This window comes from Aphidius gifuensis, linkage group LG5 (genome assembly GCF_014905175.1).
Source record: "Aphidius gifuensis isolate YNYX2018 linkage group LG5, ASM1490517v1, whole genome shotgun sequence".
NCBI classification, from domain to species: Eukaryota; Metazoa; Arthropoda; class Insecta; order Hymenoptera; family Braconidae; genus Aphidius; species Aphidius gifuensis.
The window spans coordinates 20,114,698-20,678,012 of record NC_057792.1 but is presented as its reverse complement, the minus strand read 5'-3'; the positions used below and the strand labels follow the sequence as shown (position 1 = coordinate 20,678,012).

Sequence of the window (563,315 nt, the reverse complement as noted above, 5' to 3'; positions counted from 1 at the left end):
AGGATTAACGATGATAATTGGGTCGAAGCAATTTTGTTTGACCAAATATAATTGGAAAAGTCTATACCAAATGTATTCGACAGACGGTGTCTGTTTCACTTGTATTAACATTAATTGTTTAAATTAGATTAATTCACGTTGAATAAGTACGACAAGTATTTCGTATCCATAAAACTATATACAATATATTTTATTGTAACATGGTTAAAACTTAAATTGTATTTTGTAATTTTCATACAAAGTATAAACTATATAGGCCATGATTAAACTGCCACTAAATCTACACAGTGTCAAACGGCAATTTGTTATCTAGAGGGGACAAAAATTGGTTAAAGTTAAATGTATATAAGAGGGTAGTAGAAAATAAAAAAAACAAAAATTATAGCTCTGTGTATGTGTATGCAATTTTCCCTTGATTCTTAACGCTCACTTTTAAATCGCTCCCTTATTTCTCTTTATACACACACGTAGAAAAATTTTATGTGCATGTTTCCAGGACATATTAGAGCCAAGATTGGTATATATAAAAATCCCTTACACTATTTCATGTAGACGCATATAAAACTCGCGTCATCATCAGCCTTTCAGCTTCCGTCAAGCATCTACATTTCCGTGTGCAAACAAAAGACCAGTCTGAGAACCATGAATGAAATATTTTTTTTATTTTTTTTTTATATTCTTTATCACAAAAAAAAATAATAAAAAAATCTTTTTTTATCTTATTCTTTTCTCTCATTCTTATCTCAATATTATTTTTATTCACTTTTATCATCTTTTTTGTTAAATATAATTTTTTTTTTTTTTTTATTCAACCACTTCAGACACTTTTGTTTTATCTTCATTATATATTTTATATATATATTTTTTTTTTTTGATTTTTTATTATACGAAAAAAGAGAATAAGTGGTTTGATATAATTTTTATTTTTTAGTCTGATGGTTTGGACTTTGGATGGGTAAATTTGATACTTTGTGTTGTAAAATAAGAAGAATGGAAATAAGACTCTACGCAGGAAAAAGGGTTAAAATATATGAAGTTGAACTGGAGTATCGTATAATTTTTAATAAAGCTATCTGCATTTTATTTTTAACTGGTGAAATTTATTGGAGTTGGACGACGACCACCACCCGTTGATTAATGAAAAGCAGACTTTTCTTTTTTTTTTTTAAGAGAGTAAGGTGCAGCCTCAAAATAAGTCAGAGAGTATGTGGTTGAGACTGGAGTGACAGATAATGGTACACGATTATTTATTGTTATAACAAGATATATCACCTTGACCTCTTCACCTTGCAAACTTGATATATATATAGGGATTTTGCAGCTAAATTGAATTTACTGGACCGAGAATTTTCCAATCAATAACGACCCTTTTATATTTTTATTTTTATCTAAAAATTTATTTTTTAAATTTACTTATTAATGTTTAGACAATTTTTTTTTTTAATAAATATTTTGTCGTATTTGTTTTTGGCTATTTACATTAATTTATTTTTTATTATTTTTCGTCAATTAATTTTTTATTTATTTTTTTTAATATTTTGTGGATGTGGAATTTAATGATGAGTCAATATAATTTAAACATACATGGGTTTGTTGTGTTAAGCCATACATATATACCATGATATTTAGGAAATTGTAAATAATACGAAATTAGACAATTTATGATTACCCAAACCCGAAAATATACTAGGTAAATTCACGCTTGGTAAATGTATTTCGATTGTCGATTTAATTATGACAATTGCGTGTGTGTGTTATTAATTTATCTGAAGGAAAATTTATATTGACGAAAATTTTGTGTATTGATGGTTAATGACACTGCTCAAAGTTTATTAATTACGATGAAAAATTAAATTAAACAGTTTGTATTTTTTATAGCAATAAATAATGCTTGGCCTTCGATGGGAATTTTTTTGAGAGTAGTTAGAGTCAGTCTCTATGTGGAAAAAATATGTATAAAATATATATGAAATATATGTAGAATATATTAGGACGTAGATTTTCCATACATATGATATATATATTTCATATATATTTTATATATATTTTATACTTATTGATTTTATTTTCATTTAAATTTGACCACTCCAAATTAAATAATTGACAATTACTTGATAATGAATAAAAATAAAATAAAACCATTTATCACGATCAAGTCTTTATATAAAATAGAAATCTCGAAAATATACGTTTTACCGAGGGGCTATCCATCGCCAGAATTAGTGCTACCACGACTACGAAAAGTAATCAAAAAACACAAGTACTACACTGACTACACTTTACACATAATTACAATGACTACACCAAAAAAAATATAACGACTACACTATTTACTACATTTCAACTATATTTTTTAAATTTTTTATCAAGTTTAAGAATATTTATTTCCACATTTCTCCACGTACGTATTTTTCGGAGAAAAAAATTTTCTCCTCATTTCTCCGCATGGGCCAACATGGGAAAACTTCGGAGTCATCACGGAGGAATTGAAAGTAATCGCGAAGAAATTCGGAAAAATATTTTCACAAAAGTTGTAGTGAAAAAATTAGAAATACTGCATAACTAAATGTGACTACACCTTTACTACATGCTACTACACCATGACTACACTCAGAACGACACTATGAGTACATACACCAATGAATAGCCCCTCGCGTTTTATATTTTTCAGCAATAAGCAATGAATAAAAAATTTGGGGGACATAATTTTTATATAGATAAATAAATTTGATGTGTTACCACTTGACTCTTCACTTTGTTCTTCTGACAGTTACCTTGCTTACATGAATTTGCTGTTCTCTTTTTTGAATAAATGACCATGGTATTGATCTATCAATAAATATAGATCAATACCATGGTCATTGACACCATCCAAAGTTTATTATTCAAAATGGATTAAAATTTTATTTTCCAGTCGTCAAATAGACAAATGTGTCTGGCTTGATTGATATGATCAGTCTTATAAAAATGTCAATAAATTATTTATCATTTTTTTTTTTCATATTTATTGTTTTATTTATTTCCATTTTTTCAATTTTTTAATGAAAAAAATAAAAAGGGTTGAAATATCGAGAGGAAAATGGTTGATGTAGAAAACGAGAAATTCAAACGCATCACTGGCGAAAGAAGTAGAACGCAGTGAGAAGGAATAAAAATTGAAAAAAAGAAAATATAAATAATACAACAGAAATGAATAAAAAAAAAAAAGGAATGAAAAATGTAGAAGAAAAAAGTAGAAAATAAAATTCAAAGATGATTAAAAAAAAAAAGAGTAAAAATAAAATATTAAATAAATAAAAAATGAGAGTATCCAACTTTTTGATAAAGAGCCTTGCCAAATGGCCTCGCTAATCATTTAATCGCAGTTAACGCTTCTTCTTCCAATTCGATACTCCAATTTATAGGTTTTTCCAGATTTTTTTTTTCTCTACTCTTTACATATTCTTTTTGATTCATTCCTTTTTCGCCAATATAGTCTAAAAAGTTTCGTCCCAAAAATGCTTTTTTTTTATTTTGTCTAAAGAGTTTTTCCCCAATAGGGATCTATCAACTTCTCAAGCAAAGGTAAAAAAATAAAATAAAAGAAAAAAAAAAAAAAAAGCCTTTATACCCTCATAGTTTTCGCACCAAACCCCGAGGCAAACCAAAATCAAGACGCTCGCAAAAAGTTTTTTTTTTTTTTTTCAAATAATAAAGATCCGAGATTTCGCCAGACGTCTGGTCCATAGAGAAGAAATAAAATTAATGTTTGCTCTCTTTTATTGTTTTTTTTTTTACCCTTATTCAACGGTCAATTTCATATCAGTCATTTTATTATTTTTTTTTAGATATTATTTTGTATTTTTGCAATATTAGTTTGCAAGTTTTTTTTCCTATATTTTTTTTTCATTTAAACTTGTTTGTTTTATTTTTTCTTTTTGGAATTTTTTTATTTGCGGTACAGAGATTTTAGAGGAAAAGGTTGAAAGCCATAATAAAGTAAAGGTTGTAAAATAGGGGTTATATATTTTTAAGTGATGCACGAGTGACGTTGTGGTTATTTTAATTAACAATACCTTGCACTTTCACGCAGGTTTGCAACATTTAATTTTGTGTATATCGTAAATGTAATATCCTCTTTACTATTAAACGTATATATTTAACATGTATGTGTGTATACAGAAGCCGATGGTTTATGCTTGAACGAACCGACATACTTAATCGGTGCTGACTTTGCGAGAATTCACTTTTCGCATCATCGAGCTTCAAGAGTGCAAAATTTAACTATCCTCATTTTTCTTCTAGTACTGCAAGTTCTTTTTTTTTTTTTTTTTTTTACTATTTTTTATTAAATCAATTTATTAATTTTAGTAATTTTATTATTAAAAGTAAAATGTTTTAAGTACTTTTAAATTAAATTTTCATTTTTCATAATAAATTACTGTTTACTATTTTTTTTTTTTATTATACAAAAAATTAAATTGTTTTTTAAATAATAGATTTTTTTTCTCGCTAGATGTTTCTAAATGATATGTGTCTTTTAAAAAACCAGTTTGAATTGGACACTTAAATTTTATGCACCTTTCTCTTCTAGTTTTTTCAAATGAATTTTTTTTTTTTTCTACAATGCATTTATACGAAATAGAGTGTTTACATAAACCAGTTTAAAATTTTTTTATTATTTATTATTCATAGATTGTTAAATCTTATATGAATATAAAATATTTGTGGATTCGAAATATCCATAATTTTATATTCTTGATCAACTGAAACAAGTCAAACTTGATAATTTACTTTTTTATTTTTTCTATTCATTTCGCTTTTGTCTTTGTGAAAAAAAAAAATAATTTCAACTTTTTAAGAATGGATAATAGAAAGTTTATGACATCTTAATAATTCCCATCATCTTGAAGTTGATAAAACAAAAAAAAAAAAACATCATTAACTTTTTGCTGAATAAAAATTGCAAGTTTTGTTGAACATTAGTGATTATTATATTTTTTCTTTGATGACATTTAAAAGATAAAAAAAATTTCTTTTAAAGAATTATTAAATGAAGATTATTCAACATTAAAAAATTGTAAATACTTTAGAAAGGCCCTTGGGTGTGATGGTAGGGCATACCTGAAGATTATTGGATTCAAAAAATGTATAGAGTATTTTTTAAAATAATTTTATTGGTTAAAAATATTTCTGGCGCCTTTCAGCGTCGTCATAACCGGATCATCTTTTAAATTTGGATGAGATTATAAGACAAGAAAACTAAAAATATATTTCATTTCATTTAAATTTATTTCTAGAATCAAGTTACGCGGTTATTCAAAATAAATTTTCCAATAAATCTTGGCTTCTTTAATTTCATATAATTTAAAATAATTTTCGCGACAATTTTTACTGTAATTTTTAAAGTTTCGATAGTTTTTTTTCAAAGTTCTTGGAGTAGCTGATTTACAAGTGCTTGATCAACATTTTCTTAAATTTGGATTATCATCTGGAGCCGAGTAAGTAGACTAAAATCATTTTAAATACAAAATAATATTCTTTTCAATAAAAAAAAAAAAAAAAACATTCCAGTATTTAAATTTTATAAAATAATAATTATATACTTTAATTGCAAAATCACTTTGACTGATTCATACTAGTTTTTCTCTATTTTTTATTTTTTTTTCATCTAGCTTTTTCACTTGAAACCGCAATGTCCCTTTTTGCACTCACACGAATACACGTATCTCTAAAAATCCACCTCAATATCCTTTTAAAAAAAGTGAATTTAATCCATCTTTCGAAATAGAACCAGCCGATCTCTCTAAATACCAATCCGTAAATGAACAAAGAAAATAAAAAATAAAAAAAAAAACCTTCGTTCGGAAAACTCGTCCACTACTCCAAGCTTTTCATTGAGAAAAAACGAAAGCCATTTCACATTTTTTTAGACAAAAAAAAAAAAAAAACGCGAGTGTTTATTTTGCCTACTTTATCATTCTCCCTCCCTCTCTCTTTTTTTTTTTCTATTTTTTTCTACTGCCAAAGCATCTATATCAACAGTTTCTTTTCATAGATTTTTGTGTAAGCATATTTTGTCGAAATATATATGTTTAAAGGTTTAAAATATAGTTGATGCTTTCAAGGAAGAGCATTTGATATCGTCCATTGATCGTCTCAATCGAAACCGTCAAATCCACATGTAAAGTATAATCTCCAGTGGATTTATATTCAACAAGATATATCAAAAAGCGCCCAACCAATCTGGTCAGGTCTTTTACACATTCCATTTAGCTTTCACTTTGATCAACCTTTTCACAATTTTTCATTTTCATTTCTCTATCTTGTATAGGTTTTCTCACTCTTTATCTCTACTATCAATACACCATCATCATCATCATCATCTACTTTTGGCTCAACATACACCCCAATCATTATTGATTAATTAAAAACGAGTGTATACATGCAGGAAATTACATTTGCTTTGAGTAGAAAAAAAATAAAGTGAAAAAAAAAAAAACCATCAAGTAAAATGAGTGAGAGAGAGAGAGGAAAAAAAGGAAAATGAAATCGACCATAGTTTGCTATTTCATTTGTCAATGTGAGCTCAACCAGATCACAATTTTTTTGTCAAAAAAAAAAATTTTTTTTTATTTTTTTTAACAATGAACAAATTTTATTATTGTTTTTTTTTTTTATTTTTATTCTTTCACATATACCAGTTGTAAAATTGCATGAGCACATATAGCGTTTCAATGTGATGATAAAGAAATGAAAGCGGGTTATATCTGCGTGTATATAACCCGAGGACCACCCTGCTGTATAACCGAGTTGTAGAGGAACGATATATACACGCGACTGTTATTACAGTGGGCGTGGTAATTGAGGCTCTTCTACGGTTGACAATGAATTGAACAGAATAATACAAAATGTTCGAAAATATATTATTATTGTATATCGAAAAATAACGAACAGTTTTTTTATAGAAAAAAAAATATTTAGGTATATAAAAATATATTTTTTAAATTGCTCAAAATTAAAATAAATAAAAAAAAAATATTTAAAAGGTATTTATCATGTAAAATGGGGACAAAATTTTATTGAAAGTGCGGAATTTTTATATGTAATGTACGTTAAGTAATTTTTAAAATTATTATTTTTTTTTTAATTACAATTTTTCACAGCGAGTTTCATATAAAATTGATAGAATTTTTAAAATTATTTTACATTGAGGGTGGTTTTTAAGGGGTTGTTTTGAAAATAAAATACATTGTTCTGACATCTGTTGAAGGAAGCTGAAAGTTGACTTGGTTATCCACAGACGGTGTGTTTTAATAAAGAAAAATAATTTTTTTTTCTGTAAATAATTATTGAATAAATTATCAGTTTATAAAGCACAGATATTTTCATGAATAATTATTTAATCATGTCGTTGAAAAACATCATCAAAGCTTCACTAACTATAGCAAAAAATTGAAAAAAAAAATAATAAATAATGAAAACTTATTGTTGACGATAAAAAATTCAACTGATTTTTTTTTTCTCTACCACAAAATAGATCGTTTTTTAAATAAATAATTATTCTTATTTTTCTTTTTACCCTCTTTTACTGATGACGAACACTTAGGGTAATTATCATCAAATATATTTCATTGTTGTTGTTATTATTTTGGTCTTCTTGTTATTTCAACTGATAAATACTGTGGCAATAGTCACGTAAACAAAAAACCGTCACGAGGTTTTATATCGCACGCACCATCAAATGAAAGTCACGATAGCTATATTTTTTTTTTTTTATAAAATAAACGCAAGAGCTTGCTTATAAAGCTTTGAAAAAAAAAAAAATATATTAATGATAATAATGATAATTACGGAAGAGAAAAAAAAATAGTCACGAATAGAAGGGAATTGTATTTTTTTTTCTCCTTTTCGTAAAAACTTGTGGGATTTAAAAAATGAGAAATATTATTTACAATTAAGATACGTAAAAGTGGATTGAAATTGAAGGAGAAAATAAAAGAAAAAAAATGATATTTATTTAAAAAAATAAAAGGATTTATAATGAGGAAAAAAAGTGATGGCAATGGGTCGTTAGTTGGACATGTTAATCTCGTATATATCATTAAACCCCGCAAGACGATGCAATGACACTGATGACTACTCCACAGAAAAATAAAAATAAAAAATTAAGAAGAAGAAGAAGAAGCAACTCAGCTGTAATCAATCAAGCCAGTGTGAAAAGAAGACCGAATTTCTTGCACAATTTTTTTTTATTTTATTTGACCGAAAAGACATGAAATGATTAAAAAATAAAAATTACATGTGGCCAAATCATTCATTCAAATCAAACATTGAAAATGATTTTTTTAAAAAAAACCATCAGGCAAATTGAGACGAGCCCTTTTTCCTTTTGATAATTAATTTTTGTTTTTTAATTTTAATTTATTTTCTTTGATAAAATGAAAAGTTTAATTTTGCTTCAACAAACAAAATCTGTAGAATTTTATTTATTTATTTTTAATATTGAATCAGTCAAGTTTTAAAAATTTATAATTTTTATTACAATGGCTATAAGTCATTGTTCGTGGTTCAATTGTGCTAGTCGTTTTCAACTCAAGTAAACACTGCTTGAACACACAAATTTCAAACTTTATAAACCAATGCAAAATATAAATAAATGTGTGTTTGTTTGCACAAGGCCATTTGTGTAAGTGTCTTTGTTGTAAAATTCAAGTACAAAACATACACAGACTTGAATTCTTGGTTGAAAAAAATTATTTATTTAAACCCAAAAAAAAAAAAAAACAAAACGAAAATCAACTCATCAAAAATTAAGGCAATTTTTTTTATATTCAATAAAATTTTTAAATTATTCAAAATGCAATGGTAAAAAAAAATAAAATCTATCAAATTGAAATAGAAAAGTATTTTTTTTTTTTGGGAAAAATCGACACGTCAATTGTGATTCATTCATTTTGGATGAATCAAAACTTTCATACCGCTGTCAAACAAATTGAGTACGGATTTGCTGTCGATAAAAAAAAAAAATTATATAATAAAAATGTAGCAAAAGAATTGAGCATAAAATAGTCGTAAAAAGCTTTCATAAAATTTATATTCAAGTTGAGAAATTATTTAAAATTTGTATATGATTTGTTTATTTATTTTATTTATGATACTGCATGTAACTGTTAAATAATTTAATTTATTACATTTTAGCTAAAAAATTAATACTTTAAACAAAACGTTGAGAAAATATATTTAAATCTGGACTAATAAAACATGCATCCATACTGTCTCTTTTATCTTTCAGAGTTTGATTAAAATTTGAATTTGATGTATCAGCACAAATCTGAAGATTAATTCGCGAAATTAAAATCAGTGAATTCCAGTTTTCATTGATCATTGTTGTGTCATTTTTAAAATTTGAAATGACATTTTGAATGAAAACATTTGGTAAATCATCGCTTGATGATTTCACCAGCTTCAACAAGTAGTTTATCAGCTAAAAAAAAAAATAATAATTATATATATTTAAGAAGAGCTTTATTTTTGTTTTTAAATTTGATTTAAACATACCGTACGACCCTTGATGTAATTTTCATTAAGAGTGTTCATTTCTTTCGTCAAACATTCACTGATATTTTGTTTGAACAATCTAAATGCAATTGTGCTTTCGTATTTTGTTGCTATGCTACACAAAACATGAGCATCCAAACCATTTACATCAGATAAATTTTTATCAAGTGAATCATTATTTAAATATTTTATTTTGTAAGATTTCCAAAAGAGCTTTGTGTTACTCAAATAGTCATTGTGATTTGTACGTAAAATAATTTTTGATGTATTGTACAGTGATTCCAGTTTGAAAAAATTTTCTTGTAATTCTCGTTTTATGTTTGATTTAAAGGGATCAATCGTTGTTTGATTTTCTCTGTCGAATGTTTGTCGACAAGTGATCTTTTCCTAACAATTTATACAAAAAAAAAATATAATAAGTATATAATTGAGTTTACTAATTGATTGTTTAAATAAATAAAATTACTCACCGTAAAAATTAAGAAAAAAAATAATACAAAAAACATTTTTAAAGATGACGGTATTTGCTTGTCAACGTTTTCACTTTTATTCGGATTTTTTTATCACTTTTATTTTATTAGTTTATTATAAAATAAAATTTATAAATGTGATACATTTATTATAAAAATATTCCGCTTATTTTTAACTTGTTATCTGATGAACTTGGTTGTTTTGTTGGAACTAATGAAGCAGTAATAATTTTTTAAGAACCTTCTATTAACGATACTTTTTTAATACTAAAATAAATTTATTTTTTTACAAGAGACACACTGATGTGTTTAATATAAAATTAGACATTTTTTTTTACCTCGATTGATGGTTCTTTAAAGAGTAGCTTATCTTTTAAATGATAAGCCAAACACAGTTGTCAAACACTGCGTTAAATTTTAATTACACTTAGCTGAAAATTAATCATTTTGTAAAAAAATATTTATACAAAAATTATTTGAAGGTCATACTTCAAAACAAAATATATAGGTATATATATCCTATCATTAAAAAATAGACAAAAATTAATTACATAAACCTCATCTTTTCCATTTCAAGTAATAATTTAAATTTCAAGTTAAAAAATATTTAAAAAACTACATTTTCATATTCTGTTTACACCAAAATTTAAAATTCCATTTCAATTAAAAATTTGTAATATTTAACAAATAATAAAGACAATGTTCCTTTAAATTTTTCCCCTATTAACAAAAAAAAAATGTTAATAATAATAACAATTGTGTCAACTTGAAAAGCAATTACATTTTATCATTTATTCAACTGTCTGTATCATGAAAAAAATATTCATCTGACTCATCAAAGACATTCATTTTTTTTTTGCATCGAATTAGTGCTTGAAAAATAAATATTATTAAAAATTGAAAAGAAATTTTTAATACAATTAATCACTAAAATAACACTCGAGTTAAAAATAAAAAAATTCAAACAAAATAATAATATGTAATTAATAAAGAATAACTTAATCAAAAGTGAAATACCAACATAATCATCAAGGAAAAAAAAAATAAAAAAAGAATGACTTAACGAGTTGACGTGATAAAAAAACGAGCTCACCTAGTAAAAATAAAAATAAAAAAATAAAAGATGAAAAAAAGCTCATTCGTGCAAACAATGTCACAGAGATATGTGAACAAAATATAAAACACATTTCCTCTTTGTCCTGCATATTACATGCTTGAGAATTTAAAATTGTCATGTGTATAAAAGGCGAGTGCAGAAAAGGGTCATGTGTGTATTGCAAGGGGTTAGTAGTAGCTATCTAGATGAGGGATAGTAAAGAGAGAAATAGAAATTGCTGAGAGGGTTGATGCTGCAGAATAAGTTGAAGAAAGAAATAGTCTATTGTCTAGATGACCCCAAGTGCGGCACAGATGAAAGAACCACAGAAAAAGAGAATATATATTAAACGAATAAAAAAAAAAAAAAAAAAAAGAGACAGAATGAGACATTGCAAGGGCAAAATAGGCAAGCCCCTTGTAGCTAATGTAATTAAACGAGCTCACTGTCCAATCCCTTACCTCTTTTTTTTTTCTCCTTGTTTTTTAAAACCTTAAAATATATATTCTCGTATTCTCTATCTTTTACTGAGACATACACTAAAAAATAAAAAATAAAATCCTTTTTTTTTTCAGTGAATCGTATTATGCAACCCCTAAAGTTACATCTCTATCTCTTTTCACTTGTGCATTGTACAAATTTTCTCTTGGTTTTGTGATTCACGTGTCGTTGATTATCAGCCATACCCTTTTTTTTTTTTTTTTTTTGTACCTATACCACACACATGCCTACTTTCATATACTAATTGAATTTTTTTTATTATTATTATTTTGACAAACAACCTCATTTTAGATCCCTTTTAAATCCAGTGGATTAATTTTGTTTTTGATAAAATATTTTACATACTCGGTTGGTTGTCAATGTTCATGTTATTTAATTTTTTTTTTTTTTTATCTTTTAATTCCATGTCATCCTTATGGATTTTTTTTTTGATCCAAATATTTTACACTGATTGGAATAATAGTAATTATTTAGAAAAAAAAATCATTGGGAATTATAGATAATTCGAGGTCAAAAATTAGGGCCAATATTTAATTTTTTTTTCTCGATAAAGATACAAACAAACGCATACGTATAATGACATGAAAATTTAACAGAAAATTTTTTAAAAAATATATTTAAAATTTTTTTAAACTCACCACTAACTGCAGTTGACAGTGGAAATTTTATTTTGAAGTTTTCAGCTTGTCAATACCATCTACAACAATAATTACAAAACAAAAAAAAATTAAATAATTGAAATTTAAAAAAAAAAGGATTTAATGACAATGTTACTCAGCCTGTAACTATGCAGTGAAAAATCTCGTTATTTGACCCGTAAATTTGTCGTTTAAAATTGTTTTTTTTTTTTTATGTCAATTCAAACCAATGGTTATAAAAATAAAAAAAATAAAATGTAAAACTCAATGGTCAACCGTTCAAGTGTATTTACATGTAGTGAATGTTTGATTTTGGATTGACAGGCTTTTTGTGATCAAATAACACCAGTGAATATTTATCATCAATATTTATAATTATAGTTACGAATTTGAATACGAAGAGACAAGTGATAATATTTTACGAAATACCATATTATTTATATTTTATATATATGCACACTGGATACTAGCCCAAACCACTAATGACATGCACCCTAAAATTTAACCCCCGAATCATTCGTCCTCAATTTTACTCGCTATGAGCAATTTTCATGCAATGGGTCGGCGAAATATATATAGCTGAAAATAGGGAGAGACTAAAGGAAATGGCTAAATCTACCCAAGTGTAAAACACTTTCACTTTGAGCGACGTGTGTTTTACTCATACCATTTTCAACTCACAACTTAGTATACACCATGCAATTTCAAAATTGCACCCACGCATATGCTGAGATATTAAATGCCAGCTTAAAACACCACCACAATATAATTTTTTTTCTTTTTTTCATCCTCTTCCAAAAGCTCTGGGCAAAAATTAATATTTAGCTTTTATCATTTAACAGACTCATTACTCTCTCAACCACCATCAACATCACCACCAATAAAATTTACAAAAAACAATTTCAACAATTGTCAGCAAGGTCACATTTAAAAACCAAAAATTAATTAATTTTTTTCATATAAAAACTTGATAACAATTTTCAGCATTTAAATAAATAAAAAATCATCCCTCGTTATAATTTATTCTTAAAAAAAATATATATAAAAAAGCGTTATTTAAATTTTGAATAATCGATTTTTGTTGGTGTTTACCATTAGACAATATATATATTTATAAATATCAAGTTTCAAAATAATGGAATGAGTTGGGGTATGCATGAAAGGGAAAATATAAAGGGAGAATATTGTACAAGTGGAGGCTTATGACCAGTATATATTCAACGTCGTCCTGTAGTCGACCCTTTTTGATTTTGCGTATAACTAAAAATATATATATTATATATACATGTTTATTATATATACACGCACTTGACTTTGTTGGTTATATTTTGCATTTTAATTGCTATACGCAACGAGCGATTCAAAAAGTAATTGATGCCGTAGGGAGTTGATTCTCTGACTATTCTATTTTTATTTTATATTTTTTTTTTTTTTTTTTTTTTATACACAGAGAGAGTAATGTGAAACCCTTGATTTCATCCCTTTTTGACTCTTTTATTTTTTCATTTTTCTGCTCACTCTATTCTTCACAATATATATATTTATTTATGTACTAAATAAACCTCTTAAATTTTGTACATAGATGAAAACCCTCAGGGATATTGGACGCTTTCATATCGCTTTTGTCTGCAAAGTAAATTAATTGTCTGTGTGTGTATTTATCAGTCCAACTTTTACTCTAATTTGTTTTTATTTTTTTTTTTGTACGTTTTTCTTTCAATGAGAATAAAATGTTTTTCCAGTTATATACATAAATATTTTCACTCCGTTAACCTTTGACAGGACATCGAAGAATTTTTTTATTTTTTTTTTTTTTCAGTTGGTGAATTGTATTTTAGTGTATTCTCCTTTTTTTTTTTTATTATTTTCAACGTGAATGCAAAAAAGGGTTGGAAAATATATAGAGTATGAGAATGATGACACTCAACTTTACGTAAAGCATTTTTTTTTTTTACTTTTTATATACAATTTTTTATTGTTATATATTATGTGAACAACATCACCACAAAAATGTACTTTTACTACACCTCTATATAACGAGGAGAAAGTACAAAATATCCCACTTTTCTCTACCCTATTTTTTTCTCTATAAAAACTGAATGTTATGAGTGTCTATAAAATTGTCCAACATTTACCAAAAATAAACTGCTGTAAAACAAAAAATAAAAAGACTTTATCGTAAAAAAAAAAATAAAGAAATTGGTAATCGATTTGTATTTTTTTATGTAAAATTGCTCGATGGAATGAAGGTTTTGATAATATTGTCGATAAATTTAAAAAATAAAATACTTTATAAATTTTATAAAGAAAATTTAATAATATTATTTTTATTATTTATCAAGTTATTAGTTTACTTTCTAGATTAAAATTTGAAATAAAATTAAAATTTCACGAATGGAAAAATTACATTTATAATTAAAAGAAAAAAAAATGTTTATATTATTATCAACTGAGCAAATGATAAGAGTTAATTAACCCTCAATCATCAGTGTCAAATTAATCAGACAAATAATCATTTGATAAGAAAAATATCACTCAATATGATAATATTTCTCTCAATAAATAAATTGGAAAATTCATAATTTTAATTAAGATTATTATCAATTTTGTTGGTTTATTAAAAATAATAATATTATATCAAGTCATCAGTGTCAGAAACTTTTTATCAAAGTAAGTAAATTTTTTTGCAAGACTAAGAAGTGATTCGTTGCAAAAAGAAAAAGCCTTGGAAAAATAAAAAAAAAAGAAATAAAAAGACTGAAAAATTGATTGATGTTAAAGAGTGAATGAACATAATTATGATAAAGATAAAAAATATATATGCGTGTGTAAAAGTGAATGAGAGAAATACAAGAAAAATAAAAAAATAAAAAGGTATCCTTCAAACTATCGGAAAAAGTTTTCTCTCATCGATAATTGAATTCATTCTGTAAGGCTGAACGAATCTAGCGGTAGTAATGCGACATTGATCAAGTTTTTCAATTACGTGCGGTGAACATGCCGCCTGAATCAGCATGATTACCAAACTAGAACAAGATAGAAATGAAGAAGATGTAAAAAAAGTTTATTTTTTATTTTAAATTTTTATATCCCAAAAAAGCTTCATTATTATTCTACATGAAAGTTTTCTAGTTTTATTTTATTTTTTGTTCAACAAAATCTTTTCTTTTAATATTTTATTCAAAAGATCATTTAATTAATTTTAAATGAAGAAAATTATTTGCATCGTGACTCATGGCTATGTAGACAAACGAAATAAATGTATCTTCCAAATTTAGAATTTAAATTAATGTCAAATGTTAATAATAAAGACTGAGAGTCTTGATATATAACTAATCAAATTTTTATTTTTAACACCATAATAATAATTGTAATTTTAATTAAATATATTTCGAGGAGTTTAAATTAGTTTTAATTTAATTATTGACAATTTACATGAAGTAAAAATAGAGTCATAAAAAGTAGACTAAAAAGTCCATTAAAATAATTGAATTAAAATTAAATGTGAATAAAAAAAAGAAATGAAAAAAAATAATTTTTAATTTTTTAAATTCAATGATTAGAAAAATAATCAATTGTGAGTGTTTTTTAATTATTACAAAAATTGTATTTTAATTGTTCTTAAAAAAAAAATAAAATATTATTTATAAATTGTATTTGGAAAATGAAAAATTAATTATACATTTTCATCGAAATTATATTCAATTTAAAGAAAAAAATAAAATTCATTTCGATTTGTTTATTTGAATACTTGATAAATTTATTTTTAAAAAAATTAATAATAACTATGCCCTCTGGGAAATTAAATATCAAAAGTTGTTCGATACTAAGGTAAATTTCGATAGAAAGAAAAAAAATTTATATATATTTTATAACTTATTTGAGACCCTTTGAATTTTTTTTTTTTTTGTGCAACACACAAGCCTCGGTTTAAAGTAAAATATAAACTTTTATGTTAACTCCTAAATCGTCCTTTACTGATCTCAGTTATGACCGCACAGTACGTGAGCATTCATAATGTGGTAATGAAACAAACTTTTTCTACTAGAAATTTTTTATTATTTTTTTTTCTCTTTATATTCACAAGTCAACTGACTCATCCATTTGATAGAGATATTCTCTATTTCATCGATTTTACATTCTCAAAATTACTATCATAATAATAAAAAATAAAAAATAAAATTATATCTTTATATGTGATTTTTTTTATCAAGCTTTAGTTTAATTTTATTGTAAGAAAAATAACAAACTAAAAAAATAAATTTTTATTATTGTAAAAGTTAATTTAATTTGATAGTTAATTTATTTTTTTTACTGTAATTAAATTTGAATAATTTTAATTTTTTTAAAAATAAAATTATAAATTTATAATGTATATCAAGGTAGGTATTTTATAAATGTTTTATTTGATTTATGAAAAGTTTTTCATTTTGCCTGTGAATATTCGTGTTATTCATCTTAATATATTTTTCTCTCAGAAAGTTCAAGTATTTTAACTTGTACTACTTTGATATGAAGAAACTCTAAATCAAAGCTTTTTATCGTCAAGATCTTTTAGAAATATTTAATGGTCTTTGAAAGCGTTTTGCATATAAATGCTGATAGTATTTATGTATTTTTTTTAAAGTCAAATCTTGATGTAAATATATACCAAAAAATCGAGTATCAAAAAAAGCGAAATATCTATAAAATTTACTTGTTTAATATTTATGAATAAATTTAGTTTTTGTATTATTTAAATTTTTCAAAATGGAACATTTAATTTTTAATTGGAACATTTATAAATTGTTGATTTGTTGATTATTATTTTCAGGATGTAATCAAATCATGTTGTGATATCTTCTGAAACATGTAACAAGCTTATCAGACACTCGAACTAAATACCAGATAATTCGATAAGATAACTCTTTGATTTCCTCATATTTTTATTTTTTTTATTCTATTGTTTGTTGATGGATGAGAGTGTTTATCCTTTTTTAATAAAAAAAAAAAGAATTTATAAAAGGTAAATAGAAAAATAATTGTTTTTTTCGATGTCAAGGTCTTATCTGACCTATTTGACATTGAAAAAAAAATATATATAATCATCATATTATACATTATTTTGATAGCATTGTACAACAATTGATTATTATTTAAAAGTGAATCTCATTTTTAACTTGGAAAATAAATATTTAAATTGTCAATTTTGAAGCAATAATTATTTAAAATTTGATAGTAATCACGAGGCTTGGATTAAATATTTAAATACTAATTTCATACGATCAAAACTTGTCTGTAATTAATCACGAAATAATTTGGCAAATGTTCTTCAACGTATAAATAAATTTTTCATTTTTTAATGCACGTCAACAAATAGAATTTGTGTTTTAAAAAACGATAATATCAATTATTTTTATTTTTTATTAAAAAGTTTCGACAAGGTAAATAAAATTGTTTGAATCTTTTTCGATTTTTATTTGTGTCATTACGAATAATTAATCAAATTTAATATTTATTTGTAAATTAATTTACCGGGTGAAATTGTAATACGTGTGTCAATAAAAAATTAATAATAAACTGTTGATTATTAATTTTATATTTTTATTGTTATTTTTGTTTGATGGATTTTGTTTATCTAGTCTTTTTTTTTTTTTCTAAACACATTATTGTCATTATTTTTTATGTCATTTTAGATCTGGATGAATCAAGAATTAGCATGCTAAAAATGCAATTGTTTTTTATTTTTTAAATATTTTTAGTATTATTTTTTATTTACTCACTTGACATTTTTCATTGTGGCGTATTTTTTTGGTGAGTCACTCAACTGGTCCACCAGCTGTTTGATGATTGACCAACAATTTAGCAATATGTAAAAATTATTAAGAATCAAGAGTAAAAAATTATTCATCTTGTAAATTCCAATTATGTGAACACGTATTGTCTTCATGATCATATTATTTGTAGGTAATTTTGAATCTAAAATAAATTAAGAAAATGATAAAATTATATAAATTTAGAAAAGGATAAAAAATTGTCAAAAAGTAGTGCCAATTTACCTGAGTCATTATGAGCTGATTTAATATATAATTTAATATAAACTTTTAATAAAAACTATTATCGCAACTAAATAAATAAAAAATAATAATAACACTAACTTTAATGAGCAAATTATTTACACTTCACTTTGTATATCAATAAAAAAAAATGTCATTAATTAATCCCGATTGTTACGCAAAATGGATGCAAAAAAACTGCGTAATAAAAAAAGGGGTTTTAGCAAAACAGCATCGGTCATCGTCAAGTGGTGGCGACCTCTTTAAAAATATTTTTTTTTATAACCAACTAAAAAATTCAGCGCAAAAATTTAAATTTGCAAGTCTCTATATTTTTTCCAGTACAGTAAATGAATTAATGAAAACAATAAAAAATAATCAGCATCTTGAAAAGGAAAAAAAAATTAAAGAGACTATTTACGACAATTTAATTTATATACGTTGTAATTAATAAAAATAATATTATTTAGTTGAAGTACAAAAAAAAAAAAGGAAAAATAGTATTTAGAAATTACTTGTTATATTTATCAGATAAAAAATATTAAACTAGTAGTTCAATTATTATGTTATTATCAATTAATAATGTTAGCTATTTTTTAAAAATAATTGCAATTAGTACTTTTTTAGTAAATTAAGAAATGAACGAACCATTGTAGCTTGTTTGATTTTTTTACAGAAAACAATTGTTAAAATATGAACACAATGTGTGTATTGATATATTATGTCGGTAGGTCGAATTAGATTTTTTTTTTTAAATTCGAAATAGTGAATATCTAAATCAATATATCGATGTATTTGGGAGTATTAATATTTGACTGAAAAATAATACCTGACAGCTCTAATAATTTAAAAATGTCATGACGATCTTCAAAAGACACATAAACAAATATTGGTCTTTTATGAAATTTTGTTATTTGTAACATTTCTTGGATAATATCAAAAGTTACCTGTGTATTTCTAACATATAAATTATTTAGATTTGGCAAATTTGCAAAAAGATTAAGCACTGATCTATTGGTGATTTTAATGCAATTGGATAAATTCAAGTATTCCAATTTTTTATAAACTAAACATTGAATTGATTGATCCGTGATTGAGTCATTTTTTTCTAATCCATTTAAATTAAATTTGAGTGATTCTAATTGTTTTAAATTATTGAGTGCAATCATACCATTATCTGTTATATTTTTACCAATTATATCGAAATGCCTTAAATTTTTAGCATTATTACAAAGATTAATTAAAAATTCATCTGTAACGCCACAATCAAAATTAATATAAAATGTCTGGAGTTTTTGTAAATTTCCAATTGGATACATATTGATTTGCTTGTTAAATACTGGATCATTGTTCAGCCAAGAACACATGAATCTTAGATGTACCAAATTTTTTATTTCACTTATCGATTGGAGTAATAATTGGCTAAGTCCAAAATTAATTATATTCAATTTTTTCAAAGTGATTAATTGAGGAAATACCTGAAAAATGAATAAGTTATTAATTAGAAATTAGATAAAATTTTTTGCTGTAATATAATATTTAAAAAATTTAAACTTACGGAAGCCAATGAATCTGGTAAACAGAGATGATCTTGATTTTGATTACGTGAAAGACATAGCTCTTTCAAGGTTCCACCAACTTGTTCTAATGACTCAACCAAAGTCAATGGTAGAGTAGAATTTTTACAATGCCAATTAATCCTCAGTACTTCAAGATGAGACAAATTAGAAAAAACATTTTCAAAATCTTGATCTTCAATTTCTTTGAATTGTAATACAAGTTCATTGAGATTAGGACAATTAGTATTAATAAATGGCATTATTTTAGAAAAAGGATATGCTTCTACATTTAGAATTTCCAAATGAGATCCACATAAATTAATTAGGTATTTAAAATCATCCACTTTTTTATGTAATTCCTTATCTGATCGAGCATTACCCCTATTAAATCTATATGATTCATATCGTGAATAAATAAAATGATTCTGCTCATCTAAACATACTGAAAAAATTAATTGAATACCATCATCAGTGTTTATAATGTATAATACAAAATTATGTTTTTATCATAATAAAATTAGGGTGTTGTTATTTTCTTACTTTTTTCTAGTCGGGGATTGCTAGCCAATAGTCGATCCATGTTAAACACACACATACAACCCAGTGATAATATTTTTCTCTCATTACTTGTATTAGTGTCCATTTTTTATTATTTTTATTATTTTCACTGACGAAAAAAAAATCCCCTGAATAATTCTAATGTCAAGTAATAAATTTTAGAAACTTGATTAAAAATACTTGATGACACACAGTTTTTTCGTATGCACATCAATAAAATGCGGTTTTTAACCTCTACACCAATTTTTTTACCAGAAATAAATATTTATATATTATGCAAAGTCAAATTGTGACTAGTTGCATCCAGACATCCAGCATTCCCAGCATTCAGATGGTCCACGTGGTCCACCAAGCACAGCTTTACGCATGCCACATCACCACTACTACATCTACAGCTGTTTTCATGGGTTGTTGCAATTGTTGTCTTCAGGTTCGGTTTTGTTTATCGAATCAACTAAGGATGTTATGCAGCTATCACTCTTTTTTTTTTAAATATAATGAGAATGTTCTGAAATTTTAAACACAGTTAGATCTTTTCATCCTGAATACAACGGTATAATTATGTTGATCGGTTGAATTTTTTGTAATTAATTATTGAAAATATTATTTAACATTGGCTCTTATGGAGATTTCAACCATTTTTTTTGGATAGAAAAAATAATGAAAAAGTCTTGAAAAAAATCACACATATACTAGAAACCGAGTTTGATTAATTGCGCGGAAAATTTTCATAGGTTGATCGGTCAATTAATGAGTAATTAAATATAAACTTTACAAAAATTAGATGTGGCAACGTATGGCATGTTCAAACACACACACATACCCGCAGTCCCATATATTGTATACGGGGTGCAGGCGCTTTCCTCTTTATTTTTTTACAGTGTAGCCAGATTTCAGTTTTGTCTGTGACGTCAGAAGCGCCCCGCAACACCGGCAATGAATTTGTGCATAACCTCCTTAACGTTTGGAAGCAAGTAGATTTAAAAAAAAAATATAAATATGGATGATATTTATGATATAAATATAAATAAAGCTTAACCTGAATACAACAATTGAAACAACTCATGAAAACAACCTTATGTGGTGTTAAGAGGAAGTAGAGTAGGTTGTTTGGACATGCGCAAAGCTGTATTTTGTGGAGCAGCTGGACGATCTGGTTGTTCGCGTTGTTCGACACATACGTGCTGCACGTAGTTGCGACAGGTCACAACTTCACTTTACAATATATAAATATTTATCAAATTTTTAAAATTTATTATTTATCAATATTCAGAATTATTCATCAGTTTTTTTTTTTAACTGAAAATAATAAAAAATGGAGACTGATCCAAGTAAAAAGAGAAAAAGAGAGGCTGAAATCATCCCGGAAGAATTGAAATCTCCATGTTACAGTGTAAGTTTTAAATTATATATTATATTATATCCAGATTAAATAAATAAATAGGCGCAAATTAATCATGTTTTTAGCTTATGTAATTGTTTAAAGGTCAATTTTAAATATTAACATTAGAAGTTTTTAAAGTTTTTCATGGGTGAGGACAGCCGGGAACATATCTCCACAACTTGCCCCTTGCGTTTTTTTACCCAACTAATAAGTCATCTGTTTCAATCGATATTTTTTGTTATTTTATTTACTCGATAGTTTCAGAATGAATAATCATTTTATGGGTACTGAACTCTTTTTTTATTAATCGTTAAATTTACATTAAAGAAAACAATAAGAAAAATGTATTAATTAAATAGTAAAATAATTTTTTCCTTACAGCCTCCTGCAAAAAAAAGAAAACATGTGCCCGATGATATTGAGGCATTGACTGGTTACAGTCGAAAAGAATGGCAAGTCGTTTCAATAATGGTAGAAGTAAGTTTGAAATTATATATTATATTATATCAAGATCGAGTTTATCATCGCAAATTAATTAAGTTTTATAGCTAGTAGTTATTTTTAATTTTAAATCAAATCATTTCATATTTTACGGAGGCTAGGAGGCTTAGCCGCAGTATTGTATTCTATAACGAAAAAAAAAAAAACGTTCATAACTTACAAACTAATAATTGATAGAAAGTCATCGTATTAGACTTGAACGATGCGTCTTCGAGAACTCTATTGTCCGCATTGTCGGTTTTTTCTGCAATCTTTAATAGTTTTTGAGAAAAAAAAAAAAACTTTAAAATAGAAAAAAAAAAAAATCAAATATTTAATTTTAACAAATAATTTTTTTTAATTTAATTTTTTTCAATATAATAAACAAATTTTTTTCTTATAGCTTTTGGCAGTAAACGATATGTTTTTAAATAATGGTGTTACTGTTGATGATTTTTATTCCAATAATGAACCTGAGGGTGATTACATTAATATTGGTAGTGATGATAAGCCTTCAAGGGCTAGATGTCCTTACATGAAAGATGCTTTAAATAATAATAAAATAGTAGATGATGTAGGTTATTATACTCTAACGGAACTGGCTTATATGAGTGTGAGTAACATACATCGACTAATAGCTAACGATCCACGACTCAACAAAAGTAAGAAAATAACAACACAATAATTTTTCATAATAAAAAACATAATTTCGTATTATATTGTATAAACACTAACAATGATATTCAATTAATTTTTCAGTATGTTCAGATAAGCAGAATCATTTCATTCATTCACGAAATAAATCATATAGATTTAATGGGGCTAATGCTCGATCAGATAAGGAGTTACAAAAGAAAGTGGATGATTTTAAATACCTAGTTAATCTTTTTGGATCTCATTTGAAGGCTTTAAATGTAGAAGCATATCCTTTTTCTAAAATAATGCCATTTATTAATACTAATTGTCCTAATCTCAATGAACTTGTATTACAATTCAAAGAAATTGAAGATCAAGATTTTGAAAATGTTTTTTCTAGTATGTCTCATCTTAAAGTACTAAGAATTAATTGGCATTGTAAAAATTCTACTCTACCATTGACTTTAGTCAAGTCATTAGAACAAGTTGGTGGAACCTTAATAGAGTTATGTCTTTCACGTAATCAAAAACAAGATCATCTCCGCTTACCAGATTCATTGGCTTCGGTAAGTTTAAATTTTTTAAATATTATATAACTTGAAAAAAATTTTATTTAATTTTTAATTGATAATTTATTTATTTTTCAGGTATTTCCTCAATTAATCACTTTGAAAAAGTTGAATATAATTAATTTTGAGCCAAGCCAATTATTACTCCAGTCAATAAGTGAAATAAAAAATTTGGTTCATCTGAGATTCATGTGTTCTTGGCTGAACAATGATCCAGTGTTTGATGAAAAAATTAACATGTATCCAATTGGGAATTTACAAAATCTCGAGACATTTCATATTAATTTTGATTGTGGCGTTACAGATGAATTTTTCATTAATCTTAGTAATAATGCTAAAAAATTAAGACATGTCGATATAATTGGTAAAAATATAACAGATAATGGTATGATTGCACTCAATAATCTAAAAGAATTAGAATCGCTTAATCTTAATTTAAATGGATTAGAAGAAAATGTATTTATTACGGATCAATCAATTGAATGTTTCGTTCATGAAAAATTGGAATACTTGGATTTATCCAATTGCATTAAAATCACTAATAAATCAGTGCTGAAACTTGCTGAAAATTTGCCAAATTTAAATAATTTATATGTTAGAAATACAAACATAACTTTTGAATTTGCCAGAGGAATGTTAGAATTAAAAAAACATCATGAAAAACCATTATTTGTTTATGTATCTTTTCAAGATCATGATGATATTTTCAAATCATTAGCGCAATCAGATGTTTTTTTCAAGTCAAATTTTAATACTCGCAAATAAATCGATATATTCATTTAGATATTCACTATTTTGAATTTTAAAGAAAAATTCTAATTTGACATACTGACATAATGGGTTCATTTTTTACATATGTTTACTGTAAAAAGAATAATGGTTGATTTAATCCTTAATCAACTCAAAAAATCATTCGTTAACATGAATAATTATAACTATTATTAAATAATAATTAACATGATTAATCAATAAAAGTATAATAATTGAGATACTCGTTCAATATTTTTCATCTAATAAATGTAATTAATAATTGTCAAATATTATTTTTTTCTTTTTTTTGTAAATTAGGTGAATAAAATTCAAATATTCAAAATAATTGCAAATATATAGTTCCAAGTGTGTCAAAAGAATTTTAAATCTTTTTTTTTATTTATTGTAAGTCGGCTTTTTTTCAATAATGATAATGAATCTTCATACTGATACTAAAAATAAATTTATGAGCCTTATGATTCTTTGTTATTTCAATGTAGAAATATTCAAAATAAAAAATAAAATTAAAAAATGCAATTTCAAAAATTTCGTAAAAAAATGAATGAGAATAAAAAAAGACTCTATCAATAAAATTTTATTTGATAAATATTTTCGTTTTTTAAATATGCAGAGAAATTCTGTTGACATGTATCGAAAAGTGATTAATTTATTCATACGTTGGAGAAAATTTTCTGAATAAAGTCGTGATTAATCGTAGACAAGTTCTCATCGTATAAAATTAATTTTAATATTTTATTTAAGCCTATCGATTGCCGTTAGATATTGAATAATTATTGACTCATTAAAATAATGCAATAATTACAAATGACATCAAATTTCGCTATTTGGTAATAGTTATTAATCGTTAGTTTTTTTTTTTCTTGAGTATTTGATAAAAATTTTCTTCACTCGTTTTTTTTAATATTTCGACTTGAAATTACGTTTATCAAATTATTTGAATTATTCATATCTGCCTACACAGTTGTATAAATTCAATTATAATAATTCAAAAGTAAATAAATAAATCATTTCTAGCTTCTTCAACGAGTTTTTACGAACAAGGAAATGTATCATTATATTAATTTTCGTGTCGACGATAGTGAACAATAAAATGTCTGGAAATTATTTGCTGAAATAAATGCGTTAGACAAATGAATCAACAACAATTGGTACAATAAGTGATGATAATATACATGAAATTAAAATTAATAAAAATTTATGTATTGCTATGAATAACAATAGTGATGCAACAACAACAATTGATTATGAAAAAACATATAGTTTTCATGATATATCAACAAATTTAAGTTTATGCGTTGAGCAAGATGTAATAATTCGAACAAGTTCAATGACACAGTTACATGATAATTATTGGTCAAAAAAAAAATAATAAATTTCAAAATAATAGTAATAATAATAACAATAGTAATATTACAAATGCAAAATATGTTGTTAATTATGATGAGGATAGTGTTGTATTAATGGAAAATAAAACAACTGAAGATAAAATAATAAAAAATATTGACACTGCTGAACGTGCAATTGAAAGAACGAATAAACAAATAACATCAACAATACGTGCAACAAAACGTGTTACATCATCACAACGTGAATTACCAAAATATCATTTACATAAAAATAATGATTGTAATATTATTAAAATATTATCAAAAAAATTAACAAATATCATTAAAAATGATACAGCAGCTGAATTATCAGACAATAATGAAGATGAATTAACTGATCAATTGAATTTACAAAGTTTACCTAAAAAAAACAAAAGTTGAAATCTCCAAAACAACAACAACAGCAACAAACATACAACAAAAAGTTTTATCAAATTATATTATAAATAGCTAGAAAAAATTATAATTATATGTTAGAAATGATTGATTAAATTAAAAATATATCAGTTTTATTTAAATTAACAGTTCATCATTATATAATTGATAATACATTTTTTAATTTACAAGTAATGATACATTTGTTTTTATAAAAATACTAATCATGAATTTTTTTCAATACAAAATATTATTCTAATTTTTTTTTTTGTTTTTTTTTTTAAATTCGTACCTCATTTGATTCAATATGAAATTTTTTTTTTTTTGTGATAATAATTTAAAAATTTTTTAAAATACGCGCAAAGCTTTCACTCGTTGTATAACATATATAAAAAATTTTATTTTTCGCATAAAGCACTCATACTTATTTGTGTTTGAAAATTAAAAGTGTAGTTAATATTATATTTAGTCAAATTTGGCAGAGTATTTGATAATTATATTGACATTTAATACACTGACTGTATTAAATCAACATTCATAAAAATTTTTTTTGTTTTAATCGGGATACTTATAATTTTGGACGAAATCCAAAATTTTAGATTCAAAATTTTCAATATCAGGATTTTTAATACATATGCGTTTATAGAGAATAATTTTCAACACATCTACCTCTGTAGGAGAGAGTTGTGGTGCACAAATAACTTTACCTGATTTTAATAAATTAAGATTGTGATCAATAAATTCTATAGTTCTCATTGCTTTATCGTAACGTATTCTGTGCTCAAGAGGGAGATCAAGATAAATTTGATCCGTATGTTGATATCCGCAAGTGTCGACGTACTTGTCACTATAATCACTGGCAAGACTTAAAATATCAATAGCTGATAATTCGTGATGTGATTTTTGTGGATTTACTCGATTGCTTAATAGAGGAAAGAGAGGATTGGATGGGAGTATAATTGTTGCTGATTCGCCTGGATGAACTTCAGCAGGTCTCGGAGGATCAAGTGTTCCATAGGAGAAACATCTCAAAATTTTTTGAGAAAATTTTTTTTCAACAGCAGAAAGTAGTAAACCAGCTTGTTCAATGGTTATTTTGGCTTCAAGTTTTATGATGATTGCGATTTTATATTTGTTTTCCCGCTCATCATGAGTTTGTTCGACGAATTGAACAGACATTGTTGATTATAAAACGCCGTGTGTGTCGGTGAGTTGCAAAAATATACACGTGGACTCTAAAAATGTCTGGCAAACCAACTTCCAGTAATAAAATCCAGACTTCAGCTATTTAAAGAAATGAAAAAAAAAAATATTAATAAAAAAAAAATATATATATAAAAATGAGATAATATGTTTGAGTTTAAATTATTTCATTTGTTCATTATAGAACTCACCTATTTGTTTCACAATAAATATAGACAACCACCGGTGACGAATGTCTAGTCAATTTTGTCAGGTGTACACAGAACGCCCAACACAATGAGCAAACACAACTGTGTGTCGGTGAGTTGCAAAAAAAAACACGTGGTCTTTAACAATGGCTGGCAAACCAACTTCCAGTAATAAAATCCAGAATGCAGCTATTTAAAAAAATGAAAAAAAAAATATTAATAAAAAAAAAAGATAATATGTTTGAGTTTAAATTATTTCATTTGTTCATTATAGAACTCACCTATTTGTTTCACAATAAATATAGACAACCACCGGTGACGAATGTCGAGTCAATTTTGTCCGGTGTACACAGAACGCCCAACACAATAAGCAAACACAACTGTGTGTCGGTGAGTTGCAAAAAAAAACACGTGGTCTTTAACAATGGCTGGCAAACCAATTTCCAGTAATAAAACACAAAATGCAGCTATTTAAAAAAATGAAAAAAAAAATATTAATAAAAAAAAAAATATATATATAGAAAAATGAGATAATATGTTTGAGTTTAAATTATTTCATTTGCTCATTATAGAACTCACCTATTTGTTTCACAATAAATATAGACAACCACCGGTGACGAATGTCTAGTCAATTTTGTCAGGTGTACACAGAACGCCCAACACAATGAGCAAACACAACTGTGTGTCGGTGAGTTGCAAAAAAAAACACGTGGTCTTTAACAATGGCTGGCAAACCAACTTCCAGTAATAAAATCCAGAATGCAGCTATTTAAAAAAATGAAAAAAAAAATATTAATAAAAAAAAAATATATATATAGAAAAATGAGATAATATGTTTGAGTTTAAATTATTTCATTTGTTCATTATAGAACTCACCTATTTGTTTCACAATAAATATAGACAACCACCGGTGACGAATGTCTAGTCAATTTTGTCAGGTGTACACAGAACGCCCAACACAATGAGCAAACACAACTGTGTGTCGGTGAGTTGCAAAAATAAACACGTGGTCTTTAACAATGGCTGGCAAACCAACTTCCAGTAATAAAATCCAGAATGCAGCTATTTAAAAAAATGAAAAAAAAAATATTAATAAAAAAAAAATATATATATAGAAAAATGAGATAATATGTTTGAGTTTAAATTATTTCATTTGTTCATTATAGAACTCACCTATTTGTTTCACAATAAATATAGACAACCACCGGTGACGAATGTCTAGTCAATTTTGTCCGGTGTACACAGAACGCCCAACACAATGAGCAAACACAACTGTGTGTCGGTGAGTTGCAAAAATATACACGTGGTTTTTAAAAATGGCGGGCGAACCAACTTCCAATAATAAAACACAAAATGCAGCTATTTAAAAATCAAAAAAAAAAAAACAATAATAAAAATATTAATAAAAAAAAACATTTACATAAAGAAATTAGATAACTTGATTGTATTTAGATTATTCTAAATTAATTGTGTTTATTAAACTCACTTCTTTACTCCACCAGTACTTTCAAACAACCGCAATTAATTAATCTTAATTTAATGATTGGAGACTTTAAAACGAATACTCAAAAATCCATGCACACACACAATTCATTATTTGTCATTTTAGTCACGTCATCATTTTGGAAATATAATTTTAATAAAATTTTATGGTTGAAGTATTCTTATATATTTTTTTTTTATTTTACAAATAGGAAATCAAATATTTTATTCAATCGATTCGTAAATAAATAAACTAGCTATTCAATTTACATATTTTAAATATATAAAAATAAATTTATGATATGTTAAATTACAAAAAATAAAAGGAAAGAATAATATTTGCAAATTATTTCTTATATTTATACGATAAAATCTCGACCTTAAAAAAAAAATCAATTTTATTGATCAATGGAAAAAATAGGTTTTTCTGAAATTTTGTGCAACTGCTCCATGAACTTTGTGATGTATGCAATTGCTTCTGGATATTCCACATAAGTGTAATAAAATTCAGCAACATATTTTTCCAGCTGATCTTGAATATTTTTTCGAATTAAAAATTGATTTGTCTTTTTCCAATCGGCTGCAGTTATTTCATCAATTTTTTTAATTTTTTCCTTCAAACTTTCAAGCTGTTTCATTTTAGTCTTGACATCAATGAATTTGGATGGTGGAAGTGATGATAAATCATCTGATTTTAAAGTCCAATCATTTGTACAAGCTTCACAATCACAAACGAAATTATAAAGTCTCATCAGTCGATTTTGACGATCTTGTTTCGATTCCTCGGAGAAAGAATATCTATAAGTAAGAAATATTTGTTCGCCTTTTTTAATAGGACGTAAAGATCTACAAACGTAACTTTCATTATGAAAAGTTGTAGACATCATTTGTACACAAGAATTATTAAAAAAACTAAAAGCCGGAAGTAATGCACCTGAAATTTTAACAGATTCATCAGTCGACAAAGTCGAACAATTTTTCAATTGAATACCAAAACTGTTGAGCATAGTAAATGAGGCACATTTCTCCATCAACACAACAAGAAATAAAAAACGTGGATCATCCTTCAGGACTGACAAAGATCCAGTAAAACCAAGAATATCTTTACAAAAAAAATACGACGAAACAATAGAATTATAAATCTCGTGTACTTTTCGAAACGTATCAACTACATCAGACTGATAAAGACTCAAGCCATATGCACTGGAAAATTTATCTGGATCAAGTTTTCCATTCGTAAATCCTTTTGTCAATGAATCTGCAAAAATATTTTTGGCATTAGTTTTCATTACAAATAACAACAACCTTGGTGGAAAAAATCTCTCGGAATTTTCTCTGGATTTCTCCGGATTTCTCCGGATTTCTAAAAACTTCGGAATAATATCTCCGGAAGTCTCAACTGTGTAGAAAATCCAGAGAAATCCCGAGAAAATACGAATAGATTATTTCTACCAGGGAACATTTATGATAAATATTTTTTTTCTTTTACTTTTGGAGCAGTCAATTCCGTGGAGATAATTTTTTAATTTATCCAATGAATTTTTTGATTCTTTAAATGCTTTGATAGCAAGTCGTAGTACCACAGGTGTTAATTCGCTTGCAGTAAATACACATATTTCATTAAAAATTTTACACTCAATATCATGATACTGTAGCATCGCCTGATCCAGACAATTTTTCGAACAAAAAATTACATCACTGCAGTTGTCACAAGGTATACTGGCCCATGTTTGTTTGGTACAATGCCAACAAAGTCTATATTTTATTCGTAAATCAACGACATTAACATAAGGTTTTTGAACTCCCAAAATTTCTCCGGGTTTAATATCTCTATTTGCAATAATATGTCTGCCAAATCGTTGAGTATAATTCAAATCTAGTGCACTAGAAAGACCAGGTACCAGTGAATTTTCACCATTTAATTTTGGCTCAACATCATCAATTAATTTACAACATTTCCCAATTTTTATTTGCTTTGAAAATTCATGATTTTTTAATTTATTTTCAATATCTTCTTGGATTTTTTTATCCATTTTATTAATCCATTTTTTAACATCTGCAAAAGCTTGTTTTATTTCAATTGATTCATCTGGTTTTAGTACTTGAAGACAGCATGCTTTACGAAGATACAATTTAGCTTTTAAATTATCTGGATAATTATTTTCCAATGCGTGATTAATATCAGTGAGACAGTCTTCAAACCAGTTACATTCAAATAAAACTGCACTACGATTTGCACATGCAAGTGAATACTCGCGGCTTTTAATTGGTGCAAAGGCCATACTTTTGGTGTATTCTTCAAATGCCTTGTCAATATTACGTTTGCCTTGTGAAGTAAAATATTTATTTCCAGCTTCTCGATGAGCTAGTGATACTTCAGCAGATTTTGGATTTGCTGGGGGTAAATCTACAAGCTTGTTGGTGCTCTCTTCGCTTGATAAATCATTGAGAATAAAATTGACTCGTTCTTCGATACTCATTGCTGGCATTGACTCAATAATTGCTGTTAATTTATCAATAAATGATTTACGATTTGATCGAAGAAGCCCTCCACTTCTATCATCAACTAAAAAAAAATTAATCAGCAATTAATAATCAGCTATAAAACAATGCAAAATAATTTCCCTAAATTTGCAATTCAAATTGTAATTTAAAACACGATTTATTATAAATTAATTAAAGTTATTTTTAATTTTTTTTTCTCTTTTTAAATGGTAGAAGAAAGTGGTAAAATAACTTACATAATTTTTCACAATTTATTTGAATCATCGTGTCGATTAATTAAAAAAATTGTGAGTTTATTTTAAATTGATTATTGCTTTTTGAATTTTCGTTTAACTGAAAATTAATTAACAATTGAAATTTGAATATATTTTAATTATTATTTTGTGTTAAACGTAATTGTAGTTTCACCACGCCGACACACATTGAGCTCTCGCCATGACTGGGCTTTGTATAAAAATAGAATCAGTCTATATTCTCATTATTTTCGTTGATCCAAAATAGATTTTAGAGATACTTTAGCATGGCTTGTCATGGATCCAATGGTTTCTCGTCTCCTCCATAATTAAATATCCAAAAATATTATCAATATCAATCTGCTAAAAAACAAACACCAAATTAAAATAGAAAAAACAATTTATATATCATATAAAAATAATTACAACAATCGTTATTAAATAAAAATTTATTCACAAAGAAAAAATGGAACAATTGTAATATTATCTCTAGCTCTTTCAATATTGATATAAAAAAATATCGTGAAAAAAAAATGTATCGATTAAATGTTGAAATGAAATAAGAATTTTTTATTTTTTTCAACTTGAATAAATTGTATCGTACATGCATATCACTTTGGGTCAAAGGTGAGAAAAGAATGAAAAAAATTTTTTTTAAAATAAAGTGCGAATAAAGAGCGAATATATATAAAAAAATAAAAAAATATTGTAGAAAAACGACTTTTGGTGAGTTGTTTAAAAGTGAACGAAAAAAAAAAAAATTCGTAACACGTTTTTTCCGTAACAAATTTTTATTCCTACCACGTTTTTCCTCCTAGGTTTTTATACAAAACTCGCGTGTACATTTTTAAGGTAAAAAAAGATATAAAAAAAAAAAAAAAGTAAAACACACATCGAGTGTCACATAGATGTCTACAATTTTCAAAATGAAAAAATAAAAAAAACCAGTCAAAAATAAATGAGGCAAAAAAATGAAAATGATAATGGAAAATTTAAAAAAAAAAAAAATTGTAATTTCTTTCTTGGCTCAAATGCTCATTTTAGATTAAAAATTCTACAGTCGCTTTTTCGTTGGCCATCGTTATGCAGAATTAAAATGGCTCTTGATATAATGATTTTTTTTTTTTTTGTTTTATATATTATTTTTTTTTTGCTTCCGTATCATCAACGAGGTCAAAATTTCCAGCACGTGTTTCATCTTGAACAATCCCTAATCACAAATTATTTTAGCATCAAAAGATTAATCATCAGGACACACCCTTTGTTAAATACTTAAATTATTAAACAAAGGGGAAACAATGACATTTTTTCAAGTGTCATCAAACTTTGACGCACTTGTAACATCTGCTAAAATTAACTTAAAATCTGTATATAATTTATCATTTAAATATTAAATAGATAATAAAGATAATAGATACAGAATCGCTATGATATTGAACCAGAAATGACTGCACAAAATGAAGCACTTGCTGAAGCAAATAGAAATACAATCTCATTTTTATCAGCAATTAAAACAAAAGCAGCAAGAAGAGGTTTAATTATTGCATTTGGATTAATGACTGTTCAACAATTGAGTGGTGTTAATGCAATTATATTTTATTCTGGTAAAATATTTAAAAGTGCTGGTGCTAATATGGATCCAAATTTACAAACAGTTATTGTTGGTATCATGCAAGTTGTTGCTGTATTTATAAGTACATTAATTGTTGATAGATTAGGCAGACGTGTATTGTTATTAGTATCAAGTGCATTTATTTGTATATCTGCATTTACAATGGGTTTTTATTTTAACTTACAAGCAAATGGTACTGATGTATCATCAATTAGTTGATATATTTTGTATATAATTTATCATTGAAATATTAAATAGATAATAAAGAGAATAATAACAAGTTTTTCTTGATTTTAGTTCAATATTTTTAGCTGATAAGTTGCTCTACTATTTGATTTATTGACACTTGATCAAGGATAAAATCCCTGACGTCGACAAAAAGATAAGATTAACGAGAATAAAAATTTGCGACAATCCCATTTGTTTCGACGAATAATATTCATCTGAACTTTAATCCAATAAGTTGGATTTGTTATTTATTATTAAAAATTTATTTTATTAAATTTTTAATTATATTTACACACAAATGACGCACATGTGTGTTACAATTTTAATCACAATAAATATGTAAATATTTAACGAGAATAATTAAACATATATACGTCACTAAATTATACATTTTTTTTTTTTTCGGCAAAATAAATATTAAATAATCTTAATTAAATTTGTGATTTTATAAGTCAATAAATTATCAATCAAATAATAATTTTATTTATCTTTTAAACTAAATACATGTGAATGAAAATAAACGAAAAAATTTCCTCTTTCATTGCACGCTTCTCGAGAACAAACAAATAATTATTTATTTTTATTTTTTTTTTGATAAGATCGATAGCCAGAGTTGCAAAAAAAACCTTGAAATACCGTACAAGTGTCACTCATGTGACAGCATATACTATTCACAATAAATGACGAGCCTTCGGGTAATTTTTTTTTTTTTTTTCAAAAATATATTACTCGGTCAATTTAACATAAAAATCACGTAACTCAAATGCAAATGATTTTCTAAATAGAATAAACGCGAGGTCGATTTTATGTTTAACCTCAGTTCATTGCTAAAAAATAATAATAAAAAATCAAACAAATAAAATAGAGTAGTAAAAAAAAAAATAAACAATGAGGAAAGAATTAAAAAGAAATAATAATTAAAAATTATTATTGGCATTGGATTATATTGACAATCAAGTGCGGTGCTCGTTGGAAAATTTTAAATAGTATGTACCATTAAACAAACGAGTTTATTTTATTTATTAACTTTTTTTATTTTTTTCTATTATTTTTTTGTTAGACGGATATTTTTTTTTTTTTAATTTTTTTTTTTTTATATATTATGCCAAGCTATTCGGGCGAGGTTATCATCATCTTGGTCTTCTCCGTCGTCGTTGCAGAATCGGAGTAACGATAACAATTACCTTGACTATAATCTCATGACATAAAACGCAAGAAGCTCAACGAGATGGTGCACCCAAGCTAAAGTGTCGACTAAGAATTTCAAAGAATATATTTAAATATTAAAATAAAGAAAGAGAAAAAATTAAAAAATTGTTTTAATTTTATTATCAAATCAATAAATAAAAAATATATTTAATTACTCCAGCTTGCTTTAAATAATTATTGATTTAAAAAATTAACGAAATAATTGTAAAATAGAAATTATTTATTTATTTTTTTTTTTTTTGATATTTTTTAGACAAGGAGTAGTTGAATATAATTTTTATTTATTGATTTGAAAATAAAGTTTTTTATTATAAAAAATTGACTTGTTTATTTATGTATTTAATATTATTTATTTGCTTTTTAAACATTGATTTATGTACTAACACTCAACAACATTATTTCAAAGAAAATATTAGATAAATAATTTCTATTTATTTTATATCGTCATTGGCGTTATCGCACTTGTGTAAAAATAATTTTTTTATTTATGAATTTGCTGATGTCTTAATAAAAATTAGAAAATAAATTGTTAATAATAATTAGTTGCATTTCATTTTCAATTCTCTAATTTTTATTAAAATATCAGCAAATTCCTAAATAAATAAATTATGAATTTAAAAATAAATTCGAATGGAAGTATAAGCAATCTAGATAAATAAATGAGTTGATTTATCTAAATAATCTAAATAGTAAATATTCAGAATTGATTATTATTATTTTGATAAATGAAAATTAATTCTGATTTCTGAATATGTTAAAAAAATTATAATTTTAGAGAATAGAAAATAAACTTTTAAAGAAAATATTAAATAAATAATTTCTATTTATTTTATAACGTCATTGACGTTATCGCACTTTTGCAATAATAATTTATTTATTTATTTAATTTTTTAAAATTATACTCAACTTGAATTTCTCCGTAACTCCCTCGAGTTTTTCCAACTAAAACTTTACGGAAAAAAAAAGAAAAATTCATACAAAAAAATCCCGGAGGAAAATCCAGAAATTAAAATGAAATTTTTCCAAATTTATTTAAAAATTTTTACGGAGAAAGATATATAGGTAAATTTTATAGCGGAGAATTTAAAGTTAAAAAATTTGATCTAAAATTAAATTGAATTGAAAATTAATAATACAAACAACCTTGGGTTTCGATTGACATTGAATGGCATACATAATAAACGCCTCAATCAATGAATCATAATTAAAAATTCTTATTAATAATTTGCATCAGTTATGTGACATGAAAAGATAATAAAATTTTTTAAAAAATGACATTTTCCTCTTAAAAATATTATTGTTTAATTTGATAATATGAAAATATTTTCATGAAATTCATTTATCAATTATTTATAACAATATAAAAACCTTTAAATAAAAAAAAAAAAATATAATAACAAGATACAGTCAAGCCTGCACAGCCCAAAATAATTACGGTAATTCCGTTTTGACTTCCGAGAAGGTATCACCCTGATCCTGGATCTTGTATGCATGTATGATTTATTTTTTTTTCATTCAAGTCACTTTCAAACTGCGTGATACACGCAACATTACCAACAAACATACAGACTATTCGTATTAACAAATTTTTAATTAAAAAAAATAAATAAAAAAATTATCTCATACTTTGTTGTTGTTATTTTTTTTGTTGACATTGACGAACGAATTTTGTTTATAAAAAAAATAATTAATTTAATTACGACGCTTTTTTTTATTTTGACATTAAACTGACATTATCATCTAGTGACTACTTAAATAATTTAAATGTAATATTTAACCATTAACTTATTTACAATTACTCAAACATAATTTCAAACAAGTCAATAAAATATGCATAATTTAAATAAACATTTTATTCAAATTTTTTATACATTTTTTTTATTTACAAATTTTTTTTTTTTTATTATTAACACGTTTTAAGGAATGTCCAAGTTTTTCCATTATATAAATAAAATTTTAATAATAGTAAAAAAGTTTTATAAATTTATCTAGCATTTAGCATATTTTTTACAATAAATTTTTGTAATTTTTTTAGGCTTTTAGCTGGTTTTTATTGACAATTGAAAATATTCATAAAAAATTTATTTGTTATTGTTTTAAATTTTTATTTTTTACATTCCATACTTATCGAATTTTTTATATTTTTATTATTTTAAAAAAATGCCATGTTTATCTATTTTCCATTCAAAAAATAATCATAAAAAAAAAACCAGTCACTTGATTTTCAATTTTTCCACTCAATTGATCTGTATAGAAAAAAAGAAAAAACAACAAAACAAATACGTATTTCAATAAAAGATAAAAAATTTTCCATTTTCACGAGTATTTTATTTTTCAATTATTTTAACTTTTTATTTTAGAGAGAATATAATTAAAGCAATAAAATTTACTGTCATCTCGAGTTAAATGAAACGTTTAAAATAATTTTTTTTTTTTTCAATCAACGAGTGCAATTATTGAGTATTATTTTCAATGGATTATTTAATTACTCGGTCATTTTTATTTTCAATTTATTTTCTTTAAATTAACCCGAGTTAAACTCGATGAAAAATAAAATTGATGAAAAAAGTTTATCAATGAAATTTTCAGCTATTTTACTATATTTAAATTTTAAATAAATTATTTATTTAATTTTATTTTTCATTTTAAATTTTATCATGTTCAAATTTCAATGTCTGTGTATGTGTGTGTATTGACTTTATCAACTTGCTCGATACAAATATTTTCACATATACCTTCAGGCAAATTCATACGTTTAATATCTAAAATTTTCTAATGGAAAATTCATAATACCCCGCAATTTGTAAAACTAATACTACAAAATAAAAAAAAATATATTAAAATTAATTTATTAATTATTTTCATAATTATAATTAAAAATTACATGAAAATATATTTTTTTTTTAAACACTTATCATTAATTGATAATTCCTTTTTTTTTTATAATAACAATAATTTAAAATTAACTTTGGACTCTAAATATTTTTTGTCACAATAATTTATTATATAAACTTTTTATTTTTGTTGTTATATTAAAGCCAATAATAATAAACCAAAATACTGATAATTTAAAAAAAAAAATATAAATTTTTAAATTGTGTAATTAATGCAATTCATGTATATATATTTCAAATAAAATTATTTATCAATGATACATCATTCCCTGATAACATTTGACACATTAAAATGTATGTATTTTATTATTTTTTTATTCAAGTCAAGAATGATCGCTCAATTATCATCGCAAAAAAAAACCACATTCCATTCTCAACAAATACTAATACACATGTTTTATTATCATTATCATTGTTATTAATATTATTATTATTATTATTATTATCACAGTTGTATTACGCGTTTATCAATACGTATGTGAATCAAAAAAAAAAAATTTGTAATGTACTGTAAATAATTGTTTAAAGATAAATGTTGTTAATATTTAAAAAAAATATTTTCTAGCTGAAAATTATGAACACGTTTATTTAAATTTTTTTTGAGATTGTATTATGGAATTTCTGACTAGCCTATAGTCTGACCTAGAGAATAAATTTTTATTTATTTTTTGAAATATAAAAGTTGCTTGATTATTTTAACTATTCACAGCTATCAAGAGATTTTTATTTGAATATATTTTTTAAATAAAATTATCCAGTTTTTATTCAAGGTTAAATAGTATTATTATTATAGATATATATTATTTGAAAATTTAATTTTTTATTCTTATCGTAAAATAAATATTTTTTTTTATCATCTAAAAATAATGAAAAATTATCATTTTAAAAATTCCATTTAAATTTTTTTGCATAAATTTTTTAAATAAACTTTCAAGTAATTTTTTTTTATAAAATTTTTTTAGAATAATTGTTGAGTATTTTGTCGTTATATTGAGAAAGGTAAATTTCTAATTTTTAACATTTTTATAAATACGAAAGTTTTGTAAATTTATTACAAGGATTTTTGTTTTTTTATTTTCAAGTTTATAAATTGTTTGATTATTTTTTAATTATGTAAAGACTAATGACCGATAGTTATGATCCAATATACCGTCGTAATATTGGCTTAGATATGATAAAAAAAAAAAAGAAAAAAAAAATTAATTAAATGGTAATATATGAGTTGAATTGAAATGCAAAACGTCAAATTACGTCACAACCTGTAACACGCGAATTGCAATGCCAATGTCAGCGGGAGAATCCCCATTCTTAAATTCCTTAGTTATTAACTTTACTCAATAATTATTTTCTTACGTATTATCAAGTGCTTGATTATTTATTTATTTTTTTAAATTATATTTACATCATAGTAAAACTAAACCCATTTATTTATGACACAAATATTTTTTATAGCCTCGAAAAAATAAGAAATTTAAAATTTCTAAAACTCGAGAGAATAAAATTTTAAATAATTTGAATATATTTAAAGCTGTATATAATTATATACAAAAAATAGATGAAAATTCTTTTAGTAATTTTAATATTATTCATGATTAATTCAACAACTCGTGGAATTTAAAAAAAAAAAATTAAAATAGCTTACGGAATAATTAAAAAAATCAATTGGTCGTTTTTTTTTTATAATGAGAATTATTATGATAATTTATTATTACACATTTTTAATATCTAGATAAATATATACAAAGATAAAAATAATTATTTAAAAAGCATTAGTAAAATTTATAAATAAAAAAATTAATAAAATTCTTAAGATTTATTTTTTTTTTTTTTTAATTATAAAAATACAACGTCAAGATTAAATACTGTAGCAATTTTTTATCAAAGAAAAAAAAAAAATAGAAAAATATTGAATGTAATCGGCTAATAATTTAATATAATTTTTAATTTTTTTTATTTTCAATGATATTGTCGTAGTGGCACAAAGGTGTGTCTCAAAGAAAAATAATTTTAAAAGCCAATTTATAAGAGAGAAAAATAGAGAGAGGGCCAACGTATGGTTCCTTCTTTCTATTTGTAATAAATTTTCTCTCCCACTATTATTTTTTTTATTATTATTTTTTTTTGTATTTTTTTTATTCCACTTGTTAGACGACATTGATGACGACAAGTATTCTTGCCACGAGTTTCACTTGCGCTCAGTAGAAATCGATCGAGCTGAGGGCTTGTTTCGAAACTAGCCATACACTAAAAGACAATCAAACGATATCAACACAAATTAAACTATTCTCATCTTCATCTATCAAGTGTCATAAAATTATAAATCAACAAATAAAAAAAAAAACTACAAGTGATTTAATGTGATAATTATTTTAAAAAATAATTTTATTTATATAAATTTTTAATTATAAAAATTACTAATGTTTAGCTTTTATTAATTTTTTTTTTTACGGAAAAAAACCAACCCCTGAGGCCACAAAGTTGGTAAGACTTCCTTAATTTATTTTCTGTCAAAAATAAAAATAATAATATATTTTTTTTTTTATAAAAAAAAAACATTTATCTACTAATGACATTTTATATTATCTAAAAATATATATTTAAAGCTTTATAACAATAATAGAAAAAAAAAAATAATTATTACTTTTTATATATTTTCAACAAGGTCGTTACTGCCTATCTATTTTCATAAAAATTATTTAACTATTTTCGAAAATTGACTCATTATCAATGACTGATAACACCAAGCAATTTTAAAAATAATTTTTTCTATTTATTTTTTTTTTAAACTACTTGAATAAAAATAGTGAAATTATTTATTAATTTGAATTGTTGGATTTAATAATAAATAATTAATTGAAAATTGTGATTTGATACAACAGGTGGTACTTGAATGAGTTTAACTGGAAAAAAATAAGATATAAATTCAAGTTTATAGATATGTTTGTATGATTATTCTTATCGATACTTGATACATTGCATCTTGGTTGGATTTGTAGACGGATCATTGATTTAAATGATTAAATATATATTGTGCACACATACTAAATCTATTGTCTCAATTCGTTTCATTTTATTTTTTTTATTTTTCTTGATTATATTTTTTAACAATTTTTCCTTCTTGGTTGTTTTTTATTATTTTGTGTTATCATCATCAGAAACTCTTCAAAGCTTGGCTGTTGTTGATGGATTTTTTATGCGATGATGTGTATTGGTACAAGTTTAATATTTGTAGTGGGAGAATTTGCCCCGATTTAAAAGCCGACGAGTTTACCAAAGAACGATCAGTGCACTGAGTCAAAGTGCCAATGAACAAGTGTTTATATTCAAAATAATTTATATTATTTAAATAAATTATATTTATTTAATTAACAATATAAAAAAACTATACACGCGAATGAAGATAATCAAGGAAAATATTTCAAAGTGAACAAATTGAATTTGGAATTAACAACAGAATATTTAGGGTAGGAATTTTTTTTTTCTTTTTCTTTAAATATTATTTCTATAATTTTTTTATAATTTAATATTATCTTTCAATTTGTTTTTTAATTGATTTAATATTTTAAATTACTCGAGGGAAATTATTTTTTATTTGAAGAATTAATTTGTATTTTTATATTCATTTTATGGGAATACTTGAGAATTATTATTTCTGGTAGAGTTTATTTAATAATTTATATTTTTTGTTATTTTTAATATTTTAAATTAAGAGGGTAATTTTTTTATTTGAGTAGATATAATTTTTTAAATGGAAAAAAAATTTAATTGATTTTACAAGTGAATTTTTTAATCTTGAAAATTTTATTCAACAGAGCTATAATTTTGAAGAATAAAAAAAAATTACCTCAATTCAATTTTTTCGATTTTACCAGTTCAATATTTTCTCTTTATATCCCAACGGCCAACTACATCTTATTCTCAATTTCAATGATGAATTTATAACAATAATTATTTGCCGAAAAAATTTGAAAATATAATTTTAAATTTTTTTCTAAAAAAACAAACTGAAATAATATTTTTTTTTCGTAATAATTTTTAATATTATTTCAAAATTTATTGATAGCATTTTTTAATCTTACATAATTCATTATTTTTTTTAATTAATAAATTTTATTTCATCATTATTTTGAGTTATCAGTGTGCTAACCACGTGGTATATAAAATGAAAATTAAAAATTAAAAGTCATAAGGGCAATAATTATATCCACTTGATAATATTTCATAAATTAATGACATTAATATCTCAATTTATTTAAACATTCAAGAAACAAATTAATCATATTTCTTTTTAAATGATGAAATAAAAAAATGCATAAATTATAAGGAAAAAAAAAAAGCTGCAATTATATTTAAATGCAAATTTATAACTCTAAATTTAACAAAGAAAAATTGATAATTATTTTCGATGAATAATGAAATTTTTTCGGTTCCTAATTACAGATGAATATCGAAATAAAATTAGCAGAGAATCAGGTGATATTTTTTAATTATTAGCTGAATTTTTTGTCGTTGCTAATTACAGATTAATATTGATATAAAATCAGCAGAGAATCAGGCGATATTTGTTAATTATTAGCAGTGGAATATTTTTATTTTTCAAATATTATATATAAAAAATAAAAAACCTATTAAAATAAAATTTTGATTACAAAATCATAAGAATGTTATCAAATTGTTTTTCATATCACGCGATTTTTTTAATCTTATAGTCATTGTGGTTTTTTTTTTTTATTATTTTCTGACCGATGACAAATTCAAAAAACAAAATCTCAAATTTATAAAATAGATAATTAAATATTTAAAATTAATTTTTAATAATTATAAAATTTATTTAACAATTTTTTTGTTTATTTTATTTTTTTTCTATAATTTTTTATGCACAACTATTTTCTATTTCTATTATTTTTTAAAATTAATATTATAATCGATTGACCTATTTAAATATCAGTGAAAGTATTCTATTATTTTTCATCCACGACTATTAATTATATATTTTTTTTACTTTTTTTTTCTGCTGAATAAATACATTGCGCATGTTTTTTTTTTTTCTGATAATGGTATTTGATTAAAATCGGTTTAATTTGTATCAAAAACTTTCCTTTCTTCCTCATAATGCAACAAGAAAAATAAATAATATTTTTACAAAATAATTATCTCTCTTTCTCATTCAAAAAAAAAAGTAATAATAGAAAAATAATTAATCTAAATTATCAAGACAAACATCGTTCAATTGATAAACTTATTTTCTATAAAATTAATCAACTATTATTATTTTTTAAACGCGTAATAAAAACGCATTAAATATTTACAACTTTTTTTAATGCAATTTTATGATGGACATTAAAAATGCAAATAAATTACTTGAACAGCTTGAAATTGTATCAATCAAACTAAATTATTTGCTTTATTTATTTATTAATTATTATTATTACTTTTTATTTTTTTAATCCGCTACAAAGCAATGTCACACCTCATCCGGCATTTATACTCAAATCGCAAGTTGATCTATTATATAATCGGATGTTAATTTTTTTTTTTTCAACGAACAACATTCCTTCCTGAAATAAAAAAAAATATTATCATTTGATTATGAATTTTTTTAATAAAAAAAAAAACAAATTTATAATACTTATTTGTCATTATTTTTATTCAAAATAATATGTCCATTGATTTGTTAGTTTAATTTGGTTTTATTTATTTTTTATTTTTTTATTTACATAAAATAAATAATTATTTATGTTCAATTAACGTCAATTAAAAATTTCCGTTCAATTTAATTTTGATAATGTTATTATTAATTAATAATTACTGTAAATATTTAACATCTTACAGTTGTGCGTTATAATTAAATAATTGTAAATTTTGATTTTTTATTTGTTTAAATGAGCTGACAATAAAATGAATGTCATCAAGATAAAAATTATATTTGTAGATTAAATATTGTCAAGATTAAAAATAATTTTCACAAAATAAAATTATATTAATTTAAAATATTAAATTTGAATTTTAATTGTATTATTTTTAATTTAAAAAAAATATTATTAGGTGTAGATAAAAATTATTTTAAATAATAAAAATCAGCCTAGAAAAATATATAAACATTCACTATTGATTTGCTCAAAAAAAATAAATAAATAAATAAATAATAAAACGGAAAAAAAATGTTAAAATACATATCACGTTTTGAATTTATCAATGTCAACAAAAAAAGTAAAGAATTTTTTATGCCTCATTATTCAATGTCAACGTTCATTGAACGATCGAAATAAAATATTTTTTTAATAACAATAAAAAAAATAAAAATATGTAAAACAATAACAACAAATTACTGAGGAAAAAAAATGAATATTTACTGCTAAATCCAAGAGATAATCACAATAATAATTAAACACCGATAATAATTTTATTGTCAGTGAGTCATTAAAATAAAAAAAAATAAACTAAAAGAAAAAGTAAAAAAAACACCTTAGTCAGTGGATAACTGTCAGGCAAGATCTTCAAGTTGTTAAAAAATTAAAATCTACAAATTAAAAAAATCGATACTCAAAAAAAAACCTAGCATTGAAAATAGAATATATAAATTGAATAGTGTATTAAAAAATTAGTTCGATTGTGTTTTTATATTTTGTCCATCTGTCAAATTGCTATAAAAAAAAAAAACACAAAGTTTGTTTTGTAAACATGGATTACACAAATGGAATGCAGTCAACAAGCTCACTCAACTTTGTACGTAAAAATAAAAAAATTAATTACACAAATCACAAATTTAATTTTAATAATTGGGTCAGTATTTTTAATTATAAATTGAATGAAATTAAACAACGCAGTTTGTTTAAAAAAAAAAAAATAAGGTGGGGCATAAAAAAAAACATAGTAAAGATAACATTGTCAGCTGTTGTCAGCCATATTTATTAAATAACAATAACAATTGATAACAATGATAATAATATTTATAAAACAGTGGAAAAACACTAAAGCGCTATTTACGGTTAAATTTCGAACGAATTAAAATTTCGAGGGAAATTTAAACATCGATATTTTATAGAAAAAAAACAAAAAAAAAATTTATAAATAATATTTTTGTATTCTTGTTATTAATTATGTTTAATTATTGTTTGTTGATAGGTGAGTGAAACAACACCTCTACTGTCGGAAGCATCAACATCATCAACATCATCAAAAATGCCTGAAAAAAATATTGGTATATCTCAACAAACTCTTGTTTCACGAGGTGGTGAAAGTGTAAATAAAGCAAGAAAAGTACCACAATATGTTGCTGGTTTGGCATCAACACTTGGTGCACTTGCTGCTGGTATGGTACTTGGTTGGACATCACCAGCTGGTGAAAATGGAATTGAACTTGATAAACAATATAACATAAGAATTGATGATGAACAATTTGCATGGATTGGATCAATATTTAATTTAGGTGCAGCTGCAATATGTGTACCAATTGGTATAATATGTGATAAAATTGGACGTAAAAAAGCCATGTTATTATTGACAATACCATTTACAATTGGTTGGTTATTAATAATATTTTCAAGTTCAGTTAAAATGTTTTACATTGGAAGATTTATACTTGGTGTTAGTGGTGGTGCATTTTGTGTAACAGCACCAATGTATACTGCTGAAATTGCTGAAAGTTCAATACGTGGTACACTTGGTTCATACTTTCAATTGATGTTAACTGTTGGTATATTAATGACATATACACTTGGTACATTTATGAGTATGCGTGTATTATCAATTGTATCAGCAATAGTACCACTTGTATTTTGTGCTGTATTTATTATGATGCCTGAAACACCAGTTTATTTATTAAAAAAAGGACAAATTAATTCAGCAAGATCAAGTTACAGATGGCTAAGAGGATCGACATATGATATTGAACCAGAAATGACTGCACAAAATGAAGCACTTGCTGAAGCAAATAGAAATACAATTTCATTTTTATCAGCAATTAAAACAAAAGCAGCAAGAAGAGGTTTAATTATTGCATTTGGATTAATGACTGTTCAACAATTGAGTGGTGTTAATGCAATTATATTTTATTCTGGTAAAATATTTAAAAGTGCTGGTGCTAATATGGATCCAAATTTACAAACAGTTATTGTTGGTATCATGCAAGTTGTTGCTGTATTTATAAGTACATTAATTGTTGATAGATTAGGCAGACGTGTATTGTTATTAGTATCAAGTGCATTTATGTGTATATCTGCATTTACAATGGGTTTTTATTTTAACTTACAATCAAATGGTACTGATGTATCATCAATTAGTTGGGTACCACTTGTTGCTATTTGTTTATTTATTGTTTTATTTTCAATTGGTTTTGGTCCAATTCCATGGATGATGATGGGTGAAATATTTTCACCACAAATTAAAGGCATTGCTGGTAGTAGTGCATGTTTATTCAATTGGATTATGGCATTTTTTGTAACTAAATTTTATAGTAATTTTGAATCTTCATTTGGCTCAGATCGTACATTTTGGATATTTTCATTTATTTGTGCACTTGGATTTGTTTTTGTATTTTTAATTGTTCCAGAAACAAAAGGTAAAACATTGGAAGAAATACAATGTGAATTGAGTGGTGAACCAATTACAACAACAACACAAAATAACAATAGTAATAGTAATTCAAAAATGTAAATTAAAAAGAAAAAAAGTTAATCAACAAAAAGAAAAATTATTTTTTATATTATAAATGCATTTTTCTAGTTTTTTTTTTTTTTTGTTTTAAATAGAATATATATTTACATAATTATAGACACACCCACACAGACACACATCATAGACACACATAGAATTTTTAAGATAGATTTTATCAGCTATTTTCTTTTTTTTTTTTCAATTTTTTTTGTCGTTTGCGTTTATAAGACTGATTCGTTTTTAATAACAGATACGTATACTCGCTAACGAGATAAGCTGTAATGTATTATTTATAGAAAAAAACAAACAAAATATAATAATAAAAAACAAACAAATCTGTAATGACTAGATATTGAAAAATATAAAATATATATAAATGAAATATGTAAATAAATGACTTTTCAATTTTTAAATTAATTGCATTTTTTAATTTAACAAATTATATAAAATTTTTGTTTTAATGTACAAATTTTTTTACAGTTATAGTTTATAAATATTTTTTTTTTTTTTACAAATTTTTACAGATTATTTCAGATAAATTTACTATTGAATGATGAATAATTTAACAAATTTTAAAATTAATAAATGCTTTTAAATGTGAATGTAAATGATTAATTATTTTGTAATAATTCTGGAAATATTTTAGCAACAACTTGATCAACAAGTACATAAGCAAGATGTTTATTTAGAGTTGGACTTTGAAGAGGTTCAAAGAGTGAGATCATTAATTTTCTCCAATAATTATCAAGCAATCCAAATGTCCACCAAGGCAATAAGCTGTACAGTCCTTGCTTAGCATTACGATAACATTTTTCATCTTTGATATAAACTGATTGTGGTTCCGATGAATTATTTTCATTGAATATTGCCTTTTGTAAAAGTTCAATGACAATTGCTGCACGCCCACCGCTGAGTAACTTGACAAGTGTATCATCAAGATATTTATTTAAAAATGAATCAAATCTTGAACGATTTAAACATGCCACAAGCCAAATGATTCTTGATGCTGATTCAGGAACATCCATCAAACTTTCAACTGTTAAAATAAATAAATCAAATAATTCAATTATTATTCAAACAAAACTAAGTATATAAATAAATTATTAATAATAAATTACCAGCTTCAGCAATACAAAAACAAGCTCCTCTAACTTGTTGTTTATCAAATGAATTAGTTATTTCAATTTGATGATTGATATTTAAATTATTACCAAATGGTTCTTGAAGAAATTTCTTCTCTTTAATTTTTGTAAAATCATTAAGCTGTTCGTCATTTGTCAAGTCAACTCCAACATCAGTATGTTGTTCATACTTGACATTAATAACTGATGATAAAAAGGTATTCATAAATTTATCCAAATTCTGTCCTTTTTCTTTTCTTAATTTATGTGCAACACTTTGATAAAGTACACCAATATCTGTACTATAATTTGTTAAATACGGCTTGACATTTGTGACTGTTAAAAATATATACAACAATTCACTATTTTTTAATGTTAATTTGCATAATAAGTTTTGAATAAAATCTTGATAAATTTGTCGATTTGTGGTTAATGATAAATTTTGATTTTTTCTTGATGGTAATATTGAATCATTTAATTCTTTATCACCATGAAATTCAATCAAACGTCCACGTAAATTATAAAAATCATTATCACAACGTAACACAGTCCATGATTTATTATTAGCTGTATTGTCAATTGATATAATATACAGTGGACACACATCACTAGTATCAACATGCGGTATGGTTATTCTCCATGTTGTTAAATCACGATTAGCTTTATCATCATTATCATTTAAATTAGCATCATTATATGTACGTGGTGTACAATCAACTTCTTCAGCTTGATATACATTTTCTGTTTCGAATATTGATCCATCAACAGCTGTTGAACGTAAAACACCACGTATTTTGCCCAATTGATTACCAAGACGTGCACCAACACCACTGGAACTTGTTGAACTTTGACTTGATGATGTAGTTGAATTTATTGGCATTGTTGAGCCACAAATATATTCATACAATTCATAGCTATTATGAAATGATGATAGACATAATTTTTCTAACAAACCATGTGCTTCTTGATGTGCTTGATAAAGTGGACGTGATGTACGTAATTCTTGAATTTTATTAACACCACCATCAAGTATTTTTTTCATACCATCACAAATGTGATCTGGAAGATCAAGATATTCTAGACCATCAGGTTTTAAGTACGTTGAATAAATATTACTAGCATCAGTAAATAATATTTCTTCAATTTCTGGTGTCATTTCTGGATTTAACATTCTTTTACTTAAATCATCAATATCAAGACAAAATTGTAAAAGATTAACTGGTCCTTTATCTTTAATATGTCGCATAAATAAATATAATAATTGTGGATTATTAAGAATTTCATCAAGTGAAGGCTTTAATGTTGTGTCTGATGATTTATTTGTAGCCACTGGTGACATCCAGGAATCAAGAACAGGCACACTGATAGCATCAATTTCATTTGACAGTGTTCCTTCGTATTGTGTACATAGTTCTATTAAAAAATTAATGTTATTTGGATCAGCTAGAGCATCAATTGCAGGCAAAAGTACCCAGTTAGCCAATATTTCTCTCAATATCACCTGTAAATTATTTATTAATTAATTGTCATTGTTTATTTTATATTTTTAAATTTTTACCTTGTTATTTGTGGAAATGTAAGTACTTGATAATACAAATGGCAATAATGCAGTTACTAATTTTCTTAAATAATCAATCTCAGATTGTCTTGAATATGCTGCTGGATGTATTTTATTTCCAATGCAATCAATCACATAATCTTCTGGTTTACCACCTTTTAATTTTGATTTTTCAACCATTAATTTCCAGTCTTTTGCATGTTCAAGAGCAACTGGTATTAAATTATTAAATATTATTTTTGATATATCAACAGACAATAGTCTAGTGATTATTTTTATAATTGTCGTTGCAATTATTTGCTTCAAGTGATGTACAAATATTTTTTCTGTTGATATGTATGAGTACCATGTGCAAACATACGTGTCTAGTAATTTTTCCAACAGCTAAAATAATAAATTAATTAGTACATGATAACTGGATTATACTGTGATTAATTTAATTACATTTTTAAGTGCATAATCGAAATCCTTGGGAACTTTGACATCTCCAAAATAGCCAGAAGGTCGATGCCTATTGCATGAATGTTCATTGCAAACTTTACATTTTTTATTATTGTCTTCAGGCTTATCAATGTTTTTATTTACATTATTTTTAATCCAGTCATCTATTAATTTAATAATTTTAATTCCCCAAATATCACCAATAATAAATAGAGAACAAATGATAGCACACCAAATAATACTGTAAAATTAATAATTATTTTATTAGGCATTTATTATTATTAACAATCCTCCATTGTTTAATAATTACCTGTCAAATATTGCAAGTAGTAAGCCAAATAATAATATTATTATAAGAGCAATGTGTTTATTTTTAAACGTCATCATCATTAGATTATAAAAAAATAAACTAAAATTATTTACATTTTTAAAAAATATTAATTTTAATTGTTATTAACAGTTTTTTTTGTATTGTTATGGATGAATATTTTTTGACAGCTGACACTGACACAGTAAATATTTACTGTTTACGTCCATATATCGAATATCGAAGGAGCGATAATTTTATTCGATAGCACTTTTGGAAAGTCGAGATTATCGACGGACATGACATAACAACAGATGTTTTAATGACGTCATCTCCGAGCGGTGATGATCTATTTAAATATATATATTTTTTTCAACAATCAACTAAGAAATTTTAAAGCGAAAGTTTGAATTTGTATCGGTTAATTTTTCCAGTTAAAAAATAGATTTAAAAAAACAATAAAAAAGTAATCAGGAAGAGAAAAAAAAAAATTAGAGAGATTTTTTATGACAATTTAATTTATATATTTTAAAAATGAATAAAAATAATTTGAAGTACAAAAATTGATTTATATATTTATACAAAAAATATTTAACTAGTATGATACAATTATTGTTTTCAATAATTAATATTGTGAATTGTTGATTAAAAATAATTATAATTAGTCAGGTTAACGAGTACGTTTTGTAGTTAATTAAAAAATAAACAAACCATTGTAGCTTGTTTATTTTTTTTAAATAGAAAATATCTAAATCAGTATGTCTATGTACTTGCAAGTATTAAAATTTGACTTAAAAAAAACACCTGACTGCGCTAATAAATTAAAAAGATCCTCACAATCTTCAAACGATACATAAACAAATAATGGTTTTCCATGATCTCTTGTTAATTCTAACATTTCTCTGGCGAATTCTAAAGTTATGTTTGTATTTCTAACATAGAGTATATTTAAATTTGGCAAATTTTTAGCAAGTTTAAGCACTGATTTATTAGTGATTTTAATGCAATTGGATAAATCCAAGTATTCCAATTTTTCATGAACAAAACATTCAATTGATTGATCCGTAATAAATACATTTTCTTCTAATTCATTTAAATCAAATTTGAGCCATTTTAATTCTTTTAAATTATTAAGTGCAATCATACCATTGTCTGTTATATTTTTACCAATTATATCCAAACGCCTTAAATTTTTAGAATTATTACAAAGATTAATTAAAAATTCATCTGTAACGCCACAATCAAAATTAATATAAAATGTCTCGAGATTTTGTAAATTGCCAATTGGATACATATTAATTTTTTCATCAAAAACTGGATCATTGTTCAGCCAAGAACACATGAATCTTAGATGAACCAAATTTTTAATTTCACTTATCGACTGGAGTAATAATTGGCTTGGCTCAAAATTAATTATATTTAATTTTTTCAAAGTGATTAATTGAGGAAATACCTGTAAAACAAATAAATTATTAATTAAAAATTCAATAAAATTTTTCACCGCATAATATAATATTTAAAAAATTTAAACTTACGGAAGCCAATGAATCTGGTAAACAGAGATGATCTTGATTTTGATTACGTGAAAGACATAGCTCTTTCAAGGTTCCACCAACTTGTTCTAATGACTCAACCAAAGTCAATGGTAGATTTAAATTTTCACATTGCCAATTAATCCTTAGTACTTCAAGATGAGACAAATTAGAAAAAACATTTTTAAAATCTTGATCTTTAATTTGTTTGAATTGTAATGTAAGTTCATTGAGATTAGGACAATTAAAATTAATAAATCGCAATATTTTAGAAAAAGGATATGCTTCTAAATTTAGAGATTTCAAAAGAGATCCACAAATATGAACTAGGTATTTAAAATCATTTGCTTTTTTATGTAATCCATTGAGTGAACGAGTATTACCCTTACTGAATTTAAATAATTCATAGCGTGAATCAATGAAATGATTCTTTTCATCTGCGCATACTGAAAAATTAATTAAAAACCATCATTAGTATTTTATTTAATAGTATCATTAAAAAATAAAGTGATGCTATTTTCTTACTACTTCGGAGAAGAGGATCGTCAGCTATTATTTCATCCATATTAAACACACTCAAACAATACATTTTCAGTGCTGAATGTAAACGTTCCACATTGGAAGTATCAAAATGACTATTATTATTTATAGTATCTAGAACTACATCGGAATCAACTACAAAAAGAAACTCATCAGTACCAATATAATTGGGATTAAGTACACGTTTTCTTTTTTTTGCAGGAGGCTGTAACAAAAAAATTTTTTTTTATTATTTTATTAATTTAATTTATAAATTTTTTTTATAAAAAAATGGAAGAAACTATAGTTGTGCATGTAATGTTTCTGGCCATGAAAAAAAAATTCGAAAACTTTAAATTTTAATATTTAATACTGATGAATTGAATTTTAATTTGACTTTTGATTTTTGTTTATAAATTATTATTAACAATAAACAATTACACAAGCTAAAAAATTAATTAATTTGAAACTATTTACTTGACTTGGATATATAATTTAAAACTTACACCATAGCGTGGAGATTTTAATTCTCCCAGGATGTTTGCAGCTTCCATATTTCTCTTATTACTTTGATTTGTCTTCATTTTTTTTTTATTTATTGAATTTTTAAAAATTCGATCGAAATTAATTGATAAAATATGGTTTTTTTGAATGTACGTTAATAAAATGTAATTTTTTATTTCTGCACCGACGTGTTTAACAAAAATAAAGTCAGGTCAAGATGCAACCTTTTGCAACCACAAGCAGTACGTATATGAGCCAACATCTAGCGAAATACAGCAGATCCAGTGCATCCAGCTGATCACCCAGATGATCCCACATGATCCAAGATGGTCCATAATAAACGGATCTGCGCATGTCAAACACCCTCTTGCCCTACTCTATTTGTTCGTAACAGCTGTTCTTCATGAGTATTGTTGCAATTGTTGTCTGTTGTTGCCTTTATTTATATACTTAATGAAAAAATGCAATGATATTATTATTATTTATAAAAAATTCTGGATGCAAGTAGATTCAAAATAAATAAATAAATAAATAAATAAAAATATATACAAAATTTTACAATTCTATTTTATATTTTTAGAAAATCATCATCACAACAACAAGTATATTTTGTAGGAGAATTATTTTGCATGATAGTGAATAAGAAATAGGATTATTAATTTACCAGTTTTTTTTTTTTTTTTTTTTATTGGATTTTTCACGTTTAAAAAAAAAAAAAAAAATTCAATGCAAAAGTTAATTTTTATTAATTAATAATGTAAACTATTATTTTAAAATTTATAAAAAGTCATATATTGACGAGAACTTCTTATAGTTAATTAAGAAACATTCAAATCATTGCAGCTCGTTTATTTTTTTTTTTACATAAAAACAATTGTCGAAATACAAACACACATTGATTATTAATATGCCAGTATAGGTTTAATTATAGTTTTTTTATTACGGTTTGTATTTTTAATGAATAAAATTTTAAATTCGGCAAATTTTCAAAACTACAGTGTGAACGTAGTTGCATTTGCATGTGTGTGCATTTGTGTGTGTGTTGGTAAAGTCTCTGTCGGAGTTCAGACATCTTTGTTGACATAAAAAAAAAAAGTGACTGAACATAATTATTGCGTCAAAAAACAAACTTGATTGTATTTATTAGTTTGTCAAGTTAATAGTGAATTAATAATATACATTTATCAATATGCAAAAAACTAAAAAAACATTATTTAATTGATATAATATTTTGACGTGTTAGATTAAAAACCAACCTAACCTCAAATTAGTTTCACACAGCTGAGTTTTAATGACAGCTGCTTGTGAGTTGTAAGTCCAAAATAATGATTATCATCTAGGTAAATAAATAATTAATTTAACAATTGATTTATCAATCGCAATTATTTGTTATATTTTTTTTTAAATCAATCATTACCTAAAAACTCGTGTAACTATTTTTAAGTCCATAACAAATCATTTGAAAAATATTCAATTGATTGCTTGTGTTGACAAGCAAATGTCAGTGAAAAAAAAAATGACAACAATTAATAAATCAATGAGTTATTAATATTTATTTGTTCCAGGATTTATTTATCATCATTAAAATGGTAATATAATTATTTGTCAATGAAATTCAATGAATGCAAAAGTCACATGAAAAAGGCTCAACGAGCCTGTTTATTACGGTGACAGTGATAATTATCAGAAATGTCAAATAAACATTTAGACAGTAGTAAACTTGTGACACAAGATAATCCTTCTGATAGCCAGCCATTAACGCTATTTGGTAATTTAAATTTTCTCTATTAAAAAAACTAAATAATTTATAATTTTAATAATTATTTTTTACTTATCTTAGACATGTGGTGGAGGATATTTTTATGGAATCTAGGCTCTTCAATATTTGTCCATACAATTGCAGCAGGTATTTGTTTTGCAACACTAAGAAAACATAAATATGGAAAGTAAGTTGTCAATTAACAATAACTATAATTATTTCGAAATAATTTCCTAATTACTTTATTTAATAATTACAGATTTTTTCCAATTTTAATTGTTGTTATGGGTTTTTTACTTCCTATGACATCAGGTGTGTTGACATCAGCAGCAATTGCATTTGTTTATCATGCATCAAAATATCAAATGCCACAACTTTATGCATTATTTTGGGGTATTGGACAAACTTGTGTTGGTGGATGTTTAGGAATTTTACGTATTCTTGCGACATTATAAATATTATCTTTTTTTACAAACATGATTGCACGTTAATTGAATTATATTAATTACTACCTCTATCAATTATTGTGCATTGGGTATGAATTTTTTTTTTCCTTTTTTTTGCCACTGTAAATTATTGATGATTTTTGTTGATTAATTTTGTAAATACATAGACTCACTGTAGGTAGAATTTTTCTATAAATATTTTAGCTGTTAGTTAATTTGGGTGGTGATTTATATGAGCCCAACTCACTCGTGTCTTTCAATAATATTATTGTCAATATAAAAAATTGAAATAAGAAAATAGACATCATCTTTTTTCATTTTATTTTGTAAAAAAAATAGTTAAAATTTATTATCAATTTAAAATCAGTCTGTGTTTAGGGGCTTCATATCAAGCAGAATTTTTCTGCATTTATTATTTTTTTTTTTGTATATAAATATCAAGAAGTTTTGGTTATTATTTTGCAATTATTTTCAAGTAATTTTTCGTATTTATTGTACAGAAAAAAAATTAACGTGGAAAACTGAGGAGTGTCCTAAATATTTGAATGTAAATTCGCACAAAATATAAATTAGCTGATAAATATATTCAAATCATTCCAATAAAAATCTGAATGAAAATGTATTTCCAAAATGAATTATTCAAATATCCGGTGTTGTAGTTTGCAAATTGAATGTAAATAATTCACAATTAATAGAATATTATTCATTTTTTTGGTTTTTTTAATTTTAATATTATGATTAATAAATAATTAATTTTAATCTGTTAATAGATCATTTTTAATACAAAAAAAAAAAAAGATACAAATGACTGTTAATAAAGCTGTATCCAAAAATGATAAATTTAAATTGTTTATTTATTTATTTTTTGTTGTCCAGCATTGATGGCTAATAGTAAATTTACAAATATATTTTCTGGATAATTATACTTGAATGATGAAGAAATTACTCTTCTGCTTTTGTACATCTGAAGCCAAAAACATCACACTTATTTGGTTCTGGAGCTGATACTTCTTCGAGGATTTCTTTGGCATTACGTGCAAATGTTTTCTGTGTTTCTTCAGCACCTTTCATGTCACCTGATGCTGCTTGAACTGCTGATTTAACTTGAGAAAATACAGGAAAAGAATCAATCCAACTTGATTGTGCTTTAATTGTTGACAGTACAATCAACAATAAAACTATTGATAACTTCATTTTGCTTTTTAAATTTATTTTAAAATAATTGAGTGACTTTACTTGTTGATATAAAATATCACAATGATAAACGATTGAAGAAATGATTAGTTTATATATTGTAGACTCTTCATGTGTTGATTAACCCTCTCTATTGCTCTCCATCATAAAATTTACATCATTACGTTTTATTGAAATGTCATTGAATTTTAAATGATGAAATTGGTTTTTCTTTATTTATCTATTTCGTAGTAATATTATTAAATCATGTTTTTGTTGAGCAATTTTCATATTCACATGAGGAAAATTTTATACATATATTGTTGATAAAATTTAAATTAATCAAGTTTTTTTTAAAATAAATTCTTTTCGATTTCGATTACACAGTTTTCCTCATTTATTTTTATGCTGTTTTTTTTTTTAATTTTTTTTCAAGACGTAGTATATTTCGAATTGATTTAAATTTTCTACAAATAGAAACGAACAAATAAATAACAAAATAAAACAATAGTTTTAATTTTTACTCGTGTATTTAATTATTTACAAATTTTTTAATTAATTAAGGGAAAAATTAAAGATGGTAATTAATTTAAAAAAAAAAATATTATGACTAAATATCTTATAATTTACTTTATGTATTTTTTTATATATTTTTGATATTTTTTAATATTATAATTATTTTTCCATAGCCATTTCCAGTGATTTCTATTGGACAATCTAAGATTGCAACATTGCTACTCTGCATCTTTTCTCAACAGAAAATGTATCACATCCATCGGTAGATGTTATTTTATCGAAAGATTCTTTAGCATTACGTAAAAATGTTTTCTGTGTTTCTTCAGCACCTTTCATGTCACCTGATGCTGCTTGAACTGCTGATTTAACTTGAGAAAATACAGGTACAGAATCAAGCCAACTTGGTTGTGCTTCAATTGTTGTCAGTACAACCAATAATAAAACTATTGATAACTTCATTTTGTTTTTTAAATTTTATTTTAAAAAATTGAGTGACTTTACTTGTTGATATAAAATATCACAATGATAAATGATTGAAGAAATGATTAGTTTATATATTCTTGTGTTGATTAACCCTCTCTATTGCTCTGGATCATAAAATTTACATCATTACGTTTTATTGAAATGACATTTTATTTTAAATGATGAAATTGGTTTTTCTTTATTTATCTATTTCGTAGTAATATTATTAAATCAAGTTTTAGTTGAGCAATTTTCATATTTACATGAGGAAAATTTTATACATATATTGTTGATAAAATTAAAATTAATCAAGTTTTTTTTAAATAAATTCTTTTCGATTTCGATTACACAGTTTTCCTCATTTATTTTTATACTGTATTTTTTTAAATTTTTTTCACGACGTAGTATATTTTGATTCGATTAGAATTTATTACGAATATAAACAAACAAATAAATAACAAAATAAATATATAATTTAAATTTTTCGCCATGTATTTAATTTTTTATAAATTTTTTAGTTATTTACGAGAAAAATTAAAGATGGAAATTAATTTTAAAAGTAAAATATATGAATGAATATCTATTATTAATTATTATTAACTTTATTTATTTTTTTTACATATTTTTAGTATTTTTTAAAATTAATAGTTGATTTTTTAATAAAGATAATTAACAATTAATTTTAATCTGTTAATAAATGATTTTTAAGTAAAAAAAAAAAAAAAAGAAACAAATTACTGTTGTTAATAAAGCTGTATCCAAAAATAAATTATTTTTTTATTTTTTTTTCTCTCTGGTTTTGATGAATAGTCCAGAATTCGCAAGTAAATTTGCGCTTGCGTGAAAAATGGACAGATTAGTCTGCACTTTTTGCAAGTACATCTAATTTATTTTATTTTTCTACAATCTATCATTTTTAAAAATAAAACAATAACAAATTTACAAAATATCATTAAACAAAAATCAAAAAAAAATATCAACTAAAAAATTAACAAATTTTAAAATGTGATTTTAAATTTTTTTATAAAAATTTATATTCTCTTTTTTTATTATCAAGCAGGAAATATTGATTAAATTCCCACGTTGTCACAGACAGTATACCCGGATATAATACTTTTATTTTTATCACTTAATAAAAATGAAAAAAAAATAAATAAATAAAATTAACAATAATTATTGTTTATTAAAAATGCAGCTGTATTTACACTCGAAATTTACGTAAGTTTATATTTTTATTTAAAACTTGAATTGTTTATTTAAAATAAATTATTTACAAAATAATAATTAATTATTAAATAACATATTTTAAAATTACCAAAACAAATTAATATTTTATAAAAATTCCAGGCAAAATTGTGTGAATAAAAGATTTTTATCAAACCACATAAATTCAGGATAATTAAAATAATTATTCGAATAAATTATACAAAAGAAAAACAATGGAATTACGAAGAAATTTATGGATTAAAAAAATAATATTAATATTGTGTTTTTTAATAGTATTATTATGGATTATTATTAATGATAATTCATGTATTCTCGGTGGTATAAAAAAAAAAATAACAATTGAAAGAATAAATGTAAAAACATTTGATAATTTTCCTTCAAATTATCGTTTGTTTGACGATATCAAAGTTGACGAAATATCACTTGATAATAGAACAAATGTACTAAATATTATAACATTTAAAAAACAAATTGATTCATCATCAAAATACAAAATATTTCATCAACAAAATTTAATGCCAAGTAAAAAGTTACCAAGTGTTTTAATTATTGGTGTTAAAAAAGGTGGTACAAGAGCACTTTTAGAATTTCTAAGAATTCATCCAGACATACGTGCAGCTGGTTCCGAAGTGCATTTTTTCGATCGACATTATAACAAGGGTTTATACTGGTACAGGTAACGTCTAATTACAATTTTTTAAAAATAATTTTTACACCTATTTTTAATAAATTTAAAAGTTGATTATTTTTTTTCGATTAGACATAGAATGCCACCAACACTTGATGGACAAATAACAATGGAAAAAACCCCGTCGTATTTTATAACTCAAGATGCACCAAAACGTGTTTATCATATGAATTCAAAAACAAAATTAATAATTGTCGTGCGTGATCCAGTAACAAGATCAATATCAGATTATACGCAAGTCAAAAGTAAACGACCAAATTTACCGAAATTCGAAATACGTGCATTTATAAATGGTACAAATATTGTTGATACCAATTGGGCACCATTAAAAATTGGTATATACTCAAAATATTTAGATAATTGGCTTAAATATTTTCCATTATCACAATTACTTATTGTATCTGGTGAACGTCTTATTGCTGATCCAGTTATTGAAATAACCAGAGTACAAGATTTCATTGGTATTAAACGTGTTATATCAGAAAAACATTTTTATTTTAATACAACTAAAGGATTTCCTTGTTTAATGAAATCTGAGCATCGTGCAATTCCACACTGTCTTGGTGAGTTTTTAATTTTTCATTTGATTCTTTGTTAATTGTATTTAAATTAATATTTTTTTTTGGATTTATTTTAGGCAAAACTAAAGGTCGAAGTCATCCACATATTGATCCTGATGTTATTGAACGTCTACGTAATTTTTATAGACCATTTAATCATCGTTTTTATCAATTAACTGGAATTAATTTTGGCTGGGCTTAATTAACAACATATCAAAATTTAAATTGATAGTCAATTTGATAAACTGATTCCGTTCAATGAGGCGAACAAAAAATATATTATATAAAAATATCAATGAGAAATTAAATTATACAAATTTTTTGCTCAAATCGAAATAATTATTGTGTCCATTTAAATATTACATGAATAAGTTGGAAACTTTTTTTATACGAGTCAATAAATAAAAATTATTATAAATGTACAAAAAATATGGAATAATTTATGTAAATAATAAAAATAAATAAAACAATAATTGATTTGTATTTTTAATAATATTTTATTTATACCATTCATTTTATTTCTGTCGTAACAATTTTCAATAATTTATTATCTTAAAAAATTATCACAGTATCTTTCGGTATACTCAACATATTTACACTGACAAAAAATAAAAATAGATAATTTACCACTAAAATATTTAAATTATTAGGCAATCGATTTGTTTTTTTGTTTTTTTTTTTATTTATTACTTAGCATTCACAAAAAAAAAAAAATTATATTTAAATAATAAAATACGTTTTGACAATACAAGCAAAATTATCATTAATTTTTTTAAGCAAAAATACTTGGACATGTGAAAATAACAACAAAAAATATTTACTTTCATTTGTTGATAAAAGTAAATAACAATAATAAGTCAACAAAAAAAAAACTCACAATGTCTTGATACTTTTAATAAATACTAAAATAAATCCCACTTGCAAAACGAAAAAAAAAAAAAAAAATAGTCATAGCTTGAATTGTTTTGTTGAATATTAATTAAAACATTAAAAATCATTCAATACTGTAAAATCCTATAATTATTATTTGATTAAAAATTATTTCTGTTTGAATTTGTAATAACTGTCTTGAAATAAAATCGAAAAGACATTACCACCACTATCTAATAAGTAAAATTGCTTGCATTTTTCAATTAAGTGTTTAAAATTATATGTAAATTCAAAAAAATACTTGATATTTATGTACAACATTAATTGCTAAAAATAAATGTAAACGAAAAAAAAAAAAAGCCATCTATTAAAAAATATAGGTGAGATTTAAGTTGCTTAGGCAATTGATGGATTTGATTTTACTTGTTTGATGTATCCTCGTTCTTTGAGAAGATCATCAAGTGCTTCTTCAGTATAATAAACAACAAAATCAGTTGGTTCAACACCTTCAAATACTGAATACACTGATGGTTTAAGATTATAAAAAAATAATGGCTGTCCACGTTTTGCAAAATCCTTAGTTAAACTTTCAATGACAATTGCAGCAGTATAATCAGCTCCATAAATATATGAACAATCAAGAACAACTGGTGTATTACCAGCACAACGACCATATTTTGTAACTAAATTACGTACATAATCAACTGATGGAAATATCAAACAACGATCTGGTGTTAGCATCAAGTATTCAACACCACAACGACTCTGAAAAACAAAATTAAATCATTAATTAACTACTTGATATAGTATCTATTTGATGAAAAATTTACATTTAAATCAGATCATTATTGTAAATTTATTCACGACTCATTAGACAATGTAAATTGTAATTATTTGATGAAATTGCATCATGCTCGGATAAATGAAAATTAAATTAACACGCATCTTGAATACGTAATTATTATAATCTACATTTGTAGCTTTTTTTTAAATAAATTAAATCTGTTTTTTTTTGCATTAATTACCTTAAGTTTTTCAAGTGAAATTTTTGGTCTTGCTGCATGATAAAGTATGAAGATAACATTAACACCAATTCCAACAAGAATACCAATTTCTAATTGTAGTGTTAAACAAGCAATAAATGTTGCAATACCTGGTAGTAAATCAGATTCTAAAATAAAAAAAATATATATTATTTATCATAAACAAGTATCCATGAAAAATTGCGTGATGTTGATTTTCAAGGTAATCTTCATTTTTTAAATAATTATTATCTAACTTTCCATCTTATGTTTATTTAAAACTTACTTTTAGTTCTCCACATGGGTTTAATGACCTTAATCTCAACCATAAAAATAACAGCAGCAATTATTATTGCTGCTAAACATGCACGTGGAATATATCCAAACCACGGTGTTAAAAATAAAAGTGCAAGAATAACAAGAATACCTAGAAAAAAAAAAAATAAACTAAATACAAAAACAAAAAAAACAACAAATCAATTTGATTAAAAATCATATTTAAATACCAGTATAAAATCCTCCAAAGGGTGTTCTAACACCTGAAGCATTGTTAACAGCGCCTCTGCTCAATGATCCAGTACCAGGATATGATTGAACAAGTGAACAGCCAATATTCGAAACACCAAGTGCTATTAATTCTTGTGTTGCATCAACTGGTTGTCCATTACCTTTAAAATTCATATCGAAATTAGTTTTACTAATTATCAATGCATAGAAATAGTTAATTTATAAATTTATATTTTTAATTACCAAATGCTTTGCAAACTGATATGTCTTCCATCAGCGAAATAAGAGGAAGAACAAATAATCCACTTCCTAAATTTTGACACATGTCGAAAAATGTAAATTCAGTTGTACCATTTGAATATCCAAATGATGGAAACATCACATCAGGCATACCAGAATGTAATTCACCTATTAATCAATAAAATAAAAATTACATTTTACAAATAGAAATCCAGTTGATTAATTATAATTTCTAACTTACCAATTATTTTAAATGGTGAATCTATATTTGTTGTTCCAAAATAATAACCAATAACACCACATGCAATGACAAGTATAGCATTTCTTGATGTACCAAATAGCCAAATTAATTTTGTCAATACACGATGTTTTGTTTTTCTACAATCTTCCTGATTTGGTCCAATTTTAATAGCAGCAATACGACGAAGAGTTAATAGTATTACAATACATGATACACCAAGTAAAGCATCATAAACTGAATAATTATGTATTTCAGCAAGTATACTTTTCCATACAGCAACAAATGTTGAACCTTTTGCATTAATACCAAGTATATCTTTCATTTGTGTGCTTACAATAATTAATGCAACTGCTGATGTGAAACCAGAACTAACTGGACCAGATACAAAATCAATTACAAATCCTACAAATAAAAAAATTGATAATTAAATATTTACAAATGATTAATCAATGCAACAAGATGATAAATTACCTAATCCAAATATTCCCATGAGTAATTCAACAACTCCAGATAATAAACAAAGTAAAATAGCATGTTGAATTCTATCTGGACCTTCATTAAGATGTGAAATTGTTTGAAATGTCAACAGAGAAACAATAGCACTTGGTCCAAATGCAATGTCCTTTGATGAACCAAATAATATATATATAAGACATCCTAAAAAACTACCATACAATCCATACTGAAAAGTAAAAAACATTTTTAAATATTAATCAATTGTTTAGGTGTATGTTTTGTTGATGATTTTGTAGATAAATCAACAAACCTGAGCTGGTAAACCAGCAACACGTGAATATGCTAACGACTGTGGTATCACAGTCAAACCAACTGTTATACCAGCAACTAAATCACCAACTGCATCATCCTTGTTGTATTTTGGTAACCATCGTAATATTGGTAAACGTTTGTGTAACATTTTTTTGGTACATCCCTTTTTAATACGATGAGCTGCATACTCAAATGCTGATTTAAATACACTGTCATTATTTTTGTCATCATCACCTGGTTCTCCAACCACTATTAACATAAAATAAAAATATATTATTAATTTGTTAATTATTGTTTAATAATAAAACAAATATAAAAAATTATTTATTTAATTATTTTAATGTTTTTTTAATTTAAAATTTAATTTTAAGAAAAATAATAAACACGTGGTTTTTAAATGTTAACCTTTTATTTTATAAATATCTAAATTGTTGTCTATTTCTGTTTTTTCGTTGATAGACATTTTAAATATTAATCACGTTGTATTATTGATAAATAAATATTAAAATTTGATTTTTTTATTTATTTAAATTGGTTAATTTTTTTTTTTTTTTTGTTGGTTTGACCAGCACTGAACCTGTTAGTCAACTGATGGAATTTTAAGGAATGTCAACAGGTATGTACAGAGGTAAACTGCACACGTGGATGGTGGATAATCGAATGGACAAAAAGAAGAGAAGAAAAGAGGGGTAGGGTAGTCAAAAGACAAGTATCAACTTGTGAAGATAAATTCCAAGAATCAAGTATTTCAAAAGGATTTTAAAACCAGATTTAAAAAAAAGAAAACTACATCGTTACAGAATTAAAGGTAGAAAATAAATCTGTGATTCTTCTTGGTTGAAAAAAAAAATCTTGACCTGGTGGGTAAACCCAAATAGAATGCATCTATCAATAGCTGACTGGACCTCTTTGACGTCATGGAAAAAAACCAAAAAAAAAATTTTAATTTAAAATTAAACTATCACCAATATATTAACATAATTTAATTTTTTTTTTTTGAATAAATTAACCGTACCATAAAAATTTATTAAAACATGTGATAATTAAAATTTACAGAATAATATTTACTCAATATTTAACACAATTTCAAAAATAAAAAATAGCAAAAAATCTATTCTACTTATTGGAATTAATATTCTACAAGGTCAACGAGTTTGAAATTTATATAATTTATTATAAATAAATAATAATAATCAATTGATAATTAATATTTTTTTTTTTTTTTTAAACTGGAAATTAATGTGGTATTTCGAAAATTTTTTTAAACTTACTTTTTGTACATCCTCATAGAATGCCGAGGATAAAAAAGAATTATTTTTAAAATTACCATTTTAATTGCACGCTGTTAATTAAGAATATAAAATACCACAAAAAAAAAAAAAATAGTTAAATGATTATTATTAACAATAATAAAAAAATAAAAAAAATTTTTTAATTTTTTTGTTTTTAAATAACAGATTAAATTATTTAACAATACTTACAAATAAAATCAAATGAACTTTGTTGATCATCATTAAGTCCAGGCAATTTATCATTATTATTATTGTTATTATTATTATTTTGTAAAATGTGTGTATCATTTGTTGTTGTTGAAAAATCCAAATGAGTTTGTGAACCGGTCATTCCTTCATTTACATAACCACCCATCTTGCCATTAATAATATTTTTTTTATTATTATTTTTCATTTTATCATTAAATTCTGGTTAAATAATTTTTTAAAAATTTAACTAGTCTTTTTCTTCTGGTAAACTTGAACGGTATGATTAAGCGTTGTTTTTTTTTTTTTTTTTTTATTTGACACCTGAAAAAGACGATTGAAAATATAATAATATTTTGTCACATGGTGTTTTGATAATAAATTTAATATTACTGATGAATTGCTTGATTATTTGCTTTATTAAATGACGAGGTGAATAATTAATCGGTGTTATTTCTAATGGTGTGGATTAGAAAATAGAGACGTTGATAAAATCAATAAAATCAATAAAATCATGCGTGTATTTTTTAAGTGTCATCTTGTGTTTATTTTATTGATAAATTATAATTGTTAATTGACACAATTAATTGTTGATATTAATTGTTATAAATTCGTTAATGATGCAGAAAAAAAAATAGGATATTCGGTGCTTTTTTATTATTTTTAAATTAATTATTTCTGCAATCGATATATTGATTTGTTTGTTAAACAAATATTCATTTTATAAATTTTTTTTTTTAACCCTGTATTTATTTTATTATTATTTTCATGTCAATCATAATTTTTTTTTTATCAAACCACGATATTGTCTTGGGATATTTTCTATTTTTAGAATTATTTTCTTGATGGAATAATTATTTTTTAATTTAATAATTATAACTGCAATAAACGACAATGTAAAAAAAAAAAAATTTATTATTTTGAATTGTTGTCTTTTTTAAATAAATAAATAAGTAATTATAAATTTTTTTTATTATTATTATTTGATTGGTAATGAAATATTGTAATTTTTTTTTATTTTTAATTACAATTTGATTGTTTATTTACTTGTTTTTTCAGTTTTAATTGACTCACTTTTTTTTTTTTAATAATTTCAGACAAATTTTTAATTTTTTAAACAATTTTAAAAATCAATTTAATTATTTATTATCAAAATAATTTGTTATTGATTCTCTAATTTTTTATAAATATTAATCCAATTATCATCGGGAATTTTAGAGCGTTTAAATGCTAAATCAAAAAACACAAATGTATTTTAAATAATGCCTGTGAATGAATGTAATTATGTTAATAGAACACGTTTTAATTACGATTGTAGAAACAATTAAATTTTATTGTTGTTTGTATACTCATTACAAAGGTATTTCTAAACAAAAAAAAATTCATAAATTTATAAGAAAAAATGTGCAAATAATAAATATAAATAAAAACCGGGAAGTTTTTCGCATCGAGGAATTTTTTTTTTTTTTTTAATTTGTCAACATTATAATAAATTGTTTGATAATATTTTTTTATTGAATTATTTATTATTGATAAATAAATAAATATAAGGTATCAGGTTTTTTAAATGAAATCAGATACTCTGCGTAAAATTGAGCGTTAAATTTGTCATTTAAAAATAATAATAATAAATTCGAAATAATTGATATCTGTTTGTTTAAAATTATCAGACAGGTAGTCACGTGTGAAAATTATATCACACATCAATATAAAAAATACCTAACTTAATTGTTGTATTTTTTTTTTTATTTAATTTTTATAATTGCATTCTTTATTTTAATTATATTGGTATTTAAAAATTCTATTTTTTTTTTTTTTTTGTGTTATGTTCCATCTTTATTACTATTTGAAAAAATGTAATTTTTTTTTTTTTTTAAACTAGTTTTTATTTTTTACATAAAAGTCAACGTGTAATTGTTTGAAAAATATTAACTTGTTATATCGAATTACGTGAGTAAATATATAACGATGACATTTTTTTGAAATATTTTTTATTTTTGTCGTGTTCAAAGTGTTTTTTTTTTTTTTTAGAAAAAAATTTTATTTCATTTTTACGCAAGAGTACTAATTTTCATATTTATGTTATTTCATAATAATCAAATTTTATTTGAATCAATTTTCATCATGCACAATCATTAAAAAATAGTATACATTATTTTTTTATTTCATTTCGATTTTAAAAAATTTAAAAATCACATTAAAAAAATAAGATTTAAATGAAAAAAAAAAAATATCTTTGATTGTACAATTGGTGTATGCTGTGTATTTAAATAAAAGCTATCAATAAAATTTTAAAAGTCAATAAAAAACAATTCCATTCTAAATAAGGATGAGTATAATAAAATCAAATTTTTTTTAAAATAATTTGTTTTGATATTTAATGAATTAATCATAAATAAAAAAATAAAACAATCAATTGTTAATTACAAACAGAAAAAACACTAATCACCAATAAAATTGCAAAAAAAAAATTACTAAAAAACATTATCAATCATTGTTTAATTGTAACATAATAATAAAAAAGAAAAAAAAAAAAACAGCCAAGTAATAAATCTAATAAAAAATCATCGATCATTAAAATTCTAAATATCCAATAAATATTTATTAATAAAAAATATGTTTATTAAAATAAGAGAAAAAAACACATAATATATTGTTGAAAAAAAAAAAAAAAAAAGTGTTGGCATGATTGACTGAATGAGAATGTTATTAAAAAAAAATTTCCAAAGCAATTGAAAAACCAGTTACTAGCTCAGTGACTTGGCATGAAACCAAAATGAAAATAAACATATAATTATTGTCAGCACGAGAATGTGTCATTCAAGTAATTAATAAAAATCAATTAAATAATAATTATCATAATAACTAAAAGAATTTAAAAAATTTTTTTTTGCATATTTTGTTAATTAATTTACCTTGAGTCAATAATATTCATTCATCATATTCCAGGACTCCTGAATGTTTCTCTATTCTCTTCCTCTGCATAAAACATTTATAATTAATTAAAAAAAAATAATTTTTATTAATTATTTCAATCTTTAAATTATCACTAGTAATATATCAAAAAACACTTTAAAACTTTTGTAAACTTTAGTCTTAATTTATAAATTATTTAGAAAAAATATAAATTATTTCGATGATTTTTTTTTCGATAATTTCTTTGTAGAAATTTCATGTATGATTTCGTTGTGCACAAAATGTTTAAACTGAGAGCGAACAAGTGTGCCTCCATATATATAAACGTTTTTTTTTTCTATCGAGTAAAGAATTTCCCCTTCTTCTTAATAACATGTGTTACATGTATGTATCTGCCCTTCTCCAATATATATATATTTAATAAGTCAACAAGTAGTACAGGATACTCATCGAAATTTGCCAATAAAATTAATATATTTGAATGTCATTAACATACTATACTACCTCGTGATTTATTATCCTATATTTTTTTTATTTTTTTTTATTGATTTTTAAATTATTATATGCATAGTTAATTAATAAATAACTAAATATTATTGTAAATGTGTCATTGACATTATACACTCGTAATGGTCATGATCATCATGTGGTGTCTTCAAACAACAATACTAGTTTTTCAATTTAATTTTATGTTTTTTTTTTCTTTTATTTTTCCTTCGTTATCTAATTTTAACTTTTAATCCTCGTGACTCAACTCGGGACCAGTCAGAAAATAAATAATCAAATTATTTGTTTTTTAATATTCATCTGACGCAAGTGGTTTTTCTTTTTTATTTTTTTGGTAATGGCTCTAATTGGACGAACAAGATTCAATTCATTGACGTAAAAATCACGTGAATTTTTCATTTTTATGTATTTTTTTTTTTTGTAAAATATTTTTGCCAATTATTGGCTGTTGGAATTTTTTAAAAATATTTTAAGGAACTTTTAGATTTAATTTGCTTATAAATATATTGTTTTCGTTGGAATTATTATAATTATTATTTCCTGTTGAATACAGTAATTATATTATTTTTTTTTTCTTATAATTTTATTACACATTAGACTCGTGATATCGCAAAAATAAATCTCGTGATTTTTTTTAATTCGCTGGGAATTTAAAAGGTAAAATGAGCATTGAATTTATTTTAAAAAAAATTTAAAATAGTTTTTTATATTTTTTATTAACCAATAGATAAATTTATTAATGATTTATTCAATTGACGAAATGAATATTTAAAATTATAAAATTTCATGCATTTTGACCTTTTTGTATTACGTTATTTTTCCAAAAAAAAATTATAATAAAAATCAAATAAAAAAAAAATATATATCTAGTTTAAAAAAACATGATTGTTTATATAAATATACAATTTTTTTTTTTTTTCTATTGACAGAGTAATAAATTTTAAATTGATCAATAATTGATCAAAAAAAAAAAAAAAAAAATTGATGCATAAAAATAGTATACATTCAAGGCTATGTAAAAAATAAAATAAAAATGAAAATCAAACAATTCAATGCATATGGATTTAGAAAAAACAAAAATCCATATTATAAATATTAAAAATAATAATTACCTTTTATAATTTCCGTGTTAAAAATTCCACAACAATTGTAGAAATAATTTTGTATTTTTCCTGTTTTAATTTCTGTCACTCGTGATGGCTAACAGGTAAAAAATAAATAAAAATAACTCGTTATCACTGATGAAACAAGGTCTATCAAAAATAATAAAAGATAATCACGTGAATATTTAAGTTTAAAAAAATAATAAAAAATTATTATAATTATTTTTTTTTAATCGTAGCCACGTTATACGACGCGACTATCATTATGTCAACTTGACTACGCCGCTAAGTTTTGTTTCGAACTCGTACAAAGAAGTTGTTAAATTTTTAAATTGTTGTTAACAATATAGTTTAATAAACAATTAATCATGTTACCTTTGTACCCAGACAACTCAACAACAAATAAAAAATAAAACTAAAATAAAAAAATTAAAAACAAATTAAAACAAAATTGATTGAATAGAAAAATAATTAATAGAACAATGTTTATAAATATTTAAATAATATCCTTGAACATATTTTTGACCTTGGTGAATCGGTTATCGACATTACAATTTACAAAGTCACCGCAACGACCGACCAGACAGGTTTTTTTATTTATTTATTTATTCAATTTTTATTTTTTTCTATTTTATATATATTTAGATTTTATTTTTTTATTTTTTTTATCTTTTTTTTATCGGAGTCACGAGATTATAAAACACGTGATGAAAAATATAATAAATAAAATAATATATAAATGTAAATAAAAATCAACATTTGTTATGTGATTATTATGAAGCATTTGAAAAAAAAAAGGAAGCATTTTGATACATCTATATATCGGGGTCAAGTAGCCTCAATTAAATTGTCACATGACAGAGGCGCGGTTAAATTAAGAATGAATTTAAAATAAAAAAAATAAAAAAATAATAATTAATGGTAATAGACATCACGAGGAAAGTTTATAATTGTTGATTAAGTTTGACTGTACAATTAAATATTCAAAGGAATTAACAATTTTTGAAATAAAATTTAAAAAAAAAAAAAAATTTAATATTCGAGTCACAAGGCGGGAAAGTTTGCGTTGTTTAAATTAAAAAATTATTTAAATAATTAAAAAGATATTTAATTTATTATTTTTTATTTTTTAATATATTTTTTTTTACAATATATTCTTAATTAAATTTTTCATTCTATTATTTTTCAAATGAAAATTTCAATAAAATAATAGAATAAAATTTTTGTTAAAATTTTTTATTTTAGTATTTAAACACTTTGAAAATTTTATTTATCTTTTTGAATTATTTTTAACGAGTTGATTGTTGTTGTTTTTTAAATTATTTGTATTTAGAAAAATTAATATTTTTATTGTCTTGATTAACTTATGGTGAAAGAGCCAGAAATATGTGTCATCTGTTTAACTCAAGTAAGGGTAATGTTATTTTCAAAGTGCTTAAATTCTAATGTAAATTAAGAAATACATATGAAAGAATAAAATAATTTTTTATTCTTTTATATTATTAATTAATAATCACCAGTCATATATATAATAATAATAATATTTAAACTTCAGTCGTTGAAAAAATAAATTGTATATAAAAAAAAATAGATAATTATTTTTTTTTTTTTTTATGTTCAATTACCTATTTATGTATTTTTTTTTTTATGATTTATTTTTATAATTCTGGGCTAATGTTTGTACGTCTAACGTAACGATTGTAGTAATCGGGTCTCCAACACTTGCAGCTACCTGGTACCAAGAACCAATCATAGTACAAACGAACCTGTTGATTTGAAAAAAAGATTTTTTAAATTTAATTTTAAAATGAATTTATTATTTAATTAATTTCTATTGTTGATATATTTATTTTTTTTTTATAAAACAATTACTTTAAATTTTTCTAAAATTTATTAAAAAATGTAAAATAATACGGAGAAATTTTTTTTCATATTTTTTTTCTGTAATTTTGCAATAACGGAGTTTTTTTTCTTACGGAGAAATACTGGAGGAAAATCCAGAAAAATTATTTTTCCAAGAGTAAGAAAATGACAAAATTATTTCGAATTTTTTTATGGAATTTTTTCTACAACTAGAAACGAGTTTAAATTTACAAAAAAATTATTAAAAATAAAAAATTATACGGAGAAATTTCTCTGTAACTTTATTAATAAATATTTTTTTTTTACCAAAAAATAATATAGAAAAATCCAAAAGAGCTTGAAAATAATAAAATCTATTTTAAATTTTTCTCTAAATTTTTTCCCACAATAAAATCAAATTCCAATTTACAAAAAAATCTATAAAACGATCTGGAAAATTTTTTAACTAAATTTTTTTGTAATTTAATATTGAAAAAACACTAAAAAAAAATCCAAAAGAATTATTATCCTTAATCCACAATAATTATAAAATAAACAAACAAAAAATAGATTAAAAAAAATTACCTGATAGCATCCCATTTCATCAACACCATCACAATGTTGTTGATTAACACTACTACGTCCTTCACTTTCACTAGCTCTTTTTTTCAAATACATTTCATACTCTTGAAATTCTTGTACTGGTGGTGGTGGACCAGCAACTGGTTCTCTCAATACAGAATGTTTATTATTTTGATTATCTTCTAAAAATGTATCTGGATAATAAATTTCAGCAACAAGAAGACTTGTCCATTTTGGTGATGACAAACATCCACCATTTAAATAATGACAAGTTGACTGTATACATCTCGTTAGCTCAATTGTTTGTGTAAAATATCCTTCATATGGTATTTGTACAACATAACGCCATACACCCTGATAATTTTTAGCAAATACTGGTGTTGCATATTCAACTTTTGCTGGACAAGGTGTTGGTGGTCCAGTGTATTCTTGTTTTTCTTGTATTTGATTATTTTTTTGACGATATTCAACTGTTGCTGGCTCATCACGTCTTTCAGCTGTTGGTGTTACCAATGGTTCACCCTGTATTGCTTTATACAACATACACATTCTGTAATTTAAAATCTAAAATTAATATTTATCCTTTTTTTAATCATTAATTCAAACAATTTTCATAATACATACACTCCAGAACCATTCTCACAAAATTTACGTCCACTACGATTTACATCAGTGCTCGTTTCTTCATTTGCATTTCGTTTATTTCTACTACGTTTTTCATCAGTATGAACACTTGAAAATAAAAATAAACATTATAATTATATTGTTTTAATTATCATTTACAAATTCACTTACGAATTTTGAGAAAATGGCTGAATTTTTGTGACTTTTGGAAGAGATTTATCAGCCTTTAAAATTGGCAATGTTTTGCTGAGAAATTTGAGTGTATGATTTCTAATTAATCCACTGTAAATAAATTCGAAATAACATAATAATTTTGTTGATTAAATATAATTATTTTATTCATTTAAACTTACAATGGATATGATGAACCAGTTGTATTTTGTTTCATTGGATTTCTTGGTATATAACCCTTGTTTAAATCACCACAAACATTATAAATCGAAACGAATCCTTTTCCTTTTTTTCCAGTGTCTAGAAAAATAAAAAAAAAAATATATTTAAATTAAATTTCTATTGAATAAACATTTATTTTATTTTTTTCATATGTATGTATTTTTTATTGGTCTATAAATCTAGATTGACCCAGCTGAATTTCGATAAATTATATAAAAAATAAGAATAGAAAAAAAAAAAAGTAATATAAATGTTGATTTACCATGGCATTCTTTGTCACTGTCAATGTAGGGTGGTGGGCGTACCTTTGGTGGTTCAGCATTTGGTGATTGAATGAAAGCATAATAACCTTCTGGTGGTTCTTCCTCTTGTAATGCTGATGAATCATTCATTTGTTGTCCTAGTTTACTATTACTAGGTTCACCAAATGCAGAAGCACACATCAATATCATCTAGAAAAATTTTATAAATACATATAAATATACTATCATTCATCAAACATCAATGGTTCTTTAGTATTACTTTTTTTCAATTTTTTTTTTTAGTTATATATGAATATCCCCGTTACAAAAGTCATGCTCGGATTTAACGGGACTCGGTCCATTCTCTGTTTATGAGCAATAAACAACAAAGCTCAGTGTAACTGATTTTTTAAATAAATAAAAATTCATTTTGTTAATAATAATATACACCACGTATTTTTATATATAAAATTATTTATTTATTTTTTTTTTTTTTTACTATTAAATACTTGATTGTTAATTAAGCAAATTAATCGAAAATAAAAAATATATTTTTGTACAAACAAACTCTATTAATTAATTAATAAATATAAAATTTATTTTTTTTTTAAAATAGGTTATTAATTGAAAATAGTAAATGAAAAAAAAAAAAAAAATGTATGTATATTCATCGGGAGATGTAGTAGTAATACTAATTAATTAGAAAATTTCTTTAATTTTTATTTTTTCTTTGTGGTTTAATTTTATAAACTTTTAGTTTTATTAAAATAAATGTTGATTTATTTTAAATTAACTAATCGCGTGTGGATAAATATTTAACTTTCGCTTATTATTTATTTATTTTTGTCATGTAACATGTAATTTTCTAAATAAAAAATAAAACTACATCAATTTATTATTTATTTTTTTATTAATATAATTGACAATTTTGTCTTCTAATAATTTATAGCCGGACACGAACTTGTAAATTTAAAAAAACAAACAAACCTACTTTTTTTTATTAGACAAAGAATGTAGATAAAATTTGTCCATATAATTTTCTAAAATAAAAATATATCAATTAATCTTTCATTCAATTGAGAAAAGAAAATTATTTAAAAAAAAAAAAAAAAAGTTCATTGACACTGATAAAATAAATTCAAAGAATTTATAATATCTGTTTTAATAAATTATAATTTGTATAAAAATTTATTTGCGGTATATAACTGTTGTTATTTTAAGTACACTGTGTTACAGATCCACTTGAGATGAGTTTTTCATTAGTATTTGCTAAAAACTATACTTTCAAACCGGTATTGAAAAAACACGGAAATGCGACCTGCATAATAGATTAGCCTATTTGAGATAATAGACATACGGCATCAGCTATTATATTTTTTTTTTACCGTATTTTTTTTTATTTACAATTCTCTAATTTTATTATTATTCACAATTATATTTTTCAAGTACAAACAGCACTTGAAAAAACAATTTCAAATAAAATTTTATAAAAAAAAAAAAAAAAAATTCAATCTGTCAATTTACCAAATAGCTATTAATTTAAATAAAAAAAAAAATTATTTAACAATTAGCATGAAGCTCTACTTATCTTTCAAATAAAATTCAATTAATTTTTTTTTTTTTTTTCCATAGAAATACTATGAGTAAGTACTTACGACAAAAGTTCGAAATTCCATGATAATCTTCTTTTTTTTCGATTCGAAATTTTCAATAAAAACAAGACAATAAATTTTAAAAATAAAAAAATTAATTAATTTAACAATATGAATTTATGAATTAAAAAAAAAAAAAGAACAAGCTGAATGTTGATGAAGCCTTCACCTCTCAATACCTGACGACGGTCATAGCAAAACTAAAGAGTAAAGTTCCTTAACCCAAGACATCTACCATGTAACCATCTACCAATACATTTACTTTTTTATATGTTATTTTTTTTTTTTTTTTCATAAACATACATGGTGGATCAGGATATGTATACAACAGGCAGGTTAACGTTCCACATTCCTACCCTGGGGGAACTCAGGTAATAATATCCAAACACGTCTGACCTTGACACACATAATAGGCACTTGAAATTATTACTATGATGCTAGAATTTTATCATATTATTCTACACAATAATTACAGTTTTATTTGTAAATTCCAATTAACAATCTAATTGTATTTTCATGTAATTTTTTAGAAATAAAATCTATTTGTAATCAAGACAAAAAAGGCTTATGTAGTTTTTTTTTTTCCAAGTTTATTTATTCATATTTTATAATTTATTCAGTCGCGAGATAGTATAGGCATGTTGATGTACTGTTATGTCTTTTTACAGTTACACGATGACGTAAATAAAGCCAACTGGAAATGCGAAAATAAAAAATTGGCGCCAGATTATTTATCAAGCGTCAATTAATTCATCATTGATCCATCCAAACTGAATAAATAAATAGTTTTTGTAAAGCCAAATTAATAGAAGATTATCAATCTTTAACCATGAAGAGAATATTTTTTTTTTTTATTGCTGAATAACATTTTGAATTATTAGATTATTGATGATTGTTAATTTTAGTGAGTTGTTGCATTTGGATCAACATCATGTTTAAAATAAATAGTAACATCTTTGAAAAATATATTTGGTCCTTGGAACCATGGCCAATAAATTTTTCTATCAATTGGAAAGCCCATTGTTTTGTTTGAAAATTCATAGTTACCAAATATTCTTGATTTGTAAGTAACTGGCTCTGTAACTGGGCTAACATAAACAAATAATTGATAAACTTGTCCGGCTCTTCTTCCTTTTGGCAAGAGTAAACGCTCAGGAAAACCGTATATACTTTGTTTGTATGATAGCTTATCAATACCCTCAATGGCTTTTTCAATTTTTTTATAAAAAATTTCACTTGGTTCACTGTCAGGTGATAGGAAAAAGAAATCGTGGCTGCTTCTTTCCATCTTGTTAACACCAGCAACAACTAAAAATATTCATTGAATAAATAAATAGCTTAAGATTATTTAAAATGAAAAATAAAATGTTCTTACCATCAGTAACCCAGTAATCAATTTCATAGAAATATTTATGACTCTCAGTAAAATCAAGAACATTTCCTTGTGCATCATATTTTGGTCCAAGGTACATTTGAATGGCAACTTTTTGTTCAACATCAGAATTCAAACCAATATGAACAGTAAAATGTTTATGATTTAATCTTTGTTGACGTACTTTAATATGATAACTGTCAGCATCAATTTGACTGTCAACGAAAAATCCGTTACTTATTGTCGTGTCATGCTCATCAAAGAAAGTAACAAGTTTATCAACAGCAACTGAATCAATTATTAAACCAGGATAAATAATTTCATCCTTGGTATATGGCTTCAATGTTTCTTTGTAACGATGATAATACGATACAATTTTTTGATAGAATCTATAAAATCCTGGATCACGTGTACATGAAAATAATGACTCAAGTGAACTTGGAATAATGTGATAATGTGTTTTAGCATCTAAATTATAACCAAGTATTTTTCTTCCAAATATATCAATACTTCCATAATATTCTTTATTACAAGAATCTTCATTTCCTTCAATTATATTTCCAATGATATTTAATCCTTCTGGTGTATAAATTTTATGATGTGTACCATCAGCATCAATAACATAGCCAAGATCAATTGCCGCAGCAACTCTGCTCTCATACTCACGTATTCCCTGTAATTAACAAATTTTTTTTCAACCAAAAAACAAAGCCCACAGTGTTCCACATTAAAAATCAAATTCACAAAAAAATTCCAAAGAAATTACATAAAAAAATCTAAACTTTACTCCGAAAATAATTTGTGAAAATAATTTTTTTCTAATGGAAAAATTCGGTGAAAAATTCTCCATGATTTTCGTTTTTAAATATTTAGAAAAAAATTTTTTTTGGTTTAAATACTCACATAGAGAAACTGGTATTTGTAGTGAGGTATTTTGCTCCATTGAGGACGCTGAGGATAGGGCAGACCATTGTGATAAACCATGGTTGGATAATAGCCTGGATAAAATTCATAATTCCAATCGAAATCTTCAACTTTGTCTAATCCATTAGCAAGACGTTCCAGGTAGTATCTATTCATGAGCATTTTGTGAGCGTATAAATATTGTTCACCACGCCATAATTTTTTAATTGGAAATTCATCACCACTTAACCAGAATGACTGATCAAGTCGTAAGAAAAAATAATATGCATTCCAACCAATATCCTCGGTTAAGTAATTTAATTTTCTTTCGTAATCATAATCTTGACCCATGTACCAACCACTATAGTTCGATCTGATAATGTACGAATTACTCTCAGTTGTACCTAATTAATTTTTAAAAAAAAGTAAATAAAAATTAACATTTATTTTATGTTAATTAATAAATAAATTTCCTTACTAATTTTGTTGGATAATTTAATATTTTTAGCAGCTTCAATAACTTCAGAATTGAAAAATGCATATGGATAAAATTCATAGGGTTGTGGTAATTGTATATACTCAGTATCAGGTCTAGAAAAAAAATAAAATTAGTTGGTAATTTATTGTTTGTAATATTTATATTATTTACCTCATTACAACAGCTTGATAAAGTGCACAAAGAAATTGCCCTTCATTGATATAAACACGTGCCCATAATGCTGTTTGATAAAATGTATCAAAATCTTTAGCATAGTAAAAAATTTTAAACAAATATTTCATTTCTGTTTGAAGTTTTGGATAGTAAATTGAAAATATTTCACCACGTGGAAGTAGACCATACTTGTAAAGTTCTAAAAAATGATTAACCTCATCCTGAAAATAATTAAAGAATTATAAAATCTCATTATGTTAATCATTAAAATTTGATAAATTAATTTTTATAATTTACCTTGTTTGTGTAGGAATCAATGTTGGCTTCGATACTGTACGCTTGGCCTTCATTGTACTGTTCAATGTTGACAATATTTGGTTGCGAAACATGGTAAAATAAATTGTATATTTTTTTTTGTTTCAATAGAAATTCTTGATCGGCTGTTACTTCTGTATAATAGTGAGCATCAACAATGCAAACAATAGCCAATGTCAAGGCTAGGATTATTGTTGGCCTCAGCATTGTAAGCTGCAGGCTTTTTTTTTTTTTCTTTGTTAAAACTTAAATTAAATATGAGCTTATTACACGATGCTTACACGAACCTTTATCAATACCTTGTGTCTTCTTGAGATTCAACTCAGTTCATTTTTATAGTCGACTTTTTGTCGTTAATCAATCACAGGTCATTGAGACACACGTGACCTTTTCAATATCAAATGAAAAATGTTTTTGTTTATTCATATATCATGTTAGTGATATTGTTTGTTACTATTCATTAATTATTTATTGAGAAAAATCATAATAACAATTGTAATTATGATACAATAATATATTTGTTTATCAATGTGGGGTTGATTTTTTTTGTATCGTAATTATATTGATATAAGTTAATTAAATAAAAAGAGACATTTTGTTGTCAACAGTTTTTATTAATATATATTGATTAATTTATATTTATTATTGTTAAATAAATTATTATAATTTTATTTATTTCATTATTAAGAGAAATATTATTTGGGCTTTAAAAATAATAATTACGTTATTGTTTTTAAATTCTCTTTTTTGTAGGGGGGTTTTTTTTAAAAAAAAAAACTTTTTATTGTTGAAATGACAAATATAATATTTTATTACGCTTGTTACTTCGACAATAAAAAGTTTCTCTCTTGTAAAATTATTAATCAGGAAATTTATATAAACCTTGACAAATCCATTATAAGCTCTCAGATCAATAAAGGTATTCACCATGCGAATATGAGGAATGGTCAGAAAATATGATTTTACATAAGCCCTTCGTAACTTAATGAATAAAACCAACTAAATATTATATATAATTATTAAATTTTATTTTGAATACCTCAGGTGGAATTTAATTTCAACGTGAAATACATTTGAATATAAAATTTTATATTAAAAATATATGGTTGTTCAAAAGAACATATGGAACAAATTAAATTAAATAATTTACAGGCAAATGATACAGCAGAAATTTAATTGGTAATTGGATCAACTGGTAGACTTGGAGTTGCAACTTAGGTCAATTTAAATGGAGAATTTCTTGGTGGAAATATTTCTTCGCTTTTTACCGCGTTTCTCCGCTTTTCTACATAATTGAACCATCGCAGAGAAAAGACGGAGATTTTTTCTAGCATTTTCTCCGTATTTATTTTGTTTGGTTTCAAATGACATGAAGCAAAATATAATATCTATTCCAGAAGAAGACTTCTTTCGGGAAAAAAATAAATCGTAATTTATTAATGCAGCAAGATCAAGTTACAGATGCTGAAGAAGACCAGCATATACAATTAAAATATTGGACAAAAAATTGATGCAGAAAATGATACACCAAATAATTATAGTGATTCAAAAATGTTAATAAATATACATGTAATGTAAATATAATTGTAAATATATATGAATATAATGTATTTCGAATTTATGAATGAACTGAATAAGGTAGCCTCTTTATTAAGAAAAGGCAATAATTGGGAGCATTGAAAAAACATCAATTACTTTATGTAATAAAAGAATATGAAAAAATATGTTACATATTCTTTTATTAAATAAAATAATTGATATTTTTATTTTGAAATTAATTTTGATAAAAACTACGGATATGTTTAACATGTATATGTACTCATTTATCTATATTAATTAATATAATTTAATAAAAAAATTAAAAAACATATTTTTATTTACATAAGAAATTAAATCTTTCAATTATTTTTTTTATTTCATATTTTTATTCACACATATAAAATGAGAAAAAAATTAAACTGTTTCCCTTTGAATAGTTGTTGATTTTCAAATTTTCAACAAAACATTTTTTTTTTTTATTATTAATTCATCAAGTTTAAATCATCAATGATTTAATGAAAGGAAAAAAAAATAAAAATTTAATTAAACAATTTTTTTTATTATATGTACATAAATTGTGCAAAAAAAAATTTCATTTATTTATATGACGTATATTTTTGTTATTATTATTATCATTATTATTATTATTATTATTATATGAAAAAATATAGGAAAGGTAATAGTAATTTATAATAAAATAAAGACATGATATAAAGTTCAAGTAATTTTATTTATTTTCATTTTAAAAAATTCTACCAATATAAAAAAAAATAGTTTTAAACAGGCTTATCGTTTCCATTCAACCAATCATTGAATCATTATAAGTTTGATTCTTGATTTGAGTTGTCTATTAATGTTAATAAATCAATATACATATATTAATTTATTAGTAGTGGTATTTACCATAGTAGTATGGTTTTTCGTAGTATGGTTTGGCAACATGTTCGTATTTACCGTGGTATTCACCAGCTACATATTTATCAGCAACATATTTTTCTGGGTAGAAGCTTTCAATACCATCTTTCAAATAGTAGATGCTAACATCCTTGAAGTAAATATTGTAAAGATCACCGAAAACATATGGTTCCATTGGTCTGTCAAGTGGGTAAGCAAATGGTTTTCCATCGTACAACATTTTTCCAAATATTGGGAAATCAAAGTATGAAATCTTTGATTCTTCAACTGGTGAAATGTGGATGAATAATTTGAATGGCATACCACCGGCACGACCTCTTGGAAGGTATAAGTTTTCTGGGAATCCATAAACTTTGCTTGAGTATGAGAATGGTTCACTTCCTTCAATTGATTTAAGAAGTTTTTTGTAGAAGTAATCTCCACCAACAAAGTCTTTGGCAGTGTAGATTGATTCAGTGCTGTGACGTTCGAAGGTGTTTGATCCAGCCTTAACTGTAATTATTTAAATATTAAATTAAAATAAAATTATTCCATAAAAAAATATAATAAATAATAATAATAAACTTACGATCAACAATGAATTTGTCGAGTTCAACAAAGTTGTACCAGCTGTAGTACATGTAGTTTGATTCTTTGTAGTAGTAATCATCAAGTGATGGTCCCAAGAAGATACGAACCATACCCTTGGTGTTTGAAGCACTCTTAATGTCGAATTTGTATGTGAATGGTTTGTAGTTCAAACGCCATTTGGCTGCTTTAACATTGTATCCCATACCTTCTTTGTATGAATCAACAGTCAAAGCATTGTTGATGAAGTAGTTGTATTTTTCCATGTATGTGTAAAGTTTGTCAACGTATACATTTTCAATTTTAACTCCTGGGAAGTCAAGTTCAGCGTGTGTGTATGCTGGAAGTTTTCCTTTGTATCTGTAGAAGTAGCTTATGATTCTCTTGTACAATCTGTAGAATGCTGGGTCACGAAGACTTGTGCTGTATAATTGAAGTGAGCTTGGTACAACACAGAGTTTGTGTTTGCAATCGTAGTTGAAACCGAAAATGTCTCTGTAGAGAGCATCAATTGCACCGTAGAAGTTGACATTGTATGAGTCGTAGTTACCTTCAATCAAGTTACCAAGGTAGTTGAAACCTTCAGCAGAGTAAAGACTGAATTTCTTTCCTTCGTAATCGTACAAGTAGCCAGAGTCAATTGCTTCGTATATTCTCATTTCAATGTTTTCAATTTCACGTACATAGTTGTATTTGTATGATGGAACTTCAGACCAACGTTCACGGCTTGGTAATGCAACACCATTTGAGTAAGCAAGAGTTGAGTAGAAGCTTGGTGCAAAGTCTTTGGAGTATGAGAAATCTTCAATTTCACCAAATCCATGTGATAAACGTTCGAGGTAGTAACGTGCCATTAATTGTTGATGAATGTAGTAGTAAAGTTCACCACGAATGTGTTTTGGTACAGCAAAGTCTTTGATGTTCATCCAGAATGGGAACAAGTTTCTGATGTAGTAGTAGTAGTTGTTGAGTGCAACATCATCGGTGAAGTAGTCAAGTTCGTATTCTCCATCAATGTAATGTTTCATGAAGAGTGAAGTGTAGTTGTAATCAATGAAGTAGGTTTCAACATTGAAGCTGTCGTGGCTGATTGGTTTTTTGTATCCTGAGCTCATCTTGATTTTTTGTGCGTATTGAATGACTTCATTGTCAAAGAACAAGTGTGGGTATACTTCGTACATTGGTGGAAGAATGATTCCTTTGCAGTCTGGACGGTACATAACTGATGTTACGAGAGCGGTGACAAACATACCTTCGTTGATGTAGAAACGGGCCCATGATAAAGTTTTGTAGTATGTTGCGAAGTCCTTGGCTGAGTATAACAAACGGAAGAAGACACTGAGTTCATCACGGTGTTCTTTGTAGTAGACTGAGAAAAGGCTTCCTCTTGGAAGGTAGCCCAATTTGAATCTGTACAAGAATTCGTGTACGATCGACTGCAAATAAAAAATAATTGAATTGTAGTATAGAAATATTTTTTTGTTGATCCAATTTTTTAATGTTTAAAATAATAAATATATTTACCGGATCTGAATAGTACTCGATGCTGCTTTCGATGTCATATGTGCGTCCAACTTCGTAAAATTCACTACCAACAAGTTTAGCTTGATCAATATAGAAGAATAATTCGTATATTTGCTTTTGCTTGTGTAGAAAATCAGCATCAGCAGTGAAGGTCTCAGCGTATGGGTATACACCAGTTGCCTTGGTAAGGCAAAAGCCTGTTAGGGCCAATACCACCAGCTCCTTGAACATGTTGAATGCTAGATACTTAGTTGTTCTTTGTTAATGTTCCTCGAATGAGCCAACAGAAGAGGATGATCTTTCATCGAAATATTGCCAGCTTATATACCCAAATTCTCATCGATAATCACATTTCACCCCGGAGACCTGTGCGTATCTTGGTACTCTTTAAAATACATATTAACATTGATATTTTCATTAGCTAATTATCTCTCAATTTTTTTTTTTTTTTTCTTATTTCTTGATTTGTCTCTTTAGTTATTTATTTTAATTTAAATACATAATTTATTACGAAATATAAAAAAGATTAATCAAATATTTTTAATTCATAAATTTAATAATTGGTAGTTAATAATTAATATTAAATAAATATTTTTTTTTTGGATTTGACAATTTAAAAATATTTTTCGAGTATTAGAAAAATAATAATAAAATTATAAATATATATTTTTGATTATTTTAATTAAATTTATTTATTTATTTAACATATTCATTTAAAGAATTATTTAAAGAGTTATTTATATAATTTTTGTTTCTTAAATAATTTGCCTCTGTAATATTCGGGAATTGCTATAGAAAAAAAAATATCTAAGTTATGTATATAATTTTTTTAGGATAAAATTATTGAAATTAAAACTTTTGTTGTTGAAAAATAATTTTTATTAAGTCTATTTTATAAATTATTTCATTTGGCAAAGTTTTACTTGCAGCTCTAGTGGAAATATTTCTCTGAATTTTCTCCAAATTTTCAACCCAAATGATCCATGGTTGGAGAAAGTCAGAGAAATATTTCCACCAAGATGATAAATCTTTATTTTGAATTTAAATTTATTTTCGAAATATTTCGAGCATGTCTAGGTTTTAGAAAAAAAAAATAAATTACAAGTACTTTTAGCAATTCGAAAAATTGAACAATTCCTAAATTGTTATTAAAATAATAATATAAATTATGTAATAAATTAATTTATTTTTGAGTTTAAATATTAGTGGTCTTATTTTATTTTTCTATAAAGTAATTTTTTCTTTGTCGATTTTATAAAGAAAGATATTCGACAAAATTTTACTTGCTGATAATTTTTTTATTCTCAATTTATAAATTCATTTTCGAAATATTTCTAATGTATTTTTATTTTTTAACAATTTAAAAAAAAAAAATTTAATTATAAATGGATATTATTTTAATTTACTTATTTTTCATGGTGCTACCTTATTTTTCAGTAATTTTATTTGCTAATAAATATTTCTATTTTTAATTTAAATCAAAATATTTCTCGGATCTCTAATTAATTATCTATGGCGAAAAAAAATATAATTAAACGAAAAAATTAATCTTTTATATCAAGTTTTACTAAAGCATTATATGATTTATAATTTTTTTCATTTTTCAATTGCCTAAAAACAGTTGTCAATACCTAAAAATTAAAAAAAACATAAAAAAACCATACACTCATTCCATAATATAACAATAATGAATGTAATTTTTTAATTTATTATTTTCATAAACTCAACGTTAATTAAGTCTCGATATAATAAATCTCCGAATTAATTAAATTAACTTGCATGACAATTTATCATAAAAAAATAAATATAAACTAATGACCTTTTATTTTTCTGCAAAATATAAAAAATAAACGAACATTATCAATATTGCAAAATGCAATAAACAACTCGAAAAAACATTTTGTCAATTAATAAACAAGCGAAAAAGAAAAAAACAAATTTCGACAATTTTAACTATTTTCAAATAAACAAAACTTTAATAATTTAAATACTCAAAATTTAATAATTATTAAAATAAATTAAAAACATAAAAATAAATTAAATTAGAAAATTGATTAACTGTTATTTTAACGTCATGAATTTTTTTTTTGTCGACCTCATTAAAATCTCAAATAACATTTATGATAAAAGCACTGATTTGGTTAATTTTAATTAAATGCAATAACATGTTGCAATAACAAGATAGTGTATCATATTTGTTTGCTTGGTACCACTAATCACCTCACATTTAGTCTCATTAATAACTCAAGATTTTATTTTCGTCATATGTAAAAAAAAAGTTCCATTTATTGATCTTCAGTTTGTACGAGTCAACAAGCAAAATGGTCAAGTTTATTAATAATCCAACTTAAAAAATAAACAAATTAACAACTCATTAAGCAACAATATTTTCTATTCAAATAATAATTTTATTATTTTAATTACACAATAATAATATCGTATTAAAATTTAACAACACAATTTTTTATCTTTTTCTTTTTTTTTTATTAATAATATATTTTGCAAGTTATACAATGTTTATTTAATAAAAGTATAAAAAAACGAAAAAATGAAGATAATTTTTTACTGATTAACAAATAATTGAAAGCTAAGAAAAAAAAAAAAAAATTGCTAATTATTTATTTAATGAAATATATTTGATGCAAGTTTTTTAAAAATATTTATTATCAAACCCTGAGACAATGTAAATGTGTTTAATTTAATTCATTAATTGTCAGTAGCAATTTTAAATTGTGTATTATTTTAATTAAAAAAAAAAAATATTTATTATTTTATTGTTTTAATCGCTAACAATTGATTCATTGTCGTCGTCGTCGTCATCATCAGATTTACCATTTTCCATCAAGTCATCTTGATCTTCAACATCGCTATTTTCTTCCCAGGTTTGATCAGATGAGCTATCAGCTTCTAGCTCACCAACATCACTGTCATCCTCATCAGAAGAGCCTACAATCATAAATGATAAATTAAGTTATAAAAAAATCACAAACAAATTAAAACAATTAAAAATAAAAAAGCCAAACCATCTTTATATTCAACATAAGTAGAATTATTATCTCCAATAAATTCTTTATTTTCTTTATCATTTAGATGTGATATTTGTCCAGTAACAAGAGCAACACGTCCTCTCTCTCTCAATCGATAGATCAGATAGAATTGATAATAAATTTTAAATGTACCCAAGAATTGGACTAACAGCTTCTTAATATACTGGATGTGATAACAAATGACCAGCATGAGAAAGTACAAAAGTGCCATTTACCAATTACTTGGCTACCAACAATTCTACTTGGATAAGTTTACCTATTTATTTACCATGAAACTCTTTCAATAATGGTGTTATTGCCTGAACAGGTAAACTACCAATTGTATTTTTAATAATTCTTTCATCACGATTATTCAATACATTTTGTAATATTGTTTTATCTTTACTATTTAATCCTTGTATCAATAATTGTGCCATGTTATGTACTTTTGTTGGTGTTTTACCATTTGTATTAATATTTTCAACATTTAAACTTAAATTTTCCAGTCTATCTTTTAATGGTAATTGTGAACCAGTTGAATTTTTAGTTCTTTTATTTAATGTTGTTAATCCACTTGTTACATATTCAGCATTATCAGTATCAACTGCTTTAATTTTACTTATACTTTCATCTTTTTTATCTTTTAATTTTCTACCATCTGTTCTTATTAAACTTTGTACTTTATCTGAATAATCTGGTGTTAATTTTTCAAATGTTAAATCAATTAATTTACCATATGCAATTAATAATTTTTGATCATCAGTTAAACATGCTGTTTGTATTGGTATTGATTGCACTTGTGATGAATCTTTTTGTTGTTGTGTTGGTGTTGATAATGATGATGATGAATCAGATGCAATAATAACAGTTAAACTTGGATTTAATTGTTTAATTGTTTGTCCATTTGGTTGATAATTAAATACATTAACTTGTCCAGATCTATTTGCAGCTAAAATTGTTATTGTTGAATTATCATCATAATTTTTAACTGACAATGATACTGGATCATCATTTAATTGTAAACTTGTTGTTGGTGTTTTATTTTTTTTTGGTTCATTTAATGACCATACTGATAAATAATTTGTACCAATTGATCCACTTACTAAATAACTAATATTATCATCAATTTTAATTGATTTTAATAAATTTATTTGTGTTGCATGACCAGTAAATGTACCAATAATTTGTTTTGTATCTAGGTTCCACCATGTTATTGTTCTACCAGCTGATATTAATGATTTACCATCACTCAATGTTTCTAAAGATGTTACTTTAACTTTTCCAGATGTCCATTTACATTTTAAACAATTATCTTGAATATTCCATTGTATTATTTGATGATCATCACCAGCAGTAAATAAACCACTTATTGCTGACCATGTTATTGCTGTTATTGTTGATGTATGTCCATTATCTAATATACTACATACTGATGCTGTTGATAAATCATAGAGTGTTACTTTTCCACTAACTGAACCCATTGCAATTATTTGCTTTTGTTCGGTATCCTCGATAACACCTGATTTCCTTTTTCTTTTTTTCCATGGTGATGCCTAAAAAAATATATTATTTATAATTTTTCATTAATTTAATGATAGCCTTAAAAATTTTTATATTAAACCACATGGCATACCGTGGTGGGAGCTTGCTGGCCGACAATCAGCCATTCTAAAACACTGCATGGTGATGACAAGTGAAGATTTGGAGTAAATTCTTGCTTCAAACGACTTGTTGATGTTTCCCAAATTTTTAATTTACCATCATTACTACATTGTGCCCAGTATTCTCCATTAGGAGAAAATTCAGAATTATTGGACATTTTTTAAATCAATTTTTATTATCAATTTTTTATCAGAATACAAATTGACTATAACCTCAATCAACCTCAATAGTCAACAATAGTCAATAGTCAATAAAAAACATGTAGTTCATAAATCCACCACAAATTTAGTCGGTCAAAAAAATAACAGGCTTATCATGCTCTTTTTTTTTTCTCTGTCTTCTATTATTTCTCTGTCTCTCCCTGTCATAATTTTGTGTTAAAAAATAAACAAAATAAACAAAGGTTTTATTAATTATTAAAATAAAAGATAGCTTAAAAATAAAATAAAATAAAATTTTAATTGTTGTTTATTGTGTTTTAAATAACAATTGATATTGTAAAGTGTTTTTTAAAGTAACAAAAAATTGACAAGTGACTCATTGTTAAATTATCAACAAAACAAAATGGTAATTATTGTAAATAAACAATAATAAATATTAAATTTATTATGTTGTTAAATAAATATTAATAATTGTATTTTTTTTTTTTTGTTCAGGCTACCTTGGTAAAAGATGTACAATTACCAAAAAAAATTCCAAAATTACTTTTGGCAAAGCATACAGCATTCATAGCTGCTTATGGAAAAAACAAAGATGATTATGTAAATATAATTGAATTAATTCTGTGCAAATTAAATGAAAATTAATTAATTTAAATTACAAATTTCTAGATGTACTGTATGACTGAACATCTGAGAATGTCTGGTATATATTGGGGACTGACAGCATTGGATTTGATGGGTAATCTTGATGAAACAAATAAAGATGAAGTGTTAGAATTCATAGGAAAATGTCAAAGTGATTGTGGTGGTATTAGTCCAAGTATCAATCATGATCCTCATCTTTTGTATACACTAAGTGCAGTACAGGTACTTTGTATGTATGATGCACTTGATGTTATTGATGTTGATAAAGTTGTTAAATATGTCAAAGAAAGAATGCAGCCTGATGGCAGCTTCACTGGTGATAATTGGGGTGAAGTTGATACTAGATTTTCATTTTGTGCTGTTGCAACATTATCACTATTGGTAATAGTAATTTTTTTATTTTTTTAATCAACAAAGTCATTGAATTTTATTGATAAATATTGTGTAATTATTTATGTATTTATTCAACAGGGAAAATTGGATGAAATTAATGTTGAAAAAGCTGTTGAATTTGTCAAAAGTTGTATGAATTTTGATGGTGGATTTGGATCAAGACCTGGATCAGAAAGTCATGCTGGTTTAATTTATTGTTGTCTTGGTCTTTTGTCAATAACTGGTTAGTTAAATTAAATTAAATTAATTGATTGAATTAAATACTAATTGTTTAATTGAATTTTTGATTTTTAAGGACATTTACATTTGGTTGATGCTGATAGACTTGGCTGGTGGCTTTGTGAACGACAATTACCCTCTGGTGGTCTCAATGGAAGACCAGAAAAATTACCTGATGTTTGTTATTCTTGGTGGGTCTTATCATCGTTAACAATTTTAGGCAAATTACATTGGATTGATAAAAATAAATTATTAGAATTTGTGCTTGCTTGTCAAGACACTGAAACTGGAGGTTTTAGCGATAGACCTGGTGATATGGTTGATCCATTTCATACACTATTTGGTCTTACTGCTGTATCATTGTTGGAAGCTGATTCTAAATTGAAACCAATTAATCCAACATACTGCATGCCTGAATATATTATTGAACGTCTTGGTATTAAACCAACAAAACTTGAAAGATGATTTAATTATTTAGCTACATAAATTACATAAATATTTATATTGATTGTAAATTTTTTAAATGTCAACAATTATTCTGAAATTAAATATTAAAATATCATCAAATTTGTATTTTTATTTTTTAATTAATTAATTTTATAAATAATAATAATAATAATTAAATGGTTTAATTTATCGGTAAAGAAAATATTTGAATTTATTATCAATAAATTTTTGTGTTACCATCTGAAGTTATAGTGGATTTACAAAAATAATTTTTTAAAAAGTTTTATTTTAATTATATAATCTAAATTGGCAAATTTAAATTTAAATCTTGATCGTAATTTATTTAAAGTACACATAAAACTCTAATTATCATTTATAATTATTAATGACAATTAAATTTAAAAATCTCCATCTAGGCTAGAGAAAAAAATAAAAACTGGTGATCTTGATGAGCTAAAATAATACAACCATTTTTTGAAATTTATTAAAATACCAATTACCAATGGAAATAGTTTATTGTCTTGATGAACATTGTCTATATATTATAGAGCATTTAATTTTGTATTTAAACACGTTTGTCCTCTTTCATTAATTTAATTAATTAAATCATCAATTTCATATCACAAATTTATTTGAAGAATACACTCTCTAGATGACATTGGATACAAATTTGATGATATACTTGAAGAATCATTGACGACAACCTGAAGAAATTTTCTGCTGTTGCTGATTAATATGAGTGTCTATTCAACAATTAATAATTAAAATTTTATAGGATAAATTTATCAATGATTTTTCTTTTTTTTTTGTATGAATTCGTTGAATGGCAAACTAGAATAAATAGTGAATGATTGTGGTCATAGTGCGCACATATCAACCTGTTGATTTAAATAGAATACAGTGAGTTGAATGGAATATGTCTGTATAAAAATATATTTTTTTCAGCTATCAAACTTTAGTGTCTACTTACAAATAGCTATGTCTTTAATATTTTCAAGTAATTGATTAGTTATTAAATGCAATTTTTCACAATATGTATTTATTATTTTATATCAAGTTATTGACAAAAATAAAATAGCAACAAAAAACAGCAATTTTTGTTGCTAAAAATTTTAACAGAAATCAAGAAATGTGATTACGAAATTTGATTGATTATATAAATGATAAAAACAGTCATAATTTTACTAACAAAAAATAATATTTTCAGCAATGTAAAAAATGAAATTTGATATTTAAAAAAAAATTTCTCCTTGAAATAAAATTCATCACACTATTGATTAAAATAAAAAGCAAGTAAATTACAGTAACTATAACGAATTAGTAAAATTACATACAAAATATATATATTTTGAAAAAAAAAAAAAAAATTAAAAATATATATTTTTCCTGAAGCAAAATAAAGTGTCTTGTTACCCTGAAAGTATTGTGCTTCTGCACCACAATAACCGCGAGGTAAAAAAATAAAATAAAATATATAAATAAACTTGATGCACAACATAAGAGAGTACAAGTACTTGAAAATGTTGAAGAGGCAATGTATATTGTATATTATACTGTACAAGATGGGCGTTACTTAAAACTGACATGGTGAGATCGTATTCGCGGCCATGACGTATGAGACACCTCCAACACACTACATTAACAATTTATATATATAAACTCAACCACAAACTTATTCAACAATATATCTTCAACCTTCTTTTTACCCCTTCTCAAACACTTATATTCTTAGACACTCAATTTCAAAGAGATGCGATTACTCGAGCATGAAATCAATTACCTTTTTTCTTTTTCTTATTTTTTTATTATTATTATTATTATTATTCGTCTTCTTGTTCTTCTTCTTCATCATCATCTTTTTATCATCTACTAACACGTACCGTTTAACTTTGTTTTATAACATTTAAACAATATTAACTCGAAATAATCTATTAAAAATTGAATTTTACATTTAAATTATTATTTTTTTTTTTTTAACTAAAAATGCTCTTTTTTAATTATTTTTTTAAAATTAAATTAATGTCGATTTAGTTGATTAATAAAATCAATTCTTTTATTTTATTTAAATGAAAAATATCGTTTGTTTTTTAATAAAAATAATAAAGTTAAAATTATGATAATTTCGTTTTTTTTCGCTTTTTTTTTCAATAAAAAATTAATAAACAAATAATAATAATTAAAATATATATAAATAACAAAATTAATCAAATTAAATTTATTTTTTAAATTTTATAAAAAATATTTGTTAAAAAATATAAATTATTTATTATTTTTAATAAATAAATAAGCAAATATCAATATAAAATTAAATTTATATTTTTTTGATTTTATAATTATTAAACTTTTTCCTCATTTTTTTAACAAATAAAAAATAAAACTGTATTAATTATTATTTTATTAAATTAATAATAAAACGAATAAATCAAAATTGAATCAATTTTTTAATTTTCTAATCACTCTACATGTATAAATAAACTTTTACAATTATTTTATTTTTTAAATTATTTTTAAAAAGATTCAACAAAAAATTCTAAACTACTAAACAATACAACAATCATTATTTTTTTTTTAATTTCATTAATAAAATTCAATAAACAAATAATAATAAAAAAAAAGCCACTAAAATCAATGAATTTAATTTAATTTTTAAGCTCAAAATAAAAATTAATTTTCTCAGTCTGACCAAACATTTACTCAATCTACTTACAACCCTCCATGTCCCTCAAATCTTCACCCATTAAAAAAACCAAATTTCCAAAAACAAAACAACCATAAAATTACATAAACAATTATTCTAAAAAAAAAAAAAAAAATATAATAATTTTCTTTTCTGACCGAACAATCGTTTACCTTATCTACTTGAACAATTTAAAAAATATTTTTTTTCTTAATTGAAAATTGAACATTTAAAAAATAACAAAACAACAATAATAATATTTTATTTATAAAAAGGGTTGAATAGGCGGTAGCTTGATACCAAACTCCGCCTCCCACAAGGATGATGGAGGGTTTTCACATATACACAATAATAAAACCAACACATTTAATATTCCCTTTCTCACAGTGAAAGGTGGTGCCATTCGCGTTATTGCATACGGATTGGTTGATTCAGTATATACCAGGTTATTATAGATTCTTAAATCGTATATTTGTATGGTCCAATCCACGGGGGTCTTGTTAAATGTTACAACTATCAAAGAGAAGGGATATATAATATACTTGCGGGGGTGTGGGGATACCTGGTTTTCAGTGCTTGTGAAGCTTCGAACGTGGGAGCTCGACTTGTCTTCTATAAAACTTACTTGAAACAAGTCTTCTTCTTGTATTATAACAACAATATTAATTTATTTATTTATAAAATAATATTTAAAAAAAAAACAAACAGTGATTATTATAAATTTATTTTACAATTTTTAACAATGTGTTTTTATGGTTTTTGTGACATTATTTTTGCTAATTAAAATTGTGAAATTAAAATTATCAAGACACAAGGACTTCTACTGGATTATTTTGCAATTTATTTATTATAATTTGAGTTTTATAATTATTTTTTTTTAAATGTTTATTAAGTGATTGATTTATAAATAAAAAAAAAAAAAAAATGAAAAATTGATTATTAAATGAGTTAATGTGATTTTAGAGTGATTATTTGAGTTGAATTATTAATTGATTGTTGTGAATTTATATTGAGGAAATATTTATAATGCCACGACCGTCGCGTGATACATATGGTGATCAAAAACCACCGTATTCGTATATATCATTAACGGCAATGGCAATATGGTCATCGAGAGATAAAATGTTACCACTTGCTGAGATATATAAATTTATTGCTGATAGATTTCCGTATTATAGAAAAGACACAAGAAGATGGCAAAATTCATTGAGACATAATTTATCATTTAATGACTGTTTTATCAAGGTAAGTCAACAAAATTATCATTTAAAATATTTCTATAAATATTCCTCTATTAAAGGGAAATAATTTTTATCATCTAAAATATTTCTAAAATTATTTTTCATCGAAAAAATTTGTTAATTAATTTGGTGGCTATGATTTTTTTATTTTTTCAACTATGTAAAATCATTAGAAATTATTTATTAAATAATTTAATTAATTTGTCTTGCTGTTGTTTACTTTGATGTTTAATTAATTTTGAAAAAAATTTGAAGAATAACTTAGTAATTGGTTTGTTTATTTTGTTTTCCTTTTTATTTGTTGGAAATATTTTTTAAAGCAATTTTTTGAGCTCATTTTATTTTAATAAATTGAAAGGGCAAATTTTTAAATTTTATATTCGAGTTTTTATGATAAAAAATATATATGCAAAAGGTGTTTTTTGGCCGTCGGCACATGCCATGTCATTATTCGTTTGGAGCATCTGGTTGCCACCTGCCAATTTTGAATTGATCATCTTCGCACCTTACAACATCGATAGCCGCATACAATATCATCATCACAATTGATCTAATTATATTTTCGACTAGACATCAAATTAAATGACCTAAATATTAAAAATAATAAACTCTCCACTTACATTTCAAATTAAATAAACAATAACAAAACGAAATAAAAAACCCTCGAAATTACAAATTTAACAGCAATCAATTCAACATTAAAATTATTTTTAAATCGATAAAATATTTAAACAAAAATTTATACTAACATTAAATTAGAATAATAAAAAACTAAATATCAAATTTTAAAAGTATAAATTTTAAAATCAACCTGTGGATTATATTTATTGAGTGATGAAAAAAATAAATAAATACTGCAATGTCATTTAATTAAATGTTTTTATTTTAATTAGTTAAAAAAAAATAATAAAAAAAAAATAAGAATAAATAATAACAGTTATTCATGTTAAACATAATTTCTATGATTATTTGCATTTTAAAATATGTTAGTTAAAAGCGCAGTTAAAAATTTAAAAAAATAAAATTGAGATTCACTTTGTTCATGATAATATCATGCTAAACAATAGCACCTGCAAGCATGTTTTCCTTGCTTGATATTATTATATTTTTTTCTATTTAAATACAGTATATAATGACAGTAGATATATGAAAAAAAAAATAACTTGCCTACATGTAATTAAATGCTTGTAAATAATCAACAATTATAAAAATAAAAAAGAGTTGATTTTATTTTTTATAAATAGCCGTATGATGAATAATTAATGAAAAAAAAAATAAATAAATAGTAATTTAAATGGCAAAGTAAAACAGTGGCAATTGGACATTGAGAAAAGACATTTAAAAAAATATATATAAATATATTTTATTGATGACGATGTTGGTCTTAAAAGTTGTATTACTTGTTGGCTGATCATAAATTGAGTGGGCATTTAAATGGCGTTGTTACACCGCGGGCGATTCATATCAAACACTCGTTTATTTATTGAACACGAATGATTTATCAACACATAGTCTTTAAAAGGCAAATTGTCTCATTGAATATACATACTCTTTCACCTTATATTTACACCTCAAAGAGTAACGAAATAAATATAAAATATTTAACAAAAAAAAAAAAGAAAATAAACCACCCACCCACAATTGACAACAAAAAAAAACAATAAAAAATCATTTTAATTATCAATTAAATTACTTGATAAATTACTATACATTGTGTATATTAATATCAATGAAAAAATAAGCCAGACAGTTTAATTTTAATATTTTTTTTTTTCATTTATTTCATTCATCACCTGTGCATATAAACTCCAGACGTGCTTTATCAATGAATATAATAAATAATATTACGACATTGAGTATGCTAAAACCAAGGTCAAAAAAATAATAAAGATTTGATGTATATTTACAGATACCAAGATCACCACATAGACCTGGTAATGGAAAAGGTGCATACTGGGCATTACATCCAGCAGCATTATCAATGTTTGAAAATGGATCATTATTACGTCGTCGTAAACGTTTCAAGTTACATAAACCAGATAAAGAATTATTAAAAAATGAATTACAAGCATTGGCATCATCAATGCCACCACCAAATCATCAAGATACAAATTGTACAACAAGTACATCATCTTCATCATCATCATCATCATTACAATCTCCAAGTAACACATTAAATGCATCAAATCTTCATAGATTACGTGAAGATTTATTGCGATGGGAAATGCAAGAAAGAAGAATGATGGTTGCATCAACAACAAATGGATATAATATTGATACACAAATTGATTCACCAGCATCATCAGCATCAGCAGCAGCAGCAGCAGCAGCAACAAATTATTATTTATTAACAAATGAAGCTAGACAAAGATTAAATGGTACAACAAATGACATTAATAATCCATATGATACAAATAATTTAATACAAACAAATAATTGGTCATTTAGTGGTTTTAATAATTCATATATTAATCATCATCTTCCTGCATATTTACAGTCATCCAGCAATATTTGCAATAATCGTCTTCCATCAATTGACAATGGAAGTAATAATATAATATCATATCGTGATAGGCACTATGATGATGACACAATAACACTACAACAACCACCACAACCACCACCACCAACAACAACAACAACAACACCACCAACGTCATCATCATCATCATCAACAACATCAACAAAGCTTTACAGACAAACAGATGTATTATTTGGTAATACATCACCAAGATTATCACCAAATTATTTAGATAATCAAGATAATACAAATATTGAAAATAAAACATCAAGAACATCACCAATAATTGATACAACAATAATTATAAATAATAATAATAATAGTAGTAATAATAATAATAATAATACGAGTCATAAAAAAGCCAAAAAACCATTTACTATTGAAAATATAATAGCACCTGATGATGATGATGAAGATGATGATGTTAATAATAATAATATGAATGAAGATGATGATAATGAACATGATGATATTATTATTAATAATCATATAAATAATAAAAGTGGATTGCTGATACCACGACCAATTTATGCTGGTTTTCCAATGATCACAACTGGTGCTGGTATTCATAGATCACCATATGGTACCACAACATGAAAGTGAAATAATGTATCATGTGATTATTATTTTTTTATTAATTGATGATATTTTTGTTGTTTTATTTTTTTTTTTGGAAATTGATCTAGTGAAAATTAAAACTAGTGAGTGGATGTGCAGTATTGTAAATTTTTTTTTTTAGATTTTTTTTTGAATGAGGGAAAATGCTGTGATCGTTGCAGTGATGGGAAAACTTTGGTTTACCTTTTACTGTGTTTTTATTTAAAAAAAAATATATATATGTGTATGTAATAAGATATAGACTGTTGGAAATGAACGACGAAAAGAGAGAGAGATAATAGTCGTAAATGATAATAGTGAAAAAAAAAAAATTAAATGATAAAATTATCTGTTAAATGAACTAGAAAATAATAATTTCGAAATATTGATATTAAAAAAAAAAAAAAAGTTTTATTTATTTTCTTGTAATTTTTATTATTATCTATTTTCCAACGAAATCTTTCTCTTCTGTTTATTCACGTTTGATAAAAAATAATGAGGAAAAAAAAATTGTTTTATAAAAATTTTAAAAACGAGGAAAACAATAATGCTGAAAAAATAATATAACACAAATAAATAAATAATGCCAAGTGTATAAAAAAATTATACCGAGTGATTATTTATCTAAAAAAAAAAAAAATATATATAAACAAGTATAATATAAAAAAAAAAAATGAAATAATAATATGTTGAGAAAGAAAGTATTTGTAGTAGGATTATTGTGGATTAATAAATTATTGTAAATATAAATACAAAAAACTTGAATTAATAATTTAATTACAGCTATATATTTTTAAAAAAAATTAATTCTATCCGTGCGATGATCCTTTTTTTCATTTCGATTTCGATTTCGATTAGTTGAAACTTGAAAGATGTGATGATCATTAAGGGATATTTGGAGGGGGGGTTTAGGGTCGGTTCAGGTTGATTTAAAAATTTTTTTTTTTAGGATCTATTGTATCGGTCAATTCGTTGGTATTGTTACTGAGAATTTGACCCTCTTCAGGTTCTTTCCTTGTGGCTTCAATCAGAGAAAACCAGCGAGACTCACCGGCACCTTTTTTCTCTTTATTTTATTTTTCATTTATTTATATATTCTCTCACTCTCATCTTCATCATATGCATTATTATTTATTTTATTTATATATATATTCCTTTTTTTTTTTTTTTTTCGTTTCTTTTATATCTGTATACTCATCCAACAAACACGCTGGCTTTGATGAGTCCCGACTTATGGAAAGTTAAACAAATCATCATTAGTTGCGAGCGCGTATAATTTGTTTGGTGATGCCCATATATATGTGTATACAAATTTTTTTTTTTATTTATCTTCTTCCGTGTATAACACACAAAAAAATGATATTCCACGCAGTTTTTTATACTCACATCGTGTGTGTTTTATATACACGTATTTATACTCGAGTCTCGACACATTGCTATGTCGAATATTCGAAAAAAACATACAGCTACGAGTTTACAGGGGGGTTTAATCCGACATTAATATTAACGGCTATATATCCTCGTGAAATTGACAGTGAATAAAGAAATACATATTGAGTATTTTTCAAAAGATTATTGACGCAATGACATTTATTAAATAATACATTTCAATGTCAATATAACATACTTTTTAAATTTATTTATTTTTTTTTTTACATCGAAATTATATTGTGTCTTCTCTAGATGACCTCAATAATTTTTATTTTTATTATCATCTTTTTTTTTATATACGTTTTATCAAAAGGTCACAGCTTTTTATTATAAAAATTATTTAAAGAGAAAATCGGAATATATTTATGGTGGTTTTTTTAAAAAATTAATTCGATTTTTTTTTTTTTTTTTTAATTTAAGTGCATTTTATGTGTAAATTTTTGGAATTTAATACGGCTATTTTAATATAAAGTTGAGGCATCTTTGATAAAGCAAATTTTGATAATGTTTTTTTATTTTATTATTGTTGTTAATGTGTTTTTTTTTTTATGTTGAGGCGTGATAAAGAGCGTCACGAAAAATCGTGCGTGGGGGCTATTCTTTGAATCTCAAATGAGATAAAGTAACAACGTATAACATCATTTATAAAAACTACAATAAAAAATGTTAAATATTTTAATACAAAAAATTATTATTGTATAAATTAATAACTAATGGGATAAGTGAAAGAAATACTTTTTATCCCGAGACAAATTTTATTTAACAATATTTATATGTAAAAAAAAAAATTTATCTTTTTTATTTTGGTTGACTTTAATCAATAGCAATGTTTTGCAAATAAAAAATAGTATTACCGATCGTGTTATACACCCCTCGACATAAACACACATACACAAAACATATTTATAAATTTATTCGCGTATATAAAATTCGTCACGCGAGATCTTGCCTGAAACTCAACAAGGGGATCACGAAGATACACGTAATTAATGTTCAACTGGGTAGGTCAACAATATACTCTCTTCTTTTTTTAATATTTTATTATAAATAAATTTATCCATAAATATTTATAAAAAAATATATAATAAAACATGTTTTTTCATAATTTTTTTATTTTTAAAAATTAATTTAATATTTTAATTTAATTTAATTTATAAAAACAAACATTGTGTGTATTAATATTTATAAAAAAATCATAAATATTAAATGCAGTTTAAAGCGTAAATTAAACTATTTTTTTTTTTATATTTTTTATATATTTTTCTCAAATGAGGAAGCAAAAATATTGAAGCGTGAAAGTGACCGGGCCATTCACACCATTCTTAATTTTTTTATTTTTTTTTTTTGTTATATAAATTCAAATAAAAAAAATCATCGAGTCATCATTTATTTCTTCATGGCAATGTCGTTCAATTTTTAGAATAAAAAAAAAAATTATATTATATTTAAAACACAAAAGATTTATATCAGTTTATCTTCGCTCGAGCCCTTTTTTTAAATTTTTTTTTTCCTTGCAAAATTGTTAATTTAATTTCATCCTATTTTGTCACGTCCTTCGAAAGTTTAAATTTAATTGATTTGCTTTTTTTTGTATTTTTTAAAACACTGTGGGAGTTATTTTATAAAAAAAAAAAAAAATGATTAAAATAGATAATAAATTGAATGACATCGTGGACTATATATAACAGGCAAAGTGCTGACACGTTGTCTCGATGTAAAAAAAGAAAAAAAAAAAAAATATTGTATGCAAGTTGTCATGTGTCACTGGAGAAATTATTGATGAGACAAATGATGAGACAGTAGAGTTTACATGTTGTATATTTAATTTGAAACAAGTAGATAGAGTAGTCCTAGGGTCAGACACACAAACACATGCACTTTTCATATCATTTTTATCATTTTATCGTGGCAAAAAATTTCCACAAGATTATTCATGAATCCCGTCGACATAGGCTAAAATAAAACCACCACTTGGTGTGAGTATATAGACAGAAAATATTGTGCAATTGTATACCAAGTTACAAACGAGTGTTATTGGTAAAAAAAAAAAAAGTTGATAAGATGGCACGCGACTGAAAAACACAGTCCGATCACTCAGCCGACGGCTGGCGGATATACTTTGAATAAAAAAAAAAATATATACACCAACTTGTGCAAAATTGATCTAATATATACTTGAGAAAAAACCATATCGCACGAATATAATTTACAAATAGAATAAAATAATAATGTCTGCTTAGGAGAGAATAATACAAAATAAAAAAAAATAAAAAAATGGTTAAAAATAATTTGAGGGATATTATTTTTTGAAGATGAATTGAAGAAATATATTTCGTGACACGCGAATAAAAAAATTGATAAATAAATAAATAAATGGTTTTTGTAAGTGTGTGTGTTTTTGTAAATATAAATTGTCGTGTTTCATTTATGAAAATGACTTACACACATATGCATGCATTTATAAATAAATTTAGATAATTTTTGATTTTTATTTATTATTAACTTTGATAATTTATTTATTTATTTATTATTGTTTTTTTATTTATTTTTTTGAATATACATTGAGTAAAGTTTATATATATTTAGTTTCGTCTTGTTCTTCCATCACTTATTTAAAAATTCTTTGGTTTTTTTTTATTTATTTTTTTCGCTTGTTGTATTTTGGATAATATTATAGTTTTCTCTCTGTTCATGATTTGCCGAAGGCAATGAGAAATATATATGCGGCATCGCAACCAGAGTTACTTGGCTTGCTTTGGCTTGTTAAGATACCGCACTCCCGGCACATATAACACTACACCGGTGTAAGCACAAAAGGCCACACGTCGTAATGCCATGAATAATCGGCTGGATACCAATTTGCAAAATGTGAATATGTATGTATATATTGTGGATGATCGAAATGAGTGTGATAGAGATAGATATCAACGAATCGATACAACAACGGGAAATCGAAATAACTAAAATATATACCTACGTGAATTTATATACTAAATTTATTTATTTATTTTTTTTTTTAAACAATTTTTTTGTTTTTTTTTTTTATTATTAAAAATATTTGTCGGTGCGGGTTTATGTGGTTTTATTTTTTGTATATTTAATTTAATTTTAAAAATATATTTGATATTAATTTTAATTTTTTAAATTTAATATTGGGAAATTTTTTATTTTTTTTTGTATTTAAAAAATGTTTTTATTTTTAATTTTGTGAGGTTTTAAATTTTGTACTAATTTAATTAAAATTGTAAAATATTTTAAATTGAGCTTTAATTTTGAAGTTAAAAGAGTGAATTTTTCCGATTTTATTTTTGAATTTTTTTTCTATTTGAAAATTTTCTTTTTTTTTGTGAAAAATAAATTTTTTAAATTTTAGTTTTTAATTATATATGCAAATTAAAATAAATTTATACGAGAAATATTATTTTTTAAATTTACTAAAATAGAAATTTCGATAATGCAAAAATTTCAATTTTTAAATTCAATTTTTTTTCAATTTAAAAATTGTTTTTTTCTTTTTATTAAATTATCTAAATTTCTAAATGATGTTATTGAATTTTATCCTTCTATTGAACCAAAATAAAATTTATAAATCATTTAAAATTATAAAAATTAAAATTAGACAATAAAATTTTCCTATTTAATTTTTCCAATTAATTTAAAAACCGAAAAACCATTTAAACAAACAATTAATTCATTAATTCCCCACAAAAAAATTTACAATCAATTTGTAAAATTCCAATACATCTTCTAATAAATAATAATAATTTTATCTTCAAATAAATATAAAAATTTCCGAGCCACCAGATATACAAGTGTTAAAATGATGGTGCTGCCGCCACAGTGTCTGATCATCACCACCTTAAAAATGCAAAAAAAAGAAATACCCAAGACTTGTTTTCTATATTAAATATAACATGTATATTCTTCATATATTCATTTAAAAAAAAAAAAAAAAAAGATATAGATTCTACAGTTTGTTCATTTAAACTTAACTCACTTTACATCCCTCAATAATTCTTTCAAATTTTTTATTTCAAATTTTATTATCTTTTTCTTTGTCATCTTCATCCTCAGCATCTTTTTCATCATCTTCGTCATTTTTTATTTTCTCCGTCTCGTGCATCTTCGTTTTCTAATTTTTTTTTCCTCTCTTCTCTTTTTTTTATTCATTTTTTGAATGCCAAAGAATAGTGTGTGGACCCCAAAGCCTCCGGCAGCAGCCTCCTGTCCATAATATATATAAGGTATATACTTATAGAGCCCAACTTCATGGACTAGACCTTGGCTGATGGATGAAATTCCTTACACAACTGTACCACCTTCCTTCACTTTCAAGGGGACGAATAAAATAATAATAAAAATAAAATAAACCAACATCACACCGCAAAATCGTAACTGAAAAAAATTATTACTCATATATACAATACCAAAAATCATTTTAAAAACTTGGACTATTGTCTCCCTCCCTCCCAGCTTTTAAAAGACATCATATTATTATTTTTTCTCTTTATATGCGTTTGTTGGTTTGAAGATTTTTTAACTTCTTAAATACTTAAAATATAAATAAAATAAATTTTTATTTAAACTTTCTTTATGACTTTTCTTTCAAAGTCTCAAAGAATTTACGCACAGATAAAAAAATATATATACAAATTGACAAAGTACATTATGTTTGCGTGAGTGTCATTGCCAGCTCAAGCCACAGAGTTTTTTTTTTTTATTTAGAAATTATTATTTTATTGAATTCCAAGAGATATAAATGCCACATTCCTTATGAATATATTTTTTATTTAAAAGTTTATTTTTATTAACTTGAATTTTGTGTATGAGGTATTGAAGAGAGAGAGAGAGATTTCGTTGAAGAATAATTTTAGTTGGTTAAAAAAGTAATGGGTTTTAGAATGAGGGTGTTGAAGATGATGATGATGATGATGGTGATGATGAAGAAGAGGGAGAAGAAAAGCACCTGTGGCCGAGTTACAGAGCCACGCTGTCTGGGACGAGTGGAGAATCATCATGCGGGGGATATACATTTTTTTTTTTATTTTCGATTTTTTTTTTAAACGACCCTCAGGCCCCGGCTTTAGCCGCTTGCTTTAGCTGTATTTTTTTTTCATTTAAAATACTTTTTTTTTTCGGTCTCATCTTCATGAGCACATCGCTGTATATACACCAATATTTTGGCTCTCAAAAATATAAGATAATATTTTGCGTGCACGGTAGAAAATTTAAGACACAACGTGCGGCACAAAGGCGGTATCTATATAAATCACTTCGGCTAAAATTCACAATTTTTTTTTTATTTTAAAATAAGGCCATGTATTTTATTTTATTCCAACAATTTAAATTATTATTTTTATTTTTTTTTTTTTTCATTTATTGTTTCGTTTTTTAATATAAAATCGATTTTGGGTTTTTGAATTTTTTTTATATCAGTTTTGTTTGTTAATATTTTTTTTTTTTAAATTTAAATTATATTTTTTTGATAATTAAGAAAATATATTAATTTTGAAAGTTAGAAATGTTTTTAAAAATTATAAAGCAATTTGGAGATTTTTTTTTTGTTGATTGACCGTGTCAAAAGTGGATAAATTAAAATTGATGTATTTTTTTTTTTTTAAATATTTTTGTTCATTAATTTTTCATTTGATCAATTATATTTATTAACATGTGATTATGATTTATTATATTTATTATAGCGAGTTAATATGTAATCGACTCTTCACACAATAATGGAAAAAAAAATCAAATAAATCTTTCACTTCTTTGTAATCAATTTGAGTTGATTTTTTATTTTCAATGTCAAAAAAGTTATTTGATTTATATCCTTTTCTTTTGAGATATTTATATATATTTTTTTAATCTTTTGATATTGAAAAGCTATATGGTTTATAATAAGACACTAGATTGTAAATTAGTCAGACATAAAGCTGACGTTGGGAGGCCAGTAATGTCTCATGTTTTAATGGGATGGGAATATACAATGTCAGTGTGCAACGAGCCGATACATTGAAACTTCACGGACTAGAATCTCATGGACCTACAAATCCTCTTCAACTTACAAAATGGCGAATATTGTTATAATAATTTCTTAGCTTTTAAAAAATTCATAATTGATAATTTTTCTTTTAATTTCATTTTTTGTTATTTTTTTACTTGAAATTTTCAATAGATAAACAAATAAATATATTGATAAATGAATGGCTAAAAGAATCAATAAATAAACGAAGAAATTAATCAATTTTTTTTATCTATGACTCAACAAAAAAAAAACTTTAATACAATTTCAAAAAAAAGCTCAATCAAGTCCATAAAGATTTGAGTATTTTAAAATTCTTTTATTAATTTTTTTACTTGAAGTTTTTATTAATAAATAAATAAACAATTGAATAAATAAATAAATAAATTTATTCATCTACATCTTAACAAACAATCTTTTAATTACTTTCAACTTCGTACAAGTAGAAAAATACCAAAATAGTCAGACATTTGTAAAAACAATAGCCCCAAAATTTACAGCCCTCAATATTTATGTAAAAAATTTATCTACTCAATTTAAAAACCATCTTTCTATAATTCCAAATGACCATTTATCCTGTCCCAATTGTTATAAACTATATAAATTTAAGATAACACTTTGCAAAAAAAAAAAACATGAAAAATTGTCAAAAAAAAAATAAATAAAATTAATAAAAGCTCATAAAAAGCCAACTAATGAAAATAAATATATAAAAATTGTAAAATAAAAAAGCCATTGACATGTAATTAATAAAAAAGTTATAAAATTTTAATTAATTAAAAATGAAATGCATATTTTTCATAAATGAAAAAAATAATAATTTTCATCCCGTCATTGTTGTTTGTCTCCCTTTAATATTCTATATATATTTGTATAAATTTTGATGTGTCTAAAATTTCCCTTTATCCCATTATTCACTTGTTCAATTCATAACAATTGAAAAATTGTCTGCCTTTCCACCTACAATTTTAGTATAGAATCGAGCGCGTGCCACATAACACTGTTCAATGAATTCTGCAAACATCGGCACTTTCCTAGTGTCCGTGGTTTATTTATTTTTTTTTTAAGCATATCCAAAAGGGGGGATGAGTTAGTGAGGGTGCAATATACAAGTTAAAAACTACCACCAATGTAGCTTCACGGCTCTTCGCCATGACAAGCTTAGGCTCTTAGTCCGACTCGTGAAGAATTATTAACAATGCTTCACGATGAGGTAATAAAAAAATAATAAAAAAAAAAAATTTATATATATTTTTAACTGTCCAACTGTATATAAAGTATATATAAATTCTTACACAAGATGATTGACTCCTGAACTCGACAAGAATATTAATTACATATATTTTTTTTTATTTTTCAAAATATTCTTTAATATTATTTTTTTTATTTGATATTATTCTCAACGGAAGAGAAGTTAATTTAACTTTATTTTTTTTTCCTTTTTATATATATTATAATAAATAATTTCATATATTTTTCATTGATGTGTTTTTGTTGAGAGGCAATAAGAGGAATATTTTGTTGGGAAACTAACGAGCCATACACGAATAAAATTTATACAAAAATACATCGCTAAATGACTTGTATCTGTTTAACTTTCATGATAGATTATATTAAAAATATTCCACTACAATTTAGTCCAATTATAATCAAAGTTTATTTATACATTATTCGGTGATGTATAAAATTTTTTTTTTTTATTATGAGAATTGTTTTTTTTTTCCAGTAGAAATGATTAATGAAAAAATAAAATTACATTTGTTAAATTATTTTTATTGTGTATTGTATATTTTATAATTTAAATTTGATATATTTGTTGATATGTTTAAAGTGTTGGTCTAAAGAAAAAATAATAAATAATAGAAAAAAAAAAAAAAGTTCTTGTTCGTGATTGCCACCCGTGGCCTTTTTGTGTTTTTGGCGTTCAATGTGGCATCAACAAAATGTCTGCCATTCGTCATCGCGTAATGGCTGAAATTTTTCATCCACATTGATCCTAAAAAAAAAAAAAAATAATATCACAAACAAAAGACGTCAAGAAAGAGGTTTAATATTTTTTTCTCCTCACATTTACACGGTATTATTTATATTTATTTATATCGACTGCAATTCGACATACACCTTAATGTTAAGTAGACGAAGACGAGTTTGTTGTACACACAGATATACACAAACCCAGCATATCATGAGGGCCAATTTTTTTGTGAAAAAAAATTGCTGATTCTCTTTGTTTTTTTACTCGCTAATTTTTTTATTTTTCTTCAGCACCTTCAGTAATTCGCTTTTTTCTTTCAAACTCTTATTTCATCTCACTTTGAAAACTATAAATACCGCGGGTATATACCAGAGTAAAATAAAAGTTGAAAAAAAAAAAAATAAAAAAATATATTGAAGAAGAGAGAAAAGATTCGCCATACTAGCGCGCGCCCGCGTAAAAGGTTATATACAGAGAATGGGCCGGCTATTTTACTTTTATGGCCTCAGCTAATGCGCCTTTTGTGTAAGCCGTGACTTTCCATCGCGATTTATACAAACCCTCTCTTTCTCTCTTTACCACCCTCAAAAAATTTCTCATTATTATTATTTCTTCAGGTTAATCTTCTCTCTTTTTTTGAAACAGTAAAATTTGCCTCGGAGTATTTTAAATTTTCCAACACACCCTGGAACTTGCTGCCTCCTGTGGTGTTTAAAAAATTTTACTTTTTTTTATTCTCACTGGAAGCTGCCATATACGTGATATTCAATTAACGTGTCTTTGAGTTTTTTTTTTTAATTTTTTTTGCCAACATTGAGAGAAAAAAAAAAACAATATTGTTTAATCCTCTGGGCACATTACCGAGGTATATATTAACCATTAGTCCATTATGTTGGCATAAATATATATTTAAAAATAAATTATATTTTTTGTTTTAATAATTATATTCAATGTAATTATATTGGCTTTGACTAATGTAAGTAATTTAAATTTACACAATTTATTAAACAATATAATAATTTTATTATCTTCATACTGAATTTTATTTATTTATTTATTTACACAATTAAAATTAATAACAAAAAAGTTTATTTAAAAGACGAGTTATACTTTTTTATTTTTCAATCTACACAGTTTATAATTTTTCATGCTTAAAGTATTGATTGTAATGATGTACAATACATAATAAATTACAAATTGAACCCTCTTATTAAGCGTATAACTCGTACGGATATAATTTATTTTAAATAACTCTGTGATTCAGTGTCAATTAGTCGTGGTCATCCGTACATACAAAAATAAGATTTTTTTTTCAACTATAATATTCAAGGTTACATTCAAGGTTTGGGTCTTTTGATGTAGCAAAAATAAACTATCGAAGGGCTGATACCACCAAGGGTAGGTTAAAAGGGGATATATATTACATGAAAAAAAAATTATATATACATCGATTTGTGTGGATATATACAATGTGACACATTCTGTTTATTGTTGTGTATGTTGTGCCTTATACGAATAGCTTCTTTCATTTATTGTTGCAAAATTATTATTGTTGTGTCACCCCAAGAATTTGATTTTTCTTTATATTTTATTGTTAAAAATAATGCTTGTAATATGGATATAATAGAGTTGAATTATTTATCCTACCCTTAACATCAACATGATTTTAAACATCCATGATCCGTGACGACAAATTTGATACACTGGAAAAATGAAAAAAAATAAATAAGAGGGAGACACAAAATCATGTTTCACGAGGACAATATATATTTCAAATATATTTTCAATAAAAGAAAAATTTTATTTTTAAATTATACAACATTGTCAGTTAACCAACATAAATGTGAATTTATTTTTTTGATTTATTTTTAAATTAAACATCTGTACAAGTAATACTTTTTTTTTTTTTATATAAATTTTATAGAATTTTTATTGTTGAAAAAAATATATGGACACTAATTTATATATTAAATTACATGTGTGTTAAATAATTGACAAATATATTTATCAAGTTAATATATAAATCAATGATAAATCATTTATAAAAAAAATTTAAAATTATATAAATTCATTTTATTTGTAAAATGTATTTTATATTTTTAAATGATCAAATGAAAAATATAAAATAAAAAAAATATTTGATATGTGTGTGCGTATTTTCTATGGTTGTGCATAACAAGCCTCATTATTTACGCTGATCATTATTTTGACGGCGTTGATCGGCCACCGTCCATCACTCAAATTTTCTCATCCCCTTTTTATTTTTTTTTTTTCAAAAACTCTTTCAAGTTTATAGCTGCATATATACATACATACAACTGCACTTTTGTTGTTATTATAACGAAAAAAAAAAAAAAAAAAAATACTCACGAGCAGTTAAATGCCACAACCACTGCCGCCAACTCCGATATCATAAATCTGTCTTAAAGAATAGCCCGCCAAGTATATTATACATTTAAAAAATAGTGCTGGTGTGAAACGAAGCGTCGTTATTAATTGGAACTCAAAAAGACGAATAGAGATTCATCTCGAGTCAATTTTAATTACTCTTTCCACTTGCACATTCAAATTTTTATAATTTTTTTTTTTTAATTTATTTAAATAAAAAGACAATTATTATTATTATTTATTCATATTTATTGTTATTAAAAATATAATTTAAAACTTTCACTTTTGATTTAATTTATATTTACTTTTTCAATAGATTTTTTTTATAATTTATATATTTTTTTGTTTGAAATATATTATTTAAATATTTTTATCTGTTAGAAAGCAAACTTTCTGGATACAAGAGGTGTTGGCTAGATTGCATAGACTACAAGAATTTAAGTTGAGTATATACGACAAGGTGCAATTAGGTATGTCGATAAGATCGTCTTGTGTTAGTTCATATATTTATAAAATATACATTATACATACTTGGTGTACATTGAGCATACGTGTTTTTAAGTGTTCTTATCTTACAATTAGTATACAAAATAAGAGTGAGAAAGAGAGAAAGGAATCATGCATTTTACTAAAACATTTTACATCGTGTAGCTGTATATTTATACACACACAAGTAAACTTGTATAGATTTTTTATTTTTGTACATAGATGCATTAGCTATATCTTTGTCTACGATAAACGCCCCCAATATGTCTTTTTTTTTTTTTTTTTTTTGTAATGTTTAATGCATGAATCAGTCATCAAGTTTTATTTATATATACGTGTTGATATTAACAGCTAAAGCTACATACTAGATACATATATTGATTAATATTAATTTTTATTTAATTATATATTTTCAATTTATTCTTTAATCTCATGTACATGGCTGGTATATTTTTGCAAGTTCCTGAGAATATTATTTTTCATGCTGATTTATTTTTAAGCTTGGAAAAAATTTTTTGAGGTAATTAAAATATGTGTAGTTTAGTTTATTTTTGTTTGATGAAGGAAATTCATAAATTATTGAAGAAAGGTGGATTGAATTGATCGATTTGATTTTTTTGAATTAATCATCTATTTTATGACTGGAAAATAATTCTAAAATGGTCATGGTGTTTTTTATTTTTTTGAAAAATTCAATAGATAGAATAAATTTATAATAAAAGTTTTTAGTATTTTTTTTTTTTTTATGTATTTAATCCGTGAAAGTTTGGAAATAATAATTTAGAAATATCAAAGACATATATAGATGAATTGATTTATTCAATAAATTAATTCTCTAAAAAAAAAAACGTTTACATAAATTTAAAGTAAACAAACAGTAGCGAAAGAAAAACCTGAAAATTAGATAAATAAAATATTTAAAAAATCATTTTTTTTTAAACAAATTCATAAAACTACTATTGAAATAAATATCACTACAATCAATAGTAGCTATTTTCAAAGAAGGTATAATTAAGTCCGACACATTATGAAAAGTTAAAAAAAAAAAAAAATTTTAAGACTTATTTTTGAACGAATAATTTGAATAATGACGAATAGTTGAATTTTCGAATTTTCGCACACCTGTTCACAAATTTTTAGAATTTTCCATCTTTCCGTTAGTTGTTAAATAAAAAAATGAAAAAAATAATTTAATAATAAAAATCAAGAATCATTAAAATAAAAAAAAATGAAAAAAATAATATAAATATCAGTATCACCCAATACGATGATACGATCGTTAACTAAAAATCATGTGTCAGTGACTGGGGTCAGTTAACCAACAATGTATAAATTTTATCATATAATTTTGACATGATGATGATGATGATGAAACTCATCATCACACAAGTATATCAAAGCCCATCAAATAAATATAAATTTAAAAAAAAAATCAGAAAAAAAAGAATCGATTGAAAGGGGAGAAAAATAATATGTAAAAAAAAATCTTTTGGAATATTAACGTATCGGATATTTGGGGTCATCAGGTTGGATGATCAAGAGGGGATTGATCAGTCTAACAAGACGGTATATATATTATCTTGTACACACATACAACCAATACAAAAACATATTTAAATTCCGTCGTGGCAATTTGATATAGCTAGTGTGTATATATAAATGTGTTGTTCTTGTACAAGCGGGACCCTCTTTGATGCTTTGAACTCTCACCGCTGAACTGATCCGTCGGTGGTAATCATGCGAACACTGCCACGCCCAAAAAACACCTTCAAAAGGGAAGTTACAATATACATATATATATAAACTTAACTTTTATATATTTCTCTCTCAATCTTTCATCATTTAAATATTCCTCCACCATCTTTTGTTTCATATATAAAACTAACGCCTCTATATATTTTTCTCTCCTCCCTTATAAGATAATGCTAATATGTATTGGTGTGTAGAATGAAAAAAAAAAAAAAAAAATTTTATTTTTTTTACTATCTCCAGCCTCTTTTATTTAAACCACCCCTTTTTTTTTTTTTTTGCCGTCATTTATTCGTTTTTTATTGAGGAAAAATATGATTTTAAATTTTAAGATTGTGTGGGGGTGTGTGGTGCTTTTTTATTTTTTTTTATTGGCAAGTGGTTATGGCTTTGATGTGACTATATATACATTATATGCGAAAAATGATCCTATCGATATTATTCTGACTGATTTTCATTCGATTCGACACGGCCATCCAATACACATCTCAGTTGCATCTTGAAATATTATTATCGACGTGATTGTACGCGTGCCTCCCTCTTTCTCTTTTTTTTTTTTTTTTTTATTTATATTGCTTGTGAACGTATGAGCTTTTGCTGATACGCCTATTGTTTTATTTTTAAATAAAAATCATAATGCGAGAAAATAGCTTTTTATTTTTCATTTTTTTTTTATTTTTTAAATTGGTATCTGTGATTCTAGTTATGTACTCATCATGAAAATGGAATTTTTATTTTATTTTTTTCATTTTCTGATTATATTTCAAGCAACACGCATATAATCGTAAAATTTGTCATTAAAATTTTTCCATTACAGTATTATTTATTTTTTTTTTTTTAGTCTAAAATGTATGTTGAAGAAAAAAAATTTTATTTCATTTTTTAAATGATTTATTTGATAAGTATCCGGATTAGTTTTATGTTTCATGTTTTTTTTTTTTTTCCATATTTTTATGATATTCCAGGTGTTGAGAAAAAAAGGAGAGAAAAAAAAATTGTTATAGAATATTTCTGTGAATTTCGTTGTTGATATTTCGAAAAATTAAAAAAAAAAAATTATAAATATGTATGTTGATAATTTATTTGTTGTTAAAAATTTATTTAAATAATTTTAAATATTTTATTTTGTCGTTTTGGATGGATACTTTGTGTGGAATAAAATATTTTTAAATTATTGTTATTATTGTCAATTGATTTACCGAGGGGTAGACAGTTGAGGGTGGAAAAAAAGTTAAGAAAACCATGGTTAATATGAATCTCGGTTGTTTTATGTTTTGCAATAAATTGTCATCATCAGTATAGGTATACAAAATCCATATGTGAGTGGTGTTCAACAAGGGTAGATCAGTGAAGAAATAAAATAAAATTAGGGTGCTAGTAAAATGCCATTATGAAAAACATTTGAACAAGTACAGAGTCCTGATTCATTATGAAAATAAATTTTTAAAATAGATTCTAATATAGTAAATTAGATAAATAAAATTATGATAAATAAAATTGACAGGAAGTTTATGAATTGGATAATTATTTAGACTGAATTTTGAAATTTTTTTCAAATATTTAGAGTGCAAATCTACACTAAAATCTGTCTATGTTATTATGCATTTTTCTTGAATTTTATTTGGCCAAATGAGCTTTTCCAAATGTCCTTGTAACTACCTCCAACTAACCCTCCAGAAAATTTACCTGTATTTACTTATTTTCCATCCGAAAAATTTAATTTTTACAATTTTTTTTTTCCTAATAATTGAATTAATATTTAAAATAAAAATAAAATTGATAAAAAGTTTATAAATTGCATAATTATTGCGTGAATTATTCGGACTAATTTTTAAAATTAATTGTCTATTTTTTTTCATATAAACTTTTATTAATTTCACTTAGCAAAATGAGCTTTTTTTCATTTTAAATTTTTCTATTAAATTTAAATTCTCTTACACTTTTAACTACCCTCAACCGAACCTTTATGCAATCTTCTCAATTTTTTAAATTTTCCCTCCAAGAAAAATTCAATTTCCACAATTTTTTTTTTCCAAAATTAACCACATTAAAAAAATAGCAAAAAAATTACATTTTTAAATCTAAGGAACCTCAAAAAAAAAAAAAAAAGTCCAACTAGCTTTAATGATTCAACGATAAGTATCAAGTTTATAACCTGCCTATTATAATTTTATATACACTTGAAAAAATATAAAAAATGAAAATAATAAAAAAATAATACAACCTTGTGTATATGCATGATAACATCACCATCACGATTCAAACTTTTTTAATATATTGACTTCATACTTCTTACCAACAACATCAATATAAAATATTAAAATAAAAAAAAATGATTTATTTTGATTTTTATAATTTTATAGATTTTATTCATATTATTTTTATATTTTCAACGTTTTTATACATTTTTTTTTTGCTTATTTTTCTTCTATAAACATTTATTATCCTTGTAAATATATATGGAAAAAAAAAATCAAATAAAAAAACAGAAATTAAAATATAACTAGTAGATAAATACATCATGATGAGAGGGTGAGTATTGAATCGATGGCTATTTACACAACAGGAAGTTCTTTGAACGGTGAATCGAAACGAGAGTATATATGTTCGCTTAATAAACGCAAGATGAAGGATATAATATTACCCTTCTTAAAGGCTACCGACGGACTTGCAGGTGTTTAAAAAGACCTGGCGTTTAGTCATTGACTATATACAAACCCGTTTTACCTTGCTTATAAATATTACTTTTTTTTTATTTTAATATTTCATGCTATACAACAAACTACCAATAATAAAAAATTTATTATTTTTTAAAAAAACTAATAGTAAATGATGGGGTAAAGAGGGGTTTAATCAAAAAAAAAAAAAATTTAAATAGAAAAAAAACCAGCAATGTCGTCTCATTATCATTTATTCTGTTAAAAGTCTAGTAAATATATTTTTTTTTTTTTTTATAAATATAGATAAAATAATAATTACGATGAAAAAAAAAGCTGTGAAGTATTTTGCATCGTATTTGTTATTACTTTCTTTCGAGCTTTTTTTTATTTATTTATTTTTTTTTGTGTTGTTTATGTTTGTGTGTGTGTGCTGGTGGAGAGGGGGATGATGTGAGTGTGGTGTATTACAGCTTCGAGCAACGAACCGATTGTGGGAGAACAAGCTGAGTGTTGGAACTTGGAAGTTGCAAGCAATTAGACGTGCCACAGTGTATATTTTTTATATGTGTTTGTGTATTTATTTATATACATATATACAATGTTTAAAAAGAGCGAGCAAGCCAAAGGTAGAAAATAAAATTTAAAAAAAAACCAGAAGCTCATTCCAAAGTCTACACAAACTACCTAATAAGACTACTGCAATCTCACACTATGGATATATTTATCCATACAAATAATTTTTTTTCATATTTTACATTTAGTTTCTTTCATTTTTGTTTTTTTTTTTTTTCTTAATAATAATCATTTATTTTTCTTGAAAATAATAAAAATAAATTGATATTTTTAAATTGAAAAAAATTATTTTTTAATATGTATTTTATATTGAAAATTGGTCGATGAATTTTGTAATTTATTTAACAAGTTGGATTAACAGAATATTAATTTTTTTTTTTTCAATTAATTTATATTTTTTTTTATTAATTTTAGTATTATTTTTTGTCAAAGTGGTTTTTTGAATTTTGGCTGACCATAACTGGCTAATTCTACTTGTAATTTTTTGGCTTTTAAAAATTTATTTACATTAGCTAAAAAAAAATTACAGTTATTGGGAATAAAAATGTTGTAAAATATCAAATTTTATTTCAAAAATTTGATCTATAAATTTCGTAGGAAAAAAATAAACAGTTGAAAATAAATTTCAATTTAGTAAAATTTTTTTTAACTAAACTTAAATTGTTTTTTACACAAAACAAGATAATTTTTTCTCAAATTAATAATTTTATTTTATCAATTTGAAATATTAAAATTTATAAAAATAAATTTTCTATTTTCTATCAATTTTTTTCTAAATTTATACTAGAAAAATTTAAAATTCCTTTGAAAGAAAAAAAGCAAAAATTTAATTTTATTAATGCATAATACTATAAAAATATAAATTACTTTAATAAAACCACAATTTAATATATATTCTCGATTAATGTATTTCTATGAATTTAATATATATCCCAATTTCAACTATTGAAGATCGATGGCTAGCAGAAAATAAAAATAATAATGAGGAAGGCAAAAAGAGACTCAAATTGGCCTGCAAATCTGAAGACACCCATAATATCTCTCACATTTATATTTAAACCAACACTCATCTCATTTTTTTTTATCATCATCATCATGATGATCATCCACCACCAGGTACCACCTGAATCGAAACCAAAAGGAAAGAAAGCGAAAAAAAAAAATGTATATTTTATTTTTTCTATTTAAAAAAAAAAAAAAAAAATTCATGGGGGTGTGAAGGATATTTTTTTCTATACATTTTCAATATATGTATAGATGTATAGTTGTTGCTCTTTGGTGTATTCATTCTTAAGGTTATTTCGTTATTTCGAGGTGTTGCCGGCGGTGATATTAATTGGCGGGGTGCTCAACCGTCTGTGATTAGCCTCAGCAGCCGCCGCCACCTCTGATCTTTTTATTTTTCTTCTTCTTCTTTACTTATTTTTCACACACACACATACATATTTATCCATCTATCTTTTTTTAACCCCATCAAGATTCGATCATATATATTCTCTCGTTTATTTTATTTTTTTTTTTTTCATATTTTTCTATATCGTACGTGTATTCATAAAATCACGCTTGTATACATTCTTGTTTGCTTTTTTTTTTTTTTTTTATTTTGTGAAATATAAAATAATATTTTAAATACATTGAGAAAATTATTTTTTATTTTTTTCAAATCATTTATTTAACAAGGGTGGTTTTACAAATTGGATAATTTTTTATTAGAAATTTTTTTTTTATGTTTTATATTGTTATTTTTTTTTTGTTTTAAATATTCAATAGAATTTTTTAAAATTTGTTAATTTTATAGTGTTTATAATTTATTTAATAAAAAAATTATTTTTTTTTTTTTAAATTACGTATTAATAACTGTGTTTGAATTTTATTAGAAAAAATTTTTTTCAACAATTTGTTATTATACTTTGTTTTAATTATAAAAAAATTTAATTAATGATAATTTTACAAAATTAAATAACATGATAAAATAAAAATTTATTTATTTATAAAATTTAATTAAAATGATTTAATAAAATAATGTCAATAATCAGATTAACAAAAGAAAAATCATTTTCCTTTGAAAAAAAAAAACAATTTATTATTCTACTTTGTGTGTTTATTATTTTCAACCTTTTTTTTCTATTTTTATATTTCAATATTATTTAATCAATTCCACTGCAGTCTTGTTGACATTTACCCTTTTTTTTTTTGCTTTTTGTATATTATTATTATCATAACATTTATATATATAATATTTGGTGCGTTTTTTTCATGTTCGAACTTTTGATGATGACACTTGTGTAAGTCTTCCCACGCTCAATATATTTATGCAACTGTATATAGCATAATAAATGAACAAGTGTATCTACAGGTACCTTTTTAAGATACTTTGTAAACCATTGCACCTGTTAAACCATGTCCACTCATACTTGCAAACTTTTATATTTTTATATATACATCATTCGATATTGTTGTAAGTTCGCGAATCGATGAACTTTGCTTTGTCTGATTTCTTTCTTTTTTTGCATTACAAAAAGTATACATTGTCTTTTTTTTTTTTCCTTCTTGGAAGCTATAGCTGTAGGGGTTGTAAAGGGGTTATACCACAGTGTGTAGATATTAAAATAGAATTTGTATAGAGTTAATTTATGTATATAAATTATTTGAATGAGTTTTCACTTTGGAAAAATATAGTGTGAAAAAATAATCGAATGTTTAGAATGTTTTTATTTTTGTGTATCTATTAGAATAACAAACTCGTGTCTTATTTATTTATCATGTTTATCCGACGGTAACATAATAGAATGTGCGTGTTTCAAAAATTCCATTGTACTTTGTATTTGATTTATTTAATTTTTTCTTTTTTTGAATTTTTAAAATGTAGGTTTTGAAAATTACTTAATATTATTTTTTTTTTTTCTACACCAATATTTATATTTTATAAACAATCATATTTATTATAAATAAAAAATATTTAATATTACTTATTTATTAATAACAAAAATATTATTTTGATTTAAAAAAAAAAAATTTTAGTGTTTGTTTAAGGGTGTGTTGCTCTATGATGAGCTTTGAGCTTTTTTTGAAATAATAACAAAAAAATTATTTCCACCTTTCTCTAATTTATATAATGCTTTATTTTTTGTAATATAATTTTTTAATTTTAGAAATATATGTTTGTTTAACACCAACAATTTGATATATGTTTTTTTTTTTTTTTTTAAATTTTAAAATAGATTTAAAAGCAAACTTGTTTTATTTTATTTTATTATTATTTTTTAATACCTTTCTTAGGTTATTTATTTATTTCTACATTTTAACAACTAATTTTTTATTTTATTATTTCTTAAAATAAAAATAATTTTGATGACTTTAAAATAACTGGCTTCTACTGTTGGCTAGTGTATTTTTATTTTTTATTTATTTAAAATTAAAAAACAACTTGTTTATTTATTTATTTTTTAAATTCTTTTAAATAGTATGCTTTATCTTTTGATATTTCGAAAATTTATATATATATTTTTTGGCGGCTGTTGGTCTCTTGGATAGGTAAGGCAATACAGCTGGGGCAAAGCAGTTACATGCCAGGCGAGATAATTACAGAGCGCTCTCAAGCCGCCAAGTCAAACAACCAAACACAGAGATGAGTTTGATCCTACATTGGCGTACAAATTCGTGGACGCTTTTTCTCACACAAAAAAAATCATAAAATATCATCGAAATAACAATAATTCTATCCTAAAATAAATAACAATAATATATAAAATTCACATGTACTTATAAAACTATAAAATTGAGCTATAGAAAATTAGAATAAACTATTTAAAAAAAAAAAAAAAATTAGAAAGTAGCAATGTCTTTTAACACAGTAGTAATTTATTTAAATTTTATTTACTTTTATTTATTTTCTTACAAATTTAAACGTGACAAATTTTTTTGCAAATTGCCAGACGCATGTTTTTTAATTTTATTTTGTTAATTAAAATTTTTTTTTTTTTTTTTTATTTAAATATTGTATGCGACGGCTAATAATCAAGTTGTGTGTTTTAAAATAATTGTGAAACTGACAAGTTGTGACAGGACAATCAGATAACAAATTAATTGAATTTTTTATTATTTTTTTTTTAAATTTATTAACAATAAATAGAAGACTATTTACTAAATTATTATTGTCAATGTAAATTGATAATTTTATACTTGTAAATATAAATAACAACATTTATTTAATTTATTTTTCAAAATAATTATCAGTAATTTAATTTGTAGTTATATGAAAAAATAAATAAAATATTTACAATAATTTATATCAATTTAAAAACACTTGTAATATTATTTCTAGCTGTTTGTTTTTTTTTTAAATTAATCAAAATTAAATAATCTACTTGCAGAAATATATAAACTCATAGAAAATTTTATAATATTAAAAATAAAAAATAAATTCAGTGGCTCATAAATGTAAATTGCTTGTCGAAAAAATGCGCAAAAAAGGATCAAACAAATATTGCCGGCAAATAAAAAATAAATAAGACAAAATTAAATAAGCAAATTAAGAAAAAAAAAAAAAAAGCCCGAATGAATTTATGATATTTAAAATGATATTTGTATGTGGATTTTATGAGAATTAAATTATGAATTTATAAGTAAAATAAATAAAATCATCTTTATATTATTACGAAAAAAAAAAAAAAAATTTTAGTGAAAGTTTAGTAAACGATATACAAAAAAATTGTTATCCCATAAAATTTTTTTTTTTTAATAATTATTATAAAACAGGTTAATACCCGTTACACGTAATTATTTTGATAAAAAAAAATTAAAATAAATAAAAAAATGATTATTTTTATTGTCAAATTATTTCCTACAATTTTTTATTTAAAAATTTTTCCATTAGTAAAAACACGATCGTTAAATAAAAATTTATCTGTCGCACGTGTGTTTATGTGTTCATGTAGCTTCTGTCCTCAAGGTAAATAATTTAAAAATTACATAAACAAGTCATTGTTGCAAATAATAAAGTAAAAAAAAAATAAAAATTTATTATTAACTCGAAAGAAGAATTAAATAAATCATCCCTTTTGAAATTTTTTAAATATCATGACACTTTTATTTTGTTATTTATCATCATCTTTACAACAATGATTTTAAATTTTCAATTTTTATTTTCATCTCGACCACCCCGATCGTCTATTGTCCCTGGGCAAAAATTTTGTTCCACTTTAATTTAACAGACACATCGTCACGCTAAATTTCATCTCCAAAAAAAAATAAAATCTAATAAACTAAAAAATAGAGAAAAAAAAAATACATTAAATTTTGATTCTCAGGGTGTTTTGTAAAAGTCGGTCATATTTAATTGTATATATTTTTTTTGGCACCTGTTGAAAACATCATTTTTCATAATATTAAAATACAAACCAATTTATAAGCCATTTGAAATAGAAAAAAAAATAATAAAAGAAAAAAAATCTAAATATAAAATTAATGTACCGACAAAGCAAAACAATCAAAGTAATTTTTTTTTTTCTTTGTATAATTTTTTTTCTCCTTTTTTTGTAACAACTTTTCAATAAACTCGTCGGTTAGACAATGGTATACTCATTAATGTTACTAAGATAATTCGTAGCAATTTTAGAGTCTATAATAGCAACGACAATCATGTCGACTTGGCAAGTCACCACTTGTCTTGTTTTATCCTATCGTGCCTCTTGTTTTTCCTCTTATTGTTTTTTTTTTCTTGCATCAAAATAACAACACATTCACAATAAAATTATAATGTCATGAATCAACACATGCAAAAACATTTTTCATTTAACGTGTTATTAAATGAAAAAAAAAAAAAACTATTAACTTAATTGATGATTAAATATTTTGTCATTGTTATAAACGTTTTAATTTTTTTTTTTAATTTATATTTGACACATTTTTATGTCCTCCATTTATTATAAACTCAGTTGTCTCATTCGAAAATTCGAAATGAATTTGTAAATTAGATTTTCATGTAAATTATTTAAAATTATAATTATTTTTTTAATTTAAAATATCATTTAGTTTTAATAATTTAAGACGAAATTATTATTGATTATTGGGATTGATAGAAAAGCGTCGAAATTTATTTAAATCAATCGAAATTTCGAAACGAAATAAACAATGAAGTTAGTAATTTTTTTCGATTAAAACATAATGATATTGTATTTATTATAATTATTATTTAAATAAACAAACAAAAGATATTAAATTTATAAACATGTTTTAATATAAAAATAATGAGTATTAATTTAATTGTGTAATTATAGTGTTGTCTACTGATGAATCATTGAAAATTGTTGATGAATCAATATATCCTGCCGCTGTTTATGACAATTTAATAATTATAAATAAATTGTTTAGATAAAATTTATATGAAATTAAATAAAAATAATAATACAAGTCGATTGTCAGATACATGTACTTGTGGTTTTTCAATATAAAAATGAATTAATTTAATATATAAACAATGATTATTATAAGTTAATAAATTAATAATTAAATCTAATATAGAAATTTAATTTATTTCTTCATTTATTTATTTATTATTGTTGTTGACATTATTTTAAATTTTTAAAGCCTTTATCAATTAATTCAGAAAATAAAAAAAATAAATAAATAAAATAATTATTGCAATTGTTTATTAAATTAAAAAATAAAAACCATCTAAATAAAATTTGAAATAAAAATTGCAAAAATTATAAAACACTCTTAATTCAAAAAAAAATATTTATAAACAATCTAATAAACAATAACTATTATTAACATCAATTTTTAATTATCAAAAATATATTATCAATTTTGATTATTAATAAAAATATTTTTTTCAATTTGTTTATTAATAAAAATACATTTAAAAAAAAAAATTTTCAATTTTGTTTGTTTTTATTATTATTCATCATTGTTTATTTACAACAATCAATAAAATTTAATTAAAAAAAATATATATAAATTATCAATAAACAAAAGTTGCATTTAAAATTAGTATCGGTATTTATTTTAGAATATTACCCCACAGTAGTAACGGTAATTATTCCATTAAGACAAAAAAAAAAAAAGAAATTTTTCTTTCTAAAAAAATTAATATAAATTTTCCAGCCTGTTTTATTTTAGCAAATATTTTAAACATTTAATAACTGACCTATATATCTACATAAATTTTTTTCTTGTATATTTTTATTCAAGTTAAATAACAGTGTAACTTACACTGTGCTAATAACCGAGGATATATTTAAAGGATTATTTTTCTCGTGCAGCTTATGCACTCAGGATCGTAAACGAAAACTCCAGCAGTTGTATTTTGTATGTCGAATGTATATTATAAATTATTTTTTATTTTCTACATGGTAGCGTCCTCGTCGGCAAAAGAATAAAAGGAAAAAAATATAAAAAAATTTTTTGCTGGGCGCGTGAAACTGACTGGATGAAACGCCTTTGCAAAAAGCAGTTAAAGTACACTTTTTTATTCTTGTCTATATATTTTTTATTTATTATTTTTCAGCACATCTTTCTCTTGCCAACAGTATTTTTTTATTATTATCTTTGTCTTGGTTGATCCTCTGTGTTTCTTTTGGTTATATTCTTTTTTATTTTTTTTTAAATCACGCCCTTTCTTGCCGCGAAATTGTCCAGAGCCTGGAGAGCTGCTGAAAGGGGGTTGGCACGTGAAAATCAAGTTCTTTGTAATATAATTTTCCTCTTTTATATATTGTGACTGGGATAAAAAATAAAAAATACATTTTAAATTAACGACATTGACAAATTGAATATTATTATTTCAATTTTTTTTTTTATTATTAAAATTGTTTTAGAAATTTTTATATATTTTTGTGTTGATCATTTTTTATATTGATGACTTTTAATTCGTTATGGTGTCGGAGAATATAGTTTTATTTTATTTTTAAAAATTTTTTTATTTGATGAGAGACTGACGAAATAAGGGGGACCTTGTTCTCTTATTCAACAAGATTGCCAAAGAAGAGTGAAGGGATTTTAGCCTCACGGCATTTTCGATGGGCCACCTTAAAAATATGTATCAAAAAAAAAAAAAAAATATCAGGGGGGTTTTTATACATGCCACTTTTGTTAAATGCAGGGTGGTCGTCGATTGAATGTGTGTGATACAAAAGTGTAAGTGTTCGAGCTTGTTTTATACTGTATATCGGTTACTAGGCCAAAAAAAAAAAAATATTAAAATAAACACACACAATAAACTATCAAAAAATAAAAAAATAAAAAAACCAATTAATTAATTAAATATATAAATTAAATGAAAAAATAAAATTATAAAAATGAAAAATAAAAAATGAATTGAAATGAAAAACAAATAAATAAAAAAATTAAATTTCTATCAAATAAATTTTACAGTTAATTATTAATTAAATTTTCAATATTGATTTTTCTTTTATTGATAAATGTGAAAAATAAATATATTTTCTTTGGATTATTAAAGAGAAATAAAATATATTCAAAAAAAGGAGAAGAAAAAAAATATATAAAAAGGGATTATTGTAATATAAATGCGAGGGGGGATAAAAAAAAAAAAAAGGGTATATATATTTGGTGGTAGTTGTTGGTATAATATTGAAGGTGGTAAAAATAAAAAAGAGATGGTGGCCGTTTGGTATAGATGCGCGGGGCGGTACTCCGCCCCCTCGCCCGTCTACAAAGCGGCCTGCGGTATAAATTGGTTTGTTTGCCGCGGAGATGAAAGGGGCCGCTAAATGCTATCTTTAAGGTGTCGGATCAACGCAAATGTGGCTGAGTTACTCGTAATTATAGGATTGCTTCGTGGGGCCAACAAAGAGTGAAAGAGAAACACATATAAAAATAAATGTTTTAAAAGAATAAGACCCAAAGCAAGTTGCACAGTTTGCCCGCCTTGCCATACACCTTTACTACTTTTTTTTTTTTTTTAATTTTATTATTATTATTTTTTTGTTATTATTTTTTTTATCTACTATCTCTTTTTTCTTGTTGCCGCGCGGTCTGGTAAATAATCCAGTGTCGATGGGCTATCCCACACTATTTTTAATTTTCAAATTTCAAATATCAAAATCATATCCAAATTTTTTTTTAAATAATTATTATATTTTTTTATTTATTGTATTTTTTATTAAATTAATAAACAATGTCACTCAAAATATAATTTAATTTGTAATTTTTTTTTTACAACCGGAAATGAGTTTGCTATTTTGATAAAAAAAAAAAAAAAATTATTGTAATGTATAAAGTGTAATAAAAAGTCATTTTAGAAATAATAAAAATTTTAATAATAGCATATAATATATGACACGCGATGATAAACCAAGTTTATTTAAAAAAAAATATTTCAAAAAAAAATAATAAATAGAATGAACAAGTTAACATGAAAATATAAATTTTTAATTTATAATTTCAAGTGTTCATAATCATGTCTTTGGCTTTATCAATTTTTATTTAAATTTATCATCAATTTAACGATAAAAATAATGTAAAATTTTACGGTCAAGAGTTTATCAATACCCAATTAAATTATATCATGTCCATGAGCTTGCAAGCTCATCGTACACATTGTATTTATCAATTTAAAAAATAATTCTCTTCTCTCTATGCAAGCTTGCATAAATTAATATTAAAAATAATAACAATAATATAGATAAAAATTGTTTAACATTCTGAAAAGTTAAATAATAAATTACAATAAATAATAGTAGTATTTAAAAAAAAAATCAGCTACTGAAGTATGTAATATGTATTCGAGCGGTAAGAATAAGGAAAACGGTATTCGACACATTATGTTACAAAATAATAATTCATAAATTATACGCGAAGCAAGTCTGTTTAGTGGCCGATGGCTCTTGTATTGCTCTTCGTCGGTAAAGTATGAGCTGAAAAATAAAATAAATAAAAATATATTATAAAAAATAAAACGAGGATAGACATTCTAATATTTTTATTCTTCCCTCTGGCCAACCGACACATAAACGTTCTGTAATATATGACTAAAAAATTATTATTATATTTTTTTTTTTTTTTCATTTATTTATTTACTTATTTATTATATTTATTTTTCAATATTTATTTTATTTTTTTTGTTTATTAATTTTATAAATTAACTTAATTAATAAATAGAAATTATTTTTACAAATTTATTATATATTTATTTTTCTCTCATTTTTTTGTGATAAAAATTTTTCAAATTTAAAATTTTTAAATCAGGAAGCTAGGTAACCAGTAGCACAATAAAAATTTTAATAATTTATATTAATTGGTAAATCCCATATACATTTAGCGCCGCCACAGGAATTTTTTTATTTTTAAAATTTTTTTTATTCAAGCTCTTATTCAAATAAAAATATTTTAATAAAATTATACATTTATTTTTTATATTTTTATATATCAGACTTTTATGATGAAAGGATAAGGAGGATTATCAAAGGATTTTCTACAAATTTATGTAATCTTTTATTCTCTTTATGATAAATACAAATCCAGTTATTTCAAAATGAAAAAAAAAATCAAATTAAGCATAAAATAAACTTAAAAAAAAACAACTTTTTATAAGCTTTATTCAAACACAATTTTATATATTATTTGTGGTATTTTTTTATTTAATTTTTCATTATTATTATAACTATTTAAAAATAAAAAAAAAAAAATTCAATTAATTAATTTGTATTCAATAAAGAAATATATCAATGGAAATCTTAAAAACTTTACCACGGATACCCAATACAATTTCCCGGATGTTTCTTAACAATAAACTGATCAATATAAAAAAAAAAAATTCTTGTAATGTAATATACAAGTTAAAAAAAAAAAACAATATACTTATGATGTGAAAAAAGCAGGAGAGCCGACACACATCTGTGTAGATGAAAAGATGGACAACAAAGTCCATCATTTTTTTAAAAAACTTTTTGGTTCTTCATTCATTTGACTTTTTGAGGTCTTGAGATACATCGAATGAGAATAATAAGATGAGAAAAAATTATATAAAATAAATAAATGAAAAAAAATAAAAAAAATAAATTCGAGTGGCACCCCCTGTGTTTTATTGTCCGCCCTTGTTGAGTCAGTAATAACTCCACACTTGTAAAAATATAAAATACACACGTATACATCCAATTTAATATAAGCAAGTATTCTTTTTTATCTCAAACATTTTGCCGCATATAATAATAATGATAATAATAATAACAACCGGCAACTCATCGCGCTTGTTTTCCGCCTGCCCGCGATTAGTGACCGTCAATCTGACACCTGGGGGGGCCCAACAACAACACACATATATTTCTTGAACCCCTTTTTTCTTTACTTTTTTTTACTGCTTGTACTTGTTGGATATATTTTTTTTCTTTCACTTTTTATATATGTGTTTTTATACATACACAGATTTGAAATTCATTTCTTCGCACCTTCAATAACACCTCCGGAATCTAGCATGACTCAACGTTATTATATACCAATACTAATATCAAAATATATATTTTTATAAATATACAATCTCGAAATAATTATTCAACTTAAAACATACATGATTAAAAATTCAATGATAATGGAATGTAGCTATTTATTTATTTTTTTTTTAATTTGTTTATTGAAAAGTTTTGGATTTGAATTTTTTATTTAATTGAGCTTTTTGTTATTGAAATAATTGAATTTTGGGAGAGCTGGAAAAGTGTTTTTATTTTGAAAGGAAATTTGGAAAAATTGTTCGGAAAATTAGGGGGGTATTTTTGGGTGAATTATTAAGCCGGTGACATTATTTTTTACGGTGGAGCTTTTGGTATGTATACAGAATACGAGGGAATTTATAGGAAATACGGGGATATTTTTGCAGAGAAAAATTACGGTGAATGTCACCGTTGTTTCCGGGAATTTCTCCGTATTTGTACCGATAAGGATATCGTGATTTTTATTGGAATATTTGTTATGGAAAATTTGATGATATACAGTTGGCGTGATTTAAAAAGTGGACGACATTATTTTTTGTAGATAAGACAATTAACTAATCAAAATTCAGTGGTTAATTAGTTGATTAATTTATTTTCTATGACCAAAAGCTAAAAAAAAATTGACTTGACGATTTTACGGAATATATAGTGTATACTTATAAAAAATTTAATACGAAAGTTTAATGGAAAATTTCGTTTAATACAAAATTTAAATTGCTATATTGGTATCTTATCTGGGAGGAAAGCTGATTTCAACAAAGTAATTACTCAAAAATTTTATCGAAAAAATTAAATTTTTGTGTAATTTCTTTGTTGCATTCAGCTCCAGCTCCAATTTTCATGAAAAAAATTGCCCAATCGAAACTCAATCATCAAAATAGTCCAAAAAAATTAAAAAATTCAAATAAATTATCCACACTATTGACAAAAAAAAATTCTGTATTAAATAAAAAATCAATTTTTTTCCATGTTAAATAATTAGCATGTCAGATACATTTCCGTGGTCTCTTGATTTCTCATAAAAATTACATAAAAGAATTAAAACCATCGGAAATAAAAATCTTTACATAATAAAATAATGAAAAAAAAAAAAAAAAAAACTCTATATACATATATAATAATTGCGGTATTCGTACTTTAAAGAATGATGATGGGAAATCGATGTTGTGGGAAATATAAAAAATAATAAAATAATAAACACATAAATGAAATAAAAAGTTAAAAATTTGTGAATATATTGTATAAAAGAAATGAACATGTGTTTTGCTTGAAGGCATTATTTACCCTTTTTTTTTTTTATCATTCATATAAATTTTATGTAATATTTTTTTTCATATTGTCCATTTTTCTTTTCTTTGGCTTCTTATTATATATATTTTTTTTGTTTTTTCTTGATGGGTAATATTATTATGTGTGTGTTGGACGTTTTAAAGTAATTCTGTGGGTCATAAAGTGGCCGAAATTTTAATTTATTACTCGGTCATCTTGCCACGTCGCAATACCCACTAATCTAATTAGTTTAACGACCGATAAAACATTCTTCGGCTTTTTGTGTCCCTCTTTCACTTTTTTAGTTTTTTTTTATTTCATTTTTTTCTCAACCCATTTACTCATCATTCTCCTCCTACTTATGTTTTTTTTTTTATTTTTATTTTTGTTACATCTTTCATATAGGATATATTTTTTTCGAAAACTTTTAGCTACAATATTTCGATTATCATCGCTTCAAATTTTCTCAACTATGACAGATAAAAATTCTTGGTAAAACAATTTAAAATTTTTGATTGAGTTGATATTTTTATTAAATTATTTATTGTCAAAATAAATATTAATCTAAAATTATTAAAAAAAAGAAAAGCTTCGTTTGATTGTCCCTCTTGATTTTCACGTTTATAAATAAATTATTTACAAAGTTTTACGTGTGCCTAAATATTATTTTTAAATGATAATATTATTATTAACAGTTGGAAAATTTTACGTGTCTTTTTGTTATTAATTTATTTAATTGTTTTTTGTTTTATTTTAAATTTTTTTTGGGGACCCTTGGGGACTATTGTGGACATTTATACAGAGCAAAATTACGGTGAATGTTACCGTTGTTTCCGGGAATTTCTCCGTATTTGTACCGATAAGGATATCGTGATTTTTATTGGAACATTTGTTATGGAAAATTTGATGATATACAGTTGGCGTGATTTAAAAAGTAGATGACATTATTTTTTGTAGATAAGACAATTAACTAATTAAAATTCAGTGGTTGAGTAGTTGATTAATTTTTTTTCTATGACCAAATGCTAAAAAAAAAATTGACTTGACGATTTGACGGAATATACTTATAAAAAAGTTTGATGTATTAAAAAACTTATTTATAAAAGCAAGTTTATGTGAGGCTTATTTTTACCCAGAGAATTAATATAAATACTTCAACACGAAGATTTTCTTGGTTTAGTGAAGCTGATTTCAACAAAGAAATTACTCAAAAATTTTATCAAAAAAATAAAAATTTTGTGTAATTTCTTTGTTGCATTCAGCTCCCGCTCTAATTTTTACGAAAAAAATTGCCCAATCGAAACTCAATCATCAAAATAGCTCAAAAACATTAAAAAATTAATAAAAATTATCCACACTATTGACAAAAAAAAAATCTATATTAAATAAAAAATCAATTTTTTTCCAATATTGTTGTAAATTATTTACAAACTTTTACGTGTGCCTAAATAAATTTTTAAAATTTATATAAATATCACTAATGCAAACACTCAGTATTTTAGTATTTAGAATAAATATTAAATATTAATTATCGATCATAAAAAAAGAATACATAAAATACCAATTTTTCAAGATGTAATTTTTTTAATTAAAAAAACTGAGTAAATAAATGAAAATATATAATAAAAAATTGAAAAGACTTATGATGATCTTTTAGAGCTATTAATTTCAGTATTTCATAGTTATCTGACAGGCATTAAAAAAATTAATTAATTAAAAGTCAATGATTGCTTTTTTATTTTTTATATTTTTTCATTTATAAACTTTAAAATACAGCTATAAATTTTTCAGTAAATAAATATTAATTTTCTATAGACAATTAAATATTAATTGTATAATTTATATATAGAAAATAAATAAAATAGAAATTGTTAAATAAATAATTTATTTGTTAATTAAAAATTGACTAAATAAATAAATTTAAAAATTATAAAATGCCAAGTAAAAAGCTCACAACTTTTTGGAGCTCTCAATTTTATTTTTACATTAGTAAGTCTCAAAATATATTTAAAAATAAAATAATTATAAATATTCTATATAATTCTAAATACTCTAAATAAAAAATAAAATAAAATATAAATTTTTAAATTCTATTTAAAGATTTGCTAAACACTAAGAGAAAAAGCTCTCAACTTTTTCCAGCAATCAACTTGATTTTTACATTTATATAAACTTTGAATTGCATTTAAAATTTTTCCAGTATATAAACATTAATTTTTCAAAGAAAATAAAAATATTCAAACTATAATTAATATAAAAATAATTAAAATAAAAATTTAAAATACATTGTATAATTTTTTTTTTTTATAATTAGTAAATTAGTTAAATAAATAAATTTGAAAATGGTGAAAGAATAAAAGGAAAAGCCTCATCATCATGATGATTTTTTGCAGCTATTAATTTCATTATATTTCTCAGTGAAGTAGCTGGCTTTCATCAAGAAATGTATAATAAGTTGCGGGGGAAAGACAAGTAGCTATGAAAATGCATTCAGCAAATGCTTCAACGCGCTCGAACACACGCCCGTCGGTTTGCAAACGTCTCAAGACGTCTATCTTATTCATTTTTTTCATTATTATTTTGTACCTTCCTCTTATTTAAATTTATTTTTAAAAAATTTTTTTTTCTCTCATTCATTCATTTATTTATTTATTTATTATTTATTTATGTTTTTTTTTTTTTATTTTTTCACTTCGAGACACGCGGTAAGTTCCTCGCAATCATTTGCACGCAACAAATATTTACCCTGTTCATGGATCCACTCGTTTCTTGACTCTTGAATAAATATGTATTTCTTTTTTTTTTTTATTTTCGAAAATATATATTTAATAATAATGTAATACATATCATAAGTTTAAATTTAATAAAATACATATAATTTCGAGTATTAAACGAAGGACAATTGAACACATGAAAGAAAATTAAATTAATACCGCAAAATTTATTTACATGTCTTAAAAATTATAATTTAAAAAATAAAAAAACATAAATATTTAAATATTAAATGATTTAAAAGCAATAATTATTTTTCATTCATGAATTTATTAACGAAAAAATTATTGATTTTTTAAAGAAATCAATAATTGAATATATTTAAAATACTTTTATAAATTTTTTCAATAAAAATATACATAATTTTCATTAATTACAAACAATTTAATAATTTAATTTTAAATTATTTTCATCAATTTTATTTATTACAACTAATAATCAAAAAAAAAAATAAACATAAATATTGAAATAAATTTTACAATCAATAATTGATTTAAATTTTATAAATAAATTATCAAAAAAAAAAATTTTTTATTTATATTTACCATTAAAAAAAAAATCAAAATTTTAAATATTTAATTAAATTATTGATCTCTTTAAAAGTCAATATATTTTTATGGCCAATAAATAACATCTAAAAATAATTGAAAATAATTGAAACAAAAAAAATTAATAAATGCATCACGTCAAAATGAAAATGAATTTTTAAAAAACATAATAATATTTGAATAAATTAGATAAAGGAGATCTGGAACGATTGCAGCTGCATTGGACATCAATGATGATTCAAAGCACGATTATTATAACTAACACGTTTTTTCCATACTAAATTTTATTTATTATATTATTATAATTTCCTTATTTTTTTCTCCTTATATTTTTTAAATATTATTTCAAAAATTTATTCACAAGTGTATATATTCAATTCATAATGATGATCACTGGTATATAAATTTAAAAAAAAATGAAATTTAAAATTACATATTGATATTTACAAAATGAAGTATATCTCATGATAAACGACATGCTCGCATAATATTTCGATATCAAAATATATTATGTACGAACACACCGGATGGGTGTTTTAATACATTTTAATATCAACTTAAGTATATAATAAAAATTACCGTATTTATATAAACAAAAAAAAAATTAATCAAAAATAATTTAATACACAAAAAAAAAAGGAAAAATATTTTACTCTTTTTCTTACAAAAATTGCGTGACTTAAAATTTCTTTTATTACAAGAGATTCGCATGATTTCAAAGGATTACATTATAATCGCGAGAAAAAATTTGAAAAAAAAAAAAATGAAAATTAACCTATTCATATACAGAACTAAAAAAAAAGTGTAAAAAAATTTTTTGAATGATAATAGAAGGTCCAACAATGTATAAAATATGAAAAAAAAAAAATTTTTTTTTTTTTTAAAATTCATTGATGATATATTTCGGAAGTGGTTCCCATTGCTTCCGGTCTACATAAATAAATAATAAAATGTTTATCTTATTCTTGTGGATGAAGAGGACCGTTGGCCGAGCTGTTGTCCATTTGAATTTCGCGTCCTCTTGGTGGCTTGAAAAATTATTTAAAAAAAAAAAATATAATAATAAAAAAAATATGGCTAAACGTAAAAAACTGCATGTATTATTTTTTTTTTTATTTTTTGTATTTTAATGATAAAATAATAATAAGAGTAAATTTGATGACAATGAAATTACGTGCTACAAAGGATGTGGTTAGTCTTTTGTATACATCAGTTGTCTGTTTATGTATATTTATTATATATTTATATATGTATTAAAGGATATTGTCCGAGTGTGTCTGTTCTATTGGTATCCGATTGGTTCCACTGAGCATCTGGCTCTATCTACTTTGGCTTTTCTGTCAATAAATTCAACTACCATCATCAATAAAGTGTTTATTTATTTATTTTTTTTTTCATATTTTTTGCAACTCCCGGAAAAAGTTATATGCGGAATAGGGAAATAAAAGGGTGAAATATACATTCAAAGTTCCAGCTGATAATATAAAACTGCAAGAAAAAAATAGAAGGAAAAAATAAAAAACATGTCTTTTGTAATTACGGGATTTCAAGTGCACAATGTGCATTAATTCAAGCGTTACATAACTAACAATGCAACAATAAATTTATTCAAAAATATGAAAAAAATATATATGGAATAATATTGTAACGGTATATATTTCATCGATAATAATTATAGGGTTACTAACCGAATGCACAAATGCACAAATGCTCAAATTTACTTTTATCAAAAAATAAAATTTAAAATTCAATAAAAAGTATTTTTAAATGATAGAATTATTATTAACAGTTGGAAAATTTTACATGTTTTTTTGTTATTAATTTATTTAATTGTTTTTTTGTTTTATTTAAATTTTTTTTTTTTTTATATTGGGGACATTTATACGGAGAAAAATTTCGGTGAATGGCACCGTTATTTCTGGGAATTTCTCCGTATTTGTACCGATAAGAATATCGTGGTTTTTATTAGAATATTTGTTATGGAAAATTTGATGATATACAGTTGGCGTGATTTAAAAAGTTGATGACATTATTTTTTATAGATAAGACAATTAGCTAATTAAAATTCAGGGGTTAATTAGTTGATTAATTTATTTTTTATAACCGAGTGCTAAAAAAAAATGACTTGACGAGTTGACTGAGTATACTAATAAAGAAGTTTTATGTATTAAAAAACTTAAGTGTCGTTGGTTAAATTTGTCACTAGAAATGCAATATCACTCTTTTTCGTGAAAAACTGGTCACATTTAATTTAAAATCAATTTTAAATAGTATACATGTGTGCTTGCTCTTTGTTCTCAACTAAGTTATTCGTATAGAAACTGAATGCAACAAAGAAATTACTCAAAAATTTTATCAAAAAAATTAAAGTTTTTGGGTAATTTCTTTGTTACATTCAGCTCCAATTTTCACGAAAAATCAAAACCCAATCATCAAAATAGCTCAAAAACATTAAAAAATTCATAAAAATTTGATAAAAAAAAAATCTGTAATTTATTGTAAAATTAAAAAAACGGGTTAATTTAATTTTTTTAATATTTTTTTTTTGATAATATACCTACAAGTCAGAGTTAAACATGTCGTAAAAAAAAAAGTTGTGTAGTGTGTTGACAATATTTTTCGATGATAAAAATTGCACAAGTTTAAATAAAATTTTATATATTGAAAAGAAATTATTAATATAAAGCCGTTGGAAAGTTTGTTTGATGTTCTTTCGACTGAACATTTGTAACAATAATTTCTCTTGTTTATATCATTTTTTTATTTTTTTCTACAGATTAATTACATGCAAACAATAAAAGAAAAATTAAAATTGAATAAATACTCAACGTTGAATGAAAACTATCTCTAAAACAAATTTTATAAAATTTATTAAATATACATTATTATTATTTTATTTTTATTCGAAAGTTTATGATTTTATTCGCTTTCCAATTGCATCAATAAAATTAATAATTTATATTTAAAAAAATTTTATTGTATATTTTGTGTATATTTTACGTACATAAAATTATTCTTTTTTTTTTAAATAATTATCCATAACCTCGCTTGTAATTAAAAAAATTGTGGAATTTAATTTTTTTATATTTTAAATAATGAACATTTTTTTATCTCAGCTTTCTCATTTTGATGACAACAGAATTAGGGGTGTTATTCAAAAGGCGTGTTGGGAATTTTCCTGTGAAAATATGAAAAAATATAAATTTGCTTTTTAAACATTTTCATAATCACTTGTTTAAATTATATTTTTATTATTTTTTTTTTACTTAACATCCTTGTCATTTGTGTGTGCGTATATTTTTATATGAATATCATTTTTTTTCCTTTATTTTTAACCTCTGGGAAGTACACAGTCGGTTTATAAACACAACGACTTTACAAGGTAGATTACTGACATTACATGCATGCCCCAAGACAGTAGTCATATCTCTTGCAACTCTCATCTTTATTTTCATAAAAATAAAATAATAAAAAAAATGAAAAATATAACAAGCTCTATGTCGCTTTCCATCTGTACATTTTTTATTACAAACGAACAATTTTTTTTTTAAAAAATAAAATTATCTACTTTTATAAAATATAAATACTATATTTTTAAATTAAACAATGAAATTAATATATAATTATTTTTCAAGTCACGATAGTCTATTATCCACAAACCTTAATAAACAGCTGAAATAAAAATATAAATTTCTCACAAAAATAATATTTTTAAACTCGAAAAAAAATAGTTGATTTTTTATATTTTTCTGGCTGTAACTAATTGGTACATTAGTACAAAAAAAAAAATATATACTAGGGGTTATTTATAATACCTTTAATTTCAGTTATCTGTCATTGTGACATAATAAAAAATTTAGACACCCTCGGTGGTGTCATTTTGCATGGCCAATAAAAATCCATTTAATTTTTGCTTAGGGGAGCTTTAAATATATTTTTTGATTTGGTTAGGCTGAGCTTAGGGTCCAGGGGGGTTGACTGTTTATTCAATAACATGATTTTTTTTAAATAAAAAAATACCATCTTTTGTATAAAAAAAATTATATAAATATTGATAAATAATTTGAGTGTAATAATTGCAATTTTAAAAAGAGAAATTTAAGTTTTTAAATGGTATTTTTGTTTGTTTGTTTATTTTAATTTTTTTGTTTATTTTATTTATCTATTTAGTTGTGATATTTTGATAGTATTTAAGATGCAACAACAGATGTTAAACGTGAGCTTGTTTGACACGACTGCGGTGTGTTCATGTATATTATAATTCATAATTTACAAAGGTACATAACGGTGGAGCAAAGAGCGTATAATACGTCTGGTCATTCACTTTATTTTTGTACCATCATCATCATTATCATCAACAACAGCGGCAACAGCATCTTGGCTACTGGACTATCACATTTCTTATATTCTAATATTTTTTTTTCACATTTAAACACCTTTTTTTTTTTTTTTGTTATTTTAATTTAAAAACACAAACGAACTCTATTATTTAAATAATTTTTTTTTTATTTTCTATTTTTCTCATCTAGTTTATATAATTTTTTACTATGGTTTTTTTTTGTTGACGCCCCATAACGTGAGTCAATATCTTTCATGTTAGATCCAGCAATTTGTCTTTTACTATCCACTCCCCTTTTAAATAAAAAAAAAACCCTTTTGCTTGTGGTAATTAATCAAAACTCCTCACAATGAACAGTACAAATTAACAAATACAAAAAAAAAAATTAAATTAAAAATCAGAAATAAGTAAATAATTATCATGTGAAAAATAATTTTTAATAAATGATATTTTGTTTATTGAAGAAATCATTTTAATCTATTTTTTAATTTTAAAATACAATAGAATTTTTCTTTTTTTTAAATTCAACTAAAGGTCAATGTATCTAACTAATTTAAAAAATTTTTTTTTCACAATTTTAAATTTAAAAAAAACGTGTATTTATTTATAAACAAAACCTATTTGTTTATTTATTTATTTTTTTAATAAACAAATAAAAAAATAAATAAAAAGATAAATTTCTTGCTGTAAAAACTTGCAGTTTATCTCTGCTGATTAAAATAAAAAAAAAAAATTTAAACTCAAATAAAATTAATAAAAAAACAAAGCAATTTATTCACCTTTTTAATAAATAATAACAATAAAAAATCCTGAATAAACTTTCTATTGTTAAACAATTACATTACATCATCCAACTTTTCACCTTTGAACTTTTATTGAACCCTCGTTCCTCCCCCCGCCTCCCCAGCAAGTAAAAATATCAATTTTTTTTTTTGATCAATCTCTAATCAACAAGTGTATTTATCTATTTATTCATCTATTTATTTATTTATTTATTAAAAAAAAAAAATATTTTACACAAGCCCAGTAGTCTTGTGATGCGCACCAATAAATAATAATAACAAGACTAAAGCTATAATAACTATTATAATAACAATTTAAATAAAAAAAAAAAAAAAATTTATTTAATTTTTAAAACATTAATGTTGATGTTATAAATAAAAGCAAGTTCCCATCATCATAATCATCATCAGAAATAAATAGAAACGAGTGTTTATCGAGCTGTGTAATTATGCAAATAATTTGCATGTTTGATAGCTCTAAATTAGCAACGCGCCTTCGTATGTATTACAGTTTGATATAAATATATAATTTTTATTATTGTAAAAAAAATTGAATTGTGTGTATATGTATATACCTTGGTTGTTTGTAATATGAACATTGAAACTTGCGCAATTTTGTGAATGCAAATACTTGGTCACACAATTTTTTCTATATAAATTTTTTTTTATTTTTAAAAATTTTTTTTTGCTTGTGTTAAAGTATGCATAAATAATATGCAGCTTTGGATTAGTTATTTTTTTTTTTTTAGATTTTTATCTGGACCGTTGATTAGGGCTGACAGGGCGTATTTTTTTATTTTTATTTTTTTGCTGTAATTCTGTAATATGTCTGTGAATTTTTAACTCACGATTGTACTCACTGGCATGTCACAGTGTAATTAATTTATGTGTGTGTTAATAAATATGTGTGGGTTATTAATTTATTCATACTTATACACGAATGAAAAAATAAATAAATAAAGTTTTTAAATTGATTAATTAATTTGTATAAGAAAGAAGGTTTAAAATGTAATTTTTTTAGTGAAATTTTTGTAGTTTATTATTGATATTTAAATCAGAAATTTTTATTATGAATTGTTTTTAAATTTTAATGAATATTTATACAAGGTTTTGCTTTTGTTGAATATACGGAATTATTAATTATTTTTTATATTTCATTTTGATTATTTTGATTAAAGGGTTTACAGGAATAATTGTTTTTAGATTTCATCGTGTTAATTATTATCTATACTGGCATGTTTTGAGGTAATTAATTTGTATGCTCGTTAGTAATCATAATTTCTCATGATGCAACAAAATAAATAAAATTCATGAAAAATATATAAACATATTAAAAATATAATAATAATATCGAAATATCAAGTGTGAAAAATTGAACGATGTTATTTATTTTTTAATTAAACTTTTGCTTATTTAAAAATGTTGGTTACTTTGTTGCATATTTAGCCTATAATGTTGGTTTAAATAAACATCAGTTTATATTTTTTATTAAATATTATATAAAATAATAATTGATAAATATATTTTCGTTTTGCAATAGAAATTATTTTATTATGAAGCATATTTATATCGATTTACTTTACGTGATTTGGGATCTTATTATACGATATGTAATCAGAATGTTTTTATAAATATAAATTGTTTAAAAAATTTAATGAGAAAATAGATAACTATTTAAAAAATTTTAAAAATTAAAATTTTATTATTTTTTTATAATTTATATACACATGGTGGTTTATTTATTCAAGTATTTAATTATTATTTTTATTATTTTTAATTTTTTTTTTATTGGTTTATCACTTTTATTGTTTATTTATTTTTTATGGTTTTTAGAAAATTTAATTTAAGAACATTATGAATTTTGGTAAGCTAAAAATACTTGAATTTTTAAATTAATTTAAAAAGCTATTTTTTCAAATATTTATACGAATATTTTTTAATTATTTTCGATGTTTATTTTGATAAATAAATAGCTGAATGATTTTTAGTATTTATTTTTTAATTATTTGTATATTTTTATGAAATTTATAAATAATAAAATTCTAATAATTTGTTTTTCAATTGCAAATGTTGTCTATTTTTTTTTTAATTAACTTTACTTTTATATTTATAAAATTTATCATAAAAAAATAATAGATTGTATAATTTTTTATCAAATGAAAAATACACTTGCTATTATTTTTCCAACAATAATTTTAAATATTTAAAATGAAATATTTATTAATTAAATATTATTTTCTCTTTAATTTTATATTTTCATTTCATACATTCAAGTGGAAATATAATTTTAATCTTTGTTATTTAAAAACACTATCTTCATTACAAAATATTTTATAAATTACAAAAAAATAAAATAAGAAAAATCTTTTATTAGATTTTAACCGGTTTAATGATCTTTGATAAAATTGATTAATCTTCCTCAAGTTGTTGATGAAAAACTTAATGATTTTTCTCCGATAAATTTGTATTTAGTCATGGCTACGCTCGCGCTGTCTAAAAATTATCACATTTTAAATCGTAAATTTTTTATGTTACAAAACTTTAAATTTTTCGTAAATAAAATTCCTCTCTCTTTTTTCTTCTTCATTCATTCATTATTGATTTTAGCATATCATTGACAGTATGAAAAACAGCGCGTGCTAAAATTAAATCAAAAAAAAAAAACAACAAATTGATTCACCATCACAAAAATAAATTCAATTCCCATAGATTTTTTTTTCTTGTCCCTTTAAATTTTTTTAATTTTGTTTTTATAAATATACAAAATTAATTCTCACACCTTTTTTAAAATTACCTGTAATCCTTTGAATTAAAAATAAATAAAAAAACTCGATGTAAAAAATAACTGACAATGAACTAAAAGTGCATGGCATATTGTCGATCACCAGCAACATTATAGACTCAACACGTCATTGTGACCACAAAAAAAATACTACTGACACGAGCTACTGACACAGCCTAGGTGGTCTTCAACCTTTTCAAAATTTTTTATTTATACATACACATACAGTATATACTTTATTATTTATTTTAAATTTTTTTTTTTATTTTTATAAAACTTTCCGGTATATATCTAAATCGTCACAAAAAAAAAAAATCACACCAAGCATGAATTGAATTTTTTCTTTGCCCTTGTGGCTTGTTAAGGATGTTATAAATTTAGAAAAAAAAAAAATACATTTCACAATGGCCTTGTGATAGAAGAAGCAGGACGGAAGTCTGGTCAATTCTCTCACGAATTCAATATAAAAATGATGATCAATTTCACACTTTAATTCACAGATCATCAATATAAAAAAATTTTTTATAATTATTTTCAAAATCTATCTATACAAATCAATAGATATATGTAGATAATTTTTTTTTTTTTTAATTTTAAAATGTTTTTAATGGAGGTTGAAATACAACAACAACAAAATGTGTATTGTACAAGACAAATTGATGGTTTATTGATGTACCAATGTGTGTATATATAAATTTTAAAAAAATAATTATAATCATGTTTTTTTTTGTGCAAATGTTGTATGAGTGTGTGTTAATAATGTTGAAGAATTGAAGAGTGAATAGGTTTTATAAACCGGAGTATATGCCGGGGGCTTTCACAGTGCGTATCGAATTGCTAAATGAACAACCATCGTCGTCTTCAAGATGCTTCTTCTTCTTCTTTTTATTTTTATTTTTTTATTATTAATTTTTTTACATTCATTTTCTTCATCTTCGTCATCTTCATATTTCGTTTATACAGCTTGTCCCAAAACATCAACATTCCCTTCAATTTAACTCGTGAATTATAACGCCAAATTTTTTATCATGTGCAATATAGTCTTTTTATTTTTTTTTTTTCATTTTTTTGCATTGACCATTTCTTTGGAGCTTTTTTGTGCTTGAAACAATTATGTTTTGTGTGAATTGTTGTTTTATTTTTTTTTGTTTCTCCATGGGAAATATTGTCTGGGTGATAAAAAAAAATTAGAATTATTATTTTTCAAACAAATTGAATTAGTGCTTTGCAATTACAGTCAAAATTTTAGATTAATGTCTTGCAAGTTGTTGAGGTAATAAGGACGTTGATATATATCATCGTGGGATGTTGTTTTCATTTTTTTTCAATGCAAGAAATAATATCGAAATAAAGAAATAATAATTTTCTGTAGAAATATATTTTTATTGGAAAATTTGTTGTACATTTCTTCGGACACAATCGAAATTTTGTAGATATTTTAATCAAATTTTTTTGCAATTATTATTTAGCGATGTTTTTTTCAAATTATGAGAGTAAATGCAATGACATATTGAATGATTTAAATTCAAGTTGAATTTTTTTTTTCGAATCAATATAATAAAGTATAATTATTTTTCGCAGTTTATCGAGTGAGCTGATGGTTAAGTTGGCAAGAGCGCCGTACGTCCACTCTAAAATTCTCGAGTTCAAATCCCGTCTATAGTCAACTATCCCAAGAAATCCGATAACGGAAACAATGCGAGAAAATAATTTCCTAATGTTTGGGGCAAATATAATTTAGCATAGACCATGTGAACTACGCACTTAGTCTACGCCAGGATATATCTGCCTCAAACACCGGGGATTTCTCTTTTGATTTTTTTTGAAAAAAAATTATCTACCTCTTTTTCACAATTATCGATGACGACTGTTTTTTTATAACAGAATTCTGTAATTATTTTTAGGATTAATAGTAATTATTCAATGATTATTTTAATGTGAACAATAAAACACCTGCGTTTTGAATTTCTGTTTTATTTTTTGTGCATTGTTCTCGTTATAAAACCTTTTTTTTATTATTGATAAAATTATAATTGTAAATGCAAAATTGAGCAAAGCTTAGTCGTAATTTGTCCAGTAAATTTTCATGTAATTTTTAATTATTTAAAGAGCCACTATTGATTTTATTATCCCCCAACATCCAAGTATTTAAAAATACCAAATAAACGACAAAATCAATTTGCAAATAAATTATTTATAAACAATTTTAATTAATTTCAAAATCAAGCTTTACCACAAAAAAATTCTTCGGAGAAAATTAAATTACTACCACTCTGAAATTATTTTTTAACATCAAAATTACTTGCCAATTTTTTAATATAAAATTGTCTTTATTCAAATGCAAAAAAATAATTTTATTTTATTCAATAAAAATTGATTTTTTATTGTCATTTATTAAATTATCAATTGGCAAGTAAAAAATAGTACATTTTTACGCTCGAGAAAATTTATATTAATTTTTTTTTCCAAATAAAATAAAAAATTATATACAATATATAAAATCGGCTTGATTCATGTGTTTCAAGAACAACTGAATGAATCAAGTCCATATTTATTCAATTTTTAAATCCATTATGAACCAAATTTTTTTTTATTTAATTTTTTTGTGACTTCAATTTTGTGGTTGGCGTTCTGGTCTGAGAATTGTTATACCCTATCATTTCATAAAGCATTTTAATCAACATCGTTTATTAAATTATCATGAGTACATTTTTTATTTTATTTTATTTTTGCAAAATGCACCGCCCCTCTGTCACATTAACAAATTAATTAAATTTAAATATTTCACAAGTCAAATTGAATGATAATATTTAAAATCAAAATGTAATTATTGAATGTTATTTTTTTGATTGTTTTATAAATAAAATTATGTCATGTTTAAATGATTAATTCACGTGTTTTATTGGTCAGAGAATTAAGGGTCTCAAACGAGACACAAGGACCCTCATGACAGACAACAAGGTGGCCACGAACAACAGACCAAAAAATATCAAAAAAAAATTTATAAAAAAAAGTGTCTGGAATAAGAGGGCGGTGCTCATTGACGAGCTGGTAACTGGCTGTGAATAATTTAATAGATATTACGTCCCTTCCCTTATTCTCTCTCTTATACTCATCCCCCTTTTTACCACCTCCCCCTGGTTATCACCCTCTTCATAAAAAATTAAACCCAACAGCACTTTCTTCCAGCCCACAATTTCTTTTTTTATTTTTTTCTCTTTTTTCGTCCCTTAAATTAGGAATACACTATACTACTTGCAATTTTTTTTTTCCTTTTTTTTTCCTCTTTTATTCTCAATGTTATACTGCAAAACACAATAATTTAAATAATAATAAAATTTATATATTTTTTTTTATTATAGTATTATATATTTTGTAAATAACATGTTTATTATTTTTTGACATTTATTGTTTTTTTTTTTTATAAAAAAGCATGAAATAGAATTTGCTAAATTTTAATTTTAAAAAATTATAAAAAATTATGAAATTTATTTATTTTTAAAAATAAATAACATGGTCATTTATGTATAATTTGTTGTGATTTATTTGAATATGTAATTTGTCCTTGTTTTTTTATTTTTTCCGGAAAACAAAGATATACTTTAAATAAATTTACTTGAAGAAGCAAAGTGCTGTTTAGCCATACTTGGCTGCGACATAAATTGAATATATTTCATTTTATATTGTCTCATATACAATCATTTATTTATATATTGTTTTTTGTATATTTTTTGTTCCAAGCAGTTGCACACAAATAGATGCATTGAATATTTCAAGCGTACTTTAAACATGTTAAAATGGTTATTCTTCCATTTGCAATTGAAATATTAAAAATGAAAAAAAATTTCATTGGCTCACATAAGATCATATGGGGATTTGTTAAATCGTTAAAATAAAAAACAGTTATTGTTATTTGTGCACAAGGGCCAAGTCACACGCTTTGCCAAAGCCACAAAATATATATATGCTTCGAGAAAAATAATAAATAAATAATAATATTAAGATGAAAAAAAAAAGAAAAAAAAAATGATTGCTATTAAAGATGAAGGCCCCCGCCAACTTGGCTGTTCTATCAAGTTTTATGATGTTGCCAGCCGGGTGGTTTTAACTGCAAAGTAACGATAATTGATATCGTAGTGTATATAATATATATCTTGGTTTTGTTGCAACAGAAATACTGACAGTACAAAGTGTATCGTTATTTTATTATGAAGCATATTTATATCGATTTACTTTACGTGATATAGGATCTTATTATACGATATGTAATCAAAATGTTTTTTTAAATATAAATTGTTTTAAAAAATTTAATGAGAAAATAGATAACTATTTAAAAAATCTAAAAAAATACAATTTTATTATTATTTTATAATTTATATACACATGGTGGTTTATTTATTCAAGTATTTAATTATTATTTTTATTATTTTTAATTTTTTTTTATTGGTTTATTACTTTGATTGTTTTTTTTTTTTTTATGGGTTTTAGAAAATTTAATGTAGAACATTATGAATTATGGTGAGCTGAAAATACATCAATAATTATAAATAAATAAAATAAATTTAAATTATGAGAGTAAATGCAATGACTTAATGAATGATTTAAATTTAAGTTGAATTTTTTTTTTCAAATCAATAATAAAGTATAATTATTATTCGTAGTTCATCGAGTGAGCTGATGGTTAAGTCGGCAAGAGCCCCGGATCTAATTCGAGATCTATTCGAGATCTCTCCGGTTCAAATCCCGAATGTTTATTTTCAAGTCTTTATTAAAAAGACCATATTGAAAACATTTCCAATCTGCTCTTGGCGAAAAATCTATTGGGGTAAATATAATCTAGCATAGACCATGTGAACTACGCACTTAGTCTACGCCAGAATATATTTGCCTCAAACATCAGATACCTTTTTTGATTTTTTTTGAAAAAAATATAATCTAACACATTTACTCATATTCTATCTACCTCTCTTTCACAATTATCGATCACGATTTTAAATAAATAAAATAAATAAAAACACTTGAATTTTTAAATTAATTTAAAAAGCTATTTTTTCAAATATTTATACGAATATTTTTTAATTATTTTCAATGTTTATCTTGATAAATAAATAATTGAATGATTTCAGATAATTATTTGTATATTTTTATGAAATTTAAAAATAAAAAAATTCTAATCATTTTATTGTTCGGTGTAAATATTACTTGCTATTATTTTTTCAACAATAATTTCAAATATTTAAAATAAAAAACAAACAATTTCTATTATCAAAACATTCAAGATTAATTTATCATTCATTTAATAAAATATTTATCAATTAAAAATCATTTTCTTTTTAATTTAATACATACAAGTAGAAATTTCTTTATTTAATTTAAAAAAAAAACAAAAAAGCTCATGTACATTATAAATGACTGATAAATATACTCAAAATGAAAAATATATTTTCAATAATACATTTAACGAGGCAATATATAAAACAAGACACATGTCGATCATCAAAAAATAAAAATAAAAATGTAAATAATAACAAAAGAGTTAAAAGAGACTGTGTTTCGTTATTCAGGAGAATCCATCAAAATGCCTCTAATTTACAATAATGATCAAAAGTCTAATATAACAAAATGATTCTTATATGGTTAAAGTATATGCATGTAATATATTTATATACATATTAAATAAAATACAGCAGCAATAAAATGATATACATAAGAACAAGTAAAACGAGCCGAGGAGCACAACAATGGCCATCAGCAAAGCCATTACAACATTACAAGGGTGCACATGGTGAACCGTCAAATTACCCGATTGATCGATATCATAACCGTGCCTGAATCACGCATGTATTTTTTTTTTTTTAAATCTACTTAGCGAATAACAAAAAAAAAATTATATAAAAAAACAAATGTAATATACAAGTATTATATTTTTTGAACCACAAGAAATTTCTTTTGCAGATCCATCATCATCATCATCATCATCATCAGAGATCTTGGAAAAAAAAGTGGCCTACAAAATGGTGGATTCTCATTTGTTTTCTCATCATGTTACATTTTTTTTTTTTTTTTTTTTTTTCATAACAAGCTACACGTGTTCAACAACAACCCTTTTAGATCGAAAAAAAAATTCGCAAAAAAAAAAATGATTAATTTTTATATAAAAAAATTTTAATTAAAAAAATGGAAAATTTAATTAAAAAATGGAAAATTTACTTGATTAAATTTGATAATTTAAAATTATTTTAAAAAATAATTAATTTTTTTAATTTTAAATATATATTTAAAAAAAAAAGAAAAAAAAATTATTTATGATTTAGATATTGATTGATTTCAAGTTAAAAATATTAAACGTTAATTTTTTTTTTTACATTAAAAATATAATATTGTTTTTTATTAATAATATAAATAATAAAAAAAAAAAAATTTTAGTATTGTGGGTGGAGTTTTTTGTGTTGGGGCATAAGTTAAACACCGCCCAGTTAAAAGCATCTGACGAATCGGTGTTATCCGCAACAAACTGGTTAAGCTTTTTATATTTTTTTTTTCAACATTATTATATTTATTATTATTATAAAAAAATTAAGGGGGAAAATTTAAGAGAGGGAGAAAATTCAAGCCAAGGAAGGCCGAGGTGAAAGAGGAAGATACTTTTTTGTTTGATGCGCAAACGCGAAACCCAACACACTGCAACACACCAACCGGCTTTCATCCGACAAAATATCGATATAGTAACACGATCAGTTGATCACGCTTTAATCTCACTATATTTATTAATAAATTTCAAAAAAATCCAACTACTGCAAGTGTATTTAATCCAAGCGCAAAAACTAAATTGCAATTTATAAAAATGCAATTATTTCCAAATAAAATTGTGTTTTTAATATTTATTTGAAAAAAAAATTTTACAATAATAATTATTTTTTTTTTTGTTAATTTATTTATTAATGTGCACGTAAAATATTGTTAAATAAATGTGAAGTTAAACTGTGAATATTTAAAGTATATATTTAAAAAAACTTTGCTCTAAAATTTAAGTGATAGAGAGAGATTTTAGTCAGACAAAAATAGATGAAAAAAAATAAATTTAAACTGGTGATTTGAATTTTTATATTTTTTAGTGTAATCAGTGTTTATTGATTATCGATTTGACTATATCAAATTGACCTTGAAACATGTGAATAATTAATAATAAATAAAGTGTAAAAGAAAAATTGAATAATCAAATTTTTATTATAAAATACTTTTATTGATTTATTTTAAATTTAATAAAAATAATAAAATTGTTGAAAAAATAAAAATAAATATGCCAAGGCCAACAAGAGAATCTTACAATGGTGAACAAAAGCCACCGTATTCATATATATCATTAACAGCAATGGCAATATGGTCATCAAAAGATAAAATGCTACCGCTTGCTGATATTTATAAATTTATTGCCGATAGATTTCCATATTATCGTAATGACACTAGAAGATGGCAAAATTCATTGAGACATAATTTATCATTTAATGACTGTTTTATAAAGGTAAGTCAATAAAAAAATTTAAACATAAATTATTTACCCAATTAATTAGCCACCTTATAAATAAACCAATAAAAAAAAAATGTTTCTTTAAAATTTCTATAGAGAAACGAAATTAATTTCGAAATATAATTTTCATAATTAATAAATTAAAATATATTTAACAATTTATTTATTTAATAATTTAATAAATAATAACAATAATTATATAAACAATTGATCAAAATAAACATTTTAATTAAAAAAAAGTTAATCAAAACTTGAATTTGTAAAATTTCGATTTTCGAATCGAAATAATTATTAAAAATTAATTCTTTTAAAAAATTTAAACGAAATAATTTCAAAACAAAAATTAAATTGGATAATTTATTAATTCAGCTAATTAAAAAATCAATTAAACAATTTAACAATAATAATAACAACTCAATAAACAAATAATGAAAATAGTTATTGAATTTATTTAAATAATAAAATTGTTGATAAATTTTATTTTTTATATTTCTACAAGGTAATAGAGTTTTTGATATAACCTGGTTGATTCCTTGCATATAACTTGATCGACGTATTCATCATCCACTTCACCGAGCATTTACCTGAAATTACACCTCCCCTTTACCCCCACCTCTTCCTTTATCAATCCCACCCTCAAAAAATACTTGCAACTGGCTAGATAACCGAGTAAATTATTGACTATCGTAATAATATTGCCAACTTTATTTGTGGTTTTTTTTATTTTTTTTTTTTTTTCTTTCATTCACTGTTATTATGTTTTATTTCCATTTTACCCTTTTTGTATATTGATAAAGACCTTTTGTATTTTTAAATTTTTTTTATTCGTTAATTTTTTATTGTTATTTTTTTCCCTTTTTTTTTTTTGTTTGAATTTAAGTACAAATTTATAGCAACTTTTAAGCACTTTTTTTTTTTGTTTGAATTATATTTCTATTTATTTATTTATTTGGTTATTTATTTATTTATTTGTATGTGTGTTCAAGTTATCTATCTGTTAAAGTATATGTATGTAAACTTGGCGTGAAATTATCTTGTCATTTTAATGAGACTTGGCACGTGAGTTTTCATCGTGTTTTAACTGTCTGACACGCAAACAAACTATTTAGTTTTATAAAAAAAAAAAAGGGTTTATAATATATAAACATATTTATTATTTATTTAATTTAATAAATATATTATTATTCAATTTTCAATTTTTAATTTATTCTTAAATAAAATTTACATTTAAAATTATTTCTTTTTTTATCTTGTTTATATTTAAAATTAATTATTTAAAAAATTTCTTTTTTATTTATATTAACAATTATAATTCAAGTATTCATTTTAGCTATTAAAAATATTTTTTTTCTTTTTATTATCATTTAATTGTTATAATTTTTAATTAAAAAATTAAAAATTCATTTTATCTGATTTTTCAAATGTCAATAATAAAATGAAAAAATTTTTTAAAAATAGAAATATCATATCAAAAAAAGTTTTAAATAAAAAAAAAAAAAATTAAAAATCACCTGTCATATTGAAAAATGTCTGTCAAATGTCAAAAAGTTTAACTAAAATATTTTACCAATTTTCTTGTAACACGCAATATAAAATTCATAATTAAAACCCTCAAAAAGTTGTTGAACATGCATAAAGTATATACCATTAATAACAATTTTATCCATAAAAAAAAAAAACTAAAAATTTTGATCTCAGGTACCAAGAAATCCTCACACAAATCCGCCAGGTAAAGGTGCCTACTGGGCACTCCATCCAGCAGCTCTATCAATGTTTGAAAATGGTTCATATTTACGTCGAAGAAAGCGTTTTAAATTACCAAAAGAATGCAAAAATGATAGCAAATTATTATCAGAACATACTTCAAAATTAACAACAGTATCATCAATTGATTATCATCATAATTCATACTATCAAACAAATCAATATCACAATCAAAGTATTGCATTAACACAACAACAGTTAGATTTTTTAAATATGACATCTGGTTTAAAGCACAAAATACGCAAAATACCAAATTTATTATTAAATAATGATGATGATAAAATTATTAAAAATAATGATGATACAACTAGTGAATTATTTATGGAAAAAAAATTAAACACAATAAGGCCAAAGACCCTTGTAAATTCATCCAAGTCTTTCAACATTGACAGTATTATCGAAACCAGTAACTCGAACGACCAACGGCCAACCAGGTAATTTTTTCATTTTTATTTAACAACTAGTTTTACCATTATCATGTTAACAATGTATAGCATTTTTTTTTTATATTATTATATTGTCAAGAAGGAAGTTTATAAAATGTAATGGAAAAATTAATATTGTAGTAATTTTATTTTTTTTTTTTTTTCATACAAGAACAAGTGCATTTTATTATTTAGCTTCGTGTCACCCTTGGACGACCTGGTGCATTGTGGTTTACAATCATGATGTGTGTTTTTATATATAAAAAAATACCAATAATAATAATAGAATAGATGTAGATATTATTTATTTATTGCTGATGTTTATTGGTATTTTTTTTTTATGATATACTTGTATGGTAAACTAGGCGTGACATGCTTGTTATTACCTGTATTTTAATATTTTCTAGTAGAAAAAAAAATATTTATTTGTTTATTATTTAGTGGAGATATTTTTATATTTATTAAAATATTTTATGGTATTTTGAATTGTTGTTAGAACAAATTTGTTAACAATGCTTTTGAATGATGTTTAGAAATTTTTTTTTTAATTACTATTTAACGAGGTTGTTGAAGAAATTATTGGATTTATTAATGTTAATTTAGTATTAGAAATGAATTATTAAAAAATTATTATAGTTATTATTTTTTATAATTTAAACTAGCCAATTTAATGATAAATAATTTTTATATATTTTCTTTACAGAGATGCTGATGTAAGAGTTCCCATTCCTGAAATAAATTCACAAAATTTATTAGCATGGCATAATAGCAGTACACAGTATCATCCTATATCAAATCCACTTGTTAATTATCCTCTTCATCTTCATCAAGCTGCTGCTGTTTATGCTCTAGCAACAGCAAATATATTTGCATCACAAAAATTTCAAAACATTCATGAAATTGGATCAACAACATCACCATTTTATAATATATATCCTGGTCTTTTACACCTTGAACAAAGTCATTTTTTATCTGCCTATCAAGATGCAACATTTGGACAATCATCAACATCATCAATGAGAAATTTAACAGCACCATTATTACCAACAAATCATATTCCAATTATAAATTCACCCCATCTTGAAATAACAGAAATTCCAAGTTTTTCATCATCAGATATTTCCAATGATTTATCACCAACTTGATGCTTTTATTTATATAAATAAATATTTGTAAATTTTTAACAATAAAGTCGTTTATTTCCACGTAAACATTCCAATGGTTTTTTTTATTTTTTTTTTAACTTTCTTTTTATTTACAGCAAACACACGTTATTATCTGAAAGCACCAACATTAAAATACTGTTCAGACACTAGAAAAAAATTAGTGTATTTATAAATATACATGGTACTTATGGTGGTTACCTTTTTTTTGTTTTTTGTTTTTTTATTTGAGATAATACTGACAAGGCTGTTGGAATTTTTTAAACACTCGAAAGTCGGTTTGTTACAGAAGAAATAATTATGGAAAATGGAATTTAGGAACACTCTGCCACATGATCGTGATCATCATCATGATCATCATGAAAATAAAACAAAATTTAGTGCTGTGATTTATTATTATTTTATTTTTTTTTTTGTGATAATTATTATGATTGAAGCACGAGATTTTTCATAACAATATTCGATGATTTTTATTACCATAATTTTTATAACAAATAGAGTATAATTTTGTTTTTTTTTTATTTTCATTTTTCAAGTAGGAAAACGTGTAAGTGTATATATATTTTAACAAATTTTTCTATTAGGCACTATATTTATTTATTTAAATTAATTTTTATTTTTATTTTTTTTCGATTTAACTCTTATTTTTATTCACGTAATTTTAGATTTTATTTTTGTTTTTTAATTAGGCTCTTTGACAATTTTTTTCATTTATTAGTAACAAATATTATCATCAACAATATGATAATTTTTTATTTGTAAAAATTGCGAAATTGGCTTTTTTTTTAATGCTTTCAACTATTTTTTTTTTTTATTACACACCTGTTCAATCAATTTTCTCATTAACTTTTTACCTGATAAGCATTCACAGCCCACGTAAAATTATCATTTAATTATTTTTTAAAAAATAATATGCGTATTGCAGCGTTTTTTTTATTTGAAAAAAATTAATTTTTATCAATTTTTTTGTTAAAATAAAACGAAATAATTATTCCCAGTTTTATTTTTAAAACATTATTATTATTCTTTGATAAAAAAAACCTCAAGAATACAAGAGTGTATTTAATTAACTTTTTGATTTTCAGTAAAAATATGAATTTATGTAAATCATGATAATTTTTTATGAGGCGAAATAAATAATATTTTTTTTTACATAAACAATTATGTATTATATTTTTTTTTATAAATATAAATATTGCACAATCACGCGTTGATAAATTTTATAAATTAAATATATCAGAACTTAAATGACTATTTATTATAAATAAAATAAATTATGTAAATCATCAAAAATAAAATAAAAACACTTCATAATTCATAACAATTAATAATAATAAAAAAAAAATTATAATTATTATTCAAATTATTAATTTATTCCTCCATTTTTTTTTTATTTTTCATTTTTAAGTTGAAAATTATTACGTTGTCAATGAAATTTTTTTCTATGCAATTTCGATTATTTTATTTCGATTTGAATTCAGTCAGACAATACGGAAGTTTATTTATATTGTTATGATTTTTTTTTTATATAAACAATGAGTTAATAAATTTTTTATGAAATTTATTTTTTTGATAATTGTAATTTATAAACAAATATGATTTCTATAATTAAAAAATTAATTAATAATTGTGTTTGGTATTTAACCGTTGGAAATTTGTAATTTTTTTTTTCTTTTTTTTTTCGATTTTCTTACAATAGTAGTATAGAAAAACAGCGTGGATATTTTGTGAAAAAAGTTAATATTAATATTAGTATTAAATACGTAACATTTTCGTCCTATTATTTTTATTTTTCAAATATTAATTATTTGGTTTTTTTTTTATTTTAATTATAATTAAACTTTCAATAAATCCCGAGCGTATTTTTTTTTTTTCTTCTCACAATATATGCCTATATTTATTATTCAGCATCGACGAGTTGAAAATTTACGTTCAAGTTTTGGTGTGCGTATGCAAATTCTGTAAATAAAAAAAAATAATAAACATATTAAAAAGTTATAAATAATATTAAATAATCAAGCAAGCATCTTCAAAAATTTTTTCTCCAAAAATATCTATAGAAACCATTTAAAAAAACGACACACATTTGGAGAAAAAAAAAAGAATAAAAATTCGAAATACACAAGACATCATGGTAAAAATTCCTAGAAACTTCAATCAAATAAAATAATAAAAATAATTTATCAATTAACAAACATTTTCATGCAATAAAAATTAACTTGTTAAACAAATTTTAAATTTGTTTTTCTTGTTGGATGCCGGCTTACCTATTTTTTTTTTTATTCATTCAGTACTGGCAGTAAGGACCTTTTTAATAAAAAAAAAAACAAGAATAATGTGAAACGTGAAAGATAAAAGAAACAGTGTCGTAGAATTATAACAACTGTGTAATAATAAAAAATAAAAAAAAATAGATACAATTATGTAGAAAAAATATAGAAATAGTAATTATAAAATAGCAACTTACAATTCAATGCTTTGAATGGTTGAAGTTGAACACATTGTGTCAACTTTAACATGACAATGTTTATGACATTTTAATAAACAATCTCGACACTCATATCCTTGTTTTCCAAGTCTTCTTGCTAAAGTTCTTTTGCAAACTTCACAAACAGTTCCACTGAAAAAAAACCAAGTAAAAAAGATGAATAAAAAAAAATATTCCAACATTATTTTAACGCCAAGATGTTGCCCTCAATAAATATCAGTATATTTTTTTTCAAGCACATACTTAAACATTACGAAAAAATAAAAAAATTAAAATCAATATGTATATTACATACCCAGTCATGTGTTTCGCTATAAATGTATGATCATTAAATACATGTAATTTTGTTCCTTTTTTTCTCCATTTACTTTTTTGTGCAAGCGACAATGGCACCAGGTAATGTCTAGAAAAAAATAAAACAAATTAAACAAATTGCCTCTTATTAGTTTGTAAATTTAAATAAAATTTATATTTTTTACTTTTTAATGCCATTTTCTAATGTTTCAAGAACTAATGTTGATGCCTCGTTGATGTAAGTTCTTGTTGATGTACCACTTATTGCGGATGCTTCACTCAGACTTGATCTTCTTGATTGTTCTTCACGTCCTGGTACCAATAAGCCTTTTTTATCATTTATAAATTTAATATTAAATTTTTAATTTAGTTTAATAATTACCAGAACCAGCTCGATCAGCAGATATTGATCGTGAATTTGCATCTTCATGATTTGGATCGTCATTTGGTCCAGCTGATCTACTTCTTGTTTTTGATCTACTTAGTCTTTTTTTAATTGTTCCAAAAAAATCACGTCGTTTTCTTCTTGTTCTTCCACGTTCTACAGAAAAATTTTAATGAATAATTTTATTTTTGTCTCTAGCAAATTTAAATTTTGACTTTATACCTTCTGAATTTGATGAGTTTGGCGTGCTTTCTGGTCCTGAATTGATGCTGCTATCTTGATTTGCATGCTAGAAAAAAAAATTTAATATAATTTAATCGGTTTATTTTAAATACAGGAAATTACCACATCAAGTTTTGTTATTTTTTTGAAATTATTAACACTTGTTTCATATATTTTTTTATATTAAAAAAAATAAGCAATTGATTTATTGTAAATTAGTTAAAGTTTAATAAATAATTAGGCATTTTTAAATAAATATATTTTAAATAAAAAATCTAATATTATTATTACCTGGGGTGAAAGTTCTTGCCAGCTTCCATCTTCTGATAATGTTACCTGTTGAATTATCAAACGTACTTTTTATGTTATCATTCACATGCAAGAATTTAATTTTTTTTTAAATAAAGGATTAATATGCAAAAATGTTATTTAAAAAATTCGTAAACATTACTTAAATATTATCAACTTGTTTATTTTAAATTTAAAAAAAATCTAAAAGCATATATTTTTTAAAAAATTATCTGCCAATTGTTTTGAGCTTTACTAATTATTATTTTTGAAAAAATTAATTAATCTAAATAATTCAATTGTTAAATTAGATTTTTTTTTTACCTTAAGAATTTGGCGTTCAATCTGCTGTTGATGAAAAATAAAAAAGCAAAACAACACACTTTATTATTAAAGGACATTTTTGTTGTTTGAATTTGTTTTATAAATATTTTTTGTTTGAGTCTTTAGGACAGTTTGTTTATAAAATGGAATAAACAAAGGATAAAACTACAAAATAAAAAAAATTAAAAAAGGTAATTATTAATAATCTCACCCTCTGTTGACTGTGAACAATAAGAGTTCCTTTATTTCCATTAATTTGACCAGTTCTATAAGGCGAATCAATTGTCGAACCATTTGTCAGATAATCTGGAAGAAGATTCAATCCTACCATAAATAATAAAGCAGAACAATTTAGTCATAAATATTCCTTAAAAAAAAAAATTACTATCTAATATAATTTCCAATGAAAAAAAAAAAAATAATTGACAAATAAATTTCTCTTCTTTTTATCTACAAGGATCATTCCAATTCATGCTGATTCAAATGAAATAAAAAAAATATGAAAATTTATGACTACCATGGGTAAACTAAAAACCGACGATTAAAAAAAATTATAAATAAATAATAACAAATCAAAAAACAAGCATATAATTAACATCCCATTAATTGACATTTATTTTAAAATAAAAAATACCAAAAATAAAGTTAGTTAAAGGGGGTTTTTTAAATTTCAACTAAATTGGATTACAAATATTTCTAATTAAAAAATTAAATAAATAAAAAATTAATTGAATGCCTTTGTCAGATAATATAATTAATTAATTACCCCCCGTTGATTGAACAGAAGAGTCGTACAAGATAAGTGTGCTGTTACCATTGTTATAATTAAGACTATTATTGCTGAGTTGATTTGTTGGACTGTATGTACGTGTTGGTGATGACATTGGTTTTATTGTTTCTTTAACTTTAAATGGTTTATTTCCAATTTGTGGTACTTCAGCACCCTCAATAAATAAAAACTAAAAAACAAATAATAACAAAATTAATTATCAATTTAAATTTGTATTATAAATTTATTTAATTATTAATAATTACTTCAACAGTTAGAGTGCCAGTAACTTCATCAGCTTCATATGGTCTTGCTTGAAGTGGTATAATTTGTCGTTGACTTGGATTAGCCAATAATTCTTCAACACCAACAATACCAAGACCCAAAAATCTTTGATTTTTATTAGCATTGTCATAAATTTCAATTAATACTTCACTTGTATTGTGTGTAACATCACTAAAAATATTTTTTTTAAATGAATAAAATTATATTTTTTAAAATAAATTATTTGTTAAATAATAAATTGTAAATATTACAATAGAAATGCTTCATCCCAGACTGGATTTGATGTTTCTTTTTTAATAGCTGTTTGATGTTTTTGAGGTGGTTCATCCAATTCAACAACACACAATGGCATACTGCAACCTTGTTCGCCACCAAGGTCATTTGCACGAACAACTTTTACGAGTAAACGACGATCACCAGACATGTATTGTTGATTATGGTGTTGTTGTTGTTGTTGCTGTTGTTGTTGTACTCCTCCTCCTCCTCCAATTGATCCTTGTGTCTAAATAAATAAATATAATATTAAATTAATTTTAATGTTGTTATTATTATGCTATTGTTATTTATTTATTTAGATTAAATTAATCACCATGCCATCATAATGTACTGGCATTGAATTAAATCCAGACTGATGAGATGATTCTCGCCATAGCCTTGGACAAGTTGGATACTTTGATAAATTAAAATGTACATTTGTTCCTCTCAATGCACCAGTTACAATTTCAATGACAACTTCTTGAAGTTGACTTTCATCTAGATCCTTTTTTATTGTTCCAACTTGTGCCAATGATACTTTTACCTTAAATTTAAATATTAATAATCAAATTAAATATATTTTTGTCATTTTAAAATATCAATTTCGACATAGAAATATATCAATTTTAGTTGTAAAATATCATTGCATAGTTTAAAAATCATTTAAATAAATTGGAGATTAATTTATTTGACTTGTAAATTGATGAATGATTTATTACCTCTGGCCAACCATCACATTTGACATCCAATAAAAGTTTTTCAGTGATGCAAAGTATGTTGAGACGTGCACGAAAACGATTAACATTAACACGATAATGACTTATTTCAACTTTATCACCTTTTTGACGAAATGCTTTCAATTGAAGTGCTGGTGTTGCTTCACAATCACAAGTTATTGTCTGCAATAAATAATTATTAATATTCAAATTAATTGAAATTTAATTCTCGTCGAAATAAATAACTTACAATATCATTTTTCGTATCACATTCACAAAATATATTTGATAAAATTGGCGTTTGAGTTTCTGGAAGAACACGAACAAATTCAACTCCAACTCCTTGCTAAAAATATAAAATAATTATTAAAAATTTTAAAATAATAATTAATAATTATTGTTAAATTAATTTATTGCTAGTATTTTATTTATTTTTAATTTTTTTTTCAGTAGAAAATAGGTATTTATATTTAATTTAGTTTGAATATTTAAATGCATAATTTTTTCAACATGGAAATTAAAATTTTTATAGAAAAAAATTAGCAATATTCATTTTATTTTGGGAAATGACATCAGTATTTTTGCCACAAGGACGTTCACAGTCGATGACGAAACTTATGTTCAATCTCATATATTTTTTTATTTTTTTTTTTTTTGCATACGTGACGTAACGGGATTGACCTCAAAAAATAAAGATTAAATAAATAAATTAAGTATATAATTCGTATTAAATAAAGTAAAATAATGGAAATAAAATTAAAAACAATTTTAAAAAGTTGACCTTGAGTTTTAGCGATAATAAAAAAAAAAAAAACGATAGTAAGGAAAAAAAAATAGCCGGCTTGATAACAATATATATTTATTGTTTAAAAAAAAATATAATAACAAGATTTAAAATATTTGTCGTGTATAAATTAATTTTATAACCAAATTATGATAATTTTATGTTTGAAAATTAATTAATATTTTGTGATTAATTGTGTTTATTAAATTGCAAAATTTATTTAAACACAGCTGTCTAAATATTGACTCTAAAAAATCATTTGTAATATTTTTAATTAATCAAATAAATCCAATTTCGAAAAATGATATTACTATTCATGAATTTCTATCGAAAAAATTTCGTTAAATTTTTTTTTTAAATATAATTGTTTTATTAATAAACCGCTTAAATTTATTGATCTTTGGGGTGATTATTTGTGGGGCAAATTATCCGGAAGAAAATAAAAATATAAAATAACGAAAAAAAAAAAAAAATAAAAAGCTTCTTTGATTTTATTTCGACATTTATACACGAGGTTCCTTGAATTTTAGTTTCGAAAAGTGGGTTACGATCTCCCGGCGCATGCTCTTTTAAAACGAGCACTATTTTCATAGCCAAAGCAAAGATAATTTATAATGAAAAATAAATTTTACAAAAATTTAAATTAATTAAAAAACAAATAAAACAAAAAAAACCATATAAATGTTAATAAAATCCAGTCTCAACAAAAACTGGCATTTAAATTCAATTATTCGTTTTTTTTTTCAACAAGTTGTGACCTTCCCTCTTTTTTTATTCTTGTACATATTCCCATCAATATTTTATTTATATATATTTATTTACCTCTTTTGAATAAAGAAAAAATAAAATCTAAATTTAAAAAATTTGTCATCTTGTTTACAGACTTATTATTTATAATTTTGTATATAATTAAAAGCAAAAAATATAAAAAATTACCTCATCAACAGAACTGGCAACAAATTCATTTAACGAAATAACCCAGGTAGCAAGAAGTTCATTAAGTATAACATAATCAGAATGTAGCCATACAATAAGCTCATTGACCCAACGTACAGCATCACAATCAGCACCAGTTGCTGCTGGTAAATGAAGTGTTCTTGAACTTCTTGCTGGACTTAATAATGGTCCAGATGTTTTTCTTGTTATTCTTTTTCTAACTGGTGGTGTTGGTGGTATATATACACCACTTGATGATACACCACCTGATCCAATAACACCTGATGATGATGACAATGAAGATGCTGATTTAGCCATTGCAATTTTAATTGGTTTTTCAGTTGTAAATAATTTACTTGCAATTGAACCAGCAGATACAACACTTTCACCAATTCCATGAATACCACCAACACTACCACTACCACCAATAACACCATGATATTCTTTTGAAGATGATGAAGATGATGATGTTACTTTTGATGTTCTTAATCCAACACTTGCACTTACACTATCAACAATTTTATCACTCAATATAAAACGATTATAAATATATTTACCAAGACACAATACTATTAGACCAAATAACATCCAACCAAATATTAACATTGATAATGTATCCATTGTAAAATCATCTGATGAATCAAATGTGCATATTAAATCGTCAACTCGTTCGGCCAAGTCGGCCATATTGCCCCATCGTTCTGTTAACCAAGTCCAATTGGATTCCAAAAACATTCTTTTCTATTTTTAATACTTGCTAGATACTCTCCCACCAAATATACTCAACCAATACCATCAACAAAAACCAACCACCTCAAGCAAATTGTATTCCCTTTTTTTTTTTTTTTTTACTTTTTTCTTTTCAACTTAAATATTAGATGCTAATAATAACTGGTAGTTGAAGCCTGGCGATCAACACTTTAATACAGGTACTTTTTTCTCTATTTCTATTTATTTATTTATTTTTTTTATTTCACTTTTTGCAGTGTCAATTATTTATTTTTTTAATAGTCCATTTATTTATCTGAAATAACAAAAATATTTATCAATAAAAATTCGTAGGTTTTTTTTTTTTTATTGATAACACTGATCACTCATTGGTGATTAACTTTTTGGAAATTTTTTTTGTATTATTATTCAAGAATCTTAATTGATTATCAATGTCTTGTAAATTTTGTTTTTTATTTTAGATAATATTTCTAATTTAAAAAAATACATCAACTTTGATTTCGATTAAATTTAGAATAATTAATAAACTTTCAACACATGATAACAGTCTTTTAACAATAATATTATAATCTTAAAATAGACTATATTTAAAAAATAATAATATACATTTTTTTACTCACATTTGTGGTCGATGAATTAATGCATATTTTTTATTTCAGTATCAGTAAAGTAGACAGTAGGTCACAACAATAAAAAAACCAGCAAAATAACAAATAATTTTTTGTATTATTTTTCTTGTGTCACTGGCACGTGTTAGTATTTGCCCTCGTTGATATCATTCGTCTTGGCAACATACACTTTGATCCAACCAATTCATTCAAAAATCACAATCGAAAAATTTCAATTATCCATCAATGTAATGGATTTCTGTCGAATAAAATTATATCAATTATTAAAAAATCCACAAATCATGTAGAAAATCTAAATAAACAAAAAATACATTTATTATTAATGAATTTATTTATTTTTAAACTTGACATAAATTATCGAAATTATTCGAAAAAAAAGAGTAGAAATCTTTAGTAAAATTTCGAAATCGAAATAAAAATGAAATTGTCTCACCTCAGTGTTGTAGTAAAAAATAATAATTTGTATAAATAACATCCAGCTGTGATGATCACTAACAATTTGTCTGATTTTTTTGATGAAAATTCTCAACGTATGTAACACACTCAAGTTGCCATCGTCGACACATTGAATCTCCTTGTCATACTGCCTGAAAGTCTGAAACACTCCTCGTAAAAATGAATAAAAAAAAATACATATATCTTGATAATATGTATATATTCTTTTTTTTATTATCGTTTTCCTTTCACAGTGTGTATGCCCCACTCTCTTGTGACTCACATAATTCTTTCCCACTTGCTCTTATTATTTTATTTTTATAAAATTATTTTTTTTCTATGTATACGATGTGTTTGTTGCAGTTGCTTGTTCCTGTTAATGTTTTTCCAGTATCGATCACATGCGCAATGTAAAAATATTACTTTGAGCATCCACACACCTTATTTCTTATCATTATTTTCTTTTGATAATATTAACAATTAATTATTAAACAATTGAAAATTAATTTAAAAATTCAATTTGCCAATTTAAATTAATTGTTTTCATTGAAAAAAAATCTTTACATATGATATTTTTTATTGTTGTCAATCATTTACATACAAATACATTTTTTTTTTTTTTAAATTTTTTATTCAATCATCAAATGTACCTTAGAAAGATTAAAAAAAATGAATTTAATCATTGTTTTTTTATTTATTTCTTTTGATGATTTAGTTTTTTAATTTTTTTTTTTAGTAGTATTTTGTGACACTTGATTTTATAAATCGTACAATTTGAATACAAATTATTTTTATAATAACTTAACATCTAGAGTCTCAAATACTATGTGGCGTTTTCAAATCGCTTCATGGTTTGTTCATTTTTTTTATTTATTGTTATTATTAATATGTATAATTATTATTTATTTATGTTTTTTATGTATAATATTTATATATATACGTCCTGACTTTCCCAGTTTTTAAATATTATCCCGGATAAATTTATTATGAATTTTCAGGGCGACAAAATTTTATTTAAAAATTTTAAATATTGTTTGATTATTATTATTATTATTTATTAATTAAATATATTTTTATTGTTGAGTAAATTGATGTTAAATATTATTGTTTTTTAGATATATAAAAAGTTTTATTTTTGATGAATTAATTAGACAGAGATCACAGCCCCCAATGAAAAAAAAATTAAAAAAAAAATTTCTAAAAACAAAATACTGACTGTTAAATAATTTCACCCCGTTTTTGTTTTTTGACATAAATTACGAAAATACAAAAATACAAAATTACTTTATGAATTATATGTAAAGATTATTTGTTTAACTCCACATTTTTTTTTTTTTAGTAAATTAATTTTGTGATTATATTAAAACACCAATTTACTCAACAATTTGATTATTTTTTTATCGTTTTTTTTCCTTCGTTTGCACAGATTTTATTGAATTATTATTATTATTTTTTTGTATTGAAGTTATCGCAACTTGTATCACACTTTAATAAAATTAATAATAAATGCAACTTAATACTATTAATAAATTCATATCCAACAGATAATTAATTATGTGAAAAGGCTCTTTAAACATTTTTCTTTTTGTATTCAACATTATCGTTGCTCGGACTTTGTCATTAAAAAAAAAAAAAAAAAAATCATTAATCAAGTATTCAAGTGTGCAACTTGTAGAAAATGTACTTTTTTTTAAATATAATTATCTAATTAACCCGAGAAATTGTGAAAAATAAATATATATTATGGAAGATGTTAGAATAATATTTACAAAAGTGATATAAAATATACAAAATTTTAAAATGATGATTTAAATTAAATGAAAAGTACACAATGTAAATAAAAAGAGGATTATTTTTTTATATTTTCATTTATTTTTAAAATCATTTACCGATTGTTTTTTCTATTTCAAAAACAAATTGTCTTAACAAACAATTTTTTTCATCATTGTAAAAAGTTATTTATTTATTTATTTTTATACTAATGTTAGGTGGTTTTTTTTTTAATCATTATTTATCTTTGTATATATTTCCTTTAATTTTTTTATGCATTAAATCATTAACCAATTATTTCAGCCAACTGCAGTTTTATTTTATTTTATAAATTCGTTTCAAACGATTTATACAAATATTACTACATTCTCACAAATTTATCAACTCAGTTTTTTTTTTTAATTATCAAGATATAATCTATAAAGCGTTTAACGCCAATTATTTTTTTTTTAATTGTAGACGTTATATTTGTGTGTGCAGTTTTGGCGCAATTGTGTAAATTCCAGCGGTCAGCCTTCGAAATAATCTTAACACTAATGACAAGGAAAAATAAATAAATAATAATTTAAATTTACCTTTAAATATAATTATCAAAAAAAAATAATTTAAATAATTTTTCTTACAATTTTCTTTTTATACGAATACAGCCGTATTATTTTTGATAAAAAAAAAAAATTTTTTTTATTTTTTAATAATAAATAATCAGTCAGATCGAGGAGTCTTTTTTTTTGTGTTTTTAAATTACTTTTCTCTAATTTTCGATGAATTTATTATTGAGTTTTTATTATTATTTTTTTTTTAATGAAAAAAAATTTTGTGTAGTTGTTAACAGTGCAAAGGGCCACTTTTTTTTATTTTAATTTTTTTCTTTTTTTTTACAAACTATATCAATTATTATTATTGTTATTTATTATTATTATTATATACATGTACGAGATTGTTATTTCAGCTCAGTCTTCAAGGCAAAAAAAATGATAAAATATTGTATAATTATTTTTTACGTTTGTTATGTAAAAAAGAAAAATGATTAATTTGCATTGACACTGAGTGAGTAAACAAATAATTTAAAATCAATAAACAAATTATTAGACCCATGATAATTAATTAATTTTCAATACAAAGACTGACCTCCATAAAAAGTTATAAATTTTATCAAAAAAAAAAAAAAAACATTTTACTACGAAAAAAACAAAGAAAAGTATTTTTCTTTTTTGCAAATTAATTTGTCAAATGTCAAGGACACTCACGGTACAGTACGTTGACTTGTTAATAATAAATTTAATAATAATATTTATTATTTTTATCAATTAAAAATGTCTATTAATTTTATTTAATGTAAAATAAAAAAAATTAATGTCGTTTAACATTTAAATCTTCGCACTTTTAATTAACTTTTTATTTAATTTATAATTAAATATTTTAAACAATTTTTTTTTGTTTATAATATATTTATTGTATTTTTTTTTGTTATTTATTTATTGTTATATTGAATTATTTATGTTTTTATTTTCCTCAAAACAAGGAAGGGTTTGATTCTCCCAAGTCGTGGCAGCTATTTTTAAATATTATTTAATTTATAATAAATTATGACAATAAAATCACATGGATATATATTTATCCAATAAAGACAGTTGTATAACAATTTTATTTTTTTTCAATGGCTTGAACAGTCTGGATAATAACTCCAAAGGAATGTATCGCAATTTATGTGATATGTTATTTAATAATTATTAAAAAATTACAACAATTTTAAATTCACTACAAATATTACCACAAAATTGTACAAAAAGTTTCATGAAAAATTCAATTAAAGAAATTTATTTATTATATTTAAGTTTTTTAATTTTTTAAAAAATTTATGCCACGACATTGGTGATTAAACTGTACAGCTATAATTTTTTTGTGCATATTTTTTAAATAATTTTACGAACACGGCGACGATCAAGCCATTATTATAATTTTTATTTTTTTTAAACCATGCAACACCAATCGAGTTGAAAACAAGTAGATATATATTTTAAAATATATAAAGACGAAGAAAAAAAAATACCACAAGACTGTCATTGTGTTAAAATAGTTTGTCAATTAATAAAAGTAATTTAAAAATTAGCCAGTGTGCGTTTACAATTGAATGATGATGATGATCAACTCGATTGGCGATTTTGTTAATTTAATTATAATTGATAATTATAATTGGGGATATATTTTAAGCTTGTATTATTTATTAATACTAAATTGAATTAAACGTACTTACACACAAATGGCTGATATACATGGAAATTACTAGACAATATTTTTTTAAATTTTCTTTTTACCATAAATATTGTTTTTCTTTTTTTTATAGTTAAAAAAAACAATAAAAATATTTGATATTGTTGTCGATGATGTGGCGGTTTAACTAGTCAAATTTCATTATTTTTTTTTCAATTGGAGAATGTTGTTTTATTTAATCTTTATCTTCTACTTAATTCTCCTTTTAAAGCTGTAAATGAAAAAAGTAGAAAAATTTTATTTATTTGTATAAATAATCAAGTAATTGTTATGATTTTTTTTTTTTTTAAATTAATTAACATACCCTCGACAATTTCAGTTTTCATTTTTTGAAATTCTTTTCGTACTTCTTTGATAATTTCAGCTTTGAATGCATCCATTTCTTGTGAAGTAATGTAACCACTCTCATTGACTCCATTGACTTTTAATATTGTATCTTCAGATGCTGAGCCAAATCTTTTTCTAGCTGACTTTGGTGATTCATTACCATTTGAAAATTTGTTACCACCGTTTTTATCACCTGATTTTTTATCTGGTGAATTATCTGGCTCCTGTAAAATTTAAAATGTTATTTTATAAATTTAATAAAATACATTTATCAATGAGAAATTTATTTATTTATTTAAAACATACTGGAGGTTGTTCAGGTTGTTTCTTTTCACAAGCAGCACGACGACGAGCAAGTGTCTTGGCCATTTCATCCATCATTGATGCCATTCCACCACCGCTACTACTGCCACTGTTACCTCCACCAGCTCCACCAGCACCACGTCCAATTGTTCCATAATTACCAGCACCACTTCCACTGCTACTTGTACTTGATCCACTATTTTCAACAGACTGTGATTGTTGCTATATTTTCAACAAATAAAAATAACATATACATTTAAAATATTTTTCATAATAAAATATAGTTTTTTTTTGTACATGTAATTAAATACAAGATTCATGAGATGGAAAAAACAGCACTTTAAAAAAATTGCACTAGGAAAGCTTGAGTACATAGAGTACTTGAAAAAAAAATAATTTCACTAAAAAACTTTTAAAATAAATACAGTTGAATCTTTAAACAAGACATCTATGATAAAAATTCGAAATTTTTCATCTCCATTTCTAAGTCTCTGCCGATTATTTCGATCGAAAAAAAAAATGCTCAAGAGCTGTTTAATAATGCTTTAGAAAAATATATAATAATTAATATTTCATTGATAATTTTACAATTAATTTACCAGAAAAAGTTGACTATATTTTAAAGCTCTAATTACCAAAACTGTTTCATTATAAAAATAAAAAATTTCATCATCAACAAATTGAATTTATAATAATGAAATATATTTTAAAATAAATACCTGTTTTTTCTTTAATCTAGCAGCTTGTAATGCAGCAGCAAGTGAATTTGCATTAATTTCTGGCTGTTCATTGTTACTTGTACATCCATTACTATTTGAATTTGGAACTGGTGGTGGTGGAGGTGGTGGTGGTGCAGCATTATTTGTATTAACACTTGATGTTACATTAATTTGTCCATTTAGTGGTCCCATTGGTGGTGGTGGTGGTCCACCAATACTACCAGTTGATGCATATGCATTTGTATTATTTGTTATTGTTGATATTGCACCACTTGATGAATACTGATTAACATTATTAACTGGTGTACCATATGGATTAGAATTATTATTATTATTATTACAATTTTGTCCATATTGTATTTGATTTGTTGTTGTTGAATATGTTTGTTGTCCTTGTGCATACTGACTTGGTGAACTTGGATATTGATTTATTGAATTACTACTTCCATACTGGCTATTACCAGAGTATGTTGTTTGACTTGAATACTGATTACCACCACTACCAACAGCAACAACACCATTACCAACACCATTACCTTGTGGATTTTGATAATTTTGATTATTATTATTGCTGTTGTTGTTGTTGTTGATGCTGTTATTATTACTATTATTATTACCAGCATTACCATTAGCATTACCAGAATAAAGATTTGTTTGGCTACCACCTGTATATTGATTTTGATTTGTTGCATATTGATTAATTTGTTGTGTTGAATAAATAGCTTGTGATTGTGCTGATTGATTTGTAATATTTGTTTGTGATGGTGATTGTGAATATGGATGAACCATTGGTGGTGGTACTGGCGCATTATAATTTGCCATTGATGGTGGTGCTGGTGGTGCAACTGGTGGTGGTGGTACTGATGATGTTGTTGCAACTGTTACTGCTACTGTTGATGGTGGTGGAGGAGCAACTGGTGGACCACCACTTTGTTGTGGTCTTATCAATGGATTTCCTGGCATTGGTGGTGGCTGTGGTTGGGGAGCTGGTGGAGCTGATGATGTTCGATGATGACCTTGTTGTTGTTGTTGTTGACTTGTTGCTGGATAACTTGGTGACACAGCATTAGCACCATTTGATCCTATTAATTGATCATTTTATTATTTACAGAAATTCATTTTATTAATTTCTTTTTTTGTTATTTTAATTTACCTTGACTTTGTTGAGACATTCTACGTTCTTGAATAATTGCAACATCCTCTTTTGTCATTGTCCTAAAATTAAATTAAAAATACATTAACCTTTTGTTTTAAATTAACTTATGGCCAAGTTTTATTTATACATTGTTTTAAATGCGAAGCAGAATCAGTCAGCCAGCTATATTGACTAATAAAAGTAATATTTTTGTTTTTTTATTTTTTGTATTGTGTACCTCTATTAGGAATAGGCTACCTAAATAAAAAACCTCTAATGAAAAAAAAAAGAAACAAATAAAACCAACTCAGCAATTTAAAAAAAAATAAAAAAACAAAAATTATTCTTTTTTGTTTTGTTTCAAAGTGGAACAAATTTAAACAATGAAAAGTGATTTTAAAAATAACGTCGATTACGCGATCTCAAAAAAAAAAAAACACACACACACACAAGTGTCACGTTCCCTATAAAATTGTGTCACATAAAATGATAAATTTATAAATGAAAAAATTAAAAACTACAACGACATGCAAAATGGGATCACAATAATTGAATAAATAAATGAAAATTAAATAATCAATTGAAATATAATATATAAAACATGAAAATTATGAAAAAAACTAATATGCCAAAGTAGAAAATTATGTTAATAATAATCAACTTGATAAGGCATTAGAAAAACCGATTATTATCACCTCGTAATTGCTGAGTTGACAGCACAATTTATGAATGGATAATTGTGATTATTCTGATTTAGGGTAGGAGTCGGAGGCACTGAGGAGGACACAGCAGGACCTCCTGCAAATAGTTGACCAAGTGATAATGACACGCGTGTTACTGCGTGACCTTCATTTTCACTGTAATTAATAATAATAATGAAATAAAAAAAAAAACAAAAAAAAAACTAATCAACTTGACGACAACAACAAATGAAAAATTTTATTTTTCTTTTAAATGTTATTTTAAAAATGCCTAAATTGTTTTATAGAGTATTTTATTTATTGTGTATGATTGAGAGCATTATTGTGTTTGTTAATTTAAAAATATATTTTTGTTATTTTTATTTACCTGTAGCCCATGTCCTCCTCATACTGAGTTGTACCCTGAGAAGGTGGCTGTTGTGATTGTTGAGGTTGTTGTGAATAAACCAGAGGTTGTTGTTGTTGTTGTTGTTGTTGTTGCAATGGTGGTTGTTGTTGACCAGCTGGACTGCCAGTTGGCACAAGACTTCTCGATATATTACTACCATTGCTCAGCATCTGTATCAATAAACATCAATTAGCCATCAATTTATTAATATTAATCTAATCAACAACATCCTCTTATTTAATTCAAGGTTGACAGGGTTATAATTAATACAATATAAAAAAACAAACAGTACAAATTTATATTAATTGAGGCTACGAAATAAAAAAACAATAATTTAATTCTTTCTTGTGAAATAAATTGTGATGACGTTGAGGAAAAAAATCAGCAGCGAATTAAAAAATAGATCAATTTTTAAAATAGAAATATTTTTTTTTTTATAGAATAGAAGTGTTTTATTTTTTTTTTCTGATGTTGAACTAGTTGGTTAAAATACTTTTACAATGAATTTTATGAAAAAAAAAAAAACCATTGTATTATTTAAAATGATTGCTGGGTAAATCTTTGAAAAGATAAAACTTGTTCAAGCGTAAATGAGTCATTTAAAACACAACGAAAAATGAAAGTTAAAAATAAAAAAATATAGGACAAGCATTGAGATCATCATCATCATCATAATTTTTAATGTCAAAGCACATTTAACTGGGTCTTTTTAAAAGAGGTAAACACCAAAAGCAAATATCATTGAAAAATTTGATATTAAAAAAGTTTAAAAAAAAAGAAGTAGAGGAAAAACAAAAAGAAATATTTTAAAATGTTGATGAACTTACATCAAGTGCTTGGAGCATTGCCCTGGCAAATGTTTCAGCATCATCTTTACTTGAAAAATTTAATCCATAAACTTGATTATTATCACGCCATTGATGAAATGTAACAGTTGCTTGATTATATTTAAGTCCTTTTAATATAGCACAATTAATAACAATTTCATGATCTTGTAATTTACGTCCAACAACACGAAATGTATTGTGAACAAGATGATGATAAAGTTGTACTTTTGATAAACCTGATGAACTTCCACTTGGTACCCATCTTTTATTGATGTCGTCGTAGACCACCACCGACGCACGGGCGGATGATATGCTCACTTCACTAAAAAATAAATAAATTAATTAATTAATTAACAAATAAATATTATATAAAATAAAAAAAATTTATAAATAAATAAACAAGCCCAAAGAAATTGAATAAGAAATTTTAAAAAATCAAGTTTTCATATTTAAAAATTCTTTTGTTAATTTAAAAATTAATGAATAAATAAATAAATAAATAAATTAATCAATTAATTAATTAAATAAACAAATTGTTAAATAAATAAATTAACAATTAAATAAATAAAATAATACAAAGTAACAATAACAACAATGAAAAAAATATTTTTATATTTATCAATTTTTTCATTATCAACATTTATAAAGATATAAAGTAATTAACAAGTCAACAAAATAAAAAAAAAATATATATACTTCAAGGTTTTTATTGTCATCATTTATATCGTCATTATGAAAAAATATTTTTTGTTATATTATTATTTATTAAATATATAATTATTTATTAATAAAAATTTTTTATTATTTCATTTTTTACAATAAAATTATTATTGTTAATATGAGTATTTTTTTTTTGCTAAATTTATTTTTCATATTATTTAATTTAAAAAGTAGAAGAAAGTATTTTTTTTTTTTTATGGGACAGTGGTTAGTTTATTGTGGTAATTTGTGGGAATGCAATTGTGTCAGCAATCACAAGCTTTTTAACTGATGTCATAATAATTTATGGCATATGGTCAATATCACGTGGCAAAAAATATAAATAATAATTTTTTAAATAATAAAAACAATAAAAAAAGTTACATAAAAAATCTTAATAATTATTAAAATTTAAATAAAAGATATTTTATTATTTTTTTATTGATTTTAAAATGCAAATTAAGGGCAAAAGAATTTATCAAATAGATTGTTGATGAAATGAATTTGTGCTAATTGAGGTGTGACAAAAGACTACATAATTATAATAAAATTAAAAAATAGAAAAAGATTAAAATATTGTAGGCTAGTAGTAACTAGATGCACCGGACATGATTCAAAACCCCCCAGGAGTTGATACCAGCTCTAAATGACCTCCTTATCAACACGAAGCATTGAATTACCTCTACCACTGCTTTAAACAAAAAAAATTTAACCAACCAAACCACAAACTAAACTATCATTCAAGCTACAAGCTTAATTTTTTTTTATTTTTCATTTTAAGCTATCATTATTATCATCAACGTCAAACAATCTCTTAACAATATATACTTTTTAAAATTTATTTTTCTTAAAATTATTATTACCAAGAATAAAAATATATAAAATATTAACTTTGTAATAAAAATTTCAATTGATATAAATTTTTTTTTAACAACTAACTGTAAAAATTTTTCGTAAAATTCTTCAATTTATAAAATGAACAAAAATTGTTTTTCTTTTTGTTTAAATTGTTGTTTTTTTTTTACAAAAAAAATATCATTTATTTATTTAAATAATTTTTTTTATTTTTTAAATTTCGAAATATATTTATTATTTAATTTGCATATTCTGTTAAAACAATAAAATAAATATTTTTAGCATCCGGATATGGCTAAGGAAAAAAAGAGGAATTTTTTTTTTTTTCTTTTTCCTTTTGCAAAACCTGAAACACGACTGATGACATGAGTCATCTCTCTATCCTGTATAAAATGTATTTAAAAGTCCTTGAATTTTTATTATCTTGTGCTAAATAATATATATCAGTACTTTTACTGTGTTCATCATCCTCCTCCTCGTTCTCCTCCTCATCCAAGGTTTTGGTCGTTCAACCAAAAAAACATAACGGTAACAAACGTAATAAAAATAAAAAAACTATCTTGATAAATTAAATTTTTTTTTCGACTGTCAATCCCACGGGGTACTCGACACCTTGGCTAAATTTTTTTTTTTTTTTCACTTGCTATTTTGAGCACTGTAGCAAGTAACAGAAAATAAAAAAAAAAAAACATTTTCAAGAGGAAAGAGGTAATTAGCTAGCTTTGGAGTAAAAAAAAATATTCTTATTTTTTTTATAGAAATTTTGATAAAATCCTCAGAGTAATGAGGTCGAAAATAAGCTAGTTGATATCGATTAAATATAAAATTTTAATTTACCAAGACCAATTTTCTTGCCATGAATAATTTTTCAAATATTTTATTTTTTGTTTTAAATTTTCATTGTCGAAATTATCCTGTTGACTTGGATTTTCATGGTATATCGTGACAGGACGTAATTTGACACCACAATTTTTAGCATCACTTGATTTTTTTTTACCAAAAAAAATACTTTTACGTGACATTTTCGAAATAATTAGAAAATCTAACACTTGATTTTAAATTACACATTAGTTTAAATTAAATTTATTTAAATTATTCTCCAGCTAATTTGAATGTTAATGATTAAAAAAAAATTAATCACAGTTTGAATTGAAGCCTTTATAATTGTGCTGTTGATAATTGTTAATAATATATGTTTCGCGATGAGATGTTTATTTAAAACTAAAATCAAGCGGCGAAACGAGATGGAATACTGCATTTGAAAAAAAAAAAATAGAGGATGTGCTAAGAGATATCGTGACTTCCTCATGGTTTCCGATGGTTGTTATAAAAAAATGAATGAATAAATAAATAATATAAATATAAAGAAATAACATTTGGACCAGATAAAAATTTTAAAAAATATTATTCATGTTTTTATGATTATTATTAGCTCCGTTATAATTTTAATTACATAAAAATAAATTAAAAATTTTTAAGACTTGATAACGAATGTGTTTCTTTCTTTTAAATTACATAGTGTGTATTAATTTTTTTTTTTTTTCTTTTTCAGGTATATGTAAAGAAAGCTCGGGAGGTCTTCAAGTTTATGTATCAAATTTCTAATAGAGTCCTGTTTCTTTGAAGACAGTGGCAACTTTTTGAATAAAAATTTTTAAAAAATATTATAAAGTAACCACTAGGTATGATGGTGACATTGGTGGTCAACCAGTTCATGTACTTCCTTATTTTCTAGTGGTAAAATTTTTAGAATAATAAAGTATTTTGTTACAGCATTTACAAGTAGACCAGAATGTTCTACATTTTTTTTTTTTTTATGTTTCTAGAAAAACAGTTGTAAGAAAAATATTTCTACACATTTTTTTTAATAAAAAAAAACAGAGGATAAATTAAACTAATTACAGAAAAATCTAGAAGATAATATAAAGTAATTTTTACTTTTTTAAGAAAACAATTCAACTGTACAAAGAAATCGAAATAAATTGAGAAGAAAAAATCGAAATAAATTTAGAAGAAAAAAATCGAAATAAAAATATTTCTAAAATTTAAACTCCATGTAAAATTAATATATTACATTTAAAAATTTGTTCTACTTATTTTTAAAGATTTAATCTATGGCTTATCTACCCACATGCATGAAAAAAAAATTATCCAACTAATTTCTAGACATTTTATCGTTCACTATCGTCGACACGAAAATTAATATAATGATACATTTCCTTGTTCGTTAAAGTCGTTGAAGAAGAAGCTAGAAATAATTTATTTATTTACTTTTGAATTATTATAATTATACAACTGTGTAGGTAGATATAAATAATTTAAATAATTTGCTAAACAAAATTGTCTCATAATTTAATTAAAATTCAATAACTCTATATTAATTTCGTTAACGAAAATAATTTACAAAATGATTTTTCGCTTGAAATATTTCGAATAACAAATAATAATAAATAAAAAAAAACTTTAATATCTTTATGCTATTAAAACAAGCCTATTAAAATTATCGACAATTTTCTTTTATCAATTAATTGAGAGTAAGCTGTGAAATAATTGAAACTTTTTAGATGGAAAAAAAAAATAATAAAAAATCTTCAATATTATCGATTGAAATAAAAATATAATTTCAAGTTCAAGTTTAATTAATTTTATCAAAATAATAAATTTAACACATTAAATTATGATAAGATTATATTTTTTTATTTTCAATTTTATTAATGAAATTTTTAGTCAATGAATTATTTTTTGTCTGTGGGCAGTAATTTAATAATTGAAGAAATTTCTTCGGAGAAATTTCTTGTCATTTTTCAGAAAGACGGGAATCCCTTTGAATAAAATTAAAATAAAAAATAATTTATTGGATACTACAAATGTCTGCGAAATACAAAGCCGATTAGTCACAGAATTACGATACACATATAATATCCGGTGAGTCAAAATAATAAATAAATAAACAATGATTCATTTTAAATTTTCAAATATATCTTTTACTTTAACTCAATAAATATTTATTTAAAAATTTATAAATAAATTTATCGGCTAAAACTAGAGCTGAATTTAATTTATAAAAATTCAAAAATTAATTTAAAAGATCAATTAACAATCATTTTTATAATTCCTTTAAAAATTAATAAACAAAATTATTATTTAAAATAAAAAAAAGGATATTTTTATTGTATAAAATTTTTTAAATCTATAACTTTCAAATATTTATTTAAAAATTTATAAACTAGCTAAAAAAAAAAACTAAATTTCTTATTTTTATAGGGTGTTTTAACTACTTTAAAAAATTTAAAAAAAAGTTATTTATAAATAATTATTTTTCAAGTTTAAAAGGATTTTTATTTTTATTTTTTGTTTGGATAGTATAAAATTTTATCAAGTTGTAATTTGAGGCACAGTGGAGTATGAAACGCGAGCAGTTGCAACTCGTTCATGCAGAAATACCATAGTGTCTTATTTTATTTTTTTTTCATATATATTTTGTTGGTCATATCGAAAGTGCACATGTACGTGCATGCCATGGTGAAGAAAGAGACCGAGGGGAATTAAAAAGAAGAAAAAAAAAAAATAAAGGAAAGAAGGCAGGTGGTGGCCAGAGTAATCAACGTGGTATATATAAAAATATAAAAAAAATAAAAAAATAATATATATGTATATAAAATACAGACTTCTCGTCACTCAACAACAACCAGTTGGTTTTTTCAAATTTAATATACTTGCTTTTCATCTTAGTTTTTTAAAAATTTATCTTTACTCAAAAATGGAGTAAAAAAATTTTTATCAAATACTCCAAAAAAAAAAAAAATATCATCAACAATAAGAATAAATAAATAAAAAAAAAATTTATTTAAAAGAAGCAATCGACTTGAAGAGTTTTTTATGTTGGAAACAACTTCCGCAAATGGTATCAGACTTGTGTTCGCAAATAGATTTTAAAAAGTGAAAAAAAAAAAGCAAAAAAAAAAAATGAAAAAGAGTACATACTTCAGAATAATAATGAAAAAAAAAAATTAAACCGGATTAAAAGTGAGCTGATGATTTGTGTGTTACAGTGTAAAACATAAAAAAAAAATGAAAAAACCAAATCGAAAAAAATGGGAGTTTAAAAATGAGAAATAAAAATTAAAAAAAATTTTTTTTTTTTAGAGTTGCATTGATGCCAGAACATATCCAGCAAGACAATGAATATAAATACCCCCTCGAGTTGACTGACATACTCACCATGTGCGAGGAAAAAGAGGGGGAGGAAGAGGAGGGCAAATGAGGGGGAAAAAAACAAGGGGGCTAATTAAAATCAAATGTTTTTCATCAATTTTTGTAGTAAGCAAATAAATATATTGATGTCTTTGATTGCGATTGTATGCTTGATAGATTGTAATACAAAAATTGAATTATTAATTTGTATTAATATTCAGTTGATGTAATAAATGAATAATAATAAAAAAATTTAATCAAAGGAAGTCGATGTGAATTGTTTAATAAAGCCTCATTGCTGGCATGCACCTTTAACAATTTAATAACTCGATTTGGTACTTTGGCTTCGTCATGCGTGATAATAAAATAGTAAAAATAATATTAAATATAATTGTGAGAAAAAATAGTATACGTGATAATTATAAATAATAGTTATATAAATAAAAAATATATATTTATTGTAAATTTAATGTACTTGAAAATATTTTTAAAAATATTTTTATCATTTTTTGAATTTTTTTTTTCTTTTTTTTGTAAATAGTTTATAATTCGTAAATATTGCTATTTTTTTGTTAATTTTTTATTAAATTTGTTAATTAAAAATAAATTATTAATGTTGGTTAATTATAACATTTATAAATTGTTTATAATTTAATTTAAAATTTTCTTGTTATTTTGTTTTTAGAAAAAAAAAAAAAAAGAATAATTATTTAAAATATTTTATCGATATTAATATTAATGTTAAATAATAAATAATAATTATAAATAATTTATAATTTAATTAAAATATATTTAAATTATTTAAAAATCATTTTTTCTAATTTTTTTCTACAAAATATTGTTGACTTATTTTTTCTCTTCGATAGAAAAATTTAATTTTTGGTTAAAAGTAATTTAATAATGTAAATAATTATTAATAATTATAAACAATTTATAATATAATTTAAAAACACTTTAAATTATTCAAAAATAATTTTTTTTTTACTTATTTCTCTTTGCAAATTTATTTTTTTTCTTCAACAACAATAATTGTTGTCAAAAAAAAAACGAGTAAATTTAACATTTGTTTTGGGGTGTTTCTATTCATTACACATATAATGCAATAGCACGCAAACTAAAGGTATTATTTTCTACATAATATAAAAAATTAAATAAATATATATAAATAAATAAAAAGAAAAAAGATACGATAAAGGACACATGCTCATGTCACCCTCTCCGAGTTGCCTCGAATAGTTATCCCAAGTTATTCTCATTTTTATGGTTTTCGTTTATATTATAGCTAGGGTGTATCGTCAATTGGGGGAAGAAATAACCCCCAAATAAAATGTATTAATCCTCCCTCTACTAAGTTCCTTAAATAACTTTTTTCTAAACAGCTCCAAAAACGAAAATATCCTCATGATTCTCTTCTAACGACAAAAAAACGAAAAATCCAAGTCGTAGTTGAAAATAAATTACCAATTTACAAAAAATTATTTTAAAAAAAAAACCAAGATATGATAAATAAAAGAAAAAAAAATTTCTTATCAATTAGTTATATTTTTAAAACGTTTAAATATGATTCATCGTTTGACGTCAATCAGGTAAATTGATTCATGATTCCACAATTTTAAAGAAAAAAAAATATATATTTTCAACTGAGACAGAAAAATTATATCCACAATGACGCATCTAATTATTAGGTCATGATTTATCATTAAAAAAACCATGTGTATCATTACGAATAATTTTAATATCATTTTTTATTAAAAAAAAAAAATTCAAACTTTGTTTATTTAATTTTCTTTTGACATTATTATCTATGTCTCTTTGTCAATTGTTGAAATTTTCATTATTTAATAATTATTATTAGTATTAATAAAAAAAAAAAATATATTCTTTTGTTTACAATATTATTATTATCGTGAATGAGTCTACAAGAGAAAAATCGATTCTAGACAAAACGATGAAATTGCTGGTTTGAGGGATCCAACTGGCAGGATGTGAATGGACGACTCGCCTTTTTACCCAGAATCCCAAATTAAAAAAATAAATATTTTTAAAAATACTCTCAAATAACCCCGTCACATTAATTTAAAAAAAAAAAAACTAATATATATTTTTTTTTATTTAATTAAAAACAAAAAGAAAAAAAAAAAACAAAATTCTCTTTCATCTGTCAAAATGGAAGACAACATAGAAATAATAATAATAGTCGGAGTAAAGTAAAAAAAAAAAATGGGTATATAAAAAGTGCAGATGGAAATTTTGCAAATAAAAAAAAAAAAAGGAAAAACGCCCCACGTTTGTCCTCCTAAAGTAACAATGGATTCTGTGCAAGATAAAAAAGAAAAAAAAATAAATAAATCCTCAGGGAAAATCCGACGCCACGAAATAAACAAATAATTAAAAAAAAAATAAAAAAAGAACATTTATTTGTTTTAAATATTAACATTGTTGTTATGATATTGTTAATAATATTTTTTTGATAATTATATATGAAATATTATGAAAAATTTACTCACTTCATGGTCGTTGAGCTGGGGGGTAAGTGCTATGCCCTCATGCAAAGTGAATTTCTACCTCGACAGAGGATGTCACTGATTCCATGTATACAAGCTAAATTTGGACAGGATTTACGATAATACGACATAAATAAGAACGCGTTTTTGTTAAAAAAAATAACAATAAAAAAAATAAATAAACACTTGTATTTTATAATTATTAATTAAATTATTAAAATTATATTATTTTTTTTTTTTTATTTTTGATATAAAAAACACTCCACTCACTGTTTTTGTTTATTTTTATTTTTTTTTTCAATTATATATCCTTTTTTTTTAAATAATTTTTTAATAATAAAAACACAAACTGTATGTTTTTTAATAATAAAATATTCTTTTTGTATGTTGGTTATCGTTTTTAACAGTTTTTTACTTTAAAGTGCAACACTGAAAACTGAGTGTACATTACACCCTACCTCTGACACATCTGGCCGGCCATATTGCCGTTTCGATATTTCGATTTCGATTTTATTTTTTTTTTTACTACCAGAGAAATATTTTTTTGTTTACTTCTTTTCACTTCTTTTTCTTCTCTCTCTCTCACTCTCGCTTGCTTATTTTATTTATTTGTATTTACTCTCACATTGACAAATAATATTATTGTTTTTTTATTTTTTTTTTTTAGCTTTTTTTTAGAAGGTTTTTTATCAACAAAACAACTGTCTGTCTCACTTGCTCCCCCGTTAAAATAAGGACAGCAATATGCATGAGCTCGATATTCGATAATTATTTTAATCGAAGTCTATCGAATTAGCGCTGAGCGGAGAAAAATGAAACTTATTGTGTTGGTAATACAGAGCTTTATATTCGTTACTGTCGGTAATGTAATTTAAATTTAAAAATGAAAATAGTAATTTTACTTTTAATAAATAATTCTACTAATAATTAATCCACTAATAAATTAATTAGCTAATTAATTCAACAATAAATAATTTATAAAATTCAAACAAAATTTTAATAATTCAATTAAAAAATTCAAAAACAAAAATTAAAATTCTATTTCAAATAAATATATTTTTAAAATCAACAACAAATATCTAATTAACATAATTTATAAAAAAAAATAAATTTAAATAAATAATTAATTAATCAATAAGAAAGAAAGTGTGTGTATTTTTTTTTTATGCAACAGAAAACTTGTCCAACAAGATTATTGTATATATTTTTTTTTTTTAATTTTTAAATAAGTATAAAATTGGCCACAGTAACAGCGTGGCGTTACAATCGAAATGAAAACATCGAAGATCAAGGGGGTTTTTTTTATCCCTTCCTCTTTATATCACCCTTTGGCCAATCATAACAAGCCAATGTTGTACAATCTTTACAAGACGCCACAAATGTATGTGTGTGTGTTCGACATTTCTCCCTGTAAAAATATGTGAATAATTGTCTATGTGTTATATCAGTGTATAAAATTTTTTTTTTTTTTTTAATTCACCCATCATTTATGATCCGCAAACGCGGAATAAACGTATGTAACACAGTGTTACAGGTAAAAAAAATAATTGAAACAAAATAAAAAATAAAAAGTAATTGTTGTTTTCTCTAATTTAATTAATTTAATTTAATCATGGCTTAGTGATACAGTGAATTGTTTTTGTACAAAATAATATGTGAATGTGAGTGACATTTTAAAGTATCCAATTGATACGCACTTTTTTTATTTTTATTTTTTTTTTTAATTTACTGTGGAGAAAAAAATAACGCCATTTTGTGACCACGCACGGTGTTTGTACGTAAACATTAAAATGTTTTTTTTTTTATTATTTTTTTTTATGTAATATTAGTTTGTAAACCTTGACCTTGATTGAAATATAATATTGCTTGTTATTTTATGGTGATTATTATTTTATAGCTACGTTTTCATAAGAGAAGAAGAAAAATAATTTAGGCTTATATTTTTTTTTTTTTTGTGATGTTACAAGTTGATATATTTTCGCGCCAATTTAAATTATCTAATTTTTTTATTATATATTTTATTTTTGTGTATCCAAAAAAACACCTGGTACATCTGTCTCTGGGTGTGCATTGTTAAAACAGCTGTATAAAAAACAACTGATTATTTTTATCACAACTTAAATATCAACAGGATGCATTATGCAAACTACATTTAAATTGCTAAATAAAATATAAAAAATATAAATGACGTTTATCTTTGATAAATCTACCTGACAGTTTTCGCCCAAAAAAAAAAAAATAAAAATAATCAAGATTAAATATTGTTGTGTGTGTTTGTGTGTGTTATGTAAATAGAACAGTTGTAAAATTAAAAATAGAGTACGACTAATTTAATATTGAATAATATTTTTTTTTATTTATATAAACACATGTTTACAAGTTGGGCTCTTTAAATTTTGTGACAATTGGAAAATCATAATTCCAAAGAAAATCATAATCCTCTTAGGGTGGGTCAATGTCCCTGGTATTTCTTAAAATCCCCTCCAATATCTAAAAATATATTTTATTTATTAAAAATATACAATATAACCTAAAAAGAAAAATAATTAATTATTATATTTATTTTTTTTTATAGGTAATTAAAAGTATTTATTTGACTCGATTAAAACGAGTCATAAATAAGGGAATGAAAGAATTAAATTGGAGTTTTATTAATGTCAGATAAAGATAATAAAAAATGTCAGGTGATTCTGGATGGAATGCCGTTATTCATCATCCATCTGAATTAGAACTTCAAAGTTGGAGTTGGGAAGATAATGATGGTGAACAAGAACGTGAATTACCATCAACAGTTGATATGGATGCTATTAAAATTGGTAGTAGTAATTGGGATCCAGTATCAGGTGTAAATGAAAATGATTCAATTGATTCAGAAGATGATTCTGATTCAGATGACGACGATGATGATGATGATAGTTCTGGTGGTACAGATGGTAGTTGTTCATACAGTGATTCAGATGATACTGGTGATGATGATTCAAGTAATAATAATAATAATAATAACAATAATTCAAATACAGATTATTCATCAGATAATAGTGAACAAACATTTTCCATACGTGAAACAAATTATGAGCAAGGTTCTCTTAAACTTAAAATATCAATGAAAGGACAAAAAAAAGATGATGTTAATGATAAAAAGAATGATTTTAAATCAAAAGATAATGGCAAATTAACTAAAGGTAATGTAATATGATAAATTTTTAATGAAGCTAATTAAAAAATATATAATATATTAATGATAGTTTATTTTACAGATGATACAGATTTATTAAAAACATCATTATTATTGTCAACACCATTGGCATCAGCAGCACTTGTAGCAACAAGTGTAACATCAATTCCTTCAACATCAACATCAAGTTTAATGACAAATCAAATACCATTAACACCAGAAAAACAACAAACACCATTACAAGAAATAAATCAAGAACATTTATCAGCAATAATACCTGATCAAGAGGATACACCATTTGATGGTTTTGAAGATTCTGAAAGTGGTAGACTTGTATCAAAAGCTATTGAACGTATGTCACTTGGTGCTGATTCAGATTCAAATGAAAATAATGATACAAATCCAGTACCAGTTTATAGTTCATCATTGTTACAACAATTTGTTGAAAAAACAGCATTATTATCAGAGCCAAGAAAACGTAGAAGTAGATTAGTTAAAAAAACAGTTGATAATGATTATCCATTATTGTCAAATGTATCACCTGATTCTGGTATACAATCTGTTGATAATAGTCCATTACATTTAGCAATATGTCCATCAAGTCCACAAGCTACATCATCAGCTCCAACAACAACAGCTACATCAACAACAACAACAGCAACAACAACAGGTGTAACAGCAGCAATAGCATCTTCATCTTCTTTAACACCTTCATCAATACAAACATCACAATCACCATTACAATCAACAAAACCAGCTGTTAATGTTGATCGTGTACTTTATCCACCAAAAAGAAAACCTGGTAGACCAGCTAAAATGGTTACAACACAACCAAGAGGCCCAGGACGACCAAAAATAAAAACAGATGATAATAAAATTAATAATAAATTAAATAAAAATGTTAATACTGATGATAAATTAAATAATAAAAATGGTGCTACGTTAAATACAACAACAAAAATAACTGATGATAATAATTTAAAAAAAGATAATAATAATACAATAATAAATGATAAAAAATCATCTAAAAATTCAACAACAATGACAACTAAAAATAATAATGATAATAATAATACAATTGTAGATAAAAAATTATCATCACCATCATCATCATCTGTAGGGAAAAATCAAAGATTATTAAAAGGTAGTAAAAAATCAAAAGACAAACAAGATAAAACAAAAAAAGATAATAATAATTCAGTTAAATTAACAGATAAAACTTCCATTGATAAAGAAAAGTGCCTGAATAAAAATAATATTAATAAAAAAATAAGTAAAAAAAATATGAAAAATTGTAAAAAAATTAAAAATGAAATACGTAAAGTAGTATCATCATCTTCGTCAAGAAAAAAATTAAATAGCCGTGTTATTGTTAAAAAATTACATTCAAAAATACGTAAAAGTACAAAAGAAAATTGTCTAGAAACATTAACAACAACAACAAGTAAAAAAACATCAACAAATAAAAAATTATTATTATCTGGTTCAAGAAGAGTATTAAAAGAAAATAAAAGTAGTAAAAAAATATCAGAAACAAATGTTGTTGGTGTACAAACAATAATATCAGTACCAATTGATTTGAAAAATGAAAATATTGCTGTTGTTAATAAAGATAATAATTGTGATAAATCACCAAAAACAACAACATCAATATTAGCATCATCAACAACATCAACAACAGCAGCAGCAGCAACAACAACAAATGTACGTCACAAAACACATCATCATAAACACAGAAGAAGACTAGTTGTACCACCTAAAAAACCAATTAAAATTGATCCAACAATAATCATTGAGCTTGAAAAATTAATTGAAGATTTTTCAAAATCATGTTCACTTGGTAGAAGTAGTACAAACAATTCAAATACATCTGAATTACCACAAATATTTCGTGTTAAAAAAATAACTAAAAAACGTAAAGGTATTGGAAGTGGTAGTGGTGGCGGTGGTGGTGGTGGTACTGGTGGTACTGGTACTGGTAATAATGGTAATAGCAGTTGTGCTAGTGGAAGTAGTAGTAATGGTACTAGTGGTGGTCCTAATGATGTAAATACAAATGATGAACAAAAATTAAAAAGAAGATTAAAAAAAGATAAATTACCAAATAATAATGAACAAAAAAATAATAGTAATTCATCATCAAATTCAAATGAACAAAGATTACCATTAAAAAAACGTCATTATCATTTATCAAGTCCACATTCATCACAAAGTTCAAGTACAAGTTGTAATGAAACAAATTCAAATGAATTAAATACAATGGAAACACATATTGAAGAAGCTATTGAAGCAACTATTGAAAGATACAGTACAAATAATGACAATGATAATGATAAAATTGATTCAACAGCATTAAAAAAACGTTTAAGAGATGCTGATAATAATAGTGATACAAGTGATGATGATAAACCATTAAATCGTACTGAACAACAACAACAACAACAGCAACAGCCACCACGTAGAAAGAAAAAAATTGTACGTGATTTACGTGTTACTGTTACAAAATTAAATTCAGATAATCATCATAATTTAACATCAACAATAAATGATAATAAAACAATAGCAAATAATGAAAAAACTAAAGATAAATTAAATAAGACTGATAAAATGATTGATAAATTAAAAAATGATAAAACAATAAATACAAATGATAATAAAAAAATTGATAAAACAATAGTATCATCAAAAATATCAAGTGATGATGTTAAAGATAAAGATACTGTTGTTGATAATAGCTCAACAACAGCAACAACAACAACAACAACAACAACATCAACAACAACAACACCATTAATACAAATTAAAAAAAAAGTTAGAAGAAGAAAAGCAATTAATCGTACTGGTTTTCCAACATTGAAAAAGAAAAAAAAGAAAATACCAATTGTCATTGCAAATGTAGAGACAAAAAAAATTGATAATGAATTAACACTTGTTCCACGTGTTGATGTATCATCTGTTGAATTAAAAAATGAATCAAAAATTGAAGAAAAAACAGTATTATCAGAGAGTGATGTTAATGGTGTATTACCAATAATGGAAATTGATGATGATGATGATGATACAATAGTTAATAATAATGAAGAAAAAAATGATAATAACAAAAATGATTTTAAAGTTATTGATGAATTATCATGTCAGAGTGCTTATTCAGATGATGACACAACGGATAAGCTACGTGAACGTAAAGATTTAGTTGATTGTGAATGTAATAAACCGTGTGATAAATTATGTCCAGTTAAATATGAAAAAATTCAAGATTCACGTATTTATGATGAAAATGCAACACTCGAAGAAAGCCTTGAAAGATACAATGAGCTTCAAAAATTAAATGAATTGAGTGAAGAAAATGTTAAAAAACTTGATCGTACAAATTCATTAAAATTAGAATTATCAAATTGTTTAATTAATAATAATAATAATGTTATAAATAATAGTAATAAACGTCGTCGTGAATCATCAAGTCCTTGTAATTTAACATTGCGTAGTATAAAACGTTTAAAAAATAATGAATATGATACAGAAAGTGATGCATTACCATCAAGTGATGTTGCAAGTGATGGACCAGATAATAACACATCAACAAAAAATCCTTCATCACGTAAAAAACAACCTCGATGGAAAAAACGTTATTTACAAGCTGGTTTATATTCAAACTTTTTCAAAACAAATGAAGAACAAAAAAAATTAATAAATACTGATAATAATAATAAATCAAAATTAATATATGATCCAATTGAACATCCACATGGTTTATTACCACCACCAATACATTGTGGTAAATTTTTACGTCAAAAAATAATTGATTTTCAATTACCATATGATTTATGGTGGTTACATACACATTCAAAATTACGTGAACATGATAATGTTCCATCATGGAATTATCGTAAAATACGTACAAATATATATTATGATGTTAAACCAACAACACATTATGAAGCACAAGCATGTGAATGTAAACAAGATAGTCGTTGTACTGATGATTGTATTAATAAAATGGTATTTAGTGAATGTTCATCATCATTATGTCCATGTGGTGATAAATGTGATAATCAAAAAATTCAAAAACATGAATGGTCACCTGGTTTACAAAGATTTATGACTGAATCAAAAGGTTGGGGTATTAAAACAAAAAGTCCAATTGAAAATGGTAATTTTATACTTGAATATGTTGGTGAAGTTGTATCTGAACGTGAATTTAAATCACGTATGGCAACAAAATATGCAAATGATACACATCATTATTGTTTACATCTTGATGGTGGTTTAGTTATTGATGGTCATCGTATGGGTGGTGATGGAAGATTTGTTAATCATTCATGTGAGCCAAATTGTGAAATGCAAAAATGGAGTGTACATGGTTTACCACGTATGGCATTATTTGCATTACGTGATATTAAACCTGGTGAAGAATTAACATATGATTATAATTTTGCATTATTTAATCCATCTGAGGGACAAGAATGTCGTTGTGGTAGTGATATTTGTCGTGGTGTTATTGGTGGTAAATCACAGCGTGTTGCTAGACCATCAACAACACCAGTACAATTACAACAAACTGGTACCAACAACAACAACAACAATAACAATTCCAATAGTAATAACAACAATACCAACAACAACAATAGCAATGATGTTACTATTAATAATGATAGTAATAAACGTACTGTTGGTAGACCACGTAAAAACAATAGAAAATCAATAATAGTACACTCAAAAAGTTTATTTAAAACACGTAAATTTGGTGATACAAATTTTATAAATCCACCAACAATGAAACCAATGTCAAATCAACAAAAATTATTTGCCCAACAGCATCATTGTTTTTTATTAAGAAATTTAGAAAAAGTAAGAAGAGCAAAATTACCATTATCACAATTACAACAAGAACAACATCAACAACAATTTAATACAAATGGTAAATTAATTGATAATAATAATAAATCTATAATTGGTAATGGTAGTGGTGATACAGGTGGTGGTGGTGGTGGTGATAATTTTAGTAGTGATAATAATGGACAATCAACAGATAAAACAGATGCATTTTATTCACAATTAACAGCATTAGCAAATAATTCATCACGTACTGTTAGAACAAGAAGATTAGCACAAGCACAAGATGATCCAGAAGTTAATAAAACAGCAAAATTAGCAAAAGTATTAAAAGAATTATACACAATTGTTGTAACATCAAATGATGAAAATAATAAATTATTATGTAATCCATTTATAACATTACCAGGTAAACGTAAATTACCAGAATATTATGAAAAAATACAAGAGCCAATTGATTTAACAATAATTGATGAAAAAATACAAAATGGTAATTATAAAACACCAGAACAATTTGATAATGATATGATTAAGCTATTTGATAATAATATAAAATATTATGGTAGAACAAGTGAAATTGGTATATCAGCAGCAAGATTACGTAAATTATATTTATGTAATAAAATAAATTTTATAGATGCAATAACAGAAGCAACTGGTAAAGTACCAACAAATAGTTTTATACCATCACAAGGTTCAACAGCTGGTGAAGAAGATGTTATAAGATGCATATGTGGTTTACATCGTGATGAAGGTTTAATGATACAATGTGAACGTTGTTTAGTATGGCAACATTGTGATTGTGTCAAGGCTGATACGACAATTGAATCATATTTATGTGAACGTTGTCAGCCACGTTATGTTGATTTTGAAATACCAATTGAAGTTGATAATAACAATGATACAAGTAATGTTGATGATGATGATAAAGATAAAAAATATTACGTTACATTGCTACGTGATGATACATTGCAATTACGTCAAAATGATACTGTTTATGTTTTACGTGATACACCAGATAAACATACATACAAAACAATTGAAAAATATGATTATGAACAAATGGATATATTTAGAATTGAAAGATTATGGAAGAATTTAAAGGGAGAAAAATTTGTATTTGGACATCATTATTTAAGACCTCATGAAACTTATCATGAACCAACGAGAAAATTTTATACAAATGAAGTTGTTTGTGCACCATTGTATGAAGCTGTACCATGTGATTTAATTGCTGAAAGATGTTGGGTACTTGATCCACATACTTATTGTAAAGGTAGACCAGTTGGTGCAACACCAGAACATACATATGTTTGTGAATATAGAGTTGATAGAGCTGCACGTTTATTTACTAAAGTTGCTAGGGCGAGACATCAAGTATGCACAAAACCATATGCATTTGAAACATTTACACAAAGAATTAAACATTATCGTACTTATTTGGTAAGTAATTTTTATTGTTGTATTAAATTTTGTGATGTTATTTAAACGCAGGATATAATAACAAAGTGTTTTTATTTTATTTGAATATAGCCACATAGTTTAGAAGGTATACAATCAACCAAAGGAATGAAAGATAAGAAAAAAATAAATCACATTATAAATCATGATAATCAAAAAACAGATGATAAAAATAATGGAAAAAATCAAACTAAAACTGTTGGTAGAGCTAGACATAAATATTTTGATAATTGTTTATTAACACCAGCTTTACTATTAGCTCAGGTATTTATTTTTATTATTTAAATTTTTTGATATATTGTAATATGATTTATTAATTGTTTATTTTTATTTAATAGAGAGAAAAAAAACGAAAGAGACTGAATGAAATACTGACAAATCTCCTTCAACTAATGCCGAATAAAAAAGAACCTCTTGACATGTCATTTCTTCTTGAACGAAACAGAAGAAATCGCAAAAGACCAGTAGCACCAAATCCTTGACAGTGTTGTGCTGATTGTAAGTGAAAATAATTATTAAAAATATATATTATTTTTAAAATTTAAAAAAGAAAAATAATCATTAGTTTATAGATTATTTTTTTTTTGCATTAGATTTACATTTTACGTACAAAATATTGCTACGTCTTCTTACACACCACTATCCCGTCCATTCAAGATCATAATAGTTATCAAATTAATTTTATCATTAATGATTATAATTAAAAAAAGCAACATTAATTAATAATTGAATTTAAAATTCAATTATTAAAGCTATATTAAAACTTTTTTTGTTTCTTATTAATGAAGAAAATTTATAAATTATTATTAGTTTATATTATTGTGTATTTAAAAATTTATTCATTTCGAATTTAATATATTTCGTACAATCACAGTACTGTGGTTTAAATAAAAAAAAAATTTTAAAAATTAAAAAAAAAAAAACCTAAAAATTGTACAGAATTGTTTGTAAATTATTTTAATTTTTATTTAGAGTCAAAAAATGTTGTTAAGCCCGTAAACTTGATTGTACAAAAATTATAAAAAAAAAAAAAAATAAACATTTTGGTATTTGAAAGGAAAAAAAAAAAAACATTAATGCGGAAAATAAAAATTAAAAAATATTTGAAAAATTGCTTTTGACAAGTAAAACTTGTTGCACAAAAAAAAAAAAATAAATAAAAAAATGAAAAACACAAAAAAAGTAATAAAAAACACAAAAAATGAATTATATTTTTCATAAAACCGGTATTATCGGATGTAATTTGTAAATTAGTATAAAACAAATTATAAGATTAAAAGAAAAAAAAAATGATAAATATAATTAAGATATTTAAATTATTATTAAACAGTGACCAAATATATTGTCACAATTTTTTTTGTTTATTTTTCTTCAACTGTAAATATTATATTCAAAAAAAAAATATTTATTTTATTATTATTATTACGTTTCAAAGATAAACGCTTTATAAAAAATAAAATAATAATAATATCATCACGAGTTTAATGATTACTTTGCACTTGCCTAAACGAAAAAGAAAAAAAAAAAATTCAAATGTAGTAATTAATTATTTTTCGAAAATAATTTTCTTTTGTTTTTTTTTTTTTTTGATTTTTTATTGAGGAAAAGTAATAATCACTCAAAGTACCTTTTACGAGTTTTGTGTTTTGCGGCTAATTAACCATGACTTGAGAATAAATTAAGAAATTTGAAAAAAAAAAAAAAATATAAAGAGATATATATCGATTTGTTTTTTTATTAGAATTTATAAATTAAAAATTTAATTGTGTGAAAATAAATTGAATTTGAAAACAAGGTTTTTTTTTTTTGGGAAATTAATATTTAAAAAATTTATTTTTCGGAATGATTTTAAAAATTGTTTAAGGGCATTTAATATATGTTATTTTTTTTTTGTTTAGTAATTTTTTATGTCATTTATTTTTGCCATTTTCTGATACTCTAATGATGAGTAAGTTGTAGTTGAATATATTAATTTAAGATTTAAAAATTTGTAAACAGTCATTGACGAATTTTTATTTTGAATTTAAGTAAAGAGAAAAAATAAATAACTGAGTGCTTTCCAATCATTTAAATAATTTAAATATAAAAAATTGTTTTTTTTTTTTTTATAAATAAATTAATAATGATCGAAAAATTAATATGAAATAATTTAGTAATTATATTGTAAAACAATAATGTATTTTTTTTTTCCTGGAGAACAAATATACGTTAAAAAATTATAAAATTGTGTTATTTATTTTTTTAATTGTGTCTGGGTTATTGATGATTGTCATAAGACACTTCAAGTCATTTTTAAAATTTTCATAAACTATTTTAATTTTATAAACAATTTATAGCCGCAATAAATGATTTATCATGGACAATTGGAAAAATAATATCAGCACCAGCACAAGATGATCCAGATGTTGATAAAGCAGCAAAATTATCAAAGGTATTTTAAAAATTATAAACAATTGTTATTTTTGAAGAAAGAAAAATTTAATTGTCCCTAAATTATTGAGATCACAAATCATCAAATATAATCCAATAGAAAAAATAAATTTCGTTAATAAAAATAGCGAAAAATATTATTTAAAATCAATTTCATTAATTAAAATATCAAAATGTATTTTATAAAATTAATTTTGTTGATAAAAATACTAAATAATATTTTATAAAATTAATTTTCAAAATAATTGTATATTTTTCTTTTTAATTTTCACATTATCAAGTCATAAATTTCATATTTCCAATTGAAAAAAAATTTTTATACAATAGAAAACGTAAAAAAAAAAAAGAAAAAATAAACATGCATTAACTGAATTTCTTTTTGACTTCACATTTATTAAATTTTTTATACGTGAATGATTTTTTTTTCCCTTAAAATATACATACATTATTATGAATTAAATGTTGTTAAATTTATAATTAAATTCATGATTATGAAATATTTAAATGATTTATCTTAAATATAATTTTCTTTATTTTCATTAAACTTTATTTTTCTTATTTTAAATTTCTTACGCTGTACAGAATTTAAAAAAAAAAAAAAAAAGACAGATGACCAAAAACTAATTTGAAAAAAAATTATAAACAATTTCATAGGAAAATTAATTTGGGTAGTATAATTTAAAAAATTTATAAACTAAATCTTTATTTTAATTAACAGTCAATTCCACTGGATAAAATTTTATTATCAATTTTATATAAACAATTTTTGTATTTATTAACACATACAAAAAAAAAGAAGAAGAAGAAAAAGATTTACGAAAAAAATGAGCAATATTTTTACATTAATTTTTTTATAAATGTGCTTCAAGACGAAAAAGATGAGATTAAATTTTAATTAAAATATAAATCATGGCCTAAGAAATGCAAATTGCACTAATTTTTTTTTTTAATGATTGTCAAGTAGAAAAAAAAAATTGCCATGATTAAATACATTATTTTATTATTGCTTATTAATTTAATATATTTCATCTCATCCCTAATACAAACTACATCTTATTTTCAATTTAATTTATATCAAAAATTAATTACTCAATTATAAAATTTAAATACAAAAAGAAAAAAAAAAAACTTATTCACAAGATGTAGTTTACAAGCTATCGTCTGTCGTTGGTAATTTAAATAATATTTAAAAAAAAAAGAAAAAGCACACGACTTGAAAAAAATGCAAAATTAATTTTACAATAATTTTTCACAACAAGTAAGACTATAATTAAAAAAAAAAAAAAAACAATAATCCAGTGGTATTGTGTCTAAATAAAGAAAAGAAAATGAAACTATTCTCATTTATTAATTTTATTTGCAATTAATATTCCGACATGATAAATAAATTTTTTTTAAAATTAAAAAAAAAAAAAAATTATTATTACCATCGAAATAACTTGAATGTCTACTTTTGAGTGCTGGGATTAGTACTATCAGTTGAGTAATTATATGAACCAGAATAACTTCCCCAGTTTGCTGGATAATTGTTGTACGATGAAGTGGTAGTGCCTGAGGATGCTGCAGGTGTTGATGAGCTTCCAGTTGTCTAAATTAAACAAAAACAAATAGATGCATAAATAAACAACTAATAAATAAATTAAAAAATAATTAAAAAATAATATACTAACTGTTTGTCCACTGGTGCTGGTTTGTCCTTGTGATTGTCCCCAATACTGACCGTAATACTGCTGTTGTGATGGATTATTCCATGATCCCCAATTACCACCATTACCATAAGTTTGTTGTTGTTGTTGTCCACTACCATAACTACTTTGATTATAATTTGAATTTGATCCATATCCTTTCCAACTACCACCCCAATTACCACCTTGTCCTCCACTATTTGAATTAGTACTACCACTCCAATTACCACTTTGTCCACTACTCCAATTACTTTGTTGTGTTGTTGATGATGATGACGATGATGATGAATTACCAGACCATCCACTACCATGTGATGAATTACCCCAATTTGATGAATTTGAATTATTATAATTGCTATTCATTGGACCCCAACCACCTTGTCTACTTGATGATACTCTACGATCATTTCCACTTGTACGTCTGTCTGATGATGGTCCACGTCTGTCATTATTACGATATGGTGTATTTGATGAACCACCACGTCCACGATAACCACTTGATGATGAACCATAACCACCACCGCCACCACCACCACGATATGATGAATTTGATGGACGACGATCACTCCAACCACCAGATGATGAACCATAACCACTGTTACTGTGTCTCATTCCAATTTGATTACCACCACGCCACGTTGAATTACGATTTCTATCTGAATATGCATTTCTTCTATCACGATGATCTCTACTGTCTCTACTATCACGACTAGATCTCACATCACGATTATCTCTGTGACTATCATTTGTTTTATCAAAACGTGAACGTTTACTACTTTGTTGTTGTCCATAACCAGCATCTTTACCTTCTTTATTATATTTTGATATTAATTTTTTACCCTCTTCTTCATTAAGTTCAATCCATTCAACTGCATCAAATGATTCACCAACATTTGGTGCTTCAAAATTTGCTGTAAATATAAATTATTCATTTGTAATTTTTTATTATTATTATTATTGTTTAAAATTAAAAAGACAAATAATTATTAATAATAATCTTATTAAATATTTTCTTGCCTAATATATTTTTTAGATTTAATTAGATAATTATTGTTTTTCTTGCGTTTGTTTGTTTTAATTGTTTTTTTTAATTTTTGTTTTGTTTTTTTTGTTTTTAGAGACAACGAACCTTTCATTTCCAAGATATTGTTATCAGGAACGTCCTTGCCTTCGTCGGCCTCGCGTTTAGCAGTACGCGACTTGAATTCTTCGTCCGTTGGTACAATAACAATCGCCTTCCGTTGAAATCCATAGAAATGCCTCATTTTGCGTCTTTGTGCGGACGGATATACGTTTGTCTGTATCGGTTCCATAAAAAAATACATTTTTTCTTTTTGTTTTTTTTCTCTTTTTTTTTTATTTTGATACTCAAAAATTCCCGCGCGATAATATAATCAATACTTGATTACCCATTTTTTATTTTCTTATAAAATACTTACACTTTATAAAATACTAATAAATTTATTTTTAATTTTAAAAATTATCTTACCTGATCCAGTATGTAATTGCGTCTTCTGTGTGATGCAACATCAAGAAGCGTTGTCAAACATTTGTTACATTTTGTATATAATGTATCCCATCTGGTATTGTAAGCTTTTTTTCTTGCAAGTCCAGAAACCTTGAATGATAAATGATAAATAAATAAATAAATAAAAAAAATACAAGAATTAAAATTAAATGAAAAAATAATAATTACCCTCATTTTATCAATGAGATTATTTGTTCCAAGAACATTGTATAATTTATCTGAATTTTCTTGGGCATATTTATTTGCCCATACAGTTTTTCCAGATGCTGGTAAACCAATCAACATTAAAACTTGACAATCTTCACGTTTATCTGGTCTTTGTGGACCAGCAAAACGTTCTTTAATATCAACTTGACTAACTGGTATATAATCATCTGGTATATCATCAGTCCATGATTTTTCATCACCAAAATTACAAACAAAACCACAATTTTTAGTTAATATATGTGGATAAAATGGTTTATTATCTACGTCACTTTTTAATATTGTAAATGCATCACCTAAATGTTTGCCATTTAATTTATAACTCATGACAATTTTGTCATTATCAGTAAAATCAATAAAACATGTTAATATATCATTTAAACCAAATTTTGGTCCATAATCTTTAAATTCAAGATTTGTTGATATTTTACCAGTACCACCATAGCCATATGTATATTTATCTTCACCAAGTTGCATTGATGAATTTAGCAATGACCAACCAGCACGTAATACATGTGGATCTTGTTCATCTTGAAGTGATACATTACATTCATGTGTTATTTTAACTTCATAATATAATTTACCACTTGTAAAACCATATGATGCTCTTGCACCAGCCCATACATAACTAAAACCATCATTATGCATTGGTGTTGCTGATAAAAATTTTGTTTTATCAATAACAAGATTTAAATCTGAATCATACCATGATAATAATACACGTGAATTATCAATTTCTGGTTCATCTTCACTACGTAATGTTGATGGTTGTGGTGATTTTTGACGTTCATCTTGTGAACTTGATGAACGTTTTCTTTTTCTATCTTTTCTATCTTTTCTATCATAATCTTTTGTATCTTTATCAGTATCTTTTTCATCTTTTATTTGTTCATCACTTTTAATATCTGTTTTCATTTCAATATCATTTATTTCATCTTTATTATTTTCATTTTTAACATCTGTTAATTTATTATCATCTTCATTATTTAATTTTACATCAATGTTACTACTATCAGGTTCAATTTTAACATCTGTTGTTGAATCTTCTTTAATTTGTGATATATTATCATTTTTATTAATTATTTCATCATTTAAATTTTCTTCATTTAATTCATTTGTTTCCATTTTTTCATCACCATCACCATTGTCATTGTCATTTACATCTTGTTTATTATTATCATCGTCAACATTAGAATTTTCATTTATTTCAGGTATATTTTCTTCACTGGTTGTTGATACTTTAACTTCTTCAGGCTCATTTTGACAAGGTTCATCAACTTTAACAGGCAATTCTTCTTCTAGTTTTTTATCTTTATTTTCTTCTTGATCTTGTTTGTTTTCTTCTTCTTTTTCTTGTTCTTTTTCATCTACCTGTTGTTGTTGTTCTTCTTTTTTTTCTTCTTCCTCATGTTTATCTTGTTCTTTGATAATTGGTTTATCAGTATCAACTGGTGTTTCACTAGTTACTTCAGAAACAATTGGTTCAACAGCTTTTTCTTCGGTTTCATTAATTTGTTCTGTTGATGTTATTTGTTCACTTGGTGTTGAACTTTCTACTGGTTCTTGAGCATCTTTAGAAACTGTTGGTTCGATTGTTTCTGTTTCTGTCAATTTTTCATCAACTGTTTTATCAGCTGTTGTTGTTGGTGTTGATATAACTGTTGATTCATCAACAGCTTTAGCCTCCTCAGTTTCAACTGTTTTTTCTTCATCAGGTATTGGTGACATTGCACCTTCAACAACTGACGATTTCACTGGTGTTGTTGGTGTCGTTGTTGTTATTTTTTGACTACCTGGTGATAATAAAACCTTTGGTGAGCCACGAGTTGGCGTTACTTTTGGACTTGCTTGACTACGTGATGATCGTCCAGGTGTTTTAACTGGTGATAATGATTTTGTCGACTCTGATTCGTCTTCCTGTGAACCAGTGTCTTCATTCTCAATTTCCGTACTGATTTCATTAGCTGTGAAAAATAAATAAAATTTAAAATTATAATCAATCATAAATTTACATGAAAAAATAAAAAAAAAACAATGAATGCTTTTTCCCATTCAAAACAAAAGGTCATCATCATCATCATCATCATCAACACTTACATTTAGTAAACATTTAGTAAATAAAAGTAAACAAAAATAAACAAATTTAAAATAAATAAAAATACAAAAAAATAAATTGAGGGTTATGAATTGACACCATTGATATAAGTAACGTTAACGGTCACAAGGACGCATCAAAACAGTGAATCAAAAAAAGAAAAAAAAAAAAATAAATGTCTTCCATCATTTGTTATTGATATGATAAAAATTCCCAAACAACGCCAACTGATTAAAAAAAAAAAACTCCAAACAATCTCTTCCGTGTTTTTCAATTTAATTATGTAAATATTTGTTAAAACGACCAAATAAATAAACAAAACATAGATAATAAATTATAAATAAAAAAAAAAAATATAAAACTTACAATTATCAGTATCATTTTCCAACGCCTTACGAAGCCGATCAACGAGCACCGCCTTGTTTCCTTTGGTGTCAAGACCACGCTTTGTTAATTCTTCACGTAATTGTGCCACTTTTAATTTAGCCGGATCCATTTTATCAACTTAAAGATAATATACAATTATAATTAATCACTATAAACAATATATTTATTATTGTTGTATATGAATTATATATTTTTATTATAACTAAATGAATTAATAAAAATGTAATCGTTGCACACACACGCGCTAGTGACCCGCGCTACAAATCTACAATATGGCGCTTTTTTTTTTCTCTTTTTAACACACTATTATATATTAAGCGTCAACAACTATTTATTTCATTGGTTTAAAAATATAGTTGTATTTAATATCAACCAATAAAAATACACGTGGCTGTCATCAGAGATAATGTCAACATGTCATTGGCCCAATACCAATGGCACTCGATCATGATTTGTCGTTTAAAAAAAACAACATTTAAATTTGTTAAATTGGTAGCAGTGAATGAAAAAATGAACAGCCATTTTGTCTTTATTAATAACATAAATATAAACAATAATTAATTGTAAAATTAATATAATTTATTATTTAAATAATTAATAACAATTTATCTTGTATTTTTTAAATTAAAGCATATATATTTTTGAGTAATTTAATTTAAAAAAATGAATATATTAATAATGGAAGAAGAAAAAATAAATAAAGATAAACAATTGTTTACTGATGCATTTAATATTTGTTGGGAATTGTTAAAAGAAAAAAATTATTATTTAAATGATCGTGAAAATGTTAGTTTGTATTCTGATACAGCTCTTAATTATGGTGAAAATATGTTTGAAGTTATGGTTGTGATATTAAGAAATATCATAACATCAAATATTAATAAAATACATGTTAATGATACACCAATTTATCAACAAACAACACCTGATAATTGTAATGATTTTTATAATTATAATAATATTGATGCTGCAATTGATGCAGTTGTTAATTCTCGTGATTCATATGAAAAGGATAATGCAAATATTGATGCTGCAATTGATGCAGTTGTTAAATCTTGTCATTCGTATGAAAATATTGATGAAGAAGCAACAGTTGATACAGCCAGAATGTTTAAACCAAGTATGTTAAAATTTGAATCAAGCAATTTGTAATTGTCATGTTGATTTTTAGTTAATTGTTTTATTTTTTTTAGATGAAGAAGAAAGAGATATTGTAAATAGAAATTATAACAGAATACAAGGAGTGATACATTATGGATCCACTGCAACGACTTCATCAAATGACAATAATTTATGTGCATCAAAATCGAATGAATTTATTGGAAATAATGAAACGAATTTATTGAAAAGAAATTATATGGATACTGATATTGATATTAAAAATGAACCAATTGATATTGAAGATTTTATTGGAATATTTAATATACCACAAAAGGAAAAATCAACAGAAGATCTAGATGATCAAAGAAATAAAAATGATTCATATGCTAATAAAAATAAATTGCTTAATGATTATGTTCATAGAAAATGCATAGAGCATAAAAATAGTGGATACAGATTGACACATGAAGTTGTTAGAAATTTTGGATATGAAGCAGCTTATAAATTAAATATGCAAAATCTTAATTTTGCTGGTGGAATAAGTTGGTTACGTAATTTTAAAAATATTTATAATATTACTGGTGAAGATTTTGATTTGAAAATAAATGATTTGCCAAAAAAAGATGAAAATATTTCGACAAAATTGATAAAAACAAAATGTCCACATTGCAATTTGAAAGGAGATAATTTGCTAAAAAGAGATGAAAATATTTCGAAAAAATCAATAGAAAAAAATTGTCAAAATTTCGATTTAAAAATAGATAATTTACCAAAAAAAGATCAAAATATTTCAACAAAATCAATAGAAAAAAATTGTCAAAATTTCGATTTGAATATAAATAATTTACAAAATAAAGATCAAAATATTTCGACAAAACAAATAGAAAAAAATTGTCAAAATTTCGATTTGAATATAAATAATTTACCAAATAAAGATCAAAATATTTCGACAAAACCAATAGAAAAAAATTGTCAAAACAATTCAACTACAGACAGTGTGAACACTCCAACGATAAAAGATTCAAGGGAAAATTTAGAAAAAAAAATGGAAAATGCAATTCGTTATGAAAAAAAAGTAAAATTAGTTGATTTGTCATATAAAAATCCAACTTGGTCAGTAAAAAAATTGAGAAAAACAAGTGGTGCTACAAATATATCATCAGTAGAACGTCTAGAAAAATGGCGAAATCAATTGAAAATTAAAAAAACAAAAAGCGAAATGTTTCAGCTAATAAATAACTGGGTTTATAAAAAAATAATTGATTATGAAAATAAATATGAAATAACAGATAATCAAATAAAACAATGGTCAATTGAAGCTAAAAAAAAATTTATGTTTAAAAATTTACATTTATCATCATCATCAAATAATTGGTTGAAACAATTTAAACAAAATTTCGAATTAACATGTCATTATTTCGATTTAAAAATTAATCCTAATAATGGATCAATTGAAGAATCATCTGCAAAAAAAATTCACATACCACATGAGCTAAAAGTCAAGGTTGTTAAACTTTCAAATGAAAAACCAAGTTGGAATATTGATGTTTTAAAAAATCATACTGATTGTGTTGATCTTAATAGTGATAAACAACTAGATGATTGGAAAAAAAAAATTAAAAAAGAACAATCAATACGTGATAAATATGATAAAATTTATAATTTTATTTATGATAAATGTTCTAGCCATAAAAATAAACGTAAGTATAAAAAAATTACTCGTAAAATGTTGATTGATTGGAGAGATGAAGCAAAAAAAGATTTTGGTTTTCATGAATTACCTGATGTTGAATTTAGTCCTGAATGGATTTCTAAATTAAAAAAACAATTTTTAATGGAATAAATATTAAACCAAATAAATTAATTGACTTTTTTAATTTTTACATTTTTTTATCAACAAAATTTATCCTCAAAAACATCAATTGTTCTTCAAGCAATTTATAAATTTTAATTTTACACTTGTTTTAAAAAATAATTCACCTTTTTTCATTATAAAAAGAAAATTAATTTACCAAAAATTAATTAATAATAAATGAACAGAAAAATAGTAAAAAAAAATTAAATTAAATCTAAATGTTTTATTGATAGCTCATTTTTAATTTTTTTTTTTAATTTAAAATTTAGTAATCTAAAAAATAATAACAATTCATGATATTATCATGATTATTAATATGACAATTATTATCGTAGTAATTTGCAGTAGTCAATGCTATATTTGCAGCTATTTTTTTATGCTGTGGGCCTAGTGGTAAACATACAGAACAATTTTTACTCTGACATTTTTTAAAATGTGATAATATTCTTCTGGATGATCTACAAAGTGGTACTAAACATTGTTCATCATCTTTACATGTTCTCATATGAATCAATGCATTTTTAAATTTCGTGCAAGGTGGTAATGAACAACTTGTACCATTTGTTGATTCACGTCGACATGCACGAGCATGTATTAATAAGAAAAGATGTTGTTTAATTAATATTTCACGAGTTACCTGTGCAGTATTTGTTTCTGTATTATTATTAGCTAATTGAACTTGTGCTGGCGGTTGTTGTCCAGCTCGTAGATTATCAGTGAATGTTGTTGGTAATCTTCGTTGTACCATCTTTTCTGGATGATTAAAACTAGCTATTGATAATTCATGAGCTTGTTTACATTTAACACATGGACATCCTCGTAATTTAAGTATCATTTTCCTTGTTGAATTACAATCTGGTACTGGACATTCATCTCTATCTGTACATGTTTGCTGATGTGTCAATAAATTTTTCATTTCTCGGCAATTTGGAAATGCACAGTTCAATGATTCACCATTTGTTGATTCACCTTCAGATTTTTTACAGCTAACAGCATGTAAGAGTGCCGAAACTTTGTCATTTGAATAAAAATTTTGTTGTGAATAACGTAGTTGTTCATCTGGTCGTAGTGCTCTTATTGTTATAGCTGGTTGAGGAACACCCAGTTGATGACTTACACTTGGTAAATTTGAATTCATTATTCTAAAAGTATTTATAAGATTGTTTCAAGTAATTATTATACTATTATCACCAGGTGTATCAGGTGATGTCTGATATGATTTTGCCACATCTCTTCTAGCTTTTTTTGTTTTTTTTTTTTTTTTTTCGTGTGACAGCGCTCACTTTGAAAAATGACAGAACTACTTGAAGAAAAAAAAATAAAAACATTCGTCCATTTTCATTATTTTTTTTTGTTTTTGTTGACAACAATATCTTTGTTTTTGTTTTTAAACAAATAATTAACAACAATCCAATGAAAAGAAAATAAAATATTGATGGAATTTATTGTTCTTAAAAATAAAATGTGTTTTGACTTTTGTTGAGTGTGTTTTTTGTGTATGAACATTGAATCAGCTGACAAGCAATGTTTTAAGAAAAGTTGGTACATGTAAAAATAATAACTTTACAACATCTTCATAAAGATCACATATATTCTTGTTTTATACTCATTGAAATATGATAAATTAAAATTAAAAAAATAACAACAAAATAAATAATATTTTTTTATCAATCACTAGTTATTTAACATGTTAAAAAAATTATTGTTTTTTAATTTGTCATCATTATTCAGGTAGTTATTTATAATTTATCATAACAATTGCTTCACGCTTCATTTTTTTTTTTTTTTCTTGTCCACATTACAACTCCATTTGTGACGCACATTGGCTAGGTCAACATATAAATTCTAGTGAACATAATAATTTAAAAAAACCAAACAATTGTTTAAAATATTTTTATAGTACATGTGAAAATCTGCAACAAGTTTATCATGTTTAAATAAAGAAAACAATTCAACATTAAAATAAACCAACATCATCAAACAATAATTGAAAAAGAAAATTTCGAAAAAACCATGAATTCAAATAATCAAAATAAAGAAATTTGTAGTGGCTTTGATAATGAAGATGATGATGTATCAGAAATAAATGTTGATGAACAATTAGATAACGAAAAACCATGTAAATCAACAAAAATACAAAATGGTATTCATGAAAATTACAAAGTAAATAACAACATTGATATTGATGATGATGAAGATAATAAAATACCAATTAAAACAAATGGTTCATCATCAAGAAAAGATGATAATTTAACAATGACAAATATAAATATATTAAAAAATAATTCATCATCATCATCATGTTCATTTGATAATACAAATGATCAACATGATGATGCTGAAATACGTAATAATGTTGATTATATTTGTGATATTAATAAATGTCCACCAAAAGTATCATGTAGTACAAGTCCAGATGCGGATTGTACATGGTCAAATAAAATTAATTTATCATCAGATACAATATTAAATAATATTGGTGGTAGTATTGGATCAACAAGTCAAGGTACTTGTTGTTTTTTAAGACCAAATATTAATGGAAATAAAGATGGTGCTGGTCCAAGTGGTCTTCAAAGAGTAAATATATTTTTAATTAAAATTTTAACTAAATTTTTATTATATTTTATTATTTACTTTTTTATAATTTTAAAGAGAGAACAAAATCAAAGACGTGATTCAAGTTCTGGCAATGAGGGTGATATGTCAGATGGTGAAGATTATTGTATTTATACATACAAAGGTAATGATCAAGCACCACCAGAAGAAAGAATTAATCATGCAAATTTACGTGAACAAGAAGCTGCTGCTGCTGGACAACCATTAAGTGGTCGTTCAAGTCCTGATATGGATTTTCTTGAAATGGATTTTGATCCAGGACCATCTTGTGAACAGGTATGATCAAAAAAAATAAAACTATTTTCGCTTTATATGAATTTATAATGGTATTTTTATCAACAGGATACTGGTGATAGTGATTTAGCTTCAATAAATGAAGACATACAAAATATTGCACTTGATAATGTTGAATCTGATCCAATATTTTTAAATGATTTAAGTAGTGGAAGAGTTGTATCAAGACAAAGTACAACACCAACATCACCAATTCCACGACAAAATGATATTAATGTTTGTATTGATATTGATAATCATATTAATAAAGATACACAAGAATCAAATGAATATTATAATCAATCATCAATATTACAATGTCAACCAAGTACAAGTTCTGGTATTCGTAAACCTGGTAATTTTAATTATCAACGTAAAATTGATTTACCATCAAGTGAATCATTATGTTTTCATAAAACAAGTGGTGATTTAATATCACCTGGTGAAAATCATGATACTGATTTAGAAATTTGGAATGATATTAATACACCACCATTACCAGATAATAAAACATTATTAAATTCATGTAATATTAAAATTAATTTAAGCTCAACACTTTATCATCGTATGATGGCTAAAAAACTTATGTTAAATAAACAAACTGCTTTTAATCAAAGTGGTGATTCAAATTTGGTAATTATTTTAATTATTTTATTATGTTTTCAATTTAATTAATTTTTATTTTGATTTAGGATAATGACATTTGCAATGAAAGAGTTGATGATCTTGAGCCAATTGAAAAAATTATGATATGGACTGAACAAGAAGCAATTATAAAACAAGTTACACAAATTGGTACATCAGCATGTGGAGCAACATCAGCAATAAATGCACTTGTAATTATAATTATTATAATTATTGATATTATCATGTTTAATATATTTATTGTTTTTTAAATGTTTAGTTGGCTTTGGATGTACCATTTTCATTTGAAGTATTGGTTAAAAGTGTAGCTACAAGATTACGTGAACGTGGTAGTCCATTACCAAGATATTTAATGAGTAGATCACAAGCTGGAGCAACACATAATGATATTATACGTGGTTTAACATTAGCATCAAATGGTGCTGTTGTTTCAAGATTTTTTTCATTTTATCCTGAAAGAGATATATCATTGACACACTGGTTGCACTACTGGATATCAAAAGGTAATTAATTTAACAAAAGACAAGTAGATTTTTAAATTAATTAATCATTTTAATTGATGCTACAGGTGCTGTACCAATAGCAACTTTAAATTTACAAAAATGTGAAAAAGACAATAAAATACCAGATGCTTGGCATCATCAAATGATATTTGGTGTTAATTCAAATGGTATTTATTTTGCAAATCCACTTGGATGTGTTCCTGTACAGGTAACTATTAAAAAAATGATGAATTATCAAAAAAATAATCTATCAATTATTTATATATAATTGTAAATTTAATTTCAGTATGTTTGGCATCAATTGACAAGTCCAAGTGTGTTGTTGATACGTAGAGCTGATGTACTGGCTCATTGGGATTCAACAACTGATTTAATACCTCTAACACAATTTGATTATCGTTGGCGAAAGTTTAATGTTCTTGGTAAAGTTAAAAGACACAATGATTAAGAACAAAACAAACTTGAATGATTGTTAATATGATTTTGTTTTTTTTGCAGGACAAGTTGTGAATATGATACGTGAAGCAAATGATCAAAGACGACAACCAGAATCACGTGTAACTGGACCAAGCCATATTCGTATACCTGCATCATATAAATCTGGTATAACACTTGTTATAAAAACTGACTCACCAGCTGCTGATGAACTTTTACAAACTGATGAACTTCCCTTGCTTCCGTATCAATGATTTACAGCAAAGGAAATTATTAAAATATCAAAAAATATTATATATAAATAGTTAAAAAAAGATAATTAAATATAATACATTGATTTTAAAAATAAAATATATCATTTTTAAATAGATAAGCGTGGTTAAATTTAGTTTATACCAGAATATATAGTTTTTCATTTAAATGAAATTACTAGTGCTCACTATTTATTAACTCAGGTTCTTCAACGAATAATATTAAACTTAAAAAAAAACAAAATAATAACGAAAAATAACACAGTACTTTATCATTTATTACGACTATGTATATTAATTGATAAAAAAAAAAAAATTAAAGACAGTTAAAAATACAAAGAAAATGATTGATAATAAACAAATTACAATCATGATAAATTATTTTTTTGTTTTTTTTAAAAAAAAAAACAAAAAATGGTTTTTAGATTTGAATAAAAATGTATTTTTTTCTTTCCATAATATTTCTTATGACATACTGAAACAAAAAATAAAAAACAATTATTATTTATTATTAAAATATATATTTTTTAAATTGTTAAAATGGTAGTAAAAAAAAAAAAAATGATATTAACCTTTCAATGAGGGATGCTCTCATTGTTGATGTGATGGCTGATGGAGTTGCTTCATTAAGTTTAAATACACTTTCAATAACTGATAATTCTGTACCAGTTGTATCCATACCACAAAAACTTGCCCAATCATTGACAACCATACCAGCTGCTATAACATCACTTCCTCGATTAACAGTGCCAGCCTACGAATAATTAACAATTAGAAACAAATAAAAACAATTTGAAAATAATAATTGTAATGAAATTGTTTTATTTACCACAAGTGGTACTTGAAGAAGAGATGACAACTCATCTTGATCTTGGATTGATGTTTTTGGATGTACCAAACCACCATTGTTCGTTAAAACAGAATATGAACCAACAAGTACATTACTTGCAATTGTTTGTCTGAATACTTCAACTCCTAATGTGTCAGCAAGAATTTCTTCAGTTTCCTGGAAAATTTAACCAACAAAATTATGATAATTATAGCTTTATATTAATTATGATAAATTTGTTTTTTAATTAAATAATTACCTTGTCAAGATCTGGATGAACAAGTGCAACATAATCATTACATGCAATAACATTACCAAGTGCTGAAAGTCTTTCTTCAACTCTTTCTACTTTGCAATTGTCTGGAAGTGAATTTCTTATGTGTTGAAGTTCAATGTCCGTTGTTGTGATTGGTACCAATAAACCATTTTTATTACCTAAATATTATTAAATTATATTAATACCTTTTTTTGTTTATTAAATAATTGTATTACACTTTTTTTTTTTTTTTTCTTTTAAACTTACCAACAGTCATACGACCAATGATTCTACATCCAGCAATTGATGTATGAATAACTGGTATTGTTTCAGCCAATTCAGCTTCAAATACACTAAAAAAATAATTATTATATTAATAATATTGTATATAAATTAATTATAATTATAAATAATTACCTGTAAAAATTTTCAGAGCCACCAATTGCTACTAAGCAATATGAATTTGTTAGTTTTGAAAACACGCCAATTTCATTATTATTTTCAAATTGTACTCTTACTGCCATTTTTAATGATTAATAATTATCAGTATTATTGAATTGAATTTTTAAATAAATTCTGTTGATTATATTACAACAATTAACACGTGGTTTGTGTATAATTTTTGTTAATGTCAAATATTTTCTTTTTGGGGGTTATAACCTTTAATTTTATATATTGGAGAGTGTGAGAAGATGCTCTGTCCTTCTTTTAATGCACGAGGCGGCACGAGGCCAGTTACAATCAATTGTGCAATTGTCGTATGGTATGGACCAATCACAGCAGAGATAAAATTTTTAATAGATTATATTCTACCTTATCGACACGTGATATTTATTTGAAAAAAAAAAATATTGATTATGATATCAACAATAACAATGACAATAACATTAATATAAATAATAATAATAAAAATTTTCGTTGATAATAATACATATTTTTTTGTTTTTTTAAAGAATTATTGTATATTTATTTTTTTGAGCCATCAACTTGTCTAAATTACTTAGAGTTTTATGTTACTAATAGTAAATAATATCAATTATAAAATTGATAATTCATTAATTAATGTCGTTTGCCAGTAAGAATAGAAAAAAATAATTTTTTAAAAATCGCAATACTCAACGTAGGTGTAAAATTATTTAGAAAAAAAAAATACATGTATGTTTTCATGAAAAATAATTATGAAAAAGGGCTTTACAAAGAGAAACCAACAATTTTCAATTTTCTATAATTTTTTTTTTTCAATTTTCAATACAAAAAATGATAAGTTTCGAATTTCAATTGCACAATTTTAAAAGGTCTAATTGTTATTTCAATAATTACATATATATTCTCTATAGAAAAAAAAAAAAAAACATTTATAAAATCAATTACAACAGAAAATATAACACACAATTATTTTTTTTTTTTTACTTTTCATGCTAACAGGCAATTTATACGAACTGCAATTTATATATAGTATAGGTGCTTGTTGTAATTTTAACCCCCTGGCAGGTGTAAGCACTTGAGAAGTCAATTTGCCTTTCAGCCTGTCGAAGATTCTTCGTGTATTCACCGTATCATCACCCGGAAGGTGCTTGTATATAATCAAATCAGATCATGATTATTTTTTTTTTTTAAATTTTATTTCCCCTCGAGTAACAATAGTCGAATCGAGTCGAATAAATTTACTCTTTATTTTATTTAAACTATTATTTATTACTGCATAAATAAAAATAAACCTCTAAAAATAATACTAAATAAACAAAAGAATTTTTAGCTTATCAAATAATTATGAAGATTTATTTTTTTTAATTTTTTCAGAGTAATTGTCTTCTCACTTATTTTTTTAGTTACTCTCTTTTAATTGTCACAATTTAAAATGATACATTGTAATGTGACAAAAGGTCATAAAAAAAATATCACCTTAAAAATTTTTAAAAGAATTTTAATTAGCAAAATCACACACAATATAAAAAAAAACTACTAATAAATTTTTTTACTTATAAAATAACACCTCATTATAAAATTAATTTAATTAATATTTCATTTTTTTTTCAGCTCATTAGATGTTGTAAAAAAAAAACTACAATAAATTAAATTTTCTCTTTATTATAAACCATTACAAGTACTCAAAAATTTCGGTTAATATTTTTTTAAATATTTAAAAATAAATTATAATTTTTATTTAAATAAAAAACTTGAAATAATATTTGAAAAAAAAAAAAAAACAACAACTTGAGTGATGTGTGTTAGTAAAACGGTACAGAATAAAATAATATTTGCCCAATGATAAGTACCAAACGCATAAACCACAAAAAAAAAAAAAAAAGATAAATAAATGTGACATGTGTCTTGAATATACGCTAATGGATTACAACTTACGTTAACTGTACAAGCAAAATATAATTTCTATATATGTGCTTGACCATCGGATATCATATTCCAAGGTCCAGGATTTTTTTTTCACCTTGTTTTGATGATGTTTATCCACTGATTATATTATACTTTTTTATCCGCAAATATTGTTTAACTTTTCTGTAGATTTTCAAGTAATTAATTAGCATAGAAATAAAATTTTGATGATTAATTATAAATTAGCAAAAGAGTAATTTTTATAATTAAAAATTATATTTTATCATTATTTTTTTTTATACTAAATATTTGAAAGTCACGTGCGGAAGAAAATTATATGTGTTTTGTTATTTTTGCGGTAGCGAATATAAGTGAACATGACCCAAAGACACAAGATGATGATGATGATAATGATGACGATGGTCAGTAGCGGGAGGAGAGACGAGGATCAAGTAGCCATATCTCCATAAAGGAGAAAGAAAAAGGTACAAAAGCAGAGGGAGGAGTTTCTTTTACATCTTGCAACTTTGTTTTTGTTGTTTTGTGATTCAACAGGTGAACAGTGTTTTCTTATCCTTCAACCCTTTTAGATCATTCATTCATATTAATTCCAGTATATTGTATTTTTTTTTATAAATAAAATTCGTAAGTTATGAATCAAGCTGTGAAATTATCTAGTGGCACAAAAATTATTGGTGATTATTTAAAAAATCTAATGATATCACAAACATTTGCTGATGTTGCATTGTGTTGTATGAATGGTCAACGTTTTTTTGCTCATCGATTGGTACTATCAGCAGCGAGTCCTTATCTTCAGGTGATGTGAAAAAATAATTTTTAAATAGAAATTTCTACATAGAACAAGTTGAATTTTGTTTTCATTTTTTTTTCTATTTTTTTTTTTTTTTTGTCTTATGTGGGTTTTTATAATCATGATGGTATTAATGTTGCTGCATGATAAATGATACATGTATTTACAAAATAATTTAAATCATTGGAGTAATTATTTTTTTTTAAAAAAGACTATCAAGTATAATATAATATTAATGGTTTTAAGCATGTAAATTTTATCGTTGTTCATTAGAAGTTATTGCTAATTAGTTCTATATACATATAATAAAAATATCAATTTAAATTTTATCATTTTATTTTATTATTATTTCGAATTTATATATGTTTTGATGTTGTAAATTCAGGTTTATATTCGAATTAAAGTTTACAATGTCCGATAAAATTATTCATTGCCTAGCTGATTTGTTTTTTTTTTTTTTTTTTCTTGGATTTATTATAGTTGTGAGTGGGTATAATTGGACTAGTTGGATTAACAGGTGTGCAAGTGGCTCAGGGAATTATTTGAGTATCAGGTGTCAAAATGTTTTTCATGGTCTTGGATTTTTATTATGACTTGCCAATCATACCATGAGTTTTACTAATTAAATGAGCTTGTTTTTTTTTAAATGATTTATCAGCAGTCGTTTAAATAATTTGTATGGGATCCAATGGAGTCTTGTGATTTTATAAAATTTATAAACCAACGAATAAAAAAATGATGGAAATTATTTAAATTTTGTTTTAAAAATTAGATAGAAAATTGTTTCGATTGAGTATTAAATTTTTTAAAATATATTTCTTAATTTACTTGATATATAAAATTAAAAATAACAAAAAAATTAATTATTTTTAGAAATATTTCTTGCAAAAATTTTTCAGTAAATAAATTCTTTATAAATTTTTATTTTTTATTTTAAATTTTTAAATAATTATTCATAAAATTGATAGCATCTTTTTTAATCGAAAAAGAAATTTCACATAAAATTTTTAATTTATATATTCAACAAAAAAAAAAAAAAAAAAACTTTCTTGCAAAAATTTTCCAACAAATAAACTCTATAATTTTTCTACTAAAAATTTGACCCAAAAAATAACTAAAAATTTAAGAATCAAACAGTAAAAAAAAATATAAATAAAAAAAATTTTTTTTTAGCATAAAAACAATCATAATATAAATAAATTTATTGCATATATAAAATTCAATTCAAAAGTCGAAATAAACATATGTTTACATAAACGAATATTATAATGCAAATTGAGGATTGTTTCGTCTTGAATGGCTCTATTCAAAGCACCCATAAAAACCATCAACATTCTCATTTTATTTATTGCATTTCATTTGAAATAAAAAAACAATAATAAATAAGAAAAACCAACTGAATATTAAATTTAAAAAATTAATTTACAGGAAGTACTTTTGTCACATGATAAATTAATTGGAAATTACGATTTCATAACAATAATTCTACCTGAAATTGAAGCACATGATTTATCAGCCCTCCTTGGTTTCGTTTACACCGGAAGTACATCAATACCACCAGAAAGATTTCAAAGTTTTTTACAAACAGCAAATGTTCTTAAAATTCAAATACCTCCATTGCCAATTATCCTAGACATTTCATCTTCATCATTGTCAATAAATAATCCAAAAGATTGCAACAACAATTGCCTTGAAAATAAAAATAATCACTTGATCTATTCAAGTCCAATTCAAGACTATCCAGTTGATGATTTTTGTTTAAATTTAAAAAAAACATCAGTCATTTCACCGACAGTTAATTCAATACCAAAATGTCATGTGGCAAATCGTGTCTCTGCTTCACCGTGGTGTCAGCTAACCGAACCGCATCATTTTTCTCGACAACAAAGTAATGAACTTCATGACTACTCTTCAATTGCACCAGTAAGTTAATACTAAATTTAATTAATTTTTTATTTTTCTTTGATATTAAATGTCTGTTATTTTAAAAAAATAAAAAAATAATTATCAAGGGCTGTAGAGAATATTCCGTTAGCGTATACCTGATGAACAAGCATTGCTATATTTATCCTGAAAAGTATACATATGCTCACTGCCATTCACTAAATCCATTTTAAAAAATAAGCTTTATATTTATTTTTTATAATAAAACACATAATGACAGTACAAAAAAAATTGTACAGTAGTTTTTTAAATTTAAAATTTTTCTTGATTTTTTGTTATTCGATTTTTGTGTTGAGACAAATTGAAAAGCCAGGATTGGTGATTTAAGATCATCCCAAAATTGGCTAGAAAATTTAGCATAATAATTATAATTAAAATAGAAATTTATTATAATTAATTATTTGTCATTTATATGTTTTGGTTGAGTTAAAATTCATCGGTTTAAAAAACCACAAGATGAAAAATTTCATTAAAAATACATTAAAAACTTTATCGTGTTTTATCTTGTTGAAAATTTAAACAAAGAAAATAATAATAATAAAAAAAAAGGAGACATCTTGATGTTGTAAAATTATAAATTTTTTATGATATTTTTTTGTTGAAGATAAACATAACAGTCGGTCCCTTTACATCTACTTCAATCAGCCATTCACCGAGCAAGGTGGAGTTAGAAAGGTCTTTGAACGTTGGTAATTCTACAGCCTCTAGCAGAGCAATAATATCAACAGAAAAAGAATCGAAATCACATACAATTGAAAAAAAAATACATGATCAAAATGTTGACGGTAATGATGGATCAAATGATTCACCAAAAATATTAACAGCATTATTAAATCAATCAACAGTATCACACTCGGATTTATCAAATAAAAATCAATATAAAAATGAAAAAATAAATAAAATTATTTCACAACAAAATCATCAATATAATTGTCAAATTTGTAATAAAGAATTTCGTTCAAAATCATCATTAAAGGTATAAAAAATAGAGTTATAAAATCTAATGATAATTTGCAAAAATAAGTTGAATTTTTTTGTTGTTAATTTCAGATTCATGAACGTACTCATTCAGGAAAAAAGCCATTTCGTTGTTTAGACTGTAGAAAGGAATTTTCACAGCTTAGAAATTATAAATATCATCGTAGTCAACATGAGGGAACTGGTGAATATTCAGCAACTTGTCCAGAGTGTGGTAAATATTTTAATGACAAGGGTTATCTTGGTTCACACATGAAAATTCATAGAAATAGAAAAGAATATTCATGTGAAGAATGTGGAAAAAGTTTTAATCAACGTGTTGCTTATAATATGCATGTTAAAATACACAGTGATATTAAACCACATAGATGTGATGAATGTGGTAAATCATTTTCACGTAAGACATTACTTAAGCAACATTTTAGAACTCATTCTGGTGAACGACCTTATCAATGTCATATTTGTCATAAGGCATTTGCTGATCGATCAAACATGACATTACATACTAGATTACACTCGGGTGTAAAACCTTATCAGTGTGATATTTGTTCGAAATCATTTACTAAAAAACATCATTTAAAAACACATATTAATTATCATACTGGCACGAAACCTTATCAATGTACTAATTGTAAAATGACATTTTCACAGAGTAGTAATATGAGAACTCATTATAAAAAATGTGTTGTTAATAAACCTTCTGATAAAAGAGATAATGCCATTGATAAGGATCATGATAAAAATAATATTATTCTACGAGATGTTAATAGATTTATATTATAATTTTTTTATTTTTCAATAGAGAATTTATTTTTTTTTGATTAATTTATTTAAAATAAAATGATAATTAATTTTTATAATTATTTTTGTGCTTTTTTAATTAAAAAGTTAAAAGATTATTTATGTTATTTAAAAATAAATTTAAGTCGAAAATTTATTTGTTATTAATTTATTTTTTTTTTTGGAGAGAAGAAAGTCATGGAATTTTTTAATTCGAGTTGTTGAGATTATTTATTCTTGTGCTATTAATTTAAGGTATTTAAATTTCAACGTGTTGTAATTATTATTAATATTAGAATATATATTTATTATAAAAAAAAAAAAAAAAAAATTATTATGATAAAAGAAAAAACTAAATGTAAAACAAAAAAATAATAATTTAAAAATTATTTAACATATTTATTTTGTAAAAATTTATTGATAATAATTTTACTAGTTTTTTTTTACCAATGAAATCAATATACTAATAATTATTTAAATTTAATTATTATTATTTGTAAAATTTAACTTTAAAATAATAATAGGAAATTAATTTTTTATTTTTTTTATTATTTGATCTTTTCTAAAATATAATTTAATTGACTCATGTACATACATTTAAAAGTAGTGGCAATTACATCTTCTCTAGTAGGCTCACAGGCATCTTTAATTTTGTCTGTCATCAATTCATGAGTCAATTGATAAATTTCTTGTATTACATCACAAAGATACATGTGATATGCTGTTGGCTCGCATTGTTTATTATTATATGGCCACTTATACAAATTTGACTGCAAACAATCAATAAAGACTTTAACATCTCTATCTTTTGAGATTTCCAATAGTATATCACGCTTTTCTTTTAAATCAGAAAAAAAACCGTAGTATTTAGTTCTTGTTTCTATTAATTTTTTAGCTGTTATGTTGGGGATCTTTAACGTGTATTTTTGTGTTTTTTTATTATAATTATCGATTGTTAAAAGACCAGTTTGAAATAAAAATGATTTAAGTGATAGTTGATCGTATTTGTCATCATAATTGTATTGACTTAAATCTATATTATCAGCAATAAATGATGGGTCCTTCAAAGCGAGTAACATAAAATCTATATCCATAAAAGCTACATTTACAAAATGATTTGGATTCTTTGACTCCCAAGTACCTCCCAGAAAATTAGATTTAAGATAACGACCAATATACCATGGATTATAAATTGTTTCTTTACTCAACTTAGAAAACTTGTAGCCACCATATTGACGATTTAAATCTGCTAATAATTCATCTTTTGTTACATTATTTTTACGACACTTTTCATCTAATTTATCTTCAAAAACTGTAATCAATTCAGAGTGTGTATAGCCACATATGGCATTTACATTTTCATCAAGTGAAATGTTTACAAAATTGTCAACTGAATTATTAAAAATTTTTGTCATATATAACTTTGCAGCACCTGTTATCAATACCATTTGAATCTTACTTTTTAAATAACTTGTTATACAAAAATAAAATTCTTGCATAATTTTAGTTATTTCATTTTCATTGTTCCAACTAGAACTGTCATATAATGGTTCATCATATTCATCAATTAAAATGACGACTTTAGATTCATAACCATTTTTTAATTCAGCTACACCTTCCATCATACTTTTAAATACGGTTTGTATAGTCCAGGAACTACGATCAACTTTAATGTAATACTGTTCACAATTTCGTATCATTTGCCATATCAGACTATTTTCAACCTCTGCACTATCTCCCAAATTCGAAAGCATTGAAAAATCAAATTCAAAGACTGGATATTTTTTCCATTGGTATGTTGGTGATTTTCCAATAGCAGTATTTTTAAATAATTTTTTACTATCTTCGCCTTCACATATTTCAGCAGTCGTTTTTAACATTGTTGTTTTTCCAAAACATCTTGGTCGTGTTATCAAATAGCAACCTCCTCTTTCAATTAGATTTTGAAAATATTTTGTTTTATCCACATAGTATCCACTTTCAATCTTTTTTTTAATATTACCATTCAACATTGCATTAAACTAAAATATAAATTTAAAAATAAATTTAATAAATTGTCATTTAATATAAATCTCAAATTATTATCAACTTACATTTTTCTTGTAGATTGGATTAGTTTTAGATCCTTCGGCAATCTATTAATTTAACAAATAAAAAAAAAACAGATTAATTTTTTAATTATTTAATAAATTATATAAATTTTAATTAATAATCAATTTACAATGCTATAATGTAAAGTTTAAATTTTTTTATTTCCTTTAATAAAGTCAGAGTATCTAATAGTACTTAAAACAACAAATTGCTTGTTGCATAATTAAAAAAAAAAAAAAAAAACAATTGTATATTCAATTAAAAATATTAAATAGAATAAAGCTTATTGCATATATATAATTATAATTACATTAACAAAAATACTAAATCAATGAATTACCTCTCTTTCTTCTTTAAGTTTTTCTCCCGATTTTATAGTTAGCCTTTTTAATAAAATTTTATTCTCAATAGAAAATCGATTATTTCGACAAATATATTTATAATCCTCAGGATTTTCTTTCGTGTCTTTTTCTACGAGTTCAGCTATTAATTCTTTCCAATACAGTTTAGCTAAAGTTGAAACATCATCGATTCCATTTTCTTTCAGTATATGTTTAATGAATGGAGTTATAGGTTTGTTGTTATTTAATTTTTCAAGTTCTTGAATAAATTTTGATTCTGAAATTAATTTTTAAAAAATTAAACAATATTTCAATTCAACTATATATATTTGCAATTCTATCTATAGATATAATTGCTACCTTTTGATGATTTTGCTTCATCTTGATTAGCTGATGTAGATTTATCATATTTGGATAGATTTGCAGCATCTACATCTGTTGTTGTTGATGAAGGCTATTGACACAAAAATTAATTATTTTTTTTAGAAATGACTAATATTGTTGTATGAATGAAATATGGTATGAATTAAAAATATTCTCATGAAATTTATATCGTTGATGGAACTATCAAGTCACCATCATTCAAGTAAAAAAAAAAAAAGTAAATTTAAATATACTTATGAAAAATATTATATAATTATGAAAATAAATAAAATTAATTATTAAAAAAAAAAAAATAATAACTATTATTTGAAAAAAATAATAATTGAATATTTATTATTGATAAATTTTTAAATGTTTATAAACTTACTTGGCCAGCTTTAATCTTATCCATAATTTACTCTGTATCTATATATATAAACAAAAAAAAAATAAAATTAATTAATTATTACATGAAAATAGATGATAAAAAAACAAAAAGCTTGTTAAAGAATTAAGTAAAAAAAAAAAAAAAAAAAAGTATTTAGTACCTGTTAATTGTTGTTAACTTGTTGATTTAAAAACTTGTTTTTGTTTTGTCTGCACTTGAATTGACAACAGATTGTTCTTCTTTTACTCAATAAAATAAATTATTTTTTATTTTTTAGTCTATTTGATTATACCACTGATTTTATTAGTTAACTCTTTTGGAATAACAAACAATTTTAATAAATATCAATGAGTAAAATGATGTGTTTGTATCACAATTAATTATATTATTTATCACAAAAAAATCTTTTCACGACTTGCAAAAACTACACGTGCTATAATTTCACAACGTGTGATTTTTTTTATATATTTCAAGAAGACGAGAGAGCTGACCAGGAATCAGGATATTGATATAATATATATATATTATATATATTGTTGAAAAAAGAGATTACTTTCTTATCAACAATTAAAATTACTCAATTAAAAAGTTTGTTAACAACAATTAAAATAGATAAACTATACATCTAATTATTCCAACTACTTAAAAATTGAATTTCAATTAAGCAATTTTAATTAACTGTTGTTTTGATTTTAATTCGCGGATCGCTAATATTTTGCGATCATTTTTTGATGCAAAGCATAGCGGCTTTTGTCGCAAATGTGAATCATCCTTTCAATTCGATAGAAATTATTTACATGTATTACATATTTACATGCAATACATGTAAGTGTCACCCAGTGTGTGTGTCACCCTCCTGACCTCTATGTACAGTCTGTTGTCACTTCCTTCTCACGTACAATTAGTAATTAATATATTTTTTTTTTTATTATTACAACACCTCAATATGTAATCATAAAAAGCAAATAATAAAACAATAATAAAAAGCCAAATTAAATACAGTCAGCAGCTAAAAACTTTACATGTGATTTATCATCAAAGAAAAAAAAAAAAAAAAACAAATTTCGAAAAATTAAATCGAAATAATGGCGGACAATAAAAGATGATTATATATCTCTCACAAATGTCTTTGATATTTAACGACAATATCAAAAATATTATTAACATAAATAAAAGTCATTTTTCTATCAATTTTTATAATTAATTAACAACATGAATTAATTAGCAATGTCAAAGATTTCTTTAAATAAACAAGTGAATAAATTGTTAAACAATACCGGCTTAAATTATTTCTAAATAAAAAAATAATTTGCATTATGTTTATTTATGATTAATAAATAAAAAAAATATAAAAATAATAATTAAATAATTATTTTTTAATTAGGCTGAATTAATTTAATTAATAATGGGTAATAAAAATAGTTGTTGTGGTTATTCAAGTCCTCAAAGTAGTAGAAAAGAACTTGGTAATGATACTGGTGGTAAAAGTTTTGAGGAACATTTACCAGAAGGTGAATTTAGTGTTACAAATTTACAACATATTAGTGAACGTGAACCAGAAGATTGGGACTCTGATCCATCATTACATCCATGTGCTGGAACAATATTCATGGAAAGATCAAAACAAGCTATTGAAAGTGAGTAAAATAAATTAAATATTAATTAAATAGCTAATTAATTTAATGGGATAATTAAATTGATAATTAAATTTGAAATTATAGATGGTATGGTGAGAAAAAAAAGTCAACATCAAATTGCTGATACACGACAATTAAAAAAAAGCAGTAGTTGTAGTACAATATATCTTGATGACAGTACAGTATCACAGCCAAATTTAAAAAATACAGTAAAGTGTGTTGCACTTGGTATTTATTATCATATTAAAAATCGTACATCACAAAGACAAATTGATATATTTGATGAAAAAATTCATCCATTAACAAGAGATGGTATTGCTGATGATTATGATAAACATAATCCAGAACACAAACAGATATATAAATTTGTTAGAACTTTATTTAATGCTGCACAGTTAACAGCTGAATGTGCAATAATAACACTTGTTTATCTTGAAAGATTATTGACATATGCTGAAATTGATATAACACCTGGTAATTGGAAACGTATTGTACTTGGTGCTATTCTATTGGCATCAAAAGTTTGGGATGATCAGGCTGTATGGAATGTTGATTATTGTCAGATACTTAAAGACATTACTGTTGAAGATATGTAAGTATCACAATCATTTATTTATTTATTTGTTTTGTTGATCATTTTTTAAATTGTGTCTGCTCCTTCCAGAGCCAAAAAAAATACTAAAATAAATTAAAATAATAACAATACATGAAATTGTTTTAAATTTAAATCAACTTTTCATATCAATATTTAATTAATTATTAACTTTATAGATTTTATAATGATTAATTATATTTTCTAAATGCTCTATTCCAAAATTATAATTTAAATTAATTATTTTTCCTTAAAATAAAAATAAATCAATTAGTATTTTATTGATTTATAAATTTTAATTATTTGCAAGTTTTAATTAAATTATATTTGTCTTTTTTTTATGTAAAAAAAATAATTTACATAATGCAATTTTGATAATTTAATTTATTAAAAGTTTTTAAAATTTAGCTGTTGATTTTATAATTAAATATTTAATTTATTTATTGATAAATAGACTTTTTGATAAATTGAAAATATTTTTATTTATTTTATGTTATTGATTTTTTTATTTACAGGAATGAATTGGAAAGACAATTTTTAGAAATGTTGCAATTTAATATAAATGTACCATCAAGTGTTTATGCAAAATATTATTTCGATTTACGAACACTTGCTGAAGCAAATGAATTGACATTTCCAAGTGAACCATTGAGCAAAGAAAAAGCACAAAAATTAGAAGCAATGTCACGATTGTATGAGGATAAAGTTACAACTGAAGTACTACAAAATGGAATTAAAAAATGGTCGAGTTTGGATAATATTTGTGTTGGTGGTCCAAGACGTAGTATCGCTATTCTATCATAAATACCAAACACATCGACATTCCAATTTTTATTTTAAAAAAATTTATCAATTAATTGTTACTAATTCATACCGAAGGTATAATAATTTTTTTTTTTTTTATCTCTTAAAATTTTAACTGCGATATTAATTGTTTTTTACAACTGTCCAAATGAAGAAAAAAACGAAATTACGTGGCATTTGCAATTTTTTAAAAACTTGATTTCATTTACGATTTTTAAATTAATTAATTTACAAAGACTTGTAAAAAAAGAAAATAATAATATACGTAAATAAGTGATTTTTAATTTTTCTCAGTAATATCAACAATAATCATTTTAGTCAATTAAAAGTAAAAAAAAAATAAAGAAATCTTATTGTTAAATAAAATTTTAATCTGCTTTTTTGTAACTGCATGCTCATTATTAATAAATAAATAAATTTTTCATCAATTATAACGAGAGTAGTAAATACTCTGAAAGTATTTACGAAGATAAATAAATTGTCCATGATAAATTTGTATAAAAAAAAAAAAAAATATCCAGCGACAAAAAAAATAATGGGTCACAAAATAAATAAAAAATATTCAACTTTTTATATTTTTGTAAGGCACAATATTATAACTGTAGGAAATAAATTAATTTCTATTAATACATTTTTTTTTTTTAAATCATCAAACGTAATTAACAATAATTGAAATTTTATTTATCACATTTTTTATTATTATTAACAAATAAACAAAAATAAAAAACATTTTAATTCAACATTTTTTTTTTTTTTTAAATAATTATTTGTATTTTTATTGTCTAATTTTTTGTACAGGCAAAATTATTATTAAATTATTTTTTTTCTTTCTAGTTTATTTGTAAAATTTAAAAAACAAAAAACTAGAATTGAGAATTTAAAAAAAAAAATGAATGCAATAACAAAGAAATTAAAATTAGAAAAAAAAAATTGTAACTATTGACATAAGAATTTTTTGTTTATAACTATTAATGGTTTTAATAAAATAATTTGTACTTAATTACAATTTAAGACGTTTTATATCATCAGAGCGTAAATCAACTCTTAATGATAATATTTTTTTAACTTCAGCTGGTGTTAAACGCCATGATATTGAATCAGCACCACAATAGTCAATTAATTCCTCTATTTTTTCAACACTCAGTGTATTTGCTATTTGCATTAATCTTGTAAATTTATCACGTATCGACCAGGATGTTGATGATGCTAAATAACTAGCAAGTGATCGTATTTCTTTATCAAGAATCAGTCCACCAGGCTAAAAAACAAAAAATTGTATAAATATATTAACAAAGTATTTACAAGCATTTATCTCTTTTTTTTATATAAAAAAAATTATAATGACTCATGAGTTTAACTCAATAATTTTAAAATAATTTCATTGAAAAAAATACGTATAAATTTGATTAAAATTTTTTTTTTAAATAATAAATAAATGTATCAATAAACAAATGCAGCAATAAATAAAAAACAATTTAAAAAAGAAATTTCGATTGGTTTTTTTGAAAAATTATTTGATGCAACATATTGATGATTAAAAAAATATTATTACCCTATTGAAAGTTGATTTAAAAATAACTTTTTCAAGTCTAGATGTAACTTCAGTAGTAAGCATTGCAATAAATGCATCATAATTTGTTGTAGTTAAGCTATTTTTAAATGTTTCCAATAAACCATCAAGATTTTGTACAAGTGTTTGAATAAATGGTTCATCAGTTTCATATCTAAGTAAATCATCTTCATTGACTTGATGATTAACTGATAAAAATGAATCAAGCCAAGGTGTAACTCTTGGCTTAACAGCACTAGCTCTCAGCTGTTCCATTCCAAAATCAATAATTGATCTCAATGTACTTGTAACATTTTTCATTCCAGCAAGACAACTGTCAACTTTATCATGATCTTTTTTAGGCATATTTAAAAATGCTGAATTAATTTCAGCATCAAGACTTTTACTTAATGTTTCAACATACTCAATACTAACATCAGCATTATTTAAATAAGCCAAAAACATTAATCTAGCATAATCTGTATCAGATGCTTGTAATCTACCTTGTTGTATACTTGTTTGAAATGCATTATATGCTTGTGCAAGATCTAAATAACCAGCTGGATAACCCTGACGAAGTCTTGTCTTAAGACGTGTTGAAAATTCACCCTCGAGTATACCACATGCTAAATTAACAACAGCACAAACACCATCAATACTCCAACTTGTTATTGAACGACGTACACATTTTTTAACAATATAAAATACATCATCAACCATACTTGATGTTTGTTGATCATGCTCAAGTGTATCCATACCCAGTGCTTTGATAACACTCTCTTCCAAAAAATATCTTTCAAGTGCCAAGTATGCACCAAGTATTTCTTGCATCACATGTGATAGCTCAGAATTTTTAATCATCTCATCAAATTCAATTAATTTCATTGATCTTTGTTCTTCATCAGCAATTGCTATTTCAAGATCATTCGTAATACGACGACGAAGAAAACGTATGTAAAGTTCTGCTCGTGAATGCATCAGTGTTAATTCACCAAGAAGAAGATCAAGTGTCTTTGGATCAACCTTTTCAACACCCTGTTTTCTTCCATAATCATTTATATTTTGTATTCTTTTTGATATAGAACGTGCCAATACAAATTCTTGATATATTTTTTTAACTTGTTTATCACATTCATTTTGTAGAATATCAACTGTTTTTATAATTCTTCCTGGACCATAATAAGTCTCAATAATTGGCTGATGAACTTCAATTATTCGGGCAATTTTTTCAAAGAGAAGAGTCATTGTATCAGCAAAAATAACTGGTGCTCTTTCATCTTTTCCCTTGACATCTAGAGCTGATAATAAATTTTTCTTTGCAGAATCTTGTAGCTTGACACAAAGATAGTTACTAAATTTTACAAGACCATCATCATGCATTCCTAGGAGAGGAAATATCTTGAAGAAGCGTTCAACTGATGCAAGATCTTCTTGTTTAACTGCATCATCAAATTTATGAGTAACTACTTTTCTAAGTTGATCAGCAGCTTGTCGAAGTGTTGCCAATGAACCAGCAATGCTTACACGATCTTCAGATACATCATCAGCTGTTCTTTCTAATAGCTTTTGATCCATCAATAAATAACGACGTACATGACCAGCTCCTTGCTCGTAATCTTCATTGTGAAGTGCTGTTGCTACACCTTCACTGCATAATTGTAAATCTAGTATATCATTAACACGACTTTGACATTCACAAACTCTACTTCTTGCATGATCAAGTTGTCTTACTTTAGCACTAACTGTTTCAGCTAATTTATTTGTTTTTTCAATTGTATCTAAAAATTTTTCTCCTTCAATTCTAATGACACCAACGTTTGGCAATACTTTACTTATACTTTTTAATTTTGTTTCAATGTGACAATGTCTCTGAAGCATTTGCTCCAAGTCCTTGTTGACACGTTGCTCAGCTTCATCCAATTTTTTACATATCTCAGCGAGATTATTCTCACTTATTGTCATGTTGTTTATGTTAATTATATCCTTTGTTATCATTTTGTTGCTTTGTTTGATTGACATATGAATTTTTCAAAATACTGCGATACCAAAATTAATTGATTTTAATAAAATCTGGAATGTCAATTTGTTGATATCTAACTTGTAGTTTAATACAATAATAAAAACAAAAGTTTCATTAGTTTTTTTTACGTTTAATTAATTTTTAAGAGTTTAACAATAAGTGTCAAACAGTATTTACAAACCTGGTTAAAAACATGTCAAAAAAATAATAACATTTACAAAAAATAAACAATCTGTTTTTTTGACAGATCAGTGTTATGACATTTACACAGAGTGTGTGTGTGTTGGGGGCATGTGGCATGTAGATAAGAAACTCGAACGTATTTCCATAGAGTAACAAAATTTAAGCCTTCATTTTTGGAATTAATTATTATTTATTAATTAAAATAATTTTATATTGTTGTAGTCTGAATATTGGAATAATAATTCCTTAAAATTTACTTTTGAAAGTTTTTTTTTTACAGAAAATACTATGTAGATTTTATAGTAACATTTGAGCAATTTCTAGCTTAAAAAGTTGTAAATTGGCCAGAAAAATTATTAAAAACAAAAGCAACAAACACATATGCAAACACTATAAATATATGTTTTTTTATTTATTTTTTTAATCTCGTTGATTTCGTTCATGGAACGTGCTGGTACCAATAAAAACAGAGACGAAAAAGAATCATCAAAATAACATCATTCATTTAAAAAAAAAAAAAAAAAAACCACAAACACCTCTAAATTATTTAGAAATAATTTCATTTACAATTCAAATAAATTAAACAATCAAAAAATCAAAACTGATCTATCATTATCAATTAAAACAATTAAAAAAATAAAACATTTTAATTAAAAAAAAAAAAAAGTGAGAGAGAGAGGGCGTTTGTGAAAGTGTGTGAGTACGTGTGTCATGTGTCGGCCATGTTGTCAATGATGAAGAAGAGGATGCACTGATTCACCAAAAAAAAAAAAAAAAAAAAAAAAAAAAAAACTGTAAATTACATTTTTTCTGTCGTACAAAAAATAATAACAATTAATAAACAATAAAGTGTATGTGATTGTGCATTAATAATAAAAAACAAACAGCAAAATAATTCAACTGTTTATAAATAATAATTTAACAAAAAAAAAAAAAGGTAAATAAATAAATAAAAAAAAGATAATAATAATAAAAATAATCACGGAGCACGCGTAGCAAGTTGTTTGATCGTACTCTCGAAACCAACGTCAAAGCGTCTTGGTAAAAAATAATTTTACAATAATAACATATATATTTATATATTAATCAATATTAACAAGTTATTGTGGTAATTATTATAAATAATATTGTGCAAACTAACAATCGATTGTTAAAAAAAAACCTATTGATACGATATTTATCAAAAATTTTTAATCGAAATTATTTCCTGTGAGTTTATCGTTTAAAAAATTATTTTTTTTTTATAATTAATTTTACTATTTAATATCGCTTGATATTTAAAAAAAGAAAATAAGCTGATACTATTTTTAAGATGCATAATTGACCTTTATTCTTATCTCTTTGTTTTTTTTTTTTTATTTAAATTATTTTTTTTTCTTTTTTTTTTTTGTTCGACAAAATGAAAGAAAAAATACAATTATACGTCAATGAGTGACAAAGACACTTGTATTTTTTTTTATTCACAGCAAGTGTCTGTCACGCAAACATTGTGAGTCATTTATTATAAATTATTATTTCTCCAGATAAATTATGTCGCAGTTTTATTAAAAATTGGAAAAAAATTAACGACAAAAATGACCCACTAAATTTTTTTCGATGACAAATCAGGATTTTTTTTTTTTTTTCGAATGATAAGAAAAGATATCTCTATCTTGAAAAAATAAAAATAAAGCTTATCAATTAAGTTTTTTGGGAAAAAAATTAGATATTTTTATTAAAAAAAAAAAAAAAAAAAAAGTTTTTGACAAGTTGGGGCGGCGGCGGCGGCGCGACAATCGGATGACGACGTCGGCGGCGTCGTCGAAGATCAGCTTGCAACAATAATAATTAGACCCATTGATGATCTTGATAAACAAAAAAAGAATAATAATAAATAAACACCCACATCATTATTTTCAATACCACTACTACTATCTTGTACATTTAATAATTTTTTTAGCAAATAGTTTTGACCTCGTAATATATATTTTTGTGATATTTCAATTAACAAGTAATGTACAAGTGAATATTGACAATAAAAAAAGCAGCAATAAATTTGTGATGAATATATAATTAATAATTAAATAATGTTAATGATTGAATGTTTTAGGTTGACATGGCAAACCGGGGAACGGTTGCCCAGAGGCCAAATGGCACTCAAGGTAAAATATGTCAATTTAAATTGGTATTACTTGGTGAATCAGCTGTTGGAAAATCGAGCTTGGTATTGAGGTTTGTTAAAGGACAATTTCATGAGTATCAAGAAAGTACAATAGGTGGTAAGTAATACAAATTGATAAATTAATTAATACTAATACTAATACTAATAATTTTGTAAGTTAATGTTAATTTATTTTGTTTTACAGCTGCATTTTTAACACAAACAGTATGTCTAGAAGATACAACTGTTAAATTTGAAATATGGGATACTGCTGGACAAGAACGTTATCATAGTTTAGCACCAATGTATTATCGTGGTGCACAAGCAGCAATTGTTGTTTATGATATACAAAATCAAGATACATTTGTTAGAGCAACAACATGGGTCAAAGAATTACAACGACAAGCAAGTCCAAGTATTGTTATTGCACTTGCTGGTAATAAAGCTGATTTGGCTAATAAACGTGTTGTTGATTTCGAAGAAGCTCAAGCATATGCTGATGAAAATGGTTTATTATTTATGGAAACATCAGCTAAAACAGCCATGAATGTTAATGATATATTTCTAGCAATTGGTAAGTCATCATCATCATCATTTATTTATAATTTTATATTAATTTATTGAATTTTTTTAAATAGCTAAAAAACTCCCAAAGAATGATCAAACGGGTAATGCAAGTACAAGTGGACAGGGTCGTCGACTTGCTGAAGCTGAAGGTCAAAAAGCTACGGGGCGTTCTTGCTCAAGTTGTCCGTGATTCGTCAAATTTGTAAGATGATTAATTTTATTTTTACAATTATTATTATCAAGCTAATTAACTTGTCTTTTTTTTAAATACAAATATACTGATAGAATTTAATAGAGAGCCTTTTTTTTTTGTTGATAAAAATTCGAAATTTATTTATTTTTACAGATTTATTGAACTCATCGTATTTGTCTTGACAAGTACTGGTTAATAACGGATCCCCATTTGCATAAATCATCAACGTGAATAATAATTAACTAAATCAATTTAAAAAAAAATACAAAATATATAAATTTTTCATCATTAAAAAAAAAGTGACATGGGGATTTCCAAATATAAATAATTTACAATACGCGGGTTAATCGTGACACACGACTAAAAAATAAAAAAAATTAGTTAAATAAAAAAAAAAAGAAAAAAAAAAGATTAAAAAAATTTATAATGACACCAAGACTCTTGAAAAAAAATTTTTAAATAATTATTTAACAACAAAAGTGTGTGTGATAAACGGGATAAGAATTTTTAAATAATAAAACAGTATAAAATAATGCATTTGACGATTTATTTTAAAAAAAACAAATCGAATCTTATTGGTTAAAAAATATATTTGGGAATGAAAAAAGAAAAAAAAAAAAGAAATTGTTATTTATAATAAATTGTAATAACAAAAATAATAATAATATCAAAGATTTAATAAAAGGCGATGAGTCCCGTTTTTTATTCTAGTAGTAATGGCCGGTGTTCGTTATTATAAATATATAAATATATAAATAAAATACATTATATATTAAAAATTATAAAATTCGAAAAAAACAAATAAAAAACAAAAAAAAAAAAAATATGTAAGAGCTAATAATTAATGATAAAAGAGATGATGAATGATAAATACTAAAAAAAAAAATTTTACGTGTATGGTATATTAGCTGAAATAATAATAAATAAATTTTTTTGGCACGCAAATTAATAAATAATTAAAAAAATAATATTGTAAAATAGCAGGGGGCTATTCTGCTTTTAATTATACCTTTTATTATTTCAAATATATTTTTTTTTTCTTTTTTTTTTCTTACTGTCAGATTGTATCGTGTAATAACATTTATTATTATTATTATATTATTATTATATGCATAATGTATATTACTTTTATCTATAAAAATCATGATAAATTATATAAAAAAAAAAAAAAAATGAGTTTAATCGACAATTATTGAGTGTTATTTTGGGATTAAATATATTGTTGTTAATTTTTTTTTATCTTTTAAATTGGATTGTCATTGTAATGAAGATGATGAAAAAAAATTTTTAGATTGATTTGATAGGTTTTTTATTGCTCGAAAAAAATTGATATTATTTAAGGTGAAAGATATTTTCATTTGCTGTTTGATGATTGGTAACCAAAGTCACGGTTTTCATCAATATTTAATCTTGATGATGTTATATATTTTTTTATTGGCACTGTATTCATCATATTGTTCTGTAAAAATATATATTTTTTTTTTGTTTGATATTGTAGTTAATGGTATTGTTGAATTTAGTTTATACCTTTTGACAAATTTTACGAGCAATTGATTTTATTTTTTTTGCTTTTAAATTTCGATTTTCACTTGCTTGTACTCTGCATCTTTTTAGAAATATTTAATATTAATTTTTACATTGTTGTAGCATGAAATTAATTTGTCGAAATAAATTTCGATAGATTTATTTACGAGGACTTGAATTGTAACGAAATAAATCACGACAAAATTATTTTTTCTACGAATTTTTTCTACAAAAACAAAATCATGTAAATCGAAATTTTTATTTCGTTTATTTATTTCGACAAATTTATTTTTTCTATTAATAATTATATTTACTTTTTAAATATTTCTTTATCTCGTCTTCGATTTTTATTATTGATATTTGAATAACTACAGTTGCATTGATTAAAATTTTCACAATTTTGTGCCAATAAATCCTTCAATTTGATCAAATCTTTTGATTGTTTTTGAAGAACAGTAATCTCAGAGGAAAAAAAAAACATTATAATAAATAAAAAGCCAAAAAATTAATGATAAAATAAAATATTTATAAAAATAAATACCCTTTTTCGTAGAGAAAGAAGCTGGCTTTTATAACAATGACATTTTTGTTTAAGTCCTAGTTTACCTTGCATTTCTTCCAAAGCTAAATGTAAATCAACAATTTTATTTTCCAACTTATTTATTTTACTATCCTTTTCAGGATTTAATTCAGCTTTAGCTATCGATTGCTGTAAATCAATTTCACGTGTTGATGCATCAATGAGCATTTTTTGACTTTTTTCAAAATCATTTGAAACACGTTTATAATCATCCTCAGTTGTTTTTAACTTTTCTTGAAGTTCATAAAAATTTTTTAATATACTTGACAATGTTTGTGCATAATTATCTTCAATTTTTTGAATTTTTTTTTCAAGTATACAACAGCTATTCTAAATACAATTAACAATTATTCATAATGAAAAATTATTCAACAAAAATGATTAAATAAATGATGATAAAAAATTTACATTAATAAATTGGTAATCAGCTTTTAATTTTGCCAATTCATCTGATTTTTCTTCTAATAATTTACGAGATACAGCTAGTCTTTTTTTGTAATTGAATATCAAGTTTATAAATTCTTTACGTTCATCATTTATTTCTCTGTCTATTATTCCCAGATCACCTTGATGAGCCAGCAGCTCTTTTTTCATATCTGAATTTTCTTCTATAATCTTGGTAAGCTAGAAGACAAAGTATCATTTTAAAATATTTAAAAATTGATCCAACTAAATTTATAATAAAAATACACAACAAGTTCATTTGAATTTCATGATTTTATTATTTATTTACAATTGGTATTATTTATAACAACAAATGCATTATGTTTTTATGTTAAATTAATTATTTATAATATGTTATATTTCTTGTATATCGTTATTGTTGAACACAGTTGGTGTTTTATTATCACGATGAGAAATTATTGGACTTTTTGATAAGCCTTTTTTTGCATCAACCAAAGCATCTTGCAAATGTCTTATCGTTTGATTTTGTAGTTGACTCTGTGGGATATTAATTTCATTAATTTAATTCACAACAAGGCAGTTTATTTCTTTTTTAAATAAAATATAACTCTTTTTTTTTTAACTTCTTCTTATTGTTTTAAATATTTTACAACAAAAATTAATTGAAATTAAATTAATTAAACAAACCTGTTCTATTAAATGTTTTTTTTCTTCTAGATAATTATTGATAATTCGAACTTGCTCATTAATCTAAAAATATAAATAATATAATTATTAAAAATACATGTTTTAAGTGATGGAAAAAAAATTTAAAATATTTCCAATAAATTACTTGTAAAAAAAAATACTTCAATACAATATTATAATTTTTTTAATTCAAGTTTAAACTACCTTCATTTGCAATCGTTCATCTAAATTTTTAAGTTCCTCTTCAGCTACTTGAATAGAGCTTTTTTGAATACGAATAATCTCTTCTTTATGTTCCAACTGTAAATAAAATAATAAATTAAATTCTACATGAAAAGTGAATTATATATTTCAAAAAAAAAAATAAACAAAAATACTAACAAGTTTGTCTTTTGATGACAACGATTCAACAAGTTGTTCAATTTTCATTTTTTTAACTGGTTTATCATCATCATCATCATCAGCAGCAGCTCGTTCACTCATAGCAATAATATTTTCTAAATTATCCTGCAATCTTGTGTGTGCGTAATCAAGTTCACTCTCAATCTTATCAAGTTTTTTAAATCTATCAGTAAAAATTTTTTCAATTACTCCGTCATTAATTAATACTTGTTTTATCTCAGTTTCTAAAGTGTTTGTGTTTTTATTTACATCATCAAGTAACAAATTAGCATCATTAAACAATGACAATCCTTCAGTCTCTTTTGTAACAAACACATTCAATCTACAATTTATATTATCAATAGTATCAAGAGCTTTTTTTATCAACAACAAAACAGCATTATCTGGTGTATTATTTTTAATTCTATTAAACATTTCAATCATTTCATTTTCAATATCTTTTAAATTTGACTTTTGCAATACTATCATCATTTTGTTTTCCATTTTTTCATCATGATCAGCTTTTAAATTATTAATTAGTTTCTTTATATTATCATTTTTCATATGTATATTATTATTTGTACTTGATAGTAATTTTTTTAATTCAATAAAAACATTATTACGAGATTTTAAACATGATAATATTTCTTCAATTTCATCTTTAATATCTTCAGTTGATGCTTGTACTTCAACAGTGCATAATCGAAATTCAGCCATTAAGCCAAATTGTTCTCTTGTTATTTCTATGTCATTTTCAATAATAATATTTTTATTTTCTCTAACTTCTTGAAGAACATATTCAAATTCAATAATTGATTTTGTTTTTTCAAGACATATACTTGATAATTTATCAATATTTTTTGATAATTTATTTATACTTGTTATAAATTCTTCTGAATCAATCTGTTGATTAAATTTTTTCGTTATTAATCAAGCTAATAAACCATGAAAAACTTGAGGATAAATCATACTCACTTTGTATTTTTCCATGTTATTAAATATTGGATGTATTGTAAAAAATTCTTGTTTTAAATTAAGCAAACAATTACTTTCAGTCTCCATCATGTTTTTTATTTTTTCAAGACTTGAAATAATATTGTCGTTTTTATTTTCATCTATTTTTTTATTATTTGAAGATGAAGATATATCCTAAAATTATTAAACCACAGGTTGGTTAAATTTTAATCAAAATTATAAATTAACAATGGATCTAGGAAATTTATTTATCATCAGGAAGTGGTACATGGTGACAGTGGAAATTTTTTAAATCATTTCTTCATTAAATAATCTTCAATTTTTGTTAATTCACTTATTTCTTTAATTATTTTGTCAGCTTGACGTTTTACTTTTTGTTCTTTTTTTCGATCAACTCGTGATGATTTTTTAATTGACAAAATATCACTAAATTTTATAGGACTTGATAAATCATTCAGCTAAAATAAATGATTAAAAAAAAAAGCAGAAAGATTTGAAATTAATTTGTAAATAAAAAATATTAAAAACTTACTGTTTTATCATTTTTTAGTTGATCACGCATTTTTTTAATTAATTCATCTTGATATTTAAGTTTTTTTGTAACAAGATTATAATTTTCTCCAAGATCAGTAAGTTCATTTTTAAAACGAATATTTGAATCATGTTTTTCAGCAACTTCTACAGCTAGAGCTTCTCGTGTCTCTAAGCTTTCCTAAAATAATATTGTTAAATAGCTCAACTTGATAAAAGTAAAAACAAAAAATTAAATTACCTTTTCCAGTTTATTTAATTGATCAGTTAATTCTTGTATGATCCTTGTTTTATCTTCAATTTTAAACTTGAGACAATCAACATCTTCAATGGAATTTTCATTACTCTTGTCTTTGTTTAATTCACTACCCACGAGTTCCAACATTTGTATGATCTACGCAATCTTCATGATAACAACCACGTAATAATAAAAAAAAAGCTAATTAATAAATAAATATCTTACATCATCATCAGAGCCATCGACTTCCTGACGTTTGTTCAACTTGTCCCTGAGTAATTCAAATTTACTTTTATAAATTTGAATTTTTTCCTCCTTGTTTTGTATTATTTTATTAAGATCAGCAATTCGATGATGTAGCTCCATTTGATATCTACCAAAAACATCAAAATCAATCATAAAAAAAAGACAAATAAATACATATTTTTAAATATATACTTACTCAATTTTATCAACATTATCATCATCTCCCCCGCCCTAATAAATAAACAAATAAACTCGTGTTATACTTTTTTTTTTTGTTTTTTATATAAATAATAATTATTATATCAAAAAATAAATAAATATAAATTAATTTATGTTAAAGAGGACTTTGAGAATTTGAATTTGAATGAATAGTATATTCACTTTGACAATCACATCTTGATGGTACAGATGGTGTTAATGAATTTACAATTTTATTATCAACTTCAAGTATTATACGAAGTTGTTTATTACTAGGTTTTTGATATTTTTTTACCTGTCCAGATGTCCATCTATAAAAAACAAATAAAATTCATTAATTATTATTGATAAATCATGGTAAATTAGCAAATTATAATAATCAATTACTCATTTGGAATTGGAATGTCATTTTTGTTGATTGAAAAGAAATCAATTCCCTCTAAATTCCAATGATTTTTTGTCGAAATTCTTTCCAACAGTTGAATCAATCCTCTGATATCAGAATTTAAATATTCAATATTATTTTTTAGAGTCTGTTCTTCTTGTTCTAGATAATTAATTCTCTGGGCAAGATCATTGAGTGTCTGTTGAAACAAATTAATTAACATGTAAGCAACAAAATAAAGTGTATTTGAAATAATAAATTTATTACGTCTTGTGATGGTTTGCCAATTTGTGTCATGCTGTTTGATAATATACCAGATGTTTCTTGTAATTTATGCTCCAATACTTTGACTCTTGAACAAGCTGCATCTTCCAACTCTTTGACTGTCTTAACAAGCATTGTATTTTGTTCATCAAGATCTCTAATCCATTCAGTCATTATTTTTATTTTTAATTCTGATGATTTATCATCATGTTTATCAATATTTTTTATTCTAGCTTTGTATAGTTCACGAAATTCATCGAGGATTTCAAGACCTGATATTTCACCACATGGTAAACCAGTTTTATTGATGACAACTGGACAACCATCAACAACATCATTTGTTGATGTTGTTGTTGTTGTTGTTGATGATGCACCACAATCTCCTATAAATTCATTACACTGCATTTTTGTTTGGTTTTGTTTTTTAAATTATTGTTAGATGTTTATGTTGATTTTATAGTCAAAATATTTTTGTTTATTGTTTATTTTTAATGTAAATAAAAGTGACACTATTTTTTATCTGTCAAAGTAAAACCTTGCCCAATTGCTCCAGTTTTTGGAGCAAAAAAAAAATCAAATAATTGATAGTTTGTGAAATTGATAAAGAGGGCACTATAAAAATTGATGACAACTGCAAAAAATATGATCGCCCAAACAGGGACTTGAACCCTGGACCCTCAGATTAAAAGTCTGATGCTCTACCGACTGAGCTATCTAGGCGGCTATGATTTTCAATGGATTTTAAAATTGGTTCATATTCTTACGGCTAAAAAATTGATGATTTTCAAATTTTACTAAAAAAATTCTAGTTGTTTTTGGTAATTAATTAGTTGGATCGAAAAAAATCTAGATTACGCCACAAATTTATTCTCTATTTTTAGGTTAGATGGTCATAATTTTGTGTGATATTGTCATTAAAAAAATTGTAAAAAACGTGTCAACAATTTAAAATTAATTTAACTGTTTAATAAACAATGGAGAATTTGAAACTTGTTGCAAATTCCCAGGACCTTCCTCTAGGTATAATTTTTAATGATTTTTGCAAAAAATAATATGTCGAAATGTTTTATATAACAATTAATTTATTTTTATAGGTGCTTTGATAGTCAGTGAATTAATAAATTCATCAAAAAAAGTTAAAATAACTATTGAGCTTATTAAAGAATGGAAAAAGCCAACGAATATTGAGTTATCTAATGATAAAGAGATCCTTTCTGATTGGGAAACATCTGTAGCTCGTATATTGTCACAACAACTTGCTCCAGAACTTGCTGGGGGTGATAGTCGTCTAGAAAAATGTCGAGTTAACAGTTGGATAAGCTTCTCAAATGGACAATTAGCCAACAAGGAACTGAGTGAAGATGATCTTGAATTTTTAAATAAAACTTTGTCAACAATAACTTATCTTGTTGGTGAACGATTGACTCTTGCTGATATTTACGTATTTTTGAAAATTAATAAAATGGAAATTAATGAAAAATATGATCATATTAAACGTTGGTCCAAGCAAGTATTTTCACTTCCTGAAGTGAAAAAATATATTGGTGCATCATCGACTGAAAAAAATAATCAAACAAAAAAACCAGCTGTTACAAAAAAAGATGGTCCAGGAAAAAAAGAACAAGGACAATTTATTGAACTACCTGGTGCTGAAATGGGAAAAGTAATTGTTCGTTTTCCACCAGAAGCAAGTGGTTATCTTCATATTGGACATGCCAAAGCAGCTCTATTAAATCAGCACTATGCTCAAGCATACAAAGGAAAGCTTATAATGAGATTTGATGATACAAATCCAGCAAAAGAAAATGTTGAATTTGAACAAGCTATTTTAGAAGACTTGAAACTTCTTGAAATAAAGCCAGATCGTTTTACTCATTCATCAGATTACTTTGAATTAATGTTGGAGTATTGTGAAAAATTAATAACAGAAGGAAAAGCATATGCTGATGATACACCAGCTGATATTATGAGAGATCAACGTGAAAAAAAAGAACCATCAGCAAATAGAGATAATTCAGTTGATAAAAATATCAAAATGTGGAATGAAATGAAAGCTGGAAGTGAAAAAGGACAACAATGTTGTATTAGAGCTAAAATGTTTTATGATTCATTGAATGGTGCTATGAGAGATCCAACAATATACAGATGTAAACCAGAACCACATCCAAGAACTGGCACAAAATATAATGTATATCCAACATATGATTTTGCATGTCCAATTGTTGATAGTATTGAGGGTGTAACATTGACACTAAGAACAACTGAGTATTTAGACAGAGATGATCAATTTTATTGGTTTATTGATGCACTTGGTTTACGTCGTCCTCATATCTGGGCATACTCAAGACTCAACATGACAAATACTGTATTATCTAAAAGAAAATTAACTTGGTTTGTCAATGAGGGACTTGTTGATGGCTGGGATGATCCACGTTTTCCAACTGTACGTGGAATAGTACGTCGTGGAATGACTGTTGAGGGGCTTAAACAATTTATCATTGCTCAAGGTAGCTCAAGATCTGTTGTATTTATGGAATGGGATAAAATATGGGCATTCAATAAAAAAGTCATTGATCCAATTGCCATTAGATACACTGCATTGAATAACAATGAATTAGTTCCTGTTAAAATTGATGGAGCAAGTGAAGATACTTTGACTGTACAAAATCATCCAAAAGATCCATCAATTGGTACTAAAAAAATTAAAGTTGGAGCCAATATTCTCATTGAACGAACAGACGCTGAAACACTTGTTGAAGGAAATAATGCAACTTTTGTTCATTGGGGAAATATTCTTATTCAAAAAATCAACAAAAAAAATGGTGTTATTACGAGTGTTGATGGTAAATTAAATTTAGAAAATAAAGATTATAAAAATACAGTTAAATTAACTTGGTTAATTGATGATCGAAGTGATAAATCATCAAGTGATAAATCAGTACCATGTTATGCTGTTTACTTTGATCATATTATTAGTAAAGGTGTTCTTGGTAAAGATGATGACTTTAAAGATTTTGTTGGTAAAGAAACAAGGAAAGAGGTCAAATTGATGGGTGAAAGTGAATTGACTAGAGTCAAGAAAGGTGAAATAATTCAACTTCAAAGAAAAGGATTTTTCCGTTGTGATGTACCATATATGCCAGCAAGTGGATTTACATCTTGTGAACAGCCACTTGTATTGTTCCATATTCCAGATGGACATTCAACAGCATCAGCAGCTCCAAAAAAAACTGAAACTAAAAAATCAGTTACATCAGTAAGCAAGGTATATATATTTTATTTATCATTTTATTATTTATTATTTTTATTTGTAATACGTGTGTATATGTTTTCCCCATTGATTACATCAAGTTGTAGTGGGAGAAAAGAATGTTATCCCTACCTTTTTTCATCAACGTCATCAGTCACGTTTAATATCAACCATCTGTTTTGTATTAATTAATTTATTAATTGCTTTTTTTGTTTAATATTTAAGGACTCTTCACCAAGTGGTTCATCTGCTGATGAATTGTCATCAAAAATTGCTGCTCAAGGCGAAAAAATAAGACAATTAAAAGCAGACAAAGCTGAAAAAGCTGTCATAACTCCTGAAGTTAATTTGTTGCTTAAATTAAAGAGTGATTACAAGTCAGCCACTGGCCAAGAGTGGAAAGCATCTCCAGTTACAGCAAGTTCTAATAATTCAGCTGATGATATTTTATCAAAAATTGCTGATCAAGGTGAGAAAGTGAGACAATTAAAAAGTGCCAAAGCTGATAAAGCAACTGTAACAGAAGCAGTTGCAGTTCTTTTAAAATTAAAAGATGAATATAAAAAAGTCACTGGTCAAGAGTGGAAGCCAACAGCAGTAAAAAAAGAGACACCATCATCAACAACAAGTGAAAAACAAGTGGTCTCATCAAACAATCAAGCTTCTAGTGTAGAAAGTGATTTATCAAAAAAAATTGAGACACAAGGTAATAAAGTTAGAGAGCTAAAAAGTGCCAAAGCTGATAAAGCAACTGTAACAGAGGCAGTTGGAGTTCTTCTAAAATTAAAAGAAGATTATAAAAAAGTCACTGGTCAAGAGTGGAAGACACCAGCAGTTAAAAAAGAGACACCATCATCAACAAGTGAAAAACAAATGGCTTCATCAAACAACCAAGCATCTGGTCTTGATAATGATTTGTCAAAAAAAATTGAGACTCAAGGTAATAAAGTTAGAGAGCTAAAAAGTGCAAAAGCTGATAAAGCAACAGTAACAGAGGCAGTTGGAGTTCTTTTGAAATTAAAAGAAGAATATAAAAAAGCCAATGGTCAAGAGTGGAAGTCACCAACAGTTAAACAAGAGACACCATTATCAACAAGTGAAAAACAAATGGATTCATCAAACAACCAAGCATCTAGTCTTGATAATGATTTGTCAAAAAAAATTGAGACTCAAGGAAATAAAGTTAGAAAGCTAAAAAGTGCCAAAGCTGATAAGGCAACTGTAACAGAGGCAGTTGGAGTTCTTCTAAAATTAAAAGAAGATTATAAAAAAGCCACTGGTCAAGAGTGGAAGCCAACAAATGCTGCTGCAACTACAGACGCCAAGTCAAGTAACAGTAACAGTAACACCAAAGCCAAGACATCTGAAAAGCAACAACAAAAAAAAGAAAAACCAAAAGTACAAGCTGAAAAAAAAGATGATAGCTCCAAAACCGGAACAAGATTAGGTCTTGAAGCTAGAAAATTAGAGGATTTATCAAATTGGTATTCACAAGTTATTGTTAAAGGTGAAATGATTGAATATTATGATGTTTCTGGATGTTATATTCTTCGTCCATGGAGTTATTCAATTTGGGATATAATAGAAGACTTTTTCGATGGTGAAATAAAAAAGCTGGGTGTTGAAAATTGTTCTTTTCCAATGTTTGTAAGTAAAAGTGCTTTAGAAAGAGAAAAAGATCATATTGATGATTTTGCACCAGAAGTTGCATGGGTAACTAAATCTGGTGATTCTGATTTGGCTGAACCAATTGCAATTAGACCAACATCTGAGACTGTCATGTATCCATCATATGCTAAATGGCTTAAATCATATAGGGATCTTCCATTAAAATTAAATCAATGGAACAGTGTTGTAAGATGGGAATTTAAACATCCACAACCATTCCTTAGAACACGTGAATTTCTTTGGCAAGAAGGTCACACGGCATTCTTAACAAAACAAGAAGCTGATGAAGAAGTACTACAAATTCTTGAACTTTATGCTAGAATTTATGAAGAATATCTTGCAATACCAGTTGTACGTGGTAGAAAAAGTGAAAAAGAAAAATTTGCTGGTGGTGATTATACAACAACTGTTGAAGCATTTATATCAGCAAGTGGTAGAGCAATACAAGGTGCAACAAGTCATCATCTTGGTCAAAATTTTTCAAAAATGTTTGGTATACAAGTTGAAGGAGCTGAAGAAGGCAGTGGAAAATCATATGTCTATCAAAATTCTTGGGGTATTACAACAAGAACAATTGGTGTCATGGTTATGGTCCATGGTGATGATAAAGGTCTAGTGTTACCACCAAAAGTTGCTAAGGTTCAAGCAATTATTGTTCCATGTGGAATAACAGCAACAACATCACCAGAACAAAGAACAAAATTAATGAATGAATGTAAGAAACTTGAAAATGAATTAAAAAAAGATAATAAACTTAAAGTTGACGGTGATTATCGTGATAATTATAGTCCAGGATGGAAATTCAATCATTGGGAATTAAAAGGTGTTCCAATAAGAGTTGAACTTGGTTTTAAAGATTTAGAAAAAAACCAAGTTACTCTTGTTAGACGTGACAATGGCGAAAAATTAACAGCCAATAGAATAAATATTCTTGATACAATTTTACAAACTCTTGATAATATACAAGCCAGTATGCTTGCCAAAGCAACCAGTGAATTAAATCAACACATCATACAAACAAATGAATGGACAGAATTTTGTAAAAAACTTGATGAAAAGAATTTATTACTTTCACCATTCTGCGGTGAAATAAGCTGTGAAGATAAAATCAAAGCTGAGAGTACTAGAGAAGAGAGTGATGCTGGTGCACCATCAATGGGAGCAAAAACTCTTTGTATACCATTTGAACAACCTAACATTGATATCAATGGAATCAAATGTGTTCATCCAGATTGCAAAAATAAAGCTAAATACTTTACTCTTTTCGGTAGAAGTTATTAATGCTTTTTCTTTTTTTTTTTCTATCAAAAACACTTGTTTAAAAAAATAAGTAAATAAAAATTATAATTTTCATTAAAAGATAAATGTTTTTTCTTTTATTTATTTACCTTTAATATTTTAATCAATAATTTCTCTGTTTAAATATTAAAATGTATTTGTTTTTTTATCTTTCACTCATATCAAAATAGTTTATTCAACAAATGTGTTAATATTACGTTGTCAGTTGATGCACTTGAATGATAATTAATAATTTTTAAAATTATCTAATTAATAATTTTTAAAATGAAAAATACTCTTGACATTGACTAATGTATCTAAACATTGAATTAATTTATAAATTATAAATATGAATTTTCTAAAGGTGGATATGACTTCAATGTGATTTCGAAATTTGTCGGACTTGCGCAAAACATTTTTGTTGAAAAAAAAAAAAAAAATATATCCGCACCACATTCTCAAATCTCAAGACTTAACTAAATAGAGTTAGGTTAGGTGTCATTTAGCAACCTGCAACCGATCAACGCGTGGTGTTGTTCAGTGTTGTTTTTCATAAAAAAAAGTTTGTTAATAATTAACATATATAATAAAAACAATGAGAAGATTATCAGAAGAACAAACAAAATTAGTTTTTGAAAAACTAACAAAATAGTAAGTGACAAGAGATTTAAAATTGCTTATTTGTTCTTCATAATTTTGTTCATGTGTTTTTATTTTTTTTTATTTGTAGCATTGGTGAAAATGTTAAATTGTTGATTGATCGAGCAGATGGAAATTATTGTTTCCGTGAAAGAAAAGGTCGTGTATATTATGTAGCTGAAAAAAATCTAGGTTTAGCTTTGACAATTGCCCCAGATCATTTAATGAGTTTTGGTACATGTTTTGGTAAATTTACCAAGTCTGGGAAATTCAGACTGCACATAACAGCTCTTCAATATTTAGCTCCATATGCCCAGGTAAAATATTTATTTACATCACTCCACCAGCAACAAAATAATCAATCTATAATTTTGTTTTAATTCTTTATTTTATTAAATTTTATTTGTTGGATATTTTTTAGCACAAAATATGGTTAAAATCATCAGCAGAACAACAATTTTTATATGGACATCATGTTGCTAAAGCTGGTCTAGGTAAAATCACTGAAAATACAGCACAATATCAAGGAGTTGTTGTGTACTCCATGAATGACATTCCAATTGTAAGACTTGTTTATTATTTTATTTTCTAAAAATTAAATGAAACTTGTTGTTTATTGTTGATTTAATTATTACAGGGTTTTGGTGTTGCTGCAAAAAGCACATCAGATTGTAAACAAGCTGATCCAATGTCAACAATTTGCTTTCATGAAGCTGATATAGGAGAATACATTAGATCAGAAGATACACTTTTATAAAAAAATTAATTTTAATAATAGGTATATTTTAATTATATGGAAAGAGTGGCTTAAAATAATCAAGAGTAAATTATTTTCTTGATTGACAAACAAATGGTACACATTTACAGTCAGCTTGATAAAATAATTAAATCCTGGTACCATTTTTTTGTCAACCAGGACAATAATTTACCCTTGATATTTTTGTATTTTATTTCATGAAAATCAAGTAAATTATTGACCTGATTAACAAATATATTTAGTAACAACAATAAATTAAATTAAAATTTCGAATCAATATATATTTTTCTTGTTTTTTTTTCTTTAAAAAATTAATACATTTATTTCAATTAAAATTCATTTATTTATTTATTTTTTTAGCTATTATATTATTAACATTTTCATTTTCATTTTCTTTTCATTTCAAAAAATCAATGAGACAAGTTAAACTTTAAACATTTCAATTATAAAAAAATATCAATTAATTCAATTTCATCATTTTTTTTTTTATTTAATTTAATACTATATTTGTCAGCTATAAAATTATAAAAATATTTAAAAAAAATGAAAATTCATTCATCTTTTAGCCACTAAATTAATACTATCGGTTTTATCCTGACTAGTAAAAGTAGTTGCACTTGATATTGATAAACTTGATTTACTACTGTAATTAGAACATTGAATATTTGGTGTTGATGTTCTTGCTTTCATGAGTACACCACGTTCAGTACTTTTATTTGCTTCTTGAATTGATATAGATGACACATCACTAAAATCAGGTAAACCATATGTATGTTTTTTATTTTTATTTGTTGTTGTTGTTCCCATTAATGACAACTTTTGTGATACATCAGTTTTAATATCAGAATTTGATGATGAACTAAGTGCATAAGCTTCACGTGTTTTTCTTAATGTTGTTAATGCCCAATTAATACCACATTTTTGTAGATGTTCTTCAATTCCTTCAGATGACGTTGCTAAAAATGTTTCAGTTGATGTTGGTGTTGAATAAATTTCTGATATTCCTGATAACTCAGAAAAACTTGTTGAACTACTTGACGTTATTTTTTCATTCATTTTTAAACGTTTTTCATAATTTATCAATAATGATTTAGATGCTTTTTGTATACTATTAATTTGTCTAAATTCTTTGTTAACTTGTTCATATAAATAATTTTTAATTTCATTTGATTTATGAATTTTTTTAGGTGACATTGCTTTTTCAATTTCTGTACTTTTATTATTTTCACGTTCGTTTGATGATGATGAAGATTTTTTAGATTGTACATTTTTAACTGGACTTGAAATATTAACTTGACTACGATTAATCAATGTACCAGATGTATCAAATTCTAATATTGTTGATAATTCACGAGGTGGTGATATCATATCTGCTCTAAATTGTAAATTACTTATTGGTGGTCTTGTTTTATTACAACTTGAAATTTTACATATATCAAGTTTTTGTATTTCTTGATTATTCATTGAGCTATCTGATTCAGGCGATAATATTATTCTTCTTTTTTCATTTTTACTTTGTTCTAATATTTCTTTTGATAATTTTTCAACAATGTCATCCTGATTATGTTGAGTCATTGGATTTTTATTGGGCTTTGAATCAAATGGTTTAAAACGATTTAAATCAAGTTTAACAAATTCATCACTTACAACTTTTGGTTTTGTTTTTTTAACACCACCAGCATCATCATTATCATCATTGTCATCATCAACATCAATAACTTCATCAACAACATTAACATTATTGACAATTCTTGGTGATTTTAATGTTGTTGAATTTTTAGATATTTTTCTTGCATTACCAGTCATTATTTTTTGTGAATCAGATAATGTTTTAGCAAGTTGTGTATGAATAACTTCAATACTATCAACTAATTGTTGTACACAATATAAATCACTACGAGGTGGACGTGGTGGTGGCATTTGCATTAATATTGTATCATCACTTGGTGCTAATAATGAATAATCCATTATTTGATTTTCATCACGTACATTTTTTATACGAGCATTCAATGAAGCTATTCTTTCTTTACAAACATTTTGAAGTTCATCATATCTTTTTAATGTATCTGGATCACTATTCATTCTAGGTCTATCAATATTTTTATTTAAATTATGATGAATATATCGACAAGTTGGATTATCACAAGTACATGTATTACGATAATTTTTTTCAACACCATCAACATCATCATCATTATTACTTTGTAATTTTTTATTATCAACAATAATTTTTTTTTTAATATTATATTTTGATGGCTTTTTATCATCTTCAAATCTTAATGATCTTCCAATTCTTAAATAATTTGGTTTATTTGATGGAATTCTAAGTGTTCTTGGTGATGGAGTTTCTGGTGTTGATACAGGACTTATATTTTGTAATCTTCTGTTATTATTATTCATTGGTGAATCTAATAATTGAAGTATTGGTGTTATATTATTGTCATTGTTATTTGTAAATGATGCACCTGGTCTTGTTGCTGGTAAACTTGCATATGAAGTTGATGTATCAGATGTATAACTATTTTTAATTATTGATTCTTTTGGAGCTGACATTTTTTTATTTAAATATTGTTGTTGTTGTTGTTGCTGCTGATGTTGATTGACAGCTGAATTATTAAAACTCATATCAGTATTTGTATCTACATAGTGATGCTTATCATTAGATTTTTTATTATCAACTGTTTTTAATTTTTTAACTTTCTCACGTTTTCTAGGACTTGTTGTTCTTGATACTGGAGCTGATGATGAATTTTTTTGTACTGGAGAACCAGCTTTACTTGTTGGTAATGATTTAATTTCTGTCTTATCTGCATAATCATTTTTATTTTTTCTTATTGGACCTGTATCATTACTACTACTGCTGCTGTTACTATCACCATGTCTAATAATTGTTACAACTGGTTCAATATATTTTAATGTATCTGATTTTCTTGATGTTTCAATTTCATCAATTTTATTATTATTTTCTTTATTGTCATCAGATGGTTTTATAATTTCAACTTGTATATTTTTATCTTCAACTTTATTTTTAACTACATCATTTTCTTTTGATTTTTTTGTTTTATCATTATTTATTATTTTAATAACTTCAATTTCTTGTGTTATATCTTTTTGTTTTTCATTTGTCGTTGTTGATGAATTTTGAAATAATGGTGTTGTACTTGAGCTTAATATATTATCTGGTAAATCTGTACCATATTCTTTGAGTAATAATTTTTTTTGTTTTTCAATTCTTTGTAACATTTTTAATATTTGTTCATCACGAGTTATATCAGTATAATCTTGTTCATCTGTATCTGAATTAACATGTGATGATTTTTCATGATCACTTGATTGAATTGTTATTATTCTTTCAACAAGTGGAACATTACGTGAACTATCTGTGATATTATCAAATGCTCTATTCATTTTTTGTTGTTTAATTTCTTGCATATCTTTTTTTCTACTTTGAATTTTATCATGTTTATTTTGTTTTGTTGATGATAATAAAGAAGCTGCTTTTAATTTTCTTTCTTCACGTGATAAATGATCTAAATTTTCCATCAAGTTTTGATAATCATTACGTACTTGTTCACGTAATAATGCACTTTGACCACGTGATTGTGTTTTTATTCGTTGATTTGATTTTTTATTAAATTCATTTGATTGTGTCAACTCAGTTGTGCATGATTTTCTTGCAATTTCATTTGCATTTGGTTCATTTGTCATGTCAATTCTTTCAGCAAGTTCTGTTGAACTTTTGTACACATTTCGTTGTCCAGTAAAATGATTATACATATGAATTTCGTCATTAACTGAACTTGTAGGTTTTTTTTTCTTTTCAGCAACTCTATCATCAACTACAATTTCATAATTAGAAGAAGAAGAACCATTTGTCATTGAATTTATACTTTTATCAGTTGATGTATCTTGTCTATAATCTCCAGGATTATACCTCGTCGTTGTTTGAGTTGTTTTTTCAGAATTTAAATTCACCAATAACACAGGATTTTTTGTTTTAACACCATCCAGTTTTTTATCTGGACTTTTATTATCAACTGTAGATGGTACTTGATGATCATCATCATCAAATTCTTTTCTTTGACTATGTGATACCTTATTTTTACGATAAGTAGTTGAAACTTTTATTGTTGGTTTTGATATTACTCTAACTGGTGATTTTTTACTAATACTTCTTTTCGATGCATTTTTTTTTGGTGATAATTTTTTACTTGTTTCGTCATTTAAGCTGGAAATTAATTCATCATTTTGTACATCAGTATGTTTTTTTTTTGGAGATGAATTTGTAGATAAACTTGCTATCATAGAAGATCTTATATTTTCTACATTTCGTACTTGACGAAGACGTTCCTGTTGCACAGCAATAGGATCATTTATCTAAACAAAAATTATTCAACAGCATTAGTCATGAAAACAAGGTTTATTTATTTATTAAATTACTAGACAAATTAATTGAATTATTATTTAATTTACCTGTGATGATTCTTTTAATCTTTGACTTGCAATTTTTCCACGTTCTACAGCAACAGTATGATTTGAATTTTTTTTAATGTCAAGAATTTCATCAACATCAGCTGAATTATGTTCTAATTGTGATGCTGCTGTGTTATGAGCTAGTCCAATATCTCGAATATCATTTTCATATTTTTGCTGTATTTCCATAATTTTTTGTGTATGTAAACAATTTAATGGTGAATTTTTATTATTTTCATAACGATTTAATTCACTTTTTGCTATATTTTTTGCTCTCTCCAAAAGCTTTGATGACATGTCTTTTGATTGTTGTCGAACCTGATGAAATAAAACAATTTTTATTTACACTCTATCAACTATGAAAAATAAACATCAGTATGAAAATAATTTTTGCCATTTAATAAATAATTAAAATACCTGTGCTAAACGTAATCTTTTTCTTCGTTCACGTTCATTTTTTTTGATCTGTTCAAAGTCAGATAAAACTATTTTTTTTTTAATACAAACAGGATTTCCCGTAACGGTTACATTAATTGACATGATTATTAATATTTTTTAAAAACACTTTTTAAATCAAGTTATTAAATTTTTAATATTTCAACAACTAATGACATAAATTACTATTAAAATTGTAATTTAAAAAAATATATGATAAAACGACAAATGTATTTTAACAAAATTTGTTTATATTAATTAAACTTGTTTATGTTTTTGTATAAAATATTATACTCCAAAAAAATGAGAAGCAAAGATAACAACAACTTGCAACTGCTCTCTCTCTCTTTTTCTCTCTCAACAAACAAAAAAAAAAATACAGAGAGAGAGAGTCAACTGTGTAAATGAAGGGTAGTTTCCACCAGTCAATTTTCAAGTACATTTCTCACTAGAAAATAGAAATAACTAGAATTTCTATTGAGAAAAATTTTTTTTATTATTTCTGTTATATTGTTTTAATTATTTACACTTAATTAAAATAATTAATATACATTTAAATTACATAAATTTGTACTGATTTGTAGCACAAAAAATATTTTACACCGAATTTTGCGGAAAATCGCGGTTTTTTTCGGGTAAAAAACCGCTAATTTACAGTTTACACTGGTTTACACGGACAAGTGACAACACACACATGTCAGAAACTTGGCTTTGTGATTGATAAATTTGTTTATATTTATCTGAAATTTTTAGTAAATATTTTGTTATTTTTATTGTTTAAACAAAGCTAAAATTTAAACAATTGTTTATAATAATAAATGTAAATTAAATTACTTGAAGATGTCTAATCGATATTTTAATTCTGATCGAAATCATGAGACTTATTACTCTCAAAGTCACTCAGGTGAGCAATAATAATTCATTAAAAAATTATTAATTACAAATGTTTTTTTATTTATAAATTTTATTAATTAAATAAACTAATTGTTTATGTTATAGAAAATTGGGAACATGGTGGACCAAGTGTAGGTGGTAATTTCCAAGCAAATGCAAGTGGATACTTCAATCAAGGCCAATCATTTGGTCGTGGTCGAGGTCGAGGTCGAGGATCTCATCCACCTGGATTGAGTGGAAAACAAATTGGTCTATTTTATCGTGATAAATCTAAAAAAAAAGCTGAAAAAAAAGATACACAAACGTATTTTTCTTTGAATTCATCAGTTGAAAGAAATGTAGAAAGTTTTTTAGATAAATTAAAAACACCATATACACAAGAAAACAATGGCAATGATGATACAACAATGAAAAATAATAAACTACAAGAAAAATATAATTGTATTCAAGATTCTCATTTTAAACGTAAATATTTAGATATTGTTTCTGGTAATATTCAATATAACTTAACAAAATCCATGTTGTTGAGCTCAAAGCTACATCAAAATGAAAAATTAGATGAACAATTATTAGATAAACAAAAACAACGTCAAGGATTAGATGGATATATTAAAATGATGAAAATACGTGAAAAATTACCATCTTTTAAAATGAAAGATAAAATATTAGATTTAATAAATGGTAATCAAGTTGTTGTAATTAGTGGTGAGACTGGTTGTGGTAAAACAACACAAGTTGCACAATTTATTCTTGATGATGAAATTGAACGTAAAAGAGGTAGTATAACTAAAATAATATGTACACAACCAAGAAGAATATCAGCAATATCAGTTGCTGATAGAGTTGCTGCTGAAAGAGCTGAAGAACTTGGTGATAGTGTTGGTTATCAAATACGTTTAGAAAAAGTTATGTGTCGTGATTATGGTAGTATTCTATTTTGTACAACTGGTTTATTATTACAATTTATGCAAGGTGATCCAGCATTAAGAGATTATTCACATATTATACTAGATGAAATACATGAAAGAAATACAGAAAGTGATTTTATCATAACACTATTAAAACAAGTCATTCAAAAACGTTCTGATTTAAAAATAATACTAATGAGTGCAACATTAAATTCAGAAAGATTCTCAAAATATTATAATAATTGTCCAAATATTCATATACCTGGTTTTACGTATCCAGTTGATGATTATTATCTTGAAGATGTACTTGAATTAACACGTTTTCGTTTTCCACCAGCTCCAAAACTACCAAATAATTATAAAAAACATTTAAAAAAATTTAAAGAGATTAAAAATAAAGTATCTGATTATGAGGGCTTTATTGAACCAGCATTACGTCAAATGGAACATGAAAAAATATATTCACAACATGTTATAAATGAGTTGAGAAATTCAAATAGTGAAGTATTAAATTTAGATTTAATACAATCACTTCTTGAGTATATTTGTCAAACAAAAAAACAAGGAGCAATATTAATTTTTTTACCTGGAATAATTGATATTACAAATTTAAATAAAAATTTATTATCATCTGGTTATTTTAATTCAAATAAATTTTTAATATATTCATTACATTCAAGATTACCAACAAATGAACAAAAAATGATATTTAAAACACCAATGAATGGTGTACGTAAAATAATAATTGCAACAACAATTGCTGAAACTTCAATAACAATTGAAGATGTTGTTTATGTTATTGATTGTGGTAGAACAAAATTATCACGTTTTGATGTTAATAAAAATATTGAAACACTTGAACCAGAATGGATATCAATTGCAAATTCAAAACAACGTCGTGGAAGAGCTGGAAGAGTACAAACTGGTGAATATTATAGATTATATACAAAAGCAAGAGAAATGACATTTGATCAATATCCAACACCAGAAATGTTAAGAACACCATTGGATCAAGTTATTTTAAAAGCTAAAATATTACAACTTGGTCAAATAACATGTTTTTTAAGTTGTGTTATGGATCCACCTGAAGATAGAGCTATTGAATTATCACTTGATTTATTAAGATCATTAAATGCACTTGATTCAAATGAAAATTTAACACCACTTGGTTATCATCTTGCTCAATTACCACTTGATCCAAGAACTGGTAAAATGATACTTTGGGCATCAATGTTTTCTTGTGTTGAGCCAGTATTTTCAATAGCAGCTAGTCTTGCATTTAAAGATGCATTTTATTGTCCACTTGGTAAAGAAGATGAAGCAAATAAAGCTAAATTAGAATTAGGAATGGGACAATATAGTGATCATATTGCTCTTGCTGAAGCACTTAGACAATTTGAAAGAGCATATCATTACAGAAATGCTGGTCATTTTTGTTCAAAATTTTTTTTATCACAAAATACTCTTAAATTATTGATGGATATGAAAAAACAATTTGCTAAATATCTTTATGATATGAAATTTCTTGATAGTGATAATCCAAATGATGCAATATCAAATAGAAATTCAGATAATTTAGCTATGATTAAAGCTATTGTTTGTGCTGGACTATTTCCAAATGTTGCTATTGTCAAAAGAACTGGTAAATTTCCAGCATTAAAAACAACTGAAGATGGAAATGTCAAAATTCATCCTAGCAGTATTAATGCCAAAGCAAATCAATTACCAACACCTTATGTTACGTACTTTCTCAAACAAAAATCAACAGCTATATATTTACATGACACCACATGTGTCGATGAGGCTGCACTTATTTTTTCATCTTCAAAATGCTCAATAAGTATGTCTATTATTCATTCATCTATTGTATAATTATATTTTTAAATAAACATTTTGTTTTTTTCTTCATCAGAACGTTTAGGACCAAGGTCTCAAATTACTTTGAACGACTCAATTTCATTTCTTTGCAAAGATTCTACAGCTGACATGGTCCAGGTAAATTATTTATTTTTTTTTTTTATATTAATTTATTTTTCAAAGCCTTGAAATGAATTTTATTCGATTTTTTTTACGTAGAAACTTCGTGAAGAATTGGACAAGCTGTTGGAGTATAAAATTACTCATCCAGGAACAATCAGCTTGGATTCTCATGGTGGTCTTGTTATTCGGTATAGTATAATATATAAAAAATTTTTCTATAATGTTAGATTGAATTAATAGTAATATTTTTTTTTTTTATTTGTTGATACAGAGCAATTATCGAGTTGGTTTCAAATGCAAATATACAATCACCAAATTACTAATGTTTATATTATTTGAATGATAATAAAATTATGTTCTTTAATTGACTGGCTTTTTAAATTTTATTTTAAATTGTATTGCTATGTGGTGCATTATAATAATCATCAAACATCATCCGTGGCTTTAAGCTTGATTAGATAAATAATCTACAAAATAGACTAACCAGCTACGTGACTTTTAAATAAAAAAAACAAGTGGGAATATAAAAACATAGAAAAATGAGGTGGAAAAAATAAATATTATTTAAGTCATTCAAATTGCAAAAGGACAACAAGATAAGTTGCAATTGTGTAAGCAATCTGTAAAAATTAAATTATATTATGTTATTTCTTGTAATTTTTGATATATAAATTGATGTAAAATTAAACTTACTGTTCTTAACAAGGGTAAATTAACATTGAAGCATCCAGCAGCTGTAAAGTTTAGCTGACGATTAATGACGTTCAATGATTTTTCAACATTTCCTTGTTCATTGTAAAGCCATCGTTTCCATTCAAACAATATGTAACCCATTCGATTTGCCTTTAAAATTAAACAACTTATCAGAAATTGTTAGTCATGACTTGTAGAAAATGATTGCATTTAAATTGATAGACTCACTTCAAATGTAGCTGAATGACAAGCCCAATTGATTAAAAAAATTTGCCAAATTGAAATTGACAACCAAGAAAGTAGACAAATGATAAAATAAAAATAATCATTTGAATTGAGAATCCAAGATATGACAAAATAAAAATCACTGACAATATGAAGACTCAAATTACCAAGCCAAGCTATCAATGACCATGTGTAAATATCATCAAGGCTTTCACCAGCAGCTACTAAATTTTCATAAAGTTTAACAATTAATTCTACATTTACAATTTTTTTTTGATAATAAATAATTCTTGATGATTTTTTCGAAGGTAAACTTTTCAAGGCAATCTCATTTAAATGTTTAAGTCTCTGGCTGAGCATCATAATTATTCCACTGAATTTTGTAACCGAAATTGATGAACCCAAATAAAGTATGAGGTAAGTAAAATTTGTAAAAAATGTTTCAGCAAATGCCAACATTCCCAGTTGATTAATCAACAGCCAAATTAAACCATTTGATATTATTATTGACCATATCCAATAAATGGTATTTCGTTGATTTCTTCGATGTAATATGTTGCTAACTGTCTCATCATAATCTTCAAATGTATTCCATATTTTTATAAATTTATTTACCGTCAATAAATTCAGGATTATATCAAAAATAAGAATAAAGTAATTTAAAATGACCTGTTGATTTAAAAATTCATCTATGAAAAATAAATCCTCATCGAAATAGAGAAGAGAATCGAAAAAATTTTAATTATGAATGAATAATTTTTACTTTATCAAATGAATTGTAATTGTTTTTTTTTTTTTAAATATTTACCTTGCATATTTCGATGTTTCCATAGGCTGATGTTTTTCTTGCATCAGGTGTTATTATTTTATTCAAAACACTGTAAATAGCACATGAATAAATAACAATGTTTGTAAATGAAAATATCATGAATTTAAATGAAATTATTAATCGATTATTATCATCGAATTTGTATGGTGCAATACCAAAAATACGAAATATAAAAACCAAAGGATAAATTGAATGAAATGAATCAAATTTTGTATCTCTAATTTTTTTAATACGTTCATTATTAAATGACTGTTTATATTTTTTAAAAACAATAATACTATTTGTTTCTAAAATTGGTTGAGCATTTAGAAAATTCATATTTATAATTTTTTTTATAAATTAACTTTGAACGATTGGGAATAATAAAATGGGACATTAGCAAAATGAATGTTTGCATTGAGTATTATCATAATGACTAATCTTGTGAAATATAAATTCAATGCTTAGATACATTAGTCAATGTCAAGAGTATTTTTTATTTTAAATTATTAATTATCATTCAAGTGCATCAACTGCCAACGTAATATTAACACATTTGTTGAATAAACTATTCTGATAAAAGTGAAAGATAATCAATATTATTATGCAAGTATAAAAAACAAATACATTTTAATATTTAAACAGAGAATTTATTGATTAAAATATTAAAGGTAAATAAATGAAAGAAAAAAACATTTATCTTTTAATGAAAATTATAATTTTTATTTACTTATTTTTTTAAACAAGTGTTTTTGATAGAAAAAAAAAAAAGAAAAAGCATTAATAACTTCTACCGAAAAGAGTAAAGTATTTAGCTTTACTTTTGCAATCTGGATGAACACATTTGATTCCATTGATATCAATGTTAGGTTGTTCAAATGGTATACAAAGAGTTTTTGCTCCCATTGATGGTGCACCAGCATCACTCTCTTCTCTGGTGCTGTCAGCTTTGATTTTATCTTCACAGCTTATTTCACCGCAAAATGGTGAAAGTAATAAATTCTTTTCATCAAGTTTTTTACAAAATTCTGTCCATTCATTTGTTTGTATGATGTGTTGATTTAATTCACTGGTTGCTTTGGCAAGCATACTGGCTTGTATATTATCAAGAGTTTGTAAAATTGTATCAAGAATATTTATTCTACTGGCTGTTAATTTTTCGCCATTGTCACGTCTAACAAGAGTAACTTGGTCTTTTTCTAAATCTTTAAAACCAAGTTCAACTCTTATTGGAACACCTTTTAATTCCCAATGATTGAATTTCCATCCTGGACTATAATTATCACGGTAATCACCGTCAACTTTAAGTTTATTATCTTTTTTTAATTCATTTTCAAGTTTCTTACATTCATTCATTAATTTTGTTCTTTGTTCTGGTGATGTCGTTGCTGTTATTCCACATGGAACAATAATTGCTTGAACCTTAGCTACTTTTGGTGGTAACACTAGACCCTTATCATCACCATGTACCATAACCATGACACCAATTGTTCTTGTTGTAAAACCCCAAGAATTTTGATAGACATATGATCTTCCACTACCCTTTTTAGCTCCTTCAACTTGTATACCAAACATTTTTGAAAAATTTTGACCAAGATGATGACTTGTTGCACCTTGTATTGCTCTACCACTTGCTGATATAAATGCTTCAACAGTTGTTGTATAATCACCACCAGCAAATTTTTCTTTTTCACTTTTTCTACCACGTACAACTGGTATTGCAAGATATTCTTCATAAATTCTAGCATAAAGTTCAAGAATTTGTAGTACTTCTTCATCAGCTTCTTGTTTTGTTAAGAATGCCGTGTGACCTTCTTGCCAAAGAAATTCACGTGTTCTAAGAAATGGTATTGGATGTTTAAATTCCCATCTAACAACATTGCTCCATTGATTTACTTTATGTGGAAGATCCCGGTGTGATTTAAGTCGTTTTGCAAATGATGGATACATTACAGTCTCAGATGTTGGTCTAATTGCAATTGGTTCGGCCAAATCAGAATTACCAGATCTAGTTACCCATGCAACTTCTGCTGAAAAATCAGCAACATGATTTTGTTCTTGTTCTAAAGCACGTCTACTTACAAACATTGGATAATAAACTTCTTCAACACCCAGCTTTTCCATTTCGCCATTAAAAAAAGCTTTCATTTTATTCCAAATCGATATACTCAATGAACCATTAACATAACATCCAGAAACATCATAATATTCAATCATTTCACTTTTAACAAGAACTTCTGAATACCAATTTGAGAAATCTTCTAATTTTTTAGCTTCAAGACATAATCTTGTTCCTGTTTTGGAGCTGTCATCTTTTTTTTCATCTTGTACTTTTGTTTTTTTATTTTTGGCCAGTTGCTTTATTGATGATATTTGATCAGCAGATAAACCATTTGGTTTCCAATCTTGGCCGGTTGCTGACTTGTAATCACTTTTTAATTTAAGCAACAAACTAACTTCAAGAGTTATAACAGCTTTTTCAGCTTTATCTGTTTTTAATTGACGTATTTTTTCACCTTGAGCAGCAATTTTTGAGGATAATTCATCGGCAGATAAACCACTTGGTAATGATTCCTTAAATATTAAAAAAAAAAAAAAACAATTAATTAATTAGCATAAAGCAGATGGTCGGAATTGAACGTGACCGATAGCGTTGATGAGAAAAGTAAATAATAAAATGATAAATAAAATATATATAGGTATACCTTGCTTACGGATTCAAATTCTGTTTTTTGATTATTTTTATCAGTCGATGATGCACCAATATATTTTTTAACTTCAGGAAGTGAAAATACTTGCTTGGACCAACGTTTGATATGATCATATTTTTCATTAATTTCCATTTTATAAATTTTGGAAAATACGTAGATATCAGCAAGAGTCAATCGTTTACCAACAAGATAAGTTATTGTTGACAAAGTTTTATTTAAAAATTCAAGAGCATTTTCACCCAGTTTCTTGTTGGCCAATTGTCCATTTGCAAAGTTTATCCAACTGTCAACTTGAGATTTTTCTAGACAACTATCACCACCAGCAAGTTCTGGAGCAAGCCATTCTGACAACATACGAGCTACAGATGTGTCCCAATCAGCAAGGAACCCTTTGTCATTAGATAACTCAATATTTGTTGGCTTTTCCCATTCTTCAATGAGCTCAATAGTTATTTTAACTTTTTTTGATGAATTTATCAATTCACTCACTATCAAAGCACCTATAAAAATAAATTAATTGTTATATAAAATATTTCAACATTTAATTTATTGCAAAAATCATTAAAAATTATACCTAGAGGAAGGTCCTGAGAATTTGCTACAAGTTTCAAATTCTCCATTGTTTATTAAACAGTTAAATTAATTTTTAAATTGTTGACACGTTTTTTACAATTTTTTTAATGACAATATCACAAAATTGTTTATTAAACAGTTAAATTAATTTCCAAATTGTTAACACGTTTTTTTTACAATTTTTTCAATGACCATTGACCATGATTGACCACAAATGCACACAAATGATGAAATGACCATCACATGTGATATCATAAAATTTGGACCATCTAATTCAAAAAATAAAGAATAAATTTGTGGCGTGATCTAGATTTTTTTTGATCCAACTAGTTTATTAAAAAAAAAAAAAAAAACAAATTTGCATTGTAGTTTGTAAAACTACCTTTATTCTAAACAGATCACTTTATCAGTGTTTATCAGGCTTTATAAAAAAGATATTACGATTTGCGATATTGCAAATTGCAATTAATTGTTATTGCTTGTTCATACTTCAGTGCAGTTGATGATAGATATAAATTTAGTTTTTACAATATATGTTGTCCAGTAAATATCATTGCTAGATTATAATTATGAATATGACCTTTGACAATTTTTATATGTCCAAATTTATAAACATAATATAAGACAACAACTAATGTGTACGTTATCTTGTACAGTATTTTATTGACCAATTTTTTTACAAGTGTCAAAATACTTTGTTGATATGAATCAAGGTTCTCATTATTAAAAGAAAAAATATAAAAAAACATATTACAATTATCTTAATTGCCAGCTACTTTTACTTGTCAACATAGCTGTCATTATTTTTTTCAAGTTTTTAATTGTCTGCATATTTTATCTATCCTTATTGTAATCCATTTAAAAAAAAAAAAAAAAATGCAAAGTGTCATCAACTCAGTTAAAGGAACAGCACTTGGTGTTGCCGAGTATTTAACTCCAATTCTCAAGGTATTTAAAAATTACATACAAAACTAATCTCCAATTGATGCTTCTTGTTTATTGTCTCTCTCATTGATGTAATTTAACTTGGATTAATTTAAATATAGGAAAGTAAATTTCGTGAAACTGGAGTATTGACACCAGAAGAATTTGTTGCTGCTGGAGATCATTTAGTTCATCATTGTCCAACTTGGCAATGGGCAACTGGTGATGAAGACAGAACAAAATCATATTTGCCTAAAAAAAAACAATTTTTACTTACTCGTAATGTTCCTTGCACACGTAGATGTAAACAGGTACATATTTAATACACAAAAAAATACTTGATAAAATAAATAAAACAATAATTATTTTCATAAAAATTTAGATTGAATATTGTGATGATCAAGAGCGTATCATAGAAGCTGATGATCCAGAAGGAGGTTGGGTTGATACTCATCATTATGATCCCAGTATTGGAGGAGTTGATGAAAAAGTATCTGAAATGACACTTGATGATGCATCATCTCCTTGTTCTGATAATTCATGTGTCAATGATGATGACGACGATGACGACGATGACGATGATGATGATGAAGTTGCAGCAGATATGGAAGCATTTGAAGTTAGTGGTATGCTTGATCAACAAGACAAGGTAAAAATTTATTTACATGTTGATTAAACTTGTAATGAATTTATAAGTTGAGTTTAAAATTAATTGAATAATTTAGTATGCTGTTGAAACAACTAAAAAAAATGATAAAGAAAAAAAAGAAATGTATGCTGATGGTGAAATAATTCATACAAGAACTTATGATCTTCATATAACATATGATAAATATTATCAAACACCAAGACTTTGGTTATTTGGATATGATGAAAATCAAAAACCACTTAATGTTGAAGAAATGTATGAGGATGTTAGTCAAGATCATGCAAAAAAAACTGTTACAATGGAAACTCATCCTCATTTACCTGGACCACCAATGGCATCAGTTCATCCTTGCAGGTTATTTTAATTAGCTAATTAATTTATATTTATTTATTAATAATTAGCAATTGTTTTTTAATTTTTGTTTCTATATTTTAGACATGCTGAAGTTATGAAAAAAATCATTGAAACTGTTATGGAAGGAGGTGGTGAGCTGGGAGTTCACATGTATCTCATAATATTTCTCAAATTTGTTCAATCAGTCATTCCAACAATTGAATATGATTATACTCAAAATTTTATGCTATCAACGTCCAATTAAATACTCAAAACATTTTTATCAAAAAAAAAAAAGAAAACATGTTCATTTTGTATTTCATCGAAAATTTTTTTTAGGTATTATTTTTTATTTTTCTGTTTGATTTATTTATTCTAGCTTTTTTTTTTTTTCTTCAATTTGATAAATTTTAATATCATGAAATCCATCTTAAATGATACTAGTCAGCAGAAAAATTTACAAAAATATTTCAACAAAAAAAAAAAGAACAATTTTATTTACAAATTTAATTGTTTTTTTTTTCTTTTTTTTTATATTTACAAATATGATCATTAAAAAATAAAGATCATAAAAAAAAAAATAAGCTATAATTGTGTAACATTATTATTTTTTCTTACCATTAAGAAATTAATAATTAAAAATTTACATTATTAAAATAAAGTATTCAATTAATTTGTGAAAAATATATTAATCAAATTGAATAATAAATTTGCTTTGCATTCAGTGTACATGATAATATTTTACATAAAAAAAGATTTATAATTTTTTTTATCTAATAATTTAAATAAAAGCTTGATATTAAAATAAAAATTAATCAATTGACATATATTCTCCATTACAATCAATTGAATTTGTATCAACAGGATACGTTTCACCATTTTGTGTTATAATTGCATAAGCTTGTTCATCACCAGTTATTGAAATGGCCTCATTACTATCATCCAATTGTTGAACGACATTAGCAACTGCATCTAAATCATCACCATCATGATTACCATTATCAACAATAACTTTATCATCATGCTGAATCAACTCATCATGTTGATTATTAAAATTAATTTCCTCACTATCATGAATATCAAAATCTTGACAAAGTTCACCACTAACATTATCAGATTGTATTTTAATTATTTGTCCATTAGTCCATTGACCACCATTAAATAAATGTTGTGCATCTTGCATTGTTATTGAAATTGGATTACCATGTTCATCAGTTATTTCAAGATGTAAATTTGGATCAGAAAAATCAATTTTATCATTCAATTCATCTTCAATACTTTCTTTATCAATATTATCTAAATTTGTTAATGATTCATCAATAACTGTTGTATTATTATCATCATCATCATCATCAATAGCATCATCAGCATGATCATTATCATCAATCATATTTAAATTCATTGTTTTTGATTTACTTGGTGAATCTGGATCAGGAAATGATAAATAAACAAATCTTGATGTTTTATCTTCTGATGCATCATCAGTTTGTATAAATTGTTCATTATTTAAATATTGATTATTATCAACATCAATTTGTGGATCAGGTATAACTTGCCAAATAGTACCATCATCATTTATAATTTTATCATTACTATTTTGTTCAATTAATTTATTATTATCACGATGTACTTTTTTATGTTTTGTTAAATTTGAACAATCAGCAAATTTTTTATCACAAATATCACATGTATATGGTTTTTCACCAGTATGTAATCTAAGATGTTTTTTTAATGCCCATTGTTCTGTAAATTTTTTATTACATTGACTACATTGAAATGGACGATCATCAGTGTGTCTTCTAACATGACATTTCCATGTGTCTTTATGTAAAAAACTTTTAGGACAATAATCACATTGCCATGGTCTTTCACCAGTATGTCGTTTTTGATGTAATTTAAATTGTGATGATGTTGTAAATTTTCTATCACATTCATCACATGAATATGGCTTTTCACCAGTATGAATTCTCAAATGTTCTTGTAAATTTCCATTTTGTGAAAAACCTTTGTTACATATTTTACATGAAAATGGCTTTTCACCATTATGCCATCTACGATGTAATGTCAAGCTTGTTTTATGGGCAAATTGTTGATCACATATTTCACATGTATATTTTTTTTCTCCAGTATGAGTATATCCATGATTTATTAAATTTGCTTTTGTTTTAAATTTAGCACCACATGATTTACATGTATATGGACGATCATCTGAATGTACCAATTGATGTCTTTGTAATAGTTGTTTATGTTTAAAACTTTTATTACATTTATTACAAACAAATCTTCTTCCATCATTATGTTCAGCTTCTTTGTGATAAATAACTGAACTTGGATGATTTAATACTTTTCCACAAATATCACATGAATAATTTTTTTCTAATTTTTCATTTTCATGAGTTAATAAATGTCCTTTTAAATTTAATTCATATTGAAATGTTTCATTGCAATATGTACATGTTAAATTATCTGGATGATCTGTTAATAAATGTTCATCAAGTAGCTCATTTGTTGTATATTGTTTATCACATTTATAACAATCATATGTTTTATCTAGTTCGTCAATTATTTCATATTCATTTGAATTATTCAAATCAACTGATTCATCATTGTCTATTCCTCTTTCAGCACTTGTATCATCATTTAATACATACTCATTATTTTTTTCTTTGGTTAATAATTCTTCATTGTCAATGTATGCATTTGTTTCTTCATTATCATTTACAGGTTTCATTTGTTTGTGGCTTATTTTATGTGTTATATATCTGCTACGTTGAGCAAATCTTTTTTGACAAATGCTACAAGTATATTTTGCTTTTCTTCTGTGTAACTTGGGTCGTCCACGACCTCTGTTACGATTAAATGTTACAAATTTACCAAGATCTTTACCATCTTGAGTCTCCAAGTGTCCAATTATTTCTTCATTGTCATTTGGTATTGTAATATTTTCATGTTGTTCTGTTCTAACATCATGCTCGGAATTAGCTTCATTGACATTATTATCTAAGTCATCTTCATCATCGTCATCTTCAACAACACCATCATCATCATTATCAATAACACCTTCTTCTTTAAATATTCTTTCAAGTTCTTTTCCTTGTACAGCTTCTGAATATCTTTTTGGTGCTTTACGTCGTCTTCTTTTACGACCTTCACAATCAAATTCATCATCATCTTCTTGTTTTTCATCGTCATCTTGACTTTCAAATTCATTAACTGGTATTATTGGTGGTGCTTTTTCTGTTTCTGTTATTATTTTTTCAATTTTTACTTTTGGTGGTCTACCACGTTTACGTTTTGGCTTTTCTAAACCTTGAATTTTTAAACTTATATCATGATCAGCTGAAAATATTGATCCATCTGGCAATACTTTTATAAATAAATTTTCTGATAAATATTTATTTTCTTTTTCAATATTATTATCATCAACAATACACAATCTTTCACGAGCTTTTTTCTTTTCTTCCTCCAATTGACATTTCCATATTTCTCGAATTTTTTCTTGACCCTTTATCATACGTTCAAAAAATTGTACTGTTGCCTCCAATTGAATATTACAACCAGGACAAATTGTTCTTGGTAATTTACCATCATTATTAATCTGCAATAAAATAATATAATTCATTAATTTCATTCATCACATAAACAATATTTAAAATTATTCAAACAAAAATTTCCCTTTATCTCTCAATTTCATTTGTTAATTTTAATTGTTTATTTGTTTTTTTTATTGTTGTTATTATGACTAGGTAATGAAAAAAAATAAAAGGAATGGTTTGAATAATAATGGTTGATTCAAAAATATCTTGATTCATGTAGTAGCTGATAGTAGTAAAAATAAATAAACAATTTAGTAACTATAGTTTTAATAGAGTCAAGTTGGCTCTTGATTCTTGGCTAATTTTAAAATAAATAAAAAAACATATGATACCTTTATTGGCAAGTAGCGATTGATCATAGAACTCAAATCAGATTCTTCATTTTCAAATGTATATAAAAATTCACCGTTTGTATTATTTTCACCACATAAACGACAAATTGTTGAATTATAAAGATTTGTGTCAGCCATAATGATAGATTCCATAATTTATTTAATGTAATATTTACAGGTGAATTTAAAAATAAATCAAAGGTCGTATTTAATTTGATGACTGATGATTATTTAGCCTCATATATTTTTCATGAATTTTCACTTAATTTTGCAAATAATATTCTAGTGATTTTTTTGACACGTAAAAACCATTTTTTATTTTAATAGTTAATTGGTCAAAAATATATATATATCATAAATTATAAATAAATACACTAGATTGGTTGGATTATCAATGAAAATCATATTGACATTTTGCATTTGCTAATAAACCAACTTATGATTTAAGAGTTTATCCAAAATTAAAAAGAATTATTATGATGACATTTGTTGATTGTTTAATTGGATGGTTTAATTATTGATTATAAATAATTAAAATAATTTTTAGAATTTGTTTGTTTATTGTTATTAACAAAAGCAGACCGGTGGCAAATTTTTTTGCTTAGTTATAAATACACCAGGGGGCGTTTTACTTAGCTTAAGGATGTTTACAACGTTTTTTTTTTCTTTTTTTTTTTATGTTGTAAATGCGTATTAAAGTATTTAAATTTGAAATGAATTTTTTATTTATTCATTCAATTGGTAAATTAATTAATAATTTCTTCTTTTTATTTTTATAAAAAATATTCTTTGCTTTACCTTAAATAAAATTTTTGTATTGATGATCTTAGCCGATGTAAATGGCACAGAAATATTGAAAATTCAACTAAAATCTGTATATATGTATTACAGAAAAAAGTATTGAGATCTTTTTTAATTAATATTAATTAGGTTTACTGTTTTAATGACAATAGATATCAGTATTTTGGTAAAATTAATTTAAATTACAATGTGTGTATTACCTAATCAACAAAAGATTAGACAATTGGAGGGAAATACGTTTCCCAGTTAAAAAAATCTCATGGAAACCACGATAAAGCACCAAATACACATCATATTATTATTTTATGAGCATTTAAAGTGTGTTTGGTCCTGTTTCGTGGTTTCTATAAGATTTTTAACTGGGTGGTGAAAATTTTTCTTTGCTTTTCACCGGTTGATCTAGCTGCTATTTACATATTTTCAGAATGTCTGGACAGAATCCTTATGTATGTATTTATGTAAACACAAAAATAAAAAAAAAAGCACCTCAAGACATCAAAAAATGTTTGACAAATTAATTTTTTACTCAATCGTTTTTATGTCTAATCATTATTTTCATTGATTTCTCATCATGTGCTCAAAAAATATTCATAAAATAATTTAAACAAGCTTTAAATATAAATAAAATAATTTAATTAGTGGTATTGTACAATATTTCTCCGCTTTGCTCCGCAACACTCAGATTCCCTCCAAATTTCTCCGCATTAATCTATAGTTCTCCGATTTACTCTACTGTTCTCAATTTTCTCTGCATATTCGATTCCAAGCCAAGGCACAATTATCAGTTTTTTTTTTTTTTTAAATAAACCTTCACTTTTATCAGTTAAAAAAAAATAAAAAAAAAAGTGATATCTATTCTAAAAATTCTCTACGCTTTTATTTTTGAATTATTCAAAAAGTATCTCATTGAAATTTAATCCAAGAAATTTATTTTATTCATTTTAAAATTTCTTAACAATAAATATAAACAATAGTATAAAAAATACAATAAAATATTTGTTTATAAATAAAATAAAAAATAAAAAATGAAAATATGACAAAATGAATATTCAAAGAATGATCAAGCCCAGGGTTTAAATTATAAAATAAGTTCATCAAAGTAGTCGTAGTAGGATTGGTGAAAAAACGAGACAGAAAATAGATAGGTCCAGTGACAATTAGTAGAATAATTTCGTACGCGGTAGTTGAGTAGTAGTACAACGCGCACGTTGCTTCCCATCGAGGCTACTACCCTCTGTATAAAAACTACCCTCACTGAACATTTTTTTACTACGTATGTGTGTGTCTATGTTTGCTACAACTGACTCCTCGTGAGTACGATGAGGAGGATTTTGCTGGTTGGTAGGGGAAGTAGATAGAAACCCGGCTGTTGACGATACTCTCTCAACTTTTTCGGTGGTGTATAACTTCAGTATGCGATTAACCACCCTGAGGTGCGTTGACGCTTATCGTCACCGTAAATTTATATATTTTAATTCATAAATAATAATAATTCTATTTATTTTATTCAAAAAAAAAATTTTTTTATCATCAATAATTAACAGCAAAAAATAAACTGTAAATTTAAATTTTTAAAAAATTTTTAAATTATCACAAAAGCATGAAAAGTTTGTTGAAAAAAAAAATTTTTAAAGTGTCGAATGGATAATTTTATGATGTTCGCATAAACGAACTCTTTGAATTTTATTTTATTATATTTTTTTTTTTAAAAAAAAGTTTAAAAGTTGAGGAGAAAAAAATTTTACAAACTTTTTTTTTTTGTTTAGTTATTTTTTGAGTGAATTATCATTGACAAGTGTTATAACTCAGTGTATTGGAATAATGGTAATGTAAAAAAATGATTAAATAATTAAATATATATTAAATTTACAAATTAAATTATATTTATCGGTTATTCATGGTTATAGCAAGTAGTATAGCTCAATGTGTTTTCAGCCATAGTTTTATGAATGAACGTTTACCACTCAACTTTAAACTTTCTCTCTCTATTTTCTCTCTTGTAGTTGTGGTTTTCTTTCTCACGTACTCACAGTTTATTTTTAAGCAGGTACTTTTGTTCCTCACACTAGGATAAACCCTTGAGAATTAATAGAAATAAATTCTTATCTTTTTTTTTTTCGCTATAAATTTACTTGAAACTTTTAACAATTATTCATTGAGCTTTTTTCATATGAAAATATGAAATTATATGTGAAGCTTTTTAAAAATATAAAAATAAATTTATTAGTAAAAAAATTTTTGTTATTTATTTTTTTTAAAGTCTATATTTTTTTTTAAATATATTGAACGGATTATTGGCTGTATGTGAATGGCAAAGCTGAAGGATTGAGGTCAAAAAAAAAAATGATAAAAAAATTATATATTCGTCAAAGCCTCGGGCATGAGCAGGACGTTTGAAATACTCCCGATATTAGAAAGAGATGTATTCAAGTGTAAAATAAACTTGCTTGTCTGAATAAATGTTTATACTATTCATCACTCTGTCATTTTGTTGTAATTTTTTTTTCATTTTTTTTATGGCTAAGCATGAAATTGGATTGTAATGATGGGAGATAATTAATTGGCCGCGAGTTAGAAATACATTATTATCAGAGAGATTCGATGTAAACAATATTCCATCAATTTATATAATTTTATTTTTTATTAAAAAAGTATCATTTTTATTTTCATCATTTGGTATTTAATTAATTGTAATTGAAATTTTAATTCACTGTATTCTATACTGTCGAAGGAATAATAATTGTAATGAAAAAAATTATTGATTTAAAAATGGTGAAAATAGGAAAATTGGTTTTTAATTAATTTACAAATATAATAATTTTTTTTTTATTTTTGATAATTTATTTGACGTTTTTTTAAATTAATTGTGATATATTCAAATATTTTTTTTAGTCGTTATTCATATTTATAATTGATGATGAAAAATTTCAAATATACATGAATTTAAAAATTTTTTTTTTCGTTTTTTTTTTTTTATAGAAATTTTGTTTAAAGGATTAAATATTTAAAAAAATTATTTTGTATAATTATTAGACAGATTTGAATTTACTTTAAATATGTTTAAAAAAAATTTTGATGTTTTAGTTATTAATAATTTTTTTGTATCAATTTATGTTTTATCAATTTTTCAAATCATTTTTTTTTATATAAATTTCAATAATTTAAAATATTTTTTATTTAGTAAATTATAAAACTAATAATTAATTTGGATTATTGATTTGTAAAAAATATATAAAGCCATTCAACTTTCATTCACATACCTATATTAATTATAAATTATAAATTTTTTAATTATTTTTTATTTGAAAAGTAAAATTAGTTTTTTTAAATTTCTTATTTTTTTAAATAATTAAATTCACCTTTAATTTATTTTTTAATAATAATATAAAGATTATCAATCAAAAGGTCATATTCCGTTAATTTAGAAACTAATTTTTTTTCATTTAAAAAAGTTTTATAACTAAAAAAAAACTCATGATTGAAAGTTGTTAGAAAAATCTTCTTTTTTTTTTCCTGTGGTATCATCATGAATAATTTCAAATACAAAGTACGGTTTTTATTGGAAATTTCTTATTTTTGAGCTCTACCTTTTTACCATAAATATAAAAAAAAAAAAAAAGAAATTTATTTTATCCTCATTTTTTTTGTATTGAATCACAATCGTATTTCTCTTTACATTTTTTTTTCTTTTTTTATTGATAAAAAAAAAAAAAAACTACTGTATATTATTTGATGGTATCAAATTCTATACTTTATATAAAAAAAAAAAATTATTTCAGGACTATTCCAAAGCTATATAATACCTGATATATATTGGTACTTTTTTTTTAGTGAATAAATTCAGACCTATGAAAATTTTTGGCACGTAGTGATTCTATAAAAGTAAAATTTATCAATACAGTCAAAACTCACTATATCAAATAATTCAAAACTTTAATTCCCAGAATTCAATGTAGCCCTCTTGCCTCCCTCATTTTTGCATCGAAAAAAAGCTATTTTTTTTGCAAATCCATATTTGAAAACTATTTAAAAAAAAAGCTCGGTTCATGCGTCCGGTTATCGAGCGCCTCACTAGAATATTTTTTTAAGGTGCGTTTTAAAACCCTTATTTTATTATACCTTAAATATTCCGGATATTCAAGTTGAAGATTAAAAATAAATCCAAAAAAACCAAGTTAAAAATAATACTCATAAATGGAAAAGTGTGTTTTAAAATCAATAAACACTTTTTTTTGTGTTTGCTTCTAACTTTGTTGTTATTGTTGGTTGGCAAAGTGTGTTGAAACAAAAAATTGATGGAGTGGTAGATATAAAAAGTAAATATGTAACATGGGAAAAAGAAATGTGATGGTATTTTTCTAAAAAACGAAAAAAAAAAATTCGAGGAGTGGTTAAAAGAAAAAAAAAATGAAAAGATGGTGTGGAAAAGGTTATTCATGGTAAAAACGATATTCTTCAACAAAAAAAAAAAATAAAAGTATATAAGAAGCGAGATAAAAATATAGATGTATACATCCGTTTTATTTTTTTTTTCTTGGTCGTGTCGTTTTTAAAGAAAAATGGTTAATTATATCGCGTTGATGCATCGAGCGATTTACCGCGAGAAAAACGATCTGGAGAATTTAAAAATATTTTTTCAATAAAGCTCTGTCAGCCTTAAAGTTTCACTTTGTTTATCTTATTTTTTTGAACAATTTAACTTTTCTATAAAGAACTTCACATATAATTTAAAAGCGATTGCGCATATTTTTTTTCCTTTAATTTGCCGTTTCGATTTCGAAATAATCTACTAATATTTTTCGAATCTTTAATCACTATTTAATTTAGTAGATATATTTTTTCATCGCTTTCAATTTGGACAATCATCGTGACTTATTTTTATACTGTTTGTTCAACTGTATATAGTGTATTGATTATTCATCTATAGACAGAATGAAAAATAATTTGCAGAAAAGTTAGAAATGATAAAATAAATATTCAGTTTGTCGAGATATATATTTAAATATAATATTGACAGGGGAATTTGTGAGTCAGGAAATAAAAAGAGACAAAGATAATTTAATCATAAAATATATATATTGAAGGGTGTGCAAAATGTTGTGAAGATTGTTGACGAGGAGGATAAATACTTGAAAATGCCATGTTTGACATAATTGCGGTATTACCGTATTGAGTTATAAATAATTTATCATTGATGTATTTTGATAATAAAATTTGCAGTTGTCGAAACAAAATGGTGGTTTAAAAAATTATAGAAAAATAAGGGTTGGTAGTTAATTTCTTCGAGGGTTTTTAAATACTACTAATTTCGATTTTCTATCATAGAAAAAAATTTGTATTTCGTTTGGTTTCTATCAGAAACAATTGGATTTTCCATTTGCTTTTTGATATTTGTTTTTATCGATGCAAAAAAATATTAAAATTGAAATGTAAATTTTAAATCATTAAAATTTTTTAAAGGTCATTGCTAAAAAAAAAAAAAGACAGTTAACTTTTGAAATATTTTATGTAATTCAACAAGGCTAGAATGCTTTTTCGACTCATGAACTCAGTCTCTTCTTTTCGTTGCATGACGGTATCTGCCTCCCCAATGACAACTCAAGAGGGTACTGAAGTTGAAAAAAAAAAAAAATGGAGTCAAGTCTGTTTAAACAGACACGCGACACTTGTGTTTTGTTTTCCATTTTTTTTATTTTTTTTTTCATCTTGTTCTTTGTATCATTCTACAATGGATCGTCATTGTATATTTTTTTTTTTTTTCTCTGACCCTTCCAACGTAGGCAAATAATTTGTGAGTATCATTCATTGTTCTATTGTGCCTCTCGTCATTTTCCAAATTGAAGTAATAAAAAAAATATAAAAAATTAAATATTTAAATTGAAAAAAATATAGACAAAAGTTGGAGTAACGAGTTGACTTGTGGTCCATACAGTTGATTTTAGTATAAAATTTTTATTGAATATGGCAATTAGAGTAGTCATATAATAAAATTAATAAAAATAAAAAATTTATTGTCAGGCAATGGTGTTCTATTTATTTTTTGAAACCAATTTCGATTCGACGACAATTTTATCACAGTTTATATTAATTATTATTTGTCGTGTTTAATTTGGTAAAGGTGATTTTATCGAAGGAGGATAGGGGTGAATTTCAATTGTTTTTAATTTTTTTGACTATGATGGGGTTGAGCTATCCTCCTAATTTTTTTTTTATTAAATTTTCAAGGACCTAAGCTAGTTTAGAAAAAAAAATGGGGATTTTTGAAATGGTCAAAGAGGGGTGAAAAAATAAAAAAAAATTAAAATCGACCCCTTACCTCCTTTTGACCATTTCAAATATTATAATTTTTTTTCCTAAGCTAGCTTAGATCCTTAAAAATTTAATAAAAAAAAATTACAAGGATAGCTCAAATCCATCGTAGTCAAAAAAATTAAAAACAGTTAAAATCAACCCCCTACCCCTCTTTGACAGTTTCAAAAATTATAATTTTTTTTTCTGAGTAAGCTCACATTCTCAACAATTTAATAAAAAAAGAAATACGAGGATAGCTCAACTTTATCATAGTCAAAAAAATTAAAAATAATTAAAATCCACCCCCTACCCTCTTTTTACCATTTCAAAAATTATAATTTTTTTTTCTGAATAAGCTCACATTCCCAAAAATTTAATAAAAAAAAAATTACGAGGATAGCTCAACCCCATCATAGTCAAAAAAATTAAAAACAGTTAAAATCCACCCCCTACCCTCTTTTGACCATTTCAAAAATTGATTAAAAACAATTTACGAGGATAGCTCTATTTTAATAATAAAATATTTATATAGGAGTTAAGGGCCGGGCCCAAGAAATCCTCTATGTTCTCTGTACTGTTAATTTCGAGACGCTAATTTGAACGCTAGCTTCAGCGTGATTAATTTCTTGGTAATTTTTAGGTATTATAAATTTCGATAAACACTTGTTCCATTGGTACCATGATTAAAGTTTTCATACGATCAAGAATTTCATCAATGTTGAGGCATTGATGTTGTTTTTTTTTTTAAGAAGATATGTCACTTGATTTTTCAAGCAAAAAAAATTTGATACTAATTGCATACTTGTAATATGTGCAGTAGATGAAAATTTTAATGAGACAAAGTTGTTTCATTTCTAGAATCATTAGGTTATTTTCTCGATGTTGAAGTATTTACTGTATGTATACTTCTGATGTTTGATATTTTTTTTTTTAACTTGATGATATTGCAATTTTTATTTTCGTAATTAATTTATTATAATTATAAATAAATATGCATATTTTTTTTATGAGACTGACTGCCGGTCTGTGGGGTTGTATATTTTTTTTTCAAGACGATATGAAAGTACATGAGTGTTTTAAAAGTTTTAGAAATTAATTTTATTTTTTCTAAATTCCAGGGTAATGGTTGCAGATATTAAATTAGCCAATAGTAATTAATTTTTAATTTCTATTTTTTTGTGTTTAAATTTATCAAATTATTTTATATTATCTCGTTCTTCTTCTTCTTCTCTCGATGATGATGATCATGATGATCCTGATGATGATAAAATTATAGATCAAAAAATATTTTAAAACCTTTGCCAAAAATTCAATTACAACCGACAACGTCTACACGCCCTGATGAATCCAACGGCTATATAAATTCATAGACTTCACTGATAGCAAAAAAAAAATAAAAAAAAATTGTCTACTCAAAATACGATTCACAGAAAATATGGATACAGAATAAAATCATTCCTGACTCACTGGATGAATATTTTCTATTATTTTTTTTTTTGCCTTTTTTTTTATTATTTTTTCATTGGTTTCTTTGACATCCAAGAACCGAGTTCTTTTCATCTTTTCCAATCACAGTTTTTTTTTTTTTCCTTTTTTCTATATATGTGTTATTAAAAGAATTGATTTTTACTAATAAAAAAAAAAAAAAGCCAAGAGAATAAAATATTTCATTTTAATGAATTTTCAAAAACAAATATATTTTTTTTTTCGTGTAATTATTGCCTGTAATTTTTTTGGTCTATGTGTTCTTTCAAGATCTATATAAAGTTGAAATAATAAGACAAAAAAAAAATTTCTTTTGCTCTAACTTGTACGAAAATTGATCACTTTTATAACTCACTGAGACTTCAAATAATTTTCTCATCACTTTGTCATTGACAAAAAAATTAACAACAATTAATTTGACAATTTTTCAATCAAGTAATAATATTATTTCTCAAGAAGACATCACAGCGCCGCGAAATATCATGTCCATATTAGTTCTATCAGTTTTTTTTTAAAAAAAAAACTAAACGAGAGCGATAAATAGAAGCAAAACAATAGTGAATACTCGGGAACAAAGGCTGAATTTCCAATAGAAATGATGACCAAAAGGTGGACAGGTATAAAGTTAACAAGCGTTCATGATACAAAACGAAAAAAAAAAAAACCTATAAAACTGTGTAGAAAAAGAAGGATATAAAAATAAAAAGATTATCAATAAAAATAAAACAAAAAGAAGGAGGAATAAAACAATTTAAAGGGCGCTTGAAAATTTTCAAGTATCAAAAACAAAGAATATAAAAAAAAAAACTCTAAATCAGGTTTGAAAATATAGCGGAGAAACTCGGAGAACAATCTACCTACTTGGCCCATCAATGTCACATCCTCACCACTTGACCCCGTCTCAACATACAATGGGATGTTTCTTTTGGTATAATTTTTTTATTCATTGTGTTAACTCGTATGCGTATTTTTTATTTTTATTATACTCTTTAGTTTTTTTTTATTATTTTTTCGGAGGGAGTGATAATGTGATGAACAAAAAAGAAAAGAAGGAAGTGGTTAAACCCAGAGGGCAACAGTCTGAGGTCACTAATCAAGGGTTGTTTTCTTCAACCCTTTTAATTTTTTTTTTTTCCTTTTCTTTATGTTCCTATTTTTGACAGAAATTAAATTAATTTAATTTTAATTAACACAAAATTATAATAATTTAATGACTATTTTTAAAAATGTTTTTTCAATTTTTTTATTTTGTCAATTTTAAGATTTTTTTTTCAAGTTTATGATCAATAATGCAAAAAAAAATTGGAGGATTTTATCGAGGATAAATTTTGAGTTTTAAAAGCAATGAATATATTTTTTTTGAATATAAATATCTAATTGAAAAAAAAATAAAATGATTCAAATTTTTGGCGGATTTTTTGTGAATTTTATTTTAATTTTTTTTATAAATTTAAAATAATTTCATGTGTAAAAAATGATTGGTTAAAATTCAATTTAACTCGGGATCGTCAATTGTGAGTAAAAAAAAAATTATAAATTTGTGAAAAGAATGTTTTTTTAGAATTAACAAATATTGAAAAATCCATGAGATAAAGTACAAACATTTTTTTGTTAATTCCTCGATTACTATAAAAAATAAAAAAATGAAAATAACTGGAGATTTTACCGGTAACAACGATAAAAAAAAAAAATATGAAAATAGTTGAGGATTCAATTTTTTTTTTGGTCTAATATCTGATGGTAAGCTACGGTATAGAAAAACGCTAAAAATTTCGACTCGAGAGACTGCTTCGTTTCCCTATAATCGTAAATGTGCAAACGCTCTGAACAAAACGGAAATAAAGAATAAAAAAAATAAAATGAAAGTACGCTTGTTGACGGATGAAAATTGAAATTGGGAAAAAAAAAAATTGATTAAAAATTGTAGAAATCAAGTTAAATATAAATTTTATATTTCTACTTAAAAATAAATTTAAACTTAGCTTTAAATCATCACCAAGGTATTATCAATTTGCCAGATCTGACCTCATCTTACCTTACATCAATTAACCTCCTTTAAAATATTTCTTCCCTCTTTTTTTTCCCTCAATTCAAGACCCTTAAATTCATGATCTTCTGATTTAACTTAAATTTCAACGTGGATCATTTTCTTCAATATACACTCAAAAGTTTTTATTTTTTTTTTCAACTTAAAACCCTCTTTAAACATGCGGCATAAACGATATGAATCTAGAAAATTAAAAAAAATATAAAAAAATATATATTACATCTAGTATTAAAAGTGAAAAAAAAGATAAAAAAATATAAAAATTTTTCGAGTATCACCAGTGGCTTTTATAAGTCGTTCGTCTACCGTTGGCACCCTGAATTAAATTTTTTAACGAGCTTTACTTCTTCTCTATCTCCTCGTGTCACAATTTTTTTTTTTTTTTTATTATTTTTCATCATTTTATTTAACCAAGTTGCAATCCTGCGAACCCTCATCTTGCTACTCCATAGAAATAAAGATGAAAATATATACTTGTATGTATAAATTTTATTACGACCATAAACGTAAAAGTGTTTACATTCAGTAGCAGACTACACAATGCAGTATAAAATATATATATATTTTTGTTATTGCCATGTACTTGATAATGACATAATTTGAATAATTAAAATATGAAAATAAGGGACAATAAAATTGACATGCCTTGGGTACAATTGGCTCATTGCTTTAGCATATTTTATATGGCTCAATTGGACAGTGACTAACCCTTTGTGCAATATATTTTAGCTATGAAAGGCATTTACTTCTCCGTGGCAAGACAAATGACGACAGTCAGTATCAGTATAAATTCATTGTAGCTTCAAGAACATTGTTGATAAACACCTCGAGTTATATTGTAAACCTCAACAATGTATATTATTATATATATAGAATTACGAAAACTATATGTCTAGAGAGCCAAATAAGAGCAATTTTCATTTGTAAAATATTATTATTATTGTTATAAATAGATACAATTAAATAAATAGTTTTTTTTTTTAAATATTTATTTTTAAATCCTTGAAAATTACTGTAATCTTTGAATTTTTTTTACAAAGTTTGAAATTGAATAAAAGATACAAAAAAAAAAAACCCTTTTTTTAACGGTTTAAAAAATATTATTTAAAAAATTAATTTTTAAATAATAAATTATTATTATTATTATTATTATTATTATTTTTTAAATGCATTTAACAATAAATAACAACAATTTTCATTTGTAGAAAGTTATTATGATTTTTATAAATAGATACAATTAAATAAATTTTAAATCACTTGTCGCTTTTTTTTTTTTTTTTTGAAATCAGAGTTAAATCCTCAAAAATTATTGTAATTTTTGAATTTTTAAAAAAATTTTTCACAAAATAATTTAAAGATTTGTTTAAATAATACAAATTTTAATTTTTCAATTTTAAAATAAATTTTTTGACTTAAATTGAATACAATATTTTAAAAAAAAAAAAACCTTTTTTAACCGGTTTAAAAAAAAAAAACGAAAAATCAATTTTTAATTTATATAATTTAAATAATAAATTATAATTATAATTTTTTTTTTTTGTTTAAAATGTACTTAACAATAAATAATAATAATAATTTTCCAATAACATAAAACGAATTATTTTTTAAAATTATAATATTACAAAAAAAAAAAAATATATATTTCTACAATTTTTCAAACGACTGTATATTATTTTTCTCAACTTAAATGTATATCATGTGTATGTATTTGCGTGTATGAATATGAAAATGGAAAATTGGTTAATATAAATATTCGATATCGATGTACTTAGAGTGTGTGAACAGTGTGAACAGTGAATATAGGTGAAAATTTTGAGTTAGGGATATCGAGGATAGAAATGTTTGGATAAATGTCATCACATATCGTTGACCAATCGATATACTGTTAAAACTATGTGATAAATATACATAAATAAACATCAATATGCATGTATAAATATCCATAAATATATATACGATACACATGTGTGGAGTATAAATTACCTGGTATAACAGTTGGCCATACTTGCATTGTCAATATAGAAATTTTGCATCGACATTATAATCCGCATCTATTAACAACCGGATTATATTTCCCAATAATTCTTTTTCATATATATATTTTTTTTTTCATATCAAAAAATAAATTGAAAAAAAAAAATAAATAAAAATCAATATAATGAAAAATATTTTCCTCTTATTTTTATTATTTTTCTTTTGCTATTTATTGGGTTGAAAATTTTTTTACTTTCACATAAAATGATACATTTTCAACTAGTTGAAATATACCAAGACTCAAGGGACAGCCTTTGTTACGAAACATTTCTACGTGACGGAATTCTTTTTTATTTTTTTCTATACTTTTTTGTGAGTTACACTGAAATCTCAACGTATATTGAATTTCACCAGTGACATTTTGCAATACCGATTTCTCGAAAATTTATTGTAAAAAACAAAATGGCTGTCTTTATAAACTAATTGTTTTTTTTTTTATTTAATATAAAAATTAATTGAAAAATGAGAAATTTATTTTATGGCTGACTAAAATGTGTTTTGACTACTTGATCATACAACGAATCAGATTTTTCTAAATAAAATTTTCTGCAAGTTGATGTGAATTTAAATATTTACATAAATTGTCAACAAAAATATTAATTAATAATAAATTAATTATGCCAATAATTAAAATGAATTATTATTGATTTTTTAGAATTAAAATAAAAAGTAAAAAAAAAGTTACAGTATATGTTAAATAGAATAAAAGAAAAGTTTTAAAATAAAAGTTTGGAAAAAAAGACTAAATAATACTGATTGTGAACTTTTGGCAAATGTAGAATTTCCATTGGTTGTTAAGTCCTCAAGCAGCTTACGGATTTTGGACCTGGTCTGCTAGCCACATGCCGAGAATTGCAACAAACATATATGTGCGAAATACCCTCAATGTATATTTATACAGCTTGTGAGCTTTACTGGTCGCTTCTGGAAAATTCGATATGCTTAAAAAAAAAAAATTCTAATTTACAAACTCATTTGTATATTCATACATTGATGTCATTATCAGCAAAAATTCACCCGACAATTTTTTTAAATAACTTCCTATAAAAACTATAACAATTTTGATGAAAAAAAAATATACAAACAATGATAAACTCATAATGAAAATATTTATAATTTTTAAAAATTATCATTCCTTCTCTTTTCGAAACACCAGTTAAATTATCTATTTGAAAAAAAAAAAAACTTGCTTTTCCATTATCTATATAGACCACCTACGGTAATGGCAAAAAAAAAAAAATCGTTAAAAATTTGTTTCATCTGATTATGGATCTATTGAACCAGTCATAAAGCAGCTTTTTTCAACCCAAAAAAAAAAAGAAAAATACGTGTTTTGTACTGACTCATGTATCCAACAAAAACAGTCAAAATTTATTATTTTTTTTACGACAAAAGGGTTGAAAAAAAAAGCCAGCAAAATATATTTTTAATAAAATATAAATTAATGATTTAGAAAATAAATAAATCCCTAAAAAAAATTAACTTATTTTTATGATTTTATAATATACTAGATAGATTAATATTGAATAATATAGTGGTAGTGTCTTTATGCTTGACCTGGTGTATATTTGGCGAGTGGCCATTTTGATCATCCATACTCGATGATATATGTAGCTCATATATTAATAGCTTCACGAGGTTGTATATATGATCTATAGTGGAAGGAGAAGATTGGAGTATGAACTCAGATATGAGCTAGTGCTTGTAACATTTCTCTTAATTACTGAATACCTTCTCTTGTTATCCCTTAATAATAAGACAAGAGCTTTTTATGAGAAAGTGAGAGCTTTTCTCAAACTCAAGTCTCAACACTAAACTAGTATAATCTTGCGTTTAATTTTTTTTTTTCTTTTTCAGTTTATCGAGTAACATAGTAAAATACATTATCATATAGATAGAAATTATTATTTTTCGTTCTTTTATAAATAATAATTTTTTACTAAACAATTTTTATATGAAAAAATCAAGAAAAATGAAAAAATATTTAGCGATATGAAATTTCAGGACAGTATAACACTCCCTGGGCAAGAATACTGGATGTGAAATCGATTCTGCCAGCAACAAGCTTTTGTTTTGTCGTTTAAAACGCCTTTTCATTTGTGATTTTGAAACCCAGCTATCGTCCAACGTCCATTGCTCTTTCTGCTGTCCATCACTGCAATCCTATACCGCACCCTTCTTTCACTCTCTGCAGGGAGTCCTTGACGCATCACTCTCTTTCTGTCCTCTCTTCTATATATCTTTTCCCTCTTCATCACTGTCCCTCTCTCTCTGTCTGTCTCTCCATCAGTAACGCGCTGTAGGAGACCATTTATTCTGATAGAATCGTGCAGAACCGATCGAAGAATTACGAGCGATTAATGCTCTGCGCGTCCTTACACACATATACCATTCTTTGTTCCATTGTTTTTTTTTTTTTAATCCATAATTTTTTTTATTTTTTCCTTTCTTCCTTAATCATGGATTCGTTCAGATTTATATTTTTTTGCCTTTTCATATATATATTTTTTTTTTCATTATTATTTTCTTGAATCTTTTTTTTTTTTTTTTTTTATTGTTCCGCGACTCAAGCTATTGTCCGGGTTTATTCTTTGGTTCCAGTATCAAATCAAGCAAAGGGGAAAAATATTTTTCATTTTTTTTTTTGATGACGTATCAAAGATACGAAATATAATCCTGAATATTTTTTTTTTTTCTTCAAGATTCTTTGATGTTGTTAAGCTTTATGTTTGAAGAAAAAAATAAAATGCATACATCTTTGAAGTGGAAAATGAAAAAAAAATATATGCAAGTATGCTTGGTTGACGTTTCGAAATTCAATGATTGAATATTTCGTGAAATTTTCATGATAGCCACTTTGGAATATCATGGTTATTTGTATCGTAAATTCGTTTTTTTCCTTGCGTCATGTGAACTGTTTGTAAATTGCATCAACAAAATTGATATATATCTACTTTAGGCAATTGGCCATGTACAGTAACAAGTAGAAAACCCTAGCAGTACATCTGCAGCACTGAAATTGTTCAATTGGAATTTCAAATCATTCTGCATGCTTCACTTTCATGTATTTACACGAAAAGCTTTTAACTCTCTAACTTATTTATAGAGCCATATCAAAATGTCACGTATTACTAGCTAAAAAATAAAATTTAACTTTATTTTTTATTTTTTCTGCATTTGCATTTTGTTATTAAATATTTATGTTAACATTGGCTATCGATAAACAAGATTTAAAGTGAAATTAGTTGTTTCAATATTTGAAAATTACTCATTCATTATTCATTTTGTATATTTAATTTTGAACCAAGTTACTCTGAAATTTTCCATTCATTTTTTTGTTCAATACCGAAAAAATAATCTCAAAATCAATTATCGATATCGATATCACTACGCTAATTAAAAAACCCATTACAAAAACGACGAAATAATCTCTTTTGTTCCGATTTTCAAATCAATTTACTGGTAAACTGTAAAAGCAATAGCTTGGATTGAAAATCGTGTATACATTGTTGAAGATATCGAATTGATTATTATCTTCAACGATCAATGCAAATATCCGAGTACCATTACATATATTGTTTATTAAACGAAAAAAAATATTTGTAAAATAAAAAACAGTTTCAATTACTAGCGATTATCGATATTTTACGATGCAAAAATTAACATCAAAAATCGGGAATCAAGGTTCAATCGAGCTACAAATTTCTATAGCTAAATTGGTAGAAAATTAATCTAAAAAACCGAAATGTTTTTTTACAATTGATCCAAGATTGTAAATATATTCAAAGGTACATTGGAGCCAACATCACATTCAAGTTATAACAAAGAAATTTTAAATGAGCTTTTGATGGATTTACAAGTAAAGCTTCTGCAAATTTCGAAATCTACGGTTCGATTCCCAGCAAGTGTTTATTTTTTATTTTTATTTTCTGAAGTATTTATTATTCAAAGAATCAATTGGTAAATGCCCAGTTAAGAATTGATAAATGTTAATTAGCACAGTATCATATTTTAGCGATTAAAAATTGCAATTTATATTGCGAAGCTAATGGTTAGAATTGTTATATAGAAATAAAAAGACAACTGTCACGCCCCTCAGTAACTCTCTTTGTTTCATGTTCAGGCATACAAGTGAATATGCTCACTGTTCTGTCATTGATATATATATTTTTATGAACACATTGAACATGAGCATCATGAGAGAAATGCTTCGAGGCTTCATCAACACACATAAACTTGCATCAATTCATGTTGCATCTATGTAGATTAGAACACACACACACATTAATAAAACACAAGTTAATTTGTGTATTTATTGTGTGTGAGGAGTACACATCAATGACACTGAATCACAATGAAATGAATTCGACATAACTCTCTTGAGTGCTATCTAGAATATAACCTCAGTGGCCCTTAGTCTCTACATTGCGTCATGGGATTGTGGATATGTGCTTTAATTTTAAATCAGTTAAATTTATACAGAGATTTTTTTCTTTTAAAAAATATTATCATTGTCTAAAAAAATTATTAATTGACGGAGAAATTAATTTTTCAATTTGAATTTGCATAAAGAAAGAAATCAGCTTAAAATTTTGATGATTAGATTGTTATTATTATTTTTTTTTTGATATATTTTTTCTAGTTTGAAAATGTATTCACGGAAATTAAGCTCTATTTTAAGTTGACCTGTGAATTTTCATTTCCTTTGGGTTTATATTTGACCTCTGAATACATTTATATGTCTACGAAAATAAAAAAAAAAAATAACATTATTTAAATTTCGTAATGATTTTTCTGGCTGGGGTGTCGAGATGAAGCTTGTCATTTTCATTATACAAAATTTATATTTTATTTTTACAGTGTCAATAAAAAAAATTTAAGTAATTCAAATAAAAGTTTTTTGTATATAAAGCAAATAACATTGCCAAGAGATCTGTGAGAATTTTAATTTAATTCACTTGAATTAAAAGAGTATTATGGATATTTTATAATTAAATGAAAATAATTGAATAGAGCTTTTTTCAAATATCAAGTTTAGTACCTTGTAAAAACTATTTTTAAAATTAAATTATAAATTTTTATTTAATTTTATTTGTTATATTTGCTAGTGTATTGTTTGACTTTGTCTGTGTGCAGCAAATAGGCAAATTTTGAATAGATGTACAGCCATCAACTGTCATTATCCGACAGTAAGCTTCATTTCCGAAATGTTCTATAATTAACGGGTATATCCATCAACAATTTGGTCCAGCTTTATGGCTGCATAGTTGTATACCTAATAACTCCATCCACAAAAAATTATTATTTTTTTTTATCAAAATTTATTGACAAAGTCTTTCATTTTATTATTGCTCTCAGTTAAAAAAAAAATGTTTAGTCTGTCAATTGCAACTAAACGTTGCCACCAGTCATAAATTCAAACTAAAAAATATTTACACTCGAAAAAATTCATGTTTAAAAATTGACTGTCCAAAAATTTTTTAAATCTTAAATTTTAATTTCCTTTTATAGTTTATTCGAAAAAAAAAATTAAATAAATAACAATTTTTTATTTCTAAGAAAAAATAAAATTAAATTTTTGTTTTTTTTCTAATTTTAAGCTTTTAAAATTAATTAATTTAAAAATATTTAAAAATAATTTTTCACTTGATTTATTATTTAAAATTCAATACAATATTTAATGCTTTATTTATATGCAATATTATTTTTCAAAAAATAATTTAAATTCAATATTTTTATATATATATTTTTTTTATTTATCATTTCATCGATGCTAGTACGGATTAATTCGTAAATTCGGGTCAGTGGACTTGTCCGTTTTAATCAGAAGGGAACCCGACAAACCTTGCCAATAAAGAGCAGAGAGAAAGAGAAAGAGCGAGATAGCTGAGAGAGAGAAAGAGATAGAAAATCGATGGCTCTCTCTGATGCCAGGGAGTAATGGTTTAGGGGTGTAATCGATTTCTGGTTTCGCGGTGGTCGTTCTAGTAGCGTATCATCCCTCATATATATGTGTGTTTGTGAGGGATGCTGTGTATGAATGTTTATATGTATGTTTGTTTGTATGCATTTATCATTATACTGCGCAATATACAATGAAATGTACTGAGAGGAAGATAGACAGATACATATAAGTGTGATAAAAAATAATTTAATTTCAGACAAATGTATCTCTCCTGCAGGTAGATACATAATAATAATTTATATTTCCACAACATATTATTATTTAAACAATATATATTTTTTTTATTTATTTATAATATGCTGTTTTGGTAAATTGAATTTTTTTGCTTATCAACTGACGGAATACCATGTCATCAGCAGTCATCAGTCACTCGAAAAATAAAAGTTTTTTTTTTAATGTTTTTTGTCGTGTTTCTATATTTTTTTTGTTAATAATTTTTAAATGAATGACAGTTTTTTAACATTATTCATTTTAATATTTATATTTTTTTTTTTTAGCAGGAATAAATTTTGAAAATGTTATATTTTTAATTTTGACACAAATCGAAGTAAAATTTGATTGAAAAAATTTAAAAAAAAAGGATTTTGGTATTTTTATTTTCATATTAATTAAAATAGACAATTAAAAATTTTTTTTATTAATATTTCGTTTAAATTTTAATCTTCTTGTAAATTCATCAAAAAATTTAACAATAAAATGATAAATTATTTAGTTTCAATAAATTTTACAAGTTTATTTTTATTTCAAACCCAAAATTCGACAGGTTTTTTTGTTTTGCCATATAAATAATTAAGTGAAATTAAAAAATTAATTTGTATTATTAAAAAATACTGTTTATAAAATATAAAAAAATTGTAAATTCAATTTAAAAAAAATTATTTTTCATTACAAAATGAATTACAAGTCTAAATTAATTAATTTGATGAATTTCATTTTTTTAATATTTTTAAAAATGATCTATTTGCACAGTAGATAATAATTTCAATTATTTGAAATTTTATTTTTTTTCATTCTATTAAAATTTGTACATGTATCATTAAAAAATAGCTCATAAAAAATATTTAAAATCCCCCAAAAGTTGGTGTGTCATACCACGTATTTTAACCACCCCATAAATTTTGATTTTTTTCATTTTCATAAAAAACAGTTAAATCCGTCCAAGTATATTCTCATTAGTAATGAATTTATTTAACACATTTGTAATTTATTTAAGTGTGTGTGTACGTGTATATTGTATAAAGAAGCCAATAGTTTTTCGTCGTTGAACCAAGCGAGATGAGATCAATTTTCTAGAGCAACAAGTGATGTTATTAGATGGGTATGAGAAGCTTGAATAGCGAATCATAATGCATAACTCTTGGATACTACTTGTCCTTGTCTTCCACGTACTTTTGAATACTATACACTATTCAGCTTTCATTTATAAATTTTCTCGTTTGCTCGTTTTCTTCTATTATATTTACTATTGCAATTACTTATTAACTTATTTACCAATTGAGATGATATAAATTTTATTATACATTTTTTATACATCCAAGATGTATATCAATTTTTTTATTTATTATTAAAACAAAGTAGCTATTGTATTTTCAAAATAAATATACAAAATTATCTGCGGAATAATTATCAAAGCTTTCACAAAATTATTAAAATATTTTAAGAGTGACAGCGTGGCCTCTTATTTCAACTGAGCTTTTCAAAAAAGCTCCTTCATTCCTCGCAATATCCAGATGATTTTTTTCAATCAATTATTTATCTTCATAAAGATACTAAAGAAAATAATTTATAACTATTAATTTTTAAATACTAAAATTTGATGGAATAATTATCTCGAGTAGAAATAATTTTTCATTAATGCAAGCTCATTATATATTTTTTTTTTTGATTATTTATTTTTGTATTTTGTTTGATTAATTGTGGTTTGTATGGTGCATGGTTTTTTAAATCCATGGCAGATCAATTATTATTTCATTTTTTTTTATTGAATTTTTTTTCCAATTTAGTTCTTCTCATATATCGTACACCGCACGTATTATATATCTTGCTAAAGGTCCTCTATTTCACGCTTCAGACAGCTCTCAACTTAAGCCGATCACACCTCGGGAATTTTCTACCCAGTGTATTTTTTTTTTTTTTATTATCGAGTGCCACGATATAGTTACTTAGAAAAGTGAAAAAAAAAAAAAAAATGATACAACGAGATAACCGTAACTTTGCTATCATCCCTTTGCTGAATAAAAAAAAAAATTCGAGGTTTTTGATTTTTAACTTAGATAAGACACCGTTGAACTTTCCATCCAATCGATAGTAAAAATTCAGCTGAAAAGCAACGAAAATATCTAGTAAATTGAAAATTTTCCCTACAAAATTTAATTTCTATTTAATATTGAAATTTGCTGGACTTTTAGGATGAAATTTCGTAACAAATTTTGAAAAAAAATTTAAGGTATTTTTAATTTTTAAAATTTATCTATTAATCATTCTGCCAATTTAATGAATCGATCAATTTTTTTGATCATTTAAGTTGTAGATTTCAATTGATATTCGATAAAAAAAATACTGCAACGAAATTAAATACATGAATATTTTTTGCTAGTAGTTTCGAGGGGCTATTCATTGGTGTAGTCATGGTGCATATTTTTCAATTTTCTTATTTATTTATTTAACAACAAATGCAAAGCTAGAAAATTTTGAAAATTTGTGAATATATAAAGCAAAATATACATCCTCTGAATATTATCCGTATTACGAATTTTAAATCGAAACGTTTGTTGTTGAATAAATAAATACAGTCTCTGATAGTAGTAGTTTATTCATTTTTTTTTTTTTTTTTTTTTGGAACATTATAGTCAGACAATTATACTTTGTTTAGATGTAAAGTAAACTAAATAAAAAGACAAATAAATATAAATAAAAAAGAAGGGTTAATTAGCATTGAGTGTAATTTGTTTGAGGATATATAAAATGTAAGAATAATGAGACTCGTTAAAAAAGATTGCTCTGCTTTAAACGAACTATTCATCAGAAAGGTGATTCTTTTTACTTTATTTTTTTTTCTTTTTTTCTTTTACGATGTGTTTTTTTTTTTTTTCCAACTTTTTTTCTATTTCTCTCTCGCACTTTTGATTTGTCTGACTTTGACAGTAGAATGTTCACTAGAGTCAATACACATTTTGTCTACAGACAAACTCTTTGGTAGACATGTTGATTCATAAAATTCACTTTATTAATATTTCTTTGACTGTTTTTAACATGTATTTTTTATCTTGCAGAAGTTACGAGTATGCTCAGGTAGATAGAAAACATAAAGGATCAGCCAGAGAATGGATCCAACATCCCTGCTGCTGCTTCTCATTGGTGAGTCTAATTTAAAATAAATACTACATAAATTATATAACCAACTAAATTCATCATAAAGCGATAGAAAACAAAATATATATTCAAATGAAAAATAACATTATACACTTGCTGAAGCAATTGTCTTTAAAGTTTCAATTTTTCAATCTTCATTTTCAGTACTGATTATTTATTTACAATTTATTTTGTTAATTATTTCTTAGATTTTATTGAGCATGTCTTTTAACTTTGATGATTTTGATTTATTTAATTATTTTATTTAATTTGTGGTTGCTTTTTCAAGTCGTGTAATTTATTTTAATTTATTCCAATTATATTTCCAAAATTTATTTAGAAAAAAAATACCTTATGTTGATATTTTTTTTGTACTTGGTACTTTATATTATTTTTTTTTTTTGATTTAGAATTTATCAGTGTTTATTAAATTAGAATTTAGATGTACTTTAAGTGTGTCTTAAAATTTATACGGCATCTATAAAGATACCCAGTTGAATCTGAGACACGTTTTCATCATAAACAAATTTATTTTTACAACTATTTTTAGTTAATTTATTTATAAATATATATATCTTTTTTTTTTTTAGAAAACTACTTGTCAATGTTTTATTTATTGATTTTTTTTTTTTTTTTCTTAACATGATTCATGTAATTAATGGAAAAAATAGTAAGGCTTCGAAAAGAGAACACGCGAGAAAGGGAATTAAAATGCAGAAAAAATTAATCCAATGGGATAGACGTCGATTTTTTATATGCAAAAAAGTTTCAATGCTCGGGGGAGGGTGTGTGCACATCCCTGAAAATAATCACAATTTTTTTTTTGAATAGACATGGGAATCCAACCAAGTGGTGATCGTGACGAAGCTAGAAATAACAAAAAAAAAAATGGGGAAATATAAAAAAATGCCACGATACATTATCGGTAAAATTTACGTCGAAAATAATAATAAAAAAAAAAAGCTCGGTGTCATTTTAATTATAAAAAAATGAATCCCATGAGCTGATATTAAAAAAAAATTATGTAAACATATTGAATGAATACATTAATGGAAAGTCAGAAAGACTAATATCCAAATGCATATGTCAACATATTTTTCATTTGGTTGATAACTGATATTCATAAAAAATAAAAAAAAATAAAAAATAAATATTCTTGTCAATTTGAATTTCTTTTTTCAATTTATATTATTTTTTAATGTTTCTAAATATGAAAAAAAAATTGTAAATTCAATTTAAAATAAATTATTTTTCATTATATGAAAAAATGTATAAATAAATTTTTTTTTTTAACAATTATTTGTACAGTATGATTTCTGTTATTTCAAATTTTTCATATTAAAATATCGCAATACTCTGGAGAGGTTCCAACTACGTGTGTATATCCCTGAAAATAATCGAAATTTTTTTTCGAATATATACATGGAAATTGAACAAAGTATAATGATTTTGATAGAAAAAAAAAATGGAATCGAAAAAGAATGGAAGGAACGATTTTTTATCGACGAGACACGAATAAAAAAAAAAGCAAGCATGTTGTTGTCACTCCGATAACAAAAGGTTGAATAAAAATTGCTCCTGTATAAACCAAGGATAACCGTGTACTCAAATTAAAATATACCCGAGTTTTCTTGTACTTATTTCATCGAAAATTGACAATTATTTTGACAATTCTAGTTCTGACATTGAGGTGATTGCACGCCATTCAGAAATTCCAAGTCAATTGAAGCGATGTCTTCTCGGCATTCTTCATGTGTGAAACGAAATTTCGAAAATCCATTCAATTCCAGCGTCGTATTTTTTTCTTCACTATGAACATAAATAATTGCACAATATTATTACCAATTTTCAGCTTAATAATTTCATATTTATCGCATATAAATTAATTTTCCTCCCAGAAATTTAAGGATTCAGAATTTTTTGCAGTATTTTATGATACTCATGAATTTAAAAAAAAATCAATGCTAAAGTTGAAAAATATTAATAGATTCAGGTATTCAAATATAAAACCTGAAATATTTATTTTTTGTAAAGCTATGAAACGTGAATTGATGGTTTTTTTTTTTAGTTGAATGTATATTTATATAACAAGTGAACTCTCGAGATAAAAGTGAACATTTTTATGTGTCATCATTGGTAGACCCTTTACCTATATAACTGGATCAAAGCGGAAATTTCCATGATTGAGTATACATAGATATATAAAAGACAAGTACCCCTATACTGATACTGACTGTGTATGAATAGACATACTCATACGCCCAGATATAGAGACAAACTGACGCATATCGATTTCACATCACTGTATTTCTATGTACTGACCTGAGCTTAAATATGAATTAAAATTAACAAAAATCACTTTAATAAATTTGCTGAGTTGCTGAAAATATTATTCAGTTGATAGAGCACATGTAAATAATTATTAATTAATATATTTTATATTTTATTTATATTTTTGGGGCGTTGTTATCGAGTGACCCAGGTCAATATTTTTTTGAGCTCGAAACTTTTATCAGTACTATTTTTGCACTGTCAAAAAATACTGTGAGTAGGGTGAGTTTTGGCAGCAAACTGTCAATTTTATGATAGTAAAATAGAGGATAGAAAAAAGCATTGTTGATGAGGATAAAAGTTTACTGCTCAAGGGTAATCGTGTTTGCTTCTCACAATCAATATAGTTTGAATTCACCTCCAGGCATTGGATTATTAACCGCTTATCAATTTCCACAACAGATACTTTGAACAGATCACTTTCTCAACATCTAAGATTTTGTCTTGTACAAATAATTATTAACTCAATCACAATAAAATTTTGTTCGAAATCTTGCAATTGCAGAATAAAAGTTTTCAACAATTATTCTCTGAATCACTGTCAAAACAATGATCAAAGTTTCAACCTTCTCAATTATTTATACTAAAAGTATTGATGACAAAATTATTTTATATCTTAAAAATTTTTACAACTAACTAGTTAATTAATTAAACTTTTAGAAAAATAAAAAAGCTGTTTCTTTTTTTGTAAGACGAGACAAATGATTTATTTAGAAAATTAAATTCACGTATCTTTTTTTTCATATAAATATTTTAATTAAGCCTTGAATTATTGATTTTTATATGTAGCTATTAATTTGCCAATATCCTTGAATTACTTGCTAGACATTTCCCAATGAATGTCTAGAAATTTATCCAATTTTCTTCGACACAGTATATATAATATTCTATCTTAGATAGTAGTACTTCTTTGGAAAATACACCATCATATTGTAATAAAAATAAACCATTTTTTCCATTAACATTATTTCAACCGGAAGTCCCCTCTAAGCTTGAGCTTTTTTTTACCAGGATCATCTGAGAATAAATAAAGCTGTGTAAAGATTTTAAATTTTTATTTATGAAAAATCCAATAAACCAAGATAATAAACAGAAGATTAATTTACTTTTAATATTTTCAGTTGAAAATAATAATCAAAAAACTATTTTTTAAATTTATTATTATTTATTATTTATTTAAAAAAAAATATATATTTTTTTCTATTATATTATTGATTTAAAATTCAAATATTTCTATTATCAAAAAAAAATATTTTTACAATTTTTTAATTACATTTAATTAACAATAATAATTATAACTTATTTAAATAATAAATTGAATAAATTTTATAAAATTATATAGTATAAAATTAGTGTGAATAACGTGACTGTCTGTCATTTATCAGTAGTGCGGTGTTGTCGCTTGAAATAACTCATGGAATCCATATGAATCCGCAAGTAATACGTAAATTTGTAGAAAATATATGAGCTTACGGTTTCTCGCTTGAAATTAGTGGTGTATATATGTATCAACTGTTAACTCTCGAAGCTAACACCCTTACCAGTTACCTAAGCAAATTCATGCTTCATTTCCAATATTGCTTATATACATTCCAAACACTCTTATTATATTATCAAAAATTATATCATGATAATAAACTATCAAAAATATATACATAATATTTATTTCATATTGTTTTAATTTTTTTTTTTTTTTGTTTATTTGTGTGATGACAATTGAATGTGATTAAATAAATGTTAAAGTTTATGCAAATACAGCCTATTTGCAAAACAAAGATAAGGTCCAATAAAAAACTTATTAAAAGGATCGAGTTGTGAATTCGAAATTGAGACTCACCGGAGCAAATATTTGACCAGTCTTTAGACCTTCGTAGAAGTCGTTATATGAGCTTTTTTATTTTTTTTATTTATTTTTTCTTTATTCTTAAAACCCTAGCTTGAGCTTTTTTTTTTTTTTTTATTTTATTCTATTCTATGACTTTTTATTTTACTTCCAGCTCTGTCTTCCATTTCGTTTCTTTACGACTTTATGCCACTTGAGAGTTTTTATATATATATATTTTTTTCTTTTTCTTTCATCCCCAGGCTCATCTTTGTTTTTGTTTCATTTTTATTTTCGCTCTCTCACACTCAGTATTATTTTTTATTTCTTTTTATTTTTAATTTGTCTTTTTCTTTTTTTGTTTAATGCTGTGCTTCTTGTATCCGACGACGTCTCCTACACTTTTTTTGTTTCAACAACTGCGATGATGAAAAGAACCAAGTATCCGAGAAGGAGAAAAACTCATGATTTTACTCTATCTGACGTTCAAACTATATCTTTTCAAAGTACTCCAAGACATTACCAATATTAGCCAGAGTATTTTTATTTTGTTCCATTGACTTTTTTGTATTTTTCTATATTTCTTTGTATTGAAACATTCACTATTAAATACCAACAATCTCAACTCAGTTTTACAGTAAATTTTTTTCAACAATTTTTCTATTGTTTTATATTTCTTTCATCTCATCAGATAATACACAAAAAATATAAACAAAAAGTATTTTTTTCTATATAAATTAATAAACAATTAAACTCTCTGTAATTTTCTTTCATAAAATTAACAATTAAATTAACAAAAATATTTATTTTCAAGCTCGAAACAATAGTCATTGTATCGAAATATTTTAGCTCTTTTTTGTTTAAAGATAAATGAAGTCTAGTTTAAAATTGACTTGAATATATTGACTTGGAATATAGCTGATACGTAAATGTATATAACCGGTTAAGTCCCTTTGATACTAACACGATGATATATCATTGTCTCAAGAGGCTTTGAGAAAAATGTTCAGCATTGTCAGCTACCAAATAGCTTATCGCTATTTATTTCAAACTAAAAATTTTCTCTATATCAATGGAGAATATCTCCCTTCACTATAATCCTCTTTTGGCTCTCATCATCATTCTCCAATCTACCTTCAATCAGACCGCACTCAGTCACTTTCTTCACAAAGAAAAAAAAAAATGAAAAATCATTATATATCTCCAAAAAAAAAAAAATAAAAAACAGTTTTAAAATTAAGCTCATATTTTTTTAAATATTATTCTATAGAATTGTTTAAATATAGTAAAATTATTAAATAAAATTTATTTGAAAAAAAAAGAAAAGAGAATATATAAAGTTCAAAAAAATTTTGATGGAGGAAAGAACGAGTTCAAGTTGGCAAGAACGTAGATTCAAGTGTCTTGTCAATATGTATAGTGTCATCAATGTACTCAGTATATAGAAAAGCATTCAAGTTATATATTGTCTCTCCCCTTGTCTCTCCCTTGTCTCTCCTCTTGTGCTTTCGATAGACAGGCCCTGACTCTCGAGAAGCTATGAATGTAGACATATAGATGAGGATGATGTTGATGATGTCGATGATCATGATGATCATGATGATGAGGATGAGGAAGAGTATGTGAACTTGCAAACTATGATTCTGCATGATTTTATGATCAACTTATTTCTATTACTATTTCTAGCCAAAAAAAAATACCCTGAAGTTTTTTGTATCTCTTTTTTGTAGTTTTATTTGTTAGACCACTATTTTAGAGGTAAAATATATTACTATGGTAATTTATTGTAAGAAATTTAGTCAAGTTTTAAAATAATAATGAAAAAAAAAGATAGCTTTTGAATATATTGATTTTTATGATCAAATTTTCATCTGCGTTCAATGTGCTCTTTCATTTTTATCTCACTTGTTCGTCATTGGCTTATTACCGGCACTGTGTTTCTCTCCTTCCTCTTTATAGTATTTTTTTTTTTTGTCTAAGGAAATTAAAATATATTTCAAAGTGTTTTTGTTCGTGCAATTATTGAAGAAGATGATTGCTCGATTATTTTGTAAATGTTGAATGAAATTGTTCACAAGATATTTAAATTATAATTTAAAGATAACCTAGAGAGAAACTTTGTAATATTTGAGTTTTACAAATCGAAAGAAAATATATACTACAAAAAAAAAAAAGCCAATGAATATTTTATAAAATATTATTTTTATAAACTCAAGTTTGAAAGTGAAAAAATTGACTAAAAAAATAATTTTTTATAGAAAAAAAAAAACAAAAATTCAAATAATCAAATTACATATTGAAAATAAATTTTTAATTAAATTATTATATTCAAGAAATTTTTTTTTAATTTTTATTTTCCCAATTATTTAAAAATTTTTAACAACGGATTAAAAATTTTTCATACGACGTAATTAAAAAAGTAATAAAAATTATTAAAATTCAGTGAATTTTTAAATTGATACAAATTTTTTAAAAATATTTATTTTCTCGTCATGCTCATGGTTATCTATACCATCAATTGAGAAATATTGATACGCTCTCGTTGTTTCATTTGATTATCTACACATAGCTGAAGCTTTTGAAGAGTCATACATGTTCAAGTGACATCCTGTATATACACACAGTTTAAAAGTACTGTTTGAAATGACGTCTGTCTCTGCCGCATCACACAAATGCTGTATCACCAATATTGTTGAATGCGTCAATCGTCCTATAAAAAAAAAAAAATTCAATAGTTAAAAATCGATTGGCTATATTATAAAAATTATATCATATCACTCTGAACAAATAAGCGCATATCAAAATACTAATTATTATTCAAAATTGAATTTTTTATTCTCCCATAATAATTCAAAAAAAATTAAAAAAACTATTATTTAATAAAAAAAATAATAATTTTTAATTTTCTTTATCAAGTAAAAATAATAAATCTTTGTTTATAATAATTTTTTTAAATATTTACAAATTATTTTAGCGGGTATTTATAAAGCTATTCGAAAAATTATTTGATCAATTATTTTGCTCTGGGAGTTTGTACATGTTTCAATTTTTTTATGTAAATAAATCTATACAAAAATGATGAATAAAATAAAAAAATTGTATGTAATTTATTTTAATTTGAGTGTAAACATAGTTTGGTAATTTATAATTATGGATTTTGCAAATATACTGAGATAATTAGCTCGAGTTATTAAATAAACGCATGATGATTGTACAGAGTACTTTGAAGAATGATTAATAATAAAAAATATTTTATAATGAATGTGTAATTAATGCGAGAGGGATGAATTATTCTGTGGATAATCATCCCTTGGAGTACACCAAGATTACACAGTAATAATGTGAAGTCTACTGAATAAAATTGCCACTCGAAAATCAAAATGAACCAAAAGAGCTGAACTCGTTGTGTTTGCAGTTATACTATGAACAATCTGGCTTTAAATTATATTTTTTTTATTTTTATATATTATTTGAATGTTAAAATATCATTGAAAAATATTTTTCATGATTGGAAATAATAAAGTTTTAATTATACATGATGTCACTCGAGCATCATGTGTATATATGGCTCTTCAAAAGCATCAGCATGTGCGGATGATCAAATGAAACTACAAGAGCGTATCAATATTTTTCGATTGATATATATTTATGGATAAACGAGAGCATGACGAACAATAAAAATATAAATATAAAACAAAAAAAAAAATTGTTTTACAAATTTGAAATTGACAAAATGTCATTTTTATTGATCTTTCTGTTTAAAAAACTTTTGATTTATTAAAATATAAATATATAGACTATATTGAATGAAAGCTTTCAGGACTATATTGAGAATTTATTTTTTTAATATTTATTTATTTATTTGTTTGAAAAAAAATAGACAAACAGAGAAAGGTTTTAACTGTTTCGAAAAAAAATTTCATAGTGGTCTAAGCATTATTAGAGCGCGTATTTGTTTATCAATCAAACAAACGATTCGGTTGAAAATTTGTAATACGGATAATATTGAGGGGGTTTTTTACTATGTATATATATTCTCAAATTTTCAGAAATTTTCAGCTTCGCGTTTGTTGTTGAATAAATAAATACGCGTCCGTTCCGTCGAAAAAATTTCTCTGAAGAAATCGCATCAGTAAGTATTTCAAAAATTTTTAAAAACATTAAAAATTATGTCTATTTAAATTCGAAAAAAATGAACTTTACAAATACTTAAAAATTTAAATTATAAAAATATAAAATCTCAATTTTTTTTTACTGAAAGTTATACCTTTTTGTACCAAAAAAAAAATTAAAAAAAACAAAAATATGTTATTGGCTGACACATTGAAGTAGACCTGTCTGTTAAACTTGCAAACATTCTCAAAATAAATACATAAATATTTATAAATATATTTAAACTAGATTGCTCTTAAATTTAAAAACAAACCTAGCGTATAAAATTTTAAGATGAATTTCAATTTAAAATGATACATGTATATTTTAAACCAGTTGGCTGAGAGTCGCTGCATAATTAATTAAAATTTTAATTGCGAGAAACGTTCATAGCAGGGCTATAGCCAAGTAGGTTTTTATTGAAATTTAATTTTTTTTCTTTTTTGTTTAAATAGTTGAGTAAATTAAAAAATGATTTTAATCATTTACAAAATTAATGAACTTACTGACGCAATAATAATCGATTGTTCCAGTCGAAAATACAAAATACCAAATCGAAATGAGTGAGGAGAGAAAAAAGCTCGATCAATTTAACTTATCTCTTTATGTATTTTTCTTTTCATCATTATTTTATTTATTTATTTATTATTTCTTTTATCAATTGCATATAGTTTTGCGTACGTGTTTCGAATACATTCTTTTCAGTTAGTCCTTAAATATTTATCTATATATATTTACTAACTTGTCGTCGTGGAATTCAAGAATTGAAAGAACTTAAATTGACAATAATCTTGAAAAGAAACACAACTTGACATTTTATATATTATATTTTTTTATACTTTTTCTCTCTGGAGAAGAAAGTAGACGACTGGAAAGACTTTCCAGTGGGTGAAACGTAAAGAAATACAGCAATGAATAGAAAAAAAATTTACTCCCAAGAGGTCAAAAACGTCTCGTATATTTCTCAATGTAATTTCTGGCTCTTTTCAATATATAAACATAAAGTCATATTTTTTTTTTTCAATTTTATTATTATTTCAATATGTCAAAACCCCATTGACAAGTTAGAAATTAACAAAAAAAAATTCATATTTTCGCTTGACAAGTTTGACAGACTCAGTAATTTGATTCTTTAAATTTTTTTTTATTTTTTTTCTCATGTATATATAATTGAAAAAATATTTTGTATAGAAAAAAATTACTATCTCATTTTGAATGAATTAAAGAACAAAAATATGACAAGCTTCTTTTTGACTTTTATTTATTTTTTTTTTTTTTCATCACCAAGTGTAGTCCTTGGAGGCATGTGTCAACGACCCATGATTTAAAATAAGAAAACTTTATATTAAATTAAAATTCATAAACTTGATAAAAAACTTTTAAAGTGTCTTTTTATTTATCAAACTTTTTATCTTATTATTATATTTTTTCATGTTGAAATATTTGTGTAACTGTATTTTCGTCTGCATCAAGATGAGTTGTACAATTTTTTTGAGTTTGATACTATTGAAATAAAAAGTTTTTTCTTATTTTTGATGTAACTAGTATGAAAAACATCAGAATGTAACCCTTCAGTTGTCAGTAACTTTTTAAAATAAAAAAAACTTGTAGATATACGAAATAGGATGACTCGAGTTTTCGCTATATCGATTTATTTTTCTCTTTCTCACTGAAATAAAATATAAAAAAAAAAAAAAAATACCAATGCATTTATTTTATACCTCTCAAAGTTTTATAGTCAAAAGTTTTTCCAATCGTGAAAAATGTTCTTGTATAAATTTCTACAACTATATATGAAACAAAAAAGAAATATTGATCCTGAAAAAAAATAGAAAAATATATCTATATATAAATAAGAGCATTAGTTAATTTATTTAAAATATTCATTGCAAAAGATAGAAGCATTAAATTCGTTTTAAAAACCACAGCTTTATACAAAGTATTTTTCCGTAGAAAGTATTGCCATAAAAAAATTTCTCCGGCGAAAAAGCATCGGTAGATATTTTTCGAAAAAATCAGGCGAACAGAGACGAGGTTCAAGTATCAAAAAAAAAAAAAAAAAAAAAATTTCATTCTGGTCCAAGCATTATTTACCAATAAAAAAATTGAAATCTATTTTCATAAAAAAATTTCTCCGAAGAAAACGAATCGTTAGATATTTTTTAAAAAATTCCAGCAAACGGAGAAGAGTTTTTCCTATTTTAAAATAAATTTCCATAATAGTCCAAGTATTATTAAGTTAAAAAAAAAAAAAAAAAAAATTAAAAGCTGTTTTATAAGCTGAAAAAATGTCGCCGAAGAAAATGCATCGGTAGAAATTTTTTAAATAGTAAAAAAAGTTTGTGTCTGAATTTCTACAACGAAATAAAAAGAAAAAAAAAATTATTGATCCTCAATGAAAAAAAAAAGGATAGATATATAAATAAGAGCATTAGTTAATTTCTTTGAAATATTCATTGCAAGAGACAGAGAGCATTAAATTGGATTTAAAAACCACAATTTTATATAGAGTATCTTTTCAGTAGTAAAATAATTCATTGGATAAATTATTTGGGCAATTCTTGAGGTCGTAATGGAAATCGATCTTCACTGAGCATCAAAAATCAAGTATATTTTCATACCAGGTCAAATGACAGTAACCATGGTGACAAATTTAAATTTAAATTCAAAAAATTCAAATAAATTAATGAATATAAATTTTATTATTTCAAAGATCAATATGAAAATTATTATATGCGAGATTAATGTCAATATTTCATTACTGAAAAACAATAGCAATTATCAATTTACAATTGTAATACATCAGTCAATAATTGATGAGTCAATAATCATCAGATAAACCACAGCTACTGAATTATCATTTGATAATTTTATATATTATATACATCATCAGGTACATTTGGATTCATTGAACGACCAACTCATCAGCACATCATTACAGGATAAATCAACCAATATATTAACGAGGATTACCAGCTACTTTTCTCTATATAAATTCTAAACTCTGCATACAATTTCTGACTTGCAATACCTTTTATCTTTATCTGTGCATTTACCAGGATTATTATGCATTTCGTGATTCTCGGACCACTGATTATTCTGTGGTCCATTTATGCTTTAAACAGCTTATCGTATCCAACGAAAAAGCTCAATTAAATTTTTTATCGAAATGGTTAATAATCGAAATTACATTGAACAAAAAAAAATTAAATAAATAATTATTAACAGTGTATTTTTAGATGAAAAATAATAATTTTTTGTATTATTTTTATGTTGTTATTATGACAAAAATAAAAAGTGTAGGAAAAGTGGATAATTAGCAACAATTTTTATGATTTTTTTAAAGGAAAAAAAATTGTAATTGTGAGGAGAGACAATATGAATTGAACAAAATGGAAATTGAATTGAATATAAAATATATTTTCAACAATATATCTGATGTTATTTTATTTACAAAGTCAATTAACAGAAAGAAAAAAAAAATAAAAATCGAAATTAATTAGTTAATTAATATTCAAATATAGCCATTTATTGGAACAAGCAGTAAAGGGGTGGAGCTTGATGAAACATTGCGATAGTTGGTGGTCTTGCAATTCGTGGATCTATGTTATTTACAAATTTATTTGTTTGAAGCTTATTGTTGCTAGAAGCAAGATAATTTTGTTTCTAAAATAAAAATTGTTTTTAGATTTTAACTAGACCATGTAATTTAATTTTTAATATTAATTTTTCAGCTTGCAGTTGCGTTGCAGTACTTGGTCAACAGGGACCAGTTTTTATTGTCGAACCACCTAGTACTCTTGTATTTTCAAATACAACTGGATCACAATTAAGTTGTGCAGCACATGGTAGTCCAACTCCTCATGTTACTTGGATAACAAGTCCAGATCAAAGAACAGTTACAGCAGTTCCAGGTCTAAGGTATTTTAAAAATGATCCAAATAGCTTTTTTTTTTATTCAAGCCATAAGATATCACGAGAATCATGATTGATATAAAAATTAATACTTCAAGGGCTAGAAGAGATGCAATGAAGCTAATTAATTTTTATTATTTTAGACAATTATTGGGCAATGGAACACTTTACTTTCCACCATTTCTTGCTCAAGATTTTCGTGCTGAAGTACACAATGCTCGATATCGATGTCGTGCGACAAGTTCAGTTGGCACTGTATTGTCACGAGAAGTTACACTTCGTGCCGGTAAGTTTTATTTTTTTTTTTTCATTATATATTTAAATGCAAATATGGTATTCTTTGGTAGTATAAGAACCACCCAACAAAATCCTAGATTCTTCAAGTTTCTACAAATAAATTTCCAACGATAATTATTTTTCGAAACTTTCTTGCAACTTCAAAGTAATATCTCCAAACTCATTTAAGTATTTGACGGTAGAAACAATCCACCGGAACAGTTCAATATACAATCTACAAAAATTTAACAAAGAAAAAAAGAATAATAATTTTCATCGATTTTTTTTGTTGTAAAAATAAGTTTGAAAAATTATTTTTATGCGGAAATAACCAATCCTCGATACAGTATTTTATTTTATTTTTTTTATAACAAAAACATTTTATTATTTTCTGCATCGTATAACGTGTGATCGTTTTATAGCTTATCTTCTTTCTAGCTCTCTGTCGATCTGCAAATACGCGAGCTACTTACATGAGCAGCTATTTAAAAAAAAAACACGATTTTTATTCACCCTCTATCGACGAACTTTTATTGTCCAATGTTAGTCGATTATTTCATTATTATTATTATTCTGCAATCTCAGCACGAAGTTTAACATAGTTGAAAAGAATTTTAATTTATATCTTATATACTGATACAGCTTTAATTTTATCAATTGTTTGTAATGAAAAAATTGAGTAGATTTTTATCTGTTGGAATTAATTTAACAACAAATAAATACTTGTAAAAAAATTGTATTATAAAATAATGAAAAAAAAAAAATATTTCTATAGTGTTTTTAAATAGCTTTAAAGATTTCGATTTTCGAATAATTTCGAAAAAATATCAAGCTAAAAGCTGAATATATAAAACCACTTACTTCATGAAAAAAATAATTTTAAATTTCAATAAATAGCTTTAAAATTTTCAAATACTAAATCGAGACTATTGATATTTTTTAAAAACCAATTTCAAATTTATTTCTATTCGTAAATTTTTTGTAACGCGCATTAGCAAATTGTTTCGATGCTAAAACCCCTTGCCCCTTAATTGAGATTTTTCATATGAAAAAATAGAAATAAAATAGAGGTACATTGTTAGATGAGTGATATATAAATAATCATGAATTATATATACAGTTTAACAATTTGAATCGAGTAATTCACTTGAGTTAATCGAGCGTATCTTATGCTAACCTCGGTTGGTATCTATATGCTAACGAGCATCTTATATCTATTGGATAGTCCCGAAGCAGATTGCTCTCGCTTTTTCTATTCTATATATACGTCTTTCTCATTTTAGTTGTTCACTGACTATATTCAACAAGACCTGTGAACTCTGACAGAGGTAATTCACCTTAATTCTCACAGTGTAAATTACCAACTACTACATAGTATAGTCAACTATTATTATATAGATATGTATAGAAACAATGAAAATCTCACCCTCAAACTTTTAACCCTGTAAAATCCAACACCCCGTTGAGCATAAAACTTTCATACTATATCTCATCTTACATTTAATTTTAACTAAGTTACACTTATTATTACAATGATACTTTGATTTAATTAGTGGCCAATTTAATTTATATATGACATGTCTGACCAATGACCATGTGAATTTTTCCAATTGATTTTATTGATTGATCTAAAATTATTGTCCAAAAAAAATGCTTAAAACATTTTAAATATCTCAATGATATTTTATCTTTTAATTTAATTTTATTACTGAAATATTTTTTAATAATTTTCATTCAAATTAATCTCTTTTTCGATTTTTATTTTTTAATATTGTTATTATTATTTTAATATTAGTAATAAATTATTAATAATAATTAATAATATTTAAAAATATAAAAAATCAAAGAGCCTAATTTGAATTAAAATTTATTTTAGTTATAAAATTAAATGAAATGTTATTTTTATATTCAAAATGTTTTTCCAAATTTATCATTTATCATTAAATAAATAAATAAATTTAGATGAAAAAATTTAACATTAATTATTATTGAGAAATATAAAAAATCAGAGTTTAATTTGGATTCAAATTAATTATAAATATTCTAGTTATAAAATTAAATGAAATGTTATTTTGATATTTAAAATATTTTTTCAAATTTATCATTAACACTAACACTAATTATTTTTAAAAATATAAAGAATCAAAGAGATTAATTTGAATTAAAATTCTTTTTAAAATATTGTATTAATTAAATTAAATTAAATTAAATTAAATATTTAAATTTTTTTTTAAATTTATCATGAATTATTTACATAAAATACGATTTGTTTTTCTTAAAGTGAATTTAAGTGATAAAAAAGTGTCATGAAAAAAAAAATTCTATATTCAAAAAAAAAAAAACGTTTTGTGGAAAGGCAATTTTATGGATTGGACAAAATTTTTTCCACCAAAGTATATATTGGAAATAAAAAGAAGCCTACGTGAGTCGAAATTCAAATAGATGATTACGTGCTATACAACAACGAGAGAGCATCACGATCCCTGTTTACTTTGTATTTTTTTTTATTTTTATTATTATTTTTTTTTCCTTAGCCCCTTAATCCATACGCCAATATAACTCTTCTTTTTTTTTAAATTTATTATCGCAACAAAAAAAAATAATAACATTCAACTTGAGAATAATTTTCTATCCAGTCAATTTTTATATGAATTTATTTTTTAAATTGATATTTACATAATATTCTCATGCAAATATTTAACGTTAATAATTTAAAAGAAAAAAGAAAATTTATTTTTTATTTTTACTACGTTGTTGGTAATTTATTTGATGATTGAAAACAACAAAAAAAAAAAAAATGTTGGATACCTGCAGTTGCTTGATAAAATGTAAAATAATAGTGTAATATTTTTTTGAACAAAAAAAAGTGATAAAAATTAATTAGGATAAATAAATTATAATTATTTATTTTCTAAAATTATGTAATTAATTAATTGAATATTTTTTTACCGAGTAAACTAAAAAGCTTAATTATTATTCAAAAAATTAATTGAAAATTAATGTAAAAAAACAACTCGATAAATGTTGGAAATTTTTTCGAAAAAGTTTTATTATTGTATTCTTAGCAAAGTTCTAACTCAATTGTCTTATACAACTACTCTAAATTTTTTTTTTCTATCAGTTAAATTAAGCTTGTTTTTTATTTTCAAAAGTTCCATCTATTTATTTAGAGTTTGTAAATTGTTGTGTAACTCTGAACAAACTCGACCCTCAAATTATCCAATTATATCCTAATCATTTAGTTGAAGTTGTACACCAGTGTTAATTATTTAAATATATGTATAATAATTACCTGGTCAGTAGTTTTACGTTTCAAATTAATCATCAGATCTTGATCAAGTTCTTTCATCAGTTACCGATCTGGAGAAAAAATTAATACGATTAAATTGTCATCAAGATTTTCCTGAAATTTCTACTGGAGTAATAAAATTTTCAAATATATTTAGTTTATTTTTTATTCATTCAAAATTTGTGGAACATTTTGTGAAAGTAAAAAAAAAAAATGATAAAACAATTTCGAATTCTTTGCGATAAAGTTTTTCAATCCAAAAAAAAAATATAAATTTGTTTTCTATCTTGAGAAGGAAATTCGATCAAAAAATATTCGCTGACCAAGCATCGACAGTTTCGAAATAAACTTGGTTTTCCAAAATGTATTTACGAAGAAAAAGTTTTCACGAAATAAATCTGAAAAAAAAATAAATCTAAAGAAAAAAATACTTTTTTCTATACAAGAAATTTCGATTCGATCTTAGAAATATTTTCTACGTTTCTATTGAATTTCATATTTATCTTTTTTTCCTTTCTAATAATACTTATCAATTATTATTTCGTAGATCTTGTCGTCTTTTAATTTTTTTATCCGACAATTATTATCTTGATAATTAACTTTTCATATTTGTAAATTAAAAAATAAATTGAAAAAAAGAAAAAAACGTTTCTTTGATTCAAAAGTCTTTTTGAAAATATTATTTCACAATTCAATTGCACAAATGCTGATTAAACAATATTTTATTTGTTTTAATATTCCTCAAAAGAAATTTTATCTCAAAAGCAAAATAAACTCATTCAATATTTAATGTGTGTTTTTTTGTTTTAAAAAGTTTGCGATGAAAAGAGAGTTATCAGTTGGTCAAAATCAGTGAAAAAAAATTTACCAAGTGTGTAAGGACAAAACAAGGTTTACAAGACTGAATACCCGAAGAATTTTTATCTATAATGACATCGAAATCGACTCAGTTTTAAACTTTCAACTCGTGTCCACCAGCTGTTCTCGTGAATAGCTCATTTTCGATGAAGCTTTTTCACAACCAAACTACATTTCATTGTCATCTCTTTTACACTTTCTCTCTCTCTCTCTTTCCGCTTATATTTCTTTTGTCCTTGATAGAAAAAAAAAGGAAAAATAAAAGAAAAAAATATTTCTAAACTCCCCTCGTTGTTTTCCCATACACCCTTTTTATTCATCCGAAGAACACACTCGAGTGTGTATGAAGCTCCACTTTTATATAATGCTTCATATGAGCTTTTCTTCCGCTTTGGACGTCATTCACTCTTGAGACATTTATCGTATTCATACCATTTCAAATTTTACTCAAGATTAACGTCGATACTCCATCAACATTATCTGATTTTTTTATTTGAATAAAATTTTACTTATCTATTTTGTTTATTTTTATTTTACATTTTTAAATTTACTTTTTACTTATTTATTTTCAATAGTATTTTTAGTATTTTAGATAAATTGTAAAAATAAAATTAATTAACAATTTATTTATAATTTTTGTAATTTTAATTTTAAAGATTTTCGGTAGTTAAATGGTTCAAATTAAAAATGAAGAATATTATTTTGTTATTTTAATTTTCATGGCGACAAATTGATTTTTTTTTTATTTTTGTATTTTCATTCAAGCAGATTAATATTTTCAATTGTTATTTATTTTATTTTTTGATGTTTTGATATATTTTCAGTGTTGACTGTACCGGGTTATGATATTCGAGTGAATAGATCACCAGTTGCTGAGGGATGCAATGCAGTTTTGTCATGCACTGCAAGAGAAGATGTCAAAGAACATTTGACTGTGACATCATGGTATCGTGATGATGCCATTTTGCTGCCTGGTAGTATTGACACAGGTAAATACTAATCTCAAAGCCAAAAAGAACAACAAACCTCATTTGTAATTTATATTATAAAAATACATAAAACAAGATAAATCTTTTAGCTCAACAATTTACAAAATTAATAGAAACAATTTACGATATTTTCTGTAAATAAAAAATCGAAATAATATTTACAACAGTCGAAACAACAGCATAACATGAATTTTTTTTTAAACTAAAAATTTCAATTTATTAAAAAAGGGAAAAAATATTATATAAAAAAAATTGTAAACATATGTAGCATCATGAAAAAGAGTTCTTAAAACATACTGATTTATTTCACAACTCTATTTAATGTTCAACAACAAGTCTTGCGTAAAAAGTCAACTCCCTTTTTTTATTTTTTTTATTTCAACGGTCGTTACTTTACGCTTCCAAGTAGTTCCATCATCATCATCATCATACTTGTAATAATAACTCATCCATATTTTTTTTTTTCTTTTACATTTTTATATGCTACAAAAAGCTACTCGACCTATCTTCTTATTTATTTTCATTTTTTAATTACTATCAGTATAAAAAGTCACACAGTAGAAAAAAGTTGGACAATTTTTTTCTTCAAATGAGAAAATTAATATTACTTTGATATTAAATTTTTATAGTATATTTATATTGTCTAGAAAAATAAAAACAATAGTAATTTAACTTTTAAAAACATGTTTGATATTTTTTTGTTGATGTAATTCAATCGTTGAAATTTATTTTCAACATTTCATATTTGTTTAAAAAAGAATTTAACAAAATTTCTACAGAAAAACTAGATGATAGTATAAATAAATAAATGTGATTGGAGTAAAATAAATATTAAAAAACAAAATGAATTGAAAACAAAAATAAATATATTTTTATTCAGCTTACAGTGTAAATAGTTGATAAATGAATTTTTACTATTTACTTTATTTTAATTTTCCTTTGAAATTGAAACTTTTTTTTTAAACTCACAATAACAAATTCAATTTGATGTATAAATAATCTACAAAAAATATAAAATATAAATAGTTTATTAAATAAAATAAAAATTATAATTTATAAATTTATTATTGACAAAGTGGCAATATATATTTCGATTTTTCTTTATCGAAAAATAATTAATTTCTATAGCCTATTTTTAAGGATTCACTGTTAAATATTCAACATTGATTTTGTTAATTTAATTATTCAGGTGGTAGATTCGTTGTGACGTCACAGGGTGATCTTCATATTAGAAATACCAAAGTGGAAGATGGAAGAGTGACATACTGGTGTTTAACTTTGCATACATTAACTGGTGAAAGACGAAAAAGTGAACATGTCACATTGACAGTAACTGGTAAGCTTGATAGCTATTAATAACACAAAATCAATTAAATATTTTTTCTATCCAAATTACATTTAACAATAATTGTATCTGTTTTTTTTTTCTATCAAGAACCAAATGGATCAATGCCACCAAGGTTGATGCAACGTTCTCAAATTGCAATATCTGCTGAACGAGGATCAGACGTACATTTAACATGTTCTGCTCAAGGCAGTCCACCACCAACTTTCACCTGGTACCGAGATGTTAATGGTAATTTTAATTTCATAAAAGCCTTGTCCTTTGTAACTTTATTTTACAAATGAAAATATTTATAAAAATATAAACAGGACATCCAGTACCTGTCGAATCATATGGGAGAATTCAACTCTGGGGTGATTTGATGCAAATACGTCGTGTTGATGCTCTTGATGCCGGCAGATATATATGCCGTGCAACAAATCAATTTGGTGAACAAAGAGCAGAGACACATTTATCAGTAACATCAAAATTAAATGCTAGAATACAACCACGACTTCAAGTTGTCAATTCAGGTGATGCGGCAACAATGAATTGCAGTGTTGAAGGCTATCCAGTTGAATCTGTTGAGTGGTTACATGATGGTGTTCCTGTATTAACAGTTCAAGACACAAGAATTCGTTTATTAGTTCCACTTGTACTTGTTATTGGATCAGTTGGTCGTAGAGACAAAGGAATGTATCAATGTTTAGTAAGAAGTGATAAAGAAAATGCTCAAGCAACTGCTGAACTTAAATTAGGTGATACAATACCTGAATTACAATATACATTTATAAAACAAGCATTGAGACCTGGTCCACCAGTGTCATTAAGATGTTCAGCATCTGGTTCACCACCACCATCATTTACCTGGCTACTTGATGGTGAACCTCTCAATGAAATTACCCAAAGTCACAGGTATGATTCAATTATTCCTGGGCAATTAACATTCAATCAAAAAATATATCAAATCTTTTTTTTTTTTTTAGATATGCAATTGGTCAGTATGTTGATCAATCTGGTGATGTAATCAGCCATTTAAATATAACATCAGTTGGTACAGAAGATGGTGGATTGTATGCTTGTGTTGCTAGAAATACTCTGGCTGCAATTGAACACAAATCACGTTTAAATATTTACGGTAAAATAAATATACTAATTTATATTATTTTTAGAATAATAATTTCTATGATGATTTTTACAGGACCACCTTATATTCGATCAATTGGTCCTATACGAGCAATTGCTGGAGATGATACAACCATTGCTTGTCCCTACTCAGGCTATCCAATAACATCAGTTGAATGGTCAAGAAGTGGTATTCAATTGCCACTGGATATGCGTCATCGTATTGACACTGAGGGATATGTCACAATAACAAGTATTGATCCAAATGATGCTGGTTCTTATACATGCACAGTTAGAGCATCAACTGGTGAAACAGCAAGTCGTGATATTAAATTAACAGTTAGCAGTTAGTATCAATATTATTTAAACATATACTTTACATATTCTTTTGAGATATTTTTATAAATATTTTTTTAATAAAAATAGGTCCACCTGTTATGAGTCCATTTGGATTTCCACCAAGTTTACAAGAAGGAAGTAGAGCTCAAGTTACATGTAGTGTAACGTCTGGTGATCTTCCTATATATTTTTCATGGCTAAAAGATGGTGAACCATTACCTTCATCTCTCAGGGTAAATATAAATATTTATATTTTTATTTTTTTGATATTAAAATTTATCTATTTCAATATTTTAGATTGAAGAAAGAGCTGCTGAATTTTTTAGTTTATTAGTATTCAAGGAACTTTCATCACGTCACAGTGGAAAATATACGTGTGTTGCAACAAATAGTGCTGCTAAGGTAAATCATACTGCTGAATTGTTAGTAAAAGTAGCACCACAATGGACATTTGAGCCACAAGATGTTGCTAGTCTTCTTGGTAATCCTCTTAATATACACTGTGAAGCTAAAGGATTTCCTCCACCAAGAATAACTTGGCTAAGAGGAAGAGGAAGAAGCTCAAATGATTATCAACAATTAAGTAATTCATTAGATAGTAGAATAACAATTTTAGCTAATGGTTCACTTTGGACAGCATCTGCTGGTCCTCAAGATGAAGGACATTATCTTTGTCGTGCTAATAATGGTATTGGCTCTGGTCTAAGCAAAGTTATTTACATATCAGTTAATGGTTAGTCTTGTAAATATAATTTCATATTTAAAATTTCATTTTTTGTTAATTAAAAATTATTTTATAGAACCAGCAAGATTTGAAGTTAAAAGTAAAAATGTAACAATAAGAAGAGGTGAATCAGTAACACTTGATTGTACTGTTATTGGTGATGATCCAATTAAAATTCAATGGATACATAATAATGAACACTTAGATACAAATGATCATAGATTAAGTATAAGCCAAGTTAAAACAGACGATGGATTAAAATCACAATTATCAGTTTGTAACAGTGACAGACAAGATTCAGGAATTTATCGATGTATGGCTGATAATGCATATGGAAGAAGTGAACATTTAATCTACTTTGCAGTGCAAGGTAATTATTTTTTTTTTCGATAAATAATGAAAATGGTATCATTCAATTTATTATTTTGTATTTTAGAACGTCCTGATCCACCAACAGCATTAGAAATAATTGAAATTGGCTCAAGATCAATTAGGCTATCATGGAAAAAATCATTCAATGGAAATAGTCCAATAAGAAATTATATAATTCAATATCGAGCATTGGGACATGGTCTAGCTGATGACTGGGAACCATCAAAAACTCACAATGTTACATTTACACCTGGTAGCTCAAATATTGGTGGTGGATCAAGCAATCCTACACAAAATGATTTATCAAAATATGAAACAAGTGATGATAGTCAAGAAATAGCTCTTGTTGGTGGTCTTCATCCAGCTGTAACATATACATTTAGAATATTTGCAATAAATTCAATTGACGCTAGTGAACCAACTGATCCAGTTGTTGCTAAAACACAAGAGGAAGCACCAACAGAACCACCACAAAATGTCAAAGTACAATCAGCCGGTCCAGGTGAGCTTGTTGTTGAATGGCAAACACCACCAAAGGAGTCTTGCAATGGTGACTTGCTTGGATATATTGTGACCTGGTTTGAGCACTCTTCAGCAACGTCTGATGTTAACCAGAGCAAAAGTTTAACTGTCAATGGCTGGGCAACAACTAAAGTTCAACTTACGGGACTTAGAAAATTTACTAAATATGATATTTCTGTTCGGGCATTTAACAGCATTTCAAGTGGTCCTTCTAGCTCTTTCATCATTGGTACTACCCAGGAAGGAGGTAAGCTATTAATTTCATTAAAAAAAATTGAATTTTAAACTTGAAATTAACGAAATTTATTTATTGTATGAAATAATGTTTTATTGTTTTGTATTTACAGTGCCAGAAGCTCCGCCGAGCCAGGTAACATGCTCACCTTTATCATCTCAAAGTGTTAAAGTATCATGGGGTTTACCACCAGCTCATCTACATGGTGGTATTATTCAAGGATACAAAATTTATTATCGACCAGTACCAACTGATAACATGGAAATATCAACTGTCGGTGAAGTAAAACGTACATCAAGTGAAGAAACTTATCTTCATACACTTTATAAATTTACAAATTATTCAATACGAGTATTGGCATACACTGGAGCTGGTGATGGAGTTTTAAGTTCAGCAATTTATTGTACAACTGAAGAAGATGGTCAGTAAAATTAAATTTAATTTATAGCCTTGTTTTTATAATTTAATTTAATTTAATTTAAACTTTAGTTCCTGGACCACCTGCGGGTATTAAAGCTCTTGCATTAACTGCTGAAAGCATTTTGGTGTCGTGGTTACCACCTTTTCAACCAAATGGCAAAGTTTCACAGTATACAATTTACAGTAAAGAAACTGGTACAAGTCGTCATAATACCCATATAATGCATGAACCACCAAGCTCACCAACAGACACACTCACCATGGAATTACGTGGTTTAACTGAAAGGTAATATTTTTACCCACGTAATAAAATTACCAAAGTGTTAACTTTGTTTTTTCTTTTAGCCAATTGTATGAATTTTGGGTATCAGCAACAACTGGTCTTGGTGAAGGTGAACCAACAACAATTGTAACACAAACAACAAACACACGTGCACCAGCTCGTATTGCATCATTTTCACAATTTCTTCGTCGTGCTGTTAAATCATCAGTAACTTTATCATGTCTTGTTGTTGGTAATCCAACACCAAGACCAATTTGGACATACAGAAGTGTACAATTATCAACTGGTCGTCAATATGAAATAACAGCTGAAGGTCATTTAAATATTCATGCAGTTGAACAATCAATTGCTGGTAATTATACTTGCTCAACAAATAATTTATTTGGTGATGATTCAATAACATATACATTGGTTGTTGTAATGCCACCAAAAGCACCACAACTTGAGCTTCAATATACAACAACTCACAGTGCTAAATTTAGATGGATACATCCAAATAATGGTGGTGCAACAATACAAGGATATGTATTGAGTTATAAAAAAGATCAAGGTGGCTGGGAAGAAATAATGCTTTCACCAGAACAAACTGAATTTACCTTGAATGGATTAAAATGTGGCTCATCATATGTTGCACATTTAACAGCTCATAATAGAGTTGGAACTGGTGATCCAAGTGCTTTAATAAGTGCAACAACTAAAGGTACTGCACCACCATTACCAAAAGACAAAGATATTATTATTGCAAATTCAACATCAGTTAGAATTAATTTACTATCATGGCCAAATGGTGGTTGTCCAATTCATTATTATACAATTGAATATAAACGACGTATTAATACTGAATCTTGGATACTTGTTGCTAGTAAAGCAACTGAAAATCTTAACATACGAGATCTTAAACCAGCTACTTGGTACAGCTTAAGTTTAACAGCACACAATGATGCTGGATCAACACAAACTAAAATTGATTTTTCAACTACAACATTGAATGGAATAAGTATTGGACCACCAGATGATCTTGTTATGGATGATGAACATGACATTGAACCACATAGTCATAAAATTTTTTATATTATTATTCCATTTATTTGTGTTATTATATTAATTATGTCAGCAATTATTTTGGGCTACGTTGTGCTAAAAAAAAATGAAAGATCAAATTATTTAAGTGGTATTTTACCGGGTCAAGTTAGTGGACAAAGTGATCTTGATTCAAATCAACATATGGAACATCAATCACATCATTTATCCAGTTGTATGTCAACTGTTCAATTAAAATCTACTGCTGAACGTGATAATAGAAAAAATCATCAAGTATATACAAGCTCACCGGTCAAGCAGGACAGTCACAAAACTTCTGATCATAGTTCAGGTAATAAAATATTTTTATATCAATGATAAATAATTTTTTTAATGGAAATTTATATTTTTTTTTCTATTAGAAATGTATGAAATTAGTCCATATGCTACATTCAGTGTTCCTGGGAGAGACAATAGAGCTGTTACAACAGCAACACTTGATTATACCATGCAATTTAAGACTTTTGGACATTTAGAAAATGAAGATATTAATATGATTAATTATGAAAGATCTTCAATTGATTTTGAAAGGTATTTTTTAGTAAATTTAATTATCATTTTGTTTTTTTTTTTTGATTGATGCTAATTTTATTTATGCTTATTCAAGATCAAAAGCATCAAGATGGCATAAGCAAAGATATTTTCCAAGTATTGCTGAGGCAGAGGGTAAAATACGACCAAGTCATCCAGGATCAGGAAGTGATACTTCTGTTTCACCATGTGGTGAATGTGCTGGACCAAGTTATAGAGTTCCAGTTAAACCTTGCAGAGGTAAGCTTGATAATTTTATTGTTCTTGAATTTTAACTAATAGATATTTCATTTATAGATGCATTCTCACGAGGTATTGAGTCAAGTACTGAATCAAATAATGAGGGTTCACCATCACTCGGTCGAAGACGCAGTCGACAACCGAGTCGATCTTCTCGCAGGTAGCCAAGGTTTGTTTGGTTTGCAACAATAGAAATATATTAATTTAGCTAGAAGCTTTTTTATTTTTTTTTAATAAAAATTTTTCTTACAATTGAAATACAATGTTGATGATCATTTTTTTCATAATAATAATTTATTAATTTATACAGTTCGGTGGAGGACATGACATTGTTGCCACCAAGTGGCTTCAGTGACGGTCGTGAATTGAGCGAAGCAGAGTGTGATCGTGACTGTGCTTGGCAAAGATTAACAACACATCATGGTGGAAGTCTTGGACGTTTATCAGTTGAAGCTGCTGAAACTTTAATTTCTAGGTAATTATATTTTATATCACTCATAATTTATTATTAACAATCATTATTAATTGGGATATTTTATTGTTTTAGATATAAACAAAAAACAGAACAAGAAAAATTAGAATTTACAATACACGTGTGATTGTTGTGGACAAATTTAATTATCAAATTTTTCAAGATGACTACACTTCCAAAACTTCTATTAAAATAAATTAAATTATTTATGATAAATTATAAACAAAAAAAAATAAATATTATTTATTAATTTAATAATTTTTTAATGTTTTTTTTTTTTATTTTTTTTTTGGAAATTATACATTTTTATATTTGAGAAAATTTGTATAGAAAAAAATTGAATCAATTTAACTGTAAATATTAAAATAACAACTAGAAAAATTGATGTCATAAGAAAAATTAATTGGTAAAAATACATAAATATATATATATCAAAAAAAAACTGCCACGAAAATTTTAAGACTGCAATTTCGTATAACATCATTCATATAAAGATAATTTAAAAAAATAATATCCAAATATGTGGTAATTTTTTTTGAAAAAATGTTTTATTTAAAATGTAGCTGTTATCTTGTTTTTATGATGAAAAATTATTATAATAACATAAATTAATAATCTAAAAAAAAAATATCACTAAATTTTACAATTTTATTTGTTGAAATTTTTTTAAATTTTAAATAAGCTACGATACATGCCAAAAATAAAAACTGTAGAATAAAATTATAAAATTGTTTTTATTTAAATAAGTTTAATATTATAGATTTTAAATATAATTAAAATTGTATAAATAATTTTTTTTATAAATTATAAATAATTTTAAATGTTGAAAAAAAAAAAAAATACTAAAATTTTTAATTTATAATTACGTTATTTTCCAGATTTTGAAAATTGAAGTAACATTATTTCATAAGTGAAAACAGCCCCAGCAACCTGAAATCTTGATATTAATTATTGTCAATTTTTAAAATAATAATAGTTACTTACAGTTACTATAAAATTACGTGTGATAAAAAAAAAGTTCATTGCACTCAGAGCAATTTTATCATTAGCCAATTGATACTGCAAGCGTTCAGTCTGCAATTATTGATAAATCCATATAAAATTTTCTACAAATAAAAAGCTCAATCATTAAAATAAAAATGTTCTTTGAAGGCCCAGTAAGATTCAAGAGCATTTAAACAACATAAATAATTACAAAATATAAATTAAAAGTTAATTTAAAAAAACCTCAATTGTGTATTTCGATTGTTCACAGGTAAAAATAACAGCAAGACTATTTTTACTATTGTCATTGATTCTCGCAATGGAAAACATAACAGTCAGCATTCTCACAACGACAAATACAAATGATAAAAATGGATAAATAGAAGTAAAACTAAAATCACCATTTGGCCTGGAATAAAAAAAAATTTATTGTAGAAATTAATTTTTTATTTTTAATGTAAGAAAAAATTATCTTACGAAATTCCGATGAGTAGCCGAAGACAAATGAATGAAAAATTATGAAAACAAGATATGAAAATAAGTGGTGATAATATTTTGTCTGTTTGTTTGACTATTTTACTTAATGAACTGTAATTTTTTCTCAGTTCTTGCCAATAAGCAACATGATCATCCCACATTATTGATGTCATTGTAACATTATTCAAATATTTATATCTTTCAGCGAGACCAGTAGAAACCTTTTTAATTTTTTTTTCATTATTTATAAATTTATAATCAATTGAGATAATTTATTAATCGAAAAAAATACAAACCAATATGATAAATAAATCTGTGAAATTCCAGATATAACAAGAGATTGTTATTATGAAAAGTGAAAAGTATTTTCCAATTTCGTAAATAACTTGAAAAAAATAAATTAATTAATGGGAATAAACTGAAGAAATTATTGTAAAAATATTATGTTAAACTTACAATCGAAAAATAAAATATTATCGTTATTTGTTATTGTTTGTTTTGTAGAATTGTTGCACAAATTTGTTACTGTCTGGATCATCATTGTCTGTGCGATACAATATGTATGCTCGATCATCGAAAACAGCAGCATTAACACACAAATTATCTTAAATTTGCATCGAAGTTTTGGCCAGTTATAGCTAAAACTACAACGTATTTTGTTATTTTTATTTATTTATTTTAAAATATTTTTACTATGGTGATTACCATTTTAATTGAAGTTCCATTGAAGCCCAATCTTTTTGAAGTGTAATCCAACTTGGAACGAGATATGTAAATATTAAATATTCGAAAAGTGTTGCACCACCGCAACCAGTGTTAATTGTCGCAGCCGCAAAAACAACTGAAAATTATTTTTTTTAAAATTGTTTAATTAGCTAAATAATTTATCCAATTTTCTATGATTTTTTATGTAAAATTTTATCAGTGTTTTAAAAAATTTAAAGATAAAAATAACTGGTAGAAATATTTCTTTAAAACTGACGATAAAAAGTAAGAATAATATAAAGTAATTATATATGTGATAGAAAATTGAATACAATAATTTTCTAGCTAAAAAAAAATTTAATATTTACCTGGAATACTTGACACACAATGAGCACTTGTTGCCATAATAATTTCAACAACAACAATCAATGATTTAACCAACAAACTTGATAGTAATAAAAAAATAATAAAACTGTAAATTGTTCTAAATGATTTCAAACGAAACTCCAATGTTTCTGGTGTTAAATTTCCAACTCCAGATATTGGAAAAAGACCAAATAATTGACTTATTTTAATAATAAAAATCATTGACTCATGAAAGCTATCTTGGCTCTAAAAAATAATTAATTAAAAAAAATTACAAACATAGATAATAATTTAAAATAAATTATATATTATTTTTCAATACTTGCTTTTATTTTTGACTCATTATTAAAATGTAAATTCGTCATTGGATAAATTATATTTTTTTTTTTACCATTTCCATAAGGAAAAATATTTTGTAATTCAATTTTACTCATTACAATTACCCCGATGTTTTTTTTTAAAGAATTTTTATTTTTAATTTAATATTGAAATACGAGCAACTTCTTGCTTTCAATTGTTGATAAATTTGATTTGTTAAAGTTCCATTTCCGGGTCAATGAAATATTACAAAATGAGGAATTAAAAAACAGTAGCACCTGTCGCAAGTCATTATTTGTTTGTCAGTTTATTGACATATTTTTCGATCATTAGATAAGCTTATGTTAACATAATGAAGCATCGATTTTACATAAAAAAAACTATTACGTTGTTTTTTTTTTTTAAATTATAAATTCATGTTATTATCTATTGATTAAATCAACTATTTAATAATGAATAAATTGTTTTCATTAAAAGCATTTTTTTTTTATTGTTTATCATTGTTTATAATAGCTGTTTAAAATTTATAGAAAAAGCAAAAATAAATCTTGAAAATCTAGGGCTTTTAATAAACAAATAAAAATTATATTTAATTTTATTTATTTTGCTTGTAATTTATTTAAATTGTTGAATTAATTTCATTAATAACAGGTGTTTATTTTAAAATTAATTACAGTTAATAATTTTATATAGTTTATATTTTACAAAATTAATAAGAAAATATGTGAGGATGGTTGTGAAGATGCTGATTACTGAATTAGCCATTTCAAATAAAATTTAAAAAAACTAATTGAGTATTGTCGAAATTAGCATTGCTCACGCTCAACTGACAATAATTGACTTATAAAGAAAAAAAAATTTGATTAGCTTTTATATGTTTTTCTACAAGCTATCAATAGCTATTGTCTTTTTTTTTTTTTAATTAATTTAAAAATATTGGTAAATTATGACCTCAATATATTGTCAAATTGTCGTATTTTTATTTTTTTTTTTTTTTCATTTCTATTGAGAGTCAAAAAAAAATATTTAAAAATCAGGTTAATTTTTTTTTATGGTAATTTATATAAATTTTAAGAAAGCAGTTTTCAAATTTTTTTATTTATATTGTATTTGATAATTTATACTGTCTTTAAATATATTAAAATTAAAAATCAAATTGACTTTTATCAAAGATAATTTACTTGGTTATAAAATAATGATATTTTCAAAATACATCTCTTAAAATATTATGTTCATCCCTCAAATTATATTTTAACGATACTTATTTTATTATTTTATTATTTTTAAGTATTTTATTATTTTTTTAATCATTTTTCGAAATTTATTTATATATCGTTTTATATACGTTTTATATACGTTTTATATACGTTTTATATACGTTTTATAAGCGTATGAAAAATATCTGATGACTCAAGTAATTACAAAAGAAAATAAAAAGAAAAAAAGGTTAATCAGTCGAAATCCTAATTAGAAAATTATTCTTATTAATTTTATATTTTTTTTCTTATAAAAATTTTTAAAATTCAGAAAAATATAATTAAAATTTCTTTGGCACGTGTTTTTTTTTTTTTCATAACTATTGAGAGTAAAAAAAAAATATTTAAAAATCAGGTTAATTTTTTTTTATGGTAATTTATATAAATTTTAAGAAAGCAGTTCTTAAATTTTTTAATTTATTGTATTTGATAATTCATGCTGACTTTAAATATATTAAAATTAAAAATCAAATTGACTTGTATCAAAGATAATTTACTTGGCTATAAAATAATGATATTTTCAAAATACATCTCTTAAAATATTATGTTCATCCCTCAAATTATATTTTAACGATACTTTAAGTATTTTATTATTTTTTTAATCATTTTTTGTAATTTATTTTAATGTCGTTTTATATACGTTTTATATACGTTTTATAAACGTATGAAAAATATCTGATGACTCAAGTAATTACAAAAGAAAATAAAAAGAAAAAAAGATTAATCAGTCGAAATCCTAATTAGAAAATTATTCTTATTAATTTTATATTTTTTTTCTCTTAAAAATTTTTAAAATTCAGAAAAACATAATTAAAATTTCTTTGGCACGTGTTTTTTTTTTTTTTTTTTGGTTCGACCGCATGGCATCCACGTAACATTTTCTATCTCACCCGGACGTGAGTCATGCAGCGGGAAATATTTTTCGAAAATTTTTCCTGGCGTTAGCCAATGGCTGATCTGCAGAGGGCGAAACTAGACAGTAATTCCCAGAATTACTCGGTAATTCCTAGAAAAAGCGACCTCTAGGACTTCTAGTCTTTATCTAGGATTGTCTAGGATATATAAAGGGCCTCCCAAAAAATTTTCAGTCAGTTCTTCTTTGGCTTCGTCGGGTTAATATCATCTTAAAATTTTCCGTCCGGTAAATTCGTGGTTAGAAATATTTTAAATTACCTCGTGGTTGCTCGGTGTTAAAAAAAAAGTACAAGTTGAAATAGTAAAATAGTTTCTTAGATTTTTGTTGGTTCGTTTTAGTTTTCGCGGAGTGAACATCGTATCGAATTTTTTCGTTCGTTAAATTTGGTTAGAAATTTTTTAAACGACCGCGTGTAGATTGACTCGTGATTATAAAAAAAAAAAAAAGTGAAAGTGCAAGTGTTAGTGATTCATTACAAAAAAAGAAATCTGTAATTGAAATTAATTAAAGTGATATAATAAAAATGATAAGTGATAAAGTGAATATAAGTGTAAAAAGTGCCAATTGCTGATTTGGGATTAATTGGATTATTGGAGACTACCTTGACAATTTCTTCATGGCTTCGCTGAGAGGATGTGATAAAATTTATGTGGATTATTGGAGACTACCTAGACGACTTCTTCATGGCTGTTTGCTGAGAGGATGTGATGGAATTTATGTGGATTATTGGAGAATACCTGGACGACTTCTTCTTGGCTGTTTGCTGGCATAAAGTAAGTTCCTCTAGATCATGATTGACTAGTTGTAATTTTTAACCCATCCCGGAAAAGTGCTTCAATATCCTTGAAGTTTCAAAAAATTGTTGCTATATTTTTTGAAGCTTCTTGTCGTTCCATTATTTTATGTATAGATTTATTTTGACTGATTATTACAATAATTATATATATTCAATTTTAATGCTAAATTAAATATAGTCGTAGTGTAAAAGTCAAAATGAATCGACCTTGTCTATCTCAAACAGAGTAGACAAGGGTGATTAGGAATTATTATCTATCGTGAAAATTTATAATAGATAAATTATCACCCTATTTTCCATTCGCGATGTATTTTTTTTATTTGATATCGAATGCACGTTTCCAAAAACAATAATAAAATTTTCAAGTATGTTTCAGGTTTTTTTTCTGTTTCAGGTTTTTTTATGATTTCAGATTTTTAAGGAGTTTAAGTTGTTCACAATATTAATATTATGATTTTTTTTTGTTTCAGGATTTTTATGATTTCAGGTTTTTCACGATATTAATATTATGTTTTTTTTTGTTTCAGAATTTTTATGATTTCAGGTTTTTCAAGATGTTAATATTATGATTTTTTTTGTTTCAGGATTTTTATGATTTTAGGTTTTCAATAAAATGATTTTAATACAAATGTATTTTCAAGATTTAAATATTTTATACAAAATTGTATATAGTGAAATAGTGAAGTGTGAAATAATGATAGTAAGTGATAGTGGCATAGTGATTAAGGCCTAGAAATGTCCTATCACAATTAGTGATAGTGGCATAGTGAATTGAGCCTGTAGAAATGTCCTATCACAGTGAATAATAAAAAATTTACCTGCTGCTATGAGCGCGGGTATAATCGAATATATATGTATATTTTTTTTACATACGCGCGCGTTAATAATTGCTGCTACGAGCGCAAGTATAATTATATATATAGAAAATATACCTGCAGCTATGAGCGCGGGTATAATTCATATATATATTTATTTTTTTTTGCATGCGCGTGCGTTAATAATTGCTGCTATGAGCGCAAATATTAATAAATATATATTTAAAATATATACCTGCAGCTATAAGCGCGGGTATAATTACGTATATATATTTTTTTTACATGCGCGTGCGTTGATAATTGCTGCTCTGAGCGCAATCCGAAAAATTTGAAAATCCCATCGAAATAATTCTAGCTGCAGCTAGAAAACGTGCGAAAAGTGGATTAGGTCTACTGGAGAAACCACTTGACAAAAAAAAAACGAGTCAAAATGTCTTACCTCCTGGGTGGCTTGGAAAAGACACCCTCGAAATTTACCTGTTATTATTAATTTATTATTTTTCAGCTTCTAAAATTTAATCAACATCTATGTATTGCTAATTTAATTAAAATAAACAAATTATTATCACATAATGTAATTTTCACTTGAAAAAAATTATCAAAATTTACTGTACACTTTATTTTATTATCATAAAAAATATAAAACAACAGTTATTATTTTTTTTCGATTTATTTTTATATTCTTTTTAACAATAAATAATTAATTATTGAATTTATTCTTGAAATGTTGCTAGCTTTTTTTTTTTTTTTTAGGATTATAAAATTGTATAGCATTGATTGATATCTTTTTCAGGTAAAGCTCTTTTTTAATTTATCATAGTTCAAATCTTCAACAAATTAATTAATTGGCTGGCACATACAAAAAAATATAAATGTAATTTAATTTCCATTAAAAATTATTCCATAAACCTAAATGTGCTTTGAGTATAAAAAAAAAAATGTCCATTAAAATGACTGAAGGGCTTGCTGCCGAATTCGATCAAGCAACATTTCTGCAACATTAATTCGATTCCCTGTGTCATCATCATCTTGGTAATAAACAAGCTCAACAACATTTCGACAACTTGGATCACTAACAAGTTTAGCCAGTGTTTCATAAAATGAAGCAACAATTTGCTTTTTATTTCGTCTATATGTTGCAGTTTGTTCATGATTATGCTGGAGAATTTCATAAAGTGTGAGCATTGGTGTTGCACCTTCAACAACAATATAAACTGGACGATGTCCTGGTTCATAATTATTTGGATGAATTTTATATACAGTATTTTTGTAATCACGTCTTTTTGTTCCAGCTCTATCACGAATTTCACTTTGAAGACTCTGTAAATTTAAATTTATCAATATAGCTATTCAATTTTCAATATCGACAAACATACCTTGGCTCCTTCAAGCCGATAATTTGATGCCTCTGATAAATCTGGAGGAATATATCCAGACTCTGGAATTAAAATAAAAAGCTTCTTCACAGGTATCGTGACATTTTCACTGGCTTCATACATTTCGATTTTTGATCGAATTCCTTAACAAATAATTACAAATTAAATACTGTTATTATATTTTAATAATCAACAAATTTATAGCTGTAAATTACCAGGGTTATTGATACCATCAGAAGGAAGAACAAATCTCAAATATCCATAGTAATAAGAGTATGCCATTCCTCTTCCATAATCAATTCCTTCCACTTCTTGAATCGACTCATCATCAGTTAATTTATTTTCATTCTAAAAATAAAAATATAAACAAATAATTAAAGAACTGTTTTTTTTAAATAATCAATTGGTACTTGAATTATTTGGTTGCAATTGATAGACCATATTCAACATGCAGGACAAAAAAAATGCAGCAGCAAGACCAAAAAATCCAACAGCTGGTCCATGTTGCCACACTTGAACTACTGGATTACCCACATTTGAATAATAAAACTAAAAAGAAATAAAAAATATCATTTTCAAAATAATTTTAACAATAAAATAAACTGTGTAATAAAATAATATTCAAACTTACAATCATAAAAAAACTAAAGACAAATAAAACACACGAAAATTGGACATTAAAAAACATCAAATTTTGTACATTTGTTATTTCATTGTAATTAAAATTTGCCTGTAATAATTCTGTACAAAAATTGGCAGTATGATGGATCATGTAGACAATTGATAGAGCAATAAAAAATATAGCTACAACAGTAACTGAAAAAATAATATTATCAAGTTTAGAAGAATATAGAAATTAGATCAAAAAATAAAGAAAAAATTACTAACTTATATCACAGATTGTTTTGATAATGCTATCTTTGTAAATTAATTTACTGAGTATTCCAATAATTATCATCAAAATTATGGCCATTATTAAAACAAGTATTTTCAATGAATACTTTGGTATTATTTTTCCATTGATGCCATTGTAATTGTTGTTGTAATTATTATACAATTTCTAAAATAAAAAAACAAAACAATTTAGTCATTTCAAACATTGAATTGTACCAGTTTAAATTATTGTCATTGGTATGAAATTAAAATATGATAACAATAGTCAATATAAACTTTGATTACCATTTTTTTTTTTTAAATAAAATCATCCAAATGTTCTTGCAATTATATTAAATAAAACGACTAATTTAATGAAGATCTTGGAGCTTTATTTTTGTTTATTTTGATGACAACATGGACAACATGTTGCACTGTGTTGAACAGAGTTGGGCATGTGGTGACTTGATGAGTTCTTGAGTTTATTACATTTTTTTTTTGCCAATTATACATGAACGAAATGAATGATACTCAGCTGATTTCTTTCAAGATGTTTAATTTTTTTTACTATTATAGATTTATAGTGCAATTATCAATTATTAAAAATATTTAATTAAGTCAAGTTTTCACACTCAAATTTTATTTATTACTAGAATCAACTAGTTTCTATCATCTTAGAAAAATTCAGTTTTTTTTTTTATATTTAATTTTCTGGACTTGGTCCAAATAGTCCAAATACTTTCATAGAAAATTTGGCTAGTAATTAGTAAACATCATATTTATTATTATTTTATTATTTTGTAAACAAACCTAGACCACGCCCTAAATAATTTATATCGTTGTAAGTAAACTTTAAAGTTTCTATGACAACCCGAAAATGGCCGAAGTTATTTTTCAGTAACATGTTTATTGTGGTTTATTGAGATGAAAATTTTTATGTTTACAAGGCTTACACCTTTATCTTTATCACCCAGAATTTTCCGGTGATTAGTTTATAATAAATATATATTTTTTCAACATCAGCATATCCGAGTATGCTTGAGCCAGGAAGTATGATAATTACCCCTATGTTTTTCACAATTAAATACAAACTGTTGTTGTTTGATACTTTGATGTAAATTAAAATAATACTCATTTTAATTATAATAGTTTATTTTTTTCATTAGGCCAACATGTGGAATATCTGTTTTATATATTCTTATGCAAATAATTGTCATTAGCCACATTTAATCCGGATTTAATTGAATATTTAATTTAGCAGGAGGTTTCTACAAACTTTTGTTATTTAAAAAAAATATCAGTTTAACATTTACAACACAAGGCAAAAGTAAAAACTTATTTATTATATTATTTTATTAATTAAACAATATATTAATAATATTTTTTTTATTATCAGGACAATGCTGAATATTATTTATCTGTTATTGATACTGGCACTAGGTGCATTGACATTGGGAAAAAGTTTGGACGACTGGCAAACGAGCAATTATGATCGTATTAAAAAATGGCAAATACAAAATTCATGTTTAAAATTATATCCCAAGGTATTTACAAGTTTTACACCACGTGGAAATTTATCAAACAATGTGATATCAAAACAACAATTAATATTTGACATGGAAAATTGTGTTAAAACTTGTTGTGTTGATGATGAATGCAATGTTGCATTTATGTACAATAAAACATGTTATCATGTTAAATGTAAATACTCATCAGAAATGTGTATACCACTGTATCGTCCTGATTTATCAGGTCTAATTGATCCACCAAGAATGGTGCTTGTAAGACCAATGGAAAATGATAGAAGCTGGAGTGATTGGTTGACTTATTCAACTGATGATGGAATGATACCAAAAGACGGATGTGTAAATGATGATGATTGTCAAAATGATGAAATTTGTTTACCAAAAGATACACCAAATGATTTACAAAAATTAAATGACAAAGGTCAATGTCAATCAATACAATTTCCAAGCAATAAAAAATCAACTGAGCTATCATTAATTAATTACGAGAATAATGATAAATCAAGTACATCAAAACAACTTAAACAATTAACTGTTTCAGTTCTTTCAAAAGAAGTTAGACTTCCAGAGTCTGATGTTACACTGTCAGCATATATTATGCCAGCTGAAACACCAACTGAAACGTATAATTATGTTTGGAGTTTATTGAGTCAACCTGGTAATACTGGAACAATGACTGGACAAAATAGTCCAACAGTTAAATTATCAAATTTATCAGAGGGTCTTTATAGATTTCGTATTGCTGTTACAAGTCAAGATGGATATGGTGAAAATTATGCCAATGTTAGTGTACTACCAGCAAATAGAATAAATCAACCACCAATTGCTATAATATTACCAGCATCACAAATTGTCAAGCTGCCAAATACAGAGGCAGTTCTTGATGGTTCATTGAGTAAAGATGATGATCATGTTATTTCATATCATTGGGAATTAACTAGAGGACCAATTGGCTATCAAGCAATCCTCGATGATACACCAACAATTCAATTGAAAAATCTCATTGCTGGAAATTATACTTTTAAATTAACTGTTGAAGACTCAAATAAAGCTACTAATTGGACAACTGCTAATATAACTGTACTTAAAGTACCAGATTATCCACCAAAGTATATATTTATTTGAATGTTTTTAAAATAAAGCTGCTAAGTTTGTTTTTAATTTGTAAATTAATTTAATTTTTTGCTTTAATTTTTAGTGCAAATGCTGGACAAGATATTATAATTTATTTACCAAATAATAAAATAATACTTAATGGTAATTTAAGTTCAGATGATCGTGGTATATCAAGTTGGGAATGGACAAAAAGTCCATCAGATCAAAATAAAGCTGTTGATATGCAAAATACAAGAACACCATATTTAAAATTATCAAATCTTGAAGAGGGTATTTATACATTTGTATTAAAAGTTGAAGATGATTCACAACAATCATCAACAGCTGAGGTACATGTATTTGTTAAACCACCAACAAATAAACCACCAAAAGCTGATGCTGGTGGTAATTTAACACTTGCATTACCAACAACAACAGCACGTCTTGATGGTAGTAATAGTAAAGATAATATTAAAACATATAATTGGTATCAAATAAATGGACCAAGTGATATTAAATTTACAAATAATAATGACTCAATAACAAACATAACAAATTTAACAAAAGGTTTATATAAAATTAAATTAACTGTTGTTGATATTAATGGTAATGCTGATTCAGATATTATATTTATTAAAGTAACACAAAATAAAAATCAACCACCAATTGCAAATGCTGGTGGTGATCAAATTATTTATGCACCAGTATTTGCATTAATTGTTAATGGATCAAAATCAAGTGATGATTTATTAATTAAAGAATGGATATGGACCAGAGATCCAGAGTCACTGGCAATTGGTACAATTATACCAAAAACAAATGAATCATCAGTTCTTATTGTAACTGGTGATATTGTTCCTGGACGATATGTATTTCGTTTGAAGGTCAGTGATGAACAGGGTGACAGTAGTGAGGATACAGCATCAATTATTGTTAAATCTGATCCTGAATTATTTCATCTTGCTGAATTAACACTTAATATTGGTGCAAATTTATTAACAAAAACACAACAAGATTCAATTATTTTAAAACTTCAAATGCTCCTACATGAAGTACAAAATATTAAAATTATATTGAGAGATTTAAAAGTTGAGCCAAGAACTGGAAAAGCTAAGCTTATATTTTTTGTTCAACAAGAAAATAATGGAATTATTAAATCATTGAGTGGTATTGAAGTTGTTCAAAGATTAAAAGATAAATTATTACAAGATTCAGAACTTCTTCAACTTTCAGTTGCTTCAATTGATACAGCAATTTGTCAAAATAATTGTTCTGGACATGGAGTTTGTAATGAAGAAACAAGACAATGTCTTTGTGAAGCATTTTGGATGCAAAATTTAATTGAACAATATTTAGGAAATGGTGAAGTTTAGTTAATGAATTTTCTATTAATTTGTATTTGGTAATTAATTATTGAATTCAGATCATTTGGATACTCTTCTTTCTTTGACGATTTGTTGGATTGGACTTGTATGGGGAATAGCATGTCTCTGTTACAAGCTATGCTCTGGACAAAAAAAATCTAGATCAAAAAAAAAAACAGCTCGTTATTCACTTCTTCAGCCGGACATTGAGGAAGACTCATCTGCTGCATGTATGTTTCGAATGGACCTTGGATTCTATTCATCTTCTTGATAATCTACTCTTTTTTTTTATTTTTTTTTTTTTTTTTTATCTTTCGAATTTGTCGGTTTAGATACAGACAACTTATGTTTATTTAAAGTTGGTTTAATTCCAGTTTCAGCCAAACACAAGATGGTACTTTCTGAATCAGATACGGACTCTGATGTTTTATTTGAACATCGTAGAGGAAAAAATAATTTTTTAAACAACAAAAATGACAAAAATCGTAATGGATTTTTGAAGAGTGCTTCTAGAATTAAAACATGAGGTAATTTTTATTATCTCAAAATTATTTTACGTTCATTTTATTCTTAAGCAAAGCAAAATGTTTAAAATTTTGTTTTTTTTCAATCTATTATTTACTTGATAATTTCTAGTGGCTACAAAAAATATTATTGTCAAAGTATATAAATATTAACTTGAAGTATTTTTATCTGTTGACTTGATTTTATATATTTTTTTTTATTTCAGAAATATATACTTGAAAATAATAACGCAACATTACACGTAAGTTTAATTAAAAATCCAATGAGCTAGTCAATTTTGCTCTTGTCATAAAAATATAAATTTCTAAGAAGAGAAAATAAATATAAAAATAATTTATTTTATATATTTCGTTGACATGATTGGTGTCTATGAACTTGAAAAATAATTATCTAACAATATTCAATTTTTTTTTATATATAGTCTAAGAGTTTTCGAAACTCTTGTATCTGTTGTACTTGAATTTTTGTGATATATTTTAAGAAATTTTATTAATATATATACAATGCATTTTATTGTAATAAATAATTTTCATTCACGAATTTTTCATTCATCAATACCAATTGATAATTCTATAAATAATTTTATTTTTTATTATTTAATTGAGTGGAGACAATTAAAAAGATGTTGAGCTAAAAAGTAAACAGTAATTTTTATTACTAAAGCTCTGACGGTGAATGACATTTCAGTAAATATCATTGACATATTTTCTTGTCGCTAATGACCGGAAGTAGTCGTTCTTTTTAATTGCCTGGGTTTTTTTGTTTCGTCTAATCAACTGATTTAAAAAAACCAAAATAACATTTTACAGTTAAAAATTAAAGCCAAATTTCACCAGAGAAAATTCACACAATTTCAATGAAAAAAAAATATATATATTTTCAATTCACAAAGAAATTGTAGAAAAATATAGAGAAATTTTTCTTTTATGGATTTCACTTTTTTTATTTCTAACATAATTTAAAAAAAAACACATCAATTGAATTGAAAATATAAAAAACATTCATGTTAATTTCGAATCAAGTGGTATTTCAATATTAAAAAAAATAATCAACTAAATTTTTTTAAATAATACTTGACACATAAATCGTTAAGTAAATAATTAAAAACTTTTTTATTCAAAATTAATTCATCAATAACAATTATTTTTTTTTGGCTGCAAGAAAAAGTGTTTCAATATTTTCTTGACATTCTTACAGAATACTTGAAAAAAAAAAAAAAAATTAACAACTTACGTAATAATTATATTTTATATCCTATTGTCCCGAATGCATACATTAATAAACAATGTTGTTTTTTTTTATCCATTTACCGATAGAAAAAAAAATCGATACATAATTTTTTATCCATGTAAAAAAATGTTACAATGTTGGAGGAGAAAAAAAAGGTTTTCATCATGAGATAATTATGTGATCTGGAATATAGATATGAATTTTTATTATTCATATATTTCAAGGCATTTCGAGCAAAAAAAAAAAAAGCTTGGAGGGGAGTTGTTTCATTCTTTGACCAAGCAAAAGGCCTCAAAACATTCTCAAGTATTTTTCTCTCATGCCCTCTCTCCACTTGAATTTCTTTTGACTTTGTGATTCAAACACACAGCAAGAGAATCAACTTCTACTAAAAGTTATTTATTCACCTGTAACCGATGTTGCACTGTTGGCCCACCACAGTTTGTCAATGACCATCGAACAGAAAACAATAGAAAAAAATATCAAAATCAGTGTTGAAAAAAAAATAAAATAAAAAAACATGAGCATAATAAAAAATATTAACAATTAATTTAAAAAATCAACATAATATTTTTATAATAAATTAGCAAAAAATAATGTTTAAAATTTAAATTAAAAAATCATATTTATATAAAATTTTTAAAAATGAATATCAAGTGGATTTTAATATTATTTATGATAATAAATGTATTTGGCGAAGAATTAACAAGTGTAAAAAATTTACAAGATGATAATAATTTAGAAAAATTAATATTAAATTCGGTGCATAGAACACGAAGTTTACCAGAAATAATAACAAATAATACAAGTGATGATTGGAATACAATTAGCGAATTATTAGATGTTTATAGTACAAGAAATTTGGCAAATAATTGGAAAGAAGATGAATATCCAATTAGTAATTATTGTGAAAAAGATATTACAAGATATATCAAAGGACTCAAGGAAAATCAAATTTGGGCATTAAAAGGTAAAAATTTTAATAACATAAATTAATTTTAATCAATGATAATTATTACTGAGGGTTTTTTGTTTTTTAATTATGCTCTAATCAATTTTTTTTCTTCTTTTTTACTAATGATAATATCATGATAATTGATAGAGGTACCTCAGCACTTTCTCTACCTGGCTTTTCAAATTTTTTTTTACTCTCTCTTTTCCTTCTGGCCTCTCTGTTTTTCTATCTTTTTATTTTTCTTTTCTCTGCTTCTCTCTTCTGGCGCTAACAAGTTTATTTTATCAGCTTTCTTTTTACCTGTCTTTCTCAGTATCGAGATTTTTATTTTTTATTTTTTTTTTTGGTTTGAATAAACACGCGCGAGCCAAATGATGAGCTGACAAAGATAAAAATTAACGTATTAGAACTAATCAATTTTATAACGGATATATGAATTGATAGAAAATGAAATTATGACGTGATAGTTTTTTTTTTTTTTTTGAGGCCGTCTTCGTTTACCAACTTTCATTCATGCAACGTTTCACTTTTGGCAGAATACTTAGCTGTAGATCCTTGATATTTTCATACATAATCGATAATGGTTTTTAATTTTTTTTCATTAGACAATGTTAGTGGTAAATTAAAATTGTTATAATTATTTTTTAATAATTTAAATCATTTAAAATGATTTATTATTCTTGGCAAAATTCAGTTGTAAATTATTTTTTATTTTGAAAATTTCTATTGCGTATTTTTTGTAAGTAATTTATTCGAAAATTTTTATTATTAAAATTAATATAAAGCAGTTAATTTTTTAGATAAAATAATTAAAAATCGTTAAATATTTTTGAAATTAATAATTTTTAAATTTAAAATGCAATAAATAATCAAAATAAAAAAATAAATTTTCTTTTTTATTTCTAAATAATTACTAATTTTAAAAATTAATCAAAAAATCATTTAAATTTTTTCATCAAATCGAAAGTTATTTTTGTAGAAATTATTTTAACCAGTAATCATTTTTTTTTTTTTTTTGCTATAAAATAATAATAATCAGTTGAATTATATAAATTAAAAATGAAATCGATGAGCATACTTTCCAACAAACAACAATAATTATGAAGAATAAAAAACTGATATGCATAAAATAAATAATCTATATATTTATATTTTTTAAATTACAAATTTACTTTATTAAATTTTATATTTTTCACTTTTTCTTGCCTAACTAGAGGGTAAAAGTCTAAATAAAAAAAAAAAAAAACACGTAGTCACGGTTTGGTGATGATAATAATCCAGTGGGTAACCGAGAAAGTTTTTCATTGTTCATGCACTATATCAAACTTTACTAGATATTTATTTGTATAATAAATTCTATTGCAATTTTAAAATACTTAATATTTTGTAAACTTGTTTACATTTAATTACACTTTTATTAAAAAAAATTTATGTAACAAATATTTGCAAACATGCCCAAAAAAATAATAACAAATTGATAAATAAATATCATTAAAATAACAATGAAAAAACTCTTTGTAATTCTAATGAATTATCAAGATAAAACATAACTTTTTTTTAAAAATAATTAAATATTTTGCAATATTAAACATGCGTATATTTATCCTGAAGAAAGTTATACAATATATAATTTTTTCTATTTATTATTTCATAGTGAAACTGTTGATAAATCCTCAAGGCCAATTAAAAAAAAATTCAATAAATTAATTTCTAATATTTTTTAAAAAATATGTATATTAAATCATAAATTGATGATACACTAAAATAATGGTCAACATTTGTGGCTTTCTCTTTGCCGAATAATACTTTCCCCCGACTGGGTCAGCAAATTGAGCACAAAGACATCATAAAATGTAGACTTGAGGAAAAAAAAAATTATATACACAAAATCATCATAAATAACAGATAAAAAATTCATTTTTTTATATAAATTTAAATTAAATATTTGAAGGGTTAAATACTTGTTAATATCAAAGCATTTAAGTTTTGGTTAAATCTATATTTAAAAAAAAAATATTATATAAGATGACGTCAGAAATCCTCAAATCGAAAAACATATCCTGTTGGATCTCCTGAGTGTGTCACTGGCACGTTTCATAACGCGAAATTAATTCGAAACCGGATTTCTTGATAAATTCGAAATATAAAATTTGGGATATTCAATATATCTAAAAGTCAATTTAATTATTTTTTATTTCCTAGAAGCTTTAATTATCTTTAATAAATTTTTTAGACAAATAATTTAATTTCGATGAGACGAAATGGTATAATTTATAAACAATTATATTTACATGATAATTAATTGAAAAATATAAATTTATTTATAAATATTATCCAAGCAAACAAGATTTATTAATTAAAAAATTAAAAATAATTTTTTCCCATTGAAATTTGCAACAGAAATATCAATATAAATAATTTAAAAAAAAAAAAAAAATGAACTTTTCCTGGATTTTCTTCGTATCTAAATTTTCTTCGTGCCAATTTCCTAGTTTTACAGAGAGTAATTCAAAGTAATCAGAAAAAAGTATTACATCAAGATTATCTAAAAAAAAGAGAAAAAAAAAAAAATTATTCAATCATAAGAGTTACCTTCCAGATGCAGTATAGTCAGATGAAAAGTATGGCTCGGCGGAAAGTCGTCGTAAATAAACAAGTTACATATTGTATAGAACTCAAGTGGGGAAACAAGACTGTTTATACAGTTTAACGATTAACAGCTTGTGTTTTTACCCTTATTGCTCAATACACCTTCTCCGAATTATTTTCACAAATAACATAACATTTCTCTCCGAGTCTCCGCGTTCTCTCCGCATGACTCACTCAACTAATCGAAAATGCGATTTAAATGAAAAGTAAAATAAAATATATAAATAATTTAACAATCGAAATGTTATAACAGTTTTTTGATTGCATTATTAATAAATGCTGTAGGCTAATAATAAAAAATAAATCATGAAATATTGTAAAATTGTCTCAATCCGGGTTATCAGCTAGCCAACTCTTGAAAAGTAACAGATGATAACCTTGTTAAAGTAAAAAACCTCGGCACTGAATGCACCACATTCAATGTGCAACCATTGAAATGTAATCTTTATTCTTACCGAGTTTTAAAAACCGGTTAACTCTGGACCTACAACTTTATTCTCAAGGATTTATCACTGCAATCATACAATTTTCGTTGTCATGTTTACTTTATTAAATTGTTATTATTATTATTATAAAAACCTTTTTTCAAGCACAACACGTAATTATAATTTTAAACAATGATTGGCACATGTTTCAATTACAATATGGCAAAACATAAATACACAAATGAACTTGACTTTGAATTGATGATGAGCTTCATTAATTAGCTACATTGTTTTAATTAAAAATTTATCATTTATACTTTGTCTTATCTCATGGCTTTAACATACATATATAATATTTAATTTATAAATATAATTTTTATATTTAATGACATCATAAATTTGCAATATGAAGTAATAAAAAATAAAAAAAAAATTAACTTACGTATCATTTTGCCTACACAACTTTCACACACAATTCACCATTTTATCACGTAACAAATATTTTTTTATTTCTAGATATTCAAACAAATCATCGAAAATTAATATTACATATTTAATAAAATTGTATGATATCATTGTATTTAATTTTCCTTGGAATAGTTGTTTTTTTATGATAAATAAAAATGAAAAAAAAGTAGGAAGGACAAAGCAAGTTGTATACATAGATAATAATTGATTGACGTTAGATATATTCTTTTATTGTTGTTATGAAATATGGGCGTTTTATTAAAAATATATTTTTATATATTTGCTTGACAGTGGATGTAATAGCGCAACATCCTAGTGGTTTTAATAATATACTCATTACATAACTGGATAATTGTTTAATGTGCCAAAAGGATCATTAAATCATAGAGAGCGAGGAGATAGAAAAAAAAAAAAAAAAAATCAACCCTCTCTTGTTGATTAGATAATTCTGTTTGATCACTTCCCGAATAGAAAGTTTAACTAGCCTGTTTATTGGTTGATATTATTTCTACCTGGTCTAGACTTTTTAACATTATTTTTTTCTTTTTTTTTTTATTAACACGCTTTTGAAAATTTGCTGATGCTTCGATATACATGTTTTTCATTCTTCTTGATTTATTTTATACTGTGACAATTCAAACTCAAAGGTCAAGAGAAAATTATACTGGTGAAAGCAAAATTAAAAATTTACATTTTACTTATTTAAATGTAAAAATAATATTAATTCAACTTAAATTATTATTTAGTATTTTTTAATTTTAAATTCAATTGATTTTAAATGAAAAAAAAATAAATATATAAATGCTTTACAAAATATTGATATTAGCTTGTGTCCACTATAATCATCGTTGACCTACTTGGTTGTATATTTTTATTTCTTTGCAACACTTGCGGAAGACTTTCGCCGTGACTATTCATTTAGATAGTCAATGAATTAAATGATATTGATGATACAAGTTTTTTTTTTTTTCATAATAAAAAGAAATGAAATGAGTTGAAATAAGCCATGAAGTTTCAACTGTCAATGATAAACGAAATTTTGATATTTAAATTACAGCTGATGATGCATCTGGTAGATATACAAATGGTTTTTTTTGGGGCAATTCATTTTTTACTGGATCAGCAACAGAGTGTGCCTACATTGGTTATGATTATTCAAAAAAAAATGATCACAAACATGTACCAAATGCTGAAGTTGGAGAATTTAATAGTGAGCTAAAAGTTAATATTAACAGTGGTCCATCAGGAAGTCAAACTTATCTACTTCCTGTTCATGACACACCACCTTATAAACTTGGATTTTTCATGATGAGAATAGCTATCAATGGAAGCACAATTTCGCCAGTTGTAAGTCTTGATATTTTCTTTCATAACATTGTCATTGTTGATCGATTAATTAATTAATAATAATTTTTATTATTCAAGACAAGATCAATACAGCTTGGAGTTTGTCTTCCTTTTTCATGTACAGCTGATGATGTTGCAATTATTGGAAAATTAGCAGCTAGTAATGTTGCTAGAAAACATTCATTCATCGAAAAAGTTCGTGATCATCATCAGTATTATGACATCTATGAAGATCCTGTTTTTTGGACACTTGTGTAATTTAAATTTAACAAATATATTATTTTCCATTTGATGGCTTTTTATAATTAATTTTTTTTTGCTTTTATCTTCTTCAAGTGGATCAAGTTTATTTGCAATGTTTATGATGATCATTGGAACTTCATACGACTATTGGCTATCAGCAAAATCATCAACAAAAAAAATTCATATTATTTATGATGTTGAAAAACCTGGTAAACTGGAACAAATTGGTACATTTGCACAGCATAAATTACCAAACGGTGAGTAACATGATGATTGTATAAAATATTACGAAAATTAGTATATTTAACACCAGTTAACAACAACAATGAAAATGAAATAAATATTCCTCAGTGTCCAGTTGTTCAATCTGCAACCAATATTGAACAAGTTATAAATTTAAGTATGTAATCAATAGTTAAATATTTCTACTGACAAAAAAAATCATATAATAAATAATAATTTTTCTTTTAGATGTATGTGAAGAAATTTTATTGTCATTTTCAATACGTGAAAATATGAAAACAATTTGTGATTCATCAGTTGGACGTGATACAATAAGTACAATTCATGGTTTACGAGCATTATCAATGGCTTGGGTTATTCTTGGTCATACATGTATTGTTATGTTTAAATATTCAGACAATATGGAATATCGTAAAGTTGTAGAAAAAAAATTAATGTTTCAAACAATAACAAATGGTGCATTTAGTGTTGATACATTTTTTTTTATGGGTGGTTTACTTGTATCATATTTATTTTTTCGTACAAATGCTATGGGTGATTTAAATAAATTAACCCAAGGAACACGTGGTTTTGTTGCTGGTTTTTTAAAATTCATGGGTTTACTTATTTATAGATTTTGTAGATTAACAACACCATATATGTTTGTTCTTGGTGTTGTTAATGTTACTATGAAATGGTTTCATTATAATTCAGTATTTGAACCACCAACATCTGATCATATTAATTGTCCAAATTATTGGTGGAGAAATTTATTATACATCAATACACTATTTCCAGTTGAACAAATGGTAATTAAATAATCATAAATACCCCCCTATGATTTATCAAAACAATTTTTGGCTATTTTTTTTTACAGTGTATGTTGTGGAGTTGGTACTTGGCTGATGATACACAATTTTATATTATTGGAGCAGTTATATTAGTTGTTGCAACGAATCATTTTAAAATAGCAGCATTTACAGTTGTTACTTTGTTGATAAGTTCATGGATAACAACTGGTTACATTGCACTGATAAATAATCACATGCCAAGTTCAGATGATCCACTTGCATTATTTGATAAAATTTATGATAAACCATGGACAAGACTTGGACCGTATTTTATTGGAATGTCTGTTGGTTATTTTCTTTTTAAAACTGACTGTAAAGTTATAATGTCAAAGGTAATTAAATAAAATTAATCAATGAATATATAAATTCTTGATAATTATATTGTTTCTTTTTTAAATTTTAAATAGGCTACAGTTTGCATTGGCTGGTTATTTTCTATAAGTTGTTTATTGAGCTTGCTATATGGTCTTTATGAAGCTGAACTTTCACCAATAACTGCTGCATCTTATTCATCATTGAGTCACAGTGCATGGGCACTTGCACTTGCTTGGATTGTCATTGCTTGTAGCACTGGATATGGAGGTATAAATTTTTTAAAATACAAAAAAAAAAAAACAACTATTAAATATTATTGTTATTAATTAACAGGATGGGTCAATAAAATTTTGTCAGCTCCAATTTTATATCCATTTAGCAGAGTAACATACTGTGCTTATCTTGTACATCCACTTATTATTCGACTGACTGCTATGAATATGGATTCACCATTTCATTTAGGAAAAGACATTGTTGTATGTATCAATATTTATTACAACTAATATATTAACAACAAAAATATTAATTAAATAATTCATTTCAGATGATTGTTTTTATTGGACAAGTTGTACTTTCTTATGTAATATCATTTATTGTTTCATTGGCATTTGAAGCGCCAGTTGTATCAATGCTCAAAATTGTTTCACCCAAGAAAAAAAAACGTATACATTAATTTATATTTTTAATGAAAAAAACAAAAATTAAAATAAAGGCTTAGCCTGATGATAATTATATGAATTAATAATTTTTAATATTATATTTTATACGTTAATTTTATATTATGAATATGTAAAAATAAATTATTTTATCTTACTTTTAAATTAAACTGTTTTTATTTATCAAAAAAAAAAAAAAAAAAACACCATTATTTGTATATTATAATAATTTATAAATGTAATTGAATAATTATGTTGGTACTTCAGTGGCAACTTCTGTTTCAAGATCAACAAAATATGGTCCTTGATGAACATAAGTTGTAAATTTTTGAATATTTCCACTGTCAAATACATCTTCAGCTTCAGATAAATTTTTAATAATTTCATATCTTATTTCTTTGATGTTTTTATCACAGTCAGTTGTTCTTGCAAGTAGCAGCTCAATTAAACCAGGATAAGATGCAATTAATTCATGTCCCCATGTTTGATTTGATATTGAGCTGAGAACACGATAACTTGATATTTTAATATCATGAAATGGCTGACGACAATACCCAATGATCATATCAAGTGGATCATTATTTATCAAGTCAAACCAGCTTTTTGTCAATGACATTATTTGATTGTCTCGTTTTGTTTTATCAACGTATAATATCATAGCCAGACAATCAAGACCACATACTTTTAATTCACTTGGCATTGTTTTGATAACTTGACTGATTCTGTGAATGGCATTGTTCATGAATTGTCCTAAATTTTGTAGGGCATATTTACCATCATTTGTTGATGCAATATGACCAAGTGTATCAAGTGCATTGGTCAATAATAGTGTGTCTTCTGTTTCATTGATAACATCAAATAATGCATAAATAACTGGTGGATATTTTGAGAGTATATCAATATGACTTTTTGATATTTTACCAAAAAATCTCATCAGGCCTGGTATCAAAAGAATTGACAGTGGATTTTCATTTGCATCAGCAATTTTATCACTCAATGTTTTTAGTACATCTCTTTCCTCCAAATAATTTAAACCATAATCTGTACTTGCCAACTCAGCCATTACTTCAAGTGCATTTAATTGAAGCAGTACATCATCATCTTGTAAAATATTTATCAAGCTACTGAGAAATCCAGATGTTGCTGATGCATCAAGATTTTCTTTTGAATGCTTTGCAATATCAACAACAACATCGTAAATTCTAAAACTTATAACACCACGTTTTGATATTAAACGAGCAAGTGATGTTAGTAATGGAGAACTGTAAAGAGCTTTTACACCAGCTGGTGATTTACCAACTTGCTTGATAACATCCATAGCAATTTTTGCAACAACAAGATCATCTTTACCAATTTCTTCAATAACTAAATTTAATATATTTTTATCATTTATCAGTTGTGTTACAGAATTTTCTGATGATGCTGTTTTTAATAATTCTTTCAACACTAATTTTTTAACCAATGGATCTTCATGAATAATAAATTGACTCATTTCCATTGGAAATCTTTTGAAAACTTCACCGGCTTCCAAAACGCTGAATAATGTTGACAAATTATTGCAAACTTCTTCATTATAAATGCTAGAATAATAATAAACATTAAATTAATTATTTTGTTGTATTTTTTTTTGTCAATAAAATTAAATTATATGATAAATTAAAATAAATAAAATAAATGCTTGTCATCCAACCTGTCATTTGAGGTTAGCTGCGAAAATAAACGAGTGAAATCCAAATTTTGAGCAACATTATGAAGTTCAATTGAAGTTAAACTCCTCAATTTTATTTTAAAATCTTCAAGAGTTTCTTTTTTTATTTCGTTATCAGTATTTTCATCAATACTGATGATTTTTCTTTCAAACCATTCAATCATCTTTAAATTTTTAATTCAAGATTTCAAGTTTAACAAAACAACAATCAACAAAAGTCGTTATGTTTATTTTTATTTTTTATTTTTATTATGACTTGCGGGGGGCGAGAGGGGATACGAGGGGGTTAAATCGAGCTTTGCAAATTGCAACTTTACAAATACAAAAACCCTGCACTTTAGATTGATCGAAATTTCGATTGGGCAGTCGAAAAAAAATGGCTGACTAGTAAATTTAAAAATTTAATTTATTTTGTTTTTTTTTATCCATCAAAAATGTTTGTTAATAATTAATTAATTTATAGATAATTAATTTTAACAATTTAACAAACAAATTGAATATTAACAATATATATTTTTGTTTTTAAAAATTTATTTCGATTTCGATTTTATTGTCGGCCATCTTGGTTGATGTTATTATTATTTTTTTGAGCTATCAATTTGATCAAGTGGTACATCAACGTGTCTAAATAAAGCACGAGTTTTATGTTCTTAAATAAATAGTAAATAATATAAATTATAAAATGGATTCATTCGTAATTGATACAAAAGGATCAACTAGTTTATTATCACAAAATCAAGCAGTTGATGATGATGATGATGACTTTGATTTTGAGGCAATGGGTAAGAAAAAAAATAATATAACAAATTTTTAAGGTTAGTTTTATTTATTTTGATTTTAATTTATATAATTTATTATTTATTTTATAGAACTTAATCCAAATAAAATCAGGATTCCACGTCCACGAAAAGTTGTGCCTAAAGAAAAAGTTGTGTCTGGAAAAGATTTTGACTTGGAGCAATTTGAGATTGATATGGGTTGGAAAAGTAAAAGAGGAAATTCTAAAAAAAAAGTAGAAGAACGTGCCATGAATGTTTTTAATATTATAGATGAAGTAAAGCCAGTTGATGAAGTATTAGAAAAATCAGCAATTAAACCAGGCTTTGAAACACTTCTTCGTGTTCCACGTTATGATGTCAGTAAACGACAACAAGTTGCTAAAAATAGACATGATCGTGAAAAAACAGCTGGTAAAAAATGGTTTAATTTACCAAAAACTGAAATGACTGATGATGTTAAACATGATCTTGAAATTATTAAAATGAGATCAGTATTAGATCCAAAACATTTTTATAAAAAGAATGATAGAAGTGGTTTTCCAAAATATTTCCAAGTTGGTAAAGTTGTGGATTCACCAGTTGAATATTACAATGGTAGATTAACTAAAAAACAAAGAAAAAATACAATTGTTGAAGAACTCATGGCTAATGCTGAATTTTCAAAATATAATAAACGAAAATATAATGAAATTGTTAGTGAAAAACAAAAGACACATCACAAAGCACATAAACGTGCTAAAAAACTTAAAGCAAAAAGAAGATAAAATTAATTAATCTAATAAATTTTAAAATTATAAATTACAAGCTTGCTAAACAATTTTTTTTTTTTCTTTTTATGATTTATTTAATTTCTTTAGGATTTTTAATATTGTTTTGTAATTTTTTTTAAATAAATTATAATGACAATATTCATAAAATAAATATGATTTTTATTATTATTTATTATTGTTTATAAATAGCTGAATTTGTGTCCTGTCCTATTTCCCAGATGTGGTTCTCTTGGTCTCAACTTTACTTCATAGAAATGTTCAAATTAAAATTTCGAAATTATAATTTATTCTCTATTGTTCATGCTCTTATCTACAAAAATTTATTCCACCAGGAAGTCCAAAGAATATTGTCTAGAAGGTAAAAATAATGCATCAAAATCATCTTGATAATTATTTTAATTATAAATTAAATGCAAAAGCTGGATGATCTTGAATCAGTCCAAAGATTATCAACACAAATTCATGAGATTAAATTGTAGACATATTTGACATTAAATTAGTCTTGAAATCAGTATTATTTATTGCACTTAATATAAAAAATCTTATTACATATCATTATTAAAAATATAATTATTATATATATCATAAATAAAAATTGTATTATTATTTTAATCACTCATTTGATGAATATTAATTGGTTGAGTAAATTGCTGCCTGAATAATTAAAAATAAATAAATATTATATGCTTATAATCAGTCAATGTTGACATACTGTCCAGTAACTGTTGACGTTTGATGATACCTTCGTCTTTCTGAAAAATCTTCATTATCTTCATTCAATTGTGTTGACCATGTTTCAACTCCATGATGAACAGGTGTCACAACAATTTGTTCATAATCATAAACTTTTTTACCCATTAATTTTAATATTGATAATTTAAGCCATTCAAAAAATTTAAATTCAGCTGATAAGCCAGGTTTAACAGCTGGATTTGCATGACCAACATAACTCCAAACAAGAAAAACAACAACAATATTAGCAACAGCATAACCCCAATGTACCAAAAACATTATTAATAATTTAACAAGTGCTCCAATTAATGAAAACCATCTGTTACAAAGTGGACTATACCAATTACCAAGTTTTCCATGAATATTTGGTTTTTTAATTTGTCCATCATTTTGTGGACTTTCTTCAATTGGTGATGCATCAAGATTTGAATTTTTATGATGTGTTCTTTCAGGAAATAAATTATCTAAATCATTATCAATTTCAGTAATAATATCACTAGTTTCAGTAGCATCATAATTTCTTTCAAATGATGATGATGGTTGAGTACTAAAACGTTGTTCACGAGTATGTTGAAGATCAAATGTTTGTGCAAGTGCAAAATATGCATAATCTAAACAAGCATATGTTAATAAAAATGGCATTGTTACAATTGGTGCAAGTGTATTTATTTCACCAGTTATAATAAATGCCAATGTAACAATTGCCACAACAATCATTGAATAAACTGGTACTCTATTTGGTCCACGACCACGTTGAAGACAACTTATTCCAGGTATAACATTTTGACTGGCAATTGATTGTAATACTCTTGGTGTACCATACATTGCACCAAGACAACTGCTAAATGATGATACATATAATCCAGCTAATAAAAGCACTGAAATTGCTGATACTGTTGATGCAATCATGAAATTTGTTAATAGCGCTGTTCTTGTACATGTTGCTGCTAAGAACAATGAAAAACCAAGATATAATATTGTTCCAGTTCCAAGTGCAGCTAGTGTACCATTTGGTATGTCTTTTGAAGGATGTCGTAAATCACCAGACATATTTATACCAGCTAAAACACCAGTTACTGTTGGAAAAAATACACCAAATATTTCAAACCAACCATAGCCATCCTCGTATGAAGTAAATGTGTTATTTTTTAAATTTTCAAATGACCAGCCAATAAAGCCTTCTTCTGGTACAATATGAGTAAAACTTCCAACTGCAAAATCTACTCCAGCAAGAAGAAGAATTAAAAGAAGAATAAATTGAAGTTTAATTACAACTTTGACACCTGCTACGTTTATTATTGATAATAGAACAACAGCAAGACAAGCAAAACCACGTTTTGCCCAAGCTGTGTCTAGACCAACTAGGCCAGCCATTGATTCACCAAAACCCAGAACATTTAATGCACATCCAACAGCCTAGAATTTAAATTTAACTATTAATTTAATTTACTAAAAAAAATAGAGTGTTGCTTCAAGATAATAAAATATGTTATTGAGTATTTATTGGTACCTGACCAAAACAGTAGAGCAAACCAATTGATCCACCAAATCTTGATCCCAAAACATGAGAAAGAAGAAAATAAACACCACCACTTTCAACTCTGCAACGTTCACATATTCCTACTGCTGATAGTACAGTAACTAGAGCAACACAAACTACAACAAAAAAAATATTATTAACATGAGTTATTTTTTTAAAATAAACATGATTATAAATCTTACCAGTTGATAGAATAATTAATACAGCATGAAGTGCACCAGCTTGTCCAACAATCCATCCAGATCTTAATAAAATAATTACTCCAAAAATATTTATAAGACAAGAGGTAAAAACACCGTCCCAAGTACCAAACAATACTGGCTGTGATATAAAAAAATTTGATTTCCACCAAGGATTTGCATTGAAATCTTGTGCATATAATTCATTTGCACCAGTTGGATAAATATCAGTATCAAGACCATCATAGTTGGGCAAATTTTGTTGTGAATTACCTGGATTATCATGATTACCTAGACCATACTTTGACCAATCAACACGTTCATTTTTTTTCTTATTGTCATCCATTTTTTTGAAAACAATTTTGAGTTATTTTATTTTTTTTAAAAGCTTTGTTATCTTGATAAAATTATTGATGACAATATTTTAGTCATTTGATACTTGATACTCCAATATGGAATCATCACTCAATTTTTTATGCTAATATTTTTTTGTTGCACATCACTGAATCACTCTCAAAAACCTACGCAATTTTTAGAAAAAAATAAATAAATAGCTTTTTTTTTTTGAAGGTTATGATGACAAATACATACCGTTACTTTTATTTATATTGTTTGTAATATACAGAACTGTACAGAACGTAAATACAAAGACGAGGTACTATTTAGCATCTCTTTTTTTAATTGATTAAAAAAGAATTTATTTATAATTTGTTGCCACGAAACAAGTATTGTAATTTCTGTAGAAATACATGGAAATATTTCTACATTCATGTTTTTGTGTCAAGATGATCTTGATCAATCTTTATAATTAATGAACCCAATCAGTGAAAAGTAATTCTCCCAAGATTAATTACTCCCTTATTTTATCATCTGTGTAATCTTTTTTTTTAATTAAAATTTAATGACGAATTGATTAAATTAAAATGAGATTACATGAATAATCAATTTCAATTAACACCTTCGACAATTGAAATTAAACAATAAACATATTTAAATCTTTTCTATAATTGTTTTTAATTTTTTAAGATAGCAATAATTAAAAGCTCTTAATAATTTGAATTAAAAATTTAATTTAAAATACTTAATTAAATAATTTAATTGTATTTTAAAAAATAAATTTCGAAATTTATAAAAATCGAAATATACTGTTAGTCATCTAGAAAATAAAAAATCCTAAAATTTAAAACAAAAAAAAAAAAAAATAAACTCGTTAATTATTTTTAAATTTACAAAAAATTTTATTTTTGGTTTGTATTTATTTATAAACTAAAAATGCATTATTAAAATTCAAATTTCTTAAAATAATAATATTTTATTAAGTTGATCAATAATTACAATAAATTGTTTTTATAAATAATTAATTAATCAACTTTTCAACATTCACACCAAATGTTACAATTAAACAATTAAAAAAACCTAAAGAAAATTAATTATATTTTTTTTTTTTTATATCTTGAAATCAGATAAATTATTAAATAATTTTGTGTTAATCTCTGCTAATAATTATCCACTTTTTTTAAAAAAACAAGCAAATAAAATTATCAAATCATAACTATTTACAATATGAAATAGAAAAATAATAATAATAAAATCAAGTACCACGTCTCCATTTTTCTCCATTACTAAATTTTGTCATTTCACGTCCACTAACACCACAAGTACCAATTCCAACACGTCCATTAACATTTTCTGGTGTTGCAAATATACTCTTTTTTACAACTCCTTTTTTAACAGTCTAAAACAACCAAAACAATTAAAAAATTTTAACAATTATATTTAATAAAAACGTCAACAATAATTCAATAAAATAATGCTTTATTTACCTTTGATGAAAATGCAATCCATTTATTTTTTTCCTGTTCACGTTCTTCCTCTTGTTCCTTAAATCTTTGTAATTTTTTTTGTTTCTTTTTCTTTAAATATTCTCTCTGTTTATTTGGATCAGAACCAGCTGCAGCAGCTGCTTGCATTTTTCTACAATTGATAAATAAACAAATTAATTTACATGACGATTCATCAATAATTATTAAAAGATAAACAATTAATATGCAAAGATTTTGTTAAACAATAATAAAGTTACCTTTTTCTGATGAATAAAATGGATTCAGTGAAGGATTTCATGGATTGATTTACGGATTAAGGAACGTGGATGATAAAAAAAGTATGTAATTAGTTGTTTGTAATTAGAGTGTCAATCATCAATAGAAAAAAATTATTTTGTTTAGGTATTAAATTGAATAGCAATATTTATAAATTTTAATAAAACTTACTTTGATTTTTGATCAGCCCAATCTGATGCTGGTCTTTTAGCAGCTGATTTTAATTGACTAATCATTGCTGTATCAGTATTTTTGTACTCGTTAAATATAATAGTGACAGTACCAGTTTCACTAATTGCATCAATTGTTGCTTCATAATATCTAGATAATAAAAAATGAATTATAAACAAAATATTGATGGATATTTGATAAATTAAAACAACTACTTACTTTCCATCTTCACTCCATGGTGCCATACACAAATCACCAATTTTCCATTTACTCGTTAAACCAGCAATGAGAACTGGATCTTGTGAATCCATACCATGTGATTGTTTTTCCTGTTGTTGTGATTTAATTAAATCATTTGTCAATTCAATAACTTCTTCAAGATCTTTTTTAAGTTTATGCAACTCATCATTACCTGGATCAGTTGTTAATGCTGCTTCAACCTTGAAAAAATATAAAATTTATATATTAATTATAAATAATTAATAATAATTATAATTAATATTAATTTTATTTATAATAATTACTTGTTGAAGTTGTAGTTTATAATTTTGTAGGTCATCCATTCTGTATGATTATTGTCACTGGATTATTATTAAAAATTTAAGATAACCTCAAAAATAAAACACGCTCTATTTTAACAAGTTTCCATAAACCTAGACGAAAAATATACCACAAAAATATAAAAAAAATATAATTTTAATAATTAATAAATTAGTGATAAATAATAATTGATAGTTTTTATAATTTTATTATCCTTATGTTGAAGTTTTTATTTAGGCTAAAGAAGCAAAGTGACAGTCTGACTTTTCAGGACAAATAATCAATTAAAATTAATCAATGAGAAAAAAATAATAATAACAACATGGCTTTCAGTATTGACACAACTAAAAAAATGAAAAGTCCCGAGATATGCGTGGGTATTCCTATTGGCTATTGCACTTGAAAGTTGAATCATTAAAAGTTTAAATTTCATAATTAATTAATAAATAAATAAATTAATATTACTCAATGTTTTTTGTTATTTTTTTAAATTTTATTTATTTATTTCCGTACATCATACGGAATCTCACAATTTTTTTTTATTTTCACTTTAAAAATTAGTTAAACAAAATTATGTTTGTACACTCGGCATTGGCTTAAAAAATAATGTTTTTTATTTTTTATTTTTTTTAAATTCCAGTAAAAATTTTTTAATTATCAACAAGCCAAATTATTTTGAAATTCAGTAATATTTTTTTATTTTTATTTTCAAAAAAATAATAGTTGCCAGTTTAATTCTGGAAAGACTATCAAAATTTAAACACATTTGACTGATTAATTTTAATTACATTGAAAAAATTCAATAACGACATAATTATTTTATCATGCCTTTTATCTATCAATAATAAATCATGATACTTCAATCAGAACATTAGTTTCTTTTAAATAATTAGTTCAACTCACAAAATTCAAATTCAATATGCACTTTGATAAATATTTGCGTGTGACACACCAACGACAAATAAAAAAAAAGCTGTTTGAATAAATCAATACTAATTATAAAAAAAAAAAAAATAATAATAAACAATAACAATAATTAAGTACAAAAATTGTTTAATATTAGAAATTTTGAATTTTAAACAAATCAAAAATATAACAAAAATTAATTTTCTATTATTTTCAAATTATTTAATGAATTTATTTTATTCATTGGAGAAACAATAATAACTGCAAAGCATTTTTAATAATTTTTTTTTCATATTTTCCTATGATTATTCTATCACACAAAAATATCAAATGATCGAAATCATCACACACACACACATTTGTGCATGTCCTTATCAAATTAAATTTTAACATTTTTCCTTTTATAAAAACAAAATTAAATTATTCAAATAATACCTATTAATAATTAAAAATAATAATAACAAAAAAAAATAGCTGGTTTATTTTTACTGGTCAAGTTATCATCGTCGAAATCGAGAAACAATAATTAGTGAAAAATCATTACTAGAAAATCTCCGATCAGGTACATTGTGATCATTTTTTTTTTTTATTCTTTCTATTTTGTTAAATTTTATTTTTCATTGAAATTGTATCAGTACGTTATTATGATTACACAACAAAATAAATCAACTTTAATTACAAAATAAAATTAATAAATAATAAAAAAAGACGAAATAATTTTTTCTAATATTTATAAATCGAAATCATGTAATTTGCTTTCGAAATTTGGTATTTATTTCGTCGTAATTTATTATTTAAAAATTTATTTCGTCGTGATTTTTTTTCGAAAAATTTACTCCGCCGTGTAATCGTTATTCTTGAATGAATAAAAATAAACTCAACGTTAATTTGATTAATGAATTTTAGCTAATTAAAAATCATCAAACATTAACAAAAAAAAAAAATAATAATAATTTATAAAATTCCCCGTTGAACACACGCAAATGTTTTATTGAAAAAAAACCGAAAAAAACAGTTGAAAATATTATAGAAAAATTGAAATTTAAATAGTCTAATAATATTTAATTTAATATTTCAAATAAAATGATAAATTGAATTGTAAATTTAATTTAGATATTTTGTCAAAAATAAAACATGAGCTAGTCCAATTTACTTCAAGGAAGCACACACGTAAAGTAGGAAGAATTAAGCAACAATTGCCATTCATAAATATCTAGATGATAACTAAGTATTCTATTAATTTGTGCTTTATAATAATTCATGTCAAAATAATGACTAGTTGGTATTAATAACCAATTTGAATAAGAAATATCTATTATTTAATTTTCACTTATTTTCCTTTGCTCAAATTTTATTTTTAAAATCTATTAAACTGTCATGAAGGTATGCCGTTTTTATGTACAATCATGTAGCGCATTTTAAATAAAAAAAAAAAAAAAAAAATATTTAAATAATAAATAATAATAATAATGCAATTAAAAAATTGTACGTAATATTGAAATTTTTTAACGACAAAAATTTCCACAACAACATTGAACATAATTTTAAATTTTTCAACAAAAATAATAGTAATAATAATATCAATAAATAATAGATAATTTTGAAAAAAAAAGAAAGAGTTGGTATTTGTTACCTTGTGTTATTGAAAATATTAATTAAAAAATAAAAATAATATTAAGCTTCAGTTGATGTAACAAGTGAATTTTTGGGTGTATATGCTGTTGCATTTGGATCGAGATTTGATACAGTACAACCAGGACATGGACTCTCATTTGTACGTATATTATTATTGCCAACTCTGACATCATTATTTAAACGTAATTTTGATGTTGATGATGTTGGTGTTTGACCAAATGTATCTTGTGTCATAACAGCAAGATCTTGGGCAATTTTAGTTTTTAAAATTTCGATTTCTTTTTCTCTTTGTCTCATATGATCTATAATATAATAATTAAATATTATTTGGACTATTATATAGAAAATAGAAAATAAATAAACAACTTACTTTCACAAATTTCAAGCTGACGTTTAGCTTCACCAAGTGCAGAAAATAAATCAAGTTTAATTCTCGTTTCAGCACTTAGGCTATTTTCTAAATGTAAATTTTTATCTTGTAATGCATTTAATGCACCAAGTAGAATTTCAGTTTTACCATGATTGTCTTTACAATGTACTGAATCTTTTTCAAGATCATGACATCTTTCTTCTTTATTAATAATTTCTCTTCTTAAATTTTTAATTTCTTGTTCAAATTGTAAACGACGTGTTTTACATGTTTCAGTACATTCTTGTCTAACAAATAATTGTGGTTGTGATGTTTGTATATTAAGACGTTCTTCAGCAACACGACGTGCACGTCTTTCACTAACTAATGATGTTTCACAAACAGTACGTTGACGACGTTCTTCAGCAATACGTCTTTCTAATGTTGTCATTGTTTGTTTATCAATATGTCTTGTTGACATAATACTTTGTAATTTATTTTGTAATTGTTCATGATCATATTGTAAATTTGCTAAATCACTTTTAACTTGTCTTTCACAACTTAATAAATTATTTATTTGTAAACGTAAATCTTGTTCACATTGTTTACTTGATTGTAATTCTGATTTTAATTTTTTAATATCACTTTCAAGTTTTCTACATGTTAATAATCTTTGACAATATTCATCTTGTTGTTTTGTATTTTGTTCATTTAATGTATCTGTTATTATATTTTTATTTTGACGATTTTTTTTATGATTATTTATTGAATTTATTGAATCACGATTTTCTTTTGTATTATTTAATTTACTATTTGTTTGATTTTTAACTGTATAATTTGAATTATTTATTTTTATATTTTTTTCTTTTTCAACTTCATGTGTATCATAATCATTAACTGTATTATTAACACGTTCAATTAATTGTACATCATGTTGATGTGACACCGTTGATATACCATTACTATGTGAAAATTTTTTATCATTATTTTTAGCTGGTTGTTCATCCTGATGATGCTGTTGTTTTTCATTTTTATCCATTGATTTTCTATGATTATTTTTACTTGTTACATTTTGTTGTATGTGCGTTGTATCATTGTGTATATTACCATTTTGCAAATTTATATCAGTCGTTGTAATTTGTGATACAATTGTATTTCCTGTCGCATGTCCATTATGTCCTGTACATAAAAATAATAATTAACAATATAATAAAGCTAATAGAAAAAGAAAAAAACATGTTTATATATTGTAAATAAATACAAACTACCTTTGTTTTTTTCTGGACTTTGATTATATTGTATATTTGTTTTGTTAATTGTTTTATTAACTGTTTCAGTATTTAAAAATGATGAATTTTGTGAACGTGAATTTGTAGATGTTGCTTGTTGTTCAACTGGCAATGCTTGTAATAATAATTGATAATAAAATTCATTTTCTTTAGCTACATCTTTTTGTTTTCTTTGTCTTATTCTATAACCAACATAACTTTTTAAACCAAATCCAAGTGTTACAACTGGATATCCAATGCTAAAAAACAAGCAATAATTAATTAACAATTACCAAATTATTAACAAGATTAAATTTAATATACCAGTGTGCGGCAAACGGTCTGCAAAGATCCAGATGAAATGGCATGTGTCGTAAATCTCGTAATCTAATAGCAGCTTCAATATATAGAAATAGCAGCCATAACATTATTGTTGGTAAACAAACACCTTTGTCTATGGAAAAATAAAAATATAAACCATCAAATAATTGATACTGTTAGTTTGTTTTTTATTTAATTTATTCAATTACCTGTATGCCATACGTATTGCACCCAAACATATGTACTGGCAGCAAAGAAAAGCCAATGAACAGGAATAAAAAAGAAACAAATCATATCTGATGTGAGTGCAATACAAATAAAAAATACTGAAAATGCCTGTAATAATAAAAAAAGCTTGATTAACATTTTATAATTAGCCAAAAGTTCTACATTAATTAATTCTTTGAATAGAAATAAACAACTAGTTGGGTCAGCCCCAATGATGTTTAGTTTATCTATTAAAAGAAACAAATATAATTAAACAACTTACCAATCCTTGATATTTAAATGAATCGTAAACACTTCGTAAAAGTAGCCAAAATGGCCACAAAAATTCAAAACGAAATTCAAGAATAAAATCAGCTAGTATAACCATTGCCCATAGTAATAGAAATTTTAAATATAATATTGTGCTGAAATTTAAAAAAATAAATTTTTCAATGAGCTACAAATAAAAATAATATAAGTAAAATTAATAAACTTGATTTAATTATATTAAAATATTTTTTTGTTAATTAATAATAATTTTGTTTATATTAAATTACCCTCCATAAATTCCTTCAGTTATTTTATTTCGTTTAAGAGGCCTCCGAAGCTTGCCACACTCAGCATTTCGTCTTTTCATATTCCTAGAAAATTAAATAAACAATTAGAATATTTATTGTCAATTATTTATTTCTATATTTGTAATATTGTTTATAATAAAATTGCGACAATTAAAAATAAACAAATAGCTAAATAAATTGTAAAATTGTTTTTTTATATTTGTTAACTGAAAAATTACTCCAATTATTTAACAAAATATTTTTTAATTATTACCTTATTGTTATTTTGTTGTTATTGACAATTTGTTTTGTTTATCCAGTAATATTTGTTTTTTAAATATTATTTAATGTGTCAACAATTATGTCAATAATTGTTATGTTGACAATATAACAAAATAAAACGATCAAGTGTATTTAGAAATAAAAAAAAAGCAAGAGAAAAATACTCAGAGAAAATAAATCAACATTTCGATACAGAAATAACTGATGAATGTGTTGATGAGTATTTAATTTTAACCCTTTAGTCCAGTTGGTTTTTTTCACTTGCAACAACTCTTTATTTCATCAAGGAGTTGATGATAACAGCAGCACTGTATGTTATAAAATTGCAACACACCAATGTCATACATAAATTAACACAGTGAACACTGTTGATATCATTTAACACTGGATGTTGATGATCAGTATTATGTACGCGATTTTATCTAGGATCATGCTAAAACTTGTTTGGACTTGTTGATGACATTATATATTAGCAAAATTTTTATCTCTTTTTTGAGTTAGATGTTTTGTTTGTGCTTGTCATCTGTTGTTACCTTTTAAGGTGCGTTTTCACTTGTATCATTGTCGGCTGATGTTATGATGAATCAACAATTAGCGACAAATTTATTTTTGTTTTTTTGCGCATGACACTGAGTCGTTATAAATAATACTCGTAATTTGAATAAAAATATTTAAATAATTAAAAAAATAGAATATCAAAATTTACAATTTAGAAATATTTTTCCTGGTTGATATATTTAATATATATTGGAGTCAAACTCGAAGGAAATTGCTTTTTCTCTGAACGGTACCTGTGATCAGTATAAAAATAAATTATAATCAAGCAAATATTATTTTTATTAAATTTTTATTTTTTATTTTAAACGTAATTGAATGATACATAATTTATATCAAAGTAATAATTAAATTAATACAACTTAAAGGTTTGATATTATGATAATAAATATCATAAATGTTTTTTAACAAACCAAAATACAACGTTTATTTAAAACATTTAAAAAAAGATAATTGAACTATATTTTAATGAAATATAAATTAATGATGATTATAGATATCAATAGCACATTTTTTAGAAGTGACAAAAAATAATTTGTCTGACTCAAATGATTTAAAACAGTTTTTTTTTTCAATTGGAACATGTACTAACAAAGATGTTTCACGAATTTCTGTTGTATCAGTGATATCACGTAATTTTTTGGCAAGTTCAACAGTCAAAGATGTTTCTTTTAAATATAAATCTCGTAAATATTTTATATTTTTAACAAGTTTAAGAACTGAACTATCAGTGATCTTAATGCAATTTGATATATCCAGCATTTCCAATTGTTGATTAGAAATTAAATACTCAACTGATTGATCAGTAATGAACTCATTATTTTTTTGTGATAAACGTGAATTAAGATCAAGTATTTCTAATTGGGTAAATTTATTGAGTGCCATGATACCTTTATCCGTTATATTTGTAGCAAATATAGCTAATTTTTTTAAATTTTTAGCATTATTGCTAAGATTAATTAAAAATTCATCTGTAACACCACAATCCGTACGAATATTTAATCGCTCGAGATTTTTTAAATTCCCAATTGGATACATATTGCACTCTAAATCCTCCACCCAAACAGGAACTAAACTTAGAGAAACTAAACTCTTAATTTCAGATATCGACTGGATCAGTGCTTGATTCAGATCACCAAAACCATGTAAGGATAAATATTCTAAAACGATTAATCGAGGGAATACCTGAAAAATAAATAATTTATTAATTATCAATAGTCAAATAAAAATAAATAAAATTTTTTTCTTGTAATTATAAATGTAAAATTTAAACTTACCGAAACAAATGAATCTGGTAAACGACGATCATTTGTTTTTGCAAAATTTGCAAGTTCAAGACTTTTCAAAGTTCCACCAACTTGCTCTATAGATTCGACTAAAATCGTTGGTAAAGGTAAATTTTCACATTTCCAATCAATTGTCAGTTCTTCAAGATGAGACATATTAGAAAAAACATTTTCAAAATCTTTAATTTCTATTTCTTCAAATGCCAAATTAAGTATCTTAAGATTTGGACAAGTAATTTTAATTGTTGGCAATATTTTAGAAAATGTATATCCGATTATAATTAGTTCCGTCAGATTATGTCCCCAAAAGTTAACTATATATTTTAAATCATCTGCTAGTTTATGCAATTCATTTAGATCCTTGGATGTATGATTTGATTGGACAGTAATAAGATAACTTGTGAAGCCTGAATGAACTAGTTTGTTTTTTTCATCATTGCATACTGAAAAAATAATATATTATCAAGAGTATTTAATCAGAAGAAAAAAAAAATTATTTTCTTTTTAAAGTTGACTTTATTACCTTTTTCGAATTTTGGTTGACTAGCAAATAGTGGACTCAATTTCATCATGCGTTCGTTATGAGTGGTGACTTTTTCCTTTCTACTGCCATCATAAAAACTTGCGTTTTCAGCCTGAAATTCTTGCGAAGTTGAGGCTAGTTTTTCAAGCCATTGAGTTTCGAATTTATAAGTCTCCATATTTTATATTAATTAATCTGTAAAAATAAATCAATTGATTATTTTTTAATTTATTAAATAACAGGTCAATTAAACATTCGATGCACGTGTGTAAAAGTATAGAATACGGACCGCACTATGTAACACTATGTAACTTTATGCGAGGAAATAAAAGACCTGGACAGACCTCATGGGCACTCATGGCTCACAGACCTCCATGTGTTATTGTTTACTTTTAAAGGTACATTTACACTCTCGTATCGCTGACATGCAAAAGAAAATATTTTTGTTTTTTGCGCATGACACTGAGTCGTTGTTATAAATAATACTCGTAAATTGAATAAAAATATTTAAATAAATATTAATTATTTGGAATGTTAAAATAGAATAAATATTAAATTATTGAAAAGCTAGAATATCAAAATTTACAATTCAAAAACATTTTTCCTGGTTGATATATTTAATGTAGATTGGAGTCAAACTCGAAAGGAAATTGCTTTTTCTCTGAATGGAACTTTGTGATCAGTATAAAAATAAATTATCATCAAGTAAATATTATTTTTATTAAATTTTTATTTTTAACGTAATTAAATGATACATAATTTATATCATAGTAATAATTGAATTAATACAACTTGAAGGTTTAATGTTATGATGATAATATATGTCATACATTTTTTTTTTTCCACAAAAACAAAAATAATGTTGTTCTACAACATTTATAAGTATTATAATTGAATTACATGTTTATGAATAATAAATGAACTACAATTATTTATTTTAAATATAAAAAGTAAAGTCACTTCGAGTGACAAAAAACAATTTGCGTGATTCAAATGATTTGAAACAGCTGTTTTGTTTTTCAAAAGGAACATATTCAAAGTTTTAATATTATGATAATAAATATCATAAATGTTTTTTTACCAAACCAAAATACAACGTTTTTTTAAAACATTTAAAAAATGATAATTGAACTATATTTTAATGAAATATAAATTAATAATGATTATAGATATCAGAAACATATTTATGTGGAGTGACAAAAAATAATTTGTCTGATTCAAATGATTTAAAATAGTTTTGTTTTTCAGTTGGAACATGTACAAACAAAGCATTTTTACGATATTTTGTAATTCTTTGAAATTCTTTGACGAGTTCAATAGTTACAAGTGTTTGTTTTAAATATAAATCTCTTAAATTTTTGAAATTTTCAACAAGTTTAATCACTGAACTATCAGTGATCTCAATGCAATTTGATATATCCAGCATTTCCAATTGTTGATTAGAAATTAAAAACTCAACTGATTGATCAGTAATGAACTCATTATTTTTTGGTGATTGACGTGAATTAAGATCAAGTATTTCTAATTGGGTAAATTTATTGAGTGCCATGATACCATTATCCGTTATATTTGTACCACCTATAGCTAATCTTTTCAATTCTTTAGCATTATTGCCAAGATTAATTAAAAATTCATCTGAAACACCACAATCCGTACAAATTTCCAATTGCTTGAGATTTTTTAAATTCCCAATTGGATACATATTGGCCTGTAGATCTTCCACCCAAATAGGAAGTAATCTTAGTTCAACTAAAGTCTTAATTTCACCTATCGACTGGATTAGTGCTTGATTTAGATCACCAAAACCATATAAATATAAATTTTCTAAAACGATTAATCGAGGAAATACCTGAAAAATAAATAATTTATTAATTATTAATTATTAATAATCAAATAAAATAAATAATATTTTTTTCTTGTAATATAAATGTAAAATTTAAACTTACCGAAACGAATGAATCTGGTAAACGACGATCATTTGTTTTTGCAAGATTTGCAAGGTTAAGACTTTTCAAAGTTTTACCAATATGCTCTATAGATTTGACCAAAGTCGTTGGTAAAGGTGAATTTTCACATTTCCAATCAATCATCAGTTCTTCAAGATGAGACATATTAGAAAAAACATTTTCAAAATCTCTAACTTCTATTTCTTCAAATTCCAAATTAAGTATCTTAAGATTTGGACAAGTAGTTTTAATTGTTGGCAATATTTTAGAAAATTTATATCCGATTATAACTAGTTCCATCAGATTATGTCCCCAAAAATCAACTATATATTTTAAATCATCTGCTAGTTTATGCAATTCATTTAGATCCTCGGATATATGATTTGATTTGACAGCAATAACATAACTTGTAAAGCCTGAATAAACTAGTTTGTTGATTGCATCATTGCATACTGAAAAATTAATATATAAGTATTTAATTAGAAACAAAAAAAATTATTTTCTTTTTGTAGTTGATTTTATTACCTTTCTCGAATTTTGGTTGACTAGCAAATAGTGGACTCAATTTTATCATGCGTTCTTCATGAGTGGTGACTCTTTCCTTTCTACTGCCATCATAAAAACTTGCGTTTTCAGCCTGAAATTCTTGCGAAATTGAGGCTAGTTTTTCAAGCCATTGAGTTTCGAATTTATAAGTCTCCATATTTTATAATAATCTAATCTGTAAGAAAAAGTCAATTGATTATTTTTTAATTTATTAAATAACAAGTCAATTAAACTTTCGATGCACGTGTTTAAAAGCGTATAGAATACAGACCGCACTATGTAACTTGTTGCGAGGAAATACAGACCTGGACAGACCTCATCAGACCTCATGGGCACTCATGGCTCCCAGACCCCCATGTGTTATTGTTTACTTTTGAAGGTACATTTACACTCTCGTATCACTGACATGCAAGAGAAAATTATATATTCTTGTTTTTTGCGCATGACACTGAGTCGTTATAAATAATACTCGTAATTTGAATAAAAATATTTAAATATTAATTATTTTTATTGTCAAAAAGAATAAATATTAAATTAAATTATTAAAAAGCTAGAATATCAAAATCTACAATTTGAAAAAATTTTGCCTGGTTGATGTTTAATATATATTAGAATCTCAAACTCGAAAGGGTGCTTTTTCTCTGAATGGAATGAAACCTGTGATCAGTATAAAAATAAATTATAATCAAGCAAATATTATTTTATTTTTATTAAATTTTTATTTTTTATTTTAAACGTAATTAAATGATACATAATTTATATCGAAATAATAATTAAATTAATACAACTTTAAGTTTTAATATTATGATGATATATGTCATACATTTTTTTTCCAAAAAACCAAAAATAATGTTGTTTTACAACATCCATAAATTATAATTGAATAACATGTTTATGAAAAATAAATTGACCAAAATTAATGCTTATAAATATCAAAAGAGTCACGTTGAATGATAAAACATAATTTGTCTGATTCCAATGAATTGAAACAGTCGTATTGTTCTTTAGAAACATATATCCATAAAGATTTTTTACGATATTCTGTTATATTACGTAACTCTTTGGCAAGTTCAACAGTCAAAAGCGTTTTTTTTAGATATAACTCTCTTAAATTTGTTAAATGTTTAGCAAGTTTAAGAACTGCACTATGAGTGATCTTAATGCAATTTGATATATTCAACCGTTCCAATTTTTTATTGAAAAATAAATATTCAACTGATTGATCAGTAATGAACTCATTATTTTTTGTTGATGGACGTGAATTAAGACCAAGTATTTCTAATTGAGTACATTTGTTGAGTGCCATGATACCCCTATCCGTTATACTTGTACCATCTATAGTTAATTCGTTTAAATTTTTAGCATTATTGCCAAGATTAATCAAAAATTCATCTGTAACACCACAATCTGTACGAATATTCAATCGTTTGAGATTTTTTAAATTCCCAATGGGATTCATAGTAGACTGTAGATCCTCCACCCAAATAGGAATTAATTCTAGATCAACTAAACTCTCAATTTCAGCTATCGACTGGATTAGTGCTTGATTTAGATCACCAAAACCATATAAATATAAATATTCTAAAACGATTAATCGAGGAAATACCTGAAAAATAAATAATTTATTAATTATTAATTATTAATAATCAAATAAAAATAAATAATATTTTTTTTTCTTGTAATATAGTTGTAAAATTTAAACTTACCGAAACGAATGAATCTGGTAAACGACGATCAGCTTCTGAAACATTTATAAGTCGAAGACTTTTCAAAGTCCCACCAACTTGTTCTATAGATTTGATCAAACTCGTTGGTAAAGTTGAATTTTTACTAGACCAAGTTATCTCCAGTTCTTCAAGATGGGCCATGTTAGAAAATGCATTTTCACAATCTTCACTGTCTAATTCTTCCATGTCCAACCAAAGTTTTTTAAGATTTGGACAAATAGTATTAATCGTTTGTAATATTTGATAAGGATAATCTCGTATATATAGTTCCTTCAGATTATGTCCCCACAGATGAAATGTACATTTTAAATCATCTGCTAATTTTTGCAATTCATTGATTGAAAATTCATAAGGTGGAGTAAAACGATATATTGTAAAAGCTGAATTAATCAATTGGGCACGTCGATCGTTGCATACTGTAAAAAATTAATGTATCATTATTACGAGTATTTGATTTAAAAGATTTTTTTTTATCCTTTGGAAATTCAATTTTATTACTTGATTCAAGTGTTGGTTGAAGAGCAAATAGTGGTCTCATTTGTATCATGCGATTATCGAAAATAGTATCTGGTGACGGTGTTGATCTTTCCTCTCCACTGGAATCGTCTTCATGGTGATCAAAGTCATCCTCAGAATCATAATCGTCTGTACTTTGATCATCATATTTTCCGTAAATCTTTATCTACAAAAACATTATAATTAATAATATTATAATGTTTAGTTTAAAAAAAAAAATGAATAGGTAGGTTAATAAAAAAAACTTACTTGTTCAAGCTGAAATTCCAGCGAAATCGAGTTAAATACTTCAATCCATTGAGCCTCACTTGTAATAGTCTCCATATTTTTAGTTATTTAATTATAAAAAAAAGCAATGGTTTATTTTTTATTTAAATAATAACACGTTTATTAAATTATACGACGCACGTGTTAATGTATTGAAATACAATGAAACTGTCTTAATTTATTTGTACGAAAAATTACCGTGGTGTACATCAGCTTTAATATTAATCTTTGAAATTTTTTTTTCGCTGTTAAACTATTTAAATATTTAATTGGAATATTTCTACTTGTTTTATATTTTTTAATTAAATAAATTTATACATTTTAATATATTGTTTCATCTACATATATAAATTCGAATAATTATCAAAAACCCCTATTTTACTTAAGCTCTATTTACAAAAGAAAAACACTAGATTTTTTCTAGACTCAGACGTGAGTGTAGTCATAAATTCAACTCTCAAAACAACCAATAGGAATGCTCACATACACAGCACACATGTACACATGATGCTATTCTATATCCACTGCGACGACTTGATCTATTCTTACAAATTCTTTTCACGTCGCGAACTGAACCGACAAGATGGGTAGGTTACATTTACTCCAGTATTTATTAATTAATAATCTCTTAAATTACCAATTTGTGTAAATTAAATTATAAATAATTATTAATCAGTGTTTGACAATAATTGTGAATATAAAAATTCGCTCGAGTTTGTATTGTTTTATTATATAATGCGTGTTGAAAAAAAAAAAAAAAACGTGGCTCTAACGCGACGACGACGACGACAATCTCATTGTGATTCAACTACCGGTGTTGAATAAAAAAAAAAAAAAAAAGATTGTTAGACAATTACATGTACAATTTGTTAATTTATTTTAATAACAATATTTATTTTTTTTTGATATAAAGGTAAACCCCGTGGAATCAAAACTGCTAGGAAGCATGTTAACCATAGACGCGAGCAAAGATGGAACGATTTGGACTATAAAAAAGCCCATTTGGGAACACGCTGGAAGGCCAATCCATTTGGTGGTGCTTCCCATGCTAAAGGAATTGTCCTTGAAAAAGTGTAAGTTTACTATTGATACTATTATTGTAATAGTAATTATGCTAATTATAACCTCAAAATTAATTACACTGTATTATATTTTACAGTGGTGTTGAAGCTAAACAACCTAACTCTGCTATTCGTAAATGTGTAAGAGTTCAACTCATTAAAAATGGCAAAAAAATCACAGCATTCGTACCACGTGATGGTTGTTTAAACAATATTGAAGAAAATGACGAAGTCTTGGTTGCTGGATTTGGTCGTAAAGGTCATGCCGTTGGTGACATCCCAGGTGTCCGTTTCAAGGTTGTCAAAGTTGCCAATGTTTCATTACTTGCACTTTACAAAGAAAAGAAAGAACGTCCAAGATCTTAAATAAACAAAAAAAAAAATAAAAATAATGTTTGTATTTTTTAAGACGACTTGTTAATAAAAATACAAAAATTAATTTATCAACACTTTTTATTTATTAACAAAAAAACAAAACATTACCTTACATTTTATTTATTTGTCAAATATGCTCTTTTTATAATTGGACAATTTTTAATTTTAAATGAAGATTAATAATTTAATTGTTTTAATAATTAGGTGATAATTTATTTATTGATTAATAACATCAAAAATTGTGATGATACATGAGGATTGGTGCAGTAAATAATTAGAATTTTATATTTAATTTAATTGTTAATCATGGTCATGATCACGAACTTTGTTGAGCTCTTCCATTCGGACAACGACGTCTTTGATAGCTCGATCCAGTTGGCTGTCTTCAGTATTTAAACTTGTTGGAATTATTTGGTTTTCTACTTCATGTTTATTATTCAAAGTCTAGAGACAAACAAACAATTTATTTATTAAAATTTAGCTGGACAATAGGACTGGTAAATTTACCTTGATTAAGTCTGAAAAGTTTTTATTTATATTCTCAATACAGTCATCAAAGGATCCAGTTTTTACATCAGTTGATTTTTTGTTGTTAGGTTTTTTCCACTGATTGATGTCCTCAAATGTCTCACAAAATTTGCTGATGATTGTGGCTGTTGTGTCGTGAGCATTTTCATTTATTTTTCCATCAACAGAATTTTCCAGTACTTCCTAAATGAATTTATTAACATTGTAATTTAATTTTTATCAAGTTTGGTGTAATATAAAATGGTACCCTGTTGATGTTTGCTGGACTGTCTGGTATTTTTTGTTCCTTAACACGTTCATTAACACTCTTGACATATTTACGAGCCTCACTGGGTGTTAACTTTGTTGTGAGTTTAACAAATGATGGAATAATATTGACTTCATTTTTTAGATAATAATTTATGATATTTTCAGCTTCTTGGGGAATAACTTTTGCTTGTCCATTAACACCCAAAATATTCATGATGAATTCTGTAAGCTTGACAATTGTTGGCAGTTGATTTTCAATCGTACACTCTCCCTTTAAAAAAAATTTATCATCATCATCATTAATGATCTAGCATCAAAATAAAAACAACAACAACATCAATTAAAATCGTGATACAAACAAGCAGTGCCTCCTTGTCATTACAAATTCCAATCTGTGAATACCATTGCACTAGTGAATCTAAAAAAATAATTTTCATTCAAACAACAATAAAAATTTATTAAACAATTATTATCAACATACTATTATCAGATTGTGGCTCTATTGTTGTTGAATCAATTGATCTTAAACTCTGTATCAACAACCAATGCAACAATTCATTTCTCTGATTTTTATTCAACACAGTTGCTTCTAAATTACTCAACTCAATTGTTGCAACACCAGGGTATCTTACTCTAACAAGTGCATCATAAAAATCACCCAAAACTTGATTAACATTTGTCACTGAAACAAACATAATAATCAATATTATTCCTTCAATAAAAACAAAAACAAAAAAACATCAACTTAGGTTAGGTTTTCAACAAAAAAAAAAACAAAAAAATAATTCAAATCAATACACAAAAAATGAAACAAAAAATTCAACATACTTGCAAAACAATGAAGGACAAAACAAATTAAAATTTGTATCCAACTAAACAATAAAAAAAAAAAATAATAATAAATTAAAAACAATAAAAATATTAATGATAAATTAATTGATGAAAAAAAATTTACAATAAAAATTATTTTTCATATTGTTTATGTACCTAGATGAAAAAAATTGAACCTAGATAAATTAATTGACTGTTTTGTACATAGAAATAAATATGTTGTCAATACATATGTATATAATTTTGATACATAGAGCGTATGTATAAAATTCTTTGAAATTATTGATCAATCACGTGATCACCGTCATCCCCCTTCACAAGCTCCATCTGTAAACACTTTTTGCCCCTTCTGGAAAAAATGATAATAATTATAAAATATAAATTCAGTTATTCTTGTTAACGCGCTCTGCTCCATCGTATCATTTGGAGACGACCTTGGCAAGACAACGTTATACAGAGCGCACAATGCCGTTCTTACATAAACCACACAAATCATCAAATGATTTGGAAGCACTTAGACAAGACATTGAAACAGATGTCCATACACAAGGTATCAGTGAATTATTAAAAAAATTAACAGTTGATCCAAAACAAGGACTATCAGCATCAAGGGCTCGTGAATTATTGGCTATCAATGGACCCAACGCCCTTACTCCACCAAAGAAGACATCTGAATTTGCTAAAATTTGTCGATGTTGCTGTGGAGGATTTTCCATTCTTATCTGGGTAAAAAAAATTAATAAAAAAAAAAATTTTAAAACTATAAATGTTGTGTTTTAATGTTGTAATATTTTCCAATTAATTATTTTTCTTCTTTTTGCTTTTATTTCCCTAAAATATTTTTAGATCAAGATGGACTCCAAATTTTTTTTTTTACATTTTTTTTTCTCCTCTCTGCAATGATCTGGATATTTACTTTGCGTGTTTTTTTAATTTAAATTTAAAAAGCATGGTTTTTATTTTTTTAAGCTTATTTAGAAATTAGTTTAAAAGTTTTAGTTGAATTTGAATCGATTTTTGTTGCTCTTAATTTTAAATTTAATTTGATTTTTCGAGGTGGCATTGTAATTTATGTATTTGTATATTGTGTATACAATAAAATTTTTTTTATCTAGATTGGGGCATTTTTATGCTTTGGAAATTATTTGCTCGAGCACCAGATTGAAGAGTCAGCTTCTCAAGATCATCTATGGCTTGGTGCTGTATTGATAATGCTCATAATGACAACTGGAATGTTTAGCTATTATCAAGAAGCTAAAAGTATGAAAATCCTTGAGTCATTTAATGATTTATTACCACAAAAAGCTATGGTTTTACGAAACAGCGAAAAACGTGAAATTCCAGTTACTGAATTGGTTGTTGGTGATATAGCAGTTATTGAAGTTGGTGATAGAGCACCAGCTGACATTAGAATTCTCGAATGCCAAGGTTTAAATTTATACATTTTTTCGATAATCATATTTAATGTTTATCATGAGATTTAATATTTTTTTTTGTCTCTTTTTTTGATATTTTTTAGGTCTTAAAGTTGACAATGCATCAATAACTGGTGAATCATTGGCACTTATAAGATCAACTGAGACAGAAGTTGGAAGTATACTTGAAGCAAGAAACATGATTTTTTTTTCTACAAATGTTGTTGAGGGTAAATAAATTTATAATCTATTTTTACATTTAATCTTTGTTGGATACTGGCCAAATTATTATGGTAGGGAAACTAGATCTTGTCTTTTTTTTTTTTTTTCTAATCTTTTTTATGACTCACTAATCGATTGAGTGACTAGCTAAATTTTCAATTAACATACAAGTCTTTACAATATTTTCGAAATATTTTAATACATGAATTTATAAAATTATGAATAATTTCCAAAATTAGAAAAACACATTTTTATATAAACTAAATAAAGAACGATTTTTATTTCGAGTCATACCACTCACACATTGATGATATTTAAATAGTAAAATATAAGATTTGATGATAGTAACTTCCGTTCAACTTTTCGAAATATAAACAAAATTTCATTTTTATTTCTACTGAAATTAAAAAAAAAACTAAATTAAATAAATTTTAATATAATTACCAAAGTTAATGATAATTTTTCAAGTTGATTTCTTAAAGCTCCATGAATGACTCATGAAAATAAAAATAGATTTTTCTCCAGTGAGTATATATTTATGTATATTTTTTATTTAAAGGAACTGGAAGAGGTGTTGTTGTTGCTTGTGGTGATCAAACAGTAATGGGAAGAGTTGCAAAATTAACATCAACATTACCAACAAGACCAACACCACTTAGCCATGAAATAAATTCATTTATGACATATATATCATGCTGGGCAATATTTCTTGGTGTATCATTTTTCACAATGTCACTTGGAATGGGTTATGGCTGGATAAATTCACTTGTATTTTTAATTGGTATTATTGTTGCAAATGTACCAGAAGGTTTATTAGCAACAATGACTGTTAGTCTAACATTAACAGCAAAACGTATGGCTAGTAAAAATTGTCTTGTTAAAAATCTTGAAGCAATTGAGACACTTGGATGTACATCAGTTATATGCAGTGATAAAACTGGAACATTAACACAAAATAAAATGACAGTATGTTATAAAATTAATAATATTTATAAATTTTATTTTTTATTTATTTTATTTTATATTATTACTATTATTTAGGTTCGTCATTTGTGGTATGATGGACAACTCAAAGAAGTCATGGCAGCTGATACATGGAAAAAATATTCAAGTTCAGCAGGATTTGAAAGTTTAGCTAGAGTTGCTAGTCTTTGTAATCGTGCTGAATGGGCACCATTTGAAGGACCACCACCACCATTTAATAAACGTAAAATTCTTGGTGATGCATCTGATTCAGCTTTATTAAAATGCATGGAATTACTTGTCAAAGGTGGTGCACAATTTTACAGAAATCAATACTCAAAAGTAATTAAATTTATATACAAATTTTAATGTATAAATTAAATATTAAAATATTAATAATAGTAATTTATATTATTTAATTAGGTTTTTGAAATTCCATTTAATTCAACTGATAAATTTCAAGTTAATATACATTTTTATAATGGAAAGCATTTTTTGGCATTAAAAGGAGCACCTGAACGTGTACTTGAACGTTGTACTAAACTTGCATTTGGTAGTGAAACACAAGAATTAACTGAAGAAGTTAAAATAGCATATACTGAATCTTGTTATGATCTTGCTAGAAATGGTGAACGTGTATTGGGTTTTGCTGATATGGAATTACCAGAAGATGCATTTCCAGAAGGTTTTGAATTTAATGCTGATCCAATAAATTTTCCTCTTGAAGATTTAAGATTGGTAATTATCATTAAATTAAAAAAAAACAAATTTAATCAGTATATTTACATCAATAATAAATTATTTATTGTTTCTATTTTTTTGATTGTTAGATTGGTCTTATTGCTATGCTGGATCCACCAAGACCAAGTGTACCAGATGCTGTATACAGATGTCGTTGTGCTGGTGTTAAAGTAATAATGGTTACTGGTGATCATCCTGATACAGCACGTGCAATTGCAAAATCAGTTGGTATTATAACTGAAGATCCACAACAAGATTCATCACATTCAATTGTCGTTGCTGGTACTGAATTACGTCAATTAGATTCAAATCAACTTGATACACTTATACAAAGTCATTCAGAAATTGTATTTGCAAGAACATCACCAGTACAAAAATTACAAATTGTTGAAAGTTGTCAAAGACTTCATTTTATAACAGCTGTTACTGGTGATGGTGTTAATGATTCACCAGCATTAAAAAAAGCTGATATTGGAGTCGCTATGGGAATAAGTGGTAAGTCATTTTTTTTTCCTCTCATATTTCTTATGTCTTTGTCTCTTTTTTTTTTTTTTTTCCACCCGCCCTTAATATATAAAATAATGTATTGATTTTTTTTAGGATCTGACGTCAGTCGACAAGTCGCTGATTTAATACTTTTAGATGATAACTTTGCATCGATTGTAACTGGTATAGAAGAAGGAAGACGTATATTTGATAATCTTAAATCTAGTATTGCTTATACACTTGCAAGTAATATACCAGAAATAACACCATTTTTAGCATTTATTGCATTGGGAATACCTCTTCCTGTTGGTGTTATATGTGTACTATGTATTGATTTGGGTACTGACATGTGGCCAGCAATATCTTTGGCTTATGAAAAATCAGAAAATGACATTATGTTGAGGTAGTTATTAATCATTTAGGATTAATTGTAATAAAATAATCTAATTAATAAATAATAATATTTTATAGACGTCCTCGTCGTCCATTGAAAGATCATCTTGTTAGTGGAAAATTAATATTCATGGCTTATGGACAAATTGGAATGATTGAAGCAGCTGCTGGTTTCTTTACTTATCTTGTTGTCATGGCTGATTATGGTTTTTATCCTGGACGTTTACTTGGTTTACGTGCTGAATGGGATAATGTTGCTGTTAATGATTTACGTGATGGTTTTGGACAAGAATGGACATATAAACAACGAAAAGTATTAGAATTTACTTGTCATACAGCATTTTTTATTGCAATTGTTATTGTACAACTTGCTGATGCTGTTATTTGTAAAACAAGACGTAATTCAATATTTCAACAAGGAATGAATAATTGGGTATTAAATTGGGGTCTTGTATTTGAAGTTGTAATGGCATGTGTTGTATCATATGCACCATTTATGGAAATAATATTAAAAACTTATCCACTTGAAGCAACATGGTGGTTACCTGGTATACCATTTGCAATTGTCATATTTGTTTATGATGAATTACGTAAATTATGGATTAGAAAGCATCCCGGTGGTTGGTGGGATCGTGAAACTTCGTATTAAATATTAAATTTATATATTTAGTAAAAAAAACAAAACAAAACAAAACAAAAAATTTATATATATATTAATATTAATATTATTATATTATATATATACCCGGTAGTTCCATTGCCGAGTAATACAAAGCTCAGGTACAATTTTTTTGTTTTCAGTTTATTTATTATTTTAATTTTAAACGTTTTTACAAATATATATATATATATTATAAACTATATACATGTTGTTCTGGGGGTTGAGCGAATTTTTTTTGCGTAATGCTCCAAAACAATCGCCATTGCATTACCAAATTGTGTTCTTTGCTGCCACAATTTTACACTTTTCTATAAATTTTACATAGACAAAATAAAAATAATAAATAATTAAGTACAATTAATTCAGTTGCCGATAAAAAACAATCCATATATATTCTGAAAGCAAAAAAAATTCAAGTATTTTTTTTTCTAGTCAAATTAACAAAATACAAAAAAAAAATATGATAATTTTAATTATTCCGTAATATATACAAAAATAAATTATGATAAATACTTGAATTGATTTTGTGATTAGGATTGTACTCTAAGAAAGGATAAAAATATGAACAGAATAATGAAAGAAAAAAAAAAAAAAATAGAAATTTAATTGTCATGTGGAAAAAGCTCTAAAAGCTAAAATAATAAATTTATTAATTTGCTGGTTTTGTATGTCGTTGCCACGTACATACAGAATTGAATGGTAAAAATAAAAAATGGTTTAAAGTGGGGGAGACATATAAGATTCTTGGTGGCATAGTCAGTCGCTCCAGTAGTAATCACTAGTCATCACGCATTGCATCCACAATCGAAACGGCCGTGGAATCATTAATAATTAAAAAAAAAAAATTCTAAATGAATAATTATTAAACTTGATTTTAAAAGTTTAATAATAAATTTACGATTACTTATAACCGTGACGCATTAATGAAGACTGCGGAAATAATTCTGTTCATTGCCTGCTTCGGTGAGTCTCAATAACATCATTCGTACTCATTTTTTAAATTAATTTATCAAAAAAATTTATTGTAAAAGTGCATAAAACAATTTATCATTTAAACATTATTCATTATTTATTTTTTATTTTTAAAATTGTTATTGTAAGCTAGAACACAACATAACTCCCCCCATGTGTAGGCTAAATTTAGAAAAAATAAAAAGTACATTATAATACTAGTCAAATTAAACCAAAAAAAAAAAATGAATGTTTTAGTCATAACTGAAGTTGTTAATTAACAAGTTGTAAAGCAAATGTAACAGAAAATTTAAAAACAAAAAAAAAAAAAATGATAGTCGCTGATAAAGTGACTGACAATAAAAAATAAAATGAAAAAAAAAACCGAAAAATATTAAAAATAAAAAATAGAGTATATTATTTATTTAAATCTACATGTTAAATATGAGATGGTAGATAAATACTTTCTCACTTTCTTCTTGATGATACTACATGGTTTTAAAAAAAAAAAAAGTCAATGTTCCAAACTTGTTATGTTATATTTTCCTTTCCTTTCATATATAAAACCCTGGAATTCCGCAACATAAAAAACTCAATGAAAAAAAAAAAATGTATAATAAAAATAATAAAAAAGAGAAGGTGAAATGAATTTAACTATTGATACAATGACCTTGCAGGGGCGGTAACTGCACTGACGAGAAAGCAGGAGGCATCTGAATTAAGTAGACGTAAAATAGCCTCACCTGGTCTTCGTAGACAATCAACAACAACAACAACATCAGCATCAATTGTAACAACTGATAATAGTGAAGAATATGATGACATTGAATTACCAGAACAATGTCCAGAACCAAATGGTTTTTTTCCAGATCCAGAACAATGTGATAAATATTTCGATTGTCGTGATGGTAAATTTACTGTAAAACTATGTCCAGATGGTCTTGTATTTAATGATTTTAGTCCAGAACATGAAAAATGTGATTTACCATTTGGTATTGATTGTACCAAACGTCCAAAACGACGTAAGTTTTTTTTTTAAATTAATTTTTCATTTATGTTTTTAATTGTAATTAATTGTTTTTTGTTTTTTTACTTTTGTAGAACCACCACAGCCATCAATAAATTGTCCAAGAATGCATGGTTATTTTGGTCATGAAGATCAAACAATTTGTGATACATTTTATTATTGTGTTGAAGGAAAATTTAATACAATAAAATGTCCAGATGGTTTAGTATTTTCTGAAAAAACTGGAATTTGTAATTGGCCAGATGAAGCACAAAAAAAAGGTTGTGGATCACGTGAATTATTTAATTTTACATGTCCAATTGTTGATGATTCAATAAAAGCAACACATCCACGTTATCCAGATAGTGAAGATTGTCAATTTTTTTATGTATGTGTTAATGGTGAAATACCAAGAAGAAGTGGATGTAAACTTGGACAAGTATTTGATGAAACAACTGGTAGATGTGATTGGGCACGAAAAATACCAGAATGGTAGGTTTTTTCCTTTTTTTTTAATTTAAAAATACGATTAGGCAAAAGCATAAATAATGTTGTGGGTAGAAAGAATATTGTTAAAAGCTTTTAAACCTTTCACTTAAAATGTTATTTCTAAAAATAATATTATTTGTTTTTTTATTTTTTTATTAATCTTTTTATTTGATAAAATTCCAGCAAAGACTGGTACAAGGATCGTTTGACCGATGCTGAACTGGATGCTCTTGAAAATCCACCACAAAAAGTTAAAACCACTAGTGGTGGTTCTAGCAGACGAAAGTCATCAAGACCATCAACTACACCATCAAATTAATTATAATTTTTTTAATTTTTATATTTTATATTCATTGTGATGAGATTTATGTATTTGACAAATTCTACATCACTAATTAGAAATTATCCTTTTTTTATCATTCAAATTTAATTCATCAATTTTGTACTGAATAAATATTTTCAATTATTATTATTTGATATAGTTGATTAAATTTAAAAAAGTGTGACTGTTTTTTTTTTTACATCTGATTTCTTCGATTGTTTTAAATTTTTTTATTTAAGAAAATAAAAAATTAGAAATTATATTTAATTCTCTTTGTGTATCTTGATTTAGAAAAAAAAGAAAAGTTTTTTGTTTTTTTTTTTCAATATAAGCTAAAGAAATTTATTAAAATTTTTCGAAACGAAAAGTTTTTTGACAATATAAGCCAGATAAATTTATGATAATTTTTCGAAACGAAAAGTGTTTCGATTTTTTTATTTCTCCAACAATAAGCCAAAGAAATTTATGACAATTTTTCGATTTAAAAATTCTTATGATTTCTTTTGTGTATGGTTTAAAATAAAAAAATAAAAGTTATTTTAGTTTAGATAATTTCATCAATAGTGTATGACATTTATGATATTAATTTATAAATCGAAACAAGTTTATATAAACAATTTAAATATGATTTAAAAATAACAAAGAATTGTCAATTGACCTTTAGGATGAAATTGTATTACAATGTGGTTTGAGAGGAGGAGGAAAAAAATGGTTAAAAAAAAAAAAAAGTATTGAAAGAAAGTTGAAAGGCAAAATCGTGGGCAATTATATATTATACTTGAGTGTTAATATCAAAAGTGGGAGAATCGCAAGACACAGTGGGGGTGTCTATTGGATATACCTCATGGAGATCCATAGAAAAAGAACCAGTGTCATGCGACAAGGCCGCGAATTACAAGCGAATAAATAAAAAAAAAAATCATCTATTTGATTCTAGAAGAATCAATTTCTTTAAATTTACAAAATATAATTTTTTTTCTATCAAAATGACTAAAATAATTCTAGTATTAGCAACAATCATTACCATCGTTTGTAAGTGTTTCAATTATAATTTAAATATTACTAAAAAATTTATAAATTTAATTCATTATTATTAACTAAAAACAAAATATAATTTAAACAATTTTTTTTTTTAAATTTTAATACATTTTTTTTATTCAGTAAATATTTATTAAAAACTTTCTAAATTTTAAATGTCAATTAATCTTTCTTCCAAAGATATTGCATAATTTTTTTTTCTTATATAATTTAATTTTTTAAATGTTAATTTATTTAAAAAAAAAATAAAATTTCAGATGGTAATTTCAAGTGTCCATTAAAAGATGGTCAATATGAAGATGAAGTGCAGTGTGATAAATTTTATGAATGTAAAGATGGTTATCCAACAGAAAAATTATGTCCAGATGGACTTGTTTTCGATCCATTTAATCGTAAAATAAATAAATGTGATCATGTATTTAATGTTGACTGCGCTGAGCGTTTAGAACTTCGTAAGAAAATTATTTAAAAAATATTAATTAAAATTTAAAAAATTAAAATATATTTTTATTTTTAATTTTAGAACCACCTCAGCCATCGAAAAATTGTCCAAGAAAAAATGGTTTCTTTCCACATCCAGATCCAACAGTTTGTAATATTTTTTATAATTGTGTTGATGGTCAATACAACGAAAATATATGCACAGCTGGTCTTCATTTTGACGAAAATACTGGCATTTGTGTCTGGCCAGCAACTGCCAACAGAGAGGTAATTAAAAAATTAAAAAAAAAAAAATCCTGATTGATTATAATGTTGCTTTCTTTGTTTTTAGAATTGTCGTCCAGTTGGACAAAAACTGACTGATGGTTTCGAGTGTCCTTCAGTCCGACCAGTTGATAGTCATGGTCATAATGTTGATCATCCAAAATACGCTCATCCAGAAGACTGTCAAAAATTTTATGTTTGTCTAAGTGGAGTTACTCCACGTGAACAAGGCTGTAGTGAAGGTAGTGTCTATAATGAAAAAACAGAAATGTGTGATACACCTGAAAACGTACCAGGATGGTAAATATATTTTTTATTAAAATTATATTTTATAAATTAAATATACAAACCCTTTAATTTGTATATATTTTTTTTTACAGTGAAAACTGGTATGGAGAGCCCGAGAAAAAACCTTGAAGAGGTTTTATTTAGGACGTTCTCGCTTTCTCCAAAATGAATTATAAAAAAAAAAAAAAAATAATGATAATTCAATGGCGTGATCGTTGAAAAAAATTAAATTTTTATACATGTAATTACTTTTACTTTTAATAAAATTATTCAATAAGGTGAAATTTATTTATTTACTTTATTTTTCCTTATTACTTTTGATAAATATATATAAATATAAAATGAAAAAAAACTTGATATATTTCCGGTCAAATACATTGTAATTGCTTTCACCTTCGTTCATCCAGAAGGTTGATTTTATTTTTATAATTTTATCATTGAAAACAAGATTTATGTTTCATTTTTTTTATATACTATTTTTGTGTGTAATAAATTCTGGCAATGCCAGTAGTGGTAGACCTTGGATAATCAACTTGATTGCTGATCGAAATTGTTTTTTTCAAAAATAAATTTATCATATATGTCTGATTGAATTGATAATTTTTTTTTTGTTTTAAAATTTAATGGAAAGTGAGATATTTATATTTCGAAGAAATTGGATGGAGTTGTTTCTCGGTTGGGAGATATAAAAAAAAGGGGTGGGAGTTGTGAAATGCATTGGAAGGTAGTGTTAAGAATATGCACAAGCTAAAACAGATCAGTATATTCACCAGTCACATCAACATCGTTCTATCAAGACCCACATTAAGACCATTGTTAAAATAATAAATTATAAAACTAAAAAATAATCATGGCTAAGCTAATGATTGTAGGATATTATTTTTTATTATTAATAATTTCAATAACTGCTCAAAGTCAATCACAATTTCAGTGTCCTGATGGAACTGGTAAATCATTTTATGCTGATTCAGAACAATGTGATTTATACTATGTCTGTCAGGATGGTATAGCTGAAGAAAAACTTTGTAAAGATGGACTTGTATTTAGAGATGATAATCATAAAAAAGAACTTTGTGATTTACCAGCAAATGTACCATGTGGTGATCGTAATCTTCTTCGTAAGTATCCTTAAATATTTTATCATTATATTTTGCAAATATCATCATAAAATTTTAAATAATATTTTGTCAAAGTTATATTTAGAAAAAACTGGTTTAATAAAAAACCGGTTAATAAGCTTAAATTTATATTTTTGTGTTTTATTTTTTTTGCAGAACAACCACAGCCATCTAAAGGTTGTCCACGTGCAAATGGATATTTTAAGCATGAAGATCCATCAATGTGTGATCGTTTTGTAAATTGTATTGATGGTGTTGCATCTGTAATGCCATGTCCACCAGGTCTTATTTATGATGATAAAATGTCAGCTTGTATTTGGGCAATTGATTCGGAAAAACCATGTCATTCAAAACGTGATCAACTTGATGATGGTTTTATTTGTCCTGATGAAGTTGTCAGTGGTCCTGGTGGTCTTTTACAACCACATCCAACTTATCCACATCCAGATGATTGTGCTAAATTTTATATATGCAGAAATGGTGTTCAACCACAAAAAGGACAGTGTGATGTTGGTACTGTCTACGATGAATTAACATTCAGATGTAATGATCCAGAAAATGTACCTGGCTGGTAATGTTTATTTCAATTTATTTTAATTATTTATTTATTATTTTTAATATTTATTCTCATTGTTTTAAATTTTTATTGTTCCATTTTTTACAGTGAGGACTATTACAAGGAAAAAAATTAATTATCTACTCGAAGATTTCGCAAAGTTAAATTATAATTTAAATAATTTTAGTCTTTTTTTTTTTTAAATAATTCTTTCACAATAAAAAAAAAATATTTTCAGTCTGATGTAAAACACATTTAATTATTGTTTATTCTAGTTATTATTTTGTATTAATTTTTAGTTACTTGGATATTTTTTTTTTGTTTCGATAAGTTTATCAGTTTCGAAATGATTTTAACAATCAGGTTAATATTGAAATATTTCGATTCATAAAATTAAATGTCACGTATAATTATATTCACTTGATATCTTGATAATAAATAATTTGAATTGATAAAATAGATGCCATATTTATAAAATAAAAACAACTTCAGCAACTTCAACAGATTAAACAAGTTTACTTTCTCTCTCGAAACACTCTCTCGATTTTCTTAACATATATTTTAATTTATGATGTGTAACATTGTTCTGTCACAAACAAAAGAAAAAAACTGAATACATAAATACTTTTACAAAGAAAATCATAAATCCAATTTTTTTTTTTTTTCCAATTTATAATATGTTTTACTTTTTGTTGTGCAACAACATGCACATAATAAATATCCAGTTAAAATTTAATCTCAAAACTTTCTCTATTTGTTTATAAATATTATATTGAAAAAAAAAAAAAAATTAAAAATTTCATAATAATAGTTTTGATGTATGATGAAAAAAAAAATAATAAAATTAAAAAAAAAAAAAAAAAACCCGCGATGAATATTTGTCGCAAAATTGAATTTATTAAAATAATTTAAATGGAAAAAATTTTTTTTAAAAGGTGTGTAATGAAAAAAAAAAAATTAAAGTGGGAGAAAAATATCGAAAAAGTGATCGTATATTTGAAAGTATAAAGGGGTCTATGTTTAATGTTGTTAACGTTTCGAGGCCGACTTTAGCATCGTCTTGTAAAACTGACGGAAACGCTTCAGTAGTAACGGTCTTGATATCGTCGTGTATCGTACCAGACGAGACAAGAAATTAAATATTAAAATTTAAAAAATTAAACAGTTACAACTGTATATATAAAATCCACACACAAACATGAATTCGAATCATCTATTTGTTCTGGCGGGAATCATTTCTACCGGTAAGTTGAATTTAAATTTAAAAAAAAACCAACATCCTCAAGACGATTATTGATAAACCATTCACGATTACATTGAACATCCTTTCAAGCATCCTGATGCATTTTTCATTTTATTATTTTAATGATGCTTTGTGAATTATTTAATGAAAATATACGTTTCTCGACTTATAACACACTGAGAAATCTTTTATGTCGATTGAAAATATAAAATGTTAAAAATATGTATAAAATATCACTTTCACTTGAGCCATATGGATAAAATTTATTCTCCAAAAGGAAATATCATGTTAATAATTATATAATTATATTTCAATACGTATTAATACATGTTTTTTTGTTGTTTTTTTTTGAAATTAGTTAGTGGTCTTGCAATTTATAATGCACCATTAAATGGAGCTCCAAATTGTCCAGAATTATTTGGAGTACAAACTTATGCTAATCCAGCTGATTGTAATTCATTTTTTCTCTGTACAAATGGCACATTGACACTTGAAAAATGTGAAAATGGTCTTCTTTATGATGGACATGGGGCTGTTCATAATCATTGCAATTATAACTGGGCTGTTGATTGTGGTGAACGCAAGGCCGATTGTAAGTTTATATATATTAACAAGTCGTTTTTATAATTTATAATTATTTATATATTGTTGCGTTATTAACACAAGGTTTAATTAATATTACTATTATTATTATTTTTTGCTAATACATACGGCGTCTCAAGTATTCTTGAAACTCTACACCTATATCATTTTTAAAAATTTACAAAAATATTTTAACATTTTTTTATTGTTAATTTAAAAAAGAAAACAAATATTTAATTTATATTTACGTAATTGTAGCTTTTATATATTTTTTTATTTAAACAAATGTAAAAATTGTTGAAAATTTTTAACGTAAATTACTTGAAATTGTAATAATTTTTATCGAAAAAAAATAATCGAAAAATTAGCTTTTTTTTTGTTTGAAATAATTTAAATTATTATTTCAATTTTTTATAAATAATAATAATTAAAAATTTAATTATTGTTAATTTTTTAGTTGTATTTTATCCTTGATAAATATTCTTTACCGACAAAATTATTTTTATCGTCATTAAATAATTTTTAAAATCGAAAATTTAAATCGAAATTTAGCTTTTAAATATTACGAGTTAGAAATTCGAAAAACTATAAAACTAAATAGTATTTTATATTTCCATTATAAAAATTAAATTAATAAAAAAAAATTACATTTTAGATACTCCATTATCAACCGAAGAATGTGAATATCAATTTGGTTTATATCCAGAAAGTGATTCATGCAGTACAAATTATGTAAAATGTATTTATGGTGAAAGACATTTGGCAGAATGTACACCTGGTCTCGCTTACGATGAGAAGAGTCATTCATGTGTATGGCCAGATCAATTAATTCCATACTGTAATCCAGAAGCCATTGTTGGATTTACCTGTCCTACCAAAGTTCCAAAACACACTGCTTCAGCTAAATTTTGGCCATTCCCAAGGTACACAATCAACTTTTCTCAATCACACAATTAATTTAACAAATCAACTAACAAAAACACAAATTGCAATATTATTTTTTAAAGATTCGCTGTTCCTGGTGATTGTGGAAGATTAATCACATGTGTTGAGGGTAATCCACGTTTGATAACTTGTGGTGATGGCCAATTATTTGACTCAATAACACTCAGCTGTATGGATCCTGATGAACATCCTCAATGGTATGATCAAAAACTTTAATTTCATCATATTTTTTCTATTATTTAACTATTTTTCCTATTTATTTTTCAGTGCTGATGGACAATAATTTTTTAAATACGACATTTGTATACAACAAATTTTTAATCTTTAAAAAAATTTTACATCAGGCAATCAAAATTTTTTTTTAATATTAAAAATATAACACACATTTGAATAATAAAAAAAAAAATATTAATAAAATTTATTTTGTATAGAAATAATGTTATTTCGATGGAGAAATTTGTTTTTTTTTTTTTGTTTATTATTGTTATTAATTTTTTAACAATATTACTTAACATAATTTTATTACGTTATAGAAATAAAATAATACAATAGTCTTATTTTCAAACACGTCACGTACAATAACCATACGATTAAATCTCACACGATTTATATAAAAAGACAACCTTCGTGGGAGTATTTACAAAATTTTTTTTTGGGTTTTTTTAAGGGTGATTGTTAAATTGAAATATGAAGAAACAAATATAAATAATTGAAATTAATTTTGAAAAATTAATATTCAAATTTAAATTTTTTTCAAAATATAATTTTTTTTTTTTTTGCAAATGATAAATGGAATAAGATTGATTTGATAATTGAAAAAAAAAAAAATATTAAAATTTTTCATTTCGTATTTTAAATATATATAAAAAAAAAAAAGATTTAAATTTTGATTTTTTTTAAAAAAGATTGGATAGTTTCGACATGAAAAATTGTTTTTTTATTTTTTTTAATTTCTGGGTCTGTTTCTTAGAGCAATAGGTACAGCACCAGCTGGTAAAGGTGGAACACCAGGTGGAAGATTTTCTTCTTCAGGATTTTCTTCTTCAATATTACCATCTGGTGATTCTTTTTCAGTACTTGGTGGTGTTGTTGGTACCTCACAATCTTCAGTTGGTGGTACGACACATCTCAATGATCTTCTGTCGAAGACAAGCATAGCTGGACATCTTTGAAGACGTGGATAACCACCTTGACATTGCCAATAACGATTGCATGATTTACCAAGTGGTACATTACCATTTGGATCATCATTACATAATGCTGAAATAATTTAAATTCCATATAATGACAACAACTCAATCAAATTTCATTTTTTCATATTAATCTAAACTCACGATGTTTTTGACAACCAACTACATTCTCTGGCCAGTCACATGAATGTGTTGCTTCATTATAAAGAAGACCACCAATACAAAGTTGTTCAGTTGCTGTACCATTCCAACATGTCCAATATCTTGTGCATGATTTTTCATGACCAAAAATACCATAAAGCCATTCACAATGATCAGCACCAATTGGTCCATTTGCTTGACGTTTACCTTCACAATATTCTGATCTCCATGGATAATCACAACCTTCAGTAACTCCACGATGTTTACCAGCAAATACCAAACCATTTGGACAATCAAATAATTGAGGTGAACCACCTACACATTCCCAATATCTATCACAATAATCTTTGTCACCAACAACTCGAGCTTTTGTTTGACATGGATCTTCATCATTTTTTTGTGATAATGCTAAAAAATTTTTTACAAAAAACAAGTATTAATTAGATCGGCCAATTAAAATTCCTAATTTAATTTATCAATTTAATTATTTTAATTCAATAATTATTATTCGAAATTTCGTTTCGATTTGTCTAGCGAGGCATTAGAAAAAAATTCACGGGCAAATTTATTGTTAGTAAAAAATAAAAAAAGGTAAATGGGTCATTAGATGAAGCTTGACTTTATGTAAATTACATAGATATAAATTACTTTGATAATATGTGTAAACTCGGCACTCCTGTTTAGCTATTCACTTTCTTGTTTATAGAATTTTTTTTTTTATTTATTTTCAATGATACTACACCGAAAGTGAATTAACCAAAAACGAAAGTTATATACCACGGATCAATGCTTTTTGTTTTTAATTTTCAATCAGTTATTTTTTTTTTATTAGCTATTTATCTGTAATTTCTATTTTATCTATAAGTTCAACCTTTCCAACCGGAAATATATTTAAAAACATGTTTCAACAAGATTTATTTAGAAACTCATCATAATATATTAAATTACAAATTAAGATTTAATTTTAATTGATAATAATATTAATTTTTAATCAGTAGAATTGTATTTTTATATATTAAATTTCATTTACATTTAATTATATAATTTTTCCATTTATAGATAATTCATTTATAAATTAAAAAATTACAAACAAACTAGGCCAATGTATACCTTTCATAATTACCAATACAAAATATATAAATTTAATTTACTTTTAAAAGTCAGTAATATATCTTATTTGATAATAATAACTATATAAAGAAAAAAAAATATAAAAAAAAGGTGGGTGAGTGTAAAATACTCTTAGGTTACTTTCATATTTTCACCCGTGTATCAAAAGTGAAAGTTCTTTCTTTAAAAAATATACATATGAATTCTCAATTAGGGCATGATTTTTATTTAAGAAAAAAATAACTATAATCAATTATTATTTATTTAATAAACATATAAATTTTACCTATTAAAATTGATACTTAATAATTAGCTTTAACTTGTATTATTTTTATTAAATTATCTCTTATTTATATTAAAATTTATTAAACAAATAGTGTAGCTAATAATTTAATAATATTGTTTATATCGATAGATTGTGATTGTTGGTAAATTAAATTATTGATTGACAATTAAAATGATTAATTTTGTTGAAAAAATAAACTTACCCTCAGCAGCAAAAATAACAAGTATAAATGCAATAATCTGTGACGATCCCATTATAAATAATATCAAAAAATTATGAATAAATTTGAATTAATATTTGTCTAATTTAAATAACTCAAATTTAAGTATTAAAATCATTCAAATTAAATATATTAGTGTTTTTAAATAAAACTGTTCACAGATAAATTATATGAAATAAAAAAATTGCGTAGTTGACTGGTTCTTTAAAGATTCAAATGTTAAATGAAAGTAAAAGAACCGAAGAAGTTTTGCTGATGGGTTTTCGTGTTGGGACTGGTCACTGAGAGAACTGTTTGGCTACGGGTCTTATATGAACTCCCCACTCTTGAGTCCCAAGTTTCTGCCACTAATAAGGCACCATAATGATGTGAGTACCATCTCTTATTATTTGACAATTTTTATATTATTACTTAATAAAAAATTAAAATATTATTTTCATTGTGTCGAGGAATTTGTTTAAATAATTTTTTAATTTTTTTTTGTCTTATATTGACATGAATGTGTTAAACTTATTAAAAAATAAAATATATCTAATTTTGTATTGGATAAATAAAATTGAAAGGCTTGAGAATTTTTTTTAGATGAAAATTTATCAAGATAGGCTTCACGGTTTTCTTCATTGTAATTGATAATTAGATTTGGCGTCTTGGCGAGCGATTTAGTGATTCTCATCTTCATGCAATTTTGCGTGGTAAAATAATTAATTGAATGAATCGTTTGTAAAGAAATTATTAATCATTGAAATATTTTTGAACAGTGGACCCTGTCAGTGTCAGTTTACTTCAGTAATTTACAATATATGTTGATGAGTTTTTTTTTAATTACTCTTTTATTTTGTAAAGAAAACTTTTATATAAAATTCGTATTTTAATGGATGCAGTAAAGTGCATCGCATTTTCATGCGTTGTTTAGATGCATCTTATCGCGTAGCTGAAGAGTCTATTTGTTTTGCTGAGATAATTTTTCACTTTCTTTTTCTTTTTTTTTTTTTTTATACAAAATCCTTTGTTGGAAGTGATTTTGAGAGATTTTCTACGAAAATGGTTTTAATTAAATGAGGCATTGAAAATGCAGATTATATACAATGTAAATAAAATTAAAAATCAGAAAGTTGTTGTCTTTTTTGTTGTTTTATTTTAATTTCTATATTTATACGATCTAAAATCTGCATCGAAAAACGACGCTGTTTTTACCATCTACAGCGAATTAGTAATGAAAAAATTTTCCAACAATTTTTTTGCAAAGAAAAAAATGATTTAGAAGAATCTTCTTCGTCTCGAATGAGAAAAACTTTGGAAATATTCGAAAAAAAAAAACGACAGGGAAAATTAGTTTAAATCTTCGTCATTTTATTTGAAAGAGATCTATGATCTACAGGTGAAGAAACTTTTCGAAATATATTTTTTATAGTGGAGAAATTTGTATGGAGATTTCTTTACCAATTTTTCTACGAATTTCTATAACCAGGATTATTATGATACTCGATTTTTATTATAGAAAAATCATGTAAATTAATAAGAATGAAACGAATTTATTTAATTCACCGAATGATTCACCGAGAATTGAATTTAATTATTTTCACTAAACTTTTTTATTTTTTTTTTCATTTACGTTTTTCGATTTCCCTAACAAATATTATTTCAGCAGAGATTTTACTCTGAATATTGACAAAAGTGCATCAAAAATAATATCATTAATAGAAAATAATTAATAATAATTAATTATGTAAATAATTAATACAATTGTAAAGGTATAATTTCAATCTTTTTTTTTTTCAATCACACACCTATACTTAATTAATTGATTAAAAACTAATTAATTATTATTTCACAAAGTATAATAATCTCTTCCTGAACTTTCCCAGCTGCCAGGCAATAAATTAATTTCCCTGCCAACCAATTTAATCTCGTTGATTAATGTGTGATCACCTGTAGGCTGTAAGTCCATGTGATTATTACCAATCTCCTCCGATTAATCGGTAACTCACCAAACCATGGATTCAAAGAGTTTATCGAAACAATATTCTCAGTTTTCTACACTTCCAACAACTCACCTGTTGATAAGCGCGCTCTTACAGGTAACCATTCAATTCCACAGCGCATTTCTGTCGATAAAAATTTTCAACAAAACTTACATATATTTTTCATACAAATATTTATTTATTAAAAATATATTTTATATGTAAATAAAATTTACAAACATCTAATAAATTAATTTAAATATTTTTTAAAAATTAATTAATCGCCACAAAAAAAAAATATTTTAAATATATTTTTTAAACATTATTAATAATGATCTTTATAAACATTAATAATATCAACAATATAAATTTTTCCTTTTAAATTTAAACAAAGTTATTAATAGAATAAAAAAAAAAAAATTAATACACACTCTAAGAATTGATTAATCATTAAACATAAATTAAATTTGCAGAAATAAAATAATTATATTTCGTGTATTAATAATAAAATAAGTGTTACATAAAAAATTCTCAACTATACAATTATCATAATTAATAACATAAATGTGAATCAAACACTCTATAATTATTAAAATTAAAGAAATAAATTTCCCCGACTCAAAACCCGACAATAAATCTGCTACCAAAATAAAAAAATAAAAAAAATATATCAGTGGTTTAATTTTATGCTACAGTTATCTTCACATGCAGAAGTCAGAATGATAATCATATCTCGGCTTTTTTGCATGAAAAGATAGACAAGCAAGTAATAAATATATTTTAAAAAAAAAAATAGATATCACATGTGAAATAAGATATACTCTTTGGTTTTGACCTGGACAGAGCAAAGACCCTACGTCCTTGGCGAGTCTTTTAATTTCATGTGGTTTTTTGGGCCCTTCTTATTTTTATCTCTTTTTTTTTAATTTATTTTTGCATCGTTTTTCAGTTGGTCTTGGAGAATCTGTGACGTATAATCTCGAAATATTTGTTGTGGAGCCAGTCAAAATGCATCCGCTTCATTAGGGCATTTAGCCCAAAAGAGTTATTGACTTGTATCAAGAATCACATGGTTGCAAAGCTCGTATGTTTACCAAAGATTCCATTACAAGAACTCGCTTGTGGATGTAAATTTTTTTTTAAAATTTTTAATTTTATTTTAAAACAGCTTGCAACATCAGTATATCCATTTACACTGTTTCTTCTTATCCTCAACCTGTACTAAATCGTGTTGGACTGAAGTTTTCCTTCTTCCTTTTTATTTTAAAATTTAATACTACTCTTTCCTTTGAGAAGAATTATATTTATATAAGAAATTTGCGGCTTATCGCATCTTTGAATTTGTGTGGGTGTTTGTAAATTATTACTGATATAGAACATTGGTAACTCATTAATATAGGGTCGACGATCTGTATAATTTTTCAAAGAAATAATTAACGTATATAGATTTTTTAATTTCTATGGGAAAAAATATCATCGGCTAATTGAAATTGATTATTTTAATGACATTAGCCATTATTTTACTAGAATTTTTTTTCAACTTATCGCTAATTCATTTATCAAGAGATTTTTTAGTTTTTTTTTGTCGGAAATATTATACAAGTAGGATTAAATAATTTTGATAAAAATCAACGAGGAAGTTTATTGATAGCTGGAGAAGAAAAAATGCTTTGAGATTTTTTTTTTTTTTTTAGAAAAAATATATAACTGAAAAATTTATTTATTTTATATTGAATTTTTTTTTTTTTATTTTCGATTTCAATCGTGTCTGATAAATTATATTAAACAATAGAAAATAATTTTTTAATTCTATGTCAAAATTGATATTTTAATAGACAAAAAAAATTTAAATTATTTTTTAAAATATTAAAACTTTTTTTGACTGATTTAATAAAAATTTTTTTTTTCAAATTTTAATCATCTCAAGGAATTTATTAAACGATAGAAAATAATTTTTTAATTTCATGTTGAAATTAATATTTTTACAGATGAAAAAATTTAAATTATTTTTTTTAATTTTAATCATCTCAAATGAATTTATTAAAATAATAGAAAATAATTAATATTTTCACAGATAAAAAATTTAAAAAATCAGAATTTTTTTCAACAGTTTTTTCTAAAAATAATATCATTTAAAATTCAGGCAAAAATTTATAAAATAACTGGATAAAAAATACGTAAAAAAAGTCTTTTAATTTAATAAAAAAATCATATCGAAATTTTCTTATTTAAAAAAAATCTCATTCATAAATAAAAAAGAATTAATTTCATAAAATATTACCACAAGAATAATCGTCTAAATTTCTATAGAAATCCACTCTAAAGAATTCAAATACAATTTCATAAAAAAAAAAAAAAGAAATCTACGATATAATCATTGCAATTTTAGCGATTCACAGAATATATCGTTCGATTAATAACTTTGTTAAGTACAAAACTCGTTTAACAACTTATATTTAAATTGATTAAAACTCGAATAACTCGCAATTCAATATTTTTATTATTTCTCATACAAATACAAACATCTATTTTTGCAGTTGACAAGTAGCTTTACTTATTTTTATCTCAAATAATATATGACTTAAATTTACCATTATCCATCATGTGATTTGTTTTGAATTTTGCAATTTAAAATTTCGACTAACATCACTTTCAATCATCCAGATTAATCATCATGATCAACAAGAGCCACCTGTGATCACCAAGAAGATACAGCCTAAGATAAAAAATTTCAAACTTGGTTATTCGCAGAAGGATCAAATAAATATTCGGATCCCCTGGTGTCCATGTATTTGTATCCATATATTCAAGTATCGCACGCAAAGTCAAATTTCTTCTTCTTCATCTTCTTCTTCTTCTTTTTTTTTGTTGCAAAAATAAATGTGGTGTATAAAAAAAAAATATAATAATTTAACGTGTTAAAATTTTAGTGTTCTTATTGTAATCATTATTATCTTGTTTAAATTTCTTGGAATTTTATAGAATTTCATTAAGACAAATAAATTATGCAAACTACAATGAATTAATAAGAATTTTTCATACGAGTCATGAATTTATTGTATTTAAAATAATTTATGATAATTTAGTTTTGATAAAGCCGCTCTTTAAGGTTGTATTATAATGCCTGATGCTTGATGCCACTTGATGCAAACTCACTGAATAACTTTTTAAACATTTTTTTTTGAATTTTTTTCTTGTTTCGTTGACGAAGAGTCAAGGCGTTACATATACAGTGTATGAGAGAAAATTCGAGTCACGCTTGGGCGCCCAAGAAAATACAAAATTGTCTGTATGAAATGTTGGAATATTATTTTTTTTTTTTGTATTAATGATTGTGTGACCTTCTGGGTGAGAATCGTGCACTTTACTTTGTTTTTATTTACATCCCTTGTTCAGTTTCTTTTGAAGCGAAATTTAAAATTCGAAATGAAAAAAAATTAAGAGATTTTTGCTTGATTCTCTGTTGTCAAATCAAGGTTTTTGTTGTTTCGTTTTTAATTTTTTTTTCTTTTGCATTCGTCAGGCAACCGTGCCCAATGAATTTTTATGATTAAAACCGTGATCCAGAGAATTTATGGTCCTCGATCAGTGATCGATATAGTTTAATAATGGCTTTTTTTTTTTTGAACCATCAGAAAAGATTTTATTAGGATATATAAAATGATTGATGAAGTTTGAGAGAAATATTTGAATCGTAATTTCATTGGCATTGAGCATCGAATTTTTAATCCTTTTTTAGATTAATAATTTGGCATGATATTAGATTTAATTTTATAACGTCAATTATACATTTATAGTAATGAAAATAAATTAAAAACAGAAATTACGAATTATTCTAGAAAAAAAAAATCGAAACAATAAATTTAAAAAATAAAAAACACGTTGAAAAACAATAAAAATAAATAATTATTATTTTTTAAAAAACAAAGCTTTTATTTTATTATTTAAAAAAAAAAAAAAAAAAATTTATAAAAAAATTATTTAAACAATAAATAATTTAAATTCTAAATTTTTTTATAGAATAAAAATAATTTATTTTTTAAATTAAAAATTAAATAAATTGTTTAAATAATAATTTTAAAATTTATTATTTATTTTTTAAGCAATTTATCAATTACAAAATATTGCGATAAAAAATTGTTGTTAAATTGTTTTTTCAGCTATGTTTAATTAAACATCAATAAAAGCTTTTTTCCAATAAATTAAGCAAAAATAATAATTACCAAATTATTAAAAATATTTTTAAAAATTGTACTTCAATAAACGTTAACGGTTTCATCAATTTTTTTTTTGATAAGATTAAGAAAATATAATATTTATATATAATTTTATTTTCATATCAAAGATAATTTTCAAGTTAAATTATAACATGGGATTTTTCTGAGTAGGTCAGACAATAACATAATAACGGAATCAAATAACGATTGAAACGGGTTTTTTTTTGTAAAAAAAAAAAAACAACTAAAAAAGAATTGTGATACGTATTTGCATTTTATAGTTTTATTTTTGGGTCTTCCTTCCTCATTGCTAAAATGGCGAGCAAGATAATAAACTGCATTGAAAAAAAAAAAACTAAATACCTGTGAGACCACTCGAAATATCATACACACATAAATAAATAATTAAATTTACATATACATATAGATGTATTGGTAGATAATGCATTTGGAGTTGGCTGCACCACCTACGTATTTTTTTTTTTTTTAAATATTCGAATCTTCCAATGAAAATTCAATATGTGCATTTGGTATTCATTAAATGATATCATCTTGCTATATCTTGGTACCACTTGGTCTGTTGCAGTCTGTTGTCGCAAACCGGAATTATTCTTAACTTAAGGTTCATCCAAAAAAGAATGAAAAAAAATTAACCACTTTAAAAAGTACATCTTCAAAGTTCATATACCAAGGTCAATTTAATTCTGCTATATTTTTTTTTTCTTTATAATATAGTCACATAGCTTTTAATGAATAAAAACGTTATAATTTGTTTAACAATATTTTTTTATGTTTTATCATATTTCATCAAAATTTTACTCCCGTTAATTTTATAACAGTTATATCTGTAAAAATGTCATTAAGGCGGACAGGTTTGCGGTCATTCAGATAAAAAAATAAAAATAGATAACAAAACATGTGTTAGGGATATACGACATGTATGTACGACAGACTAAAAATGATTTACGATGGTACATTTGAATCGTACGTGTTGAGGAAGTATAATTACGTGGTGTAAAAAATTTATAAAAATATAATCCATCGTCGATTGAGTAGAGAAATAATTTTTTTATAAATTTAGCAATATATTTTTATGTTAGAAAATAATTGATTTTTTTTAGAATTTTATTTGTGATTGTTAATAATAAAATAAAAATTAATTATTAATTTATATTATCAATTTTTTTATTTATTGTTTTTTTTATTTTAATTCAAAAAATTCAAGTAAATTTTTTTTTATTTTTTTCTTATTTTTAATTTTCTAATGTTTTTTGAAAATTAAATACTAATTTTGTTTTTTTTTATTTATTTTATTATTTATTCTTGTTAATAATAAAAAAAAAAAAAAAAATTAATAATCAATTTATTTTGTCAATTTTTAATTAATTATTAATGTTTAAAAATTACAAAAAAATTCAAAAATTAATTCTTTTTTTTTTTTCGTACTATTAATTTTTAAATATTAAAAAAAATTTAAATTTAAAAATTAATTATTAATTTTGCATCTTATTACTTTCATGATTAAATAAAAATTTGTCAAATTATTTTCATTATTAAAAAAAATGAGTGGGTAAATTTATAAAACTCAAGTCATTTTTCATTTGAATAAATTTTATTTTTTTTAATCATTATATCTCTTGTCATCACGTTAAATTTATATATTTACACAAATTTAATAAAATAGATAAAAAATATTACATGTCCATTTATAAACACCCAATAATTAAAAACGACTTAAAATAAAAATAACATAAATTCAAAATCACCATCTATAAAAGCCTCGCCCCATTATTTTTTTTTTTAATTTCTATTAATTCTAAGGATCCATAAAAAATAAATAAAATATTAAAAATTTTTATTTAATGAATAAATCGACCTTGCAAGGTTGCATGTAAGCTGATATTTTTAAATTCCCATGTAAATGGATATATTAAATAATTTTTACATCATCAAGTAAATTGTGTTGATATATAAATTCACATCTAGGATCGATAATAATCTTCTATAATTGAATTGATAACAACAAATTGCATAAATCCATTTTCATAATTTATTTATTTTTTAAATTTACCCAGTTGTCTTTTTTTTTTTCCTCATTTATTTTTCCAAAACAAATTATGTTGTCTTGAAAATTAAGATAACGACAACTGATGGAAAATGTCATTTTTTTTTTCATTATCAATAATGTTTTAGCAAGAAATTTTATTGCCTGGAGCAAAATAAATGTTGATCTAGCTTTTTATTTTCTTCATATAAATAAAATAATATTTTTCATTTATTTTACTTCAAGATGTTAAAAAAAAAAAGTAGATTAAAGTTGTTATTATAAAGCGTATAAATTTAATTTGAAAATTTGAATTGATGTTGTTTTGATTAGACTAGTTCTTTATGGTTATTTGATGATGATGATGGTTTTTTTTCATCAATAAGTGAGGCTGAGGGTGAAGCTTCAAGTCTCGGGACCATTGCACTGTCTTGTTATTTGATTCCTGTTACCAAACTCACGGCATTCTTGATGACGTGCTTGGTAACAGGATTATACATGTACACATACACATTAATTTGCAAAATCTTGAAAGACTGATTCAATTCATAACAAGTCGTCACATGAATTTACATATATACTTTTGCAAACAGGCTTATAGTTAATACGCATTTATATATATTAATTCCCTCTTTCATCAATGCCTTTTTTTTTTTTTTAATTATGTTGATAGTCTTGCACTTGTTCCCATGGAATTTACCACTTAAAATGTCATTTCATTTGCAACAATTATATCAATAGTCTACCTTCATTTAAAAATTTAATTACATTAATAAAAAACTAAAAAAATTATTATGATCTTTAAAATTTTTAATAGTTTTGTATGATTATTTCTATTTTTTTTATTTTTAATTTTAAATTATCGTTAATTTTTTTTTTTTATCAAATTTATTTCAATAATTTATTATGAATTTTTAAATTCAATTATGGATGATTCACTATTTATTGTTTTTTATTTTATCAAAGAACAGTTTATTCAAGGAAATTTTTGTACCGCACACTTGGACTCTTTGCCAAAATGCTTAACAAAAATATTTTGTTTCGGTCAAGTGGTGGTGATGGTGATGGTGATGGTATGTAGTGGTGGTTGATGAGGCCATAAAAATAAAAAAGAGGGGAATACAGAATATTAAAGAGAGAAAAAGAGAAAAAAAAAAAAGAATTATTTGTTGTTGTTCGGACGTTAGAGTGCACTTCCTGCGCAAGCAAGAGGAGCAAGGTCCTGCAGGCCCGTGTAATTGGGATCTTGTGAATTCTTCTTCATTTTAGAGTGGTGGGGATTGCCCTATGTAAGCCCTCGGACATGCCTGGTCCAGTCCATCCAGCTTCAAGAGACGAGCCAAGGTCGAGCTCGAGTTTGCAGTGACAATTGTTTTTTTTTTTTTTTTTGCAATTTTTAAAATACACGTTAATTATATATTTTTGATTTTTTTAAAATACGTTTATAATTTTTGAGTAACTGTATTGTATTATTAAGAATGAAGATTTTTATAATACTAGTTGCTTTAGCAGTGGGCTTGGAAGCTACAAATAGAGGAAGAAATAGAGGAAGAATACGATATGGTGGTCGACAATTACCTCTACCAGCTCAATTTGAAGGTAAACTTATATAATTTAAAAAATAATTAAATAGTGATGAATATGTGAATAATATTTAGAAATTTTTTGAAAATTATTTTCGGCAATACGAGTGACAATAATAAAATAAAATAAATTAACGATTGATACTGTGATATTTAGGTTCAACTACAGAAGAAAATTGGGAGAATATTAATGTTAAAAAAATTGATACTGACATAGAAAATCAGCTAACTGGTACTGACAACAGTAGTGCGTCTGTGATTATAACACCAGAGGAAATAGCCGATATGAATAAAGGAATATTTACATCAAGTTTAGGAAGACAATTTTATCCGGGTTTTCCTACTGGTGATGGAGAATCGGAAGTGCCAAGTCCGTTTCCTCCAAATCCTAATCAGCCTGGACAACCAGGCCAACCTGGTAATCCTAGTGGACAACCAGGTCAACCCGGTAATCCAAATGGACAACCAGGTCAGCCAGGAAATCCTAATGGACAACCAGGTCAGCCGGGTAATCCTAATGGACAACCTGGATTTCCTGGTCAACCAGGACAGCCAAGTCAACCATCATTCCCAGGGCAGACAGGATTTCCAGGACAGCCTGGTAACCCAAGCGGACAACCTGGATTTCCGGGTCAACCTGGACAACCTGGATTCCCAGGCCAACCAGGATCTCCAAGTCAACCAGGATTTCCAGGACAACCAGGACAACCTGGATTTCCTGGTCAACCAGGACAGCCAAGTCAACCATCATTCCCAGGACAGACAGGATTCCCAGGCCAACCTGGTCAACCAGGATCTCCAAGTCAGCCAGGATTTCCAGGACAGCCTGGATTTCCAGGCCAACCAGGACAGCCAAGTCAACCAGGATTCCCAGGTCAACCTGGACAACCAAGTCAACCAGGATTCCCAGGTCAACCAGGCCAACCAGGATTCCCAGGCCAACCAGGTCAACCAGGACAGCCGGGTCAACCTGGATTCCCAAGTCAACCAGGATTCCCAGGTCAACCAGGCCAACCGGGATTTCCAGGCCAACCAGGTCAACCAGGACAGCCCGGTCAACCAGGTTTCCCAGGCCAACCTGGCCAACCAGGATTCCCAGGACAGCCAGGACAGCCAGGCCAACCTGGTAATCCAAATGGTCAACCAGGAAGACCAGGCAATCCAAACGGACAGCCTGGAAGACCAGGAAATCCAAATGGCCAGCCTGGAAGACCCGGAAATCCTAATGGACAGCCAGGACAACCTGGTAATCCAAATGGTCAACCAGGACAACCAGGTAAACCCGGTGGAAAACCCGGTCGACCAGGTAAACCAGGACGTCCCGGTAAACCAGGATCCCCAGGATCACCTGGACAAGGTCCAATGATTCCAGCTCCAGGATGTCTTGCTGATCGTGGTCAATTTCCTAGTCCTAATAGCTGTTCCAGTTACCTCAACTGTTGGGATGAAACTGTCATTGAGCAACAATGCCCAAATAATCTATTATTTAATGATCAAACTGGCGTATGTGATTACGAACAAAATGTTAATTGTGGAAGTCGTCCAGCACCAACACCAAGTGAGTCAAACATAATTGCATTTAATCGTGTAGGATATAATCTCGCCGCAACTTAATAATTCATATAGGTTTTATCAGATTTCAAATAAATGTTTATATTATATCTTGAGCTTATGATTGATATTTTCGTATTCATTTGGTGTTCATAAGCAATAAACATAATTAATGAGAAGGCACCTCTTGTGTCTGTAACTATTTTAAGATTAATACCAACGATTAGTATTGCTTAATGCTGCATTTAAATTTCACGACACGTTGAATTAAGTTAATGAATGAATCAAATGCAAATTAGCAGATTGAATAGATTGTGTATTAATATATACCAACTGTGTTTCAGAACCTCCTATGGCGCCAGGTTCTCAAAAATGTCCAGATCCAAATGGACGCTATAGAAGCCAGACAAACTGCTCAGAATTTTATATCTGTCTCTCAGGTAGTCCAATCAAGTTCAACTGCCCCGAAGGACTAGTCTACAATGACGTAAGTTTATATTAATTTTATTTGCAAAAAAAAAAAAATGGGGCATTCACCCGAATAAAAATTTTAAGATATCAAAAGACTCGTGTAAATTCTACTGACCTTGACAATCACGTGAAAGTGATACTTGAAATCAAGGCAGGTAAGAGTACGAATTACTTAATAACAAGTTTGAAAATTTGTTTTTTTTTTTTTAAATCATTTTTTTGTTAGATATTTTATAATCTACAATTATATATTTTTTTTTGCATTGGAAAAATTCTTTCTTTTTGTTTTTGAGCATAATAAAACTTGTAAAATTTATGTACATACAGTTAATTTAAATTCAAAAAAAATACAAAGCGTTTTCGAGGTCATTATCTCATTGCGTTATTGAAACATGTTCCGAATCAAATAGTGGGCTTGGATAAATCGTAAATCACGTGAAACAAAAAAAAATAACCGTTGAATATACCCCGAGGTTACTTTTTCAAGAATGGCAGTACTTGCTGAATTCCAATTTTATATTAGGAGATATTAAAACGTTACTTTTTTAAAAAAAAAAAATAAAATAAACTCTTTAAAAAATTCAAGAAAAACAGTATATATTTACGCATCTATTTTATTTTTTTTGAATCGTAAATTAAGTCAAACTTGATCGAGTAAAAAAATAGTAAAGTAAATAATTTTAAAAATAGACAAACGTCTATATTTAAAAAAGCATTAATTTTTTTTTTCAAATTAATAAATTAAATTTTTGAAAAAACATCTTACAGAAGTTGAACTATAAAATTTTTATGTATTTTAATTTTACGTTAGCAACTCAAAGAAAAATTTCACGAAGTTGTTTTACGATGTTGTGAAACTATTCCGAAAAAAATCCGACTGGTTGAAATTGCAGTTAAAAAATTAATCACCCAATAATATGAAAAAAAATAAATCACCAATTGATGTAAAAAATTTTAAATTACAAAATATTATTTGCAGGCTGTGAGTGTTTGTGATTATGCGTACAACGTAGATTGTCAGGGAGCTGCAACTCCAAAGCCACTTCCAATTCCTGAACCAGAACCTGAAAATGGTGGTCCATCAGGTGGATCAAATCCTCAGCGACCACCACAAGGACCACCAGGTGGACCTCAACAACCACCACAAGGACCATCACCTGGTACAGGTGGATCCCAACAACCACCTCAACCTCCAACTGGATCAAATCCAGGTGGCTCACAGCAACCAACACAACCACCTCCAGTTACTTTTCCACCAGGAGCATATCCTCAAAATGGTTGGGGTTTTAGAACCAGCCCTGATTCTTGGTACCAGCGTTCAGTAAATTCTCCATCAGTTATTGATGATGGCCAACCCAAAATGGAAGCACTTCAAAGTGATCCTCCAACAAAAGAACAAGACACTTCAGATGGACTTAATTTAAATAATGCCTGGGAAACAATGCATGCTATTCCTGTTGAATTAACAAAAGTTCCTTGTCAAAATGGAATGATTCATCGTCTTGATGATGCTTGTACCAGTGTTATTGTTTGTAAAAATAATAAACCACAACTGGTACAGTGTGATACAGGTTTAACTTACGACAAACAATCTGACTCTTGCCGACATTTCAACGTTGCCAAGTGGTAAAAATTTTATCTTTCATCATTTTTTTATAAACATTTATTTATATTATATTAATTCATTTGTTATTTTTATTTTTACAGCTTTTAATTTTAGATTTTTGGACTGCTTGCAGCACCTCTGCCATCTTTAATTTTTATCATAGTTACAATCGATTTTTTTTTTATAATTTAATTATTAATTTAAAGTTAATTTTATTTAATTTACGTGTGGGACATATCTTTGACTCTCTTAATTTTGCTTGTTGATAATTAAGAAAGAAAATTCAATTCAAGTTATTTCAAAATATAATTTATCAAATCTGTTCAAATTTTTGTTGCATTCAAAGACGCTAAACACAGCCTTTTATTATTTTTTTTTATAATCAAGTTTTATTTTTCATGTCAATAATAATTATTATTAAAATTTTTTTAATTAAATAAATTAATTGTAGAGGCTGTAGAGTTGGCTTATCCCTGAACGCCACAAAAACTTGAATACATGTAGTTTTTTAAATGTTCATAGTACGTGAATAATAAATTTTTTTCTTTCGTCAATTACCAACCAAGTCAAACAAACGTAATTATTTTAAATTGTAAAATAGTTGCAAATAATCTGGGCTTAATTATTTTTCAAATAAATATTAGTTTATTTATTATTATAATATTTTTTAATTGAAAAAAAAGGGTTGTAAAATTAATAGAGAAACTTTCAAACAGCTCCAAGCTGGTGTTGATAAAATGGAAAATTTTCAACTTAATGCTGATAAACAATCATATAAAATTATTTAAAAAATAATCCACAAGAGCTCAGCATTGAATTGTCTGTAAATTAACTCAGTCAGTAAAGTGGATTTTATATAGTGACTACTTGACCGTCCAGACTGCTTATATGAAACTTTATCGACCAAGAGTAATTAGCAATTAGTAACTTTACTTTATATAATTATTCTCATTGTTAATTATGCACTGTTATAAAATATAAAAAATTACAATTTAAAAAAAATATCAAAATTTAATTATAATTAACATGTTAAATTAATTGAATCAATTATAAATTAATAATAATTTAAAGTGCAAATATTATCATTTTTATAAGATTTTAATTTTTAAATTTCTTAAATTTTTTATGTATGAATCATCAAAGTTTTAGAAGCGACATAAGAGTTAAATTAATTATATGATGAATAAATTTTTTACAAGCTAATTTTGTTTGTAGATTTAATTTTCTATTTACTTTTGAATTTTTGGGAAAGCAATACGTATAAAGCTAGTTCTTCCAAGCCGAACGAAACACATTCAATTCGTGTATGAAATGATATCACTTTTCTGCTTTCGTAAAGTAATAACATGAAAACCTCGCCCATTTCCTACTTAATATATCTCGCGTCCTTTCATATTTACCATTAAAAATATTTGTAGGCCAATAGATATTTTTGTGGAGAATTTAAAAAATAAAAACAAAAAAGAAAAACAACTGAGCGATCTGATTATTGTATAGATAAATTATTCTGACATCGTTTTCACTTTGTTGCTAACTAAATAAATATTTTTTCTGTATTTTATTTTATATCGATATAATTTATTAATAAATAATTTTTTTTTTTATGGTTATTAAATAATATTCTATTGGAATATAAATTATTATGTACAAACTCGTCTTTGACTCGACATTTGACTTGCCATTTTCATCGGTTTATTTCAACTTGTAACATCAAAATCTTGTTGCAATATTTAGCTCACTTTTAGCTCGTAATTTAATTATTTAATTAATATATTTTTTATAATTTTCACTTACTTAAAAATTCATTTTATAATTTTTAAATGTCTCAAGATAATTTAATGATAAACTAAAATCACTAAAATATTTTTCAAGTCATAGAAAACAATTTCAAATTGAATTTTAATCAATCAATACATAAAATATATTTACAACATTACATATTTTTTTTTTCATAAAAAATACATAATTAAATTCTAAAATTTTTCAAGCTAAATTTTCATCCTCAATTCAGCAAGTGTTTTATGGTTTTTAATTTTAATTTAGTATAGAAAAAATTCACATAATCATAAAGCAAGTCTACATAGTATATGATCACACAGAATAAACATAAATATACGATATGATTTATAACTACCATGTATGTTGATTTCAAATATCACGGTCAATTTTTTATCCGTTCAAGAAAAAGAGTGAAATGCTCGATTCGTTTGTGTGTATATTACGAGAGAGTCCCGCGGAGAATCAAGCGAAAGTTGGGCGTTGGACACTTACAATAAAAAAGAAGGGAAAAAAAAAAACATTCTTATATGAATTGAGAGTCAGCTTAGTGACTAAACGACCTCTACGGAATTAATAAAAAATATAAAAAATTATCATATGCAATAACAAGAATATTGCTGATTAAATGCAAAACTATGAGGTGAAAATTATAATATGATATCTTTTATTAAAATTATTAATAAACATGAATATTTGTTTGAAAATTATTTAAACATTACAATTATTAGCTTCTCCTTTTATTTATTTATTTTTTTATACGCCTGCAAAATGTGTTAGCCTATAAATCTTTTATTTTCATGGGTGCGACGTAGCATTCTCCGTAAAATTTGCATCAAATTATGGCAAGTTTACCTTAAATTATAATAACTCATGCCAACACAAATGAAAATCATGTTTAAATAATATTTACATCTCAAACTGAACAAGTTTAAATACCAAAAAAAAATATTTAAAAATAAAAGAAATTTAAAAACCATATTGTTTACAGAAAGGATAAGAGTATTTTATTTGTTTTTTTTTTTTAATTTAAATCCATAAAGCTCAGTGTAGTAATGCTTGTTTGATGAATCATTTATCAACAGATTTATGGTCAAATAATTACACAGCTGTTTATTCAAGTGCTACTGTTACCAGCGAATATTCTAGACGTTAAACGGTAATTTTAAAGATGATATTATGAAGTATTCTCAGTAAAAGTTGTTAAACGTATCAATTTTTTTTATGACATAATTTGTGTTACTATTCACAGACAAATACGGAATTTACTAGTCCAGTTACGTAATTATTAGATGCCTTATGATGTATTGAAAAAGAAAAATATATTTACCACTGGTTTATTATGATAACTGTTGACATATGGTATAAAATTGTGAAATAATATATAAACTTTAAATAATTAAAAAAAACAAGATGAATAAATATTTTAAAATACTTTCGATTTTTTCGGAGCTCGTCAAAGTGTACATTCAAATGACAAAAAAATTAAACAATGCAAATTTTTTGAGTCTCAATTGAGAGAATAATGTTGATTTTTTGTGGAGAATTTTCTCCGCCAGTTGAAAATATAAATAAAATTAAAATTTTGAATTTTTTCTACAGAGAAATTAACATTAGAAAGAAAAGTAGTTGGTGTAAATTCAAACCGTGACTATTTTCTTTTGTACTAGTTTTGTAAATAGTTTTATTTTTTTTGACAAGCTGATAATCAGGTTTTGAGCTATCAAGTTTGTTACCTAACATCTCTTATGCCTGTGCAGCTAAGCTAAATAATTGTTAACAGCTTTGTTAAAAAACCATAGAAAAAAATTGCCATACTCTTCTTCGAAATTAAATATTAAAACTAAATTAATAAACTTCAAGTTGATTTAATAAATGAATTTAAATTTTTTTTTAATTAATATTTAATATAGTTTAAGCATGATTCATACTGATCAATATTTCATCGTTAATATCTATATCCTGTATATTTTAAAAAACATGTTTTTGTATATATACACAAACAAGTGTTGGTTGGTAACTATGTGGGATGCTTGACTGAATTTCTGGCACACAATATGCGAAGATATAAAATCACAATACAAACTATCAAATACCTATTTAGACATTTAAACTAAAAATCTATTGTCTAGAAAAAAAAAATACCTGAAGAATCAATTTATCTTAAAAAAATTTTAGTTGTATTACGAAATAGAAATAAAATACTCTTTACTTTTAAACCACCCCCGCATATTTTTTTATAATTACATTTAAATACTCAAGTAAGAGAGTGAGCGAGAGAGCGAGAGGGAAAGAGGAAAAAGTAAAAATTTAAATAGCTAATAAATACTTTCAGTTATGCCTCTGGCTCATCATGAAAATATCATATAGGAATACCAAAGTATGGCATAATATTTGCAAAGTAACCTTGCTAAATAATAATTAAATTTTTATATACGACATTGTTATAATAAATTTTTGAAATTTTAAAAATACTTATTTATATATTGACGATGTATGAGAAATAATATTGTCGTTTGATTTAAATTGTGCAAGAGTTTTTTATGCGATATATACAGAGTTGTTCCATACGTTAAGGTTAAATACCAATGACATTTTGGATGACTTTCACCACTCACACTAGAAGCTAGCAGCTTTACAGCTTTACAGTATAAATATATATATGTGCATGATAGAATGTATATTATATCTGCTTTCTTTAGTCGATTTTATATTTTGTTTATCCAAGAGTCTGGGTGCAGTTAATGTTGACTTAATAATTATTGTTAGCGGATAAAAAATATGTACAGAAAAAAAGTTAATGTAAAATAATGAATCCTGATTAATAACTGGAGTAGTTATCCGGTTGGCCATGACATGTATTTATCTTTGAAACACCCTTGAGTATGAAAAAAATATCAACGATTGAATTTCAAGCATAGAAAAAAAATAAGATGAAGAACAAGGAATCAGATGTAAAATTATATATGAAAACAAGTATAAACTAGGTCAAAATAAATAAATAATTAATTAATATTGTTGATGGATTTTATTGAATTATTTATTGGTAAATCGTAATCGAATTTGTTACGTGACAGCGAAAGTGAATTATAAAAATATGGAAAATTTCATCTTGAACATTAACATTGATCTAATATTTTTTTAACAACGGATTTTAAACTGATGATTTACTTTTTAAAATTTTACAATGACCTATTTTATTGAGTTTAAAAAAAAAGAAAATAATTATGTTATTTTCTTTTAAGTCAATTATTAGTATATTATTTTTTAAAATGAATTTCAAAATGATGATATTTAAAGAGTTTGGGAAAGTTTGTTATGAAATTTGATTGAAATTATTTCACTTTAAAAAGTCAAAATATTTATGTGATAAAAATCTTATCTTGTAATAGATTGTATTGACCTTTGAAGAAAGTTTATTTTATTAATTTTAAGATACCAGGTAACAATTGAAAATAATTTAAGGGTTTTTTTTTTGGTAATTGGTGGTTTTATTTTTATATACCAAAAAAAAACTGTTGAATTATTTTTAATTTTTATTTGGAACCCTAAAATTAATTTTTCCCTAAAAAAGGTAGAGAATGCACTATAAAGTAGTAAAAAAGTACTTTATTTCATTATCTAGATATTACTAAAAATAATACACCTCAAAAAACAAAATAAAAGATCTTAGAGAAGTTAAATCTATCGAGGTGATTTTCAAATAACATACACTTACAGTATAAATACTTTTCCATTCATGTGAAGTTTAAATCAACACATGATAAAAAAAAAAAGAAAAAGGTAAAATATACTCATCAATATTTATAATTAATTAATAAAATTATTTATAAATGAAAATTATAAATAAATATAATAATAAATTTGTTTTACTTTAATTAATTTAAATATTTATTAAATAAATATATTTTAAATAAACTTTATAAAAATATTTCTCCGTAATAAGTCTTTATTTCTCCGAATTTTTTTTCCCATGTTTCTTCGGAGAATTAGTCGAGAAAATTTTGATCAAAAGGAAAAAATACAGCGTGCAGAATTTATGGAGGAAAGCCGGAAAATATTTACAGGCGTTATTTAATTTATTTATTTATTAAAATATGCCATTTCTATAACTTATTATTGTTTTAAAAAAATTAAAATACACTTTCACGGAATAAATCAAGTTCTAATTTTACCATCCAAGCATGAATTATTTTTTTGGCAAAGGATAGTATGGAAAATAATACAAGTGAAATTTTTTTTTGTGTATTTTTTGATACAAGTTTTATTGTGAATTTTGTAATGTCCAACGAAAGTGATTTATTCAAGGTGATTATATTTAATCATAGAAATTTTAAGTATCTAATTTATAAATAAATATATTTCATTTAAAATTAAAGGCATATTGAAATAATCATAAAATTATGTATCATGTATATCATTATCTAAATTCATGCTTACTTTAAATAGTATACTTTCTTTTGATTAAATTTTAAAAAAGAAAAAAACATTTTTCTAAATTTCAATATTAAAAATCTATTTATTTATACATTTAAAAATAGTTGATTCAACATTTTTTTTTTTTTTTTAAATGTTCGAAAATTGACATTTAAAAAAGTGCAGTGTTGTTTCGTTATTCAGATAAATTTAAATTTTATATTTCTTCACAAAAGAAAGTAAAAATTTATTCGTATATATATTTTTTTTTTCTTAATTATTATTTTTTTTTCAAATTTACATTAAAAAATAATAAAATTATAAAATTTAATTTATATTTTATTTCTTAAATTAATTATTATTTAACATTCAAAAAAAAATTATGAAAAATTATCTCTCGTAAATATAAAGACATTTTTGTTTTTCAAACATCCAGATAATTTTTTTTTTTCAAATGAAATATTTAAATGCTTTAATAATTATTAATTAACAATAATTAAAATTACTAAAAATTCAATATTTATTTTTGTTTTAATTACACGTAATTATAACCAATTTTTAAATTTAAAAAATCAAATTAATTTCGCTAATTTAAATTGATTTTATTGATCTAAAATAAACGACTAATTTTCTATTAAAAAATTGCTTTAATAATTATTATTTTTCTACAATTAAAATGACTCAAAATTTAATATTTATTTTAATTTTAATTGCACATAATTATTGCCAATTTTTCAATTGATTAATTCAAATTAATTCCGTCAATTTAAATTGATTTTATCGATTTAAAAACCAACAACTTTACTATCTAAAAATTGTTACTATTCATCCATATAATTTCCAAAAAAATAAAAATAAACCCTAAATACAAATACCTTTAATTTGCAAATACTTACTTGTATATTTTATTTCCAATAAATAATTATATATATCAATAAATCGAAGAGCCAATATGTAAATGATTAAAGTCTTCCAGCAAATGATAAAATCTCATTAACATGCATATCAACATTCGTCTTCAACGGGTCTCGACTCGTTGAAAAAGAAAAATAAAAAAAAATAAAATAAAAAAAAAAGGATTCTACAGTGTCATCAACCCCGTACTGTTATAACTTTATTATCATATTGTCACGGCGACGACAAAGCATTGCGCATATTTGATTAATAATGAAATTATATATTTAACATCGTAATAACTATTTTAATAAACCTCAGAATATTTGTAATATATAAATTAATACTATATAAAAACATGAATCTTCTTGATTTTATCCTCAACAGTAGTAACAGCAGTGTGCCTTCACTTTCACTTGAAACGATTCACCAGTAAAAATAAATTAAACCGGCTCTATAGTTTAGTAAAAAAAAAATATATAAAATTACAATTTTTTATTTATAAAATTATACATATTTTGTGCTAAATAAAAACAATAATAAACAATTTTTTTTTTTTAATTTTAAAGCTTATAAATAATTTTTTTTAATTAAAAATATTTGAAATTATTTTATAAATTTTTTAGCTGTATACAGATCTATAAAAAGATCTATAAAAAAGATCTATAGATCCTTGAAATATGGTGATTTTTTTTTTCAAATTGTTATTGTTAATTAACACGGAAGTTTGTAATTATTTGGTCATCAAATTATCATTTTAAATATTTAAAATATAAATGATAATTTTACGGTTTATTGTTGTAATAATGCGGTAATATCAAAGGTTCTATTAATTAAAATTATTACGAGTTTATCAACGAGTTCAAATGGGTTCAAGCTTACGGGATTTATTTTTTAAATTTGGACAAGCGTAAAATTACATTTGCATTCTCATCACCAATAAATACGTCAAACAAACGTGAGTAATTTTTTCATTCATATTTTTTATTTATGATATTTTTTTTTTTCATTTTAAATTGCATACAATTTGGATTCAATGATTATTTTAAAAACTGGATCAACTGAAAACGTGAAAGTTGTCGCTGAAAGCCATCACACAAAAAACTTCCATATTTGTTTCTAAAAATTAATATATATTTAAATTATCGAAAAACACTAATTGACAAATAATTATTAATTTTTATTTATTGTAAAAAAATAAATTAACAAAAGGAAAAAAACATTTGAAAGTTTTGTATTTTTGCCAAATGATGAATTTTTTTTTTTTACCTTTTTATTGAAGAAGATGAGCTCAGCAAATGTTTAAGAATAAGTTACAATAAAAACTCGTTTATAAAACCAGTATAAAATAATAATAAAAAAAAATTTAAATTAAAAATTAAATATTTTTTAGTGAATTAATTTTTAAAGTTAATAAGAAAGGATGACATTTTACAATGATTGTTACTTATTTGCCATACAATGAATAAATTCATAAATATTATTGTGAAGGTATATATGATATTCGAAAATTGAGACCAATGAAAATAGTTAAACCTTTTTCTTGTGGGCTTCCCGTCAATGTATTTTTTCGATGTGGAAGTGGTTCATCACGTGATCAATGGCTTATATAAAGCTCGACGAGATCGACCAAGCGCTAACTTTTCTTTCACTGAGGATACAGTCGACAAATACAAGAATTGTTTTTTTTTTTTTTTTACAAATTAATAGTGATAGTATATATTAATTTTTATTTAATTTAAAATTATTATTATTTTTTTTTTTATTTAAATCAAAAAGAAACATGAATATATTTATTGTTGTATTTGCACTTTTTGCTGCCGGTATGTAATTGTTTATTTATTTATTTAATAATTAATTAATTTTAATTTAGATATATTAATAAAGTGTAAAAAAAAAGCTATTGAAAAATTTATACAAGTGCCACAATGTGTGTTGAATTAATAATCATTAAAATTTGTGTAAAAAAATTAAAATTTGTTGAAATTATTTTTTGTTTTTTTGCAATTTTTGTGATAACTTTTTGATATTAGATTTTTTTTTTTTTATTGTGACATTTTAAATGAATAATTGTAGAGGGTATTTTTTAATGTCATTGGATTTAATATACGAGATGCTGAGAGTTTAAAATAATTACGAGAGTCTGGTGCGCTTAAAGTGAAAGTGACTGGCGAAAGTTTTTAAAACTTACATAAGATTATTTAAAATTATTTCGAATTTATATATTAAATAAGATAATAATTTATAAAATATAATATTTTAGATTTATTTGTGTATAATTTAATGATTAATTAAATATTTATTTACAGGAGCAAGAGCACAAGATAATTTTAAATGTCCAGATGATTTTGGTTTTTATCCACATCACATATCATGTGATAAATATTGGAAATGCGATAATAATGTTGCTGAGATAAAAACATGTGGTAATGGTCTTGCATTTGATTCAACTGATTCAAAATTTTTGAGTGAAAATTGTGATTATCTTCACAATGTTGATTGTGGTGAAAGAACACAATTAGAACCAGCAATATCATCACAAAATTGTCCACGTGTTTATGGTATATTCCCGGATCCAAAAAAATGTGATACATTTTGGAATTGTTGGAATGGTGAAGCATCACGTTATCAATGCAGTCCTGGACTTGCATATGATCGTGAAGCTCGTGTTTGCATGTGGGCTGATCAAGTACCAGAATGTAAAACTGAAGGTAAAAAAACATAAATATTTTTCAATAATACATGGCTTTTTTTTAAATTAAATAATATACTTGAATTTGTTGATAATTGTGATTATTTTAATTAAATTTTTTAATTAATTTTTCAGAGGTTGCTGGAGGATTTTCATGTCCTGCTGCTGGTGAAGTAAGTGGAGCATCAGGAAGCTTTTCACGACATGCACATCCAGATGATTGCAGAAAATATTATATTTGTCTTGAAGGAACTGCTAGAGAATATGGATGTCCGATTGGTACTGTATTTAAAATTGGAGATTCTGATGGTAGTGGTGCATGTGCTGATCCTGAAGAGGTTCAAGGATGGTAAGTTCATTTTGTAATTATTAATTTATCAAGTCAAATTTATTCAGGCAATTTTTAAAATTTATTTTTCGGGAAATTTAATACACTTGGGAGTTTTTTTTAAAAATACTGTTGAAATTATTTTTTACTTTTTATATTGTTAAATTTAATTCATATAAATATCGGTGATTAATTTTGTAAATGAAGAATTTTTGTTTCGATAGGTTTTTGGATTCGAATTACCAAAAAAATTGTATTAAATTGATTTATTAATTTTTTTTTTCATTTTGTTTTACAGTGAAGACTATTATGGCGACTTGGACTTGAAAACAATCAGAAAAAGTGAACTTTTGACTGGCATTCAGAGCTCAGGAGAATCAAGAAATGTTGCAAAAGGACCAAGTAAACCAAGGCCAACACCAACGCCCTCAAGGCCCACCTCAAGTCAAGAATAATTTTATCTGACTTTGTAATAATTTCTTCCCTCGAGGTCGAGAGAATTTTTTTTTATTGCTGGAGTGCCAAAGCTGTTAAAAAAAAAAATAATAATCAATCTAAAATGTTCGAAAAAAAAATAAATATTCTCTCGGCCTTGTCGACTTATATTTTTTACTTAAAAAAAAAAAAAAAACCTTACAAATAAAAAAAAAAATAAAATAAGATACTCAAAAAAATTTTACATTTTGTGTTGTATACTTTATTTCATCCTAATTATTTTTATTTTTATTCAAACTCGATGTGTTAGCCAACAGAAAAAAAATACTTTCGCAAATTTTTTTTAAAGTAGAACGTGGATTTAAAAATTTAAGACTTGAAAAAAAATTTAAATAACATTTGCAAGTGTTTTAATTTATTAGAAGCATTTAAAAAAATTAATGCATGTTTTGTTTGGAATATAACTCATAAATATATAATGAAGTCACACTATCTAACTTTTGAAAAATTAACAGAGAGAGAGTGATGCTCTCCCCAATCAGAAAACAAATCGAAATCGAAATTTTTTAATACAACAATATTAAGATTTAAAACAGCGTTAAATTAGTCCATACAATATTTCTCACGCGTAATAAATCTCACTTAAATTTAAAATCCCAGATAATAAATGAAGCTCAGTACAAAAAAATATGTTTAGAAAATTAATAATTCAATAACATTGCTAATCTTTGTTTTAAAAATTCAACAGCCAGGTTATTATTCCATCACGCTTTCCTAAAAATTAAATATTAATTCAACATGAAAGGTTTAAAAGAGAAAAAAATATCATGGTCCAGAGATAAACGTTCATGTAAAAATAAAAATAAAAAAGCAAGGTCAACCTCAAAGGCGTTGGTTATTAGCGAAACCCCAACAACAACTCTTACTCAATCATCCAAAAATTTAAATTCCAGACAAACTTGATAATAATTTCTGTGTTTAAAAATATTTCTCCACAAAAAAAACAAAAAAAAAAAACAGATAAATTTAAAAAACAAATCCAAAAATAAATTGTCATAAATGTTCAAAAAAAATTTGGATTATTAAATATATTCACTATCAACTAAATAAAATTTATTATAATTACTTGAACATTTTGACTTATTGGTTAAGAAAATATGTGAATTTATTGATGTTAAATTGGATTGCTTGATGATGCAGTAGATGATCGTTGTTGCCGCCAAAATTCTTGACGATTATTCAAGAATAATATTCCTTCCTTGGCATATTTTGTTATATGATCAGCAGACACTTGATGAGCAGCTTTAATATCTAAAAAATAAATTAAATATCAACAAAATAAAATGCTTTATTTTCTAATTATTCAAACAAATTTTAATATCTTTTTTTTATCGGCAAAATGTAGCATCATACCTGATCGTTTTAAAAGATTTTGTAAATATTTTTTATCAACATTGAGTTGTCCCAAAAAATTGAGCGTGTTATTCTTCTGCTTCATCAATGAAGACTGATTTTTTTTGTCCGTTATAATTGCTGATTTTTGATCATCAACATTTTCTGATTGTTCAAGCTTTGGTTTAACCTGATGATCACTTTGTTCATGAGTTTTTAAATCATCTAAATTTTTTATTTTCTGTATGTTTATCAGTGGTGCAGTCTTCATTGAACCACCGTTATCTAAAATGCAAAAAAAAAAATTATTAAAGGACAAAATAAAAGCTATTAAATTGTTTTAATATTATAATTAAAATGTAACTAACTTCCAAGGATATTTTGAATAGCTTCTTTGGCTTTTTGAATGCCCAATCGAAATTGATCAAACTCTGGTCTAATTTTAATTCCTCTGTGATAGTAAACAAGGCTCAATTCAAAATCTCCAAGATGATAAAGTGCTTCGGCTTTGTAATAAATAGCTTTTGGATTATTGGGGTCTTTGACTTTTTCAGTTAGAACACTTTCTGCATCTTCCAAAGCTTTTTGAGGCTCTCCGAGTAATAAATAACACTTGCTTCTTGATAGTAATGCAGTTTTGTCATTTGGACTTAATTCCAATGCCTGAAAAATTTAAATAAAATATTAATACTCAAAGTATCCTCGAAATTAAAATTTATATTTCAATGAAAATATCCAATTTAAAAGCTTTAAGAAGCTTTATTAAGTTCACGTTGTTTTAATATTTTTAAATTAGTACATTTTGCATGTCAACTCAGAGACAACTTTATTAATTTTAAGATTCCAGGTAACAATTGAAAATAATTTAAGGGTTTTTTTTTTGGTAATTGGTGATTTTATTTTTATATACCGAAAAAAAACAGTTGAATTATTTTTAATTTTTATCTGGAACCTTAAAATTTATCATGAACTTTCAAATAAAACGTTAAACGAAGCAAGAAGATAACCAATCGTAAAAAATTCATCTATTGTTGACAAAAGTATCATAACTAGCTCAGAAGTCAAGAAAAAATAATTAATCATTTTTCCATTTATATAGAATATATATATACGTTTTCTTGTAAAGTTCAAGTCAACACATGATAAAAAAAAAAAAGAAAAAGGTAAAATATATTCCTCAATATTTATAATTAATTCATAAAATTATTTATAAATGAAAATTATAAATAAATATAATAATTAATTTGTTTTACTTTAATTAATTTAAATATTTATTAAATAAATATATTTTAAATAAACTTTATACAAAATATTTCTCCGTAATAAGTCTTTATTTCTCCGATTTTTTTTCCAAGTTTCTTCGGAGAATTAGTCGAGAAAAATTTGATCAAAAGGTAAAAATACAGCGTGCAGAATTTATGGAGGAAAGCCGGAAAATATTTACAGGCGTTATTTAATTTATTTATTTATTAAAATATGCCATTTCTATAACTTATTATTGTTTTAAAAAATTTTAAATACACTTTCACGGAATAAATCAAGTTCTAATTTTACCATCCAAGCATGAATTATTTTTTTGGCAAGGATAGTATGGAAAAATATTCATATTTATAATACAAGTAAAATTTTTTTCTGATTTATAGTCAAATTATAATTTACTATTTTCAAACTGATATATAAAAAAAAAATAGTTCTAAAAGTTTCTCATTCGTTTAGTAATTTGTTGAACGAATTAAATATCAAAATAATTTGCAGGAAAAATATTTTTTTTAAATAATATGTATAGCCTAATGACAAGGTTAAATTAAAATAAAAAAATAAAAAAAATATAGGCTTTGCATGTCCATTGAAAGACACTGTCTCGTGACTTCCGTGACAAACTGAAATTCAATTTTTTTTAAACTCTACAAACTAAAGAGAAAAAAATCGAAATAAAAATATTCGAAATTCGAAATTTTCTGTGTAATTATTTCTCACCCAAGCTTGGCTATTTGTCTCACAATAATTTCAATAATAAAATATAAATAAAAATTATTTATTAAGTAGAATAATGTATAATTATAAAAATTTAATTGATGAATTTTGGGAAAACCTTGTTGATGCAGTTGATAGCAATGTTCAAGTCACCCGAACGCATTTCACGTGCACCAAGAGCTAGCATTGAGCTTGGATCAGCTTCTTCTGGTATTTGCATCATTTTATTACGATCTTGTCGTCTTTTTATTTTAAGTGATTGAATAATATCACGACTACCCATGTTAACAGCAGCAGCACGATCTTTATCAGTATAAACTTCTTCATATCTACTGCTACAATTTTTTTTTCTTTGTTTTCCTTTTCTTGTTTTTTGTTCAGATAATTCAAATTCCATTGTACCTTTAGCTATTCTACGTTGACGTAAATCTTTTTTTTCATTTTTATTACGTTTTATATTTTTTGATGTATCATTTATATCATGCTTTGTTTTATTTAAATTTTCTTTACTTTCTTTTATCATTGTTTCCATAAACAATGATTTTTTTTTTTTTTCACTTATTTTTTCATCTAAATCAATACGTACAAAACTCTGGAGAAAATCATTATCTTGAAGTGTTGGTTTTAATATATCAGATGCCTGATTAATTGCATCACCACTTGATAAATTCATTTTTACTTTTTTTTTTAATTTAAATTAACTTAAAAATAAATTAGTATAATAATATCAAAATTAAATATATGTATTTAATAATTTTTTTAGTCAATTTTATGGCACTTGTTTTTTTGACCATTTAAATATGTGTTCTAGTGAAACGTGTGGATATCGACACCTCGAGATTTTAGGTGACTAGTTGCCAAGACAACAATAAACAATGCGCTACATTTTGCGACGCGAACGGTGTTATAAGTATTTTAAAGTCAAGATAAAGTCAAGAACAACCCCACTCAGTTGTACTGTTTTTTTATTTTTTCTTGTAGAGTGGAATTTTTTTTTATTCAAGTGTTTGGATATTTTGTGCCATTTTTGTGGTTTGTATTATTTTATTATAAACAATGGGGTGTAATTATTCATTTTAAAAAGATAAAAAAAAAACACAGTGGCACCTTAGAAAAGTACAGAGGAAAATCAATTAGGTAAATGTGATTTACATATACTACCGGAAATAAAATTAATATAAAAAAAAAAATCTATATTTACCTGGGCCACGAAAAGTGCGATTCTCAGATTATTTTAAACAGTGAACAGAAAAAAAAAATCGAAGAGTATTATTAAGTTGATTTTCAATTGGTTTCAGAATAGAAAAAATATTATCCGAAATTTTGGTTTTTAGATGCCGGAGAAGCAGGGGTCTAAGTCTTCAATTAGTTTGGTCAGCCGCTGGATCGAAACTGGCGAGTGAATAGAAGGGATTTTGGTTGGACCAAGTAAGTTTGACTTATAGTGAAATTATAGTTTACAATTTTTAAACTAATATATAAAAAAACCTATTTTATTGAGTTGAAAAAAAAAAAAAGAAATAATTATATTTATTATTAGTATATTATTTTTAAAATGAATTTCAAAATGATGATTTGAGAGTTTGGGAAAGTTTGCTATGAAATTTGATTGAAATTATTTCACTTTAAAAAGTCAAAATATTTAAGTGATTGTATTGACCTTTGAAGGAAGTGTATTTTATTATTTTTGAGATACCAGGTAACAATGGAAAATAATTTAGGGGTTTTTTTTGGTAATGGGTGATTTTATTTTTATATACCAAAAAAAAACCGTTGAATTATTTTTAATTTTTATCTGGAACCGCAACATCTAATCAAAATGCTGTCAAAAATGCATTTAGCGGAAGAAAACAAATTATCCACTCAAATAACTTGAATTCTGTATCTATGGAAATATTTTTCCATTCATGTAGAATATATACATATATATTTTCTTGTAAAGTTCAAATCAACACATGAAAAAAAAAAAAAGAAAAAAGTAAAATATACTCATCAATATTTATAATTAATTAATAAAATTATTTATAAATGGAAACGATAAATAAATATAATAATTAATTTGTTTTACTTTAATTAATTTAAATATTTATTAAATAAATATTTTTTAAATAAACTTTATAAAAATATTTCTCCGTAATAAGTCTTTATTTCTCCGAATTTTTTTTCCAAGTTTCTTCGGAGAATTATTCGAGAAAATTTTAATCAAAAGGGAAAATCACAGCGTGCTGAATTTATGGAGGAAAGCCGGAAAATATTTTAGTCAACTAGATAAATAAACTTACAATTATTTGTATTTTAAAAAATACTTACTTGATCATACAGAGACAATGCTTTGGTGTAATTTTTATTTTTTAAATGGCCAGTAGCTTCATCTACTCGCAATTTCGTTGAAATTTGAACAGGATTTCGTTTAGTTTTTTTTACATCTCTGGCTTTATGGTTTTCTGTTTGCCAAGCTGTCATATTTTTCTGTGCAAATAATTTTTATAATTCGTTTTAATCTTATCAAATCATCCTTCAATAATTTTTTTTTTTTCCATCCATCTACACTATTTTCTCTCCGGGGTAATACAACTCAAATTATCATTAAACTTAATAATCACAGTACTCTAAATTCAACAATAACTTACAGTCTAACAAATGAAGATAAACAACATTTTTATCTTTTCGATTTTCGAATCGTAAAAACAATTTCTTTGCTAGTAAATATAATTTAAAAAAAAAGCAAAACAATTCAAAGAAAATTTTCCCCAATACTATGATTTATTTAAAAATTTTATTACAGAATTTTTTCTAATTAACTGATTTACCAATCACCGTGAAAGAATTTCCAATTTCATATTTTTCTATCGACTTAGTAATATTCTAAACCCAATTCCCTTCTATCGAAATTTCCAACCAATCATATTGCAATAAAGCCCTCATATTTTTTTATAAAACCCATTGCATTTCTAATAATTTCCAGATAGATCAATTGATATTGAGATTGGCTAAGGACAATTGCGTGACAAGAACTCAACGAAAGTGGCCAAACCACAACAACAAACTCGTCTACTAGAAAAATAAAAATCTATAAAAGATTTTATTGTTAAAATTTATCATTTTACAATACAACAATGTGTTGGCAGTTTAATTCAGTCCTTGGAAATAATTTTCTACACTCTTCATCAATGTCAAAATTATTCTTTACTCACGCTACATCATCGCCACTTTGAGCTTTGTCAATCTCAGTACCAATTAGTCTACTGAAATATCGATAAATCAATATAATTAAAAAACAACTCGAGCTTTGATATTGTTAAAAAAATAGCCATTGTATTTTATAAATAATAAATTTTAAAAACTAAATAACTAAAATAGAAAAAAATGATTAAAAAACAATTTGGCTAATTATTTTATCTGTCATGCAATAAATTCAATTACATGTATAATTTACAAATAGTTTATAAATTTATTTAACCTCTTGAAAACTCTGCAATATTGTAAACACGCTATTGAAAAAATTAGAAACGCTATTATTTTGAAAACATCAATGTTTAATGATAGAAAATTTAATTATTCAAATTAGTAAATCAGTTTCTTTTTAATAGTAAAATGTCAATACTATAGCAACGAAATAATAAACAGATAACATCAATGAAAATAACATACCAATGATAATGATAAAAACTTTTCAATATATACACTTTTAACGATAATGAAATAGCAATCTTCCAGTCACATTGCAGCTTTAACTAAAGCCACAAAAGTTTGTAAGCTTGATGAAGAAGGGATATTTATTGGAGTAGGATTTGCGCAAGCTCAGTTTTATTTTACTTTTATAAATTTTAGTCGAATATACATCCATACTGTTTAGCGATTAACTAAGTATTTTCAAGGAGCTTATTTTGACGTGCACTTATAAAAGAAAAAGAGAGAAAGACAAAGAGACTGATCGTCAAAAAAAAGTTTTAAAATTTAACAGAAAAAAAGATATTGAACGTGTTATAATTTTTTTTTCAAAAGAAATTAATGATTTTCTGTTATGAAAAAAAATTAAAAGATACTTGAAGGATTTTAGATGATAAAAAAACTTTTCGAAATTTCGATTGGAATTAGTAACACTCGTAACACGAGAAATATATAATTGTTCTAAATTTTTTTTTATTACCATTTGACAATATTTTTATCTAGAAAAATTCAAACACTGATAAATTTTTGTACGGTGAAGAATTTATCCATTAAATTCGTGCATTTGTGAAGAATTCCATCCCAAGTTTTTGAGAAATCTGGAAAATAAAATAGGCCAATTAATCACGTTGACCGAAAAAACAATGATCGTGAATGTAAATTTTGCTGGAGGGTAACTTTTTTTATTCTTATTGTAATTTACTAACTGTAAGTTTCTTTTGGCATACTAAAGAATTTTTACTGTTATCACCAGACACGTTCTAGATCGTGATCGAAATTGTGACATAAATCACGTACATCAACCAAACAAATAAGTATTTAAAAGAGATTATAAAAATAACAAAAAAAAAAAAAGATATATTACCCTTTTGTGACGGATAAAAAACCAACAGGACCACATGTAAAGACACAAGCTTGCTTGGATCCAACGCCAATGATTTCTTTAATCAAATTCTCAGTAACCAATCCTCTTTTACCTTCCCAAGGTTCTTTAGGTTGAGACAGTACATGAATAACTTTGACCCTAATAACAAAACATAAAATTAATACAAAAAAAATATATTTTCATTTAAAATAAAAGCTCCAAAATATACCGTGTATCAAGACATATATTATTGAGTTGTTCTTCATAGAAAATGTCTTTTTTTTCTCGATTAAAATTGAGCAGATTAATTGAAGAGCTAGAAAATAAATAAAAACAATTATTAAAATAACTATTGATTGATTTATTTAATAATAACTTACACATTACGACGAGCTAATGCTCTATGAATAATGCCAAGCATCGGTGTTAGCCCAGTTCCTGCAGCGAGCATATTTACAATTTTATATTCATCAAAAGACTCAATGACAAATGTACCCAAACAATTACTCAAAGTCACGTAATTTCCTGGTTGGAGGCTTGTTAATGATGGACTCAGTGCACCATCAGGATAAGATTTAACAATTAAACATATACAATCAGAGCTTGGCTGTTGTGATTCATCATTTGATTCAAATGATGCTGGTACTGGTGTGTAAGATCTTGATACTTCAGTTCCTAGATAAATAAAACAATCAATTAAAAATAATATTTTAATGTTAAAATAAAATTTTATTACCTGATACATTTATTTTAACTTCAACATGTCTACCAACTGGTATTATTTCCATGTACTGGTCAGCCTTGAGAACTAAAAAATTAACTGACTCACAAAGTGTTTTATTACTAACAACTTTCCAGTCACGATATATTCTTCCAATTTCTTTTTTTTCTGTACCAACAATACGACTACCATATGAATTCCATAATTTTTTATCTTCTTTTTTAAAGCAAAATTCAAGCTGCATTGTATCAAATGATTTACGATATTGTGGAGGCCATTGTATTTTATTTATCATTTCATATTCATGTCTAATTGATCCATTTGGTAGATGTATATTTATCACAAATTCCGTCATGCTATGACAAATCAATCGGAAAGTTAGAGAATATTGTTCTGGTGTTGGTTTGTACCAGAATGATATACTATTTGTTGTTTGTTTCCAGTCGGTTTTTATTTCAAGGACTGATGATAATGGCTTTGGTATTTTTTCCACTGTTGAGCCTAAATATTAAGGCAAAATTAAATTATTTAAATGATTAATTTAGACAAGTTGATTGATAAAATATGAGAGATTATTTTTATAAATTATTCATCAAGTTAATCAGCTTTTTAATTGATTTTAATTATTGTTTAAATATTTCTAGAATATTGTCAATTTAAAGACATTAATTGTTTATATTTTAGATATTGATACAATTAAATTACACAGTTAAATATAAATTAAATTGTCAATCGAAATTTATGATCAATCAATAGAACAATCTCTTACACCTTGAATCTGATGATTCCAATTAATAATAAATTAAAAATATATTTTTAATAATTAATTCAACGAAATTATTAGCCAATTTACAAGAAAAAAATACTCACCACGTGCAGTTGGTAAAATTTTAGATAGTATACTATTTTTACAATTTAAATTTGGTATAATTTCATTGATTTTTGATCTACATAATTGGCCAATAACACATTTTTGAAGAATGCTTTGATAGTTGACCCATGCGTGGACCTAGAAACAACAATCTACAGGTACACGAAGTTACTTAAAATCTATTAAAATTATTAAATAATAATTAGCTATATTTTTTTTTCAGTTATTAAACTCACGTCATCAAACATTTTTGTTGCATCTGTACCAACACCTTTCATTAATTCAGGCACACCACCAGGATGAAAGTCCATGTACCTCGTTATATTATACACAACACCTGCATAAATTAACAAACGAAATAAAATTAATTTAATTGTTAATTGCTTTATGTTTATTAAATTTTTATACCTCGAATGGCAATCCATGCATCATTTCTTTGATTATGCTTTGCAAGTTCTTTTAATGTAATGGATTGTGGAACTCCTTTGAAACCAGTTAGATCAACACCAGAAGAACCAAGTCGGATCCAGTCCATCAAGCTATGACCAGGTGCAAGGGCTGTTTTGTTTCTTGGATTTCCTGAAGAAATTTAAACAAGTTATTTGATTGAATGGTAAAATTAATGGATTATCAAAGAAGAGATTTATTTTAATCGACAATATGACTTTACCAGTTGCAGAACTACTTGAATTTGCCAAAGAATTAGCTGGTTTTTGTTGTAAATTAACACGAGCCACTTGACCAGGCAACAATGCTGAATTTTGTGCTGTCAAACTTGTTGATGAATTTGTTGTTAATTTTGTTTTATCAATATCAATCTTGTTTGTTTTATCTAGTAGTTTATTAGGTGGTATCATTTGTTCTGATGAATCCATGCTGATTGTTTCAGGAGCATGATTTTTCGATGTGCAAGAATCAATTGTTGGATCCATTTTATTGGCATTTAATTGTTTTCATTTAATTTAATTTTACAATGATATATGTACCTGGAAAAATATTCAATGTTACTGTCTAATTTGTAAATGAAAATTAAAGTTATTTCGATTATACTCTTTTATAAATATTTAATTGAAATTGGAATTTTCTGCACATATCAATTGACGCAACTTTTAATCAAACATACAAATGTCACCGTTAATTTTTTAATTTTTCATTTGAATGTTTTATAAATAAGCCAACTTTTTATTTGTCAAACTTTCTCCCCTTCTCAACCCTCTCAAAGGGTAGTAAGTAAAGGGTTGAGCAAATATCAATAAAAACAATTTACTCTCTACAAACTAAAACAAATTAATATGTTTTTTAATAGAAGATAAAATTTTAAAAATAAATAAACAATAATAAATTCATTTTAGTTTCTTTTTTTTTTTTGTTTTTATATTTTACTTGTTCATTTATTTATTTAAAACAATTTATTGGCAATTATTAATAACAATATTTAGCTTTAATTGTTGGCATTAAACCTGTTTTTATTTAAAAAATTTAATTTAAAAAAAAGCTAAAATTTTAAATTATTTTTCAAATTAAATAGTAATTATTTTTTACAAAATTATTAAATTAATTATCAAAAAAAGTAGAATGTTTTTTAAGAATATACCAATTTTTGTTTACTATCAAAATAAATTTTTGAATCCCCAAAACAAATATTTATATTTCTACAATTTTTTTAATACTCATTTTTCAATAAATTAAATTTATTAATTAGTAATATTATTATTACAAAATTGAGTAAATAAATTCTCAATTTTTATCATGTTTTTACTATGTATTTTTAAATATTTTTAATAAACATAACCTTTAAAAATTGATTTGTTATTAATAGATTGCTATTAGATTATTTCGAATGATCTCACTTTAAATTTTAATAAATTTTTCTACTCAAAAATAAATATAAAACTTACAATTTAGATGAACAATTGTTGTAAACACTTGTTCTATGACAGTTTTAACACACTGTTACATATAAAAAATTCATAACATGTCATCGATAAGTAAACATGTGTGTGATAAACAATGACAGTATGACAGCTGACATCAATGCTCCAGCTGTTCCAATTGACGTCTTTAGAAAAATTTTAATTTTTGCGCATGACACTGCGCAACACGCAGCAGAACCTCCCATCAAAAATAAATAAAATCTATTTTTGGAAATTTTAAATCAATCTTTACTCATTTCGACAATGTATATTAATCCCTTGGGTTTAAAATTTTACCTTGATTAATTTTATCTTACTCTGATTCACTCCAATTACCATATCGTTTTTTTTTTTAATTTTTATTCAACTTTTTCCTCCAAATTATCAGCTCAAAGTGAATCAAACAACATTTACTTTCACAAGGGCAAAACAGCAATAAAAAATTATCAAAAAAATATATAATTCAATTTTTTGTAAATATATTTTCATTCTAAATTCACAATAAATTTACTCGATAATTAAAAAGAAAAAAAAAAAAAAAATTACTCCAATTTAAACCATGATATTGATGCAATAAAAAGTTTCTCTTTTTTTTTTTTTTGTATGGTGAAAATAAAAATGAAAAAGATTGTATAACAACATGAAATTCACATGAACATAATGAAACTAAAAATTGACAAAGTAACGGTTTCGATTGAGAATTTTTTTTAAAATTTCCTTTCAGAACTATCGTCCAATGTACAGTCACCCAGTACACTTTGCCGGTCAGTCATCACAAACTTACCTGTGCGGTAACAAGTCCACGGAACAAAGAGCCTCAGGTAATAAACAAAAAAATAAATAAAAAAAAAAACCAAAAGGAAATCAGTCAAACGTACAAATTAGTGGATAAAAAAATAAAAGATAACATTATCAATTTTTTTTTTAATTTTCAAACTATTGTAAAATATTTACTGATAATAATTCATAGAAATAATAATAATAACAATAATAATTATATAGTCTATAATTTAATAAAATAAAAAATATTTAACTGGTAAATGTTTAGTTGATTTTTTTTGGTGTTTCGATCGAAATTTGATGGACAATTTCTATGATTTATTTTAAAAATTGTGTGTAATATTTATTGGCTAAATGCTTGAAATATTTTGAAGGAAAAAATGTGATAATAATACTAAATATATTTAAATGGATTGTTGTAATATGAATGGCTTTTTCAACGTTCAAGGTCTTCGTTTCACTCAACTTTTTAATGCCAGCTCTGCTTGTATTATTCATATTGTGTTGACTCACTCGATGCGTGGATATTAAAATCGATCGCTGTATAATATTTTTTTTTTTCGACATCGAAATAACCACGGATAATTAGTTGAAGGAAATATATAATTATAATTATTTTTTTTTATACAATAGAATATTTTTGTGTTTGTGATAATATTGTCTTGAAAAATCTACACACACAGAAAAAAAATAATAATTTAATATGTTGCAATAAAATTTGTAGAATTTTTATTTTAAAATTATTGTTTTATTATTTTTTTTTTTTTATTCAGCAAAATCGTTTTATTTTATTGTTATTTTGTCGCGAGTCACATCGTTTTTAAAATGACAAGACAAATGAGACGTCGTTAAATTTCAAGACGAATATTTTTGTGTTCTAGTTTTTTATCTTTTTTAATTATTAGCACAAGTGTTATACGATGAAATTCACTCAAATTTATGATTAAGTAAATAAATATTATTCAAAAAATAAAAAATAAAATTTATACGGTGAATAATATATTAGATAAATATTTTTAAAAAATTTTTATATTTTAATTTTTTTTAAATACTTAACATTGATTGAAAGTTATTTCGAATTACAAATTATTTCTAATGGATTTTAGGCAATTAAAATTAGCTTTATAATCAATTAATTCATAAAAATGTTGAGATTATTTTAGGGCCGTAAATTAATTTATCAATTTTATATTTTAAAATTTAAAATAACTGGTAATTAAAAAATTAGATAATACTAATTTATATTGTTGCGTGCAGTAATTAGAAACGAGCTAATTTTTAATTGAGAAAAAAAAAATGAGAAATTAAAGATGAATGTTCTGAATGATCTAGGCTTGATTTTGTGTTAATTAAATTCTTGTGTTGAATAAATACAAATAAATTCGAAATAATTAATTTAGTGTTAATTTGAAATTGAATTTAAAAAATAAATGTTGATTTATCGAATTATAATATGTAACTTTGGGGTGAGACAATTGATAATAAATTTAATTTAGCATATTTATCATTTCGAAATTTTTTAGTAACATTAATCCATGAAGCAATGGCGGAATACTGCGAATACATGTGGAATCCTACTCGAGGACTATCAACAGAGCTTGCAAGAAACATCTATCCTGATGTATCAAAAATGAAAACAAAAGATAAAAAATTAGCTGTTAAAACTGTTCGTGCTATACTTCGAAGTATGCCAAATGTAGGTAAGAAAAAAAAAAATAAATAAAAATTATTACTTTATTTAACAACAAGTAGAAAATAAAATTTTCAACTAATTTTCTTTGCAAAAAGCCCATCGAAATTTCCACTAATTCCTTTCATATAAATTTCGATAAATAATCAACAATTAAAATGAAAAAAAAAATCTATCAAAGTATAAAAATTAAATACCAATTAATCAATTATTTAATATTTAATTATTGACTTGTTGTTTAGATTTATCAAAATGCACAGATGAATACATAACACGTTTTCTCTTCTCGAGAAAATACCATGCTGATAAAACAGCTGCATTGATTGGAGCTTATCAAGCTCAAATTGCAAATCGTCCAGATATATTTGAAAATTTAACAGCCAGAGATCCAGCAATTCAACGAGCACTTAGAGCTGGAATTCCTGGAGTTCTTCCAGCTCGAGACAAGTGAGTAAAAAATTAATTTTTTCATAATTCTAATAATTAACATAGCCACCAATTAAATCTAATCAATTAAACTACACTATTGAAATTTAAATTAAAAAATATTTCGTTAAATCTCTTCTGGTATTTTTGAAGTCAAATTAATTTACTAAAATAAATTTGGCAATTATTTTTCTAAATTCATTTTAAAATAATCCTTGAACATTGACAATTGTCATAAATTAATTGACTTGCTCATAAAACTTTGTATAAGCCAAGAAAAAAAATTTCCATCGTCATAAAAATAATGATTAAAAAATAAACATGAATATTTCATTAACAAGAAATTAATTGACAATAAAATTTATATAATTTTTTAAATTGTTTTATACATAAAGAAAAGGCAGATGTGTTCTCATAATATTAGCATCACAATGGGATCCAATAGCAGTGCCTGCAATTTCTGTATTGCGTGCAATATTTTTAGTTCTTGAAATATTAATACAAGATCAACGTAATCAGGTAAAATTTAAAAGCAATATTTTTTAAATGAATACTTTTATTAATTATTTATTATTTTTATTATTAGCAATTTGGATTTGTGGCAGTTGTTGATTGGAGTGATTTTTCATTGCGTCAAGGTGGAGCACTAGGTGCAACAGCAGTTAAAAATTTAATTGTTGCATTACGTGGAAGATTTCCAGCAAGATTTAAAGCAATTCATTTTCTATCAACACCATTGTATGTTCAAGCAACATTAACACTAATTAAGCCTTTTCTTGACGAGAAAACACGACGAAAGGTAATAGAAAAATTCAAATAGAAATATTACTATTACTTTTTTCTGTTGAATATTTTGTAATAATTAATTTCGTTTAGATTTATCTACATGGAAATAATATGAGCACGCTTCATGAGCACCTTCCAACTGATATTCTATCAGCTGAACTTGGTGGTACTGGTCCTGCTTTTAATCCGGGTTTTTGGGCTGAGCCAGTTATTCATTCAGCCATGCGAGAAGCCGAGTTGGCTGCTATCGAAAAAGAACAGACAAATCAAAGCCCAAAAAAAGAATCAAGTCATAATGAACAAGAAAATTCAACGACTGAATTTTTTGATAAATAAATCTAGAAATACATATGTGTTTATGAATAATTAATTGCTAAAAATACATCAGATAAAATATACACTAAAATTTCAAATTAATGTTGAAACTTTTTTTTTTTTTTTGTTCAATGGATTTTGTCTGAATTAAATGTGATAATTTTTAATAAATAATTTCATTCTTGAATACGTATTGAGATGTAAAAATTTTAAGACCTGTTCAATAAAAATAATCAGCAGTATTTGAGTAGAAATAAATTTAAATTTGGTTTGTTGATTTTATTTTGGCTACTTGTTATCTTCCAGGCTATCAAAAGTGAGACTCCAACATTATTTTCGACATTATTTTCGAAGGAAATGTTTGTTGATTAGATGACCTAGATGTCTGCTTGAAATATTTAATTTAACAATGATAAAATTGTTGTTTTTTATGAGGACATTATGCTATCAATACTAGACTAGTCGCTGATTTTTTTTTTGGTGTTGATTTACTTTATTTAAATTTACCTCTTTGATAATGTTAATGGCCTTTTTAGCATATCAAATTGTGTCGAGAAATATTTATAAAATAATTCATGAGCATTTTTAAACTGATAAAAACAAAATGTTTTATAAAATATTAATTTAGTTTATTTTTCATAAAGAATTTATTAATAATAGGCAGTTACTTATTGACAATAAGAAAGTGTATATTAACAAAATAAGTAATTATAACTTTTTGATACTTCATTTTAATATATATTCAACAAATCATGTGATAAATATTTCACAATGATATTTCTAAATGTCAATTATTTATCTTATTTTGATTTCTTTTTGTTGCTTCCTTTGATATTTTTTTTTGCTGAACCTAGATCAACAAAAAACAGCAATTAATTTACTTGTTAAATTTAATTTTACTATTTTTTCTTTTTTATTTAATTTTTAAATAAACACACGAGTAAAAATGTTAATTAAATTTTAATATAAAATCAACATTTAGCTCGTCTAATTTTTTATTTAAAAAAATACAACTCACCCCAAAGAAGTTGATCAAATTTTTCTCCAGCAATATACAAAACAACAGAAAATGCAAACAAAACAAGAAAGAAAACAATCCTCAATGGTAATGACAATACTTCCATCACTGGATATACCCAGAAACCACTCTTGAAGTAAATAAAATGCATCCTGTCAAGCGAAAAAAAATGAAAAACATTTAAATAAACTAATCAATCTTTGTAACTTGGATAATATATAAATGAACAATTAAATTACCAAACAAGATATATGAGCATGACTCCAAGCAATCCAGAAAATCCACGTGATCTCTTTGGATATTGTCTTGGAGCTATGATCATCTCGATAATTGTTGTAACCATGATGAGTGTATGCATGAGATGATTCAGCCACGATGGAAAATATGGATCAATAGCTTTTGGTAGCACCAACTCACGATCGACAAACATCAATGCCCAAAATGTAACACCAACAAACTGCAACAACAAATTGACTTTAATAATTTTCATAATTTATTTATCCAACTTTGAGAAACAATTTCATTGAGAAACAAATTAATTAAGCTGATAATGTTTCTTCAATATTTTCTTCATCTTACCATAGCCAGAGGAAAGCTATAAGTTGCATGGAAATAATCCTTGATTCGTCTTAAAAGTGGTCGAGTTTTTGGTGAAGGTGAATTTGTTCCACAAAAATCATTAAGTGTACAAATTAAAAAGAACAATGCTTGAGCAATCTGTAAATTATTTAAGACTTAATTAATATTTAAATGAATTTTTAAAAATAATGGTAATTAAATTTTTACGAACCGCATCCCAGTATGTTAGAAATTTAAATTTTCCTCCATAGCCACTGTGCAACTTGTTGATTCTTGCTGGTATTATTGTGTACATGAAATCGTAATAAACAGCAAATGAAAATACTGCAAATGCAGTTAAATGAAATCCAGTCAGCACTGCTTTATTCATAGCTATTTATTTTCTTTTTAATTAGTCCAGTGAAGAATAATAAATTGTTGATTGATCACTATGGCTTTCCAAGTTCCTTTAAATATTTATGCGACACTTTTTGCAGATCAAGCAGAAAATTTTGTCGACTTTTTTACGTTGAATTAAAATGTTTTCCAATTGGTTCATGAAAGAATAAAAAAATCTTCGATAAAATTTATGTACTTAATTAAAACGACATATGTATTTTTAATTTTACATTAGTAATTTATCTTGGATGAAAAAAATGCAATGTTAAGTTGAAGGACAAATTCACGATAAACTGTCTAGCCAGTCTCAGATAACCTGAGATATTCCATCATTTTTTTTAACCGTTACTGATTAAAATTTCATTATAATAAACAACAAGAAATTTTAGAAAAATAATTATATATCAGTGCTGCTTAAAATCTGCGAAATCCTGGAGAAAAAATTCAAACTAACGGAGAAAAATTTTAAATTACGGAGCAATTTTCCAAGAATTTCGATAGATTTTTTTATCAAGTTTCTACAATTATAATTTAATGATAATATTAAACAAAGTAATTACAAATAAATAGTATTTATTTTGCAATCAGAGAATTTTTTTTTTTTCATGCGAAAAAATAAAAATTCCATGATCAATTTTAATGTAAAGAAATATTTCAATCAATAAAAATTATACTGAAAAAAAAACCAGGATAAAATTGAATTTTTATGCAAGAATTTTTAGCCAATTAAAAAATACAAGCATAATTAGTAATTACAAAAACAATATCATAAAAAAATACCGTTTTTTTTCTCCCTTAAAACGATCATGCGCAGACAGATTGAATACAAATAACAAAAAAAATAAAAAACACTTTACATCGAGATCTACCCCCTCTGTCGGAATTAATCCGCTAGTCATGATGATTAAGGTCAAACCAACAATTCAAGTAAAAATCAACTTGACATTAATGCCGGTTATAACTTAAAATAAACAGGTTTATCAAACAACTAAAACTGTATTATTAAAAATTCAATTTTTCTCTAAATTTAATAATAAAACTAAATGGCTATTTTAAAAACAAATTAGTGAGCAAAAAAATTAATTAATTACTCAATTTTATTTACCTAAATTGGAGCAATTAAATCCACTTGCAGCCTCAATAAAATTTTCACAGAAATTAATCGAAAATCGAAATCAATGTAACTGTTTTGATAATTACACAATCGAAATAATTTACACTATATTTTTTCTATATGAAAATTTAAAAAAATATAAAAAACAGTATATAAAATTATAAAATAAGCGGTTAATTAATTTTTAAAAAATATCAACACTACACTTCTTAAGGTCGTGAGTTTTGTGTGCTCCAAACAAGTATCTTATCTTGACTGAACATGTACATATAGAAACACTGTAAATGTCTACAACCAGTCAGTACTTTACTGCACTCATACATATGCATAGACAGCTGTCGAATACAATATTGTTTTTCTAAATAAATTGATGATTTATTTTTATCAACATCCAGCTAGCAACACACAAATGATAATGTTCTATTAATATTTTTACAGCCAACTTATATGAATTTTTAAAATTCAAATGAAAATATTTTTTATAGCTTTTATTTTATAAACAAATTAATTTTTTTTTAAATCTTTTTTTATCGTATTAATTATTTATTCATTTATAAAAAATTCATGTTATTATGTAAGTTGAGAAAAAAATTGAAAAAAATTATTTAATAATCAAGGCTACTTGGTAGTACATTGATAATAATTTTTTTAATTATAAAAATTATTATTTTCTGTTTCTTGATTTATTAAAATTTTTAGTATAAAAAATTTGATTGATTTTTTTAATTGATATGATTGTACGTTTGAAAAAATAGACAAGTAATTTTTTTTAAATTTTAAAACACTTTAGAAAAATACTGTGCTCTAAAAGACAATATGAAAAATTAATCTAATTTTATTTAAACTAGTGAAAATTTATTATAAAATTATTTTTTTTTAGCAATTTTTAATTTTTTTTTAACAACTGGAAGTGTTTCACTTTTAAAAGCATTTATAATTTCTTGATGTGTTACTTGAGTATCAGCATGTTTATATTCAATAATTTTTGATGGTTTATCAAGTGCACCAGGTGGTGAAAATTCAATTTCTAAATCAGACTGATCAGAAGGATCAGAATCACCATCATGATTTTTAGTTAATTTAAATTGTAATGGTTTAACATCTTCATCTTCATTTGATGTATCAGTATTTATTTTCTTCACTGGATACATGGTAAAATAATAGTCACCTTTTTTTCTATGAATATGAAGAGATGGAGTAGTTGCAAATTCATCAATTTTTCTTCCACGTTGACTTCGTGCCAATGACGATAATAAACTTTTTGATTTAAATTTATTTTTTTTTCCTTTAACCATTGGTATTACAACTGGTCTCACGTCAATATCATCAAGTGATTTAGCAGCTCTTTTTGATTGAAATATTTGCCAAACACGTCGTGATATTGCACCAGGTTTCCAATCAATTTTTGGCTTGATATTACCAGGTGTTTTTTTTGTATTCCATAACCAGCCCATGTTACGAGGAACACGACATCTTATTTCTACACAACTTCGATGACCATAACATCCACTTGGACTAACTGATCTCACTAAATTCAACACCCGTTTACTTACTTTAACATCATACGGATTTTTACTAGATTTATTCATTATTTTTGTTGAATATTTTTGTTTATGTTTATTAAATTTATTGGCCTTTTTCTTTTTTAATTTTAATGATTTTTTTTTTTTTTTTTTTAAACTATTATTTATGTCATTTATATTTGAAGAATTTTCATTTTTTAGGTCATTAATTTTGTCAATTTGTTGATTATTATTTACATGTTTTTGTTCATCAGAAATATTGTTAGCTTTTTCGATAATTTTATCAACAACTGTATTTTTTTTAAAGCTTGAAAAATCAATAAATTTATCTGGAATTTTGTGATCAGGTTTTATAGAAATTATATTTCTTGGAGATGGTTTTTTAAAATTTTTTCGACTTATATTAAAGTATGGACTATCAGTTGGATTTGTAAGACCTAGACCTTCCATTCCAGGTATTTTTCCAATAGATTCAACAAAATTTTCAGCATCTTTCAGGGCTTTTGATAGACAGTCAATTGCTTGACATGGTTTTTTTGGCTCTCCTGGATAACTGTATTCATGTGGTGGTTTATCTTTACAAAAACAACTATCAAATTGATTAGGTTTATCACCATAACCACCACGAAGACGATCAATAATAATATTATCTTGACTTTTAATTGTTTCTAAATTCATTTCGATGTCTTTAAAACCTGATAATATTATTTTAGAACACGTCCCACTATTGCAAGGTAAATTTTTATTTACATCAGGTTGATTGTCAGTCGACTCTTCATTTTTTGATTCATCAACTGATGAATCTGGTTGTTTTTCAAAAACATCTTTGCAAAGCATAGAAATACCAAATATATTTCTAATCTCAATATTTTTATTGACAGTTTCTTTCATTCTTGGAGTCCAAAGTTTATCTTTTATTTTATCATTTTTATCAATTAGCTTTTTACAAATGTATACACTTGAAGAATTAACTTCTTTAAAACTCAATGACTCTTTATCAGTCTCGAATTTATGCTGAAGACATTGACCAAGACGTGATATTTTAATACATATATCAATTACTCCAGATGATTTATCATCACCATCAATAAGTTCATATGAATTTTCAATTTTATAAAATTCTCTTGAATCAGCTGTACAAAAACATCCAGTAACTATTAATTTTAACCAGCAAATTGGATTATCATCATTCCTGTCACAATAATCATCAACTATTTTATGAATCTCCAGACAAATTGGATCACTCTCAAGTTTCTTTATAAAATCAAATGAATAATCACTGAAAATACACGTTTTACCAGTAAATATATCAAAAAAATTGTCACTCTTTTGATAACCTGATAAATTTTTTAATTTAATTATAAGCTTTGGAAATTCTAAAAATTTTAAATTAACAGATAATAAATTTAACTTTAATTTATCCAATTTTTCACTTGTTAAATTTAAACGTTTTACTAAAAAATCAATGACAAATAATTCATGTTCTTGATTTTTATCAAAATTCATATTTGCTTTTTAAAAATAATTTTAAACAAAAATATTGGTATTAAACTTGAAGTTGTTTATTCGAACAAAAAAAAAAAATAAAAAAACTATGTATTTTGTTTTTATTTGAAATTTATAAATTAAAAAAATTAAATCAACATATATTTTAATTGGAAAAATTCTTAACTTATATTGTCGAGTTCTTCCAGGAAAACTCGACATTTTTTTTTGAGAACTTTAACTGATTCCAAAAATATTACATTTGGTGGAATAGCACCAACAGTTTCAACATTAACTAAAAAAAAATAAACAAAATATAAATATTGTATAATGATAGCAGATGAATAAATTAAACTTACAAATAAAATGATTAGAAATTCTTCCAAGATCAACAGAATTTTTTAATTCATCATTTCCATAAACATTACGTGAACAGCTGTCGTATCTTGCATCTTTAACCTTAGCTTCAACACCATCTTTAGTTTTGACAAGTTCAATGACACCAGGACTAAAGTAGCTTTGTAATTTCTCAGCAAGTTCACCAGTGATTTTTTTTTTCAATTGGATATCAGGCAAGAGACGATAAGTTGCTGTAGCTAAAAGGAAAATTATGATAATTTAAATAAATTAGACAATTTATTGATGATTCATCAACAAATCAACTTACCAACTGGTGAAAATTTAGCATGATCCTTGCCAACACCCTTGACAGCATGCATATATGCACAAATTTCTTGTCCAGGTCTCATTTTACAAATAAGAATATCTTTTTCAAGCATACCAAAATCATTTTCACCATTTGGATACATATTTTTTTGTCCACCAAGTGGTACCCATTGAATATCACTACTATAAACTGGATACAAATAATTAGTTTACATATTTATTAAATATATAATTAATAAAAAGGAAAATTTAATAATCATTACCATGACTGTTGCAATAAATTGCTTTAGGCTCTTGTGAATCTTTTGGAGCTTCTGGATTTTTTGTACATTTTATTTTCAATTCATATCTTAATGTGTCTTGTTCACTCACTTCATCATTGTCATTTGTTGAGGGTGATGGATCATCAAAAAACATTGGATTAGCTTTTAATGGTACCAATCCAAGTCTATGAGCAAGTACTTCATCTTGTATCATACTTGTGTTGTTTAATATAAATACTTTTTCAATTGCCATTGATGGAATTTCACTGAGCATTATACGACGATAAGCATTTGCCAAAGCATGTGAACAACCAACAATATCAAATTCAATTTCTTTACAAATTCCATCTTCTTCTGTTTTTTTAACAACAGATATTTTTATATTCTATATTAAAAATTAAACAACATTAGTATTTATTTGTTTATTTGTTTTTTTTATGTAGCAAATTAATTATTTACCTCTTTGTATTTTTCTATGTTCCAGGGACCTGGAGATCGGAGGTTAGAATACTCATTGGCCTTGAATAATCATTAAAATATAATTGTTATTTATTAATTTATTGTTTTTATTAATTTAATTATTAACTTACATTTGGTATTCCATATTCACCAAGAATAACACGAGGAATTGGTTGTTTAAAAGACATTGTTGTAACGTTTTTATTCTAGGTTGAAATGATTGTTGTTAAAATTTAAGAATCAAGCATGCAAGCATGGTAATGAGTACTAGTAACTAGTTAGTAAATTTTAGTTATTTTTGGTGACTTTAGAGTAGGTATGGTAGGACATTTAGCAAAAAAAATATTAACATTAATTAATATCATTATTTAACAATAAATATTAACAAAAATATAATAAATAAATAAATAATAAATTAACAATAAATATAATATTAATTATAGAAAAATTAGTCAATATTTTATTTCGAAATTGAAATGCCATTTTTAATTTTATTTCAAACTTTACAAAATATTATTAATTAACAATAAAAAAATAAATTAAAGTGGAGTGTTCTTATTGTTTAATTAATAATAGAAACAATATTAATAATAATAGTTTAAGTGTTAATACAATTTTGTTTGTAATTTAACATCATCAACTAAATCACGTCCAATAATCGTAAAATCTTCTATAATTGCTGGTAAATTTAAAATCAATTTATCATTATCATAAAGTTTACGATAATTAACATTTGATATTTGGAATTTTTTTTCTACCATTGCAAATGGTTTGATCAATACACCAATCATAGATCCTCCATATTTATCATGGAAAAATAGTGCAATATCACCATATGCAGTCTGTAAATAAAAAAAAATAAACAATTATCACAATCGATAAAAAAAAACAATCAACAATAATTAAAAATTGATTCATACCCTGAGTTCTTTCAAGTAACACTCAACTGGATCAAATTCAACAAGTGGAATTTCTTCTTCAGTGTGTTGCTTGTATGGATGCCAAGTCTCTTCATCAACTGAATCATCATCAAGATCAAATGATTGATATCTTTTTGAATTAAATTCATCCTTCAAATGTATCAATACATCATAGTCATTTGTTGGTGATTTAAACATTGGTCTCCAGTTAAATTTAATACCTTCATTAAATTGTATATCAACGAGCTTCAATGTTTCTTTAGCTAATAAACTAACACGTTGTAAAATCATTTTATTTGGAGAATTAATTGTCCACATTGAGCTCAAATGATCATAAGGAGTTGAAATAAATAAATATGGTAATGATTCTTCTCTATTTAATGTAGCAAAATGATTTTGAATTGTAATAATTTCTTCATTTGTTATTTGATTATTTAAATTGACAATAATTGGTTCAGTTTTCCATTGATGACTTGAAAAAAATTCAAGACATCTCATAAATCCAGCTTGTGGCATGTGAACTGGTTCATATGGTTGTGGTGATAAATAAACATATGCAACAATTAATTCAACAACAATTTCTGGTATATAAAAATCATCAATTAAATGAGCAGATAGCCAACGTTTAACAAGACAACATGTTGGTCCAAATGATGATTTTTGCAAGTGTAAAGCATGCAATGCACTACATAATTTTGGCAAATGAAATAATTTTTTTTCCATCTCAATTGATTCATCATTATTTTTGTATTCAATAACACCATTATTATTAATTTGTTTTAATAATACAATTTCTTTATCTTCAGCAATAACAAGACGAAATATAAAACCACATTTAAATACAATTATACCATTTGTTAATACTTTTGTTTTTAAATTATATTCACGACGTAAACAATTTGAAATTTCTATGTAAAATCCAATTTTTGTTTTTCTAAATGCTTCGATTTCTTTTGGCCATTTATTACTTGATGATAAATTAATAACAGCATCAATTGCTGGTGCATATTTAAATTTTGTTTTATAAATTGTTGCAAGTGGTGGAAATACATCTGTATATCTCAATGCACCACTTGTTCCATCAACACTTTTTATTGACAATGGTAAATTTGTCAATGACAACAGTTCATTTTGAAGCTCAGAAAATACATTTATCACTTGTAAAGCAGCTTCTTCACCAGTACCATTTGAAAAATGTTTTATTTTCATTTTTTTTAACATCAAAAATTCATCAGATTCATTACCAATATATGTAAATTCATTCTTTGATATGTTAAATTTGTTTTTTAATAAATATGCTGTTATTTTTTGACATATCATTCTTCTATCAGCAAGTGTTTTAGCTTTTTCCCAACAGACAACTTCACACACATCACCATCTTGAAATCTTCGTAATTCTGATTTATCACCCCAAAAATTTTTAAACTCAATGGCTTCTGGATCATTTGCTGTTGGACCACGTTCAATAATATTCAAACTTGTATAAGGATTTAATCTGATACCAATGTAAATTTTATTTTGCATATTTTCCATTGATTCATTGTTGGCTACTTGTTTAGGCATTATAAATATTTCATCTATTCTATTATTAAAACCTTTTTTTAACGTTGAAATAATATCATCAAGTTGTGATTGATTTTTACCATCAATAATTAATAAATGATCATAATTTATATAAAATTTAACTGGTGTCATGAACAACACATGAAAATTATTAATGACATTGTTATCAAGACATTCAATAGCTAATTTAGCTTGATTTTTAATCCACTCATAATTCATTTTGGTCAATGATTGAGCTATATTATGATTACCAGTTGAATCAATAAATACACAATCATCAAATTGATGATAGAATATAATTTTATGTTTAATTTCATCACTATTTGCCAAGCTTATTCCATTATTTGACCAATCAGACATTGATAAATTAATCCAGAAATTTCTGATGACCTGATTGGAACTCATGTAACGATTTATTTTATTTTTTTTCAATAAATATATCATGAACATTGTTAAACAGTGACCATTAAATGTTGATGTTAAATTTCTTGGCTGTCTTTGATACAGCCAAATTTTTAAAAGTTTTATACCATCAATGATGCTGGGATAATTCTTTAACATTTCAATTGATAAATTATTAGCTTCATCAATTTTAATTGAGTCAACTGATGACACAAAATGAACAAGTACTTTGATATACTTTGACAGTGTTCCAGTTGGTGTTAACATCAATTTTGGACATGAACTGTCTCCTGTTAGACTTTTTTCACTTACAATGTCATCGTGAATGATTGATGCAACATAATTAAGATATGCTGTATGTTGTTTTGTATATTCATCATCATTTTTAGAAATAAATTCACTTGGTATCTCCATTTTTATATCAATCGTTGCTGATGGACCAATTGTTGTTCCAATTGAATAAGCTCCAATGATACATACATTTGTTGGCTTTAGCTTTTCCATCAAATTGATATTGTTATTTAATTTTAAATACCAGTCATTAAATTTATTTTTATACTTTTCTTTTATTCTAACATTATCCAATAGTTCTTCAATTTGTAAACGAAAGAGATTAGATGAATATAAATTTTGAATTTCACGAAGATTTATCATTTCATGACTAGTTGGTGTTGAAAATTTTTCTTTAGCTCTAAATGAACTTTTTTTTTGGCCACCAGCATCTCCAGCATCATTTTGTCTTTCACCAATTGTTGGTCCATCGTATTTCCTTGTAAACAATTAGAAATTAAAAATTTATCATTAGCCACATTTTAAAAAATAACCTATTTAATGAGATAAAAAACGTGTTACTTACATTTTGATTTGTTTTGATTTTTCATGTATGAGAGAGAGAGAGAGTACAGACCATAAGGCATAAAGTGCAGTTTAGTGCAATTTACAAAAATTAAATGCAAGCAAATGCAAGTGTCCACTTTCCTTTTGTTCGGTTATTTTTACGGCTATTTTTACAATCAATTTGATACGCTGCGCACGCATATGTAATAAAAATATAAAAATAAATAAATAAATAAACAAAGCATATAAATAATAAATACCTATAATAATTATTTATATTATTGATTATTTATTTTTAATTATTTAATATCAATTATTATAGTTATATTGTTTGTCGAAATGTGGAAATTTATTTATCAATCTTTATATTTTTATTACATAAATATGCGTACCTGTACTTATGTTCACTTGTACAAAAACAAAGTTAACCTAAAGAATTCTGCTCATTTCTCTCTTTTCCAGTTGTGTACCGTAAAAATTAAAAATAATTACAATCAATTGTAAAAATGTACAGTTTTCCATAAAATTAATTAAAGACAAATTATCACAAAGTAATAATAGTACCTCAGTAAACAATGTTGAAAATGTTTCAAATAAAATTAAGTACTGAAAAAAAATGTTAAAAATGTTTCAAAACGAAAGAAAAAAAGCTATTAAGGAAATTCAGACAAAAAATTGAAATTGATGAAAAAGAGTTTAAAAAAAAATATCAAAACAAGTAAAAAAATTTATAAAGCATTATCAATGCGTTCAGCAATATTCATAAATATATTTAATGAAAATCATCATTTCATAATTTAATCAGTCATCTAAGAAATTGAATTAATATAATCTATTAATCAAAATAATGAAGAAAACAGTGATGAAGTAAACATAAATTATATTAAATTATCAATTTAATAATTATGTTATTAAATTATTAATAATAACTGTAAATGTATGATTAAAGAATCAATATTAAATAAAAATAATAAATACTTATTAAATGTATTAACCAACAAATTCCTTATAACAATTAACTACATAATAATTATGAAAATTTATGATATTACAATGTTAAAAATCAACAAAAAAACCTGATATTGGCGATTAAAAAAGGTTTTAAAAACAGAAATATGAACATATTTATTAATAACACAAAGAACAAGCAACAATAGTCAATGGAAAAATATGTCAAGATGAAATCGTCAGTTTGAATCAAATAAAACTTACAGATTTGATTTTATCTTGGTGGAAAAACAACTGATCACTGACGACGGTTGAAAATTTTGAGTTTGAAAAAACAAAACCTGCAGGTATAATGAGACACTCTGTTGAGGAAAAATTAAAAACACTAAGCATGAAAAGAAGCAATTTAGAAAATAACAGAGATATTTATTAAAAACTGTCAAGATATCTAAAAATGAAACCATATATTGTTGAAAAATGTAATTTTGATATTAAAAATTAAAAAAGTACACACATTGTCAAACCTGCTTTAAAACAATGAAAAATAGCAAATCAATGTTTTAACGAAATTAAAAATTAATTGTTGTCGTATACAAACACCATTCTCAGCTAAAAATGTAAATCAATTCAGTTTGCAAAATGGGTACTTATATTTAAATTAAACCATATCAGCCGCAATTGTCAAATATGCTAATGTTTGTTAATAACATTAACAGTAACAAAACAGTAGCAGGTGACGAAACAAAAATTAGAATATAGGCCCAGACGTCGCTGAGTGTTAATAACAAAGAAAACAATATAAATATTATATTATAGTTTTATTGATTTTGTTTTGATATTGTTGAAGATAAAGAACACAATATTATTAAAACAAATTAATCATAATAGTGTTTGTGTTCAAAAATATTAATATATGTTAAATTCTCCAAACATGTTGATAATCAGTTCGTTCTTTTTGTTGCATTTAATCATTTGTTTTGCATGTTCGTGTGTAGGTAACTGTTATTTATTTGATCATTTATTGACGGTTTGCTAGACCGAAGGTCATTGTTGATCGATCATTTGTTTCCTGTTTGGTGAGATCCAAAACAATAATATGAAAACAATGTTTGAATTCTTTGCTCAGAAATTAACAGAAGACCAGCAAAATCAATGAAAAACAGCAAGCAATGTTTATTTAAGCAATAAGCAATGAAAGAAACATTACAATTATTATAAAAGAATGCGTAAATATTTAATTATTTGTTTATTATGATATTTGACATTCAATGTGGTTTAGTATCAGCAAATAAAGTTTAACATGTTAGTTATTAGCTAAAGGCGTGGCAAAGACAGGCAATTTGTGAAAATATTAAATGTAATGTTTAAATGAGGGCAAAATACATGATATTGAACATGTAAGGATAATTTGGTAAAAAATATATCCATCGACGATGACGATGATATTGGTGATGAAATTGACGGCATCCCGCCTGGATCAACATGGTGACTAGAAAATTACTATGTGTTTTTATCAATACCACAAAATTACTGAACAGGCTTGTCAGGTAATCAGTAAGACATTATTGGAGCGGTGATAATTGTTTATTTTTAATTTACGAACTATCAACACATGGTGTAAGTTCAATGATAATCTATTGAGGATATGACGGTATTGACTGCAATGTTAGAAAAAATTCCCGGTATCAAATGTTGAACCAATAAGCCAACCTTTATGGCTATGTGATAAATTGATTTTAATTACCGGCAATTACAAGAAGATTTTGCGATTGCACGTTTAAGTTTACGTTTATTATGTAAACTATTGAAATTATTATTTGCTAACAACCAACAATACACAAATACATAAGAACACTATCAAGTTATTGAAATAATTGGTAAAAAATTAGGCTGGGAATTGAGTAATTTATTTTCATCAAATTGGGATCAAGAAAAATATTGTGAACAATTGCAACAATATGCAATAACACATAGTAATAATTTAAGTGAAGAATTAACAGTAAGACAATTGCTAATATGTTCAATTGTTGTGTTAATTAGAATATTAAATGATCATACATTATCAATGAAAAATGAGAGTGTATCATATTGTCTTGTTAGAGCATTTGAAGATCCATTGTTTAATCAATTAACAGAACAAAAAAAAAAAAGAAAACGTGATGAACCAATTGTATTGACAAGTGATGCTAATTATTCTGGTAATGGTTTAACTCTAGCTGTATTATTATGGGATATACAACAATAAGAATAAAAAGAGAACAGTAATTCAATACAACAATTGCTGTGTATAACATGGATTAATCCATTTTCAATTGATTTAGCTGATAAACAAAAACAATAAGAATAATCAAATTACAAGAATTTTCATGGTGACCATATTATTCACAAGACTGATCTTGGATTTTATGGTATGCTTGAAAATATTGATGAATAAAATAATTTGATGCAACAAATTAATAAAATATCTAATCTTGTTTGTTTCTGCTGAACGATTATCTTCATTAAAAACGAATTGAATTATGAAAGCGAACGTTGTTGTAGATTATTATTGGATGGAATTAAAACGAAATTGTCAATGCCAAATGATAATGGTGATTGGATCATTGGTAATGCACTGGTTTTGATGCAAATTGATTGGCCACAAGAAGCACATTTACTTACCGGTAACATCCCAGTTTTTAGCATGAAGCATAGTTTGGCAAACTTTTTTAATTATGGTATTGATATCTGGATATGGTGAAAATAAAAGAATTGCAAAAGGACGGAAATGGTGGTGCAAACCTTCAGCATTTATTGCAGCAGTCAGTTAAATTTTTTTTTTATTAATTATTATTTAATAAATATGTAAAAAGTTATTTGTATTCTTTTTTAACCAGGTGATATTCAATGGTACCACTTTTTTGAAGACAAAAGTAAGAATATTCCAAAGATGAAAATGACTGGCTCTTTGAAAAGACTATTGTTATTTGTGAAATGAATTTACTAACATGATAAAATTAGAATAATACATTTTGTCAAATATATGGCAATTTATCAAAATTGTAAATTTATTAATTGAACCAATTTGAAGTCATAAATTAAAATAAAACAATTTATTTAAGTATCATAAATTTTTTGACATTTGAGGCAACAAATGTTTTTACTGAAATTCATTGAAAAAAAATCACTTTTGGCTTATTGTAAATAATAACTCCACTGTGTTTACATTTAATAAAAATGATTTTGGCTTATTAACGTTTGACACCGCTAAATTATAATTAAAAAAACACAATTGATCTGGTTTAATTTTTAATTTTGAAATTGAGCTATTAAATACTTAACAATATTTATATTTTGATTATTTTTGGTTAATACTAGAAACTTTTGGTGCTATTCACCAAATTTATTATTTTTGTTTTAAATTAAAATTATAAAAAAAAAAATAATTTCGAAATTTTATTTAATAAATTAGTAATTTTCGATTAACTGTTATTAATTTTTGGTTAAATTTAAAATAAAAATAAAAAAGGCCATTTAAGTTATTTTTGTTCAATAAACAACTTAATTTTATCTCTATTTTATTTAAAAATTATTTTAAAAAACACAAAATTAACGAGTTTTTAATTCTGAACAAGTTATTTTTAATTAAGAAAAAAATTAAATTTAAAAATTTAAAGTGTCAAATTAATTAAATATCTGTAAATATTTTAAATTAATAAAAATTAAGTTTGAATAATTTATAAAATTGTCATATTAATAAAATTTATTTATCTCAGTTATCTTCCGAAAATGGTTGTGCATATGTCGAATAAAGGGTCTTGCGAATCGATCGTTCTAATGAGTGCCGAGTGGAGAGGTTCGCAATATACAAAAAAAAAATATATATAAAACAACGCAGACTCCGTAATGTTACACGCAAAGAACACACTGTCGCATGGTTTTATATGGACGTGATCCTGGCGCCAGTCAGACCCGGACGCTCACTTGGATTCTGCACGTTGAAGAATGTGGTCTCTTTTTATTCTTTTTTTTCAACCTTTTTATATAGACTGAGGTCAATTTAAACCGCAACAATTTTATTTATTTTTTTTTTTCAACTAATAATTTTTCAATCTTTGATTTTTCCATTCTTAAATTTTCTTAGATAATAATTCTTGAAATAATTTGAATTAGAAAGCTGACGAACTTTGTCAAAAAATATAAAATACAATTGCACTTTTTTTATAATTTTTATTTCGCATCAGCTGTCTTGCATGATCATGCGAGAAAAAAAAAATTATTCCAGGTGCATTTATTGATAAAAGGCTTGATGATTTAGGTAAATTTATTTATTATATTTTTTTGCAATTTCATCTAATTGCCGTAACGAGGTGCATATCGTGTGACTCACGAACGCGTGCGCCTCATTTTTTTGAACCACAAGAATTTTTTCTATACAAAATATATATCGAATTTAAAAAAAAAAAATAATTGCATACAGAAGAATAAGAATGTTTAAAAAATTAAAAAAGTTTGCATAAAAAAAAAAGAGAAAAATTGAGGAAGATCTGAGCAAAGATGATGGAAGTATATAAAAATTTTGAGAATGACAATTTGCAAGTGGTGGCGCGATCGATTTTAATTATAGTTAATTATTTAATTTCGATTAGATGAGATGTTTTTTTTTGTTTGAAATTAATTTTAATATTTTGAGTATATATTTTATATGCACAATAATATGTTTTGGTTGAAACTGGTTGCAGTGTAGAAGCTTGATGTAGTATGGCTTGAAGCACATTCACTTGGTGTATTGGTGAGCCGGCTTGGAAACCGGTAGCTTGCCACAAACAGTAGCCCCTTTATGGTAGCTTCTTATGGTATATGTATGTATATATATTATTCTGATAAAAAAAACAAAAAAATAAAAAATATTTTGTTATGCGATATCTACGGGTGCAACATTGTCAAGACTTGAGAATCTTTGGATTATTGTGCAGTCAAGGAGAATTTAAAAAAAATAATGTAGTTTATTATATGGATCCTTTGGGACATAAAATATAATATGTTAATAATAAAAAAATTAATTTTATGGAAAATTATAATTTGAAATTACAAATTAAAAGATTTTAAAAAATTATTAAATTAAAATTTATATATACACACAGTGTTGAAAAAAAATATGAAATATTATAATGAAAAATTATAAATTTATATTTTTTTTTATTATTTAATTTTATTAATTAATAAATAAAAATTTTTTCTAGCTGTAATGCAAAATTAAAAGTTAATATGTGACATATATCTTTGAAGTTTGTCGAAATTTATTTTACTTATTTTCAATTTTCACCGGTTGATAAGTTATTTCCCAAATTTTTTCAAGTATATAAATTTGATTAAATTTAAAATAACTTTGTGGAAAGTCACCAGCTTGATATAGCTTTTCCTGGTTAGATAATGAGATGATCATCATGAAGTTTGTTTATTTTTTCCATCACCAAATAGAAAAAGTCATCGTTGGAGAGCTTGCGGATGTTGTATCTTGACAAGGTACTTTTAAACGGTCACCATCAACTTACTCACCAACATGGTAAGCCACTCATCTACATGAGATTCATAGCCCACTTGAAGTGACCTGGACCACCGGGCCCCAATTCCATCATATACCAAAGTCAAATAATCACCAACTAATATTTTTTCAAACTAAAAATATTCCATATAAATTTTTAAAAATATATATTACTATAAAATTTATTTAAATATATAAACAAAGTAATAAATAACAAAAAAATATTTCTATCTATTTCGACATTCAAAAAAATATTAAACTTTACATGAATATTTTTTTTTAACTGTGTCAAAAGCTCAATGTCAATAGCAAAAATAAAAAAAGATAAATAAAATTAATTTATTTGATTTTATAAATCTTATTCTTTCAATATACACTCATTTTATTTGTACCATTTTTCAAAGTGATATTTTTTCTATGCAATTATTATTATAAATTAATTGTGGATGGTCACATTGTAAGCACCTGTCCCATGCGATTAGTTAACCGGTTGTATATATATGTATGACGTTCGATGCGCGCAAAAATGATGACTACTTGTTCCATTACTTTTTCATGGATGTAAGAAACCTGAAATTACTTGTTAATTCATTGCGGATATTTCAGGACAAGCTGCGCATTTTTTTCATCATCATCATCATATTCCAAAACCGCATCAAAAAGTGTTATTACCAGCCAAAACAAAAAAAAAAAAAAAAACTGAAAATTACACGACATGTAGATTGACCTCATTTTGTAGCCTACAATTTTCTCAAAATATTATACATTATCTAATTATCTAAAAAAAAAAATTTTTAAGATTTTTATCAAATGTCTTTTGTTTGGATTTATAAAATAACAATGACTTGGGTTTTGATAGATGGCAATACCTTCCAGTTAAAATTCAAATGTCCCTTTTTTTTTTTTCGTATTCTTTGTATCGTCTCTTGGCGATCTTTTATTTATTTTTTTTTTTTAAACCAGATATTTTGTCTGTAAAGCGCGGAAAGTAACCGATCATTAAGGGGCGAATAGTTTGCCACTGAATTATACGATTAAATTTTATCATTACCTTCTCAAATATTTTAAGATTACCAAATTATCGCTCTATATTTTTTTCCAATTAAAGTAAAAAAGTTTAATATATATTATCTCAAATTATTATCAAAATAAAACAATTAAATTATTACCAATTTTTAAAATTATAAAATATAAAATAATCAAAAATATTGTCCAATTAATAAATTGTTATAATTTTGTATTAATAAAATTGATTAATATACAAAATTATACAATTATGACTTTGTTTTATCAGGTATTATTTTTATCGCATTTTAGAAAAATGTCATATTTGCGTTATATTGTATCCTTGAACCAGTTAAAATTTTTTAAATTATTCAGAATTTTAGAAATCCATAAACAAATGTATATTTTCTTTTTGTTTTATTCATTATGTATCGTAATCATGCTTTTGAAACATCAAATTTCATTGATCGATCTTTTTTTCATTTATTTTTTTTTATAAAATTTTCCTGTAGATATTTTGTCTGTTAAATATGATTCGATACGGTAATATTATTTATTTTCAAGTCGATCATTCAGATAGTGGTAGTCTCGGTAATTATTCCAAGCGGTCTCGTGAAACTAGAATTCATACCGCATGAAGTACGAATAGTTTGCCACTGAATTATACGTGTGTCTCTGAATTTATATTATTTTTATTTTTACCCCTCGACGCCTAGTCAATTAGCCCAAGAGCAGCAAGTCAAATTCTCTCACAACAAAAGTTAACCAAATCAATAGCTTTGCCACAATTTTTGTAGCAGGTGTATTCTTTGTTTTCTATATATATTTTTTTTTTATTATTTTTTCAATTAAACACACCAAGTTTAAATTTATATATTCTCGAAATTTATTATCAAAATATGTATGAAACTCATTGACCAGGTTGTTCTAATACAAAAAAAAAACAGCTTGAATTTTTAAAAATATGTTGCAAAGTTTGTAAACAAATTATATCATGTTGTTGATGAAAAATAAAATAAGAATTGAAACTGCATCTATGTGCAGAGATTGGCGTCGGCTGGACGCATGGTATATATTTTTTTTTATCGCATCAAAAGCGACAAAAGGATGGACCGTGATTTTTACAACGACAGTAAAGAGATGTTGTCCTCGACGCCGCAATCACTGTCGCCGTGTCTCGTTCGTGTCTCGAATGTCTATGCTATTCATCTTATTCACATTATTATTTTTATTATTATATATATTTAATGTTTATAATTAAAAAAAAAATTATTTAAACAATTTATTGGTGCATGATTGTTATTATTATTTCAGCTTTCATTTTATGTAATGGATGTAATTACTGAGTGGGATATATACTTATTTTCAGCATCTGATCGGAAGAGCTAATCAAGCTATAAAGTTTAGTGACACCATGATACTGTAAAAAAAAATATTTCTTTGTTATTTATTACTTTGTTTATATATTTAAATAAATTTTATAGTAATATATATTTTTAAAAATTTATATGAAATACTTTTAGTTTGAAAAAAATATTAGTTGGTGATTATTTGACTTTGGTATATGATGGAATTGGGGCCCGGTGGTCCAGGTCACTTCAAGTGGGCTATGAATCTCATGTAGATGAGTGGCTTACCATGTTGGTGAGTAAGTTGATGGTGACCGTTTAAAAGTACCTTGTCAAGATACAACATCCGCAAGCTCTCCAACGATGACTTTTTCTATTTGGTGATGGAAAAAATAAACAAACTTCATGATGATCATCTCATTATCTAACCAGGAAAAGCTATTTCAAGCTGGTGACTTTCCACAAAGTTATTTTAAATTTAATCAAATTTATATACTTGAAAAAATTTGGGAAATAACTTATCAACCGGTGAAAATTGAAAATAAATAAAATAAATTTCGACAAACTTCAAAGATATATGTCACATATTAACTTTTAATTTTGCTTCACAGCTAGAAAAAATTTTTATTTATTAATTAATAAAATTAAATAATAAAAAAAAATATAAATTTATAATTTTTCATATTTTTTTTCAACACTGTGTGTATATATAAATTTTAATTTAATAATTTTTTAAAATCTTTTAATTTGTAATTTTAATAACTTTTAATACATTTATATTTCTCATTTGATTTTTTCCCTGCAATTTTAAATGACCAAAGAAAAAAAAACCTCATTTAATTCAAATTATTATTGGTTCATGTTTATAATTTTAGAAAGAATATAAATACGTTGGGTCTAATCTCGAGCAGATGTTCTATTGCTTGATGAATGATCCTGATGATCTCATCATTATATCACTGGTATGCTTTGAGAATGAATAAACGACGCAAAACATATCACCTGCTTACTTATTTTGCCAAATAATAAAAATAAATAATAAAGCAAGTTTTTTTTAGGCAATTTGCCTTTATGCTAAACACCTGCAAGCCTTTTTACATGTAGCCAAGTCCCAAACCACATTTTCAATTATAATAATCGATGGATCCTTCGTATTATCGTTGGAATTTTTCTCTGTTCTACACCTTCATAATATATGACAACGATTTATCATAAATTTTTGATACCTAATTTATCGAAAGCTTCAATTTTTTTAATCTTAGGTTTTAAAAAAAAAAACTTACAACTAATTCTTCCCCTGAGAAAGAATGAAGACTGCACCTGACAATATAATTTTTAGTGTGAAATTTCAATTAGTTTGATATCTAACATTACAAATCAATTGGCTTTATTTCGTGGAATTAAATTCATCTGATAAATTTTAATAATTAATCTTAAATAATTCCAAAAACATCAACAATAAAAATACAAAAAAAAATGTATAAAAGTATTCGAAAAAAAAATGTTATTTATAAAAATTAATTTTCAAAATTTATTCCATTAAAAAGTCTGGCTTTTAACTGATCAATTGCAAAAAAAAAATTATTAAATTTAAACAAATTTTAAATTTTTAAACGCGTTAGAAAAAATTTAAAATATTGTCAATTTTTTTACCAAAAATAAGACAATTTTTTATACTTTTAATTATTAATTTAATGTTGTTAATTTTCAAGGACAATTATTAAAATTGATCATCAATTTTACAATAAAATTCAAATAAATGAAATATTAAAATCTTTTATTGATTTCATTTTTCAGAAAAGTTATGATTAAAGTTAAATCTTTTAAAATATTTTCAAATATTTTGATCTTATTAAATCAGAATTTAAGAATATAACTGCATAACAAAAAAAATTATTTACAAAAAACAAAATTTAATTTGTCAAAAATAAAATAATTAAAATTGACTTTCAAAATTTGTGAATATATCAATTTACAAATCATAAATTATTTAAATTAATTTAATTAATAATATATCATTTAAATGTATTAATTCATAAAATACAAATGAAATTTAAATTTATAAAAATAATTAATTATAAACAATAAAATTTTATATAAATAATTTTCAATTTCAAAAGAAACAAATTTAACTATAAATTGCTCAAAAATTTTTAAATTTAATCAAAATAAAACATTAAATTAATAATGTTGAATATTCAATTTTGTTAATTTAAAGATTTAAAATGATTATAGATTATTTATCATTTTTTTGAAATATTTTAAATTTATATATAATTATCTTACAGAAATTTTAAAGAACAAAATGCAAAAAAAAATAGTCAAAAGCGTTGATCAGTAAACATGTAGGATCCAAGTGAATATCTTTTTTTTTTAAAACGATTTTAAGATATAGTTTTTCTCGAAATACATTTGGCTTAATGCTGACTGATTAGATTTCAAAAAAAAAGAGAAAAAAAGAAGAAGAGCAGCTGTGTTGAGAATGCATCTTTTGAGTGAAATTAACATCAAGATAAACATTTGTACCACTTGTCTTCAGCTGACACATTTATTTTTTTTTTTTCTCTCTGGGTATTTAAGTAAACGATACATCTGCTATCTTAAACGATAACTTTTTTTATCATCAAGAACCCCCTCGTCGTTTAACACAGGAAATGATTTTTACCTAGAAAAAAAAAAAGGATACCAAAAAAAATAAACAAGCTCATTTCAATTTGAAGGATCAAGATTTTTTATTGAATAACTTTCAAAGAAAAAAAATAATAAAAACCACTTGGCAAATTATTCTTATTTGTAAAAAGGTACATACGTGCACTTGGCACACAGCTTTGTTCTCAATATAATCTATATATTTTTTTTTTCTAATAATATTTATAATATTTATTATCGATTATTAATAGCTAATCACTGAAGAACATCATCTTTTTTTTTACATCTAAATCCGTCACTGACGGTCAAAACACACATTCTTTATTTACAAAATTTTCACTCTTAAATTAAAAAAATAATAAGCAATTAATCATTGAAAAAAAAAAATTAAAAAAAAAAAACTTTGTACTTGTCAATCAGTCAGCAAAATAGCTGTTAGAATAATTTCAAAAAAAAATATTAATTTGAGCCATAAAAAATTACATTTTTACATGAATTTAAAAAATTTTAAATTTTAAATTTTAAACACAGTATTGTCAGAGTGATTTAATAAATTTATTAATTTATATTTAAAAAGATAAAAAAAAAAAAAAAATAGCTTATTCAATGAAATTAATTGAGCATGAATTTATATTTAATCGTCTTTTTTTTTTCTTAATTTTCCTTCAGTTTGAATGGTTCTTGAAACAAGATCAACACAAGCACTAAGTTCATCACCATTTGTATCTTGTCCCTCAGGTGTTGTAGCTATTTTGCTCAGTGTCATGATATAACTACAAGCTATCCTCAATACTGACAATTTTGATAATTTTTGATTATGTGAATATGCAGGAATTGAACGTCTAAGTGTATCAAAAGCTGCTGAAATTGTATGTACACGTGTTCTTTCTCTGGCATTAGCCTCAATTCTTCTTTCTCTTGTCATATTTTTATAATTTCTTTGTCCATTTTGATGTCTTTGATGTTCAAATGATGTTGAATTTTGTTCTACATTAAAATCTGTTTGATTAAAATTACCAGATACATCTGGATGTTCAGGAACACGTGGTGTTTCACCTCTCAGAACAAGTGCCAATGGTTCATCTTGATTTGTTAATGTTGGATTAATTGTTGGTACTTGTGGTGGTTTATATGATCTTGATCTAGGTTGACTTTTTTGTGAATCAGATGATCTTGATGTTTGTGAATAATCTGGTGATGTTGGTCTACGCATTTCAAATTCTTGAAGACGAGCTAATACCTCTTGTTGAATTATTTTTTCATGTTTTCTTTCTTCAGCTTCTTGACGACGACATTCTTCTTCTTGTTGCCATATTTTTTCTTGACGTTGATAATTATCATTCAATGAATTTTCACTTGTTTTTTCATTATTTAACTCTTCGGATTTTGATGGACTACTCCATGGACGAAATGGTGATGGTGATGGTGGTCTTGTTATTGATGTTTTTGTATCTTCAAATGTTAAATCAGATGAATTGTCTTGTATTATCATACGATCATAACGACGTTTTTTTAATGGTGCTGTTGATTGTTCTTGAATTTTACGTGGCTCAGCAAGTTTACGTTTATTTCGTAATGATATTGGTGATATTTGTACTTCAACTGAATTTTCAGATGCACTTGGAGAATTAAGACCTGACATGTCATCCTCATCACCACCACTGCAAAAACCTGCATCACGATCTGAACCAGACATCATATCAGCTGTAAAACAAAATAAAAATAATTAAAATCAATTTTTAATTTAAAACAAATTATTATAAATTTTCAAATGATTTTTTATACAATTTAATTGTTTCATTTAACAACAAATTTAATCATCAAACTTTTTCGTTAAATAAAAAAAATACTAGCTTAATTTTCATTGAGAATTTTTGTATTAATATTTAAAAAAAAATATTAAATCTAAAGATTGATTAAATAATAAATAAAATAATAAATTTCCATGAACTTTTTCGAAAATATAAATGATCTATTTTTAATTTAATCAATAGCTTTATTGGCTGCGACTATGATTGGATATAATAAAATTTTAAAAGAGTGCGTAAAAGAGCAGATGATGAGACTGGTTTTTTAGGATCACACCTGGTACGTGTCACTGGAACAAACGAGTATGTATATATTCGTTTTATATCCACGAATATGATCAAAGAAAAATTGATAATTTTAAACAAGCGCACCTGGAACTGTTAAATTTTCTTATCGCAAAATGACACGCTAAAATATAAAAAACAAAGAATAACACAATGCCTCTAGATAATTGTGTACGGGCATATATTATTTTATATTTTTTTTTGATAATAATTTAAATATGTAATATATAAATTGATGTATTAAGTGCAAATAGTTGTTGTGAATCTATACAAGGGTCAAATGGGTCAACAACAGGCGCCATCAAGTCAGATTGATCTTTACCGAATCGTAAACATCACTGAGTCTGCTCTCAATTACAAAATGTCATAACAATTATTGCAACAACTTTATTGCAATTGAATGAGATGATAAAAAATAAAAAAAAGGTAAAATCAGAGGAAAACAATCACGTGGGTTGTTCTTTGGCACAGCTGGTCATTGTTTTTGTGTCTTAAAATCAGACATTAAATTGTTGAATAAAAGACAGCACGTGCTGTAAAGACGAAAGTTTATATATATATAAAAAATATATATATAACATGCAAAACGATCAACTTTTGTCAGGCATGTCGTCGTTTTAAAACACAAAACATCTGGCAAACGTTGTAACGTCATGTATTTTTCTATAAAATATATATACGCATAAGGTAACTTCCGCTTTTTAATATTTTTTTTTTTATTTTGATAATTTTATGATTAAATGAAATTAAAATTATATTTCAGTTGTATTGGATTTTTGCTATAAACTATATAAAGTGCATGCTGTTTCGAAAAATATAAATAGTTTTTTTATTTTTAGTTAAATAAATTTTAAATGAATATTGAAAAATAAAATAGTTAATAGATATTAAAGTGAAGATTTTAATTAAAATATGAAAATTTATATTTTTTTAAATTTAAAAAGTAAATAATTAAATGGAAAAATAAATATTCATTGGTTATTTTAATTTTTGTAAATTGTTTTTAAATATTAGAAAAAAATTTTTACGTATTAACAGATTAACAAACAATATGTTACGAAATATATCAATGTTATTTAAATATATTTAAATAAAAACATTTATTTGTCAATCTAAAAAAGGCAAGTTAAAAAATTCAATTCATGTATAATTTACTAACTAAATTCACTAGCCAAAAAATCAATGCATCATAATAAAATTAAATATATAAAGAAAAATTAAATTGACAAAATAAATTAATAAACAATAAAGTCAAATGAAAAATAAAATTTTTCAGCAGCTCTATGTATTTTTATTTTTAACATTTCACATGTTTTGTTGTCTAAAATTACAAATAAATAATGAAAAAATGATTCGATCGTAAAACCAATTAATTTGTAAATTCAACAATTGTTATTATTTAAAAAACAGCAATAAAAAATAATAAAATTAAATCAAACGGACTCGTAAGTTCAAAATTAACAATGTAAATATGAAATTTTAAATTCCATGTAAATTATAAATGATGACGGTTTATAAATATATCAGGAAGTGATAACCCCGATTTAAAAAAATTAATAGAACATATTTTAAAATTTAAAATTATCATCACAATATTATAAAGATCATGAATATATTTTAATTAATTTTAAACAACAAAATATTATATTGTTCAGCACAAACAGATGCCAAGTATGTAAACTTTTTACTAGCTCATAAATCATGTCAAATTATATTAACAATGTTGATGATAAATTGATGATTTTTCAGATACTTATATCCTCAAATCGTGACTATCATACAATCTACCCTCAAATAATATGTGCATCAAGATTCCACTTGCGATAGGAAGTCACCCCTTGACAGGTAGATAAACAATAAACCAAATGCACTTGTTAATAACTTTGTCATAATTTAATATCCATAAATTTTAATGTTTTAATAAAGCAAATAATTTATAAAATTGACCTTTTTGACTTTTTATTTGTGGTTATTGCTTATATACAATTTCTCATTCAAAAATTAATTCAAATGCCAGGTGCATCATGAAAAATTTAATTACACATCTCCACACGTGGGCGAAACAAATAGAAAAATAAAAATGATTTATAATAAATAATTAACAAGCAAAAAAACATTCTAAAAATTTAGCTAAATTATTTATAACAATTTTAGATATTTCCCAACAAATCAACAAGTTTTCCCAATACAATTACCTATTATTCAAAAATACAAATCAACTATTTTTAATTGTTAAAAAAATCATATTAAAAAAACAATAAATTATGTTAATTTTTTCATTTAAAATTTATTCATTATAATAATAAATAAAAACTTGGTCAAATAAGATGATGATAATAATCAGAAAGAAATAAAAAAAAAAAAAAAAAACGTGATTGAAGTTTTAAAGTTGCAAGAGAGGACCGGTGTCAAGGGGTCGACGTCGTCATTCTTGTCTTCAGTGTTAGTTGTCTGGGATCGCGACCCACGCTGGCGCCGAGTGACTAAAGTCTATCCTTATTTAATATATATATAATATTAGTCGTGGTATATAGCAGTAGTGGTTCACTGTTTATTCTTGATCGCCTTTATTTTTTATACCTTTGATTTTATCTTACACCACACATATACTTTATTATACTTGAAATAAATAACAATAATAGTAATAATAAATAATTATTATCAACAATAACAATAATAAATATTATTATTATTATTATTATTAAAATTACGAGATGCACAACGCGACAACCGACCGACTGACCGGCGCCTCAAGTCTCAACTTAAAATCTCTACAACAATTTGTAATTAATTTTTTAAAATAATTTTTTTCAAGTCATTTATTTTATGTAGCTTATTAATTTATTTATAATAATTAAATTAACAATGTAAGAATTATTTTTCTTTGAATTTTTTAAAATTGAGTAATTTGAATTTTGAAATTTACCTTTTATAAATTCTGTAAAATCCCTCGTTGTTTCAATCACGTGGTTACTCATTTTTTTGAATGTTTAAATCCTTTTTTTTTTTTTTAAATAAAATATTATTATAATTAAACTATTTAAATAAATAAATTATTATTTTAACAATCACTTCACTTTTATAGCACAAATTTAATCCTTTTACTTTATTTTTTATTTAATTTTTTTGGGGTTTAAAAAAAATTGGTAAACTTTTTTTTTTTTTTTTGAAAAATAATAAATATTTTAGTATGATGGTGATAATTTGTTGGTTGACTTGTGAGTACTGAGTTGAAAGTGAGTTTTATCCCCGCGTGTTTCTACAGACTTGAAGAATAATTTGTTGATGGTGGGGAAGAATTAGAGTGGTGGGATTTAATATATATAGGTATAGTGGGAGGCGTAGGGCAGAAGCAAATTCAAACTAGTAAGTTGGGCTATAGCCAGTTTTGAGAATGGTAGCCAACCAACCCCCTCCTTATCTTTGGGACAATATATCTCAAAAAGATGCACAGAGAATCAAATGGCGAATTGCTGAGGTGAGGAGAAAATTCTTCAACGGCGGGGAAGTACAGACACATTGTTGGAGAGAAGAGGCGACAACACGGCGCCAGTTTGTAGTGAGGGTTTAATTTTTTTATTTTTTTTTCTCTTTTTTATTGTCTTGCCTTATTTTGCCCACCCACACAACGGTCAAAAGAGTTTTAGTCTTGTGAAATGGACAAAGATGCCCTCGAAGAATCACTGAACGAGCATCAAATGCACTTGAGTTTTTATTATTATATTTTTTTTTCTATAGACAACAAATCTCACCACTAAATTATGACGTATTTTATTTATTTATTTTTTTATTTTACTTGTTTACAAGTAGAAATGCAATGGAAATATATATTTAAATTTTAAAGAATAAAAAAAAATTTATTTTCGCATCGTAATACTGACCTTGCTTGCTTGGCATTTTTAAAATTTCACCAGATGTTTAGTCTTGTTAACGCATGATGTAATAAACTTCTTGGAAAATTAACAATAAAATATATTTTTTTTTTTACATTTTTTTAGACGGGACACCAAGTCGGGCGCCACATGGATAACACTCGGCATGCTATGCCCTGTTGGAGATAATTATATTTTTTTTCCGGTACCATTGAAAATCAGCGTGAAACAGGGTGCTTAAATACTTGCAAAATATTTTTCTTTTTTTTTTCCATATCTTGGAGAGATTTAAAAAATACAAAAAAAAAAATCTCTCGTTGAAATATTTTTTTATTTGAGCTGAACTAAAAAAGTTGTATGTGAAAAAAAACCTTGTTGATATTTTTTTTTAGATGAAAAAATATTTACAGATTGATTAATTAATATTTGAAAAAAAAAATTATTAATTTAAGTTGAAAAAATAGTTCTAAATATTGATGATTTTCATAATTTTTTAATTTAAATTATCATGATTTTTTTATGGAGTTTCTTTATTGATTAGAAAAAAAAATTTTAAACATTAAAATTGCTAATAGTTTTTTAAATTATTGTTAAACAAAATTAGATTTAATTAAAAATTAATAAAATAAAATGTTTTTAGCTACTATTTATTATAATTTAAAATGTTTTTGCAGAACTATGAAATTTTTTTAGAAAAGAAAGTCAGATGTTCTTGTGTCCAGCATGTGCTGGACACACAAAAGACTTGAGTCACCCGTGGGGTATGTAACGGTACAACTATGAGGCATCTAATCTCCAAGAAAAAGCAAATCTTCATGGCCAACATATAACTCGGAAGTATACAAGCCAAATGTTTTGCTAAATTATTGCAGCATGTTGTCATTTACATTTTTATTCATGAAAGAGAAAAACTTTTAGAAACACATTTTGAATGGTCTATGGATTACTACTAATTTTATTTATATACAAATATTTAACGAGTAAATTTTCATGTTAAAAAATATCATTGGTGTTAATTATAAATATGCCGAATTATTTGCTCCATATACGTATTGCTCGCGTAATATTTTAAATTTGGCGCGTAAAATTTTTAATCAACGCGCGGGGATGATCACTTGCGGCCAACGCTGGTACTAATTATTTTTAACTTAAAATTAAAAAACAACTCTGTTTACAAAAAATTATTAATACTAACTTGATTCAATATTTTTTTTTTGGAATTTTAATAACAATTTACAAATGAAATGAATTTTTATTCAAAACAGACACACAGCATCCTCGAAAAAATTATAAATATATTACTAAAATTCAACCCCAATTATTAAATAATAGAAATTAAAAATAAATATAAATACAGGAAGTACAAAAAACATATGGGACAATTTTCTTCCCCATCATTTGACTCGTCTGTCGTACACGTGTCGGCTTAATAAAATCATTAATTCAACATAGAAAAAAAATTTAAAAATTTCTAAAATAATTAATTTATTTTTAGCCAATATTTTGTATTAATAAATTTCATAGTTTATTTATTTTTTCTAACAATCAAATAATATTTACAAAATTGCTAAATAATTATTATCTATTTTTTTATTTAAACCAACATTGTCAATTGCACAAATATTTTTATCTACAAAAAATATCAAATATCATAGATTATTTTTCCAAGAAAAAATAAAAAAAAAAAGTTTACAAAAATGTGTGGTGTAGTCGAGGGATGAATTGACCAAAAACCTTTGGTGGTCAACGCGTGTTGACCAGATGCTGACTCATAAAACCCTGCTGAGGAAATTTTTCAAGCAAAAGTTGACCCTAATTTTTTTTTTTCAGTGTCAAAATGATTTGTATTATATAAATTACAACAAAGTGAAGTAATTAAAATGAAAAATACGAAACGATACATCAAAACCCTGTCTTTAAAATAAATTAAATAAATTAAAAAAACAAAAAGAAAATTGCAATTAATATTATTCCAATACAATTTATATAGATCCAACAAAACAATTCCAATATAATTTTGCAAATTGATAATAAAAATAAACAACAAAAAATGATTAAAAATTTAATAATATAAAAACATGATAAAAAAATAATTAATCCCATTGGAACTAAAAGGATTTATCAGTAATAAATGAAATTGTACTTGATAAAGACATGAATGTCTGTGTGCTTACTAATTGTTGTAGAGTTTTAATGTGTATGTGGCATCAGATGTCAAGCACACAAGTGAGTGAGAGTAACAACAACATGAACAGGGACACTGAATTAGTTGATTGGCATAGACGAGGCCATCTGTTATTTAATATATATGCTACTGCTGGTGGTGGTGGTGATGGTGGTGCAGGATTAGACCACCCCCGGTACGATTGACGCCATCAGCAACGGACAGCTCATCGGCCACGATAACACCACGTGTGTGTGTATATTCTGCACCATCAGTATTATCCCTCTTCAACCCTCAATGCTCTTTGTTGTCACTCTGAATCTTTATATCTATATCAGCTGCAACAAACCATCTCTCACCATCACTTCAACAATTCCAATCATGACAGCTGACGCAATTCTACTTATTACTATATTCCCTCATGTTAATTTATCTCTCTCACTCTTGATCTCTCCCTTGTTTCTCTTGTAATTTCCACAAGGAATATAAATTCCCTGATTGACATATTTCAAATTTTCGTAATTGAATTTTTTACTTTATTTTTTGTCTTGATAATTATTGTCTAATATTTCTTTAAACATATTTTTGGACCGGGAGTATGTCCTAGAAAAAAAAAAAAAGCTCTAAATTTATATTTATACAATAATCTCTTTTGGAAATTTTTTATGTATAGTATTTTTTTTTTTTTTTAATATTGGCATGTCTATAATTTTTGTAAAATCAATCAAAATCAATTTTAATTTGATAAAAGACAAGGGTTATTTTATTAAAAATAAAAAACACCTGTCTAAAGCGATTTATATAAAAAAAATTTCGATTTTTTTTTAAAAGTATAAATTACGAATAATATCCGGTAGAATTTTTGAATCTCTGGATCATATAGTTAAAAAACTATAATCATTATTTAGGAGAAGAAAAAAAATAAATTTAACACGGCCTGTTATAAAGACGCAGGAAAATTAAAAAAAAAAAATAATAAAAAATCTATATTAAAGCCCTATTAAAAAGCTATATTATTTTAAAAAAAAATGAAATAATTCTTATGTGCAGTGTGAAATAAATAGAAATAAAAATTTTGCTTCTTAGTTTCTTCACGAGTGTAGAGTGGTACTAATTCTTGATTACGATGATCCGTATCATCTTCAAACCCACATATTTTTTTTATTTTTTTTTTGGTCTTGGATAACAGGTGTAGGTTGAAAAATATATATAAGCTTTATTTTTATGTATTTTATTTAATCTTGGTGATATATATAAAAACAGTGTATCAGATTTCGAGTAGCCACTTGTCTTCGGTGCAATATATATAGACGCGCACCATTTGCTCCAAGAAGTGCTTATGTAAACATAAAAAAAAAAAATTTTTTTTTCAATTTTTAAAACTCTTTTAATGTGTATGCTTTTCCCACGATGGAATATATCCTTCATCTCATATAAAATTACCAAGATGCATTTAAAAATATTTTTTTTTACTCAAATATTTTTACATTTTCGTTGCTATTAATTTTCATAAATTCATACTAAACTTCTCAACTCAAACCAAGCTCTAAAGTAACCAAAATTTTTAGACATTTAAATGACTATTATCCAAAGATTATTATTTCATTTAATTAAAATTTTTCTACTGATTTTTTTGATGCTAAAACAATCAATGAAAAAAAAAAAAAAAAAAAAAAAACAAGATTTAATTTTAATTTATCTTTCAAAAAAAAATCGATTGCACTCATGGGAATTTATTAACAGTATGCAAAACTATTACGAGCCAGTGAGTAATAAATAGTGAGCTGATTTATGCCTGCTTCGAAAGCACTCATTTCCACGAAGAGACTTGGTGAGAGTCCCACCTACTTGTCGCGCCAATGACTTGTATATGTGGTGTGAGACAACCATATATGGTCATCGCAACCGTTCATGGAAAGTTTCAAATTTTAGAAACAAGACAAGTTTCCGCAGCAATATATTTATCCACATATGTTTTATCCTTAAACTTGGCCAACAAATGTAGAAAGATCTTTGCCAAAAATCCGTAGAATTAATTATAAGAAAAATGTGATTTTCGACCTCAAAAATATATCAAATACATTATGGACAGATGTTAAAATTTTTTCAGAATATACTACAAGAATGAGGATATTATTTAAATGTCCTTGGTTTTATTTTTTTTTTTCTTTGAATATTATAATTGGCATGAATTAAATTGAATTAATGCCAAGTGCAGAGGTTGTTGTTTTTTTTTTTTTGGTTTTCGTCGTCAATATAAATTAAATTAATCATCATCTTTAGAATTATTAGAAAAATGTTAAATTCTTGCAAGTTGTATATGTATTTATATTGACACACATGTTTTCTTCTCGCACTTGCATCTGGCAGTCATCTCTCCCCCTTGAAAATATAATGATAAACTAACACGAGGACAGTTTGTTCGCTTAATTCGAATTTATATAATATATATTTGCCACGTGATGCTTACATATGGTACTGTGCTATATGCCTCGTCCAATAATAACAACGAATTAATTTTGAATCGCCCTTTTATCATTTCATCAGCAATATACATATACATTTATGAGGGTGAAATTTTTTTTTTCAAATGGTTATGATAGAAATATGGATTTTTATTATTTCGTTTTAGAAAAAAAAAATTGAAACATGTTTTATTTCGATAAACATGGAGGTTAATTATTTGTGACTAATTAATTAATAAATTTGTTAAATTAATAAGCCCGCATTTTAACACAATGGATGGAAAAAAAACCTAGTCAAAAGTTTATTTATTTTAGCTTTTAAATTTTGGTTTTTTATTTTTTTTTTTCAACGATCCAAATGGGAAATTTTTTTCGAAAATTAATGTTCAAAATTTATCATAAAAAATCATAAATTTCTAATTAATAATTGACTTGATTTGTTAGATATTAGAAGAAGAAAAAAAAATAGTTAAAAGGTGGCTAGAATTTAATATTTAATTTGTAATTTTTTAAATTTTAATACTGCACCTAGACTATTAGTAAGCACTGTGAGAAACGACCTTAACTTTAAGAATTAAAATAAACAGCACAGATCCCTAGTTTTATTTTTTTATTTTTATTTTCCTTTAGAATCCCTGGAATTTCGAATATTGGTCACGCGATTTTAGGCTATATACCAAAGGTGGTGAATCCGTGCTACATGATTGCAAGTCTAGGATTATTAAAAACCCAACATTTATCCAGGAATTCGGAAGGAAACGACTGCTTCTTTTATAAATATACTAAATAAAAATTTTGGTTCAGGTATGTATATACAACCACCGTGAGAATAGACGGTTCCATGTGAAAACAAAATTGGCATGGTTTTTTTTATTTTCAAATCAGTTACAATATACACCCGGAGGCATCATGATGTAGAATTAGAATCCTTGCAAAAAATAAAATCAAACTAAAGATAAAACTTTTGTGCTACTTTATTATTCCAAAAAATTATTTATCATATTTTTTCACTTCTCATTAATAAATATTTCAAAAAAATTACAATCATTTTTAAATTATTATTCAAATATCTTCTCAAATTAAAATAACAAAAAAATTTATTTGTAAAGTTTTTTTGATGCACAAACAATTTCCACTTGTTAAAATTTACAAATAAAAAAAAAATTTCTTCGCGTCGAAAAAAGAAATTTGTATATATTTAAAATAATATTTCGATATTTAAATTTATATTTTAAAAGGAATAAAGCAACCTGTAAAAAGACATTTAAAATATATTATTATTATTATTACGTTGTAAATAATAAAACCTGTAACAACGGCACCTTGAAAAACAAATCAAACAGCCAAATTCAAATCAGGCGCAAAAGCTAGCCCCAAAGATGCGTCCATTCGATCCCCAACCGACCTTTTTTTTTTTTCTCCATCTTTTATATTATTTTTCTATTCATTTTTATTTATTTTTTTTTTCTATATTTATTATTATATACGTTGGCTCTCGAGATATAGTGAAGGACCCAGACATCCCGCTGTGTCTTGGCGCCGGATTTTGGGATACAACACCTGTGAAAAAAGTAGTGGCGGGAATCAAGTGGGAAAGGTCACGCCTTGGGATAAAGGATATATACTTGGGGAATAAATAAAAAAAAAAAAAAGAATTATTACCGTCTCTCCTTCATAATTTAAGACCCATTGGGTCCATACCGAAATATGGCCGAGATCAAGCGTATAATAAAAGACCACAAAATGAAAATAAATAAATAATATATATAGTTGTTAATAATAATGGTTAAAAATAATAATTCAAAAAATTTTAGGGTGAAACCACCTGTGGTTTTTTCACCCATTGAAAATGTACATTTTCAAATTTCAATCGACTAAAATTAAATATAATATAAGACACTCTAGAATTTCTCATGTTGCTCAGTTAATTTCCAAAAAAAAATTGTTGTAAATTGTAATTAAAAAAAAAAAACAATTATCAGGGGATTTAAAATTTATTATGTAATATTGTTAATCATTATTTGTCATGTTCGTATATCAATAAATTTTTTTTCGAGGTATTATTTTGATGATTTGAATTTTTTTTTGAGTTATATTATTTTGATGATTTAAATGTCAGTTTAAAATTTATTTGTTATTCGATCACTTGGAAAATTTTCAAGTAAATTTACAATATCAAATAACATATACGTAAATAATAATATATTAACACTCAATATTTTTTTTATTGATGACAAAAAAATATTTCGATTCAGTAACTACTTTATAACTCAAATTGAATACAAAAAAAAATTTATAAGAAACAAAAACGTTTACTGAAAATAATTTAATGGGTGAAATAAAATTATTTGTTTTCTATTTTTTATATTATATATTAAATTAATTTTATATTGTTGCATGAATTTATTACTGTACATGAAAAAATTCATCAATATTATTTTCGAATGATATATGATTTTAGCGCGTGGTTTTTCGTCTTGTGCGATTTTATTTTTAATTCTTTGGATAAATGTTTTTTTTTTTACGGAAAATTTCCACAATAAAATCTGGATTTTTCCACCAATTTGTCGTAATTTAATAATGACTTTCATTCAGTTTAAAAATTTCGAAATAATTTCTACGAAATGAGCGAAAGATTTCGAAATATTTCAAAAAAACGAAACAGTGGCGACACTGGTACCAAGAAAACCAACTAATTCAAAATTGAATTTCCTATATAAAACAATAACAATAATTAATAATTTATAATTATTTATTAATAATAAATAATAAACAATTCAATAAATATTTTTTTTTTAAATAAATAAAACTCCTTCATTGCGTGTGTGACACAATTATTTTTTTCCTTTAAATAATTAAATGTTTATGTTGTTTAAAAAAAATAAAAAAACACAAGATAAGGGTTAATGAATGACTGAGATCCTATCGATCAAGATTTCGAATAATTTTGTATATTTTTTTTATTATTTTTAAATTCGTTAAGGCGGGCAATAGTCGGTTGAATAAAATAGCTGTGATTGGAACGATTCGGGCAGAGATGAACAAGGCTACATCTATAATATTGTAGGATAATTAACATGAATAAAAAAAAAAAAAAAAGAGTATACATCCCTACATGGGTCTAACCGTGAAAATGATTCGTCGGCAGGTGTGTCTTTTTTATTTTTCTAAACAAATCTACCTTTATTCCCATCACGGAATTTTTGGTCCCAAACTTCTCCGAGGGCTTTCTCTTGATTCTTCAGCACCTGTGATACTTTTTTTATTTATTTTTTTTCTCTTCTTCAACAGATACCATCACGTCCTTAGTGGAAAAAAAAAAAAATTTCAAAATTCTTCGTTGCTTCTTTAACAAATAAAATGAAGAACTATTCGTGCTCCTGAATATCACTGAATTTTAAATACTTTTTTTTTTTTATTTTCTTCTGTACATAACATAACTTCAACATGTTGATTATGGACACCATGTAATACAAAAATTTAAATACGTCTCTCAATCTTTTATGATATAAAATTTTTTTTTTTTTTGCCATTGGAAAAATATATACATTTCCTGGAAACTTCATGGTAATTTTTTTCATTATGTATACAGAACGTGACTAGCTACAGTAGAAAATATAAAAAAAAAAATGGTCAAATAATTTTAACACCAGATGTATGAGCTTGGTGTTATTGTCATATTGAAATTTTTACACTGAAAAAATAAATAGAAACAGGATCAAACACCTGAGTTACACAAAAATATAAAAAAAAAAAAAATAAGGGATGATCAGTTAAATCTCATCCAAATGACTCTGTCACGTTTTGAAAAATTTGCTAAATATTTGACTTTTTTTCTTTTTTATAGCTCACGTTTTACTGAATTTTTAAAAATAATTTTTGTCGACAAATAAATACTATGTTTTGAATTATAAAAATTTTATTATCGTCAATTTTTCGCTGGTTTTTTATAATGACTTGAAAAATATTTAACAAAAAGTTTTTAATGGTGGCACAAAACAGGTAAAAAATTAGAGAAAACATGTCTTTTGATATGGTCTGGAAAAATATATTATTATTATTTTTTAACATTCCAAAACTTTAGTTGTAACCCTGAACATAAAACAAACAATGGAGTCTTGATGATGTAGACTAGACGTCGCGACTAACTAAGACCCTAGCTTGGGATCGGCTTTGTAAGTGATACTTCTACGGTTCATCATCATTGGCACTTTTTTTTTTTTTTTTTTTTTGTTGCACCTGTTTGCTTTGAACAACAAAAAAATAAAAGCTCTATTGTTTCCTTAGCTAGTTCATACATACAATTGGTAAAACTATTTTATTTCGAAAAGATCTTTTCATAAATTTCTATAAATTTCATTGACATGTAAATGAAAATTAATAAAATATATTACTATTTCGAAATTCTTGGAAATTTTATAGTATATTTTTCTCTTGACAAAATAAAACAATGACATTCAACTTGTCAAAAATATATCCACTCATGCAGTGTGTGGCTTTTTTTATTCTCCAAAATCTATTGAAAATTTTCGAAATACTTTGTGCATTTTCTATAGAAATTTCTCTAATTTATTTTCATATTTTCTACTAGAAATATTACTCTAAAAATTTCTGTGTTTCGAAACAATTCGATGAATATTTCAACCCTAATTGTCTTACCAAAAAACGTGTAGTAAAATTTTTTATTTCGATTCAAAATTTGTGTATATAATTTTACTTGTTCGCAGCATAAAGTTGTAGTAATTTCGAAAAAAAAATACTGTGTAGTAATATTTATTGTAAACAAGAAGATAATGTATGTCAAGACAAGTATGAAGAAAACTTTGTAATAAAAAAAAAAAAAAAAAAATTATCCAGTGTTATCCAACTGGAAACTTGATATCAAGGAAGATACTTAAATATTTTTTTCCTTTATTGTCATTTTTATTGACCATTTTTTCTCAGCATGTTTCGCAGCTGGTGATGAGTAAGACTTGCATATTATTTTCAAGATATTTTGCATTGTACTTGAGCTGATTGTGTTTGAGATTTTTTATTTTTCTCATTTGCTAGTGTTGAATGATATTATGCATACATGCATACAGCTTGGAATTTGTATTTATATGCAAAAAGAAAAAAATAAATAAGACAGCCTCCTTTGCCAACTATATGGTGATGAACTGGCGGTATTTGTCTTTCATCTTGATACATAATGTAACGGTCAGAAATGCCGAGTCCATGGCTCCCGGGGTTTCATCACACACAATCAAACCCAGCAACTTGATATATCTAACTTTGTGTATCTTGGATAAGTGTCCAATGTGAGACTATACTCAAGTTGCGGTCGCTGTGGGAAAATATATATACACATTCACTCAAATAAGCTCACCTTGTTTAGCCTCTAATTATTTTTGCATATTATTTTTTTTTTTTTTTGAATTAAATTTTCTATCAATTTTCAATAATTGTCATTTCAAAATTAAAAATATTGATGACAAATTGATGCTAATTATATATAGCACAAATTGATGATTTTTCAAGTTGTGAAATATATTTTTCAATATGTCAAAAAAAATTTAATTATACAGCTAAAATACATTTTTAAAATTTTTTTTTTTTTTGTAATTTAAAAGGCATTAAAGAGCGTTAAATTTGAGACTTGTGAATTGATGGAATTTTATTTTAAATTTTTAGTAAATATGTTAAATATTTTTATACAAATGTTTGTGTGTAATTAAGAAGTGACAAATTACTTTTTAGTTAATTAATTTTCTGGAGATATCAACGATACTTGACGTGTTTTTTTAACAACGAAAAATTTAAATTTAAAATTCTATAATATTTTTAGGATTTAGGATTTAATTATATATTTGTATATTAATTATTTCTAAATAAAAAAATTAGTTAAATGTATATTTATTATTAAAATATTTTGATAATTTATTTGGCAAGTTGCCGGATGTTTGTATTCAGTAGTTGAAAAAGAAAAAGATCACATGTGTTGTCATCTGATTGTGTGTTATGTCGGCAAACTGTGAACCAGGACTGCTTGAAGCAAAATAAAATATATAAACTGATTTTTCACTGTACAAAAGTCACAGACTTTGAAGTACTCATAATGACTCACCTGGTGTTATACATTCTAGTCAAATTTTACGACTGTAAAACAAAAAAAAAAAATTATATATTTATATTCAAAAATATTTTAAAACTCATCATGCTATTTTCATAATAATTGTTTGTTTATTTTTCATTTATAATTTATAATAGCAATGTGAATTATTTATTGTTTTCATTTTTCAACAATTTTATTATGCAATTTATTTTGTTTATATTTAAAAAAAAAAAACAAAACATCTTGACAAGTTTAAATTGAACATGTTTAATAAACACTGTGTAATTCAAATTTATAATTTATTTTTCATGATGATTTAATTTATAATTTATTTATCGTTTGAAAAATTGTAATTTTATTTTGAAAATTTCAAAAAAGAAATAATTAAATATGGCAAACTAAATAGCCATATAATTAATATAAATTTAAAATTTAAGTGCTAAAAGATAAATGTAATTTTGATTAGTGATGCTGTCTATTTTCTCAAACAAAAATTCATGTTTTCATTGAGCTGGATTAGAGCCAAATTTAATTGATGGATGAAATTTACAGACTGATTTGTCACTGTATAAAATATTGAGCCAACATAGCAGCTGTTATAAAACTACAAAATAAATATAAAAAAAACAGTTGTAATTTTTTAACTTATTTTGAAAATTTAAATGTTCGAAATTGTTGAAGAAACAAATTGTAATAATATGTGTCTATTTGTAAATGTGGACAATGCACCTGCATATTTTGTCGTATTTAAAGCGAGAATTTTCGTATGTGTATATATCATCTCGTAATATTCATTGAGAGGGGTAAAGAGACACAGCGACGCCAAAAACGACGCCTCGACGTCGCCCCGCGAAAAAAAGGATATACAAACCGACGTCCCGGCGCCAACTTCCAGCTGGCGTCTCTGTCATTTGTCTCTTCCAGCTTTTATATATATTATATATAAAATTCGAGAAAAACTTGAACAAATACATATGTACATTGCGAATCTTGTGATGAAAAATAAATGTTTCGAGACATTTCGTCGTTTTTTTTTTTTTTTTTTTTCTTCAATGAAAAGCTGTAATTTTTACAAAAGTTTTTTTAAAATTATTTATAAATAATTCACTTAAATTATTCTTTTTTTCTATCTTTGTAATATATTTTTTTTTTATTTTCATTTGGAAATTTTTTTCTTTTGATAATCGATAAGTATGAATAGACTATGATAAAAATTTCTATTTTTAAAATTTAATTTTATTATGCTGCAGTGATGATTCACACAAAATCACAGGTCAGTTTTTGTATGGGTATTACGATTGACCTTTTATTTTACTACTATATCGTAAATATGACTGTGTAATAAATTAATTTTACATCCGGACAATGTCTTGCAATGTTGAAAATTTTCTATTGTGATTTTTACTAAAGATAATTTTTCATTTTGACAATGAACGAGAGAAAAAAAATTGTTAAGTAAATTTTTAATATTTAAAATAATATTGATTAATAATTTATTACTTTGTTTAAAAATATTTTTAAAAAGTAAAATTCAATTATTTTATTTTCAGCATGTAATAAATAATTTTTGATAATTTTTTTTTACAAAATAAATGGCAATAAATAAAATCAATTTCTTTTTAATAAAATGAATAAATTTTATTTTTTTTATTTATTTTATTTCACGTATAGATAAAAAATAGTTAAAAAAAATTTCAAACAAAATATATATCAGCTTTTAATAATTAATCATCACCTTGACATTTTATTTTATTTTTGACTCTTTTATGTACGTTGTTATCACAAAAATATAAAAATAAAAAATACTTTCCTTGAGTTATTTATATAAAAAAGTATACGAAATAAACTAATCACTTTATCTAGAATAGACCAATCATTTTTTAACACACCTTATATTTTTTTTTGTTCAGTAGAACTTCTAGAACTTCTAGTCAGTCTGGTAGTTGGTACTTGCTGCAAGCCAAGGTAAGGCAATTTTTCAATAAATAATTATTTTTAAAATAATACACTGAATAATCATCAATCTTGATTATAAATTTTTTTAATTTAAATAGATTATATAAATTGTATTAAAAGCCAGAATAAATTATATGCTTGAATGAAAGCAGTGTATCATTTTTGTCGTCATTTCGATGACATCATCACGTCATTTTATCACTGATAATAAAAATTTTACTTTGCGTATTTTAGGCTGAATGTAATTTTAAATTTTAAAATTTAATAAAACAATTTTTTCATTTATTTAACTTGGACAGGTAACAATATGACGAATTTAATTGAATTTTCATCAACTCCAAATCAATGGAAATTTAAAAAAACACTTTGGTGGAGTAAATTTTTAATTGCCATTGTAATTATAACATCAACAAAAATATGTAAGTTTCAAACACATTATTCAACTTTATTTTCTTTAAATTTAAATATTTTTTATCAATATATTTTTTGTCTCCAGGTGAATCATCAGCCACCACACTGTCAAACAATTGTGTACAAGACTCTGACTGTGGAAAAAATACCTACTGTAATTCTTCTGTATGCTCATGTAAACAGGTAAAAAAAAAAAACCAGACATTTATTAATTCAATCATAATTTTCTAAACAATATTACAACAATTATATTTTTTTTTAATTATAAAAATTAATAATTACAGGGCTTCATGAGCCATGATAGATTTCAATGTCAACCAAATTATTTCGATTATTTTTTGTTATTAACAAATCTGGATGAAACATACACAACATCCTATGTTAATTTAACAAATGCTCATAAAAACACATCAAAAAATAAAATTCAAAGTTCATTGAATTTATTAAATGCATCAAATTATAATGATAAATACACCATAAATATTGCACATACAATAGATTGTCATCATAATTACATTTATTTTTTACGAGAATCTTCAACAACCGATGGTAGCTATTAATTTTAAATTAATCAATTTATTATTTATTAAAAATCTTCTGTGTATAATAATTAAAGATAAATATTTTTCTAGATTACACAAAAGTTCTTGATTTAATACACTACGACAATAATAAATACAAAAAAATTAGTAGAATTTTTGATGCATTTGATAATGCAACATCAATCGCTTATGATTGGACGACCAATAATTTATACTGGGCAGAGATTATTGATGGTAAACATGTGATTAATAAAAATACAAAAACAATTATTATTTCTGATAGAAAAGAATTGTATATTGGCAAGTTGAATGTTTATTCAAAGCTGGGGTAATTTATTTCTATTATAAACAAAAACGAAAGAAATGAAATTTCTTTATTTATTTTATATTAATTAATTTTTTTTTTATAGAATAATTTTTTGGATTGGTACCACAGATATCTGGTATGCTTATACAGCATCCAATAGCAGTGCAAATATTTTTTTCAAAACGAAAAGTCAGGATGATCTAGTCAATGATCTAACAATTGATTTACCGCTTGATCGATTGTGCTGGATCTCTTACAACCAAATTTCAGGAGGATCTAGTATATGTAAGTATTATTGTCTTTAATATTGTGGAATTAATTTATAAATTAATTTAAATTTTTAAGATTTTACTGATATAAATAATTGGCAGCCTTCAAAGCCATTAAAAATTAAAACGATTGCTGAAAATTTAAATGGTGCTCATGGTCTTGCAGTTTTTAATAATGTATTTTACTGGATCTCAACTAGTAAATCAAATGAGTAAGTATTTTTTTTTTTAAATTTATATATTGTTTATTTTTATTTGTAGAAATTTAAAATTTTATTTATAAATATAGTTACAATTTTTATTTATATTTTAAATGTTATTTCATTTTTAAATTTTCTATTTATCTAATTATTTATTTGCTTATTCATTCACTTTTTTTTTTTCAGTAAAAATATTTATGTAAAAAATGGAGAAAAAAATACAATTGCATTAAAACTAAAAATCCATAGTCAAGAATTAACAATTGTTCCTTCACATTGTCTAATTTCAAATGTAAGTAAAATAAATAAATTAAATTAGTGCAAAAAATTTTAACAAATATATTTAATTTCAGTCGAAATACAATGATAATAATTTATTATATTTAACCGACAATGAATTATTTGAATTTACCAAAAATAAAAAACAAATATCACAATTAAAAATTCAAGGAATGAAAAGCAAGGGTTATAATATTGCCATCAATTATAATTGTGTAAATAAAAATATTTATATTCTTCGAAAAAATAAAAAAAATGGTAATTAACAAGCTTCATACAATGGAAATTAATTTTTTCGTTAAATAAATATATTTCTTAACAATTGCAGATGATAAAAGAACACTCGATGTTATAACTTATGCCAATTATAATTTTAAAGTGATTGATCAAATAATTGATACCTTTGATTATGCAGAATCAATGGCATATGATTGGATGACTCATAAAACATATTTTGTAGAATTACGTAATGAAAGATGGGCTATTAAAGTTACTGGACCAGATTATAAATATTCAGAATATATTGCTTATCCTGAAGAGGAACCATCTATTGGACATGTTGTCATTCATCCAGGAACCAGGTAGGAATTTCTTCAGACTGAGACTGACCCCGAAATAATTCATAGTAAAATTTTTATCATGATTTTCTTTTTTATATTGCAGACAGATTTTTTGGGAAGCTTCTGATAAAATTTGGTATGTTCCTGTTGATGAAAAAACTCATGGGGAGAGATTTGTATTTTATGAAGGACCTGAAACAATAAATATAAAAGATTTTACTATTGATTTGGCTCTTGATAGATTGTGTTGGTTTTCACGTCAAACTGAAATACTTGACAGAAAAAATCCAACAATTCTTTGTATGTATATATTTTTTGTAGGTGTATGTATTAGCCAATAAATTGGGAATTTATTAATTTTAATTTTTTAGATTGTGTCAATGTTTATGGTCCTCGAAAAATCATTAAAATTGATAAAAATTTAAATGATGCTCGTCATCTTGCAGCTCATAATGACACATATTATTGGATATCAAAAAATAATGAAAAAAAGTAAGTAAATTATTAAGAAAAAATAATTTTAAGATATATTGTTTTTTATACAGTTAAAAATATTTTGTCTTTTAGAAAATCCATGTTTTTTAAAGATGGGAAAAAAGATGCTATTAAATTATTGTCAAATGATATATATTCTGGAAAAGAATTAATATTTCTTCTCTCAAATTGTCCATCATCACAGGTATTTTTTGTTTATAATTTTTTTTTTATTATATAAATAGTAATTAAATATACAAATGTATTTAAAAAATTTTATTTTAGGTATCAAATTTAACTGAAAAAATATAATAATTTTTTCTACAAAATCCAAATTGAAGTCGAATAATAGAAAATTTTAAAATTGTATCAAAAAAATAAAAAGAAAGCTCGTTATCAATTTTTTAAATTTTATTTATTAAATTCGTTTATTATTTTAACCTTAGTATCAATGTATAAATTTCTTTTCTATAAAACAGCTAATAAATTTTTAAGATGCTCTAAAATGTCTTGAGACATTAAAATTCATAGGATAATAATAATTGTAACATTAAATCACAACTATATTATTAACTCGTTGTCATCGCGTGACGTCATTAAATAATACCAACTTTAAAGTATATATGTATAACTCGACCCCGTTTTTAAAAGTGCATGAGAAAATTGATAGTTTCTCGGGCCCCCAGCGATTTCGAAATCGCGAAACAAAGTTTGAACATCATCAGAGGCACGAGTATCAAAATCATTTTTTCAAGCCAAATATTTTTATATCACGAGACTAATTAAAACAAAAAATTCAATTAGCTCTATAACCAGCCAGTATACAATTTATTAAAAATAAAAATAAATCTTTAAAAATAAAAAATCAACTTAAAAATTTAGCTGCAGTGAAACATGAAAGATGATCTAGCAAATAATCATCCGATTGATTTTTTTTTTATATTTTTTTATATCGTATATAAAAAACTACAGATGTAAAGACTATAAAACTTCCGGTTTAATTTTTTTTTATTTTTTATTAGTAATAATCACGCGGCAGTCTTTGCCATCTGCGATGTCAAATCATGTGTATATGTGTAACATCATACGTCTGACATCTGCGATCCATGAACAAGGTACTTTTGCACTATTCCATTCGACAGTTTAGATTTACAAAAACAAAATATCATTATTTTTTATTTTTATATTAATATCAAATTAAAAAGTCTCGTATATTTGTGTCAAACAATTTGCCATTTTAAAAAACAAATGTCATTGTTTCATTATATCGCGAACAAATTGATTTATTGAAAATTAAATTATGATAAATGTAAAATAATATTTATATTGACAGGCTGTATGGATGAAAAAACAAAACAGTTTTTGACTATTTTATATGGTGAACATGTGGCATATTCATTGAAAATTTTTCTGACAATTGATAGTCATCTCTTGGCTTTTTTTTTTTTCAAATTTATTATCTTGCTTTTTATTATAATAGATAGTCAGTTGTAAATCATGAAGAATCATCTTGACTGCCAGATGACACTTGTTGATTTTACATCTTCAGAATTTAAAAGAGTATTATAATTTTTTGATTAAAAAAAAAGCAAAATATTTTTAAGTTGATCAAAGCGAGGTGGAGAATTTTAGGAAGAGATTTTTATAAATAAATTTTATTTTTTGGTAAATTAAATTGTTGCTAAAAATAGCTGAAAACATTGTATAATATTAGCATGTTTGTTTTATTTTATTTAAACATCAACTTGCCAGTTGTTCAAGCCCAATTATTTTCATAATCATTTGTCGTAAATTGGTGGGTTCTTTTAACAATTCACTGTCTCAATTCGATTTTTATCATGATCTGGATCTACATTTGAATGAGGTGAACACTTGTTCGTCCCTCGACACGTCAGGTGGAACATCAGCCTATTCTTCAACCGACCCATCATTCGTTATTTTAATACTTTCAAAATATATAATTCATTAACTGCTTTTTTTTTTTTATTTTCTTTGCCAAAAATAGGGTCATGATAAATTAGGACCTGTAATTGTTTTTATCAATTGAAAATTAAATATATAAATTCTCTTTTTTTTTATTGTTAATTTAAAATTTATTTATAAAATAATTTTTTGCTTTTTAAATAAATTTAATTACAAATTAAATTGAAAAATAAATTTTTAATTTACAATATTATTTTAATTATTAAATTCAATTTTTTTTTTACAACTTTTTTATCTAGAATTTATTTTTTCAAATTATTAATTAAAAAAATATTTAAAAAATACTTTTAACTTTGTAACTCTATTCTTTATTTTGTTGAAATTTTTTTAAAAAATTCCATGTACGTGTTTATGATATACACATATAAATGTGTGCGATATTATAACTTCTCAGGACAAAACGCGATAAAAGAAAACTACCAGGTGAAATGAATTTCACCTGGCTTGAGTGCAGAACCAACTGCCTGGCTAAAGCCCACTGGCTTTGACTACCCTTAAAATGTACTTTCATAAATATATAACTACAAAAATAAATATGCTGCAGCTTTCATTCTCCGTTTGTTTTTTTGATGAGACAGATAAGACGTTTTTAAAAAAACTCAAAAGCTTCCATTGGTCAGATGTCACAGTTGACAGTTGACATATGCGATACATAAAATTATTAAAAATACAAAAAATATATTTTGCATTTTATACGTATTATTTTAAAATTTTCTAAAATTATTAAAAATTAATTGTTTATATTTTTACTAATAATTAAATTTAATTTAAAATTTATTTTTTTTAATAATTATATCCCAATTTCACCATAAAAAATTGTGTTTTAAATTTTTTTTTATATTTAACCTGAATCACCATCACCTTGAAGATTAAAAAAAGCAGCAAATTAAACTGCAAAAAGCACTCCAGCCACTTTAGACAAATATCTGATGGCTAGGCTACTGATACTGACTGATATTTTGCCTTTTTTTTTATCCTCGTTTCGCTGAAGGATATATAGAGTCGATCGAACTACCTGATGTGGTTTTTAAATTATTTTTTTCTATCGAATTTCTCTCCAATTATCTATTATTAGAAATTCAACTTTATTTTTTGTTTTTATCTAATCAAAATTGCTACTGTGGCTTCCTGATATTTAGAAACAATTTTAAAACAAAAAGAATAATTCGATTATTAAATAAATTATATTTTTGTCTGTGATTAAATTCAATTTTAGAATTCTCTGATATTTATTAAGAAATAAATTTAAAAAGTAGTACGTCGAAATTTATACTAGATGATAAATTATTTGGGTTGGACAAGTTCAATCGTGTCATGCAGCTGAATTTATTTATTTTTTTTTTTTTTTGTCTTCAGATCAGCTGACACCCACACACACTGTCAGAATTTTTAAGTGGCAGTTTTTTTGAATGAAGCATAAACATTTATGTATTTGATGAAAGATAACAATAATCATTTGACGTGATATAATTTTTTATTACAGTAAGTGGATTTTCAAGAAAGCCAGGTAACTGAATCTTACAGGAATTTTTTTGAATGTTAAACAAACATTTTTAAAACATTATAAAAAATGTAGAATTAATTTTGCAATATTATATTTTATATTCTCTTAAAAAACGTGCGAAAATTCTGGTAAAAATATTTGTCTATGAGCTTGAAAATTACTTCGGAATTGACTTGAATTAAAAAAGAAAATTTATAGAAAATTTATTTCTTGGCAAATAAATTAGCATATGTATTAAAATATTTTCACTAAAAAAAAAGCTATATAATAAAAGTAATGCAGGTTAATTTTACGTACAATAAATTGTTTGTATTTATTTAATTTAAATTAACTAGTTGACCTATTTTTTTTTATCCAAAAATAATCACTGTATTTTAAAGATGAAAATACCTGCAATCTGACTTTTTTATTTTCAAAGAATTATGATTACTTTACCTTTTCGAGATTTTACTTGAAAATATATTATTATGTATTTTTATAATAATTATTTTCATTGCATAATTGCAAAATTTTTCCCTGGACATAACAAAAAGTTTGGGAAGAAATCAACTTTTGGTGGATAAAGCTGAGAAGCACCCGGGGTATATTTTATTCGCGCAAGTTTCGTTCACTTTGAAGGTGCTATTTATTTCATATGCTTGCCAAGGGCAATTGCAAATAAAAAAAAATATATATATATTTCATTATTGATGTACTGTTTCGCGATTCTTCAGCATGAATCTTGGCGCAACTTGTACACCACCGTAGGCAAAGGATTAATCTGTCACGCGAGCTTATTTTGCAGACTTGCAGCATCTTCCTTCAGTCAGTTCAGCTTGTATATAGTTCTTTGTGTGAACAACTATAACCTAATAAAAATCAGCCTCATTTTTAATATAAAATTAAGCTATCAATTGAAATTCATCATGCGAAAATTTACAAACTGCTCAAAGGTTGAATATTCATCATCAAAAAAAATCGAAATGTCAAACAAAAAAAATACACAAAGAGTTACCAATATTTGATGATAAAATTTTTAAACAAATTAATAATAAATAATTTGAAAAAAAATTTATTGATAATTCTAAAGAAATTACTTGTTAATTAATTGATAAAAATTTTTTATAAAATTATTTCATAGAATTTTTTTCGATTGATCAATTTCGAAATGATTTTTAAAAAAATGTCAAGGAACATTTGTCTCTCCTTGAAGAAAAATGAAAATGCCGATAATATAAAGAAAATTCCAATGAAAAATAAAAATTGAATTTTATTGAAAATTAAAATATTGATTGCTTAAGGCTAGCATAGAAATGAAAGATCATCATATAATAGCGATTTAAGAAAAATACAATGTCCAGTATGCGCGCGTAATTACTGTACCAAGAAGTAAGTCGCTGAAGGTTCGTGTCTCGATGAAAATAAAGAGTGTAGGTATAAAATGAAAACAAAAAAAAAAAAAAAATAATAAATAAAAATATAAACTAAAGGAGTAAAGTCTTGATGAAAGAGGATAAAGGTTCGCAGGTATGCTTCCCACGCTCTCCGAACGTACAAGTTCATTCTAGCCCCCAGGGGGCATAATCTCGAAACAGGAGAGTTGAGACTTGAGAGAGTTGAATATTTCACACGGATTGAGCTCCATGAACGCATCTAATTTTTTTTTTTTTTGACCACCAAGCAAAATTCGTTGATGGAGAGTGAACTGGAGGTTGTTGATTGTTGGATAGACAAATTTTCGGGGAGTAAAACCAAGCAGGCTATAATATATCATAACACCCTGACAGAAATTTATATATTTTTCATTTAAAAGCTATATGGAACGCAGCAAAAAAAAGCATTCGTTTTTGTTTATATACCAATTTTTGCTGGAAAATTATTTGAAGAATCTAGCGAGGATCTTTGATTGGTTCTTCCAGCCAAATTCTTCAGCGCAAATTTTGTCAAATGATCAGGGTACACTTGATTCAAGACTGTTATTAATTCAATGAAAATATTACAAGTCTTTAAATAGCAAAATAAAATATAAATTAAGTAATTAAAGTGATAATTTCATAGACAATTCGCTGCAGTACCATAATCTTTGTAGATATGTAAACACTTCAAGTTTAGAATTGTTGATTCAACAAATACGCATCTAGCATATAGTGAATTTTATGATCAGGATAGCAAGTAGTTCAAGAGGTAGTCACCAATTCAATCAGCTAGCTTTTCGGACAAAAATTTTTCTTTACCTTGGCTCCATCTGATGTCATGTCAATCGGTAAAGTAGGAAGTTCATCAAACCAAACAATAAGCTAGACTGAGCTGCGCCTGATAGAAATAAATGTTGGATTGCCAAATGGTATTTATTAGCATAATGATTTTTAAAAAAAACTTATTTATCAATGTTTATATGTATTTGTTAAGTTTACATATATACAAATATGGTAAAAGATTGCCTTAGGATTATCATGGACATTCATATTGACAAAAGAAGTTTAGCTTGTAAAGCTGATTAAACCTTAGTTAATCACAACATAACAAGAAACTATAAATAGTGAAGAAGTAAACATTAGCTTCGTTTGGCTTGCAAGATGTTATCAAGTTAATTTGTATTTGCGCAATATGATCATGTGATCCTGTTACAATGGTACCGTAACGAACGGTCTCGCGCGGCAATTTTTGTTACGGTTAACTACTTGCAACATTCTGCGATCCTGATAAACTTGACATAGCAACTGAATTCAGTGCTGCAGTTTGCGAATATCATGCGGCTTAAGTTCAGCAGTCTTGAATGAAAATTACGGAATTACATGGACATAGTGAAATGAGGATTTTAAAATTCATTGATACTTAAATAAACGTGAATTGCGTGAATACTTCAAAATAAATTAATCAATAAATGACTGTAACGATTTAAATATTTTTTATAAATAAAATAAAATTATATTTTGAAATAAAAATTATTAATGCAAAATATTTGTAATAATTTTGTTGATTTTTATAAATATAAATAAATTGGCAATCACAAAAGAAAAATAAAAAAAATATACACTTGTTGGTGGAATTAATGAATTGGAGAAAACGATATTATCAATTGTTGGAAAAAAATTTTATTTTTCAATAATTCGCGCTCTTTAAAGTTTAAAGTAGCTATTTGTTTTGCTCGAAATTATTTTTTTTGTTTTTAAAATATTGACTTGAATAAAAAAATATAATTTGAATATCTCAGTGCACTTACTGGAAGTAAAATTTTTTATAATGATTTTATACCAGTGAATTTTTTTGAAGTTAAAGTTTCATGTGTTTTACATTGATAGCACAATAACTAGGCCGTATTATGGGACATTATTTAACTAACTTATTTTACATTTAAACATTTACAATAAATTTTAGTTTGGAAAAAATATTTAATAATTATTAACTTTTATTCTCATTGTCACAATAATTATAGTTGAGACAATACATTTAAATCAATTTAATAAAAAAAAAAAAAAAACCCATACTCTCATATTGAAATAAATTTAAAAATATAAATATTAAAATTAATTATGTTGGCCTATTGATTGTATAAAAATTAATAAATTTAATAAAATTTTTATTTTTATGTCATTGTAATGTTGTCTGTATTTTTAATTGACACTATTATTTCTATTTTTATTTTTTTACCTTGTTTTTTGTGTTGTCATATATTGTCATAAAAATAATTTTAAATAACCAATCATCTTGGTGAACTGAGGACTACGTGGAACACAGAAAAAACATTACAAACACACACCTGAAGTGGTTGGTTACTGTGATTTATCAACGAGTATTTTCGTCACCACAACATTCGGTGCAGTTCGGCACTAAAGCCTAAAACTGAACACATTGAACACTCATCAATACTAAAACAACGAAATTTTATGTAAGTAAATTTTTAATAAATATTTTATACAAGATAGAATTTAAATTAGTTTATAAATTTAATAACTATAATTAATTTTGTCATCAGACATTTTAGATGTATAAAAAAATTAGAGGTTTTATTTTTTAGGTAATTTTCTGTGACTCATTTGAGATAAGAATAAAATCCACGTCGACAAAATATTTTACTCATTTAAGCCACGTTGAAATTTATAAAATATTAATTGCTTTTTTTTGTATTTAATATATTTTATTAATTATTACTCATTTTTAAAATCACACGTAAATTATTTTAATATTTATTCGTTAAAAAAAATTAAACTCTGTATCTTTTAATATAAACTAAAATCGACTCCTGGTGACATGTAGAAACAAGCTGATCTTTCATGTATTTAATAAAGATACTAAAAAAAAAATTTATTCATCAATAAAATTTATTTTTGATATAAAATATTTAAAAACAACTCGTCAATTAATAATTGCAATTTTATTAATTGCAGATTGTCTTTTTGTATAAACTATCTGCCGGAAGCTGTGTGCTGAATTTTCTTCTTTTTTTTTTGAGAAAGAAAAATGAATAAAAGTAAGTTTAAAAATTTATTTTATATACTTTTATTAATATCTTTATTTATTTATTAATTTAAGATGATTTTATTCTAGTTATGAATATCACTTTAATATCTGAGCGTATAATTGACAGGGAGGTATCATCTTCAAGTATTGAATCTCAAAATAAATATTTTTGCAATGAAGAAACACCATTTTACTATCCAGGAATTATCAATTTATTGAATAACTATGGTTTTGGAAACAGTCAAATTGAATTTCCCATAAGTACTTCAAGTAATTTCACATTACTTCCAAGTGATTTATTCGATGGTCTCAAGCTTAGAAAACTTTACATCAGCAACAGTAACATAACAACATTACCAAAGGACATATTTTGGAGTCTTAAAAATCTAGATGAACTGAAATTAAATTCAAATAAATTAGAAAAACTTGATTCACGTATTTTTACTGGATTATTAAAACTCAAGAAGCTTGACATGAGCAATAATAATTTAACAACTTTGTCAAAAGACATATTCAATGGTCTTGAAAATCTTCGTCATCTACTGTTACATAATAACAAAATAGATCATTTAGAGTTGAGTATTTTTCATGATTTACTACAACTTCAAGAACTCAATCTAAGCTACAACGAATTAAAAAATTTATCCAAAGACATATTCAATGGTCTCCAGGATATTATGTATTTACATTTGCAATATAACAAACTGAAAAATCTTGATTCATGTATATTTAATGATGCGATAGAACTCAAGGAACTTAACATTAGTTGTAACAAACTGACAACTTTATCAAAAGATTTATTTAATAGTCTTGGAAATATTCGTTATCTGTATTTAAATATAAACCAAATAGACAATATTGATTCAAGTACTTTTGATAACTTGGTAAAGCTCAGGATACTTAATATAAACAACGTTAAACTCATGAGTTTATCAAAGAACACATTCAATCATCTGGCGAATCTATTTGGTTTAACATTGAGTTTTAACAAACTGACAAATCTTGAGCCAGGAATTTTCAATAATTTATCACAACTTCAACATTTGATTATAAATAATAATTGCTTGACAAGTTTTAAGAACAGCACATTCAATGGTCTCGTTTGTCTTCGTAAACTCAGTTTAAAATCAAACCAACTGGATCATCTTGAAGCAGATATTTTTGATGATTTATTACAACTTGAAGAACTTGATATGAGTAATAATAAATTGACAAGTTTATCAAATGATTTATTTGATAATTTATTACGAATTTATAAACTTGACATTAGCAATAATCAACTAACGAATTTATCAAATGATATATTCAGTGATCTTGTAGATCTTCGTGAAGTAAATTTAAAATCAAACCAACTACATGAACTTGAATCATGTACATTTGATAATTTATTGCAACTTGAGGAACTTGATATAAGTTATAATAAGTTGACAAGTTTATCAAGTAATATATTTGATAATTTATCACAGCTTTGTACACTTGATATTAGCAATAATAAGCTTGCAGTTTTATCAAAAGATATATTTCGTTGTCTTCGGGGTGTTTATAAAATTAATTTAAATTCAAACCAACTGGACAAGCTGGAACCAGGAACTTTTGATAATTTATTTCAACTTGTTGTTCTTGATATAAGCAACAACAAACTTACAACTTTATCGAAATATTTATTCAATGATCTTGTAAAGCTTCATGCGCTAAATTTAAAATCAAACCAACTTGACAATGTTGACTTGGGTATTTTTAGCAATTTAATACAACTTGAGGAACTTGATATAAGCCATAATAAATTGTCGAGTTTATCAAGTAATCTATTTGACAATTTATTACAACTCAAGAAACTTGATATTAGCAATAATGATCTGACAATTTTATCAACAGATACATTCAATCATCTTGTGAATCTTAAGGAACTTAATTTAAATTCAAATAAATTAAATTATATTGAGCCAGGTATTTTTGATAATTTATTACAACTTGAAAAACTTGATATAAGTCAAAACAATCTTAAAACTTTATCGAATAATATATTCCATAAGTTGTTACAACTCAAGGAACTTGATATTAGCAAAAACAATCTCACAGTTTTATTGAAAAATACATTCAATGGTCTTGAAAATCTTCTAGAGTTAAAGTCGCAACAGCTAGACAATATTGTTACAGGTTTTTTTGATAATTCATTGAATTACATTTTAGCTAAAATTTCGAATAAAAAATGACATAATATTACTGACGAAATGATTAAAATATAAGTACTCAAGATGACCAAGACAAATCTTTTGATAAAGTTGTCAGTTTGTTACAACTTATGTCAAGTTCCTCAAGTTCTATTGCATCATTAAAAATACATGAATCAAGATTTTTCAGTTTGTTATATTGCAAATGTAAATACATAAAATCCTGGAGACCATTGAATATATCTTGGGATAAATTTTTAGCTTATATTAATTTTTTAAAGTTGTAAAAAATCATAGAAAATACTTGTCTGAATTTATTTGAATTAACCTATGGAGTATTAAATAAAAAAAAAATTTTCTTCTTTATTTTTATCTTAAATATTTATTATATCAACCACCACCATCGAGATTCATTCTCATAAAAAATAAAATTTACCATTTAATAAAAGAAAAAAAAAATTAATTTAAATTAAAAAAACATAATAATAAATTATATATATTTTTCTGTTGAAAAATTTTAAACAGAGGGATCTTTTTTTATGGCTTTGTCAAGAATAGCTTCACTTGGGTAATCTGGTACGGACAATTGACGAAAGCCTTCTTCATCAACAAAGCAAATTTCATGGCCATCCTAATTATTAATAAAAAAAAGGAAATATTAGCACAAGTTGTACTCAAGATATTGTCAAATTTATCAGCATTAATATTGATATTAATAACTTACTGGATCAGCCAAAATGATGACCCTGACTGAAGCTTTTCCTGGTGTCTCCAGTGTTATCAAATCAGTCAAGATCTTGTTGTTTGTTTCCTTCATTTTTTTTTGCACTGCTGGCTGTTCATCATATGGAATACCAAATGCAATTCTTCCATAAGCCTTAGCATGATTAATTTCAGTACCTATTTAATACAACAATTATTATAACATCATAATAATATTTGTTGATTTAATTAATCTTACCAATGAGTTTCAATTCAAGTTTCGTTTGATTATCACCATATCCAAGAACAACTTTACTATCATTTTGATCATAAACTTTCATTGCCAGCAAATCTTTCCAATATGCAATACTCTTATCAAGATTTGAACTTGACAAAGTTACTTTTTCAACTGGATCTATCAATAAAATATATATCAACAATGTAATTAATGTACTTGATTACATTGTATGAAATTAAAAATAAAAAAATGATATACCTTTATTATCAGATTGTGGCTGATTTATTACGTAATATTTGTAGCCGCCAGGTGCTTGAAGAACAGCAATGTCATTGTCATAACTGATTGGCCAATTATTTTTTTTGGCACGTTCAATGACATCACTTGAACGAATAGTAATACCTTGAAAATCATTACCAAGTTCATAGCTTTTAATTCCATAATTGTAAGTAAGCTCGATGACAAAATGACTGTCTTCTGGACCATATCCAATCATTGTTTTACTCCAACGATTAGCATAAGGTCTAGATCAATAAAAAAATTTAACAATTGTTACTAAATATTTTTCAACAACAAGAATAACATTTAATTAAAATTTCTTTACCCATTGCAAGCTGCATCACAACCATCACTAAATTCTTCATGTCTAAGAACCTAATTATTAAAATAATTGTTGTTATTATTTCAACATATTAATTTGACATTTATTGATCCAACTTTACTAACCTTCATTCCTAGAATTTCACGATAAAATTTTGCTGTCAAGCCACGATCAGCAATTTTAAAGACAAAATGTAATGCTCTACCAGTCACCATTTTGTAGATTATTTATTAACAATTGTGATGACAATTACAGACAATTATTTGTTGACTATTATAGAGATTTTTAGTACAACAGTTGTCAATGTATCTGTGATGACTGATCAGTAATGTAACACATCTGTTTTATATAAAGATGCGACAGGTGTCGGTCACGTGCTAAATTAGCTGTCTCACTTTGATTGATTTTCTTGTGTTTTTCTCTCCTTTTCCTTTTAATGACGGCTAATTAAAAACAATCCATGAGTCACCTGAAAGATAAGAATATGGGATAATCATTTTGCGCAATTATTATTCTTTTTTTTTTATTAATTATGATTGCATTTTTTTATTTAATTATTATTGAAATGCGTATACAAATATTTACTTTGATGAATATGCAGAATAATATATTGATTGTTTACTATTTTATTTAATTTATTTATATTTTTTAATTTGTAATTATTAGTTGGACAAAATTTGAAGGATTGCAAAAAAGATTTTTTTTTTTTTAAATGTAAAAAATGTAAATATAAACATGTCTGTCGTACAGTGTTGTACAGTACGTATTGTATTTATTACATACCGTATCAAAGTACTAAAGTACCGATAAAAAATTAAGGTAAATATCCACCGGCAAATAGTACCAAAAGAATGTAATTTTTTTTGTCAATTAAACTTCAACAAATGTGCCTGATTATAATTTAATTATTAATAAATAATAATAGATTGTATTTTTTAATTAAAAAAGAGATTCTCAACAAGTTTGTTGTTTAACAAATCAAAGCATATTTAAGCATAAAATTGATTGCTAACACTGTCCACAACTGTCAGTCAAAAGTCACTATTTAAAAGCTAATTAAAGCAACATTGAAAAATGGTTAACGTTGAATTAAATCAACAAAATTATTTAAAAAAGTATTCAAGTTCTGGTGATGATTCGAAAAAGAAGAAGAAGGCGAAAATTGGGAATATAACGTAAGTATTATTAAGATATAACTTGTAGCAATAAAACAGACGTAAACGTATGGTTATGTTTGTTGTTTACTCCAATAAATTTTTCAATATTAATAAGAAATAAATTTATTATTACAGAGTTAAAATTATTGATGATGACATTGATATAAATTCAATACGACCAGTAATTCACCATCTAAACAAACGTGGACCAGATTCAGATCTTAGTCCACCTCGAAGAAAACATCCACGACGTCGAGAAGCTGAATTATATAACAAGGTAAATAAATATTAAATTTTTATTTCTAATTGACTAATTTTATTAATAATAATTGATTTAATTTACAGCTAAGTAAAAATATAACTGGAGCTAGTCAAGTACCAGTTTTTCGTGATAAAAAAACTGGAAGAAGACGTGATTTTGCTGCTGAAGCATTGGAAAAAAGAGAAAAAGAAAAACGTCAAGCAGAAATTGATGAAAAATACGCCAAATGGGGCAAAGGGTTTGTATATTTTTTAATTTATCAATAATTAATATTTTCATAAATAAATTATAGCTAATATTAATTTGTAATTTAACAGATTGAAACAAGTAGAGGATCATACAGAAAAATTAAATCAAGATGCTTATGAAATGAATAAGCCAATGGCAAGATATGCTGATGATGCTGATCTTGATGCTCATCAACGTAGAATGTTACATGCTGAGGATCCAATGTTGGAGTACGTCAAGGAAAAACAAATCAAGGAAGGCAAAAGACAACCAGATAAACCAACATTTCAAGGTTCATACATGCCAAATCGTTTTGGCATTAGACCTGGTTGTCGATGGGACGGTGTTGACAGAAGTAATAGCTATGAAAAACGTTGGTTTGATGCTAGAAATTCACGTACTGCTGTTGAAGAAGAGGCATACAAGTGGAGTATTGCTGATATGTAAAAATTACCACAACAAAATTAATATATTTTAAAAAGTAATAAAAAAAACAAAAATATTTTCTTTTAAATTAATTTTATAATGATTTTTTCTTTTTTTAAATTAATATTTATTTTTTATTCAGTGATTTATCTTTTTCTTGCAGATGTACTCTTTGTTGTCTGTAAAAAGAAAATAAATAAAAAAAAATAAAATAGGTAAACAACAACAAATAATAATAAAATATAATAATAATTCTAGTGGTTGAGATAACGATAAGAAAAGTCGCTAATCATGCAACACGAGCAAGGAAAGTGTGCAGCCAGCAGAAGACGAAGCAAAGGAGGACATGAAAAATAGTGCTAAGATACCATGCTTGGTAAATTAAGTAAATGAATAATATTTTTGTTTACAATATGATAATATTTTTAAAACTGGTAAATATTTTTTTTCAGGCTGTACTAATTCTTTGCAAAATCTGTGGAAGCTGTTAACAACACATTTGCACAAGCTTGACACACAAAAAAAAATTTTAACAAATATTTTCATCAGAAGCATATGTTGTATCTTGGCATCTAGCTGGGTATTTAAATAACATCTTTTTAACAACATAAAAAATATATTAAAAATTCAATGGAATTTATTAATTCGAAATTTGAAAATGAATAAAATATTAGTTTAATTTTCGAAAAGCATTTTATTAACGTTTCGAAGAAAAAAATATATTCTATATGGATAGATGGATAAGCAAATTTTATCCATTAATTTATTAAATCATTTTAAATAAAAAAAATTAATTATTATCATAATAACATTATTTAATAATAATATTTTATTAATATTTTAATTTGTTTTGATGGATGCAAAGTGTTCCTTTGGCCTTCATCATCTTGTACTTCCTGTAATAAAAAAAAAAAAAGGTATAAAATTAAAATAATAAATAAATTTTAAAGTTATTAAAATAAATACCTTTTTTAATGAATATTTATCTACATGTTATAGAAAAAAAATAAAAATTTACAAAACTATTTTTAAAAAAAAGGAAAAATAAAATCACAAAAATTTATAAAATGTTTTTTTTTTGTTTTTTGTTTTCACTTGAAATAATAATTTCACAATAAATCATAGCTTGAGAGTAAAGTGTACACTATTATCCATACTATTAATGCAACAATAAAAAATATTAAAAAAATAGTTTTATAATAATGCCACGGGCTTTCAGCTCCAGCTTTTTTCATAACTGTTTTTTGACATCCACCGTTTGAACAGGATATTTTATTTTGTCTAGATGTTGATGGTTCATTAATGCTCACAACTTTAACTTCATCAAGTTCAGTACCGTTTTCATTAACTTCCTCATTTTGTGTTGTTGCAAAACTTGATGGATTATCTATCTAAAATAAAGTCCCAACAAATTATTCATTTACAAGACAAAAAATTCAAGAAAAAAATTGAGGAGAGACTCTTAATAATTCTATGACAAATAAAAATTATTTGTAGAAAAATTAATCAATTGTAAATTTATCAATTGAAAAAATTGAATAATTTAAAATATATTTTAAATAAAAAAATCAATTTTAAATAAATATTTATACAATTTTTTAGAAAACAAAATTTAAAAAAAAATATAAAAATTTTTAAGAAAGCCAAATCAACCGCCAAGGACATATTTTTTATTTTTTTCAAATCCGGTTTTTTTAATATTTGTTGTTGATGATGATAACGTTGAAATGACTAACCACAATAATATCCATTTGAAATTCCTCGAATTATTAAATATTTAATTTCAATGTAAACAATTAATCAACAATTTAATTATTTTTTTTACAAAAATCAGTTACAAAATACTGCAACTTGATTGACTAGTTAAATCTCATTAAACAAATATTAATTATTTTTTTTTTCAATATCAAATTTAACCTTCTGATCTTTTATCAATGTACATATATTAAAAATTAATTTACTCTTTTTCTTGTGTGATTTATTTCATTGAAAGATAAAAAAAAAAAAAAACGAAATTGAATAATTTAATTTCGCCCGGAAGAATTTGAATATTTTTTAAAAATTTTTTTACTGTTAACATGAAAATATTTTAAATATTTATTGATAATATTAATACCAGCTGATTTTAAGATCGATTGATTATTCAAGAGTGAAAGTAAACTCAAGTGAAACTGTTGTTGTCACAGACCAAAAATAGTCATCACCACAACAAAACAATTTGGGTCAATAATTTTTACATTTTTTTTTTTTATCATTAAAGCTGTTTTTGTCCTAAAAAATTTAAATTCTTCAACAGAAAAATAATAATAACACTATTTTTCAATAGTCAACTAATGGAAAATAATAATTTCATACAATTACATTCACGGTGATTTATTTTTATGTCATTTTGCGATAAGTCTTGAAAAACTTGTTTGAAAAAAAAATATAAAAAAAACCAACGACCTTGTAAATAAAAATTATTCATCAATGTATATTTTTTCAACGAAATATCAAATGTAAAATTTTGAAAGTAGCTTATTTTTAAAACTGAGTTCATTGACTTTAAATTATTGTTGAAAAAATTATATTTTTTCTGATTATTTTTCATTGGGTATCGATCACAGTGATCGAGTGACGCAACGATGTAATTATTTGATATCGATCAACAACCACGACAGTGTTTTTAATTTACATTTAAAAAACTACATTGATAAAAAATTATAAATAATAAACAATTAAATAAACCAATGCCGATTATAAATAAAAAAAACATTAATTAAAAACAATATGAAAATAATTTTTAAAAATATTACAAACTAGTAAAAAATGAATTATTTTAAAAGAATTTTTGATTTTATTTGATCATTAAAATTCTCACCTGTTGTGGATGCCATGTATGTTTAAAAAATAATTTAAAGCACCTCATAATATCAACAATATATTATCACAAAATATTTAAAATTAAATTTGTAAATTATTTATTATTTTTTAAATTTACACTTTGTTTTTTATTTGGAGTTTATTATATTGTAAATTTAGTTATTTAATTTTATTTTGTAAATAAATAAGATGCTCACAGTGCGCTTTTTCAACATGAAATGAAAAAAATATTTCCTGTTACAAGTTGTGAAGCAATGACGGTTGCAACAATCTCTCTTTTTCTCTTTCTATTTCTCTAAATAAAATACGACGAAATAAAAAGAAAAATAAATATTTTTTTTTTGTCTTTGTTTTAATTGTTTATTTATACTGTATTTAAATTATTGAGGAAAATGTATATTAACAAAAGAAATGGAAAATTGTTATTTTAAATATAATTGATGGATTTTTTTTTTTTTAATTGAAGTAATTGAATTTATTTTTTAATTGCAAAATTGGGATAATTAATTTTGTCAATTATTTGTTCATTTTTAAATTTGACATCAACAATTGATGACTGAGGACTTCCTGTAACTCTTAGCCACTCTTTCCTGAAAAAATATTATTTAAATTTAATATTGCTTATATTGTTTAAATTGTTTATAAAAAAAATATTTACATTTCTTCAATTTTTTGTTTATCACCTTCAAGTCTACCAACGACACTTCCTTCTTTTGTGTTCATACACCAGCCTTTTATAAATAATTCTTCAGCTTTTTTTTGTGTATACTAATTAAAATAAATTTTTAACAACAATTAATTTATTATCACTACAATGACAAATATATTGATGGCAACGTCATTGTCTACATGACTAGCCCCAATTAATTAATTACAGATTAATTAATTCTTCCTAATTTTACAACTCACCTTACGAAAAAATACACCTGTAACATCAAAAAAAAATTAATTAATTTCTATCAAAAATGATAACAAATTGTCTTCATTAAATGCCAAAAAAAAATTACCTTGTACTCTTCCAAATACCTCAAAATCTAGACCAATATTATTTTGCATATTTTTATCTTCATAAAATTGATTAATAAAATTAATAATTATTATCAAAATAACAAATGATACTGCTCCAATTATCGTCACTTTTTTCATGTGGCTTTTGTTTGTTTACTTTTTTTTTTTGTTGCTAAGTAAGAAATATTTTTTTAAGCTACAGATGTCATTACTTGTAGCTATTGTAATTCCAGTTAATTAAATTTTCAATAGAGGACAGGTAAAGTGAATTACCTCAATCAAAAAAAAAAAAAAAAACACTATATTTCTAGTAAATTTTGGTGAATAATCAACACGCTAGTTTTATTTTCTCTCCCTCTCCAAGAAAAAGGGTTAATTGTGTGTGTTCCATGTGTGCATATGCATTAATACATTTATAATAATTTTGTCTCACTTTATCTCTCTCAGCCAAATGTGTCAGTCAGTTGATATTTTAGTGTCAAAAATTTAACAACACGAGCTGGATGCGTGGACCGCGGCGGCGACGCGGCGTAGCAAAATTCGCTCATTCGTCGTGTTAATTCTAGTGATTTGTGTCATCACAATTTATCAATGAAAAATACTAATATAATTTATAAAAAATTCAACAATTTTTATAAACAATTGTCAATAAATAAAACCGGCTTTATTGACGTTTAACAATTCCCAAACGTCAAGCGAATTTTTACATTTTTTTTTTTTTTACTCCAAAAATAAAAAAAATACATAAAGTCTTCCAATAAGTGTGTAATAAAAATAAAAAATCATTGACAAATGTATAACAAGTGTATTAGTTTACGTGATGTTGGATAATAAAAAAAAATAATTTATTTATTTATTTATAAATAAGGGAGAGATTAATATTTCTATCAAGTATTATCAGGCATTTCGATTATCAAGTATTTTTTTTTTTTTTTTCTTTCTTTTTTTTTTAATCATTATAAATAAAATTAAAATATAAACATTAGTGGTGTATTAATGATACTATAAAAAACAATATGATTATAATTTTTTATTATAAATTTTATATCCGGTTTCCATTTAATATTTTTTATGAAAATAATATTTAAAAAAATAGATAAAAAATCAAAGTCAAAAATCGAAATAAAATTTTAATTATTGTTATTAATTATTGTGAATAATAAATTTTTAAAAAAACATTTTTATTATTATTTAATTGTGCTATTTTGTGTAAATATAATTATTTAAAAAATTTGTGAAAAAATGACGGCAATGCTGATTTCAGTTGTTGAGTTATCAAATATATTGGCTGTATTTGCGGTGTTTCTAATAATATGTTTATTTGGTGTATTTTTAATTGTAATGCGGTAAGTTTATTTAAAAAATTAACAATTAATTTATTTTTATATTATTTATTATTTATATTTTTTTGTGGCGCAGTCTATACAATGTCAATTTAAATATACACAAATATATTAATGTATGTGTGTAACCTTGTTTCAAGGTGGAATATCATTGGTAAAGTTTTACACCTTTTTTTTTTTTTTTAAATAATTTATTCATCTCCAAATTTAATAATAAAATTTACCATTTTTTAGCATTATCTGTAGGTAAATTTTATTGATGTTTGAATTAAAATTATAAAAAATTTTAATTTTTTTTTATAAAGCAGATTATTTTTTTCCTTATTAATTAAATTAATTTATGGTTTTTATAAATATTTTTTATTCAATTATTTAAGCTGTTTTTTATCCAGAGATTATTGTTCCTATTTTATTTTTTAGAAAAATTCTAGATAATTTTAATCGCCTTTGTAATACCAACTAAACACGTGCAGCAATAATTTTAAATTTACCGTTAAAAAAAATAAAAAATATATACTATTATACAATGTAACATAGTAAATTAAATTAAGTATACATAGAGAGAAAGAATATATAATAAATAAATTTTTTTTTTTTAAAAAAAAGGTATTTTCTATACACTAATTATTGTGTAATACTTGATTAACAAAAGTTACAAAATACTTGTAATAAAAATATCAAATAATATATACATTGACCATGAAAAGAAATAATAACATTAATATTAAATAACAATGAGTTTGTTGATTTGTTAATTTGCATGTTATTTTTGTTTAAAGGAATATGGTACTTCGTGTTCACGGTGATGATTTTATGTTTGGTGGTAATGCTGGTGCCATGCCACATTCACCAAGAATACCACAAATGAAGATGATGAAGGTTCACATTCCTTTTACATTTAAACTTCATGAAAGTTCTAAAAGCACATATGCTGGTAAGTTTTACAATAATTTGTTATTATTATTAATAAATAATGTTAATTTTTTTATTATATTTTTGATGCTGTTGATGAGACTCACCATCGAAAAAATTTACATCATTTTTCATGATTATCATTGATAGAAAACATGTAAATTTTAGAAAAATTTATTGTTTTTATTTTTCATAAGCCTTTTTATATTTAATTGACTTGGATTTAATTTTTTTTTCTAGTTTAATTTAATAACAATTTTCTTTTAAAATCAATAGAATAATAAATACTGGAGTCATTCGTTTTTAAATTATAAAATTATTCTAGTCATATTGTGAATTTTGAGGAGATATTTGTTGTGGAAATTTATAATAATATTATCTTTGGCTTTGATTTTAGTTTGTGGTTTAGTATAAATTTTAAAAATCATCACCACAATTAACCATGTACCTTTTGTTGGCCCTGTAACCACTTTAAATAGTCTCCTCAAATACCAGAAAATTAGCAGCTCAATAAATAGACTTTGAACTAATTAATTTACTTGTTATTAATCCAAAAAAAAATAGTAAATATACATAGAACAACATTTCTGTGTAATTAAATAAATTATCTTAAATGTTGAAATTTTAGAAATTAAATAATTTTTATAATTACACAGCTGTGTTGAAAAATATTAGCTGAAATTTTTTTAATTAAAATGTGTCTTGTTATTTTACTCCAAATTTTATATAATTTAAATTTTTTATTCAAAATATTTCTTGTATATTTACAATTGATTAATTTAAAAATATTTAAACGAGAAAAAAAAAATTTCCAACATGAATCGAAATTCGTGTTACATTTCGATTCTCTTAAAAAAATTTCTAACGAAAAATATAAATTGTCATTGAAAGAGTCATTTAAATACTAGTTAAAGTATTTTTTAAATTAAATAATAAATTTTTATTTAAACAATTGAATAAAAAATTAATTTTCCTTGGATATTTATTATTCCGGATAATAATTTTTTCCTTGTGTCATTAATATAAGCACGTGCTTATCAATTAATTTGCAAATAACAATTAAAATATTACATCTTTATTCCGGAAAAAATATTTAATAAATATCCTTTTAATTTTTTTTTATTAAATTAATATTAATTGCTTTTTATTTTAATTATTATACTATATAGAAAATTTTTTATTTGTATAAATTTTTTAGTTTTATTACATTGTCAAGTTTGGATGACAATATTTTCTATAGTAAAATAGAAAAAGTTTCAATTCTAAATTCATGAAAATTTATATAAATTTTATGCAACATATTTCGAGTTGTTTTTCTTTATGTTTCTTTATGAAATATTATTATAAGTTGTCATAATAAAACTTTCTTGAGTATTATTTAGATGTGTTGTTATGTAAAATATAAAAAATAAAAATAAAAAAAAAATACACAACAATATTTATGCATGTGGGAAGTTGTGATAAGTCACGATTCACTTGTTTGTTGAATCAACAATATGAAGATAATAATTTGCGATAATTAAACATCTTTCAAATAATTATTTATACAATTAAAAATAATTATTTTATAAGCTAATAATAAGCTCACAATGATATCAATTATTAATCAATTTAATTTACAATATTTCCATGTAAATTACAAGCAAAGAGAAATTTTTTTGTCATCAATATTTTAGACAGCTTTATCACAAATAATAAATTTAAAATTTACAAGCAATTAATTATATTTATTGTTTTTTAAAAGAATATTTATCATCAATAAAGATTGCACATATTTGCAAAATAAGAAAACTAAAATGTGATTAAAAAAAAGCAGCTATATTGCACAAAAAAAAAAAATAAAATAAATATATGGAAATTTGTGAACCCAGTCGACCGATAAATCCTTAAGGGGCCAGTATTAAACCCAAGTTGATAGCCTTGATCAAGTCTCCCCGTTGTTGATGCAGTCGTGTTCAGCTTGATGAAGAAAAAAAATAATAAAAAATCCAACTTATTTCTTAAATTCTCAATCAATAAGTATACAAAAAATACAATTTAAAAAAAAAAAAAAACAACTACATTTTTTACAATTTAAAATAGCTATTATTATTTACTTTGTTTTTTTTTTAGTTTAATTTAATTTATTGTAAATTGTTGAGGAAAAAAAATAAAATGGTACAGCTCAATTTGGCGTAAATCCTTGGACCCCGAGGTCACATACATTCATTTATCTAACTTTCTTATTGTCACATTCACCCCTTTTGAATTTAAAACATTTCTATTTTATAAAAAAATAATAATTATAGTCTCAAATATCCATTGAAATATTGAAAAAATAAATTATGATACTGGTTGGAATTGAACTCACGCTTGTTATTTTAACGACAAATTGTTTTGACCTCTGGTTTTTAAACTTTCAAGGCCTTGAGTTCAATTCCTGGCGAGGCCGTTTTTTTTTTTTTTATTTTTATATATTAATTATGTTTCGTAAATATGTATCTGCAAAAAATGAATCATACTAAATGACAATGTGCCTTCAATGCTTGTTAAAAGTTAAGGTTATTTTAATTTAGTTGTTAAATTAAATTCAGGGATTTGATCAGTGCGCAAAGTGAATTGTTTCTACACAAATTTGAAAAATTACTTATACCTCCAGCTTATCCACGACAAGCCTACGAAAATAATCAACTTCCTAGGCATTTTTAAAATCTAATAAAACGCCTAAATTTTTCTCTGATAATTTTTTCATTACTATCTATTTTTTCAAGCCCAAATTTTCCTTATCAAGACAGTCAACTTTAATATTAGTAAAAATAAAAGTTGGCGTAATCAAAGAGACTGACTGACAATCTCAAGACAGATAAATAGAAAATACTCAACAGCACGTTGCTAAATGACGCAATATTGATTTGATAATCGAGCAACAAAATAATCACACAGTTTATATATTACAAAAAAAAAAAAGACCTTATTTGTTTAGTTTTTCCATGGATCCTGTTTCTTTTTTGTTTAAAAAAAAATTACTTAACAAAATTAATCTCAAATTACAAAATAAAAATAGATCAAATCTTACAAATTTAAAAAACCCACTCAATCAAAAGTTTAACTTAAAAAATTAACGTCATGAATTTATTATTACATCAAAATTTTTTTGTAAATATTATCATTATTTAAATAATATACATATTTATAATTATTTTAAATTAATTTAAAAATATCACATACGTAATATTTGAAAGGTAATTTTTATAACATTATGAAGGTCATGTATCTTTTTTTTTTTTTTCATATATATTTGCAAATTTTTTATGATTAAAATAGTTGGTAAATGTTGACGAAATTTAATAATAATAATTAATATTATTATTTTTTTTTTTTCAATAATATGAATGACCTGGTTAATGGGATGTATTGCAACAACAAGATTGTATAAAATAGCAGAGTATTTCTAGGCATCTTGGTCGATGTTGGTCCGGCTTAACTTTCACTTTTGCAACAAAATAATAATATTATCCTTTTTGATGATCCATTGAACAATATATTATCCATGATATAAAAAATTTAATATTATTTTTAAATATCATTCATGTTAATTAAATAATATTGCTATTAAATTTTTAATTCATTCGAAATTTTTATATTTAAGATAGAAATAAAATTTTAAAATTCAATCTTGATATAAAACAAAGTTCGATGTCCTGTTTCCTTTTTTTTTTTTGGTCACCAACACGTTCGTATTCATTCTCAATCGGTTCTTGACCTCCTCAAAATGAACATCCAACTCTCGTGAAAGATCATTGACCTCACAGTCTCAAAAAATTTTCATTGTAACGGTGTGTTTTTTTTTTTTTTCAAATATTTTTCTTGCAAAATTAATTTACCATATAATAATACAAATCATTGCAATAATTATCATGATTATTATAAAAAAAAAAAAAAAACGGTACTCTGATAATAAAACAGTTATATATTTAAAAATAAATTTAAATAATTTTACAGAAGTTGAGTGTGAAGTTTCAAGCCAAGTTGAATATTCCCTTCAGGCAATTTGGGGTGTAAGCATACGTGAACTTCATCTGGCACTTTGGAAACCATGGAATGCAATGAGGGATGCATCATTAAATGGTACACTACTTCAAGGACATGCACAATATTTAACACCACCACAAATGTATATTATTTTTTTTTAAATAATAATTACCAATTAAATTATATTAATTTTAATATTTAATTATGTTTTTTATTTTTTAGTAGACAACCACATGGTGAAGAAACACTTAGACTATCATTACCAGCACCAGAATTAGAACTTGGTACACCACCACGACTTTGTTATCCACTTGTTATATTTTTAACAAGAAAAGACAACAGAGATCCACATCCAGATGAAACTGTAATTTATATAAAAAACATTTAATAACATTTAATAATATATATTTTAAATAATAATATTAATTTTTTTATTTAAATAGGTTGCGTTGGTGAATGTCGTACACATTAAAGACAGTGTTTGTACACTTCCAACCTCGATTCTTGCTCAATATCTCAAACAGGCCAATGGCCAGTTGTCCTGCTTGAAGGCAAGTTGTTTCTGTGTTGACCTAAATAAATATAATAATAAGAAAAAAAAAATATATATATAAACTTGTTTTTAAATATAAAAGGATTTGACCTTGATGGTGATACTTGTGATGAAATTAGCCTGATGGTCATGTCCTCATTTAATTTTTATGTTAATATTAATTTTGTGAATTTTTGTTGAACAGCAATTGTACCTGGCAACTGGTAATTCAACAAGTTATGATGAGGGTGATGTTTCATCTGGTATTGGACCAGCATTAGCATTGGCTGAACCATGTAATAATAGTAATGGTAATACACGTGATGCACTTGTTGCATCTGGTGCTAGTGATAATGAAGGATCATTATGGAATTCAGCTGGTGAACAGTTGTGTGTTGTTTGTCAATATTTTCCATTATCACGTGCATTATTACCATGTCGTCATACTTGTATTTGTGCATCTTGTTTTGGTAAATTAGATCGTTGTCCAATGTGTCGTAGTCCAATTAAAAGTTATTTTTGTATACGTGGTGAAGAATATATGCCAAATGATAATGATATTAATCCTTGTAAACAAAGACAAGCAACACATGGACCATCACATTGGCTTCATGATTGGAATGATAGACTTACTGATTTTCTTGGTTTTGCACGATAAAATTTATATTTTTTATTTTAAATATTATAATCAAACTTTCATACGTCCGTATTGTATCATAATTAATTATTATTTTTTAAATAGAATTAGTATTATCGACTGCAAAGTTATATAAATAAATAAATATATATTTACTTTTTTGTTTTTTTTTTTTGCCAACGAAAGAAGAGACGTTTTTCTAGCTTAATTTGATGGAAAAAATTAACAGTTTTTTGTTTGATTAAATTGTCAATTTTTATATTTGACAAAAGCCTAATATCATCTATCTTTTTCTGTTTTATTCTTAATTAATTTTAAATGAGATAAAAAATCGTGTAATTTATATTGGTTATCGATTTTAATTGATTGTTTTTTTGATTATTAAAAAAAAACTATCAAATCGATGAAAAATGCTGGACGTCGATCTCGATTACGATAGCGTTTAAATAATAATTATTAATCTTAATAATAATTAAGTTGTAAATACACAGACTGTGATAATCCGGATGATATCTATGTAGATGTGGATTGTACACCTACACTTCCAACGAGTATGTAAAAAAAGTAAATGAAAATCTTTGTTACAGTAGAATTAGTTGTTGTATTATTTAGAAAATATTAATAAATATTTTACATTGTTTTCTGTCAGTTATAAAACATTAAAAACATTTTTAAAATGAGTGAGTAAAAAACGAAAATGATGGCGATGATTTTGTACATATAATAAATTATAACGGATGGAAAAATAAATGATAAAAAATATGTGACAAGTAGTTAGTGGCCTAAAAAGTCGTTTGTATTTTTAGTAGAACGAAAAAAATAAAATAAATATATATTAAGTTGAAAATACTATATCAATATTAAAAAAAAAAAAATACTTTTATTCAGTGATCAGGCAATGACTCTATTGTAAATAGATAATTTAATAAAAATGTTTAATTAAAAATTATACTTGTAAACAATTTGGTATTGATTTCAACATAATTGCCAATTCATTAGAAATTATTTTTAATTTAACAGCAATATTTTCCTCTTCATTTTTTAACTTTTCATTAACTTTATTATTTAAGTTATTATTATTTGTATTATTTTCACGTTGTAATTTTGATGTAACTGATATTTCGTTAATTTTTATATCATTGTCATTTTTTTTAACTGAATATATTTTTTTTTTAACTAAATTTCGTAAGATGCTAATAAATGTCGATAATTGATCAATAGTTTCTTTCGAAATTTCAGTTTTTTTAATTTCCAATTCTTTCATGACTGTTGTCTGAAATTATAATTATTATTTTATTCAATGAAATAATATTAATTCATTAAAGCTATACTTACTATCCAATGGAAAAAAATATTTTCATTTTTTGAAAATTTAAAATAAACGTTGAGTATAGATTTTATTTTGTTTAAATCATTCATTATTTCTTCATCGATTTTTGTGTAATTTTTATTATTAGAATTGTATCTTTTGATTATTGCAGCTTCTAGTGGATCAAGATGTAAAATTCCAGAGCAATTTGAACTAGCTGTGTGAATTTTAGCTGTTGTTTTAATTTTATCTTCAATTATTTTAGTCAATCCTTTGAGATTATAACTTATCAACATGGATTTATGCATTACTGTATTAATTTGTGATGAAAAATCAAGTTTCTTTTTTATTCCATCATTTTTCTGTAATTATTTTTGTCAATTAATTAATTATTTTAATAGTTAATTGTTGGACAACTTACAGTTTTAGTATTGTCAACATTTTGATGAATATTTCCACTAAGTATACTGTCAATAATTTTTGATCTTACAATTGTTTCTAAAATATTTTGCTTGGCAATTAACCAGGCCAATGCCAACACCAGTTCACATATATTTTCATCATTTTTTTGTAAGCCATAAAAATATATTCCTGAGTATTGCAAAAATCCAAAATGTAATTTTGTCGTTTCAACAATGTCTAAAAAAATAAATAATATATTTTTAAATATAAAAAACTTGATTAACATTTATATAATAAATTAAATTTTATTTATTACAAACCGTAGTTGGGAAATTCAACAGTTGGTTGAATATTTTTAACAGCAAAATGACTTAAAGTATGAAGTACTGACCAAAAACAATTAATCTATAAATGAAAATAATATAAAAAAATATTGAAAAATTAATTATTAATATTTCTGTTAAACTTACAGCTTCAGGTGAAGATTTATTTTGATTGAAAGATTCAAAATATTCAGGTTTTATTTTGTGTCCAGTACATAATTCAATACATTGACACAAATAATTTATTGTCTTTTTAATGTCAGTCATTTGTCAATATTTTATATTGTCAATTTAACAATTAATTGTCATTTATTATACTAAAAATAATTATAAAAAATAAGGCAATTTAATATGTCTATTTGTTTTAAAATTAAATTGATTTATAAATAATTTGTTTGTTTTGTTTTTTAGGTTAAAGACAGGTGAAATTAATTAATTTATATTGTTAACAAATTTATAAAAATAATAATTGTAAAATAATAGGTCTTGAGGATTAATCATGTAAATTAAAATAATGGTAGAAATAAAATTATTCAAAACAAATTAACGTGAGTATTTGATAAGAGCTTAAATGGTTAATTTGGTGCTGAAAAAATAACTGGTATTATAACTGGTCTAGATTGTTTTAAAGTTGCAGTAAAATATTATCTCCGGCTTTCTCCAGCTTTCTCCGGCATTACTCCGTGTTTGGCCCATTTCCGGAGAAATTACTCCGGCATGAGATTAATGTCGAAAAAATTAATCTGCCACTATTTTTATGCCGGAATATTTTCTCCGCCATCAATCTCATGCCGGAATAATTTCTCCGCCATCAACCTCATGCCGGAGTAATATTTCCACCAGGGATGGAATTAAAAAAAATCCATTTAATTGTTCTATCGGAAGTGAACTTAAATAGAACAAACACAATTAATAATATTGAAAATTTATCATTAAATTGCAACGTAGATGATAAATTTGTTAAGAAATTGGTTGTAAATTCTAAAAACTTGGAAAAATTAAGCAGCTTATACCCACTCTATGTTCGCTCCACCAATGGTTAATTTTTCCAAGTTTTTAGAATTTACAACCAATTTCTTAACAAATTTATCATTATGTTATTTATAGAAACCATTAGATGAATAAAGTGGGTATAAGCAGCTTATACCCACTCTATGTTCGCTCCACCAATGGTTAATTTTTCCATTATTCTAAGCGAACATGACTAATAATGCAATTGAAGCCATTCAAAATCTTCATAAAATTGAACACCTTGATCTGTTGGAAGAATATGGTTATAAAAATAAATTCATACAAGAAAAATCAATCAAAGGTTTACAGGAGCTGAAACAACTTTGTTTTTTACGCCTAAAGCTACGGTCTCCAAGGCGCGTTTTAGAGCAGTTTGAAGCCGCAACCGCCGTGTGAAATAGAGTACATAGGCTAAACAATTACAAACAAGTAACAAACGAAATTGCATATCAATTTATTTACCAATTGGAAAACTTACGAGCTCTTCATGTCATGGATATACATCCATCGATCGTAAATTAGTAAACGACCTGTTAAAAGTAGGATTTAAAAAACGTAAAAAAAGTTTAACACTATTCATTGCTTTTATAAAGTTGAAAAAGAAGATTCAAGGAAATTATCTGAAGACAAAAATATTAAAATTATTATAGATTTAGAAATATTTTAATATTAATCCCCGTTGGAAATATTACTCCGGCATTTCTCCGTTTTTGGCCCGTTTCCGGAGAAATTACTCCGGCATGAGATTGATGGCGGAGAAATTATTCCGGCATGAGATTGATGGCGGAGAAAATTATCAAGTTGGTTAATCTTTGAATTGTTTACATGAGAATTTTTTCTTTTTTTAATTTATAGCCCTGAAAATATATATGGAAATGAAATTAAAAAAGTAATAAAAATTTTATTAATTTATTTAAATATTTCATCACAGTATTTATTGTTTTTTCTTTTAATTAATTAATTATTAGAATATGAATTTACAAGAATAATTGAAAAATTTTTATTATTTCTTTACTTTATGTCTATTAATGACTTTTTTTTTTCTATTTAAAAAGTTTTTTTTTTCTCTTTTTAAATAGAAAGAATAGAGAAAAAAAAAAAATAAAAAAAATTTGATTAATAAAACAAGTCCTATCAGCATGCTTGTAGAAAAAAAAATAATAAAAAAAAACTTAATAATTATAGCCACAAGGGTAAAACGCTGATAGAAAGAAAAACAAATGTACAAAATTAATGTATTAATAATATATTTTTTTTTTTTCTCTTTTTCAAAGCTTAACAATGATGCATTTGATTCAAGCAATTATTTGAATTTAAAAAATCATTTTAACAATAAATAAATGATAATGATGGGATAAATTAAAATTAAAAAAAAAAATGAGCATATGAAACGACAAAAGCTGATAATGGTGATAAATATGTTTGTGCTGTCTAAAATTCATTGTTAAAAAAAAAAAAAAAAACCTTTAAAATTCCTCGATCCATTGAGTCCACATTAAAAAAAAATATATTGCAAAAGAAAAAAGTAATGTCTAATCAGTGATTTTATTAGTTATTATAAAAAAAAAGAAATAATATTTAAACTTGATTTTTTTTCGTCAAAATGTATGTGCATTTTGCTTACAATTTTACCAACAATATTTCGAAAAAATAATTGTCAAATAAACGATAAAATATTCCTTCATCATCAATTATTAGTATTATTATTACGAAAAACACTTAGGTCTATTAATTTTTATTTCTAAAATTGTTTGAATTTTTTTTTTACCAAAACTAATATCGTCCTTTCGTAATTTTTTTATCCAACATGGAAATATGTCTGTTATTTTTTAAAAAAACATTAACAATCAAAAATTTAATTATTAAAAGATTGCAAAAAACTACTAAAAGATATTTAAAATAATTAAAAAACGAAAAAAAGAAAAAAAAAAAAATCTGAGAACCTGTTGTTATTATTATATTGCAATTATTGTACTTATCAATGCCAACAGCAATTTATAGCAACAACAATGTTGATAACATGATATGTCCAGCTGGTATTTAAACTAATGCATAGATGAAAAAAAAAAATAGAATTATCAATAGCTTAATAAACTGGAACCATCAGTTAAAATTATTGCTTGTAGATAAATCAATGTAAATCAACAAAACATGATTATTCATATCATGATTTAGTACGACTACAACAACTTGAACAATCTAAAATACTGGTTTGCTATCTTTTCATTGACCATGATGATCTTCCACTGTTGGCATTTGTTTTATTTAATTGTTGCTGTAAAACAGCTGTTGTTTCTTGTAAAACTTGTTTTTCTTTTAACAATTCAGCAATTAAATTTTGTGCACTAGTTAATTTCAATTTAACATTATCAAATTCATCCTGATTACGTTTTAATTTATTATTTTCTTTTGATAAATTTTCTAATGCACAAAGTCTACGTGTTAGCTCATTATTATTTGTCTGTAATTGACATGTCAATTTTCTAAGATTTATCAATTCAATTTCAGTCTCATAACTCGAACAATTCTTGTCAATATTATTCCTTAAATTATCAAATTTATCAGCTGCATTTAGTTGAAATATTCCTGACTCATTTCTTGATACATTGAGATTTGAAATATCAAGATTAATTGGTACTGGTCCAGGTGATGTTATATTTGTACATGGTCTATCTTCATTGAGTTTAATTTTAGTATTTTCAATGAATATTTCCATTGGTAATGGATCTGGTATAACTTCATCCTCAACAAGATCAATTAATCCAATCAATGAACTCATTGACATTGTCAAATTAACATCATCAATCTTAGCTTTTAAATTATTATCAAAAAGTGCCATTAAACTATTAGCATCTGATTTCTTTTTTGCATTTTTAATATCCTCAATTTGAACACCGCTTTTTATATCACGAGTTAATCTTATTTTTACACATGTATTACAATCAACATTTGATTGTTGTTTTTCACTCCAACCTTTTGAACGTGATGTAAATTTTTTTTGTATTTCATTCCATGGTATAGATGATGATTCTTTACAATCAATTTTATCTAATTGTACTTTAATTGCCGTTGAAAAACCTAAACTTTGTTGTACAACTTGAATTTTAAAAAGTTCAAATTTAATTGCTGATGAAATATCATTTTTTTTACAACTTGAATCAATTGATTTATCATTATGTGTTTCAATGAATTCTTCAATGACTTCAGATGCTTGTTCAACTGGTGTTATACCAGTTGTATTTATACCTGTAAATGTTGTATCAATATTATCATCTTCAAATGTAACAACAACATAATTTTCACTATCAGAACTTAGGTCACTTCTCATTGATACAGTATCACTACTTCCATCTTCTGGCAATGGATTTAATGCTGAATCAATTGACGTTATAAAATTAGCAAAACCTTTTTTCATTGATGAAATACCAGCATTAAAATTATTTGTCATTGGTGTATTATCAGTTTTATTTTTAATTTTTATATTTTTATTTAATAAATCAAATTCATCGGAATTTGAATGATTAATTTTTGTTTGTAAAAATTCAATTGATGGTTCTTTTTGTGTTTCACATTTTAAATTTATTACTGGTTCTTCTATTGGCTGAATATTTGTCATTGATGAAGCTTCATATTGTGGTGTTAAAACTTTATCAAATGTAAATTGTTTTGGCTCAAATTCAAGTTCAACAATTGTTTTTTGTTTATCATTTTTATTAACAGCTTCATCAGTTATACTTGATGTATCAATTGATTCTAAATTATCTACTGTTTGTGATGGAATTATAAGTGTAACTTCAATTTGTGATAATAATCCACCAAATATAAAAGCACCAGATTCAGTATTTAATATTTTATTTGAATCAACAATTAAAAATGTACTCATTTCCGATATTTTTTCAAGCTCACGAAGAAGAAATAATAATTGATAATGATCAATTTGAACAGACACAAGATTTTTAATATAAGCTATAGCATGAATATCCTCAGCTTTATTTGATGATGTATTTGTTGCTGTATGTAACCACAGTGTTACGGGGAAAGGATCCAAAAAACATAAAGGTCGATTAATTCCAATACTATGAATACCATAAAAATCAGCCCAAACTGGCTCAAAATTACAACACCATACATCTTTTGAATCTGTCCATAAAAGTTTTCTTTTTAATTGTGATATTAAATCATTCATTGTTGATGGATTATCATCATCATCTTGACAATCACGTACACCATCAGTACCAGATGAATGATTTATTAATTTTTCAGTTATAACATTATAATCATTTGCTGTACTTGGAAATTCAGTTGTATAAAACATTTGTCCCATTTGAAATGCATTAAGACATTCAGCTAAATTTGCTCTTGATGATTTATCACATGTTCTTACATTTGTTATTGATACACGTGATGTTTGTATGTGCATTGATTTTGGTCTATCACGTTGATTTTGATAATCAATTTGTGTTTCAAATATTATTCTTGGTAATATTGCTTCTAATTTAACATCAAAATATGCCAAGCTATTTGTTGTATTATTATTTGTGCTATTTGTCAGTAAAGATTTATATAAATTAAGTACAAATGAATTTAACCAAAGACAACTGTATACATCATAATTTATCTTTACTGGATTAACTTGAATGTAAAATTTTGGTGGTGGTAATGGAAATGATATTTGTCCTGGAATGTAATAGTATGTAAATTCAGAATGAACAATCATAACATCTTCAGGAAGACACAATTTTTCTCTATCACCAGCTATGAATTCTTTTGTTTTTGGTTTTCTTGTTGATGTTGTTACTTTGTAAATTGTAAAATCATGTATTCTTATGATAATACAAGTTGTCATTAACGTTGACAATTGTTCAATAGCTAAATTTTTAAAATCATTACTACTGCTATTATTTTTTCCACCATCAGCAAGAAGTGGATAGCTTGATTTTCTTTTTTCACACCACTGTGATTGTTCATGATTACCTGAAAAATAAAAAAAAGTAAAATAAATACAAATGCATATTTAAAATTAATACTCTAATATAATTTTTTTAATTACTTTGATGATAAGTATTTTGTTTTGAAGATGAGGTAATTTTAAATTCATCAATATGATCCATAAATTGATTGCGAAATAAATTATATGATTGACGTAACCATTCAGCATGTGGTGTTGAATTTTCTTTATATTTTGCCCAATGTTTTCTATCAGCAAGTGCCAAATGATACGGATAATAATCAATTTGAAATTTAACTAAAGATATTTGTAATGCTCCACCATTTGTTAATTCAGGATGTGATGAACGACCAGATCCTGGATCATCACATAAATGTAAATCAATTCTTTGTGAAAAAAAATGATAAGAAGTTTCAACAACATCATATCTCATAAATATTTTAGATATTGGTGTTAGACATTCAATTTTATCACGTCCTTGTTGTGATATTTGAGCTTGATATTCTGGTAATACTTCAATTTTTCTAGCTGCTTTAATTTTTCTTTCTAATAATGTTGCTTTTTCAATAAGACCAGTTAATGAATCAACAAAATATAATGCTGCTTTTAATTGTGAATCAGTTAATACCCATAGCAAATCATCTAATATTAATATAAGTCTTGATCCCATAACAAAACAATCAGATAAACGTTTTTTAATTGTTATACGACATCTTGCTTGATTTGTTAATAATCTTAATGGTGTTAATTCAGTATCTTCAGTACTACGTGCTTCAATTCTAACTGTTTGCCATTCAAGTTCTTTAAATATAAGTAATTGTCCTCTATCAGTATCTTTAACTTTTGTCATTCGTAAATCAGCACGTTGCCAAGTTGGTGATTTTGATTCAAGTATTATTCTTGATATTTGTACTGATGCAATAAATGTATGACTTTTAAATGTAACAACAGCTGTATTAACATTAACAGTTATACCATCAATAACTTTATGTATAAATGAATATTTTGTTGTTCCTGGTAATGATGATGATGATGCATCATTTGATGATGGATTTCTTAAATCATCACATGTTACAACTTCAACAATAACTTCATCTAAATTTAAACATATTGGTACACTTTTAAGCTTTGTCCATTGTACACGTATTGTTACTTTATTACACCATGCACTTGTTATTTTTAACCAACTTGGAAGTTCTAATAAATCAGTCAATACTGATTCATCAAGTTCTAAATTTGTTAGCTCTCCTTCACCACGTAGTGTGCTAATATTTATTTTGTCAACAGAAAGATTTTTAGTAAATCTAAAAAAAACAAATAAAGAAATTATTAAAATTTAATTGATATGAATAATAATTATATTTTAATAATAAAGTAGTAAACAAACCTTGACAGATGTTTTAATAGTTGATTTTTTATTATTGATACCATTGTTAACAATTAAATTTGTAATTACGTCTCAATTAAATTATAAATTCATAAAACAAATACACTATACACATTACAATCTAATAATGTTTTTTTTTGGTTTATTGCACATTTTTTTATCAGGGTTTGTATAAGCAGTAGAGATTAGCAGTTGTTAGCAGTCTTGTTCATTTTGTAGATTGACCAAGTCACCAAAGTAGACGTGGGTTGAGATTGGTTGAGACATATATAATGGCCGCCAATTGGCGCGTTATTTTAAATTGGTTAAATATAAAAAATAAAAATAATTGAAATTTATTTATAAAACTTTTAGAATAATTATATTGGGTTGTTGTTTAAATAATAAATTTATAATTTTGTGAAATTGTTATTTAGAAATAAAGATATAACAAAATAATATAAATTTTTTAAATTTTACTTTATTTATAAAAGATTAATTATCATTTTTCTATAACAAAATTGTTGTAATAATGTTTGATATTAAATCTCTGTACACAAGCTTGAATAATTTGTGAAATTAATTCACATTAATGTACATTATATACTAGCGATAGAGAAAGATATATTTATTTATTTTGCATCAAATGTTTTGCATAATTTCTTTTAAAATTAAATTAAATACTGCCATATTGTTGTACTTTTTTGTTTATATATTATAAAAAAAATGTTAGTATGGATTTATCTTGACGTTAAAAATCTTAAAACAATTAAAATATACAATGTGAATTTACAATAATTTCATTTGATTTTATTTAGAAATTTATTGTTCATTTTTTGTTGTTCTTTTTTATCTTTCAACTGGGTACTTTTGTTTCTTGATTTTACAACTTAATAATTGACAATTTGGCAGCATTTATTTAACTATTTTTATATCCCCAAGTTAATAATATATTTTTAATGAATTTACAAAACGCAAACACTTGTAACAAAAATTGTTTCTTTTCTTCTAATATGTTTACTCAATTTGATGATGTACAAAAATAAATACTGTCACCTTAACACAAAGCTATATTTTTAAACTTCAATAATTCAATGCACTCATTCCATACAAAAATTATGTAGACAATATTTAAATATTAAAGAACTCAGTCAATAAAATTTCCTTTCTTTTTTTACATGAGGACGGAGTAAATTATTATATATATATATTTTTTTTTTCAATTTATCATCCAGTAGTCAAAATTAATAATCAAATTATTAAGTACAGTTGTCCATATTTATAATCGTGAAAAAATTCAAATTTTTTTAATGTGATAACTAGATAACAAAAAAGAAAAAAAAAAAAAAAATGCAATTGAATATGGATCATTAAAAATCAATATTTATTTTAATATTATTAAAAAAATTTATATATTTAAAAATCTTATAAAATTAAGCAATTATTATTATTGAAATGTTTTAATGTAATATCTATTTGACTCATTGCACTTTTCCATTATGAATTTTAAATAGATAATTTATGTTAATAATAATTCAACAATGATTTGATATGCATTTTTTTATCTATCTTTGAAAAACAAATATTTTATTTAGACTATCGTATATAAATCTACATACTGTAGAGATAAATGTAATTTATAAAAGTGGTATTATTTTTTTTTATGGTCATTTTATGTACAATAATGCTATTTAAAAAAAAAAAAAGGAAGGCATTACATACTCTACCCTGGAATGTACCCAGTATTTGCAGGAAGAAGAAAAAATATTCATCATAACTAATCAACAAGTTGAAATAAATCATTCACACAAAATACACTCAATTTATCACGCTCTCAAAGTTATTCAAGGACTTGCCTTGGTATTAGAATTTGATAAAATACATTAACAATTATTGCGTGAAATATTACACTTGATTAATCAAGTATTAGCTTGCTTGCCATTTAAATTTACTTTGCATTATCCATTTTTGTCGAAGTGCATGAGTATCACATGGTGACAATACAGGCATTGATGAATCTCCTGTTTTTGGTATTGTTAAACAATAACCAGTGTTGTTGTGTTTAATCATCCTTGTCTGTAAAATAACAATTTAAATTAACAGTTAAATACAGTGTCTTTTTAATTAAAAAAAATAGTTTTTTTAAAATAATTATTAATAGCAAAATAGCCATAAAAAACAAGACAATTAACTTTATTTAAAATCAAAATTTAATTGTTTAAAAAAAGGCAAGAAATTATTTTAATTATAGAATTTAAAAAACCACAAATTAAAAATATTATTTTACTCTAGTAAGTATTTTTTTTTTCTGTTAATAATCATAATTTACGGTTGTAATATTTTCATTTAAAAAATATCAAAATGTATGTTTGACATTGACATATTATTGATGTAAAAATATTATAGCTTAATTTGATTTATTATTGATGTTACTTACATCTTTATCATATGTCCATGCTTGATTTCCGCTCATTCCATGACAACGTACAATTTTAACTGGGCCTTGTGCACTTGCTGCATCAAGACACATGTCATCAGACATAATTTGATTTCTTTTTGTGTAAGCAAACACCTGTAAATAATTTTTTTTTTTATATAACAAAAGTTTGTTATTTATAAAAGACTTGATATTAAAAATAAACTACTCACTTGATTACCACCTAGACCATGACAATGACTCAGGCCAACATTTTCATTTGTTCGTCTACCCATTGTATCTAAACAAGTTCTCATTTCAATATTTTTAACATCACCCAAGTAATAATAATCCAGTGGCATTGGTGATTCAGGATAAATATTTTCCAAATACCATCTAAAACTTTTACACTTAAGATTTTCTCGTAATTCAATTCGTTTCGAAACATCACCAACAGGCACATTACGAGCTCCTGTAAAACATAAAAAATAATAAATACAAAAAAAAACAAATAAATAAATATTAAATACATTTTAAATATCTTACAAAATTGTTGATGCGCATAGTCTATAAAAATTAGGTGTTTGTGTTACAATAATAATAAATGATAATAAATAAAATTAAAATATAAAAGCGTGCTAATAAAGCTAAACAATAAAATAAAATATATAAAAACGGGTATCTGATAAAATATTCAACCAATTATAATGTGTTTTTTTTTTAGCCAATTCGTGCCAGCACAATCCAATTTCGAAAACATGCCAATAGAAAAAAAAAAAAAAATCAATGATAATTGCAGTTTTTGTTGTTGTTGCTGTTAAACTAGTTGTATTTTAATTTTGTGCATTCATATGGTGCATTTGTTTTTTATTTTGATGGTTGTTAGTGGCTACCTGGATTAATGTTGTAATAGAAGTACTTCCATTGATCCAACCATACTTCAGCAAGACGGGCATTGTTGTGATTAACAATTTTACTCGTACCACCAGGAAAAGTGTACGGTGTTGATTTACGAAAAACATGTCCAACATGAGAGCAAGTTGCTATTTCCAATGACCCACCACACATCCATATCTAACCAACTCAATTTAGTTAATGGGTTAAGATTAACTAGATTTTAATTAATTATTGTTATTCAAAAATAAAATATGTAAATGCTAATTTTTATTTCTTTTTGGCGAATGGTTTTTTTTTTGTTAATTTAATGATGATTATTAATTAAGGATTAAATACAAGCAATTAGGTAAATATATTATCAGTTCAGCAGTAGTCTCTGTTGATTATACCTTGAAATAATTAAATGTAATTAAATAATTATTGAATTTATAAATTCAAGTTAGTCGGATGGATGAGTGGTTAAAACGACAATAATATTCAAGCCATTAATTATGCCTGACTGATAAACACATTAAAACATTAATATTAAAATTAAAATTTTAAAAACAAAAATTACAATCTGAAAATTAAAGCTGAATTAATATAAATTTTTTGTTGATTATTTATCATTGTATCAACATTGAAAACAAAATATCAGATACCCGTTTTAATGGAAAATTTTTTAAATTTTTTTATCATTAATTATGGTAATTTTAAAAGTAAATATTACTTTTTTTTTTTTTATCTTATTTTTTTAAGTAAATTAATATTGTTAAAAAGAATGTAGAAATTTTTTTTTAAATGAAATTAAATATGTAATTTTTAGATATTTAAAAATAAAAAAAAAAATATGCGCGATGAGCAAACAACAATTATTCTTTTTTTTAAAAAATGTTTTTCTTTTTGAAGACATTGTGCAATTTTTTTGTAAGTCTAACCTGGATTCATTGCATAGTAAAAGTCTCTCCACTCATCCATCCAGACCTCAGCAACTCTAGCAGCATTGTGAAGTACAATCTTGCTGACACCACCAGGAAATGTATATGGAGATTTATCACGAAAAACATGTCCAACGTGTGAACAAGGAGAAATTTCTAATATACCTCCACATTGCCATACCTAGAATCAACTTACAATTTCACGAAAAAGGATAATAAAAATATAAAATTAATTATAAAATTACTACGTCAATAAAACTGTCAAATAAATAATGTTATTTATCAAAAAAAAATTCAATAAATCAACAAGATAATTTAATTTTAAACCAAAAATTAAATCCTTTTAAAAATTTAATTATATTTTCAAGTTTTAATTATTTATTCTACTTTATTTCTTCATTTTTTTGATGAAAAAATAAATTTAATTACTACAAATAATTATCACCTGGTTGTAATTTAAATTTGTGTTAAAAAAAATTATTAAAACTTGCCAAGAAAATTATTTAAAGTCACGTTATTATAAAAATATAAAAAAATATTTTAAATTGTACTTTGATAGTTTAGCATGACTTGCTAAATAAATATTGACTCGGTGTTTAATTTAAAATCATCCCTGCTCCAATAAACACATTATTTGACAGTTTTTCTTTGCATAAAGTACAACCGTTATACCTGACTTTTGCAATTACAAACTGACCGTTATTTAAATTTTTAAAAAAACAAAATATCATTGTAAAATTATCAACAAACAAATCTAAAAAATAATAAATATTTACAATTTCCTAAAAGAAAAAAAATAGTAAAATCACAAAAAAAAAAATCATGATAATTTAAATTAAATTTAGTATTTCTTTTTGCTGATAAATCAATAATAAAATTACAATTTAAAAATAAATGCTTAAAATTAATAATTTTTTAAAAATAATTCAACTCACCCTGAAGCTCATCTCGAGATTTTCACCACCCCAAATATCCATACCTTCATCGTACGATCCCAATTCATAGAAATAATCTTTATCGATTGAAAATAAACCACCAGCCATTGTTGGTGTTCTCAATGGTGCTGTTCTATCATTATTACGTCTATCCATTTCTCGTTGTGCAACACGATACCTAATTAAATTATTTATTAAATTACAAGGTAAAAATTAATGATGAAAATAGAAAGAAAAATGAAAAATTTACCATCTAAAATTGAGTTTCCAATTGAAGCCACCCCATGTCATATCAGATGCTGTTATATATTCAAAAGTATCATCACTAATAACATCAATAATTGGACAAACAACTGTTTTTCTATTTTCAACAATTCTTGATAATAATGGTTCAAGCCAACCCTCTGTGCATTCACAGTGAGCATCTAAAAATGTTATAACTTGACCTTTTACATGTTTTGCACCAAGAAGACGTGCTCTAATAAGACCAGAACGTTTTTCTGTTCTATAAACATAAGTTGGAACTGGTAAAGTTTTAACAATATCTTCAAGATCTTGTTTAAGATGTTCTGAAATAATAAATATATATATTTAATATCCAACACTTGTTCCATCAAACAACTCACATATTACAAACAACAACAAAAGAAATACTTATGTTTAAATTTATAATAACTCTAGATAATGCAGCTTTAAATTTCAGATACTTATGTACTTGTTAGAAGAAGAAGAAGAAGAAGAAGAAAAAAGATCAAAGAAATAGAATGAAAAAATAAAAATAACACAAGCCTTTAACAAGCACTCAAGGTTCACTGATGAACCTATAAAATGAATGTAATTTATAATAATAAAATTGTTAAAAATATAATAGCAATATGTTGATTACCTCTGTCACTTGCATCATCAACAAGTATAACTTCTTTAAGTAAAGCACGTGGTGATCTATTAATGACAGACCAAACAGTACGTAATAATGTACTCCATGCTTCATTATGAAATACAATAACAATACTTGTTGTTGGTAAATATTTTGGATATTTTTTAGATTTACAACCTTCTAAACGTACGTCTTTTAATGAACGATTTAATGCAATCATATCACTAGCCATTAAATTAAATTGATTTAATTTAAACAGTTCTTGTTGTTTAGCACTTTCTTCTGGTGGTATTTCAACAGCAGCACCTAATGCACCAGGTTTATCTTTACTTTCACGTATTACTTTTGCTGGTCTCCATAATTGTAATTCAAATTGTTTATAATGATAACGATCATGTTTTGTTGATGATTCAATGTCATTTTTTAATTCAGCAAAATTAATATTGTCATTTTCATTTGTTGTTTGTTTATTGTCAGTACAACCCCAGCCATTGCTACTAATACAATCTGAGTATAACATTAATACAATAACATCAACTAAAAACCATACCATTGATGTCAATAATATTACTTGACATGTATGAATACGTATTTTTGATCGAAACATATTTAATAATTTACTTTGTTTTTTCTTATTTTTAATTATGGAAAATTTAATTTCATTCCTTTTTAATTTTTATAATGAGTGTTTATTTTTTTTCTTGCTAACTGCTGATTGTGATTTTTTTTTTTGCACACATAAATCTGATTAATACAACTTTTTGTAATTTTGATTTGTCATCATACACCGAGCAAGTCAATAACTGAAACAAAATGAAAAATAAAAAAAATTGTTACAAGGTTATATTTACATGATTAATTGGTGATAATTTTTTACAATTAAAATATATTATTTATAGGATTAAATAAACTTTGATAAAAGCTTATTAATTATTGTTAAAAAAAAAATAAATAATTATCCATAAATAAATATTTTAGATAACGAAAAAAAAGTAAATAAATTTTACTAAAAATTAGCAGAAAAATTGTCATTTGTTTTTACAATTTATGCTGATAAAATTAATTACTATAATTAATTAATAATAATAATTATTAAAAATCTAAATAAATAATTATATATTTAATTTAAAAAATATAAATAATTATTTTTATTAAATCTAGCATAATAATAAAATTTTAAAAAATATTTCAATTGCATCAGACCGAGGTCAGTTATCTTCTTGATTTTTTTTTTTTCTATTCGACAGATTGCATTGCAAGTAGGTAAAATTATAATAACAATAATGTGTATAAAAGAAAGAGATAAATAATCAAGAGAAAGAGGATAAAAAATTGTTAATTATGTTTGTTAACGCATCGACCTATGACGTTCCAGTCACATCACAATTTTTTTTTCATTTTGAAGAAACATTGACATAGAGCTATCCAACATGAATAAAAATAGAAAAAAAAATAATCTAATTTATTTAAAATTAATTAGCTGTAATAATAGAATAAATTTGTAATAAAAATAATTAATTTTGATGGTTTTTTACCGGTGTTAAAACTGTTTGAAAATCAAATTTGTAACCGTTATTTATTGAACATGCCAAATTGCCAACTCGATGAACTTTTGATAGTCCCACCCCAAAATTAACACACGTAAGCATAAATAATGAATAAAAATCAAACTTAATTTTATTAAATATAATTATGTATAATATAGTATTGCAGAGTTTAGTAAAAATTGGAGTAAATTGTGTTGTTTAAAGCCTAGTTGATAGGTCATCATCATCATCATGTTTTCATGTTGTTTTTTGTTGAATTTTAATCATCCAATTGAAGATATAAACAATGGAGATAGTGAGGATTAATTAATATATTTAAGGAATATATTTTAAAAATTAATTTACCTGTAGTTTTGATGATGATGATGCGATTATTCACGGGTGCACATTATGAAGTGTCTAGTATCCATTAACATCTGTGTCAGTGACACTACACGTTGCTACACGTCACTTGTAACTATTGTCTATTATTCCATCAAAACTATCAACACTAGATAAATAGATGAAAAATATATAACCACAATGTATACAGTATATATTTCTTTAAAAAAAAAATTTCCAATAGGAAAGACTGAAAGTGTATTATGAAAGTAAACGACGTGGGTACCACGTCCCCACTAGTCCCCACCAGTTGTCAATCGTCATTATGATGATGATGATGATGTGAATGTCCGTTTACAAAGTATCATTTTGACCAATGGTATTGAAGATGAGATTTACAACACATACACGCATGTGCAGTTGGAATCTGGTTGATGAAATTGATGGAGAACAGGAGAATAAACTTGATTTTAAAATGAATAAAAGCATCAGGTATCAATCAATGAAGGAGGATTAAAATTAGATGATTGATAATTTAATTAAAGTGTCCAACTGTCCACCACTGTCTACTAAGTAAAAAGCTGATATATTTTTCTTTTGATATCACTGGACAATCTAGTTGTTTTTGGTTGTACTAGGAACAAGAGTTTGAATGCACTCTTTAAAGTTTAGATGAACATAATTATAATTAGATTTTAATAATAATTTTTATTATAATTATAATAATGATTATTTGAAAAAAGTAAAATTTAATTGTTTTTGTATTTTAGTTAATTTTTAGGACAATTTTTCGTTACTTTTAACTGCTAGAAACAGATAGGATGAAATCGAAATAATTATTCTATTGTAAAAATGACATGGTACTTTTCGATTTATAAAATTGATATTTTTACTAAAAAAAAAAAAAAACTCCCATGATTATTTTCTTTTACAATTCTAAAAAACATTTATTTAATTTTCAAGTTAATTTTTATAACAATTCTTCGCTCCATTTAGTTGCTAGAAATAAATCGAAACAACAGAAATTTTCGACGAAAAAAAATGTAAAATTAATCTAAAATTATTTATAATTCTATTATTAATTTTTTTTATCTCAATATTTATTCAACATTGCATTTTGCCACAAGGCTATTTCGTTATTACACGAAAATTTCGACAAATTTTTAATAATAAGATTTTATATCAAATACACTTTAAATATTTTACGTCAATTTTTATTAATTTTTTTTTCATCTAATTTTTAACAAATCTTGATTACTTTTGTTGCCTAATTTATCTTTATTTTTTTTTTACTTAAATCCACGACTCGAATTAATTTTTAAAATGAAATTTCGATTATAGTTTAGAAGCTTGATAATTGAGTGGTCAATTATTGTCAAATAAATAATTATTAAGACAATACAATAATATATTTTATCGACACATGTTTCTGACAGTATCTGCTTGACTTCTTTGCTTCTGTTTTTCAAACATCACATATTACATTGTCATACATGAATTTTTTAAATACGCAATATGCTTCTTTGAGATTTTTTTTTTTTATTTCTTCTATCTCAAGCCGAATTGGTATTAATTGTTTTTAAAAAATAATTTTATTAAACCGTATTATTTTTTCAGTATATCTTTGCAATATTTAATTTCCATCAAAACCATTTTTCATTATTTTTTTTTAATTAAATTTTCTTGTTCAGTTTTAATATCCAATATCCAAATAATAATCATTCTCAAGTACCACCTTCTCTCAGTGATTTTTGTTGTTCTAAAAGTCTTTCCAATGGTGAAGGTCCAGGACCAGACCAAAGACTTTGTTGGCTGATTTTATCTTTTGGTTGTTCTTGACCAAAAATAATTGAATTTTGAATTGCATTACCCCAAGAATTACCACTAAATAATGAATAAGTATTTGTGATATTTGAAACATTGGAATATTGATCAGATGAAATACCATTTGTGTTGTTTTCTTTGGTTTCAAATTGTTTATTATTTGAATGATTTTTATCATGAGAAGAACCTTCACCAATTGGACTGTGTTGCCAATTTTGATTGGTTTCATTATTCAATGATATTGCTGGATCAATTAAATTAATATTATCTGTATTCCACCATGTTGCTGGTGGTTTTGGTGGCTGTGTATCATTCCAAACATTAAAATTTGTTGCTTCATAATTTTTAAATACCACTGGATTTAATTGTTGGTGACAAGATTTTGATGATGGTAACAATGACGATGACAACGATGAAGAGGACGATGACAATGATGACACAGATGACGATGATGATGTTGCAGGTTCACATGATTGATTTGTAAATGTATAATTTGTTGGTATATTTTGTGATGATCCTTTGGGTAAATTCATCACATTATTTGAATCAATTTGTATATTTTTTTGCTGTTGTTGTTGATGATAAACATTAGCATCTGCAAATTGTAAATTGTCACACATTGAGAGTGGATTATTTTGATGAAAATTATTGCCAGGTGTTCGTTCAAATGAGGAATATTTTTGTACTGGCTGTTCATTATTAAAATCTTGGATTTTAAAATTACTCATTGATGGTATTGAATCATTCAATTGAAAATTACTTGGTGTCTCATTGACATTGAACAAATGTGAATTATAATCAGTACATAAAGCACCAGATGCTTGATTATTTTTACGTTGTTTTGTATCAATTTCAGCTGTTTGTGTTACACAATTTTTTGTTGGATTATCAATGATTTTTATTTCTTCACAATTAGCTGGTGAAATATTTGAAAATTTAACTTGTTTTTGTTCTGTTTCAGTTCTTCTTAAAATTGCTTGCATTGCAATATTTTGACGTGTTTTTTTAGTCGATGGCAAACTATCAGATGAAGCTCTACGATCAGTATCAATGTTGCTATAACAAGTACTACGTTCAAGTGAACTTTGTGGCTTTAAAATTCCAACTTTTTTATCAACCAATACTTGCTCATCTGTTGATGTCTCTCTATTACCAATTTTCTCAGCAACAATACCACAATTTTTTGGCTCTTCTTTAGTTAAATTTAAATCTTCAAGTTTAATTTCTTGTTCAATATCGTCTTCAGGAATAATATTTGAAGTAAAAATAAATTTACCATTGCTTTCATCAGTACAATTATAATTTATCAATGTCGATTCATTAATTTTATACTGTGCTAAATATTTACCATGATTCAATAATCTTACAGCTCTTATTTTATTAATTACTTCTGAATCTTTTTCCAAATTATTACTACTAAATCTCAGTGTCTCAAAGCTTTTTTCAATTGGAAGAAAACCTTGTACAATACGATCTTCTGGTAGTGGAATTTTTTTAAACTGTTCATACTCAAAATCACCAATATAATCTTGAATAAAATTTAAAAGTACACAAAAATTTGGCCAAATTTGTGAATGTAATAAAAATGAATGATCATTAAGAATATCTGGCTGTAAGCAAATCCAATCAAGATAAAGTTTTATTGCTGGTAATGCTAGATAATCACAATGATAATTATTCATTTTATTAACTGGAAATAACAAAGCAGCTAAATTTCCAGCAATAACATTTAAAACACAATTTCTTGATACAATTTCATCTGAACTTAGCTGTTCAATCTTCAATAGATCCAATGATGATTCACTTGGTTTACCAGCAATATGATAAATAGCATAAATATTTATAATCAACATTTGAATAAGTCGTGATGAATCAAAGCTATTATTTTCAATAATCTTTGTTAAATTTTTAGTCAGTAATTTAATGTAACTCTTGGCTTCATTTAAATTACCTAAATTATGTAAAATTCCATGAAATTTTAAGAATAAAATAACATATTCATGACAATTTAATATTGAATTATGATAGCTTTTTGTTGAACTTTCATTAGCTGCTGATAGTAATGTTTTTGATAAATTAGTTGATGCTACTGGAAATGGATGTTTAACAGAAACAGAACGTACATAATAAAATACAGTACCAAGTTTATTACCACGTGATGCTTCAAGTAGTGCTAATTGATTATATGGTTGTCCACTTGATGGTGATAATGATACAGCATGACGATAAAATAATTCAGCTTGTTTATATTGATTTCTATAACGTGCAATATCACCCAAATGTACAAGACAATATTGGCATACATAAAAACATGATGATTTATGTGGTTTTTTAATATTTTCAATTTCTTTCCATGGTGATATACAACCATAAACATAACTTTTACGACGAAATGGTAAATCAAGATCAAATGCTGTACATATTTCTTGTAATAAAGTTAAATAAAAACCACTTGCTGCTTCTAAACACCAGCTTAACATAACTTGACATTCTGATCTTTTTGGATTTATACGATCCTTTGTTTGACACTGTAACATGTCTATGTAATTTTTGAAACCAAGACTCCATAATTCTTGTTCAACTTTTTTATCAAGTGCATATTCTAAATCAAGTATTAATACTTGTTGATATATTTTTTGTAATTGTTGTTGACATACCCAAGCTTCATTATCATTTAATAAATCTTTACAATGTTGAATTTTATCTTTTAATGGTTCAGCTTTTCTGTAATTTATACATATTGATATTAATTTATATTACAATTTTATTTATGTTTAATAAATTAACTTACTTGAGAGCCTGAGCTGCTGCTTGAAGGCGCATGTCTACTTAGCTTCCCAGCACTTCCCAGTGTATAAAAATACTTGTTTAACCTACACAAAAAAAATTAAAATTAAACTATTAAAATACAGAAAATAAAAATATACCATATAAATATTAAACAATAAAAAAATATTATTTATATTTAATATTAAAAAAATAAATATAATTTTTACAAAAGGTTAAAATACATAGATGAATTTTCAATAATATTCCATTATTTATTTAACTATAAAAATAATAATATTTAATGTCATTATGACAAGTCATTGTAATGACTATAAAAATTTATTTAATTACAGAGAAAAAATGTTGTAAAAATAATACTCACTGTCACATATTTATACGTACAACAAAAAAAAATTTCTACACAGAAAAAAACACTATTTACTGTATGATTTATCTATGAATCGGAGTAAATCGTTGCTCCTCGTGGTGAAGGGAGCTGGGGGGAAAAGGGGTGGTGAACTATTAAAAAGTATTAAGGTTGTTTACAATTTATTACGAGTGATAGTGTAAATCGATCTTTAATCGAAAACAACGCATGCGTAAATGAAGCTGGCCGTGTATTGTATTTGAGATTAAGGCATGGTAGAAGTACTATTTTTCTAATTATTTTTGTTAAGTGATAAAAAGTTAATTCAAAAAAAAAAATGTCCAATCATTCTGAATTTTCTCCTAATGGAGAATACTGGGCACAATGTAGTAATGATGGTAAATTAAAAATTTGGGAAACATCAACAAGTCGTTTAAAGCAAGAATTTACTCCAAATCTTCACTTGTCATCACCATGCAGTGTTTTAGAATGGCTGATTGTCGGCCAACAAGCTCCCACCACGGTATGCCCATGTGGTTTAATACAAAGTTTTGAGGTTATTGATTATTAAACTAATGCAAAATTATAAATAATATATTTTTTTAGGCATCACCATGGAAAAAAAGAAAAAGGAAATCAGGTGTTATCGAGGATACCGAACAAAAGCAAATAATTGCAATGGGTTCAGTTAGTGGAAAAGTAACACTTTATGATTTATCAACAGCATCAGTATGTAGTATATTAGATAATGGTCATACATCAACAATAACAGCAATAACATGGTCAGCAATAAGTGGTCTATTTACTGCTGGTGATGATCATCAAATAATACAATGGAATATACAAGATAATTGTTTAAAATGTAAATGGACATCTGGAAAAGTTAAAGTAACATCTTTAGAAACATTGAGTGATGGTAAATCATTAATATCAGCTGGTAGAACAATAACATGGTGGAACCTAGATACAAAACAAATTATTGGTACATTTACTGGTCATGCAACACAAATAAATTTATTAAAATCAATTAAAATTGATGATAATAATAGTTATTTAATAAGTGGATCAATTGGTACAAATTATTTATCAGTATGGTCATTAAATGAACCAAAAAAAAATAAAACACCAACAACAAGTTTACAATTAAATGATGATCCAGTATCATTGTCAGTTAAAAATTATGATGATAATTCAACAATAACAATTTTAGCTGCAAATAGATCTGGACAAGTTAATGTATTTAATTATCAACCAAATGGACAAACAATTAAACAATTAAATCCAAGTTTAACTGTTATTATTGCATCTGATTCATCATCATCATTATCAACACCAACACAACAACAAAAAGATTCATCACAAGTACAATCAATACCAATACAAACAGCATGTTTAACTGATGATCAAAAATTATTAATTGCATATGGTAAATTAATTGATTTAACATTTGAAAAATTAACACCAGATTATTCAGATAAAGTACAAAGTTTAATAAGAACAGATGGTAGAAAATTAAAAGATAAAAAAGATGAAAGTATAAGTAAAATTAAAGCAGTTGATACTGATAATGCTGAATATGTAACAAGTGGATTAACAACATTAAATAAAAGAACTAAAAATTCAACTGGTTCACAATTACCATTAAAAGATAGACTGGAAAATTTAAGTTTAAATGTTGAAAATATAAATACAAATGGTAAAACACCAACAAAAGTACATAACATGGCACAATTATTGATACAAGGATTAAATAGTAAAGATAAAACAATATTACAAAATGTATTAAATAATCGTGATGAAAGAATTATTAAAAATACAATTGGTAGTTTACCTGTTCAAGCAATAACACCATTATTGAAAGAGTTGACAGTAATGTTACAGGGTAAAACTTATCCAAGTAGAATTGCTGTAACATGGTTAAAAGCACTTGTACTTTCTCATGCTGGTCATTTGTTATCACATCCAGATATTGGTGAAGCTGTTAGTCCAATTCTTGGTATTATTGATGGTAAATTATCAATTCTATCTGATTTATCAAGATTGAGAGGACGTGTTGCTCTTGTTACTGGACAAATATCACATCTAAATGATAAAGAAAATAAAGAATTTATTGGAGATAATAATTCTACTTATGTTGAATATAAAGATGGTTTGGCTTTTTTATTTTTAATTGTTTTATTTTGTTTGTGATTTTTTTATAACTTAATTTATCGTTTATGATTGTAGGCTCTTCTGATGAGGATGACAGTGATGTTGGTGAGCTAGAAGCTGATAGCTCATCTGATCAAACCTGGGAAGAAAATAGTGATGTTGAAGATCAAGATGATTTAATGGAAAATGGTAAATCTGATGATGATGATGAAGACGACGACGACAATAAATCAATTGCTAGCGATTAAAACAATAAAATCAAAATTATAAATATTTTTTTTTTTTTAAATAAAAATATTACACAATTTAAAATTACTTTTGACAATTAATAAATTAAATTAAACACATTTACATTGTCTCAGGGTTTGATAATAAATATTTAAAAAAAAAAATAAAAAATGCATCAAATATTTGAGGAAAATTTAGTTGATTTTCTTGGATAGGAAAATAAATAGAAAAACATTCTTTTGATATTTTCAAATGAAATTCTCATCAAATTAAAATGAATTATAAAAAAATTAAAATAATTTTAGTAATAAACATTTTATTAATTTTTTTTCAACAAACAATAATTGAAAATCTAAAATTATTTCATTTTCTTTTGCTTAATAAGATGATTACGTAATGAAATTTGTTTATCTTTAAAAGATCTTTTGACTTTTGAACGATTTTTATGTTTAATCATTTGGAAAGCTTTGGTCTTTTTCTTTTCTCTATTTGTTTTACTGCAAAATGGATTTTGACGACCATCTTTGTATCCAAACTTTTCTCTATCATCACGTCCATCCTGTAATTAAATAATAATTATAAATAAAAATAAATGACAAATTAATTAATTGTAAATTGATAATTATTTTGTGTTGAATTACCTTGACACTTTCCATACGTGATTGTTTGTCATGTTTCTTTTTTTTGTATATATTTTCAATATCTCCAAGTTTAACCAATTCACCACGTGTTTCTTCTGGCAATGGTCTTTTAACTCCTCTCTTTGCATTTGTCATTTGACGTTTAACTAGCTCTGAATCAATTCTTTTAAAATCTTCATCAGTTAATATTTTTTCAATAGACACTTGAGCTGCTTTAGCTTTTGTTTCAGCAGTTAACTCTTCTTTTTTTTCAACTTTTTTACTTGCTAATTTCATTGCTTTTTCTTTTTTCCTGTCTAATTTTGTTCGCTTTTCTTTTTTCAATCTTTTCAATGGTTTACCAGCTGATCTTACTTTTTTTTTTTTATCATCATCTTCATCCTCTTCATCATTATCTTCTTTATCTTCTTTATCATCATCATTATTATCATTATCATCATCATGATCAACATCAATCCATTGATCATCATCATCACTAGCATCACTATCAATTTCAAAATCATCATCATCACTATTTAATTCTTTCAATAAAACATCAGCACCAGGAATAAAATCTTTAGCTTTACTTTGACCATATTTTAATGGTTCAATAGCAATTGTTGCTTCAGTTGGTCTACCACGATCTTTTTTATGCAACAAATCTGGCATTGTATTTCTAAATAATCCAATGAGTGATCTTGCAGCCATCATGACACTTCGATCTTTGTAATTTTTATACTGTGCCAAATCACGAAGAAGATCTTCATTCATAACTAATGGACATCTTGAACATATTTCACGTACAGCATTTAAACCAATTGCCATAACATCTGCTGAATTTCTTTCACTTACAAAATTATTAACAAGTGTTTTTAATACTGGCTCAAGATGTTCTGGTGGTACTAGCTCATGTGATGCTTGTGCAATAAATTGTAATAATTTTGTAACTTCACGTTGATGTGGCTGAAGAAATCTTTGTATATATGGATAAAAATTAAATAAAAATAAATCATGTAAACCAATTAGTCTTGATATAACATCAAGTGTCATTAATTTAATTTCAAATCTACTATTTATTTGTTTATGACGTTTAAATAATTTTTCAGCAAAACCTTGTGGATCATATATCAAATGTAATGCTGAAAAATTAAATACTGGTGCATTTGATTTTTTTTTTTTTGATTTAACAAATAATTGTTTAACTTTTTTCAATTGTTTATCACGTTTTTTAGATTTTTTATTAACTTTATTAGCCATCATGACTTCTTTGTAATTTGGCTCATCCTCAGAATCACTGTCATCACTATTATTTTCATCTTCAGGATCAGAACCAAGGAAAAATTTTAAACAAGTTACAACAACTTTAATTGTTCGTGAAAAACAACCAGTTGCAATGACATTAACTGTTTTAGCATCATTCCATATATTTTTTTTATACAATTCAATCATTATGTCAGCTGACATTTTAGCAGCTCTTTCATTTGAATCTTTAAACATGGTAAACATGAAATTTTGTAACGTTGTATTTACTTTTGCATTTTTATGCTTTGAATTTATATTTTTAATATCTGTTATGATATGATTTTGAAGAAATTTACGTAGTGCTTTGTCACGACATCTCAATAGCTCGAAAAATAAACTCAAAAGAGCTGTTGGTTGTAATAAATCTTTATTACGTAGTAGAATCAAAGTTTTGCAAAATGTCTGTAAATAAATTTTAGTGTTCATTAGCAAAAAAAAAAATATATTTCTTGTTTGATTAATTTTTTTTCAATCAAGAGACTTCAAACAAATGGTCCATTGAAAAATTTCGATAGTAAAAAATTGTGACTTTATAAATGAGAAAAAAAATTCGAAAAATTCTCTGGGAATCATCAGGCATTTACCAACATTTTAAAAGACTTTCTAGCTTTTATAAAAATTTATAAAAACTCATAATCATTTCGACAACTAAATGACATAATTTTATTTCGATTGAAAAATCAATTTAAATATTATTTCGAATTATTTAAAAACAATAATAAATTCTTACCATTCGCATGTTATTATCCAAAATAGTATTATGTGCCTTGAGAATCTCCACAATCTCCTGAGGATATCCTTTGAGATCATCAGCATAGCAATGAGCTACCTAAATATAAAAATAAAAAAAAGGTAAAATAAAAATAATTCATAAACAATATTTAAAAATTGTTACACACGATTTATTATTAAAAATAAATATAAAAATAGAAAAAAGCGTAATTATAAACTAATAAATTAATGATGATTAAAATCATATAAATAATTCTTAATATTAAATCCAACTGTTTTAGCAACAACTGTTACAAAATCAAGATTAATACAACATTTAAATTTTGGCTCATCCAATGTTGCATCACCAACAACAGCCAACAAACCCAGCTGACACATTGTTGGAATTTGTGCAAGTAAATTAGCATTAACATCAATTTTTTCATCAATAATTGTACAAAAAATAGCAAGCATTCTATCAATTGCAAAATTTTTTGGACCACATTGTGTATTAAATGTAATTTTTTTACAATTAACATTATTATTACGTTTTGTTTTCTTTTTTTTACTACTTATTTTTAAAAATAAACGTTTATCCTCTTTAACTGGATTATACGATGCTAAATATGCTGCAATTAACATGTATTTTGCATAATATGGTAATTCAAAACTTAATGCTAATTTAGTTGTTGATTCAATTTCACTAATTAACTTTGTACTTTCATGAAAATCATTACTTGATACACGTAAATAAATTACTTCAAGATTTGTCTTTAATACATTTGAAATATTACGCCATAATAATGTTATATTATTTTCATTACAAGTACCATTTTTAATTGGTTCAATGTATTTTAAAAAATTTATATTTGCCATATAACGTAGCTCATTAATATCTCTACAGAATCTATAAAATACTGATAGAAATAAATTAAGATAATTCATATAAAAACCATCATTATAATCATTATTTTTTAATTTTAATAATATTTTTGACATTTCATCTTTAGTATATTGTGAAAAATGTATTCTTAATGGCTCAATTGCGCCAATTTTAACTCTATATTTTTCCCAAATAACATCACTTATCATGATAATACAAATATTTAAATTTGTCAACTCTTGCAATCTCATAAATCCATTTAATACATTCAAATCAATGTCTCTTAAACGCTCACATTTATCAAGAACAATAATTATATTTTCATTATTATTATCACTGTTAAATATTGTCTTTAAATTGTTAATAAAATCCATGAAATTATCACATTTTGCATTGTATTTAAATGAATTTGTTGAGTCTAATTTGTATGATGATAATTCCATTAAAATATAATCGTAAATATGACGTACATTTGAATGTTCAATGCAATTTATTATTGAATGTTTATAATCAAGATATTTGATCATTGTTTCAATGACCAATGATTTACCAGTTGCAATGTGACCGTGTACAAAAATATTTGCTGGTAATGGCTCATCTTTATGACCGATTAAAGAGTATAAATTATTTATAACATTATCACGACAAGAAATGTTATCAAGTAATTTGTTTAATATATTTTTCGACATATTGAAATCTTTTTGTTAATTATAAATATTGATGAAATTCGATTTAATGTTAATATAATTGTTTACAAGTTCCAAATTATTTTTATTTATTTATACCTGTAAAAAAATTTATTGTTGTTTTTTTTTTTGTCTCAAGGGAATTTTGTGATAGTAATTATGTTGTTTATGAGATATTTATAGACTGACCTGGGCAAGAAACATAAGTGATTCATCAAGACTTTTGTTGAATTCTCCTGGTGTCAAACGAAATACTTCCAAGGTTGATTGAAAATGACTGTATTGTTGAAGAAACTAAAACATAAATGATATTATTTAAAATAACAATAAAATGTTTGTTGAATTTTTTTATTTATTTATACGTACTTCTTCTCTGTAAGACTCTGGATCACGTTTTATTAAATTTTGCAATTGAGGAAGATTGTCTGGTAGCTGATTATTATGTCTGCCCATTTTATATCAATCTGAAAATATACATCAAATTATTAATCTACATTTAACAAAAATAAATTAAAACAAAAAAACATTTTGTGTTTTATAAATATAAAAGCTTGGAGAAAAAAATGCTAGAGCTTTTTTAGGTTGTGTATATAACCCAAATTGACCATGTGTTTAGACAACATATATTTTTGTTAATTAAATTTGTCTTACGTACCATTCAGTTGTTGTGTTGATTGTAATTTATAAAAATAATATTGGCGTCAATTTGACACCACAAAAAATTAATAATTTTATAAACATGATTATTATATCGCCATTCTTCTGTCAATTTCTTCATCAAGTATCTAAAAAATTGAATTTTATCAACATCTAGCTATTTGTTGTATTATATTTTAATTAAATATAATGGCTGATGCAGCAGCAGCAAGAAGAGAAGCAAGAAGACGCCGAATATTGGATAATTCTGAATCAAGATTACAAAAAATAACTGGTTCAACATCACCAATTATAAATTCAAGTAAATATTTACATTTTATACATAAAAACAACAACAAACAAACACATACTCTTTATGAATTAAATTATTAAAATACATAAATTTTTCAGATGAAGAAATAAAAACAGGATTATCAGAACCAATCTTGCCAAAATCTTTAAATGGTCTTAATGTTAATGAGAATTCAAGTTCAGATACTTTATGGGCACCAACACCAGACATTGAACATCAAGAATTTGAACGTAAATTTCAACAATTACAAAGCCAATTATGTGGAGAAAATAATCTATATGATTTATCAGCTCGATTGAGACAATTAACTGCTGATGCTGGTCATCAAAATAATTTATCTGATTTATCAACTCGTTTAAGACAATTAAATGCTAATTCTGATTCTGATGATCAAGTTAGTAATTTAATAGATCGTATCAATGAAGCTGGATTATTATTATCAGAAAATAAAAAAAATTCAACTAAAACAACAACTGATAATTCGAAATTATCTGTTTTTCTAAAATTCATTTCTGGAATTTGGATTTATGTTGTTCTTGCTGCTATTGTCAACATAATGATGATATTTAAAATGGAAAATATATTTGGAACGGTAATATAAATCATTATAAATTATTATAAATTATTTTTTTAATTATTAATAATTATTTCAGAGTATTTTTGTACCATTTATCATTGTTTTTACAATTCGTATTTGGCTATTTATAAAAGCTGAACCAACACAAATGGACAATATGATGATGGCTGCACTTGTTATCTTTAGAATTCGTCCAAAATTAATGACATCAATTAAAACGTTTATTAAATTATCAACAGTTATATTTAAAGAACTATTTTTTTACATATTTAGTTTTGTATTTATTTACACTTTTATCTCACATTATTGGCTGAATATTGTTGATTTAAATGAACCAAAAATTATTGACAATTCGAAAGAATTGTAAACTTAATTATAATTATTACCTGATATCATTCTGTGTATATATAAAAAAAATTAATTAATTATTAATAATACTTGTAATTAATTTGTAATTGATTCAACGAAATTATTAGTTGGTGTGATTTTTTTTTTAGAGCTGAAAAATGATTCTACAGATATTAAAATAAATGTTTTAAAAATTATTTCTTGTTGTTGAATGTAATTGGTAATTAATTACTAAATTATTGGTCGTTTAGAAAATTTATCAACCAATTAGTTTGTAAATAAAAATGAAAAAAAGAAATAATTATTAACTTGAGGTTTTAATGTTGTTTCAAAATAATAAAATGAAAAAAACAATAATTAATTTTTTGTTTAAGTTACATGTTGGTTAAATTTATTGAAAAATATTATAGATATGATATCAATAGGAAGAAAATAATAATCAATCTGATGAACCATCACAGCCAGATGATGAATCACCCCAGCTAGATGAACCACCATAGCTAGATGAATCACCATAACTAGATGATGAACCACCGAAAATAGATGATGCACCACCAAAAAAAGATGATGCTTTTCCAGAACTAGATGTTGTATCACCAACGCTAGATGTTGTTTCACCAACACTAGATGTTTTTTCATCAACACTGGATGTTGTTTCACCAACACTAGATGTTTTTTCATCAACACTGGATGTTTTATCAGCAACTCTAAGTGTTGGATTATCAACGATAGGTGTTGGTTGAGCATTAAGAATAAGCATTGCTTCACCAACACTAATACCACTACTATGTGCTGTTGTTGATTCATTTTTTGATCTTTTTTTTTTGTCACGAATATTAATTAATGATTGTTTTCTGACAACGCTTATGTTACCATCATGTATCATCTTGGTTTCCCATTCAATTGTTTCAGTTTTGTATTGTTCCATCAATTTAGCAGATTCATTTTCGAATTTTATTTTAACATCTGGTGGTGCTGATGCCCATTCTTTAGCAATAACTCCCAACCAGTCCTGTAATAATTAATAAATTAATTATTGTCATATTATTATTATAAATAAAATTTATAAATACTTACTGAAACTTTTGTTCCACTCTTTTCTCGTTCTGATTTTTTTGAAAGCATGTACAAGATAAATGCTGTTGGTGGACGTTTTGGTTTTCCAAGTGCAATCATTTCCTAAATAACAAAAATAATTGACATTCAAATTTTAAATTTATCAAGATGTAAATAAATTATTTAACATTAATTATTAAATAAACTTACATTTTTTTTAGCTTTATTTTCAGTTGTTTTTTTTATTTTTGCTTTTTCACCAGTAATTGACAAAGCTTGTTCTGGTGTTAATTTTTTTTCGTATTCAATGACTTCTTGAGAGTAAGCTTGTGCACTTTCTACATATTTTTTCTTGTATTCTTCTTTAGTTTCTGGTGATGAAGTTTTCCAAAGTTCAGCTAATTTTTTAGTAACACCAGTAGCTGGTAAACCTGGATATTGTTCAACAACTGATTTTCTTTGAGCACCGCAAAATTGAAGATATGCAGACAATGGTCTTTTGGGTCTTGATGGAATGCCCAATTTCTTTTCAATGTTTCGGATTTTACCAGTTGCATATCCACACACTTGTCCATTGATTCTGTAAATAAAATTTATCATTTTTAAAATAAATCAAGTTGTTATAACAGTTTAAAAAATTTATGTCAACAATCAACAATAATAATAACAAGTAATACAATTGTTTATTTAAAAAAAAAGAAAAATAAAATTTTCATTTCAAGGTTATGTTGATCAGTTTATATTTTATTAACAAAAAAAGTTGATAATTTTCAATTGTTTTATTTTATATGATTATTTTAATTGATTATTAATTGACTTGTTGTAATTACCTGTGTGAAAAATTATTCAATTGAGTTGAATTTATTGATGAAAAAACGTTACGAAGATTATTGTAAGCCGCCATTTCTTTGTGTTTAACAACTTTTCAATGCTTTTTCAGTTTTCAATTAAAAAAAAAAAAGAGCCGGTATCATACAAACCAATACAAACATACCAAGAAGACCAAAAAGTACAGACAAGGTCTTCTTGCTTTCAAAGGTACGTTTTTCACAGTGGAAACATCCCTTAAAAAAAAATTTAAATCACGTACACCATTGAATATCATTGATCATCTCTTACCAATATATAATTAAATTATTATTCAATAATAATTAATGATAAAAGTTATAGATGTACCTGCAACATACACAAAAATGCATTTATCAATAATATATTTTAGTTTGTTTTAAAAGAGAAGAATAAAAAAATTCATATCAATTTATTTTTTATCAGTTTTTTATTGATAAGTATAAATATATATACAACAACTCTTTTTTTTTTTTTGATTGAATTCCGTGTTGCTCATTGTCAACTCTGACATCCAGATGATTTAGCATCAAATGACTCAGTGCTTATCATAACAATAAATGACCAACAAAAAAATAAAAACAATCAAAATTTAATAATATATTTGAGATGTTGTCTTGAGTATCATCAAGACCATGTAAGTTTTATTTATCATTTTTACAACTTTACAAGAGTAACGCCCACACCACAGCTGTGACATAAAAAGCAATAAAATTATGGTTACTTGATAAGTCCGACATTTTGCTCCAAAAAATTTACTAATTTACTCCAAATAAATATATTTTTATTATTTATAATTTATTATTATTTTTTTTAATAATAATAATTACATTTTTTTATTTTAAATTTTTGTTTTCATTGTGTTGTTATTTGTTTTGTTTAGAAAAATTGAAACACTGTGATTATCGTTGGAAGAACAAACAAAGAAAATTAAAATAAACAATTAATAATTAATAATAATTAGAAAATTTAATAAACAATAAAAAGAATAATATAGAACCATGACAGAATATAAATTAGTTGTTGTTGGAGCTGGAGGTGTTGGTAAATCAGCATTGACAATCCAACTTATACAAAATCATTTTGTTGATGAATATGATCCAACAATTGAAGATTCATACAGAAAACAGGTAATATTATTGTGAAATAAATCATTAAAGTATGTTAATTAATTTTAATTTATATTTATGTAGGTTGTTATAGATGGAGAGACATGTTTGTTGGATATTTTAGATACAGCTGGTCAAGAAGAGTACAGTGCAATGAGAGATCAGTACATGAGAACTGGTGAAGGATTTTTATTAGTTTTTGCAGTTAATTCAGCTAAAAGTTTTGAAGTAATTATAATTTAATTATCAATTTAAAAAAAAACCGTAGCTATTGGTACATAAAAGAAGTGGTATTTGGTATTTGAAAATGTAAGTTTAATAATTTTTGTTGTTGTTAATATCAACAGGATATAGGAACTTATAGAGAACAAATAAAAAGAGTTAAAGATGCAGAAGAAGTGCCAATGGTACTAGTTGGTAATAAATGTGATTTACAACAATCATGGGCTGTGAATATGACACAAGCAAGAGAAGTTGCACGTCAATATGGTGTTCCATTTGTTGAAACATCAGCTAAAACAAGAATGGGTGTTGATGATGCATTCTACACTTTGGTAAATTAATTATAAATAATTTTTAATTGATTATTTAATTAAATATAATATTATTTTTGATAATTAGGTGAGAGAAATACGAAAAAGAAAAGACAAAGATAATCGTGGAAAAAAAAATTGGGGACGTAAACGTGATGGTACATCAAGCAACAGAAGAATACGATGCTGTCTTCTTTAATTAATACAGTTTAATTATTTTTAACGTAATAAACTAAAATTAAATAATTAAATATGCAAGCTTTAGATTTTAAAATGCCTTAGAACATGTTTATAAATATGCACATTTCGTAGCTTGTTTCGATTCGATATTTTCAATGACTAGCACAATTTTTTACTACAAAAAAAAAAAAAACAATCAATGAACAAATTCTTATATCATTAATGTTTATGATATGAAATTTATACTCTTTAGATTTTTATTCTTCGCAAAAAAAACCATCACACAAGTGTTGTCAAATTATTATTAAATATTTTTAACTCAATCGCGCAAATTGTATTCAAAGAAATTTTGATTTTTTTTTTTATGTACCACGAGTCTTTTATATTGCCCAGTAACTTATCAATTTTTTTTTTCTTTTTAAACTGTTTTAATCTGTAAATTTAATCACAATAATTATTTTTTAAATAATATATTTCTTTTTTTATTTTTCTTTATCATCCAAATTCATCGAATAAAAATAATTGTAATATAAAAAATACATAAAATTTTTTAACAACAATTTTTGTAAATATAAAATAGATGAGAGAAAAAAAAAAAAAAAACATCACAATAATAAGCACTCTTCTAAGCCTGAGTTGTCTTTTTTTGTGATTAAATTTTTTACGTGATAACAAGAATTAATGCCTAAAAAATTGCCACATGATTTTATTAAATTTTGTTTTTTTTTTTTCAACAAAAATTGTATATTTCTTAGCTTAAAAATATTTTTAAATTCTTAATTCAATAATTAAATAAACTACCTTTCATATTCAAAAAAAAAAATAAATAAATATTAAAATGACTATTTTTAATTATCGTTAGTCAAAGTTTATCTTTGAAAATGCCATTTAATGGCAATCACTGTAAATTCTGAAAAAAAATAACAAGAATTAATTAGCCATAAGGTAATTTGAATAAATAAAAAGAAAAAGTTTATATAAATCAATTTGTTTTTATTAAAAAATGAATAAAAAAAAAAAAGGATTTACCTAGTGCCTTGGTATAATATTTGACTTGTACATCATCAAATTACATTGATTTATTTTTGATTATTAAAGCACCTCGGTAAAATATAAAATCGTAAATCTAATTTTGTATAATGACTCATTATACATATTGCTATATCACTGTCATGTTATTGATGCTAAATATATATTTATTATTGTATATAATATATAGAATTTTAATATGTATAAACTATTTTCTAATCACATACGAAATAATTGGCTATATGGCACGTCAGTCTGTTACGTTTAATAACTTAATTCGTATTGATTTTTTTTTTTAATTACTACTGCGCGTTACATAATTATTTTAATTATTAAAAATAATTTATTAATTATATCCAAATAATTATTATCATTTATCATGCATTTTCGGGTCTTTTTCGTTTTTCTTTTGGATATATAGTTTATCTTTGAAATTACTACCGTACCATTTCCATGTATTTCTGTTTATGTTTAGTCAGCATTTCGGTGACAGTAACTAGTTGTTTTATTGTTGCCTTAAAAAAGAAACAAAAATATAATTATTAATTATTTAATTTATACAGTTGATTGAAGGATTAATTGGTTGATTATTTACCTGAGTTTTTGAGAGTACTTGAAGCTCAGGTAAATGTGAAACACAAATATGATGAAGTGTTGCTAGATCTCTTGCTGTATCTGTTACACAATTACTCATGTTACGTTGATCATCACTTTCATATTCTGGTTTATCAGTTATATTCTAAAACAATAAACAATTAATAAATTTATTTTCTCCCTTTTAGCTATGTCAAATGATTAAATAATTTATTACCGATATTTGATCAAGAAAAACAACCATTCTTTCTTTATTTTTTAATATAAATGGATTAACAACTTCCATGTATGGTTCTTTCCTTCCAAATTCAACAAGATTTGCTAAATTTTGTAGACACTTGGCAATCATAACGAGTGATCTAGCAGCAGCTGATGGTGGTGGCTCAGAAATTAAATTAAATGATCTTGGATTAAGTATTGCTGGACATAGCAAACGTAAAAATATAAAACCACTAACAACACGAGTTCTAACAAGACGTTCATGTGGCCACTTGGTAACAACAGCTCTTTGTAAACATCCACAAATATATCTCAATGTTTTTGGACATGAATCAGGACTTGTAAATATACTTAATGTAACTTCATCAAGTACTTGTAATAAAAATTCAGCATTATTACATGCATCATCTGGTGAATCCATTTTAGTTGGATTAAGTTCACAACTTTGTTTACTATCAATTAATTTAACAATTGTATCACGTAATGCAACTTTTAAAAATGATGTACATACTGATTTCATATAAAGATCCATTAATGTTGTTGTTAAACTTGCTGCACGAAATAATGTTGGTGTTTCATCTTCCGTATCAACTTCAGCTTGATTTAATAAACGTAATAAATCAGCTTCTTTATTTTCACATTTAAATATACGTAATAGACTATTAGCAAGTGGTACACGATCAAGATGACAAACATCAGATAATGCACGTACAACATGTAATTCAGGATCAAGCAATAATTGTTGTAATGGACTATATTCTTCTGGTGGCATTGCTAAATCATGTCGATAACGTATACGTAAACGTAATGCACCCCATTCACCAATTGGTGTTACACCAACTAGTGGATACCATTCATCAATTTCTTCACCATTTGGTAAATTTGTTAATTCAACAATCACCTCAGCAACTTCAGTATCTTTACTTCTTTTACCATGATTATATAGTGTCAATGAAAAACTCATAACATCTGATGGTATATCTTCAAGTATAAATTCTTCATCCCATAATGGTTGTGTACCAGTTTTAATTTTAGTACGTGCAACTTTAACATTATTTAATGCAACTATTATAAATGGATTTGGTACTAGCTTATATGGTAATCTATGTGCATCTAATATATGTAAATGCAATGATCGCAATTCACGTAAACGTGATACTTTTGGTGTTCTTGTTAGTTGTGATACACATAATGGTTTTATTGAATTAATCCATTCTTGTGATATTTCAAAATTTGTTGATGATAAATATGTTATTGTTGATAAACATGGTAATGCACGTTCAACAATTTGAAAACAATGTGGTCTATCAAATACACTTTCATGTACTTGATATAAATATGCACAACTTAAATCAATGAGACCTTTTGGTTTTGTTCTTTTTGGATTATCATAAAGATAAAGATGTGTATCTGATGCATCAACAGTAAGAACAAAATATAATAATTTCCATTTTTTATTTTTTTCTGATTTTCTTTCTAAATAACCTTGCATTTTAATACCTTTTGTTTTTTTAACACCAGATTGTTCACGACATTCACGTAATGTTGCATATATTTTTTCAGCATGTTTTATTTCTTTATTAACACGTACACTACCATCTGGATGTGTAACCATAGCTTGTACCAATGTATGTCCCTCGACAATTTGTTCTTTACGATAACGATTAATAACAGCATCAAGACATTCAAATGTTCTACCACCCATTAAATAACGTACACCTTTTTTTTCAATTCTAAATCTTTGTATTTGATTATTGATATGAAAAAATAATGAATAATCACCAGGACTATTATCTGATGGTCTTACTAAAAAACTACCAGGACCAGCTTTAACAAGCATATCAACAGCTTCACTTTTAGTCACATTTGGATGAAACCATGAGAATACAGTATTTGGATCAATTGATTCATCCAAATCATCAACTAAATCACGAAATATTAAACCTTGTTCACCAGTTCTATGTGCTGTAACCCATAGCCAACCATCACCCATGTCATTGTGAACAAAAAATATATCACCTTTTTGAAAACTCAACTCATCAGTGTCTGGCATTTTTGTGTATGGTAAAATAGCAACAATTCTTTTTTTATCATTAACTGGTTCTGGTGGTGGTATTGGATTAATAAGACGTTCACGTTTTAATAAATCAGAACAATGTGTATAATAAGCAACTAAATCAGTTAAACTATTAAATTGACGTCCACCAATGTAGTAATCACCACAAACAGCTGTTATACGAAAATGATTTATTCCTGTTCGGCCAAGATATGATAATACATAACTTCCTGGTTTTCTATCACTTTCACGTACTAAATAACTTGACATTTTATTTGTATCCCATAGTCTGTCTTCAGATGTAAATCTATCAAGACGTCCATGATACCATCTAGTTGTTTAAACAATATATAATTTAAATAATGATCATCAATTTTATTATAGAGAAAATTAAATAAGAGTATTTACTGATTTTCTGGTGGAGCTGTGAGTAATGTATTATTTCTACTATCTGGCTCTTCCATGTCTTGTAAATCATCTGGTATATTTTCAAGAAATGGATCAAATTCATTTTCAACATTAAACGATTCATTTGGACCTCCATCTTCACTACCAGTACTTGGTGATCCACCTTTACTTGGATGATCAATTTGAAAACCAGTCTAAATTTAAAAAAAAAGAGACAAGTCAATTTGTTGTTTATTTATTTTTCTTGTTGATGTTGTTTTTTTTCCGGTGACTAATATCTTTTTTTTCTTTATCATCAGTCATCAGTTAGATTTATTTTTTTAACATGCAATGAGTAATTTTATTTTTTAAACAGTAAGAGGTTTGATAAAAAATTTTTGTAGATTAAATTTAATTTGAAATAATAAATAGCTGTTTAATTAGGAAATTAAATATTACCTTTGAGCTATTTGATACACTAGGACCACCGCGTACAAATTCAGCCATTTTATTACAAATTTATAATAATATAAAACTTTTATAAATTTTTTTCATATAAATAATAAATAAAATGTAAATATTTTTTTAACAAAAATACATTTTATACTTGTTTTTTATACAAATATTTATTTTTGTAAACATTACAAATTATGTATGTCAAATTTAATAACAAATATATTTTTCGAAATCCAAAATGTATTGACGTTTTCTCTCCGTTTTCTCCGTGGGGTCCATCTTGCAACTGGACCTCTCTTAAGGTAAATTTACATTGCATTTATTTATCAATTTTTAAATAATTATCATTATTAGAAAAGCTTGAAATTATTTATTTATTAAACAAATTTTAATAAATAATTTAAAAGTATATAAATTTATTAATCTAATTTAATATTTAAAATTAGATTATTTTTGTAGAGTTTAAAACGATTGATTTGAAAAACGCCGCTTCAAATTTAATTATTAAATAATAAAATAAAATAATTATCTGTATTGAAAATATCTAAAAATTATTATAATAATGCATTTGTTTTTAAATTAAAATTTCGATTTGTTTATATTTATTAAAACAATATACTTTTTATTGTATTTCGAAATAACTGTTTTTACTTGTTTTCATTTCGATTTCTATTGTTGTTTACTTTGATTTCTATTGTTTAGATGACCCACCAAATTTATTATCAAATTTCTTCTATTTACTATATGTTATTATTATTAAAAATAACATATTTATTTATATTTTTATTTAAAAATATATTTTTGTTTACATACTAGTTACTTTTATTTTTGCCTTTGTCAACAAAGGGATTTTTGCACACTTAGTTAAATCACGTGATGAAAAAAACGATTTCATTGGCAGTTTAAAATATTATTGGAAAAAAACAAAACAAAACAAAAGACGAATTTGAAGAACCACGTTGTCCTCTCATCGTTCTCATATCTCACACACAAAAAGAAAAAAAAAACAAAAGAATAGCTAAAATATTTCAAGCTGCAACAATTTCTTTTTCACAACAAGAAAAATATATCTTAATAATTTGGATAAATTTTATTGAAAATTAATTTATCATAAAGTTTTTAAATTAAATAAACAATATAAGAGTGTAAATGTTATAAAAATTAATTAAATAAATTAGAATTTTTATATGTTCTTTGGCCACGTGTTGCTGTTCAACAAACTGTGATTGTGTTTTTTTTTTTCTTTTCTTTTCTTCTGAAATAACATTTGTGATAATAATGGAAGACTTTGATGTTGTCACCGAGTTACGAGCAAAAGTAAGTTAAATTTTATACATAAATAATGAATAATATATTAATTAATTAATTAAATTTTCAGTGGTGTTGTATTTTGGAAGATGAACTAGAGTGTCCAATTTGTTTTGAAATGAGTGCATCAGCTGAAATAATTCAATGTATAAATAGTCACAATGTTTGTAGCAATTGTCGTGTTAATCTCTTAGTATGTCCAACATGTGATGGACAATTTATCACAACACGCAACAGAGTAATGGAAAAATTGATCAAGCAATTTGGAGAAATGAAGGTATTGTTGTTATTTATTGTAATAATTTATAACCAACATGTTGCAATTAATTTACAATTATTTACTATTCACTTTCAGTCATCATTGATGGATCCAGAGAGTGACAAATATCAACGAATTAATTCAAACAAAAAATCAGTCAGTTGTCAAACTGATCCAGAGCCTAAAATTGTTACTGCCTCTGTTAAAAGCCAGACAGACACAAAAATACAAAGATGCATTGACACACAAACTGATTTTTTGGAAAAAGAAACAAATCAATCAAACAATTCAACTGATCCTCACAATGGTGATAAAGTATTAAAAAATAACGTTGTCTCATCAATGTTACCAAAGCTTGAAGTAGTTGCTGAAGAGGTAATTATCATCAATAAATTATTATCATTTTGGTTAACTAAATTAACAAAAATTTTTAAAGTTTATATGCATTTTATTTGTTTTTTTTTTTTTTATTTTTTTAAAAAAAGCAAATTATTTTTGTCTAGGTAAAGCCACCACTTCGCAGAAGTACCAGAATCAAATCAAAAATATCACGTTACTCTATAAATCAACGCTGAGACCTCATGTAGTTATGTAAAATATTTTATTTTTTTTTAATTAACATAAATTTTCACGCTTGTATTATAAGAAAAAAAATAGTTTTTAAGTTAAAGATAGAAAATTTTATTACTTAAACACTGCAGCTTAATGCGACTGTTAGAAAATCTTCAAATGATATTGATATTGTACCAGTTTGTTCATTATCACGTGTTCGGAATGCTTCTAAAATAAAAAAAAAAAAATCCAATATTCAATAATCATCATGCAGAGCAAATAATTAATGTTATTTTTACCTGTAAATTTTTGTATTTGTACACAAAGTACAATGAATTGATCAACTGTGATACTTTGATGTTGATTAAAATCACTTTTAGCAATTAAATACTTGATAAATTCTTGTGAAAATCTGTAGCCCATTTGTGTAAAAGCTGCTGATAATTCACTCTCTTGAATACTTCCTGAATTGTCATGATCAAAACCACGAAAAACTCCAAGCCAAGCATTGATATAATTATACAATGCTTGAAATTCAGTAACATTAATTGAGCCAGTTTTTTCCTTGTCAAACATACCTGTATAAAAATTAATTGATTGACAAATATAATAATTGACAAAGTAATAATTGATAGTTGAGGAAGACCAACTGGTATCGTTTAATTACCAATCATTAATTTACAAGCAGTATCAGAAAATGTTCCACCTTGACCATTTGCAAGAGCAGCTTTAAGTTCAAGTGAACTTATTTTACCACTTCTATCACTGTCAACAGCTGAAAACCATTGTTGTACTTCTGGGCTCACCTGGACATCAGTATTTGCTTGGATATTCTGTAATAATAAAAATGTAAAAGCTTGTAAATTTTATGTATTTAATTTTTAAAATAAAACTTACTGAATACATATTGAATTTAAACAGTTTAATAATTTTAATTAATCATTCATTCATTTGACATAGAATTAAGTCGAATTAATTTAATTGACTTGACGTTTGATAAACATAATAATATTTACTATTTGATATTTTGATAATCGACTAATCGATTTTTTAGAATATCGAAGAGAAAGGGAAATTTTATTTTTGACATTGCGCAGTGTCATGCGTGATTATTGATAAATTTTTTAGGATTATTTTTTTACTTTGATTTATTATTTATAATTATTAAATATTATTATAAATATTTTAATTCAAATAATTAATATTAAATAAATGATAAGAAGACTAAAATTAAAGCCAACTTTTTCAACAAGACAATTACAAATTTACAACTTGATGAAAAACCCTAGATAATTTGGGGAATAATTTTTTTTTCCTTAATTTTTATTAATTAATAATAATTAATTTGTAATTAGAAAAACAATTTTAATATTATAGAAAATATAAGGATATTTTCAGGAATTGATAAAAAAATTTAGGCTTAAAAAATAAATATCTAGTTTACACTAGCTAATTGGAAATTTGGAATTTGGAATGCAGTTTCGAAGTAAACAGTGTAAAAATACATAAATATACATTTTTCGATGGGCTGATGAAGAAGAGCTTGATGGAGCTGATAGTCTAACAGACAAAACCCTTGGATTATTCTAAATTGTTCTAAATCTTCAAAGGCTTTTTATCAATTGAAAAAAAAAGTTACATCAACAATTTCGAAACAATAAAACGTAAAATATAATTAAATTATAAATTATATAAAATGGGTACTGTAGAGTATGGCCTATCATCAAACGGAGGATTGATGCCTGTAAGTAATAAATGAAAATTTAATTAAACCACATGCTTAAATGCTTAAACATATTTATTAATAATAATGTTTTAATTTAACAAAATAATTTAGCAAATTCAAGCTTTAATAGCACCACCAGTTTCTGAAGAAGTTAAATCAAATAAATATAAAAGGAATAGAGAAGATAAGCGTCATCCATATTTCAAGAGACCTGGACGTGGACATAATAGAGATTCTTGTGATGCTTGTCGTGATGGTGGTGAATTAATTTGTTGCGACAAATGTCCAGCATCATTTCATCTTCAATGCCAGTAAGCAATTAAACCTTTCAAATTGGCTTTAACTGATTAAAAATAGTTTTTAATTTATTTTAATAAATTTTTCATTAAACTAGTGATCCACCTCTTGATTCAACTGACATACCAAATGGTGAATGGATGTGTCACTCGTGTCGTTGTTCAACAAAAAAAGATAAAGAAAATTTAAATGGAAAAAAAAAAAATAAATCAGCACTTGAAGTACTTGCATTTGCTGCTGCATTAGCAAATCCACGTGAATTTGAATTACCACGTGAATTAAGATTACCAATAACATTTCCTGGAACTGATAAAATTGATGTAACATCTGGTAAACGTGGTAAGCAACAAAGCTCACAATCAAATAATGGAAAATCTCATTGTTTAGATTCTGGATTAATGGTACCATTACCAGCAAGATTATGTTTTGAATGTGGTAAAAGTTGTAAAAAAGCACCACTTATTGCATGTGATTATTGTCCACTTTATTTTCATCAAGATTGTCTTGATCCACCATTAACAGCATTTCCAAGTGGTAGATGGATGTGTCCAAATCATCCAAATCATTTTATTGATCAAAATTTATTACAATCATGTAATGCAACTGATCGTTTAAAGCTATGGGATCAATTTGCTAATCGTCAAATTGATCCACATGCTATTAAACTTGAATTTATCAAAAAAGCATATGCAACTAATCCATTATTTCGTGTTAAACTTGGTGTTAATGGTAGAACTAAAGTTAAAGTACCAGAAACAATTAAATATCATTATAGAAATCCAACAGAATTAAATTCAATAAATACAAATCGTGATAAATATTTTATACGTCCAAATATTGATACAGCAACAACAACAACATCATCAACAAAAACAAGTACAACAAATAAGCAAAATGATAATAATTGTATCAATGAAAATTCAACTACCAATGATGACAATGTTGATGATAATGATAATGAAGTTATGGAAATAAATGCAAATAAAGATAAAAAAAATATAAATGACAATGAAAATCTATATGTAAATAATAATAATAATACAAATAAAATTAATATTGATTATGGTTATACAATAAAAGAAGGTGTTCAATTATTAGAACGACCAGTATTAGAAGCACTTGCACAACAAAGATTAGAACAAATATTAAATCCTCTTGGTAATGATTATGATATAATAAATGATAATAATGAAGCAAGAGCAGCATTATTTCCATTAAGTAGAAAACCAGGACCACCAGCATTTATGATTAAAAAAACATTGACAATTGGTAAAGGTACAAATTGTGATGTATCACTTGATAATTATGGTTATTGTAATTCAATATCATCAAAACATGCTGTTATATTTTATTGTGAAACAACAAGACGTTATGAATTATTAAATTACAGTGAATTTGGTACAACTGTTGATAATGTTTTTTATTCATGTGATTATACATCATTATCAATTAATCAAGATAATAAAAATGATGATTTATTAACTGATAATTGGCAATCATTTAAAACAAATAAAACATCTAATTTATCTAAAAAAATTACTAGTAATAATAATAAACAACAAAAACAACAACAACGTACTCCTTGTAAATGTTCTGTACTTGATCAAGATGATGAAAATGAAGTTTATACACAAGCTGGCTGGGAAGGAAGTGCTATTGTTGCTCATGGTTCAATTTTAACATTTGGATGTTTAGTATTTGTTTTTAGTACTGTTAATCCACAAACGAAAAATTAATACTTCATAAAAAAATTCATATAATATTGATCATTAATATATATATGCACATTTTTAATTATTTTTTTAAAAAGAAATCTTTTTTTTTTTTGTTGTTTTATAATGAATTTAATTCATGGAAAAATAATGTTAATATTTGTCGTTTGTCTGGTACATAAAATGACAATTACACAATTAAATTTTGCTACTTAATTATTATAAATTTTTTTTTTTTCATCCTGAAATTCATAGTATTATTATTATTATTTTAATTTTTAATTATCATTAAGAATTATTGAGATATTGATAATGAATTTTTTTATTTTTTAATTGAATTTATTTGATGGATTATCACAGACTTTAATCATGTCTTTGCCTGTAAAAATATTAATATTAATTGTTTATAATTAAAGATATTAAATAAAATTTAACAATTATTTTTTAAATAATAATACTTGACATATTAACATTTATCAAATATATTTAAAAATTGTAAATTATTATTTTCTAAAATAATACAAATTTATTTATATTTTTTCAAATGTTTTTTCTTTTCTTTTTTTTTTTTGTAAATAATTTTTATTTTAGAAAAATTGTCAAATAATAATTCGATGTTTTTTTTTGTATATTATTTTTTGTTTATTTTTGTAATTAGCATTATCGTTATTGAGATCCCTGTGTAGCTAAGGAAGATATGAAAATTTCGTTAAATTAAAACTTCATCACAATTTACACTTAATTATTATAAACACTGATATTACAAACTTGACACTTGTTGTGTTCATTTTTATACATAATAATAAAATCATAATAACTTGACGTTTTGATATTTATTTATAATTATTGATTTGAAAATTTATTTGTATAAAAAAAAAAAATATTGATAATAGTAATTAGGTATAAATTGAGACACGTTAACAGCATTTTTTTCGATGTTGTTTTGGTTTTTTAGTAAGATCCAATGTGTCATTATTTTGAATAGCTTGACGATCTTTTCTTTCTTTTTTAGTTTTTAAAACTTGACGAGTTATTGCCATAAACATCTGTAATTAAATAAATTAATAAACAAGATAAATAAAATTGTTGATGAATTTAAATATTGTTAAACTTACTTCTTCAACATTAATATTATCTTTAGCTGATGTTTCAAATAGTTGAATACCCATTTGATTAGCAAAACGTTGAGCATCTTCAGTCAGTACAACTTTAAGATTTGGAGCATCATTTTTATTACCAACTAAAACTTTATTAACAATGTCACAATTATGATCAATTTCATGTAGCCAACGTTTAACATTTGCAAATGAATCACCACTTGTTACATCATAAACAACAATTACACCATGTGTACCACGATAATACGTTGATGTTATTGTTCGAAATCTACATAATTAAATAAACTATATTAATATCATCATGATAAATACATTTTTTTTCCTTATTTAATATTGTAATCTGTTACCTTTCTTGACCAGCTGTATCCCATATTTGAAGTTTTACTCTATCACCATCAACTTCAACAGTTCTAATTTTAAAATCAACACCAATTGTTGTTATATAACTTCCATTAAATGTATTATCTGCAAATCTAAGAAGCAGTGAACTTTTTCCAACACCTAAAAACAAACATTAAATATTTAAGCTTTTTAAAAAATTCCCATTACAAGATCACAGTAATAATAATAATTTATTTTTCATAAAGATAATTACCACTATCACCAATGATAAGAAGCTTAAACAAATGATCATATTCTTTAGCCATTATTTTCCTCTATATTTTATATATATTAAATATAATAATCAATTGTAATTTTTTAAGCTAAAAAATTATTACAAACTAGTTGCTCCAAGTAGAAAAAAATTAAATTAATTTATTCAATTTGTTGTTGATGATTTTTTAATTTTAAATAAATAACTTTCAATAATTATCAAGTGTTGAGTTGTCATGACATGAGTATAATATTGTTTATAAAAAAATTAAAAATTTATTAAATATTAATTGATAATTTTGTTGACTATTAATACTTATGATAAATGATTTTTCAAGGTCTTGTGATATTAAATCATGCCATACTATTAAATGAATATAATATCACTTTTTATTATCATTTATCACTATTGGGAAAAAACACAACCACAACTGTGCATGACGCCTATGTCGAATTGTCGACACCCTTTTTAATGCTTGTCACACAAAATTATAAATTATTTTCCTGATAATTTACTTCCACTAATAAAAAACAAGAAAAAATTATTTTTTAATTAAATTTTTTTTTTTTTTTTTCTATAGATTATATAGTTGTGTGCACTTTGTTTAATTTTTTTTTTTTATTTAATTCATTGACTCAAAAATGAATCATATGTGATTTTTTTAATTTTTTCAGTCTTGTTTTTTTATTTTTTTTTTGGAGTTTATTGATCTGAATTTTTATGTAAATAATTTTTGCTTGTTTTTTGATAACTTTTAAGCATTTAATGGAATTTATTATTAATTATAAATATATAATATTCACAATGGTCAAAGATCCATAAAAATGATTGTAAATTTTAGACCGTTTTTTTTATCTTATTTTTTATTTTTATGTGTACAATAATAATATAAATTATGATTAAGGTGGTGTGAGTGCTGTACTAGTCATTGAACTGTTGGATAAATTATTTAAATGTTTTTTATACTTGTCAGGTATTTTTTTATGATAAACAATAAATTTTTGGATTAATTAATGTGTCACTTGGTTTGATGTTGAGGGGTATTTATTGTTAATTCGTTGTAAAAAAATTGGAGATAAATGACTTTGACTTACGCTGTCAAGATTAATTGGCAACATAGGGCGGCCATTGACTGTTTTCAATGTAAACATAAAGGCAGTTTATACCAGACATTTTTTAAACTTTAGCGCTTCAGCATTTTACGGAGAGAAAATCGAAAATTACGGAGTAATACGGAGAAAAAAAAAAATTTCCATCGATATTGATAGCTTGACGAAATTTTTTATTTTTAAAATTGCTTTTCCAACTGTCAAGTATCTTTGCTATATGGGCATAAATATTTCAACAAGAGAAGAATTAATTGTCATAATATATATTATTGTTCAATGGCTTTTATAGCTGTAAAATTTGCTGTTAATTTTTTCTACTTGTTAGTGGTCATTGATTTTGTAATTAGTAAAACTTATAATATGTAATTTGGTGTATAATCAGTTGGGTAAATAAAGAAAATTATTATTATTATTATCTTTTATTAAATTATTATCATATGACAGTATCGAGTAGTACTTAAATCAATGAAATTTTAATTTTTTTTATATTATGATAAGAAAACACAATAAATTTTTTTAATTGACTAATCATCATGATTGCATAGTCTCATAAATTCAATATTATGTGATGCCAATAATGATTTGAAAATACCATTACAATCTTTAAAAGAAACTTTTACACGTACTATATCTTTCTGGAGTTTCGTTAGTTTAGATAATTCTTCGACAATTTTAATCGTAACATTTGTATTTTCAATATCTAGAAATGATAAATTTGGTAAATTTTCAAAAAGTTTAATCACTGATGTATTAGAAACTTTAGAGCAATTGCATAAATCTATATACCTCAATTGTTCATTATTAATTAAACATTGAATTGATTCATCAGTGATAAAATTATTTGTCGTTTTTAATTCATCGAAATCATCTAAACCATTAAGATAGAGCCGTTTCAATTGACTCATTTTTTTGACTGCGAAAATACCATTATCTGTTATATTTATTCCAAGTATCATTATTTCTTCTAAATTTTTAGCATTATTACCGAGATTAATTAATAATTCATCTGTATCACCACAACTCCAACTAATATCTAATGATTTAAGATTTTTTAAATTCCCGATTGGAGACATATTGATTTTGTTAATCGCCATTGGATGATTATGGGCCGGGAGTAATAGTAGATTCGTTATACTTGTTGTTTCACTTATTGACTGAATTATTGTTTGACTCAGTCGAAAACCAGATACTTGTAAACGTTTCAAAGTGATCAACCGAGGGAATACCTGAAAAATAATTATTTTTATTAAAAACTAAATTAAATGTTTTTATTCTACATCAATAATTATATTTATTAAAATTAAACTTACCGAAGCCAATGAATCTGGTAAGAACATACCGGTATCTTCCGAATTATATGAAAAATGTAAATTTTTCAAGGTTCCACCCACTTCTTCTAATGACTTGACCAAAGTCATTGGCAGCGTTGATTTTTTACAATCCCACCAGATTCTTAGCTCTTCAAGTTTACGCATATTAGAAAAAACATTTTTAAAATCGTCATCTTTTATTTCTTCAAATGCTACTGAAAGTTCTTCAAGGCCTGGACAGTTTTTATTAATCAATGGCATTATTCCGGAAACAGGATATTGTGCTACATTGAGGTGCGTTAAGTTATATCCACAGAATTTAATTACATATTTTAGATCATCAAATTTGTCATCTGATAACTCCCAAAATGTATATTTCGTAAAGCATGAAACAACAAGTTCACTATCTATATCTTTGCATACTGAAAAATAAATTAAATATGTTATCTTTAGTATTTATAATAATGATGATGCAGAATTTAATTTTTATCATAAGTTGTTATTTTCTTACTTTTTTTGAGTCGTGGTTCATGAACAAATATTTTAGCCATCTTATACATAAGATTTCTATGCAGATTTTTTAATTTCCCTGCACCTTCTGCAGGATGCATTTCACAATCATCAATAACTTTTTCAGCATCTCTAATCATCTTTTTAGTTATTACTAAATGTAGAAGCGATCTGTTTGACAATGGGGTCGCCTATCGGAAAAAAAATAACTTTATTAGTTTTTAATTTAATTAACAATAAACAATAAGATTAATTTAATTAATCTATTGCTAAATAACGCATAATTCTTTTAATTATATAATATAAATTTTTAAACTTACATTTTGTATATTCAAAACGTCTATTCTACGCTCTCTCATAAGCCTTTCTATTTGAGTTAGTCTATCCATCTCAGCTTGTTGATAAGTCTTCATATTTTAAAGTTATCTAATTTATTTATAGAGAAAAAAAAAATTGATGAAATATGTTTATCTCTAATAATTTTGAAAAGCTTGATGAAAAATCCTGAAGACTCGTAAGCACTAGATAACTACTGTAAAGACTGTAAAGCTTGATTGAACTACGGAAGCCTTTTATACATAAAACCGGCAGAAGAAAATCATGAAAAACCTTATGCACATGCGCGAATAATTGCAGCCACCTCTACGCCAGCTGACGACATGTCGTAACTTCTCGTAAGGCGTGTGAGTGTGAATCTAAATATGTATGTATGTAGTGGTATGTAAATTATAAACAGATGTAAATAAAGCTTAATTTCTCCAACCCAATTGTTGAAAACACAATTATTTTTTAGGCTAAAAAAAATATTTAAAAAACACCTAGGAAAATAATATAAAGTTTATAATAAAATAATCATGGCTGCTATTGCAAGGTTAACATCTAGACTATGTGGAATTATTAATAATCAAATTCCAAAAAATTATGCACCAACATTTATCACAGCTTTGAGCAATACAGGTTTGATCAAATTCTATAAAAAAAATCATGTCAGTCAAATTTTTGGCTTGACAATAAAATATTCATTTGATTGCTATTTTTTAATTTTTTTACATAACAAGTGTTAATTGCTTATATTATTTACAGGACGTCAATGTAATTTGATGCAAACTGCTTCATTAAAAACACGTGTAGAATGGATACCAAGAAAATATAATTTTCAACAACCGGAAGAACAAACTGTTATAGAAGATCATTCTGAAGCTGAGGACAAATTGTCAAATGGTAATTGATAAATATCAAAAATAAAAAATAGTATTATTAATTACAAGTAATTGTCAACAATTTCATCAATGTCATTCAATTTTCTTGATGTAACAACAGCTTGGATGGCTTGACAATTGTTGACACAATTTTGTTGATAATTTTTTGCTCTTTTTGAGGCATTTTTATGTTAAAAAAGTTGATCAAGTTAATTTATTTAACAATGTTAAATAATTGTTTAGCAATGCTTGTCTTGTAAATAATTTAATTGTGATTTAAATTTTTTTTTTCTAACAGAAATTGTTGGTGTAATTAATGATCAAATAAACCAACAGTCAACAAGCAGATTATTTGCAGTTGTTCATTTGTGTGGAAAACAACATAAAATAACAGATAATGATTTAGTAGTGGTACAGGGATATTGGCCACCAGCTAATGGAGATAAAATAAACCTTGAAAAAGTATTATTGGTTGGTGGTACGGATTTTACACTTATTGGTAGACCAATATTGAATCGTGAATTAGTCAATATTCAAGCAACTGTTATTGAAAAAACATTGTCACATACTAAAACTCATTTTAGATATAAAAAAAGAAAACAATTTCGCAGAATTCATTGTAAGTATTGATTTAAAATTTATTTTACTTGAATAATTTATTTATTTAATTTATTTTTTATAATTTATTTGTTGTTTTTTAGTTAGAAGAAGTGAACACACTATCATCAGGATTAATTCAATTACCATCAACAGACCAATAGATAAACTCCAAGAATTTGAAGGTTTAGACAAAGTTTATTAAATTTTTGTATTGAAAAAAAAAAAGAAAAACATTTTTTAAATAAAATAGTAATTATTAAAATTCATTGAATCAAAAATTTGTTATATTTTGGAAAGAAGAAGAAAAAATATAATTTGAGAAAATGATTTTCCTTGTTGAATTAAAAACGTTTGATTTTTTTATTTTCTTATTGATTTTTTTTATTTGATTTTTTATTAAAAAAAAAAAAAATGTCTTAATTTTTTATTGAGACATCAATTATCGTACATAGAACAATTTTTTTTAATTATTTTTTTGGAGCAAAAAGATCCTTTGCTTCACCTTTTTGCTGTCATTAAATTTGTCGAAAAAAATTAATTTTTTTTTCTTGTTATTATTTAGTAATTAAATTTACAAGCTATTTTTATTTTCTTAAATTTTTTCTTGAAAGAAAATACAATTAAAATACTCTTTTTCTAAAGAATAAATAAAATACTAAAATTAAAAAATATTTCTATTAAATTAAAGAAAAAATCAATTATTTTTTTGTACTAATTTTATTAACACATTTTTTTCTGATAGTAGTATTAACTATTTATTAACTATTAATAATATTGAATGGCTTTTTCCTCATCTACTTGATATTTTCAAGTTTAAAAATTTGGTGTATGTCATCAACAACTGGATGACCAAGATTCAAAGCATAATAAACTGTGATCCACAGTTGTAATGAAAATAATGAAAATATAATTCCAAAAAAACATGAGTAAAAAATGGCAATTGAAGCTTTAATTTAAAACATGAAAAAATGGTGTTAATTATTTTTAATATTTCAATTAATAATAATGCAATTTATTACCCCATTCTTTGGAAGTTCGATGAAACACTGTACGTCTTTCACCATCCCAAAATGTTTTTTGAATATTATGCAATGTTCCACGTTTTGCAACTGGTCTTCTACTTTCATAATATGACTCATCATGAACTATCATATTGTCAAAAAAAAATATTAATTAAACTTACACCTTCAAATTTTAATTTTATTTTTTCATAAAGTTTCAGTAATGTTTTATTTATTTTTTTTAATTATACATTTGAAGTTTTAGATATTTTATAAAATTTATTTATTTATGTAAATTAATTATTTATATATTTGAGTAGTGTTTAATTATTTTGTTAAAATAAAAAGTTCAAGTTACTTTTTTTTTATCAATAAACATTTAATATCAATTTTAATAAAAAATTAACAGTTGAATAACGAAATTTGTAAACAAAATTATTACTAATATAATTGCCAGAGAAAAAAAAGTTCATAAATTTTTAATTTATTCAATTTTTTAATTAAAATTTTTTTGCTTACAGTCAATTAGCAAGATAAAAAAATTATGCAAAGATATGCATAATTGACGTTAAATGACCAGTATAAAATTCACATTTATATACAATTCTATTTGTTAGAATTTCAATAATTTTTACATTACATTTTAAAAATTAAATTCCCATAAAGATCATTTTATTATTGTTTTAAAACCCAGCACTACTTACTACTGCTAATATCTATCCAAATAAAAATCTATAAATCAATAAATTCAAATGAAAATTTCGTCTAATGAAAAGATAAATCTCCAAGTTTAAAAAATCAAATTTGTGTAAAAAATTTAGTATATCTAATATCGTTATTAAAATTATTTTACTATTGAAAAATAAAAATTTTTTTATTTTAGTCAAGATTTCGTTTGGCAAGATCTTCAATATCTTGAATTTCTTTTGGGCACATTTTCGTTAAAACATCTGGTCCTTGTTCTGTAATTAAAACATCATCTTCAATACGAATTCCTAGTCCATGAAATTCTGGTGGAGCTAGATGATTTTTCGAGTTGACATAAACACCTTTAAACAAAAATTAAAAAACATAAACTCCTCATCCAATTTAACATCATTTCGAATATAAAAATAAGTAGATAAATAATAACCTGGTTCAACTGTGATAATCATTCCTGGCTCAACCTGTACACCACGTGATATTTTACCACAATCATGAACATCCATTCCCAAATAATGACCGACATGATGAGGACAATATGAATAAGCAGCACTACGTAATTCATTATCATTAAAATTTTTTGGAATTAAATTAATTTCTTGTAATCTTTTGCCCAAAAGCATACACATTTCATTAAACAATTGATCAAGTGATGGAAAATTTTCCAATCGTTTAATCAATGTTTTTTGTACATCCAATACAACTTCATATAAAACACGTTGATAATCAGTAAATTTACCATCAATTGGCCATGTTCTTGTTATGTCAGATGAATATCCATGATACTCACATCCTATCAACAAAATAATACCATCAAAAAATCATATTTATCTAATTAAATAATTGAAAACAATGATGATTACAAACCTGCATCCATTAAAACTGTATCTCCATTTTTAATTATTTGATTGTTTGTTATGTAATGAATAATATTAGCATTATCACCAGCTGCAACAACTGGTGGATAAGCTAAAAATTCAGCTCCTCTCATACGTGATTCATAATCAACAGTTGCAAATAGCTGATGTTCAGATATTCCAGGTTTACCAATTTCTATTGTTTTTGATATTGCAGCAGATGCTATTTCACATGACTGTTTCATAATATTTATTTCTGATGATGATTTTACAACACGAAGTTGATGAAACAATGTTTCAGGTGTTAAAATTACATCTAGCTTTGTTTTTTTAATTATTTGATTTAATTTTTTATGAATATCTTGTGATATTATATTTTTATTATCATACCATATTGTACAATTATTTTTATTAGCATTTATAAATGATGTCATGAATGATTCAAAGTCAGAAACGTCAAGTGATTCATCAATGTTAAATAATTTTGTTGCTGCTTCAACTCCAGTTCTTGGACCATCCCAAAGTTCTGAACGTTCATCTTTTTTTTGCATGAATATTGTTGATTTATAATTATTGTTTGGATTTATTGTTAATACAAGAATACTATCTGGTTCTTGACAACCAGTAAAATAATTAAAGTCTGTATTTTGACGAAATACATATGGAATTTTATCTGACATGTAGACTTTACTTGATGAGGGTATTATTAAAATATGTGTGCTTGATAAATTTTTAGAAGAATATTTTTCTGATAGAATTTTTTCACATAATTTTGATCGTCTTGTTTTGAATTCATCGAGGGAAATACCAGGTGTAATTTCACCAGGCTTTACAAGGTGTGGATGGGTTGATGACGTTGGTTGACCAAATAAAGCTTTTTTATTTCTACAAATTTTTTGTGATTTATTTACTTCTGAATTTTGTGGTATTGTTGAAAATTTGTATGTCATCGGAAAACTGCCTGTAAATATTAATTATTAATTTTAATTATATTAAATATCAAATTGAAATTTTAATAATATTTTTTTCTATTAAATTAACAGCTGAATTAAATACACTAAATCATTGATTTTATTAATTAAAAAATCATACTAATTTTTAGTTTGTTCTTTGAAAAACAAATTAAAATAGGATGGGATAGTATTTAAAATAATTTTAAAAAATAAATAAATTAATAATGACAGTATGTTTAACCTCGATTAATTATCATGTATATTTTTTAAATATTTTTTTTGATGAATGAAAAGTTATTACATACCAAATTTTTTTAGACGAAATCGAACAACTTTTTCGAATGTAGCTAACATTTTTTAATGTTATTTATTATAAACAATAATACAATGTTTATTTATATCTATTTTTAGGGTAAATATTTATGTCAATAAACTTGGTGTTGATAAACTTGGGTCTTGGATAAACTCACATGGTACATGAAGCGACCTTAAGGTGTACCTACACAAACAGCTTAAATAAACACACGTGAACGTTAATTATTTATAAATAAAAATTATAAATATACAATAACAATTTAAAATACTGCTTTTGATTATTTATAAAATTAATTACGATAGTAAATAAAGGGCTTCATGATTAATCTGTTAAATCTTTAACCAGATTTTTCTCGACTTTCTGAATGACATTTAATTGCAACTTTTTTTTAACGAAGTAACAAACAATTTTAATAACATTTAATAATTTTAGATAAGCAAAATGTCTTAATAAATTAATTCAACAGGATGCAATTTTTTTTACATCTCCATTTTTTTTTAGCTGTAATTATAAAAAAGTGTGCAACAAAATACACCAGAAACAAAATAAACTATAAAAATAAAAGAACCTGCTTGTTGCAAAAGGGGAAATTTAAATGATTGAAATACAAATTTTTATATTTTTATTTAATAATAATTATTGTATATTTAATTCTCAAAATTATACTAATTACAATTGAATGTTTTATTTTTTTTTCTCCAAGTAATGGGATTGTTGTTGAATAATCCTCAACAGAAGTTTGAGACCATGAACAAAATCTGGAACTGGTATCAATGAATCCAATTGAAACTAAACATAAAAAAATAATCAACAATTAATAATTTATTCAAATTGTTATTTAAAATTAATCTAAATACATTATTTAATTAAATTTTCAGTCCTATCATTAAATATCATTGGATTTTTCATAAAGAATATTTTTTGGCTCTATTCGAATTTCATCATTTTATATAATTTTTTTAATTAATAAATTATTTAAAAACATTTTAGTATAATTTACCTTTTTTGTTTTATTGAATCATCACTTGACCAAGAAATAATCTCTAATTGTTATTCAATTCTTTTGGACAATCTGTAATTGAAAATTATTATTGAATAAATTATCTTGTGTTGAATTATAATTTAAAAAAAATAATTTAATATTTTATGGAAATGTTGATGGACCAGCAAGTCTAACAAGAAATCATGTTCATGTTGATTACCTTGGTACAGCATTTTAATGTGGCCACTTTTAAGCCCCCAAAAAGCCGAAAGGACTCCTCGTCGACTCTAATATATAAGAAAAGAATCGACTCGAAAAGTGGCGTAGTTTTTTAAAATACATATTAATAAAAATGATTATTACCTTTTGAAATTTCATGTGGACATATACCAATGCCAGGAAATATTTATCAGACCCTTGTGTGGCTTGCAAGAACAATCATCATGACGCCACCTTGAAAAATCATCAAAAAATAAAATTAAGTAATTTATTTTTATAAATTAAAAAAAAAAACTTTTAATCATAATAAAAATGTCGAAATAATATTTAGCGATAAATAAATTATGATTAATCTATTTGATGCAAAATTAGTTCGTTATTTTAGCAGTACTTTTACACCAGGTAGACAGGATTGTATCAACCTGGCTCTAACGTATGCATGTTTTATTTCAAATAACAATATAATTAATAATGTTGTTACCTTGATGAAATATTTTTAACTTGATGATGCATCAATTCATCTTGGATTTGGTTGTAAAAATTCTACATCATAGACTCAATTAACAATTGGCTTTTCACGTTAGCAAGACTGCACCATCTCGTCGCTTGGGTCATCATCATGACCACCAACAACAACAAAGCGTCCATGACTTTTGGAAGCACTACCTGGTGGAAAACCATTAATAAGAAGATTAATTAAAATTTTAAACAATTGTTCATTTAGAATATTGAATTTCTAGACATGTGCTCCAAATTTGAAAGCATGGCACATTCAATTTGTTAAAATATAAATATAATTATTTTAAATTATTTAACAATACGTTATTAAATAATGAAACTACATACCTTTTTTCATTTTTATTAATCAAATTAATTAAATATCAATTGACTTGTATTTTTCTGATAACTGATTGTCAGCAGATCAGTGGATTCAGTGAGCTCCAGCAAAAGCAAGCAAAAGAATGCCGAATGGGACGAATCATCACGTGGTCTAGCTCCAATTTGGAAGCGGTAGAAACTAATAAAGTCATTGACTGATTTCCGGTAGCCATTTAAAGTTAATAAAAAAATAAATTATAAAATTATCAACAATAATAATTCATTAAATAATTGTTATTTAAACAAATTATAAATCATTTTATTTTTATTTATAATTATTATCAATTTATAAAATTTAAAAAAGGAAAGTATCTTGAATTGTGGTGAATTTTTTTATAAATAAAATTTAAAATCATCAATCGACTTGATAAATATAATAAATATTATAAATTATTATTAAACAATATACTAGTAAATAATAATGTTTTTATTTATTGTTATTGCTTATTAATAATATTGAATTTTTCTTTTTTTCAAAATAAATATCAATGCGCAGCACTCATTGTCATGCGTGGAATAATTTTTTAACAAAAATCAACTGTGTAAAGTAGCCAAATAAAAAAAAAAAATTCCATTTACATCATGATTTGAACAATCAGGAATTTCCAAGAAATAAGCGTGGATATGCAATACGTAGAAACACGTGTTGTTTGCTAAAAAAAATATTTTGTTTATTAAAATTTGACTTGTCAATTTTTAATTACTCATAATTATCGAGACAGTACTAATCAGGGGTAAATATTAATAATTAATTTTACAATTATATTTTATTAAAAATATTTAATCAAATATATATTTATTAATTAAACTATTTGTGAATAGTTAAATAAATAGTAAAGTCATAGCTTAATCAAATACTAGAATTTTAGCATTATAGCTCATGTCATATTCGCGTTATTCGGCGCCCAAAATCAGTTGATGTTATCGGATTATATTTTTCCTATCACGTGCTACTAAATTCAATATAATAAAAAAAAAATTTCTCATTAAATTATATCTACGTCGTTAGTTTTTCGGTGATTAATTTTCAATAAAAAACAACGCGTGGGGTCCAAAGATAATATACAACCAATCACAACAAATTCACAATTAATTTTTATATTTTACATAACAATTTTAAATTATTTAAACAAAATAAAATTATAAATTTTTTAAACAAAATTTTGTATTGTTTATTTAACTATTATTTTATTTAAATAAATTTTTTTTTCACCTGTAAAAACAAGTAGAGTTAATTATTTATAAATTTTAATTTTGAGTAAAAAAATTATCAATTTTTTTAAAAAATATTTTAATTTGTTAAATTGTTTTTTATATGTTTTTAAACATTAGTTATTTTTTTTTAAAATAAACAATACAATGAGTTTATTTTAAGAATTTTAATCAAGAAAAATTAATTAGCAACAGGTGATTTTAATTTTTGAATTATTCCAAAAAAAAAAAGAAATGAGCTATCAAATTTACAGAGCTTTGATTATCATGATAAATGATGAAACTGTTCTATTATTTAATCAACATTTAAACAAAATAAAAAAATATATATGCAGCCTGAAAAGTAATATTAAAAATATAAAAAAACAAAACATGATATACTATCTGGTATTCGTGGGGGGTCAATAGTTTACAAGAAAATATAAATGAAGATAATTATTTGCGTAAAATTATTTGATTAGAGTTTAATGTTTGTGCAATATTTAAAATACGTATATAATGTTAAATCTTGTTATTTTATTTACTGACCTCGAGGGTGCTATTTCAACACATTCATCTGATAACAATAAACATATTTTTTTTTGTTCTACATATTGCAATTTATAATTTAAAAAATAAATAAAATAGAATAAAATTTAATTTATTTTGTTCATTAGATTTTAAGAGACACAATAAGTGTTACATTAGTGACAATGGAAGCTTGTTCAGAATCAATATCTCATTTAACAGTGAGTGGTGATGGTGATGATGATAATAAAATGGAAAAAAAACAAGCAAGAAGTAAAGGTGAAACTCGTGGACAAAAATTATCTGGTTTAACTCATGAATGTGGTGTTTTTGGTTGTATTGCTGCTGGTGATTGGCCATCACAAATGGATGTAAGTCAAGTTATTTGTCTTGGTCTTGTTGCACTTCAACACAGAGGTCAAGAATCAGCTGGTATTGTAACAAGTCAAGGTGTATGTGCTAAATCATTTCATGTACATAAAGGTATGGGAATGATAAATAATATATTTACTGATGATAGTATAAAAAAATTACGTGGTAATCTTGGTATTGGACATACACGTTACAGTACAAGTGCAGCAAGTGAAGAAGTTAATTGTCAACCATTTGTTGTACATACTGCACATGGAGCATTGGCTGTTGCACATAATGGTGAATTAGTTAATACAGAATCATTAAGAAAAATGGTACTTGGTAGAGGTGTTGGTTTATCAACATTATCTGATTCAGAACTTATAACACAAGCATTATGTTTAAATCCACCAGAGGGTGAAGTTAATGGACCAGATTGGCCAGCAAGAATTAAACATTTAATGCAACTTGCACCATTATCATATTCACTTGTTATTATGCAAAGAGATAAAATATATGGTGTACGTGATCCATATGGTAATCGTCCATTGTGTATAGGTAAAATTGTACCAATTGGTAAACTTGCTAATAATGAATCAGATGATGATGATGATGCTGATGGTTGGGTTATATCATCTGAATCATGTGGTTTTCTTAGTATTGGAGCACGTTATGTACGTGAAGTATTTCCTGGTGAAATTGTTGAATTAACACGTGAAGGAATTAAAACAATTGACATTGTTGATAGACCTGAAAAAAAACCACAAGCATTTTGTATATTTGAATATGTTTATTTTGCAAGAAGTGATAGTATATTTGAAGGACAAATGGTTTATTCAGTACGTATGCAATGTGGAAGAATGTTGGCTATTGAATCACCAGTTGAAGCTGATATTGTTAGTTCAGTACCTGAATCTGGTACAGCTGCTGCACATGGATATGCAAGACAATCACAAGTACCATTTGCTGAGGTACTATGTAAAAATCGTTATGTTGGACGTACATTTATTCAACCAAGTACAAGACTAAGACAATTAGGTGTTGCTAAAAAATTTGGTGCACTATCAGAAAATGTCAAAGGTAAAAGATTAATTCTCATTGATGATTCAATTGTCAGGGGTAATACAATTGGTCCAATTATTAAATTGTTACGTGATGCTGGAGCTAAAGAGGTAATTTAAAATAACTTAATTCATTTTAAATTATTAAATTTTATTTATTACAAATTGTTTGTTTTAATTTTAACAGGTTCATGTGAAAATTGCTTCTCCACCTCTTAAGTATCCTTGTTACATGGGTATAAATATTCCAACAAGAGAAGAATTAATTGCAAATAGATTGGATAATATTAAATTAGCTAAACATGTTGGAGCTGATACCCTAACTTATTTATCAGTTGATGGACTTGTTGAAGCTGTCAGACATGGTATGGATAATCGTGAAAGCAGTTATATTGGTCATTGTACAGCTTGTCTCACTGGTGAATATCCTGATGAACTACCAAGAGATCTTGATTGGTAGATTAACATTATGGAAAATCAAATATTATATTTTTAAAAATAAGAAAAAACATGACAATTTTGATGATGATTAATTTTTTTATTAATTTTTTGTATTGCAATATTTTTTTTTTGCTTAATCTTTTTTTTTTTTTTTTAATTATCAAATTGTCAAATTTACTGATTCTTTATAATTAATCTATTTTTTAGAAAATATATTTGTAATAAATAAAGAAAAATGAAAAATTTAATTATTTACATGAAAAAATATATGAAAATTAAGAATCTTTTTTTGTTTTATCTGTTTGTAGCTTCATTAAACATGCTGATCTTCTAAATCTTTCAGATATTTCTTGCATTTTTGCTGCTCTTTTTTGTTGTTTTGAGGGTGGTGTATCATTTACAGTTTGACTTGTGGATTCTTTTGATTTATTATCATCAACAACAGCTTCGTCAACACTCTTTCCAACTACATGATCATTTTTTAAAGATTTATTTTCATCAATAATTGTAGTCATTTTGCTACAAGATGCTACTTCAGTATCAATTATTTGTAAATTTCCATTATCTTTAGATGAACTAGCTTTTTTATTATTTTTCAAAATTAAATTATCAACACCTGGATTATTTTTTGATGTTTTTTTATCAACAGATATATTTTTTTCTGATGTTTTAATGGTATTTGAATTTTTTGAACTACTTGGTGCATCAATTCTTTGTAAATTTACTCGAAGAATATCAGAAGAGTTGGCAATTTTTTTCTTATTTAACTCTTGACTTTTATTTTTAACAGTATCATTTTTTGTTTGATTAATTTTATCATCAGCATCTTTATTTTTATACATAACAAATGGATTATCTTCATCTGAATCTGAATCTGGCTCAATACCACGTTGTCTTTTTTCTGTTCTTTGTTTTTGTTTTTCTAAATAATCATTACGTGCTTCAAGTCTTTCATTTCTTATTTTTTCCCATAATAATAATGCATCTTGTTGATATTTTGGTGGTACACCAGCTTCTTTAATTGTCTCAATATTTGGTATACAACTTGAACAATTTGAATCACCAAGAACTTCTAATCTTGGCTTAACAAATACCCGTTTCATTTTTAATATTTTTTTAGTTTTAGTATTATAACGAATATTTGGTGTTTTATCAAATACTGGATCTTCTACTTTTGGATTATCTTTATCAAACAGCATACAAGTACCAACAGCATCTTCATAAGTACCTTCATAATGCTAAAATTTTAATTTTCATTAATAATTGCGTTGATATTTTATTTTAAATATATTTTTATATCTTACCCGTCCATTTATTCTCATTATTGGATGCTCAGTATCCAATCCAATCATGTCCAATTGAAGTTTTTCACTGAGAAATGCATCATTACCAGATGTACTTTCAAATTCAACATAAACAATTGTTTCTTCTTCGTCATCTTGCAGTTCATCATTATCAAATGTCATTATTGAAACTGAAATAATTTATTTTTTAATTAAATTTTACAAGTGTTAGTTGTCAACTTGTCAGTTGTCACCATAAAGTGTGTGTCAATTGTGATTGGGTTATGATTTTAATTTTTATGTAAACATGGGTCATTAGTCATCACTGAGTAACCCCCTCTCCTTTTTTTTTTTTTTTTGTGTTATTCGACACCCTACTCATTAAAATATGTATTCATAGACAAAGCTTGCAACAGTATAAACAAAATAAATTCATCATCAACACGTTGTTTTAATTTTCTATCAACAAAAATGTTATCAATTAAACGAGTTGTTGTTGTTGTTATGGCTGTAGCTGGAAGTGAAATTGCTTGGCAATTATGGAAAAAATGGAAAATTCAAAATGCCATTGATAATAATAATGAGAAAAAAAAAATTTCAGAAGTTCTTTTGTTTTCTGATCAAAGTAGTTATTGTAGAAATCATGCAAATAGCAGAAAAGCTTGTGGAAAAAATATGTGTGCAGTTGCAAATGTCAAGTAATAATTTTTTTTCAATTAATTTATTTTATGTTGATGATAAATCAACATGAAGAGAGTATATTATTGTTTTTTATATTATTAAATAACTAATGAATTTTATTTTTTAATTAGCCGACTGGTTCATTACATGAGTATGGCAAAAAAAACATTGGATTTATCAATGTATATTATAACATGCCATGATCTTGTTGATGCTGCAATTAAAGTACGTGAAAATAATGTTTGTGTAAGAGCAATTATTGATACAAGTATGGCTGGTAATTCAGTTTGTGGTGATCAAATTAATCGAATGAGACGTGCAGGTTTGTTGACTCTATTTTTCTTTAAATTATATTTGTCTACAATAATTTACAAGCTAATTGTGAGTTTATTTGTTTAGGAATAATAATACAAATACATGGATCAAATGCAAGTTTAATGCATCACAAATTTGCAATTATTGATGAGGAAATAATGATTTATGGTAGCACCAATTGGACAATGCAAGCATTTTATGGAAATTATGATAGTATTTTAATTACAAATGATGATGTTTTTGTTAAAGCATTTTTCAATGAATTTGTGAGAATTTGGAAAAAATAAGTCATACTCTGTTTACCAGAAAACAAAATACAAACAAAAATAATTATTTGATAAGTAAATTTAACTTAAATAATAGTTGTTAAATCATTCAAGAGATTATAGGAGTATTGTTTTTCATTATGGATAAATTAAAAGTATAATAAATCATCATTATTTATAAATGAATTTTACTATTTTTCATAAACCCATTTTATAAATAAATATTTAAAAAAAAAATTAATATTTACTTAATTAATGCTAACTTGTGGATCAGGTCTTCAGGTTGAATATAAAAATTGATAAGCAATTTTTTGACAATTATTTACTGATTATAAATTAGTCAACAATAGTCAACAATAATCAAATTTAATTTTCATAATATATTAAGGTCACTTTATACGTTGAATTTTATTAATTAATTGCACTGTAAAGGCAGGTGTCCACTGTCAATTTATTACCAGAAGAAAATAAATTTTCCCATTGATATCTGGATTAAAAATTTACATAGTTGTTTCTATTAATAGACAGTGGAAAATTATTATACAATTATTATAAACATACCTATAATATATAATTGATAAAAAAAAAATTGGAAAACTTGAGAGAAAACAGTGAAAACCACCCTTAAAATAGTTAATAAATTAGTGCAATTTTAGGACATTAATTTCAACTAATAAATTATAATAAATTATAAGCATTTTCATTTATTTTTTAATAAAAATTTTCATTATTTGTATAAATTTCTTTATAAAAAAAAAAAAAAAGAGTCAACGAATATTACTGCACATGACTCAGTGTCATGCGCAACCGACTGTGATTAATTGATAAAGGTATATTTCCAAATGAATTACCAAGAAAATCGATGAAAAAATAATGAATTTTATTTCATCATGGTAAAGCAGACATCGCGGCAATTGTCAAATGACTAGAGGGCTGGTTCGGTATATTCTCCCCCAAATTTAATTACTCCAAAAAAGGGAGTAAAAAAAAATAAATAAAAACAAATAAAAAAAAAAAATAAACAGTCTCTGTTGTGTATGTGTCAGTATGTGAGTAAATTTTACATGTCAGTGTCTAAACTCTAAAGCAACAAAATAATACATGAAGACAATCAACCAAAAAGAGCATGTTATAGAAAAAATCAGAGAAAAAAGATATAATCAATTTGTTTCTACGGTTTTTTCTAAACACAAATGAGCATAATATTTGTGAATAAAAATAGATGATAATAATAAAATTATAAACAAAGTGTAATTGTAAATAAAACAGTAAGCAACTCATCAATACACACAGTAAAAAGTTGGACAGTGTCATCTTTCGCAGTAACATTTTGTATCGCGTGATACTCTAGGTGGGGAGACAAACAAATTAATTATAATTCGGTGCAGTGTTTTTGCACGATACGACAAGTCTACATCTACATATAAAAAAAAAAAAAAAAAATAATATATAAACGTGAGAGATCAACACGCACGCCTGCAACGAAAAAAAAGAGTAATATTTTTTTTTTTTTAAACACAAAAGATTGAGGTGTGTATTATGTGCTGTGTGAATAATATTTATCCGTCATTGTTGTAGCTAAATGTCGTAACTACATTGATATCATTATATACATTTACGCCTTTTTGTTACTACAAATATATATATAATAATTTAACGTTAGTGGTGTGTTTAGTTAACTTGTCTCTTGATATATTGGTGCTTGACGAATAATTTTTTTTTTTATTTTTTTTCCTTCAAGTTTGCGTTTGTAATTTAGTTTCATTGCGCATGAAGTCGACAAATGAACAATAAATTATATTGAACAAGGAAATAGTCTGTTTTGATCTAAAAAAAAAATTTAATTTTTTTATTTATTTATTATTAATAATATTAAATAACTTTGTTTTTTTTTTTTTTTTGGGAATGGATTGATGACTGTTTTATGAATAGATCAATCAACTATTTCAATGGACATTATTAGATATTAATTTTGAAAATTGAAATATAATTTTTATTTGGATACATTGGAGCTTGCTTGCGGTAATTATAAATTTTTAATTATCAATGAGCTTTATTTATGATGTTAAATGTTAGTCAAGATCAACGATTAAACAATTTGATTTTGGTGGCTTTTGATTGTCGTCCCTTTTTCATTGTTATAAATTTTTTTTTTTAATTTTCTGACATGTCCACTTTACTCCTCTTTATTTTTCACGCAGTCTCTATCAATTTTATCTTGTTAATCAAAAACTATGTACGACATTCAGCTGTACTAATGGCAATGTCAACTAACATTACACGCGTAACATTCTCGACCTTAAATATATGGATTTGTCATGGCTTATTTCCACACACAGTTCATTTGCCTTTTTTAAATTGATTCCTTTTTTTTTTTTTTTTTAACTGCATCCTCATTAATATATTTTTGTATTATTTTTATGGAAAATTAATTATTTTACACTGTTATAATGTAAAGTTTTAGTCAAGTAATAAGAATAAAATTTTTTCTATTAAATACGCCCGGATGTCAGCATTCAGTCTAGATATGAAGATCATTCTGTTTAGAACAGAACAAAAATGTTGGCAAACATATTGGATAAATGCCATCGTTACACCCGCGATTTATCATTAATAATGCAAAAAAAAAAATTGACAATTTGCCCATTCATACGTGAATTAAATTATTATTATTGTTATTATTTTTTAATAATTCGACAAGAGATTGAGTATGAAAAATTTCGAAATTTCAGCTGTGCTGATTTTTTTTTTTTTTTTAAATCATTTTTTTTTAATACAGTCATAACATCTAGATGTCAATTGGGATTGTCAACGTAGCAACAAAAACAAAAATATAATTTATTTAATTATATCAACAGCGTAATTTATTTATCACGAAATTTTTTTTTTTTTTTTATTCTTTTTGTTTATTGACTTGAAAAAAAAAAAACAAATTTAACCGAGAAGAAAATGAAAATACAAGTTTCTGAATTTTGTAGAAATATAGTTTTGAGTTTTTTTTTGGAAATGTATATAGGAATGTATTATGACATGAATTTTTTTAAAATATATTTTAATTTTTTCCGGCTTTTGTTGCAAAGTTATTTTGAATGCGTGATCCTCCCTATCAGAATTATTATGTCACAGCCAATTGTGATTTGTGACCACCACCTTCCTATCGACGTATTATTTTACCAACAAATTTACAATTATTTAAATTATTTAATGTTATTTATAAAATGCTTTTTTTTTTAGTGAAATTTAAGAGTCATTTTTATTATGCTAGTTGAGTTTGTAAATATTTTTTGTTTGTCAACTGTCCAATTTTAAAAAACGCCTTAAATATTGACAGTTTTTTTTGCGCCAATTTCAGTCAGCTGTAGTTTTTTAATTTTGATATTTATTTTTTTAAATTATAGACAATTTTATAATACAGTTTTTAAAATAATTCGTTTATAGAAATTTTTTTTTTTTACCTTTAAAAGCATTTTTAAATATAAAAAAAAATTAGTTTCGAAAAAAAAAAATCTGTAAATTGAAAGATAAATTGACAAAAAAAATAAAATCTGAGGTGATTTAAGTGGCAGATCAATTTCACTTGGAGCATCCCACACGCAGTATCACATTGTAAATAATGAGTTTCGATTACTGGCAAAATAATGATCGAAAAAAATAAAAAAAAAAAAAAAACAATTACGACCTGTTAAATTCGAAAAGAAAAAAGAAAATTATATATTTTTTTTTCAACTGAATTAAACAATTTAAAAATATATTTATTTAAATTATAAATACAAGTTTTTGTTAATATTATATTAAATATTAATTATAATTTTTGTCCTTGACCTTTTCTATTTTTTATTTCAACGAAAATTTAGTTATGTACAGAAATTTTATCGTACACGTAACTACACAAGTTGCTAATTTTAAGTATTATTTTAAATCTTTCATAGTTTATTTAAAATAAAAACATTTTTTCATCTGTTGCATTTTTAGCTTTTACTATCATCTGATTATATTTATAAATTCAGAGTGCTTTTCAAGTGATTTGAAAGCCATATAATATTTTTTTATTTTTCTTTTTCGCCAACACTAGTTTGATGTATTTTTAAAAAAATTAATAAATACGATCAAAACATACATTAGATATCAAAAATTTTTATTACAAATTAAAAAAAAAGATATTAATAAAAAGCAAATTGCTCTTATATTTTTATTTTGTCTTATTTTTAGTTGTAAAAATTACGACTCATTTAAAATTTTAATTTTTTAAATCATTACATTTTTTTTTTTTCTAGCTTTATCGTTATAATTATTAAATTAAATTTTTTTTTTACGTAGGTAGCCAGACTTTGTATTGCATTTATCCCCGGAAGAAAAAAAATAAAAAAATTATACCTAGCTTCTAAACGAATTGATGTAGTCACTTGATGTTAGATCAGCAAATATTTCTAAACTCTTGTCAATATGATGAATTAAAAAAAAAATTTTTAAATAATTAAAAAATTAATTAATCGAATATTTAGTTGATTGTTTTGCTAAAAAAATACTTGAATTAAATAAATATAATTATTGTTTGTTTTTAGATAATGAAAATTAAAACTTCAGTTGATCTTACATAGGCATCTCTACGGACATCAACATCAGTAGAGATGGCTTGTTGTGCGCCGTAGAGTTGATGATGTTGCCATGCTATTAACAACACATTCATCATCCCCGACAATAAATAATTCATCTAATATGTTGTCGGTACTTGAAGAAGAAACAAACACCGATATCGACGATGTGTTTCCACCACATGTCGATACATCGAATATTGTTGTACAACCAGAATCTCCAGTAACTAAAAAACAAACATTAAAAACATTCAATGATATTAATACACTATTACAAGCAGGTAGAAAAAGAGAAGTTAAATTATTATTACGAGAAAATGCATGGCCATTAAGTAATGGTATTAGAGCACAATTATGGCCTGCATTGTGTCAACAACATGCCCATGGAAAAAGTATGCTAGATGGTTTTTATTGGGACATGGTTAATCAAGTTTTTGGAACAACTGGTAATTATTTTATTTTATAAATATTGTATCAATTATTAAAATAAAAAATAACTTTATTTTTTTGCTTTATAGAACTTCCGGAAAAATCAATAATGCTACCACCATTTGTTGACAGTACACATTGTCTATCATATAATTTAACAAGAAAAGGACGAAGTGTTGCTGACAGAGTTGTTTCTGTTCTTGGTTATGCTTGTCCTGATATAACATATAGTCCATCACTTTATCCAATGACAGCACTTTTATTACACTTTATGCCAGGTAATTTAATTTATATTTTCTTATGTATTATAATTATATATATCAATGGATTTTTTTATTTTTGTAGAAGAAGAGTGTTATCATTGTATGGCAAGTCTTGTTGCTGCTAAAGAAAAAATGTTTATCACACAAACTAAATTACTCTATGAAGTAACATGGAAAACAGTTGAACAAATTACTAAAAAACATGTTAAATCAGCAGCTGTTCATTTAGCAAGGCATTGTTCTGGTTCAAGAGCTGAAAGAATTTACATTGATTGGATTTGGTGGATATTACAATTATTACCATTTCAACATCTTGTCAGAGTTATGGATGTGTTTTTGCACGAAGGATCAAAGGTACAATTTAATTACAATAATAATGCTAAAAATTATTTACAATTTATTTTATAATTTAATTAATAATATTGCTGTTATAAATTATCAAAAAAAGTATTGCATTTTTATTAAACGAGTTCAGGTATTTAATTATATAATTTAAAAAATTCAACTAGTAATTACGAGGTAATGTTACTTGTTTTTCTAACAATTTTAGTTGTCGAAATTTTATTAGGATAATTAGTTACTGAAGCAGCTGTGTCTTTAGTAGAAATTTTACTTTTTTTTTATTGAATTTTTCGTGTTTAGAAACTAATTATTGGGCGTGGTAAATTTTCAAGAACGTCAGGGGTTAAAATGAGTACAAAAAATACAACAAAAAACAATAACAGCTACAAATATATACATAAAACTTGAAGAATATTTTATAAAATTTCGATTTCGACTGTCGAAAAAAAAAAAAACATTTTTCTAACAAAAAAAACTTGTTGTTTTACTATTTACCGTGAAGGTTTACATTACTTTGAATTGATATTATTATTTTTTTTTAAATTTAACAGGTTTTATATCGTATGGCAATGGCTATTGTGCTGTTATTTTACAAACACTCATCATCACAAACATCAGAGTGGATGGGAGAAATAACAAAAAATGGTGTTGATGCAGCACTTTCAAAATTTAGTCGCCAAATACCGGTAAATATTATATCAACAATTAAAATATTATAATAAATAATAAAAAAATTATTTATTTAAATAACAGGTTAGCCCAGCTAAATTTTTAAAGACTGCATTTGGAATTCGCGGATTAAGTTCTGCTTACATATCACGAGTATTTTTACGTACTGAAATGTCCCTTAAAAGTCGAAGTGTATTAACTGGATCAAGATCATTAGCCAGATCCCGATCAACTGATAATTTACCTACAAGCCAATCACAAGTCAACATTCAAATGATGTCACATACTCTTACAATCCGTGAGGTAAGTTCCTCAAATATAAATTTAAAAATTTATATTATCAATTTTTTTTCTCTACAATATATTGATTCATTATTTTAATATTTTTTTTTTTCTTATATATCACGGGGATTGTGTGTATTTCTATTTTAATTAAGTATCTGATTAAAATTTAAAAAATTCAGATAAGTAATATAATGAATATTTTATAAAACTAGACTGAGTGGAAATACTGGTCTATTCAATCAGATCCAATCATTTAAATTACGTAAGAAACATGATATAACCTGATCATAAATTTTGCATAAATATACATCATTATTTTTAAAGATGATAAAAAAAAATCATCATATGATTATTTTTTTATAAGACAGTGTTCTATATGAAAAAAAAATTTAAAATTTCCCTTAACAAGATTTTACAAAAAAAAATCTTGAATAATATTTTTATAGGAATTAAAATAAGCAATTATTCAGGAAATTTTATAACGTGAAAGAAGAGGATTATTAGCTCATCGATCATGAGTGATTTAACAAAGCATTTTGCTTCAAATTTAAAATGAAAACAAGCAAAATTAATGCTGTTTAATTTGTTGATAATTAAACGATTTAAAAATGCGATAATTAATTTATAATTTTTCTCAACGTAAGCACAAAGTATCAATTGTTTTTTTCCTAAAAAAAATTTATAAACACACGGGCGTTTTTATATATTGAAATAAAAAAATCATCTGTATTGAAAAGAGAAGAGGGTCCCAGATGAGACGTCTCTGCTGAATAGACAATATTTTTTTTATATCGAAATTAAATCGTTGAAGTTGAACAGTATAATCTAGCTGTTTTAAAATGGATATTATTTGAGTTACTAAGTGATTAATGATCTTTCGGAAAATACGAAAAGATATCAACGAAAAATAATCGAATAAATGAGTTTTTTCTCGGTGAAAATCGAAACCTTAATCGTTGCTTTTTGGGCCAATATATTGCTGCTTTAATCACCTGGCTAAGGAACATTTACGCGTATTTTTTTTGCAACAAAAAATTTAGTTGCATCTTTTATTATCAATTGATAATAGCTGAAAATAAATACCACAAACACTTACACATTAATCTGTCTACTTGTTACACAATCTTATCCTAATATAAAACTTACTTACGGATAAAATTGGGCCTCATTTAGTTTAGGTTACTAAACACACATTTTGCCACTTTAATCTTAATGCAATAATTATTTTTTTAATTTTTTTTTTTTTGTTAAATTAAACTAATAACGCGCCTAAACATTTTTTACTTAATTTATTATTATTTTTTTCACACTTTTTCATTCATCTATTTGTTAGTGCGAATAAAATTTTCTCACTGCTTTAATTTGTTTTCAGAAAGAGTGCGAAGACACGTACAAAGACAGGGTATTGTATAATTAATACTTTATCGAAAATATGGCGTTTAGTTTTATGCTGCTATCTTTTGCCCTTGGACTATTTGTTTATTTATCCTGCTAGTTTGTTTTATATAGAAAATAACTCACAACACTTTCTGTTCTATTATTTTTTTTTGTCTATTGTTTCGGGCCATTCAAAAATTATACTACAGCTAAATTTAATTGAGCATTTTTCTTTCGGTCATCAGTCGAAATCATTTCGAAAAATCTTTACTATTTTTTTCCTTAGCTATAGAAATATTTTGCAATTTAAAAAAGCACATGTTTTTATGTCATTTAAATTTAATTACATGAAAATATTTTTATTTATTAGTCAATAAAATATTTGACGTCTTGAGAATTTTTTATTTTTCATCAAAAATTTTTGCTTGATTGATGCTTCACCGGAGCATGTAAACAAAATAATAAAAAATTTTTACGAACATTTTTACAATTCATTTATAAAGTATTAAAAGTCTATAATATTTTTGCCAATGTGCTTTTATAATATTTGAATGGTCTTTTCATTTTAACGTTTAACCCGCGTAAAGCTTAACAAGCAAACTACATGTTATTGTGAAAACAGCCAAACAATTGATAGATAAAGCCAAAATTGCATATAAATTATATAAAAATAAATGATCATTGATTGGCTGGTTTCACATGCCCCAAATTTTTCAGTAAATATTGTGAATATTGTTCTAGATAATAATTAAATTGAAAATAATATATCAAAAAGCTACTCTACCAAAGTACCTGCCCAAAAAAAAAAAACTACTGACGTCATATTGTGTCAAGAATAGTTTGGTAAATTCTTTGAAAATTTTGTTATTGATTAAATAAAATCAATAACTTGAAGTATTTTCTCAAAATAACTCTTCAAGGTTTATAAAGACGCGTGAATACAAAAGTTTTTCATAACGAAAAGCCAATGAGAATATATTAACTATTTAAGGGGATGATATTGGATGAGCAATAAGGGAAAAAAAGTTGAAAAACTTTGAAACTATTCATAGGGGTGCTTTTTTAATGGACGGAGTTTTGATATAGGGTGAGCTAGGGATTTGGCTTTTAGCTACTTATTACTAACATTTTACTCAGCTATATTAGAAAAATATTACTCCAAATTTTTCTAATGGTAGATAAAATATACCATCAATTTCGAAAATTCATTTCGAATAACAAAAAATCAATAATTTCTTTACTAAAATTTGTGGAGAAATATTTTTACAAATATTGATTTCGAAATTGGATTTGACCCAGTTTAACGCTTGAGGTATTTGGTTGATCAAAATTCCTGTCATTAAAAATGCATTCTTGATTTTTAAAAATTTTAATTTAAAATCAATTTTGCACACAACACTGTCACTCTCACACCTGCTATTACACACCTTGATAAATCATTAGGCAGGTCAAATGTTGCTCGTTCCAATACCCTTACCTATTACCTTTCGAAACTTGTAAAAAAGTTTACCGTAAATTGCAGATTATTTCAATAAAAAAAAAAAACAATCAAAAAAGTTTTATTTAAAAAATTATAAAGGTTTTTTTTTTATTGTTGATGCGATTACAAATTTTTATATATTTTAAATATTTGTGTTCTATAATACAGGACATTATTTTCATTATTTTTATTTCAACGGTTGAATTTTAAATAATATTTATTTACTAGAAAAAAAAGCATATAAAATTTATAAAAATATACAAAACATCAGCTTTTAAATTCGGTGATATTAAGACAGCAATAAATATAGAAAAAAAAAATAATAAAAACGGAAAAAATATAGGCTAATCAATAATTTGGATTTTACAAAAGAGGGAGAATTTAAAGGGCTTCTCGTACTATAAAATTTGTCAAGAAAAAACAACAAATCAATATAAATACTTTGTTTCACGATCAAACTAAGCATATAATTTGTAACCCTAGAGCTTGGTGTCAAATTATAAAAAAACCATTTTTGATTAATTGATGTGACAAATTTTTTTCAAGTCTTTTTTTGATGATCAATAACTTGACTATAAACCTGAAAAAAAAATTCACTGGTTAAATGTTGTTTATAAAATCCATGTTTTAGTATGTTTTATTTTTTTTTTTTTCGAAAAAAATAATCACGTAATTATACTGATCCATTTTTTCGAAACGTAATATTTTTTAAATGTGAAAAAAAGATTTTTAAATGATTTATCTGTCAATATGAAAATTTTTTAAATTTATAATATATTTTCAACGTCATCAAGTCAACAGAATAATTATGAAATGATAAACCAAATATGAATTTTTAACATAAACAACGGTCTTATATTTATTGTCTTACTGTCATGCTGCGTAATCTGGATTGGACGTTAATAAAAAAACAAAAAAAATATATAATTAAAACACAAAAAATGTGAATTTTTTGTGACGGGTTTTGGTGATGGATTGATAGGGTGCACACAGTCCTGGGCCGCGAGCACTATCAATGGGCGTATATCCCATACAGATGGTAAACTCCCAGATCTTAGATGTGCCTGATGTAAGTACATTTTCTTCGTGGAGATCCTCGATAAATTACAATAATTATGTAAATAATAGCTGGGAGAAAATATTTAAAATTTGAAGAATTTTTTTTAGCTGTTTGAGCATGTCGATATTGTAATTTATAGAAAATTATATTTCTTTTTTTTTTTCATTCAAATAGTTTGTATAATTTTTATGAAGCCGTTTCGATTGAATAAATATTTATCTGCGTAATATGCTTACTAGTTGATATTATTTGCGATATATTTTTTAAATAAAAAAAATATTTTTATATTTTAAAAAGCCATGGAGCCTGTTTGCCAAAATATTATATATAATTTTGTATTTTTGGCCAAAAAAAATTGAAGTGAATAATTGTTGACTGTCATTATCATGATCGATTTATAGTTTTTTTTTTTTTAAGGTTTTAAAATTTACGTTCTAGTTTTAAAATGTCATTATTTATACTTAAAATATTTATATATAATTTTTTTATTTTATGGATAAGAATATGTTGAATTGAATTTTATTGCATGATGCATGATTTAAATTGTTTTTGTTTATTAAATGTCTGCTTTTTTTTATAATTTTTTTGTATGAAATTTATACTTGTCGCATGTAAATTATGAATTTATTTATCTATATATTATTTTTGAAATTTTTTTGTTTTTTACACGTTTATTAATACAAAACTAAACAATTTATAAATTATTAAAAATATTTTTAATGAAAGTGTGACGATAAATTTTAGTGTCAAAGGGAAAATTCATCACTTTTCTCACTACTGATTTTTCAATTTGACACTAAAATTTTTCCTAGTCTCTTTTCCTTTTAAATTACTATTATTTTTTTTTTTTTTTACAAGTAAAAATTTAATTTATTTAGTTGTAATTATTATTTTTTTCAATCGCGTTTAGATTATTTAAATTTGAAGCTAATTTTAAAATTTTTTCGTTCTTTTTTTCAATTTAAAATTTATTATGTAAACATTGTTAATTATTTTTCTTTCAATTATGCATTTTAGTATTTTTTTACGATAAAAAAAAAAGGAAATATGAATTATAAGTCTAAGGTTTTTTTATGAAAAAGAATAGCATTGAGAAAAACTTATTATGGGCAAATCTTTTCTTAATTTTCAAAATTTAAATTAACTTTTTAAACAATGCTATTTATTTTTTTATTTGCATGACAAAATAAGCCTTTATTCTATTAAATATTTATCATACCAATTTTGATTTATCAGGGCTTTTATTTACGTCTCACTGTGTTGGATTTTTTCGCAACTAATTTTATCTTTAAACCTTCAAATTCTCTAAAAATATTAAATTCAACTTAATTTTTTTTTTCTTATTTTCAACTTTGATTATTATTATTATTTATAAATCAAATCGAATTTAGGTATATCAATTTTTCAAATTTCGAATTTTATATTGAATCGAAAAATTCCCTTTGAATTAATAATTTGTTTCGACAGTGACAATCCAAGATAGTGAGGCAAAATCCAAAGCCCTGATTTGTCATACTTATGTATTTATTCATCGGGGTGTGTTGATCTATAAAATAAAATTTTCCAGAAGTATGTAAACCCCAAATTTTTCATTCAATTAACACATGAAAATATTATTTAAATTATCATACTGAACAAGACAAACACCTCTGTAAATTTTAACACAGTTTCGAAATTTTTTTTTACCAGTATGAAAAATTAATCGAAATGTTTCTCTTCAAGTAAAAGAAAAAATATTTTCACGTATTAATTAAATAGAAAATAAATAAACACACCTCAGAATGAATAGATACATAATTCGTTAAAAAAAAATTTTCAACTCCACAAATAAAAAAATAACCAAGCAATTTCAAGTGATCATCATCAACGATAATTTTTTTCTATTCTCCATTGTAAATTTAGCGAGTTATTTTTTTTTTTTTGCTGGAGAAAAAAATGATTTATTAACGTAATATCAAATGCTGTAAAAATAAAAAATTGATGAAGAAAAATTATTCAGCATTTGATGATGCATGAATAATATGTATATCATGAGATAAATAATAAAAAAAATATGTAAATATTTATCCCATGTGTGTGTTTTAAGATGTAAAAAAATTAATAAATATTCTAATATATAATTTTGTTGAATTTTTACAATAGTTATTTACACTTTGGTCATGGCTGCCAGTGAGAATAACAATGTATCAACCAATACTACTTTATACAACTGAGGAACATGGATGTTCATTAACGACATTCTACGTAAGAGTTGAACAACACGAGCCTACATTACTAATGATTAAAACTTGCAACAATGAGGTAAAATTTGTTAATTCATTTTAAAATTATAAATTTAAATTAAATAATTTATTTATCTATTTTTTTTGTTTGATAAGGTATTTGGTGCCTACTGTTCTACAAGATGGTGTGAAAGAAATTTAAAAGATGACAAAGGACAAAGACAAGCTTATTTTGGTACGGGCGAAACATTCCTGTTTAGTTTATATCCAGAACGTGCAAAATATCCTTGGGTTGGAATGGACTCATCACACACTGATTCAAGAATGCATCATTCAGCTGAATTATTTATGGCTGCTGATGCTAAAATGATAACAATTGGTGGAGGGTAAGTGTCTTTTACAATTACCAACAATTAATTTAATAAAAAATTAATTAAGATTGGTTAATTTTTTATTAATAATAATTATCATTTCGAAATTTACGTGTAGAATTATTTCGTTAATAATGTAAAAATTTAAGCTGTAAAATAGTTTTTCTATGTTTGTTTTTTATTCGACACTTGTTGCTCAATAATAATATGTTAAAAAAATTTTTTTCCAGTGATGGACAAGCAATTTGGATGGACGAAAACATACGTTTTGGTAAAACAGATCGATGCTCGACATTCAACAATCCTCCTCTGTGTGCATCCGGTGATTTCGAAATTCGTGTACTAGAAGTTTATGGTTTTGCTGGAGCCTAGTTTATTAACATTAATAGTTACTAAATTTATATCTTGATTTATTTATTTATTATTAATTTTTTTTTTTTCAAGTCATTACTCACAATACTGCCAGTGATTAATTAAAAATGTCTTTGTCTTGTTATTATCTGTGAAAATTTAATTTAAAATACTATATATAAATAACCGTAAAAAACAAAAATGTTTAAGAACAAATTTAAAAAAACAAATGGATAGTTGGTCTCATACTTTTTTGTTTTAAAAATATGTATAACAGAATAGTATTAAATGCGTGATATGGCTTTACGGTTAACAAATGTGTAAATTTAATTTCGAATTGAGTAGTAGAAAATTTATCAAACAAGGAACAAAAGAAATATCCCAGTTTCACAAATTATTATTATTAAAATAAAAAATTATCTTCGCGTACCTAATGACTATTTAAACATTAAAAATAAAAACAATTACTCCATAATAATAAGTCGAAAAACGAATAATTAAAACAACATATTTGTCTCAACAACGAGGTGCTTAGTTTAAGATAAATTTTTGTAATAATACATACTGATTTAAATGATAATCATTATTATTTATAAATTATAAAAAAAAAAATCACATGACTCGACTTGATAAATGATCGTCTCTAGTCTTATCATGAATATCGCATGATTATGTATTATCAATTATTATAACTACTATTAACAATTAATTTTTTGTTTCATTTTTTTTCTTTTATTTTTTTTTTTTGTTATTATTGACATAATTTGGCCTTATTCCTTATTGAAGCCGGGTTTCAAGATGGATAATAATTCACATATTTATTTCAAAAAAAAAAAAAAAAGAAAATAAACAAAAAAAAAATGAACAAAATATATAAATTATTATTATCATAAATTTTTGTACATTTTTTTGTTTTTTTTTTTTTGTTTCAATTAACTTGTTGAACTCCGAATAATATATATGAATAATTGACTGAATTAATTAATTTAGTTTTAATAATAATAATAGTAATTTTTTGTTGTTGTTGATAAAGATTGAAAATTAAAATTAAACATTAAATTTTTTTTATAAATCATTAGTATTTTCAGTGATAAAATTTATTATTATTTTTTTTTGTTTAAATTTGATAATTATGTAACTAAATTTCATCAATTCATATTGTATTTGTTATTATTGTTCTCGTATTCACTCCAGTTTATTCCCGATAAAAAAAAAATAATAATGTGTATTGTATTATTGTATGTAGAATAATGAAAAAAAAAAATAGTCTCGGGAATTTTGCTTTTTGATGTATAATAAATATTAATTATAAATTACAATTACAAACAAAAATAATAATAATAAATAGCGTTGTTGTTGTTGATGTTGTTGTTGCTGTTTTCAAAATGCAAATTTCCTGACTCTAGTCACGATTATCATAAACTCGTGTACAATAGTTGAAGAAAATAATACTGAAAATTACATTTTTTCTTTTTTTTTTTTTTCAAATCAATATTTAATGTTTAATAATACATAAAAAATATATTGTGTTTTACGTTACTATATAGTTACTATACTTCAACATAATATCAATAATTTCATATAAAATTCAACTAAATTTTTATGTTAAATTGTTTTTATTTCGAAAAAGAAAATAGACGAATGAATGAAATAATAATTGTAATAGAAATGTATGATTATTTATCATGAAAAATTTAAAAATTTAATTAAAATAATAAATAATTAAATGACCGTTAAATAGACAAAACAAAAAATATAATGAAAAATATAATTTTTTAAATAACCACCTGGGAAATACTATAATCTCGTACAAATTTTTAAGTTTAAATATTACAAGATGATTATAAAACAAGTGAATGTGTCTTCAATAATATCATTTGTTTCATTATGATAATATAAAACATTATTTTTATGATAATAATGTATCAATTGTAAACACATACATAATCATCATGCAGGTCAGTGTGTGTATACACATCAAATTTTAAAAAAACCATGATGAGTCTATTACCAGGCAGTTGTTTTAAAAAATAAAAAAAAATATAAAGTGTTATTTGGACACGATGAAGATGATTAAAATAAATAAAATCAACAATCATCTACCTCGTGTTCTTGTTAAATTATATTCTGTTTTATATTATATTATATTATTTTTTTTTTCGTTTGAGATAATCGTTAGAGTGACCCAAATGTGTTGGGTAAATGAGGTATCAATATTGAATAATTATTGAACCACAATCAATTGCCAAAAATTTTCATATAAATGATGATGCAAAACAATGAACAATTTAATATTTTTAAAAATATTTATTATTGTTTTAATGTATGTCATATATTAATATTAACAAATACAGAAACTCAAGATGAGATATAAATTGTATTACGAGAAGCATCAAAATAATTTGAATTATTTTCCTGTTTAATAACTATTATGGGAAAATATTATGTACGGCCTTAAATACAATTTGGCTTGATTATATTTGTGCTAATAAACTAAAGAATTACATACAAATTAAAATAGCTAATAATTATATTGTTTTAAAATTATTGAAAATTAATTTTTAAATATTTTTCAGATTTAAAATTGCTTCATTTATGATTGGAATATTTTTTTTTCCATGTGATTTTGATTTTTTTTAAACCAATTATCAAATTAATTTTAATTATTATTAATTGGTTTTTAAATTAAATAATTTTTTGTAATTTTTCTGTTATATTGAGTTTTTTTTTTTGGATTAAATTTACAGTTTAAAATTAAATTGCAACTGAGAATCTTAGTTGTAATAAAAATAATAATGTCTAGATGATAATCATGTTAATGTTGTCTGACTTGTTGGAATTTTTATCAAATAACTATTCATCAACGTGATATGATATATTTTTAGATATTTTAGTAATTGGTCATTGAGAAAATTGATGATCGGGAAATTTAATATCAAGCCTCTTGATAGTCAAGGTTGATAAATTATATCTGGACAACTTAAAAATTTGCAAAGTTTTAAATTTTGTCGTTTAACTATTTCTTGGATTAACCAATCAAAATTTATATGCTGTAATTTATCATCATTGTCAGTCGTGCTACAATAGATCATAAAAATTATTAAATAATTTAAATTATACTTTGTATTCAAAATTGAAAATAATGAATTTTAAATTATTTTTATTTAATTTGTTAATATATTAAATTATTTAAAAAAATAGATAAATATTTTATTGCAATTTGTAATAAACTCCAGTTGTTTTTTTCTTTAACAAATTTCTTTGAATTAATATTGTTTCAAAGTGAAATAATTTTTTTATAAATTTAATATTTCTATTGTAGCTAAAATACATAACGAAAAATATTTTTTTATTATTTTCTAAAGGTTCAAAGGGTCCAACTATCAATCCCAATGTCAGGGATTGTAAAATAGATGTTGATGAATTTTTCTCCAAGCCAACAAAAATCAAGAATCAACATTAGAAATTATTTCGAATCAAAATCCTCTAATAGAACAACATTTCAATTAGACAAACAAAAAATAATTGTATTTTTTTTTCCAGGTATTTAGCTAACTTGTTATCAAAAAAAAATTGACAATTAATGTCATTAGCTCTTTTTCCACTGGTAAAAATTAAAAATGGTTTATTGGATTTAATTTTAAATTTATTTGAAATTTTGATTTTTATAAATGTTTTAATTTTTATAAATGTAGTTGGATAATTTGAGAATTACTAGCTTGTAGACAAGGTGACAAATCAATACAACTTGTAAATAGTGATTTAAATAAAAAAAAAAATACATCAATATGTCAAACAAGTATCATAGGAATATACAAAAATTATCGAAAAAAAAATAAGAACAGTAATAAAATTTGATAATTAATATCGGTAAAGTATTTATTTTTGACGAGACAAAAAGAAAATTTAGATGTTGTTACATAATTTACATCATTTGATAGGCTACATCCCGATGATTGATATTTCTTATTGAGTTGGAGTTTTTGTTTTTTTTGGTTTAAATACCAAATATGCAATGCCAAGACCCAAAACACCAAGTGTTAATTTTGCAACCTGGAATAACACATATAATTATAAATTATTATCATTGTATAAGGTAATATATTAACAAGAAAAAAAAATTACATTAAATAAAAGTTAAGGTTATGAGAGCAGTAATGAAATTTTTTTTTTTTTAAATCAATGACTTACATTTGCACGACCTTCCATTGTCGTACTGTTTAAAAATTTATGGATACCGGTTAATTTTTCACCTTCATGTGACATTTTGAAGTTTGTTATTTTATTTATTAAATTAAATTTTTATATATTATCAAGACCTGTAAATTTGCCAGGTGATTCTTTACCAAAATGACATAATAATCATCATAATAACAAATTATAATGGCGGATGCGCATGCGTATTGATATCAACTTGGAAAAATAAATAAACAACTTGAATTTTTGTAATTAATAATTATTTGTATTAATTTTTTTTTATTTATAATTTGTAATTTATTTTTTAATTTAATTATTAACATCTGGGTTGGTATTGTTGGTCAAATGTTGCGACTTGCGGGTCAAGAATGATTCACCCCAAAACGATAAAAAAAATAAAAAATTCAATCTTAAAAAATATAGAGATAAAATAGGGATACTGTATTTTTATTAATTTTCTGTAATTTTTAACACCGGTGTAATTAGGTATATATTTAATTATTTCATAAATTTAGCAATTGGTTAAATAATAAAATTATTAAATTCTGATGAAGCATGGAGTTTAACAAGGAGGGTAATCTGTGACGTTGTGTAGCTGTGTTGGAACAGGTAAGTCAGTACGTTTTTCTGCCGGTGATGACGCTAGACGCTAGCGGCTTTTGTTAGCTCAGTTAGAGATTCCTTCATTATGTAAAAATAATACAACACATAATACATTATTTATTTAACAAATAAAATTAAAGCAATTTATTTTAATAAAATAAGGACAAACAGTGTCAGTAAGAAAGATAAACTAAAGAATTAATGTTGCTTACCATATAGGTAATTTCTTTATAATCACATCAATTCTTTAAGCTTTGCTTTAGCTACTGTTTTCATTATTTTTATGATAATGTTTTTTATTAATGTTAAATAAATAATTTGGAATAAATAATACGGATTTGTATTTGTATGGTGATGAAAAAACATGCTGATGGATCTCTTTGGATTGTTGTAAGATAATTTATATCACAATTATTTTAATGATAATATAAATAAATAATTAATAAATATCATTGTTTACAGAAAAGAAAAAGAACGTGTTCATTTTTATTATTTATGCTAGATGTACATAGTAAAATTCATCAAGTTAAAAAAATAAAACGTGTTTATAGTAGTACAAAACTTTGACCATTTGATCCAATACCACTAGTTGCTGATATGATTATTGAAAATCATGGCTAATATATGTTTTGATGATGCTGATGCAACGATATTGAAACCATTATTTACTGAATTATTTGATCGTGTAATTATTGCAATCATTAACATATTGTTACATAAACAGAGATGATTTATATGAAAGTGGATTACAAAGAGAAATTTTATTTATATACTGTATAAAATTATAAACTTGATTCAGTTTTATACTAAATTGATATTGGGTAAAAATTTTATCAAAATACAAGACCCAGATGATTCAGTTGGAAAATGGAAATGCTACTATTAGACCAAAGATAAGGAATTGATGTGACCAAAGAAATTATGTGGTAAGCAGCATTAATTCCTTGCTCCTCCACCACTTCTTTCCACTGCTTGCTTATTTTTTTATTAAAATATATTGCTATAATTTTATTTGTTTACTAAATAATAAATACCAAAGACAAGCAGAGGCCAAGGAAAAAATGGAGTTCTGAAATTAATGCTGCCTATCCAATTATTTTTCTGGCTGCATTAATTCTTTTGCTCGATTTTTTCTTTGGCTATTGTTTGTCCTTGGAATTTTTCTCATTTATTTAACAAATAAAATTGAATTAATACATTATAATAAATTAAAATACCAAGAACAAGCAGTATCTGAAGAAAAAAATGTAGCTATAAGGAGTTGATAAGGCTTGTACCACATAATTCCTTTTGCTGCATTAATTTCTTAGTTTCATCTTTTCTTTAGTCTCTTGCTTGTGCTTGGTATTTTTTTTTATTAAGATACCAGCAATATCAGTTACCTATGATTATCAAATATTAAATTTAATGTTTTTAATTCATCATGATTTTTTATAAATTTAATTTTATCTTGTCTGAAATTTATCAAAACATAATAGCTATGATTTTTCAATAATCATATCAGCAACTAGTGGTATTGGATCAAATGGTCAAAGTTTTGTACTACTATAAACACGTTTTATTGTTTTTTTAACTTGATGAATTTTACTATGTACATCTAGCATAAATAAATAAAAATGAACACGTTCTTTTTTCTCAATCTGTAAACAATGATATTTATTAATTATTTATTTATATTATCATTAAAATAATTGTGATATAAATTATCTTACAACAATCCTAAAAGAGATCCATCAGCATGGTTTTTCTATCACCATACAAATCCGTATTATTTATTCCAAATTATTTATTTAACATTAAAGTAAAAAACATTATCATAAAAAAAATACCAAATGAAAACAGTAGCTAAAAAAAAAGATGAAGCTAAAGAATTGATGTGATTATAAAGAAATTACCTATATGGTAAGCAACATTAATTCCTTAGCTTGTCGGGTGCATTTTAAAATAAATGTAATGTAATAACATAATGAAGGCGAGCTACACAAAAAAATATAAACAAAAACAACATGTGACTTTGGATCTTCTTGCTACTAGCGCCGTCACTGGCGATAATGTGTACTGACTTGCTCCATTCTGTGAGCTTCAGTGAAATTCGAGAGATTACCCTCCTTATACACCTCCATGTGATGAAGGTAATTTGCTGGCATTAAATATTTATTATTTATCAGACTTGCCATCTGGTCTATATGTACAGGTTAGGGTGGACATGTATGTTGAGCTTTTAATAATAATTAAATTAAAATACGCTAAATCATGCTAAATGATGATGATGATTATGACAATGATTAATTTTTAATGATAATTTTTATTATTTTTTTTTTTTTTAATTTAGGGATAGTAATGTTGATGTTGATGGTGAAGGACAATTGATTGGACCAGTAAAAAAAAAATCAAAAGCAAAAAAAAATAATAAAAACAATAACACAAAAATTGATGATATTGATGATTTAACAATGGACATTATAGATGAAAAACTAGTTGCTCCAGTTAAACGTAAATTAAAAGTTACAAATGATAAAAAAATGAACGTCAAAGAAGATATTGTTAATAATGCAAAAAAAAATGTTAAAGATAGTAAAAAAAAAAGAAAAAAAAAAGACAAAAAAGAACGTTTAAAACGTGAAAAAGATGAACAACTTGAATGTCAAGCTGAAGCAGATGAAGAATTGGTTGTTCCAATTAAAAATAAATCACAAGAAAAAAATAAAAATAAAATTAATAAAGATTTTAAAGATGTTGATTATTTAACTGATAAAAAGGAAGAAAAAAATAAACCAACTAAAAAAAGAAAACGTGAAATGGATGTAGATAAATCAACACCAAACAAAGTTGCTCAAAATAATTATAGCAATATTTCCAAGAAAAAAAAAACAAAAAAAATCAAGGTAATTATTTGAAATTCTAATATAATAGTTGTTTCAATAATTATCAATACTTTTTTTTAATAATAATGATTTTTTGATCAATGATTGATTGAAATCAATAGATTGCTGAAGAACCTGTAACTGCAGACCCAATTGATGTCTGTAAGTTAACGAATGTAAGTTAACAATTATTATTATTATTATTTGAGTTTGATTTTATCTGGCATGTCTATATTAAATGACAATTTATTAAATTTATATTTTAGCTTTTTCAAGTATTAAGTGGTGGTATTATGACCATAATGGAAAGTGGATACTATGTAGATAAAACAAAATATATGCAAAAACTAATTGAAAAAGAAGGTTGTTATTTAATAACACGACCAAGACGTTTTGGAAAATCAGTAATGTTGGATACGATTGCTGAAATATGTAAAGGCAAAGATAGTAAAGAATTATTTAAAAATACAGCTATTGGAAGATCGCCAACATATCAATGGAAAAAATATCCAGTTTTTGAATTTAATTTTGCAAAGATATCTGCGAGAAAAGTCAAAGAGTTTAAATATCATTTAATAAATGGATTAAAAAGTAATTGCGATGCGTATAATATTAAATATGATGATGATTCTCAGAGTATAAAAAAATTATTTGAAGATATGATGAAAGGTGGAGTTGAATTAAAAAATGGCTATGAATCTAAAGTGGTCATTTTAATTGATGAATATGATGAACCATTATATAGAAGTTGTGAAAAGAAAATCGAAAATGAAATAACTAAAATTATACAAGAATTTTATTCTATTTTAACAAGTTATATTTCAAAAAATAAGAATCATATGGTATTGATAACAGGTGCTGCAAAGTTATATATGACAAAAATTTTTAATAATTCAGTTAATAATATTGTAGACATAACACTTGATAAAAAGGTAAATGCCATATGTGGTTATACACACTCTGAATTAATTACAGTTTTTGAAGATCAATTAGATAAAATGTGTCGTGAACTTAATAAAACAAAAGATAAATTATTAGTAACTTTAAAACGTGAATATGGTGGCTATAAATTTTGTAAGTTTGGTAAAGAAACAATTTATAATCCGTGGTCTATTTTAAATTTTTTTTTTCATGAAAGAATAGTCCGTATTTGGCAAGCAAAAAATCCAAATAATTTTCAAACTGTAGCTTTTGGGGATATAGAAATTATGTTACTTGCTTTAAAGGACCCATTATTTTTTGCTAATGATAAAGACCTAAGTCAATTTAATTTTGATGACAAATATGATCAAATTTCACTTGAATCATTTTTATTTCAAACTGGCCTTTTAACAATCGATAATTATAATAAAGAAACAAAAAAATACACGTTAAAGATCCCTAACAAAGAAGCTGAAGAATTACTAGAACATAGATTTGAATATAATTCTTATTTTTCTAATTTAAAAAAAAAGAATTACGGTGAATTGAAAATCTTAAAAGATAGAGATGCTAAAGTCTTCATTGATTGTTTGCAGTCAAATTTCTGTAAGTGGCCATATAATAATAAACAATGCGAGTCAACCGCATATCACATGTATCTTTGTGATGTAATACAAGAAATTTATCAATTGACTCATGAATTGATGACAGACAAAAGTCAAGATGCCTGTGAGCCTACTAGAGAAGATGTAATTGTTACTACTTTTAAATGTATGTATATTAGTCAATTAAATTATATTTTAGAGAAGCTCAAATAATAAAAAAATTAAAAATTGATTTCTTATTATTATTTTAAAGTTAAATTTTATAAATAATTCCATGACTTTCTTCTTCTCAAAAAAAATAAATTAATAACAAATGAATTTTCTCGACATAAATTTATTTTTGAATGACATTATTTTTTAAAAATATTTTAAGAAAATTTTTATTTATTTTTTGGGTCAAATTTTTAGAAGAAAAATTATAGAATTTATTTGTTGGAAAATTTTAGCGAGAAAGCTATATTGCCAAACAATTAATTAAAATTGCTTAATTGAAATTTAATTTTTAAGTAGTTGGAATAATTAGATGTATAGTTTATCTATTGTAATTATTGTTAACAAATTTTTTATTGTATCATAAAAGCATTTTTAATTGTTGATAAAAAAGTAATCTCTTTTTTCAACAATATATATATTATATCCTGGTCTCTCGTCTTCTTGAAATATATAAAACAAATCACACGTTGTGAAATTATTAACACGTGTAGTTTTTGCAAGTCGTGAAAAGATTTTTTGTGATAAATAATAATAATTAATTGTGATACACACACATCATTTTACTCATTGATATTAATTAAAATTGTTTGTTATTCTAAAAAAATTAACTAATAAAATCAGTGGGTAAATCAATAAACTAAAAAATAAAAAATAATTTATTTCATTAAAAGAAGAACAATCTGTTGTCAATTTAACTGCAAACAAGACAAAAACACTTGATAAATTAACAACAAGTTAACAACAATTAACAGGTACTAAATGCTTTTTTTTTTTACTTTATTCTTTAACTAACTTTTTGTTTTTTTATCATCTATTTTCGTGTAATAATTAATTAGTTTCCTTTTTTTTATTTTTTCTTGTTAATATAGATACAGAGTAAATTATGGATAAGATTAAAGCTGGCCAAGTAAGTTTATAAACATTTAAAAATTTATCAATAATAAATATTCAATTATTATTTTTTTTCAAATAATAGTTATTTTTTTTTATTTTTTTAATAATTAATTTCATATATTTATTTTCATATTTATATAATATTTTTAATAAGTATATTTAAATTGACTTTGTTTTTTTTTTTAACTTGAATGATGGCGACTTGGTAGATCCATCAACAGTATAAATTTCATGAGAATATTTTTAATTCATAGCATATTTCATTCATACAACAATATTAGTCATTTTAAAAAAAAATAATTAATTTTTGTGTCAACAGCCTTTATCAATAACAACAGATGTAGATGCTGCAAATCTATCCAAATATGATAAATCTACACTAGCTAATCAAGATGTACCAGAATCATCAGAAGGTAGCAATTATATTTATAGATAGAATTGCATATTGAATATAGTTGAATTGAAATATTGATTAATTTCTTAAAAATTAATTTCAGAATCAAAATTTATTCAAGAACTTGAAAAATTAAATAACAACAAACCTATAACTCTATTTATGAAACATATACTGGGAGAAAATGAAATCAATGATGTTTCAATTTTAGCTGAACTGGATTGGAGTGATCGGAGAAAATTAATAGAACTCGTAGAAAAAGACATTAAAGAAAATCCTGAGGATTATAAAGATATCTGTCCAAATAATCGATTTTCTATTGAGAATAAAATTTTATTAGAAAGGCTAATTGAAAAATCGAGAGAAAAACTTGAAGAAGAAAAAGAGGTAATTCATTGATTTATTATTTTTGTTGATGTAATTATAATAAGCTTTATCCTACTTGATGTTTTTAATAGAATACAAAATCGTTTTGTTTTTTCATTATGCAACAAGCAATTTGCTGTTTCAAGTACTATTAGATACTTTGACTTTATTAAAGAAAATAAAAAAATTTAAACTTCACATTATAGTATATTGTAAATTGATTATTAATTAAAATTTATATAATTTATTGAAAAATTAATAAAAATTATTTTCTTTTTATTTGTTAAATTAATAGATTGCTAAAGAATCTGGAACTAACCCAATCTACAAGAAAAATGTAAGTTAATAATATTTTGAGATTGATTTTATCTAACATATCTACATTAAATGATAATTTATTAAATTTATTTTTAAATTTATATTTTAGTTTAATGCAATGCTGAATGGTAATATTAGAAAAAAGATTAAAAGTGGATACTATGTGGATAAAACGAAATATTTTCAAAATCTAATTGAAGGAGGAGGTTGTTATTTTATAACACGACCAAAATGGTTTGGAAAAACAACAATGTTAAAAACGATTGCTACAATATGTGAAGGCGAAGATAGTAAAAAATTATTTAAAAATACTGCTATCGGAAAATCGCCAACATACCAATGGAAAAAATATCCAGTTTTTAAATTTGATTTTTTAATGCAGAAGTTTTCGAAAAGTAGTGCAGATCTTGAAAATGATCTGATTCATGGAATAATAGAAAACTGTAAACGGTATTACATTAAAGTTGATCATAATTCCTGGACTATACAAACCATGTTAAAAAGTATGATAGAAGGTGTAGTTGAATTAAAAAATGGTTATGAATCTAAAGTCGTCATTTTAATTGATGAATATGATGAACCATTATATAATGGCAGTTCTGATTTGAAAAATGAAAAAGAATTAACTAAAGTCATGCAAGAATTTTATTCTATTTTAACAAGTTATATTTTAAAAAGTAAGATTCAAATGGTATTGATAACAGGTGCTGCAAAGTTATATATGACAAAAATTTTTAATAATTCAGTTAACAATTTTGTAGACATAACACTTGATGAAAATGTAAATGCCATATGTGGCTATACACACTCTGAATTGATTACAGTTTTTGAAGATAAATTAGATGAAAAGTGTCATGAACATAATAAAACAAAAGACGAATTATTAGCATATTTAAAACATCAATATGGTGGCTACAAATTTTGTAAGTTTAGTAAAGAAACAATTTATCATCCATGGTATATTCAAAAATTTTTACGTAAGGAAGGCATATCATCTAGTTTTATTTGGGAGTCAAAGAATCTGAAACATTTTATGAATGTAGCTTTCATGGATACAGAATTTATGCTACTCGCTATGAAGGATCCATCGTTTATTGTTGATAATATATACTTAAGTCAATTAAATTATGATGAGAAATACGATCAACTATCATTTAAATTATTTCTATTTCAAACTGGTCTTTTAACTA

At 24.7% G+C, this 563,315-nt stretch overlaps 90 protein-coding genes, 2 long non-coding RNA genes, 1 other non-coding gene and 1 pseudogene across 154 annotated transcripts; 43 read left to right on the top strand and 51 right to left on the bottom strand.

The window, feature by feature from the left end:
• Positions 1-9,196: 9,196 nt before the first annotated feature.
• LOC122856563 lies at positions 9,197-10,290 on the bottom strand. The gene is made up of 3 exons (XM_044158244.1): positions 10,011-10,290; positions 9,541-9,927; positions 9,197-9,466 (listed from the first exon to the last, which is right to left on the bottom strand). The coding sequence occupies exons 1-3, from the start codon at positions 10,044-10,046 to the stop codon at positions 9,197-9,199; spliced, it is 693 nt and encodes a 230-aa protein (XP_044014179.1). The 5' UTR covers positions 10,047-10,290.
• A 17,683-nt stretch (positions 10,291-27,973) lies between these two features.
• On the bottom strand, positions 27,974-28,620 carry LOC122858471. The gene is made up of 3 exons (XR_006374295.1): positions 28,562-28,620; positions 28,265-28,450; positions 27,974-28,153 (listed from the first exon to the last, which is right to left on the bottom strand). It is a non-coding gene; the product is annotated as an uncharacterized LOC122858471 (long non-coding RNA).
• Positions 28,621-29,268: 648 nt separating this feature from the next.
• Positions 29,269-31,660, bottom strand: LOC122858470 (SET and MYND domain-containing protein DDB_G0273589-like). Its single transcript, XM_044161396.1, has 3 exons — positions 31,612-31,660; positions 30,360-31,436; positions 29,269-30,128 (listed from the first exon to the last, which is right to left on the bottom strand). The coding sequence occupies exons 1-3, from the start codon at positions 31,637-31,639 to the stop codon at positions 29,269-29,271; spliced, it is 1,965 nt and encodes a 654-aa protein (XP_044017331.1). The 5' UTR covers positions 31,640-31,660.
• A 9,026-nt stretch (positions 31,661-40,686) lies between these two features.
• LOC122858469 (facilitated trehalose transporter Tret1) lies at positions 40,687-46,549 on the top strand. Of its 2 annotated transcripts, none has more exons than XM_044161395.1 (2): positions 40,687-41,015; positions 44,677-46,549. In XM_044161395.1, exon 2 carries the CDS (start codon positions 44,734-44,736, stop codon positions 46,204-46,206), a length of 1,473 nt encoding a protein of 490 aa, XP_044017330.1. In that variant the 5' UTR covers positions 40,687-41,015; positions 44,677-44,733; the 3' UTR covers positions 46,207-46,549. The 2 variants fall into 2 exon arrangements, with proteins under 2 accessions (XP_044017330.1, XP_044017329.1); XM_044161394.1 differs by lacking the exon at positions 40,687-41,015 and adding an exon at positions 43,934-44,277.
• On the bottom strand, positions 46,385-49,851 carry LOC122858468 (sorting nexin-14-like). Its single transcript, XM_044161392.1, has 5 exons — positions 49,637-49,851; positions 49,330-49,567; positions 48,886-49,269; positions 47,325-48,828; positions 46,385-47,242 (listed from the first exon to the last, which is right to left on the bottom strand). Exons 1-5 carry the CDS (start codon positions 49,714-49,716, stop codon positions 46,818-46,820), a joined length of 2,631 nt encoding a protein of 876 aa, XP_044017327.1. The 5' UTR covers positions 49,717-49,851; the 3' UTR covers positions 46,385-46,817.
• A 3,380-nt stretch (positions 49,852-53,231) lies between these two features.
• On the top strand, positions 53,232-55,586 carry LOC122858467 (transmembrane protein 170A). Of its 2 annotated transcripts, none has more exons than XM_044161390.1 (4): positions 53,232-53,528; positions 53,754-53,956; positions 54,029-54,134; positions 54,207-55,586. In XM_044161390.1, exons 2-4 carry the CDS (start codon positions 53,878-53,880, stop codon positions 54,400-54,402), a joined length of 381 nt encoding a protein of 126 aa, XP_044017325.1. In that variant the 5' UTR covers positions 53,232-53,528; positions 53,754-53,877; the 3' UTR covers positions 54,403-55,586. The 2 variants fall into 2 exon arrangements, with proteins under 2 accessions (XP_044017325.1, XP_044017326.1); XM_044161391.1 differs by having other exon boundaries at positions 53,243-53,499.
• Positions 55,587-57,363: 1,777 nt separating this feature from the next.
• On the top strand, positions 57,364-59,358 carry LOC122858465 (heparan sulfate glucosamine 3-O-sulfotransferase 6). The gene is made up of 4 exons (XM_044161389.1): positions 57,364-57,762; positions 57,892-58,447; positions 58,532-59,022; positions 59,097-59,358. Exons 2-4 carry the CDS (start codon positions 57,984-57,986, stop codon positions 59,219-59,221), a joined length of 1,080 nt encoding a protein of 359 aa, XP_044017324.1. The 5' UTR covers positions 57,364-57,762; positions 57,892-57,983; the 3' UTR covers positions 59,222-59,358.
• Positions 59,359-60,050: 692 nt separating this feature from the next.
• On the bottom strand, positions 60,051-64,471 carry LOC122858464 (sodium-independent sulfate anion transporter-like). Of its 2 annotated transcripts, none has more exons than XM_044161387.1 (9): positions 64,149-64,471; positions 62,666-62,916; positions 62,371-62,581; positions 61,900-62,301; positions 61,662-61,826; positions 61,418-61,579; positions 61,198-61,338; positions 60,915-61,060; positions 60,051-60,654 (listed from the first exon to the last, which is right to left on the bottom strand). In XM_044161387.1, exons 1-9 carry the CDS (start codon positions 64,351-64,353, stop codon positions 60,286-60,288), a joined length of 2,052 nt encoding a protein of 683 aa, XP_044017322.1. In that variant the 5' UTR covers positions 64,354-64,471; the 3' UTR covers positions 60,051-60,285. The 2 variants fall into 2 exon arrangements, with proteins under 2 accessions (XP_044017322.1, XP_044017323.1); XM_044161388.1 differs by lacking the exon at positions 64,149-64,471 and adding an exon at positions 63,073-63,241.
• A 5,782-nt stretch (positions 64,472-70,253) lies between these two features.
• LOC122858463 lies at positions 70,254-74,227 on the bottom strand. Its single transcript, XM_044161386.1, has 7 exons — positions 74,010-74,227; positions 72,375-72,564; positions 72,073-72,190; positions 71,891-72,001; positions 71,720-71,827; positions 71,099-71,645; positions 70,254-70,437 (listed from the first exon to the last, which is right to left on the bottom strand). Exons 1-7 carry the CDS (start codon positions 74,028-74,030, stop codon positions 70,330-70,332), a joined length of 1,203 nt encoding a protein of 400 aa, XP_044017321.1. The 5' UTR covers positions 74,031-74,227; the 3' UTR covers positions 70,254-70,329.
• Positions 74,228-74,444: 217 nt separating this feature from the next.
• Positions 74,445-77,559, bottom strand: LOC122858462 (arylphorin subunit alpha-like). Its single transcript, XM_044161385.1, has 6 exons — positions 77,231-77,559; positions 76,931-77,154; positions 76,760-76,872; positions 76,282-76,685; positions 75,382-76,051; positions 74,445-75,314 (listed from the first exon to the last, which is right to left on the bottom strand). The coding sequence occupies exons 1-6, from the start codon at positions 77,453-77,455 to the stop codon at positions 74,908-74,910; spliced, it is 2,043 nt and encodes a 680-aa protein (XP_044017320.1). The 5' UTR covers positions 77,456-77,559; the 3' UTR covers positions 74,445-74,907.
• A 1,941-nt stretch (positions 77,560-79,500) lies between these two features.
• LOC122858461 (hexamerin-like) lies at positions 79,501-82,100 on the bottom strand. The gene is made up of 3 exons (XM_044161384.1): positions 81,794-82,100; positions 80,271-81,705; positions 79,501-80,194 (listed from the first exon to the last, which is right to left on the bottom strand). Exons 1-3 carry the CDS (start codon positions 82,022-82,024, stop codon positions 79,674-79,676), a joined length of 2,187 nt encoding a protein of 728 aa, XP_044017319.1. The 5' UTR covers positions 82,025-82,100; the 3' UTR covers positions 79,501-79,673.
• A 2,420-nt stretch (positions 82,101-84,520) lies between these two features.
• On the bottom strand, positions 84,521-86,723 carry LOC122858459 (annotated as a pseudogene).
• Positions 86,724-86,847: 124 nt separating this feature from the next.
• Positions 86,848-88,466, top strand: LOC122858460 (geranylgeranyl transferase type-2 subunit beta). The gene is made up of 5 exons (XM_044161383.1): positions 86,848-87,048; positions 87,138-87,242; positions 87,312-87,668; positions 87,759-87,903; positions 87,976-88,466. The coding sequence occupies exons 1-5, from the start codon at positions 87,046-87,048 to the stop codon at positions 88,362-88,364; spliced, it is 999 nt and encodes a 332-aa protein (XP_044017318.1). The 5' UTR covers positions 86,848-87,045; the 3' UTR covers positions 88,365-88,466.
• Positions 88,467-91,899: 3,433 nt separating this feature from the next.
• Positions 91,900-95,678, top strand: LOC122858458 (forkhead box protein A2-like). The gene is made up of 2 exons (XM_044161381.1): positions 91,900-92,268; positions 94,174-95,678. The coding sequence occupies exons 1-2, from the start codon at positions 92,050-92,052 to the stop codon at positions 95,380-95,382; spliced, it is 1,428 nt and encodes a 475-aa protein (XP_044017316.1). The 5' UTR covers positions 91,900-92,049; the 3' UTR covers positions 95,383-95,678.
• A 47,849-nt stretch (positions 95,679-143,527) lies between these two features.
• Positions 143,528-147,519, top strand: LOC122858457 (forkhead box protein D2-like). Its single transcript, XM_044161380.1, has 3 exons — positions 143,528-144,124; positions 145,829-146,328; positions 147,023-147,519. Exons 1-3 carry the CDS (start codon positions 143,903-143,905, stop codon positions 147,462-147,464), a joined length of 1,164 nt encoding a protein of 387 aa, XP_044017315.1. The 5' UTR covers positions 143,528-143,902; the 3' UTR covers positions 147,465-147,519.
• A 1,838-nt stretch (positions 147,520-149,357) lies between these two features.
• LOC122858454 lies at positions 149,358-157,527 on the bottom strand. Of its 13 annotated transcripts, XM_044161371.1 has the most exons (19): positions 157,020-157,526; positions 156,578-156,878; positions 155,229-156,252; positions 153,759-153,854; positions 153,512-153,691; positions 153,127-153,336; positions 152,789-153,039; positions 152,519-152,708; positions 152,250-152,442; positions 151,695-151,807; positions 151,484-151,507; positions 151,163-151,207; positions 150,872-150,938; positions 150,647-150,805; positions 150,450-150,591; positions 150,266-150,373; positions 149,950-150,102; positions 149,750-149,789; positions 149,358-149,441 (listed from the first exon to the last, which is right to left on the bottom strand). In XM_044161371.1, exons 3-18 carry the CDS (start codon positions 155,961-155,963, stop codon positions 149,762-149,764), a joined length of 2,694 nt encoding a protein of 897 aa, XP_044017306.1. In that variant the 5' UTR covers positions 155,964-156,252; positions 156,578-156,878; positions 157,020-157,526; the 3' UTR covers positions 149,358-149,441; positions 149,750-149,761. The 13 variants fall into 13 exon arrangements, with proteins under 13 accessions (XP_044017306.1, XP_044017301.1, XP_044017300.1 ...); XM_044161366.1 differs by lacking the exon at positions 149,750-149,789 and having other exon boundaries at positions 151,484-151,504; positions 157,020-157,527; XM_044161365.1 differs by lacking the exon at positions 149,750-149,789.
• A 920-nt stretch (positions 157,528-158,447) lies between these two features.
• On the bottom strand, positions 158,448-174,207 carry LOC122858456 (protein enabled). Its single transcript, XM_044161379.1, has 8 exons — positions 173,718-174,207; positions 165,463-165,784; positions 164,615-164,805; positions 163,565-163,626; positions 162,412-163,493; positions 161,696-161,914; positions 161,367-161,613; positions 158,448-161,273 (listed from the first exon to the last, which is right to left on the bottom strand). The coding sequence occupies exons 1-8, from the start codon at positions 173,720-173,722 to the stop codon at positions 161,245-161,247; spliced, it is 2,157 nt and encodes a 718-aa protein (XP_044017314.1). The 5' UTR covers positions 173,723-174,207; the 3' UTR covers positions 158,448-161,244.
• Positions 174,208-175,165: 958 nt separating this feature from the next.
• Positions 175,166-183,903, top strand: LOC122858452 (probable serine/threonine-protein kinase DDB_G0267686). Of its 7 annotated transcripts, none has more exons than XM_044161363.1 (6): positions 175,166-175,375; positions 176,290-176,896; positions 176,972-183,165; positions 183,256-183,447; positions 183,522-183,681; positions 183,777-183,903. In XM_044161363.1, the coding sequence occupies exons 2-5, from the start codon at positions 176,392-176,394 to the stop codon at positions 183,663-183,665; spliced, it is 7,035 nt and encodes a 2,344-aa protein (XP_044017298.1). In that variant the 5' UTR covers positions 175,166-175,375; positions 176,290-176,391; the 3' UTR covers positions 183,666-183,681; positions 183,777-183,903. The 7 variants fall into 7 exon arrangements, with proteins under 7 accessions (XP_044017298.1, XP_044017299.1, XP_044017293.1 ...); XM_044161364.1 differs by having other exon boundaries at positions 175,166-175,488; positions 176,290-176,647; positions 176,735-176,896; positions 183,522-183,903; XM_044161358.1 differs by having other exon boundaries at positions 183,522-183,903.
• Positions 183,904-186,467: 2,564 nt separating this feature from the next.
• LOC122858440 (heterogeneous nuclear ribonucleoprotein U-like protein 1) lies at positions 186,468-191,796 on the bottom strand. 2 transcript variants are annotated; one of them, XM_044161337.1, is made up of 6 exons: positions 191,492-191,796; positions 188,995-190,994; positions 188,788-188,916; positions 188,428-188,596; positions 187,284-188,209; positions 186,468-187,201 (listed from the first exon to the last, which is right to left on the bottom strand). In XM_044161337.1, the coding sequence occupies exons 1-6, from the start codon at positions 191,619-191,621 to the stop codon at positions 187,061-187,063; spliced, it is 3,495 nt and encodes a 1,164-aa protein (XP_044017272.1). In that variant the 5' UTR covers positions 191,622-191,796; the 3' UTR covers positions 186,468-187,060. The 2 variants fall into 2 exon arrangements, with proteins under 2 accessions (XP_044017272.1, XP_044017273.1); XM_044161338.1 differs by lacking the exon at positions 191,492-191,796 and adding an exon at positions 191,128-191,284 and having other exon boundaries at positions 186,954-187,201.
• Positions 191,797-192,009: 213 nt separating this feature from the next.
• On the top strand, positions 192,010-195,714 carry LOC122858446 (uncharacterized protein PFB0145c-like). The gene is made up of 2 exons (XM_044161347.1): positions 192,010-192,632; positions 192,706-195,714. Exons 1-2 carry the CDS (start codon positions 192,176-192,178, stop codon positions 194,454-194,456), a joined length of 2,208 nt encoding a protein of 735 aa, XP_044017282.1. The 5' UTR covers positions 192,010-192,175; the 3' UTR covers positions 194,457-195,714.
• Positions 195,715-196,058: 344 nt separating this feature from the next.
• LOC122858444 lies at positions 196,059-199,638 on the top strand. Its single transcript, XM_044161342.1, has 8 exons — positions 196,059-197,045; positions 197,121-197,360; positions 197,427-197,990; positions 198,050-198,193; positions 198,262-198,505; positions 198,571-198,713; positions 198,792-198,927; positions 199,004-199,638. The coding sequence occupies exons 1-8, from the start codon at positions 196,482-196,484 to the stop codon at positions 199,192-199,194; spliced, it is 2,226 nt and encodes a 741-aa protein (XP_044017277.1). The 5' UTR covers positions 196,059-196,481; the 3' UTR covers positions 199,195-199,638.
• LOC122858449 (eukaryotic translation initiation factor 6) lies at positions 199,349-201,023 on the bottom strand. Its single transcript, XM_044161351.1, has 6 exons — positions 200,694-201,023; positions 200,544-200,629; positions 200,280-200,455; positions 200,021-200,197; positions 199,764-199,945; positions 199,349-199,666 (listed from the first exon to the last, which is right to left on the bottom strand). Exons 1-6 carry the CDS (start codon positions 200,798-200,800, stop codon positions 199,657-199,659), a joined length of 738 nt encoding a protein of 245 aa, XP_044017286.1. The 5' UTR covers positions 200,801-201,023; the 3' UTR covers positions 199,349-199,656.
• Positions 201,024-202,984: 1,961 nt separating this feature from the next.
• On the top strand, positions 202,985-207,123 carry LOC122856562 (zinc finger protein 2-like). Its single transcript, XM_044158243.1, has 5 exons — positions 202,985-203,424; positions 204,847-205,341; positions 205,967-206,230; positions 206,273-206,338; positions 206,413-207,123. Exons 1-5 carry the CDS (start codon positions 203,260-203,262, stop codon positions 207,121-207,123), a joined length of 1,701 nt encoding a protein of 566 aa, XP_044014178.1. The 5' UTR covers positions 202,985-203,259.
• A 4,014-nt stretch (positions 207,124-211,137) lies between these two features.
• Positions 211,138-214,342, top strand: LOC122858447 (cyclin-Y-like protein 1). The gene is made up of 3 exons (XM_044161348.1): positions 211,138-211,940; positions 212,025-212,532; positions 213,048-214,342. Exons 1-3 carry the CDS (start codon positions 211,709-211,711, stop codon positions 213,334-213,336), a joined length of 1,029 nt encoding a protein of 342 aa, XP_044017283.1. The 5' UTR covers positions 211,138-211,708; the 3' UTR covers positions 213,337-214,342.
• Positions 214,079-217,881, bottom strand: LOC122858445 (conserved oligomeric Golgi complex subunit 4). 3 transcript variants are annotated; one of them, XM_044161343.1, is made up of 3 exons: positions 217,087-217,881; positions 214,889-216,978; positions 214,079-214,594 (listed from the first exon to the last, which is right to left on the bottom strand). In XM_044161343.1, exons 2-3 carry the CDS (start codon positions 216,902-216,904, stop codon positions 214,337-214,339), a joined length of 2,274 nt encoding a protein of 757 aa, XP_044017278.1. In that variant the 5' UTR covers positions 216,905-216,978; positions 217,087-217,881; the 3' UTR covers positions 214,079-214,336. The 3 variants fall into 3 exon arrangements, with proteins under 3 accessions (XP_044017278.1, XP_044017280.1, XP_044017281.1); XM_044161345.1 differs by having other exon boundaries at positions 214,337-214,594; positions 214,889-216,982; positions 217,087-217,198; XM_044161346.1 differs by having other exon boundaries at positions 214,337-214,594; positions 214,889-216,955; positions 217,087-217,198.
• Positions 217,441-220,421, top strand: LOC122858450 (ras-related protein Rab-5B-like). Of its 4 annotated transcripts, none has more exons than XM_044161353.1 (5): positions 217,441-218,025; positions 219,178-219,346; positions 219,434-219,802; positions 219,867-219,997; positions 220,142-220,421. In XM_044161353.1, exons 2-4 carry the CDS (start codon positions 219,184-219,186, stop codon positions 219,983-219,985), a joined length of 651 nt encoding a protein of 216 aa, XP_044017288.1. In that variant the 5' UTR covers positions 217,441-218,025; positions 219,178-219,183; the 3' UTR covers positions 219,986-219,997; positions 220,142-220,421. The 4 variants fall into 4 exon arrangements, with proteins under 4 accessions (XP_044017288.1, XP_044017287.1, XP_044017290.1 ...); XM_044161352.1 differs by having other exon boundaries at positions 218,023-218,129; XM_044161355.1 differs by lacking the exon at positions 217,441-218,025 and adding an exon at positions 218,112-218,297.
• Positions 220,422-222,794: 2,373 nt separating this feature from the next.
• LOC122856561 (uncharacterized protein PFB0145c-like) lies at positions 222,795-227,006 on the bottom strand. Its single transcript, XM_044158241.1, has 12 exons — positions 226,406-227,006; positions 226,141-226,337; positions 225,893-226,064; positions 225,752-225,786; positions 225,535-225,682; positions 225,313-225,465; positions 225,091-225,252; positions 224,541-224,705; positions 223,566-224,468; positions 223,389-223,484; positions 223,185-223,247; positions 222,795-223,034 (listed from the first exon to the last, which is right to left on the bottom strand). The coding sequence occupies exons 1-12, from the start codon at positions 226,805-226,807 to the stop codon at positions 222,891-222,893; spliced, it is 2,640 nt and encodes an 879-aa protein (XP_044014176.1). The 5' UTR covers positions 226,808-227,006; the 3' UTR covers positions 222,795-222,890.
• A 43-nt stretch (positions 227,007-227,049) lies between these two features.
• Trnak-uuu lies at positions 227,050-227,122 on the bottom strand. Its single transcript has one exon. It is a non-coding gene; the product is annotated as a tRNA-Lys (tRNA).
• A 166-nt stretch (positions 227,123-227,288) lies between these two features.
• LOC122858439 (bifunctional glutamate/proline--tRNA ligase) lies at positions 227,289-232,685 on the top strand. Its single transcript, XM_044161335.1, has 3 exons — positions 227,289-227,422; positions 227,497-229,667; positions 229,878-232,685. Exons 1-3 carry the CDS (start codon positions 227,377-227,379, stop codon positions 232,599-232,601), a joined length of 4,941 nt encoding a protein of 1,646 aa, XP_044017270.1. The 5' UTR covers positions 227,289-227,376; the 3' UTR covers positions 232,602-232,685.
• A 395-nt stretch (positions 232,686-233,080) lies between these two features.
• LOC122858451 (60S ribosome subunit biogenesis protein NIP7 homolog) lies at positions 233,081-234,275 on the top strand. The gene is made up of 4 exons (XM_044161357.1): positions 233,081-233,249; positions 233,329-233,554; positions 233,659-233,799; positions 233,875-234,275. The coding sequence occupies exons 1-4, from the start codon at positions 233,194-233,196 to the stop codon at positions 233,992-233,994; spliced, it is 543 nt and encodes a 180-aa protein (XP_044017292.1). The 5' UTR covers positions 233,081-233,193; the 3' UTR covers positions 233,995-234,275.
• Positions 234,276-234,509: 234 nt separating this feature from the next.
• LOC122856560 (uncharacterized protein DDB_G0287625) lies at positions 234,510-239,073 on the bottom strand. Its single transcript, XM_044158240.1, has 4 exons — positions 238,885-239,073; positions 238,468-238,785; positions 237,049-238,371; positions 234,510-237,000 (listed from the first exon to the last, which is right to left on the bottom strand). The coding sequence occupies exons 1-4, from the start codon at positions 239,005-239,007 to the stop codon at positions 234,550-234,552; spliced, it is 4,215 nt and encodes a 1,404-aa protein (XP_044014175.1). The 5' UTR covers positions 239,008-239,073; the 3' UTR covers positions 234,510-234,549.
• A 473-nt stretch (positions 239,074-239,546) lies between these two features.
• On the top strand, positions 239,547-243,179 carry LOC122858441 (ATP-dependent DNA/RNA helicase DHX36). Its single transcript, XM_044161339.1, has 5 exons — positions 239,547-239,806; positions 239,902-242,544; positions 242,617-242,699; positions 242,781-242,872; positions 242,956-243,179. The coding sequence occupies exons 1-5, from the start codon at positions 239,743-239,745 to the stop codon at positions 243,005-243,007; spliced, it is 2,934 nt and encodes a 977-aa protein (XP_044017274.1). The 5' UTR covers positions 239,547-239,742; the 3' UTR covers positions 243,008-243,179.
• A 74-nt stretch (positions 243,180-243,253) lies between these two features.
• Positions 243,254-244,417, bottom strand: LOC122856559 (gustatory receptor for sugar taste 43a-like). The gene is made up of 5 exons (XM_044158239.1): positions 244,411-244,417; positions 243,917-244,180; positions 243,606-243,841; positions 243,378-243,527; positions 243,254-243,304 (listed from the first exon to the last, which is right to left on the bottom strand). The coding sequence occupies exons 1-5, from the start codon at positions 244,415-244,417 to the stop codon at positions 243,254-243,256; spliced, it is 708 nt and encodes a 235-aa protein (XP_044014174.1).
• A 701-nt stretch (positions 244,418-245,118) lies between these two features.
• Positions 245,119-247,824, bottom strand: LOC122858443 (bifunctional glutamate/proline--tRNA ligase-like). The gene is made up of 3 exons (XM_044161341.1): positions 247,696-247,824; positions 247,116-247,621; positions 245,119-246,984 (listed from the first exon to the last, which is right to left on the bottom strand). Exons 1-3 carry the CDS (start codon positions 247,739-247,741, stop codon positions 245,191-245,193), a joined length of 2,346 nt encoding a protein of 781 aa, XP_044017276.1. The 5' UTR covers positions 247,742-247,824; the 3' UTR covers positions 245,119-245,190.
• Positions 247,825-248,103: 279 nt separating this feature from the next.
• On the top strand, positions 248,104-250,423 carry LOC122858448 (ubiquitin-like-conjugating enzyme ATG3). Its single transcript, XM_044161350.1, has 5 exons — positions 248,104-248,642; positions 248,741-248,929; positions 249,001-249,267; positions 249,344-249,621; positions 249,703-250,423. The coding sequence occupies exons 1-5, from the start codon at positions 248,571-248,573 to the stop codon at positions 249,863-249,865; spliced, it is 969 nt and encodes a 322-aa protein (XP_044017285.1). The 5' UTR covers positions 248,104-248,570; the 3' UTR covers positions 249,866-250,423.
• On the bottom strand, positions 249,981-254,131 carry LOC122858442 (zinc finger protein 287-like). Its single transcript, XM_044161340.1, has 2 exons — positions 253,529-254,131; positions 249,981-253,198 (listed from the first exon to the last, which is right to left on the bottom strand). Exons 1-2 carry the CDS (start codon positions 253,679-253,681, stop codon positions 250,412-250,414), a joined length of 2,940 nt encoding a protein of 979 aa, XP_044017275.1. The 5' UTR covers positions 253,682-254,131; the 3' UTR covers positions 249,981-250,411.
• A 1,811-nt stretch (positions 254,132-255,942) lies between these two features.
• LOC122858438 (Down syndrome cell adhesion molecule-like protein Dscam2) lies at positions 255,943-300,981 on the top strand. Its single transcript, XM_044161334.1, has 22 exons — positions 255,943-256,153; positions 275,424-275,508; positions 287,542-287,728; positions 287,866-288,008; positions 292,970-293,134; positions 294,324-294,470; positions 294,570-294,710; positions 294,788-295,373; positions 295,445-295,596; positions 295,660-295,929; positions 296,010-296,155; positions 296,220-296,655; positions 296,723-297,016; positions 297,083-297,787; positions 297,888-298,196; positions 298,265-298,481; positions 298,541-299,850; positions 299,921-300,089; positions 300,166-300,329; positions 300,387-300,498; positions 300,640-300,804; positions 300,877-300,981. Exons 2-20 carry the CDS (start codon positions 275,475-275,477, stop codon positions 300,491-300,493), a joined length of 5,682 nt encoding a protein of 1,893 aa, XP_044017269.1. The 5' UTR covers positions 255,943-256,153; positions 275,424-275,474; the 3' UTR covers positions 300,494-300,498; positions 300,640-300,804; positions 300,877-300,981.
• Positions 300,982-308,192: 7,211 nt separating this feature from the next.
• On the bottom strand, positions 308,193-309,829 carry LOC122858435 (stimulator of interferon genes protein). Its single transcript, XM_044161332.1, has 6 exons — positions 309,699-309,829; positions 309,442-309,626; positions 309,249-309,359; positions 309,026-309,158; positions 308,811-308,953; positions 308,193-308,754 (listed from the first exon to the last, which is right to left on the bottom strand). Exons 1-6 carry the CDS (start codon positions 309,781-309,783, stop codon positions 308,380-308,382), a joined length of 1,032 nt encoding a protein of 343 aa, XP_044017267.1. The 5' UTR covers positions 309,784-309,829; the 3' UTR covers positions 308,193-308,379.
• A 690-nt stretch (positions 309,830-310,519) lies between these two features.
• LOC122858433 (dyslexia-associated protein KIAA0319 homolog) lies at positions 310,520-314,175 on the top strand. 3 transcript variants are annotated; one of them, XM_044161330.1, is made up of 5 exons: positions 310,520-310,733; positions 310,942-311,010; positions 311,080-312,318; positions 312,408-313,898; positions 314,043-314,175. In XM_044161330.1, the coding sequence occupies exons 3-4, from the start codon at positions 311,084-311,086 to the stop codon at positions 313,675-313,677; spliced, it is 2,505 nt and encodes an 834-aa protein (XP_044017265.1). In that variant the 5' UTR covers positions 310,520-310,733; positions 310,942-311,010; positions 311,080-311,083; the 3' UTR covers positions 313,678-313,898; positions 314,043-314,175. The 3 variants fall into 3 exon arrangements, with proteins under 3 accessions (XP_044017265.1, XP_044017263.1, XP_044017264.1); XM_044161328.1 differs by having other exon boundaries at positions 310,850-311,010; XM_044161329.1 differs by having other exon boundaries at positions 310,850-311,010; positions 314,028-314,175.
• Positions 314,176-316,085: 1,910 nt separating this feature from the next.
• Positions 316,086-323,571, top strand: LOC122858437 (nose resistant to fluoxetine protein 6). The gene is made up of 10 exons (XM_044161333.1): positions 316,086-316,393; positions 320,978-321,267; positions 321,346-321,521; positions 321,604-321,767; positions 321,809-321,910; positions 321,982-322,541; positions 322,610-322,915; positions 322,991-323,165; positions 323,232-323,374; positions 323,443-323,571. The coding sequence occupies exons 1-10, from the start codon at positions 316,099-316,101 to the stop codon at positions 323,569-323,571; spliced, it is 2,340 nt and encodes a 779-aa protein (XP_044017268.1). The 5' UTR covers positions 316,086-316,098.
• LOC122858434 (26S proteasome non-ATPase regulatory subunit 5) lies at positions 323,429-325,502 on the bottom strand. The gene is made up of 2 exons (XM_044161331.1): positions 325,245-325,502; positions 323,429-325,134 (listed from the first exon to the last, which is right to left on the bottom strand). Exons 1-2 carry the CDS (start codon positions 325,424-325,426, stop codon positions 323,805-323,807), a joined length of 1,512 nt encoding a protein of 503 aa, XP_044017266.1. The 5' UTR covers positions 325,427-325,502; the 3' UTR covers positions 323,429-323,804.
• A 336-nt stretch (positions 325,503-325,838) lies between these two features.
• On the top strand, positions 325,839-326,964 carry LOC122858432 (deoxynucleotidyltransferase terminal-interacting protein 2). Its single transcript, XM_044161327.1, has 2 exons — positions 325,839-326,044; positions 326,132-326,964. The coding sequence occupies exons 1-2, from the start codon at positions 325,945-325,947 to the stop codon at positions 326,803-326,805; spliced, it is 774 nt and encodes a 257-aa protein (XP_044017262.1). The 5' UTR covers positions 325,839-325,944; the 3' UTR covers positions 326,806-326,964.
• Positions 326,965-327,006: 42 nt separating this feature from the next.
• Positions 327,007-330,198, bottom strand: LOC122858430 (solute carrier family 12 member 8). The gene is made up of 4 exons (XM_044161325.1): positions 329,854-330,198; positions 329,266-329,783; positions 329,054-329,199; positions 327,007-328,959 (listed from the first exon to the last, which is right to left on the bottom strand). The coding sequence occupies exons 2-4, from the start codon at positions 329,606-329,608 to the stop codon at positions 327,505-327,507; spliced, it is 1,944 nt and encodes a 647-aa protein (XP_044017260.1). The 5' UTR covers positions 329,609-329,783; positions 329,854-330,198; the 3' UTR covers positions 327,007-327,504.
• Positions 330,199-330,672: 474 nt separating this feature from the next.
• Positions 330,673-332,392, bottom strand: LOC122858431 (survival of motor neuron-related-splicing factor 30). Its single transcript, XM_044161326.1, has 5 exons — positions 332,057-332,392; positions 331,752-331,972; positions 331,533-331,682; positions 331,086-331,236; positions 330,673-330,997 (listed from the first exon to the last, which is right to left on the bottom strand). Exons 1-5 carry the CDS (start codon positions 332,093-332,095, stop codon positions 330,854-330,856), a joined length of 705 nt encoding a protein of 234 aa, XP_044017261.1. The 5' UTR covers positions 332,096-332,392; the 3' UTR covers positions 330,673-330,853.
• Positions 332,393-333,529: 1,137 nt separating this feature from the next.
• Positions 333,530-338,152, bottom strand: LOC122858429 (macoilin-1-like). Of its 2 annotated transcripts, none has more exons than XM_044161323.1 (8): positions 337,590-338,152; positions 337,316-337,399; positions 337,042-337,183; positions 336,761-336,887; positions 336,555-336,684; positions 336,231-336,490; positions 334,984-336,141; positions 333,530-334,915 (listed from the first exon to the last, which is right to left on the bottom strand). In XM_044161323.1, the coding sequence occupies exons 2-8, from the start codon at positions 337,393-337,395 to the stop codon at positions 334,653-334,655; spliced, it is 2,160 nt and encodes a 719-aa protein (XP_044017258.1). In that variant the 5' UTR covers positions 337,396-337,399; positions 337,590-338,152; the 3' UTR covers positions 333,530-334,652. The 2 variants fall into 2 exon arrangements, with proteins under 2 accessions (XP_044017258.1, XP_044017257.1); XM_044161322.1 differs by having other exon boundaries at positions 336,228-336,490; positions 337,590-338,137.
• LOC122856558 (disease resistance protein RPV1-like) lies at positions 338,134-340,145 on the bottom strand. The gene is made up of 4 exons (XM_044158238.1): positions 339,962-340,145; positions 339,430-339,881; positions 338,713-339,337; positions 338,134-338,165 (listed from the first exon to the last, which is right to left on the bottom strand). Exons 1-4 carry the CDS (start codon positions 340,137-340,139, stop codon positions 338,134-338,136), a joined length of 1,287 nt encoding a protein of 428 aa, XP_044014173.1. The 5' UTR covers positions 340,140-340,145.
• A 3,224-nt stretch (positions 340,146-343,369) lies between these two features.
• On the bottom strand, positions 343,370-345,079 carry LOC122856557 (putative RNA-binding protein EEED8.10). Its single transcript, XM_044158237.1, has 4 exons — positions 344,946-345,079; positions 344,679-344,862; positions 344,160-344,596; positions 343,370-344,059 (listed from the first exon to the last, which is right to left on the bottom strand). The coding sequence occupies exons 1-4, from the start codon at positions 345,018-345,020 to the stop codon at positions 343,370-343,372; spliced, it is 1,386 nt and encodes a 461-aa protein (XP_044014172.1). The 5' UTR covers positions 345,021-345,079.
• A 346-nt stretch (positions 345,080-345,425) lies between these two features.
• LOC122858428 (40S ribosomal protein S23) lies at positions 345,426-346,463 on the top strand. Its single transcript, XM_044161321.1, has 3 exons — positions 345,426-345,550; positions 345,877-346,036; positions 346,123-346,463. The coding sequence occupies exons 1-3, from the start codon at positions 345,547-345,549 to the stop codon at positions 346,388-346,390; spliced, it is 432 nt and encodes a 143-aa protein (XP_044017256.1). The 5' UTR covers positions 345,426-345,546; the 3' UTR covers positions 346,391-346,463.
• Positions 346,464-346,540: 77 nt separating this feature from the next.
• Positions 346,541-348,199, bottom strand: LOC122858427. 2 transcript variants are annotated; one of them, XM_044161320.1, is made up of 7 exons: positions 348,164-348,199; positions 348,005-348,048; positions 347,658-347,858; positions 347,536-347,594; positions 347,175-347,447; positions 346,907-347,110; positions 346,541-346,843 (listed from the first exon to the last, which is right to left on the bottom strand). In XM_044161320.1, coding segments are annotated over exons 2-7 (882 nt in total). In that variant the 5' UTR covers positions 348,006-348,048; positions 348,164-348,199; the 3' UTR covers positions 346,541-346,699. The 2 variants fall into 2 exon arrangements, with proteins under 2 accessions (XP_044017255.1, XP_044017254.1); XM_044161319.1 differs by lacking the exons at positions 348,005-348,048; positions 348,164-348,199 and having other exon boundaries at positions 347,658-347,914.
• Positions 348,200-348,383: 184 nt separating this feature from the next.
• On the top strand, positions 348,384-353,512 carry LOC122858425 (sodium/potassium-transporting ATPase subunit alpha-like). The gene is made up of 9 exons (XM_044161317.1): positions 348,384-348,733; positions 349,123-349,435; positions 349,527-349,652; positions 350,204-350,610; positions 350,686-350,949; positions 351,031-351,345; positions 351,438-351,843; positions 351,949-352,237; positions 352,306-353,512. Exons 1-9 carry the CDS (start codon positions 348,473-348,475, stop codon positions 352,874-352,876), a joined length of 2,952 nt encoding a protein of 983 aa, XP_044017252.1. The 5' UTR covers positions 348,384-348,472; the 3' UTR covers positions 352,877-353,512.
• On the top strand, positions 353,473-355,835 carry LOC122858426 (protein obstructor-E-like). The gene is made up of 4 exons (XM_044161318.1): positions 353,473-353,851; positions 354,517-354,861; positions 354,941-355,337; positions 355,518-355,835. Exons 1-4 carry the CDS (start codon positions 353,812-353,814, stop codon positions 355,651-355,653), a joined length of 918 nt encoding a protein of 305 aa, XP_044017253.1. The 5' UTR covers positions 353,473-353,811; the 3' UTR covers positions 355,654-355,835.
• A 670-nt stretch (positions 355,836-356,505) lies between these two features.
• LOC122858424 (protein obstructor-E-like) lies at positions 356,506-357,921 on the top strand. Its single transcript, XM_044161315.1, has 5 exons — positions 356,506-356,688; positions 356,952-357,146; positions 357,218-357,402; positions 357,467-357,699; positions 357,780-357,921. The coding sequence occupies exons 1-5, from the start codon at positions 356,643-356,645 to the stop codon at positions 357,814-357,816; spliced, it is 696 nt and encodes a 231-aa protein (XP_044017250.1). The 5' UTR covers positions 356,506-356,642; the 3' UTR covers positions 357,817-357,921.
• Positions 357,922-358,429: 508 nt separating this feature from the next.
• On the top strand, positions 358,430-359,520 carry LOC122858423 (protein obstructor-E-like). The gene is made up of 3 exons (XM_044161314.1): positions 358,430-358,805; positions 358,962-359,376; positions 359,470-359,520. The coding sequence occupies exons 1-3, from the start codon at positions 358,538-358,540 to the stop codon at positions 359,495-359,497; spliced, it is 711 nt and encodes a 236-aa protein (XP_044017249.1). The 5' UTR covers positions 358,430-358,537; the 3' UTR covers positions 359,498-359,520.
• An 848-nt stretch (positions 359,521-360,368) lies between these two features.
• Positions 360,369-362,784, top strand: LOC122858422 (protein obstructor-E-like). Its single transcript, XM_044161313.1, has 5 exons — positions 360,369-360,605; positions 360,963-361,196; positions 361,842-362,109; positions 362,194-362,328; positions 362,399-362,784. Exons 1-5 carry the CDS (start codon positions 360,560-360,562, stop codon positions 362,412-362,414), a joined length of 699 nt encoding a protein of 232 aa, XP_044017248.1. The 5' UTR covers positions 360,369-360,559; the 3' UTR covers positions 362,415-362,784.
• LOC122858420 (peritrophin-1-like) lies at positions 362,622-365,374 on the bottom strand. Its single transcript, XM_044161312.1, has 3 exons — positions 365,061-365,374; positions 363,466-363,870; positions 362,622-363,391 (listed from the first exon to the last, which is right to left on the bottom strand). Exons 1-3 carry the CDS (start codon positions 365,110-365,112, stop codon positions 363,078-363,080), a joined length of 771 nt encoding a protein of 256 aa, XP_044017247.1. The 5' UTR covers positions 365,113-365,374; the 3' UTR covers positions 362,622-363,077.
• Positions 365,375-374,610: 9,236 nt separating this feature from the next.
• On the top strand, positions 374,611-379,137 carry LOC122858418 (collagen alpha-5(IV) chain-like). 5 transcript variants are annotated; one of them, XM_044161310.1, is made up of 6 exons: positions 374,611-374,899; positions 375,041-375,301; positions 375,542-376,441; positions 376,779-376,921; positions 377,885-378,531; positions 378,613-379,137. In XM_044161310.1, the coding sequence occupies exons 1-6, from the start codon at positions 374,779-374,781 to the stop codon at positions 378,617-378,619; spliced, it is 2,079 nt and encodes a 692-aa protein (XP_044017245.1). In that variant the 5' UTR covers positions 374,611-374,778; the 3' UTR covers positions 378,620-379,137. The 5 variants fall into 5 exon arrangements, with proteins under 5 accessions (XP_044017245.1, XP_044017244.1, XP_044017243.1 ...); XM_044161309.1 differs by having other exon boundaries at positions 375,041-375,541; positions 375,659-376,441; XM_044161308.1 differs by having other exon boundaries at positions 375,041-375,865; positions 375,920-376,441.
• An 8,116-nt stretch (positions 379,138-387,253) lies between these two features.
• LOC122858417 (protein obstructor-E) lies at positions 387,254-389,169 on the top strand. Its single transcript, XM_044161306.1, has 4 exons — positions 387,254-387,420; positions 387,907-388,308; positions 388,425-388,638; positions 388,916-389,169. The coding sequence occupies exons 1-4, from the start codon at positions 387,381-387,383 to the stop codon at positions 389,070-389,072; spliced, it is 813 nt and encodes a 270-aa protein (XP_044017241.1). The 5' UTR covers positions 387,254-387,380; the 3' UTR covers positions 389,073-389,169.
• Positions 389,170-390,143: 974 nt separating this feature from the next.
• LOC122858415 (outer dynein arm-docking complex subunit 4) lies at positions 390,144-396,552 on the bottom strand. 2 transcript variants are annotated; one of them, XM_044161303.1, is made up of 5 exons: positions 396,070-396,552; positions 394,729-394,887; positions 390,813-391,107; positions 390,466-390,729; positions 390,169-390,363 (listed from the first exon to the last, which is right to left on the bottom strand). In XM_044161303.1, the coding sequence occupies exons 2-5, from the start codon at positions 394,879-394,881 to the stop codon at positions 390,227-390,229; spliced, it is 849 nt and encodes a 282-aa protein (XP_044017238.1). In that variant the 5' UTR covers positions 394,882-394,887; positions 396,070-396,552; the 3' UTR covers positions 390,169-390,226. The 2 variants fall into 2 exon arrangements, with proteins under 2 accessions (XP_044017237.1, XP_044017238.1); XM_044161302.1 differs by lacking the exons at positions 394,729-394,887; positions 396,070-396,552 and adding an exon at positions 392,537-392,751 and having other exon boundaries at positions 390,144-390,363.
• A 16-nt stretch (positions 396,553-396,568) lies between these two features.
• LOC122858412 (cytochrome b5 reductase 4) lies at positions 396,569-400,872 on the bottom strand. Of its 2 annotated transcripts, XM_044161297.1 has the most exons (11): positions 400,755-400,872; positions 400,443-400,679; positions 399,215-399,530; positions 398,953-399,123; positions 398,781-398,881; positions 398,544-398,682; positions 397,689-398,174; positions 397,333-397,627; positions 397,182-397,268; positions 396,953-397,111; positions 396,569-396,686 (listed from the first exon to the last, which is right to left on the bottom strand). In XM_044161297.1, exons 3-11 carry the CDS (start codon positions 399,474-399,476, stop codon positions 396,632-396,634), a joined length of 1,755 nt encoding a protein of 584 aa, XP_044017232.1. In that variant the 5' UTR covers positions 399,477-399,530; positions 400,443-400,679; positions 400,755-400,872; the 3' UTR covers positions 396,569-396,631. The 2 variants fall into 2 exon arrangements, with proteins under 2 accessions (XP_044017232.1, XP_044017231.1); XM_044161296.1 differs by lacking the exon at positions 400,755-400,872 and having other exon boundaries at positions 400,443-400,704.
• Positions 400,873-400,935: 63 nt separating this feature from the next.
• LOC122858413 (clavesin-1-like) lies at positions 400,936-404,480 on the top strand. Of its 2 annotated transcripts, none has more exons than XM_044161298.1 (6): positions 400,936-401,278; positions 402,761-402,937; positions 403,170-403,374; positions 403,749-403,872; positions 403,940-404,152; positions 404,230-404,480. In XM_044161298.1, the coding sequence occupies exons 1-6, from the start codon at positions 401,194-401,196 to the stop codon at positions 404,473-404,475; spliced, it is 1,050 nt and encodes a 349-aa protein (XP_044017233.1). In that variant the 5' UTR covers positions 400,936-401,193; the 3' UTR covers positions 404,476-404,480. The 2 variants fall into 2 exon arrangements, with proteins under 2 accessions (XP_044017233.1, XP_044017234.1); XM_044161299.1 differs by lacking the exon at positions 400,936-401,278 and adding an exon at positions 402,015-402,184.
• Positions 404,481-405,064: 584 nt separating this feature from the next.
• Positions 405,065-409,204, bottom strand: LOC122858416 (androgen-induced gene 1 protein-like). 2 transcript variants are annotated; one of them, XM_044161305.1, is made up of 6 exons: positions 407,535-407,973; positions 406,263-406,549; positions 406,052-406,189; positions 405,712-405,929; positions 405,473-405,624; positions 405,065-405,304 (listed from the first exon to the last, which is right to left on the bottom strand). In XM_044161305.1, exons 2-6 carry the CDS (start codon positions 406,419-406,421, stop codon positions 405,255-405,257), a joined length of 717 nt encoding a protein of 238 aa, XP_044017240.1. In that variant the 5' UTR covers positions 406,422-406,549; positions 407,535-407,973; the 3' UTR covers positions 405,065-405,254. The 2 variants fall into 2 exon arrangements, 1 of the variants encoding a protein (XP_044017240.1); XR_006374294.1 differs by lacking the exons at positions 405,065-405,304; positions 405,473-405,624; positions 405,712-405,929; positions 406,052-406,189 and having other exon boundaries at positions 406,427-406,605; positions 407,535-409,204.
• Positions 409,205-410,233: 1,029 nt separating this feature from the next.
• LOC122858414 (DNA-directed RNA polymerases I and III subunit RPAC1) lies at positions 410,234-412,198 on the bottom strand. Of its 2 annotated transcripts, none has more exons than XM_044161301.1 (6): positions 412,071-412,198; positions 411,940-411,999; positions 411,481-411,865; positions 411,219-411,407; positions 410,911-411,147; positions 410,234-410,345 (listed from the first exon to the last, which is right to left on the bottom strand). In XM_044161301.1, the coding sequence occupies exons 1-6, from the start codon at positions 412,125-412,127 to the stop codon at positions 410,323-410,325; spliced, it is 951 nt and encodes a 316-aa protein (XP_044017236.1). In that variant the 5' UTR covers positions 412,128-412,198; the 3' UTR covers positions 410,234-410,322. The 2 variants fall into 2 exon arrangements, with proteins under 2 accessions (XP_044017236.1, XP_044017235.1); XM_044161300.1 differs by lacking the exon at positions 410,234-410,345 and adding an exon at positions 410,609-410,846.
• A 298-nt stretch (positions 412,199-412,496) lies between these two features.
• Positions 412,497-415,925, bottom strand: LOC122858411 (nucleolar protein 6-like). The gene is made up of 3 exons (XM_044161294.1): positions 415,681-415,925; positions 412,860-415,593; positions 412,497-412,781 (listed from the first exon to the last, which is right to left on the bottom strand). Coding segments are annotated over exons 1-3 (2,973 nt in total). The 5' UTR covers positions 415,683-415,925; the 3' UTR covers positions 412,497-412,544.
• Positions 415,926-417,248: 1,323 nt separating this feature from the next.
• Positions 417,249-419,349, top strand: LOC122856556. Its single transcript, XM_044158236.1, has 3 exons — positions 417,249-417,252; positions 418,460-418,853; positions 419,136-419,349. Exons 1-3 carry the CDS (start codon positions 417,249-417,251, stop codon positions 419,347-419,349), a joined length of 612 nt encoding a protein of 203 aa, XP_044014171.1.
• A 7,691-nt stretch (positions 419,350-427,040) lies between these two features.
• Positions 427,041-432,462, bottom strand: LOC122858410 (protein atonal homolog 8). The gene is made up of 2 exons (XM_044161293.1): positions 432,156-432,462; positions 427,041-428,840 (listed from the first exon to the last, which is right to left on the bottom strand). Exons 1-2 carry the CDS (start codon positions 432,205-432,207, stop codon positions 427,771-427,773), a joined length of 1,122 nt encoding a protein of 373 aa, XP_044017228.1. The 5' UTR covers positions 432,208-432,462; the 3' UTR covers positions 427,041-427,770.
• A 15,022-nt stretch (positions 432,463-447,484) lies between these two features.
• LOC122856555 (leucine-rich repeat-containing protein 15-like) lies at positions 447,485-459,217 on the top strand. Its single transcript, XM_044158232.1, has 6 exons — positions 447,485-447,521; positions 448,117-448,369; positions 448,452-448,648; positions 456,822-457,578; positions 458,020-458,694; positions 459,202-459,217. The coding sequence occupies exons 1-6, from the start codon at positions 447,485-447,487 to the stop codon at positions 459,215-459,217; spliced, it is 1,935 nt and encodes a 644-aa protein (XP_044014167.1).
• LOC122858408 (glyoxalase domain-containing protein 4) lies at positions 458,714-461,182 on the bottom strand. Its single transcript, XM_044161289.1, has 7 exons — positions 461,047-461,182; positions 460,587-460,930; positions 460,465-460,514; positions 460,119-460,384; positions 459,882-460,037; positions 459,645-459,820; positions 458,714-459,551 (listed from the first exon to the last, which is right to left on the bottom strand). The coding sequence occupies exons 2-7, from the start codon at positions 460,674-460,676 to the stop codon at positions 459,438-459,440; spliced, it is 852 nt and encodes a 283-aa protein (XP_044017224.1). The 5' UTR covers positions 460,677-460,930; positions 461,047-461,182; the 3' UTR covers positions 458,714-459,437.
• Positions 461,183-461,258: 76 nt separating this feature from the next.
• LOC122858409 (BUD13 homolog) lies at positions 461,259-463,158 on the top strand. Of its 3 annotated transcripts, none has more exons than XM_044161290.1 (6): positions 461,259-461,636; positions 461,754-461,895; positions 461,964-462,118; positions 462,198-462,589; positions 462,793-462,910; positions 462,987-463,158. In XM_044161290.1, exons 1-4 carry the CDS (start codon positions 461,536-461,538, stop codon positions 462,553-462,555), a joined length of 756 nt encoding a protein of 251 aa, XP_044017225.1. In that variant the 5' UTR covers positions 461,259-461,535; the 3' UTR covers positions 462,556-462,589; positions 462,793-462,910; positions 462,987-463,158. The 3 variants fall into 3 exon arrangements, with proteins under 3 accessions (XP_044017225.1, XP_044017227.1, XP_044017226.1); XM_044161292.1 differs by having other exon boundaries at positions 462,793-462,919; XM_044161291.1 differs by having other exon boundaries at positions 462,698-462,910.
• A 2,690-nt stretch (positions 463,159-465,848) lies between these two features.
• On the bottom strand, positions 465,849-466,594 carry LOC122858407 (acylphosphatase-1-like). The gene is made up of 4 exons (XM_044161288.1): positions 466,404-466,594; positions 466,306-466,322; positions 466,055-466,164; positions 465,849-465,986 (listed from the first exon to the last, which is right to left on the bottom strand). Exons 1-4 carry the CDS (start codon positions 466,540-466,542, stop codon positions 465,872-465,874), a joined length of 381 nt encoding a protein of 126 aa, XP_044017223.1. The 5' UTR covers positions 466,543-466,594; the 3' UTR covers positions 465,849-465,871.
• A 246-nt stretch (positions 466,595-466,840) lies between these two features.
• LOC122858405 (cell growth regulator with RING finger domain protein 1-like) lies at positions 466,841-474,389 on the top strand. Of its 2 annotated transcripts, none has more exons than XM_044161285.1 (6): positions 466,841-467,750; positions 468,527-468,681; positions 472,641-472,812; positions 472,896-473,034; positions 473,114-473,221; positions 473,408-474,389. In XM_044161285.1, exons 1-6 carry the CDS (start codon positions 467,647-467,649, stop codon positions 473,858-473,860), a joined length of 1,131 nt encoding a protein of 376 aa, XP_044017220.1. In that variant the 5' UTR covers positions 466,841-467,646; the 3' UTR covers positions 473,861-474,389. The 2 variants fall into 2 exon arrangements, with proteins under 2 accessions (XP_044017220.1, XP_044017219.1); XM_044161284.1 differs by having other exon boundaries at positions 466,843-467,750; positions 472,893-473,034.
• A 396-nt stretch (positions 474,390-474,785) lies between these two features.
• LOC122858406 lies at positions 474,786-476,170 on the bottom strand. Its single transcript, XM_044161286.1, has 5 exons — positions 476,021-476,170; positions 475,871-475,955; positions 475,570-475,787; positions 475,175-475,510; positions 474,786-475,112 (listed from the first exon to the last, which is right to left on the bottom strand). Exons 1-5 carry the CDS (start codon positions 476,138-476,140, stop codon positions 474,786-474,788), a joined length of 1,086 nt encoding a protein of 361 aa, XP_044017221.1. The 5' UTR covers positions 476,141-476,170.
• A 2,306-nt stretch (positions 476,171-478,476) lies between these two features.
• On the bottom strand, positions 478,477-483,453 carry LOC122858404 (UHRF1-binding protein 1-like). Its single transcript, XM_044161283.1, has 3 exons — positions 483,220-483,453; positions 481,935-483,136; positions 478,477-481,858 (listed from the first exon to the last, which is right to left on the bottom strand). Exons 1-3 carry the CDS (start codon positions 483,261-483,263, stop codon positions 479,100-479,102), a joined length of 4,005 nt encoding a protein of 1,334 aa, XP_044017218.1. The 5' UTR covers positions 483,264-483,453; the 3' UTR covers positions 478,477-479,099.
• Positions 483,454-483,659: 206 nt separating this feature from the next.
• On the bottom strand, positions 483,660-491,722 carry LOC122858403 (polypeptide N-acetylgalactosaminyltransferase 5). Of its 2 annotated transcripts, none has more exons than XM_044161282.1 (8): positions 491,133-491,722; positions 489,250-490,043; positions 488,614-488,932; positions 488,364-488,541; positions 486,508-486,688; positions 485,848-486,086; positions 485,636-485,770; positions 483,660-485,274 (listed from the first exon to the last, which is right to left on the bottom strand). In XM_044161282.1, exons 2-8 carry the CDS (start codon positions 489,845-489,847, stop codon positions 485,125-485,127), a joined length of 1,800 nt encoding a protein of 599 aa, XP_044017217.1. In that variant the 5' UTR covers positions 489,848-490,043; positions 491,133-491,722; the 3' UTR covers positions 483,660-485,124. The 2 variants fall into 2 exon arrangements, with proteins under 2 accessions (XP_044017217.1, XP_044017216.1); XM_044161281.1 differs by lacking the exon at positions 486,508-486,688 and adding an exon at positions 487,429-487,609 and having other exon boundaries at positions 491,133-491,709.
• Positions 491,723-492,026: 304 nt separating this feature from the next.
• On the bottom strand, positions 492,027-496,212 carry LOC122858401 (protein SMG7-like). The gene is made up of 3 exons (XM_044161279.1): positions 496,084-496,212; positions 495,724-495,805; positions 492,027-495,656 (listed from the first exon to the last, which is right to left on the bottom strand). The coding sequence occupies exons 2-3, from the start codon at positions 495,753-495,755 to the stop codon at positions 492,833-492,835; spliced, it is 2,856 nt and encodes a 951-aa protein (XP_044017214.1). The 5' UTR covers positions 495,756-495,805; positions 496,084-496,212; the 3' UTR covers positions 492,027-492,832.
• A 104-nt stretch (positions 496,213-496,316) lies between these two features.
• On the top strand, positions 496,317-498,602 carry LOC122858402 (WD repeat-containing protein 43-like). The gene is made up of 3 exons (XM_044161280.1): positions 496,317-496,591; positions 496,675-498,217; positions 498,295-498,602. Exons 1-3 carry the CDS (start codon positions 496,406-496,408, stop codon positions 498,465-498,467), a joined length of 1,902 nt encoding a protein of 633 aa, XP_044017215.1. The 5' UTR covers positions 496,317-496,405; the 3' UTR covers positions 498,468-498,602.
• A 141-nt stretch (positions 498,603-498,743) lies between these two features.
• On the bottom strand, positions 498,744-503,401 carry LOC122858396 (protein SDA1 homolog). The gene is made up of 6 exons (XM_044161274.1): positions 503,305-503,401; positions 503,016-503,113; positions 502,839-502,943; positions 501,100-501,198; positions 499,089-500,771; positions 498,744-499,006 (listed from the first exon to the last, which is right to left on the bottom strand). The coding sequence occupies exons 2-6, from the start codon at positions 503,100-503,102 to the stop codon at positions 498,806-498,808; spliced, it is 2,175 nt and encodes a 724-aa protein (XP_044017209.1). The 5' UTR covers positions 503,103-503,113; positions 503,305-503,401; the 3' UTR covers positions 498,744-498,805.
• LOC122858398 (origin recognition complex subunit 5) lies at positions 501,312-502,943 on the bottom strand. The gene is made up of 2 exons (XM_044161275.1): positions 502,839-502,943; positions 501,312-502,748 (listed from the first exon to the last, which is right to left on the bottom strand). Exon 2 carries the CDS (start codon positions 502,650-502,652, stop codon positions 501,327-501,329), a length of 1,326 nt encoding a protein of 441 aa, XP_044017210.1. The 5' UTR covers positions 502,653-502,748; positions 502,839-502,943; the 3' UTR covers positions 501,312-501,326.
• LOC122858400 lies at positions 503,399-504,896 on the top strand. The gene is made up of 3 exons (XM_044161277.1): positions 503,399-503,607; positions 503,697-504,190; positions 504,252-504,896. Exons 1-3 carry the CDS (start codon positions 503,496-503,498, stop codon positions 504,540-504,542), a joined length of 897 nt encoding a protein of 298 aa, XP_044017212.1. The 5' UTR covers positions 503,399-503,495; the 3' UTR covers positions 504,543-504,896.
• On the bottom strand, positions 504,881-506,542 carry LOC122858399 (transcription factor A, mitochondrial-like). Its single transcript, XM_044161276.1, has 4 exons — positions 506,410-506,542; positions 505,790-506,159; positions 505,601-505,702; positions 504,881-505,535 (listed from the first exon to the last, which is right to left on the bottom strand). Exons 1-4 carry the CDS (start codon positions 506,481-506,483, stop codon positions 504,963-504,965), a joined length of 1,119 nt encoding a protein of 372 aa, XP_044017211.1. The 5' UTR covers positions 506,484-506,542; the 3' UTR covers positions 504,881-504,962.
• A 144-nt stretch (positions 506,543-506,686) lies between these two features.
• On the top strand, positions 506,687-509,269 carry LOC122858395 (ras-like protein 1). The gene is made up of 5 exons (XM_044161273.1): positions 506,687-507,062; positions 507,309-507,555; positions 507,619-507,762; positions 507,882-508,088; positions 508,156-509,269. The coding sequence occupies exons 2-5, from the start codon at positions 507,427-507,429 to the stop codon at positions 508,264-508,266; spliced, it is 591 nt and encodes a 196-aa protein (XP_044017208.1). The 5' UTR covers positions 506,687-507,062; positions 507,309-507,426; the 3' UTR covers positions 508,267-509,269.
• Positions 509,270-509,538: 269 nt separating this feature from the next.
• LOC122858394 (ras GTPase-activating protein 1-like) lies at positions 509,539-513,286 on the bottom strand. Of its 2 annotated transcripts, XM_044161271.1 has the most exons (6): positions 513,140-513,286; positions 512,992-513,010; positions 512,554-512,747; positions 510,088-512,476; positions 509,872-510,015; positions 509,539-509,791 (listed from the first exon to the last, which is right to left on the bottom strand). In XM_044161271.1, exons 1-6 carry the CDS (start codon positions 513,172-513,174, stop codon positions 509,714-509,716), a joined length of 2,859 nt encoding a protein of 952 aa, XP_044017206.1. In that variant the 5' UTR covers positions 513,175-513,286; the 3' UTR covers positions 509,539-509,713. The 2 variants fall into 2 exon arrangements, with proteins under 2 accessions (XP_044017206.1, XP_044017207.1); XM_044161272.1 differs by having other exon boundaries at positions 512,992-513,253.
• Positions 513,287-514,138: 852 nt separating this feature from the next.
• LOC122858392 lies at positions 514,139-515,243 on the top strand. Of its 3 annotated transcripts, XM_044161269.1 has the most exons (4): positions 514,139-514,305; positions 514,367-514,573; positions 514,652-514,930; positions 515,059-515,243. In XM_044161269.1, the coding sequence occupies exons 1-4, from the start codon at positions 514,267-514,269 to the stop codon at positions 515,128-515,130; spliced, it is 597 nt and encodes a 198-aa protein (XP_044017204.1). In that variant the 5' UTR covers positions 514,139-514,266; the 3' UTR covers positions 515,131-515,243. The 3 variants fall into 3 exon arrangements, with proteins under 3 accessions (XP_044017204.1, XP_044017202.1, XP_044017203.1); XM_044161267.1 differs by having other exon boundaries at positions 514,367-514,930; XM_044161268.1 differs by having other exon boundaries at positions 514,367-514,930; positions 515,041-515,136.
• Positions 515,140-516,123, bottom strand: LOC122858393 (peflin). Its single transcript, XM_044161270.1, has 4 exons — positions 516,005-516,123; positions 515,775-515,940; positions 515,407-515,685; positions 515,140-515,335 (listed from the first exon to the last, which is right to left on the bottom strand). The coding sequence occupies exons 1-4, from the start codon at positions 516,011-516,013 to the stop codon at positions 515,244-515,246; spliced, it is 546 nt and encodes a 181-aa protein (XP_044017205.1). The 5' UTR covers positions 516,014-516,123; the 3' UTR covers positions 515,140-515,243.
• Positions 516,124-516,438: 315 nt separating this feature from the next.
• Positions 516,439-519,522, top strand: LOC122858390 (PHD finger protein 12). The gene is made up of 3 exons (XM_044161264.1): positions 516,439-516,851; positions 516,945-517,144; positions 517,228-519,522. The coding sequence occupies exons 1-3, from the start codon at positions 516,804-516,806 to the stop codon at positions 518,864-518,866; spliced, it is 1,887 nt and encodes a 628-aa protein (XP_044017199.1). The 5' UTR covers positions 516,439-516,803; the 3' UTR covers positions 518,867-519,522.
• Positions 519,460-521,691, bottom strand: LOC122858391 (ras-related protein Rab-35-like). Its single transcript, XM_044161265.1, has 4 exons — positions 520,556-521,691; positions 520,308-520,461; positions 519,958-520,228; positions 519,460-519,888 (listed from the first exon to the last, which is right to left on the bottom strand). The coding sequence occupies exons 1-4, from the start codon at positions 520,605-520,607 to the stop codon at positions 519,760-519,762; spliced, it is 606 nt and encodes a 201-aa protein (XP_044017200.1). The 5' UTR covers positions 520,608-521,691; the 3' UTR covers positions 519,460-519,759.
• A 2,518-nt stretch (positions 521,692-524,209) lies between these two features.
• Positions 524,210-525,517, top strand: LOC122858389 (39S ribosomal protein L21, mitochondrial). The gene is made up of 4 exons (XM_044161263.1): positions 524,210-524,441; positions 524,568-524,705; positions 524,982-525,302; positions 525,385-525,517. The coding sequence occupies exons 1-4, from the start codon at positions 524,339-524,341 to the stop codon at positions 525,483-525,485; spliced, it is 663 nt and encodes a 220-aa protein (XP_044017198.1). The 5' UTR covers positions 524,210-524,338; the 3' UTR covers positions 525,486-525,517.
• A 554-nt stretch (positions 525,518-526,071) lies between these two features.
• LOC122858387 (xaa-Pro aminopeptidase 3-like) lies at positions 526,072-529,273 on the bottom strand. Its single transcript, XM_044161262.1, has 6 exons — positions 529,102-529,273; positions 527,854-528,804; positions 527,417-527,779; positions 526,804-527,333; positions 526,303-526,428; positions 526,072-526,229 (listed from the first exon to the last, which is right to left on the bottom strand). Exons 1-4 carry the CDS (start codon positions 529,148-529,150, stop codon positions 527,164-527,166), a joined length of 1,533 nt encoding a protein of 510 aa, XP_044017197.1. The 5' UTR covers positions 529,151-529,273; the 3' UTR covers positions 526,072-526,229; positions 526,303-526,428; positions 526,804-527,163.
• A 525-nt stretch (positions 529,274-529,798) lies between these two features.
• Positions 529,799-531,273, bottom strand: LOC122858386. Of its 3 annotated transcripts, XR_006374293.1 has the most exons (6): positions 531,160-531,273; positions 530,795-530,979; positions 530,458-530,547; positions 530,315-530,381; positions 530,113-530,184; positions 529,799-529,901 (listed from the first exon to the last, which is right to left on the bottom strand). It is a non-coding gene; the product is annotated as an uncharacterized LOC122858386 (long non-coding RNA). The 3 variants fall into 3 exon arrangements; XR_006374292.1 differs by having other exon boundaries at positions 530,315-530,547; XR_006374291.1 differs by lacking the exon at positions 530,315-530,381.
• Positions 531,274-531,396: 123 nt separating this feature from the next.
• On the top strand, positions 531,397-535,050 carry LOC122858383 (amidophosphoribosyltransferase-like). The gene is made up of 3 exons (XM_044161258.1): positions 531,397-531,926; positions 533,061-534,434; positions 534,511-535,050. Exons 2-3 carry the CDS (start codon positions 533,097-533,099, stop codon positions 534,781-534,783), a joined length of 1,611 nt encoding a protein of 536 aa, XP_044017193.1. The 5' UTR covers positions 531,397-531,926; positions 533,061-533,096; the 3' UTR covers positions 534,784-535,050.
• LOC122858384 lies at positions 535,008-537,855 on the bottom strand. Of its 2 annotated transcripts, none has more exons than XM_044161260.1 (3): positions 537,573-537,855; positions 536,069-536,238; positions 535,008-536,002 (listed from the first exon to the last, which is right to left on the bottom strand). In XM_044161260.1, the coding sequence occupies exons 2-3, from the start codon at positions 536,228-536,230 to the stop codon at positions 535,040-535,042; spliced, it is 1,125 nt and encodes a 374-aa protein (XP_044017195.1). In that variant the 5' UTR covers positions 536,231-536,238; positions 537,573-537,855; the 3' UTR covers positions 535,008-535,039. The 2 variants fall into 2 exon arrangements, with proteins under 2 accessions (XP_044017195.1, XP_044017194.1); XM_044161259.1 differs by having other exon boundaries at positions 537,558-537,854.
• On the top strand, positions 536,418-537,491 carry LOC122858385 (mitochondrial cardiolipin hydrolase). Its single transcript, XM_044161261.1, has 3 exons — positions 536,418-536,745; positions 536,860-537,050; positions 537,128-537,491. Exons 1-3 carry the CDS (start codon positions 536,519-536,521, stop codon positions 537,328-537,330), a joined length of 621 nt encoding a protein of 206 aa, XP_044017196.1. The 5' UTR covers positions 536,418-536,518; the 3' UTR covers positions 537,331-537,491.
• Positions 537,856-538,208: 353 nt separating the features above from the next.
• On the top strand, positions 538,209-552,409 carry LOC122858380 (GTPase-activating protein skywalker). Of its 12 annotated transcripts, none has more exons than XM_044161246.1 (11): positions 538,209-538,803; positions 541,872-542,347; positions 542,420-542,608; positions 542,676-542,947; positions 543,487-543,621; positions 543,689-543,907; positions 545,262-545,291; positions 547,729-547,815; positions 549,949-550,107; positions 550,185-550,414; positions 550,630-552,409. In XM_044161246.1, exons 2-11 carry the CDS (start codon positions 541,975-541,977, stop codon positions 550,769-550,771), a joined length of 1,836 nt encoding a protein of 611 aa, XP_044017181.1. In that variant the 5' UTR covers positions 538,209-538,803; positions 541,872-541,974; the 3' UTR covers positions 550,772-552,409. The 12 variants fall into 12 exon arrangements, with proteins under 12 accessions (XP_044017181.1, XP_044017180.1, XP_044017179.1 ...); XM_044161245.1 differs by having other exon boundaries at positions 538,209-538,839; XM_044161244.1 differs by having other exon boundaries at positions 538,209-539,331.
• Positions 552,410-554,611: 2,202 nt separating this feature from the next.
• LOC122858382 lies at positions 554,612-555,154 on the bottom strand. Its single transcript, XM_044161257.1, has 2 exons — positions 554,942-555,154; positions 554,612-554,803 (listed from the first exon to the last, which is right to left on the bottom strand). Exons 1-2 carry the CDS (start codon positions 555,014-555,016, stop codon positions 554,717-554,719), a joined length of 162 nt encoding a protein of 53 aa, XP_044017192.1. The 5' UTR covers positions 555,017-555,154; the 3' UTR covers positions 554,612-554,716.
• Positions 555,155-556,471: 1,317 nt separating this feature from the next.
• On the top strand, positions 556,472-560,459 carry LOC122856554. Its single transcript, XM_044158231.1, has 5 exons — positions 556,472-556,476; positions 557,883-558,435; positions 558,537-558,590; positions 558,681-560,084; positions 560,451-560,459. The coding sequence occupies exons 1-5, from the start codon at positions 556,472-556,474 to the stop codon at positions 560,457-560,459; spliced, it is 2,025 nt and encodes a 674-aa protein (XP_044014166.1).
• The last annotated feature ends 2,856 nt before the right edge of the window (positions 560,460-563,315 follow it).

Excerpts from the sequence above, each read along its gene's own strand:
- LOC122858447 (XM_044161348.1), top strand. The coding sequence starts at position 211,709 with ATGGGTAATAAAAATAGTTGTTGTGGTTATTCAAGTCCTCAAAGTAGT. Across the intron at positions 211,941-212,024 it reads ATCAAAACAAGCTATTGAAA|ATGGTATGGTGAGAAAAAAA; the intron begins GTGAGTAAAATA and ends TTGAAATTATAG. Across the intron at positions 212,533-213,047 it reads GACATTACTGTTGAAGATAT|GAATGAATTGGAAAGACAAT; the intron begins GTAAGTATCACA and ends TTTTATTTACAG.
- LOC122858463 (XM_044161386.1), bottom strand. The coding sequence starts at position 74,030 with ATGGAATTTCGAACTTTTGTC. Across the intron at positions 72,565-74,009 it reads TGGAATTTCGAACTTTTGTC|ATGATATTGATGTGTGCTTC; the intron begins GTAAGTACTTAC and ends AAATTTTTCTAG. Across the intron at positions 70,438-71,098 it reads ATGAAATGGGATGCTATCAG|GTTCGTTTGTACTATGATTG; the intron begins GTAATTTTTTTT and ends TCAAATCAACAG.
- LOC122856554 (XM_044158231.1), top strand. Across the intron at positions 558,436-558,536 it reads AAAAAACAAAAAAAATCAAG|ATTGCTGAAGAACCTGTAAC; the intron begins GTAATTATTTGA and ends TGAAATCAATAG. Across the intron at positions 558,591-558,680 it reads ATGTCTGTAAGTTAACGAAT|CTTTTTCAAGTATTAAGTGG; the intron begins GTAAGTTAACAA and ends TTTATATTTTAG.
- LOC122858406 (XM_044161286.1), bottom strand. The coding sequence starts at position 476,140 with ATGACTGACATTAAAAAGACAATAAATTATTTGTGTCAATGTATTGAA. Across the intron at positions 475,956-476,020 it reads ATAAATCTTCACCTGAAGCT|ATTAATTGTTTTTGGTCAGT; the intron begins GTAAGTTTAACA and ends TTTCATTTATAG. Across the intron at positions 475,511-475,569 it reads ATGTTGACAATACTAAAACT|AAAAATGATGGAATAAAAAA; the intron begins GTAAGTTGTCCA and ends AAATAATTACAG.
- LOC122858387 (XM_044161262.1), bottom strand. The coding sequence starts at position 529,150 with ATGTTAGCTACATTCGAAAAAGTTGTTCGATTTCGTCTAAAAAAATTT. Across the intron at positions 527,780-527,853 it reads TACAGTTTTAATGGATGCAG|GATGTGAGTATCATGGATAT; the intron begins GTTTGTAATCAT and ends TTTTGTTGATAG. Across the intron at positions 527,334-527,416 it reads GATTATCACAGTTGAACCAG|GTGTTTATGTCAACTCGAAA; the intron begins GTTATTATTTAT and ends TTTTGTTTAAAG.
- LOC122858462 (XM_044161385.1), bottom strand. The coding sequence starts at position 77,455 with ATGCTGAGGCCAACAATAATCCTAGCCTTGACATTGGCTATTGTTTGC. Across the intron at positions 76,686-76,759 it reads TAAATTATCCAACAAAATTA|GTACAACTGAGAGTAATTCG; the intron begins GTAAGGAAATTT and ends AAAATTAATTAG. Across the intron at positions 76,052-76,281 it reads ACAAATACCAGTTTCTCTAT|GGAATACGTGAGTATGAGAG; the intron begins GTGAGTATTTAA and ends TGTTAATTACAG.
- LOC122858464 (XM_044161387.1), bottom strand. The coding sequence starts at position 64,353 with ATGAAAAATAATAATAAAAAAAATATTATTAATGGCAAGATGGGTGGT. Across the intron at positions 62,917-64,148 it reads AAGTTCATTTGATTTTATTT|TGGTTGGAGAACCAGGTGAT; the intron begins GTAAGTATTGTT and ends TTATGTTAATAG. Across the intron at positions 60,655-60,914 it reads TTTCACTTGAAAAACTTAAG|AGTCGTTGTGGTGTTGAATA; the intron begins GTAATTAATGCA and ends TTTGTTTTTCAG.
- LOC122858389 (XM_044161263.1), top strand. The coding sequence starts at position 524,339 with ATGGCTGCTATTGCAAGGTTAACATCTAGACTATGTGGAATTATTAAT. Across the intron at positions 524,442-524,567 it reads CACAGCTTTGAGCAATACAG|GACGTCAATGTAATTTGATG; the intron begins GTTTGATCAAAT and ends TATTATTTACAG. Across the intron at positions 525,303-525,384 it reads ACAATTTCGCAGAATTCATT|TTAGAAGAAGTGAACACACT; the intron begins GTAAGTATTGAT and ends GTTGTTTTTTAG.
- LOC122856561 (XM_044158241.1), bottom strand. The coding sequence starts at position 226,807 with ATGCAGTGTAATGAATTTATAGGAGATTGTGGTGCATCATCAACAACA. Across the intron at positions 226,338-226,405 it reads TTGGCAAACCATCACAAGAC|ACACTCAATGATCTTGCCCA; the intron begins GTAATAAATTTA and ends TTGTTTCAACAG. Across the intron at positions 225,787-225,892 it reads CAAATTCTCAAAGTCCTCTT|GGCGGGGGAGATGATGATAA; the intron begins TAACATAAATTA and ends TTTATTTATTAG.
- LOC122858392 (XM_044161267.1), top strand. The coding sequence starts at position 514,267 with ATGGAAGACTTTGATGTTGTCACCGAGTTACGAGCAAAA. Across the intron at positions 514,306-514,366 it reads TCACCGAGTTACGAGCAAAA|TGGTGTTGTATTTTGGAAGA; the intron begins GTAAGTTAAATT and ends TTAAATTTTCAG. Across the intron at positions 514,931-515,058 it reads TTGAAGTAGTTGCTGAAGAG|GTAAAGCCACCACTTCGCAG; the intron begins GTAATTATCATC and ends ATTTTTGTCTAG.
- LOC122858460 (XM_044161383.1), top strand. Across the intron at positions 87,669-87,758 it reads TTGCAACATTATCACTATTG|GGAAAATTGGATGAAATTAA; the intron begins GTAATAGTAATT and ends TTTATTCAACAG. Across the intron at positions 87,904-87,975 it reads TGGTCTTTTGTCAATAACTG|GACATTTACATTTGGTTGAT; the intron begins GTTAGTTAAATT and ends TTGATTTTTAAG.
- LOC122858400 (XM_044161277.1), top strand. The coding sequence starts at position 503,496 with ATGGCTGATGCAGCAGCAGCAAGAAGAGAAGCAAGAAGACGCCGAATA. Across the intron at positions 503,608-503,696 it reads ATCACCAATTATAAATTCAA|ATGAAGAAATAAAAACAGGA; the intron begins GTAAATATTTAC and ends TAAATTTTTCAG. Across the intron at positions 504,191-504,251 it reads TGGAAAATATATTTGGAACG|AGTATTTTTGTACCATTTAT; the intron begins GTAATATAAATC and ends TAATTATTTCAG.
- LOC122858465 (XM_044161389.1), top strand. The coding sequence starts at position 57,984 with ATGGAATTACGAAGAAATTTATGGATTAAAAAAATAATATTAATATTG. Across the intron at positions 58,448-58,531 it reads AAGGGTTTATACTGGTACAG|ACATAGAATGCCACCAACAC; the intron begins GTAACGTCTAAT and ends TTTTTCGATTAG. Across the intron at positions 59,023-59,096 it reads TGCAATTCCACACTGTCTTG|GCAAAACTAAAGGTCGAAGT; the intron begins GTGAGTTTTTAA and ends GATTTATTTTAG.
- LOC122858457 (XM_044161380.1), top strand. The coding sequence starts at position 143,903 with ATGCCAAGGCCAACAAGAGAATCTTACAATGGTGAACAAAAGCCACCG. Across the intron at positions 144,125-145,828 it reads TTAATGACTGTTTTATAAAG|GTACCAAGAAATCCTCACAC; the intron begins GTAAGTCAATAA and ends TTTTGATCTCAG. Across the intron at positions 146,329-147,022 it reads AACGACCAACGGCCAACCAG|AGATGCTGATGTAAGAGTTC; the intron begins GTAATTTTTTCA and ends TTTTCTTTACAG.
- LOC122858411 (XM_044161294.1), bottom strand. Across the intron at positions 412,782-412,859 it reads GTTACTTGAAAGAACTCAGG|ACTGCATATGGTGATATTGC; the intron begins GTATGAATCAAT and ends TTTTATTTACAG.
- LOC122858393 (XM_044161270.1), bottom strand. Across the intron at positions 515,686-515,774 it reads TGCTTGTAAATTAATGATTG|GTATGTTTGACAAGGAAAAA; the intron begins GTAATTAAACGA and ends ATTTTTATACAG. Across the intron at positions 515,336-515,406 it reads ACAAATACAAAAATTTACAG|AAGCATTCCGAACACGTGAT; the intron begins GTAAAAATAACA and ends TTTTTATTTTAG.
- LOC122856555 (XM_044158232.1), top strand. The coding sequence starts at position 447,485 with ATGTATTTTACTGGATCTCAACTAGTAAATCAAATGA. Across the intron at positions 448,370-448,451 it reads GTCATTCATCCAGGAACCAG|ACAGATTTTTTGGGAAGCTT; the intron begins GTAGGAATTTCT and ends TTTATATTGCAG. Across the intron at positions 457,579-458,019 it reads CTTGGAAATATTCGTTATCT|CAATAATCAACTAACGAATT; the intron begins GTATTTAAATAT and ends ACTTGACATTAG.
- LOC122858450 (XM_044161353.1), top strand. The coding sequence starts at position 219,184 with ATGGCAAACCGGGGAACGGTTGCCCAGAGGCCAAATGGCACTCAAGGT. Across the intron at positions 219,347-219,433 it reads TCAAGAAAGTACAATAGGTG|CTGCATTTTTAACACAAACA; the intron begins GTAAGTAATACA and ends TTTGTTTTACAG. Across the intron at positions 219,803-219,866 it reads TGATATATTTCTAGCAATTG|CTAAAAAACTCCCAAAGAAT; the intron begins GTAAGTCATCAT and ends TTTTTTAAATAG.
- LOC122858449 (XM_044161351.1), bottom strand. The coding sequence starts at position 200,800 with ATGGCAGTAAGAGTACAATTTGAAAATAATAATGAAATTGGCGTGTTT. Across the intron at positions 200,198-200,279 it reads TTCATCCAGATCTTGACAAG|GAAACTGAAGAAATTCTTGC; the intron begins GTAATTATTTAA and ends TAAATTTTCCAG. Across the intron at positions 199,946-200,020 it reads TTCTTCAAGTACCACTTGTG|GCTGGCACTGTTAATCGAGG; the intron begins GTAAATAAAACA and ends AATTATTCGTAG.
- LOC122858470 (XM_044161396.1), bottom strand. The coding sequence starts at position 31,639 with ATGATTCAAATAAATTGTGAAAAATTAT. Across the intron at positions 31,437-31,611 it reads AATAAATTGTGAAAAATTAT|TTGATGATAGAAGTGGAGGG; the intron begins GTAAGTTATTTT and ends ATTTTTTTTTAG. Across the intron at positions 30,129-30,359 it reads CGGAATTGACTGCTCCAAAA|ATTCATTGACAAAAGGATTT; the intron begins GTAAAAGAAAAA and ends ATATTTTTGCAG.
- LOC122858428 (XM_044161321.1), top strand. Across the intron at positions 346,037-346,122 it reads GGAATTGTCCTTGAAAAAGT|TGGTGTTGAAGCTAAACAAC; the intron begins GTAAGTTTACTA and ends TATATTTTACAG.
- LOC122858467 (XM_044161390.1), top strand. The coding sequence starts at position 53,878 with ATGTCAAATAAACATTTAGACAGTAGTAAACTTGTGACACAAGATAAT. Across the intron at positions 53,957-54,028 it reads CCAGCCATTAACGCTATTTG|ACATGTGGTGGAGGATATTT; the intron begins GTAATTTAAATT and ends TACTTATCTTAG. Across the intron at positions 54,135-54,206 it reads AGAAAACATAAATATGGAAA|ATTTTTTCCAATTTTAATTG; the intron begins GTAAGTTGTCAA and ends TAATAATTACAG.
- LOC122858458 (XM_044161381.1), top strand. The coding sequence starts at position 92,050 with ATGCCACGACCGTCGCGTGATACATATGGTGATCAAAAACCACCGTAT. Across the intron at positions 92,269-94,173 it reads TTAATGACTGTTTTATCAAG|ATACCAAGATCACCACATAG; the intron begins GTAAGTCAACAA and ends GTATATTTACAG.
- LOC122858420 (XM_044161312.1), bottom strand. The coding sequence starts at position 365,112 with ATGGGATCGTCACAGATTATTGCATTTATACTTGTTATTTTTGCTGCT. Across the intron at positions 363,871-365,060 it reads TGTTATTTTTGCTGCTGAGG|CATTATCACAAAAAAATGAT; the intron begins GTAAGTTTATTT and ends AAAATTTTTTAG. Across the intron at positions 363,392-363,465 it reads AGTTGGTTGTCAAAAACATC|CATTATGTAATGATGATCCA; the intron begins GTGAGTTTAGAT and ends AAATTATTTCAG.
- LOC122858396 (XM_044161274.1), bottom strand. The coding sequence starts at position 503,102 with ATGGGCAGACATAATAATCAGCTACCAGACAATCTTCCTCAATTGCAA. Across the intron at positions 502,944-503,015 it reads CAGAGTCTTACAGAGAAGAA|TTTCTTCAACAATACAGTCA; the intron begins GTACGTATAAAT and ends TTTATGTTTTAG. Across the intron at positions 499,007-499,088 it reads CACGTATGGAAAGTGTCAAG|GATGGACGTGATGATAGAGA; the intron begins GTAATTCAACAC and ends ATTTAATTACAG.
- LOC122858383 (XM_044161258.1), top strand. The coding sequence starts at position 533,097 with ATGGAAGCTTGTTCAGAATCAATATCTCATTTAACAGTGAGTGGTGAT. Across the intron at positions 534,435-534,510 it reads GTGATGCTGGAGCTAAAGAG|GTTCATGTGAAAATTGCTTC; the intron begins GTAATTTAAAAT and ends TAATTTTAACAG.
- LOC122858380 (XM_044161246.1), top strand. The coding sequence starts at position 541,975 with ATGCTATTAACAACACATTCATCATCCCCGACAATAAATAATTCATCT. Across the intron at positions 542,948-543,486 it reads TTTTGCACGAAGGATCAAAG|GTTTTATATCGTATGGCAAT; the intron begins GTACAATTTAAT and ends TAAATTTAACAG. Across the intron at positions 550,108-550,184 it reads TTAAAACTTGCAACAATGAG|GTATTTGGTGCCTACTGTTC; the intron begins GTAAAATTTGTT and ends TTGTTTGATAAG.
- LOC122858444 (XM_044161342.1), top strand. The coding sequence starts at position 196,482 with ATGAATTCAAATAATCAAAATAAAGAAATTTGTAGTGGCTTTGATAAT. Across the intron at positions 197,046-197,120 it reads GTCCAAGTGGTCTTCAAAGA|AGAGAACAAAATCAAAGACG; the intron begins GTAAATATATTT and ends ATAATTTTAAAG. Across the intron at positions 198,194-198,261 it reads CATCAGCAATAAATGCACTT|TTGGCTTTGGATGTACCATT; the intron begins GTAATTATAATT and ends TTAAATGTTTAG.
- LOC122856560 (XM_044158240.1), bottom strand. The coding sequence starts at position 239,007 with ATGTCAATTAATGTAACCGTTACGGGAAATCCTGTTTGTATTAAAAAA. Across the intron at positions 238,786-238,884 it reads AAAGATTACGTTTAGCACAG|GTTCGACAACAATCAAAAGA; the intron begins GTATTTTAATTA and ends TTATTTCATCAG. Across the intron at positions 237,001-237,048 it reads TAAATAATGATAAAACAAAA|ATACAAGTTGAAATTATAAA; the intron begins AAATCAAAAGAA and ends GAAGATAAAAAT.
- LOC122858469 (XM_044161394.1), top strand. The coding sequence starts at position 44,233 with ATGGATTACACAAATGGAATGCAGTCAACAAGCTCACTCAACTTT. Across the intron at positions 44,278-44,676 it reads CAACAAGCTCACTCAACTTT|GTGAGTGAAACAACACCTCT; the intron begins GTACGTAAAAAT and ends GTTTGTTGATAG.
- LOC122858382 (XM_044161257.1), bottom strand. The coding sequence starts at position 555,016 with ATGTCACATGAAGGTGAAAAATTAACCGGTATCCATAAATTTTTAAAC. Across the intron at positions 554,804-554,941 it reads CAATGGAAGGTCGTGCAAAT|GTTGCAAAATTAACACTTGG; the intron begins GTAAGTCATTGA and ends GTGTTATTCCAG.
- LOC122858461 (XM_044161384.1), bottom strand. The coding sequence starts at position 82,024 with ATGTTCAAGGAGCTGGTGGTATTGGCCCTAACAGGCTTTTGCCTTACC. Across the intron at positions 81,706-81,793 it reads TCGAGTACTATTCAGATCCG|TCGATCGTACACGAATTCTT; the intron begins GTAAATATATTT and ends TTTTATTTGCAG. Across the intron at positions 80,195-80,270 it reads CGACAAATTCATTGTTGATC|TTAAGGCTGGATCAAACACC; the intron begins GTAAGTTTATTA and ends AAATAATTACAG.
- LOC122858441 (XM_044161339.1), top strand. The coding sequence starts at position 239,743 with ATGTCTAATCGATATTTTAATTCTGATCGAAATCATGAGACTTATTAC. Across the intron at positions 242,545-242,616 it reads ATCTTCAAAATGCTCAATAA|AACGTTTAGGACCAAGGTCT; the intron begins GTATGTCTATTA and ends TTTCTTCATCAG. Across the intron at positions 242,873-242,955 it reads CATGGTGGTCTTGTTATTCG|AGCAATTATCGAGTTGGTTT; the intron begins GTATAGTATAAT and ends TTGTTGATACAG.
- LOC122858454 (XM_044161365.1), bottom strand. The coding sequence starts at position 155,963 with ATGTTTTTGGAATCCAATTGGACTTGGTTAACAGAACGATGGGGCAAT. Across the intron at positions 151,208-151,483 it reads TTGAACGCCAAATTCTTAAG|GTAACATTATCAGAAGATGG; the intron begins GTAAAAAAAAAA and ends ATAATTCAACAG. Across the intron at positions 150,374-150,449 it reads TTAGAAAATGGCATTAAAAA|ACATTACCTGGTGCCATTGT; the intron begins GTAAAAAATATA and ends ATTTTTTTCTAG.
- LOC122856557 (XM_044158237.1), bottom strand. The coding sequence starts at position 345,020 with ATGGAGACTATTACAAGTGAGGCTCAATGGATTGAAGTATTTAACTCG. Across the intron at positions 344,863-344,945 it reads TGGAATTTCAGCTTGAACAA|ATAAAGATTTACGGAAAATA; the intron begins GTAAGTTTTTTT and ends ATGTTTTTGTAG. Across the intron at positions 344,597-344,678 it reads TCAACCAACACTTGAATCAA|TATGCAACGATCGACGTGCC; the intron begins GTAATAAAATTG and ends AATTTTTTACAG.
- LOC122858417 (XM_044161306.1), top strand. The coding sequence starts at position 387,381 with ATGAATATATTTATTGTTGTATTTGCACTTTTTGCTGCCG. Across the intron at positions 387,421-387,906 it reads ATTTGCACTTTTTGCTGCCG|GAGCAAGAGCACAAGATAAT; the intron begins GTATGTAATTGT and ends ATTTATTTACAG. Across the intron at positions 388,639-388,915 it reads CCTGAAGAGGTTCAAGGATG|TGAAGACTATTATGGCGACT; the intron begins GTAAGTTCATTT and ends TTTGTTTTACAG.
- LOC122858409 (XM_044161290.1), top strand. The coding sequence starts at position 461,536 with ATGGTTAACGTTGAATTAAATCAACAAAATTATTTAAAAAAGTATTCA. Across the intron at positions 461,896-461,963 it reads AAGCTGAATTATATAACAAG|CTAAGTAAAAATATAACTGG; the intron begins GTAAATAAATAT and ends TTTAATTTACAG. Across the intron at positions 462,119-462,197 it reads TACGCCAAATGGGGCAAAGG|ATTGAAACAAGTAGAGGATC; the intron begins GTTTGTATATTT and ends GTAATTTAACAG.
- LOC122858410 (XM_044161293.1), bottom strand. The coding sequence starts at position 432,207 with ATGAGTAACCACGTGATTGAAACAACGAGGGATTTTACAGAATTTATA. Across the intron at positions 428,841-432,155 it reads TTTTACAGAATTTATAAAAG|CTGATATGATGTCTGGTTCA; the intron begins GTAAATTTCAAA and ends TTTGTTTTACAG.
- LOC122858430 (XM_044161325.1), bottom strand. The coding sequence starts at position 329,608 with ATGGATGACAATAAGAAAAAAAATGAACGTGTTGATTGGTCAAAGTAT. Across the intron at positions 329,200-329,265 it reads ATTAATTATTCTATCAACTG|TTTGTGTTGCTCTAGTTACT; the intron begins GTAAGATTTATA and ends TTTTTGTTGTAG. Across the intron at positions 328,960-329,053 it reads TGCTCTACTGTTTTGGTCAG|GCTGTTGGATGTGCATTAAA; the intron begins GTACCAATAAAT and ends TTTAAATTCTAG.
- LOC122858423 (XM_044161314.1), top strand. The coding sequence starts at position 358,538 with ATGGCTAAGCTAATGATTGTAGGATATTATTTTTTATTATTAATAATT. Across the intron at positions 358,806-358,961 it reads TGGTGATCGTAATCTTCTTC|AACAACCACAGCCATCTAAA; the intron begins GTAAGTATCCTT and ends TTTTTTTTGCAG. Across the intron at positions 359,377-359,469 it reads CCAGAAAATGTACCTGGCTG|TGAGGACTATTACAAGGAAA; the intron begins GTAATGTTTATT and ends CATTTTTTACAG.
- LOC122858403 (XM_044161282.1), bottom strand. The coding sequence starts at position 489,847 with ATGTTTCGATCAAAAATACGTATTCATACATGTCAAGTAATATTATTG. Across the intron at positions 485,771-485,847 it reads ATGGTCTAGGTGGTAATCAA|GTGTTTGCTTACACAAAAAG; the intron begins GTGAGTAGTTTA and ends AATTATTTACAG. Across the intron at positions 485,275-485,635 it reads CATGGACATATGATAAAGAT|ACAAGGATGATTAAACACAA; the intron begins GTAAGTAACATC and ends GTTATTTTACAG.
- LOC122858426 (XM_044161318.1), top strand. The coding sequence starts at position 353,812 with ATGAAGACTGCGGAAATAATTCTGTTCATTGCCTGCTTCG. Across the intron at positions 353,852-354,516 it reads TCTGTTCATTGCCTGCTTCG|GGGCGGTAACTGCACTGACG; the intron begins GTGAGTCTCAAT and ends ATGACCTTGCAG. Across the intron at positions 354,862-354,940 it reads TACCAAACGTCCAAAACGAC|AACCACCACAGCCATCAATA; the intron begins GTAAGTTTTTTT and ends TTACTTTTGTAG.
- LOC122858468 (XM_044161392.1), bottom strand. The coding sequence starts at position 49,716 with ATGATGATGACGTTTAAAAATAAACACATTGCTCTTATAATAATATTA. Across the intron at positions 49,568-49,636 it reads CTACTTGCAATATTTGACAG|TATTATTTGGTGTGCTATCA; the intron begins GTAATTATTAAA and ends TTAATTTTACAG. Across the intron at positions 48,829-48,885 it reads ACATTTCCACAAATAACAAG|GTGATATTGAGAGAAATATT; the intron begins GTAAAAATTTAA and ends AATAATTTACAG.
- LOC122858404 (XM_044161283.1), bottom strand. The coding sequence starts at position 483,263 with ATGGTATCAATAATAAAAAATCAACTATTAAAACATCTGTCAAG. Across the intron at positions 483,137-483,219 it reads CTATTAAAACATCTGTCAAG|ATTTACTAAAAATCTTTCTG; the intron begins GTTTGTTTACTA and ends TGTTTTTTTTAG. Across the intron at positions 481,859-481,934 it reads ACAAAATACTTATCATCAAA|GTAATCATGAACAATCACAG; the intron begins GTAATTAAAAAA and ends TTTATTTTTCAG.
- LOC122858452 (XM_044161363.1), top strand. The coding sequence starts at position 176,392 with ATGTCAGGTGATTCTGGATGGAATGCCGTTATTCATCATCCATCTGAA. Across the intron at positions 183,166-183,255 it reads AACATTATCGTACTTATTTG|CCACATAGTTTAGAAGGTAT; the intron begins GTAAGTAATTTT and ends ATTTGAATATAG. Across the intron at positions 183,448-183,521 it reads CAGCTTTACTATTAGCTCAG|AGAGAAAAAAAACGAAAGAG; the intron begins GTATTTATTTTT and ends TTTATTTAATAG.
- LOC122856556 (XM_044158236.1), top strand. Across the intron at positions 418,854-419,135 it reads TTATGGGATATACAACAATA|CGAACGTTGTTGTAGATTAT; the intron begins AGAATAAAAAGA and ends GAATTATGAAAG.
- LOC122858394 (XM_044161271.1), bottom strand. The coding sequence starts at position 513,174 with ATGTTTACAAAAATAAATATTTGTATAAAAAACAA. Across the intron at positions 512,477-512,553 it reads ACAGCTCCACCAGAAAATCA|ATGGTATCATGGACGTCTTG; the intron begins GTAAATACTCTT and ends TTAAACAACTAG. Across the intron at positions 510,016-510,087 it reads TTTTTCTTGATCAAATATCG|AATATAACTGATAAACCAGA; the intron begins GTAATAAATTAT and ends TTATTGTTTTAG.
- LOC122858415 (XM_044161302.1), bottom strand. The coding sequence starts at position 392,701 with ATGGGTAGTCGTGATATTATTCAATCACTTAAAATAAAAAGACGACAA. Across the intron at positions 391,108-392,536 it reads CTATCAACTGCATCAACAAG|GCATTGGAATTAAGTCCAAA; the intron begins GTTTTCCCAAAA and ends TAAATTTTTCAG. Across the intron at positions 390,730-390,812 it reads TATTCAAAATATCCTTGGAA|ATAACGGTGGTTCAATGAAG; the intron begins GTTAGTTACATT and ends TTTGCATTTTAG.
- LOC122858408 (XM_044161289.1), bottom strand. The coding sequence starts at position 460,676 with ATGGTGACTGGTAGAGCATTACATTTTGTCTTTAAAATTGCTGATCGT. Across the intron at positions 459,821-459,881 it reads ACTTGAATTGAAACTCATTG|GTACTGAAATTAATCATGCT; the intron begins GTAAGATTAATT and ends TGTATTAAATAG. Across the intron at positions 459,552-459,644 it reads TCATCATTTTGGCTGATCCA|GATGGCCATGAAATTTGCTT; the intron begins GTAAGTTATTAA and ends ATTAATAATTAG.
- LOC122858431 (XM_044161326.1), bottom strand. The coding sequence starts at position 332,095 with ATGGATGACCTACAAAATTATAAACTACAACTTCAACAA. Across the intron at positions 331,683-331,751 it reads CCATGGAGTGAAGATGGAAA|ATATTATGAAGCAACAATTG; the intron begins GTAAGTAGTTGT and ends TTTATTATCTAG. Across the intron at positions 330,998-331,085 it reads GGATTGCATTTTCATCAAAG|ACTGTTAAAAAAGGAGTTGT; the intron begins GTAAATAAAGCA and ends TGGTTGTTTTAG.
- LOC122858425 (XM_044161317.1), top strand. The coding sequence starts at position 348,473 with ATGCCGTTCTTACATAAACCACACAAATCATCAAATGATTTGGAAGCA. Across the intron at positions 350,611-350,685 it reads TAACACAAAATAAAATGACA|GTTCGTCATTTGTGGTATGA; the intron begins GTATGTTATAAA and ends ACTATTATTTAG. Across the intron at positions 352,238-352,305 it reads GAAAATGACATTATGTTGAG|ACGTCCTCGTCGTCCATTGA; the intron begins GTAGTTATTAAT and ends AATATTTTATAG.
- LOC122858399 (XM_044161276.1), bottom strand. The coding sequence starts at position 506,483 with ATGGCGGCTTACAATAATCTTCGTAACGTTTTTTCATCAATAAATTCA. Across the intron at positions 505,703-505,789 it reads AAAATAAAGCTAAAAAAAAT|GAAATGATTGCACTTGGAAA; the intron begins GTAAGTTTATTT and ends TTTGTTATTTAG. Across the intron at positions 505,536-505,600 it reads AGAGTGGAACAAAAGTTTCA|GACTGGTTGGGAGTTATTGC; the intron begins GTAAGTATTTAT and ends TAATTATTACAG.
- LOC122858398 (XM_044161275.1), bottom strand. The coding sequence starts at position 502,652 with ATGTCGAAAAATATATTAAACAAATTACTTGATAACATTTCTTGTCGT.
- LOC122858432 (XM_044161327.1), top strand. The coding sequence starts at position 325,945 with ATGGATTCATTCGTAATTGATACAAAAGGATCAACTAGTTTATTATCA. Across the intron at positions 326,045-326,131 it reads CTTTGATTTTGAGGCAATGG|AACTTAATCCAAATAAAATC; the intron begins GTAAGAAAAAAA and ends TTTATTTTATAG.
- LOC122858384 (XM_044161260.1), bottom strand. The coding sequence starts at position 536,230 with ATGACATTTGATAATGATGAACTGCAAGATGACGAAGAAGAAACAATT. Across the intron at positions 536,003-536,068 it reads TAATGAGAATAAATGGACGG|CATTATGAAGGTACTTATGA; the intron begins GTAAGATATAAA and ends TTAAAATTTTAG.
- LOC122858438 (XM_044161334.1), top strand. The coding sequence starts at position 275,475 with ATGGATCCAACATCCCTGCTGCTGCTTCTCATTG. Across the intron at positions 294,471-294,569 it reads TGTCACATTGACAGTAACTG|AACCAAATGGATCAATGCCA; the intron begins GTAAGCTTGATA and ends TTTTCTATCAAG. Across the intron at positions 298,197-298,264 it reads TTGTACAACTGAAGAAGATG|TTCCTGGACCACCTGCGGGT; the intron begins GTCAGTAAAATT and ends TTTAAACTTTAG.
- LOC122858424 (XM_044161315.1), top strand. The coding sequence starts at position 356,643 with ATGACTAAAATAATTCTAGTATTAGCAACAATCATTACCATCGTTT. Across the intron at positions 357,147-357,217 it reads CGCTGAGCGTTTAGAACTTC|AACCACCTCAGCCATCGAAA; the intron begins GTAAGAAAATTA and ends TTTTAATTTTAG. Across the intron at positions 357,700-357,779 it reads CCTGAAAACGTACCAGGATG|TGAAAACTGGTATGGAGAGC; the intron begins GTAAATATATTT and ends TTTTTTTTACAG.
- LOC122858418 (XM_044161307.1), top strand. The coding sequence starts at position 374,779 with ATGAAGATTTTTATAATACTAGTTGCTTTAGCAGTGGGCTTGGAAGCT. Across the intron at positions 376,442-376,778 it reads TCGTCCAGCACCAACACCAA|AACCTCCTATGGCGCCAGGT; the intron begins GTGAGTCAAACA and ends ACTGTGTTTCAG. Across the intron at positions 376,922-377,884 it reads AAGGACTAGTCTACAATGAC|GCTGTGAGTGTTTGTGATTA; the intron begins GTAAGTTTATAT and ends TATTATTTGCAG.
- LOC122858401 (XM_044161279.1), bottom strand. The coding sequence starts at position 495,755 with ATGCGCCTTCAAGCAGCAGCTCAGGCTCTCAA. Across the intron at positions 495,657-495,723 it reads GCAGCAGCTCAGGCTCTCAA|AAAAGCTGAACCATTAAAAG; the intron begins GTAAGTTAATTT and ends TATAAATTACAG.
- LOC122858429 (XM_044161322.1), bottom strand. The coding sequence starts at position 337,395 with ATGAAAAGACGAAATGCTGAGTGTGGCAAGCTTCGGAGGCCTCTTAAA. Across the intron at positions 337,184-337,315 it reads ACTGAAGGAATTTATGGAGG|CACAATATTATATTTAAAAT; the intron begins GTAATTTAATAT and ends TTTAAATTTCAG. Across the intron at positions 336,491-336,554 it reads AGACCGTTTGCCGCACACTG|CATTGGATATCCAGTTGTAA; the intron begins GTATATTAAATT and ends CTTGTTTTTTAG.
- LOC122858440 (XM_044161337.1), bottom strand. The coding sequence starts at position 191,621 with ATGGATCCGGCTAAATTAAAAGTGGCACAATTACGTGAAGAATTAACA. Across the intron at positions 188,597-188,787 it reads GCAATTACATACTGGATCAG|ACAAACGTATATCCGTCCGC; the intron begins GTAAGATAATTT and ends GAACCGATACAG. Across the intron at positions 187,202-187,283 it reads CCAGCACCAGTGGACAAACA|ACAACTGGAAGCTCATCAAC; the intron begins GTTAGTATATTA and ends TGTTTAATTTAG.
- LOC122858446 (XM_044161347.1), top strand. The coding sequence starts at position 192,176 with ATGAATATATTAATAATGGAAGAAGAAAAAATAAATAAAGATAAACAA. Across the intron at positions 192,633-192,705 it reads AGCCAGAATGTTTAAACCAA|ATGAAGAAGAAAGAGATATT; the intron begins GTATGTTAAAAT and ends TATTTTTTTTAG.
- LOC122856563 (XM_044158244.1), bottom strand. The coding sequence starts at position 10,046 with ATGTTTTTTGTATTATTTTTTTTCTTAATTTTTACG. Across the intron at positions 9,928-10,010 it reads TTTTTTTCTTAATTTTTACG|GAAAAGATCACTTGTCGACA; the intron begins GTGAGTAATTTT and ends ATAAATTGTTAG. Across the intron at positions 9,467-9,540 it reads ATTACATCAAGGGTCGTACG|CTGATAAACTACTTGTTGAA; the intron begins GTATGTTTAAAT and ends TTTTTTTTTTAG.
- LOC122858413 (XM_044161298.1), top strand. The coding sequence starts at position 401,194 with ATGTACAGTCACCCAGTACACTTTGCCGGTCAGTCATCACAAACTTAC. Across the intron at positions 402,938-403,169 it reads TCGAAGTATGCCAAATGTAG|ATTTATCAAAATGCACAGAT; the intron begins GTAAGAAAAAAA and ends CTTGTTGTTTAG. Across the intron at positions 403,873-403,939 it reads TACAAGATCAACGTAATCAG|CAATTTGGATTTGTGGCAGT; the intron begins GTAAAATTTAAA and ends TTTTATTATTAG.
- LOC122858395 (XM_044161273.1), top strand. The coding sequence starts at position 507,427 with ATGACAGAATATAAATTAGTTGTTGTTGGAGCTGGAGGTGTTGGTAAA. Across the intron at positions 507,763-507,881 it reads ATTCAGCTAAAAGTTTTGAA|GATATAGGAACTTATAGAGA; the intron begins GTAATTATAATT and ends TAATATCAACAG. Across the intron at positions 508,089-508,155 it reads ATGATGCATTCTACACTTTG|GTGAGAGAAATACGAAAAAG; the intron begins GTAAATTAATTA and ends TTTGATAATTAG.
- LOC122858407 (XM_044161288.1), bottom strand. The coding sequence starts at position 466,542 with ATGAAAAAAGTGACGATAATTGGAGCAGTATCATTTGTTATTTTGATA. Across the intron at positions 465,987-466,054 it reads AAACAAAAAATTGAAGAAAT|GAAAGAGTGGCTAAGAGTTA; the intron begins GTAAATATTTTT and ends ATATTTTTTCAG.
- LOC122858390 (XM_044161264.1), top strand. The coding sequence starts at position 516,804 with ATGGGTACTGTAGAGTATGGCCTATCATCAAACGGAGGATTGATGCCT. Across the intron at positions 516,852-516,944 it reads CAAACGGAGGATTGATGCCT|CAAATTCAAGCTTTAATAGC; the intron begins GTAAGTAATAAA and ends AAAATAATTTAG. Across the intron at positions 517,145-517,227 it reads TCATTTCATCTTCAATGCCA|TGATCCACCTCTTGATTCAA; the intron begins GTAAGCAATTAA and ends TCATTAAACTAG.
- LOC122858443 (XM_044161341.1), bottom strand. The coding sequence starts at position 247,741 with ATGGAGAATTTGAAACTTGTAGCAAATTCTCAGGACCTTCCTCTAG. Across the intron at positions 247,622-247,695 it reads TTCTCAGGACCTTCCTCTAG|GTGCTTTGATAGTGAGTGAA; the intron begins GTATAATTTTTA and ends TTATTTTTATAG. Across the intron at positions 246,985-247,115 it reads AATTTGAATCCGTAAGCAAG|GAATCATTACCAAGTGGTTT; the intron begins GTATACCTATAT and ends TTAATATTTAAG.
- LOC122858385 (XM_044161261.1), top strand. The coding sequence starts at position 536,519 with ATGTTATCAATTAAACGAGTTGTTGTTGTTGTTATGGCTGTAGCTGGA. Across the intron at positions 536,746-536,859 it reads TGTGCAGTTGCAAATGTCAA|CCGACTGGTTCATTACATGA; the intron begins GTAATAATTTTT and ends TTTTTTAATTAG. Across the intron at positions 537,051-537,127 it reads TAATCGAATGAGACGTGCAG|GAATAATAATACAAATACAT; the intron begins GTTTGTTGACTC and ends TTATTTGTTTAG.
- LOC122858427 (XM_044161319.1), bottom strand. The coding sequence starts at position 347,871 with ATGTTTGTTTCAGTGACAAATGTTAATCAAGTTTTGGGTGATTTTTAT. Across the intron at positions 347,448-347,535 it reads ATGACAAGGAGGCACTGCTT|GGAGAGTGTACGATTGAAAA; the intron begins GTTTGTATCACG and ends TTTTTTTTAAAG. Across the intron at positions 347,111-347,174 it reads GTCCAGCAAACATCAACAGG|GAAGTACTGGAAAATTCTGT; the intron begins GTACCATTTTAT and ends AAATTCATTTAG.
- LOC122856562 (XM_044158243.1), top strand. The coding sequence starts at position 203,260 with ATGAATCAAGCTGTGAAATTATCTAGTGGCACAAAAATTATTGGTGAT. Across the intron at positions 205,342-205,966 it reads ACTACTCTTCAATTGCACCA|ATAAACATAACAGTCGGTCC; the intron begins GTAAGTTAATAC and ends TTTTTGTTGAAG. Across the intron at positions 206,339-206,412 it reads GTTCAAAATCATCATTAAAG|ATTCATGAACGTACTCATTC; the intron begins GTATAAAAAATA and ends TGTTAATTTCAG.
- LOC122858402 (XM_044161280.1), top strand. The coding sequence starts at position 496,406 with ATGTCCAATCATTCTGAATTTTCTCCTAATGGAGAATACTGGGCACAA. Across the intron at positions 496,592-496,674 it reads GCCAACAAGCTCCCACCACG|GCATCACCATGGAAAAAAAG; the intron begins GTATGCCCATGT and ends ATATTTTTTTAG. Across the intron at positions 498,218-498,294 it reads TTATGTTGAATATAAAGATG|GCTCTTCTGATGAGGATGAC; the intron begins GTTTGGCTTTTT and ends TTATGATTGTAG.
- LOC122858422 (XM_044161313.1), top strand. The coding sequence starts at position 360,560 with ATGAATTCGAATCATCTATTTGTTCTGGCGGGAATCATTTCTACCG. Across the intron at positions 360,606-360,962 it reads GGCGGGAATCATTTCTACCG|TTAGTGGTCTTGCAATTTAT; the intron begins GTAAGTTGAATT and ends TTTTGAAATTAG. Across the intron at positions 362,110-362,193 it reads AAATTTTGGCCATTCCCAAG|ATTCGCTGTTCCTGGTGATT; the intron begins GTACACAATCAA and ends TATTTTTTAAAG.
- LOC122856559 (XM_044158239.1), bottom strand. Across the intron at positions 243,842-243,916 it reads AAATGAGATTGCCTTGAAAA|TTTATGAAAATTTAGTAGCT; the intron begins GTTTACCTTCGA and ends TAATTGTTAAAC. Across the intron at positions 243,305-243,377 it reads ATTTACCCTTGTTAAGAACA|ATTGCTTACACAATTGCAAC; the intron begins GTAAGTTTAATT and ends TAATTTTTACAG.
- LOC122858412 (XM_044161297.1), bottom strand. The coding sequence starts at position 399,476 with ATGGATCCAACAATTGATTCTTGCACATCGAAAAATCATGCTCCTGAA. Across the intron at positions 397,269-397,332 it reads GCATTAGCTCGTCGTAATGT|CTCTTCAATTAATCTGCTCA; the intron begins GTAAGTTATTAT and ends TTTATTTTCTAG. Across the intron at positions 397,112-397,181 it reads AATATATGTCTTGATACACG|GGTCAAAGTTATTCATGTAC; the intron begins GTATATTTTGGA and ends TTTTGTTATTAG.
- LOC122858445 (XM_044161343.1), bottom strand. The coding sequence starts at position 216,904 with ATGTCAATCAAACAAAGCAACAAAATGATAACAAAGGATATAATTAAC. Across the intron at positions 214,595-214,888 it reads TTAAATCAACTTTCAATAGG|CCTGGTGGACTGATTCTTGA; the intron begins GTAATAATATTT and ends TTTGTTTTTTAG.
- LOC122858439 (XM_044161335.1), top strand. The coding sequence starts at position 227,377 with ATGGAGAATTTGAAACTTGTTGCAAATTCCCAGGACCTTCCTCTAG. Across the intron at positions 227,423-227,496 it reads TTCCCAGGACCTTCCTCTAG|GTGCTTTGATAGTCAGTGAA; the intron begins GTATAATTTTTA and ends TTATTTTTATAG. Across the intron at positions 229,668-229,877 it reads CAGTTACATCAGTAAGCAAG|GACTCTTCACCAAGTGGTTC; the intron begins GTATATATATTT and ends TTAATATTTAAG.
- LOC122858433 (XM_044161330.1), top strand. The coding sequence starts at position 311,084 with ATGCTGAATATTATTTATCTGTTATTGATACTGGCACTAGGTGCATTG. Across the intron at positions 312,319-312,407 it reads GTACCAGATTATCCACCAAA|TGCAAATGCTGGACAAGATA; the intron begins GTATATATTTAT and ends TTTAATTTTTAG.
- LOC122858442 (XM_044161340.1), bottom strand. The coding sequence starts at position 253,681 with ATGGAATCTATCATTATGGCTGACACAAATCTTTATAATTCAACAATT. Across the intron at positions 253,199-253,528 it reads ATCGCTACTTGCCAATAAAG|ATTAATAATGATGGTAAATT; the intron begins GTATCATATGTT and ends ATTTTATTGCAG.
- LOC122858435 (XM_044161332.1), bottom strand. The coding sequence starts at position 309,783 with ATGGCCATAATTTTGATGATAATTATTGGAATACTCAGTAAATTAATT. Across the intron at positions 309,360-309,441 it reads TCTTTAGTTTTTTTATGATT|TTTTATTATTCAAATGTGGG; the intron begins GTAAGTTTGAAT and ends ATTTCTTTTTAG. Across the intron at positions 308,954-309,025 it reads TGATGGTATCAATAACCCTG|GAATTCGATCAAAAATCGAA; the intron begins GTAATTTACAGC and ends TTATTTGTTAAG.
- LOC122856558 (XM_044158238.1), bottom strand. The coding sequence starts at position 340,139 with ATGGAGACTTATAAATTCGAAACTCAATGGCTTGAAAAACTAGCCTCA. Across the intron at positions 339,338-339,429 it reads TACCAGATTCATTTGTTTCG|GTATTCCCTCGATTAATCGT; the intron begins GTAAGTTTAAAT and ends TTTATTTTTCAG. Across the intron at positions 338,166-338,712 it reads TCCAATTGAAAAAAAAAACT|CCGACAATGATACAAGTGAA; the intron begins GTTTTAAATCAT and ends TCATAACATCAG.
- LOC122858416 (XM_044161305.1), bottom strand. The coding sequence starts at position 406,421 with ATGAATAAAGCAGTGCTGACTGGATTTCATTTAACTGCATTTGCAGTA. Across the intron at positions 406,190-406,262 it reads TTCTAACATACTGGGATGCG|ATTGCTCAAGCATTGTTCTT; the intron begins GTTCGTAAAAAT and ends AATAATTTACAG. Across the intron at positions 405,305-405,472 it reads ATTTGATCAACTTCTTTGGG|GTTCAGCAAAAAAAAATATC; the intron begins GTGAGTTGTATT and ends TTGTTGATCTAG.
- LOC122858405 (XM_044161284.1), top strand. The coding sequence starts at position 467,647 with ATGACGGCAATGCTGATTTCAGTTGTTGAGTTATCAAATATATTGGCT. Across the intron at positions 468,682-472,640 it reads TTCTAAAAGCACATATGCTG|AAGTTGAGTGTGAAGTTTCA; the intron begins GTAAGTTTTACA and ends ATAATTTTACAG. Across the intron at positions 473,222-473,407 it reads GCCAGTTGTCCTGCTTGAAG|CAATTGTACCTGGCAACTGG; the intron begins GCAAGTTGTTTC and ends TTTGTTGAACAG.
- LOC122858456 (XM_044161379.1), bottom strand. Across the intron at positions 163,627-164,614 it reads GAGGAGGACATGGGCTACAG|GACAATGACAAAAGAGGATG; the intron begins GTAAATAAAAAT and ends ATTTAATTTTAG. Across the intron at positions 161,274-161,366 it reads GAAAACTGAAATTGTCGAGG|CTTTAAAAGGAGAATTAAGT; the intron begins GTATGTTAATTA and ends TTTCATTTACAG.
- LOC122858391 (XM_044161265.1), bottom strand. The coding sequence starts at position 520,607 with ATGGCTAAAGAATATGATCATTTGTTTAAGCTTCTTATCATTGGTGAT. Across the intron at positions 520,462-520,555 it reads TCTTATCATTGGTGATAGTG|GTGTTGGAAAAAGTTCACTG; the intron begins GTAATTATCTTT and ends GTTTGTTTTTAG. Across the intron at positions 519,889-519,957 it reads ATAATATTAATGTTGAAGAA|ATGTTTATGGCAATAACTCG; the intron begins GTAAGTTTAACA and ends ATTTAATTACAG.
- LOC122858434 (XM_044161331.1), bottom strand. The coding sequence starts at position 325,426 with ATGATTGAATGGTTTGAAAGAAAAATCATCAGTATTGATGAAAATACT. Across the intron at positions 325,135-325,244 it reads CAGCTAACCTCAAATGACAG|CATTTATAATGAAGAAGTTT; the intron begins GTTGGATGACAA and ends TTATTATTCTAG.
- LOC122858451 (XM_044161357.1), top strand. The coding sequence starts at position 233,194 with ATGAGAAGATTATCAGAAGAACAAACAAAATTAGTTTTTGAAAAACTA. Across the intron at positions 233,250-233,328 it reads TTTGAAAAACTAACAAAATA|CATTGGTGAAAATGTTAAAT; the intron begins GTAAGTGACAAG and ends TTTTATTTGTAG. Across the intron at positions 233,800-233,874 it reads CCATGAATGACATTCCAATT|GGTTTTGGTGTTGCTGCAAA; the intron begins GTAAGACTTGTT and ends TAATTATTACAG.
- LOC122858448 (XM_044161350.1), top strand. The coding sequence starts at position 248,571 with ATGCAAAGTGTCATCAACTCAGTTAAAGGAACAGCACTTGGTGTTGCC. Across the intron at positions 248,643-248,740 it reads ATTTAACTCCAATTCTCAAG|GAAAGTAAATTTCGTGAAAC; the intron begins GTATTTAAAAAT and ends ATTTAAATATAG. Across the intron at positions 248,930-249,000 it reads GCACACGTAGATGTAAACAG|ATTGAATATTGTGATGATCA; the intron begins GTACATATTTAA and ends ATAAAAATTTAG.
- LOC122858437 (XM_044161333.1), top strand. The coding sequence starts at position 316,099 with ATGATAATAAATGTATTTGGCGAAGAATTAACAAGTGTAAAAAATTTA. Across the intron at positions 321,768-321,808 it reads ACAGCATAAATTACCAAACG|TATATTTAACACCAGTTAAC; the intron begins GTGAGTAACATG and ends TACGAAAATTAG. Across the intron at positions 323,375-323,442 it reads ATTTAGGAAAAGACATTGTT|ATGATTGTTTTTATTGGACA; the intron begins GTATGTATCAAT and ends AATTCATTTCAG.
- LOC122858414 (XM_044161300.1), bottom strand. The coding sequence starts at position 412,127 with ATGTCTTTTAAACAACCAATTCCTCGTGTTATTCTTGGTGAATATGGA. Across the intron at positions 411,866-411,939 it reads ACATAGAAAAATACAAAGAG|AATATAAAAATATCTGTTGT; the intron begins GTAAATAATTAA and ends TTTTTAATATAG. Across the intron at positions 410,847-410,910 it reads AATTTCTAATCATTTTATTT|TTAATGTTGAAACTGTTGGT; the intron begins GTAAGTTTAATT and ends ATTTTTTTTTAG.